This window comes from Schistocerca gregaria, chromosome 2 (genome assembly GCF_023897955.1).
Source record: "Schistocerca gregaria isolate iqSchGreg1 chromosome 2, iqSchGreg1.2, whole genome shotgun sequence".
NCBI lineage: Eukaryota > Metazoa > Arthropoda > Insecta > Orthoptera > Acrididae > Schistocerca > Schistocerca gregaria.
The window spans coordinates 353,633,347-354,091,480 of record NC_064921.1 but is presented as its reverse complement, the minus strand read 5'-3'; the positions used below and the strand labels follow the sequence as shown (position 1 = coordinate 354,091,480).

Below are 458,134 nucleotides of genomic sequence, written 5' to 3'. Positions count from 1 at the left end.
CATATTTAAAATAATGTGTGGTCATCACACTTAGTCTTGTCTTATGCACTTGTGTACTTCTGAGAGGAAAATTCTCATGTTTTAAAAAGACTTTCAAGTATGATTCTGCGAGGACATAACAGAAAATATTAAATTCCATATACAAGATGCTGGATATTTATTACAATTGTTGATGACTAAGGAAAAGTCAAGCGAGCTATTAAAAATTGCTTGAAAGACATTCCAGTATCAAGATTACACCAACACCAATAACAGTGTTTTAAAAAATGTAGTAGTGGCAAATAGTGACAGAAAGTTGATGCATGCTTTTCAGCACAACTATACATAGTTAAACTGACTTTAAGGAAAACACTAGGTATAAGAATTTGGAGTCTGTCAAAAAATGCACAAAAATAGATACATATAAAGCAATACTATACAAAGCAGTGAACTGTCATTGTAAATATACGAAAGCTGAGAAATTATTGCAAGTTATAAAATCTGTTTCTTTCTCTTCTGGATGAGTTTGCTTTCTTGGAGTACAATCTTGCTGACATCTATTCATTAATGTGTCTATTCAATACAGATGATTTTATACAAACAGGGTACCTCAGCAACAAATTAACTGCACGTTAAGTCGTTGATTCCACTGTGGATGTTTATTACTTTATTTGCAAAGCTTTATTCTTGGCAGATGAAGTACTGATAGCTAAGATGGAAGCAATGATTTTAACCATCAATGAAAATGACATAATTGGATCATTTATATGTTGGTTTACTAAGGCATGCTGTTTAGTATTGAATTTTAATGACAATGTGAAAACAGTAGAGAGTGTTGTACACATCATAAATGACATATTTTAATTAAATGACAACATAATTGGTACTATCATACTGAGACTCTGTTTGTTGGTTCATACAACTTACATGAGACGAGCATATTGACAGCAAGTAGTAAATTGTGTAAAGATATAAAACAAGCAAAATGGCACTGCACAGTCACAGGAAAGTGGTGAATATGTGGTCTTTTAAAACTTAATTCAAGAGTATGGGTGAGCATGATTCAAAACTGGTTATATATTAAGCTGATCGCTGCTGAGTTGCTTATCCTCAGTTATAAAATACTGAAAATTTATACATGTTCACTTTCACAACTCATTCAGTTTCTGCACCTACTTAATGGGTCATCTTATGTAGTTTCTTTTCCTTTGCATCAGCTCTTCATAAATATGCAAGTGGAATTAGACACCTAGACATCATACAATCCTGATTGTCACCTTTGGTAATCACAGTTGTCTTGTCTCTCACTGCTAATTTCTATTCTTTGGTTTATATTCTTGTGTTCCTTTTTGGCTTTTTATGTACACATGCACAGTGTCTGTTTCTACAACCCCTGAGACACAGAACATTGCTTCAGTCTTACTTTGTATAGTGAACCATATCTAAATACATACATCAAAAAAGTTTTGCATCACCCCAGTTCCCAGAACTCCTGAAGACAGATGTTGACTGTGATATTGTATCACAGACACAGCCCCTGTGACTGCAGAGATGTCACTAAACCCGCCCAGAGATGTAAACAACGATGGATGAGCAGTGCCTATTAGACGGAGGGGGTCCGACTACCGATCACTTCCAGTCATTCTACCAGGAAAGAGGTACATGGCTCATGTTGTCTGTAGTTCAATCACAATCACACCTAGATGGTCAATACTGTGGTTTGATCACATCCGCATTGTTACTTTGTGCCAGGAAGGGATCTTAACAAGGGAAGTGTCCAGGTGTCTCGGAGTGAACCAAAGTGATGTTTTTCGGACATGGAGGAGATACACAGAGGCAGGAACTGTCTATGACATGCCTCACTCAGGCCACCCAAGGGCTACTACTGCAGTGGATGACTGCTACCTATTGATTATGGCTCAGAGGACATCATGTTACAACTCAAACTGTGCACAATAAGCTGCATGATATGCAACTTCACTCCCGATGTCCATGGCGAGGTCCATCATTGTGAACACGACACCATGCAGAGTGGTAGAGATGGGCCCAACAACTTGACAAATGGACTAGTCAGGATTAGCATCACATTCTTTTCACTGATGAGTGTTGCATATGCCTTCAACCAGACAATCATCGGAGATGTGTTTGGAGGCAACCCAGTCAGGCTGAACACCTTAGACAAACTGTCCAGCAAGATGGAGGTTTCCTGCTGTTTTGGGGTGGCATTATGTGGGGCTGACATATGCCACTGGTGGTCATGGAAGGTGCTGTAATGGCTGTACGATACGTGAATGACATCCTCCAACCGAAAGTGCAACCATACTGGCAGCATATTGGCGAGGCATGGATGACAATTCATGCCCAGGATAATGACATCACTCAACTAGAGTGGTCAGCATGTTCTCCATACATGAACCCTACCAAACATGCCTGGGATAGATTGAAAAGGGCTATTCATGGGTGATGTGACCCACCAAACACTCTGAGGGAACTACGCCAAACTGGCATTGAGGAGTGGGACAATCTGGACCAACAGTGCCTTGATGAACTTGTGGATAGTATGCCACGACAAATATAGGCATGCATCAATGCAAGACGATGTGCTACTGGCTATTAGGGGTACCGGTGTGTATAGCACTCTTGACCACCACCTGTGAAGGTCTCACTGTATCGTGGTACAACATGCAATGTGTGGTTTTCATGAACAATAAAAATGGCAGAAATAATGTTTATGTTGATCTCTATTTCAATTTTCTGTACAGGTTCTGGAACTCTCAGAACCAAGGTGATGAAAAACTTTTTTTTTTATGTATGTATATGTCACAACTTCCATTGAGATTCATAAGAACAGAGAGATACTGAGAACTGAAAGAGGAGTCAGGCATGGAGGTTCCATGTCACAAAACTGTTCTAAGCAGAAATTTTCTCATCACTTATACAGTAAAATGAAAAACAATATGTATCACTAAAAGATATGTGAACTATCTTTATTTTGCTTATGACATTATTCAGTTTACCTCTAGTGCAGGTAAGTGTTCATGACAAATGGTGAACTTTACAGTACAACTTTGGAAGTAATCCTCATACTTAAATACGTTAAGACTAAAAAAGAACATTATAAAGTTGACAATAGAATTAGTCGATGTGTTGTTAGGACAACTGAAGATGACAACTATAAGGAAAGCAAAAGAAATAAGCAAGAAAGTAAAAATGACCTTTGGGACTTCGACGCGCAGGTCGCCGAAGTGGCGTCAAATCGAAAGACCTGCACCAGGCGAACGGTCTACCCGATGGGAGGCCCTAGCCACACGACATTTCATTTTTTTCACCTTTGGGGCTCTTGGTAAACATATTGAGCTTATAAACAAAATCTCAGAAAATGAAGTTTACTGTTAATGTGTATTACCAACTTCCACTCATGGCATTGAGATACAGGCTATTAACATGAAAAACCTTATACTGAGAGCTGCTCAATAAGCAGTGAAGAGATGCCTGTTGAGAAGTTTTAAGATAAACAGGAAGATGAATAACTGGGTCAGAAAACAAGCTGAAGTGAAAAATTTAGTTATGACTATGAAGAAACTGAAATCTTGACAAATAGATGGTAAGTGGGCCAAGTAAGAATTTGCCATATTCAAATAAATAATAAAATAAGACGACGAGCAAATGGCTGGCAAGGGCAACATACAGCCAGGAAAATAGACAATAAATGGACCAAGGAAGTTCTTCGAAGGATTCGAAGAAATTATTATGAAAATGAAATTAAGGTGTATGATACAATTAGGTAGACAAATAGATGTTAAATGCACTGAGTAAGTTCTTGGCTCAATTCAAAGAAATGATTTAAAAAATATGACCCTGGAAATGGAGGGAAACATTTAGTGAAGAAAATAGATGAGAAATGCACCAAGTAAATTCTTTGAAGGAATCAAAAATAAGAAAAGACTGAGATAATAACCTAATGGCAGGTAGGTAAACGACAGGAAATGTGCATGGGCAGCATGGATGCATACACTGAAAACACAAAAATGGGGAAGTCAAGAGTGAGGTAAAACTGTGTCATGTGATTGATGGCCATATATATCCTACAAAAAAGTGACTGCTAGACTGGAAAAGAGCCCATACTTATGTCCTAGTGAAGAATAAGGGAACCAATCAGGATAGACTCTAGTGTCCAGTCCTGAAATACATGCTGTGAGGATAGTACCCACAAGTAAACCATCATCATAAATTGCTTTATGGAGCACAAATATTGATGGGCTGATCATCAATCTATAATGCAGACAGTGTGATTAGTCATGTCTGCAATTGTCTAGAATAGACTCGAATACCTAACAAATGTAATGAAAACAGATTGATTGCTGAATGACAATGGAAACTGGAGATGAGGGCTCTGCTGAAACAGGATACATATTAAACTGTTCATGCTGGTTCCATGATGTGTGGTTCACTGGGACATAGGATGTGGCCGCAACTACTGTGAGCACTGCTCTACTGAGGTTTAGTGTGTCTCATAAAACGTTTATACAGTATTAAAACACCTTAAGCACAGGACTGGAGGAGGGAGGAAAGTCAGGTGGAGACTGTATTGTAAATGCGAAAACTGATGGCACCATCACAGGTATTGAAGAATACCAGATATAACACTAGGACTTGTTCAAAAACGAAAAAAAATATTCCATGAAAATCTGTAAGTATAGACATCAATTGCCTCAAATGCTGATGAAGAAGCAGAACACAAGAACAAAACATTACAGAAGCTGATAAATGACAGAAAAATCAGTACAAAATAATAATGAAGGATTTTAATGCAAAAGTAGGAAAAACCAAAGACTTATTATTTATTGGATCAGCTTGAAATATTGCACAAAAAGTGATACAGGTAATATTTTAGTGGAATTTACCAACAAGAAACACATGTTTGTGTTCTTTCCAGGAGACAATATGAAAAATGTTGATTTATCAATGACCAAATGAAAGCAAAAATGAAAATGACTTTGTGGTCAGCACTTGCCACTGGATGGTGAAATATACATATAGATGTACACACATTTGTCCTAGCTTTTGGAACTACATGTTCCTACTTATAGGAGGAAAGAGAGGTAGGTTGGGGATGGTTGTGAACGAAGGTTGGATCACTTTGACCCCAGGGTGAGTACAACCGAGCTGTTGTGAGAACAAAGGGGCACGAATCTGAAGGGGTACGGATCAGGGAGAGTAGAACATTGAAATTAGAAGATTGGTGGACACTGACCAGAGATGTCAATATTAGAGTGGGAATTAAGATGGGTTAAGTGGAAGAGAAACTGAATCAGTAAGTCAGTTAATAATTATGAGGAAAGGGTATAAAAAGAGCCATAGAGAGAGCAGAACAGGGAGAGGCAGAGGGAGCATGGGGAAGGGGGAGAATGAAAGTGAAGAACTAAAAAGGAATAACATAGATTTCAGGCCGTTAAAACTGCAGCAACTAAATGGATGTCAAATAATGAAATTTTATTTATTGTCCTTTTACAGTACAATAGGAAAGATCATGATTAAATTTCTAAACAGTTTGGAGGTATACAGCAAGAAAAATTTATCACAGAGAACTGCCACCTCTGGCAGCAACAATGGCTCTTCCCTGGCTGGGTATCGAGTTGAACTGAACTTGGATGACAGCTATGGGAAAGCCATTCCATGGTACTTCAACTCTGTGCAAGTGTGAATGACAGTGGCTGGCAGATGGTGGTGTGCCAGTCTCACGAAAATCAACGAATCAGATTTTTGTGGGTTAGAGATCTGGAGAATGTACTGGCCATGAGATAGGTCCAGACGGAAGGGTCTTATTGAGAGATAATATCAGAGATACCTCAAAAATAGAGCACTACCATTGGCCTCAATACATCACAAATTTAATGCCTGGTGTGCTCACCAAAGTTGATCATGTTGTGTACTCATGGCACCTCATACCATCAGACCATATTCTGAGTCTATATAACAAAGGAAAATGGAGCCTGCCAACACTCATTCTCCTTCAGTCCTTTGCAAACAGGTGCATCCACTGTAATGCTGTGCACAGAGTCAGGACTCATCTGAAAAGATGACATGGCTCCACTCCTGCATCCAGGGAAGGTCACCCATGCTAACAGTACATGATGCTTCAGATCTCATCACACTGTCCATATGAATACTTGGCTTGCTGCAAACAAATCCATCTTCTGACTCGAGGTATGTGTCATGGCTGTACAATTCTACATGTCGGACTGAACAGTATGTTTGTGTTCTCAAATGCTGGTCAGGTGGAGTCTCTGAAATTCTGCATGTCATTGAGAACAGCCTATTTGAATCCGTTGATTCCATATTTACAAGAAAGCTGTGGACTCCTGAACAAAGCAAGCAACAGTATTCCGTATAGATGAAGCATAACCTCGATAGCCCACAATGCTGCCACTGTTGAATTCCGGCACATGTTGATAGACACCTCTCCTTCTACATGAGGTATGATACGGTCTTCTCACAAACACTAACCTATAACTTGATTTCTAAATGATAAAACTGCTGTATATCCTTCTGTTACATAAAGAGTGTAGGTTTTGTTACTCCTATCTACTTTTCATTCTTGCATTAAAATGCTAATCATTTGAATATTGAAGCATGTCACACACGCGCACACACACACACACACACACACACACACACACACACATACACACACACACACACACACACATACACACACACAGACACACACACACACACACACACACACACACACACACACACACACACACACATACACACACACACACACACACACACACCTTGATAAAAGATATACACACACACACACACACACACACACACACACACACACACACACACACACACACACATTGATAAAAGATTATGATAATGAAAAATGAGAGGGTGGTATAGTGGATTACTGTATGTTAATGGAGGTCAATTCCAGGATGGTGTCAGTATACAACAATATGATTTGAGGGCAAGTTCCTGTCTCCAGGTTATTATTCTCTAATTTCATTGAGTATTTTTGTGCTCAAAGATATACTTTCAGCTGTTTATGAGTGTTTGCATAACATAGTAAGCTACAGTTATGTGTTCTGTAAACTTCGGGAGCATTATCTTTTAACAAAATAATTTCCTCCTTATTGCAGTGTATATGCTTATGTGACTCTTTTTATCATTGATCTGTCTGTTCAATGTAAACTTAGCTCTTATAAATTCAGCTGCTATGTTGTAATATTGTGTTTTGTGCATATTATGAGTGGTATATTGTGCTCCATTTAATTTCTTGCTTAAACTCAGGTGTTTATCATACATATTTGGCATATGTTAGCACTGTTTTCAACTTTGTTACACAAGTCTGTTATTGAGCATAACCTCCTCTGGGTAACTAGTATCAGGTAGAAGTATCCAGACAATCAATGTGATGCACCAGGCACACAGGTCTCTTCAGTCATGCTGTACAGCATGTTCAGGTACTGGGAACTGGATGTTTCCCGAATGAATAGCTCTTTTATTCATATGCTCAGTCAATTTAGTGGTAGTCATTCCTGTATAAAACACTGTCTAATAGACACATGTTAGTTGGTAAACAAAATACTTAAATTTGTAATGTACTGTGCCATGGATATTGTACAACTTACCACTGGTGGTGTTTGAGTAGATATTAGTGGGTGGTTGCATATGGTAAGTTTTACAACAGAAATGACTGCTGAGTTAGGAACCTTGGGAGAGTAGTAATGATATGGGAATGTCATATGATTTGACAAGGATGTTAAGGAGTTTGGGAGGTCTCTGAAAGGAGATAGTGGATGGTGTGGAGAGGGTATCAGAGGGAAAATCTCATTTTGGGGCTTGACAAGAGAAAGTCATAGATTCGGCAGAGTAAAGTACTGAGGCTTTCGAGACCTGGGTGGTATTGGGTGACAAGGGGGTTGCTTCTGAGATTTATAGAAGTAGGAGCTATATAAGTTAGAGGGTCAGAGCAAGAGGCTCTTTAGGAGACCTGTTTGTGAATGAGATCTGTGAGGTAGTTGCAGTAGATGAAAGCTTCTAAGAGGTTGTTAGTATAGGTGGTGGAATAGACACATTTGCCGCATACATGGGCTGTAGGGTAGGAAAAGTTTGGTGCAGAAGGAGTGGCAGATGTTAAAGCAAAGGTATTGTTGCTTATTGATTATTGACTGATTTTATGTGGGCAGTTTTCTGTAATTCTTTTTAATTTTGTTGTACTTTCCCATCTTCATAATCTTCCCTCCTCACTCTGATTATTTTATTTCCCACCTCATTTTCTCCTAATTCTTCATTATTCATTTCATTCCTCTTTCATCTTTACCTCTCACTCAGTCTTCATTATCTCTGCACTGAAGCCAGTATACTACCTTTGACCTCCTTCTCTCTCTGATGCCACCCCTCCATCTCTGTTTCTGATTGTCCCCATAAGAGGTTGTTCTCTCTCTTCCTGGAATCTGAGTGACTTACGCTTCCTTTCCTATCCATCAGTCACTCCTCCTCAAAAGAAAGAACTAATAGTTTCAAAAGCTATTGGCAGTATTAAAAGTTTCACCTCCTGAAAAGTTGACATTGACCAAGAACAATTCTGTCTCATAATTTTATATTTTTCTCAATGGAATTTTCCTTTTCATTCAATTACTACATTTCATTAAAAAAATATGGAAATTGTATAGGATGTAAGATTCATTTACCATTTTTGAATTTCAAGTGATCACAGACTGTCATTAACAATTATTAATGTCCTTAGCTGCCCCAAACAGACGAAGTGCTTTGTTGCTGCTCTGCCATGTTTTTTACTTTGAGTGTGATAAACTAACCTATCTGTGATCATTGGCATAATATTGTAGAAGGTGTCACAAATTCAGATACATAAAAAGGTCATGCATTTCACATGTTTATTTGCATACTGGTACATAATCCAACTTCCAGATTCTGCTTTGTGTTGAGACCACTTATGCCAGATAGATGCTATTCAAAATCTTGTAATCTAATATTTTACTGTTTCTGTTGTTTTCCCACAATCTTTCAGTGACTGTGTCAAGGTTTGTGTATATCATGGTACATTGCATCTTTTATAACATTTTTGAGTGCCATGCAAAATTTTTACCATATCATAATCTGTAAACTACACTTGTGTTTCTTAAAAACCTGAGAACTTGTGACTGCTTGCGGATGGTGTGTGGAACATTATGAGCTACAGTTACGTATTCCAGAAATTTGGTCAGCAACACCTTTTCAGAAAGTAATTTCTCCCTTATTGCAGTGTAAATGCTTATGTGAGTAGTGCAAAATTTCCAATTCCTTTTACTCATTAACCTGTTTGTTCTATGAGTGTGATGTAAACTTATCTCTTATGAATTCAGGTGCTGTGTTGTACTATTGTGTTTTGTGCATATTATAACTGTGTAAGGGTCTATGGGTTGCACACAGCCGTATGGTACATAACACGTGCTCACCAGCTGCCCAGTCTGGAATGCTGACAATTTGCTTGGTCAGTACACGTGTGTTCGGCCGCAGTGCTGCACAGCACTTAGCCACTGGCCGCTGTCCGCAGTGCGCCGTATTAACTAGCGTGGCCTCAGGCACGAATATGTCTCGTTTCTTAGCGCACCATGGAGCCTTTTGATACGACCGTAATTATGATGTCAGACACAGTGATGATAGGTGCATGTAGCATGTGTGTTTTATAGCCTGCCTTTGTTAATAAAACTTTGAATTTACTTCTCATGTTCGCATATTGCTGTACATCAAGGACCCACCACTTACAAATCTTGACAAATATTTCGTCTAATTATCATCCGGGACAATAAAACAAACAATCCCCTTATAGAAATGGTGTCAGGAGTGGGATAACTATGGAAAATCTACAGTGCTGAAGAGGTGCAGCACAAAATGAGCTTCGAGCAGCAGCAGTAGCATGAACATCTTCCGACTACGCGGGGACATACAATGCTGGAATTCTACATCTACATCTACATCCATACTCCACAAGCCACCTGACGGTGTGTGGCAGAGGGTTGGTCTACTCCAGTTTGGCTACAATATGAAAGGCAGTGATGGATTTTTGTTTTACATTTGAGTGACTCGTTGGCATTAAATTGTACAAAATGTCACAATTCAGTCAGAGTAATGTTGTTGATCTACAAACTGTTATTAATGAACTGCAAGAAGAGATTCGGCAGTTAAAAAGAGAAAGAAGCAAGTGTAAAATACCAAAAGACTTGTCAAATCATAGTTCATGCAGAACAGGTACAACTACAATAAAGAAAACCTGAAGAAGATGTAAAAGTGTTTTTTCATAAACTTGAAGGTGCTGCCCTGTTAGGATCCTGGACAGATTCTGACAAGCTAGTGGTTGCCAAATTAAGAATTCAGGAGCAGCACAAGACTTCATTAGCGAGGAGCCTACTTGCGTGAAAACAGAAGATTACAATGAGTTTAGAACGATTGTTGTTCAGAGATTTAAACGTAAAAACGCAATCAGATTTTACAGAGAGCAGCTTAACAGTTTGCAAATGTGACAAGATGATTCTATTGAGTAATTTGCTGACAGAATTCAAAACATCAACACTCAAATGTACAAGTTAGTAGAAGATGAAAATGAAAATCGCATTCAGTTGTTAGAAGCCAACCAGAGAGCCGTGTACACATTCATTCGTGGGTTGCGTGGAGAGGAAATAAGCAAAGCTGTTCAAGTGGCATGATGTAAAACGATTCAGGAGGCAGTAGAATCAGTTGTTGGTTTAGTTGAAGCACTAAGATGACCGAATGAGATGCAGAAACAAGAACGTAGAGTTTTCAACAAAACAGTACAATGCTACAGATGCAATAAGCTGGGTCACAAGCATAAGGATTGTAAATAGAATCAAATCTGCTATCACTGTGGGATGCAGGGTCATGTTTTGAGACATTGTCACAACAAGAAGAAAGGTAATGTGAACAACAGACCATCTGTCAGATCTTTAACCGAGTACAGGGATGTACGAGCCACCACTCCATCCGCCTCTTGCCAGAGACAGTGATTCCTGCTAGTTCCAGCTAAAATCAGAATGATAATGACTTCATGATAGGTTTATATTTTGGGAGAAACAGAGAAACATCAAACTACTTATTGACACAGGAGCACAGACCTCTTTAATGTGGTGTGGCATAGATAAACGGGATAAATTGAAACCGTCGCTATTAAAAGTGTGAGGGTTAAACAGAGGGAACCTACACAACTATGGAGAAGTTGACATAGAATTAATTCTTGGCCAAAGCCAAGATGAAGGTGAAAATAAAGATAAATATACAACAAGGGTGCAAACGTGTTATGATGGTGCACTTGGATTTGATTTCTTGTCCTCTAACGAGGCAGAGATATTTGTTGCAGAAAGAAAGATCAGACTAAGCCTTAGCAACTACAGCCTAGGAAATTGTTCTTCAGGTCCTACTCAAAGGAGCAGCAATACTGACATCATGAGAATGGACTGCACAAACGAGGCATCAGTTCAAACCATCCGAGTCAATGTTCAAATTGAACAGTTGCAGCAAATTCCCAAAGGAGCAGGAAAGACAATCTACATTGAAGTTAAGTAACCCCAATGCAAGAAAGGAACTTTGTTATTAATTGAGTGATCTGAGTAAAGTGAGTTACTGGATACAATGCATTGTTATGTTGCTAGAAGTGTAGGTGTCACTACAATGGTGAGACTGAATGTCGAAAAGGTCCCGGTTACAATGACGAATATGAGCAATGAGGATGTTGTTTTGCCATGAGGAACAAAAGTTGCTGAAGTGTTGAGCGTAAGTAAAAGTGACGTAATACAGATTCCAGATGACATAACAGATGCTGCAGTTATAAACACAGATTTTTGTAACAGAACCACAAATTTACAACAAGGAGACGAAGTTAATAATGAATTGAAGTGCAAGATTTGGAAGAAGATAGAACATTTGACAGCCAGAAGATTTTAGTGCCTGTTTTGTTGGAGTATGCAGATTTATTCCAAGAATGTGTAAATTTAGCTGTCACTCAATCAGTTCAGCATCATATTCATACTGCGAATGCAGCCCCAATCACAGAGAAACCTTACCAAATACCATTCAATCAAAGAGAGTTGGTAGAAGACATGGTTAAAAAACCATTAAAAGCCAGAATTATAAAACCAAGAGATCCTTCAGACCCACCATGGTATTCACCTGTTGTAATTGTAAAGAAGAAATCAATTTCTGGAGAACCACAGTTCTGTTTTTGTGTTGATTACTGATCTTTGAATGCTGTGACCACACCAGACATTTACCCCTTACCAAATTTAGTAGAAACCTTGGATTACTTGGGTAGATGTCGAATGTTTTCAGTATGTGATTTAGCAAGTGGTTATCACCAGTTAACAGTGCATCCAGATGATCGAGCAAAAACTTCATTTGTAACTGCAAAGGAGTATACAAGTATCTTCATATGCCATTTGACTTCATAATGCCCCAGCTACATTTCAACACCTGATGGATTCAGTTTTTCAAGGACTCACCCTAACTCAAGCACTTTTTACCTAGATGATGTAATAATTTTTGGTGAAAACATGAAGCAGCATGCTGAGAGACTACAAGGTGTTTTTGAGCATATAAGAAGCACAAACCTGTCTTTATCAATAGATAAATGTCATTTTGCACAAAGTAAAGTTAACTATCTTGGTCATGTTTTAATCAGTGAAGGTGTTTGAACTGATCCAAAATTAATTGAAGATGTAAAGAATTTTCCTGAAACACGGAATCTGAAAGAACTACAATCATTCTTGGGATTGTCAAATTTTTACAGATGATTTATAGCCAGTTATGCTAATATAGCACATCCAATGACACAGCTACTGGAGAAATGAGCCACATTTAATTGGTCAACAGAGTGCAAAAAGGCAATGGAATAACTTAAAACTGCTCTAACCACAGCCAAAGTGTTAGGCTATCTAGATTTCAATAAACCTTTTATTCTTTCAACAGATGCATCCAGTTTTGCCATAGATGCAATCTTGTCTCAAGAAGTTGATGGTCATGACCACCCAGTCTCATTTGCTTCCAGACAAATAAACAAAGCAGGCTGTAATTATACTACTACTGAGAAGGAGCTTTGTGCTTTGATTTTTGGTATTACACATAACATATGTTTCTTAACAGGAAGAGAATTTACAATTATTACAGATCATGCCACACTTAAATAGTTATTGAGCTTAAAGGATCCAAGTTCCAGATTAACAAGATGGGCATTAAGACTGAGTGAGTACCAATTTACGGTTATTCAACAACCTGGTAAACAACATGTGAATGCTGATGCAATGAGTCAAAAAGTCAATGTTTGTGTTACAACAAGTCGAGAAGAAGAGTTAAAGGCAGCTCAAGAAGAAGATCCACAATGCAAATTATGGAAAAATGATCAACATTTTGTCAAAATAGATGGATTATTGTACAAAATCACTAGTAAAGGAAACCGCCTAGTTATTCCAGAAAACATGAAAGAACAAATCATGAGAGAACAACACGATTCTTAATTATCAGGACATTGTGGTAAAAAAGCAACCAACATTAAAATAGCTCAAATGTTTTGGTGGCCGAGCCACAAAGCTGGAATTTTCGAGTTTGTTTCACAATGTGTTTCCTATAACAGACGAAATAATGTAGGAATAAGTAGAAATTGAACTGCCAGAAACAAGTGAACCATTTGAACAAGTAGGACCAGATGTCGTATGACCATTGCCTAAGACTAAAGATAGAAACTGGCAATGTTAGATCATTTCTCTAGATACCCTCTCATGATACCGATACCTGATCAGAGCACTGAGACTATAGTTATAGTTTTTGTAAAAGAATGAATTCTTAAGTTTGGATCACCATTAAGTATAATTAGTGATCAAGGAACGAATTTTATGAGTGAATTACTTAAACAGACTTGTAAGCTCATGCAAATAACTCAGTTATGGACTACACCAGCACACCTTGCAGGAAATGGAAGAGTCGAGTGAGTCCACAGAACAATTATTAAAATGGTTAGCCATTATGTAAAATACAGGGAGCGAAAGGCTATTTACAATTTGTACAGAAACCAGATGGCAGTTATAAGAGTTGAGGGGCATGAAAGGGAAGCAGTGGTTGGGAAGGAAGTGAGACAGGGTTGTAGCCTCTCTCCGATGTTATTCAATCTGTATATTGAGCAAGTAGTAAAGGAAACAAAAGAAAAATTTGGAGTAGGTATTAAAAACTTTGAGGTTTGCCGATGACATTGTAATTCTGTCACAGACAGCAAAGGACTTGGAAGAGCAGTTGAACAGAATGGACAGTGTCTTGTAAGGAGGATATAAGATGAACATCAGCAAAACAAGCAAAATGAGGATAATGGAATAGTTGTCGAATTAAGTCGGGTGATATGAGGGAATTAGAACAGAAATGAGACACTTAAAAGTAGTAAAGGAGTTTTGCTATTTGGGGAGCAAAATAACTGATGATGGTCGAAGTCGAGAGGATATAAAATGTAGACTGGCAATGGCAAGGAAAGCGTTTCTGAAGAAGAGAAATTTGTTAACATCGAGTATAGATTTAAGTGTTAGGAAGTCATTTCTGAAAGTATTTGTATGGAGTGTAGCCATGTATGGAAATGAAACATGGACAATAAATAGTTTGAACAAGAAGAGAATAGAAGCTTTCGAAATGTGGTGCTACAGAAGAATGTTGAAGTTTAGGTGGGTAGATCACATAACTAATGAGGAGGTATTGAATAGGATTGGGGACAAGAGAAGTTTGTGGCACAACTTGACTAGAAGAAGGGATCAGTTGGTAGGACATATCCTGAGGCATCAAGGGATCACCAATTTAGCATTGGAGAGCAGCGTGGAGGGTAAAAATCGTAGAGGGAGACCAAGAGATGAATACACTAAGCAGATTCAGAAGGATGTAGGTTGCAGTAGGTACTGGGAGATGAAGAAGCTTGCACAGGATAGATTAGCATGGAGAGCTGCATCAAACCAGTCTCAGGACTGAAGACCACAACAACAATTATGTAAACAGCAAACATGATAATTGGGATGTCTGTTTACTGTACTTAGTAAGTTGTTACAATGCCAAAATACACAGCTCAATTGGCCTAAGTCCATATGAGATTGTCTATGGAAGAAGAATACATTCACTTTTGGACTTCAAACGAATGACTGCTGGAATCAGCAGTGAACACGTATTGGATCTAGCACACAAGCTAAAGGAATCATGGAGGGGAGTGAAACAGTAAAATCATCAATCCTTTCTTTAGCAAGCAAGACAACACAACTGCCAAGTGGCAGTGCCACAGTATCAAGTTGGAGATCTTGTGTATCTGAGCAACGTGGTGTTAAAGAAGAGTCAAGTCAAAAAGTTTAAGAAGTTTTGGAAAGGATCATATCTGGTCTTGGAGGTGTTGTTGCCAGTCACTTTTAAGCTTCAACTGCCATTTTGTTTGATTGTCATTTATGTCAATCATGTAAAGCCATTTATGGGTAGATTTCCTCTAGTATCGCAAGATGCCAAGGACCAACCGAGAGGCAGACCTGCTGTTCTCAAACCCAGGAAGGAAGAATCACGATGTCACAGTCCAGACTTCGAGGCTGAGGCATCACCACAATCTGAATGATCCTGTTCCAGATACCCCTACAATCTGCATAAACGTGTGTAGTGTGTGAGAGTACAATGCGTGTATTTATTCCAACCATGGGCTTATGTGAATGTGTTGTGAAAATTTAGTATTGAAGCTATTGCACAAGTGAAACTAAACCTTTTGTTCCATAGGTTACCACAAGAAACTCATTTATTTTATGTTAATTGTTAACTCTAGTATTTAGAACTAATTAACCATATTCATTTTTATTCTAATGTTTGCTATGATAGGATATTCTACTAATCTGTAGTAATAGTACCACAGAGTACAGGTGTTTTGTTTGAACCATGATCAGACATGGTAGATTCAACAAGTAATGCAAGATTTGTCCTAAAGTACAATCTGAGTGAAATCCAGCAACAGTTCAATTCTGTAAAGAAGCAAATTGATCTAACTCGTTCTGTTAAGGTAATGATACAATTTTGGAAATTGGTACATCTTGGTATAATAACTGGATCACAGCCAAAATGCAGGTAGAGTCTACATTTGCTAATTATGAACAAGAGATTTATTGTTTTTTAAAGCTTTTGCCACACAAAACTACACTCCTGGAAATTGAAATAAGAACACCATGAATTCATTGTCCCAGGAAGGGGAAACTTTATTGACACATTCCTGGGGTCAGATACATCACATGATCACACTGACAGAACCACAGGCACATAGACACAGGCCACAGAGCATGCACAATGTCGGCACTAGTACAGTGTATATCCACCTTTCGCAGCAATGCAAGCCTCTATTCTCCCATGGAGACGATCATAGAGATGCTGGATGTAGTCCTGTGGATCGGCTTGCCATGCCATTTCCACAGTGCCTCAGTTGGACCAGCATTCATGCTGGACGTGCAGATCGCGTGAGACGACACTTCATCCAGTCCCAAACATGCTCAATGGGGGACAGATCTGGAGATTTTGCTGGCCAGGGTAGTTGACTTACACCTTCTAGAGCACGTTGGGTGGCACGGGATACATGCGGACGTGCATTGTCATGTTGGAACAGCAAGTTCCCTTGCCGATCTAGGAATGGTAGAACGATGGGTTCGATGACTGTTTGGATGTACCATGCACTATTCAGTGTCCCCTCGACGATCACCAGAGGTGTACGGCCAGTGTAGGAGATCGCTCCCCACACCATGATGCCGGGTGTTGGCCCTGTGTGCCTCGGTCATATGCAGTCCTGATTGTGGCGCTCACCTGCACGGCGCCAAACACGCATACGACCATCATTGGCACCAAGGCAGAAGCGACTCTCATCGCTGAAGACGACACGTCTCCATTCGTCCCTCCATTCACGCCTGTCGCGACACCACTGGAGGCGGGCTGCACGATGTTGGGGCGTGAGCGGAAGACGGCCTAACGGTGTGCGGGACCATAGCCCAGCTTCATGGAGATGGTTGCGAATGGTCCTCGCCGATACCCCAGGAGCAACAGTGTCCCTAATTTGCTTGGAAGTGGTGGTGCGGTCCCCTACGGCACTGCGTAGGATCCTACGGTCTTGGCGTGCATCCGTGCATTGCTGCGGTCCGGTCCCAGGTCGACGGGCACGTGACCTTCCGCCGACCACTGGCGACAACATCGATGTACTGTGGAGACCTCACGCCCCACGTGTTGAGCAATTCGGCGGTACGTCCACCCGGCCTCCCGCATGCCCACTATACGCCCTCGCTCAAAGTCCGTCAACTGCACATACGGTTCACGTCCACGCTGTCACGGCATGCTACCAGTGTTAAAGACTGCGATGGAGCTCCGTATGGCACGGCATACTGGCTGACACTGACGGCGGCGGTGCACAAATGCTGCGCAACTAGCGCCATTCGACGGCCAACACCGCGGTTCCTGGTGTGTCCGCTGTGCCGTGCGTGTGATCATTGCTTGTACAGCCCTCTCACAGTGTCCGGAGCAAGTATGGTGGGTCTGACACACCGGTGTCAATGTGTTATTTTTTCCATTTCCAGGAGTGTATAATTAATCATAAACGTGCCTGGGTTGAGTTTGGAGGGAGTATATAGTTCATACTGTATGTGGTACTTCAACTAGTCGAGATCTACTCAAAGTTAAAGGCAAAATATTAGCTCTTGAACAACAGTCCAGTACATGTTCAACTAACCTCTCTAATGAAATTATCATATTAAAGAACATGCAAAGAATCATTACTAACCATAGAGTTCTCATTGAACAGATTGTAAAGAAATTTACCTCACATTTCCACGTAATTCATAATGAAACAAATGCAATTATCCAAGAACTATTTTAAGGATTAAATGCTGTGAGTGCACACTTAGATTTAAACACTCTTTTGTTAAGGATTACTGATAGTTTATCAAATGCTAGAATTGATGCCCTTAACTTAAGAACAGCCTTAGAAACCTTAGAAGGTAGTTTAAATGATTGAGCAGTGTACAATACATCCAGAACAATTTTTACAGATCCTACTATCAATTGAAAGAAATCTAGATACAACATATATTATGATTTACCCTGTTAACTCTTACAATTTATATGCTCACTACAAGTTAACCATTTAATGATTGAAGATGAATTAACTGTTATTGTTTCTATACCCATTGCTAGATCAAAGCATAATTTTGAAATGTATAAGATTTATACTTACCCTGTGAAATGGAGACAGGCAGGTATTCATGTAAAGTATGTACTGACTGGTTATCTACTGATCAGCAAGGATCAAAGATATTTTGTGTCTCTAATTGAAAATGATTTGCATTTGTGTGAACGTAGTCATAAGTTAATTTGTCCTGAATTGGCAGTATTCTTAGATAGTAGAGTGTACAGCTGTGAGAAAGAATTGTTTATGAATCATCCCCCAAGAGATGATTGTCCTAGAATTTTGATGCATCTTTATCATCCATTTTTAAACAATGTTCTGAAGGTATAATTTTCTCATTTAACTCCACCCTTGATGCCACATTTACACGCAAAAATCATGATACACATGAGCTACCCCTTACTCTCAAATTGAATAATCGTGGATTAATCTTGAATGCCACACTTTGTGATTTATCATGTGAACTATTTGATATGTCTAGTGTATTGCCAACTACATTTCATGCAACTGAACCTTTGCCAGAATTAAGTCCTTTGATTCATCCAGTAATGTTAATGCATACTTGATTGTCAGTATTGTCTTTTGTCAACAGCATTTGTCATGTATGAAATTGTCATCCTGCAGGCACATTTCACTGTACCAAACACTACTGTGTCTGCAAATGAAATACATGTTACAATGCCTTCTGATGCCACAAATTATGAAATAGATTCATAACACCCAGGGGTCATTTTGAGTCACCTGTGGTTGCTCTTTTTGTCTGGGGAGAGTGATGTAAGGGTCTACAGGTTGCACATAGCCAGAAGGTACGTAAAACACACTCACCAGCCAACCTGTCTGGAATGCTGACAATTTGCTGGGTTGGTACAAGTGTGTCTGGCTGCAGTGCAACACAGCAGTAAGCCACTGGCCGCCATCCGCAGCACGCCATATTAACTAGCGTGACCTCGGGCTTGAATATGTCTCTTTTCTTACTTCACCATGGAGCCTTTCGATACGATCGTAATTAGGATGTCAGACACAGTGATGATGGGTGTGCATAGCGTGTGTGTTTTATAATCTGCCTTTGTTAATAAAACTGTTTAAACTTAATCTCGTATTCATGTATTGCCGTACCACAAGGACCCTTGCAAATACTGACAAATATTTTGTCTAATTATCATCTGCGGCAACAACGCAAACAACCTCCTTATAACTGGCTCCATTTAGTTTCTTGCTTAAGCACTGGTGTTTATCATCCAAGCATTATCACAGTTTTCCACTTTGTTACACAAGGCTTTTAGTGAGCATAATTTCCACAGAAGTTCTGAACACATAGTTATCTTCAAGGAACCTGCAAACTTTATGCCAAGTTCTTCTCTTGTTATTTACACAAACTCCTTTCTTGAGTGTTGTCGCTTCAGACCTTAAGGGAAACTTTCAATCCTTGTAGCATAACAGGTATTGAAATTAAAACATATCAATGAGGCTAATGAAAAGTTAATTGTTTAGTGTTCACATAAACACTGCACTAGTCAGTATGAGGACCCACTGTGCATGCTGTTCTCAGGCACAAGATGATTTAGTTGCTATTCATAAGAAGCTGCAAATCATTTTGTCTGCTGTCAGGCAATTGGAAGCTTCTTCAAATGGATGTGTTGGGTGAAATGCTGAGGGCCATGTGGCAGTCATACCAAAGGTACCTCAAGCGCAATCATCTCCAAAGGACAATGTCTCCTCTGCAGGCACTACTGGATTTGTCACCATTTGTCCACTTGACTGTAAGTTCTGTGTCAGTGGCGGGTATATAGAAGCTATGTATAGGAGAGGTAGGGAAAACTCAGTGTGTTACACCCATCCCCAAAGCCAACTTATGGGGTTGTGTCTTCCATTTAAACTGAAGACAGCCAATGAGACGCATTTCATCTGTTGGGAAGCATACTGTGTCCCATGCCCGGGAGAAAAAATTGGCAAAGTGTAGGGGTTTGTTATTTGTTGGCAGATCAAACTTATGGTAAATGATCATACCCTTTAGGGAAATGGCAACAAGAGATAAGAAGGGAAACCTTGTGCATGTGCCAGGAAGTCTTTCAAAATTATAAAGAAGCCGTTCTGGCAGCACTTATGGCAATAAGGTGCAACAGACTGCAGATCATGGCACGTGTTGGAACAGAAGATGCTTGTCTCCTAGTCTCTAAGGGCCGGCCAATGTGGCCGAGCGGTTCTAGGCGCTTCAGTCTGGAACCACGCAACCGCTACAGTCGCAGGTTCGAATTCTGCCTTGGGCATGGATGTGTGTGATGTCCTTAGGTTAGTTAGTTTTAAGTAGTTCTAAGTTCTAGGGGACTGATTGCCTCAGATGTTAAGTCCCATAGTGCTCAGAGCCATTTAGTGTCTAAGGTGTTACTTGTATCATTTGTTCAACTGCCAGAGATGATTGAGAAGACCAGCCTTCATCACAGAGTTTCAATGAAGATCATGATCTGAATAATTCCCCTGGAACGCTTGAACTGGAGACTTTGAAGGTTCTGTGATAATATAGGCTGTGGCCTTCTGAATTTATGCCATAGGACTGTGAGTTGAGGGTCCCCCTAAATGGCTCAGGGATTCATTACACATCAGAGGTTATATCAGATTGTTACTGTGTGTAGAGTTAATACAAGGGTTTTGTTTTTTAACCCTCGAGCAGGCACGCCTGTGTATAATGTGCACCAACCAAAAATGAAATGATTTTGTGCAGTTCAATTTTTGTTTCACAACTGCAAACCTGTACCTATTCCTTCAGTATTGCTTCAGGTAACACAGCGATAAATTATGTTGTCATACATCCAAGTGAGCAGCAGTAATACAAAATACAAAGCCAGCTAGGCAAGAAAAAATTTACTTTCAGTTGAAAAAAATGACCCCAGTTACAAAATAGCAACATAATCCCACATTGAAGCAGTTGTCTACGAGATAATTAGTGGTTGAATAAGCAGCTGACCGAGATCTGATGCAATTGCACTGCTTAATGCTTCAAATGCAGCATTACTGTCTCTTTAACACCTGTCTTTGGCAACAGAGAGTTATAATGAAAATTTATTTCATTATTGTTTAGTAAAACAGTAGTGTAACTTATATTATATAAGTCTATTTACTCCTTGTTTAAATAAACTAAGATTAAACTGTGATTTTGACCATACTTGACTTACCTTGGTAATAAGGAAACCTATTCTTACCATGTGTGCAAAGTGTGCCACACACCCGCTTGTGTTATGAAAAACGGCACACTTGCGCAAGGGCTAACTTAGGTAACTTTCTATCCTATCCAGATATTGACAGATGTGGAAGCATCAAAATATTAGTGTATCACTCAAAGAAATGGCCCCCACATCAAATGTTTAAAACCTTGGTGATCAGTTGCCAAAATATTCACATTGGTGTCATAGAGTTTGAAGAGGTCCTAGAAAACAATGCGGCTCATATAATGCTAGGTACAGAAAGCTGGCTATAACTTGAAATTCACAGTAGTGAAATTTTTGGGATAGGATGGACAGGAAACTCAAATTCACTGTGATAGAAATTGTAGATCCATGCAAGATGATTTTGGTAACCGAGTATCAAGGGTGGCATAAACTTGTAATTGTCACTTTCTATTGACTAGCAGACTCACCTCCAGATGTAATCAAAAACTTTAGAGAAAATTAAAGTTTTCTAGTGCAAATGTTTTACTCTCGCACTCTCATCATTGAAAGAGGCTTTAATCATCTAACAATCAGTTGTGATAATTATAGTTCTGTAAGTGTAGATGTATCAGTGAACTTGAGGCACTATAGTGCTTGCCAGATTAGAAAGAGCAACTAAAAAAAGTAAAAAGATTTATATGTTCTCCATACTACACTGGCTAGCACAGAAAATGCAACACTTAATAAATGATGTGTAATTTTCTGTTTAATCAATGTGTAGCACTTTATTCTACATTTTTAGACAGGATATTGGCATTCCTTTGATCGTTTGTTGCACTAGACATGACTGTATTTTTCTCATACAACCTGAAAAGCAGATCACTGACCTTGAGGCAATAATGATTTCTCACTTTTGTAGCCAGTACTGTTGTACTTTGTACCATTTTCCTTCCAAGTTCACATATTTGTAGGATCTTTCTGTGATTGTCATAATCTATTTTATGGAGTAAATATGCTGTTAAGCCATGAAGATGATGCAAAAGCAGTTGCATTTTTTGGAAGGTAGTCACAGCTTGCATTATGTTGAAAATTGTTGGGAGCAAGACTTCAGTGATTTCCACAACAGTAAGAAGGTACAGGGAAACTGGAAGATATTTCAGGAAACCATGATCAGGCCTGGAAAGAGCAACAGTAACAAAGGATTACCACTTCTTACAATTTCAAGTTCTCTACAACCATCACTCCACAACTGTTGAAGCATAAAATTGATTCCACCAAATTCTGTGCACAGTGTTAGGGAGAGAACCATCCCGCTGATAGCAAGAAAGCACAGATCACGTCGGTTTATAAGAAAGGTAGAAGATGTGGTCCACAAAACTACTATTCCATCTCAATGATGTTCACCTGTTGTAGATTCCTAGAACATATTTTGAGTCACAACATAATGAAGTCTCTCAAACATAATGACCTCGTCTATGCCAATCGGCATGTATACCAAAAACATCAGTTATGTGCAGTCCAACTTCTGCTTTTCTTACATGACAAGCTGAAAGCCATGGATCAAGGCAATCAGGTGCATGCCATATTTCTCAAGCTCCAGACATCTTTTGAGTTAGTACCATACCAATGATTATTAATAAATATATGATAATGTAGGCTATTGAACAAAATTTATGACTTGTTCAAGGATTTCTCCAGCATGTTATTTTAGATGGAGAGTTATTGATAGAGGTAGAAAACATCTGGATTGCCCCATAGAAGTATGCATGGACCCTTGTTGTTTATATTGTGCAGGACAATTAATGTTCAAGCTTCAAAATGCTGTAAAAAAAAGAACCACTACTGAAAATGACATCAAATTTGAACAGAATATTATCAAATACTGGAGAAACTTGTGGAAACAAAAAAAATTACAAAAATTTTGCCACTAGATAGCACTCTAAGTGGCAGAACATGGAAATCAAAATACCTGGTGTACAAGGTATGACATCAAATTTGAACAGAATATTATCAAAGAAAGGAGAAACTTGGTGGAAACAAAAAAAGAAATATGAAACATTGACCATTAGATGGTTCTGCAAGCGGCACCATAAGTAAAAGAAAATACCTGGCATACTTGGCTGTTCCTGAGTTTGCATCTGAGATACTCAGCATGACTGTCTCAATGCAGAATCGTACATTGTGCTGCAAAGCTCATTTACAAGAACAGTAGCTGTGTGCCAGTAGTTCTGCAGATGTTTGTGACGCCCACAGGTATGAAAAAAGGCTTTGCTCCAATGTCTTCCAAGAGTCTCAAGAAAATTATTGTGAAAAGACAAGTTCTTCTGAAGTGCAATGTGGCAGAGGGAGGCAAACAGCTGATCTGACATCAGTGGAAGATGTGCCCACAGCTTTGCAAGGAGGGGCGGGGAGGGGGGGGGGGGGAGGGTCAAGTGGTGGTGTGAAGACATGCCGTGCATGGGGAACTGCCCGAACTGAGTACATGCATGTGAGCATGGTGCACAAAATTTAGTGAAACTTTGCTATCCAAACAAAATTACCATATTCAGTAGTTGCTTTATGCTGACCTGCCAGTAAGACAAACATTCGCTCTAGAATTTCTTGCTTGCATGAAAGTGGACAATGAGCAGATATGGAACATTCTGTTGACAGATGAAGACCATTTTCTTCTCCAAGGACATGTCAATACACAGAATTGCAGAATAAGGGCAACAGAAAATCCACTTACACAACAACACCTATCACTTCATTCTGCAAAGGTAACTGTGTAGCATGGTTTGATGGCATCATTTATTGAAAGACCATATCTTTTAGAGATGAAGCCTTCAAGTCCTGTTACCAGTTTACTGGTAAACACTATGAGAATCTTTTTGGCACCACTATTATTCAAAACCTTCAACAGTGTGGGTAGGATAATTTTTATGCAAGCACATATCACAGCCAGTGAAGCAGCTGCTGCAGAGACATTTTGGAAATGCTAGAATTATGCCTTCATTTCCCTACAGCCTGGCCATCCAAGTGACCTGATTTTAATCCATGTGACTTCTGGCTGTGAGTTTATCTGAAAGATAAGCCCAGGAGACTAGTGTTCAAATCCTGGCCTTGGTACAAATTGTTTTTGTTGCTTCAGTATGCATATACAAATCATTATCAGAAAGATACTGTGTTCAGTGCACCAATTACAAATGTAGCTGAATTGAAGGCACATGTTGTGCAATAAATTCTGAATGTGACCCTTGAGACACTCAGTCTGTTGTGGAACATACTATTTCTCGATTTCAACCTGTGGCAGGAAACGGAGGACAGCATACTGAACATGTCTTGCACTAATCAAATGACAGATAAAAACTGATTTCATTGTTGCTTTTCATGCAGTTTCTGGCCTCAGAACAATTAAAAACTAATTTTTTCCCATCCAATGTGGTATGAAATCACTGCAGTTGATGGGCTTACCTAACCACCGATGAAGCAACTATTGAATGCCAAACTTGTGTGATCATGCACATTGCACGGTATGTTTGGTTTCATGTGCAACTCATACCATAGCCATTGTATAACAATTCATCTGTCATTCTTAGCCAAACCTATTTACATGATGATGTTCACAGTGCCATCTTGTTGGAAAATTTTCATTAATATTCCCCCTCTCCCCAACAACATTTCTTCCTTCTTCAGTAATATTCCACTCAAGTTTGACATCATTCTGAGCAACAGTTATTGTTTTACAGCATTTTGATACTGAAGTTTAATTATAATATCCTTGAATAATAATGAGTGTTAATAGTAACCTCTGACTTTTTGCAGATCATATAGTTATCTATAATGAATTACTGTATGTAAAGAAACAGCACAATTATTCAGTCAGACTGTAAGAAGTTTACAAATTGATGCAAAGATTGACAACTTGTTTTAAATTTTCAGAAATGTAAATTTTTGTGCTTCACAAAGTGCAGAAAATTAGTAACATAAATGAGTCACAGGTGGAATGTGACAATTCATACAAATACCAAGGCTTAATAATTAGCAGGAATAAGAAATGAAATGACCATACAAATGCAGTCATGGAGATGGCTGGATTCTGAGAAAAGATATTGCTTACAAATCACTTGTGCATCCCATTTTGGAATATTGATCAAATGTTTGGAATCTGTACTAGGTTGGACTAAGAGGGGATAGTGAATGTATAAAAAAGAGGGTAATGAATATAGTCACAGGAAATGCTGGAAAATACCTGAATTGGCAGACACTTGGTGATAGATGCCCAGTATTCTGCGACTGCCTACTTATAAAGTTTCAAGAACCAGTATTAAGTGAAGAATGTAGATATATTTTTCATCTTTCCATGTATGCTCCTGTAGGGACTGTGAAGGCAAGATTAGACTAGTTCCAGCATGTACAGAGGCATGTAAACAGTCATTCTTTGCACACTTCATATGCAATTTGAAACCATACCATTGGAAAACTGATGGCTGATCAGTGGGAATTGAATAGGTACATTTTGGGAATTATTAGGTATGCAATAAAATAAAGAATGGATCTAGAAACAGGCTAGAATGAAAGATGTAATTATAACCAAAATGAAAGCAAAATACAGGTGGCCTAGACATATAGCCAGACAAGTACATGGTAAAAGGACCAAGAAAACTCTTTGCCAGATTCCAAGACATCAGAAAAGATCAAGAATACAACCAAATGGAAGGCAGGTACATGACATCAAAAACCATGCAGCAGCAGGGACGTGTTTAGAAGATAGAGTCTAGAGGAGGTCTTTATCCAACAATGGGTGAGAAGTGGCTCATGTTTATGTTTATATGCATACTGTTAGGCTGCTCATCTCTCCCTGATGTCCTCCCCATACCATTTACTGTTGCTTCTGCCACACTAAATTCCATAATATCCTTTTCAAACCATATTTTATTTATTTATTTATTTATTTAGCCTGGCAAGATTAGGGCCATCAGGCCCTCTCTTACATCTAACCAGGCATTCTACTTATTTTACATTTATGTTTTAGTAGGCATGTTAAACTACATGTAATACAGAAAGTGAAATAAACAATTAGAAAGGTACACCTGTAAAAATACATTATTGAAGAGAAAGATTTTAGATAGGAGTGCTGGCAGCAGGGAGTATGAGGGAGACTCATGGTGAAGGGAGGAGAAGAATAGAGAGACATGATGAAACATAATTAAGGAAATATAAAGGAAAAGAAGACTGCGTGGCTAATAGAGATAGATGAAGAGGAAGGAATGTCAGAAGCAAGATAGGAGACACTAGCTTTGCTATTTGACAGATGAGAGGATTGGCCTTGCACATTAATTTTGTGGAGAACTTTATGAGGATGATAGTAGGAAATGCTTCAACTTCTTCTTAAGAGCAACAGGAGATTGAATTTTCCTCAAGCTAAGGGGCAGTTTGTTCCAGAGGCGGACAGTGACAACTGAGAAGGAGTTTGCAAAACTTTTGTTTTGTGAGTGGGCACAGTTAGGATACCAGATAAGAGTGACCTCGTGTTTCGGTTATGATGGCATGACAGGTTTTTAATCTCTGAAGCAAGGTACTGGGGTGCTTGCACGACGAGGAGTCGGTGAAGTAGACATAGAGTGTGGTAGTCACGCAGTTTGTCCAGCCGCAGCCACCCTAGCTCGGAGTATGAAGCACTAACATGATCATATCGGCGAATGTTGCAGGTGCAATGCACACAGGCATTCGTGGTTAGCTCTAGCCATCTTTTGTTTTCACTACTCATGCCTTGTTGAATCACATCACAATAGTGGAGGATCGGTAGAATGAGTGCTTGCACGAGCTGGCGTTTCAAGTCCTGTGGAAATATGTTCCGAAACTTTTTGAGAGCATAGAGACAAGCAGACGTCTTTCGGCACACTGCGACTGTATTCTCCACCCAGTTGAGACGCTCGTCCAAAGTTACACCCAAGTTCTTCACTGTTTTCTGATATGATATTGGAGTACCGTCGAACAGAATAGGAGGTAGCCGTTCGCGGAAATCTGAACTTATTAATTTCTGATGGGCTATTAAGATTACTTGCGTCTGTTTTGCATTTAATTTAAGCCCCACGTTTTTCGCCCATGTCACTACTGAAGACAGATCATCATTCATCAGAGCGATTGCAGTGTTTAAATCTTCAGGTCTGACGCTTAGGTAGAGCTGGAGGTCGTCAGCATAGAAATGATATTTACAGGAGGACAAAACCGACGAAATATCGTTGACATATAAAGAAAACAAAGGTGGTCCTAAGACTGATCCTTGTGGCACTCCCGAAAAAACATGTTTCCAAGAAGATTTTTCATTTACGCAGACAACACATTGTTGTCAGTCTTTTAAGTAGCTTTCAAACCATCTCATTGCACTATCAGAGAAATTAAGTTGTTGCATTTTTCTGAGCAATATGTCAATGTTAACAGTGTCAAAAGCTTTGCTGAAGTCCAGTAGCGTCAATATTGTTGCCTTTCGATTGTCGATGGCATATTTCAGGTCATCGGTTACTTTAATTAGAACAGTGTTTGTGCTGTGATGTTTACAGAAACCCGATTGAAATTTGTCATATAGACTGAATTCATGCAAGTGTTCAGTGATTTGGTCATGAACAATATATTCAAGTGCTTTGGAAACAGCAGGCGGTATGCTAATTGATCGGTAATCACTAGGCAGTTGCGGGTTTTCGATCTTAGGGATGGGTCGAATTATGCTTCTTTTCCATGCAGTGGGGTATATTCCGTTCACGAGGGAAAAATTAAATATGTCAGTTAAGACAGGTACTAAGATATCGGCAACATTCTTAATCATGGTTATACCGATACTGTCGTTGCCTATTGCATCAGAAGAGATTCTCATTATTGCTTTTCTTGCCGTATTTGTTGTTACATGTTTTAGATGGAAGGTATCGTTGTTAGTTATCCTGTTTGGGGATTCTTGTGGACGGTAATTATCAGCCGTGCTGGTATTCAGAGGTGCAGAGAAGAATTCATTTAATTCGTTAGCTGACACATGAAAAGTAGTTTCCAATTTTGCCTTTCCGACCCCCAAGCTACGGAGATTCTTCCATAGAGTCGTGGGTGTCATATCGGTGCATACAAGGGAGCGAGCGTGCCTGATTTTGGCATTGCGAATGCATTGTTTCACTCTGTTCCGTAGCTTTCTATATTCTTCGAAACTCTCGGGTTTCGGATCTGCCTTGAAACGCCTGTGGGCAGCATCCCTATTAGTCATCATTTGACGTAATTCAGCTGTCAGCCATGGAGCAGAAGATTTTCTTACACGGACTGTGCGCACAGGTGCATGTTTGTCGTAGAGGGCAGTGAGTTTATCACCAAGTTCATTAATTTTGCCGTCGATTGTAGGTTCTCTGATTATTTGATGCCATGAGATTTCTGAGCAATCGGCTGTTAGAGCGTCAAGGTCAATACGTTTCATGTTCCTACAAGTTATGTAACGCGATTTGATCCTTGGGGGCTGCACAGAGTAGGCCAGGAATATTACATCATGTGCTGAGCTGAGAGGCCAGGGGTCGATGATTGACCAACATCTCTTACTTTGTCAGTCTGTTTCGTTGCGATCACGTCTATAAGAGTATGACTGTGCGCCGTATGGTGTGTAGGTTGTAATGGAAGAATGTTCATGCTATTGCAACTAAACAATCTTCTTAGGTTTATTGCGAAGGGAGTGTCTCTTAGCAGGTCTATGTTCAAGTCACCCATTACAATGACATGTTCGTATTGACACTGAAGTGAATGTAATTCTGACTGGAAGGAACTCATTGAGCTTATTTTTGGCGGCTTGTACACGACGCCAGTCACGAATTTCCGACTTTGTATATTTATTTCAATGAACATGAATTTAGCCTCTTTTTCTTCAGCAGGATTTGACGTACATAAGACTTTCGCTTTGAGATCTGTTCATATATACGCACTGACCCCGCCACCTCGCTTTTTTGATCTGTCTGCCCTAAGAAATGTGTACCCTGGGAGATGAATAGATGCAGAGGATATGTGTGGTTTCAACCACGTTTCGGATAAGAGGATTACGTGGTAGTTTAGTTGGTTGAAGAGGAGACTAAGTTCTTCGTAATGTGCAGGTAAAGACTGAATGTTGCAGTGAGCTGCTAAAAGCTCTGACGCATTCCGCTGAGCAGCCTGGAGTAGGGTGGCAGATTGGTTTGTCCCTTTGTTAGGCACTACCTGCCGTGAGGGGCACTGGCCGGTGTTTCCGCCAAGTGACATAATACAGGGGTGTCCGAGATTTTGCGCGCCCTGTTTGTGACTCCACGAGTGCCGAAAGAAAGGTGACTGCAAGAGATTTCCTGAGGCTGTGGGAGTATAGAAAATGGATTAGTGGTATTCGGTGCAAGGAGAATATGACCAAAATGGTGACGGTTGTGTGTCACTGAGTATCCTATGTCGTAAGAGGAGAAATGTAATTAGCGTATATTAGGGTGGAAATAAGGGAAAGGGGAGTGATTTAAGAGGCCGATGCTGCCAGCAGAGAGAAGTAAGCTTAATATTTAATAGATTATCGTAGGAAGCTAGAATTAAATTGAAATTTACTAGAGTGATACTGGTAGTGAATATCATAGGAAGCTACAATTAGATTCAAATTTGCTAAAGTGATACTGATAGTGATTTTTGTTATGAACAATTTAAACCGAAGAGATGGGTGACTAATGAACTAAAGGAGAGACTAATAATTGCAATAGAACTATTACAGAATGGAAGAGAATAAACTGAGAAAATGAAAAACGTATTAGCAGTAACAAAAATTAAGCAATGGCTACAGCTACAGACACAAAAAAATAGTAAAAAGTTAATACAGCTACAAAAACAATTAGTTGAATGTACAAATATGGGTATAATTAAAAAGTTAATACAATTACAAAACTATATCTGAGTATAGGATTGTTAAAATTTGCAAATGGTGTTAAGTTTGACTTTTGGCTCGAGTAGCTTCACTTAATACTATTTAGTTCTATCATGTTTGTGACTGTCTTAATGATTACTCTGCCATCCTGAGTCCACACATTCTGAAGACCGAAATGGGATATGGCACTGTTTAAAATCTTTAGCCGCTCGTGTGTCAGATCTTCCCTTATTGTAAGCCCTGTCCTTGCTAACTTCTTCTTCTGGGTAAAGATCTCAGCCCTTTTTCGGTACGACACAAATTTAATTATTATTGGACGAGGTTTGATAGCACCTGGTAGTTTTCGTCCCACCCAATGGCTCCTGTCAATGTCTGCCTTGGTCACTTCAACGCCTAATTTTTCACGCGCAAGCTGTATAAGCAGGTTGTCCGTGTCTTCTTCCTTATTTTCTGCTACTCCAAACAGTCGTAGACTATTTCGCCTTTGGTACTGTTCTAGTTCGTCTGTTGCGGCAGATAGTTTCACTTCCAACTCTCGTGCCTTTTTCTCGTATTCAGACACAGTCTTTTTTAGTGCTGTAATTTCGGCAGTATTGGCCTCAACAGTTTCAAGCATTTTGGCCAGTACTGCTGCCGTTACAGTATCTGATATAGTGCCTGCTATCAGATTGAGATTGATTTTACCGCGAAGCGCAGCGTTTACCTCAGAGCGGACCAGCACCGCTATACCGGGAGCCGCGGCCACACCTTCCGCCAGGAGCAGGCTCGCCGCACCTGCTGCTTCCCCGCTGCTGGACGCGCTGCTGTTGACTCTTCTGTTTACCATTTTCTCGAAGATATTGGCGGAGCACAGAAAGAAAAATAGCACTACTGCACAGAACACTCTTGTTTACACGATTTCCACTTGTACTAGACAACACCACCTGCGAGAACACCTTCGAATTCGACTAAATTTCGCGAGCCGAACTTAACATGTGTTACACTGCAGCCGCCATGACACTTTCGGCTTATATATCACATTTTCAGTTCATTATCCAATGCTCCTATTTCAGCAATCATTATCTGTGTACAACTTGCCCCATGCACACACCCGCTACCACTTAATGCAGTCCCTCCACTGGTAAACTGTATAACATTAATGTCACCCTCCAATAAATACAGCTCTCATCTCTGAAAACTCAGAAGCAATCCCCTTGCCACTCACATAGTGCTATCAAGACCATGATGCCTCAGTACATTACCCTGCCAAGTAATTCCCTAAAATTACATCATCACTCCTTGATATCCTCTTCGCATCACCCGATGTTGCCTTACATCATCTTCCTAACCTTCATAATATTTTCAACTCAGATTACATTTCCAGATAATTATTGCTACTCAAGGGTTCCTTGTGCTGCACTTGTTTCCACTGTAAAATCTGTCTGAAGCATCCACCCACTGTCACTTATTCCAGCTGCATCACTGATAAATCATAGCCATCCTCCTTAAGGTAATTGCTGGACGTATATACTGCCTACTTGTAATTCTGTAGCTTCCTCAATTGACTTTTTCTTTTGATACATTCAGGTTAAAGGAGGCCACTCACTAACAAGCAAAAGCATTGAATCATCAACATGCACACATATAAAGACAGAAAACCTGCTAGCTTTTTGAGTAATCATTTTTTGAGCTAGAGTACAAATACATACAGAAAACATACTCACAGACAGGAACATACATGTGTACGCACACACACTCGTAAGCCCCCTGGATGTACATGGACTTGATTTTGTTGAAGGTTGTGGTGGGTAGAGTGGTTAGAGGGAGAGAGAGAGAGAGAGAGAGAGACAGGTGGCAAGGGGAGTGGTTAGGAGTGAGTGGCTCATCAGAGGTAGCCAGTCTGCCAGCTAGGAAGGAGGGTGGGAGGTGTGGCACGAGCACAGGCAAAGCATGTGATGCACAGATGTCATAGCTGTTGGGAGCAGCACATGCTGAAAATAATGTTAAAATGTGAATTTTGGAAGGGGTAGAGCATGGAGGAAAGGGAGACAATTGGGCAAAGAGTATGGGGACATGGGTTCCCAGAGACTAATGCTAGGATTATTACGCAAGTGAAGGATGTCTTGCAAAGGATAACTGCCATTTGCAAAAGCTCAGAGAAGCTGGTTTTGAGAGGAAGGATCCAGATGGCCCAAGTTGTGAAGCAGCCATTGAAATTGAGCATGTTATAATCAGCTGTATTTTGTGCCATTGAGTCCCGTAATGTAGGATGATGACCGTATCCCACCGACTATACTGTAACTTGCAAGAGGTGCTCCCTGTGTGTCGTTGTTTGAAACATTGTTTTCTAACACGCTTTGTACACTGCCATACATTTTTTTTTCTGCCATAACTTCAAAGTTTGTCTCAAGTCCTAAACTGACCTTAAGATGCTCTGATCCATGGCCTCTCTCAGAAAACTGGACATCGTATGGTATAAATCATTTTGTTACTGCAACTACGATAACACATGAGACACAGTGGATGGTTTCAAATAAAAGACACTCACAACATAAGGAAACTAGAAGAGTTAGGCCTAGTTGTGAAGAGTTTCCAAACTGATATCCGAAAGTGATTGATGACCTCTAAATTTAAACTGATCTGTCACAGTAACGGAATAGATGACGGCTCTGCATTCCCTGTCGACTGATTCCTCATATTACACCCATGTTTTGATCCTAGCAACCCCCAAAAGTTGTCACCCATCCACAAAACTCATTCCCCAACTCAAAGAATCGTTGTCAGTCAACCATTATGTGGTAACCAACAGTGCACCAGTGCATGGATGTGATGGAAAAGACACAGCTGATGTACTGTAATAAGCAACACAGTCGATTGCTGGAACAATTTTGCAGTAACTTCAAGCCTTCTCTACTTTGCGAGTATCACTGCGAATGTAGATAAATGACTGCTCAGCACGTCCATTCGGTGTTAATTCTCGAACATATAACATCAAAGTATACCAGACAGCGCTCTACATATTTCTAACACCTCGAGCATAGTGCTTAATTTACGATCTATCTCTCTGCGTGTGAGAGTCACAGAGCATTCTCGCTGTCTTAGGGTAAAATTAGGCAGTGAAAGACCCTCCTCACACTGCCATTAACCAACCTGCTCTGCAGCACCGTTACCGAATTAATCGGCAACCGATCAGGAGAAGACTGCAACACTCCACACCTCGTGAATGAACGGAGCTTTCCGAGTTCTAAACCATCCAAGTGCACCAGATTTCTCGAGAAGCGCTCATGTTGAGGAACTTAGCACTCCTTATCGATGTATAGTAACAGATTTAAAAGTGTCGTGATGTAATAGTGGACGGCTAAGAAGAACAAGAAACGAATTATTTTCATGCGCGATGGAGCTCCAGACGGATGGAGTTAGACGCATTTTTACGTAAATCAATCAAGCTATCAACTCTAAAGTATTGTTCTAGAGTCTAGGATCGGTACCTGGAAGGTATTGGTAAGAGAGAACATAAACACACACACTCCTAAGACTACAATGTTCTGCACTTAAAACGGACTATAATGTTAGATTGCCTGCGTTTCCAACCTATTAGTCGTATGGAATGTAGTGTTGTAATATTCCAATGTGAGAAATATATTTCAAGCGCATGACATACATCCTTCTTCCCGATTTCTCTACGATAAACTATGTTATCGAACGTTAAAATGAATAAACTACTTCCGTAAAACATTTGTTCTGCGTGATACAAGCACAATATAGCTTTCTGGAGACATAGCGTCCGCTGTTGAAATTTGATCACGGTTCAGAAATTATACGATGCCTGCATCAGGCCTATATAAAATGTTCATTAGTAGCGGGAGGATACCTCCCACAATGAAACAGATAAACGCATAACAGCAGCGTCCGACATGTGAAAATTACAAGTCATTCCGTCACTAACTCAGTAAACAGCACATATGTCAGGCAAATGTGTACACAGGGATTGCAGCGCCTCACAAGCATCTATCGCTAACTTAGTTATGACGCTGAAGTCTCGATTTTACACCCCAAGATGCGACAGGGGGGATGGAGTACAGCGCATAAATCAAAGTTCGTTTAGAGGAATGTCTCAAGTTTTATCACACATGAGATGGAAGTCCTCTGATGACCGACAGGTTTACCGTTAACGATCGCAAGTAGACAGTGCTTTAAACCACATACAGAACACGTGGCTGTATATGAGTAGAATGCAGGCAATGTCACACGACTGTTGCATCTGGACAGAATAGTGGAAAAATTGACCTGCAACAACTTCTCCTTCTCTAGAATGCATCAGTCAACCATTCAATTGTACCTCATTACAGCTCCATCTCAATCGATCACCCCGTCCACTCTCTGTTATCCTTTAAAGCAGATGCAAGTAAGTTTAGAGGTGAATGGTTCTCTGTCTTCCTGAAAAGCGGCAAATTCAGTAGTCAACTCGCGTGTATCACTGGTACCTCAATAGGCAAACAATATAATGCCGCCTCGGTGGAAAAAAATTGACCGTATCCCTAATTCCCTTTGTTTCAATGTCGAAGTTTTCTCGGATTCCTCTTGTTGCTGCATACTCGTTCCCATGTACAAATTGTTTGGCGCTAACCAGAAGATACTCAAGTACTTCCTCAATTTCCCTGCATATCAGTGTATATTCGGTCAATGTATACCTATTCCCTCATAATTTTTCGCAATTCTATTGACTTTATGTCAGATCTATCCATGCTATCACGACATAACCTCTCGTTCTGTGTTCTAAAATTGCTTGTAAATGTAGCACAGCTGCCAACACCTAGCCCAAATGCACTGATCGGGAAGCATAATATAGCACTATACTCGACTATATCCAGTCACCTCCACATTTGGAGAGTGTTTGCTCTGTTTTCTGTATGTCTGTGTATATGCATGCCCCACAGATGGCTCCCAGGACCCAGTTCCCTCTGCTGGAACATAGAATACATGTCCAGACGTAACACAGTGATATATTGCTGGGTTGGAGATCGGTTTCGCACACTAATATTCAAGTTCCTGTCCTCAGTGGGAGAGCAGTGTAATGGAATAGAGGTCTTTCCGTATTTGACGTTATATAGGGCACACGGTGTATATTGATGGGTTGCAGGTCGGTTTCACGTTATAATATTCAAGCTCCTGTCCTCAGTGGGAGAGCAGTGTAAAGAAGTAAGACTCTTTCCGTATTTGACGATATGTGTGGTAGTTTGCAAGATTTAATTGCCAATGCAATATGGCGATCTGTGTAAAATAACCACTGAAAGTCTCGTCTGCAGAAAGAAAGAAAAGGCAGATGGTGCTTCGATACCAGCGGCATCAGTAATTCGGCGGGTAAATTCGTTAATAGCCAATCATAATGCTCGATTCACTCACATCCTTTGTGCTGGGATATAGGAGCCTCTACATAGCGGAGGGAGCAGTTTCCTCTGTATGTTTGTAGTTACTCAGTGGCTTACAGCATGCTGTACCTCACTAAAGTTTGCGGTTTGTAGAGAAATAATTTCCAGTCTATATCTTGGGGATTACGTTGCGCTAGCGATCAGTAGGATACTGCCTAGAGCTTGGTATCGAGAAGTACCGCGAAAATGGTATAATATTATGGTGGATGGTGGTCCATGCGAAAAAATATATGTGTTCTAGTAATCGCCGAGTCTGGAGATATGTGTAGAAAAGCGAGCAAGCAAGGAAGCCGGTTGGGAGCAGAAACAGTACCGCGTTTGTGCCAAGGGGAAACGATCCCGAATATGTAGAACTAATATTCAAGCTCCTGTCCGCAGAGCAGTATAAACGAGTAAGAGTCTTTCCGCATTTGACGATATGTATGGCACTTTGAGAGGTTTAGTTGTCGTTGCAATATGCTGATCAGTGTAAAATACACTCCTGGAAATTGAAATAAGAACACCGTGGATTCATTGACCCAGGAAGGGGAAACTTTATTGACACATTCCTGGGGTCAGATACATCACATGATCACACTGACAGAACCACAGGCAACAGAGCATGCACAATGTCGGCACTAGTACAGTGTATATCCACCTTTCGCAGCAATGCAGGCTGCTATTCTCCCATGGAGACGATCGTAGAGATGCTGGATGTAATCCTGTGGAACGGCTTGCCATGCCATTTCCACCTGATGCCTCAGTTGGACCAGCGTTCGTGCTGGACGTGCAGACCGCGTGAGACGACGCTTCATCCAGTCCCAAACATGCTCAATGGGGGACAGATCCGGAGATCTTGCTGGCCAGGGTAGTTGACTTACACCTTCTCGAGAACGTTGGGTGGCATGGGATACATTCGGACGTGCATTGTCCTGTTGGAACAGCAAGTTCCCTTTCCGGTCTAGGAATGGTAGAACGATGGGTTCGATGACAGTTTGGTTGTACCGTGCACTATTCAGTGTCCCCTCGACGATCACCAGAGGTGTACGGCCAGTGTAGGAGATCGCTCCCCACACCATGATGCCGGGTGTTGGCCCTGTGTGCTTCGGTCGTATGCAGTCCTGATTGTGGCGCTCACCTGAACGGCGCCAAACACGCATACGACCATCATTGGCACCAAGGCAGAAGCGACTCTCATCGCTGAAGACGACACGTCTCCATTCGTCCCTCCATTCACGCCTGTCGCGACACCACTGGAGACAGGCTGCACGATGTTGGGGCGTGAGCGGAAGACAGCCTAACGGTGTGCGGGACTGTAGCCCAGCTTCATGGAGATGGTTGCGAATGGTCCTCGCTGATACCCCAGGAGCAACAGTGTCCCTAATTTGTTGGGAAGTGGCGGTGCGGTCCCCTACAGCACTGCGTAGGATCCTATAGTCTTGGCGTGCATCCGTGCGTCGCTGCGTTCCGGTCTCAGGTCGACGGGCACGTGACCTTCCGCCGACCACTGGCGACAACATCGATGTACTGTGGAGACCTCACGCCCCACGTGTTGAGCAATTCGGCGGTACGTCCACCCGGCCTCCCGCATGCCCACTATACGCCCTCGCTCAAAGTCCGTCAATTGCACATACGGTTCACGTCCACGCTGTCGCGGCATGCTACCAGTGTTAAAGACTGCGATGGAGCTCCGTATGCCACGGCAAACTGGCTGACACTGACGGTGGCGGTGCACAAATGCTGCGCAGCTAGCGCCATTCGACGGCCAACACCTCGGTTCCTGGTGTGTCCGCTGTGCCGTGCGTGTGATCATTGCTTGTACAGCCCTCTCGCAGTGTCCGGAGCAAGTATGGTGGGTCTGACACACCGGTGTCAATGTGTTCTTTTTTCCATTTCCAGGAGTGTAATTTACTGCTGCTGAAAGTCTCGTCTGCAGGAGGAAACAAAAGGCTGACGGTGCTTCGATACTGACAGCACCAGTAATTCGGCAGGTAAATTCCATAACAGCCAAACATAACGCTCGATTCATTCACATCCTTTGTGCTGGGATATAGGAGCCTCTATATAGTGGAGGGAGCGTTTGTGTGTGTTGAAAACAGAAAAGGTAATACGTGATGGATTGGGTACCACGTTATGTCCGTGAGGAAGACTGCATTCGACGTTATTTTCGTAAAAAGGTTCTATTACGGCAAGAATTTTCGTGCATAGAAGCTGAGGCGTCAAGAAAGCGAGTGTTAACTATTTCTGGGACACTATACGATTCCCGAGAGGTCGACTTGGCTGTTATTTTTTACGAAGCCATGTGACATAAGAATAATATTGAGAACATTTTAGATGTGCGAGTGGCCACTATTTTGAAGCAAGGCGTCAGTCACGCCGGAGGCGGGTGTGGTCGACTGGATGCAGGTCATATGTTCCATTAGGGGGAAAGCGGCCTGTGCTATTGTGTCGTCAACAATAAAGACACGTGCTGCCCGGAGGTGTGGCTTGAGCACACTTTGGAGTTCTGACGTCAGTATAACAGTGACTGTATACTCGGAAATAGAGACAACTTTCACCTGCGTTCGGCAGCGGCTCGCCGTTGTGCGTGCCCCTGGAGTGTCAGCACCAGAGTCTAGGTGAACACGTATTTTGATAGGAATTTCTCAGGTGTCAAGTATGAAAGGGATGTCGCCATCTCATGCCTGAGGGCACCTGTGTGTGGTTTGACAGCTGATGGCCACATCACTTCACGGGTGTTACCGCTAACCTCCTGCGCGTGTGGACAGGGTGTGGGGGGCGTTGATTGCGTGTCTGTTGCATTATTTTGCAAGCGGGCCTGTAGGCTGAGCTATGCGTTATTTGAACAGTTTGCAAATTGATTTCGTGTCTGCACATCTGTGTACTGCATTATTTAGGAGCAGTTTGCAGGTCTCTATAGAAATTACTTTGGAAAATGAGAAGTTGTTTGCGTGTCTGCAGACTGTTTATTGTGACCCCAAGCACATCAGGCCTACTGTTTTGTGTCAGTGTGATAAATATGCTCCATCCCTAAATAAAGCGTTCCAAATTAAATAGAGTGCACTCCTTCCTTAATCTCCCCAGCAGCCCAGTGCAGGCTGAGTCACAATCTTGGATTATGTCACAGGAGGGATGACAACACCATGTGGCGGCAGTACTATGTACTAGGTCAATTGGACTCTAGATCTTGTGGTGGAGAGACTTCCTGCAAAATAAAGACTCATGTCCTGCACAGGCAGAGTCATTTTCCCACCATTTTCCCCCACCAGAGACCACCATCTGGGATTACATCACAGGAGGGATGACAGCACTCTCTGGTGGCAGTATTGTGGACTAGGTCAGTTGGAGTCTAGATCTTGTAGTGAAGACAATGCCTGCAAAATAAAAACTCATGTTCAGCACAGGCGGAGTCGTTTTCCCACCATTTACCCCCCACCAACTTGGGTTACATCACAAAATGGACGGCATCGCTCTCTGGTGGTGGTATTGAGTACTAGGTCCAGACCTTGTGGTGAATACACTGTTTGATGCCATCCTGGATAATGGTACTTAAGTCATCACCTGTTGTCACAGCCGCCATCTTGGATGACAGCGCCATCTGGTGGTGGCGCTGTGTACTAGGTCAGTTGGAGTATGGACCTCATGGCAGACACACTGGATGGTGGGGCTGCCTCTAATTGTTTAAATCAAGTCTGGCACATGATTTTAACAGTTGACGATTAGCAAACATGTTTGCAGAGTCTTTTAGATGGAATATTATTTTGACAAGTTACGAGTTGTTTGGCTCTCTGGACGTAAATGTATTGCATTATTTACTAGTAGTTTGCGTGTCTGTAGCCTGTGCAATGCGTTATTATGACTGTTTACAATTAGCAAGCACGTGTGTAGAGCATTATACATGAGTTATGTAGTAGTAGTTTCCAGTTCTGTATGCTGTGGGGCATGTCAGAGCGTGTGTTCTGTATCAGTGTGACAAGTATACCCCATCCCTAAATAAATTGCTCCAAAATAATTAAAGTACACTCCTTCCTCTCTTCACCACCCCAGTGCAAGTTGAGTCCTTTTCCCACCAATCCCTAGGAAGAGGTAGGAGCCAGGTGACTTATGTGAGTGGAGGAGAGCTTGGTATCCCGCAATTTTCTTAGGTTGGAAGCGAAACCCCAAGTGACCTTTGTTTACTGCCAAAATTCAGACTTGGCGCCAGTTCCTAGGAAGAGGTGGCGGTCGGGTGACAGGTTATAGGAGGTAGTCCAAGTGTCCTTTCTTGCCCGCCATTTTCTTAGTTTAGTAGACATACGCAAATTGACTTTTCTTTACCACCAAAATTCCAACTTGGCGCCAGTTGATAGGAAGAAATGGCAGTCGGATGAGTTAGGTTAGTGGAGGTAGTCCAAGTGACCTATCTTCCCGCGATTTTCTTAGGTTAGTATAGATAACTGTGGCGTGATACATTATCCTGTTGGAATTTAAACTTCACGCCATTTTTCTGGGGGAGGGGAGGGGGTTAGGCTAGTGGAGGTAGCCCAGTTAACCTTCTTCCTGCCAAAATTCCAACTTCCCTCAGAAATCCGCCATGTGGAATGACGTCATGGCCACCAATTTGGATGACATCTTGCGCTGTTGCCAAGTCTACACGTCGCCATTTTGTATGACGTCATCGCCGCCATCTTGGATACATATGACAACAATGCAGAGTGGCGTAGAACCCCCTTGTTCCAATAGTTACAAAGTGTACATACCAACAATTTAATTTATGTTTTCTTTTTAATACTAATGTGAAGGAAACATGTTTAGGTTTAAGAGATTTTACTTGTATTTCGATATATAAAGATGCAGGTAAGTAAATAGAGAAAGATATTGAATGATACAGTGCTTTGCTTCTCGCGAGGAGTGGCAAATGAAAGCTGAACTTGCAACACACACTGTGGCGTATTCACAACAGTGAGCTATGTCTGCAGACGAAGTGAAAACAACTACTCCCGCGATTGCTATTTGTAAACACAGCTCAAGAAGGTTTAATTATTAGACAGCTGACATGATAAACGACCCCCAGCGATTAAACGCAACTCGCCCACACAAATATTTATAAGAATTATATACATATAGGAAGAAAGAAGGAATGACTATATTGCAACTATAAATTAAGGTGGACTACAGATAATATATATACCCATCAAAAAAAGTTTTGAATCACCTTTGGTTCCAAGAGTTCCAGAACCTGTACAGAAAATTAGAATAGAGATCAACAAACATCATTCCCGTCCTTTTTATTGCTCATAAAAACCACACATTGCATCTTGTGCCACCATACAGCAAGACCTTCAGAGGTGATGGTCCAGATTGCCATACATACCGGTACCTCTAATATCCAGTAGCTTGACCTCTTCCGTTGATGCATTCCTGTGTTTGTCGTGGCATACTATCCACAAGATCATCAAGGTACTGTTGGTCCAGATTGTCCCACACCTGGCGATTTGGCATACATCCTTGAGTGGTTGGTGGGTCATGTCGTCCATAAATAGCCCATCTAAACCTATAGGGTTCCTGCCTGGATAACATGCTGGCCACTCTAGCCCAGCGATGTTGTTATCCCCAAAGGAAGTCATTCACAAGATGTTCACAATGCGACCGCAAATTGTCGTCCATGAAGACGAATGCCTCGCCAATATGCTGCCGATATGGTTGCACTATCAGTCAGAGGATGGGATTCACGTATCATACAGCCGTTACGATGCTTTCCACTACCACCAGCGGCATACGTCGACTGTTCATAACGTCACCCACAACAGCAGGGAACCTCCACCTTGCTGCACTTGCTTGACAGTGTGTCTAAGGCGTTCAGCATGACCGGGTTGCGTCCAAACATGTCTCCAACGATTGTCTGGTTGAAGGCATATGTGACACTCATCAGTGAAGAGAACGTGATGCCAATCCTGAGCGGTCCATTTGGCATATTGTTGGGCCCATCTGTTCTGCACTGCATGGTGTCGTGGTTGCAAAGATGGACCTTACCATGGACGTTCAGAATGTAGTTGCACATTATGCAGCCTATTGCGCACAGTTTGAGTCATAACACGACATCCTATGGCTGCACGAAATGCATTATTCAACATGGTGGCGTTGCTGTCAGGGTTCCTCCGAGCCATAGTATGTAGGTAGCAGTCATCCAGTACAGTAGTAGACCTTCGGCGGCCTGAGCGAGGCCTGTCATCGACATTTCCTGTCTGTCTGCTTCTCCTCCATGTCCAAACAGCATCCCTTTTGTTCACTCCGGGACGCCTGGACACTTCCCTTGCTGAGAGCTCTTCCTGGCACAAAGTAACAATGCGGAAGTGATCGAACCGCGGTATTGACGTCTAGGCATGGCTGAACTACACATAACACAAGCCGTGTACCTCCTTCCTGATGGAATGGCTGGAACTGATCGGCTGTCGGACCCCATTCGCCTAATAGACGCTGCTCATGCATGGTTGTTTTCATCTTTGGGTGGTTTCAAAATGGTTCAGATGGCTCTGAGCACTATGGGGCTTAACTTCTGAGGTCATCAGTCCCCTAGAACTTAGAACTACTTAAACCTAACTAACCTAAGGACATCACACACACTCATGCCCAAGGCAGGATTCGAACCTGCAACCATAGCAGTCGCGCGGTTCCAGACTGTAGCGCCTAGAACCGCTCGGCCATGGGTGGGCTTAGTAACATCTCTGAACCGTCAAAGCGACTGTTTCTGTGATACAATATCCACAGTCAATGTCTACTTTCAGGGATTCTGGGAACTGTGGTGATGCAAAACCTTTTTTGGTGTGTGTATATGCAATGTTGAACTAAGGAAATGTACAAGAGACTACGAGTAATATCTTCTTAAAATAATAATGTTAACCTACTACATAAATATATGTACAGGTGTTTACAAAAAGTGAACTACAGGACGTGTAAGATACATTTAAGGACATGAAGGATGACAGCTAAGATGAAAGCAGGATACAGAGATGAGGAGCATAAATATCTCATGCTTTATACTATTTTGTAGATACTTCTCTTTACAGGGTAAAGGTAAGTGAAGCTGGTGACGTACTGGGCAGAACAGGCGAATAAAGCGGCTACATACTGACGTAAAAGCATGAGTGAATCAGTGGCCAATGAGCTACTACACATTTAGTTTTAGGTTTTTTTCTTTTCAGCGACCAGTGCATCGACAGGGCGTGAAAGAAGAAATGATAAGTTTCAAGAGTGGCATGGTAACATACAAGTTTAATAGGCTACACCTCGAGAAGAAAGTGTAATTAGATGAGTGACAAACACTAACTTCACTTAACAAAGGTTTATTCTGCACTTGCAGATACAAGAGCATCGATCGAACTGCCTCTGGCCAGAACACATACAGTATACATACATCTACAGGACATTCCAGTACAGTGATTCTTGACATTTGTGAATATTTCGAGAATGTATTCGAACCGAATATAGAAATTATAATTGTACAGTCCATGTGAGTTTTGAGCTCACTACCCTCCATGCAACAGTTTAGTATCATATCCTCTACCCCACGGAACTACTCACCTTCTGCTGCGACTATGCTCCATGCTTAAGAGAACACCATCTATGTGTTACGTCCTCCTTGTCTGGGAACGAGTCATTGGTCCTGCATACTCCGGCTGCTGATGACTGATTCTCGCCCTGGCGGTGATCTTCTTAGAAGTTCTTTTGCCACTACACTCTTAGTCAGCCTTCCGCTTGTTGCCAGTCGCTGAAGTTTGGAATTTACCCTGGGTTGCAGGATCCTCATGAGGCTTTATACGAAGGACATGGACCGTATCTCTGATCTTTCGTTGTCTTGTGTCGGGGTCGAAATCTTCAACTTCATAAGTAACATCGGACAACTGTCTTACAACCTCATAAGGTCCAAAGTAGCGCCTGAGGAGTTTCTCAAAAGAGACCAACCTTCCGAACAGGAGTCAAGATCCAGACGAGGTCACCAGGCTGGTAGACAACAGGGCAGTAGCTCGTGTCATACCTTCAGCGATCGTTTTCTTGAGCCTTGAGAGTGCGGAGCCGAGCTAACTGCCGAGCTTCCTCAGCTCTGGTTAACCTGACCGATGTAGTCTTCGTCCACTTCATCACGATGTAATGGAAACAGTGTCCATCGTCGTAGTCGCCTCACGCACATGCACCAGGAAAAATGGCGTAAATCCGGTGGTGTCTTGTTTGGAGGTGTTGTAGGCAAACGTCACGAAAGGTAGCACATCATCCCAGTTGCTCTGCTAAACATTGACGAACATTGACAGCATGTCGCCTAAAGTCATATTAAGGGGTTCAGTAATCCAGTTAGTTTGCGGATGGTAGACAGCCGTCATGTGATGAGTAATGTTGCACCAACGGTTTATCTCTTTCACAAGATTCGATTGAAAAACTTTCCCTCGATCCGTAATTAACGATCTTGGGGCACCGTGTTTTAATACAAAGTCTTCCACAATGAATTTTGCTACCCTGGATACTATTGCCACTAGCAGACGTTGGAAATCGTCTGAGTAGGTAAATCGCAACACGTTGGAAAGGCGTTTAGGGTGAAATATTGGTATGAGTTCGGCAGGTGGTTTCTGAGGAACTGCCTTTCTCCTCTGGCATTCTCGATAGTGCGACACATAGTGACGGAAACTCCTATATAAACCTGGCCAGAAAAATCTCTTGCGGATTCTATCGTATGTCTTAATAAATCCTAAATGTCTGGCCTCAGGTGTGTCATGGAATTTCTGTAGAACGTCTAAGTGCATGTGTTTAGGAATCACTGGTAGCCACCTCTTTCCAAACGGATCAAAGTTTTTCTTAAAAAGTAATCCATTAACTACCTTAAATTGTCCTTTCACATCCTCTGACCGATTTAAGGCAAGCATAATTTGAGATAGCTAGGCGTCCTTCTTCTGCTCAGCAGAGATATCCTGAAGTCCAACGAGATAGTCACTATCTTCATCACAGTCTTGATGGTCTTGCACAGGGTTTCTTGAGAGACAGTCGGCATCTTGGTGTTATCTTCCACTTTTGTACACTATAGTAATGTTGTACTCTTGAAGACATAGTGTCCACCTGGCGAGTCGTCCTGTTGGATCCTTAAGACCTGTCAGCCAACAAATTGAATGATGGTCTGTAACAATTGTGAATAGCCTTCCACAGAGATTTGCACGTGGTCCAGATCACAGCCAGACATTATTTTTCTGTAGTTGAGTAGTTTCTCTCGGCTTTTTAAGTGTCCTAGAAGCATAGGCTGTAACCTTCCCTTTTCCATCCGAAATTTGTACCAGAACAGCACCAATTCCATACCTGCTGGCATCCATACGTAGTTCTGCAGGTGCTCATTCATCATACAGACCAAGTACAGGGTCAGTCGTCAGAGCTTTTCACGACACATCGAAAGAATCTTGTTGAGCACCACCCCAGATAAATTTATCATCAGCTTTTAACAACTCTTGGAGTGGCCTGGCTTTGATACAAAAGTCTTTGATAAAACGACAGCAATAAAAACATAATCTGAGGAAGCTTCTCACATCTCTAATACTTTTAGGAATAGGAAATTCCGTTATAGATCTCACCTTTTCTGGGTCTGGCCGCACATCTTCGTTTTACACAAGGTGGTCCACGTATTTTGATTTCTTTTGCTCCAAAGAGACACTTTCTCGGATTAAGTTTCAGTCTGCCTTGTTGGAGACACTTAAGAACGGCCCTCAGTCTTCATATATGTCCATCAAATTTCTCTGAGAACACTATAATGTCATCTAAATAACAAATACACATCGCCGACTTCAGATGCCTTAGAAGATTATACATCATCCATTCAAAAGTTGCTCGTGCGTCACGTCACGTCACGTCCTTTTTAGTTATCTTATTAAGCTTCCTGCAATCAACACAAAAGTACCAACTGCCGTCCCTCTCCCTGACGAGGACCACTGGTGACGACCATGGGCTCTGGGAAGGATGAATGACGTCATTCTTCATAATTCTCTTAACCTCGTCACGAATTATTCAACGTTCCGTTGCTGACACACGGTATGTTCTCTGACTTATTGGTTGATGTTCTCAAGTGCTAATCCGGTGTTTCACCGTAGATTTGTCTAATTTGCTCTTCATATATGGATTGAAGCATTCAGAGAACTCTTGAGGAATGGCAAGTAGCTTCTTCTGTTGTTCCTTAGTGAGATCTTGTGATAACGGAGCTAGAAGATCTTGTTTCGTAATGGTAGCACTAATTTCACCCACAGACTCGTCATGGGAGGTTTCTATGATGCTCAGCTGTTCTTCAATTAATGGCTCAATGCTATCTATGCACATGCGTCTTGGAAGGATTTGCGGGTGGTGGCGACAGTTAACTATTCCCAATTCGCCGAATCCCTTCTTAAACGAGACGACAGAGGCTGGGATGACCACGTTATTCTTCAGTGGTATGCTTCGCTTACATTCCACTAAAAGATCCATGGGTTGATTTGATACATGGCTTGACACTTGACAGTTACCTTTCCAGCGCTGACTGCAGGAATGATCACTTCATCCAGCACACGTAGCCTCCACACACTCAGATGTGCATCTTCCTGTCCACAGTATCTCATCTCGTCTAGCATAATCTTCGAGCGACCAAATCTATAATTGCCTGAGAAGCTTTCTAAAAGAACAATCAGAGAATGACGTCATGACTACACTCCTTGTAAGCCAATGAATTCTAAGGGCTGTGTGATGCCTCCTATACCCACGCAAATGGTACACTTCCTGTAGGTTTTACATATTTCCCATTAGTCACCTTCAGCAGAGATGTTTTGCTGTCGACGAATACGGTTTTCTACAACAGGCGATGGTACTTTTCCGAAATGACTGAATATGATGCTGCAGAGCCCACAAGAGCTTGGGCTGGTCGGCCATCTATGAGGATATCGACTTAGTTTCCTATCATTTTGTAGTGATCGATGGCGGAGGATTTTTCTCTTCGGCGGCCTTACCTTCAAAAAAGGTCGTACCCTTTAGTTTTCCAGGTTGCGGCGGCTAGGTGATCGGCTGGAGCTTCTAAACGGCGATGGAGACCTTGATCGGCGTTTTAGGGAGCGTCTTCTTCATTGGCTGGCTTGCAGCGATGGTGACCTACGTCGTCCTGCACTCATATCATCTTGTTCATCTTCGTCGCGCCAGAGTTGGCGTCAGCTAAGATCGGTCTACTGTCTTCCGGTGCGGGCGTCAGCAAATATCTGCCGCCTTTCTCGACAATAGCACACCACATGTCCCGGTCGTCCACAGTGGAAACATACTGGTGGTTTATCCTGGGTCCTTCAGATGTCAGTTTTCCTTGGTGCCCAAAGAGGTTCCTCGTGTGGTATTGTAGAAACGTAACTCCGCCTGGGTCTCGAGTTTTTCACCGTTTTAAAGGGAAATGAAAGACGAGAGTCTGGGTTCAATGTCCGTTCCACTTCCTCCCTTGAAGTGTATAGGTTTTTCGTTTCCCGTGCAATCCATGTGCCTTCTGAACCTCCTCTCTCACTATCTGACAAAGAACACTTGTGAAATCAGTTGCTTCCTCCACCACAGACATCGATACGACTTTTGGAAGCCGTTCAAACTTCTTGTGTTTAATCCTTTTTTGATGCATTGTCTCAATATACTGGCACTATTTTATGAAGTCATCTGCTGTCGAAAACTCCTTCAGGAGTAGGGTTTGATACATGTCCTCAGCAACTCCCTTCGTGAGATGTTCAACCTTACCTTCCTCCTTCATTCTAGGATCCACTATTTTACACAGCTCCAAGACGTCTTAGATGTAGGATGCTGTAGTGTCTCCTGGACATTGTACCATGTACTTTAATTTATCTTCAGCCTTGCACTTCTATCGTTGTGTGTCGCTAAAAAACTTGCACAGTTCTGCCTGAAATACTGTCCAGCTTGTTAATGTCTCCTCGTTGTTCTAATACCATTGCTTGGCAGTGCCCTCCAAGAAGAAAATTACGTTAGCAAAACACAAGGTGTCATCCCATTTGTTGAAATTGGCTGTACAATCATATACCTTCAGCCAGTTGTTTGGATCTTGGCCATCGTCACCAGAGAACCCGGAAGGATGTCTCATGGTGTGGCACACAGTTGCTGTCATCTCAACGTCCTCTTCTTCTTCTGTCTCCAACAGATTGCGATCTGTTGAATATGGCTCGAACTCGGGTTTCTCGCCACGTAAACGGCGGCTCTGTCGTTGCCTGATGGGAGCCACTGTGTCGTCGATAATGTGCGCAATCACAAGTTCCAATACTCAGCGTCTCCACTAGAGTAATAGAATAATGTCACGAAGAAGAAGGTGTAATTAGATGTATGACGAACACTAACTTCACTTAACGAAGGTTTATTCAGCAGTTACACATACAAGAGCACAGAGCAAACTGCCTCCAGCCAGAACACATACAGCTACAGAACATTCCAGTATAGTGATTCTTGGCAATTGGGGATACTTCTAGAATGTACTCGAACCGATTATAGACATTAAAATTGTACAGTCCAGGTGAGTTCTGAACTCACGACCTCCATGCAACAGTTTAGTATCATACCCACAGTGCTACTCAGCTTCAGCTATATATAATGTTGTCTGGAGTAACCAATGTCTATTTCATGCACTAGGAACATAACAAGAATTTACCATGAACAATGCTGATTGAGAGATTTCCTGTAACGCGATATATGAGTTACGCATTCTTTCCTCGGTAATCCTGTGGTCAAGTAGCTTCCTCACCTTATTCTTAGAGGTGATGCCAAGCATACTTAAGCAACCAGTGCATAGTGAATTTGAAGTAGATGCCGATGCTTTCCCACCTGCTTCATAAATAAATAAGAATCTCCCATAAATAATGTGTAAGGAATTAGGTGTGACGTCTCTTATGTAAAGATTTGTGATACTCAAACATGTAGATGTATATTTGTCTATAAGGATGATTGATGTAACTGAGATTACTCATGTTTATTCTATAATATGAATGTAAATGACTCTATTATTTAGAAACTAAACTGTTATGACTGTTTATGAAAATAATCAAAGCTAATGTAGCGTTTTAGCTATTCCCAAAATGAAACTCAATTTGAAGTAAGTGGGAGTGTAATGTCAGCAATAAAATATATTTTACAAATGTATTAAAATTGTAGCTGTGTAAATAATGATTTGTTTAAAGTGTAACAGCATATGAAAGCAGACACTTTATGCAAACTAAGAGATTAATACAGCTGAACAGCAATTAGGCACAGAACCTGTGTAATAGTGTTTGTTTTTTTTTTGTCTTTTTTTCAACAGTGAAGTGTGTTGACCATTGGTACGCTTGTGCAAACCTACAAAAAGTTTTACTAAACTACACTCAACTCTTAATAAATGGAGAAGTGTCTTATAAGGTACTTACCTTATCGGCAGGTGCTGATAGAAGGATTTCCTCTGCGCTGAATAAGCGCGTTACGACGGGTAAACATTGGGTCTCGGGCCGGAAAATTTGAGGTCTTCTGTCACAGCTTTGAAATTACCACAAGCACGCGCACCATTTCCAAGAAATGAGCAAATATTTGTGGAGGAATCCACAGAGCAACACACGACGACTTCAGTCTTTCACTCCCTGTGAAATGAACACGCACGAGTGAAAAGCATTCAGCCAGGCCGCCAACTACTTTCCACGCGTGTGGGAGCAATAATGAAAGAGACCTGACTAAACCAAGCGTTGTTGAATACTCACAGTATTGGATATTAGTACCCATTTTTATAACTTGTTTTCCTTTTAATTATTTGTATTACATATGTAGATATATTAAGGTAAAGCCGACATCTCCACTTGACATGACATAAGTCTATGTATAGCTTGCATCATGTTGGAAGGCGGCCCTATTTTCAACAGTTCTGCGCATCCCCCACCATTAATTGCTAGCAGCCAATGAGATTCATTCTTTTTCCGAACGGCTAGCCGCGAGCTACAAACTGGGCACCGAGACTCTCTGTTCCACATGCTGCACTGTTGCCGTATTTTGCGACAATACAGTTTCATTCACAGAGCGACCGAATTATTATTCGCTCAGATATCGATGCTTTCTTGAAGCAGTATAGCTGTGTATGTGTATCTGTAAACGTTTTGGCGTGATATCTAAATGATACGCAACATCACAAAAACTTGTTACAATTACACCTGCGCAAACTGGCTTGAAATACTAAACGTGCTAAGAAGAGTGTTTTTAATTGAAAGGAGTGTCACAGAAGCAGCACGAAGCACCTCTGTTATAAAGATGCACGCTACAAGAAGAGGAGGTTGTGCTGTAGTGTATTACCTTGATGAACCATGGGTGAATCAGAATCATTCCACGCATACCTGCTGGAAAATGAGTGATGGTGCTGGTGGTTTCAAGTCCCCTTAGAAAACGGTTCTCGAATACTTATTCTGCCTGCTCGCTCTTCTTCTGATTTGGTTCCTGAGAGTGAACTTGTGAACATGTGTAAGAAAAACGGTATTGACTACCATTCGGAAACGAGCGATGTTACTTTCAAGAAGTGATTCACTGAACAATTCTTGCCATACCTACCTTTGAAGTCAGTCATTGTAATTACCGTGCCAGTTATCATTCAGTTGTTATAGAGAAATGACCAAACACAACCACCAGGAATGAGTATATTGTGCTCTGACTATAAAAATATTGCGGACAATGTGAGCCAGACTCGTGCTGAACTCCTGCAGCTCGTTAATTTATAAAAGTCGCGAGGCAGAATGCACGAATTTTACTTTCTTGCATGTGAATGTGGTCACGCAGTTTTGCGTTTATCAATATGTTACTGTCAGTATATGCTGACAGAATTAATTTGTGCACAGGGTACAAGTTATGTGGGGAACAAATCAAAACATTCTTCTAACTGTAAAAGTTGTAGCGATCGTATGTGTAAATATTAGTTATAAAATTAAGTAAAGACTTGGTGAAGGAAATTACAGGGACTCAAGCACGCTAGCAGATACACGGAAGTGGAGCAGGACCGCGGAGAGGTAATCGTCCGATCGAGTATGCGAACCAAGCAGTCAGCAGTCTACTGGGGGCGTCGTCTGGAGAACATTGGCCGCCCCGCTGGAAAGCAGGGCAGACGGATCAGGAGCCAGCATAAGTCACGTGTACGATACACGAGGGAACCTTCTAGCATCGAACCACAGACGTCAGTCACTGTGCTACAAACGTCACGCCGTCAGCAGGAACACGAAATAAATACCCCGGAAAGAGGCAGCTCCCTCTCGAAGTTTGCAGCTTCTTCTGAAGTCTGCTGGGAGTCTGCTCGAAGTCTGCTGGAAGTGCTGGTCAACTTATGGAGTACGCTTGTCATGTTCCGGAAGCCTCGTGACATTTGCTGGGCGTGCTGATGTACTCCCGGCGGTACGCATGAAGAAGAAGCGGCAGCTATGGAGGTCATTGGACAGCATCGAACCTGATAGCAACGTCTAGTTACCACGACTTATGAAGAAAGAAGAAGATGTCGTCCCTTCGCCAGTAGGTCACAGAAGTCGAGTCTACGTCCTGAGTCAAGTCATTAAAGTGGAAGTCACACCAATAGCAACGGAGGAAGACGTACAGTGAATAACCCGGGTGACTGGTTTGGACGAAGGGATGCGGCCGAACCAGTGAAGTCACCCGTGGATTTGGAAGAACTCCAGTTCAATGGACGCCGCCCAGAGCCGCCGAATCTGAGAACACGGGTTCGGTGCTAGCACAGGGCAACTTTCGTCATCGCAGTGGCCGGCCAGCCGCCCGAAAATGCAAGCCAGTACACTCGCCGGCACACAGTCTTGCCGCGTAACCAGCGCTCGCCACGTGCGGCCGTCGTCAGCTGCTGTTTCTGGGGCATTCCTTGCAGTCTACGTTAGCATCTCCCTCCGCCGCCAACACCGAGGCCGTGTTTCTACGGAAGCACTGAACCAAGCGAGTAAAGTAAACCGGTTGAAGTCCGCTGAATGCACTGTTGTCAAGGAAATGTTTGTCAATAAATAACTCTTGGAGTAAGGGATGTTTTATTGTACCTCATCCTCTGAGCCAAGGGAAGAACCCATGTAGTCCAGCTCTCCATGCCTGACAAATAATAAGAATAACAAGAAAGAAATAAAAAGAGACTCTACATTTTTGGCGTCAGACTACCTTGGCTCTTTCGGGTGTAGGACGTAAATCTATTGGCAGAAAGAACTTGGATCTATCCGGTAACTAGACGTCGGTAGTGGCTATTTTGATTCGAGGACCACGGCGAAGAAGTCATCAACACCAGTACCAGCCACAGGCACAAGATAGCTAGCAACCATCTACAATCAACAGACGTTAATTCAGTTTTTGGTGAGTGCAAAATGGCTAACGATATTTCTTTTGCTCTTTCGTTCTTTTTGTTTTTAGCGAAACTCATGTGAGTCACTATTATTCTTTTCAAGTAGTAATTGATATTGTATTTTGTTTTTCCCTCTTGGTAATGACATAGACAAGTACTCATTATTTCTTGCATTAAATCAAATACTTGGTAGTGATTTCTGTACTAAAGTTAAATATTGGTTTGTATTGTGCTTGTGTAAACAGGAAAATAGTACAATGGCAAACAGTCAGGTACAAGAAGTTTCCGCAACCGAAGTTATACAAAGCTTAGTTAATCAAGTTGCTCAGTTAAAACAAGGTAACAATGACTTGCTAAACAGATTATCCCAGAGTAGTTCATCTTCCAAAGCAACCCCAATCATGTTAGACCCATCAGCAGCAACCTTAGTGACCCCATTTTCTGGCAAGCCGGGTGAGGACATAGAAGCATTTTTTGCAGATTTATTAGCAGCAGCTAAACTAGGTTTTGGACGGATGAGCAGCTACTACAAATGACAAAATTACGATTAATTGGAGAAGCAAAGACACACGTCTTTGAAGCAAGGCTTGTTAAAAAGATATAAAAAAAACAGAACAGTTGCCGTTTTTACAGAGAACAACTAAACACCATGTCTCAGAGACATAATGAAACACTTGAAAGTTTTGTGGATAGAATACGGAAAGTCAATAGTCACACATACCAGTTGACCGCGAGCGACGAAGCAAATAACTACATTTTGATGGAAGCTGAAAATAGAGCTTTAGATACTTTTTTACGTGGTTTGCCACCCGAATCTTCAAGCCGTGTCCGTGCAGAATTTCCGAAAAACTTAAACGAAACACTTAGCATTGCTACCACTTTCGAGGAAATCGATGTCGTGACAAAATACAAAGAAAAGAAAAATGTATTCGCCACAGGAGTTCGCTGTTTTCGATGCGACAGACAGGAACACATTGCAAAAAATTGCAGACAGCCACAGTGCACAGTTTGCCACAGAATAGGTCACACATTTCGGGAATGTAGAAGTGTAAGGAGATCAGAGAACAGGGGACAGTTCAGCGAATCAGGGAACCCTGGAACCGCCGCTCGGCGTTCCCAGTAAAATTCCATGCTACCAAAGCGCATGCAAAGGCGGAATGCTGGTTATCTGGCATTATTAATGGTAAAGAAAGTAGGACACCGGAGCCTTTGTGTCAGTTGTTAGTAAGAAATGTACAGTAAATAAGAAATACGACCCTCCAAGGTATAAGTTGAGTAGTATTGGCGGAAGCGACATACGTTCAGCAGGCTGTACGTCACTGACCTTTCACATAAATGGAGTAAAATTCCAAGAAGTTATGGAGGTAGTATCGAGGGTGAGCGACGAGTATGATGCTATCCTAGGATTAGATTTCCTGCACAAACATCACGCCATAATCAACCTCGGGCAACAAACTGTGGAACTTAGTGGAACCGTGTTTCGACTAAGTGAAACCGTTGCCAAGGAAGTTCGGCTGCAAGATCCCTTACCCCGGAATGAGGAATCACCGAAACTGCAAGCTATTTCCTTGAAGGTAGATTCGCGGGATACAATACCGGTCGTTACGGGAAAAATACTTTGGGTAGACATTCATACTGCCGCACCCACAAACGCACTGTGCATAGTGGAACCTTTGGAAGAAAATGACGAATTAGACGCAGCACATTGTTTTGTGCGCAGGAGTGTAGTTCATGTTACAGAAATTGACGGAGTACAGAAGGTACCGATACATGTAGATAATTTTGGGTCTGAGGATAAAGGATTAAGGAAGGGAATGCTAATAGCTAATATAAGTACACTGGAAGCGGATGATTTTGATTGGTCAGATTCAAGTACTGAGCCAGCCGCCTACAGCACTGCATTGCGCCAAAAGATTTCTCATTTGAAAGGAAGCGAACGAGAAGCAATAGAAACAGTGTTAAACGAATTTCAAGATCTTTTTAATTCACAAGGACCACTACCAGCTACAAATATAACCCAACACCGAATTCCTACAGGAAATAGTGGCCCAGTTTACAGGAAACCGTACAGAGTTCCACATAAATTACAGCCATTACTCGATGAGTTCATAGATCAACAGCTAAAAGACGGTATCATAGAACATTCGGACTCCCCGTATAACACGAACGTTGTCATTGTTCCGAAAAAATCGGCTGACGGCACGAAGCGATACAGATTCTGCTGCGATTACAGGCACCTAAATAGCAAAACCATTTCAGACGTTTACCCATTACCAAACATTACTGACACCATTGACCATCTCGGTAACAGTAGGTATTTTTCCACCATCGATCTACGCAGCGGTTACCATCAAATAGAAGTAGCCCCAGAGGACAGACACAAAACCGCGTTCTCTACCCCTGGTGGACATTGGCAATTTAAAAGAATGCCTTTTGGCCTCAAAACTGCCCCTGCAACATTTCAAAGATTGTTAGATGGTGTGGTACGTGGATTAAAACCTCGACACTGTCTCGTGTATTTAGATGACGTAATTATTTTCTCGAAGGATATCAACGAGCATGCGATTCGTTTGCGAGAACTTTTCCAACGCCTGAGGGATGCCAAGCTCACGGTAAATTTAGAAAAATGTCAATTCGCTCTGAAAGAAGTTACATATTTAGGCCACGTTATCAGTGAAGAAGGAGTAAAAACAGAGCCTCGATTAATATCAGCAGTCAGAGATTTCCCAGATCCCCAATCAGTTAGAGAAGTGCAACAATTCCTGGGACTCTCGAATTATTATCGTAGATATGTAAAGGATTATGCAGAAATAGCACGACCACTCACACAGTTACTAAAGAAAGGTAGTAAGTTTCAATGGACTACGGAATGCGAGGAATCTTTTCAAACTTTACAGAACAAATTAACACACAGCCCAGTATTGATCTATCCGGACTTCAGTAAAGAGTTCATTCTATCGTGCGATGCATCTGGTCACGCGATTGGTGTGGTTCTGAGTCAAAAAATTAATGGTCCAGTAGCGTATGCGTCAAGACAGTTGAATACAGCAGAAAAGAATTATTCAACCACAGAAAAGGAATTACTAAGTGTCATTTATAGTATTAAATATTTCAGGTATTACTTATATGGTAATAAATTCAAAGTAACAACAGATCACGCAGCCCTTAAATGGCTACTTGGATTAAAATACCCTTCGAGTCGGTTAACGCGCTGGTCCCTGTGCTTATCAGAAATGGACTTTGAAGTCATTCACAAACCAGGCAAAAAGCATTTAAATGCTGTCTTAGTCGAAAGATTGCACTAATAGAAGCCGTAGGTCGGAATGCAGAAGAATGGCAAAGAGCTCAGTCATCAGACGCTGAATGTAAAAAATATGCTAAACAAAGACAATTTTGCGCAGAGGATGGAGTCCTTTGTCGAATGACGAGACTCGGACCGAGAATAGTAGTGCCCGAACACCTTAGACAGGAAGTCATGCGGGAGGCGCATGAACACATTCTATCAGGACATGGAGGTCAGAGAACTACGGAACGACGAGTAGCCGAACGGTTTTGGTGGCAGACGAGAAAGTTGGACGTCGCGCACTACGCACGTAATTGCGTACCTTGTGCACAACGAGCGGATGTTTGCCGTCAACGTATACCTTTACTCGCTGAAGCTTCAAAACCCTTCCAAATCGTCGGTACAGACGCCTATGGCCCTTTTAACAAAACAGCAGCAGGAAATAAATACGTATTAACTATTTTTGACCATTTTTCAAGATATCTCACGATGGTCGCTCTACCTGATCAGCAGGCGAACACTATTGCACAGGCTCTAGTAAATTATTGGATTTTGAAGTTCGGTGTGCCGGAAGCTATCATAACTGACCAGGGGCGAAACTTCATGTCTGATATCATGCAGCAACTTTGTCACCTCTTAGGAGTACGGAAGTTACGAACCGCTCCTTTACACCCACAGGCTAACGGACGAACGGAGAGAGTACACCGCACTAAAGGGAAAAATGCTTAGTCACTATATAAATAAGGAACACACAAACTGGGACGTCTATTTACCCTACTGCACTTCCGCTTACAACACCAAAATTCACGAAGGAATGGGCATGTCTCCTTATGAAGTAGTCTTCGGCAGAAAGATGCCATCACCTTTCGACGTCATTAAGCCAAACGAAGGAAAGAATGGAGAAGCAGTTAGGAAGTTTGCTAGAATAATTAAAGATGTATGGAGAAAGGTGCAAAAATCGAACACAAAAGCTTTGGAACGACAGGAAAAGGCAACCAACGTACACGCCAAGTATCCGAATTTTAAAATTGGACAATGGGTTCTGCTGTTAACACCTTACGTTCCGAAAGGAAAAACTAAGAAGTTCGTTACAAATTACCAGGGTCCGTACCAAGTAGTAGAAATAACCTCACCAGTGAATGTTAAGTTGCAATTACCAACTAAAACAACTGTAGTACATGCCAGCAGAGAAAAACCCTACAAAGGAGATACGACACCTCCACCAATGCAACATAAACGTGCAGCACCAAGACAACGACAAACAACAGACACATCTGCACAAAAAATACATACAGCACCATATCGTCTTCGCCCGCGCACAGTGAAATAAGCATCCACTGCACAAGCCATCCGACTGTTGATGAAACTGAATATAGGTTTTGTAGCGATAAGGGTCTTACAGCAAGAAAGGAAGAGTGTAAACACAATACTAAACACTAATTAATTGTTATGGATTATTGGTATAGCAATAGATAATATGTATTAGACTGGAAGTAGGTAAGCCTGAAGGTTACTCACGGATACGAAGGTTTTACAACCTTGAGAACCATTGATTTATTATTATTATTTTTTCCTCTTTCTCCTTTCTTCTCATGGTCTTCACATACATTAATCACTTACTTATAGCAATTTACTTAGTAATGATATTTTTACAGGTATCGCCTTCCACTACAATGGAGTACTGCAATGCAGCAGTACTACTATTACTCGTAACATGCATGACCGATGGGTTGCAGGTTCATCAGTTGACAAGTGGCGTCATTTTTGTTCACCAAGATCCGGTAATATTAACCAATCACCAGTGGACGATAGTGTTAGAATATAATCTCTGGCAAATACGCAGTGAATTACGGAAGCTAGACGTAGAGTTCAGTACATTAAACACAACGGCACGAAAAGCAGAGATATTTAACGAGACAGAAATTGAGTATGAAACTCTACAAAACTTTTACAACCAACTACGAGATCAATTACATCAACTGGAAGAATTAGTACCTCATGCAGTTAGACGGGTCAAGTGAGGATGGATAAACGCTGGAGGGAAAGTGTTAAAAACTCTTTTTGGTACAGCCGACGATGATGACATCATTCATTTAAATAATACTTTGCAAGATATTACGGAAACAGTAAGCCACAATAGAGCTAGCATGGCGTGGCATACCACAAGGCTGAACGATTTAGAACGATCAATACTTAATAACACAAAGATCATTCGAAATGTCACGCAAGTATTAAATAAATACATCCAAACTACGTCAGCGGTACTAAATACGGATTTACGGATCGTCGAAACCAGGCTAGATTGGGCGGACCGGAAAATTTTAGTAGCGAAGTTACTTCGGTTACTCACAGATAAGTTAATAGATGCGCGGTTAGCAATAGGAGATCTCAAAGAAGCTGTACAACATGCAATACAAGGACATTTATCACCAGCTTTAATACCACCAAGAAAATTAATAGTAACCTTGATTCAGATCCGTAAACAACTACCACATTCACTCCAATTAATTTTTCCTCCACGCAAGGAATATTTACAGCAATATTACCACTTAGCAAAAATCTTTGTCGATACAGACGATGTAAAATTAAGAATCCATATTTCCTTCCCAGTAACTGGTAAAACTGATATATTTGATTGTTACACAATACACCCATTTCCAGTTAAGTGGAGTAAAATCAATAAATTTGTACAATTCCGCACAAACCAGGTATCGTTAGTTTCGAAAGCATCGAACTCAACCGCAGTAATGACTACTGCAGAATTGAATAAGTGCATACATTAGGAATTCATCATATGCCCATCATGTGCCACAGAAGTGAACGCCGAGAATTGTGAATCTCAGTTATTCTTCCAACGAAATAACGCCTCCAATTGCGCACGCGATGTACTAACTGATACACCGTTCTTTTTCGAACAAATAGGAAATCATTGGCTTTATGCAGTACACCATCCAACCAGCGTGGTTACGCAATGTTACAATAACGGAGTAGTTACTGTAAGTCAGCACATTGAACTTCGAGATAGCGGACTGTTAGTAAATGGTACCTTTTGTTCCTTCTCCAGCTCAAAATTTCGTTTACCAGCAACTGTAACCGGTTCAACTATTGTTTTCTCAAACTTCTCACTAATCTATTGGCCAGAAACAACAATGCAACAATTGCCTCCTCAAAACCTGTCATATCTAAATAATTCCCTAGATACTTCTATCTTACAATCCCTAGACGTTTTCATTAATGGACAACAAGGCAAAATTAACACCAATGCTATAATGCAGCATGTGTTAGAGTTACAGCAGCAACATAAAATACGACTTATCACTGTGAGCACAGGTATTTCTGGAAGCTTCTTGGTTATAGTTATACTTTGTATTATTTTCCTGTACGTCAAATGTAAAATTAAAACAAACCCTAAATGTAGTCCTACATCAAATACCGGCAGAATGGCTGAAACCTACACAATGCCCACAATTGTTATTTTTCTTACCCTTTTACTTACATTCCGTTAGAACAAAAATGTATTACATGACATTATTATATTATAGTAAGGTTATCATTATGTACTTCTATTTGTAATTTCCTCTTTTATTGTACTAGCTAAGGATAAAACTTCGGGACGAATTTCGTGGAGAGGGAGGAATGTCGTAGGTACAGTAGTGACAGTATTGTGAAAATGTATTGCGAAAATAATAACCAAAAACAAAGTGTTGTGAGTAAATAGATGTGTTGTGGAGGATGAATTTCCCAAACAGTGGACATAGTGTAAATTCGAGGACGAATTTTTACGAACGTTGGAGGAGTGTAAAAGGTGTAGTGATCGTATGTGCAAATATTTGTTATAAAATTAAGTAAAGACTTGGTGAAGGAAGTTACAGGGACTCAAGCACGCTAGCAGATACACGGAAGTGGAGCAGGACCGCGGAGAGGTAATCGTCCGATCGAGTATGCGAACCAAGCAGTCAGCAGTCTACTGGGGGCGTCGTCTGGAGAACATTGGGCGCCCCGCTGGAAAGCAGGGCAGACGGATCAGGAGCCAGCATAAGTCACGTGTACGATACACGAGGGAACCTTCTAGCATCGAACCACAGACGTCAGTCACTGTGCTACAAACGTCACGCCGTCAGCAGGAACACGAAATAAATACCCCGGAAAGAGGCAGCTCCCTCTCGAAGTTTGCAGCTTCTTCTGAAGTCTGCTGGGAGTCTGCTCGAAGTCTGCTGGAAGTGCTGGTCAACTTATGGAGTACGCTTGTCATGTTCCGGAAGCCTCGTGACATTTGCTGGGTGTGCTGATGTACTCCCGACAGTACGCATGAAGAAGAAGCGGCAGCTATGGAGGTCATTGGACAGCATCGAACCTGATAGCAACGTCTAGTTACCACGACTTACGAAGAAAGAAGAAGATGTCGTCCCTTCGCCAGTAAGTCACAGAAGTCGAGTCTTCGTTCTGAGTCAAGTCATTAAAGTCGAAGTCTCAACAATAGCAACAGAGGAAGACGTATAGTGAATAACCCGGGTGACTGGTTCGCACGAAGGGATGCGGCCGAACCAGTGAAGTCACCTGTGGATTGGGAAGAACTCCAGTTCAATGGACGCCGCCCAGAGCCGCCGAATCTGAGAACACAGGTTGGCTCCTAGCACGGGGCAACTTTCGTCATCGCAGTGGCCGGCCAGCCGCCCGAAAATGCAAGCCAGTACACTCGCCAGCACACAGTCTTGCCGCGTAACCAGCGCTCGCCACGTGCGGCCGTCGTCAGCTGCTGTTTCTGGGGCATTCCTTGCAGTCTACGTTAGCATCTCCCGCCGCCGCCAACACCGAGGCCGTGTTTCTACGGAAGCACTGAACCAAGCGAGTAAAGTAAACCGGTCCGCTGAATGCACTGTTGTCAAGGAAATGTTTGTCAATAAATAACTCTTGGAGTAAGGGATGTTTTATTGTACCTCATCCTCTGAGCCAAGGGAAGAACCCATGTAGTCCAGCTCTCCATGCCTGACAAATAATAAGAATAACAAGAAAGAAATAAAAAGAGACTCTACATAACAATTTCCGGGTATGCAGCCGGATCCCGTCGACATTCTGCCACGATATTTCGGCCCAGAGACGTCCAGCCATCATCAGGTGAGTACACAACTACCGAAGAGCCCAGGTGCAGTCGCGGTATTTATGCCGAATCTCGAACATGCGAAATGTACTGGAATCCTACAGCGCATGCGTCACGTGTTGACATGCGGGGCATAGCCGAGTTGTACGTGCTGCCCTCGGTGGTAAAAGTAAAAGATCATCTAGTCATTGAGTATCGAATGACGCTGTCTATTCCGCTGTGATTGTATAATTTTAATAACAGGATTCCAAGTTTTATCCAGTTGAAAGCCGTTGTCACGATTTATAAGATTATCGGCAAGACGTATTTCCACTGATTCCTTGATTACGGAATCCCAAAATCCGGAAACCGGAGCTAAAATTTTTGTTCCATTGCATTCCATTGAATATCCCAATGAAATACAGTGCTCTGCTACTGCCGATTTTGACGGTTGCCGCAGACGGGTGTATCTTTCATGTTCTGTACATCGTTCATGGACAGTTCTTGTCGTCTGACCAATATATGCAGAGCCACATTTACAGGGAATTTTGTAGACGCCTGCTTTCTTCAGTTGTAAATCGTCTTTAACGGATCCAACCAGGGCCCGGTTCTTTGCTGGTGGACGGAAGATAACCTTGATTTTATTCTTCTTCAGTAATCGGCCTATTTTCGACGACACATTCCCGGAGTATGGAAAAAACGCAGTAGATTTGAAGTCGTCATCAGCGTCCTCAGTGCGCTGCTTCTTGTTATGACAGTTGCGAATGGCCTTTCTTATTTGGCGTGAAGTGTAGCTATTCTCTTTAAAAACCTTCTGCAAGTGTTCTAATTCTGCGTGGATGTTTTCATCATCCGATATTACATGCGCTCGATGTATTAAGGTACTGAGAACACCGGCTGTTTGTGCTGGGTGGTGGCAGCTTGACGCCTGGAGATACAGATCTGTGTGAGTCGGTTTCCTGTACTCAGAATGTCCTAATGACCCATCATTTTTACGGCGTACTAGCACGTCTAGAAATGGTAAAGTGCCATCTTTTTCAATCTCCATCGTGAATTTGATGTTCACATGTAAAGAGTTTAAATGATGAAGGAATTTCTCCAGTTCCTGTCTGCCATGAGGCCATACAACAAAAGTATCATCTACGTACCGCCCGAAGACCGTAGGCTTTAAGACAGCAGACTCAAGTGCTTTCTCCTCAAAGTCCTCCATAAAGAGATTAGCTACCACAGGGGACAAAGGGCATAAATACCGCGACTGCACCTGGGCTCTTCAGTAGTTGTGTACTCACCTGATGATGGCTGGACATCTCTGGGCCGAAATGTCGTGGCAGAATGTCGACGGGATCCGGTTGCATACCCGGAAATTATTAGAAGAACAAATACGCCGGGAAAATTTCAAGTCAAATCAAAACATTCAAGTTAACAGACACTGGAAGGTTTGTGAATGAAGCAATAGACAATTTCAAAAATAAGACTTTCACTGGAAGGTGAAGGTGGATAAGAACATTGAACGTATCATCCTAAATTTACAATAAGATGGTTCAAACATGTACCCAGACAGCAGACTGTGTTACGACGTAGGCTCTGAAACAAAGTAAAGTAATGATCTTTCTTGATTTTGTTAAAGACTCATAGTTTAAAAACATTTGCTGTCAACATATCAATTGCATACACTGTACATGAGAACTTCCTAGCTTTTATTGATTCGGAACATGTAGCCTGTGAAGTGTGCAGGACTAAAATGTGCAACACATCACCCAAGGAGAAATTAAGCTTTTCCCAGCCTGTTATACTACTTCTGAGAATGTGGCTGGATACATTCGTCAAAAACTTCAATATTTCGAGACATGATACAGTCCAAATCGCAATAAATGGCAAAAATTTGCAACTATTTTCAACGAACTTCTCATTAGACAATCGTCGTTTTGAGAAAAATTGTTCTTGACGTCTTCACAAAGCTGTATAGGCTCTTCTCGCCTTCCGACGTCACACACAATTTTGCTGTGGAACAATTTACACAATCTCAAGTCCCACAAGTAAGATTTCTCTCATGCAGACGAATAGTCGAAATCGGTTTTAAAATGTGTTATTCCTTCATAGATTTGAACGTATAATACGATGTAGCAAATGAAGGCAAATGAACATGATTGTTGTCCGCAGCAACATAATTCGGCACCACGGACTGGGTTTGCCCTCTTTCTGCCGCCAACCATGCACAAATCTCATTCCCTCCACGCCTCCCTATACCTCCGCCTCTATGTGCGAGAGCGCTGTCCTAAGTGAATCGGGCTATAAAAGACTGAGAAAAAAAGGGCTTTGACCCCCTTCTCCCCCATCCATATTGGTAATAGATAGAAACCAATTAATCAAACGATACTGCCTGACACTGTACACCTCCATACAATACGAGCGTACAGTGCAGGGCTATTGTCTAATACCTAAACAACTAGTTCCCAATATCATACCGTTTCATTTTTTTCTCGTTAATGATTTGAATGTTTTCTTTTCCTCATTAACATTAAGAAATTTGTGCATTGCCGCAAAATACAGCAAAGATAAGTTTTTAAAATTATCTTTGTAACAGAAGAGCATATCCGGAGAACATTCAATTTTATTTAACAACTTTTGTTTCAGTCTTGCTTGAGAGTTCTTACGTTTAAGATCTCACATAAAAAGGACATGCAATTTCTACTCATGCATCAACAATGTGTGTAGTAAATGCTGTGTGTGTGTGTAAAAATGCAAGAAAATATACATATTAAAAATCACCATAGCCACAAGAATATTTCTATTTATTACGCCAAGATTCGTTCATAAGCATGACTTTTGCCTGTAATCATAAGAAGCGGCAGTAATTTCTTCCATCTTACAAGACATTTTAAAATACACTCCTGGAAATTGAAATAAGAACACCGTGAATTCATTGTCCCAGGAAGGGGAAACTTTATTGACACATTCCTGGGGTCAGATACATCACATGATCACACTGACAGAACCACAGGCACATAGACACAGGCCACAGAGCATGCACAATGTCGGCACTAGTACAGTGTATACCCACCTTTCGCAGCAATGCAGGCTGCTATTCTCCCATGGAGACGATCGTAGAGATGCTGGATGTACTCCTGTGGAACGGCTTGCCATGCCATTTCCACCTTGCGCCTCAGTTGGAACAGCGTTCGTGCTGGACGTGCAGACAGCGTGAGACGAAGCTTCATCCAGTCCCAAACATGCTCAATGGGGGACAGATCCGGAGATCTTGCTGGCCAGGGTAGTTGACTTACACCCTCTAGAGCACATTGGGTGGCACGGGATACATGTGGACGTGCATTGTCCTGTTGGAACAGCAAGTTCCCTTTCCGGTCTAGGAATGGTAGAACGATGGGTTCGATGACGGTTTGGATGTACCGTGCACTATTCAGTGTCCCCTCGACGATCACCAGAGGTGTACGGCCAGTGTAGGAGATCGCTCCCCACACCATGATGCCGGGTGTTGGCCCTGTGTGCCTCGGTCGTATGCAGTCCTGATTCTGGCGCTCACCTGCACGGCGCCAAACACGCATACGACCATCATTGGCACCAAGGCAGAAGCGACTCTCATCGCTGAAGACGACACGTCTCCATTCGTCCCTCCATTCACGCCTGTCGCGACACCACTGGAGGCGGGCTGCACGATGTTGGGGCGTGAGCGGAAGACGGCCTAACGGTGTGCGGGACCGTAGCCCAGCTTCATGGTGACGGTTGCAAATGGTACTCGCCGATACCCCAGGAGCAACAGTGTCCCTAATTTGCTGGGAAGTGGCGGTGCGGTCCCCAACGGCACTGCGTAGGATCCTACGGTCTTGGCGTGCATCCATGCGTCGCTGCGGTCCGGTCCCAGGTCGACTGGCACGTGCACCTTCCGCCGACCACTGGCGACAACATCGATGTACTGTGGAGACCTCACGCCCCACGTGTTGAGCAATTCGGCGGTACGTCCACCCGGCCTCCCGCATGCCCACAATACGCCCTCGCTCAAAGTCCGTCAACTGCACATACGGTTCACGTCCACGCTGTCGCGGCATGCTACCAGTGTTAAAGACTGCGATGGAGCTCCGTATGCCTCGGCGAACTGGCTGACACTGACGGCGGCGGTGCACAAATGCTGCGCAGCTAGCGCCATTCGATGGCCAACACCTCGGTTCCTGGTGTGTCTGCTGTGCCGTGCGTGTGATCATTGCTTGTACAGCCCTCTCGCAGTGTCTGGAGCAAGTATGGTGGGTCTGACACACCGGTGTCAATGTGTTCTTTTTTCCATTTCCAGGAGTGTATATATGTGGTAATCGTCGAGATATAATGGATGGACTGCATGATCGGCAACCACAGAAAATTAGAGGTAAATTAATGATACCAGTGCAACCTAATAGTGACTTCCATTAAATATCTATGTGTAATAATCGAACAATTCACTTTTTGTTAAGCACCGAGTTTGCTGCAAAATCAGACCTTATAAAATCCCCATGGACAGAGTAGGAAAAATTACGCTATATACATTATTCATTTTTGTGACTGCAGCGTTTGTACATTGGATTATATTTCTCTTAATTTATGAGGAAGACTGTTCATGGAACCAATTAAGTTTCAATAAGAATCCATGCTTTAATTCCAGTACTGTAAATAATAATTATCTCTCACTGCGTATATTTCATACCAATTCATACTCTTTGTGTTAGCTGTTGGATGCCCCGCAGCATCGTTATTTCAAAAATGGCCAAAAGGCGAACACACTTTCCACTCTATATTCATGAAGAAGAAAAGCTAGTTCTTTTTACTGATAATACAATTATAGTAATTACATCCAACAAACAAGAATAGTGCAGGAAATGGTAAATAATGTCTTTCAGCAAATTATTAAGTTGTTCCCTGTAAATGGACACTCACTAAATTTTGAAAAAACACAGTATATACAATTCTGTACAGTAAATATCATTACACCATTCATAAATATGGACTTTGTCACAGAAAAGAGTGAATTATACTTTCAAAAAAACCTTTGGATATTTGCCAAATAGCATTAAAAGTTTGACACATAGCCAATGAGCATTTTAAAAAAAATTAAAATAATTTCTGAATGAAAACTCCTTTTTTTATATGAAGTAGCAAATAAAAAAGAGTGTAATGAAAATTTAGGTTAAACTGTCACATTTTACATCATTACAAAATGTCATATTCATAATCTATGGAATGAGTATTAATGTAATGTAACTGCAGTAATTGTTGGCTGCACAAAACGTGTTACTATTTGACAAACTGTGTGCTGAAAATATTACATGTAAAAAGGACTAACTTCAGACATTGTTTGTATTTGCTGCTGCGATACTAACTCATGCATTGAAACATTTTGATGTTTGCTCATCATAATATTTTTTGGTGGTAATAAATGTGGAAAAAAGCAAGCCCTATTACTTGGAAATTGTGTATTGTGCATCATTTGCATAATTCCTATAAATAGTGGGATAGTTTCAGAAGAACAGAGTGACCATACTAAATATGAAATATGGCATAAGTTCATTCTTCATTTTTTATGGTCTAAAACAACACACATCAGGCTTTTGGCATTTGGTAGAGGTTTATTGCTCTTTCTAAAGCAACCTAAAGGATCCTAGGCCACTGAAAAACTGCGTATCATGAAATTCTGACTTTTGGTACAATGTGTGACCAATGATTAACAATCTTTCAATTTCAACTGACAAAACAACTGTATATTACACGAATTTCCATGTGGGATCAACCAAATGTAATGGTGAAGAACTGATAGCCTGCGATTGCATACAACTTCTGACACATATGAATCTTCATCAGGTTTGATTCCATGGGGATTTTTGTCTGGCATTTGAATCTGCTGTCATGTGGTGCCACACTTCCAACACAAAACACTGCGACCCCAAGTATCAGATAGAAGTCATCATCCCTCTGTCTCCTCCACTAACACATCCTTATTCTTCCAACCACACACATTGGTTGTTAGTCCTTAACCCATTACCTAAATGTGCAATCAGTTACTAATTACAAGAACCTGACAGCAAAAACAAAAACTGAAGACTGGTAATTATTCATTTGTGGATAACTGATTTGTAGTGCACAGGTACATGCAAAAAAGATCTGATGTCTTAAGTTTTTGGGTTGAAGCAATTTTTGTAGGTTCTAAATGAGATGCACAACTAGATTGAAACATGAAACTGTCTGTTTTGTGCGTCAAAAGCAGGAACAGGATCACAGGCTCCAAGAGGGCAACACAGAAACATTGCAAGATTAATTTTTCTTTTCTTTCCTTATGTCAAACCTTAAAGTAGATGATTAAGGGTGTAATCTGTAAAAGACAGTAATCCACACATTTCTGAAGATTCAAGCTGTTCCAAAGTAGATAAAATGACACAGCACAGACAAAGTTACCTGAAGCGGAATCTCATAGACTGTGGAACAATAGTTACAGAACTACTGATCGCACTTTTTAACATGTAGTTTATACAGTTACTACTTAGTGACTACTGCCTTCACTTAGTTACAACTGCTGGACAGGACTAGGCCTAAGGCACAAAAACTCACTAATCTACTCTTGCAGTCCTAAATGTTTTAGTCTGGATCTCAATAGAAAAATGTTTTGCAGCATTCATAGTTCTTTATCTGTTAAAAAACTTGGTACAGGATACCTGTGCTATGCTACAGATAAGACGTATGGTAGTCATACTTCTTTACTTAAGAAAAGACCTTTTTAAAACAGCTATATATGATATGATGTCAGCAGTCTTTGCCTCACTCTACTCTTTTGTCAAGTTCCAGACTAGAAACATCCTAAAAGGATTAGTCCTGTTGTGTGTGTCCCCATCTTCAGGTTTCAAGCTATGGTAATCCTATCAGAAGAACATAAAATTATTCAAACCTTATAGATGTCATGCCTCCAACGAACACTGCTGCTTTCTGCTGGCCAAATGTTACCAGCTCATTCATTTGGTTTACAGGGTTGTAAAATTCCTTCCAGTAATTAATAGGTAGCAAACATGCATTACCTTATTTTCTCTTTGTTTTTTTTATGAATACTTTTCTCTCTTTTGTTAGCAGTATCTTGTTGTCATTTCATTTAGAAATGAACATATATATTACATTTTGTGTTAATGAACATTAGTTAAGTGATGTCAGTTGGATTCGTCTGTACTACCTGAATTTGATTTAGTCACAGGCTTCTGTAGAAAAACAAAAGCATGGTGGAGCTACATTATATATGAGTAGTCACCTAGATCTCCACATAGTGACTTTAACATTGCTGATTACTGCGCAGAAAATGCGCTTGAAGCAGCTGCAATCCTACTTCCAGCACTACAACTCATAATAGTATCAGTATACTATACTCTAGATAGAGACAGTGAATTATTTACATAGGTCTTAGGAAAAATGATTTTCCGCTATGAAAAATTAAGTAAATACAGATCATTAGCTTTGGAGATATAAAAAGCCGATGTAATGCTATAAAAATCAAAGCAGCTTTATCTATGGAGTATGTTAAGGTCATGAGATTTATATTGCATTGATAACAATTCAATAGGCAGATTCAATGAATTCCACAGTGCAAAATTGACGAATGCGAAATATTGAATTAAAGGTGAATTATGACATTGTGGGAATAAAAGGAGGCAACACACACAATATCACAGTGTGCTGAACTGGTATGATATGTGGCTTTTGCAACACCCACCCATTTTGTGGCGAATATTCTATCGTTTCACCAATCGTTTACTGACACACACAAATGTTTTGTAAGAGTCAGAAGTTAATTTTTAGTCGATTTACGCCAAACGTTTTCATTGGCTGATGGTTCTCATTGGTTGAGTGCACTATCTTTGGAACAGCATATATAATTTTCGTTGAGGAAATAAGCGCACTTTACGCATAACGCTAACAGAACCACTCTTCAGGTACGTTTACACTTGGATACATGTATTGCGACTTGTATGAGCGACATGACAGTTTGACATGTCGCGATACATCACCTCATACAAAAATTCACGGAACTTGTATGCGGACCCTCGAGCTCATACATGTCGCGTATACATTTTGCATATCGCTTTTTGGCCATATACGCGACATGTATGAGCTACATTTGAAGAACTCACGCATGCACAGTACTATAATTTCCTGTCGTATTGTGGCCTGCCGCTTATTTTGACGATTACTGCATGCTTAGTACCAGGCTCTTTGGCGGCTGTTTGAGTTTTGGAGGTGCCGACTGTCGTTTGTTGTGTAGGTATTTGTGTATTGTGACGTGTGTTGTTCTGCGTGTAATACTTTAAAATTTGCCATGACTTCTTGGTCAAAACAAAATACACTGGCTTTTATTGAGGTAGTGTGCAGGCATCCCTGTAGTTGGGATGTGAAACTAGGAGACCATAAGAACACTCAGAAAAGGTACGACGAATGGGAGGAAATTGCTAAGGTATTTAACGTGTCAAGGAAGGAATGTGAGGACAAGTGGCATAATTTAAAAAGCCAATATAGTCGCAGGTTAGCGAAAAGGAAGAGCAACACAGGAACTGGAAGTGCTACAAGCAATGTGTACCACTCTACATGGTATCCTTTTGAAAGTATGCAGTTCATAAGAGACAATTACAAACCCCTCCTCATAGGAGCACACATGAAGTAGTACCAGTAAGTAAATTTGTTATACTATTTTATTAATCATATATTTGGCAACATTTTTTCGTGCTAATGCTTTACATAATGTGAATATGTACAATTATTTACAATTTCACTGAATCACGTGATTCTCCATACTGCTATGGTTTGAAGTCCTGAATACAGCAGAAGAATAGAGCATATTCCTTTATGTCATCATTTAACAATGATGTAGAACTTATTTTCCATACTGACATGGGATGGAGCCCTGAATACTGCGGAAGTATTCAGCATATTCTCTTCTGTTGTCATTCAACAATGAAGTTCTTCGGCCAGCTCTGGGCAGTGGCTCCAGCACAGTAAGGGTGTCCCTCCAGGACTCAGGTATTATGTTGCCATCATCTCCCTCTCTGTCATATGTTCCTACTGGACAATACCTTTGAGATTTTCTGTTTTGAAGAAAATTATGTAAATAAACAAAGGCTAGTGCCAGCACTGTAGCCATTTCTGGACTGTGAAGCATTTGCTTCCTCAGCACTCTGTAAACAGCACTAATAATTCCAAATACATTTCCTATTACTCTTCTTGCTCTGCATACTCTATCGTTAAAAATACGTTGCCAACTATTTTTTTTCATGCTGACCTGGAAATGGTTTTACAATATTTTCCTCTGGGCCAAAAGCTTCGTCAGCGAGGAAAACATATGGAACAGGCTTGCTCCTACCAGGAAGAGGAGTTGATGGTGGTGTATTTAGAGTTTTGGTTTCTAACATTTTGTAAAATGTGGTGTCTTTAATGACACCACCATCTGAAATCCTCCCCTGTGTGCCAACATCAGTGCAAATTAGTCTATAATTAGCAACAGCAATTGTTAGCAAAACAATGCTGAAGCGCTCTTTATAATTGAAATAAATTGTTCCACTGTTGGGTGGTGCCACAATATCAATGTGCCTCCCATCTATAGCTCCCAAATACCTGGGAAATTCCATTTTTCTTCATATTCTTTGACAATCTCCAGCCATTTCTTTTCAGTATCAGGAAGCTGGAAAGAAAATTGTTACTTTTTTAATTTAATTTACGCATGGACACTCAAAAAATTCTCAGTACATTAAGATACTTTGATTATAATGTATGTATAACATATAGCTCACTTTACCTTAGAAATGTGTTATGTATTTTAAAGGTCATAGAAGCCCCAGCCATGGAAGGAGATGGTGAAGGAGGAGGAGAATGAAGCATTAGTTTCCCTTTCGATGTAACAGAAATGGAGGAGGTGACATTTGCCATGCGCCACAAGACATTGTGGAAGTGGTAACCACTCCAGCCATCTCTGTGCCTCCACATGAAAGTGGATCTGCAACCGTGTCACCCTGTACCAGTCCAAATCCGAGTGGAAGTGGTAGATCAAGTGCACTGAAGATAGCCAGGAGAGAACTGTATGAAGACCGAGAAGTTCTTTTACAGACCTTAAGAAAAGTTGGCGATAATTTAGCAGGCAGAAAAAGGGATCAGTTTACCCACTTGGGTGACTTTGTCGCCAATAAGATCAGATTTATTTATGAAAATGGCCATACTAGAATTATGGTAAGACTTGAGGACGGAATACACAGATGTTTGCAGGAGGCAAACGATGAACTAACAGATGCAAATGCAACATAATTTATGGATTCTTCGAAAACATGTATAAATTTTGGAATATGCATGTTATGTGCTGTCAAGTACTACTTAATAAAACTAAATACAAATCAATGTAGTTGGATATCTTTACTGCGCAGAAAGTGTCCTCAGAAATTGTGATATTGTATTACTGAGTGAAGCATGTCAGTCATTCCAAAGAACTAAAAGCTAACCCATTTCAGCATAATTTGAGAAATTTATGGTGCAAAATGTATGTGCCGTTAAATTTTAGTTCCTATTCTAGCAGACTTACGTGATTATGTGGGCAACATCAACGAAGGGGTAGAAAATTTGTGCTGCTGTTCCTGGTTGACAGTTTTCCTAGTCCGCTCGTTAAAAGTAATTGCCCTCGTAAAACGGAGATTTCATGACAAAACATTTGCATTGTCAGGCGACTGCTAATGCCAACGTCTCACACACGATTGTCGGCATTGGCTTCCGTTGTCAAAATTATCACGTGAGGCCGCCGGAATAATAGCAAAAAATTGATGTACGTGCCAGATGTATGAAAAAATTATATAATGTATTACATACTCTGGTATATATATATAAAACTTTTACCTTCACTTCTTGGGATAAAACTTGCACAATGGCCTCGCAAACACGAAGAATAATGTTGCATATGGCACTTTTTGATATTCTGTGCAGATACATTAACGTCGAAAAGGAATCCCCAGTGGCCAAAAAACGGAGTGTTGCCGCCAACCGATCCTCTGGTGGAATCGCTTCCCGAAAGTTTGTGTTGGTTTTGGACACAAGAGGAGCCACAAGAGATAACAAACCGCGGAAATCCTCCATATTCATCCTAACATAATTTCTAAAATATGCGCTATCCTCTAGCGTTAATTCCTGAACGAGCATTGCGCAAGCTCCGTGAGTAGCGCGTTTGCGAAGAAACTCTCTCTGCCACCATCTATGCTTCCTCCGCCTTTTCTTCCTATCATCTTCCAAAAGAGCAAGTGTACCAGCACAAAAAAAGTGAAATCTTCCAAATCGTCGTCGGAAGCCACCGCACAGTGACTCAAATCAACCAGTGTAAACGCACGCTCATACATGTATGAGGTTGATAGTTGTCAACTCATACAAGTCGCGATACATGTCGCAAAGTCCCATATTGATCTATCTTATATATGTGCCGCTACAAATCGAAGTGTAAACGCACCTTTACGCGACTGGCGCGAGATTTCAGAACATGCCTACCAACCTTCGGTTATGTCGCACAACGCTTTCTTGGTGATGCAATTTTTTTTCTCCATCAGTGTATTTCGAGCATCAGCAATTTATGAGTGGCAAACTCACATATTTACTTACCTTTTTTGTGTTAATAACAATTCATTTATCACTTCAATTTATTATATTCTACAACGAACAGCACTGATTTGTGTGCCACTATACTGTAAACTGACAAATACAGTTGAACATGACTTTGAACAGCAAATATTCGCTAGCCATATATGATCGTACTTCTGGGCTATACAATCTGTGATTAACTTTTATACAACACAGAATTCCACGATACCCCTGATATGAAGTAATTCACTGTCTTAATCTAAGTTTAAACGATGTATACAGTGGGCCATTAATGTCATTAATGTTTGTTTTACTATTTTGCTTTGTTTCCCATCAACTTTTCCAAATTTTTCATGATGATTCAGGTATTTTTCCCAAGAGTGATATTCAACATGAGAAGCCAGATGTATGAAACTAAAAAAAATATTATAGATTTTAAATCCCAGGACAAAGAAAACCTACACCGTTTATAAATAAAAACGTAAATTGATGGAACAATCATTATAAAGAGAGCACTAGACGGTCAAAAATACTGCACTTTAATATTGTGCAGTATTATTGATGTTCTCCCTTCACTGCTCAATTATATTGTGCAATAATATGGTGTTTTGGATGTTGACGACAAAAATGGTACTGTTGCAATGATGTCTCTACTTTGTTGCAAGCAGAAAAAGAAGTTGGATGAATATTTTGTCAAGGAGAGTCAAGGATAACTCATGAAAAATTGTTGAGAAAATTGAGGTTGAGGGGATTGGGGAGATTACTATAACATTTTGTGTGTTGACGGCCCAATATCTAATGCATAACTGGAAATGGTTGCCAACATACATATGTGTCCCTATACATAGACACTTTTCCCCCCACCCTCCTCCCAATCCCTGTTAAAATCTTGTGTGTTGTGTTTTAATTCATTACAAAATTCTTATACACTTCTAGAAATGATTTCCCATGATTCCACTAAACCTCCAATTTGCCAGTTGTAGCACTACTTAAATATATTAATATTACTGGTTAGCTAATTAAAATATTATTTATTTATTTGTTATTACAAATTATTATTATTTATGTGTGCTTTTACTTTAATTATTGTTTTAGTCTTAGTTTTAGTGGGTTTAGCTTAGTTCCTTATTTCCTTTTACCTTTACTCTACTGAAAACCTGAAAATATATATAATTCGTTTAAATACCACAGGAGAGCAAGAGGTGTATTCCACAGCTACCATCTCACGGAAATTCCTCGTCGTTACCTGCTCCACCTGAAATCTTTAAAATCTTTACCTCGCTACACAGATCGTTTGGAACAACTGTGAGCTATGTTGTATGCAGAGTCTCAATAATCTGTCCACCAATTTAACAAGTTGCATTTTATTATTCGGAGATAATCTCTCGAAGAATTATGACTGTGAAAAACGTAGTTTTGCACTATCATTCCAAACTTCACTCCGAGTGATCGACGTCTCATAATATCTGTACTGTGATAATTAACTAATTTCGTAATGGAGATATACACACATTGAATACTTGATGTTATTGGATTTTATTTTGTACAAAAAACTGTTGGAACATTTACCATATACCGTAATGATGTCTCACAACAATGCATTTGTAGCATGGAATGTCTGATTATCACATTCAGTATATGCCATACACCACAACATCAATTTTTTCGCACCCAAATTACAGTAAAAATTACTATTGTTTTACCACAATATTACTGAGTGCTTATGGTAGTTGACAACTTTTGCCACTTATGTAATCTGAGTAGCTTTCATAATCAGTCGCTACTGATCATGTTGTTGTTGTGGTCTTCAGTCCTGAGACTGGTTTGATGCAGCTCTCCATGCTACGCTATCCTGTGCAAGCTTCTTCATCTCCCAGTACCCACTGCAACCTACATCCCTCTGAATCTGCTTAGTGTATTCATGTCTTGGTCTCCCTCTACAATTTTTACTCTCCACACTGCCCTCCAATACTAAATTGGTGATCCCTTGATGCCTCAGAACATGTCCTACCAACCGATCCCTTCTTCTAGTCAAGTTGTGTCACAAAGTTCTCTTCTCCCCAATCTTATTCAATACCTCCTTATTAGTTATGGGATCTACCCATCTAATCTTTTGCATTCTTCTGTAGAACCACATTTCGAAAGCTTCTATTCTCTTCTTGTCCAAATTATTTATCGTCCATGTTTCACTTCCATACAAATACTTTCAGAAACGACTTCTGACACTTAAATCTATACTCGATGTTAACAAATTTCTCTTCTTCAGAAACGCTTTCCTTGCCATTGCCAGTCTACATTTTACATCCTCTGTACTTCTACCATCATCAGTTATTTTGCTAGCCAAATAGCAAAACTCCTTTACTACTTTAAGTGTCTCATTTTGTAATCTAATTCCCTCAGGAACACCCGACTTAATTCCACTACATTCTATTATCCTTGTTTTGCTTTTGTTGATGTTCATCTTATATCCTCCTTTCAAGACACTGTCCATTCTGTTCAACTGCCCTTCCAAGTCCTTTGCTGTCCATGACAGAATTATGTCATCGGCAAATCTCAAAGTTTTTATTTCTTCTCCATGGATTTTAATACCTACTCCGAATTTCTCTTTTTTTTCCTTTACTGCTTGCTCTATATACAGATTGAATAACATCAGGGAGAGGCTACAACCCTGTCTCACTCCCTTCCCAACCTTTTTTCTGTGCAAATTGTAAATAGCCTTTCGCTCCCAGTATTTTACGCCTGCCACCTTCGGAATTTGAAAGAGAGTATTACAGTCAACATTGTCAAAAGCTTTCTCTAAATCTGCAAATGCTAGAAACGTGTGTTTGCCTTTCCTTAATCTAGCTTCTAAGATAAGTCGTAGGGTCAGTATTGCCTCACGTTGTAACATTACAGGACATATTGGGACATATTGAAGTATTCGATACTGTAGACTTTTAGGGGATGTCGGTACAGATATGCAAAATGTAAAGGGAAATTTTGGTGATGTTTAGATATTGTACTGTGTCAATATTAGGACATTTTGCACAGAAAGAACAAAAATAGAATTAATGTAAATATATATTAGTGTTAGTAACCTATTTTCATTCAATTTTGTAATTATATTTCATTTTGTAAAAGAAAGATTCACTGTTTGGTGTAGCTCTGATTAATTGTATAAATTATCAGTTTTCAGCTAAATTATTTCGTATAATATGGACAAGATACTTTTAAAGACTCACCAGCTAAAGAGAAAGTCTGTAAATGAACGTTTAATGCACACTTCTGGAACTTACTACGGAGAAATTCTATATTAAGATCGCAAAAATACGAAAACTTGTGAAAACTGTTTCATAACCTAATTTCGAAAGACGATTTGTATCAAGAAATATTGCTAAAAAGATTTATTTACGTTTTGAAACACGATTTAAATCATTTTACATATAAATAGTTGTTCTAAATCACTCAAGAAATATCCAGAATCAAATGTCAAGATATTTCTGGAAACATCGGTACAAATCTGGTGAAGGTTATCCAGAAGCTGGTAGAAAAATGTTATAAAATCTATTTGAAAATTATGCTTGTAAGAATTTATATGTACTGATCCTTTTACTTACTTTAATCTGTACTAAAATTCTGTAATGTCTAATTTAGTTTTAAGTCGTGAATTGCTATCGTATTGTAAACAAAACATTGTCAGAAGACTCTCATTGTTTGGAAAGATATTAATACACCTAGGAGTTGTCAGTTGCCAGTTCGGATATGCAGTGCGGTTAGCTCTGAGAGTCAGTTGTTGAGTCTGTGAAGTCTGTCAGTTCTGTTTGTAAATAAACGTCTGTAATGAAGAATTACTTGTTGTCGTCAATATGAACTCAAGACCTTTTGCACGAAGCAGACACCTCCTAATGCAACGTTTCAATTTGGTGTTGAGGAGCTGAAATGTTATAAGATGGTGGAGGAGCTGAAATGTTATAATTTGGTGGAGGAGCTGGGATGTTATAATTTGGTGGAGGAAGCAGAGGATATGACGACCACCCAGTGATGCTTCAAAATAATATACGTCTCTTCTGGTATCACAAGAAGAAAATACGTCTGTTTTGGGACCACATGAAGAGGATATACGACGGACCAGTCATTCTTCAGAAGTAAATACGTCGATTCTGGGGTCACAAGAAGAGGAGTGAATCAACCGAGCGAAACCATTCTGGAATTGAAGAAATTTCGCAAAACACGGACACCAACGACCGCCGACGGACACTAAGATAAGTACCTGCTTCCTAAAATAATGGGAAAAGACGCAGATTTCAGTATTGACAGCGTTGTAGCGAGTACACCTATTAGGGAAAGTGCTTCTGACAGTGTAGGAATGTTGGAAATGTTAAAACACATGTTTTCAGAGTTAAACTCGAAGCTGGATAACACAAACTCGAAGATGGACGATTCTCGTGCCGAATTACGTCAACAAATTGAACAGACACAACAACAGATGGATAGGTCGATTTCGAAGGCTGTGTGTGATTTAAAATCAGAAATAAATTCAAATACAGAACAGATTGCTCACACTAATCAGGTTCTCGAAGAATGGCGAATTACTTTTGAGTCAAAATTTCTGTCCTTGAAACTGATTTAAGTAACGAAATTTCAAATAACCAGTCAAAACTTAAAAAAGTTGTTGATTTTGTAAATGAGGAAAATTCTCAATTGAGAAATGAATTTGACCAGACAAAACAATTTTTTGAAAGCGAAATTGAATCTTTCAAATCTGATTCTGAGAAAAAGGTCACAGAAATTTGTAGTAGAGTAGGTAATGTCGAAAAAACTGTAGACAGAAAATTTGTAGAAATACAAGAAACTATGTTGCAAAAAGGTTTTAGTAATAGTTGTAATGGAGTATGGGGAAATTTTCCCATTAAAACTTATCCCGGTGACAAGAATATACACCCAAAAGACTTCATGCAATTCTGCAAGGAGCAGTTCACGTCCATAATGACAGATAGTGTTAAGATAAAATTTGTAAAGAAATTACTTGATGGTGAGGCGCTTTCGTGGGCCAATCAGAATTGTTCCGCGGAAATGTCCTTTGAAGATTTCGAAAAATGTTTTCTAACCAAATTTTGGTCTGAAACTGAGCAAGCTCGAATCAAAAGTGAATTCTTGAATGGTCCTAGTTACAGAGAATCTGATGGGTCAATGAAAGCCTATTGTGAGAAACAGTTGCAAAAATTAGTGCATCTGGATAAGCCATTTGATGAGCTAACTCAAATTGATGCACTAAAACGGAGACTTCCGAAAAGAGTACAATGGGGTTTAGTATATGGTCCAGATGAGTCCATAGAACAATTCTTGAAATATGTGGACAAACTTGATAGAGCCTTTGAACAAAACAACAGATTTAACGACTTTGTAGGTTCATCACACAGAGGGCGGGAACCGATTCGTGGAAATAATAACAATAATAGTGAACGAAGAAACTTTAACAACAACAGGGATAATTATAATAGCAATGACAGAAGAAATTTTGGTAAGAATGATCAGCACTTTAATTCAAACAGAGAATGGAAAAATCGAAACAGGTCCTGGGGTAATGACATGAGAGAAGGTAACCCGAGGCAGGGAAACGACAGACATAGGCCTTTAAACGACTAAATGCTCCACTAGGAGTCTGTCAGTTTGGGGCAAGGAATTTTCAAAATTAGGCTAATTTCACACGGAACAGACAGCACTATAATCAGAGACCTAACCAGTATAGACAGTATGCTTATGATCGATCTGTAGATAGAGGTAATGAAAAAATTAAATTTGACAGGAAATTTTGGAATGTCATCAGAGAAAATACTAGAAACAATTGTAATAGGAACCAGGCTACCTTTGATGAAGTAGGCTTAGAAGATGATATAACTGCAAATTTATATAATCAAGAAGAAGCACCTAATGCTGAAATGAAAGCTAAGGATAACTTTGATAATTTTGGATTGTACAAACTTACGTGTGGTGATATTTTAGATGTAAGTTGTCATAATGATGTTCATACTGAAGTTTCTGGAAAGTCTGATATTCATATGGATGTTGTTGGTGAAGATGGTGTTGTGAGTAATGTTGGTGATACTAGTAGTGTTTGTAGTGTAAGCTCAGGCAATGATGATGATAATGTTGATGTTAAGGCTAATGGTGATTATGTACTAGAAGATTTTGATGGTGAATTGAATGGAATAGTTTATGTTGAAGTTAAGGAGGATGTTATAAGCAGAAGTGTTGATAATAGTTGTGCCAGGAACTCTAACTACATTCCACGTGAGAATCTGATTGTGCCAGTTCAGCTTAGTAATATATCAGGAGACAGGGGGGTTGATTGTGCTGATGCATCTGAGATTATTTTGAAATCTGTTTGGGACAAATTTAAAGATTACAGTGATGACAATGATGTTAAGATCAAATTAAGGGAAATTTGTGAACCAGTTTCTGCTTTTAAGCCTAATGAAATCATCAAACGGGATACTAGTCAGGATGTGTGTGAGGTAAATAGTAATCCAGACATTCCAGTAAATTCCAGTAGACCTAGAAGTTTGAAGAAAATATTGCCTAATAAAGAAAACCTGAATATGGAACAGAGGTATGATGAGATAGCAGAAGATCTTTTGTATGAAGAACAGGAAGAAAGGGAAAACACCACTATTGGTAGTCCATACATAAAAATTAAAGCTGCAGGTTGGGAAGGGTATTGTTTGATTGACACAGGGAGTCCAATTAGTGCCATTTCAAGCAAATTAAGAGATATAATTAAGCATGATCCTGACTTTGTTGAATTACCAGTTGTTGGAATAAAAATTAGAGGCATTACCGGCAAACTGAGCAAAATTGTTAATAGACAGGTGTTGTTGTCCTTCAGTATAAATGATGTACAGTTTACTCAAGGATGTCTTGTAATAAGTGACCTAAATGAGAATGTACTGTTGGGTATGGACTGGATATTAAAAGCTAATGCAGCATTTGATTGGGAAAAGAGTTTGTTCACCTTTATTGATCCTAAGACGAGAGTATGTTCCAGTACTGACATGTCGGTTCAAAACTGTGCTGATAAGGGAATTGAAATTAGGGGCGTTACATTTTCTAAAGACAGTGGTTATTGTGTAGAGGAAATTACTGAGGATTATGATGATGGAGAATATGGGGATATAGTTCAAGAAAAATTACGGGAATCAGATAATTTGAACCAAGAACAGAAGGTAGAGTTAGAAAGATTATTGTGGAATTACTGTGATGTTTTTGATGATAGACCTGGCAGAGTAAAGAATTATCAATGTAAACTCAGATTAAAACCACATGAGCCATTCTTTATAAAACCTTATAGTGTACCCATTGCAAAGAGAAAAGATGTAGAAAAGGAACTTCAAAAGATGGAAGAGTGGGGCATCGTTGAGAGAAGTAAGAGCCAACACAATAATCCTTTGGTAGTGGTTGCAAAACGTGATGGCAGTGTCAGGCTTGTACTAGATTCAAGACACCTAAATAAGTATCTGGAAAGAGAGACTGATCATCCCGAGAATATAGACGAATTATTTCATAAATTTGAAAGAATGAAATACATGACCAGTTTAGATCTCACATCAGGATTTCACCAAGTAGAATTAGAAAATTATTCCAGAAAGTATACTGCCTTTTTGTATGGGGGAAGATGTTACCAGTATTGTGTGGTACCATTTGGGCTGAATGTCTCAGTAGCCGAATTCATTAGAGCACTTGACTTTGTTTTGGGAAAAGATCTTTTAGCAAAATTAACAGTGTATGTAGATGACATTTTGATCACTGAAGAAACTTGGGAAGAACATGTTAATACTTTGAGGGAGGTTTGCAATAGATTAAGGAAAGGGGGAATGTCACTTAAATTATCTAAATGTAAGTTTGGTATGAAAAAATTGAAGTTTCTGGGACACAGTATTTCTGAGGAAGGTATTTTGCCAGATCCTGAAAAACTCGAGGCAATTGCAAAATTCCCAATTCCAAAAACCAAGAAACAACTAAAGTCATTTTTCGGGATGTGCGGTTACTACAGAAAGTTCATTAGTACCCAAGCTCTAAATGCTCCAAGTCTTAACAGATTGCTGAAGAAAAACGCAATGTGGGTTTGGGATCAGGAATGTGAAGCTGCTTTTGAAGAAATAAAAACACAGTTATGTAACAGTCAAATTTTGTACCGTCCTGATTTAAGTTTACCTTTTTGCATTATGGCAGATAGTAGTGATTATGGCCTAGGTGCTCACCTTTTCCAAGAAGTAAATATAAATGGGAAAATAGAACACAGGTCTATTGCTTTTGCTAGTCAAACCTTGAAAAAACATGAGAGGCAATACACTGTTACTGAGAAAGAGCTTTTGGCCATTTACTGGGCATTTTCTAAATTCAGAAATTATTTATTGGGAAACCAGGTAATTGTTTACACAGACCATAAGGCATTAATTTATATTCAAGAATGTAGGTTGCATCATGGAAGGATTACCAGGTGGGCACTCTTGTTACAACAATTTAATTACTCAATAAAATATCTTAGAGGACCCGATAATTTAGTTGCTGATGCTTTATCTAGACTACCTGTGGGGGGTGACTTTGAAGATGACAGTGGGGAATGTGAAAAAGAATTAAAAATTATGTATTTAAGAGGGGTGCACAATGAACAAGAAATCAGAGACATTTGTAATGACATCCGACGGAATCAGAACCACGATGAGAACTGTAAACTGGTCAAAAGTTATTTACGGAAAAAGGGACATGAAAAAGTGGGAGATTATTACAAAATCTACAAGGGGATTCTATTCAAGAGAAACAGTGTAGATAGCAATGTATGGAAATTATGTTGGCCTGAACAGTACATCAATGTACTCATCAAGTACATTCATGAAAGTTTTGGTCATTGTGAGATTTAAAAGTGTATCCAGAAAATCCAAGAAAATGTGTACTTTAACAACATAGCCAGGAGGGTTAGAAAAATTTTGACGGGTTGTGACAGGTGCCAAAGAGTAAAAGTACCCAACCAAACTTGTCGAGGATTGATGCAGAACATCTTACCAAAAGAACAACACGAGTTAGTCGCTCTCGACTTATATGGACCATTACCGAAGACCAGAGGAGGCTGTTGCTACATTTTTGTTATGGTTGATGTTTTTTCAAAATTCATTAAGTTATACCCTCTTCGCAAGGCAAACAGTAAGAGCATTATTTCAAAAATCAGAGGAGACTATTTTGGCAGGGTTGGAAAACCTCAGAAAATCTTATCAGACAATGGGACTCAATTTACTTCTGGAGTATGGAAAGCTTTTGTTGAAGATGAAAATATAAGTCACGTTCTTATTTCAGCTTATCATCCATCAGGAAACCCTTCGGAGAGATACACGAGGGAAATTGGGCGATTCTTTAGAACCTACTGCAATACTGATCATGCTAGTTGGATTGACTATGTTGAGAAATTCGAAGATGTTGTGAACAGCCTACAGCATTCCTCAACAGGGTTTTCGCCTTATGAAATACAGTATAATAGCAAACCACCACATCCAATAAGTGATTTCATTGATTTTCCAGTCTGCAAACCATTAAGTACTCAAGAGAGAGAGGAAATAGTGAGAAAGACCATGAAATCTCTAGGTGATAAGAGGAAATGTAGACATGACAAAAGATTGAAGCCTACTCAATTTAAAATTGAAGACATGGTCCTTGTTAAAACACAAGAGAAGTCTAAAGCCATCAGTGGTGAATTAAAAAAGTTTTTTGACATATACATTGGACCTTTCAAGATTCAGGACAATCCTCATCCGAATGCTTACCGTCTAGTCTACCCAAATTCTGGCAGACTGTTTGGCCTACGATACGTGACCGAACTGAAATTGTACAAAAAAAATTTAAAAAAGTATTTTAGATAATAGATGTTTATAGACTTTTATATGTAATCTTACCAGGATATTTTTGTATACTTTGTTATGTTGTATTTATCTGATTCCTCAGGGGAGCATACATTCTTTGTGTGCTAAGTGTTTGGCGAGCACTAGGTCCCCTAGCATATTTCATTTTCGTATTCTGGCATTGCATCTTACACTTATTCTGTGATCCTGTATAATCAATTTTCTCCATCTGTCAGTCTATCCTCTCTTAGCTTTAAGAAATTATTTAGAGTAAATTTTCTTGAGTAATTAGACTTTAGAGAATTCAAATTTCTGTGTCCTTAAAAACTGGTCCACCGACTATTAAATGCTTTTGCCAATGTTTAACTAGGTTTGTCCACTGTATGCTGTATATTCATAGCGGACTGTGCTATTGCAGCCTGTGATAGCCTGCAGTGTATATGGAAACCATACGGACTGTGAAGAAGAGACTGAAATACAGTGTGTGGCATTGAGGTATACCGACCTTTAAGGAAGAAGATCACCGACCTTCAAGAAAGAAGATCACCGGTCTTCAAGAAAGAAGACACCAAAGATATGTGTAAAACTTTTCTGTTTTGTAATGTAAGGACATCAACCCTTCCGTGTTTCACGTGGAAGTGCTGATGGGGGGGGGGGGGGGGGGTTGTGTAACATTACAGGACATATTGGGACATATTGAAGTATTCGATACTGTAGACTTTTAGGGGATGTCGATACAGATATGCAAAATGTAAAGGGAAACTTTGGTGATGTTTAAATATTGTACTGTGTCAATATTAGGACATTTTGCACAGAAAGAACAAAAATAGAATTAATGTAAATATATATTAGTGTTAGTAACCTATTTTCATTCAATTTTGTAATTATATTTCATTTTGTAAAAGAAAGATTCACTGTTTGGTGTAGCTCTGATTAATTGTATAAATTATCAGTTTTCAGCTAAATTATTTCGTATAATATGGACAAGATACTTTTAAAGACTCACCAGCTAAAGAGAAAGTCTGTAAATGAACGTTTAATGCACACTTCTGGAACTTACTACGGAGAAATTCTATATTAAGATCGCAAAAATACGAAAACTTGTGAAAACTGTTTCATAACCTAATTTCGAAAGACGATTTGTATCAAGAAATATTGCTAAAAAGATTTATTTACGTTTTGAAACACGATTTAAATCATTTTACATATAAATAGTTGTTCTAAATCACTCAAGAAATATCCAGAATCAAATGTCAAGATATTTCTGGAAACATCGGTACAAATCTGGTGAAGGTTATCCAGAAGCTGGTAGAAAAATGTTATAAAATCTATTTGAAAATTATGCTTGTAAGAATTTATATGTACTGATCCTTTTACTTACTTTAATCTGTACTAAAATTCTGTAATGTCTAATTTAGTTTTAAGTCGTGAATTGCTATCTTATTGTAAACAAAACATTTTCAAAAGACTCTCATTGTTTGGAACGATATTAATACACCTAGGAGTTGTCAGTTGCCAGTTCGGATATGCAGTGCGGTTAGCTCTGAGAGTCAGTTGTTGAGTCTGTGAAGTCTGTCAGTTCTGTTTGTAAATAAACGTCTGTAATGAAGAATTACTTGTTGTCGTCAATATGAACACAAGACCTTTTGCACGAAGCAGACACCTCCTAATGCAACGTTTTAATTTGGTGTTGAGGAGCTGAAATGTTATAAGATGGTGGAGGAGCTGAAATGTTATAATTTGGTGGAGGAGCTGGAATGTTATAGCGTGTTCCAACATTTCTATGGAATCCAAACTGATCTTCCCCGAGGTCAGCCTCTACTAGTTTTTCCATTCGTCTGTAAAGAATTCACGTTAGTATTTTGCAGTCATGACTTATTAAACTGATAGTTCGGTAATTTTCACATTTGTCGTCAACACCTGATTTCTTTGGGAATGGAATTATATAACGAGTTACAGTTTCTACATAACATTAAGGATATATAACGTATTATGCATTATTAATGTTAAAAAAAATAGAGATTATAAAAGTAGTACAATGATAATTATAACAATAAAAAAATAATTATAACAATCAAGAATAATAATGATAATAGTAATAATAATAATAATAATAATAATAATAATAATAATAGTGACTATGTATATGAAAGTAAACATATTTTCTTTTGTGAATGTCAGTTCCATTGTTAGTTGGGAATTTTCTCGTTATATTCTTGCAGCTTGTGAGTTATTCTCATCGAGCAGAGACATAAGACGATAGAATGGAGTGAAAGAGATATATAAGAGGTAGATAGGTTAGAGGAAGAGAAATAGAATGGTAAAATTCGAAGCTGTGATGTAGAGGAGAAAGAAAGAGATGGGAGGGGCACAAGAATGGTGGCTATACCGTCCCTAATATGTAAATTTTGAGTTCCCTCTTGAATGTTGAGTAGTTCTGGAAAAGACGCAGATAACAGGGGAGTGCGTTCCATAGTCATATGGCTGAGATGGAGAATGACACGGAGAAAGTTTTTGTGTTATGTAAAGGTACAGCCAAGATGCTAGACATATCCGATCTGGTATTGCAATTGTGGAATGATGATAGTGTTTAATGTGAGAAGATAAGTATTGGAGGCACCAGTGGCTAAGAAGTCGATGAAGTAAGCACATAGTGTGGAGATCACGTGCCTTATGTGGGCATATCCAACCTAGCTGGGAGTATGAAGGACAGATATAATCATACAACCGTATATTGCACACGTATCTAATGCAAGCATTCATCACTAGCTCGAGGCATCTAGAATTTTCAATATTTGTGCTGTGTTGAACTACATCACAGTAGTAAAGATTAGGCAAGACTAGTGTTTGAACTAATTTTTGTTTAACATGGGTTGGAAATATTTTTCTAAATTTTTGAATTGCATGTAGGGAGAAGAGTGATTTCCAGCAAGCTGTGACTGTTTGTTCTTCCCATTTTAGGTGTTCATCCAAGATTATTCCAAGGTCTTTTACTGTTTTTTGGTATGGTAGTTGGGTACCATTGAGGAGTATTGTAGGGACTGTTTCGCGAAAGTACCGGCTGATTAACTTTGGATGAGATATAAGTATGACCTGGGATTTCTTGAGGTTTAGTTTCAGACCTAGGTTCTGTGCCCATCAAGAAACCGAGCAAAGATCTGCGTTCATACTCGCTACTGGGCCAGCAATGTTTTTGGGGCTTGCACTTACGGACAGTTGGATGTCGTCGGCATATAGATGGTAGGTGCAGGAGTGAATCACTGAAGAAATATCATTAATGTACAGTGAGAAGAGCAGTGGACCTAGGACGGAGCCTTGGGGAACTCCAGAGCGCACACTTGTCCATGATGACTTTTCCGACCCACAAATGACTTGTTGACTTCTGTTTTTGAGGTAGCTGTCGAACCAGTGTATTGCGCTGTTTGAGAAATTCAGCTGTTTCATTTTAATTAGTAATATATCGAAGTCAACTGTGTCAAAAGCCTTGCTAAAGTCAAGCAGTGTTAGGATAGTAGCTTCACGTCTGTCCATAGCACGTTTAGTGTCATCAGTTACTTTGATTAATGCAGTTGCTGTACTATGGTGCTTTCGAAGGCCTGACTGATATTCGTCATGGATGTTATGAGTTTTGAGGTAATCTGTCAGCTGTTCATGGACGATGTATTCTAGGGCTTTAGATATTGCAGGTAGTATGCTGATCGGCCTGTAGTCACCTGGCCACTTAGGGTTGTCAGTCTTGGGTATAGGCTGAATTAAACTTTGCTTCCATTCAGTAGGATATCTACTGCCGACAAGAGACAGGTTGAAGATGTCTGTGATAACTGGAATAATAGTGACTACGACGTTCTTAATCATGCCAATGCTCACTCCATCATTTCCTACTGCCTCGGAAGAGATTCTCATAATTGCCTTGTGTACTGTGCCGGTAGTGACATGTTTTAGGAAAAACTTGTCTCTCGAGAGATTGATATCTTGGGGCTGGTAATTTGTCGCTGCGTGGCAGTTTACAGCTGTTGAGAAGAAATCGATTAATTCTTCTGCAGATGCTTGATGAACAGCGTCAGATCTTCGCTTTCCTATACCGAAACTGCGCAGCTTTTTCCACAGTGCAGCAGGTTTTGATATGCAGCATACGACAGAGCGAGCATGTCTGATTTTGGCATACCTCACGCTTTGCTTGGTTCTGTTTCGGAGTTTCCTATAAGCTTCGTATGCCTCGGGAGTTGGGTTACGCTTGAAGGCTCTATGTGCAGCATCACGTTTATTTATTAACTGGCGTAACGCAGTGGTGAGCCACGGAGCGGGAGCTCTCTTTACCTTGACAGTGCGTTGAGGAGCATGTTTATCATACAGTGCAATAATTTTGCGACATAATTGCCGAATTTTTCCGTCTAAAGTCGGTTCATTGCTTATATCATGCCAAGGGATGTCTGAGCAATCCGTTTGAAGAGCGTCATGGTTAACATTTTTTAAGTTTCTGTAGGTTACCAGGAGAGATTTTTGTTTGGTAGTATGCATTGAGTAATTTAAGAATATCACGTCATGAGCAGAGAGTCCCGGAGCGGATGTCTGACTGGCGCGGATTATTTTTATCTGGTCGCTTTGTTGCTATTATATCTATGAGTGTGTGGCTGTGTAGCGTGTGATGAGTTGGGTCCAGCGGTGTTAAAATCATATCATTGGAGTGGAACAGTCGCCTTAGTTTTTCGGCAGAGGGAGATTTTAACTGTAAGTCGATGTTTGTGTCGCCCATAATGATTATGTGTTCATACTGTGTCACGAGTGAGGACAGGGCAGACTGAAAGGAGGACAAGGCACCGACGTTTGGATGTTTATAGATTACTCCAATTAGCAGCTTCTGAATGATGTATTTATTTCGAAGAACAAGAATTCTGCTTCTCCTTCGCCCTTTGCATCCGATGTGCATAGTACAGTAGGTGTCAGATCAGAGCGAACATAGGCACCCACACCACCCCCGCATCGTGTTTCACGATCTGCCCTTAGGAGAGAGTAACCAGCGATTCGGATAGCGTCGTAAGAAATGTTTGGTTTCAACCAAGTTTCAGAGACGAGGATAATGTGGAACAGCGATTGGCAGAACAGGTCACAGAACTCGTCGAAGTGAGCCGTAAGCGACTGCGCGTTCGCGTGGGCCACTAAGAGCCCGCCGCCGGAACCGATCCGTCCCATTGTGGCCGCCTGTAGGACCGAGCGCGCTCCGTTTACCTGCTGGCCGGAAGAGGGACAAAAGCTGGATTTCGCGGGGGAAGACATATTTACAGGTGTGTCCAAGGTCGTGACTGACTCAAGCGTCTGTGGACTAAAGGTGAAAAGCACGGTGGAAGTATCGGAGAAGGGAGCGAAAAGAAAGATGGAAAGTGGCAGTAGTGGTTACGGAAAAGATAATAGTAGTAGTAGTGGTAGTGGCGAAGATGAAAATAACAGATATAGAAAGGCGGTTGTAAGAAGATTCCTGTTAATGGAGAATGTTAATTCCCATTTGACTGACAATATGAATATACATGAGCACTTATGATAGACAAATAAAGAAACAATATTTTTTGTGAAAAAATTGACTGATTTTAAATAGAGTACTTATGGTACTTATAGAAATAACGGAGCAGTATTTAAACTAAAAAATGAAAAGAAAGGATAAAAATTAACTTATATTAGACAGATTACAATATGAGACTTTGTGTCTCGCGAGATTTCGCTCAGTCTTTCAGTTCGAACATGTTCGTCACCGTTTTTCTCCCTCCTTCCGTCTTGACTACGATCCTGCCGTCCTGGGTCCATACATTTTGAAGGCCGAACTGTGTGATCGCAGCGTTCAAAACTTTTAGTCTTTCGCGCGTCAGATCTTCCCTCAGGGTAACCCCAATCTTGGCGAGTTTTCTTTTCTGCGCAAACACTTCAGCTCTTTTCCGGCAAGACACAAATTTAATTATTATGGGCCTGGGTTTCATGGCACCTGGTATCCTGCGCCCAACACGATGGCTTCTGTCAATATCGGCCACGTCGATCTGCACGCCAAGTTTCTCACGCACGAGGCTAATGGCCAGGTCGTCGGTGTTTTCGCGATCGTTTTCAGCTACCCTGAACAAGCGCAAACTGTTCCTTCGCTGATACTGCTCAATTTCATCGGTGGCAGCAGACAGTTTAGCTTCTAGCTCGGCGGCTCTTTTCTCTTGTGCTGCCAGGGACTTTCTAAGAGACTGGATTTCGGTGCTGTTGCGCCCGAAAGACTCTTGCATGTCCATGACCGCGGCCGTCACAGAGTCCGTAATGGATTGGACGATTACGTCTAGCGTGTCTTTGCTGTGCAGCGCCGCACTCACCTGGGACCGGACGAGCTCCCCGATATCGGGAAGCGGGGCCTCACCTGCAGCCGGAGACAGGCACCCGCGCTGCCTGCGCCCCTGTAGCCTCGTCTGCTGCCACTTACTCGTGCTCTTCCCATTTTTCACTCACTTATCACTTATCACTTGTGGTAATCAACGGAGAACAATACACCACGGCAAGTAACACTTGTTTAGTCTGATGCACACGTTGTGGACTGCCGCACTTCTCTGTAACACCTTCAATTAGCGGAAAAACTCGCGAGCCGAAGAAACGCGCGTCACTCAGTGGCCGCCATCTTATATATATTATATATATTCTTCTTGAAGTCTGAGGGTATTTCGCCTGTTTCATACATCTTGCTCACTAGATGGTAGAGTTTTGTCAGGACTGGTTCTCCAAAGGTTGTTAGTAGTTCAAATGGGATGTTGTCTACTCCTGGGGCCTTGTTTCGACTAAGGTCTTTCAGTGCTCTGTGAAACTCTTCACACAGTATCGTATCTCCCATTTCATCTTCATATACATCCGCTTCCATATCCATAATATTGTCTTCAAGTACATTGCCCTTGTACAGACCCTCGATATACTCCTTCCACCTTTTTGCTTTCCCTTCTTTGCTTAGAACTGGGTTTCCATCTGAGGTCCTGCTATTCACACAAGTGGTTCTCTTTTCTCCAAAGGTCTCTTTAATTTTCCTGTAGTCAGTATCTATCTTACCCCTAGTGAGATAAATCTATACATCCTTACATTTGTACTCTAGCCATCCCTGCATAGCCATTTTGCACTTCCTGTCGATCTCATTTTTGAGACGTTTGTATTGCTTTTTGCCTGCTTCATTTACTGCATTTTTATATTTTCTCCTTTCATCAATTAAATTCAGTATTTCTTCTGTTACTCAAGGATTTCCACTAGCCCTCGTCTTTTTACCTACTTGATCATCTGCTGCCTTCACTACTTCATCCCACAGAGCTACCATTCTTCTTCTACTGTATTTATTTCCCCCATTTCTGTCAATTGTTCCCTTATGCTCTCCCTGAAACTCTGTACAACCTCTGGTTTAGTCAATTTATCCAGGTTCTATCTCCTTAATTTCCCACATTTTTGCAGTTTCTTCAGTTTTAATCTACAGCTCATAACCAATAGATTGTGGTCAGAGTCCACATCTGCCCCTGGAAATGTCTTACAATTTAAAACCTGGTTCCTAAATCTCTGTCTTATCATTACATAATCTATCTGAAACTTTCTAGTATCTCCAAGATTTTTCCATGTATACAACCTTCTTTTATGATTCTTGAACCAAGTGTTAGCTATGATTAAGTTATGCTCTGTGTAAAAATCTACTAGGCGGTTTCCTCTTTCATTTCCTATCCCCAAACCATATTCACCAACTACGTTTCCTTCTCTCCCTTTTCCTACTGCCGAATTCCAGTCACCCATGATTATTAAATTTTCGCCTCCCTTCACTATTTGAATAATTTCTTTTATTTCATCATACTTTTCTTCAATTTCTTCGTCATCTGCAGAGCTAGTTGGCATATAAACTTACTGTAGTAGCCGTGGGCCTCGTGTCTATCTTGGCCACAATAATGTGTTCACTAAACTGTTTGTAGTAGCTTACCCATACTCCTATTTTTTTATTCATTATTAAACCTACTCCTGCATTACCCCTATTTGATTGCCACTATATCTAACTTTAACCTATCCATTTCCCTTTTTAAATTTTCTAACCTACCTGCCCGATTAAGGGATGTGATATTTCACACTCCAATCCATAGAACGTCAGTTTTCTTTCTCCTGAGAATGACATCCTCTTTAGTAGACCTCGCCCAAAGATCCGAATGGGGGTCTATTTTACCTATTTTACACAAGAGGATACCATCATAATTTAACCATACAGTAAAGCTGCATTCACTTGAGAAAATTACAGCTGTAGTTTCCCCTTGCTTTCAGCTGTCTACTCATCATAAGGTTAAATAATTTGACGTTAGCTTTTTAAGTAACTCTGTAAACTGCTAATAAGGCCATGAACTTTTGATCAGAACAGCCTTCCCATTCAAGGCAAGGGTTCCTAAGGCTAATTTAATCTTATTTTCTATCCAGTACTTTACAAAAATTATTTAAAATTTAAACTGACTACTCTCAAGTGTCTTTATATAATGTGTTTTTGCATTGGTGGAGTCAGGTACAAACAAATGTGAAGATATCTTGGTAACGACGTCAGCATAACGTCTTGTGGAAAGTGTAGAGCTGGGTGTGGTAGAGACGGAGAATGACCCAGTTGCCACTGTGTGTGTGATGGTAGGAATGGTCAGTAGCAGGGTTGGTCCTCAGCTAGAAGAAAGGCTGGATCAGACCCTCATATCGCCATTCACAGGGCAGTGATATTTGAACTGTAACATACCCTGGAACAAGTATGAATGCTAATCATTACTGATGGAAAAGCGCTGTGAGAGAATGGGTTAGTACACGTACTTTTCATTCTTACGCTTTAGTCTGAATTCAGAGATTCAGAAGAATTAGTACACTACTTTATTAATCAGAATTCGGGTAATCTTTCATCTCATTTACCAATTTTTGTCTTTATATAGTCACTTTTGAATATCAGAGTACAATATCAACACACCCACGTTGTCCATGGTAAACTCTGGTGATAATTCCCTTTAGTGTCTTCACATACTCTATTAATGAAGCACAATAATAGTTATTGTATATGCTGCACTTGAGTATATCTCTGCTCTTTAGCACACAGATAATCACTCTTGTGTCTCTTCACTAGTTCCTTTTTATGACACTGCACCAGCACATGTTCATAACTTATTTCACACCTAGTAACACATAACACTTCATTGGAAGTTCGTTGTCATTCGTGGTATGTGCCACTAACCCACACTTCTGTCTGTCTTCAAAACTGATTCTAACTTTTACCGAATTTCATTACAAATTTATTTACCACCCCTGAATCTACATAAATTCAGCCCAGTCATTTCTCTTAATCTGTTGTAGTACGTTACTTTAAATAGTGACAATTTAATTTCAAACACCCCACAATGATCACACGTATCTCACTCAACCTGTTCCAACACTGTCCTTCCTTATATCCTCATTTACAATCTGCCTCAACTGACTTTTCTCTTTAAAATATTTAATCATCTGTACTCATATGCCATTGCCTTGAATATATGTAGTCGTATACATGTCATTAATATTCTCATGCACCTAATGACAACATTTAAAAAAAACTGAAACAGATATCCACTAATAATTATAGTCTTAACTGAAATTAAGTAACATCATAATTAACTTTTCCTAAATAAAACTAAAAATTATCTTTCTGAAACCAAACATATATATTTACAAAATCACTATGAATCATCTCTTCTGCATTTCTATTGAATCACAATACATTTATGTAAAATTATAAAAAAAAATTGATTATATTGTTCTTTGTTAAATTTATTTTCTTTCTCTGCCATTCCTTCAGGAATGAAACTTTTAAAATCGTGAGAGAGATATAATCCCCTCATGTTTCTTGTTTCAGAAGGTCCTAATAGATATGTTCCTGGATTTCGTACCTAATTATCTCAAATGGTCCTTCATACATTAAATGCCATTTTTTATTTGTTTTGCTTAGTAATCATGCACGCATATGTGTATGTAACAATACTCTTACCTAAATGCAAAAGGATTGTTTTTATAATATCCCCTTGTCATAATCTATCTTCCTTTTTCTTGCCTTTTCGGTGAGATTTTTTAATACTGTTCTAGTAGTCTCTTGCCATTGGGTTTCTTCTTGGGGCATCTTCAGAATCTACTAGATGTACTTTTCCACCTGGTTTGGGCACAGCGAGAAGCGAACTGCAGTAGGGACTGTTTGTAGGTTGAATCAGATTCCTGTCCAACATCCTCTGTATTTCTTGATCCGCTGCATTGCGTTGTTTCCAAGGAACAGGATAGAAACTATGGTAGTATGTTCTGGGTGGCTTGGCGTGCAAATGACATGTAGAACCCTTTATGATACCTGGTCACTCTTCAAATACTCTTGTATACTTGCATGACAGAACAGACATTTGTGTCATTTGCTCTTCCTTAAGGTACCCTGTCTCACTTAACTTCTGTTGTATCTGCTGGGATACTTTTACTACTTGCATTACCATAATTGAACTTCTCTTGAATCGGCGGCGCTCTTTTCTTATTAATTGTAACTTTGCCCCTCTGCAGTATTTTCCATGTTTTCCCTCTCTCCTTAGCAAGTCTATCTGGGATAGGGCTCCATCAATCCAAAAATTTGCCTTCCCAGTAGAGAAGTCTAATTTTGCGTCCTTCTCCCGGATAGCCTCTAATCAAAGAACACAGTCGACTATTAAATTATCAACTACAAGGAACACACATGTTATCGCTGCATTTTCTAGATTCAGTTTTAGCATTGCTTGCATCCTTATGCGTTGGGATCGTGTTCCAAAAGTCCCTAGTATCTTGTAATGTTGTGTAGGAATATTCTGTAACTGGGTCTTCTTCATTAATTTATTAAATAGGTCCATAGATACTGTATTTACCCTTGCACCCACATCCAAAACTACTGTCACTGGAATACCCTGTATAATAAGTTTAATTGCAGATGTGGAATCTGATAATTATTCTTCTGTACATTTGATTGTGTCAGCACGAAGCTCCTCTTCTATTAACTTTCCCTCGTTATATATTATCATAGGAACTTCCTGCCCAGCTGATTCTCACATGGTTGCCGTAGGCATTATTAGCCTGCGAGTACGAACTGTGGCTATCTGCTCTTGCCTTAATGTGTTCTTGGATCAAGTCAACTAAATCCAAGACTGACTTAAATGCTTCTAAATTCTCCTCTGACGCATGTATTAATTTTTCTCGCGTCTCAGCCGGACGTTTCGCCTTCAGAACAAGCAAAAAATCCTTATGCGTTGTAGGCTCATCCCAGTATCTTGTTTTGTTAAATACTTCTCAAAGTATCTCCATAGACTTTCAGATTTTGCACAGAAAGGATCCAGGTTAAATACTTATTTCCTTATTCGTTCTTGCATGCCTGAGATTAATACTTAGCGAGAATCGCCTTCTCAAATTCCTCATAAGTTTTGCAAGTATCCATTATATCTGTGGCCCATAGCGCATCATCACCTTGGCTCTAACCTGAAGCGTAGCTAATCTTTTGCGCTTTGGTCCATGCCCTTCATAATACTCTACAAAAGCCTCGTATGAATACAGCTGGAGGCTTATTGGTTAGTTAATTAAAATATTCTTTCTTAATTTATTATTATAAATAATTATTCTTTATGAGTACTTTTAATTTATATATTGTTTTAGTTATTAGTTTTAGACGGTTTAGCTTAGTTTCTTATTTCCTTTTACCTTTACTCTCCTGAAAACTTGAAAAATATATATAATTCGTTTTAAATACCACAGGAGAGCAAGAGGTGTATTCCGCAACGGCAATCTCACGGAAATTCCTCGTCGTTACCTGCTCCACCTGAAATCTCTAAAATCTTTACTCGCTATACAGATCGTTTGGAACAACTGTGTGCTATGTTTTATGAAGAGTGTCAATGATCTGTCCAGCAATTCAGGAAGTTAAATTTTATTAATTCGGAGATAATCTCTGGAGGAAATAAGACCATTATAAATGTCGGTTCACATTATCGCCTCCGAGCGATCTGCAATGTCTGTGCCATGATAATTAACTAATTTTGTTATGGAGATATACACACCTTGAATACTTGACGTTAGTTACTGGATTTTATTTTGTGCAAAAAACTGTTTGAACATTTACTAAATACCATAATGGCGTCTTACAACAATACAACGTCTCTCCTCCTCTCACACATCCGATCTCTCTGTTTTCTTCACAAAGTCTATAAAACAAAATCTTTGGTTCAGTAAGACACAGAGATGCGTTTGTAGCACAGAATGTCCAATTTTCGAACAGCATTTGCCATGCACAGCAATATCAATTCGTTGCACCCAAATTAGAGTTTTGTATACATTGTTACACCATACTACGTGGCTGTTCACAGTGAGACAATACTATGTTTTAGTTTTTGATGTATAATCTTTTTTTATTGTTTTAAGTATGGTATCAAAATAATGTGTGTGTAATAAATACTATATGGAGAACTAGCCATTCTCTGGGATGTTTATTGTGTTACCTATTAAATTTGGAGGAGTGATGTCTCTCAAAACTGACCAGTAAATTTACATCAGAAATTGAAATTTTAGAGTCTTCCCTCCCCCCCCCCCTCCACTTCCCGCCTTGTTAAGTTTCTGCTGATGCTCAAATCACTATGATCATAAAACAGCATACCAAACTTCAATGAGAGATGTAATTCTACAACATCAGCATTTATATATTATGCTGCGATACCCTGCCACTCGCAGCAGGGGAAAGTGGCCACTCAAACAGGTATTCAATTTTCAACAAACCATGCTTATTGATACAAACTTACGACAAACACATTTTGATTCTGCAATTATAAAGTATCACACCAAACATCTTAAAGTGAAAAATAAAATAATATATTAGAGCTAGAGGCATTTTTCTGAAGGCTTACAGATGTCCACTTTTCCTTACCTAATGGGTGATATGGCCAGTGCCATTTCCCTAGGCTTATATGTTTGTTTCCTTTTCCAGGCACATTTTCTAGGCAACTTCACACCTTAACTACCTGTAATTATAACAAGCAGCTACAGGAGACAGTTTATCATCCGAATTTTGTTATAGGCACGATATATCACAACAGAGAAGCTATAAAATTGTTGTTGTTGTTGTCTTCAGTCCTGAGACTGGTTTGATGCAGCTCTCCATGCTACTCTATCCTGTGAAAGCTGCTTCATCTCCCAGTACCTAGTGCAACCTACATCCTTCGGAATCTGCTTAGTGTACTCATCTCTCGGTCTCCCTCTACGATTTTTACCCTCCACGCTGCCCTCCAATGCTAAATTTGTGATCCCTTGATGCCTCAAAACATGTCCTACCAACCGATCCCTTCTTCTAGTCAAGTTGTGCCACAAACTTCTCTTCTCCCCAATCCTATTCAATACCTCCTCATTAGTTACGTGATCTATCCACCTTATCTTCAGCATTCTTCTGTAGCACCACATTTCGAAAGCTTCTATTCTCTTCTTGTCCAAACTAGTTATCGTCCATGTTTCACTTCCATACATGGCTACACTCCAAACAAATACTTTCAGAAACGACTTCCTGATACATAAATCTATATTCGATGTTAACAAATTTCTCTTCTTCAGAAACGCTTTCCTTGCCATTGCCAGTCTACATTTTATATCCTCTCTACTTCGACCATCATCAGTTATTTTACTTCCTAAATAGCAAAACTCCTTTACTACTTTAAGTGTCTCATTTCCTAATCTAATTCCCTCAGCATCACCCGATTTAATTTGACTACATTCCATTATCCTCGTTTTGCTTTTGTTAATGTTCATCTTATATCCTACTTTCAAGACACTGTCCATTCTGTTCAACTGCTCTTCCAAGTCCTTTGCCGTCTCTGACAGAATTACAATGTCATCGGCGAACCTCAAAGTTTTTACTTTGTCTCCATGAATTTTAATACCTACTCCAAATTTTTCTTTTGTTTCCTTTACTGCTTGCTCAATATACAGATTGAATAACATCGGGGAGAGGCTATAACCCTGTCTCACTCCTTTCCCAACCACTGCTTCCTTTTCATGCCCCTCGACTCTTATTACTGCCATCTGGTTTCTGTACAAATTATAAATAGCCTTTCGCTCCCTGTATTTTACCCCTGCCACCTTTAGAATTTGAAAAAGAGTATTCCAGTCAACATTGTCAAAAGCTTTCTCTAAGTCTACAAATGCTAGAAACGTAGGTTTGCCTTTTCTTAATCTTTCTTCTAAGATAAGACGTAAGGTCAGTATTGCCTCAAGTGTTCCAACATTTCGACGGAATCCAAACTGATCCTCCCCGAGGTCTGCATCTACCAGTTTTTCCATTCGTCTGTAAAGAATTCGCGTTAGTATTTTGCAGCCGTGGCTTATTAAACTGATAGTTCGGTAATTTTCACATCTGTCAGCACCTGCTTTCTTTGGGATTGGAATTATTATATTCTTCTTGAAGTCTGAGGGTATTTCGCCTGTCTCATACATCTTGCTCACCAGCTGGTAGAGTTTTGTCATGACTGGCTCTCCCAAGGCCGTCAGTAGTTCTAATGGAATGTTGTCTACTCCGGGGGCCTTGTTTCGACTCAGGTCTTTCAGTGCTCTGTCAAACTCTTCACGCAGTATCGTATCTCGCATTTCGTCTTCATCTACATCCTCTTCTATTTCCATAATATTGTCCTCAAGTACATCGCCCTTGTATAAACCTTCGATATACTCCTTCCACCTTTCTGCCTTCCCTTCTTTGCTTAGAACTGGGCTGCCATCTGAGCTCTTGATATTCATACACGTGGTTCTCCTCTCTCCAAAGGTCTCTTTAATTTTCCTGTAGGCAGTATCTATCTTACCCCTAGTGAGATAAGCTTCTACATCCTTACATTTGTCCTCTAGCCATCCCTGTTTAGCCATTTTGCACTTCCTGTCGATCTCATTTTTGAGACGTTTGTATTCCTTTTTGCCTGCTTCATTTACTGCATTTTTATATTTTCTCCTTTCATCAATTAAATTCAATATTTCTTCTGTTACCCAAGGATTTCTAGCAGCCCTCGTCTTTGTACCTACTTTATCCTCTGCTGCCTTCACTACTACATCCCTCAGAGCTACCCATTCTTCTTCTACTGTATTTCTTTCCCCTTTTCCTGTCAATTGTTCCCTTATGCTCTCTCTGAAACTCTGTACAACCTCTGGTTCTTTCAGTTTATCCAGGTCCCATCTCCTTAATTTCCCACATTTTTGCAGTTTCTTCAGTTTTAATCTACAGGTCATAACCAATAGATTGTGGTCAGAGTCCACATCTGCCCCTGGAAATGTCTTACAACTTAAAACCTGGTTCCTAAATCTCTGTCTTACCATTATATAAGCTATCTGATACCTTTTAGTATCTCCAGGGTTCTTCCACGTATACAGCCTACTTTCATAATTCTTAAACCAAGTGTTAGCTATGATTAAGTTGTGCTCTGTGCAAAATTCTACTAGGCGGCTTCCTCTTTTATTTCTTAGCCCCAATCCATATTCACCTACTATGTTTCCTTCTCTCCCTTTTCCTACACTCGAATTCCAGTCACCCATTACTATTAAATTTTCGTCTCCCTTCACTATCTCAATAATTTCTTTTATTTCATCGTACATTTCTTCAATTTCTTCATCATCTGCAGAGCTAGTTGGCATATAAACTTGTACTACTGTAGTTGGTGTGGGCTTCGTATCTATCTCGGCCACAATAATGCGTTCACTATGCTGTTTGTAGTAGCTTACCCGCATTCCTATTTTCCTATTCATTATTAAACCTACTCCTGCATTACCCCTATCTGATTTTGTGTTTATAACCCTGTAGTCACCTGACCAGAAGTCTTGTTCCTCCTGCCACCGAACTTCACTAAGTCCCACTATATCTAACTTTAACCTATCCATTTCCCTTTTTAAATTTTCTAACCTACCTGCCCGATTAAGTGATCTGACATTCCACGCTCCGATCCGTAGAACGCCAGTTTTCTTTCTCCTGATAACGACATCCTCCTGAGTAGTCCCCGCCCGGAGATCCGAATGGGGGACTATTTTACCTCCGGAATATTTTACCCAAGAGGATGCCATCATCATTTAATCATACAGTAAAGCTGCATGTCCTCGGGAAAAATTACGGCTGTAGTTTCCCCTTGCTTTCAGCCGTTCGCAGTACCAGCACAGCAACGCCGTTTTGGTTAATGTTGCAAGGCCAGATCAGTCAATCATCCAGACTGTTGCCCCTGCAACTACTGAAAAGGCTGCTGCCCCTCTTCAGGAACCACACGTTTGTCTGGCCTCTCAACAGATACCCCTCCGTTGTGGTTGCACCTACGGTGCGGCCATCTGTATCGCTGAGACACACAAGCCTCCCCACCAATGGCAAGGTCCATGGTTCATGGGGGGGTATAAAATTATATAACTTAATTAATTCAAAATTATCACAAAAAGATACACTGGTGGATGATAGCTTTGGAAAATAATGTGCATCCAGTTGCATAACAATATTTAAATATCTTTTGAACTATGGAAGTTAATATTTTATAGCTAATAAACATTTTCACAACAAACCTACAAATTAACAACTTTTAAACGCTTCATGTGTTTTCAGCATACAATTTCTCAGACATTAGCATTGCAAGATAGCTATCATGATCACAAAAATCCACTCATTTGTATATGTTTATTTATTGACTAATGGTGTCTTTTATATGTTTTTATTACACGAATGATTGTTTGATCATTGTAACTTCCACATTTACACCGCAAGCTAACACAGCACAATACCTCACATTTTGTCATACTTGTGTATTCATTTAATGAACAGTTTACTATTTTGCCAGTAACTTCATTTAAATAGTAATTATAACTGAAAATACAAATCATGGTAATTTTAGATGTGGTCAGTCATGTGTGTCTGCTGATACCAACATCGTAAAAGAGTGTCAAAGGTCTTTCTAATGAACAGGCTTAATTAATTTTTTTAACAAATTAACAACAATCTATTGTCACTTATCGTGATCACAAGAATACTGGATTATTTATTTATGGGAAAACCTATATTTATATTTATTGTAGATGTTCTGAGTGGGGCCAAATGTTTATAACATTTCTTTATTCAAATATTGTTCTAATATATTAATTTAGTCCAGAAAGTGGTCATGTTGAGTCAAATGATGTCTGTAGAACTTAAGGACGATGCAGTATTAGTGGGGACAGCCTTCAGCCAATGGAAAGCAGACAATTGCGTAACACCACAGGAGTCAATAGGAGACTGGTACTTTTAGAGAGAAGAACTCAATGGAGTGATTCTCACACTTTTATGTCGAGTTCTGGTTCAAATGGCTCTGAGCACTATGGGACTCAACTGCTGTGGTCATCAGTCCCCTAGAACTTAGAACTACTTAAACCTAACTAACCTAAGGACATCACAGACATCCATGCCCGAGGCAGGATTCGAACCTGCGACCGTAGCAGTCGCACGGTTCCGGACTGCGCGCCTAGAACTGTGAGACCACAGTGGCCGGCTGTCGAGTTCTGGAAGGAGGCAGATATGTTTGTAATAACAAGGTATACTCAAGCATGGAGATGTTTGCTCTGGACAGTGAACTGCTGCTATTATACTTTAACTTCTGTAGCAACTTTATATTTCGAGAGGTCTGAATGAGCTCCAGAGCAGGACTTTTCCACTTGAATTACAGAACTGAGGGTAGATATTGTATGAGTTATTGTTCTTTGTATAGTGTGTGGTAATATGTAAATCATCATGTTGAACTCTGCACTGTTTTGAGCTGGTAAATATTTATTGTATTGTGAATCCAAAATGGACACAATTTTCGAACATCTTCAATGACTATTTAGTTTGGGGGTTTTGCTACAATTCTTTTAATGCTCTCAATGTAACTGCACTGTAGTTAATAAATGTATTATCTGTCCATATTTTCAATGAATATTGTAGGACCACTTGTTGTTTATTTTTATGTCCTTTCTTGAATAAACATCTTTCAACATAATTCTTGTTTGTCTACATCAATTACAGTTGTTAGAATAGGACACTTGTTATTAAATTATACATTGAACTTATATTTTGTATTTATGTACATTTTATTAACTCGCAATTCTAGCCAATGTATATTATTTGACTGCAGGATCACAGCTACAGGTTATGACATGCAGAAAATCAGCTGTGCGGCATGAATACAGATGCACGCAACTTGAACCTATGACTACATCGAGCTATTGCTTTTAAACAGAACTGTGCATTGAACAAATACCTAAAAAACCAGTAATCTCAGTCAGGAGGTCAATATGGAGCTAGATCAGCTGCTTTGGGTGGCTGCTTTGTCAGACATTTGTTTGATTCCTGTTTATGGTACTGAAAGTGGGACTTCACAAGACATAGGAAAAGGACACTTTTTCTAGGAAGGGAAGATAGCAAAATCTTTACTGGGGCACTGAAAGTCACGGGTGTACCTCTTCTTTTAGGCTAAGGTCTGTGTCCAATCATTCAAAATTGAATGAAATTAAGCTTAATGAGAATCTCAGGGAGTCAGATACTAGACATGTTAAAATATCACAAGATTCTCATAAAAGTACAGTGGAAAATAATGTCAGTATGTCATAAGACACTCATAAAAGCACAGATAAAAATAATCTTGCTATATTTGATCAGAAAACGATGACATTGAAAAACAAAGTAGATGAGTTTCTTGTTTCTTTAGAAGATTTAGGAACTGACTGTGGAATAGATGTACTATGCCTGTCTGAACATCATATACTCACAGATATGGATATGAGCTTTCAGTACATGTAAGCAAAAACACTACAGAGAGAGGAAGAGCTGCCAAAAATGTTAAAAATCTGTCATAGAGCGAAAAATTCAGAAACTAAAAAAATTGTGTGGAGCAACATTTCAAAGCATGTGCATGTGAGCTTAAGCTAAGTAATGATACTTTTATAATTGTAGCTGTTTATAGGTACTCACTGGGAAAGTATCAGATATTTTTGAAAAATCTGTATTCTTTGATGTGCTATCTGTCAGACATATGGAATCCAATTATTGTATGTGGGTATTTCATAGCAGATTTTCTGAAAGAGTCCATTAAAAACGTTGATCACGGAGTATTACTTGGTTCTTTCAAGTTGACATCTGTTATTGACTCCTACTCAGGAGATACAGGAAGCAGCACACTGATAGATAATGCTTTATAGACCGAGATAAATTGAATCAAATAAAAACCTTTCCTATTAAGAATGAATGGTCTGTCTGGTAAAGATACACAGCAGGTTACAGAATATACAATACTATTGTTAAAAAATTGCATAGAAAAGGGAATAGGTCTGATGCTAATAACTACCACCCAATCTAACTTCGGACAGCTTTATCCAAAGTAAGGTATTAACAAAATATCAGTTTGGTTTTCAGAAAGGCTTTTCAACAGAAAATGCTATGTATTCTTTCACTGGCCAAATAGTAAATGCTCTGAATAATAAAAAATCGCCTGTTGGGATAGTTTTTGATCTCTTAAAGGCTTTTGACAGTGTGAATCATGAAATTCTTCTGGAAAAGCTTAAGTATTGCGGTATGAGTGGGACAGTGCAAAAATGATTTAATTCATATTTAACATGAGAATGCAGAAGGTTGAAATTAACAGCACAGATAGTCTGCAAATATCAGCTGAGTCCTGTAGCTGGGTAGGCATCAGGAATGGTGTCTGACAGAGTTCAGTCTTTGCTCCCTTATTCTTCTTAATATATATTAATGTCTTACCACTATATATTCGTAAAGATGCAAAGCTAGTTCTTTTTGTTGATGATACAAGTTTAGTAATCACACCAAACAAACAAGAACAGCACAGGAAATTGTAAATAATGTCTTCGAGAAAACTATTAAGTGGTTCTCTGCGAATTGACTCTCACTAAATTTTGAGAAAACACAATGTATACATTTCTGTAGAGTAAATGTCATAATATCATTGGTAAATATAAACTATGAACAGAAGTCTGTTGTTAAACATAATATTCAAAATTTCTGGGTGTGTGCACTGATGAGAAATTTAGTTGGAAGAAACACATTGATGACTTGCTGAAATGGTTAGGTCCAGCTACTTATGTAACTGGGGTTACTGTAAATTTTGGTGATAATCTTATGACTAAATTAGCCTAATATGCCAACTTTCATTCACTGCTTTCAGATGGCGTAGTATTTTTGGTTAAATCAACATTAAGAGGAAAAGCATTCATTGCACTAGAGCATGTAATCATAATAATACCTGTGTTGTTGTTGTTGTGGTCTTCAGTCCTGAGACTGGTTTGATGCAGCTCTCCATGCTACCCCATCCTGTGCAAGTATCTTCATTTCCCAGTACCTACTGAAACCTACATCCTTCTGAATATACATAGTGTATTCATCTCTTGGTCTCTCTCTACGATGTTTACCCTCCACACTGCCTTCCAATGCTAAATTTGTGATCTCTTGATGCCTCAGAACATGTCAATCTGCATAGTGTATTCATCTCTTTGTCTCTCTCTACGATTTTTACCCTCCACATAGCCCTCAAATGGTAAATTTGTGATCCCTTGATGCCTCAGAACATGTCCTACCAACCAGTCCCTTCTTCTTGTCCAGCTGTGCCACGAACTCCTCCAAAATTCTATTCAATACTTCCTCATTAGTTATGTGATATACCCATCTAATCTTCAGCATTCTTCTGTAGCACCACATTTCGAAAGCTTCTATTCTCTTCTTGTCCAAACTATTTATCGTCCATGTTTCACTTCCATACAAATACTTTCAGAAACGACTTCCTGACACTTAAATCTAAAATCTATACTTGATGGTTACAAATTTCTCTTCTTCACAAACGCTTTCCTTGCCATTGCCAGTCTACATTTTATATCCTCTCTACTTCGACCATCATCAGTTATTTTGCTCCCCAAATAGCAAAACTCCTTTACTGCTATAAGTGTCTCATTTCCTAATCTAATTCCCTCAGCATCACCCGATTTAATTCGAGTACAATCCATGATCCTTGTTTTGCTTTTGTTGATGTTCATCTTATACCCTCCTTTCAAGACACTGTCCATTCCGTTCAACTGCTCTTCCAAGTCCTTTGCTGTCTCTGACAGAATTACAATGTCATCGGCAAACCTCAAAGTTTTTATTTCTTCTCCATGGATTTTAATACCTACACCGAACTTTTCTTTTGTTTCCTTTATTGCTTGCTCAATATACAGATTGAATAACATCGGGGAGAGGCTACAACCCTCTCTCTCTCCCTTCCCAACCAATGCTTCCCTTTCATGCCCCTCCACTCTTATAACTGCCAATTGTAAATAGCCTTTCGCTCCCTGTATTTTACCCCTGCCACCTTTAGAATTTGAAAAAGAGTATTCCAGTCAACATTGTCAAAAGCTTTCTCTAAGTCTACAAATGCTAGAAACGTAGGTTTGCCTTTCCTTAATCTTCCTTCTAAGATAAGTCGTAAGGTCAGTATTGCCTCACGTGTTCCATTATTTCTACGGAATCCAAACTGATCTTCCCTGAGGTCGGCTTCTACTAGTTTTTCCATTCGTCTGTAAAGAATTCGTGTTAGTAATTTGCAGCTGTGACTTATTAAACTGATAATTCGGTAATTTTCACATCTGTCAACACCTGCTTTCTTTGGGAATCGAATTATTATATTCTTCTTGAAGTCTGAGGGTATTGCTCCTGTCTCATACATCTTGCTCACCAGATGGTAGAGTTTTATCAGGACTGGCTCTCCCAAGGCGGTCAGTAGTTCTGATGGAATGTTGTCTACTCCGGGGGCCTTGTTTTGACTCAGGTCTTTCAGTGCTCTGTCAAACTCTTCACGCAATATTGTATCTCCTATTTCATCTTCATCTACATTCTCTTCCATTTCTATAATATTGTCTTCAAGTACAACGCCCTTGTATAGACCCTTTATATACTCTCTCCACCTTTCTGCTTTCCCTACTTTGGTCAGAACTGGGTTTCCATCTGAGCTCTTGATATTCGTACAAGTGGTTCTCTTTTCTCCAAAGGTCTCTTTAGTTTTCCTGTAAGCACTATCTATCTTACCCCTAGTGAGATAAGCCCCTACACCCTTACATTTGTCCTCTAGCCATTCCTGCTTAGCCATTATGCACTTCCTGTCGGTCTCATTTTTGAGTCGTTTGTATTGCTTTTTGCCTGCTTCGTTTAGTGCATTTTTATATTTTCTCCTTTCATCAATTAAATTCAATACTTTTTCTGTTATCCAAGGGTTTCTACTAGCCCTCGTCTTTTTAACTACTTGATCCTCTGCTGCCTACACTACTTCATCCCTCAAAGCTACCCATTCCTCTTCTACTGTATTTCTTTCCCCCATTCCTATCAATTGTTTCCTTATGCTCTCCCTGAAACTCTATACAACCTCTAGTTTAGTCAGTTTATCTGGGTCCATCTCCTTAAATACCCACCTTTTTGCAGTTTCTTCAGTTTTAATCTACAGCTCATAACCAATAGATTGTGGTCAGAGTCCACATCTGCCCCTGGAAATGTCTTACAATTTAAAACCTGGTTCCTAAATCTCTGTCTTATCATTATATAATCTATCTGAAACTTTCTAGTATCTCCAAGATTTTTCCATGTATACAACCTTCTTTTATGATTCTTGAACCAAGTGTTAGCTATGATTAAGTTATGCTCTGTGTAAAAATCTACTAGGCGGTTTCCTCTTTCATTTCCTATCCCCAAACCATATTCACCAACTACGTTTCCTTCTCTCCCTTTTCCTACTGCCGAATTCCAGTCACCCATGACTATTAAATTTTCGCCTCCCTTCACTATTTGAATAATTTCTTTTATTTCATCACACTTTTCTTCAATTTCTTCGTCATCTGCAGAGCTAGTTGGCATATAAACTTACTGTAGTAGCCGTGGGCTTCATGTCTATCTTGGCCACAATAATGCGTTCACTATGCTGTTTGTAGTAGCTGTAGCCCACCAAATATCACCTTTCAGACATTTATTTAAGGAACTCGGGATATTCACAGTACCTTAACAATATATACATTCACTTACGAAATTTGTTATTAGTAATCCATCCCAGTTCAAAAGTAATAGTGAAGTGCATAGCTACACCATTAAAAGAAAGGATGATCTCCACTGTGCTGGGTTAAATCTGACTTTGATGCAGAAAGGAGTGAATTATGTTCCCGCAAAAATCTTTGGTCATTTTCCAAATGGCGTATGACCGATAGCCAACCAGCATTTAAAAAACAATTAAAGAATTTCTTGTTAATGTAATGCTAAGATGCACCTGGTTTGCTCATATGGGGTGCTGTTAGGAAGAGCAGCTACACTAGCACACAAGTACACACCATTATACATTACCGTGCAATCTAACTATTACTTGGTAATCTACATAAATTTGTATGTTAATGTAATTAATAACAGTAACTGCAATATGAGACATTATCTCAAATGTTTACTTAATGTTTTAAATGTAATTTTTCTTTTCTCGTTGTATCACCATAGCCTTAATTTGATTTGATATTACTTGATTATAGGCATGTACAATGTTTGAATATGAGTGTCTCTATAGAGTACATTTGCGAATCCATGTTTGATACTGATACCATAGCAGCTGACCGGTGCTCATTGTGCATGCTTGCAAGTTGGCAGGATTTAGAGACAAACAAAATATTCCCACTATTACTTATATTAAACCCTGAGAGATTGGGATACATGCCACTGTGCTCTTGACATAAGCTTCAAACTTTACTTAGCTCATATGGCCAATGTAAACACACTCCAATTAAAATGAAGCCATCTTAAAATACTTCTGCCTATATAAGTATTTTTGTTTGTTGCTGAGCAACAGAAATACATTCTGGGGAAGCTCTTACAGTTTGATGGCGTTATGGATAGTGCTGTTTATTGCTAGAGGAAAAAATTATATATGGTTGAGGACCACAGGCCACGAGAATACTTGATTCAGGCCATATGTGGACTATGGGCTACAGTTTGATGACCACAGCCTTATAGAGACGAATCCAATTATGTGTAACAGTAAGGTCTTTGAAAGTCAACAAAAGTCACAAAGGTGGCATTAACGTCCATTTACAGAAGGTGTTAGACGTGATGACCTTTGGTATCAGTGCAGTGTTGCAATCTTCTTATCATGGATTGAGTGGTATTCCTTGTCACATCAGCACTTATCGAAGCACATGCTCTGAAATTCTGTCTCGCATATCTTCAGGTGTAGTTGAAACGTTTTTATAAACAGTGTCTTTTACGAAAGAACCCCCCCCCCCCCCCCCCCCCCCACACACACACACACAAGAAAAAATCAAGAGGCGTCAAGTCTGACCACGACATATCTCTAATTGGGAATTGTCTTTGCAACTCATTTCAGTCCATCAGCGAAAAATGTGCTGGACACCCATCATGTTGATACTACATTCTGTTTGCTGTTCCTAAATGTATTTCTTCCAGTAACAGATCTAATGTTTCTTGCAGGAATGTGGTGTACGTCCTACCATTAAGATTTTCTTCGATGAAATAGGGAGCTTAATTTCTGTCCTCCAGAATCCCACACCATACATTCACTGACCACGGGTTTTGGTGTGCAACTTGCCGCAACCTGCATGAATTTTCAGTTGGCCAATAATGCATGTTACACAAATTAACATTTCCATGTTTTGTGAATGTAGCCTCATCAGTAAATAAAAGAAAATTAATAAATGTGTCATCCCTCTGAAACTGAAGTTGAGCCCATTGGCAGAATTTAATGCAGCGCATACAATCGGCACCAGTTAATTCTTGGTGGAGACTGATATGGTGAGGATGATATTTATGGCGATGCAGAACACGAACAACACTACTCTGGTTGATGCCAGATTCCCTTGCGATTTGACGTGAACTAACACAAGGTTCTCCAATCGCAGCAGTAAGAGTTCCAAATTTCCGTTTCCTCGTTAGTAGTTCTGTGGCGAACGACAGTGATTTCAAGTGGTCTCGGTAAAAGCAGAGACGTTACAACGCAGCGGAGTATGACTGCGCACGGAACCCCTTTGGTTCCTTGATTATTCTTAGTGTTTGTATTTGACTACTTCGTGTTGTTTCTGGAATTATTTTGTGAGTTTTTTGTGATTGCTAATTTGATTGTGTTTTGTGGATGCACTCAAACAATAAAAGCCAAGTAACAATCTCAATAAGTTCTGCGTTATTTCAGCAGTATACAGGGTGTTACAAAAAGGTACGGACAAATTTTCAAGAAACATACCTCACACACAAAGAAAGACAATATGTTATGTCTGGAAACGCTTACTTTTCATGTTAGAGTTCATTTTATTCCCCCTCTTCAAATCACATTAATCATGGAATGGAAACACACAGCAACAGAACGGACCAGCGTGAACTCAAACACTTTGTTACAGGAAATGTTCAAAATGTCCTCCGTTAGCGAGGATACATGCATCCACCCTCCGTCGCATGGAATCCCGGATGCGCTGACGCAGCCCTGTAGAATGGCGTATTGCATCACAGCCGTCAAGAATACGAGCACGAAGAGTCTCTACATTTGGTACCGGGGTTGCGTAGACAAGAACAAACAAATGCCCACATAAATTAAAGTCAAGAGAGTTGAGGTCAGGAGAGCGTGGAGGCCATGGAATTGGTCCGCCTCTACCAATCAATCGGTCACCGAATCTGTTGTTGAGAAGCGTACGAGCACTTCGACTGAAATGTGCAGGAGCTACATCGCGCATGAACCACATGTTGTGTCGTACTTGTAAAGGCACATGTTCTAGCAGCACAGGTAGATTATCCCGTATGAAATCACGACAACGTGCTCCATTGAGCGTAGGTGGACGAAACTAAAATGAGCTCTAACATGGAAATTAAGTGTTTTCGGACACATGTCCACATAACATCTTTTCTTAATTTGTGTGTGAGGAACGTTTCCTGAAAGTTTGGCCGTACCTTTTTGTAACTCCCTGTATACTAGTAACTTCAGTGGCGACTCCGATATTATGAACACGAAAATTAGCTCACAAGGAAAAGTGACCACAAGAATGGAAGGGAATCGACACGTACAGAAATTGGACTCCAATGGAAAATTCATCCGTGCTGTTTCGTAAGAGCGGCGAATCAGAAACAGGTTTAATCTCGCCGTTGGCTCTACATCTAGCGCCGTTTTGGCCACAGAACCCGACAATTAGGTTCGTACAGGCAGAAACAAATTTCTTCTATAGTGGAATAACAAATGAGAAAACAAAGTTCACCTATGTGGTAAGCCAGCTGGACCAAAACTACGCATCTATGGTGCAAGATATAATTGTCAGTCCACCATCTGAAAACTTTTACCAGCACCTGAAATCGGCGTTAATACAACGCGTTTCCAAGTCGATTGAGCAACAAAGCCTACATTTAATGCATCATGAAGAGATGGGAAACAAGACGCCTCCGCAATTTCTCCGACGCCTGAGAAGCCTCGCAACGGACACGGAAATACCAGTCTCAATGCTGCGAGTGCTGTGGACAAGTCGCTTACCTGTATCAGTGCAAACCATCGTACATTCATGCATGGAATCGAATTTAGATAAGCTGGCAGAGATGGCTGACCGAGTACAGGAAACAATTTCACTTCCGCTACCTCCAATCATAGAGCTTCCACGACATTATACAGTAGCGTCAACAGAGATGGCCGCAGCAACACAGCAGAAGTACCATAAAGATATACAGGACGAGTTGCAACAGTTGTCAAATGCAGTACAGCAGCTGTCATGCCAAGTAGAGACGTTAACAGTGCAGAAAGAGGAAACGAAAGTTGACGATAAAGAGAAAAAAATTCAGAGACGTCGGTAAACGTTTTCTCAATCAACAGCTGGGAGCAACAGCCCGAGCCCACATCGACGTCAGTTTAGTTGGTACCACGAGCATTTTGGTGAACGTCCAACACGATGCTCTCGACCGTGCAATTACCCAAACTTCTCGAGCGGCCGGCAATAGGCGCGACCAGAAGCGCCAACAAAACAATTCATTCTCGCACAGACTCTTTGTGGCAGACAGACTCTCGCAGTGGACACAGGATTGGATGCTTCCTTATACCTCCACAAGATGTTACGTGTTCGTGTGAAGCCCATGCCTTTACAGTTTTATGCAGCAAACAACTCGGTGATTAAGACAGTTGGTGAAATAACTCTGCCGTTAGATTTCGGACTGAGGAAGAGATATCAGTGGCAGTTTATTGTAGCTGATGCAGCTGAACTAATAATAGGAGCACATTTCCTCGCGAATTTTAGCTTGCTGCCTGATGTCAGGAATGGCTATCTAATAGACAATACTGCCGGTTGCAGTACAAGAGACACCCAGGCACCTTATCCCATGAAACAGGTGCAAGAAGCATTCGTCACAAATGAGTTTACGAGGTTGTTTCGACACTTTCCCGAGATTGTTGCACCACAATGACGTGAAACATAATAGGCAACATTTCATCTAAACCACGCCATGTCCACAAGTGTCTGCACGGCCACGGAAATTACCACCTGGCCTCCTAGTAATAGCAAAACAAGAATTTGAGAATTTGTTGAAGGAAAACATGAACCGTCCGTGTGACAGCCCATGGGCTTCGCCGTTGCGTTTAGTTCCCAAGAAAGATAAAACGTGGAGACCTTTTGTGGCGATTTCCGAGCACTAAACGCAAGGACAATAAGAGATAAGTACCAGCTTCCGAATTTACAGGAATTTAACAATTTGCTTGCAGGATCACCTCAGTGTAGTGGATTGTGCGAGAGCTTATATGCAAATTCCAGTGGCGGCAGAAGGCGTCCCAAAGACAGCTATAACTACCGCGTTTGGCCTTTTCGAACACATGTATATGCCCTTTGAACTTAAAAATGCAGCCCAGACATGGCAAAGGTTTATCGGCGAGGTTTTGCGTGGCCTGCATTTTTGTTTCGCTTACATTTACGACATTCTAGTATTTTCTAAAAATACAGGATCATCTGACACTGGTTTTTCAACGTCTCAGTGATTGTGGTGCGACCATTAATTGCAAGAAGTGTGTCCTAGGACAAAACCAAGTGATTTCTTTACGGTATTTAGTTACCGCAGGCTGCAGAGCCGAGCGGTTCTAGGCGCTTCAGTCCAGAACCACGCTGCTGCTACGGTCGCAGGTTCGAATCCTGCCTCGGGCATGGATGTGTGTGATGCCCTTAGGTTAGTTAGGTTTAAGTAGTTCTAAGTCTAGGGGACTGATGACCTCAGATGTTAAGAGATTTTAGTTACCACAGCAGGAATTACTCCAATGCCAGAGAAGGTGAAAGCGTTACAGCAATTATCACCCCCGACCACATACCAAGAATTACGAAGATTTCTAAGAATGGTAAATTTCGACATGTGGCACTTACAATTCAGTGGTCTATGGAAATGTGACGCTCGTTCGAACCAGTGAAACAAAGTATAGTTGACGCAACGCTTCTACCACACCCTGGTCTGACCGCACCTTTGACAATTGTTGTCGATGCAAGTCAGACTGCCATAGGCTCAGTCCTGCAACAATGTTACTTTTGCGTGGCAGCCTTTGGCATTTTTTCCAAAAAATTAAATATGTAGCAAAGAAATTGGAGTGCATATGATCGTGAGTTGCTGGCGACTTTTGAGGCAATCAGATATTTCAGAACGTCAGCAGAGGCCAAAGACTTCACCGTTTTCACTGACCATAAACCCTTAACGTTTGTTTTCAAAGAGCGAGGCAAACACAGTTCTCCGAGGCAACACTGACAGGTTGAATTTATAGCTCAATTCACAACCGACATACGGCATATAGCAGGGGCAGACAATTTTGCAGATTATCCTTCCCGAATAAATCCCATATCCCGAATCATTGGCTTTCACGAGTTTGGAGTGGCACAAGAGAAAGATGCAGGGTTGCAGCATTTCCTCTTGAACGAGAATATGGGTCTCCATCTAGTGCAGATTAGATTACCGAGCTCGAGTCTCAAAGTTTGGTGCGACGTCTCTACAGGTAGATAGCACCCATTTGTGCCAACAGACTACCACAGACGAGCATTTCATAGTGTTCACGATCTGGCTCATCCTGGCATCAGAAGCACAGTCCCCCTGGTGACAGAACGTTTCTTATGGGCCAGGGTAAGCAAAGAATGCAGGAGATGGGCGCAAGAATGTTTGGCCTGCCAAAGAAGCAAAGTGGGTCGTCACGTCCAACCTCCGTTAGGGATTTTTCCTGACAGTTGCGAAAGATTCGCTCATGTCCATCTTGATTTGGTGGGATCATTACCGCTCTCGGATGGTGTCCACTACCTTCTTACGGTAATTGATAGATATACCCATTGGGCGGAAGCCGTTCCAATAGTGGACATTTCAGCAGAAACGACAGCAAAGACCTTCTAGGGCGTGTGGATAGCGCGTTTTGGATGTGCTGTACATGTAACCACGGATAGAGGGGATAGTTTGAGTCAAATTTATTTCAACAGTTACCCAAGCTGTGTGGAATGAACCACCACAAAACTACCAGTTATCATCCCAAGAGTAACGGTATGGTTAAAAGATGGCATCGGACTTTAAAAACAGCTCTTATGTGTCATGATAAATGGACACAGTCTTTGCCTTTGGTGTTACTTGGTTTGTGCACTGTTTAAAAGCCTGACTTAGTCACATCTACGGCAGAAATGGTGTATGCCCAGAATATGCACGTCCCAGAGTCCTATGACAGGAGAATTTGATACATCCCCTACGTTCATAGCGCAGTTACGACAACAAGTGTCGCGTGTGGGCCCTATTCCAGGCACTAGGCATGGACATCAACCAAATTTCATGCATAAAGTCTTGAGTAGTTGTACCCTAATTATGTTGAGATCAGACATCGTCAAACCACCATTGTAACAACTGTATTCAGGGCCATACGAAGTTTTACACTGAAACACGCATACGATGGAAATCTCCCACAGTGGGAAGTCAACAGTGGTGTCAATCGAAAGAGTCAAACCAGCTTACATGCCTGCTGATGGTAACGAAGAACCTCACCCAGCAAACAAGCCAGTACCGAGGATATTGGAGGAAACAGTTTCTCTTGTTCCTCCACCGTCCAGTCAGCAGACATCGCCCGAGCAAGTATCACATAGACACAAACGAGCTGGTCGGCAGGTACGTTACAAGTACCCATACGTCCTAGGTGCTCCGCACTTTCAGCACGGAGGCTGTTTGGCAAACGATAGTGATTTCGAGTGGTCGCGCTAAAAGCAGAGACGTTCCAATGCAGCGGAGTATGACTCCGTACAGAACCCCTTTGGTTACTTGATTATTATTAGTTTTTGTATTTGACTACTTCGTGTTGTTTTCTGGAATTACTTTGTGAGTTTTTGTGTTATTGCTAATTTGATTGTGTTTTGTGGATGCAATCAAAGAATAAAAGCCAAGTAACACTCAAAAGCCAAATAACACTCTCAAGAAGTTCTGCATTATTTCAGCACTATATATTAGTAACTTCAACTTTCCTTTGCTGGATATGTTTCTGATGCGTTAAAGATCCAGTTATTCTCAATTCATCATACACATATTTAAATGTACAACGTGTAGTGTGAGTACATTGAGGATATCTTTCAGCGTATAAGTCTCTAGCTCTCACTGAATTTCGTTGGCATTCTCCATAAATGAGAAGCACATCGACTTATTCTTCGAAGAGACAGTCATTCACGTTCGCTTGATTCGAAGATATTTGTCTTACCATTCCTATTAGTGTTGCATTGCGAAACCGTCGAATGGCGTTTACATGCCAATGGCACGTTAGATGGACAGGCCGTATTCGGCGAAAATTTACTATTTGCACAATGTACGAGAGAGCATTGTCAGAACAAGTGCTTCGATAAATGCTGAAGTGGTAAGAAATATCACTCAATCCGTGATAAGAGGATTACAGCACTACATTGATACCAATGGTCGTCACTTCGAACACCTGTAAATGGACGTTCATGCCACCATTGTGACCTTTGTTTACCTTCGAAGACCATAGTATTACACATCACTGAATTCGTCTCGATAGCCGCTATCAGAAAATAGGTACCAAACTATAGCATTTTATTTTAAAATACAAAGTTGATCCTCATATGTCTGACGCGACCCCACCTAGCAACAAAAAACCAATGTCATATTATGGCCCCCATTGTCCAATGCAACAATTGTCCCACAAACATTTCAGCTACTATCATACATTCGGAGTTATTCTAGGCGGCAATAGTTGGTGACTAACCCTGTATACTTTTATTAATAATTTTTCCCATCTTTTATGAGGAATAAAGCGTATGATTTATTCTTAACGTTTATGTTATTGTATTCATCTGCCCTAATATACCACAATGTCTGCAATTATTATACATTTCGATGCACTCTAAATAACGCTCTTTTGACTCCTATTGAACACATTTCTAACATTATAACAACAACTAACAGTTAACACAATGCTCCCCTATAGCACGCAAGAGGCTGGCATGGTTATAGACAATATTGCTCACAGACGACGCCATACTTCTGAGCAGTGCAAAATATTTAAATATTTTTTGATGTTCTCATTATTATTAGGCAAACTCTTCATCTGACCAGTAAGCATTTAACATTATTGCGCTTCAGGAAAAATTGTGCAATGTTACTGACTGCATAGAGGGAGTTTTAGGTAACGTTTCTTTAATAATGATGTGGTTGATTCTACTGAAAAGGAAAAATTCTGTGTTTATGTAAAGGCCAGTTCAAACTGTACGAGGTGTTTCAAAATGGACATACCGGTTTTAAGGCTTTGTAACATTTATTGCATTCAGTTTACATTATTATAAAAACACATTAAGTGAAAGAACAACTCAAACAGCTCTCCTTACAACTATTCAATGCGAGCATTATTTGTCTCACAGCATACATCGAGCTGATAGGTGATTTCTTCCCAGACCTTGATCGGTGTGACTGAGGTCATTGTTGCAAACAACCATTTCAGTTCTGTTCTGAAGTCAGGCACTCCAACTTGTAGTGCAAATTGATACACATGATCCTTTATGCATCACAAGGGTAAAAATCGTTTGGCATCAGATGAGGTGGCGGTGGAGGCCATCTGTAACAAGCTCTGTCATCCCACCACTTGCAACCAACGTAGTTTAACGAATCGTGTAGTGTGCCATACCAGAGACGGCACACCATCTTCTGCCAAATAAAGTTATGAGGTTTAGCTTCTTCCAGTATAAAGAAAGAGCCGTAGTTCTAACAGATCAAGATACGAAGCACCAGCTACAGTTGCTGCACAGAAAAAGAAAGGCTCTTAAACGTTCTGCTGGGATATGACACAAGGAAAATTTATTTTAGGGAAGTCTCTTTCAACCGTGCCATCTCGTGGGGTTCTGGTGACACCCAGACACACACATTATATGTTCACATTTTCACTTATATGAAATGTTGATTCATCACTGAAGAAACACGATCCAGATAAGCTTCATGGTCATGCACCAACATTTTGATTGCAAAGTTGGTAAGTATACTGTAGTCTGTAGGCTTCAGACCTTGTAACAGGTTTACAAATAAAAATATTTGAGCTACTCTTTCATTTGATGCGCTATTTGTAGTTGTAAGTTGAATATAATAAATGCTACAACACATTAAAACAGGTATATTCATTTTGAAACACCCTGTATTTCACAGCTGCGTGGCAATGTGTGTATTCACACTGACATCATGTGTAGTCAGTTCCAGTCACTTGACCTCAACTTTCTTGGCTGCCCTCAACTGTTTCTTCGAGGGGACTGCGGTCTTCGCAAGACGATTTTCTGCTGTTTTTACTCGCAAAGTGTACATACGCAACATGGTAGGTTATATACGTGGATGCTGGAGTTCATATTTGTACGAAAATAACATTTATTAGACTCAAATGGTGCATTAAAGAAAGATGACAGAAGTGCAAAACAACACAAAATAGAGGTCCGAAAAATGTTATTATATGGTACAGAAGAGGGCTTCACAACCTATACAAGGTGCTCGGGGAAGAGAAATTTCCATTTTATATTTTAGAAATTCAAAACACCGTTTTTTCATTTGCTGCCTGAAACTGCACTCAGAATTACTAAAAGGAAGACAATATTACAAACTGCCATCAGTACCATGAAAATTCAGTTTGCTGCGTTTATGTTTGTTGCCAATCCACTGCCAAACCTCTCCCTTGAAGATTTGAAGGCTTTCTATGCATAATTTATCTAGCTTATAACAGTTCAAGTGCCTTATTCGTACTAGGGTTAGCTAATGAAACCACATAAATGTTGACAACTGATGCTTGCAAAACTTTTTCACACACAACCCAGAGCGCTATTTAACAATAAATAAGCCTGCCACAAACTCATAGTCAAACAGACAATTACAATACATTACCCAAAGTTCACAAATAGCGCATTGCCACTTTTGCAGTGTCTCAAATTTTCAGTCCTTCTCTTTATGAAACATTACAAATGCCTGACAACATAGAAATAAAGTCGACTTACTAATCAATCTGACTGTACCCAAAGTACTTCTTTCACTTCAAGCTACAGCTATATTCCAACCCATTTAATTGTTAAATATTCTGTACAGTACCAGCAAGTATAAAAATCCACTTTATAAATGTAGCAGAAAGGAAATAACTTAGTATGATCTTATCGTACAATTCACACTGCTGCCTCGCTGCTTCAATTAATCTTTCGTCATTTACTAGAAATTTTAACAAAAGAAATAACGAAATCAAAAAAATTATAACAAATAACAAAAATAAAGAAAAAAACAATTGTTATCCACCACGAAAACCACGACAAAACGAAATATGGAGATGTGCCCATGGCCACGTCAGGAAGAAATGAGCTATGGAGTCAAGTGATCAACAACCGATATGTCATGTCAGCCATCAAATATTTCTTCCCAAGAAAACTTGGCGGTGGTGTGTCATGACATGGCACTAACAGAACAGAGAGTGTGAATGCTGACTTTTGAAGTGCATTGCAGAATGTTTTGATGGACAGTGTGAATTGGCTTTTATTTGGGACTCAGAGAAAACAACAATTTTTGAATATAGCAGGTTCTATGGTCTGCCTCCCCGTTTATTATATATTTAATTTGTTTCTGTATGAATATAGGTATTTGTGTGCTGTATTTGTTCACAAAAATTTAAAACTACACATTTTGTATTTTAGGCATGGTGGAGGGGGAGGGGGCAGATGGTGCTACAAGCTTTCTCTTTACGTTGCTTAGATGCCAGCACTGTCATGTCAGATGCCCCAAAACATTAACAGAATGTAGCTTCTTTTCCTTAATTCCTGTTGTGTGCATGCAACAGCAGTTGTAAAAAGTAAATGTTGCAGTGCTTTTGTGAATAACATAGCGTCAGGAAGACATTTGCAGAAGTTTTTTCTGGTCTTAAATGCACATTTAATCCAATAATACGAGCATTTCACCTCATCAATTTAAGTTTCTTTTTATTATACGCTTCGAATAACCAAGAAGATCGATGGCTTTGCCTCAGTGGCGACACAGGTGCCCGTCAGATCATCGAAGTTATGCGCTGTATGGCTTGGCTAGCACTTGCATGGGTAGTCGTCCAGTCTGCTGAGCGTGCTGTTTGCAAGCAGGGCACTCAGCCCTTGGGAGGCAAATTGAGGAGTTACTTAACTGAGAAGCAGCTTCTCCAGTCACGAAAACTGACAATGGCTCGATGAATGTGCTGACCACATACTCCTCCATACCCACATCTAGTGAATCCAATAAGTTAAGGGTGACGTGGCAGTCAGTCGGTACCGTTCGGTATTTCGAGGCCAGTTGGAAACGGAATTTAGTTTTTAAGAAGAGAAGCATGTGATATATAAACTTCCTATCAGAATCCAACATTTTCCTTACCACTGACTGAGAAACTGATGTTTGGTTTATGCCCTCTTTCTGAAAATGTTGGATACATATTTTGCTATGATCGGCAGCCTTTCCTTCTGCGCAGAGAGCTTTTCGAATTGGACTAACAGCAGCTCTTAAAGCCAAATAACATAGGAATAGAACCACTACAGTAAATGTAAATAGCGCAATCGAAATTCTTGTAGATAAAAGAAAATATCGCTTAAACGAGACCAATTATGAATGAAACTTTATTCCTTTACACTTTAGACTGTAAACAGATTGATTAGTATACCCATAATGAAGCAAGCTGGCATTTTTTATCAAAACGCTTTTACAAGAAGTTGATGTTTGGGGAAACTAACATCGCAAACGTCGGTATCAAGTTTGTGATGCCTACGACATCCTCCGTGATTTTAAATGCAAACATTTTAAGTTAGGCTTTACCATGACTGTTACTGGCATTAAATGAACAACAAATTTATTGTTACCAGGCATTGTTTATTTATTTCCACAACGCGTTTCAGAAGTTTAAACCTCCGTCATCAGCTGGATTTATATTTGTCAGTATGACGTGTGTTTCTGTGTGTGTTGTGTTACGAGTTTTTGGAGGAAGTTGTGGCACTGTCTAGTGGAGAAACGAAACACCATTTCAGAACATGGTTTTGGGATGTGATGTATTACAACAGTGAAAGGAACCTGTGACCTCTGGAAGTACTCTGTTTTACCTTCAGGTGTAGACAGGGCACAACGAACTTTCAGCAGCAAATTGAAAAGTAAGAATGTAAGGAAATCAGTAAAGAGAAAGAAAGCGTTGAGTTTGTATCTGTTCCTGGGCGCCATGACCGACCTCATTTGAACTCTTCTGTCAAGAGAGTTAATTTGGAGCTGGAATGGCTGCTTATGTAGGGGGCAGGGTCACACATTGGTGTGGTTCCTGTTGATTCTCTCAGTAGCTGGGATTATACTAGGCATGGCCTTCACCTCAACAGGAAGAGGAAGGGTAAATTGGCTGGGGAAATAGCAGGAAAGTTAAAGGGAGGAGGCACTATCATGAGTGGTAAAATAGCAGTGGTTATAGGGTTCAGAAAAGACCCTTTCTTAGGGTAGGGAGGACAGAAAGTAAGGAAATTTTAAGAGAGGTTAGTACTGAGACAAAACTTAAGTTTGAGAAAGAACTCAAAAAACATAATTCCAGCTTATTACATCTGCATAAACAGCTATTGGTTAAGTATTTTCAACAGTCAGCAGATATTATAACTCTACCAAATTTTAACTCAGTCAATGTGAAATGTCAGCTTTCTTTATTGCATCAAAATATTCGAGGATTGAGAAATAAAATTAATGAATTAACTATCTGCATAGATGAATTAGAGTCTACAAACCCAGCTGACATAATCTGCCTCTCTGAGCATCATGTTTGTTTTGAATACAGTCAGAGAGAGTACCTTTAGTCAGCCATAGTGCCAGTAGTGTCAGTGTCGTCCTAACCGCCGTCTGCTTCACGTCTGCTGTGCAGCGAGCTACCTTAATTTAAGTATTAACTGTATTTTTTTACTTGTCACTTCTTCTTCCTTGTGTTTTTGCTTTTAGGAAGCTTTAATTGTCGACTGCTATTAATAGTTTCCATAGATTTTGTGTTTGTTTTGAATACATTCAGAGTGAGTCCCTTTAGTCAACCATAGTGCCAGTAGTGCTAGTGTTTGTTTTCAATACAGTCCAGAGACAGGTAGTGCTATTTTCATTGTTTTCTACAAGAAGTGGTTAGCACCACAGTTTAGTCAGTAAACAGCCGCCTTTAGTGAATTAGCAGTCGAGTTAAAAGTTGATTAATTCTCTTCAGTAAATTGATTCCTTAGGATGGATAGGTTGTGTGACTGCTGTGTACGGACGCAGGAGGAGCTGCCCACTCTTCGCGAACAGCTGAGCGTGTTGATGGCCGCTGTCAGGCGTCTTCAGGCTGCTGGCTCGGAGTGTAGCCGCAGTGGGGAGTCTGGTGCGTCGCAAGGTACGCCCCAGGTGTTACATACTTCACCCACTGTCCCTGCTGTCGAGACATCTTCGTGGGTACCGGGCGCGGTTGGGCCACCCTCTCCCCAAGGGGAGTGGCGGGATCAGCGGCGTTCGCGGCGCACGAGGCGGAGGGTAAATGTGGAGGCTGGCCGTGTGGCATCGCCTACTCTGCCTGTGAGTGGACATGTGGCTGCTCCTTTAGCAAGGTCCGAGCAGGCGCACGGGGGGAGGGGTTTATTAGTTATTGGGAGCTCCAACGTTAGGTGGGTGATGGAGCCCATTGGGGAAATAGCGGAAAGGTCGGGGAAGAAGGCCAGTGTTCACTCTGTCTGCTTGCCAGGGGTCTCATCCGAGATGTGGAGGAGGCCCTACCGGCGGCGATAGCACTGTGTGCACCCGACTGCAAATTGTTGCTCATGTTGGCACCAATGACTCTTGCCGTCTGGGTTCAGAGGTCATCCTCAGTTCATACAGGCGGTTGGCGGAATTGGTGAAGGCAGAAATCCTCGCTCGCGTGGTGGAATTAGAGCTAACTATTTGTAGTATCGTTCCCAGAACCGATTGCGGTCCTCTGGTTTGGAGCCGAGTGAAACCGAGTTAGAAAACTGCTGCGGAAGCAAAGGGAAATTCACAGCAAACATAAACATAGCTAGCCAAAGCCTTGCAGACAAACAAAAATTACGCGAAGCGAAATGCAGTGTGAGGAGGGCTATGCGAGAGGCGTTCAGTGAATTCGAAAGTAAAGTTCTATGTACTGACTTGGCAGAAAATCCTAAGAAATTTTGGTCTTATGCCAAAGCGGTAGGTGGATCAAAACAAAATGTCCAGACGCTCTCTGACCAAAATGGTACTGAAACAGAGGATAACAGACTAAAGGCCGAAATACTAAATGTCTTTTTCACAAAGTTGTTTCACAGAGGAAGACTGCACTGCAGTTCCTTCTCTAGATTGTCGCACAGATGACAAAATGGTAGATATCGAAATAGACGACAGAGGGATAGAGAAATAATTAAAATCGCTTAAAAGAGGAAAGGCCGCTGGACCTGATGCGATACCAGTTCGATTTTACACAGAGAACACGGAGGAACTTGCCCCCCTTTTTGCAGCGGTGTACCGTAGGTCACTAGAAGAGAGTAGAATTCCAAAGGATTGGAAAAGGGCACAGGTCATCCCCGTTTTCAAGAAAGGACGTCGAACAGATGTGTAGAACTATAGACCTATATCTCTAACGTCGATCAGTTGTAGAAACCCAGCTCGCGCTATTCGTCCACGAGACTCAGAGGGCCATAGACATAGGTTGCCAGGTAGATGCCGTGTTTATTGACTTCCGCAAGGTGTTCGATAGTTCCCTACAGTCGTGTAATGAACAAAGTAAGAGCATATGGACTATCAGACCGATTGTGTGATTGGATTGAGGAGTTCCTAGATAACAGAACGCAGCATGTTATTCTAAATGGAGAGAAGTCTTCCAAAGTAAGAGTGATTTCAGGTGTGCATCAGGGGAGTGTCATAGGACCGTTGCTATTCACAATATACATAAATGACCTGGTGGATGACATCGGAAGTTCACTGAGGCTTTTTGCAGATGGTGCTGTGGTGTATTGAGAGGTTGCAACAATGGAAAATTGTACTGAAATGCAGGAGGATCTGCAGCGAATTGATGCATGGTGCAGGGAATGGCAATTGAATCTCAGTGTAGACAAATGTAATGTGATGCGAATACATAGAAAGATAGGTCCCTTATCATTTAGCTACAAAATAGCAGGTCAGCAACTGGAAGCAGTTAGTTCCATAAATTATCTGGGAGTACGCATTAGGAGTGATTTAAAATGGAATGATCATATAAAGTTGATCGTCGGTAAAGCAGATGCCAGACTGAGATTCATTGGAAGAATCCTAAGGAAATGCAATCCGAAAACAAAGGAAGTAGGCCACAGTACGCTTGTTCGCCCACTACTTGAATACTGCTCAGCAGTGTGGGATCCGTACCAGATAGGGTTGATAGAAGAGATAGAGAAGATCCAACTGAAAGCAGCGCGCTTCGTTACAGGATCATTTAGTAATTGCGAAAGCGTTATGGAGATGATAGATAAACTGCAGTGGAAGACTGTGCAGGAGAGACGCTCAGTAGCTCGGTACGGGCTTTTGTTAAAGTTTCGAGAACATACCTTCACCGAAGAGTCAAGCTGTATATTGCTCCCTGCTACGTATATCTCGCGAAGAGACCATGAGGATAAAATCAGAGAGATTAGAGCCCACACAGAAGCATACCGACAGTCCTTCTTTCCACAAACAATACAATACTGGAATAGAAGGGAGAACCGATAGAGGTACTCAGGGTACCCTCCGCAACACACCGTCAGGTGGCTTGCGGAGTATGGATGTAGATGTAGATGTAGATGTAGATGTGACCACTGGTATAGAGCTTTTAAGTGTTACAGTGTTTAGGTTAGCATCTCACTTTCGTAGATCAGAAATGGAGAAAGCAGGAGTTGCCACATTCATTAGAAACTGTCATAAATTTAAGAACATAGACATTTATAAATTTTGCGTAGAACAGCATATGGAAGCATGTGCAACAGAATTAGAATTTCACAAAAAATCCTTCATAATATTAAGTGTGTATCGAGCACCCGCAGGTAACTTTAATCTGTTTGTAAACCCCCTTGAAGCTGTACTGGCCCATTTAACAACCAAAAACAAAGAAATAGTGGTTGCTAGTGATTTCAATGTAGATTTCCTTAAAGACTCTCCCAATAAGAACTTATTTGAGTTAGTAACACTGTCATTCAACTTAATTCCCACTGTAAAGTTCCCCACTAGGGTAGCCACTTGCTCACAAACAGCCATTGACAATACCTTTATAGAAAAGTCCAATGAACAAAATTATATTACAAAACCAATAGTCAATGGCCTCTCAGACCATGACATGCAGTTCCTTCTGTTAAATGTTAATACTGAACAGGATATAAAATCTGTTAAATCTGAGCTCGAGAGGGTAATCAATAAGCCAAAAATTGATTATTTTAGGACACTCCTCAGAGACATTTACTGGACTGATGCTCACAGTGCTCATGGCATGAATGAAAAATATAACACTTTTGCTAATAAAGTGCTTACCTTATTCAAACACTGTTTTTCCCCAAAACTTACCAAGGTTAGAGCAAAGTCTACAAAATAAGCCATGGATTACTCGAGGAACAGGGGTATCCTGCAAAACAAAAAGAAAACTGTGTCTGTCGATCCGAAACATTTCCTATGTTGATGCTATACTACATTACAAGAAATACTGCAAAATATTAAAGACTGTAATACAGATGTCAAAGCAAATATATTAGAAGGAAAATATTGTCATATCAGATAACAAAATAAAGACAATATGGGATATAGTGAAGGAGGAGACCAGTAGAACCAGACATGAAGAGGAACAAATATCATTTAGAGTAAATGATACATTGGTAACAGATGTATATAGTGTTGCAGAACTTTTTAATAAACATTTTATAACTGTTACCGAAAAGATGGGGTTGTCAGGTTGGGTAGATGCTGCTATGCAATACCTCAGACCAGAAATTTCAAGCAACTTCCATAATATGAATTTGACCCTCACTACCCCAACAGGAATAACGTCCATCATAAAATCTTTAAAATCAAAAACATCTAGTGGGTATGATGAAATATCAACAAAGTTAATTAAAGAATGTGATTCTGGGCTAAGTAACATATTAAGCTATCTGTGTAACCAGTAAATTATTAGTGGAATATTTCCTGAATGGCTGAAATATGCTGAAGTTAAGCCACTGTTTAAGAAGGGAGATAAAGAAATAGCATCAAATTTCCGTCCAATTTCACTGTTGCCAGGATTCTCAAAAATTTTCGAATAAGTAATGTACAGTCGGCTTTATAACTATCTTATCTCAAATAACATACTGTCAAAGTCACAGTGTGGATTTCTAAAAGGTCCTGATATTGAGAAGGCTATCTATACTTACAGTGAAAATGTGCTTAATTCATTAGAAAAAAAATGCAGGCAACTGGTATATTTTGTGATCTGTCAAAGGCATTTGACTGTGTAAATCACAATATCCTTTTAAGTAAATTAGAGTACTATAGTGTAAAAGGAAATGCTGCAAAATGGTTCAAATCTTATATCTCTGGCAGGAAAAAAGGGTGTTATTAGGAAAGAGACAGATATCAAGCTATCAGGCATCATCCAACTGGGAACTAATTACATGTGGGGTCCCATAAGGTTCCATTTTATGGCCATTACTTCTTCTTGTGTATATCAATGACCTTTCATCAGTAACATTACCAGATACCAAGTTCGTTTTGTTTGCCGATGATACAAAGATTGCAATAAATAGCAAATAAAGCGTAGTCTTAGAAAGATCAGCTAATAAAATATTTGTGGACATTAATCAGTGGTTCCTAGCCAATTCTTTGTCGTTAAACTTTGAAAAAACACACTGCATGCAGTTCAGAACTTGTAAGGGGTGTCTCAGGAGTATATGTCTAACATACAATGACAAGAAGATAGAAGAAGTGGACAGTGTTAAATTCTTGGGATTACAGCTTGATAATAAATTCAACTGGGAGGAGCACACCACAGAACTGCTGAAGCGTCTTAACAAATCTCTGTTTGCAATTCGAATTTTGACAGACATAGGGGATATAAAAATGAAGAAGCTGGCATACTGTGCTTACTTTCATTCCGTAATGTCATATGGGATTATTTTTTGGGGTAATTCATCAAGCCAAGCTTAAGTTTTCTGGGCACAAAAACCTGCAGTAAGAGTTAAATGAGGTGTGAACTCAAGAACATCCTGCAGACGCCTGTTTAGGGAACTAGGGATACTAACTACTGTTTTCCAATATATTTATTCTTTAATGAAATTTGTCATTAAAAATATATCACTTTTTCAAACCAACACCTAAATTCATGGAATCATTACTAGAAACAAGAATAATCTTCACAAGTATTTAAAGTCACTTAGTCTTGTACAAAAAGTTGTGCCTTATTCAGGAACACACATTTTCAATCACTTGCCAGCAGCCATAAAAAGCTTAACAACCAATGAAATTCAGTTTAAGAGAAGCCTAAAGGATTTATTGGTGGCCAACTCCTTTTACTCCATTGATAAATTTCTCAGTAAAACCAACAGATTTGTATATATATATATATGTATATATATATAACTTCTGCGCAATTTCAGTGCAGTAATGTGTTCATTGTTAATAAGTAGTATAGTAGTTGTATTACATGTTTATTACCTTATAAATAAATAAAATACATTTTTATTTTAAATTCAGTGCATTAGTATTTGTAAAATGACTCTCATATAGCGTTCATTAAAAAGTGACGATCATTCCACTTGGGACCAGTGGAATGGTACATTAGCTTTCTTGTTTTAGTTGTAAATATTTGTCATGTATTGTTGTTTTTCTGACATGTTCCACATCCTAGAGGACCTCCTCACTACTGATCAATTGGAATGAAAGTAAATCTAATCTAGTCTAATCTAAACTTATTTCATTTTTACCGTTAGATATGCCCAAAACCATGTTCTGAAGTATTGTTTTGTTTCTCCACTAGTTTGTGTCGCAAGTCCCATCAAAAAATTGCAACACAACACATACACACATTTCATACTAAGAAATTTAAATACGCCTAATGATGGAGGTTTTAACCTTTGAAACGCGTTGTGGTGATAAATAAACAGTGACTGGTAACAGCAATCCTTCATGATTTTAGGAATCGACCCTTTCAATCTACGAATATCATATTGTCTTTGGAGGAATAAGTGGAATGTCTTTGGACTACTTATATTTGGAAGGAAGTGGCTTCCTTTTCTTGTGGAGTATGAAAGATGACTGGGTTTAGTGAGAAGGTGAGAAAAATTAAAGTTTAATTGTTTTCAAAACTGTATCATTTAACATTAATTTTTTATAATATGCTTTTTGGTTCAAATCATTTGCATTGATAAATTTTATACGGTCGTGTGTAGTGTGCTTTGTATGTATTTTCGTCGTAATATCCACGTGGTAAAAATCAAAGTAACCGCTGTGGAGTAGTTCACCCTTCAGGAATGAATACGTGATGACGCATCTATCTTACCTACATTAACTGATGTAAAATGATTTAATACGCAGTCTGATATTCATTGGACGCATCGTTTATGAGTCGTTGTTAGACCTTCGCTTTGCGGAGATGTTTGTTTTTGCATATGCTGACTTCGTGTTACAGAATTACTGGAAAATTAAGTCGTAATAGTTGTTCTAATTCTGTTTTTAAGAAATAACTGTAGCTAAATATTATTTAGTTCTCCTGCATATGTGGTTTTCAATTTTTATGAAGTGCCAGGAACTAAATTGTGTGGTTAATGAACCTCTTCCAGGCAATCTTGATCGACGGGAGAGGCCATCTCCTGGGACGGCTTGCAGCTATAGTTGCTAAGACTGTTCTACAAGGAAACAAAGTAATTGTCGTGAGATGTGAACAGATCAACATTTCGGGAAATTTCTTCAGGTAATTAATGTAATTTGTTCCTTTCATCATACTAGACTTTGCAGTGATGTCATTGGTAATTTGCGCCTGAAGCGGCATGTTGAATAAGACATACTGAGCATATTCTTACGTAAGAACATGGTAGCATAAATGTAACACTGATCGTTAAGCGAAACAATACTTTAATATCTATGTAGTAGCCAGTGTGTAGTGAGATAAACCTAAAGTGTGTGTAAAATCAAGGTGGTTGTTTATTTCCTGGATGCCCTATTTCAAAAACCACCTGGGTCATTCCTTGTTAACTCAACCACGGGCTCCAGCTCATAGTCTCAGATTTGACTGAAATTCAGTTCACTAATTCTACCATGTGTGGAACACTCGTGTTCAAAGTATTAGTTTCCCCTGCCAATTAGTTCCAGAATTATGACTTGGGAAAGGTGGTGTGACCAGGAAATTGCAACCTGCATCTGGCGATCTATCTTGAGACCCTACTGCAGGTCTTAATAACTCGGGAACTATTCCACACAGTCCAGTGAAATTTTTACGACCCAGTAACATACATTTAGAGAACACACTCTATGAATCAAAACACCAACATATTTGAGGGAAAATGAAAAATTTCAATATGCGATTAAAAATGTTATGCGTTAAAAGGCACATATTGCAGGTGCCATCTATACCAGTTATAATTCACTCAAAAAGGGATCAAAATTTCAGCATTTTATGGCAAGAAGTTTGTGTACAATGGAAGTTGATAGAGGTATTTGGAGATGTGGCCATTGTTCCACAACACAATTTTGTAAAAACCTATTGTAAACAGTTCTGTCTCTTCTTATCCTCTGCCACAACTGTTTAATCACAATGCAATAACATATAGACTGATTAACACAACCTACCATTAATGTTTGTTGCACCTTAACTGCTAAAAACCAGTTGATTGTGCTTAGAACAGAGGTTCTCCCTCACTTTAGCTACTGTACTCTTGTACATTTAGTTGCAAATTGTACTGTCTTCCTGTCAATGTTGTAGGAACTGGAACTGTCATAAGAATATGTTCAAAAGGAATCCAACACCATGTCTGCCAAACATGGCCAATGAAATGATCTTGCTGGTGCCATGAAGTTCACAAATACATCACCTTCTGCTTCACAGCACTCTGCAACACAAAGTACCAGTTGTCATCATAAACAGCAAAAACATAGCAACCTGGTTTTATGTTGCTGCTTTTGCTTCTGAATCCTGAGTGTCACTGTGAAGACACATGTTGTGCATGAACCTATGGTTATAACCGGACTGTCTGCTCACTGCACATTGTCAGTCTGCGGGAGAGAAGTGATGATGGCTCCTTGTGTCTACAGCAGTTTTAACACGTTAGTCTGCTTTTTAGCAACTCTTCAACTGATTTCACCCCATCTTTTGAAACAGAATGATTGTACGGCAAAGATATTTTTCTGTACCCATGTAAACAATTGAAGAGGTGTTAGAATGTGACCTTCTGTAGGGTGCTGCAGACTAGCTCATGATGCCGTGCGCTTAAAGGTAGCACCAATACCATCATGTACATTTTTACCATGACTTGTTGCAAAAAAAATTCCATTCTGTGTGAATCTGATTATCATTGTAATGCATGCATAAATGTTTGAATTTTTTAGTTTTTGTACTAACTGCCCCATCACTGAAGTATTTCGCACTGCTTCATGACAAACATCACCTGATCCACCTCTATAGCAAATTCAAAATTTTCAGAAAAGTCTAGTATTACTATAATTTTATCTTCTTTCAGATTATCTTTACAGAACAGGAGATAAGCTGATTGTGCTGTTGCTGTGAAGCTGTGTGTGGTCAATTTGTCCAATTTTTTTGACAACACATTTCAACAAAATCTTCCACTGTACTTTGCTTTGTTTCAAGACTTGTGTGGGATCCATGTGTCCATTGTTTATAAGAAGCAAGTTCAGTTATCCATAAGGAGTTCCCCATACAGTTTATTGTTCATGTGTTCTGCAAGATTTGCCTTACCAGGACACTTTTCACACATGTGTATAATGCACTTGTAGGAACTGGTGTCATGCACTAGCAGCTTCATTGCACCTTTGTAATCCAGACCAGAATCCTTTATAGCAGCAAACACAACTTCAGGCCTAGAGGAAGTACTAGACACCTTCCTTGCGATCGTTAAACACTTTCACAGAAGGCAGATTTGTAAAATTCTGCTACAGCTATCATTATATTTGAAAAAAAATATTTAATTAAAAACTACTGACCAAATTTGCCTACTTAGTCAGCTGGAAGTCAATGTTTACGTAAGTTTGTACTTAGATAGCATTAAGAGATCTGTGTGTCATAAAAGGTACAGTACATTAGAGACTACTCCAGCAGCATCAGAATTTCATAAATCTCTGCCAACTTTTATTGTACACAAATGCCTTGCAATAGCAAGTTGAAATTCGGTCACATATTATGGTCTACTTATGCTATGTTTGAAATTTGGCTTGAATACCACTTGTCCCTTTTGTGCTACCACACTTACAAAATCCATGTTTTTTCAGGTAATTTTTCAAATTTTCGTGTGCATATAACTGTTTTTGTGACTGATATGGGCATGATGAGTTCTGTGTGTTTAGGCCACATCAAGCTTACCACAAAAAAAAAATGTATGCCCTTTTTGAGTGAATTCGATTTGGCATAGAGGGCACCTACAATATGTGCCTTTTAACGTATTAAATTTTTAATCACATTTTGGAATTTGTTTTCCCACAGAAATGTTGTTGGTGTTTTGATTCATGGGGTGTTCTGAGTGGATGCTGCTGGGTTGTAAAAATTTCACTGGGCTATGCGGAATAGTTCCAAAGTTATTAAGACCTGAAGTTGGGTATGAAATTGCGGGTTGCAATTTCCGGGTCATGACACTTTTTGCAAATCATAATTCTGGAACTAATTGACAGGGGAAACTAGTACTTTGTAGTTAAGTGTCCCACACATGGTAGAATGAGATTCTACTCATGTGGTTGCTGCTGAAATTTTGTAGTTTCATTCTGTGGAGACTTGAAATTGGCAATAGTTAGGACCTATTGATGGTGGTTACATTGTAAGAACTCTCTCTCTGTTTGTAAAATAAATGCCAAATCTAAAATTCTCTCAAGCAAGTCTGAAGCTAGTCTGAAGCTGACTCATTTGTGTCTGAATAAGTTTTATATTTTTGTGTAAGAACGGAATAAAAGAAGTACTTATACAAAACAAAGAAAATATAACAAATAATGCCATACTTGCAGTGATAAAATTAAATCCTATATTAACTGCAGTATTAGTTAAAAAGGCCTGTCACTAAGGGAAAATCTTTGGGTTTGGGCAACTGCATCAGTCCTAGTAATCGGCCTTTCATGTCATTTGGTGTATGATTGTGTTGACTTGTTAATTTGTTGTGATGCCTTTTATGGGGCCATTCATCTCAAATCTGTTAATTATGTAGTCTGAAAATAATATGCCTCAAATAAAAGGTCTGTAAATGTTCCGCATAACTTGATAATAGTAGCTCGAATAAGAGTTCCTAATCCACTAACCAGTAGATTAAAATTAAACACAGAACTCTTAACAATGGTTACGTAAGCTTTGTCCTGTATTTGGTTACATTTGAAGAAATGGCTACAGCTCCCTGTGCTAAACTCCTAAGTTCAGAGGTCGGGTAAATAGCAAAATGTGTTTTGTAGATCTTGTACTTTGAAACACAAAGCTAAATTGATCAGTGACTGTTTTCATTGTTTTCTTCTGTTATATGGGTCAGTTATGTGAATTGTTGATCTCAAATTATTAAATTAAAAGCTCACACACAGAACTCATTTTTATGTCTTAAGGAGTTGTAAAAATAAATTCTACATGAAGTGATTGATGACAAAATCATAGCCATCCTATGTTAACTGAAAAGATTGATATTAGTTTTCATTGTAGAGAAGTGATAATTAACATCATTTAAATGTTTGTAACAGAGACTTTGTTTTGAATGTAATTTATTTTAGGGAAAATGCTTGAAAATATTACATTTTTCCAGGGCAAAGTTGAAGTACCTCTCATTCCTTCGCAAAAGGTGCAATGTTAATCCAGCACGAGGACCATACCATTTTAGAGCACCAAGCAAGATACTGTGGAGAACTGTTAGAGGTACGTAAACTTACTGTTAAGGCCAGTTGAAAACTAGAAAACTATGCATTTGTTCAAGCAGCAGTTGGACATAGTTTGAATACTAACTTTACTACAATTGTGTGGCAACGTACAGTTTGATTTTCACACTGCTGTTGTAGTTCGTGTGTTAAGAAAGTGCTGTGATGTGTGTGGATACATTATAGGCATATCAAAAGCAGTCTGTTGTGCAATGTAGTAAATATGTGGAAATAAGCAATGATATAAATTTTAAAGCACACGTTACAGTTTACCTCTTTCAAAACCAAAGGAATGCTAATTCCGTGTCGTAAAATTTCTTGATTGTAGGAGTTTACATTGTGTTGTTTCTTTACTCCACTGTAAAGGGAAAAATGTTGGTCTTGCAGCTAACAATTAGTTTTCCCCCATCAGGTATGTTGCCACATAAGACAGAGAGGGGGAAAATGGCGCTGAAGAGGCTTAAAGCTTATGAAGGTTGTCCACCACCTTATGACAGAAGAAAGAGGTTTGTGGTGCCTGGAGCCATGAGGGTTATGTGCTTGAAACCAGGACGAAAGGCAAGTATTTTGTCAAAGTATTATGTGGACATTTGTGTTAAATTACCTACATTTTTGAAATGTGGTGTACAACTGTCTTTAAATATGCTATGAATAGGCTTGTGTTCCACACCAAACATAATTGTTTACTTCGTGTATAAAAGTTCTACTGAAAATGAAATTGTTCTTCTAGGTAGATATGACTTTCATGCCCTATTTAAAATAAATCTTGTGACCCTCTCAGTGGAATGTTAAAAGCAAAAATACAAAACACAAGTCTGGTTTTAACTTGTTTATGTGAATGCTGTGAAATCAGATTTGTGGAAAAGGATGTGACATTGTTCCTCTAATTGCTGTGCTCAGTGGCCAAATATTCCTGAAAGCTCTTGACAGGCCTTTGCTTAATATTGGAAATTTTCCTTCAGCCAAGTTCATACTATTATTGAAAAATTACCAAAATGCTCTGATTAGAGATAACACAACTGTGCTGCTCTAAATTTCTTAACTAAGTACACAAAATGGATGAGCCACGTTATTTAACAAATATGCTCTGCATTATGTACAGTCACACTATGTGGGTGTCTCAATTAAAAGAATTTAACTAAAATTATATGGTTTGCCTATTTCACTGTGAAGATATGTGTTCGTTCTGTGAGGTGTGCTGCTTTTACTTTAGGTTTGAAACCATTTATTCCACAGTGATGAATTTGTAGATTTCACATTTTTATTTATAACTATCGAGCTACACATACAGTCTGTGAAAAGTTCTTTCTTATTGTTCCTTTAATATGCAAATGTGTTGAACATAAACTTGGGGCTAATGTTTTTTATTACCCTGTAATTTGTAAATTTGCTTCCTGCTGCAACATTGAAGTGTGTGCTCTTAATGTTGTCCATGGCTCTTGCTGAATCATTTCACAATCTTAGTACCTAATTCTAACAGTTTTCTTGTGAGTAAAGTCAATGATTATTTATTACCTACATTATTTGAGTATCCATGATACAGAAAATGTGAATGAGACTAAAATTGGTTTGTGTTTATCCATAAGACTTCAGTGCTTCATTTTGTAACTTCTTGTTTGTGTTGTCAGTACTGCCATTTGGGCAGACTTTCTCATGAAGTGGGATGGAAGTACAAGCAGGTTGTTAGGACCCTTGAAACAAAGAGGAAGGTCCGGTCTGTACTGAATATCCGCAAGCGTAACTGCCTTAAGGTATGTACAGCATTTTACAATATTATGATTTTAGTTTGTGGATTTGGTTTAATCTAATGACTCATTAACCTCTAGTCAGTGGAATAAGATGGTCCCACCAACAGTTGCAGCTAGCTGAGCAGGTAGTTTTGAGGACTACCTTGACTCGTAGCATAAAAGCTCTTTTTTTAAATTTCTATGGCAACAACTCGTATTGTTGCAGCTCTGTAGATGACTTGTTTCATATGCAGCCATTGACATTTTGCAGTTGAAGGCTTTTAGCAGTACTTCAAACTGTCAGGGATCATCTTACAGACTTGACTATAGTGCTTATATTTTTGTTTGCTACTAGCATTAGTTAGTGATGGAATTAGTCAAGAGTCTTTCTGTCTGGAGCAACAGTAAGGCTGTTTTAGGTAGTCATTAACATGTTAGTTTGAGACAGGTATAATTTGCTATCTCATGTTCATTCTTTTATGCTTTTAGTGCCAAATACAATCTGGCCAAATGTTTCTGCAAAAGTGCTAGTTATGAACTAACACGACATTCTTTCACCAGTTTGTTGTAATTAAACTTAATATTAGTTACTTGTGAACATTGAAAAGGTTGACTGTTGCCTTTTGCTTTTGTCAAAACTATTCATGTTAGACAGCTATTCCTTTAAAAAGCACTAAGGTCTGAATATATTGTAATAGAAACTTTCAACAAACTTTTTCCTACTGTAATGACAAGAAATGCAGGGTGGTATTTTCAGGTGAACTGCTTGAGTGAGAAACTCGTCCTTTTTACTGTAATAGCTTGTTTGCACTTATTGGCCCACATGTGAAATGAAACTTTTTGTGTTATTGGAGACTTGAAATATGAGTGTGAACTCGAAGTTTTCACTTTATACTCAATGCAAATTCTGGTCTCGTTTGAAAGCACGTATCCAATAAAACAGTATGTTTCGACTAGGGCAGACTGTTTTGTTCTTTTCTTCTGAGAAGAATTATTTTTTTTGCATCAAATGGTAACTACTGTTATTACATTATACTACAATGTAATAACAATAGTTATCATTTTATGCTGAGATAACTGAAAGAGTATAGCTGCTAACAGCACCAAGGCCTTGTGCAGGGAAAATAGTTTCCTGATGCTTCAGGGAATCATCCTTTTGTAATGAAAAGGAGTGTGGCAGTAAAAATTGTTGAGGGAGCAAAAGCTTGAGTGCAGTAAGCTGGTTCAAATGGAGGTTACAGCAGCTATGCACAGAAGCAGGTGCTAGAGGACAGTGTAGTGTGGTGAACTGCATCAAACTAATCTTCAGATTGGCTAAAACTGCTGCTATATTTTATTTTCACATTGTGAACTATGCACAAGTGTGATGGTGACTGGTTCAGATTGCAGGGAAGAATTAACTTTAAAACAGTTCACACTCGGGCAGTAAAACATGTGATCTTATGCAGAAGAAACATGGTTGATGTGACATAACGGGTTCACACTGATACCAATAAGACAGTGACACCTGCTGTGTCTCCTGGTGCAACAGTGCTGATTGCTCCACACAACTGTACACAAGGGAATCCACTGTACCTCAAAAGTTTTTATGTAGAGGAAGCAAACTTTGTCCGTATAGTTACTCAGTAAAACCCCACTTTACTTTCATGTAAATTAAAAACCATGGTTTTTGGGTTTGTGCTCATTATCTATCTGCTAATGGTATTTGTTTGATTTTGAGCAAATTATTTGGAAAAAAAATTATCTTAGATTCCAACATCACACCAAGATGATAAACTGGTTTGCTTTTTGCTACTGCTCACAGTTATTTCCGTAATTTGCAAATAAGTAAATCAGTGGAAATATTTTGAAAAGTTTTCAGTGAAGTATGCGGTCACTGGTGAGTTTACATTTGGAGGGTTTAAGGTCATAGCTTGCAGCATATGAAATACAGCTAACATAATTTTTAACAGGGGAGGGGAAGTTATCTATTTCTGTCCTCGGGCCAATGTGAGGTACATTGCACATTGTTAATGATGTGGTTGGCAGCTACATGTCACACTGATGCTATTGCTGCCTGCTGTGTGGAGCTGCCTCGTTTCTTTTACATAAGTTTCTGATAAAAGCTGAAGCTGGAAATGGGAAACTTATTGAAACAAACATGTGGGGAGTGATAAGCTGAAAATGCTGGCTGGATGTTCTTTGTCTGTGCTCCATGTGGCACACATTCGTAAAGCTAAATACCTGTTACTTCTGAATGAACAGTTGGATAAAGCAGAGGATGTCACAATTTTTCTTATTATATGCTTATTCCAATTCATTGTTCACCTCAACGCAGAATTCACCACGCACTGTCCTTGTTGGTGACTGATATTGCTTTAAGTTCAATTATTTTTCTTATGATGTTCACAAAATTATGTAACATTGGTTGAGCTAGACTTGTGAAGCTGCTGTGCTCAGCCCTCTGCAATTGCCATGTATCAATTTAGGTTGACATAACTATAGCTAGTGTTGTTAAAAACCAACAAATATTACTGTAATGATCAGCTTTTCAGTAGGAAAAACAGCAAATTCAAAATTTGTCTTGCTTTGAGTAGGTAATGCTAGTTGTGACAGTGATTCATTCTGTAAAATTCATTGAATTTTTAGACCTCACGAGAAACCACAGGTGGACTATTTATTTATAGAATTGTATGGGTGCACCCAGTACTTCCTTTCCTTATTACCTAAAGCCACAATGTGCTCTTTAGAAGTGCTCATTATTGAAACGTGATCCATGCTGTCTTACTGTGTGGAGTCACATTGCTGTACATTCTATCATCCTAGTGGGAACACAAATGTTGCACTGCTAAGTGTTCCACGACTTCTTTTAAGTGTCATTTTATGTATTCTAGCATTTCAGTGTGTGTAATGCTCCTGAGGAGAATATGTTGGAATTGAAAGTTGTCACAAATCAGTAACGAGGAAAAAATGTGCTGTCTCTGCTATATCTTTGGTATCAAAATTATTTAATAACGTTTCAGAAATTCGCCCAGAGTTGTTAGTGTAATGTGATGTGTTCATATTGTTAAATCACTTTCCAGGTTTGTCAATTCATTTTTATCAGTGTTAGAACATATTCTAAATTCTCCTTTGCATGTGTTTCATATTTACTCTTTGAGTAATTTATAAATAACTGATTGTAAGGGAATTAACTGAAAATGATACAGTGCCTCTAATGTTCTCTAGTCCATCAAAGAGTATTATTTCAATATTGCTAACCCTCACTACCTCCATTCAAGTTCCATTATTTTTCTTACCAATCTTGCTCTATCTTCAATCTTGATATGTAATGTGACGTGGAATCCTGTTTGAATGAAATATCGATACAAAAATTGTCAGTGGTAACATTGCTATTAATGTTGAAGACACTCTATCTCCTTTTAGTAGTGCATTTTCTTTGGTTAGCTGACATCAGTCAAAAGTATGACTTCATATGTCAAACATAATGTAATAGAAAAAGAAAGCAGCTCATTTGCAGTCCATTGTCTTGCACAGTTGCATCTAAGTTTTGAGTACACCCATCAAAAAAGTTTTGAATCACCTCAGTTCCAAGAGTTCTGGAACCTGTACAGAAAATTAGAATAGAGATCAAGATCAGATGGTCCAGATTGCTGTACACACCGGTACCTCTAATAATCAGCACATCCTCTCGCATTGATGCATGCCTGTTTTTGTCGTGGGATACTATCCACAAGTTCATCAAGGTACTGCTAGTCCAGATTGTCCCCATATTGGCAATTTGGTGTATATCCTCTAGTGGTTGGTGGGTCATGTCCATAAATAGCCGTTCTCAACGTATCTCAGACATGTTCAATAGTTTTCATGTCTGGAGAACGTTCTGGCCATTCTAGTCCAGCGATGTCATTATCCTGAAGGATCATTCACAAGAATGAAGTCCATCAACAAAGGAGGTGGCTTACAAAACAGTTCTTTGACCTATACTTCAGTTTTTCTCATCAGTGTAGGATCTGTACCAGGTCGGGTTGACGGAGGAGATAGGAAGATCCAAAGAAGAGCGGTGCGTTTCGTCACAGGGTTATTTGGCAAGTGTGATAGTGTTATGAAGGTGTTTTACAAACTCAAGTGGCAGACTCTGCAAGAGAGGTGCTCTGCATCGCGGTGTAGCTTGCTGTCCAGGTTTCGAGAAGGTGCGTTTCTGGATGAGGTATCGAATATATTGCTTCCCCCTACTTATACCTCCCAAGGCGATGACGAATGTAAAGTTAGAGAGAGAGATTGGAGCATTCACGGAGGCTTTCAGGCAGCGACTGGAACAGGAAAGGGAGGTAATGACAGTGGCACGTAAGGTGCCCTCCGCCACACACTGTTCGGTGGCTTGCAGAGTATAAATGTAGATGTAAAACGTGATGTCAATTCTGAGTAGTCCATTTGGCATGTTCCTGAGCCCATCTGTCATCAAGTCTCTCTCTCTCTGTATATCCTTCATGTCCGAACATCGGTTTGTTTCACTTAGATGCCTGGATTCTTTCCTTGTTAAGTGCCCTTCTTGGCACAGTCAAACTTGATCAAACCACAGTATTGAAAGGCATGGTTGAACTACAGACAACACGAGCCGTGTACCTCCTTACTGGTGGAATGACTGGAACTGATTGGCTGTTGGACCACCTCCGTCTAAAAAGTGCTGCTTGTGCATGATTTTCATCTTGAGATGCGTTTAGTGACCTCTGAACAGGCAAAGGGATTGAGTCTGTGATACAATGCCCACATTCAAGATCTTCCCGAGTTCTGGAAACTAGGGTGCAACACATGAAACAGTTTTAGAATTGAATTTTATTTATGAAATTCCTAACACACAGGATTTCCCCTTTTAACAAATCACACTCCTAATAAAACAAATAGCAATAATTTGCAACTCAATTCTCTGTTTATATGCAATTTTAAATTGAAACAGCCACACTGGGATGTAAGATGCCATCTTACTTGGCTGTAAAAACACTTTTGTTGGACACAGATGGTATGGTAAGAACACCGTCCACAATCATCATGTTACTGCTGGAGAAAAGCAAGGCTGGAGTGAAGGCAGCAATAAACTATCACTTTCTAAGCAATTGTGCCATCAGTGCTGCTTAAATTTGTGTATAGTGTGTAGAGTAGGTCACTTGATCAGCCTGTGTGAATCTAAGTGGATAAACATAAGTTCTATAGTGCACAGTATGAAAATGTTACATATGAATATTTGCTACTGGGAACTTACTGTGACTTAATTTAGTACTTCCATATCACATTTTCCGCAGGTAATTTATAATTGCAAGAGTGTTCAAGATTTTAATTGTTGCTGTTTGTTACTCAGTGCTGTTCTGGAAACCAATGCAAACTGAATTTGTTGTCATCGAACAAGAATTCCATAAGTTTTCTGTGCAGCAAAGTTTCCAAATTAAGAGCTCACACATTGAACAAATTAAGATTTAAAAACTGAAATTATTTCCCAAAACATGCCATAAATAATATAAACTAAATAAAAAGATGCAATATCACTTTTTTATAGTAGAAAGAAAACAACAAAGTTCTATAACTCACTTTGCCACTGGGTGCTATTTTGTGGCATTTTGCAAATTAATCTGTCCAGTGCATGCTGCTCCCTGTTAGGGGATGTGATTTTGGGTGTGCAAACAGGATTTTGCGGGTCCTTTCTGTGCTCGGGTGCTACTTAGTGGCCAGAGGGCACATGTGCCAGTGTAGCATGTACACTCAGCAGTGAGCAGATGTATGTCTTGACCAGCTGTTGTGATGTTTTTCAGAAGTGGGGTGTGTGTAAAGTGTGTAAAATCTGTGAAATTGTTTGCTTCTGTCGCCATGCCAATAGTTTATGCCTGATATAAATTATTCTTCAGCAAGCAAAAATAATTAGTGAAATTTGGTTTGTTTTGATCCATATTGTTGAGAAATGTAACAGTTGCAATAGGTTGTGTGAATAAAATGGAGAATGTGCTTCCTCAAAGAGTTTCAGAAAACATTCTCAAGTTAGCATGAATCAAGTAAGTCTGAGAATATACCTCTGAGAATGTTCTCAACTTGAGAAAATGGATAAGTTGCTCAATGCAAACAGCATTGTCCAGTTCCATAGGAATGAAAGTAGAGAACTCGCGCAATTGAACATTCTGTTTTCTGAAGTTGCTTTGTAGCATACTGTGAGCTGAGTACATTCTGTTGAGGTTGGTCGAAAGTCAAGAAAGATATCGTACCCTGAAGAAATACTGTAGACAAACTGCAATAGTTCATACTGATTAACAATAAAACATCAATTGGCTGATGAATGGTGTTCCCAGAATCATGTGAAAGATGGGTGACTTCAAACAAAGTGAAACTGAAAACATTTTTGTGCAATTTGGTAGACCTGTTTCCAGATATGAGAAGAGTTTGTCACTGACATTTTCAGATGTTTTGTGTTTTCTCACAGCATAAATTTTCTATTAGAAATAAGTGGTTAAGAAAACATAACTGGTTTATTACAAACCTAACGATCTTTGTTGTAACAAAACCTCGTGGGTGACTGAGTAATTGATATGAGTTGACCATTATGTGACATATTGAAGAAAAATTCGCGTGTTAGAAGACTGACATAGATTTGGTTTGGCATTGATAAAAATGTGATGTATTAAGATTTTGTTTCCAGAACCTCTTTACCTAACTTTAATAAGAAATTTTCCTTCACGTCAGAAAATGTATTTTTGTAAACTATCTTCATAAGTCATTGCCACACAAAAATAAAAATGTAAACAGTAAAAATTACATGTGTGTTCTGTGCTGGATGTGGCGGATCACACACACCAAAAATCTTCTCAAGGAGGGAGGTAGTAAAAACTGCCAGAACAGTTCCAGTTTTTATTCATATGAAACTGACACCTTTCAGATTTTTCCTGAGAATATTCTTTGGAGCATTTCCTTTTTTATTCATATGACCCAGTGTTGGTGGGGTAGTTATATAAGATATTGTCTTCTAATACAGCACATTCACAGTTTCTTCTTCCTGTTCGGATAATGGGACACACATTTTGTGACAAATATTTTTAATTTCTCTTTCAGTGACAAGATTTTTCAAAGTATTACATTTAATCTCTGGGAATTTCTTGATGGAATATGTAAAATAAAGCAAAGGTAACCACTCACCCTGGCTGGTGTGATGCATAGAAACCAGTCTGGCTGTGGCTGCAGGTGTGTGTGTGTGTGTGTGTGTGTGAAGGGATTTCAAGCTTTGCATACATATGGAAGAAGTGGCGTGGCTGCCAAGGCTTTGCCAAGTTTTAAGAGTTGCCAGAGTGCTGGCTACAGTCAGATGAATTTTTTCAGGTGGCGGGAGACACAATGTTCTACTTCGATGATTTTTCATTTAGCTGTTGTAATATTATTTGATTACTTTTCTAGCCATAACTTATTTGTTTTGTTGTTGACGACTGTGCATTGTATGTTAAATTTCCATCAGTACTGCCTGCCTTAACTTAAAATGTGAAACATATTTAAATGTTGTTAATCTTCTTGCAGAAGCTGACTAAGGAAGCTGGGCAAAAGGTGGCGAAACAAGTGGAACCATTCACAAAAATAATTAATTCTTATGGCTATAACTGAACTGAATAAATAAATCTGTAATTGAACACTATTATGTCTTTTCATTTTGATATCACCATTTCAACAATTGGAATGACAGTAGAAGTTTGCGTTCATAATGTCTAGTAATTTCTGTAAATTGGTGGTGGTAGACAATTACTGCTGGACTGTCCTCTAAGAAGTTTAAAACCTGGAATATTTGATTACAAAATGGTTGAAGGATTTCAAACCATCATATTAAAATGTTGTGATCTTTTGCTCAATCTTTTTTGTATTTTGTCTCAGGGTTTTGTACTATCCTGAAACAAATTTAGAGTTCATTGTTGTTGACAGTGTGCCCCTGACAGGACATATTAAATTTGTTAGCAAGTGTAAGAAGTTGATGCACAACATTTTAAATTTGTTTGAAACGTGTGCTGTAGTGGTAGCTATACTATTTGAATTTCAGTGCCTTTTCACTTGCAGGTCCATTCTCAGTCAGTGTATAAAATAAGTTATAGTTTTCTGTTTAAAGAACTAATGAATAGGGACATGAAAAACTTCTATTTTGCAGTAGGTGCAAATTCTGCCTCAAAATGTGATGTTCCTTATCTGATTGTATGTCATAGTGAATTGTATCCAGGTGAACTATTTTTATCAGAGCTAGTTTAAAATAACTTTGTTAAAAACGTAACCAATTTTCAGTTAATGTTGTTGCATATAATCTTCAAAAGTGCAGTCTGAAAAGATGTGTGCAAGGGCCTGTTCACAAAGTAGTCCTCAAGGTCATAGCTGCTGCCTGCTGCCAGCAGGGCCTGCAATTCGCTCACCTCTCAGCTTGAACAAAGAGCTTCTGCGTAGAAGTGTACTCACACTTCCGTTCATCCTCTCTGCTCCCTTGGTTTCCAATGACCACCAGAAATTCTTAATGGTACTGAAAGACATTGCAATGGCAAGAGTGAAGTTTTTGCATATAATGCACTTCTCACATACTAAAGACACTAGGCCTGTAGTGTACTTGGCTGAAACTTGGGTTTCACAGAACCACGCAAATAAGTATATATGTCCTGACTCCAAAGGAAACGGCTGTTTCAAAGTGCCTACTGGTAGAGGTGGCAAAGTGTCGCCCATGCTGCTTAGTTAACCACAGGCTTCATACCAGAGGCCAAACTTGTTTTTCATGGCGGGAAAAGTTCTTGCAGATCGGATTAACATTCAGAAATGAATGGAGAAGTTTTAAGAATTGGTTTATTCGACTATTGTGTGTGCTGGAAGAAGGGCCAATAATCGTGATTGATAACAGCAGCTACCGCTGCATTCAAATTGGTGCAAGGCATATATTATGGAGTGGTTAAAGTGAAGTAAGGTTTAATTTTAAGTCGATGAAATGAAGGTTGAATTCGTCAGAGGAAGAAATTATAGGTTCCTACGGACTAGGTCAGGGACATGAAGTGATAAGTGTACTATTGTGCCACAGCCAGAATAATCCCATGGAACTGATGTGGGCCCAAGTAAAACGAGAAGCAGCAAAAAGAAATACTGCTTTCAAACTTGCTGATGTCGAGAAGCTAACACATGAAGCTCTTCACAAGTTACTCAGTAGGACTGGGAGAAGCGCGTATAACACGTAGGAGCATTGCAAGAAACGATTTCTTGAACCATGGTTTAAGACAAACCATAGTGGAATCTGTAATGGTACACCTGGCTGAAACATGAGACAGTGAATCTGAGGACTCCGAGCCAGATCCTTCAGTGTAGGTAAGTGCCATCTAGTATAAAGCTGCCTCGATTTAAATGTTTGTCTATTCATTTCAGTAATAGAGGACATATTGCAAATGTTTTTCTGTTAAAGTAGATGTCTCATAAACTCATCACAAGTGGTGGCAATTGGTTTACTTAACATTAACTGTCAATTCTCGATTATATAAGTTTTCCTAAAAACCTGTATTGAATGCTTTTACATTTGGATATAATCTCACTGCACTCTGTTTGCTTGTACATTTGAAATTTAACTCCCTATTTTTATTTTGTAGAAGGGTACTGGTTGTTTTGAGGGTAATGCAGTTCATAAGATTACAATGTTGTGCTGCTTCTGTATCGAAAAAAACACACACACACACACACACACACACACACACACACACACACACACACACACACACACACACACACGCACGATGTAACTTGTCAGACGAAAGCGTTGGTATGTTCATAGACACTAACGCAAGCAGTTTTTCGAAATTTTCGTGAATTTCTCCATCTTTTAACGTGTTTTGGAGGCGACACAATGAGCCAACCTTTGTGCACATCGTTGTTTACTAACACAAGCTCAACACAGGATCAACATAGCTCAGCTTTAACCAACACTTTTTCGACTTCTTCACACCAGATCTCCAGTTGCTTTCTAGTTCACCTTTATCTTTCCCCATATATTTTTATTTTCATTTCAGCCTTATGTTACACTTTCCACCTTCTAATACCATATCACCCTCACGACGACCCCATGAAGTTTTATTTACATTCCCTCTGCAAACATGCCTTCACCCTAGCCAGATTACGCTCCCATATTTTATTTACTCAGGCTTGTCTGACATTTGGCATTACCCCTCAAAGGCCTCACACTACAAAGTTGCCAGCTCTGGCTGTAACCCTTCTTTCCATCAGTCCCTATACCAGTTCCAAACTGAACAATCCATAGCCCTCACCTGCCTAATCCTTCATCTACACTAGAGTGCTGCAACGGGGGGACCGAGCCGCTCGTGTCCAGCCCCACACGACTCAGCTCGGTCACGTACTTCGCCTATGTCTGTTCGGATTCCGGACACGCGGATAACCGAGCATGACCGGTCACGGCTGACATCTCATCTCGCCCCGGCTCACTGTACTGTACAAATGCAACGCATATATATATAAGTAACATTTCCAAGAATGGGTACGTGACACAGCTAAATTTATAAAGCACCTGGAGAGTAAAATATTTCAGTACAATCGAGGATGGAAGTCTCATTTCCAAACAAAAGATATATTTTTACTTCTGTTTATAGGAAACATTAAATAAGTGCTTTCCCTGTAATCTAGAAGACAACCATCTTCATAAATAACATACAAAGAGCATTAAACATTTACTGATGTAACTAGTCATACTTTTCAATTGTTTGCAACATAAACAAAATTATAGTTATTGTTCATCAGCAGTAAATCACTAACGCGTTCCGGATTTAATTGGCTGTGGCAATTTGTTAGTAACATGCCGGCTTTACTAAAGCACCTTTCACTAGGTGCACTTGCTGCTGGGATACATAAAATACGTCTTGCAACTGCAGCCAAATCTGGCAGATCTGTTTCATGTCTGCTCCACCACTTTAAGATATCATCATCTCTGGGGTGCATTAAAATGGATCTACTTCATCTGCTGCTGATGGTCTGGTGTTCCTCCATTCCTTGAAACGATCTCTCTTCCTGGGTGGTGATGACAGTACTTGAAGGATCTATGATAATGAACAAGAGACAAGTAATACAGAACTGATACGGAAATCATCGAAACGTTCCCGTAAGAGACCGATGACCTCGCTGTTTGGTCTCTGCCCCCACACAACCTGACCCCCGCCCATAAAAAGAGATGTTTTACGTTAATGCGAGTCACAACATTCTTGTTCCTCTATAACTGTGCAAAAATGATAATGTTCATGATTGCGTGTTGCACCTGTGTACATAGCACACATTTGTCGCACATTGCTAAGAATTTACTGCTCTTCACTTATTTCAAGCATATTAAGATCACGGAAGGACGGCTAAAGAAACAATCTTTGTGAGGTTTCTTGCAACTGTTTCTTTAAATGGGTGGTTCCCGACTGGAAAAACAATGTGGAGCAGTTTTCATCTACAACCAACAGAGATGTACTCCATACTTGGCTTTTTAGACCTTCCTGTTTCTTTAATGTGTAAACATAGGTTTCAATCTTATGTCTTACTACACTGGCTTCGTCGCGCTGCAAGACACACACCACAAATGAGAAGCCCGTACTGGCTGCAGTGTCACACAGATAACACGTGTAAATGTGTTTGAAGGTATGTGCTACGTATTCAGTAATGGCTTCTATGCTCGGTCACCAGTACTAGTGTGGGTAGTCTATCCAGTTAAGGCGTGCTCGCCCCATCTCGTATTTCGTGCTCACTTACTCGGTCATGCAGGACTCTAACCTACACATCAACTCAGCCAATGAACACACCCATCAACTCCTATCCTTAACAAAAGTCCTCATTTCCTCTCCCACATCCACACCGGCTGTTCACAGCATCCTCCTACTGGCCAACTGCAAATTACAACAGCATGCCACCCTCCACCTCAAAAAACTATCTAATATCCTGGTCTCCCACCTCTGGAAAGGCAACTCACTCACCCTCCACAACCTTTCCAGCAAATCTCAACCTCCTCTCATTGCACACAGGCCCAGTCTCTCCCATCTACTCAATCTCCCACTTCCAGCTCCACTCCCTCCAAAATCTCAAAATTCCAATCAACACAATCTGGAACTATAACACCCTAATTAAGTAGTTAACCTTTCCTCCAAACCTGTCTCCCAATCCAAAATCTGTCCTATCGAAAGGCCTCACCTTCAGCCGTACTCCCAGATTCAACCAAACAGCCCTTGTCAAAGATTTACTGTCCTACACTCGTACTCTCTGCTGGAAATATCACTTTGCCACGAAGAAAAATAATCCTAATCCTACTCCTAGTGATCCAACTCCCCAAGACACTATCCAAATTGAACCCTGCCTGGAACGGTTCTGTCCTCTGTTACAGTGAGACCCACCTCCTCTTCCTCAAAATCGCCCTCTCCAAACCTTCCAGGAATTTCTCACTTCCAGCCTTGCCTGTCAATCCTTCTTAAAGAACCTTAATCCTACTCCCAACATCACCACAGCTGAAGCCCAGGTTATCCGTGATCTGTAGGCTGACCGATCCATCATTCTTCTGGCGGACAAGGGTTCCACGACCGTGGTACTAGATCGTCGGGAGTATGTGGCTGAGGTACTGCGTCAGCTTTCGGACAACACTACACACAAAGTTTGCCAAGGGAATCCCATTCCTGATGTCCAGGCAGAGCTTCAAGGAATCCTCAGAACCTTAGGCCCCCTACAAAACCTTTCATCTGACTCCATCAACCTCCCAACCCCACCGAAAGCCCGCACCCCTATGTTCTACCTACTTCATATAATTCACAAACCCAATCATCCCAGCTGCCCTGTTGTAGCTGGTTACCAACCCCCCACAGAACGTATCTCTGCCTATGTAGATAAACACCTTCAACCCATTACATGCAGTCTCCCATCCTTCATCAAATACACCAACCACTCTCAAATGCCTGGAATCCTTACCCAATCTGTTACCCCCGGAAACCACCCTTGTAACCATTAATGCCACTTCCCTATACACAAATAATCGGCACGTCCAGGATCTCGCTGCGATGGAGCACTTCCTTTCACGCCGATCACCTGCTGCCCTACCTAAAACCTCTTTCCTCATTACCTTAGCCAGCTTCATCCCGACTCACAATTTCTTCTCTTTCGAAGGCCAGACATATCGACACTTAAAGGGAACAGCCATTGGTGCCAGGATGGCCCCCTCGTACACCAACCTATTCATGTGTCGGTCGGAGAAAGCCTTCTTGATTACCCAGGCCTGTCAACACAAAGTTTGGTACAGGTTTATTGACGACATCTTCATGATTTGGACTCGCAGTGAACAACTACTCCAAAATTTCCTCTCCAACCTCAACTCCTTTGGTTCCATCAGATTCACCTGGTCCTACTCCAAATCCCGTGCCACTTTCCTTGACGTTGACCTCCATCTGTCCAATGGCCAGCTTCACACGTCCGTCCACATAAAACCCACCAACAAGCAACAGTACCTCCATTGTGACAGCTGCCACCCATTCCACATCAAACGGTCCCTTCCCTACAGCATAGGTCTTCATGGAAAACGAATGTGCTCCAGTCCTGAATCCCTGAAAACAGCTCTCACATCCTGCTACTACCCTGCCGACCTGGTACAGAAGCAAATAACCACAGCCACTTCCTCATCCCCTCAAACCCAGAACAACCCCAAAAGTGCCCCACTTGTGACACGATACTTTTGGGGACTGGATCAGACTCTGAATGTGGCTCTCCAGCAGGGATATGACTTCCTCAAATCCTGCCCTGAAATAAGATCCATCGCTATGAAATTCCCAAACCACCTTCCCTACTCACTGGCTCCTACCCTTGTAATTGCCCCCAGTGTAAAACCTGTCCCATGCACCCTCCCACCACCACCTACGCCAGTCCTGTAACCCGGAAGGTGTACACGATCAAAGGAAGAGCCACGTGTGAAAGCACCCACGTGATTTACCAACTGACCTGCCTACACTGTGAAGCTTTCTATGTGGGAATGACCAGCAGCAAACTGTCTGTTTGCATGAATGGACACAGTCAGTGTTGGTAATGAGGATCACCCTGTGGCTAAACATGCCTTGGTGCACGGCCAGCACATCTTGGCTCAGTGTTACACCATCTGGGTTATCTGGATACTTCCCACTAACACCAACCTATCAGAACTCAGGAGATAGGAACTTGCCCTTCAATATAGCCTCTCTTCTCGTTACCCACCAGGCTTGAACCTCTGCTAATTTCAAGTTGACGTCGCTCATACTTCACCTGTCATTCATCATCTTCTTTGCCTCTGTGCTTCCACCTTGAACCTCGACTGAAATCTCTGCCCAAACTCTTTGCCTTTGTGTGTGTGTGTGTGTGTGTGTGTGTGTGTGTGTGTGTGTGTGTGTGTGTGTGTGTGTGTGTGTGTGTGTACCTGTCCCATTTTCCCCTTAAGGTAAGTCTTTCCGCTCCCGGGATTGGAATGACTCCTTACCCTCTCCCTTAAAACCACATCCTTTCGTCTTTCCCTCTCCTTCCCTCTTTCCTCGTTAAGCAATCATGGGATGCGAAAGCATGAATTTTGTTTGTTACTGTCTTTATCAACATACCAAAGCTTTCGTCTGGTAAGTTACTTCGTCTTTGTTTTTAGATATATTTTTCCCACGTGGAATGTTTCCCTCTAAACAGTGCAGTAACATCAGAACATTCCCAGTACCTATGCTGATTTTCTAAGAAGAGCATAGAAGTCTCTGGTAATTTACGACTTTTACAAAAAGCTAGAATGTAGAATTGTATTTACTATTACAGGATAGTATCTGATGGCTGGAGAAATACAGGATCACATCCAGAGTATTTCCGGTCATATTAAAGCGAGTTTCCCAAACAAAATTGGCAACGGCCCACGAAGACACTTCTGCACACAGAATATCGTGGAAGTAATTTGCCTCTGAATGTGATATACAATGATTTCTGAAATTTTACCAAAAATAATTTTGTAATTTTATTAACAACTTTCTCACAGGAAGTTTCTTCTTGGTCCTACAGAACAAAAATTCATCAGTGACTAAATTTTTTGCTACGCAGTCAGCACAGTTTCACACCTCTCGGAATACTTTAGTTTCCAAAACATGATACAGCATATGCACCTGTAAACATTGAGGATGTTCTTTTTTTCATTCTAATTACATTAGTGGTTGTTACTACCACAGGTTGAAGTAAACAATTATTTTCCTCCAAAATTTCTTGTAATGTTAGTTTTCATTATTTCCTAGCAGCTAGAACTTTCTCAGAAAGTACTGCATCATATTCTAGACTATAAATAGTTGCACAATATTATTTAAATTTTTACAAAAACTTGAAATTATCACTATAAAAGATGCTGTTAAGGTGAGATGATCTTGAAGCCCAGTTTCCGTGCCAACCACTTTAGTGTACAAATATGACAAGGTATCAGTATGCTAAGTAATCTGATTTCATGTTTTTTGTGGGCAGTTGTTTGGTCTATTGAAGTTTGTAACGCTGCATAATACAACATAGTAATTATGTGGCAGATGTCTTGAACTGTGCTTGGATGAGATACAACTAGAGGTCAGGACAAAACATCGTCAACAATAATCTGCTAACCTCAATAAGCAGTTGCACAGGACCTGTGAATGCTTTGTGTTGTGTTGCTTGTTGGTTCCTGTTCTTAGATGGAAGTAAGTGTGGCAACTAATTCTGGTGCAGCATAGATTTAGATTATGACCCTTACAACACGCAGGAGTCAGCAACCTCTGTGATGTCAGTCTCGCTGTAGGCTGCTGGCCTACAGAAAAGGGTAGGGCTTTTCCTCCCACGCTACACCGCTCCTCTCCCCTGGCGGCCAAAATTCTAGTTTATGCTGACAGCCATCTACCGCAACAGGTGATAGTGCCTGCACTTGCACTATAGTAATTGGGAAACAAAATCTTAACATTTTTAGACAGTTGAAATTCTTCCCCTGACATTAAGTTACCTTTCTTTCACTTTTACTTCTACATTGTCTTGTCAGTTCAATCTGCAGTGTTTTCAAGCAGTTATGAAAGGTTGAATTGAGTCTATAAAGTCCAGTCGGTTGAGTGAGAAAACAATGACCTGAAACGTCTTAAACTGGAGATGTGCGCATTCAGTTCACTGGTGGGAAAGGGCTGCAAGTCTTAAACAGAAGAATCATTTTTGAAAGCCAAATGAAGACAACAAAGGTCACTTCAGTAGAAAGTGCCTTTTTTTGTAGAGGCAAATATTCCTGTCTAAAAGTTCCCAATCAGCACCCATGAGTGTGCATTAGTTTTCTGATGCACAATTGTTGAAAATATGACACTTCATAGGATCCCCAGCTAGAAGCAATTGTCTTGCAAACAAGCTACGATAAAGCCACTACCAGAAACTTAAGGCAAAATATTGACTGCATAGTCAGTGGGTTTCAGAATCATATTTTCACTTAAAGCTAGACATTCCTTCATGATGGAGCTTAGTATGACAGTGCTATTTGTGTGTATTTTTGTAAATATTAAGGTTTAATATTTTCAGCCTTCTATAAAGATTGAACTGTCATCAACCTGAAAGTTTGTGTGAACATCATACAGTTTTATTCTGTGTGGTCCTAAGAGATGTGATGTGACATTGCCTACTTCACATGAACTTTCTCAGCCATTTTGATAAAGCATGTTGGTTCCAAACCACTGTGCTTTTTATCATTAATACGTTAGGTGAAACACTGGGAAAACTGACACATTAAAATCCAATGTGTTACTTTAAATTGATGTCACAGATTATGGATCCACTTAACCATTCAGCCCCACACAAAAATTCATCCCTATACAGCTTTGAAATGTTGGCAAATACTTAAGACAGAGCAAAATAAATGTCTGATGTGGCCTATTTGGTCCAGCTGAGTCACGCCAGTTTCTGCTTATACGATACTGCCACACCCAAGTGTCAGTTGTCACAGGAAGCTGCAGAGCTGTTGTGGTCTTCAGTCCTGAGACTGGTTTAATGCAGCTCTCCATGCTACTCTATCCTGTGCAAGCTTCATCTCCCAGTACGTACTGCAGTCTACATCCTTAGGAGTCTGCTTAGTATATTCATCTCTTGGTCTCTATACGATTTTTACCCTCCACATAGCCCTCTAATATTAAATTGGTGATCCCTTGATGCCTCAGAACATGTCCTACCAACCGGTCCCTCCTAGTCAAGTTGTGCCACAAACTCCTCTTTTCCCAAACCCTATTCAATACCTCCTCATTAGTTGTGATCTACCCATCTAATCTTCAGCATTCTTCTGTAGCATCACATTTCGACAGCTATTCTCTTCATGTCCAAACTATTTATCGTCCATGTTTCACTTCCATACGTGGCTACACTCCATACAAATACTTCCAGAAACGACTTTGTCACACTTAAATCTATACCTAATGTTAACAAATTTCTCTTCAGAAACACTTTCCTTGCCATTGCCAATCTACATTTTATATCCTCTACTTCGACCATCAGTTATTTTGCTGCCCAAATAGCAAAACTCCTTTACTACTTTAAGTGTCTCGTTTCCTAATCTAATTCCTTCTGTGTCACCCAACTTAATTCGAGTACAATCCATGATCCTTGTTTTGCTTTTGTTGATGTTCATCTTATATCCTCCTTTCAAGACACTGTCCATTCTGTTCAACTGTTCTTCAAAGGCCTTTGCTGTCTCTGACAGAATTAAAATATCATCGGCGAACCTCAAAGTTCTTATTTCTCTGTGGATTTTGATACCTACTCCGAATTTTTCTTTTGTTTCCATTATTGCTTGCTCAATATAGAGATTGAATAACATCAGGGAGAGACTACAACCCTGTCTCACTCTCTTCCCAACCACTGCTGCTCTTTCATGTCCCTCGGCTCTTGCAACTGCCATCTGGTTTCTGTACAAATTGTAAATAGTCTTTTGCTCCCTGTATTTTACCCCTGTCACCTTTAGAATTTGAAAGAGAGTATTCCAGTCAACATTGTCAAAAGTTTTCTCTAAGTTTACAAATGCTAGGAACGTAGGTTTGCCTTCCCTTAATCTTTCTTCTAAGATAAGTCGTAGGGTCAGTATTGCCTCACGTGTTCAAACATTTCTACGGAATCCAAACTGCTGTTCCCCAAGGTCGGTTTCTACCGATTTTCCATTTGTCTATGAAGAATATAGTATTTTGCAGCTATGGCTTATTAAACTGATAGTTTGATAATTTTCACATCAACACCTGCTTTCTTTTGGATTGGAATTGTATTCTTCTTGAAGTCTGAGGGTATTTCGCCTGTCTCATACATCTTGCTCACCAGATTGTCGAGTTTTGTCAGGGCTTGATCTCCCAAGGCCGTCAGTAGTTCCAATGGAATGTTGTCTATTCCTGGGGCCTTGTTTCAACTTAGGTCTTTCAGTGGTCTGCCAAAATATCCACACAGTATCATATCTCCCATTTCCTCTTCATCTACAGTCCTCTTCCATTTCCATAAAATTGTCCTCAAGTAAATCACCCTTACATAGACCTCTTGCTCACCACCTTTCTGCTTTCCCTTCTTTGCTTAGAACTGGTTTCCATCTGAGCTCTTGATATTCATACAAGTGGCTTTCTTTTCTCCAAAGGCCTCTTCACTTTTCCTGTAGGCAGTATCTATCTTACCCTAGTGAGATAAGCCTCTAGATCCTTACATTTGTCCTCTAGCCATTCCTGCTTAGCCATTTTGCACATCCTGTCGGTCTCATTTTTGAGTCGTTTGTATTGCTTTTTGCCTGCTTTGTTTACTGCATTTTTATATTTTCTCCTTTCATCAATTAAATTCGATATTTTTTCTGTTACCCAAGGGTTTCTACTAGCCCTCGTCTTTTTACCTACTTGATCCTCTGCTGCCTACACTACTTCATCCCTCAAAGCTATCCATTCTTCTTCTGTTGTATTTCTTTCCCCCATTCCTGTCAATTGTTCCCTTATGCTCTCCCTGAAACTCTGTACAACCTCTGGTTCTTTCAGTTTGTCCAGGTCCCATCTCCTTAAATTCCCACGTTTTTGCAGTTTCTTCATTTTTATCTACAGGTCATAACCAATAGATTGTGGTCAGAGTCCACATCTGCCCCTGGAAATGTCTTACAATTTAAAACCTGGTTCCTAAATCTGTCTTACCATTATATAATCTGATACCTTTTAGTATCTCTGGGATTCTTCCATGTATACAACCTTCTTTTATGATTTTTGAACCAAGTGTTAGCTATGATTAAGTTATGCTGTGTGCAGAATTCTACCAGACGGCTTCCTCTATCATTTCTTACCCCCAATCCATAATCACCTACTATGTTTCCTTCTCTCCCCGCCATCTTATATATATTGTATATATTCTTCTTGAAGTCTGAGGGTATTTCGCCTGTTTCATACATCTTGCTCACCAGATGGTAGTTTGGCAGGACTGGTTCTCCAAAGGCTGTTAGTAGTTCAAATGGGATGTTGTCTACTCCTGGGGACTTGTTTCGTCTAAGGTCTTTCAGTGCTCTGTCAAACTCTTCACACAGTATCGTATCTCCCATTTCATCTTCATCTACTTCCTCTTCCATATCCATAATATTGTCTTAAAGTACATTACCCCTTGTACAGACCATCGATACACTCCTTCCACCTTCTGGCTTTCCCTTCTTTGCTTTGAACTGGGTTTCCATCTGAGGTCCTGCTATTCATACAAGTGGCTCTTTTCTCCAAAGGTCTCTCTAATTTCCTGTAGTCAGTATCTATCTTACCCCTAGTGAGATAAGCCTCTACATCCTTAAATTTGTCATCTAGCCATGCCTGCTGAGCCATTTTGCACTTCCTGTCAATCTTATTTTTGAGACGTTTGTGTTCCTTTTTGCTTGCTTCTTACTGCATTTTTATATTTTCTCGTTTCATCAATTAAATTCAATATTTCTTCTGTCACCCAAGGATTTCTACTAGCCTTCGTCTTTTTACCTACTTGATCCCCTGCTGCCTTCACTACTTCATCCTTCAAAGCTACCCATTCTTCTACTACTGTATTTCCTTCCCCCATTCTTGTCAATTTTTCCCTTATGCTCTCCTTGAAACTTTATATAACCTTTGGCTTAGTGAGTCGCAGAGCTAGCAATTTGAATTCTGTGATCTATACAGTAGGAAAACCCTCTTCATATCCAGCACCTTCATTCGGAATATTTCTGGTCTAAATGGGAAGCCTTCATTGTGTTTGTCATCTGTACTTGCCAACTGAGTGCTCACTTTCATGATTTGGTCCCCTGAAAGTTTTACATGTAGAACATTTGTCTGACTCCAGCAGCGAAGATTTGCTTCATTGAAACCAAATTTTCTTACTGCTGCACTTCTGGGCCCCTGCTTCCTGAAGCAGTCCGTTTAAAATTAGTGTACTGTTTGCATGAAACAGTTGTGAAAAGTGACTTGCGCATCCAGGTTTCTCAAGTCTTGGCTGTGATTTGTATCCATTGCCAATTGCTAACGTTTAACACACACAATGTACTGCTAGTAGACAACACCATGTGCATTCGTTTCGAAGCTAACATGCCATATTCGTTAGAATGTATTAGGTGCTGAGAGTATGCCAAAAATGTGCTGGCACGTAAGTCTATAAAGAATTTTTTGGTGCAACAAGATGTAAATTCTGGGAAATGCAACATTAAAGTTTTGCATCACCCTGGTTCCCAAAACTCCTGAAGATATGTGTTGACTGTGGATATTTTATCATGGGCATAGTCCCTTTCTCTGTTCAGAGACACCCACCCAAAGATGTAAACAACCATGTATGAGCAGCACCTATTAAGACAGAGGGGGCCCCAACAGCTGATCAGTTCCCGTAATTCCAACAGGAAGAAGGTGCATGGCTTGTGTTGTCTGTGGTTTAACCAAGCCTATACGGTCAATACTGCAGTTAGATTGCGTCCGAATTGTTACTTTGTGCCAGGAAGGGCTCTCAGTAAGGGAAGTGTCCATATGTCTCTGAGTGAAACCATGATGTCCAGACATGTAGGAGATACGCGGAAACTGTTGATAACATGCCTCACTCAGGCCACGCAAGGGCTACTACTGCAGTGAATGACATACAGACTGTGGCTCAGAGCAGCTCAGACAGCAATGCCGCCAAGCTGAATAATGCTTTTTGTGCAGCCACAGGACATCATATTATGACTTGCTGTGTGCAGTAGTCTGCATGATGCACATCGTCACTCCCGACATCCTTGGAGAGGTCCATCTTTGCAACCATTACACCTTGCAGCACAGTACAGCAGATGGGCTAAACATGCTGAATGGAGTGCTCAGGATTAGAATAACTTTCTCTTCACCAATGAGTATCACATATGCCTTCGACCAGGCAATCGATGGAGAAATGTTTGGAGGCAACCCATTGAGGCTGAAAGCCTTACACACTGTCCATCGAGTGCAGCAAGATGGAGGTTCCCTGCTGTTTTGGGGTGGCATGGTGTGGGGCCGACGTGCGCCGCTGGTCGCCATGGAATACATGGTAACGCCTGTATGATACGTGGGTTGGGTTGTTTAGGAGAGGAGTCACAACTGCGAGGTCTTCAGTCTCATCGGATAAGGGAAGGAAGTCAGCTGTGCCCTTTCAAAGGAACCATCCCAGTATTTGCCTGGAGCGATTTAGGAAAATCACTGAAAACCTAAATCAGGATGGCCAGATGCGGGATTGAACAGTCTTCCCAAATGAGTCAAGCGTGCTAACCAATGTGCCACCTCGCTCGGTACGATATGTGAATGCCAACATCCGACCGATAGTGCAACCATATTTGCGATACAGTCTTCTTCACAGACAATTCACGCCCCGTCGTGCACATCTTGTGAATGACTTCCTTCAGGATAACATCGCTCGACTAGTGGGCAGCATGTTCTCCAGACATGAACACTATCGAATATGGCTGGGACAGATTGAAAAGGTGTGTTTATGGATGACGTGACCCACCAACCACTCTGAGGGATCTATGCTGAATTGCAAGTGAGGAGTGGGACAATCTGGACCAACAGTGCCTTGATGAACTAGTGGATGTATGCCACGAAGTACAGAGGCATACATAAATGCAAGAGGACGTGCTACATGGTATTCGGGGTACCGGTGTGTGCAGCAATCTGAACCACCACCTCTATAGGTCTTGCTGTATTGGTAGTACAACATGCAATGTGTGGTTTTCGTGAGCAATAAAAAGGGCGGAAATGATTGTTGATCCCTAGTCCAAGTTTTCTGTATATGTTCCGTAACAGATCAGAACACGAACGCATTTTCCGTATATTGTTGGGTTCTCCCGATAATTTTCGGAAGCGGCATGCACATTTCTTGTGCAAAGTCGTTCAAATTAAAAATTTGAGTTGAAAATTTTTTTGTTAAGTAATTCTCTTATGTAGCTATCAGGGTGTTGTCTTATTACTGTTCTGAATTACGGGCTGAATTGTTGATTTGTCAGTCGGTAGTACAAGAACACGTGTATCTGAATTAGCATTTGTACAGCATTTTGCACGTGTATGATGCAGTCGTTTTTGAAGTATTGCCTAGCAGCATCTGCCCTAAGATACTTTCACACCCTGCGATCTGTCCTCGTAAGCTGTGTGAACGAGAGCTTTTTGCAGATAAGAGATGTGCCGTAACCTTGATGATGGATTTGGCAGTTTGAGCCCAAGTGCTATAACTTGTGAATTCAAATCACATCTGCGAAGACAAGTTGAAGCGTTAGAACAGATCACCACAAATCTGGCGCCCGAGTCTCGACAGCTGTTTGTACAGTGTTGGGTTTCTAGTCTGCCTGCTTTGTCAATTTTAACATAGCGGATAAACATCAGTTGCGTAAGAGAATTCATTGCCAAACTTGTCGAAATGTGTAGGAGTCATAAATCTTTATGGAAAACTAAGAGCGACGTCTGGCGCTGGGGGATAGCTTATAACTTTCACATAGTACAATCCTGTGTTATAAACCAGTGTGCAGTCAGAGTATTGATCAACTGAAAATGGAACAGCTCGCAACAGTGCATTTACGGTCAGGGATTTTTATTCTGGTCCATAAATCATTAGGTTGCTGTAGACTTGGGCAGGTAATTGAAAAACCCCTATTCAGGGACAAACTAAACTGTAGCTCATTGGCCACGAATAAATTTTCTAGACCTCTATTTCAAACACGTCTAAAATTCTAAAAATATTATCCGTAACTTGTCAGGTTTGAGGGACGGTATTTTACTTCGTGAAATCGTCATTCTGAGTGATGTAAATAGCTTTGTGCATGCTGGGCATTATTTCATTCAATGCTTGTTGCGAAACGGCAGAAGAAAATTCTGGATTCTTTTAGCTACTTCATATTGCAATGAATGTTGATGTCATTGTCAGCCGTTTATGTGGAGAAACTGCTCCTTGTACATGCGCGCCGACTATGTGGGTGTGCCGATGCTCGAGCACACTCTATGTAATCTTGTGGGTGCGACGCACGATGCCCAGCTGGCTTTATCAAAAAGTGATGAACTAATTAAAGACCGAGAAGGAAGTTAAAATTTGCGACCTCTATAGCATATTTGTCTCAAATGACTATGTACAATGACAACCAAGCAACACACTTCCCCATACCCAGCTTTTTCAGTGGAAAAGTCAAAGGCAGTACCCATAATAGCAGCCGCACTATACATTTTGGCTTGCTTTCATGTTTCCTGCTGATGACACGCTACAATGCGCCCACTCCATTCGCCAATAAGTTTTAAAACATCTCCTTGGCAATATTGAGCAATAATAAAGAATAATCCGAGATATAAGGAAGCCAATTCTTACAGACTACCTCAGTAGATGTAGTTTTGAAGTATCCAGTGGTGAAACTTACGGACAGATTAAAACTGTGTGCCGGACCGAGTCTCGAACTCGGGACCTTTGCCTTTCGTGGGCAAGTGCTCTACCAACGTGTTTGTGGCAGCTAATGGTGAATTTTTGAGTTTGTTGCGATTTGTCTTGGCTGATGGTGGTAACGGAGAAATGCCCAATAAGCAAGAGGGAGACACAATTTACAGGATACATGCCTTCTTCAAATGTGAAGCAGAAAACTGTGGACCTATCATAGATGTTGCTAGATCTCAAAAACGCACAGCAGAAGCGAGAAGCGTCAACTTGAGAACTGTTCAGCGGGCTGCCAGTGAAGGTAATTTCTGTCCAGACAAGGGGAAGCCCAGTTTCCAGATCGCCAGGGAAACACCAATCGTGGAAAGCCTGTCACGAATTTAGACGATTTGACCACGTTCTAAGGTGAGTTGTGTTAAATATGTACAAGACAGGCGAATTTCCTACTGTTAAAACAATTACGATGAAAATGTGTAAAACTATGAATTTGAAAGGTAGTGTTTTACTTAAGTGTGAAGACTACTGAAAGACATTGGGTTCAAATATGTAAATACAAATAGACAAAAATTTTTAATGAAACGTTGATATCGCTGCTTCAGGGATACTGTTTTTAAGAAGTATCTTTGAAATAAGAAAATCTGGCTGTCAGAATACTTTTTACTTGGACAAACCATGGGTAAACCAGAATCATACAGAGAAAGTATCTTGGAAACTGAGTGTTGATTCAGGTGGTGACGAATAATTGTGCTTCACGCTGGTTCTGCTTCCAGGTTTATTTCAGAAAGCAAATTAGTGTTATTGGCAAAAAGTGAGATGATTCATTCTGAAATGCTTAGACATTTACTTACATTAAGGTTCAGGTCAATTTTTTTTCCTTTACTGGCCTGCAGCAATTGTTATGGACAATGTGAGTTACCACTCAGTTGTTGTTGAGGCTCCCACAAGTACAAGAAAGCCAATAGCATGCTGTGGCTTGCAAGTAATAAAATTCCAAACAATGTCAATCTCGGGCTGAATGCTGCATTAGAGAATTATTTGCAGGAGCTCTTCCAAAAATAAAAACATCAGTTGCAGCAAAAGATAAGTGTGCTAGTGGAGGCAGGCAGAGCACAATTGCCAGAGGACATAGATTAAGATATGAGATGTTATTAAGAGCAGCGCCAAAGGGAGATCACTGAGCACTGATGGCATCCCACTTAAGACTTATCTTGCATACTCGAAGATACTTGGAGGACAAATAACAGAAATGATAGATATTTTCAACAGAGCAGAAATACCATCTGCACTTGATGTGACTATAATTCTAATCCCAAACCAGAAGGGCGCCCTTCACATGAAGATTTCCGTCTACTCGCTCTCCTCAATGTCGACTACAGAGTGATTACTAAATATATTCTCAAACAACATAAAAACTGCCATGAAGAAAGCGACAGGTCTGTGCAGTGCGAGGTTGAACCATTTTTTATGCCACAGCACACACAGATGTGATTGCACGTTAGAGACAGAAATACAGCAACCATAATGTCAGTAGACGACTGTAAGGCTTTCAACAGAATCGACCACTGTTAGGTGATGAAAGCGCTAATCAGACTTGGCTTCAAATTAAAGTTTAAAAATATTGTAGAAAAAAATGCTGAAGAATGCTAGATCCAAAAATCTATAAAGAGATGGATTTCCAAACATGTGGCACTAAACAGATCAGTGAGGCAAGGCTGCCCAAAGTCAATGGCCGTCTTCACAGTAACACTAAACCCACTACTGCGGAAGATCTCCAATAGCATCACAGGCTACTCTGTGGAAGACAAGACAGTAGCTTATATAGCTTCTGCTGATGTGGGATCTTCATTAACCAACAAAAAGATACAATGAAAACATGACACACTGAAGACTTCTGAAGGAACATCAGGTGCTAAAATAATGAAAAACAAGAGTGATATTGCCAATTGGTACTGAATGCAGCCAGTCACTGGGAAAAGAGTAGAGCCACAAAGTACTCAGCACATGCATACTGAAAATGGCTGTGTACAACTCGAGAAATGTGTTACACACAATATGGGGCCCCAAACAGAAAATTTACCTACCAACAGAGTGTAGAACTCAATAAAATAGTTCTGTCAAAACCTATTTAACCTCACACAGATCCTCAGCATACCTGCAGAAATAGAATAACGGGCACTGTATACTACCTCCTGTGGTGCACAAGCAACATGCTCACTATCAGAGGAGAAATGGGGACTAGCTTTGGTGGAATTCAGAACGAAATGGCAGCACTGCTTCTAAAGCACACTCTCGCCTTACAAGATAAAATCCAGACAGCATCACTGTAGCAGAGCTGGGAAAATGAGGTGTTATACACCATTTGTGTACTGTATAACCTATCCACAAGCAGAATTACCTAGACAAATGTTAAGTGATTACAGCCATGGCAAGTCCCAGCACAGAACAGCAAAGCTGATATACAGGGCACGGAATTGGACGTGTCAAGGGTTAAATGGGAAACAAGTCTCCAAAACCCAACTGGCCACAAGTACAGTTAAATATCTCAAAGTGCAGTATCAAACCACATAAAAGGGAGCTTGTACAGCATAACCAACAGAATGGTCCCAAAAAACCAGAGACTGGCGCTCATAAAGGTTATGCTAACAGACAAACATAAGGTATGCAACTACAAAGACGCATTAGAACACAGATTCACGTGTAAAAACGGCTTCAAAATATAGGAATCAGGCCAGGAAATAGTGGCACAAATAATCAGTATGGGGCCCAAGAGCAGTCTCACTCACAGCCATCACAGTGCTGGACACTAAACGATGTTCTAGAATGAATAGTCGCAACGTGCAGGTGTTTAGGATGACAGGCCATGTCGTCATAACGAAGAGACAGATGGAACCCATAGACTTCCTGGTGACCTTTGAGGGGTGCACAAGGGAGCCCAGGGCACGGGAGCTACCACAAGAACATGCAGAATATACTCCAGACACCCTTGCTGACAGCCATCAATGATGCATTCCACAGCGCACGTAACTACCTGTGTCCACCCCCACCCTCTCTACATACCATATACCCTTTCATCAAATATGAAAGTGAAGTGCAGTGAATAAAATGAAATCAATAAATTGCAAGTGATACATCAAAGTGCAAAGGGAAAAGTGATTCCCGCTTCAATTTCTACTTTTTTAATAAAGGTGGTTTTTTAAGTCTCTTTTAATGTAAATTCAGTGCTAAAATTTCTTGTGCCCCAAAGTAGTAGAGCAAGAGGCCATCAATGCACATTACAGGTTACCTACATCAGGGGCAAGCATACATTCAGGGGCAAAACTATTGTTTTCCTTTGATTGACAGGTTCTTAACCATTTATTGTGCTAAGAGGATTAAGACCACCTGGGGATAATACATCCCTTTGATTGACAGGTCCTTACCCTATTATTCCCCTATTGCTCCTCCTTGCACTGACAGTTACACCTGTAAAAGTGGTCTACACATGAATGGAAAGTGTGTTGTACTAGCTGTTGTTTGGTATCTTCCGCGCGTCTTCGTCAGGGCACCTCAACGAAGGTCAAAACCGCCCGCTGTCCTAATTATAGATCACATTACTGAAAACCACACACCACATATTAGCCTCGTTTAATCTCGCAGACCCTGAACAAAGCATTAAGTGGCGGAATCCTGTTGATCGGGAAATTCCAAACTTGCTTCCTGTCTTTCTCAAGAGACCAGTCCCTGATTATATGTGGACCAACATCGCAAATTGTGCAGACGGAGGTTTTCATCTCTCCTCAGAACACAGTGTTCCTATTGGCTAATGCTGGAGACTAAAGGATAATTGATAAAATTTAGATATCAAAAATAGTGAAAGAAGCAATTTGCACTACCCTTTCAAATTAACTGTTTAACAATTGTAGCAGTCAGACAGCTTGCAACGTTTGAGTATCACATACAAGCATGAAATTCAGGTAAGAAATTTTCACCACAAATAGATTGTAGCATTAAATATATCGGGTCTTGTACGCACGTTTGAGAGCACAAACACCCTCCTCCACCCTGATGTCCCACTAGACGTATCTGATGGAAAAAAAATCCTAGGGATCACGAGGCACGTGCCATTTGCCATCTACAGCTTAGCCCCCGTCCGCACTAGCCACGAGAGAGAGAGACCCACACCCAGACACATGCTTGCACGCAACCCAACTATGAGAAACAATACATTGGTCAGTCGGGAATTTTACGTCGCAATTGGGTTTTTAAAAGTACGGTAGAACTCCTAAATCGGTTCTCTTCGCTACATTTGGAAGGAGGGAGGAAGGTGCGTGATACAATAAAGGCAACAACAAATACCACCACACGACAGACCACTGTGATGTATTGAGAAGGACTAAACACGAGCCACTAAAATCACAATCCAGACCATGGCAGTAATTCTCATGACTAGATGCCCGAGATAGCTGCGTATTGTCCACTGTCAACTGTGCTACCGTTTCCAACAAAATCCGTACCGCTTCTGGTTCCAACACACCTCACATTCCTGACTCTGCCATTGTGTTGCTGTTGTTCCCTGTTAATCCCGAAGCAAAACAATTAAGTACAAAAATAACGACTCCCTACACCTCAGTATCAACATACTCAGTAACTTCATACTCAAACCAATACAAAAGTAATTAAATGCCACGAAAAAACTCATAAATCTTACTGCCCCAAATACACTAACACTAACACTTACTCTTACTCTAACACTTACTGACAACAAATAATACTAAGCCCACACAAAACATCTACAATGGCCTCCCATGAGCCATACTCAAACACTAAAAAGAAAGAAAACTTCCAACACTCAATAGAAAACTGGTCAAAATTCACATCATCTTGTGACTGTGATTCAGGCATTAGGCTCGAACGTCGTACTGTACAGAAGACATCCGCTATTCTGGCACCAAATGTAGCAGGAACAGATAGAAGGCACAGTATTAAGACTCGTCCGAGCTTTACAAGTGATTTATTATTTCCAGCTACAGTGCCCCCATTCCTCTCGGTCTGTGTCACTGGGTCACGCAATGCTGAGGACACTACTTCGCTGTCTGTGAAACAGCTTGGTGCGGAATAGCTGCCTCAATGACCCGCGCAACGCCCTGCTGTGCGCCGGCCTTGTACAGCCACGGAGTTGTGGCAATGTCAGGATGCACTGGCAGCCAACACAGCAGCCTTCGTCCTGCACTGCCTCAGTGTCGCCCACTGACAACTGCAATGTGGCCCGCGCCGTGCGTCCTCGCCAGCGTGGTTTCGTTCGCGGCGACAACAAGTGCCCACTATCCTGCACCCGAATCTGCGGCCCTCGCCCTGGGTGCCTCTGGCGTGTGTTGCAAGCTAACAAGACTGCCCGCAGTAGCGAGCTGTGGCATGGCGCACCGCTGGCTGCAGACACCACATCGGCCTCAGAGGGTCGAACCAGCGACCCAATTGGACTGAAACGCTGGCGCCAATCTGCTGCTGTGTGTAGCCAGTGGTGTGACACCTCGCTGTCCATGAGCGCTGCTACACTTGAATGTATGTTAGTGAACCAGCACCTACAGGGTGTTTCAAAAATGACCGGTATATTTGAAAGGGCAATAAAAAACTAAACGGGCAGCGATAGAAATACACCGTTTGTTGCAATATGCTTGGGACAACAGTACATTTTCAGGCGGACAAACTTTCGAAATTACAGTAGTTACAATTTTCAACAACAGATGGCGTTGCAAGTGATGTGAAAGATATAGAAGACAACGCAATCTGTGGGTGAGCCATTCTGCACGACGTCTTTCTGTTGTAAGCGTGTGCTGTTCACAACGTGCAAGTGTGCTGTGGACAACATGGTTTATTCCTTAGAACAGAGGATTTTTCTGTTGTTGGAATTCCACCGCCTAGAACACAGTGTTGTTGCAACAAGACGAAGTTTTCAACGGAGGTTTAATGTAACCAAAGGACCGAAAAGCGATACAATAAAGGATTTGTTGGAAAAATTTCAACGGACTGGGAACGTGACGGATGAACATGCTGGAAAGGTAGGGCGACCGCGTACGGCAAACAGAGGGAAACGAGCAGCTAGTGCAGGTGGTGATCCAACAGCGGCCTCGGGTTTCCGTTCGCCATGTTGCAGCTGCGGTCCAAATGACGCCAACGTCCACGTATCGTCTCATGTGCCAGAGTTTACACCTCTATCCATACAAAATTCAAACGCGCAACCCCTCAGCGCCGCTACCATTGCTGCACGAGAGACATTCGCTAACGATATAGTGCACAGGATTGATGACGGCGATATGCATGTGGGCAGCATTTGGTTTACTGACTAAGCTTATTTTTACCTGGATGGCTTCGTCAATAAACAGAACTGGCGCATATGGGGAACCGAAAAGCACCATGTTGCAGTCCCATCGTCCCTGCATCCTCAAAAAGCACTGGTCTGGGCCGCCATTTCTTCCAAAGGAATCATTGGCCCATTTTTCACATCCGAAACGATTACTGTATCACGCTATCTGGACATTCTTCGTGAATTTGTGGCGGTACAAACTGCCTTAGACGACACTGCGAACACCTCGTGGTTTATGCAAGATGGTGCCTGGTCACATCGCACGGCCGAAGTCTTTAATTTCCTGAATGAATAATTCGATGATCATGTGATTGCGTTGGGCTATCCGAAACATACAGGAGGCGGCGTGGATTGGCCTCCCTATTCGCCAGACATGAACCCCTGTGACTTCTTTCTGTGGGGACACTTGAAAGACCAGGTGTACCGCCAGAATCCAGAAACAATTGAACAGCTGAAGCAGTACATCTTATCTGCATGTGAAGCCATTCCGCCAGACACGTTGTCAAAAGTTTCGGGTAATTTCATTCAGAGACTACGCCATATTATTGCTACTCACGATGGATATGTGGAAAATATCGTACTATAGTTTCCCAGACAGCAGCGCCATCTGTTGTTGACAATTGTAACTACTGTAATTTCGAAAGTTTGTCTGCCTGAAAATGTACTGTTGTCCCAAGCATATTGCAACAAACGGTTTATTTCTATCGCTGCGTGTTTAGTTTGTATTGCTGTTTCAAATACACAGGTCATTTTTGAAACACCCTGTATTATGAGGCTGTGCACCGCTGTTTTTCTAAATGCTCTGCTCTATGTTACGTACTCATAACACTTAGGTTGGCCAGTGGACCCCTTCTTCCTGTGACTTGCGCCATGAAAACCACTGCATATACTTTTTCCAGCAGTTCAACGCCCCTGTGGCCTCTATTTTCCTTCGCAACTGCTGGAGAGCATAACTCACTGCAAACAGGCCCACACCTGGCTGTAATTTGCTCGCTCAGAAATACTGCACCCAAACTGACTTTGCCTATCCCAAACAGTAGTGCCACTACAGGTACCATGTTTTAGAAAATTCATACCCAAACAATGTTTGATTACTGACACCTTGTTAAATCTTCTAACAAGGGAACCTCCCCATAGCACCGTCCTCAGATTTGGTTATAAGTTGGCACAGTGGCCTAGAAAAACTAAACACAGATCAATCGAGAAAACAGGAAGAAGTTGTGTGGAACTATGAAAAAAAAAAGCAAATATACAAACTGAGTAGTCCATGTACAAGATATGCAACATCAAGGTTAGTGTGACCTCCGAAGCCCCGTGGTCCCATGGTCAGCGTGAGCAGCTGCGAAATGAGAGGTCCTTGGTTCAAATCCTCATTCAAGTGAAAAATTTATTTTCACAAAGTTATGATCTGTCCATTCGTTCATTGACGTCTCTGTTCACTGTAATACGTTTAGTCTGTGTTTTGCGACCGCACCGAGAAAGGGTGCAATTAGTAGACGAAAGGACGTGCTCTCCAATTGATCGCAAGGTCACAGGTCAACCGATTCCTTCACAGGAAAACACGTCTGATATATTCTATACGACACTGACACACAATTGTCTGAAAATAAAAAAATAAACTCATCAAGGGAAGACTTGAATCCAAGACCTCTCGTTCCACAGCTGCTCACGCAAATCACTTTTTGTTTTTTTTAATCTAATTTTTGTTCGAAGCAACTGTTCGGGGCGGACGTCGTAAGACACCCTTTTAAGTTCGTTGTTGATCGATTAACTCAGTTTTTTTTATTACAGAGGGCAGCTACCCCTCTGACCGAACACGCTGAGCTACCGTGCCGGCGTCACTGGACCACAGCGTTACTGAGCTTGCACTTTCCTTGAGGTTGCCTATCTTGCAGATGGACAACTCAGTTTGCATATTTTTCATAGTTCCACATAACTTCTTGTTTTCTCGATAGATGTGTGTTCAGTTTTTCAAGGCCTATCCACTGTGCCAACTTATAACTAAATCTGAGGGGGGTGCGATGGGGAGGTTCTCTTGTAAGAAAGAACTAAACATGGGAATGGACTGACTAGTGTCAGCCTCATTTTGACAGCATAAAGGTAGCCCCACTAAATGCTAATACTTTACACCACCCTGGGACAGCTCAAGATTTCTGTTTATGAACCGATGTGCCCTCGCAAGGTGCTAGGCACTTGTGTGTTCCAGATCACTGAGGAGGCTGTGCAGCTTACTCCCAAGGTGATTAGTTCCTCTGCTGGTGCTGGTGTCTTCAGTCCTGAGACTGGTTTGATGCAGCTCTCCATGCTAGCCTGTCCTGTGCAAGCTTCATCACCTCCCATTACTTACTGCAACCTACATCCTGAATCTGCTTAGTGTATTCATCTCTTGGTCTCCCTCTACGATTTTTACCGTCCACATAGCCCTCAAATGGTAAATTTGTGATCCCTCGATGCCTCAGAACATGTCCTACCAACCAGTCCCTTCTTCTTGTCAAGCTGTGCCACAAACTCCTCCCCAATTCTATTCAATACTTCCTCATTAGTTACGTGATATACCCATCTAATCTTCAGCATTCTTCTGTAGCACCACATTTCGAAAGCTTCTATTCTCTTCTTGTCCAAACTATTTATCATCCATGTTTCACTTCCATACATGGCTACACTCCATACAAATACTTTCAGAAACGACTTCCTGACACTTAAATCTATAATCTATACTTGATGTTAACAAATTTCTCTTCCTCAGAAACGCTTTCCTTGCCATTGCCAGTCTACATTTTATATCCTCTCTACTTCGACCATCATCAGTTATTTTGCTCCCCAAATAGCAAAACTCCTTTACTGCTTTAAGTGTCTCATTTCCTAATCTAATTCCCTTAGCATCACCCGATTTAATTCGAGTACAATCCATGATCCTTGTTTTGCTTTTGTTGATGTTCATCTTATATCCTCCTTTCAAGACACTGTCCATTCTGTTCAACTGTTCTTCAAAGGCCTTTGCTGTCTCTGACAGAATTAAAATGGCATCGGCGAACCTCAAAGTTCTTATTTCTCCGTGGATTTTGATACCTACTCTGAATTTTTCTTTTGTTTCCATTATTGCTTGCTCAATATAGAGATTGAATAACATCGGGGAGAGGCTACAACCCTGTCTCACTCCCTTCCCAACCACTGCTGCTCTTTCATGTCCGTCGGCTCTTATAACTGCCATCTGGTTTCTGTACAAATTGTAAATAGTCTTTCGCTCCCTGTATTTTACCCCTGCCACCTTTAGAATCTGAAAGAGTATTACAGTCAACATTTTCAAAAGCTTTCTTTAAGTCTACAAATGCTAGAAACGTAGGTTAGTCAAACATTAGCCGAGTCATATTCCGTAAGAGAACTCGAGGCGCTCATGGTAAATGGACTTTTAAAAAGTTTGAAAACTATCTGTGGGATGGACAGACGAAAGTAAATTGTGACTGTAAGTCCTTGTCTGCCAAGTGGCTCTAGACGCTTCAGTCTGGAACCACGTGACCGGTATGATCGCAGGTTCGAATCTTGCCTCGGGAATGGATATGTGTGATGTCCTTAGGTTGGTTAGGTTTAAGTAGTTCTACGATCAAGGGGACTGATGACCTGAGATGTTAAGTCCCATAGTGCTCACAGGCATTTGAACCAGTCCTTGTCCTTTCGACTATTACATTGGAGAATAGCCAGATGATGCTTGTATTAAAGTTCAACTTTGAGATCATATATATTAAAATCAAGCAAATTGTAGTTGCAGATGCCTTATCAAGACTACCTCAGGCACTTGATTTCGTATAATGTGTGGAACATATAATTCAGAAATCAGAGTTTTGTTAATGCAAGATACACATAACGACCATACTACATTAAGATGTGTAAGAGTATGGGACTGCAACAAGATGATCAGAGATGGCGAATGGTAAGATTGAAAGTATTGCAAAATGGTGATGACAAGTTAAAGAAATTTTTTACGATTTACAAAGAGTTTTGTTTCACCGACACCACCCAGATCAGTTGCAGTGGTGTTTGTTTGCCAGAACGATTTTATATTGCATACTCACCATGTTTGGGGTCACTATAACGCTTCCAAGTGCACTAGGAAAATAAATACCTGTTGTTGCTACCCTTATTTGCGACAGAAGGTGCTTCACGTGATACGAAAGTGTATTATATGCCAAAAGACAAAACATTCAAACAAGCCCAAATTAACTGATATACACCCAATATTGCCAAAAAATAGTATATTTGGATGCAACTGGGCCCTAACCACAAAGGAAAGAAGGCATAAAATATATTGTTGCTTTTACTATGTTTTTAAAATATGTGTGCTGTGCGGTTAGTGACTACAAGTAACATCATTAGACGAATCAGAGAAGAGTATCTCTTGAGGATAATATAGCCAGAAATATTATTAACTGATAATTTTGTAGGTTGCCCATGGAAATAATTCAACAACACTAACAGTTAAATACATACTTGTGTTCTGATTCCACCCAGAGCCAAGCCTGATAGGGAGAATATTTAAACAACTCTCCCGCTCCTATACCCTCAAGAACACAAAAAAGGGGTTGAGTATGTTATGCCATTCCAACAAATCATCAACCACTTTCCACACACCTCTACTGGCTTTACACCAACTGAATTAATGTTTGGAAGACGACAGGTAGATGACTGGGAAAAACCATTACCTAAAATTTCTAGAAAAGGAATGCCATTTGAGGATAAAATATGCCCAATGTTGGTCAATCTTGAGAAAGTCAGAACAAAGGAAGAAATCATATGAGAAAAGCTTAGGACACACTGTCCAATTCCATGTAGGACAACAGGTACTCGTAAGAACACACACAAAATCTACAAAGTATGGGAAGTTAAACTGCAATATCTATATACATGGTCATTTGGCATATCTACGCACATCCAGGCGCTTATAGGTTAGACTGTGTGAGCAGTGGAAAGGACAAAGTACTCTACCCACATAAGGATTTGAGGGAATTTGTGCACTAGGCAAGATTAGCATAGGTTAAAGAAATAAGTAGTGTATACACACTACTTCCATCGCCGATAGCGAGATTTACTTTAATAATTTGTGCACTTGTGCACTCTCAGAAGGCACTGTAGTAATGACTGACACACAAAATATATGTAGTGGGAGGGGAGGGGAGGGGAGGAGTTAGCTTACAGGTGAACAGCCACTCCCACACAGCACCGTCTAGTCCGGAGTGTTGCGTATCTGGCACACTGAAGTAGCTTGTCAAATGAATGCCAACTAAACTATAATTTAGAAACCTTACAATAAAAGTTAACTACTGAATAGTGGCATATGTGGGCAGGCAGATAATGGAAACTGATTAATGATTGCTGTTTGAATAAGACAGGTGTGGTTGTGAATGTACAAATAAATGTAGCTTTCCTTATATCTTTTTACAACAGTTTTTAATGTATGATTGAAATACACTCATTTTTAAACAATACTGATGTGATGGATCTAATCATACATCTGTTTGCTACCACTTATCAGAACAAACAGGTGATGATACAGGACTTAATAAACTGAAGAGCGTATTTCTCTCTTTTTTTTTCATGCCAAAGCATCAAAACATAATCCTTGACACAAAACAACTCGTTAATTTATCTTTGTCATGGTCTATAAGTCACTCTGTTTACATATAGTTTACATGTATAAAAAGAAAACAAAGAAGAAACTAATATGATTCACCATAATTGCCCCCAGCTGTGCACTTAGGTCATATAGAGGTGCACAGTGTCTAGCAGGTTGTACCACCAGAGGGTTGTAGTAGGAGCTCTGTTGAGTCATTCTGCCATGCAGCGTCACCCAACAGTGAGAAGTGTGGTTTCTTTGGCAGTTCTTTGAGTGTGTGTACAGTGCAGATGTGACACGAGGAAATGGTTAGTTCTTAGGAACAATGTGTGGCAGTGAAGTTTTGTTTCTTGCTCGGCAAGAACGCAGCAGAAACTGTTGCGATGATTGACAGCCTACAAAGACCATGGTCTTAGTAAAAGGCAAGTGTAAGAGTGGTTTTCTCGGTTTAAAAAGGGAGGAATGGTGGTTGATCAGTCCCATTCCGGTCGACCTTCAACTGCTCAAAGCGAAGACAACATCGACAAAAACCGTTATCTTATCAGTGAAGATCGACGCAGGACAATCGACCAACTTGAGAACGTATTCAGGTTGTCCTGGAGTTCAATTCAGCACATCTTGACCATAGATTTGGGAATGCAAAGTGTGGCAGCAAAATTCGTGCCGAAGCTTCTTACCAGAGAAGAATATAAAAAAAAGTAATTCAGACAGCAAAACAAATACACTACAAGAAGATAGCAATGTTAGGGAACAAAATAAAAATATGGGATATAGTGAAAGAGGAGACTGGTAGAACCAGAAAGGAACAGGAGCAAATAGCACTAAGGGTAGATGACACATTATAAACCGATGTGTATAGTGTGGCAAATCTATTTAACAAGTACTTTATATCCGTTACTGATAGAATGGGATTGTCAGGATCAGTAAATAATGCCCTTGAATATCTGAAACTAGCCTTTACAAATAGCTTCAGGTACATGAATATGTCACTTCACCAAAAGAAATAACTTCCATAATAAAATCTTTAAAAACAAAGCATTCTAGTGGTTATGATGAAATATCAACAAACTTAATTAAGGCATGTTCATGTGAGTTTAGTACAATTCTAAGTTACTTGTGTAACCAGTCAATTATAACTGGGGCATTTCCTGACTGGCTGAAATATGCAGATGTTATGCCTCTATTCAAGAAAGGGGATAAAGAGATGCCATCAAACTACAGATCAATTTCACTTTTGCCAGCATTCTCAAAAATTTTAGAAAATGTAATCTACAGGCAGCTTCTCAACCATCTGACTACAAACAACATATTATCAATAACACAGTTTGGATTTCTGAAGGGTTCTGATACCGAAAACGCTATTTACACCTACAGTGAAAATGTACTTAAATCATTAAATAACAAGTTACAAGCAGCGGGTATTTTCTGTGATTTGTCAAAGGCATTCGATTGTGTAAATCACAAAATCCTTTTAAATAAATTAGAATTCTATGGTGTCACGGGCAGTGCTGCAAAATGGTTCAAGTCATACCTCGCTAACAGGAAATAAAGGGTGTCAGTGCAAGGGGCTAGCGAATTGTCTTCATTCATCATCAGAATGGAAAGAAATTACAGGTGGTGTCCCACAAGGTTCCATCTTAGAGCCATTGCTTTTTCTTGTGTTCATTAATGATCTCTCATTAGTTACACTGCCAGAAGCAGAGTTCGTTTTGTTTGCAGATGACACAAGTATTGCAATAAATAATATGTCGAGTGTAGTTCTAGAAAGATCTGCTAATGATATTTTCATTGATATCAATAAATGGTTTAAAGCCAACTCACTGGCATTAAACTTCGAAAAGACTCACTATATGCAATTCAGAACCTGTAAGAGGTTTCCACACAGCATATGCATAAAGTACGAAGAAGAGCAGGGAGAAGAGGTTGACAGTCTGAAATTCCTGGGATTACAACTTGATAGTAAATTCAGTTGGGAGGAGCACACCACAGAACTGCAGAAATGCCTTAACAGATCTGTATTTGCAATTCGAGTGCTTTCCTCCTTTCATTCCATAATGTCATATGGTATAATATTTTGGGGTAACTCTTGAAGTCAAACAAAAGTTTTCAGAGTCCAAAAGCGTGTAATACGTATTATTTGTGGAGTAAACTCATGGACGTCTTGTAGAAACCTCTTCAAAGAAATGGTTATACTAACTACTGCCTCTCAGTATATTTACTCCTTAATGAAATTTGTCCTAAATAATATATCTCTTTTTTCCAACAAACAGCTCAGCTCAGTTCATACATACAATACCAGGAATAAAAATGATCTGCACAAGGACTTAAAAGCACTTACTTTAGTTCAAAAAGGGGTCCACTACACAGGAACACTCATCTTCAATAATTTGCCAGGAAACATAAAAAATTTAGTTACAAATAGAGATAAGTTTAAAAGAAGCCTGAAAGACTTACTAGTTGCCAACACCTTCTACTCCATTGACGAATTTTTTAATAGAATCAAATGATGTGTTGTATATATTTATTCTATTAGTATTGTTATTTCAGCTTAAAAAATAAAAAAAATAAAAAAGGTAACGTTCCAAATCCATGAGGATCTCCTCAACACGGATCTATGGAACGAAAAACTAATCTAATCTAAACCTGTCTAGAAATGGACATGTTCAAAGATTATTCACATTTTTTCAACAAAATCATTACAGGTGGTGAGTTATGGTGCTATGGGTACGATTCAGAAAGTAAAAACAGTCATCACAATGGAAATCACCTGGCTCACCTCGAGCATAGAAGCTCGACAAGTGAAATCTAATTTGAAAACGATGTTGACCTGTTTTTTTACAACAAAGGGATCGTACACTCTGAATTTGTTCTTGAAAACCAGACAGTAAACCAATATAAACCAATAATTCTATTTGGAGGTTATGAAACGGCTTCACAGAAGTTTTCCGCGAAAACGTCTGGCTTTGTGGTATTCTGGCGTGTGGTTCCCGCATCACAACAACGCTCCCGTGCACACGGCTCTCAGCGTTCGCCAGTTTTTGGCCTCAACGAATACAACTGCCTTGACCTATGCGCCCTATTCGCTAGATTTCGCGCCCTCGGGCATCTTCCTATTCCCGAGGATGAAAAGAGTGTTAAGAGGGAAGCGTTTTGCGGAAGTGGAATGCAAAGTCGTCAGTGTGCTAGCAGGTATCAAAGTGGATGAATTTAAAAGGTGTTTCGAACACTGGAATGAACGTTTGGACAAGTGTATTAATGCTAATGGAGAGTACTTCGAAGGAGATTAAGGTTGTAATTGAAAACAATAAAGTATATGCTTTCTAGAGAGAAATTCCGGTTGTCTTTTGGGTCCCCCCCTTGTATATTATAGTCTGTAACATATTCTCTCCCCTTTGTGTATATATATATATATATATATATATATATATATATATATATATATATATATTACTCTCGTTTGGTTATACATTCTTCATATATTCTTCTTATAACATTCATGCAATAATAGTCTGTTTTCATTTAAGACATAAATTGATGTACATGTCATTTCAATTTACAATGACTTCTTACTGAAGCATATTTATCAATTCCAAAGAATGAAAGAAGTAAACAATAGTCGCCACAATAGATACTATGCATAGCCTTGCCTCTCTAATATTCTCCAGGAAGGATCTACAAACTACAGGGTTTAGGAAATTCCACAGAAAGGCACTTATGTGCTTAGTTTCGTCACGTTAATAGACTTTACTGTGATCCCAAGAACAAAGTAGTTAGTTGATTATAGACACAACTAATACCTGATGATACCAATCGCATCAAATACTTATTTAGTGTTTTAAAAGTGTAACCCAGTGTTTACTTGTTATGTTCATTGTATAGAGGATTAGCATTTCATATGGTGAGGTATACAGAGTTGTATCATCAATACAATATCTTACTTACAATGAGCGTAAAACAGTGTTTATATATGTAACAAACATGCATAAAAAGTTCATTGCAAATCAGGTGCTTGATGCTTTCATGGGTAGCAGACACTCTCGGTAGCTAGGTTTTGACCCCTTGATTATTGGCTAGTGCTCAACCTTAGTTCAGCAGTGTGGTATGTGACATATTGCAACTGTTTTCTTCTTCACATACTTTCACACTATGACATTCATACATATCATAGACTTATAACTATATTTATCTTGCAGTGCAGTCCTTTCTTATATTTATATTCGACGTTTACTACTTCTGCTGCTGACTGCTCGTTATTGTATCTGTTGACAAACTTAACTATCGGATTTGCCAATTGAACCTCAAAATTCCCGAGTAACTTCAGTTTTATCTCTATTAGTATTCCTCCTAATTTGGGGTATTGCAAATAATTGGTTGTTTATGGCGAAATGACATTGTCCTTTTCTTATACCAATTTGAACTTGGCATGTCCTAAATGTATCCATACCGATTAAACAATCAACTATTATTTTCTCTATCAAAAAATTGCATTGTACAGGAAACTGTCCTGATTGTACAGGAATTAAGGCTTGTATTTTGACTCCTTTGATTTCTGACCAGTGCAGTTTGTGCCTTGCAGTTATGCACTGGCTGTGTGGGTATATGCCCACGTTTCTTCAGTTCTTGAAAGAATCCCTGTGACATCAAATTAGTCACAACACCTGTGTCAAGCACGGTGGGTACACCAAGGTTAAATATTTTGGCCCTAATAGTAGCCTATACCTTGTCCTCTGTCAAGTTTTACTGTGTATCATCATTATTTTGATATAGATTATCTTTCACATGATTAACTTGATCGTATCTGAGCCATGTGGAGTGGCCATACAGTTTGAGGTGCCACGTCACAGACAACTTGGCCCCTCCTGCAGGATGTTAGAGTCCTCCCTTGGGCATGTGTGTGTGTTGTTAAGTAATGTGTAAGTCTAGGGGACGATAACCTCAGCAATTTGGTTTCTTAAGAATTCACATACATTTGAACAATTTTTGATCGGATCTGATAAAACAAGTGTCTCTCAAGCTCGTGCCCCACTTTCCTCCCAGGTCACAGAACACGGTCTACAATGACTGGTTCAAGTTTTCCTATATTCTGGTGGCTTCGGTCTCTAGGTTAGGTGTAACTTCTATTATATGGACTGTTGGTGTTTGATTACGCCAATTAATATCCTGTGAGGCTCTCGACTGAAATTATTTTTGTCCTTGCGCGTTATTCAGCATATGTGCATTACTTTGCTGCCTACAGATTATTCGCCTGTCCGGTATTGTTTTGTGTTTGCCAGGCGATTGGCTGATTATTGCCAGTACCTCGTGTCTGTACATAATGTACACCTGGTCATACACTACTTGCTCATTGTAGTGGTTTTGTTAAATTTTTGCCAATTTCTTTTATATCTGCCCTTGTATTTATAGCTTTCTCCAATGCTGTTGTGATTACCATTACCTTTATCATAGGTCTGTGTGGGGTAAGGCTGTCATCCATTCTTCGCTTGTTGGTCTGTAAATCTCTGTTGCACTATCTAGATATTAACAGGCTTGGATTGTACTGGTCTCTCTTCGTATAGCAAATCTGTCTACAGACGGAAAGTATTTGGTGTCGTGTTCCGGAATTGTAATGAGTTTTTCCATAATTTGGGCAGAAAGACGGCTGTTTAAAATTTTCTGCACATGTACTTGAGATACCAGGTTCGTCCAGTGTCTGGTTTTATTCAAATATTTTTCATAATAGCCCCTTAAGCTTCCATGGTTGCTACTGAATGTAGATCGGTTGAATACTGCAAGTCTGAACCTCTCTTGTACAGTCTCAGACCAATATTTATCCACAGAAGTTCTCTCAAATTGTTCGTAGAAGTGTCAATATTCTGCCTTATCCGTAGCCCATAGCAGAACTTCACCCTGTGTGTATTTAAAAACAAATCCTATTTTCTGGGCTTCAGTCCACGTACGAGGTAAAACATGTCGAAATGCTCTGACAAAGAACACGAGGTTTGTTCTTTTCCCTACATAGGTCAATACTGGGAATTGTCGATGCCCAAGTAATCCTTCATTTGCAAGTTATGTTCACAAACAAGCCGCCCTGTCGGTGACAGGCGCGTTTGTGTTCTTGTGGCGTAGCACATGACAATTGCACTTCCTCGACAGAACAACTGCCGGCAAGTATTGCTTCATTCTGCAACCTTCGTTATCTTGCTTCGACGAGCAACCCACGTATTGTGGGTAACCAGTGAAAGTATCTAACTTCTCTAAAAGCGTGGGTTTGTTTCCTGTTAAATGTTGTTTTGGAATGCCAGTAGCTTTTAGCAATACTGCCTCGTAACTGTTCCTCTGCTTCCTTTAAACCTGAATCTATTTTAGCTAGAAATCGACTTTCTGTTTTAGAGCTTCTTCTACAGTATCTACATAAATGTTGCCCTAGACACTACCTTTTTTTAGCAAGGGTGTTGCCCTTATCCAGCAACCCCGCTTCAGCTTTGTCAGTTATTTCCTTTACATCTGTAAATACATTGTCTCTCTGTATTTTGGCAAATTTTGACTCTAATCTTGACTGGTCTACTCTTAGACTTAACTTTTGTACTACTGTAGGTAAGTTTTAGCACAGGTCTAGCAGCTCGCTGACTGCATCTGTTACAATTTTTACCGACACATACACTTGGGATTGCGTCTCCTGAATTTGAGAACATGCTTCATTAAGGTTTTTTTAACTCACCTGCAAGTTGTTCCTGTTTCTCGTCTATAGATGATATCATTTCCGTTAACTTGTATACATTGCGAGATATGTCGTGGTTATTTCTTGTTTTAGTTGTTTGCCTTGGTCCGTCAACTTCCCGTATAGTTCGTCAGATAATTCAATGTGCATAGTTTAGCTTACCCCACTGAACTGTAGACTAATACTACTTTTGAAATCGTTAAACGCCTGATTTTGCTATGTCAACTGTTGTCCTATGTTTTCCTGATGTTTCGTGAAGTGCAGTGTCATATCGTTAAGTTGCTGTGTTATACTTTCCTGAAATTCCTTCTGTTGTTTGTAAACTGTTGTATTATTAGTTGCATGAGCTGTACAAAATAGTTTTTACGAACTGTTTCCTGTTCCTGCGCTTGCGATGGCGCGAGCAAGTAATCAAAAGACTTTCGCTGTTGCGCCCTTCAGCTTCACTATTTGAAAAAATGTTTTCCGATGAGAACTGAGAAATTGTCTCATTGAGCGTCTTAAAAGTGACATCATGGTTAGTTATATTACCAGTGTCATAATTTTTTATAGTGGGACGCCAATCTCTTTGTTTTCAGAATGAGATTTTCGCACTGCAGCGGAGTGTGCGCTGATATTAAACTTCCTGGCAGATTAAAACTGTGTGCCCGACCGAGACTCGAACTCGGGACCTTTGCCTTTCGCAGGCAAGTGCTCTACCATCTGAGCTACCAAAGCACAACTCACGCTCGGTCCTCACAGCTTTACTTCTGTCAGTATCTCGTCTCCTACCTTCCAAACTTTACAGAAGCTCTCCTTCGAACCAATGCAGAACTAGCACTCCTGAAAGAAAGGATATTGCGGAGACATGGCTTAGCCACAGCCTGGAGGATGTTTCCAGAATGAGGTTTTCACTCTGCAGCGGAGTGTGCGCTGATATGAAACTTCCTGGCAGATTAAAACTGTGAGCACAGTTAGGTACTAAAGAAAAAGGGCCGCACCCGAATGTAAATATTATGTGATATGTGTGTGAAAGTGATAGTGTAAATGTGTGCATATGAAAAGGCTGCAGAGCGCCAGATGTTATAATAGTTAAAGTGAGTTCTCATACTACCAAACCGCAAGGAATCAGACTAAATACAGCAAGTATGATATGCTGATAAGGGCGCCAATCACATGTGTTCATGGTGTATTTGCACATGATCATGAGCTATCCAAACACTGTCTTACAGCTGTTCACTAAAACAATCTTCATAGCACCATATCTAAACGCACCATGATACACAAGAGTGATATCCTGTAGTGATAAAGGTACAACTCACAAATACTGAAGGGCAGTTTTTGCAGGTACTTTCAAACAGTTGATATTGAAGGCTTGTATAATACAATATTGTACTGTCAGAATTTACCGATAGGTAGGAAATGCTAAACAAGAGAGTTAATATAAAAACGAGAAATGTTCACGAAGAATGTACTCAGTGGTTCTCAAACAGATAAATGAATTACTCTAAGAGCAGAGTGAAATGAATGCCTCTTACTAACCATTCCTGTAGACTAGAAGATACCGTATAATAGACTTGCAAGCGACTTAGCTAAGTGCAGCTATGTGGGCTTATCATGATTTATATGTCATGAAGTCTTTTTCTCTTCAGCATCTGGAATGAAAAAAAAACTCGTATTAGATTGACTGTATGAATGGAGGCTCATGTGCATGATGAGCAACTTGATTGTCCTATTAATATTGAAAGATGAAACTTGAATTTGGTTGACTAACGTCTTATATAAAGCAAAGCTATGTGAACATGAAACTTAAAAATAACAATTGCTCATAATGAACATTTAAAACAAAAGGTATCTATCTTGAGAAAATGTTGTATAATGTTATAAAATTGTAATGTAATGCTGAAAATGTCTGTGGGACACAGAGGCTACAAACGAATGTATATAGTAGTAGTAGTAGTTTTGAGTGGAGCTCACACGGCAAGAAATTTAACTGACACCTGTAGATAAATCCTGAATAAGCAGCAAGTAAGCCCAGCATCTCAGTGATCCTTAGATATCTAGTTTAAGACAAATATGACTCATCGTAAAATTTATTTGTATGGCGAAAGATTACATCTCAAATCTGTGAAGTTATACACACGCTTAACAAATGCACCAGACTATTGCACCCGTGTGTCAAAGGGAAACAAAAGTGCAAATGCTTACCAAAAGTAAAACATTTCTATCCTAAGTAGCGTCGTGGGATGATAGACATTTTACAAAAGGTATGGTTCAGAATAAAGCAAAAAAACATTGTCAACTTACGTTGGCCTCGATCAAGTGTCGAATTGGTGCTGAACACACGAGTTGGGTTCGATTACTGAAATTGTGAACTACGACAGGGAACCACTGCCCTGGAACGTAAATGATGAACCCAGTCATCACAGCATCGATAGTCCATGTATGCACCACCATGGCACAACACTTCAAAGCATGATGAACACTTCCCCATTGAACTTCGTGATAAAAAGTGAAATAGTAACATAAACTTGGACAACCTATCTGTAGCTGCAGTACCAATGAACTCACAAAGTGCACATGCAGCGTACACCACATGATATGCATGTGCTTAACCATGCTTGTGGCAGCAACTGTTATACTCCAGTAAAGGGAGCAAAAGCTTTGACTTTCAAATGAGCTTCTTGTAAATTATTTGTAAACATAAATGTACATATTATAACGCTGGCATGTCCTGGACAAAGAATAAATTAAAAAAATTGGGCACCAGTAAAGGTCTTCTATACCTGTACAGGCCAAAAATTATAATTTAAAATGTTTAAAGATGAAAAATTAAAGATGTTGGATTGCAATGCTCCTGTGCACTGTCGTCCAGTGTTAGTGGACCACAATTTTACCAGTTGACAGGCATTGCTGAGTATGAGATTATCGTCATACTTTTCTCTCTCGGCAAATTAATTGTATTTTTATACATCTTGTGCTGCATATGATTTGCCTACTTCTTGGCTCTTGGTGGCCTTGGAATCTGGTTCCAGGTGCCTCTCTTGTAATTCCAACCTGTTGATAACAGTGTTGGTGGTCAATATGTCTTCGTCTCTTTATAAATTATAATGAGTCCTTTATATATCTACAGAGACAGATTTATAAGCATGAAACCTACAACTGTTTTGTCATCAAAGGTGAAGTTCTCTTGCTTCACTAATATGTTGGCAGCGAGTATCTTCTTGGCACAGTCGTCCATAGTCATATTGTCTTATCTATCGATAAGTAGTGAGTCTCTCGTCTTGGATATAGTGTTACATACGCCACTGTTGCAGTGTGTTTTCTCGAGCTTCTCTCACGCCTCCTTTGCTAGCTTAAGTGTGCCAATCGTCTCTGGGTAGCGGTCTTCAACGAGCATCAGAATGAAGGACAAGGCCTTTTCATTTTTTTTCTTTTTCTTTGTATGCAGTTCATCGTAACAAGTTCCAAAGCTTGATTGTATAGCATTCCATGTCTCACAATGTTGTATCAGCGAACAAATATGGATCAGCCATGCGAAATAGTTACTGTTGTGCAAACGATTAATCTTCACAGATCGTTCTGTCATTCTGAAATGTTTTCTTCATCGTCAGCTATTGTAGAACGTCAGGTACTTCATCTTCGTCAGTTGTTGCACTTAATGTTATTTGTTCTCCTCGAACTCAAAGATGCTCTCATACAAACATACTCATACATTGGTCCCATAACGTGTTGTAAAATTAAAGTGCAAAGTGTTATTAAGATGTGGATTGGTGACTGAATTACAGAACACACATCGTCACTGTAAATAAATAAATAAAATACTCCAGATCAACACATTCATGCACTATACAGAATGTCACTACCAACACATGACAGTATTTACCCAAAGACGTTTATGGCATGAACTACGCATCTGTTCCAAAGAGCACAAACAGAAAAGAGAAACATGGGCTAGAACTCCCTTTCGATTCTGAATACACTGGAAACGGCGCTGAATTTAAATGAAGGCCATTGCATTAACTAGACAGAATTACAACATTCATTGTGTTAATAATGGTGTCTGCTGTAGCTCTTTGCTGTTGAGCCTAAAGAATATCAACACACACAAGGCTTTTTGCGTGTCCGACCACTTCTTCTTCTGTTGCGACAGATTCGTTTTCCTTACACTAGCAGCACAAATGTCTAACACTGGAACTATTCCAGCCCAGCCCAGTCAATAAAAAAATTACACTGTCTTTGCCATTTGTTGCAGCTAACGATTGCTTACTCTGATTGTCCAGTCCTAGTGCTGCCAAACCGACATGATCATCATCTTCACAAGGTACTAGGTTAAATACAGCATTCAAATCGATATCTACAGATTCAGTTCTCCTGCTCTATCTCTTTCTAAATGCTGCCTTCAGCCTTTCCATAGTTCTTTGCTCCCTGATACTGTCTCCATGTCGAACAATCCAATATCCCATTTTCATTGTTAAAATTGCTCCTTTTCATTCACCCATCTCCAGTTCCATTTCTATCATATTTTGTTTTCCCTTTGCGGACCACAGTCGAGAGGAAATCCAGTTTCCCGGCTGCTGCCGCTGATTACTCACATTTCAATGTCCAGTAATGTTTTTCATTATATTTTCAGGCCCTTCTCCACGTAGCTGATTTCCACAGCTGTGGGAATTGGGATGAAAATTATTTATAATGTCACACAGGAAGTTCTGTGTCCCCAAATGTTCCCATCGTTCTTTGCATGACCAGTTTCTCTGTTCCAGAAACACACTACACCATCCATCCACTCCACGAAAACAAGAAAACTAGCTATCGTTTTCCATGGAGCTGTGGACTGAATACCACTGCAAATGACAGACAGGCACCTTTTCAGAATCGATATCTCTCTGAGCATGCTCAAGTCTGTCTAAGTGTACTAATTTTTGTAAGTCACACTTGTAAAAATCGCACATGCTCCCATCGTTACTGCTATAATATGCCCCATTCGGGATCGAATTCTGCAGTTGCATTTGTTTTCCAACACTTTAATACTTATTAAGCAGCAGCGTCTCAAATCTGAAGTAATCACTAAATGCTGCCGTCTTTTGATTTTCTTAATTCTGTGCTCCTCCGTCAATTTCCTACTTAACAAACTTAACTTTCACCACGTCGGACTTGATTTAACAGTTCTTATATCAGGCTAAAACACTTACCACGTGATATTTACCCTTCACCCCCACTAAAACACTTCAGTTTTCTGTGCTCCATGATGTACGCAGCTCCTCTGAGACTCATAGCAATGTTAGTCAATGCGGCCTTAATGGATGCGGTCTCTCTCTCTCTCTCTCCATTTCTACCTCTTAGTTTACAGCAGTGTGCAGTATACTTCTAAGATCTGTCTGGATTTTAATATCATCAGTCCTCTTAATTTTCTCATCCAGCCCCTCAGATCAATCACTTAATTTAGCCAATTCCAACACTATATGTTCCCATGGCGCCAGTGCACCTTCCTCCTCCACAAATTTGCTTTTTTCTCCCACAGATCCACTAGGGCTTCCCATAGAGCTACCTGATTGATCATACCCACACTCACTTGGCGATTAATTGAATCCTTCATCCATGGCTAACAAGCTGCAAGTGACAACTTTTGTCTGTTACCACAATGCTACTGCTGTTGTGGAGATGATGGCTGTGTGGGTCACATAGTCTGCTATGCTGGATAGATGTGGAGACAATGAACACAAGGCATGATGGAGGCAGATCCTCAGTCCTTGAGATCTGAAACACTGGACTGGGGTGGAGACAGCGACCACATAGCATAGCATGACATGCTGTAGCCCAGACCCTCAGGGTGTGGCTTGCACTGCTCTGGGCTGGCGTGGAGCTGATGAGTGTGTGGCCACAGCTGTGGCATGCTGGATCACACCTGGACTGCAGTGTGTTGAAATGAAGACCCCACTGCTGGTTATCAGCAACAGACATGCATCTCAAGGACAACTAACGAATTCACAGCCCTACTATTCAACTGCTATTTTGCGCCCAATCAACCAAGCTTTTGGGCCTAGTTGTCTAGAAAACTAAATTCCTGAATGGAGCCAACAACTGAGACATAAAAGGAGTTCTCATTATTTTCACTGGGGGTGAAGCTTCATTGTTTTACCTTTAAGTACACTTTAAAATTGCAACAAATAAATAAATTTACCTATGATTCTATTCATCATCAAGACAAATCGTAACTAGACTGTCCTAGGTGGAAATTACATAAAACAATGAGCCATAAATGATTTAGTTTATAAATAATAAAATTTATATTTATATTAGTAGGTTGGTGAATTCAACTACTCTGTCCTGTGGTAAGAAAGTGACCCAATTAATGAACTCACAATGTAAAATTAAATAAATCAAAATGGGTGGAAAACCTGTTCACAGCTACAGATTACATGAAGACAGACTGCATACAACTCACATCTAAAGAGAGCCAAACCAACACACGACGCTGTAACCTAAGTGTCAATTAGTAGCAGAAATAATCTAAGTCTCTCACAGGCAAAGTAAGTCCAACCTCAGTGCACAGAGTCAGAGTCCCAGAACCACTTTGCACGAAAAATCACAAGTTACATATATCTGACAGCAGAAAATAATCATAGTCTGAACACCATGCTCGAGAATGCTGGCCATCATGTCTTTTGATACAGACCTAAAGTTGAGATTCTAATTGCGCCATTAGATGAGGCCTAAAATTCTGGTCTGCATCGATGTCCTATGTATAACCCTATATGCCATAGTTCACCCATTATTTTTTAAAAAAATGTTCAAATGGCTCTGGGCACTAAGGGACTTAACATCTGAGGTCATCAGTCCACTAGAACTTACAACTACTTAAACCTAACTAACCTAAGGACATCACATACATCCATACCTGAGGCAGGATTCGAACCTGTGACTGTAGCAGTCATGCGGTTCCGGACTGAAGTGCCTAGAACCGCTCGGCCACTGCGGCCGACGCGCAGTATTTAAGTTTAAACAGTTTGCAAAACTTCGGTGCAGTCCTTGAAAACAGTTCATACTGTTTTTGCTGTCAAACATTACAACAATTATGGATATGACGCAACTCTCTCATAAAATTTTCACTCCTCTTTCCAATGCACTATCCAGAATTAAGGTATTTGTAACACTTCTTGAGTTATGGGTAAAAACTACGAAAATTTTATAAACAATTAGTAAAACACATAATAAAAGCTAGAAATCCTTAAGAACTAAAGGTTGAATGTAATCTGTAATGACCTCTACCAATTCGTAGGCCTTGCTGCATGTGCACTTATCTTGTGCCACATTATATATAAATTTTCCATTAAAATCCGATGATTTTCTGTCTCACAGTTCAATTAATTATACTACAAATGTATATACTACTACATGTGTATCTATATCAATTGAAGTGCCTCACTGAGAGCTACAGTGTGAGTGCCTGAGCTACATATTACATTACACAATAATAAAGTTATTAAACAATTTTCTCATTTATGGCTATAAAGAATTTCTCAGTGCTGCATCATTTTACATGTTCTGGTTACAATTAATATCCACATGCCAAGAAAACTTTGATACTTCTATTTTTATGTGACATATCGTTCTTCATTGTAACATTCACAGTTTACTCTGTATGAACTCAAAAGTGGACACTATGTGAGAAGCTATTGTGTACTGGTGGCAGAACTGACATAACATGCATTTTTTTTCATTTTTTGTCAAGAGTGTGTGGCCAGTTCATCAGTCAGTAGTCATATGCAGAACTGGGGTCATCACTTCTCAGTGCAGGGTCCTCTCTCTAATCAGCAACCACAATGTGCCACTGAAGCCCAGGCAGGGATGCACCCATAGCTTGCCTCTTCATTGCAGAGTACACACCTTTCAAATGCTGCTCACGACCCAACTCAGACCTCCCATTTAAATAATAATCCATCGTATCACATTGTGCTGATCTCTATATTTTATTCTTAAATCACCTGGAAAGGAAAAGGTTTCCTGATTTTATTTTGAGGCTGCACCAAGGTTCAGAGTCCTCATTAAATTATATGATTCCCTATAACTGACTTAGTAATTCTGTTCATTTCTGGTAGGACTTTATTGTAGTAATGACACATGCACATCCTGTAGGACCATCTCTAGTAAAGCATTACAGCATTTAAACCAATCTTCAGAAACGTTTATATCCAAAATCTTGTTAACTGCGTAAGTGACAGAATGCACATCGATGAAAATGTATCAATTCCTAGCACTACCCTTCAGGTGTGGTTTACACCTGCTTTCTATAGTTGTGACCATTTACCTATATTCAATGACTATTTCAATTATGAATAATATTGTCTTAATAATCTAGGTTGTACCATGCATTAAACCATATTTCCACAGATGCTGAAAACTAGCATATGTGTCCCTCAATCTCACCACCTCTTTCACAAGGTAGTTAGTGTTTCTGAATATGTGGGCTTGCAATTGTGGTACAAGTCATGGCTTGAGAGCCTAGAAAAACATTAAGGAAGAGAAAATGGAACTTTAAATAATGAATATGAAATCTAAGTTCTCTTAGAAATCAGACTAATAAAAGAGCTATTGGCCAGGAATGAAATGTTGTTACAAATAATCTTCAGATGGGTAAACCCAATTTTCCATTCCTTTTGAGTGATGTGTCTAACTCTACACAAATGTCAGATACATGTATGCGAGATTCAATAACACCGCTCTTTAAGTGACAAGTAACACTGTGAAAACTGAAACAGGAGATTCTTTTATCTCCATAAATTTTTATGTGCTTGTTAGTTGCTATTTACAGTACCCTGAAGGTAAATTTAAAAGTATGGCTCTTATAATAATGATTCCCGATTTATTTTTTATTAGATTGATTCCAGACTGCAAATTTATTATCTTTACATTGGAATCAAATTACAATTTCAACACTGATAGGTCTGTTGTAATGTGTGAACATCTGAAAATTCATAGTCTGTGGAGTGACAACATTTTCTGAATGTGCGTTTAGCTGAGAATGATGCTGTGATGCTTTAATGGTAATAGTCGATTAAAAGGAACTGTTGAGGGCTGGAACAAGATTTGTATAACAATATTTAAGAAAATTTTTAACACTTTCCAGTTAATCGATTTTAAACCTATCTGACTAAATCAGTTTCCATTACCTGTGTAACTGCAGCTAACCCAGATTTCCACAGGCATGAATTTCTTAGACATGCTTCCACGCCTCCATCTTCCCCATCACTACACTTATATGCAAGTATAGTTTCCAGACGCCTAAGTTAGAAACGCCAGTTACGCAACTTTCAAGATTGCCTCTAAATAACGAAAAATGTGAAGTTATTCACATGAATGCTAAAAGTCCTCCCCCCCTCCCCCAAATTTCGGCTACATGATCAATCATACAAATTTAAAAATTACGAATTCTGACAAATACTTAGGGATGGCAAGTACAAATAACTTAAATAATGTTGTAGGGAAAGGGAACAAAAGAATGCGATTTATTGGCAGAACACTTAGAAGATGCAGTAGGTATACTAAAGAGACTACACCATACTTGTCTGTCCTTTTCTGGAATACAGCTGCGCTTTGTGCAGTGCACATCAGACAGGGTTGATAGAGGCAAGGGCGTAGATCGGACTTTTTCCAAGGGGAGGGGGGCCCATTATGTTAAAGATGACCCTAAAAGGCTCATGTTTTTCATTTTATGCTGAAAACACATATATCTATTTATTAATTTTTTGTATATAATTTGCTTTCAGAAAGCCATCACACAAATAGAGTTTGGTCTATAAAATTAAGCAAGTAAAGCTTTTCTTAAAAAGTATGACATATACTATTTAAATGTGCAATTAAATATTTCGTTATTTGGCACTATGATAATTTCACTCTGTTGGCAAACAAATTAAACTCCTCCTGGGTCACAACTTTTTCGCCGTTTTAAAGGGTTTTTTGCCTCTCGTGCAATCCAAGTGCCTTATGAACTTCCTCTCTCACTAACTGACAAGAACACTTATGAAACCAGTTGCTTCGTCCATCACAGACATCGATATGACATTTGGAACCTGTTCAAACTTCTTGCATGTAATTCTTTTTTGATGCAGTGTCTCGATATACTGGCACCATTTTACGAAATCCCCTTCAGGAGTAGCGGCTGATACATGCCCTCAGCAACACCCTTCATGAGATGCGCAACCACATCTTCCTCCTTCATTCTAGGATCCACTATTTTACACAGCTCCAAGATGTCTTGACTGTAGAATGCTGTAGTTTCTCCTGGACGCTGTGCCCTGAACTTAAATTGATCAGCAACCTAGCACTTCTGTTGTTGTGTGTCGCCGAAAAACTTGTGCAGTTCCGCCTGGAATACACCCCAATTTTTTAAATTCTCCATGTTGCTCTCATACCATTGCTTGGCAGTGCCCTCCAAGTAGAAAATATATTAAACAAACACACGGTGTCATCCTATTTGTTAAATTTGGCTATATGCTCTTATACCTTCAGCTATCTACATCTACATCTACATTTATACTCCGCAAGCCACCCAACGGTGTGTGGCGGAGGGCACTTTATGTGCCACTGTCATTACCTCCCTTTCCTGTTCCAGTCACGTATGGTTTGTGGGAAGAACGACTCTCTGAAAGCCTCCGTGGGCGCTCTAATCTCTCTAATTTTACATTCGTGATCTCCTTGGGAGGTATAAGTAGGGGGAAGCAATATATTCGATACCTCATCCAGAAACGCACCCTCTCGAAATCTGGACAGCAAGCTACACCGCGATGCAGAGCGCCTCTCTTGCAGAGTCTGCCACTTGAGTTTGTTAAACATCTCCGTAAAGCTATCACGGTTACCAAATAACCCTGTGACGAAACACGCTGCTCTTCTTTGGATCTTCTCTATCTCCTCCGTCAACCTGACCTGGTACGGACCCCACACTGACGAGCAATACTCAAGTATAGGTCGAACGAGTGTTTTGTAAGCCACCTCTTTTGTTGATGGACTACATTTTCTAAGGACTCTCCGAATGAATCTCAACCTGGTATCTGCCTTATCAACAATTAATTTTATATGATCATTCCACTTCAAATCGTTCCGCACGCATACTCCCAGATATTTTAGAGAAGTAACTGCTACCAGTGTTTGTGCCGCTATCATATAACCATACAATAAAGGATCCTTCTTTCTATGTATTCGCAATACATTACATTTGTCTATGTTAAGGGTCAGTTGCCACTCCCTGCACCAAGTGCCTATCCGCTGCAGATCTTCCTGCATTTCGATACAATTTTCTAATGCTGCAACTTCTCTTTATACCACAGCATCATCTGCTAAAAGCCGAATGGAACTTCCGACACTATCTACTAGGTCATTTATATATATTGTGAAAAGCAATGGTCCCATAACTCTCCCCTGTGGCACGCCAGAGGTTACTTTAACGTCTGTAGACGTCTCTCCATTAATAACAACATGCTGTGTTCTGCTTGCTAAAAGCTCTTCAATCCAGCCACACAGCTGGTCTGATATTCCATAGGCTCTTACTTTGTTTATCAGGCGACTGTGCGGAACTGTATCTAACACCTTCCAGAAGTCAAGAAAAATAGCATCTACCTGGGAGCCTGTATCTAATATTTTCTGGGTCTCATGAACAAATAAAGCGAGTTGGGTCTCACACGATCGCTGTTTCCGGAATCCATGTTGATTCCTACAGAGTGGATTCTGGGTTTCCAAAAACGACATGATACTCGAGCAAAAAACATGTTCTAAAATTCTACAACAGATCGACGTCTATAGTATTGCGCATCTGCTCGACGACCCTTCTTGAAGACGGGGACTACCTGTGCTCTTTTCCAATCATTTGGAACATTCCGTTCCTCTAGAGACTTGCGGTACATGGCTTTTAGAAGGGGGACAAGTTCTTTCGCGTACTCTGTGTAGAATCGAATTGGTATCCCATCAGGTCCAGTGGACTTTCCTCTGTTGAGTGATTCCAGTTGCTTTTCTATTCCTTGGACACTTATTTTGATGTCATCCATTTTTTCGTTTGTGCGAGGATTTAGAGTAGGAACTGCAGTGCGGTCTTCCTCTGTGAAAAAGCTTTGGAAAAAGGTGTTTAGTATTTCAGCTTTATGCGTGTCATCCTCTGTTTCAAAGCCATCATCATCCCGGAGTGTCTGGATATGCTGTTTCGAGCCACTTACTAATTTAACGTAGGACCAGAACTTCCTAGGACTTTCTGTCAAGTCGGTACATAGAATTTTACTTTCGAATTCACTGAACGCTTCACGCATAGCCCTCCTTACGCTAACTTTGACATCGTTTAGCTTCTGTTTGTCCGAGAGGTTTTGGCTGCGTTTAACCTTGGAGTGAAGCTCTCTTTGGTTTTGCAGTAGTTTCCTAACTCTGTTGTTGTACCACGGTGGGTTTTTCCCGTCCCTCAGAGTTTTACTCGGCACGTACCTGTCTAAAACGCATTTTACAATTGCCTTGAACTTTTTCCATAAACACTCAACATTGTCAGTGTCGGAACAGAAATTTTCGTTTTGATCTGTTAGGTAGTCTGAAATCTGCCTTCTATTACTCTTGCTAAACATATAAACCTTCCTCCCTTTTTTATATTCCTATTAACTTCCATATTCAGGGATGTTGCAACGGCCTTATGATCACTGATTCCCTGTTCTGCACATACAGAATCGAAACGTCCAACATGTTATCTCCATGAGTCGGTTCTCTGTTTAATTGCTCGTGGTAATTTTCAGATAGTGCACTCAGTATAATGTCACTCGATGCTCTGTTCCTACCAAAAGTCCTAAACTTGTTTGGATCTTGGCCATTGTCACCAGAAAACCTGGAAGGATGTCTCATGTGGTGGCACAGCTACGTACCAAATAGAGAAACTAAAATTCTACAGACCAGGTGAGGTTCTAACTCAGAACCCTCTGTGCAACAATTTAGTACCACAACCACTAAACCATGGTTCTACTGAGATTTTTCTGTGACATTACGAATGACAAACACATTTTAATTAAATATATTTCTTTGTTTAAAGTTTCTCTTAGCTATTAATTTTTCACACTTCTCTCCATCTGACACTAATTTTATACCAGATCTGTTCCTTATACTTTTCCATTGACTTACCAAACACAGAAATTTTTATCAATTTGTAGAAATCTTTTTCAAATGTGTTGTTCAATTGCATCCTCATTTGAGTATTCAAATGTATATATTTCTTCAACCAATTATATTGTTTAAATTTTATGACTTCATGAATTTTTTAATTTCTTTCCTAGAGACAGATACTGTTTATGATTTCTGTAGTGAACTGCATAATTGTGTTTGTCATTCAAAGAAGTCAGTACCGTATCTTCTTTATTTCCAGGTATTATTTTCTTTTTCGTTTTGCAAATCATGTAATTCCTTTGGATATTCTAGATGTACTTCGAAAATATATTAAATTTTTGCAGTATCTGATATTTCACTTATTTTTGTACCATCAGAAGAATCTGGATTACCCTATTAAAATCTGCAGTACGGTAAACACTTACTCGTAGCTTAACCACAGCAATTGATTGAATCTAAATAAGCTAAATATTTGGTATCTTTTTCATATAATAACTTTTCATGTATATATAATTTGCTTTAACATACTTTGTACAAGACAGTGATGTACCTCTTCTTACTTCTTTTTCAACCATTGAAATAATGTCATAATCATGTAATAAATCAAGTCATTGTTTAGTCATTTTCAGCATTGCATCCTAAGATGAACCAGGTGCAGTAAAATACCAAGATTGATCTAAATCATATGCTTTTATAAAAGTTTTCTAAATCTTTCAAATACATCAGACAACAGTAATACATCAGATTTAAGATATAGATCATGATATTCACCAAGATTCTTCATACTGAATTTTTTCCAAACTAATATTTCGTGTTTATAATCATCACTTATTTTATAGTCATTTAGTTTTTTGTCAAAAAAATTTTAAACTGCTCATTATGTCTCTTCAATTTTTTTTCATAGATCCAGATAGTCATAAGGATAGATACCTTTTCTGACAACTAGATTGAATAACTCTTTTGAGAAAAATTTTCTGATGTTTGTCATTTGATTCTTTTTCAGATTTGAATCAATCAATCTCATCCTTAAATGTTCTGTATTCTCACCAAAACTGGTGTATCTATCTTTGTTGTTAGGTATTAAAATAGTTCTTTCTTATCATACCAAAGTTCTTTCAGATACACATGTGAATCATATCATGATAAATTATGTATATAAATTGGTACATAACTCAGATGTGTTGCTTTTAGATTACAATTATTACCTAAAGGATTTATATATTTTCCTCATTAAATGATCTTGATAGTGAACCTTTTTGATGTGAGTAATGACATTTACAAAGTGCACAAACTTTAAATTAGTTATGTCTTGATTGTTCTTCAGGAGTTAAAGATGTCACTTTTTCAATTTTAGGACAAATTATTCAAATTTTTTCAATCTCTTTTGTTTATACATTCAATAAATGTTTATGACAATTTAGTCCTCTATAAACAACTGTATCTTTATAATGCCCATTAATACACTTGATATAATAACTAAAACCACTAGGTTTCATGCTTTTGTATATTAATTTTTTGGATTTGGTTGCCAGTTGTCCATCTTCAACAGTTAACTTTCAAAATTGGCATAACTAAAAAATGGAACTTTTTGTGTATGTTGATAATTTTTAACACATACATCTGAACCTTTCTCTCACAGTTCAGTTTCCAATGGTTTGCTATCTAAGCACTTGATGTGTGATTATACGATTTTTCCGTAATATTGAAGTGCAGTAAACATATATCACAAATCAATTTTACTTCTCCATTTTTACTAATTGGACTTGCAGCAAGCCTAGATACATTTTTCATATAAGAATAGTGTAAATTATTTCTTTTTTGAAATAAAGGAAATATACATGCTTCTCTTTCTTACATTTAGTAATTTTTAATGGATACATTTGATATGTTTCATTAAACGAATAAAAGTTAGGAGATACATTAATTTTAGTTTCAATTTCTGGAATACGATTAACCACTGCAGGAAATCCAAATTTTTCAAGTTTCTAATCACAATGAAGGCAAGCATTTCAGATTGTATTGAGTTTACATTATTTTCAAAATTTTTTTGTTTGTGATCTTTTTGCAAATGCACTATCAACTAGATAATTATAAACGTTTATCTGCTTTTTTGTTTCTCAAAGATGTTGATAAAAATGAAATTTTTTCAGTGGTTATTCTTCTTTACTTCCGAAAATTTCGTAATCAAAAGGGGTAATTGTTTTCAAAGATTTACACCTTGTGTCAGCTGATAGCTGTTACATTTGGTAACAGTTTCTGCGAATTTTATATGCTGAATATAACGCAGATTTTACAGACCACAGTAATATTATTGAACTTTATTTTTTAAGTTAATACACGCTGTTTTACTTTATACTTTATCTAGTCATTCAATTTCAGATAACACTCTCAATGGAATACATGTGTGAATTCCCAGTTGCAATTCAGTAATCCTAATTATCACCATCCTGATAGATGTGCTTGGACCTCGGTCAACAAAAACTCATTCAAAAGTTAGTCGATTTGTGTCTGCATCATAAAGTTGTTCTTGATTGAAAATGTCAGTTTACAAGCCTAATTTTCGTCATTTGTGTGAGGTGTAATTGTTTTGTTTCAATATGAAGAAAACAGGGCCTGATTCTTATTGGATGCTTCTAGTACGTATGGTAGGGACGCTATTAGTGGAAGGACGTGTCGTCAGTGGTTCCAGAGCTTCAAAAACGGCGATTTTAACGTCGTAGACCAGCATAGTGGTGGAAGAAAGAATGTTTTCGAAGATGCACAATTGGAGACATTGCTGAATGAAGACTCTCGTCAAATTCAAGAAGAATTGGCATTATTAGTGGGAGTGATACAGCAAGCCATTTCAAAATGTTTCAGCGCTATGGGCATGATTCAGAAAGAAGGAACTCGGGTCCCCTGTGAGCTGAAACCAAGAGATGTTGAACGGCGTTTGTGTGTTTGTGAACAGTTGCTTCAGAGGCAGAAACGGAAGGGATTGCCTTATCACATTGTGACTGGGGACGAAAAATGGGTTTATTATGATAATCCTAAGTCCAAAAAATCGTTGAGACATCCCAGCCATGCTTCTATATCGGCGGCCAAACCGAATATTCACGACTTCAGGATCATGCTCTGCATTTGGTGGGACCAGCTCGGGGTCGTGTACTATGAGATGTTAAAACCAAGTGAAACAATTACGGGTGCTCGTTATCGAACGCAATTAATGCGTTTTAGCAGAGCATTAAAAGAAAATCTGCTATAATACAGCGAGAGTCATGATAAAGTGATTTTGCAGCATGACAACACTCGACCCCACCTTCCAAAATAGGTCAAAACATACTTGGAAATGTTAAAATGCGAAGTTCTACCCCTCCCGAAATATTCTCCAGACATTGCTCTTGCACCTGTTTAGAACAATGGCCCATCGGCTGGCTGACCAAAATTCCGATATCATGAAGAAGTCACAAATTTGATCGATTCGCAGATCGGTCCCAAAGATTGTCAATTTTTTCGATGTGGGATTCGTACACTGCCCAAAAGATGACAGAAAGTAGTGGCCAGCGATGGAAAATACTTTGAATGATACATGTGTAACCAATTTGTTTCAATAAAGCCGCAACATTCGGGAAAAACGGTGGAAGCAAAGTTGTACAACTTGTAGTATGGACGCATTATTAATTCATAAACATCGGAATGATCTAAACCTAATGAGTGACCAGTTTCATGAAAGAAAACTCCAAATAAATTTGTTTGATAATCTGGAGTATTTTTATCAATTTCCACATGCCAAATCTCATCTTTATCTGTATGTATTTCTACAGGATCATTATTCATATTTGGAAAAAATGCATAACCTAACACATCGCTTTTCCATCTAGGTACCTTGAACATTGATGACCAGATATTTCATGTATATGTATTCATCTTTTACTTGTAATTAAAATATTGGAGTTTTTAATATCACGAATAAAATGAATATCAATATATTTTTGCCATAAAAGAAATGCTGTCTCTCTTACTTCTAACATTCTTTAACTCATTTATAATTTCATATCATATTTTTCTTTTGCAGTTACACATTTTAGTTCTATAACTACTGAATGAATCTTTTTCACTGCATCTAGGTCTGTTCATAAAATTAAATTTTTTTCACTTAATTCAGTAGTTCTCTCAAGATTGTGTATCAGTTGAAAACATGATTCACTTAATAAATTATCACTGAGTATGGGTTATTTCAGTTGCTGATGGAATATTCAAATAACCAACCTGAGTTAGATATTTTAATGCATAATTTTAATCATCACTAATTTCTATTTTCAGAAACAACAATAGGAGAAGTAACTGCATTTATATACACATAAAATATTATAAAACATATGAAAGTTAATTAATGAATTTATATAAAGTAATAAATAATCTATTAAATGGAGTCAGTAGTAGACCTCATTGACAATAAGCTTACATGTAATAACAAGCAAGTGCATATTATTATTGATGAAATGAATAATTCATTGTTTTATTCAAATCATATTGCTGATATTTTAGGATATGAACATCTTTTGGATGCCATAAAACATCATGTTAATTAAAACTATTAAAAAAATATGAAAATTTTGTCACCAGTAAAGTGACACTACCAAAATATGTACAAAATTCAACAATATTTATCGATGAACCAGGTCTACATACTTCAGTTAGCGTATGGAAGATGCTTTTGCATAAAAATTTAAAGACTGGTATTGTAAAGGAGTTTTATCACCAATTTGAAGGAACATAAAATTAAAAAGAATTAAAATAAATGCATAAATGTCAAATAACTCATATATGAAATTTAAATGGAATTCGAGAAGATCACATTCAGTAATTGAATGGTGCATTGATAGAGCTATGTATGAAAGAAATACAGAAAGAAATAGTTTATTACCTCAAGCAGTTAATGAAGCTTTAAGAGCAACTTTTATTCTTTTAAAATTATTTCATGAAAATTGTGGTTTTAATTATTATGTCATTGGAACACTAAGGATAAATGTACAAAGGCAGTTATACAGAATTCAAAACACCCGCCAAAACTGTGACGAAACCTTAAGACTTAATTGTTATCCCAATCATTAAATTTGTATCAACAAATGTAAGAAACTTTACGAATTATTTGTTGTCATTATTATTTTCTATTTTAAATGATTACACTCAATAAAAATTGATTAATGCTGATTTCTAATAATTTTACGTTGTAATATTACAATCCAGTTTGTTCTGTCTTGAAACTGTCTACAAATTTTTTTTTTTTTGTGGCTTGCCTTTAGACAGCATTTTGGTGTAACTTCTCAACCTAGTTTTTCTTTAAATTTTCCCACAACATTTATAATTAAAATATGATATAATATTGCATTCGAATTTAAATTATCTTGGAATTCTCTCATTACATTTTCGGATAAATTTCATTCCAACACTAATATAACTTCACAGTCTAATTTCTATCATTAAATTCTCTCATAAAATCAGCAGATAATGCATAATATCCTGATACTTATTTATAGCCAAATTCACATTGGTAATTATTTTTAATATACTCAACAATTTATTTTTATATATTTCAGCTGTTGTCATATACAATTCATATTATTCCTTAAAATGTAAGATTCCAATATTACAATTAAACAAAGCAATTAGTTTTTCCTTTCCCATTTTAGAATAACATTTAATTTGTAGCTAGTATGTTTTATCTTTAGTACTATAACTTTTCACTTAATTGTTGTTATTATTCATTTAATTGTTAATATTATTGTTAATGAACTCAATACCTTGTTATTTTCTGAATTTTGAATTACCTTGAAATTCTAGTTCTTTTGCTCTAGTTTTTAATTCGTGGACTTTTATACCATATAGACTCGCCATTTATTGGGAATAAAATTAATTAGTTTCATAAAAAATAAAAATTCATAAATGCCATTTTCCTTTCAAAAAATACCCCCATCTTTCAACAAAGAAATTTATTGATCACAAATAGAATCAGAAACAAAAGACAGTTAATCAAATAAAAATTAAACATCTTGTAAAAAGTACTATAAATAAACGGCACCTGTTGCGAATGCATCTATGAAGCATCCACTACTTTTCCTTGTAATACACATATGATGAACGTATTGTAATTTATTAAAAAGAAATAATTATAAGTTAAATTTTAAATATTAAAGTAACTTCCATTTGTATTTTCAAGTATTCATAAACAATACAAATTTATTCTCCATTGAGATTCTACAAATAATTCACATGACAATCATTTGTTTCATTTATAAATTTAGAGACTATATCTTCATTGTCATCAGGAAACATACAGACAGAAATTATGAACGTGGAAGGTTTTTCATTCTTTTCTAGGCATTTATATATCTAAATTTTATAATGTTTGTTATTTATCCAGATTTTCTGTGAATTGTCAAAACCTAACCATTTAATATATGCCATATCTCCCTTATTTCTCAAAACTTTTTAACAAGTTAAGTATCAAGACATTATGTTTTCTGTAATTCCTACTTACAAAAATTTCTTTAATTTCTTCTCCATCAATTACCTTCAATTTATATGTAATTCGATTAGAATGAATAACAAATTCAATTTCAAAATTTTCTGTTGACCAATTAGTGGTGTATCCTTTTCAAAAAGTCCTTTTAATTTACTAATTTTAACTTTATCATGTTTTTTTTAAATTTAGCGTTTTTATAAGGTATAGAAGCAGTTTGTTTAGTGTTCTTCCATTGATATGTTGGTTTCATTTTTATTATTGAATCATTAGTGTTATTGTATTCATCTATTAGATTTTTACATAAGTCAGTCCATTCATAATATCCTTGAAGACTAACGTTTGACCATATCTTTTATGTGTTCTATTAAACGTTTGAAAAACAAAAGCTTTTAATTGATTTATAGTTGAATAATAATTGATATTATATTTTTCATTAATTTTTGAAATTATTTATTTAAAAATTCTTTACCATTATCTGTTTCTAAATTTCTTGGTATTTTCAACTTTAAGCACTTTTTCAAAAGCTCCTGTGAGATTCTTCATTGTTTTATGTTTACCTGGAATTTCCCAAGGAAAGCTCGAAAAAACATTGCTAACAGTTTATAATTATTTATATTCTTTATTTATTTTGATATTCCTTTCAGATTACCTGAATCAATTTCATATTAATCTTCAATACTTAGAGAAATTATATTTCTTCGTTAAAAATTTTTCTCATTACTTTATGTAATTCATTGATAATTGCTACTCGAATATCGGGTGGTACACCATCACCTACGAAAAATTTTTAATTTACTCGTTCTAGTTTTACAAGCTGTCAGCGAGCTTCAATATTTTGTCTCCCATTTTTAGTTCTTAGTCAGTGAGAATTATATGTTGCAGCACATTTTTTCACTTCAAACAGTAGATACGGTTATTCTATAGCAGCATAGGTAGGCTGATAAATAATGGAAACTGATTAATAATTGCTACTTCAATAATGAAAAATATATTTGAAAAGAATAATTGAAAGAAATTGGAAGGTACACATATCCAAGGTAAACTTTAACTGGTACTAATACCAAGCATGCACATGTAGCTCAATGTCTGTTATCATCAAAGTTCGCACATACATGTTCAATACAAGACCTGAGTGTAGGTGTCATGTGTTTAAGGTAGGTTTCAGTGTAAAAATTCGTGAAGCTCGTGTTCAGCGGCGCGATTCCTTGGGTAGCATTCGATGCAGTGAGAACTTGTTTCCATATCAGCGGCCTGAGGAAGTTATTTCACCTCACCACTCTCACTTATTCAGCAGGCACACCAACCCTACATCTCCATTAGTAGTCATGCTATCACAAATTTCATGTGTACATATCTACTTACCTTATAAATCTGAAAGATAAAGTGTATTATAGGCATGACGTGACCTCTTATTCACATTACCTCTTGTACTGCACTCACTTGTTTATCTTGCATCAAGAATATATATACAATGTATAATTAGTGCACGCAATTTCAATACTTAAATTCGTAAATACTGTACATATATAGATACAATATATATAGTACCATAGCTTAAATAACTATCTCATAGTTTAGCGTGCGTTTCCTGTGTATTGTAGAGGGCAAGCGGTTATTTTTAGGAAATATGGTGCGAAATTGTGATTTAGTGTGTTTCAGTGCGCGATGCACCTGCCTCACAGCAGACAGCGGACGAAGGCTGGCCGGCGCGTTATGCAGGTGACACAGTTTTGCAACGAATGTCGGTATGTGTGTATGTGCGCGGAAGCCATCAGCAGCCAGAACGCAGCATTAGCAGAAGTACGCAGGCGCGGACCGCGCGTGGCGCGGTTGCGTTAGCCAACTCATCGAGAATATTCTAATAAACACGGCGCCGCATAACCGGTGGATTCAGCAGCTGTTTGCACTATTTAAGAGCATCAGAGGTGGGCGTCAGCATTGGTTCGACCAATTGGGTGTTCGGTCGCTGTTACGTCATCATCATCAGTGACACTGTCCCCGAGGATCTGCTGGCAGAGAGCGTTGCCCGCTGCTACACCGGCGTCTCCCCACACTGTCACGAGCCCCAGTGTCTGCAGGAGGCGAGCTAGGCTGGGCCTTCTGCTGCTAACCTCCTACTGCCTGTGCAGCCACTGACCAAGTACGGCTTCGTGTTCCCCGGGCTGCATGCATCAGCACGTCTCTACCATGACACAAGCAGTGGAGCTGAGCTACCGGAAAATGTATTGGAAGAATCAACAATAAAGAGGAAGATTGCCAAAAGTAATAAGGGGAAAATGATGGTTGTATTATGCCTCATTCAAGGATCCTGTTAATCTCCTTTCTTGCTGCTTCGCTCCTTGTCCATGGTATAGTGTATGTAGTAGAACAAAAATTTTTGTGAGTATATACTTCCATTTTGTACACAAAATCGTTAGTGATACCAGATCTTTTTTTCAAATATATGTACAAGGATGTATTAGCTACCTAAGTTCTGCTTCCTGTTCTTGTGACAAGCATGTTGATTCACTTACCTTTGTGTTTATTGTGTCGACATTTACTTCTTTTCCTGCCATCTGTTTGTTATTGTATGTGTTGACAAATAAAACTATGAAATTTATCAACTGAACTTCAAAGTCGTGATTAATTTCAGTTTTACGTCTATTGGTACTTCCCCTGATTAGGTCTATTGCAAATAATTGGTTACTTATATTGAAATGAAATAGGCCCTTTCCTATATGAATTTGTACTTCATTTGTGCTAAATATATCTGTACCGATTAAACAATCAATTGTTAACTTCCCTACTATCAAAAAATTGCATTGAACAGAAAACTGTCCTAATTGTACAGGAATTAAGGCTTGTATTTTGACACCTTTCGATTTCTGACCAGTGGCAGTTTGTACCTTGAAATTTTTCACTGGCAGTATGGGTATACGCCCACGTTTCTTCAGTTCTTGAAAGAATCCCTGTGACATCAAATTCGCCATAGCACCTGTGCCAAGCACAGTGGGTACACCAAGGTCAAATATTTTGAACTTAATAGTAGCTTGTACCACCTTACCCTCTGTCACGTTTTTCTGTGTACCCTCATTACATTGATATAGGTCATCGTTCACATCAGTACCTTGATCATATCTCATAAAGCAAGTGTCGATCAAGCTCTTGCCTCACTCTCTTGCTAGATCACAGAATGTGGGCCTACCATGACTGGTTCAAATTTTCCAGCGTTTTGTTTGCATTGGTCTCTGGGCTGGGTGTAACTTCTACTATATGGACTGTTGGTGTTTGATTACGCCAATTAGTATCCTATGAGGCTCTCGACTGAAATTCTCTTTACCTTTGCGCGTTATTCAGCATATGTGCGTTACTTTACTGGCCGAATTCCGCTGTTCGTGGATTATTCGCCTGTCTGGTATTGTTTTGTGTTTGCCAAGTGATCGGCTGAGTGTTGCTGGTAGCTTGTGTCTGTACATATTGTACGTCTGGCCATACGCTACTTGCCTATTGTAGTGGTTTTTGTTAAATTTTTGCCCATTTCTTTTATATCCTCCTTTAAATTTATGGCTTTCATTGTCATTGAGATTACCATTACCATTTCCATTGGTCTGTGGCACTATCTGCATATTAACAGGCTTGAACAGTACTGGTCTCTCTTTGTATGTCAAATCTATTGATTCCAGTACAGATGGAAAATATTTGGTGTCGTGTTCTGGAATTGTAATGAGTTTTTCCCTAATGTGGGCAGGAAGACTGCTGTTTAAAATTTTCTGCACAGGTTTGTCCAGTATCTGGTTTTATTCAAATATTTTTTCAAAATAGCCCCTTCAGCTTCCATGTTTGCTACTGAATGGAGCTGGGTTGTATACTTCATGCCTGAGCCTTTCTTGTACGGCCTCAGACTAATATTTATCCAGAAAGGTTCTCTCATAGTAGTGTCAGTGTTCCACCATATCTGTAGCCCACAGCAGAACGTCACCCTGTGTATATCCAACATCAAATCTAATTTTCTGGGCTTCAGTCCAGGTACGAGGTAAAACATTTCGAAATGCTCTGACAAAGAACAAGGCGTTTGTTCTTTTTCCTTCAGAGGTCAGTACTGGAATCTGTTGATGCCTAAGAATTCCTTCATCTGCAAGTAATGTTCACAAACAAGCCGCTCTGTCACTGACAGGTGTGTTTGTGTTTGCTTGTGGTGTAGTGCAAGGCAATTGTACTTGATCGACAGAACAACTGCTGGCAAGTGTTGCTGTATTCTGCAACCTTTGCTATTTTACTTTGATGGGCAACCCACGTATTCTGGGTAACCAGTGAAAATATCTAACTTCTCTAAAAGCATGGTTTGTTTTCTGTCAGATGTTGTTTTGGGATTGCGTCTACTGAATTTGAAAATGTGCTTCACTAAGATTTTGTAACTCACCTGCAAATTGCTCCTGTTTAACATCTACAGATGATACCTTTCCCGTTAACGTATTTATATCGTGGAGCATGTCAGTAATTATTTCTTGCTTTAGTTGTTTACCTAGCTTTGTCAACTTACCAGATAGTTCATAAGATAATTCAGTGTGTGCAGTTTTGTTCACCTCACTAAACTGCTGACTAACACTATTTTTCTAATCGTTAAATGTCTGATTTTGCTGTGTAACGTGATGTCCTATATTTTTCTGATGTTTTATGAACAGCTGTGCAAACTGTTGACCTATATTTTCCTGGTGTTTTGTGAACTATTGTGTAAACTGTTGTGTTTTCAGTTGCATGAGTTGTGTCATATTGTGTGTGTCACTAGTACTTACATTGCGTTTGCGAACTGTTTACTGTTCTTATGTTCGCGACGTCGTGAGCAAATTATAAATTTTCAATGTCGCGCACTTCAGTTTTACTATTGGAAAAATGTTTCCCATTGAGAACTGAGAAATTGTCTAATCGAGCGTTATAAAAGTGACATCATGATTAATTATATTACCAGTGTTATCATTGTTTGATAATGGGAAGCCAGCGTTATTGTTTTGGTTGCCATCAGCCATTTCACGAGTTGGAACGTTACCTTCAACTGTTGCCAAGCTTGTATTTCCGATATCTTGGCATATTGCATATTGTGGTGAGTTTTCAACGATGACCATTTCGTATGACTCCAATGTAAATAGTTTTTAACAAAAGTATGAACACAATTTTTCAGTATCAGTACTTTGCATTTAAAGTAGATTTAACTGTGTGTTCACTAATAAACCTGATTATTATCTGACACAGTCTTACAGAATTTGGTGATTTATCTTGCACTTTAGTAATGACTTTACGCAAATTTTCTTCCTTTCTTTAGAAATGCACTTTCTGTAAAGGATATCAATTGGCAGGATAAGAGATTATCTACTGGCAGCGTCAAGTGCGGCCATACAAGCATACAGCGTAGCAGCTTCCTACATTTACTGCAGAATTTAATTTTACCTGGCTCCTTCAACTTTTTATGAGTCCCAATCTCGTAGGCGTGAAACAAATACAACGAAAGTTTCATTAGTTCCTTGTAACAATAAAATGAATCTTTAACCTCAAAAAAATTTTCTTTAAACATTCGCCATTGAATACTGGCATATAGGTGAACAGGTAAATATTGGAAACTGATTAATAATTGCTGCTTGAATAGTTTAACAAAATTTCTGGAAAGAATAACTGAAAGGAAATGGAAGGTACAAATATCCTGAGTGAACTTTAACTATTGCTAATATCAACAAACCTTCAATGTCAATACATTTAAGATCAATATTCATCATTTAAGTTATGTGCTTCTTCACAATAATTCCATTGTGCATAGTCCTGATTATAACGATACCGATGTAGCATTGCTCCACCACTGCTCATGTAAACTCCTCTTGCCTGCTCCAAACTTCCAGATGCAGGATTCTCAGTGCCGGCAAAATGATGAAGAGACAGTTGTGGTCGATGTGAGTATACGAAAATAAAACCTTACTTTTTTTAAAACATTTTCTGACACTTTTAATGTATGATTGAAATATACATTTTTAAACATTACTGGTAGGATGAATCTCATCATATGTCTCCTCGCTACCACTTATAGTAAGAAGCAGAAACAGAAATAAATATTGGAGATGGTTGCCTTCATCCAAATCGTTCACAGCTGTACATGAGTTTTAGAACTGTTGTAGCTAATTCTAATAGATCAGCATCTGATTGTCCAGCACATGATGGAAATTCCAATTAAAAATTAAATGATAATTATGTAGAAAATGTATCTGACTTTATAACCATAAAGAAAGGAAAACATATTTTATCTAGAATAGAACATCTTTTCATTTCTTAGACAGTTTTTTAAATTTGAATTCACCTCTTTCTGATAAAATAAGACTGGAAGGACATACTCTTAATAATGGTAAAGTAAAAATTAAGAAAAGTGAAGTACTTTACCCACTGGCAAAGCTTGGTGGTCTGTTTAAAGGTTATAAGGAAATAATTGGGCTGGTAATTTAACCATAAATTTTTATAAGGTCTTCTGGTTCTGGAGTAGATGGCCAGATTATAATGAAGCAGGACTTGAAATAAAAGACACACTTCCACAAGACCAATTATGAAATATGATCCGAATTATGAATCATAACAAAGAGAAAATATTCTTAAAAATTCCACAAGACCAATTATGAAATATGATCCGAATCATGAGTTATAACAACAAGAAAATATTCTTAAAAATCTAAAAATTCCGGTATTTATTATGAGCTACAAACTGTAGGAATTGCAGGATTAAGTGATAAGAAATATTTTGAACTTTATATTACAAATTACTATAACTCAGTAGAATTTGATATTCCATATTTTGTGTATTTGATAAATTTCAGACAAATCATAAAAATAATCAGTTACATTACTCTCCATTGTTCGATCAGCTTAAACTATAGGATATATACCTGAAAAATGGAAGAAATGAATTTTCCTACAGGAGATGTGGAGTATTAATCCAACCAATGATTTCATCAAAGCATATGATGCATTTCTTGATTTTAAACTAGTTACACTACTGAAAGGCGATGCAGATGGTAGTTCATATAATTTTATAATATATTATACGATTTATGTCATCAATATGACTTCCAGAAAAAAATATTGTAACTTCACAGAAAACGACTATATAACTTTGTGCAACTTTTAATGATGAAGTTACAAATGACTCACTTGCATATATAGTTACGTATGGTAAAATGAAATGAACTTACGATTCGCAACACAGAATTCTGACCAAAAAATTTTAATTACATAAATGAATTTCATGATCTGGAATTCACTCTGTGAATTTTGTAAAAGTTTTGTTTTTTCCTATTTTATAATATTTAAATAGACTATATCAAACAGGCTAAAGCAGTGTAGTTATTCTATGAATAAAAGAATATAGAAGAATTTCACAAAGATAAATATAAAAAAGATGAAGATCATAATATATGTAAATAACGTAGTAAAGAAGATCAACAAATTAAAGTTAGATTCGAATTTAATTTTAACTGGCTCCTCCAACTTTTCATGAGTCCCAATCTCGTGGGTGTGAAACAAATACAACGAAAGTGTCATTAGTTCCTTATAACAGTAAAATGAATCTCTTACCTCAAAGAATTTTCTTTTAAACGTTCGCCATTGAATACTGGCATATGGGTGAACTAGTAAATAATGGAAACTGGTTAATAATTGTTGCTTGAATAGTTAAAAAATTATCTGGAAAGAATAATTGAAAGGAATTGGAAGATACAAATAGCCTTGGTGAACTTTAACTGGCACTAATATCAACAGACCTTCAATATCAAACTTTTAAGATCAATATTAATCATTTAAGTTATGTGCTTCTTCACAATAATTCCATTGTGCGTAGTCCTTTTTAACTTCATCTCTTTCTGATAAAATCAGCTTGGAAGGACATACTCTTAATAATGGTAAAGTAAAAATTAAGAATAGTGAACTACTTTATCCACTGACACTATATGTTTGTTTTACCAGTAAGGTACTCAATTTTGTAACCAAACTTCATACTACTGTCCAAAACATTACTGAATGACAGCACTAACGTGAGCACTGCAGTATTTAGATAAGTTTCAATGAAGGTCAAGAGTAGCTTTAAGTACTCAAAAGTTACAAATTTCCATTTCTCCAAAATATTTACACAGAAAGACTAAATCAAAAAATTGTTATCGTTATATTGAGTTAAAAATATCTTTGCAGTATTGACTGTTCTGCAGTAATATGAATCTCAGCAAGTTCAATGTCTCAGTTATAATATTTTTAAATCTATTTTGTCACTTCAAATTGATGATTTATTATTATATTACAAATAAGTGATTACAACAAGTTGCTGAACTGTAGAATTATATTCCCATCGCATTGTTTAAGCACATTTAGACACTTTAGGGAGTATTTATGAGGGGCCATCCAATAATTAAATTTTGTAAAAAAAAAAATATAACACACAATGTATCATGTTGAAATAAGGTTATACCAGGTTGGGACCTGAGCTTGTGACCAGCTGTCTACTGTTGGTGCGACTCTGTTATTTGTGTTAAAGTGCTTAAATACAAGATAATCTTTGAATTGGTAAACATGTGAGATCCACTTGTGGAAAGTTCTGGTGACTATGGAGGATGTAAGAAAACTTCCCAGTTTAATCTTTCGAGCTCCATCTGTGTCATTCGAGCTGTATGAGGCTCAGCATAGAAATGAACGAAAATAAGTTTGCGAAACGAGAGTCTAGGACGTTTTATTTTGTTGACACCTCGCCAATTCCTCACGATTTTACAGTACCTCTCTGTCTTAAGAGTGGTATTGTGTGGCAGGTAGTGAATGAGCAAAACCCCCCCAAGAGCCCCAAAAGATGTTGCTCTAACTTTCTCTCCAGAATTTTATATCTTTTCCGTCTTCTAGGCTTCTTTCACACTGTGCTATGAGGCTTTGTCTCAGGAGACTGATGATGGACCCAAATCTCATTCCCAGCGACAAGCCATTTGAAGATCCGATTTACCTCTCTCTGATGCATTTCCACAAAGATTCTGGTCAAATCCGTCTGTTGCTACTACTGGACATGCGTATCTTCGCGCAATGCCACAAACTCTACGCGCCGACGTCGAACCGTTTGAATGCTCTTATAACCTTCCTCATAGACAGACGTTATCGCCCGATGGATATTTACAGCAGAAAGTTGTTTTGCTGTGAGAAAACGAATGTCAGAGCGCAGCTCACAAGCAGACACACTTTGTAGTGGTAACTCCACGCTAACTGGCAGTGTACTTGCAAGATACTGTGGTATACTGTGGTATGCATTTGTAAGCCGGTATGAGGGTTGTCTGTCGGTCACAGACAAGTGGAGCTCGCTAGCCCTCACATATAATGTGCACAGCTTATGAAACAGGGAAGCTTACTTGTTGGACGACACTTTTATTTACTTATTTGCAAACTAACCCCGTTATTTTCGCAAGACGCACACTTTTCATGAACACAAACAAACTATTCCAGGTTTGTGCTGTCAAGCGACTCAGCGCAGAATGAGAGCAAATCCACCAATCGGCCGTCACTGGGGAAAGTGAATTCGCCTTTTAACTTTCGTAATTACAGTGTGGAAGTGGGTTGCTTTCAGATGTAAGTTGACTTACGCAAATGGTCGTGGGATAATGCATGTATAAGCAAGCTGTATCAGACCAGCCTTTGGACAGGAGATAACAATAACATTGTTATGGTGAAGATGGTTGCTTTTTAAATAGTCTGCTGTTCTTTGCCCATTTCGTTAGTTTTGAAAAAGGAGAGTCTGCATAACGTAAATACATAGTGTGGGTAGAACATCTAAACTTTTTAACAGGAGTTTCTAGGTTTGCACCCTTTATGATTGGAATGACCTTTTTTTGTATTCTGAGAACTCGCTTAGTTCCTGCCAAATTACCCCAGAATATGACCCAATGTTTAAGGATCGAAAGAAAGTAAGCAAAAGAGGTAATCTTAATTTTTTTCAAATGACATTCGAATTTTAAATAATGTTTAAGCCGATGCTATTTACATTTTCTGTCACAAACGGATGGAGGTAATAAGCACACTCAGTCAGATGGTTGGTCATACATCTGGACCTCAAATTGACATGGTAGTCAAATATTAAGCAGGTATTTAGCAAGCTATTAAAAGTGGTTAAATCTTCCATTCACAAATTACGAATCATTGTAAGTGAAAAACAATCGCTTACATGCTACACTTTCTTTTGTTAAAATTTTCGTCTTTAAATTAGTCTGTCGAACCTGCAACATACACTATCCGTATACCTGTGGCAGTAGAAAGCATCCAGAGCTATCAAAGGAATATTGATTATGTGGCTGAATCATATAGGCCACACTTCTCAGTGGTTTACAACACTAATTGTATCATCATTCTACACTAAAAAGTGTCTTGTTGTAAAAAGAAACAAAAGATGGGCGAGTTATCATAACAAAGACATGATGTTCACAGACATGACCCTACATATGGTAGTAATCTAGATTTCGTTTTTAGGCTGAATTTTAACTGTTTCAATTTCGCTGGGATGATGATGTTAATAAACTGTCTTTACCAGGGATATATATGCATAGAAAAAAAATGAAGATTTCCTGTCATACACCACGTGCTAAAAAATATGTGTTTATGAAATCTCAAGGTTGTTTACTTGCTTTAGTCAAACAATCATATAACATTAAAGTAATTTATTGGCATAGAGTAATAACTACACTTAAAATATCTGTACAAATGTATTTAAGGTAATCCACAATGTGCCAATAATGTATAGGATGGTCTTTTATTAATTTCGTGAGAAAAGCTTCAGTACAGTAACTCATTTCTTAATGTTTTAAGCTGGGTTTACACCAGCAAGTCGCTTGCAGAAGTTATTGCTGCAAGTTATTGCTAGCCGTTTGCAGCTGTATTTACACAGCAGCGCAAGAATTAAGCAAGATTCTTCCACAAGTTCCTTGGCACGAAACTTGCGTCAACAACTTGCTGATACTGTTTACATATACTTTCAGTACCACTACGAGTGTCAGCCGAAGTGTAAAATGACAAGTAGGTGGGTGAGATATGCTGCAGCTCTTGTAATTGTAATGCAAAACGTGAAAAAGAAAAAGAGAAGTATTTTGATTAGAGAGCAGATAATGAGAAGATCGCAAAATGGTGCCTGTAATGACCTTTTGCAAGAACTTAGTATCGAGAGCATGGATACTTTTGCAGAACGTCTTCAAATGATCCTGAGTATTTGTCGATGTTAATAGCGCCCGTCATATCAAAACGAGACACTAACTTCGGTACTGTTATTTTAGCAAAGGAACGTTTGCTAGTCACTCTATGATTTATAGCTACCGGTGAGCTACGAATAAAATAGGCATTTCATTTATTTATGTGAAACATACAACCAAAAAAAGGTTAAATTTTGAAATCTTTTCTTTGTAGGAGACCCATACAAGTCCCTAATGTACTTGTTTCATATTCCCGTCTGCACGATTTCTCTGATCATACCCAATGTATGAAGAGCCTTTTTTAACGTCTTGAAAAGGGAAAATTATTTGAAGGTATATGAAAACACAACAATGCAATTATATTTTTATTGAAATAAACTGCATTTTACAGAATGTTATGCTTATAAAAATGTTTTTTTTTCTAATGCTCATAAAATGGAAAGTGAAAAGCTAAGTAAATAGAACATGTAATAATTACACATCTTCTTTCTCTAGACTCCTAAAGGAACAAGCGAGTGGATGCAGGTGGCAAAGGGGTTGTGTCTTCAAGTTATGCTACTTTCTATGTACTTCTTTTATAGATGTGACAAATATCGACTAGATTTCATTTAAAGCGCTCATCTTCTTCACTCTATCCTTAAAGTCTCAGTTATATACGTTCCGTATTTCGGGGTAGCTCTCCACCGCTTCAATAAAATGTTCTGTATCCTGCTTCATCCATTCCCGTTTCTCCTCCATTTCTGAAATTTGTTTGCTTATAATACGTAAGATGGTAGCATAAAATTAAGTCACCACATTAAGTAAAATGTTAAATATGGATGTTACGCAGACGACATACTTACTATAACTTGCGCTTCCTACTTGCAGGAAATAGAAATAAATCCTAAAAGCTGCAAGTTACTTGCAGATAGTTCTTGCGTGGTGTTCACACTGGGAGCAGAAAACGTGTAGCAAGTCACTTCTGCAATAAATTGCTACAGTCGCAAGTCGACTTGGCGATATGTTTACACTCGCAAATCGCGCGGCAAGTTCTTCCCCGCAAGTAAATTGCTGCAATAACTTGCTAGTGTACACTGAGCTTTATGTACAATGATAATGAACTTGACCATGTACATTACAACAATGTTCAATTTTGATACTACTTCTGCAACAGGGTCATGTATATCTGTTACGGAATATGATTCACACGCTTTCTTTTTGTCAAGCGAAATTTCATAAACAAAACTGAAACGTTATTATCACCACATTTTCCACTTTAAATGCTAATAGCCGCTATAATATACTCGCTAATTAGTGCATATGGATAACTGGGGGACCAAAATGTGGTAAAGTAGAAGAATTTTATAGCTACAGCACTCGTGCACAGAGTTCCGCGTCAGCTGTTTTCTGTCATTGTAGCCGGCACGTACAGCAGATAGTCAAGATACGCCAGTTTCCGGTGCGTAACGTCAACGCAGCTAACGTTTTACTGGCGCGAGAATCGAGACGCTCACACTGTGTTACGGAATATTACTACAGAGGTGAACCTCCTTGGTTATTACGTCTGCGTATTTCTTCTTTGGCGCAATGGAGCAGATCTTTGGGAAATGCGTATAAATTTGACAGACACTATAGTGTTTAGTGAATGAAAACAGTGTATAGGTATTGATGTTTTGTTGAACGTGTTGTGTAATGGAGGGTCAAGAAAAAGCAGTTGAAACGAAGGTTGCAGTCCAGATCAGAGTAAATTGTGCTGATCTATTAACAGCTGATTGATATCTAAGAATAATTATTTTATTGTTGTAGGACACAGACACTTTACAGAGGAAACACCCCTTTGATAATCTTTCCAAAGAAGAACTGGTCAAGAAATGCAAACACTTTTTGATGCTGGCACAAAAAGCAAAGCAAGCAAAAGATGGCAAGTATAGTGTTAGCCTGAATAACAGAAATTCCTGAACATGGTTTGAAGGATTTAAAGATTATTTTATGTCAGAGCATTGTTACGTTTACTTCCTGTATTTGCGTTAAGTTTTTCACGTGAAGAAGTACATAAAATCACAGCAGTAAAATCAGCCACAGAGCTTCTGTAGTATGGCTGAGTGTCACTCGGAAAATAAAAGTGCAAATTATGTTGAACTTGAATTATGTTACTGACGTCCAGCTATTAATGCGTTAAGTACGTCTACCTTCTTTCAGAAATGTGGATGAGAGTGCAGTCCTTCAGAGATGTTCACAGTTTGTGTGTATATTACCAGTAGAAAGCTTGTGTTCCAAGTCTGGTTAATATTCCCTGTAACTAAGTGGGTTTGAGCTTGCTCCTTATATATGACGTATGTAGCAGTGGTAGCACTTTCAAACTTGCTGTTATTACTGCAAAATGGCAAAGCAGTTTTGTGCTTCAGTTTTGTTCAGAACGCCTTTCAAAGAAATTTCTGAATCGTCGCCGTCTGATTAACGTGAGGTCATGGAAAGTGCGAGAGGAGAAGTAACTGATAACGTTGTGAACGGGATCCACGTTGTAGGACATGTTGGCGTGTTAAATTACGCCAAGTTTTCAATAAGTGCTCGGGTAGGGTTTGTTGGGTGCTGCAGCTCTCAGTGTTATGATTGTTGGTACGACTCGTATCAAAATGTAGGTCACAAGTCTAGCAGTTAAAAGAGTTTGTTTTTGTGTTGAAATTGTTTTCACTCACTTTTTCACTAGAAGAATTACATCAGATCACAACAGTGAATTAGCCACAGAGTTTCTGAAGTGTGGGTGAGTGTCACTCGAAGCAAAAGAGGGAGAGAGAGAGAGAAGAAGAAGAAGAAGAAGAATGTAAATGATGTCGAGCATAAATTCTATTAATGACGTCCAGTTATTAATGCATTACGTATGTCTACTTTCGTTCAGAAAAGTGGATGACAGCACAGTTTGTGTGTATATTACCAGTAGAAACCTTGTTTCTAAGTCAATTAATATTCTGTGTAACTAAGTGAGCTGGAGATTGCTCATTGTATATGAATTTTTGGTCAGTGTTGCTGTGTGTGATGTCATGGTGGCTATTATAATCATGTACTGTGTCCACGCTTCTCCCGAGTTGTTATCTCCCAAGTAGATGTTGGAACATTTTTAGTTGTGGTCCTGGTACGTGTTTGAAATATACTGGGGTATAGAAGCTGCCATTGTAGAACAGAGTGCTTTGTTCCATTGTGTATTTGGGATGAGCAGAATTCAAATCTCTGTTTTTCTGACCAGATTTAAAATTTCCATAGTCTGCAACAATGATTAAGTTTATATGTTGGGATGGTTTCTATGAAAGATACATGGCATATTTCCTTTAACATTCTTGTGCTGTGCTCCATCTCTAATAATCTCATTGTTAATTCGACTTTTGATGTTCATTTAGTTCCCAAGTATGGTGAAATCTCCCCTCAAAATTTTGGTTAAGTTGGTTGTCGTGACAGATTTGTTGCTTTTGATTTGGCAAAGGCAATGAATTTGAAAATGAGATAAAGGTTGCGGGAACGGTAAGGCCGAAGGTATGCGTTTGCTCCATATATAGCACTTCTCATTTTAAATAACATAACGTGCAAGTTAAATTTGGAAAGGTGTAGGTGTTAAACATACTAGATAAATCTCCAATCACTATTTGGATGCATATATGCTGAACAAAAGCATAACAAATGCAAGAGGGGAGGGAATGGTTTGGCGGCTTACCGATCAAATTAGAATCTTCTTTCGTTGCCAGGCTTATTTAGGTACCTTACACCCACCTCTTATAAATATTTTGAACTAGGTACTTTCTATTCTAAAATTTTGAAGAAGATATTTATTGTTTTAAATGGTTTTCATCTATCAGATTCTATTATTGTTTTGAATTCTTCCACTTAAATTTAATCAAAAAATTAAGTCGAACTGAGCTGTTCACGGTGTCTTAACCCTCTCTCCTCCTCCTCCTCCTCCTCAATAGTTATGTGACTTTTTATTATGAATTTCACATTCAATCTTGTCAGACTTTAGACCCTACTTACAAATCACTATCTCTGTGCCATTAAAAAATGTCAACAACAACAGTGTTGTAATTTTTTCATGTTGGTCATCAAGTACAACCCCATCCCACTGATAGTATATGTTATTCAACATGCTTTGATATTGCTAAGACAGTGTTATAAGATATTGTAAGGTTCTTGGCCTTTTTAAAAAAAGGGGGGGGGGTGTAGTAAAATCTACTCTCTATTTGTGACACTGCAAATATGTATTGGCATTGTTAGGGTTAAGCCTGGTGTCGTTAGACCGGACTGACCTTATATGAGTGAAGTGTCTGTACATAAATTATTACATTGTCAGTTACTGCTTGAAGTCATGTCACACATATTAAAATGAAGATGGTTGTCAGAACACTGGTCCATGAGGGGTACTAGGCTTTAAGAAGTAAAAATTTGTTTGCACATATACAATAGTACCGTGTTTATTACTATACAGTGTTCTTGGTTTTCCAGTGACAATTTTTTATTTAAGCTGCTTTACACCCATACTCCATAGTGAATTAAATATTTGTATTAATTTGTTCCCCGTTTATGGGGAGGAGGGCACAGTGATCGCAGCAGTATCCAGCGGTGGTTGCAGAGGTTTAAAGGTGATTTCTTTCTTTCTTTTTGACCTCTTATTCTCCAAAATTCTTTTAAAGGGTGAGCCAGTTGGGGAAGGGCGTCTTACATGGTGCATCATGTCCATTGTGCACTGAGACCTTCATCATTCTTTACCGTCATGGGTTTGCAGTTCTGCTCATTCTCCATCTGTTGGATGAGGACACCTTCCTGGGTGCATAGCTGGCTCCCATATTACAGTGGAACATTAATGGGTTCAGGGCACATGCGGAGGAACTGAAACTGCTAGTGAAGTATGGCCCCCCGTGCCTGTGCAGTTTCATTTTCTGTGCCGATGATGATCATGGACTTCTTTGCACCTCCTATCCAGCATGGTAGCCAGTCCATTGTGGTCGGGCTGCCATGTAGCCTATTGGTTATAGTTCCCCTGACTGCACAGGGATTGTTCTGCTGATGCCTGCACCGTTAACTCCCCACGTATTCCAAGGAGTTGATGCCCATCTTCCTGAGGCACCATGGGTCTCCCGGCAATGGTCATCCTTCCAGGTGGCCTTTGCTGAGGCTGGGTAGCGCCTGTGGGGAAGGCCTCTGATCGGAGTGGGTGGCATCAGAGTGGATGACACAGGAAATAACCGTCTGCAACGTATATCTTCCTCCAGATGGTGCAGTACACATGAACATATTGGCTCCCTAAACCTTTCTTACTTTTGGGAGATTTTAATGCCCATAACCCCTTAGGGGGTGGTGCCATGCTTACTGGCCGAGGTAGACATGTCAAAAATTTACTGTCTCAACTCGACCTCTGCCTCTTAAAATACTGGGGCTCCCACACATTTCAGTGTGTCTCATGGCAGTTCCTGGGCATTTCATTTATCACTTTGCAGCACAGGACTTCTTCCATCTGTTCACCGGAGAGCCCATGATGACTTGTGTCGTAGTGACCACTTCCCCATTTTTCTGTCAGTCCTCTGGCATCATTCTCCCAGACGGGCTTTAAACAAGGCAGACTGGGAAGCTTTCACCTCTACCATCACTGTTGAGTTTCCCACACAACGGTAACATTGATGGGGTGGTTGAGTGAGTAACCAGAAACTGTAGTGGTGAACGCGATCCCTTATTCCTTAGGGTGCCCCCCAGAAAAAGACAGTACATTGGTGGTTGCCAGAAATTGCTGAGGCCATTAAAGAGTGTAGGTGGCCTCTACACTGGCATGAACAGCATCCATCCATGGAGCACCTAATAGCTTTTAAATGGCTCCGTGCCCATGTTCGCCAGCTCATAAAAAAGGCGGAAACAGGAATGTTGGGAGAGGTTCGTCTCAACCATTGGGCACAATACATCACCTTCACAGGTTTGGACGAAGATCAGACCTATGTTTGGGTACCAGACCGCGACAGGTGTCCCTGACATTAACATCAATGGTGTATTATCTTCCATTCCAAACGCAGTTGCCGAGCATTTTGCTGAGCATTATGCTCAAGCCTCTGCACCCAAAAATTACCCCCCAGCCTTTCACACCCTTAAACGGCGGATGGAAGGCAAACTTTTCTCATTCACTGCATGCCACAGAGACCCGTATAACACTCCATTTACTGACTGGGAGCTCCTCAGCACCCTTGCACATTGCCCCGACCCAGCTCCTGGGCCAGATTGGATCCACTCTCAGGTGCTTAAACATCTCTCATCGGACTACAAGCAACATACTCTCACCATCTTCAACTGCATCTGGAGCGATGACATATTCCTGTTGCAATAGCAGGAGAGCACCATCATTTCAGTGTTTAAACCTGGTGAAAACCTGTTCGATGTGGATAGCTATCAGCCTCACCAACATTCTCTGTAAGCTGCTAGAACGTATGGTGAGTCAGCAGTTGTGTTGGCTCCTGGAATCCCAGAGCCTGCTGGCTCCATGCCAGGGCGATTTCAGCCAGGGCCACTGTACCACTGATAATCTCGTACCCCTAGAGTCTGCCATCCGAACAGCTTTTTCCAAATGCCAACAGCTTATTGCCATCTTTATTTATTTAAGGAAACCATATGACATGACCTGGTGACATCATATCCTAGCTACATTATATGAGTGGGGTCTCTGGGGCCTGCTCCTGATTTTAATTCAGAATTTCCTGTCACTCTGTACTTTCCATGTCCAAGTTGGTGCCTCCTGTGCTCTCTCCCCCCACGCCCTCCCCCCCCATATCTAGAAGACTGGGGTCCCGCAGAGCTCTGTATCGAATGTCTCTCAATTTTTAGTGGCTATTAACGGTCTGGCAGTGGCTGTAGGGCCATCCGTCTCACGTTCTCTGTATGCAGACAACTTTCGCATTTTCTACTGCTCCTCCAGTACTAGTGTTGCTGAGAGGCACTTACAGGGTGCAGTCATGGGCTCTAGCTCATGGTTTCCAGTTTTTATCTGTGAAGTGGTGTGTCATGCACTTGTCAGCATCGTAGTGTTCATCTGTAACCAGAACATTACCTCGAGGATGATCCACTCACTGTAGTGGAGACATATTGATTCTTAGGACTGGTTTTTGATGCCCGCTTAACTTGGCTTTATCATCTATGTCGGCTTAAGCCTAAATGCTAGTAGCACCTCAATGCCCTCCACTGCCTGAGCAGCACCAACTGGGATGCAGGTCGCTCTACTCAGTTGCAGCTCTACAGAGGCCTTGTCCAATTCAGCCTTGACTATTGGAGGCTGGTTTATGGTTTCGCATTGCTCTCAGCATTGCAGTTACTAGACCCAGTGCACCACTGCGGAAATTGACTAGTGACAGGAGCTTTTGGGACGAGTCCAGTGACCGGTGTACTGGTGGAGGCTGGAGTCCCTCCATTGCAGATCAGGCATGCACAACTGTTCGCCAGTTATTATACACACATTCGCAGCTCTCCGGAGCATCAAAATTACTATCTCGTTTTCCCAACCATGGCGGTTCATTTCCTGCATCGGTGACCCAGGTCAGGGCTTACAATTGTGGTTCATGTCCGATCCCTTCTGTCTCAACTGGAGTCCTTCCCTTTACCACTCCTACTCGAGGTCCATTGACATACACCACCATGGTATAAACCCAGGCTGCAGCTTCATCTGGGCCTTTCTCATGGCCATAAGGAGTCAGTCAATCAATCCAGTGTCTTTCTACTGTCATTTGATCTCAGTTCTTGAGATGTCCCGTGGCTCTGAAGTGTTAACACCGGTGGATCAATGGCTGATGTTCACGTTAGCTTTGCCTTTGTTCACAGAGGATGTTTTAAACGGTTCTCCTTGCCAGATGGGTGCAGTGTTTTCACTGCAGAGCTTCTCTGTACTGGCTCCTTGAGCAGCTGACAAGCTACTGACCATTGCTACCCTCGCCATCCTTTGGTAGCGACCATCCAGGAGTCCATCTGTGCCCTGGAACAGTCCAGTCATTCAGTGGTGTTTGTCTGGACTCCAGGACAAGTCGGAATCCCAGGCAATGAACTTGCTGACAGGCTGGCCAAACAGGCTATGTGGAAACTGTTTTCTGGAGATGGGCATCCCTGAAACCGACATGTGTTTGGTATTATGCAGCTAGGTTTTTTGGCTTTGCGAGACGGAATGGTATAACCTTAGTATGCACAACAAACTGCGTGCCATTAAGGAGACTATGAATGTGTGGAAGTCCTCCATGCGGGCCTCTCGTAGGGACTCTGTGGTTTCTGACAGCTCCGCACTTGGGTGATCCACGACCATCTCCTGCACCGTGAAGACCCATCTTAGTGTCAGTGTGGTGCCCGGTTGACAGTGGCCCATATTCTGTTGCACTGTCCTACTTTGGCGCCCCTGCAATGAGATCTTCGGTTAGCAAATTTGTTACTGTTAATTTGAGCAGACAATGCCTCATTGATTGATTTAGTTATACATTTTATGCATGACGGGGGGGGGGGGGGGGGGGGGGGGGGGGCTGTTATCCTTCTATCTAAGTTTTAGCGCTTGTTATTTGTCCATCTGTGTCCTCCACCCTAGGGCTTTTAGGCTGTACGTTTTAATATGTTGCAGAGTGGCTGGTTATCCTTTTCATGTTCGTGGTCAAGAAGCCACGGTCGTCTGCTGTATTGTTTTAATCCCTTCTACATGTTTCTTGCGACTGTTTTGTTTTCTTGTCCTATTTTGTTCATTGAAGTGTTTGTTGCCCTTCTGCCGTTCTTGTGGTTTTTCTCTTTCTCCCAGTTTTGTGCTGTGTGAGTCCTTTTCTTCTTCTTCTTCTTCTTCTTCTTTCTCTTTCTCTTATGGATTTACATTAATAGGAACAAGGGACCAATGACCTCGCATTTTGGTCCATTCCCCCCTCTTTAAACCATACAACCAGCCAATCTTCTTGATCGACTCCTATGACCATTTTTCCTACTAGAAGACTTCAGTGCCCATCATGTCTTGTGGGGCTTGACGTCTGCTTGCCTTCGAGGTCGGATTTTGGAGAGCCTCATAACGTCTCACGAGCTGTGCATGCTTAACACAAGTACTCACACCCATTTTCTGCACTGCTGCCTGGTCATTCTCAGCCATCAACCTCTCTTTCTGCTGTCCAGTCCTCACAGGCGCTGTTCAGTGGGAGGTCATTGACAACCTCCATTCCAGTGACCACTTAAACTCCGCATTCACCTACTGGATGGAGCACTACCTGAAGAGAGCCCACCAACATGGATTGTCTGCAATCTAACTGGACTCTGTTAAGCCAGCTGGTTGTGTTTGAACATCACAACAGCAACTGGGAATGGATGGGTCACATCATGTGAGTGATGATGCCGCTGACTTATCCATTCCAAATTCCTGTAGCTTGCTGGACAGATGAGTGCCGTTCAGCCATCCAGGACAGGTGTGCGGCTCTTTGCCGATTTAAATGCCGCACTACAACAGATAACCTCGTAGCCTTTTGAGTCGCGGGAGCCAAGGCTCATTGCCTAATTAAGGGGAGCAAGAAAATGTCATGGCAAGTTTTCCTGGAATCTATCAACCATTCCAATTGTTCTACAAAAATATGGGAAGCCATCAGCAGGGTTTCTGGTAAATGCAGTCGTGTACCAATAGCAGCAGTACTGAAATAGGGATGTCTCCATATAATGCCTGGAGACATGGCTCAGACACTGGCAGAGAATTTTGCACAAAATACTGCACATGCCAGCCAGAATCTGGCATTTCAAGGGACAACTACCCTTTCCCTTAGTGGGAACTGGAATTGGCCCTGTCTGAGACTCATGATACTGCACCTGGTCATATGACAGACAGGTAACTCCCCCAACTTGTGGAGACACTTTTGATACCTCTCCTCAAACCAGGAAAGGATTGCACATGTCCCAGCAGTCATAGGAGTGTAGCATTAATGAGCTGTGTAGGAAAGACCTTGGAGTAAACAGTTAACCTTCATCGGGTATGGTCGTTAAAGACCAGGCAACTCCTTAGACGCTCTCAGGAGATTTTGGTCCCTGTTGACAACCTGACCCCGTAAGAAGCGGCTATTCAGTAGGCTTTCCTACATAAACATCACTGTATTGGCATATTCTTAAATATCATTAAGGCATATGATGCTACTTGGAGACGCTGTATTCTTGCACTACTGCATCAGTGAGGCTTTTGTGGCCATCTCCTCATCTTCATATGGTCTTTCCTGTCTTAGCAGTTATTGAAAACTGGAGTTACTGACTTGCTGTTAGATCAGTTTGAGCAGGGGAATGGTGTCCCTCCAGGCATTGTTTTACGTGTTACCCTCTTTGCCATAGTATCATGTCCATGGTAAGGAGTCATGTACAGTGCTCTTTGTTTGTGAATAACTTTGCTGTTTTCTGTTCCTTCTCCATCACTGCAAGAGCTAGTTCTCAGTTGCAACTTACAGTGCAGAGGTTAGAGGAGTGGACAGCAGAGAAGGGTTTTCAGTTTTATGCAGATAAATGTGTGTGTATGTTCATTTTAATCTTTCTCATTTGCCTATCTTGTGTATGAGGGACACCATCCTGCATTTTAGAGACTTGGTGAATTTCCTGGGCCTCTTTCTTTACTTCAAATTGTTGTGGTTGCCACACCTGAGACCTGAGACCTGAAAGCCAGATCTCTCAAGGCACTAAACATCATAAAGTGCCTTAGCCACAGGTTCTGTGGAGCAGACAAGGCACATTTGCTTCAGTTTTACAGGGCTTTGGGGCATTTACAGTTGAAGTACGCATGCACGGTATATAGATTGACGAGGCCTTCTTATTTGAAGATTGTTGATGCTGTCCACCGTGATGCAGTTCGGCTGCTTATAGGACCAGTCCCATACTGAGCCTCTGTGCTGAGGGTGATGAATCGCCAATTACCATCCAGCAGCAGCTCCTCATACTGCATCAGGCATGTAAGTTCCTCGCAGATTCGACTTCACGCACATACCATACCTGTTGCCTGGCCACCACTGGAACACCTTTTTCCAACTGTCCACAAGCCACAGTGCCTTTTCAGATCCATGTGCAGTTTGTGCTGGAGTCACTCCGTGTGAAGCACATACAACCTGAAATTCAGTGTTTGAACCATCTTCCACATTGGTTACTGCAGAGGCCCAGCATAATTTATATGTGGTGCAGCAAAGGAACATTTCTGTTTTTAATGCAGTATTTTACTATTTTATATGAGCACCACCCTATTGTTGGTGTTTTTACTGATGGGTCTAAGCAGGGAGCTCTGGTGATTGATATGTCACTTTCCCAGATCGTGTCCTCAAGATACACACACATACACATACACACACACACACACACATACACATACACACATACACATACACACACACACACACACACACACACACACACACACACACACACACACATCATATAAAATTAATATAAAATTAATTGTTGGTAAGGCGGGTACCAGGTTGATATTCATTGGGAGAGTCCTTAGAAAATGTAGTCCATCAACAAAGGTGGTGGCTTACAAAACACTCGTTCAACCTATACTTGAGTATTACTCATCAGTGTGGGATCCGTACCAGACCGGGTTGACGGAGGAGATAGAGAAGATCCAAAGAAGAGCGGCGTGTTTCGTCACAGGGTTATTTGGTAACCGTGATTGCGTTAAAGGAGATGTTTAGCAAATTCAAGTGGCAGACTCTGCAAGAGAGGCACTCTGCATCGCGGTGTAACTTGCCGTCCAGGTATCGAATATAATGCTTCGCCCTACTTATACCTCCCGAGGAGATCACGAATGTAAAATTAGAGAGATTCGAGTGCGCACGGAGGCTTTTCGGCAGTCGTTCTTCCCGCGAACCATACGTGACTGGAACAGGAAAGAGAGGTAATAACAGTAGCACGTAACGTGCCCTCCGCCACACACCGTTGAGTGGCTTGCGAAGTATAAACGTAGACGCAGACACACGTTTGTCCATGGTGGCTGTACCACTAGCAGTCACTTTGCATTCTGATGTACCAATCACAATGCCTTCTCGTGAATTGTGGAAAACTCACACACACACACACACACACACACACACACACACACACACACACACACACACACAAAAGCAAGGGGTGAACCTGTAGCACCTACGGTCACATAATGCACTGGACATATTTAATAAAATTTTGAGATTCTGACTTTGTATCCGTTTCTGTTTTCATAACTAAGAAACATTACTTTCAAATTGCTCAGTGCCATGTACTTTTTGTTTCTGATATTTTTATTGATGTATTTATATTCAAATGGACACAGTGTTTTTCATCTAGACAAATTGACTGATTTTCTAGATATCCCGCCCCTCCCCTCCCCCCCTTCTCCCCCCTCCCCCCCTGCAAAGAAGTCTTTTGCATAGTTTTCTGGAATCTTCTTTCCATCTTTTTCAGATGTGCCTCATTGCTTTTTCCATTATCAAATTGAAGCAGTTTCGTTTGCCTTCCTTTTCCAGTGGAATCCTGGGAATTACACTGTGAACAGTAAAGGAGAAATTTTCAGCAAATTCCATCGGCATAATCAGTTCAACCACATTGAGATCTTCTTTGGTTCTGTGCACTTATGGTGTCGGCAGTTCTTCTGCCACATGCTGTAGTGGCAGTTAATTTCCACTGATTGTAGTCAATTGGGCATTTCTATGCAATGGCCAGTGAGAACCGATGAATTTAATTACTTGTTTCATCAGAAGATATAAATTTATTGCTTTTGTTTTCGACACGGATAGAGCAAGATTGACAATTATTGATCTGACTATTATGAGTTATAAGTTTGTTACTTTTTTCATATGTATTGCTGGTGTTGTATGTTTCTCAGAATATGACCCGATTTCTTGAGATGTTGCTTCGTATTCCAAAGTTACAGTTTGGTCATGAGTTGGCGAAGCCGACCAATGTGACTGGAGGAAAACTCACTGCAGTAATGGACTGATCTGTAGTGTAGGCTGAAGTCTAGGTTAAGTTGAAATGTTGCAGTTCGTATGTGAATTGGCAAAGCCAATGAATGTGAGTGAAGGAAAACTGGTTGTAGTGACAAATTGATCTGTAGTGTAGCCCAATGACTGTTTTGAAAACTTTGTGTGGCATTTCCAAAACATCCCTATTTCTGAGGTTGGGGTTACGCTGGAAGCTAAGAGTACTGTTTAAATTTTGTGGAATATTTTACATCATGTGACAACATTTTGCACAAAATATTTCAGTATGCCATCACATTATTTCATACAATCCACATCATGACTATGTTTATTGATCACTATTTTCTCGTTGGTCCTGTCATATTGTTTAATCATCTGTCTCATCATTTGTCACGTTCGCATCCCATCATTTCATCACACAAACTGTTACCAATTGCAACACTGAAAGGAAAAGCTGCTGACACCATAAGTGCACTTTTACCTCTTCTGTAGGCACTTGCAAATATTTACTTGCCAAACAAACTAAGCTCGGTAGTGTACCCATGGTTTAGAAACAGCTGACAATGTTTTTGTTAATTCATCAATAATTTCATCCACAGACTGTTGTGTGATTTCAAATGCAGCATGGTCAGTGTGAATCCATCATCCATATTGAATCAAATCTTCATAATCAGTATTTTCAATTTGCAATGCACTTCCACAAATTTTTTCAGAACTTCTGGTCATGAACATTTTGCACAGCATGAAGAATGTTGTCTTTTGATTCCTAATTACACTTTTTTTTTTCCCTAACAAGTCCCTCCCTAACTGTCTTTTACTGGACTATGTGTGATCTTAATTTTACGTTCTGTTGTATTTTCATGCACAATCTGAGTACAAAACTGATGCAGACACGCAGTCACAAACCACTTTGAACACAGTTCAAAAAATGTAAAAATACAATTTCAGGTTGATTTCCATTGTGATTAGCAACTAACATTTCTTTCAGATTACATAGTAACAAGTACTTGTGCATCTTAACTTCTTATTAATCTACTGAAATGAAAACTTTTTTTTCCAGGAAAAATTTGATAAAATTCTTTACCTTCAGAAATATCCATAACCTTTGCATTATTTTTCTGGAAGCTTCTGTCTTGCTTGCTTTTTGAATGTGCCAGAATTTCTTTTTAATCTTAAAAATGCCTTGTTGCTTTGGTTGTTTGTTCTGAAACACAAAATTCACCCATATAGTCGTTTTAATGGTCCAGCTTTAAGGGATAGAGATCAAAAGTAATTTTTTCTTTGCTATTTGATTTATTACATTTTTCTTCTTTGATCAGCTGGTTATAATCTAAACATTTAAAACATTGTTCAGTTGCAATAGGTAGCTCCAATTCACTATGATCAAGTCCACAAACCATGGATTTTTTTAAAAAAATAATTGCACCTTCAACCTGACGCAAATTTGACTTTGCATCTTTTTTGTCTTGAACCACTTCATTGAAATTTCAGTGGCGATATTTGAACAATTGATAAGATTTTACAGCGATCAGAGATATTGGTCTTGTAAACTTCATCTGGATGAGATGGAGTTAACATTTGTGAAGTGTTCTTTGTAGGAAAGTTTTCTGTACATGACAGGCACAGTTGTAGGCCTGTTGAACACTGATCTTTGTTAGATTTTAGCTGATCATCCATTTTCAAATCAGTTGAGTGTAAACTTTTTCATATCATATGTTTTCCTACCTTGAGAGGATTACAAAATGATCATGGAAAAAATTTGTACCTGTGTAAGAAAATTCTTCCAAATTGATGAGAGCATATTGGTCATTTTCATTCAAATACAAACCACTACATCAGTTTAGCTGGTGTTGTAGTTCCAAAGAAACTCCATTTACAGCTTCTATGCCTTGACGGACTGTATACCATTAAATGGTATGCAGGTATGTTTATGTCTTCAAAACTACAAGGATTTTTCATCTCTATATCACTAATTCACTGCTGATATAACTGACAAGCTTCGTGTCTCTGCTGTGCAGGGCAGCAAACCGTCTGGGCATCCTGAAATCATTGTTTGGTGTAATTCGGTACAGCAGTAATGAACCTGTGAGACAGTAGTACTTCAAGCACATTTTGTAACAAAAACAGGGAACATAACTTTATTGGCCACTAAAGCAACAAACATTTTAATTGAATCATCTGTGGGGTATTGGTGAAACATTCTCAGTTAACTAAACAAACACTGTTTTTTCCTTTATTTGACAAAATTTATTATTAATGTCACCGTACAACCTAGCTTTCAGCTTATAAACCCGTTTTCAAGTACATTACTTATTCCCAAATATGATAATGCACAGATAAACATGATGATAAGGCAGAGATAGTCATCTCAACTTCTTAAGGTATCGATCCACAGCTTATTGTAAAATTACTTCAAACACCACTTTGAAAAAAATTACATATGGAATTGCACACTTCAGCAATTACACTAACATTATTCGACTAAAGTTATGCATCAGCCAATAACTTTTTATCTGCTGATGGCCTGAGGCCTGAAGTTTTGCTTCTATGCTATAGCTGTGATCTCGTGTAAACATTTGTTAATGTACTGATAAAACAATATAACTGCAGTGACACCAAAATTAAAACAGGCATTACATATTGTCGCAAATGTGCTCTTTCTATGGTGTAAACTATACAAAAGCAGGTGTCAACTTTAAGATACTTGGTGTCAAATATGACCAAAATTTAATATTTTTTGGTAACTTCAGAGGCTGATAACATAGTGAAAACATTTATGGAATTTTCTAAGAGGAATACAGACAGCATGCTAACAGGTCATGTTTCCTGCACTTTCACTTGCTACCTATTTCTTGTTAAAACGTAATGACCATTTATCTTGGAATTTTTGCTCTGCTAGGTTGGAGGGAGACTGAGCATTGACTTTTGATCCTTGTCTGTTACTGATGTTCCTGGCATTTAGTTGAACTGTAGTTTCAACACCCGGAAGCACACCACTAATAAACCATGTCGGGAAAAGCTGTGAGGTTCATTTATCTTTGCTTCTGTTTCCTGCAAAATTTTGTATCATGTTGACTAGTTTCAGGATTGTAGCTGTATTAGTTAAGGTACAATGTCTTGACAAATATGAGGATTCTTTCTTTCTTCCTTTTTTGCACAGTCTCAGTTCTGAAGAAAGGGAGCCTTGTGAAAAAAATTACTAATGTCTATACAGGTTCCTATCATTCAGTTGAGTTGTTGTTTCAACACTCGGAAGCACACCACTGATAAACCATGTTGAGAAAAGCTGAGAGGTTCATTGAAGTTTGTTTCTGTGTTCTGTTCAAAGTTTTGTATCATGTTGACAAGTCTCAGAATCATAGCTTTATTAGTTAGGGTACAGTGTCTTGACAAAAATGATGATTCTTTCTTTCTTTCTTTCTTGCCTATTCTCAGTTCTGAAGAAAGGGAGCCTTATGAAAAAAAATTGCTGATGTCTAGACAGGTTAAAGATGGAGCTGAAACTTGGCAGATTGTCATGCAGATTTATTAGGTACATTCTGTACAGGCTTTCTGAAAATTGAGGATATTGGGGCTCGGATCCCCAGGTCACTTGCCATGGAATACCACATAGTGGGCACACTGGACACACAAACCTGTAATTCTCTTATAGCATTTTTGGTGCATCTGATAAGTGTTGTCATCGACACTTAGCACACATTGTGTGGTCATAAAAACACCGTGAAACTCTTAAGAAAATTTAGTGTTATAATCTATATTACTGCACGGCGCCTGGTCCTAGTTGCAGGTTGCTATCTAAGAGTTTCCAGGGGCATCAAAAATTTTATTTTCATTATTTCACATAATTATTGAAAAAAATTAGAAATTTAAAATTCTGTCATAATGTACTCATTAAGAGGTATAATCTTATGCTGAAAGTTAGACACAATAAGAAAAGTATTACAGGTAGAAATTGTTTGCGTGCCCTGAGGCAGTGTAAGTGAGTACGTACAAGATACACCAAGAGCATGCACTGATTTCCAATAAACTTTACATGTAATTGTGAGCATTTAAGAAACTTATTGACCCCCTCTCTATAAAATGATGAAAGAAAAGAAATTATTGCTTACTACATTTTTGCTGTTCATACAGTAAAACTTCAGCCTCAGATATGACATTTTAATTTATCACTTTTGTAGTACTAACTCTATGTGCAACATATTTTTCAGACAGCATCCTCATTTATCACTGGATATGCCAGCAAAATTCTATCACTGCCCAACACATAGTTCAAGAGATTTGAAGTCATTGAGACTTGAAAAACTAGTCTTTGCTTAAAGCAGAGTAAAAATTACACAGACTGTACTCATCCAATGTTTGATAATGAGAGCACTTAGTAACTACCAGCAAACTTTAAACATAATTTCAAATCTTTTTAAACTTTTTCTATCTATGTACTTAATGTCAAATATCTAACTCATTAATGCACTTGTAAAGAAATGCTGTTTTATTAATGGGAATTTTATTTCTTAAAGAATCAGAGGTGATGGGTTCACTGTTTTATACTGTTTGAAATCTACATATTTTAGAACTTCTATTGTTGTCGGAAAGTTGCTAATGTTACTGAGAACATGAATTTTTCAATCACTGGACAGCAATCTGTATCAAGTAACACTATTGCATCTGCTTCTTTTTGCAAGAAATAATGATTCGTTGTAATTTCCCACTGATGTTAGATGATTTTCAGAAAGAGCAGATAGATTGAGTCATTAAAATTTAAAAAGTTGAAAGAACTAAATGCTGTCAGAGAGAACCAGTGGAATTTACCTTACTATCCATAATATTTGTACTGTCAGAGTAGAGGAAGGCTAAATATGTTATCTATAGTTTTCATTGTTTAACATCAATTTTTTGGGGGTGTTCCAAATATCAGAAGTTGCAGTTTGCGAATGAAGGAAAGGTCAAACTTTTGTGACAAATGTATATTGTCAGCTAATAATAATAATAATAATAATAATAATAATAATAATGCTCTCAACCCTTGACAGATCTTTCTGCATTGGCATTTTAATGGTGTGCATGTTGATCTCTTTGCTTATGCCATTAGTTTCTGACATGATTTCCCAGTGCTAATGAACTTTGTTTCAAACTTTTTGTGTCAGACTAAAATCTAAATGGGACATAGGGAATTAAACAAATAGTCTCCATATGAGCAGTGGTAAGTAATTGAGAGAATCATTGTACCAGAATATGTTTGTGCCTTGTCTACAGCAAAGCATGCACTTAATCTCAACATTGGCTTTCCTGTTGTGCATCTGCCCTTAAAGGCATTACTTACAAGGAACCCCTTGAGTGCAAGGTCACAAGTTTAATCTTTAAGAAGGCTCATTTGAAAATTTCATGTTCAGAGTTGTGACAGGAAAAAATATTATCTGTTAATGACTCACCATGTGCATCAGAAAGGCAGCAGAAAATGGGTGTGTGGGAGTTGCAGAGATCAAGAAATGTTAAAAACAAACCATTAACTTGCGCCAAAAACACGAATGAAAAATGACATGCCATAGTGGTCACAGATGTTTGCACCATGAAGATTGATGGCGAACTCCTTGGAAGCTACAAACTGTGCAGGATGTTCAGCTAGGTAGCCACCTTTAAAGAATCCTTATAGAATCATATTGGTGTAACAGTGTGATGAGAACTGATGGAATGTGATGACATGCAACCAAATGTGGAACAGTTTGTCATGGAACTTCAGATAGTGTGATAGTATGTTTTATAGACACGGAGAAAAACAAATATACAGAGGCTGAATTTGTCCAGTGGCTCCCAGTGGAAAGAATTGCAATGTCACACCTTTTCAGGAGGGATAGTTTGCTCTAAACAAGTATGGTTTTTATGTGCAGACAAGAATCAAGAAAAAACAAGTTCTTTGACCAGCTATTGGCCAAAAGCAGTGCTCATACCATAGTTGTTGTTCTGATGCGCATTTTCTCACTCTTGCATGCTGTGACATTTAAATATTCCTTATTGTCATTGCAAGATTATGCATATCGTAGGGGCAGAGCACCTCCAACTTTTCACAACACAGTAAATAACTTTCCAACCAATTCACCATCCAGATTAATGCTCGGCATAACCATATATCAATATGTTAAGGCATTGATGTTACTTGACCGTTATAAAACTCTCTTGGTACCTCTAATTTTCAGGATTCCTTTCATATGTGTTTCCTCTTCAAATTTCAGTTGGTCAGAATTGAAAACAAATTCCTTACTGAGTGATAAGATATGTTTATTTACCGCATCAACAAATTTTCTGGTTGATTCCACTGTTTAGTGTGCATCAAATTGATTCTTCGTTTGAAATTTTGATATCTAATTCAGTAACACTGTTTGAAGTTATGCAACCATCCACTGCTTCCCTTGAAATCACTGTAATCTATGTTGTGCACATCAAATTGTGTTAATGTAGGAGTTCAGTATTGTGCACACCCTGTAAATTTTATCAAGCATTCTTGAAATGCACAAACAACAGTTTTTGTAACAAGTGCTCTATGTTCTCCCTGGAATATTTGTAGTACTGCTTATGCACTACACGGCCATTTTGCTGCATACTTATTTGAAATCTCTTCATTATTATTATTATTATTAATTTTTTTTACTATGCTGCATGTACGTAATTGTGTTTAGTACCCACTCCTTGGACATATGTCCTTTACTACACTTCACTGGAGACAGGGTTTGTAACTTCCAGTCTGACAAGATGATGAACTACATGGCTCGACACCTGTTTTAGTATCACTTTCACTTGTTAAACACTTGTTGTCATCATGTACATTGCACACATTCCGCAGACCCATCTTGAAGAAACACTTCTATTTTGCCTGCCACTTAATTTTCACTCTGCGAAATTCCTTGGATTGCTTTCTGATGAAATGCCAACTTCGGAAACTGTTGTTGGAGATATAATGCAGTGCTTGCTTTTTTTTATATATGTAAATTGTGATTGTTCTGCTTTGTACCAACACCTGTAGTATTGTAGCAGTGTTATGTGCTACTGATTGAGCAAGCAGTTCAGCTATGCCCTATAGCCTCATGCTATGCTCACCATTGGATATCTCCAGTCCCATCCCCTTGTTGTTGCTAGTAGCCAATATTGTAGATACCTGGTAGACAATATGTTGAGCACTAAACATCATTAGCATTTCGTATCCTCGCATTCAAGGGGTTCCTTTGATAGTGAAAAGAAGGTACTGATTTCCTTTCTAATAATAATTTCTCAGTTTCACCACACCTTTATCACGCTATGCATTGCTCAAAAGGGAGCTGCTAAAATGTGTGCAGCAGAATGAAATGGTTTTTGCAGAGTTAGTGTTTTATCATTGAAGTACGGAAGAGATATTGTTTAATGCCCCAGTGATGGTGAGGTCATGAAAGATTAAGCGCAACTTTTATTGAATGTGGGTGAGGCAGCACATGAGTGTGACCTTTTCATAAGGATTGTCTTTGCATTTGGCTAAAGTAATTCAGAAAAACCATGAAAACATAAATCTGGATCACTGGGTAGTGAACCTCCCTTTCCCCTGGTTGCAAGTTTAGTACCATAACTGCATCACCATTTCACTTTGTTTGACTATTAAGATGGCGCTAACAATATTGTCGATCGTATCTCAGGTATCATTTATTCTGGCCCTGATATGTCAGTGTGGAAGTCTTTAGTTCAGCATTAGAGGCATGTGTCTGTAATTAAATTATTAATGTTGCTCTGCCCTGCCGACACCATTGCAAAAAGTTTCTTTGGAGACCAAATACAGTGATGAGCTTAGATTAGATTAATACTTGTCTCATAGATCATGAATACAATACTTCGTAATGATAATACTTTACAAACTTTTTTTTTTAATACTAATTTATATCTAAAAATTCATCAATTGAGTAGAAGGATTCGTCTTTCAAAAATTCTTTTAATTTGTGTTTAAATGTTGGTAGGCTATCTGTATGATTTTTAATGCTATTTGGTAAGTGACCAAAAACTTTTGTAGCAATATAATTCACCCATTTCTGTGCCAAAGTTAGATGTAACCCAAAGTAGTGAAGATCAGCCTTTCTCCTAGTGTTGTATCTATGCATATTGCTTTTGAATTGGAATGGATTGTTAATAATAAATTTCATAAGCAAATATAGTTTGCTACAATACAATTTGACCACATGCTACAACTTTAATGTGCTCAGTAACTTGTATAATAATGCAGTATCAATCTGTGGTCACACTCCAGAGAACAACACTGCGGAAATGTGATGTGCCAAACTGTTTCTTCTAAAACTGAATTTAGCAGAAAATATGTTATTTTTAAGATGTTAATGCAAATAAACTAATTCCATGTATGAATATGAGTAAATTAAAGTTATATTATTTATTGTTCTTTCTATAGCCTCACAATTGCTACTTGCGTTTGTTGATATTTTGGATGTTAGAGTGATTAGAAAAAAAATGAGTTTTAAGTTTTTTGTATTTCCTCCTTTTGGCTGGATGTCATGGGGACCACGGCCGTTCACTATTATAAGAAAATGAAAGGCGTCTACAGCCATCCTTATAATCTTATTTATTGTGTAGTTGGCATTGATGGTTGGTGTGCTGACATCACAGTTACAGATAGTCTGCGTAAACCAGTTATGTTGGCCACTGATGCAGTGTATACGTGGTTCGTGATAACCCCTTCAGTATCAACTAAGGGCTGAAGGTGGCCCATTGAAGTGCCAAAACTGGTAGCTACAAAATAAAACAGATCATAAGGATGGTTGTAGGTGTTTCAATTTTAAGATTTCATGGACATTAAACTCCAGTTATCTCCAGTAAGTTTTTGACCTGAGAAAGAATATTTACTATTAATGTTAATTAGAATTTATAGTTGTTAAAGCTTCTCACATGCCCTGGTCCCAAGAGAGCACACTGTCTGTCAAGATAGGAAATTAGTCCAAAGTATTCAACATGAACTGAGCTGAATACAAAAGAAGTGGAAACCATTCTCATTTTGGTATATATCTGGCTTAAAATTAATGTTATAGCCAAGGAAACTTGACTAAGGAAGATGAGTGTCACGCAGAGCAAAAATCACGAGAAACAAAAGGCTATAGTAATGGTCAGAGACCTGACTGTGCCACGTCTCCTTCCCAGAGATGGCATGATATGGTACTGCCTACTGGCAGACAATTTTTTACTTCACAACTAATGTGTTGCTTGTGGTGTACAGAACTCCTTATGGTATTTGACTGAAATTATGTCAGACAGTAGAGTGGCTAAATACTTACACTATGTTTAAGCAATGTAGAGACAGATTCGGGTTTTGAAGGTGTGTGTTGTGTCTGAGCTCATAATTGTGCCTTCTGTTGGAGAAGTGGAGATCGTAAAAAGTTCATACAGGGGAGATTGACCATCTACACGATCTGATAAGAAATATCTAGACACACCTCTGTAATGCAGAATTGCCCTGTAGATGTCACGAGATGTGAAGTGAACTTGCCAGTATAAAAGGAGCAAGGAGAGTTGTGTTGTCAGTAGAGAAGCTGTAATCACAGTATGGATCAGTTGCGAGAGCACAATGTCTTTGAACGTGGACTAGCATTGGATGTCACATGAGTAACAGACCCATTAGGGATGTTTCAACACTTCTAAAGCTTGAGGTTGACTGTTGGTAATGTGATTTTCAAGTTGAGAAGCGAAGGAATAGCATGTACTGATGATGGACACAGGCCATTGAGCATTGTGGAGGGTGATTGTAAAGTTCCAAAGTGCTTCTGCCAGGCCAGTTAGGATAATGACTGTGCGTAGGTAGCGGGGGGGGGGGGGGGGGGGGGGCAGGTTCTATAGTCCAGCAGCTCGACATGGCTACACATTTCTGTAATCAATAATAAGTGACAGTTGGGATGGTGTAAGAAATGATGGCGCCACTGGACAGTGGATGACTAGAAATAAGTAAGAAATATGTGATATGGAGTGGTGAATCACGCTATACTGTGTGGCATTCTGATGGAAGAGTTTGGGTTTGGCAATTGAATGGAGATTGTTCCATGCCATTATGTGTAGTGTCAACCGGTAGTACAAAAGAGGTACTGTGACAGTATGGGAGGGGGAGGGGGGGTGTTTCTCACCCTGTCATAAGCTAGCATCAATGGGGCAGTCATTCCTGGACAGTAACATTCCTGAAATGATCTGGCCATCCCAGAATCCTGACCTGACCAAGTGGAACACCGTTGGAATGAGTAACGTTCCATACACCAGCATCCAACATCACTGCCTTCTCTTGTTTCAGCTCTTGAGGGAGAATGGACTGTCATACCTCATTGAAGGTGTCCCCAGCAGAGTTCAAGTTTTAAAAAAAGGCAAAGGATGAAACACCCCATATTAATATCCACTAATAGGTCCATATATTTCTGATTATATAGTATATATGACTGTGAGTGGTGTTTCAGTGCTTTGGTTTATGTTCATCTTTCTGTCCCAGTTATGCCAAGAAGTTATTCAGCATTTTTAAGTAAGTGTGCTTGCCTTAGTATAAGTATATGCGAGAGTAAAAGTGGAAATGAGAATGACTGAATTTGTTAAAAACATGATTTTTTTCTGAATTGTGGTAAATTTAAAATATGATTCGCATGTCATAATTACTGGCTTATGGCTTCAGTGGTGACTTCACCTACTTCCCACTAACTTGATACATGTGGCCTTAATTTGTGTATTGAATATTACAGTGCTGAGTTTGCTGCTTGCTGCATTGTTGTGAATACTTAAGATATCCATTAAAATGTTATGTTCATCATATGCAACAGTCTTTTTCAAATTTTCCAGATGCAAATGAGGAAATACAGCGCCTGAAAGAAGAACTAGCAAAATATGAGGGAACAACAGAAATGAAGTCAAAGGTATTAACAACAGCATTCCAATGCACCACTATGTAAAAAAAAAATTATGACATTGTCTCTTACCATTATTGTGTTTTCATTTTATTAGACTGTCATTTATAAAGCTCTCGCATCATTCTGCACTGTGTGTGTCACTCTTCCATACTTTATGTCAATTTCTTCATCAACACACACGTAACAGCACATTGTACATTCTACCAATCAACACTAAACAGTTAGACTTAAGTATGGCACTCAGTTTCACAAGGTGATAAAAATTGTCCTTATAAGCAGTTGAACAATGCTGGTTAATGTTGCCATAAGATTTCACTTTGCTTGCTAATAATATAGGCACTGCTAGTTGCTAGTGATCATCTATACGATGGATAGGGGGATAAGCAGAAAACACAATGTGTGGTATTTAGTGACAAAATCTTGGTTTTGTCAGTTGTGCAATATCACAGATAGAGAATTGAATTTATTACTGGAATATGTGTTTTTGCTATTGTAAAGGAGTTGACTTGTGTGGGCTTCATTTAAATTGATGAACTGGAGTACAACCCAATGATATTTTTGGCTTGTCATGGTTTATCACTAGTGGAAATTCATCCAAAGTTAATGAGGGCTTGGAGTCTGCTCTTTCATTTTCAGCATTTAAGAAATTGCTGATTTGAAATACACCACACTTGTATTGTAGAGAATCCAAGACAAGGGCACCCCAAAAATAGTAATGAAGGATGAATAGACTGAGAAAGTTCAAAATGTAGTAGTTGAAGGATCATGTGGTTGAATGAAGGTGTGTGATATTGTTGCTGCCCCAAGCAGTTTTGTGTGTTTAATTGTTCTATGTTGTGCTCTGTTACCTAGTATTCGACAACATATTATATTATTATATTTACATATTCACATTAGAATGAAAAATTTCACTATAGTTACAAATAACTAATATATTACTACCATACCACCAGCATATTACTGCTACAGGACTACTGCTTTTACAACTGTCCTCCTCTGCTGTAAGCATATGAAAGATTGCAACTGATTTTGTGCACCGATTTGTTACTGTGGCTGAACTGTGTGAGCAATAGTTTCCACCAGAAATGAAGCAGCAATGAAAACAGTGGATGGGAAACTAGTGGCCCTGCACCAGAAAAGGTGAACTCTGTTTCGACTGTTAGAAAGTTGAGGGCTAAAGTCTTTTGTTATACAAAAACGATTCCTCTTAATTATTAACTTCCACAGGTTAAAAAATTTCTCAACAGGAGAATGCACATGCCTAATAAATTACTTTGGCAGTGGGAAACTGGAGAGATCTGAAGTAGACATTGCTGTACGTCTGTAATACAGAACCTGACCTTCTTACATACAACAGTAGTGTGACCGTTTTGAAAATATTGATCCAGTATTTGGCATCATTATCAAGTAGGCCTTACGCAAACACACACACATACTATTTAAATTGCCTTAAGTTGTCATATCTCATATTGCTTTGATTATTATGCTACACAAGAATATTTCTGTAATCTCTGATATCGTTATTTGTAAATAGCTGTCAAAGGTGTTTGATACTGTGACAAACATTTAGATCTACACATATTCCTTTTTGTGGTTGCTGTGTTTGAACACCCCATGTACTTTCACCTCTGATAAGAGCATTATCTAATGGCATGTAAATGTCTGTTGCATCCAGACGACCACTAGAATGCAATGGTTTAAACATATGGTTTCCATTGTATTGTGTTTTTACTCTCCATATTATCTCTGTCAAAACAAGGTTGATACAAAATTTTAGATTTTTTGTGGTGTCTCAACTAGTAAGTCAGGGGAGGGGGAGGGGGGTGGGGGGGCCTCACACTCCTGGTGCAAACTACTTTCGATGAAGTGATTTAGAAGGAAGTCGTGCATATTTGTCACCCCACATTTATACATAAAGATCAGAAAGATCATTCAGATATGTTTTACCATACAGCTGAAGCAGAACTAATAATCTGAATAACGGCAAATTGTTAATTGTCAGTTTCATAGCTTTTCATCACCAGATCTACTATAGAGAAGTGGTGCCAATGTCTGTAAATTGATTCTGTATTTTTTCACCTCTTTTTGGTTGCTGAAGGAAAAAGAAATTACAGTATCATCTACTGTTACTTACAGTATTTTCGGAGATCTCCCCTTCCCCCCCAAAAAGTTTTGTGGTATTCCCAGAAGAGGTACCTATGGCTGACTGCTCATGTGTGGTACTGAATTGAGCTACAAGTTGATTTAGAAATTTATTCTGCACATATTTTACAGACTATAAGACGGTACGGACTCTAAGATGCACCTTAATTTTTAATCAATTTTTTTTAAATAACATTTTTACCATTTTTATTATTGGATTGAAAATCAAACTAAAAAAACCTATTAGTTTATAAAACCGAACTGACCTATAAAATCTCTGAAAATCCTCATCTTAATGTTGTTCTTCTTTTTCTTCTTCCTCTTCCTCTTCATCACCATTGTGGCCTCTACATATATAAGATAGTTTTCATTGCCATCAAAAGTGTTGGTACTTATGCCACACTTCTTGAAAAAATTAACAACTATGTCTTCTCTCACATTCGACGGCGACTGTTTTATCCACTGACACACTTGTTTGATTGTAGATTATTTTAAAGCTTGCTTCGGCATGAATTCATGTTGTGTTTCATTCATCACCCATTTGTGCCATTCCTCTCCCGTATACACTTTAAATGGATTATTTGTTGAGACATAAATATGTTATTATTCAACATCGAAAGAAAACCAGTGTAGTAGTAAACCAAATAGTGAATATGGCTGAAACTCTTCTGATAATTGATGTGCCAAGTAACAGAACTGTTGCCATGAAAGGTGCTAAAAGCGGAACTATAAAAACAAGTGGACATAAAAAGATACATAACACTGTCATCCTTTCATGTTGTGCTGCTCTGTTTCCATGTTCTTATGTATGTGCTATTATTTTCAATTTATAGTCCACATTGTATGAATATCTTTTATTTGATCCATTATGAAACTAGCTACTAACAGAAATGTTAAACTGTTCGCAATAATACAAATAACCTTCATTGAGAACCACTCAAGAAACCGATATCATGTATGAAAACCTTTTCTTTCTTCTGTCAGTGTAGCTTATACTTGGTACCATCAGTGGAAATGTTTGTAAAATGGCCATTGATATTCTCATGTCAGCTTAGTGAAGTATTTTGAATCATTTGTGTGTAAAATATGAGACATAGTTTAAAAATTCAGTTCTGAGACATAGTTTGAAAATTCAGTTCTTTGATGCCAGCTATCCATAAAAGCATTACAACTGTCCTTAGCTCTCACATTGAGGTATCTACCTTAACAATCACAAGTGTGCTGAAAGAGTACTTTGCAGCTGTAGTGCCACGTTACCTATGTGGGGCAGCACTCTTCTCGTGCAATTGTCAGTTCAAATCCCGATGCTTACCAGTGGTGTTTTAAGTTAGCTATTTACTTATGGGAATTGAGTTCTGCCTTATAACAACGAACCACAAAATCTTATTACTCAGACATTTTTCAGCATATTTGTGCCATCATTAGGGGTCATATTTTATTGAGGTCTTAATCTCTAGTATGTTAGATTTGTGAGATCTTCATTGAATGGTTAGACAGTTTGTCATATTTCGTTGCACTGTCCTGGTCCTCTGTATGTTTATCTCTTGTAGGTAAGAGACACAAAAACACACTGTTTTACTGAACAGCATTAGCAAGCTAAAAAAGAAGAAGAAGAAAATGATTTTTGAGATATGTAGAAAGCAAATTTGTCATGAAATTACAGCTTTTTTAATAGATCTGATGGAAGTGAAGGAAATGTAATACAATAGGATCTGTAGTAGAATTAACGAAAGAATATTCCTGATATCTGGCTGAGAAGTGCAAATGGGTACAGTTGAAAACAGTTGCAGTCTACGGAGCTGCAACAATGTTGAGGCATTGCCATAGGGACACATACAAAGTCAAGCTCATTGCAACAGTAAGGAATCTTATTTCACCAATTCTACTATAGGACAGTTATTTATAGGGTATCTGGGAGACAGAAATTTCACCAAAATTGGGACAATACTTGCATTGTTTTATTTACTTTTTGAGACAAAAGACCATACATGGAATAAGAACAATAGAAGTATCAGCATCCTCTCCAAAACACACAAAGCACATGTGAAAATATTCCCTGACCACCTTAGAAAAGAAACATTGAATTTTAATCAAGAAATGGACAAACCAGATTCAGAAATGAATGGCCCATGTGCAAGCTATGGGCAAAATTATAGACTGGACCAACAACTTCATCAGGATAGAAGAGTGGAGGAAGGAATTACATATCGCTAAAACTATTCTGATCACCAATAGAAGAACTTTTCAGATTCGTAAAGTGCCGCCAGCCGGGGTGGCCGAGCGGTTCTAGGCACTACAGTCAGGAACCGTGCGACCGCTACGGTTGCAGGATCGAATCCTGCTTCGGGCGTATATGTGTGTGATGTCCTTAGGTTAGTTAGGTTGAAGTAGTTTTAACTTCTAGGGGACTGATGACCTCAGATGTTAAGTCCCAAAGTGCTCAGAGCCATTTGAACATAAAGTGCCAAAAATTGTAGTGGCATGACAAGGACTTAAAAATAACACGTGCGTTAATGATAACATCAATCACATTGCAGTGACCCATTGATCTTTACACACCATATTAGGTGCTACTCATCACTCGTGAGCTGCTACTGCTGCAATGCTTAACTTGTACAACAGGTGCACACCACTGTTTCAGAGATAAATATATTTAGGTTGCAGGTTAGTATTTGATAGTTGGTCGTCGAGGGCTTAAGCTTTTGATCATTAATAGTAGATTCAGTGTTCAAGATTTGAAAATAGCTTTAGCACAGTTGTGTTTATCCACTGATATATTACCTCACGTATATTAACTTAGTGTGAACTTGATGCAGTTTACTATCTCTGATCTGTTGATATTCAGTTTTGAAAGTACCCAGAACCAACTTACAACATAACTCAAGTAAGCTTTACAATCAGTTATAGATAAATGTTTTCAGCTTGAAGATATGAGGTCCAAAGCGCACACATAAAGTTTTTACAAAAATAGAGCTTTGTGGAAGTCCAATTTCTAGCCAATACACAAATCTCATAGGTCTGAACTGATTTTTTAACCAAGTCTCAACATCCTGTATTTTCTGAGGGGGAAAAAATGTACCCAATAGTGTCTGTTTACAGTTGTAGAGTTTGTAACTAGAATTAGAACATGAAGAGCAGATACTGAATGCACTACATATAAAATTATGACCTATTCGAACTTCATGGACTTTATCATCATTTTCATTAAGTACATTTGAGTGGCTTGAGTTTTATATAAAACTGCCAATATACCTCCGATTGCGAAGTACTACTACTACTACTACTACTACTACTACTACTACTACTACTACCACCACCACCACCACCACTACCACTACCACTACTATGTACATGATGTAGACACTAAATTACATTGGCAGCTCTAGATAACAACTAGGCAGCACAGATCAAAGGAATTGCGCTTTTGGCCCACTTGTAAAAAAATATCAGAAAAATCAATGCACCGGCTTTTCGTGAATTTTTATGTACACAACATGGGCCTACTGATATAGATAACACTGGTTCACCATAAGATCAACAGCTATCAGGAGCATGCATGCTACAATGTCAAAACAATAATGGTGTGCTTTATACCCTTGTGGTTCTCAGCACCTTGTATTCTTTCATCATAATTCTTTCCTAGATATGACAACATTACATTAATATTGACTCTTTCGTAATCTGTAGTTTCCAGTGATATTAGTATTGTTTGCTTACACTTCACTGTAGTTACAAAGATAATCTCTGTTTGTTATTTACGATCTGTCACTTGCATGTTAAATTCTCGTTTTTTTCATTACAGAATAGAGATAAAGCCAGTCTAGCCTTGGAAAAAATCCCCTAAGTAACACTTTCACTCAAATATCATGAAATAAAGTCAACTCAAGCTCAGTATTGTAATTACAATAATTCAGATATATTACTATTCCGTATCAGTTCTTGCGATACATATGATAAGCGACACGTCAGCCTAGAAGAAATTTCACTCAATCTAAAAGAACTTCTCTGTAGAACAGTAATTCATAAAATTGTTCTTCAGATAGAATTTAAAATTTTTAAATACTTTTCTTCACTTTTTAAATCTTTATTTCATAAGTATTACAAATTCAAATAATATAGCTATGTCTCAAACATTAATGAAATGTATTAATAGCTTCTGACTTATCATGACCGAAACTGAACATAAACTCAGGACATCGTTTAACAAATTTACAGTTCAGAGTGCAGATTTCTTTTGTTATTGTTATTCATGCCAGGGTCAGGTGAGCTACTTCAGGATACTTCTTTGGAAAATGACTTACAATTTGACACCAGTGTAGCCCTGCATTGATGACAGCTTCTCGACAGGAAGACTGTTCCTTCCGTCACTGCCATGTCCCACACTCATAACATGAAACTTCAGAAATAACAGAAATTTCTACAGCATCATGTAATCAAAATATATGAAATCTTTCCCATTTTATTAATGTTATGGAACGTGTCTATGTATTGTCCATATAATGTGCGGCAGAGGATTTTCAGTTCCAAATCATTTTGATAAAAGAATTGTTCAAATTATCTACAGAACATGTAACTAACTATCATATGTTTGTCATTTTCATTTTACTTACATCATTGTAAACTGCTACTGTTTGTGTCTAATGCTGATGAACTTCCAACATCTAATGGAAAAAGTAATAGAAGTAGTTTGAAACACAGTTTTATCATCAATTGCAATAACTCTAAAATAATGTATAAACAGCTCTAAAAAGTAGTAGAAATAAACAATTCACATCAAAGAACCAGTCCACAAGTTTTTAAATTTAGGTCAGTTGAAGACAATGACTGAATGGGTAGCAAAATAATAGCTTACTGATGGACAGTGGAGAGGTGCATATTGGGAATTAGGGAAGACAGGAAAACTAACAGTGGGGTTATGGAAGAGCCTAGAGGGAAAAATGTAATTCTCACTGTAATGGAAATGAGTAGGAATCGAGTAGGATCTTTGTCCAAGCAAATGGATGGTAATCTGCCAGGAAGTTTCTTATCAGCGCACACTCCACTGCAGAGTGAAAATCTCATTCTCAAACTGGATGGTAGTTGGACCAAGAATGTTCCTTGCTGGAGTCCACGAGATATGACCATCATCCATCCACTCGTACATCATGTTCCATAAATCTCATAATGAAGGAGAGTCTTTACGGTTGTGGAAGGGGGTAAGTTGTATATTCATAGGCAAAAGTAGTCACTGCAAGCAACTTCTGTAAAGTTTACCAACAACAAATTGTAACTAGTGTTCATCCACTCTTCAGTGACCTCCTTTGTTATGCACAGTTGGATGATCATTAATTGTAATAAATGTTCATGGAGTAAAAATATTGGCTGAGTCTAGTGGTAGTTTTAAAGAAAAAATACTCATCTGGTTTTTGAGGATCTCCTTCAATCTGTTGCTTGAATTTCTTCTGCCTGGAACCAGATTCTCTTGCAGATCTGGAAACCTCATAGGGCGATGTGTTTGTTGAATAATGTAGACGGGTCAATCCAAATAAAGTAGTCCAATAAAAATTAAGTTGGTTACTTGACCATATTCAAATATTTTAATTTTTTTATATGTGATTACCCTATAATTTAGAAGTTCGAAACAGTTTTTTAAAAAAATCACCTTTCACCTTTACTGAATAGCAGCCAATTATTGTTCGTAAGGGCGCAATGATGTTTTAGTTTAGAGACGTTAGCAAAAATATAAATATCTCTGCACTGGTTTACAACATTGCCATGGACATGATTGTTTTTAGAAAAGTGTCCTTTACAACACTGTCTATTACACAAAATACCCTAAATTCAAAAATAACCAGTCAAAATGACCTCCAAAGTTTGGTATCCAAATTTTCAAAAAAATTTATATTTTAGGCCCAAAAAGCACTAACCAGGAGTAATTTGTAAGAGTCAATTTTTTCCTATTGGTAGGTATCATAAAATACTAGCCTCATATAGAGCAAGAAGACTTACAAATGTTTCTTCAATTTTTTATGAATTTTTGAAATTGGAAAATTTTCATTTTTTGTTAAGTTTGGGGTTAGTTATGTCAGGTGGGACTGAATATAAAAATATGATTTTTTTTTGCACAGTTTGTACATCTATATGATAGCAACTTACTGTAAAAATTTCAATATTGATTTCTGACTGTGAACAAAGATATGAATTTTTTTAAAATGAGGAGATAATTCATTGTACTCTAAAACTGATATTACGGCTGTTGCCTATTCATTTGCAATATTGGCAGGATATAATCAATTATTATTGAAGTAAGGTACTGAATTATGTGCAAAAAGTGGAAACATCACCGAAATAAACATTAATATTATTGTGACATACGAGGTGCATTCAAGTTCTAAGGCCTCCGTTTTTTTGTTCTCCGGACTGGAAAGAGATAGAAACGTGCGCATTGTTTTAAAATGAGGCCGTGTTCATTGTCAATACATCCCAGAGATGGCAGCACTGTACGGCAGATGGAATTTTACGTCCAGCTGCGAGAATGAGAACTGTTAAAATGGCGATGTTTTCCTTACTTGAACAGCGTGCAATCATTCGTTTTCTGAATTTGCGTGGAGTGAAACCAATTGAAATTCATCGACAGTTGAAGGAGACATGTGGTGATGGAGTTATGGGTGTGTCGAAAGTGCGTTCATGGGTGCGACAGTTTAATGAAGGCAGAACATCGTGTGATAACAAACCGAAACAACCTCGGGCTCGCACAAGCCGGTCTGATGACATGATTGAAAAAGTGGAGAGAATTGTTTTGGGGGATCGCCGAATGACTGTTGAACAGATCGCCTCCAGAGTTGGCATTTCTGTGGGTTCTGTGCACACAATCCTGCATGACGACCTGAAAATGCGAAAAGTGTCATCCAGGTGGGTGCCACGAATGCTGATGGATGACCACATGGCTGCCCGTGTGGCATGTTGCCAAGCAGTATTGACGCGCAACGACAGCATGAATGGGACTTTCTTTCCGTCAGTTGTGACAATGGATGAGACATGGAAGCCATTTTTCAATCCAAAAACAAAGCACCAGTCAGCTCAATGGAAGCACACAGATTCCCCGCCACCAAAAAAATTTTGGGCAACCGCCAGTGCTGAAAAAATGATGGTGTCCGTGTTCTGGGACAGCGAGGGTGTAATCCTTACCCATTGCGTTCCAAAGGACACTACGATAACAGGTGCATCCTACAAAAATGTTTTGAAGAACAAATTCCTTCCTGCACTGCAACAAAAACGTCTGGGAAGGGCTGCGCGTGTGCTGTTGCACCAAGACAACGCACCTGCACATCGAGCTAACGTTATGCAACAGTTTCTTTGTGATAACAACTTTGAAGAGATTCCTCATGCTCCCTACTCACCTGACCTGGCTCCTAGTGACTTTTGGCTTTTTCCAACAATGAAAGACACTCTCCGTGGTCGCACATTCACCAGCCGTGCTGCTATTGCCTCAGCGATTTTCCAGTGGTCAAAACAGACTCCTAAAGAAGCCTTCGCCGCTGCCATGGAATCATGGCGTCAGTGTTGTGAAAAAAGTGTACGTCTGCAGGGCGATTATGTCGAGAAGTAATGCCAGTTTCATCGATTTCGGGTGAGTAGTTAATTAGAAAAAAAAATCGGAGGCCTTAGAACTTGAATGCACCTCGTACTTAAAATAAATATTTTCAATTTACATCCTTCGAGATGTGACTGTTCCTAAACCTGGTGGTGCAAACTTATTCTTTCAACCTCTGCAAGCCACCACTGTCCATCATACACACATGCCACTGTGCCATTCAATGTTAAAGACAGAGATGTAATTTTACTGATACAATGATCCGCATAAATTTTGGTTTCTGATGTTAACATAGCATCGAACTAAGTTTTCTGCAGTGCCAAGGAATTTGTGGAAATGCCTTGTTCCTTTTATTGCTTCACAGTTTTCAAATCTGGTTTGAAATGTTGTTTTCATATGCAGAACCACTTCTTCTTTCTTCATCAGAAAATAGGTAATGGCTTTAATATTATCCTTGCAAAAGACATACATGTCCTGTACTGTGAGAATTTGGTCTGTGGTTGACCTTTGTAGGCTGGCTTTACTTACTTCACATTTTGCTGTACTTCCTACTCCATCACATGCATTTTTACCATGGCAAGATGCAAAAAAGTGCCATTCAGCCTCCAACCCAAAGTCTATTTTGTGGTTGCACAGATTTGAAAAATTATTTTTGTTCTTATACTGACTACCACTTCCATCTGAAAAGTGTATCAGCTTCACAACCTTGGGAAAATTTTCTGTTATGTAATTTATTACATACTTTTGAAACACGTGTACAGCCAAAGTGTTGTGCTCCAAGTAGTCATTTAGAATGCAAAGTGAAGAACTGCAAACTTCATCTTTCTCATTTTTAAAATAAAGAATAAACAGAGGCACTGTTGCCTGGTCATTGATCCAGTGGTACCCTTGTATCACATCCTGAATCACAAATGTAAAATTTTCTGCAAAATTAGCTAGCACTATGCATTCAGTTTCATGAAGTTGTACTTTTTTGTCCTTCAAAAACTTACTTTGCATTTTAGAAACATAGTGGTGACTTTTGAGTTTTTGGAAGTTATCAGTTAAAGATTCTAAGTACTCTTCCTGATATTTAACCACTGTTATCATATCTGCCCCGTCAGTTGTGACCCACTGTTTGAAGGTAATACTGTCTGGCATTTCCTCATCATATTCGTGAAACAATTCAATAACCGTTTCGATAATGGGCCATTTTTTACACAAACTCATCGTGCAGTGTCACAGACCATTAAACCTAGTAACTCTTTGTAGTTAAGATCACTGAGTTTTCCACCCGAAATCATTAGTTTGACATTTTGATGACGTAAACAAACACATACGGAGTGTGTCCCTGAGGATACAGCCAAAATACATCACTTAGGGCAGAGGTCACAAAATTTTTACTTTCCAATTTTGCATTCAGGATGAGAATTTATGAAAGCTACATAAAGTTCAAATAAATTTGAGAGCGTTAGTCATTTCTGCTTTGTTACTTTCATCATCTTAAAAAAACTGCTGAAACTTTTTAATTGTTTCTTCACTCGTACCTACTCCTTTCTTCTTTCCTAAAACTGGAAGAATGCCTTATTCTTTCACTAACTTTTGGACTAGTTTAATCAAATGATGAGAAATGTTGAATTCATGAACTATTTTTTTCTCTTGGCCATGAGTCAGGGAGCAAACTTAAAAGTTTAACTTTTTTCTCTTTAGATGTCACTAAACATTTAATTTTTACTTTCTCCATTAAGCTCAAATATTCAGTGTCAGATGTTGCTAGTGGTAGATTTTCGTCGTCTTTAGCAATAATGTTGGTATCTGTATTATTAAAGCATGATTCCAAGTCTTTTCTAATTTTGTCTGAAATTTGTTGTACCTTATTTTCTTTTTCTGGTACTTAATTTTATTATTTTCGAAGCAGTAGATTTGGCTAACTTAGAACAAGCAAAATCCAATATGCTAACAGCTTCCTCATGAGGAATATAAATGTAATTAACAAGGTTACATGATTATGGTTCTGGATTCACAACAAATATTTTTGAGTAACAATTTGGGCACAGGGAATTTCCAGGAATCACATTACATTTCACTTGGAAAGCTGTTTCTCTCTCATATAACAAGCACAAATGTTCAAAGTTTTATTTCCCTCAAACCTTTAGTAATAGGCTTTTTATGAACTTTAAGTGTATCACAGCACTTTCTTCCAAAAATTTGGTTGTACTTCAGAATATATTTCTTCTCATGATCCTCACACACTGATGTTATGGAAGAACGTACTCGAAATTTAAACAAAGTTTGTCTAACTTCAACAAAGCCATTGACATTTTTCAAGTTTTTTGAAACTGAACTGTAAACTGTTTTGTGACACGCTTCACTTGCTATCTGTCTAACGGAGCACTGTTCATCCATGTTATTGCATTCCAGCTAATCTCTCAAAATTAATTACAAATTACACACAGAACAAAACACACAACACATTCTACACTCTCAATGAAGTATGTGCATTCACTCCTACAGAGGTTTCAGAACAGACTAACTACAACAATGCCACACCCAGCAAACACAACTCTTTTGTGGATGCGTGCGTGGTGAGCACGGGGCTCTGAGCCATTGCAGCCTTCTTTCTCTCCAGGGGTGCATTTCCTTTCCCCTCCTTGCTCCTTTCCCCTCCTTGCTCCTTTCCCCTCCTTGCTCCTTTCCCCTCCTTGCTCCTTTCCCCTCCTTGCTCCTTTCCCCTCCTTGCTCCTTTCCCCTCCTTGCTCCTTTCCCCTCCTTGCTCCTTTCCCCTCCTTGCTCCTTTCCCCTCCTTGCTCCTTTCCCCTCCTTGCTCCTTTCCCCTCCTTGCTCCTTTCCCCTCTTTGCTCCTTTCCCCTCTTTGCTCCTTTCCCCTCTTTGCTCCTTTCCCCTCTTTGCTCCTTTCCCCTCCTTGCTCCTTTCCCCTCGCCCTCTCCTCTCCCTCTCTTGGTGTTCTTGCTTATGTTGGTCCCCGCTATCCTCCTGGTTCTGTTGGTTTTACAATTCGGCTTTGTTGCATAATCGTCTCCTCCTTTTGGCATTCCTTGGTCCCCCTCTGGGGTTTGACCTCCATTAAAAAATTTCTCCTCCGTAGTGTGAGCCATTTGGGAAAGAGCGCCTTACCTAGTGTCTCCGATGTGCGCCCTCCTATTACATTCCACCTTCTCTTTCACGTCGTTGTCTGATACTAGGGTGCATAGCCAGCACGGTAGCCAGCCCGTGTGGTGGGGTCGCTATGTACCCTTTTGGTTGAGCCTCCTGAACACACAGGGATCACACTTCTGATGCCTGAGCTGTGACCTCCTCATGCATGCCTTGGAGTGGTTGCTCGTCATCCTGGAGCATCAGAACTCCCGGCAATGGCCGCCGTGCCAGACAGCCCTCGCTGTGGCTAGGTGGCGCCCATGAGGAGAGCCCTGATCGGAGTGGGTGGTATCAGGGCGGACGCTATGCAAATGAAAAGCATATGGGTCCACAACTCTTGCCGTTCTTCTGCGGCCATCTCTCTGTGTGGAACTGATTCCTCAAGTGCTGCTTCTCTTGCCCCTTCGGTCTTCCCTTCCATGGCTACTCCCTGGGAAGAGGTCAGGCCCGTCGGCTAGGGGCGAAACCTTTCCCCTGTTATCTAGTTTGCACTAGGACTGTTGGAGATACTTTCACCAATACCAAACCTTTATTCTTTGTGGAACACATTGAAGACAAGTTTGGCGAAGTGGACTCCCTGAGCAAGATGTGGTCGGGTTCGTTGCTGATAAAAACTGCTTCAGCTGCCCAATCTGCGGCCCTTCGTGCCTGTACTCATCTTGGCACAATTCCTGTGTCCATTACCCCCCACCAGTCTCTCAATATGGTACAAGGTGTGATTTTTTACAGGGACCTCATCCTTCAAACTGATGAGGAACTTCGGGACAATCTCGGACGGCGGGGTGCTCACTTTGTTCGGCGTGTTCAGAAGGGTCCTAAAGACAATCGTATTGATACTGGTGCCTTTATCTTGGCCTTTGAAGGGAATACCCTCCCTGAGAAAGTTAAGATTATGGTCTATCGATGTGATGTGAAGCCGTACATCCCACCTCCTGTGAGGTGTTTTAAGTGCTTGCGTTTGGGACACAAGTCATCCCGCTGCTCACAGGCACCTCTCTGTGGTGACTGTGGACATCCACTCCATGAGGGGACATCCTGTGTTCCCCCTCCTGTGTGTGTAAATTGTCATGGTAGTCATTCTTCACGTTCACCAGATTGCCCAGTACATAAGAAGTAAAAGAAGATACAGGAGCATAAGTCCCTCGATCGTTTAACCTATACAGAGGCCCGTAAGAAATATACACGACTTCACCCTGTGTCCATGACATCTAGTTACACCTTGGTTACATCTTCACCCCTTCCTCACCCTTCCTAACCCCCATCCCGGACCCCTCTCCCCCCCCCCCCCCTCCCCTGCGGCTCCCACACCTTCTCCTCTGGGCGCTGCTCCCCTCCCCAGCCGGAGAAGTGTCCCACTCCTTCGGCATCTGCCGGTCTCCCGGGATGCCCCTTCCCGGCACCTTCCAGGCCAAAGGTCTGCTGCCGCGCAACGACTGCGAGAGCCGCGGTCTGTCGGCCGCAGGTCGCCTGGTCTCTTTCTGTTCCTGATCGTGCTGCAGCTGGCTCCTTTATGCCACACAGCCCTCCTCGATCTCGGCCTGAAAAGAAGAAGAAACATAAGTCCCGGGACAAAGAGCCTCTGGTGTCACCGGAGGTCCCTACTCTAACTCCACAACCGGATTCTGACCTGTCGTTCATGGATGTCGCCCCCTCCTTGTCAGTGACAGGTGGGGACCCGGCGGTATGACTGGATTTAGCATGTTCAGCCCCCCTTTAAACCATCGTTCTGTGGTTCTCCAATGGAATTGTAATGGATACTATTGTCACCTTCCAGAATTGAAATCCCTTCTTTCGTCCTACTCTGCAGCTTGTGTGGTTCTCCAGGAATCTCATTTTACTGATGCTCACTCACCAACCCTCCGTGGGTTCCGTGTTTTCTGTCGAAATCGGGTCGGACCCCTGCGGGCTTCTGGTGGCATTTGTACGTTGGTCCGTACAGACATTGCTGGCATGTGGATTCCTATTCAAACTACATTGGAAGCGGTTGCTGTTAGGGTCCACTTAGACTCTGTGGTCACAGTTTGCAATCTTTATCTCCCTCCTGGCAGGACTCTTACACCTGCTACCTTAACTGCCCTTCCTCAGCAACTTCCTCCTCCCTTCCTCCTCCCTTCCTCCTCCTTGGGGATTTTAATGCTCATCATCCCTTGTGGGGCAGTGCCTTTCCATCTAGATGAGGTCTTCTTATAGACCAATTTATTGCAGACCATGACCTGTGCCTTCTTAATGAATGCTCCCCTACTCATTTCAGTGCCGGTCATGGTACCTTTTCTGCCATTGATCTTTCTCTTTCTTCTCCCTCTGTCCTCCCTTCATTACACTGGTCGCCACACGGCGACCTTTGTGATAGTGACCATTTCCCGTTGATTATATCACTCCCTTCCCGCTCCCCGATGGACAGGTTACCTCGTTGGTCTTTCCAACGTGCCGATTGGGCTCTATACACAGCACAGGTCAATTTTTCTCCCTCTTTGTCCAGTTGTATTGATGACGTCCTACGTGACGTGTCTGATGCGATTGTTCGTGCTGCTAGCCTTGCTGTCCTGCGCTCATCTGGGCCATTTCGTCACCGGCAAGTCCCATGGTGGAGTACAGCCATTGCCATTGCCATCCGTGATCGCCGTCGAGCTTTGCAACACTTTAAGAGGCACCCATCCGTATCCAGCTTTACTACCTTTAAACGCCTCCGCGCTAAAGCCCGTTATTTAATCAAACAGAGCAAGCGGATATGTTGGGAACGATTCGTTTCTTCCCTTGGTTATACTGTCTCTCTGTCACAGGTATGGGCTACACTTCACTCTCTCCAAGGTTGCCATCGGCAGTCCACCCTCCCAGGCTTTCGCCTCCTATATGGCCTTTGTACGGACCCATTAGTTCTTGCAGAACATCTTGCGACCCATTTTGCAGTGGCATCAGCATCAGCCTCCTATCCAGCTGCTTTCCTTCACCAAAAGCAGCAGGCTGAAGCTTCCACCTTATGTTTCACACAACAAACCTTTTACTGAGTGTGAATTTCTTTCTGCTCTATCTTCTTCTCATGACACGGCCCCTGGCCCAGATTCCATTCATAACCAACTGCTTCAACATCTCAGTGCTCCACAACGGCAACATCTTCTTCGGGTGTTTAATCGTATCTGGCTCTAGGGTGACTTCCCTTCTTAGTGGATGGATAGCATCGTGGTTCCTGTCCTTAAGCCTGGTAAGAACCCCCTATCTGTTGACAGCTATCGGCCAATTAGTTTGACCAATGTTGTTTGTAAGTTGCTTGAAGAGATGGTAGCCCGTCGGCTCAATTGGGTCCTCGAATCTTGGGATCTATTGTCCCCTTACAAGTGTGACTTTCGAGAGGGACGGTCTCCAATCGATCATTTACTTCACTTGAAATCCCCAGTTCGGCAGGCTTTTTCCCAGCGCCGCCATTTGGTTGCAGTGTTTTTTTACCTTTGCAAGGCCTATGACACGGCCTGACGCCATCACATCTTACTTACCCTTCATCAGTGGGGTCTTCGGGGCCCACTCCCGATTTTTATCCGCCAGTTCCTGTTCCATCGGTCATTCAGATTTCGAGTTGGTACTGTTTTTAGTTCTCCACGGACCCAGGAGACAGGCATCCCACAGGGTTCTGTCTTGAGTGTCCTTCTTTTCCTCATTGCTATCGATGGACTTGTGGCCTCTGTCGGTCCCTTGGTCGCCCCTGCCCTGTATGTGGATAATTTCTGCATTTGGGTTAGTTCCTCCTCGATGGCATCTGCAGAACGGCAGCTCCAGGGAGCTATACAGCGTGCCTCTGCCTGGACCCTCGCACAAGGGTTTCAATTCTCTCCTTCAAAATTGCGGGTGGTCCACTTCTGTCGCCGTACTATGATCCACCCTGATCCAGAGCTCTATCTCGCTGCTCAACGATTGCCTATGGTCCCACAGTTTCGTTTCCTGGGTCTTCTTTTCAGCAACAAGCTCACTTGGCTGCCACATATCAGACTCCTGAAGGTAAGATGTTTCCGTAAACTCAATGTCCTTCGCTTCCTTGCCCACTCCTCTTGGGGTGCGGACTGTTCCCTCCTTCTCCGTCTTTATCGTGCTCTAATTCTGTCTCGCTTGGACTATGGTTGTCAAGTTTATGGTTCAGCTTCTCCTTCCACACTGCACGTGCTGGATCCAGTCCACCATCGTGGTATCCGTTTGCCCACTGGTGCCTTCCCTACTAGCCCTGTTGATAGTCTCCTGGTTGAAGCTGGGATCCCCCCCCCTTTCTGTTCGGCGGTCCCAGCTTCTGGTGTCTTATGCACTCGCTATCCGTTCCTCTCGTACTCATCCTTCCTATTCTATCCTGTTCCCAGACCATGGACGTCGCCCACCCGACTCCCGCCCACGGGCGGGTTTACTTGTTGGGCTCCACCTTGCGTCTCTTTGCTGTGATTTTCAGCTTCCTTCTTTGTCCTGTCTTCCTCGCTGTTTGGTCTCTTAAATCTCAAACAACCAACCAACCAAAAATGTTGTACATTGCCACACCCAGCAAAAATGTACTTCTTTATTGACATTAAACTTAAATATAAATGGGCATTTTTTATTACCATAGAACAAAAGTGAAAGCTCCTATTATTTAATATTGCAGTATTAAAAATAAATGAACTAAATGAATATTGGGTGATAGTGTTAACTAAATATATGTTGTTGTTGTTGTTGTTGTTGTAGTTGTTGTGGTCTTCAGTCCTGAGAATGGTTTGATGCAGCTCTCCATGCTACTCTATCCTGAGCAAGCTTCTTCATCTCCCAGTACCTACTGCAACCTACATCCCTCTGAATCTGCTTAGTGTATTCATCTTTTGGTCTCCCTCTACGATTTTTACCCTCCACGCTGCCCTTCAATACTAAATTGGTGATCCCTCGATGTCTCGGAACATGTCCTACCAACTGATCCCTTCTTCCAGTCAAGTTGTGCCACAAGCTCCTCTTCTCCCCAATTCTATTCAATACCCCCTCATTAGTTATGTGATCCACCCATCTAATCTTCAGCATTCTTCTGTAGCACCATATTTCGAAAGCTTCTATTCTCTTCTTGTCTAAACTGTTTATCGTCCACGTTTCACTTCCATACATGGCTACTCTCCATGCAAATACTTCATGAAAAGACTTCCTGACATTTAAATCTATCCTCGATGTTAACAAATTTTTCTTCTTCACAAACGCTTTCGTTGCCATTGCCAGTTTACATTTTATATCCTCTCTACTTCGACCGTCATCAGTTATTTTGCTCCCCAAATAGCAAAACTTCTTTACTACTTTAAGTGTCTCATTTCCTAATCTAATTCCCTCAGCATCGCGCGACTTAATTCGACTACATTCCATTATCCTCATTTTGCTTTGGTTGATGTTCATCTTATACCCTCCTTTCAAGACACTGTCCATTCCATTCAACTGCTCTTCCAAGTCCTTTGCTGTCTCTGACAGAATTACAATGTCATCGGCGAACCTCATAAGTTTTTATTTCTTCTCCATGGATTTTAATACCTGCTCTGAACTTTACTTTTGTTTCCTTCACTGCTTGCTCAATATGCAGCTTGAATAACATCGGGGATAGGCTACAACCCTGTCTCACTCCATTCCCAACCACTGCTTCCCTTTCATACCCCTCGACCCTTATAATAAATTTTATTACAGTGAAACAATAAATCATTTAAATAGGCAACAGCTGTAAGATCAGTTGTAGAGTAATGTGAATTACTTCTTCATTATCAAAAATTTATGTCCTGGTTCACAGTCAGATATCAATGATGAAATTTTTACAGTACGTTGCTGTCAAATGGGTGTACAAACTGTGCAGAAATCGTGTTTTTATATTCAGTCCCACCTGACATAACTAACAAAAAAATGTACAAAAAATGGAAATTTTCAAATTTCAAAAATTCATAAAAAATTAAGGAAACATTTGTAAGTGTTGTTGCTCTATATGAGGCTAGTAGTGTATGGTATCTAACTATAGGAAAACAATAGACTCTCATAAATCACTCCTTCTTTGTTATTTTTGGGCCTAAAAAGTGGATTTTTGAAAATTTGGGTACCAAACTTTGGAGGTAATTTTGACTGCGTTATTTTTGAATTTAGGGTATTCTGTGTAATAGCAATGTCGTAAATGACACTTTTCTAAAAACTGTCATGTCAGTTGCAATGTTGTAACTTGACCTAGTGCAGAGATATTCAGATTTTCGCTAATATCTCCAGACTGAAAAATCGTCGCGCACCTACAAATGAAAATGGCCGCCATCCAGGAAAGGTGCAAGATAAATTATTTTTGAAAACTGTTTTGAACTTCTCAAATGTAGGGAAGTCACGTATAAAAAAATATTTAAAAATGGTCAAGCAACCATCACTGGACCACTTAATATGGATTGACCCAGATGACAAAACTGATTCATTTGTAATTTTCATATTACCAGCCCTAGATGCCTTGCTGCTATCAGTTACAATGTTCACTCAGTGAAATAAATCTCATTTATAAGCAGCTCAAGAAAACTTTACATATCTCCTTCCTTCCTTCCCACCAGACAACAAACAAACAACTGGCACCCAGTTAACATCATTCCAAAGTACATCTGTAAAGATATAGCCATACTAAGATCGAAACATAGGACATTAAATCAAAAATAATTTATAGAAAATGAAATTCACTCAACAGCACAATAGAACAATTATGATAACATATATTCACATAAACAAAAATTTATATTTTTACTTTTATTTATTTTTTATCATAGGGGTTATTTGTGTTAACACTACATATTATACAGTGGGAGTTTGAAACATTTAAAATAAGCATGGGGAAAAAAAAGATTAGATCGTAAATTTGAGAATATACGTGGTCTAACCGGCTTATTGCGTGTTACACTCCCCCGTGAGTTTCGCTCACATTCCACTGCGAGGGAAAGTCTCGCAGGTGTGCACAATTTTTACAAATTTGAAAAGTAAAACATGCAGTAAAACAAGTGTTTTTGGAGTATCATCATTGGTAACTGTGGCCTGAATAGTTGAAATATGGTAAAAGGAGACATCTGGTGTGCACTGGGGAGGGGGACAGAGAAACGTCAGAATTACTTCTTAACTGAGTTGAAGTCAGGTGAAAAGAATACTTGGCAAATCATTAGGCAAAAGCAAATACTAAGTCATGTTAAAAAAAAATGGAAAAAGGTTACTTTTCGCAAAAAAAAAAAAAAAAAAAAAAAATGTTAGATTTCGTTATTAATTATGCTGTTGAATTTTGTACAAATACTAATTAACAATATTAAAGAAAAAATACTCATACTATGACAAAATTGTAAAGCAAATATTAATCTGTTAGGGGTAACAAGACTAAAACTAACACTCAACATTCTATAAATTTTAACTTGGATGCAGAAAATAAGATAAATGATTTGTTCTCTTATACACTTGACTTCCTAAATTTACTCAATGTTTTTGAAAAGTTAATACTATTTTGAAAAAAACTACTGGAAAATTGATTCTATATCTCAGAAGCAAGTCCTCTGTGCCTTTTTGGCACTACCATGGCTTACAATACCATTTTACATTGCCAGTAGTTCATGAAACACTGTGTGCAGCATATACACGACTAAAACATCGAAGCATTTGATAAAGGTATGTGTGCTACAAAAGCACTTCTCAGTTCCAGGATACTAGATTATGTGTATAGTATTTCAAATATAAGTCAGGTGTGCTAACATGGCACAACTTCAATTGGGGGTACCATACAGTAAAACCTATCACATAACTAAAAGTTCTGTATGAAAATTTAAGTTCAAGTCCAGTTGAGGATACCATGTAGTGTGTTTAAACACACAACCAAGTTCACTGTCAATTTGGTTCAACTCGTGGTTTAGAATACTGTACAACATCAATGAAATAACATGTTTATAAGTACTGTGGTGAATGTCCATAGAAACATGTCATGTAACTAACACATGAAGCACAAAAATGAAAATGGCCTCTCCAGATCATCAGGTTGTCTAAAATTTACATACCATTTCTGGTTGAAAATCCACTTAAAACTAGATAGAATTGGAAAATGTCCACTTAGGTGATACACAAAATTATATACTGTACACAGATGATATGTATCAAAATTTTGGGAAACAACTGCCCATAGATTTCAATAACTCTCCTGATATATTTTACAACTTCGGTGAAAATAGGATTTGTTTGTTCCAGAGTTTTGTGTCATAAACATCTACATAAAATTGCATGGAGCCTTCTGCTCTGTTTGCAAGTAGTTCAAAGACAAAGAATAGTGTACATATACACTCCTGGAAATTGAAATAAGAACTCCGTGAATTCATTGTCCCAGGAAGGGGAAACTTTATTGACACATTCCTGGGGTCAGATACATCACATGATCACACTGACAGAACCGCAGGCACATAGACACAGGCAACAGAGCATGCACAATGTCGGCACTAGTACAGTGTATATCCACCTTTCGCAACAATGCAGGCTGCTATTCTCCCATGGAGACGATCGTAGAGATCCTGGATGTAGTCCTGTGGAACGGCTTGCCATGCCATTTCCACCTGGCGCCTCAGTTGGACCAGCGTTCGTGCTGGACATCCAGACTGCGTGAGACGACGCTTCATCCAGTCCCAAACATGCTCAATGGGGGACAGATCCGGAGATCTTGCTGGCCAGGGTAGTTGACTTACACCTTTTAGAGCACGTTGGGTGGCACGGGATACATGCGGAAGTGCATTGTCCTGTTGGAACAGCAAGTTCCCTTGCCAGTCTAGGAATGGTAGAACGATGGGTTCGATGACAGTTTGGATGTACCGTGCACTGTTCAGTGTCCCCTCGACGATCACCAGAGGTGTACGGCCAGTGTAGGAGATCGCTCCCCACACCATGATGCCGGGTGTTGGCCCTGTGTGCCTCGGTCGTATGCAGTCCTGATTGTGGCGCTCACCTGCACGGCGCCAAACACGCATACGACCATCATTGGCACCAAGGCAGAAGCGACTCTCATCGCTGAAGACGACACGTCTTCATTCGTCCCTCCATTCACGCCTGTCGCGACACCACTGGAGGCGGGCTGCACGATGTTGGGGCGTGAGCGGAAGACGGCCTAACGGTGTGCGGGACCGTAGCCCAGCTTCATGGAGACGGTTGCGAATGGTCCTCGCCGATACCCCAGGAGCAACAGTGTCCCTAATTTGCTGGGAAGTGGCGGTGCGGTCCCCTACGACACTGCGTAGGATCCTATGGTCTTGGCGTGCATCTGTGCGTCACTGCGGTCCGGTCCCAGGTCGACGGGCACGTGCACCTTCCGCCGACCACTGGCGACAACATCGATGTACTGTGGAGACCTCACGCCCCACGTGTTGAGCAATTCGGCGGTACATCCACCCGGCCTTCCGCATGTCCATTATACGCCCTCACTCAAAGTCCGTCAACTGCACATACGGTTCACGTCCACGCTGTCGCGGCATGCTACCAGTGTTAAAGACTGCGATGGAGCTCCATATGCCACGGCAAACTGGCTGACACTGATGGCGGCAGTGCACAAATGCTGCGCAGCTAGCGCCATTCGACGGCCAACACCGCGGTTCCTGGTGTGTCCGCTGTGCTGTGCGTGTGATCATTGCCTGTACAGCCCTCTCGCAGTGTCCGGAGCAAGTATGGTGGGTCTGACACACCGGTGTCAATGTGTTCTTTTTTCCATTTCCAGGAGTGTATTATTGGTTATCAGACAGTATCTTCAAGGTATTTTCAAAAATGATAAAATGTTATGCAGTTTTTTTTATGTGGTGTGGGTATGGTATTCAATGGCAAAGAAGTCCTTGTACTTGTTAGCATGTTTCTAGAATCACCACCATACTCATGGTTGGTTACGTAAATAACAAAACATAAAAAAAAATTGTAATAGTACTAAGTCATTGTGTGGGATATGGTTGTGTTGAAACACTTAAAAATTAGAATTTCTGTACAGATAAATGTTTCAATAAGTCACTGTATGGTTGTAACATTTGATGCACATCAAACAAAAGACAAACTCAGTGTAAAGTTTCCCATCTGGGGTGAAATGTTTCAAAAACTTAGTATATACCTCATCATGATTCCAGAAAAGTAACAAAATAACTCCCACCTCTTGTTAAATTTTCAGAAACAGTAACAAAACAGTTACATGTCTCAAGTATATAGTCTGATACAATAAGTAGTTCAATTTATAAAGCATTTTGAGTACTGAATATATCAGCCATCAAGTGTTCAGATGTATCATTCTGTCTTACCTTATAAGATTCAGTGTAAGTATAAAAAATTTCATGTGTTTCAGAAATAAGCAGTTTTCACTTCTCATAACCTTTCAACAGTGTACAAGTATGTAGTGGTGTATAGGTATAGTTGTCAATTCACTAAAAACATCCTCCAGATTACTTCATATTATCAAGTATCCTGTTCCTCACATTAATTACCAACAAGATGCTTAATCACTTCTCAGCATACAGCTTACAGACATGTTGCCTAATTACAAAAGAGGTCACACTTCACACAGGATCAACCTTTCTGCATAAATATAACTAAGTATTTACTTGCATATGTTACTTCAAATCAAAAACAACTTGCATTACAAAATTTTGCTGGCTGTATGTGTGTTTTAGAAACTTTCTCCACAGTAAGAAAAAACAGGTTCCCTAACCAGTCCCTACCTAACATCATTCTCCTCATTACATCAGTAATAAATCAGTACTTCATTAAATACATCAAATATCTCATCATTGCATCAACATAATAACTTCACCTCATTACTCCACTGAATACTCCATAATAATAATCACTTAAGAAAAACCACCTGCTTCATATTATACAATTGATCAACCTCACAAAATAACACCACATAGCAGCAGACCTCACTACTGGTATAGCTTTTCCTCTAACAATAGAAACAGACATTAAACTATTTCCATGTTCTATTATTTTACTGTATCTAATCATTGCATTGCTTGCGCAATTCATTACTATATACAATAATATTACTTCACTGAAGGGTCAGAAAGGTAACACTCCCTACAATCACTTCATTACTTTCAAATACACTTCACTAGGCAACTGTACTTTCACTTGTTACTTTATACAAACAGTTTGAAAGCTAGTGCATGACACGTAATATTGTGTATGCACTGTTTACTAATCTCATTACTCCTGCAATTATACAACCTTTTACACTTTCATGTTTACTGGCTACTCAGGATGGTCAACATAATTTGATATACTGGTACATTTTGTAAAATCCCATTACCTTACCTTTATGGTATCATAATAATAATTTTTTTTTTCAATTACAAACAGAAAAATATCCTCTTGCACTACTTTTGTACTCAGAAAATAATCAAATAAGTGTTAACACTCTGAATTTTATATAACCAGTGTTGAATAGGTTTTTTGTTTCTGTTTACTGTCAAAAAATGACTGTTCACCAATGTTTCCACCAACTGAGAGGGTCTCAGTTTAACTTATCACCTCTACTATCATTATCCCTCACAGAGGGTTGGGGGTGGGGTTATTATTTGTCCACTGTCCACCTCTATTTTCAAAATTCCTATCACCTTTTCTGTTGCCAGAGTTTCTATTCTCATAAAACTGTTGGTCCTCACAGCGTGATAATTTCTAAAATTATTTGGATTCCAGTCACCCTTCTCTAGGGTGGTGGTCAAAATTGTCATTGTTATTAGTTTTTCTGTTATCATTGTGGTTACTCCAGTTTGGCCTCCTGAAATCAATACTATGTTGGCCAAACTCGTTATATGCCCTGTCCAACTTTTCTACATATTTTAGGAACTGGTCTACAGAATCGTCTGGCCCATAAACTAACCCCATTTGAATTCTGTCTGGTAGCCTTCTCTTCAGTGCATCTATTTGAGTAAACCCATCAAAAGATTGCTCTAAGTGTGCAAGTTTCATGATGTGGTCTTTGCGAAACTCTTTCATACCCCCTTTCTGCTCCCTGTACATTGGACCATTTAAAAACTCGCACTTTATTCTTGCCTGTTCAGTGTCAGTCTTTTTCAAGAAACACGTTCCAAATTCATCTATGAATTAATTGCTACAGTCAGGTTGGTTGGCCCATGACAAGACTTCCTCTTCTGATGATCTTTTAATAAACTTAATTTTTAATTCATCACTCATACCAAGGAGGCTGTCATGACAATGTTGTATAAAATCAACTGCATGAAAATGTTTTTCACCAGGGGAACACTTTAGTAGCATAGTAGGAAAGCTTGGGTGTCCTACATTACAGAATGTTTTTAAATGAGCCCCATCTTGTAACTCTCTTTCTTGTTTTTTTGTTAATAGTGACAGCACTATGCAAGCCTGACACATTTGAATCTGTTATCTTGGCTATCTTCTGAATTTTTTCATCCACAGCTGAGGCAACAAAGTCTATTTTTTCATTTAGCTTTTAAGGTTGCAGCTTGTTTACTAGTGTCTCCAACAGCATTTTTACATCTAATTACAACAGCACCTATCTCAGATCTTGAGATTTTCATCTACTTCCCCTATTTTTGTCTGATGATTGTATTTTGGACTCTGAAGCCTCTACCCTCCCCTCTATTTTTTTCACATGTTCATTTATAGCTTTCACTTGACAAAACACACCAACTGAGTCTCTTTTAATTTTAGAAATATGTGCATTAAGCTCTGATCTAATGAGATTACCTTCTGAGACTATTGACTTAAAGTTTTTCACAATTTTTTTCCTTGATGATAGCTCCCCCGCACCCCCCCCCACCCCCCACCCCCTCCCCCACTCCCCACTGTTTTGTTTTTTCATTGATGACAGTTTGTTTTCAAGTTTTTCACTGTTTTTTCCCATTGATGACATTAATGCAGTAAGCATGTCTTGTAAATTTAACTGTTTGGGTTTTTCACTCGGCATTCTTTCACTTACGTGCAACTGTTCTTGGTTCTCATAGTCTGGACTCAAATCAAACACACTACTGTCTAAAAATCCCGGGTCTGCACTGATTTCTTTTAACTGTTTAGGTTGACTATTCTCGAATACATCCTGAAACATGTCTTTATGGGCTATGTACTGTTTAAAGTCACTAGTTGAGGCTGGTAGGTTCGGCATATTTATTTCATTGTTCTGGTCGCAATCCATTTTTTGTAAATTTGTTCGTAAATCATCGATGCAAAAAAAGTGGCCAAAATTTTCACACAACACTGCACTGAGAAAATACAAAAATAAATGTTTTAATTGATACTTAGCTTATTACTGTCTCGGATTGGGTAGGTGGCATCAACTTTGGTAGTAATGCTTCAGCCTTTTACAACCATGTATGTCTATAGTGTTGTTTCATTCCAAAACTTTTCCACATATACTATGTCAAACTATATTTTGTTTAAAATCATTCCACTTTTCCGCACGATTATATGCATTTTGGTCACCTTAAACATAAACAATGTCGTAAATCCAAACGTACAAGTATCCTGGTCACAATGGCACCACTGTAACAACCTCCTTTGTTACAGTTGGATGATCATTAATTGTAATAAATGTTCATCAAGTAAAAACATTGACCGAGTCTAGTGGTAGTTTTAAAGAAATAATACTCATCTGGTTTTTGAGGATCTCCTTCAATCCGTTGCTTGAATTTCTTCTGTTTGGAACCAGATTCTCTTGTAGATCTAGAAACCTCATAGGTTGATGTGCTTGTTGAATAATGTGGACAACAAAACTGATTCATATGTAATTTTCATATTTGACAGTCCTAGATGCCTTGCTGTCATCAGTTACAATGTTCACTCAGCGAAATACATTCCATTTATAATAATAATAATAATAATAATAATAATAATAACAATAATAATAATAATAATAATAATAGATTTATTTCAGTCAAACTGGCCATTTAGTGCATGAAGTACAGGAATTATTCTCTACTCAATATTATTATTCTTAGTCACTACAGAATTTCACCTGTGATTCTGTTTTCATCGTACAGATTAACACGTGATATCTCTCAAACTGGTCATCGAACCTCGCACATATACAGCTCGTGCTGGGCTCATGAAAACTCCGGGTGTTACACACTTTGTGGTGAAATCCATGCACGGAGAGTCTTGTCACTGTGTGGCGGAGTTCGTATCCTCCCTGCTTCCATTCATGGTTTGTCATGGTGTCTGTAACATAGAAATCCTTCCATATCTAGCATTTTGTCTCATGTAATTCTGTGCATTCCATTTATACATAACTCCAGAAAACTTTACATCTCTCCTTCCTCCCTTCCTGACAACATACATCCAACAGGCACCCAGTTAACATCGTTCCAAAGTACATCAGTAAAGATGTAGTCATACTAAGATCAAAACATAGAACATTAAATAAGAAATAATTTACCGAAAATGAAATTCACTCAACAGCCCAATAGAACAGTTATGATAACATATATTCACATAAACAAACATTTGTTATTATTTTTTTAATCACAGGGGTTAATTGTGTTAGCACTACATATTATACAGTGGGAGTTTAAAACATTTCAAATAAGCTTGAAAAAAGGATAAGATGGTAAATTTGGGAATGTACATGGTCCAAATGGCATATTGCATGTTTGAATTCTAACTGATAATCACTTGTGTGTCTTCTAGGTTGCTTATTATAGGTAAACCAACAGTATAGGAAAGGATAGATTGCTCCTTTTCATAATGAAGGCACATCAAGTTGCAGACAGGCATTATTAACACACACTCACATGTAGCTTCTCGGGCTGGCCTGAGAGATGCTAAAGTTGGCAGTCGTGTGTGTGTGTGTGTGTGTGTGTGTGTGTGTGTGTGTGTGTGTTTGCTGATGAAGGCTGTGGCCGAAAGATACACGTGAGTGTCTAATAATCGTGCCTCTCTGCAACTTGACGTGCCTTCTTTACAGTAAGTAGCAATCTATCCTTTCCTACATTGTTATTATTCCTACCTGGAGTTTCCATTATTTGAATATTATAGGTAAAGATATTAGAAGAAATGCTGCTCTTCTTACACTACTTAGCAGTAGTTTTATGTATTGTTGTATACTAAGGAGGAATTATTTAACTGATTTCAGAGACTACTCTAATTGTCTATGTATTGGAAATGCAAAGTGAATACCTCTAGAACCTAAACATTTTAGTTTTTGTAGTGAAATTTTATTATTTACGCAGTCAGTGACATTGTCAAAATACCAAAAATAACTGCAGACATTTTTTCTTGTTTATTTCTACTGGAATTGAATTAAGAGATTATATATAGCTTCCGCAGTGGAGAAACCTTTGTGTAAGCCAATCAGAGTTGCTGTTGAAAAGTCATCAGAAAGGTGGTTGAGTATTCTAAGTTACCTTCTCAAAAAATTGAGAATTGGGGAAGGATTTGATGAGTCTAGAGTTATAGTCACTGCCAGTGACCTAATGGAAAATTGGTTGACCATTTTAGTGATCATGGAAGAACCTCATTAATGTGCAGTGTTTGAAGACCATCATTATGCATGGATAAAACTGGAGGAGACCTATATTTAGCAGTGGATATCTTCTGGATTATGACACTACATTTCATGGGACACTATCCAGCCTACACATGTACCTCCACTCTGCAATTGTACTCATTTAGCTTACATGTCTAAATCTGTGGTGAATGTATGTTGTTCATATGACTTGTACCTTTCTCCCTGTGGTATTGTAAGTATTTATTTATTTCCCATCATGTGTAAAGCTTGCCATCTATCGGCTCTGGCAAATTTTGCTACTTCCTTCAAACTGTATGTTATAAACTGTTTATATGAAATTAAATTAAAACTCCATCTAATTTCTCTACACTATTTATCTGTAATAAGTACTGGTATCAGCAGATCCAAATGTGTATGCCTATAGCAATTACAGCTGATTTACTCCAGTTAACCATTTATTATTCGACCTCATTAAGTGCCCTTATAGATTTATTGGCAGTAACATGATAATACTTCTCCATTTTAGGAAGCACCAAAACATACTGATGCCACAAGCATGCAGGAGATGATAGACACTCTCACTGAGCAAAAGCTCTCTCTTGTTATTGAGGTAATGTATCATTAAATTCACTGTTTAATAAATTTAAGATTGTTGCAGAATATTCTGTGCTTTTGTACCTAATGCTTGTGGGAACATACCTTAATGCTGTTGCAGCGCAGAAGTTTTCAAGTAGTGGAGCAAAAGGCAAAACTTATAGGTTGGGATTTCAGTTGAGGAAACCCTCTGCATCCTGTTACTCTGCGATTATCGCCACCGGCTTTTGTATTAGTTCACTTGAAAGATTTTTTCCTGGAGTAGGTCTGAACTTATTGACTATAATGCTAGGAGATTGGCCTTATGATATGGAAATTAACAACAGTGGTAATGGAAATGATAGTCATTTGAAAGTGATAGATTATTAAAAAAAATTACAAAACAAAATGTAACAGAAAATAGATGGGATAGAAACAGAGGTATGAGAAGAGGTTCATCATATAGCGGAAGCATTGAGTTGAAATATATATATAATAGAGGGAAACATTCCACTGGGGAAAAATATATCTAAAAACAAAGACGATGTGATTCACCAAACGAAAGTACTGGCAGGTCGATAGACACTCAAACAAACACAAACATACACACAAAATTCAAGCTTTCACAACCAACGGTTGCTTCATCAGGAAAGAGGGAAGGAGAGGGAAAGACAAAAGGATGTGGGCTTTAAGGGGGAGGGTAAGGAGTCAGTCCAATCACGGGAGCGGAAAGACTAACCTTGAGGGGAAAAAAGGACAGGTATACACATGCACACACCCCCATATCCATCTGCACATACACAGACAAGCAAGTAGGTGGTGGTGGGAGGGTGCATGGGACAGGTTTTACACCGGGGGCGGTTACAAGGGTAGGAGCCAGAGGGTAGGGAAGGTGGTTTGGGGATTTCATAGGGATGAATCAGGAGCTTACAAAGGTTAGGTGGAGACGGAAAGACACTCTTGGTGTAGTGGGGAGGATTTCATGAAGGATGGATCTCATTTCAGGGCAGGATTTGAGGAAGTCGTATCCCTGCTGGAGAGCCACATTCAGAGTCGGATCCAGTCCCGGAAAGTATCCTGTCACAAGTGGGGCACTTTTGTGGTTCTTCTGTGGGAGGTTCTGGTTTTGAGGGGATGAGGAAATGGCTCTGGTTATTTGCTTCTGTACCAGGTTGGGAGGGTAGTTGCAGGATGCGAAAGCTGTTTTCAGGTTGTTGGTGTAATGGTTCAGGGATTCAGGACTGGAGCAGATTCGTTTGCCACGAAGACCTAGGCTGTAAGGAAGGGACTGTCTGATATGGAATGGGTGGCAGCTGTCATAATGGAGGTACTGTTGCTTGTTGGTGGGTTTGATGTGGACGGATGTGTGAAGCTGGCCATTGGACAGATGGAGGTCAACGTCAAGGAAAGTGACATGGGATTTGGAGTAGGACCAGGTAAATCTGATGGAATCAAAGGAGCTGAGGTTGGAGAGGAAATTCTGGAGTAGTTGCTCACTGTGAGTCCAAATCATGAAGATGTCATCAGTAATTTACATACAAAGTTTGCCATGGTAACCCCATACCTGATGTCCAGGCGGAGCTTCAAGGAATCCTCAGAAACTTAGGCCCCCTACAAAACCTTGCACCTGACTCCATCAACCTACTGACCGCACAGACACCCCGCACCCCTACCTTCTACCTACTTCCTAAAATTCACAAACCCAATCATCCTGGCCACCCCATTGTAGCTGGTTACCAAGACCCCACAGAACGTATCTCTGCCTATGTAGATCAACACCTTCAACCCATTACATGCAGTCTCCCATCCTTCATCAAAGACACCAACCACTCTCTCGAACGCCTGGAATCCTTACCCAATCTGTTACCCCCGGAAACCATCCTTGTAACCATTGATGCCACTTCCCTATACACAAATAATCTGCACGTCCAGGGCCTTGCTGCGATGGAGCACTTAGTTTCACGCCCATCACCTGCCACCCTACCTAAAACCTCTTTCCTCATTACCTTAGCCAGCTTCATCCTGACTCACAACTTCTTCACTTTTGAAGGCCAGACATACCAACAATTAAGGGGAACAGCCATGGGTACCAGGATGGCCCCCTCGTGCGCCAACCTATTTATGGGTCGCTTAGAGGAAGAATTCTTGGTTACCCAGGCCTGCCAACCCAAAGTTTGGTACAGATTTATTGATGACATATTCATGATTTGGACTCACAGTGAAGAAGAACTCCAGAATTTCCTCTCCAACCTCAACTCCTTTGATTCCATCAGATTCACCTGGTCCTACTCCAAATCCCATGCCACTTTCCTTGACGTTGACCTCCATCTGTCCAATGGCCAGCTTCACACATCCGTCCACATCAAACCCACCAACAAGCAACAGTACCTACATTGTGACAGCTGCCACCCATTCCATATCAGACAGTCCCTTCCTTACAGCCTAGGTCTTCGTGGCAAACGAATCTGCTCCAGTCCTGAATCCCTGAACCATTACACCAACAACCTGGAAACAGCTTTCACATCCCGCAACTACCCTCCCGACCTGGTACAGAAGCAAATAACCAGAGCCACTTCCTCATCCCCTCAAACCCAGTACCTCCCGCAGAAGAAACCCAAAAGAGCCCCACTTGTGACAGGATACTTTCCGGGACTGGATCCGGCTCTGAATGTGGCTCTCCAGCAGGGATATGACTTCCTCAAATCCTGCCCTGGCCTGGCGGATATCGAGAAGAGAGGATACACTGAGGGACAAGTTCCCATCTCCGGAGTTCTGACAGGTTGGTGTTAGTGGGAAGTATCCAGATAACTCTGACTGTGTAACCTCCTAGTTCATCCCTATGAAATCCCCAAACCACCTTCCCTACCCTCTGGCTCCTACCCTTGTAACCGCCCCCGGTGTAAAACCTGTCCCATGCACCCTCCCACCACTACCTACTCCAGTCCTGTAACCCGGAAGGTGTACACGATCAAAGGCAGAGCCACGTGTGAAAGCACTCACGTGATTTACCAGCTAACCTGCCTACACTGTGAAGCTTTCTATGTGGGAATGGCCAGCAACAAACTGTCCATTCGCATGAATGGACACAGGCAGACAGTGTTTGTTGGTAATGAGGATCACCCTGTGGCTAAACATGCCTTGGTGCACGGCCAGCGTATCTTGGCACAGTGTTACACAGTCTGGGTTATCTGGATACTTCTAACAAACACCAACCTATCAGAACTATAGAGATGGGAACTTGCCCTTCAATATATCCTCTCTTCACGTTACCCACCAGGCCTCAACCTCCGTTAATTTGAAGTTGCCGCCGCTCATACTTCACCTGTCATTCAGCAACATCTTTGCCTCTGTACTTCTGCCTCGACTGAAATCTCTGCCCAATCTCTTTGCCTTTACATATGTCTGCTTGTGTCTGTATGTGCGGATGGATGTGTGTGTGTGTGTGTGTGTGTGTGTGTGTGTGTGTGTGTGTGTGTGCGTGCGCCCGCGCACGAGTGTATACCTGTCCTTTTTGCCCCCTAAGGTAAGTCTTTCCACTCCCAGGATTGGAATGACTCCTTACCCTCTCCCTTAAAACCCACATCCCTTCGTCTTTCCCTCTGCTTCCCTCTTTCCTCATGAAGCAACCGTGGGTTGCGAAAGCTTTAATTTTGTGTGTGTGTTTGTTTGTGTGTCTATCAACATACCAACGCTTTTGTTTGGTAAGTTAAGTTACATCATCTTTGTTTTTAGATGTACCCTATATTTAATTTTATATCACTTAAAACAGAAAGTTGTTAGCTAACAGGCAATAAATAGTGCAAATTTTCTGAAGACTCTAGTTCTCCCGATTACAAATAATCCCATGCAGTATTAACCACGAGTGTTTTTTTTAAGGGGGAGGGGGGGGGGGGGGGGAGAGAGAGAGAGAGCAAGTCCTACATTTCCTTGAACATGTATGTTTTATGTATCAGATATCTTGAGAAATATGTACACTACAAAATGAACATATTTTTGAAAATTCGATTTTTTTTCATTTTTTATGTCGTTTCCCAAACGCTCAAGGGAGGGCGGTTGGGAGGGGGAGGGGGAGAGGGGGTCGCCACTATCTTAGTATTGCCCTGGTTCGATAATAATTTAGATCCGAGGCTGATGCGCAGAGGAGTATGAGTTATAGTGGGTAAGTGAGTAGTCTCCACGTGACCCGTGTTTACATTTAGTGATTTTGCTTTTTTCTCTTCGTTTACTGCTCTCACGTCAAATGAAACCAAATTGGCCGGGAGCTATCAGATGAATTAAAATAAATTCACATAATTATGAAAGGCTAATATATGTAATTAGTTTCAGCAGTTATTTTATTTCCACTTTTCTGACAGCCACACATTAATCGCCTTGTAGAACAATGAAGTTATTTTTGTTTGTTTCCTAAAGAAATTTGGCTTTTATTAATCTTTTAAGCCGAGGCATTCAATGTGTTTAAAACAAAGTGTTTTAGTTGAAGGCTATTGGCTAATTTCAACTGCACACTACATTTCAAGTTCACATTTTCATCTATGAATATATGCTGTCATCGGCTGGCAGGATCATGTGACAAGAGCTATGAGTGGCTTACAAAAACGCATCGCAATCTCTATTGAAATGGTCCGGAAATTAATATCCGGTGTTTGGTGGAATCCGAATTCATACTTTCATAACACGAAAATATGCAGTGTACATGTTGCTGCAAATCAAAAATCTTTCATGTAAAAAGTGTGTTTTCATCTGAGAGAAAGCATATTTTTAACCAGGAAATCCGTGAAAAACCTGGGAATTTTTTTCCTTGCCCACGTGCCGAGTAAAACTGTGAGGGACGGGAAAAACCCACCGTGGTACAACAACAAAGTTAGGAAACTACTGCGAAAGCAAAGAGAGCTTCACTCCAAGTTTAAACACAGCCAAAACCTCTCAGACAAACAGAAGCTAAACAATGTCAAAGTTAGCGTAAGGAGGGCAATGCGTGAAGCGTTCAGTGAATTCGAAAGTAAAATTCTATGTACCAACTTGACAGAAAATCCTAGGAAGTTCTGGTCTTAAGTTAAATCAGTAAGTGGCTCGAAACAGCATATCCAGACACTCCGGGATGATGATGGCATTGAAACAGAGAATGACACGCGTAAAGCTGAAATACTAAACACCTTTTTCCAAAGCTTTTTCACAGAGGAAGACCGCACTGCAGTTCCTGCTCTAAATCGTCACACAAACAAAAAAATGGCTGACATCGAAATAAGTGTCCAAGGAATAGAAAAGCAACTGGACCTGACGGGATACCAATTCGATTCTACACAGAGTACGCGAAAGAACTTGCCCCGCTACTAACAGCCGTGTACCGCAAGTCTCTAGAGGAGCGGAAGGTTCCAAATGATTGGAAAATAGCACAGGTAGTCCCAGTCTTCAAGAAGGGTTGTCGAGCAGATGCGCAAAACTATAGACCTATATCTCTGACGTCGATCTGTTGTAGAATTTTAGAACATGTTTTTTGCTCGAGTATCATGTCGTTTTTGGAAATCCGGAATCTACTCTGTAGGAATCAACATGGATTCCGGAAACAGCGATCATGTGAGACCCAACTCGCTTTATTTGTTCATAAGTTCCAGAAAATATTAGATACAGGCTCCCAGGTTGATGCTATTTTCCTTGACTTCCGGAAGGCGTTCGATACAGTTCCAGTAAGAGCCTACGGAATATCAGACCAGCTGTGTGGCTGGATTGAAGAGTTTTTAGCAAACAGAACACAGCATGTTATCCATGGACAGACGTCTACAGACGTTAAAGTAACCTCTGGCGTGCCACAGCGGAGTGTTATGGGACCATTGCTTTTCACAATATATATAAATGACCTAGCACATAGTGTCGGAAGTTCCATGCGGCTTTTCGCGGATGGTGCTGTAGTATACAGAGAAGTTGCAGCATTAGAAAATTGTAGCGAAATGCAGGAAGATCTGCAGCAGATAGGCACTTGGTGCAGGGAGTGGCAACTGACCCTTAACATAGACAAATGTAATGTATTGCGAATACGTAGAAAGAAGGATCCTTTATTGTATGATTATATGATAGCGGAACAAACACTGGTAGCAGTGACTTCTCTAAAATATCTGGGAGTATGCGTGCAGAACAATTTGAAGTGGAATGATCATATAAAATTAATTGTTTGTAAGGCGGGTACCAGGTTGAGATTCATTGGGAGAGTCCTTAGAAAATGTAGTCCATCAACAAAGGAGGTGGCTTACAAAACACTTGTTCGACCTATACTTGAGTATTGCTCATCATTGTGGGATCAATACCAGATCGGGTTGACGGAGGAGATAGAGAAGATCCAAAGAAGAGCGGCGCGTGTCGTCACAGGGTTATTTGGTAACTGTGATAGCGTTACGGAGATGTTTAACAAACTCAAGTGGCAGACTGTGCAAGAGAGGCGCTCTGCATCGCGGTGTAGCTTGCTGTCCAGATTTCGAGAGGGTGCGTTTCTGGATGAGGTATCAAATATATTGCTTCCCCCTACTTATACCTCCAGAGGAGATCACGAATGTAAAATTAGAGAGATTAGAGCGCGCACGGAGGCTTTCAGACTGTCGTTCTTCCCGCGCACCATACGCGACTGGAACAGGAAAGGGAGGTAATGACAGTGGCACGTAAAGTGCCCTCTGCCACGCACCATTGGGTGGCTTGCGGAGTATAAATGTAGATGTAGATACACTCTGCATGCTTTGATTCTCTTTGGTTCTGTTTTTCCCACAGTCCATGTTTCACTATCATACAATGCTGTGCTCCAGAAGCAAATTCTCAGAAATTATTTCCTTAAATTAAAGCCTATATTTGAAACTAGTAGACTTCTCTTGGCCAGAAATGCCCTTTTTGAAAGTTTAGGTCCGATTTTGAGGTCATCCTTGCTCTATTCGTCATTGGTTATTTTGCTGTCTATGTGGCGGAATTCATTAACTTCATCTACTTCATGACCATCAATCCTGATGTTAAGTTTCTCGCTGTTCTCATTTCTGCTATTTCTCATTGCTTTCATCTTTCTTCAATTTGCTCTCACTACATATTATGTACTCAGTAGACTGTTCATTCCATTCAGCAGATCATGTAATTTGTCTTCACGTACACTCAGGATAGCAATGTCATCAGCTAATTGATGCCCTATCACTTTGAATTTTAATCCCGCTCCTGAACCTTTATCATTGCTTCTTCCTGTACAGATTGAATAGTATGGATGAAAGACTACATCCCTGTCTTACACCTTTTTTAATCCGAGCACTTCGTTTTTGGTTGTCCATTGTTATTATTCCCTCTGGGCTCCTGTGCATATTGTGCATTTTACCTCTCCTCTATTGTTTACCCTACTTTTCTCAGAATTTTGAACATCTTGCGCCATTGTACATTGTCGACCGCTTTTTCCAGCTCGACAAATCCTATGAATGTGTCTTGATTTTTCCTTAGTCTTGCTTCCATTATCAACCACAGTCGTAGAATTGCCTCTCTGATGCCTTTAAGTTCACTAAAGCCAAGCTGATTGTCGTCCAACTTATCCTCAATTTTCATTTCCATTCTTTTGTGTATTCGTCATTTTTATTTGTTTTCTGTCTTTCCCTTAGTTGCTCTAAATTCGTGGAGAACATGTATTTCAGGCCACTGATCATGCTTCCCAAATAAATGAAGCGAAACGTGTATGGCAACAAACTAACTGCCTTCACTTAGCTGCGTAGACGGTACATACCTCTATGAACTTTTGTATATTACTCTTGTCAGCAACTTGGATGCATGAGCTGTTAATTCGATTGTGCGGAAACTCTTGCACTTGTCAGCTCTTGCAGTCTTCGGAATTGTGTGGATTTGGTCTTAAGTGTGCCAAAGTGCAGTGCCACGCCTCTTTGCACAGCATTCTTCTGTTGCAAGTCACTGTATTTCATTCTGTGGAATTGAAACGTGTATATTTTGTAATGGAAACCATCAACCTTATATTCAGCACAGTGGAAATTAAAATGTCCTGTGGTGCCTCTCCTGCTCCTAGTCAGTCCGTTTGGCACCGTACATCCCTCAAAAAAACCTCATAATCAATATTGGGTGGGATTATTTGTAATCGGGACAATAAGAAGTCCTCAGAAATTTTTTTATTCTCTGTTGTCTATTAGCTAATAACTTCCTCTTTTGTAGGACATAAAATTAAATATAATAAACATAAAACAAGTAAAGACAAGCTACATTCAAGACGGTGCAGTACACATTTCTTCAATCCTTAGGGCCCAGCATTTTTTCTCTTTAAGTTTGCTACAGCTTTACATGGTGTGCTTTCCTTTCTGCAAAAGAATCTATTATCTCATGAAAGTTTGTCAAATGTTTTACTACATGAAAAATTAAAATGTCATTGTCAAATACTGAAAAAGCTATTAATACAAATAGTACCCACGAATGTTGTGGTTTCTCAATTTGATTATGTTGTTTTATCACTGTCTGCTAGATAAAGGGACGGCCTTTCTAATATCACAGCAGTTGTAACACACACAAATGAGTGAGACTATTTCGGCACAGGTGGTCATTTTTATCTGCCTCATTTACATGAATAACATGTCAGAATACAATCGATGAAGTACCAATATCAAATGCCTATTAGGCGTACTACAAGCAAAAAGTTTTATGTTAGGAAATAGTTTCACACTTCATTCATACGCACCAATTTCTCAAGCATGAGATTGATAGGTAGTGGTACGAAATTTTTATATGAAATTAAAGTTGTCATATTCTTCCATATAATTTGTGTGATGTCCCTGTTTTATTCTCCTTCCTCGTTCTATCAATCTTGTCATCACTAATTCTGTAACTACTCCTGCATTGTCAAAATTTATTCTTCACTTAACTTGACTAACTCTGCCACTATCAGCAGTTTAGTTATCCTGCGTTTAGTTTTCAATTAGGTGTTGTTATGTGTTTGTAAAACGCGTTTTCCACCTTATTCCGAGAATAGTACTTATGTGGCTGCTAACTGGGGACAGTACAACTGGCCCTTAATATTGTAGTGATCTGGCAAAAATTTTCTGTCAAAATCTCATTTCCTTGAATAACAGACTAGATTAATATGTAATCTTTCTTATCAGTTATTCCTGTTAGTCTTTTATGCCCACTCCGGTAGTCTGAATCTATGGATTTCACTCATAATAATAATAACGCTGTTCATTCACACACCTGATCAACTACAGAAACAAATAGTGATTGGCATTCACCTGTTTTTGTTTATTCAGCTTAGCTCGTATAGCCCATCCTCTTTTGTCTGTGGGGAAAGTTTATTTCTAGATGTGACGGTGATTCCCAGGCAGAGACATCACGTAGACCTACATTATGCATGCATTCAAAAATCAACTTATTCACTTTGAAATCAACTTAGAATGTATTCAAAAATGTTCAGAAACCAGCAGGGATGCATTTCAAAATCATATGAATGATTGATAGACTAACGTGTGCAGAATGTGAAGGGCTTTGTAAAACAAGGTTTTTTTTTTCCACAAGAATATGAATTTGGTGCCCCCTGACACTGCCACGCAGGGCTGGTACCCCAGTTTTGCACCTTCATAAATCTGGACCTGCTTTTTACCATTCAATGGATTTATACATTTTACAGTTCTGAGGGAAAGTAAACTGTCACTAAACATGAAGAAGTGTATTTTCACGTGGTAAAATGTGTATTTTTACCTTGGAATTTTTTTTTTTTATAACTTTAAAATACGGGAAAATCTGGGAATTTTTTTCCTCCTCCAAGTGTATACCCTGATTGCATAGATGTAGGTCACTATTTATTGAGGGTGCCTCTGCTGGTCTCAAGCTCTTCAGTTATATGAACAGCTGCTGACATGCTAGTGGCTATTGCCCCACATAAAACTTGGAATTAGTGTAAGGAATTACTTTTACAGAGACCTTACACTCCATGCAGTGAGGAGCTACGAGGTAAATCTTGAATGATGAGATTTACCTTTTTCAGACATGTACAAAAAGGTCCCAAGGGTAACCAAACAGGTATAGGCACTTTTTTCTTAGCCTTTGAGGGAAATATGGAGCATCATGTGGATCAGGCCGGTATGTAGGTCAGAGCAAACAACTGGTCTCGAGTGCTCATGTATGGGGAGGACACCCCACCCACATCCGACTCCTCCTCAACCCAGTTATGGGTGAAGACAATTACAGAGTAAAGAATACTGTCTAGTCAGGAGATACAGAACAGGAAAAGTGAGAAGGCTAAAAATATAATGTACAGCAGTTGGACTGTCAATAATAAAATCAAGGTGAGAGAAATATGTAAGGCACTAGGTGAATTTTCCCAGCGCTCTAACAAAGTGCCGCCCCTAAAATGGAAAATAAGGTGAAATAAAATGCGAACTGCCTCTTAAAGCAATTAAAACAAGAATGAAAGAGGGAGGAAAGTGGGAGCTGGTAAAGGAGATAAGGTCGAGGGCCCCCAGACTCAGCATGCTGTGAGAGACGCCCCAACCCCAAACCCTGCTCCAAATTTAGTTTGAAATCTTATATCTGAGAATTACAACCACTTTCCCGGAGAAAACAGAGAACTATTTCAACTATCTGTGAATCGTCCATTGTTGGAGCCAAAGAATTCAGAAGAAGATGCTAGCATGGACCAGGAGAGGCATTAACATCAATATATAATCTACTGTCTGTAATGCTCGTATAGCCCCATCACCTTTTGTCTGTGGGGAAAGTTTATTTCTAGATGTGACAGTGATTCCCAGGCAGAGACATCACGTAGGCTTACATTATGCATGCATTCCAAAATCCATTAGTTCCCAATCACCAACCAACCTTCTCACTCCCCAAACTGTTTCTCCACCAAAATTTCTTCACTTGTCATCCCTCACTCACCCCAGCCAATCCCCATTCCTGTCCTCCCCATCTCCTTCATCTCATCCCTTTCCACCTTCTCTCTATCCCTCACCTTGTCTCTTTCTCTCTTCCTATCCTTCCACCTCCGTCTCCCATGTGCTCCCCTTCTTATTCCTACTTCTCATCTTAGCCCCACTCCTGCTCCGCCCTCAATCCCTCAAACTCTCTCGCCCTCACTCCCGCCCACTGTCTCGCCCTTGCCCTCGCTCCCGCCCACTGTCTCGCCCTCGCCCTCGCCCTCGCCCACTGTCTCGCCCTCGCCCTCGCTTCCGCCCACTGTCTCGCCCTCGCCCTCGCTCCCGCGCACTGTCTCGCCCTCGCCCTCGCTCCCGCGCACTGTCTCGCCCTCGCCCCCCGCCCACTGTCTCGCCCTCGCTCGCGCCCACTGTCACGCCCTCGCTCCCCCCCCCGCTACTGTCACGCCCTCGCTCCCCCCCCGCTACTGTCTCGCCCTCGCTCCCCCCCCCCCCCCCCCACACCCACTGTCTCGCCCTCGCCCCGCCCACTGTCTCGCCCTCGCTCCCACTCCGCCCACTGTCTCGCCCTCGCTCCCACTCCGCCCACTGTCTCGCCCTCGCTCCCACCCCGCCCACTGTCTCGCCCTCGCTCCCCGCCCCGCCCACTGTCTGGCCCTCGCTCCCGCCCCGCCGACTGTCTGGCCCTCACTCCCGCCCCGCCGACTGTCTGGCCCTCACTCCCGCCCCGCCGACTGTCTGGCCCTCACTCCCGCCCCGCCGAATGTCTGGCCCTCACTCCCGCCCCGCCGACTGTCTGGCCCTCACTCCCGCCCCGCCCACTCTCTGGCCCTCGCCCTCGCTCGCGCCCCGCCCACTGTCTCGCCCTCGCTCCCTCCCCGCCCACTGTCTCGCCCTCGCTCCCGCCCCGCCCACTGTCTCGCCCTCGCTCCCCGCCCCGCCCACTGTCTCGCCCTCGCTCCCGCCCCGCCCACTGTCTCGCCCTCGCTTCCGCCCCGCCCACTGTCTCGCCCTCGCTCCCGCCACGCCCACTGTCTCGCCCTCGCTCCCGCCCCACCGACCGTCTGGCCCTCACTCTCGCCCCGCCCACTCTCTGGCCCTCGCCCTCGCTCCCGCCCCGCCCACTGTCTGGCCGTCGCCCTCGCTCCCACCCCGCCCACTGTCTGGCCCTCGCCCTCGCTCCCGCCCCGCCCACTGTCTGGCCCTCGCCCTCGTTCCCGCCCCGCCCACTGTCTCGCCCTCGCCCTCGCTCCCGCCCCGCCCACTGTCTCGCACTCGCTCCCGCCCCGCCCACTGTCTCGCCCTCGCGCCCGCCCCGTCCACTGTCTCGACCTCGCTCCCGCCCCGCCCACTGTCTCGCCCTCGCTCGCGCCCCGCCCACTGTCTCGCCCTCGCTCGCGCCCCACCCACTGTCTCGCCCTCGCTCGCGCCCCGCCCACTGTCTCGCCCTCGCTCGCGCCCCGCCCACTGTCTCGCCCTCGCTCGCGCCCCGCCCACTGTCTCGCCCTCGCCCTCGCTCGCGCCCCGCCCACTGTCTCGCCCTCGCTCGCGCCCCGCCCACTGTCTCGCCCTCGCTCGCGCCCCGCCCACTGTCTCGCCCTCGCTCGCGCCCCGCCCACTGTCTCGCCCTCGCTCGCGCCCCGCCCACTGTCTCGCCCTCGGCCTCGCTCCCGCCCCGCTCACTGTCTCGCCCTCGGCCTCGCTCCCGCCCCGCCCACTGTCTCGCCCTCGGCCTCGTTCTGCCCCGCCCACTCTCTCGCCCTCGGCCTCGTTCCGCCCCGCTCACTGTCTCGCCCTCGGCCTCGCTCCCGCCCCGCCCACTGATTCGCCCTCGCTCCCGCCCCGCCCACTGTCTCGCCCTCGCTCCCGCCCCGCCCACTGTCTCGCCCTCGCCCTCGCTCCCCCCCAGCCCACTGTCTCGCCCTCGCCCTCGCCCTCGCTCCCCCCCCCGCCCACTGTCTCGCCCTCGCCCTCGCTCCCGCCCCGCCCACTGTCTCGCCCTCGCCCTCGCTCAAGCCCTGCCCACTGTCTCGCCCTCGCCGTCGCTCCCGCCCCCCCCCACTGTCTCGCCCTCGCCCTTGCTCCCGCCCCGCCCACTGTCTCGCCCTCGCTCCCGCCCCGCCCACTGTCTCGCCCTCCGCCTCGTTCCGCCCCGCCCACTCTCTCGCCCTCGGCCTCGTTCTGCCCCGCCCACTGTCTCGCCCTCGGCCTCGCTCCCGCCCCGCCCACTGTCTCGCCCTCGCTCGCGCCCCGCCCACTGTCTCGCCCTCGCTCGCGCCCCGCCCACTGTCTCGCCCTCGCTCGCGCCCCGCCCACTGTCTCGCCCTCGCTCGCTCCCCGCCCACTGTCTCGCCCTCGCTCGCGCCCCGCCCGCTGTCTCGCCCTCGCTCGCGCCCCGCCCACTGTCTCGTCCTCGCTCGCGCCCCGCCCACTGTCTCGTCCTCGCTCGCGCCCCGCCCACTGTCTCGCCCTCGGCCTCGCTCCCGCCCCGCCCACTGTCTCGCTCTCGGCCTCGTTCCGCCCCGCCCACTGTCTCGCTCTCGGCCTCGTTCCGCCCCGCCCACTGTCTCGCCCTCGCCCCGCCCACTGTCTCGCCCTCGCCCTCGCTCCCGCCCCGCCCACTGTCTCGCCTTCGCCCTCGCCCCGCCCACTGTCTCGCCCTCGCTCCCGCCCCGCCCACTGTCTCGCCCTCTCCTTCCCTCCCGCCCCGCCCACTGTCTCGTCCTCGCCCTCGCCCCGCCCACTGTCTCGCCTTCGCCCTCGCCCTCGCTCCCGCCCCGCCCACTGTCTCGCCCTCGCCCTCGCTCCCGCCCCGCCCACTGTCTCGCCGTCGCTCCCGCCCCGCCCACTGTCACGTACTGGCTCCCGCCCCGCCCACTGTCTCGCCCTGGCCCCCGCCCCGCCCACTGTCTCGCCCTGGCTCCCGCCCCGCCCACTGTCTCGCCCTGGCTCCCGCCCCGCCCACTGTCTCGCCCTGGCTCCCGCCCCGCCCACTGTCTCGCCCTGGCTCCCGCCCCGCCCACTGTCTCGCCCTGGCTCCCGCCCCGCCCACTGTCTCGCCCTGGCTCCCGCCCCGCCCACTGTCTCGCCCTGGCTCCCGCCCCGCCCACTGTCTCGCCCTCGGCCTCGCTCCCGCCCCGCCCACTGTCTGGCCCTCGGCCTCGCTCCCGCCCCGCCCACTGTCTGGCCCTCGGCCTCGCTCCCGCCCCGCCCACTGTCTGGCCCTCGGCCTCGCTCCCGCCCCGCCCACTGTCTGGCCCTCGGCCTCGCTCCCGCCCCGCCCACTGTCTGGCCCTCGGCCTCGCTCCCGCCCCGCCCACTGTCTGGCCCTCGGCCTCGCTCCCGCCCCGCCCACTGTCTGGCCCTCGGCCTCGCTCCCGCCCCGCCCACTGTCTGGCCCTCGGCCTCGCTCCCGCCCCGCCCACTGTCTGGCCCTCGGCCTCGCTCCCGCCCCGCCCACTGTCTGGCCCTCGGCCTCGCTCCCGCCCCACCCACTGTCTGGCCCTCGGCCTCGCTCCCGCCCCGCCCACTGTCTGGCCCTCGGCCTCGCTCCCGCCCCGCCCACTGTCTGGCCCTCGGCCTCGCTCCCGCCCCGCCCACTGTCTGGCCCTCGGCCTCGCTCCCGCCCCGCCCACTGTCTGGCCCTCGGCCTCGCTCCCGCCCCGCCCACTGTCTGGCCCTCGGCCTCGCTCCCGCCCCGCCCACTGTCTCGCCCTCGCCCTCGCCCTCGCTCCCGCCCCGCCCACTGTCTCGCCCTCGCCCTCGCCCTCGCTCCCGCCCCGCCCACTGTCTCGCCCTCGCCCTCGCCCTCGCTCCCGCCCCGCCCACTGTCTCGCCCTCGCCCTCGCCCCCGGCCCGCGCCTCGCCCTCGCTTCCGGCCCCGTGTCTCGCGTCTCGCCCTCGCCTCCGCCCCCCTGGGTAAGATATGTGCTGAGTGGCGGAGATTAAATAAGGAAGCCAAGCAATTTAGTGGACTTGGAATAGGAAAGGGGCCGGAAGTTACCTACTATGTTGTCTTTATATTACCAGCTGAATTTGGGGGGAGGGGGGAGTGTTTACTTCAGTATACATCAGTTGAAGTCTTTAGCTTTACTTACTAGTTCTTTCTGAGCATGTCTTGTATTGTCAGAATTGATAAGAAAGAATTTGTTACAGATGGACAAAGTGCTGAAACAAAGTGCATCAGTAGAACGCCAGTTGGAGCAAGTGAAACAAGATGAACGGAAAGCAAGGCAACAGGTGAATCAATTGACTAATCGTGTGCAGGAGCTTGAGACAGCACTTGAAAGTGCTCATCGACAGGTTAAACGCCTTACAAGAGAAAATGATGATTTACTTCAGCAGCTGGACACTGTGGAATTAGAATTGCGGTCTCTGAGGGATCGGGGAATTGGTATGTATTCTTTATGTAACTTCAGATGGCCTTTGTGCCTTATTGGTGTTAGGTACGAATTCTGTCAGTAGTTGCTTTACTTTTCTGTGTTTTATTCCCTGGCAAAGCATACTGCTATGACTCCTTTAACAAAATTCCTGTGAAGGAGAGTGTAACTTACTTTCCTCCTTTCTGCTTGTTATTTTAATAGTTTGAAAAATTTTGCTGTCAACCAGTTCACAAATCGCTAATTACATTTTACCCACGTACAGTTATTATACATGACTTGACTCTTTTGTGTGTGTGTGTGTGTGTGTGTGTGTGTGTGTGTGTGTGTGTGTGTGTGTATTCTACTACTTGGAAAATTTATATTTTAAATTAACAGCAAATTTGCCTAATGTTAAATCAGTGCATTGCCACAGTTATCTTTCTTTATCTGGTGATACGTTATTCAACTAAGGGTCAATGTCGTAGATCACATTCACACATTCTTCAAAAATCAGACCTTCCCATTAGTGAAATAAAATGTGATTGCAGTTACCTTTTAAATTTGTTGTCACATAAGTTGTAAATGTTCATAATTTAACTCTATTGGTTAACACTCTAGGTTATTCACCAACTCAGGAATATAACCCTCTACAAAAAGCACGTAAGGTTCAAGTACTTTCTTTGCACTCATAATTGCGAAGACTTTGAAACAACTAACTAGTTGCAGAAATCAATGCTGTCACAGTGGTACTGGTTTTCATGCATGCATCAGTATGTTCAGACAAGAAGTTGCTGGGCACTTGATGATACAGCTGAACACTTGAATTCTACAGTTCTACATTGTACCCCTCTGTATCATTTTTGCCAATGATAGAGTCAACTTTCCCTCCCCCCTTCACACACACACACACACACACACACACACACACACACACACACACACACACACACAGCCTTTCAGTTGTAGAAACTACTCTTGGTATTCTCAACAAATGACAGTAATACTGCACACTACTGTTGGAAGTCCTAGAAAACAATAGGAGCCTCAAGGGTCTGATTTGACTTTAGTCCAGGAATGTATCTATCAGTGCCCTTACAAGAGTTTCTATATTTAACGCAGCTGCAGGGCAAAGGTTTGCCTCCTATTTTGCTGACTGTATTCTTCTTTTAAAATATATGATTTCAGTTGAGGGTTGCTACTTACTAAGTGCTCTTATTCTCAAATACTGGACGAATAAAATCTGGATATTAGCGCATCATGGGCTACACTATTTTTTATCCCCATCCCTTCGATAGATGGGTGGTTGTTACCCCTTAGTGATTCTTCCCCGACAGTAAATTATACATGTACCAAGTTTGGTTGAAATCAGTGCAATGTTTAGCAGAAAATGTGGACGTATATCTTTATACTTCAATTCTTATTTAAAAAGTGTGTAAGAAAGTATTTTTACTTTATTTTATGTCCTGAGTTCCTAATTATTTTAATTTAAAAATCTACCACTAAAAAAACTACACAGATGACTACTCATCCACTTTCAAAAGTTCCTAAATTTCATGAAAGGTCATAATATGAAGTGTTCCTAACATGCTTTCTGTCTGGGTTCAGGAGAACAGCGTGAACTTGTTCAAACTAGATATGGGATACATGTTTCTTGTCAACTATGAAAACCTTCACCAAGTCCCCTACAGATCTCGTAAATGTAATGTGTACTTCTCAGTTTTCTTCACCAAATCTCTGTTCAGTTGTGGCATACTTGTATTTGGCTGAATTCTTGCTTGCAATTTGAAACTCCAGCTGAATTAACATTCTTGGCATGATATTTTTTTACCCTGTGACTTCTTTAAAATTAAGATGATTGTTAATGACATCTCGGAATTTATATAGCTGAGAAAATGTATGTTGGGCTGTAAGTTGAAAAATGTTAATTCAATACCTGGATTTTCTTGCTTAAGAAAAAATTAAGAAACTTCCTTTGCTGTCTTATTCATATAGTGTTTCTCCATGTTGACTCTTTTTAACCAGTTGTTTATTATAAACTTACCATCAATTGCTTGCTGGTTTTATCACTTCGGAAAGTTTTTATTTTTTTATTTTGAGTTGGTAAGTTTACAAGATAAATATGAGCACATGTTGTCTTAGCCATACTAATTCCAACCGTTGATATGATATGTGGTAGAATAGTGACTAACTTTGCTCGTTTGGTTCCACTAAATGCTGGCATAATTAAGATTGAATGTGTGCCTGATTCTTCAGCTGTATGATATGCCACTCCACAGTTGTCCTGTTTTCATCTGTACTGGTTCTACTTGCCCTATTATGCTATTAAGTTCTTGAAAGGCCTCATTGTCTGCGGAACTTAATACTTAATACTGTCTTTAGTAGTTTTTGATCTGCATCCAGTCATCCTTGTTTCCTGTGTTTGTCCTACCTACCTACCTACCTACCTACCATGAGCATGCTCTACAACAAGACAGTCCTAATCTCAGTGGGTGTTTCATCACACTTACCATCTGGAATGTTAATTTTTTTGGTCTCCTCATTTCCTCTCTGTACCTATTCTTTCTCTTGAATCCCTTTTATTTTTATGCATTTTTATTTTCTGACCTGTCTGTTCTCCCCTGTCCCCATATTGCTTGCCTACCACATATAGTGCACTTAGCTTTCTGCTTTTATTAACTCTAGCATGATGTTTTGTTAGTAATCTCTGTCCTGCTTATTACCTTTAAGTTAGGTTTTCAAATCTTGTCTGTTGTAGTACCCAACAATCAGTCTTTCCTTCTCATATCATCCAGTAAGTCTCCCAGGGTTCTGGATGACTTTTCTGTTATTCTTTCCATTTCCTAAACCTCACCAGTCCTTCTCCTTCATCCTTATTCCTTCACTTTCAAACCCTCTGCTAGAAGAAACAACCACTGGCTCCTAATGCTTGCATATTTCCATAAAATAGTCTGTTTTCTCCTTCTCTGCTTGGTGAGTAGATTTTTTTTAACAGTCCAATTATACACTGAAGAGCCAAAGAAACTGTACGCGTGCCTAATATTGTGTAGGAACCTCTTGAGCATGCAGAAGGGCTGCAACACGACTTGGCATGGCCTTGACTAATGTCTGAAGTAATGCCAGAGGGAGTTGATACCATGAATCCTGCAGGGCGGTCCATAACAGTATGAGGGAGTTGAGATCTCTTGTGAACAGCATGTTGCAAGGCATCACAAATATGCTCAATAATGTTCATATCTGGGGAGTTTGGTGCCCAGTGGAAGTGTTAAAACTCCAGAGAATGTTTCTGGAGACACTCTGTGCAATTCTGAATGTGTGGAGTGTTGCATTGTCCTGCTGGAATTGTCCCCAATTCCCCCAGAATGCACAATGGACATGGTAGATGCAGGTGATCAGATGTGCGTGACACCTGTCAGAGTGACGAATCAGGGGTTGTCTCCATATCTGTACATATCCATCAGCTCAATACAGTTTGAAACAAGACTTGCCCAACTAGGCAACATGTTTTCAATCATCAAAAGTCTAATGTCGGTGTTGATGGGCCCACTTGAGATGTAACGCTTTGTGTCATGCAGTTATTAAGGGTTTGGCTTTGGCTCTGAAACCCCATATTGATGATGTTTTGGTGAGTGTTTCAGATGCTGACAGTTGTTGGTGGCCCAGCATTCAAATCTGTAGCAATTTATAGAAGTCTTGCACTTCTGTCACACTGAACGATTCTCTTCAGTTGTTGTTGGTCCGGTTCTTGCAGAATCTTTTCTGGTCACAGCGGTGTCATTGAGATTTTATTTTTTTTACCAGATTCCTGATATTTATGGTACACTCGTGAAATTTTTGTATGGGAAAATACCCACTTAAACACTATCCAGAGATGCAGTGTCCCATCACTTGTGTGCAGACTATAACGCCATGTTCAAACTTGCTTAAATCTTGGTAACGTGCCATTGTAGCAGCAGTAACCAATCTAACAACTGTGCCAGACACATTATGTCTTATATAGGCATTGCTGACCGCAGTGCCATATTCTGCATGCTCACCTATATCTGTATCTGAACATGCATGTCTGTACCAGTTTCTTTGGTGCTTCAGTGTAAATTGAAAATTTTCATTGATCTGTGTATTATTTTAGGTATTCTTGTAATGGATATACTCAGTGCCTGTCTCCACCATTCCTTCCTGCAACATACAATCTTTTCTTCCAAGCTCCAAATGTATGACAACTTTTCTCATTCTCTGTTTTCTGGTTATTTGTAGGTCTTATCTCAGAAATGTCATTTCTACAGTCTGGATTCCTCTTTTGCCCTCTACTTTTAGCACTTATTGCTCTCAGTCATTCAAACATGTTGTTAAGTACTCAAATTTGTGATGTTTGTCTCATTAATCCCTGGCAGGATACAAGAACACATCTGTAGCATTACTCACCCAGGACAGTGAGTTGATTGAGTTTGATGAAACTTACGGCAGCCTATGGACACTGTTACATGCTACAGTTCTGTAGCATTTTGAGCGGTCCATTTGTTTTGTGTTATACACTCCTGGAAATTGAAATAAGAACACCGTGAATTCATTGTCCCAGGAAGGGGAAACTTTATTGACACATTCCTGGGGTCAGATACATCACATGATCACACTGACAGAACCACAGGCACATAGACACAGGCAACAGAGCATGCACAATGTCGGCACTAGTACAGTGTATATCCACCTTTCGCAGCAATGCAGGCTGCTATTCTCCCATGGAGACGATCGTAGAGATCCTGGATGTAGTCCTGTGGAACGGCTTGCCATGCCATTTCCACCTGGCGCCTCAGTTGGACCAGCGTTCGTGCTGGACATGCAGACTGCGTGAGACGACGCTTCATCCAGTCCCAAACATGCTCAATGGGGGACAGATCCGGAGATCTTGCTGGCCAGGGTAGTTGACTTACACCTTCTAGAGCATGTTGGGTGGCACGGGATACATGCGGACGTGCATTGTCCTGTTGGAACAGCAAGTTCCCTTGCCGGTCTAGGAATGGTAGAACGATGGGTTCGATGACGGTTTGGATGTACCGTGCACTATTCAGTGTCCCCTCGACGATCACCAGAGGTGTACGGCCAGTGTAGGAGATCGCTCCCCACACCATGATGCCGGGTGTTGGCCCTGTGTGCCTCGGTCGTATGCAGTCCTGATTGTGGCGCTCACCTGCACGGCGCCAAACACGCATACGACCATCATTGGCACCAAGGCAGAAGCGACTCTCATCGCTGAAGACGACACGTCTCCATTCGTCCCTCCATTCACACCTGTCACGACACCACTGGAGGCGGGCTGCACGATGTTGGGGTGTGAGCGGAAGACGGCCTAACGGTGTGCGGGACCGTAGCCCAGCTTCATGGAGACGGTTGCAAATGGTCCTCGCCGATACCCCAGGAGCAACAGTGTCCCTAATTTGCTGGGAAGTGGCGGTGCGGTCCCCTACGGCACTGCGTAGGATCCTACGGTCTTGGCGTGCATCTGTGCGTCGCTGCGGTCCGGTCTCAGGTCGACGGGCACGGGCACCTTCCGCCGACCACTGGCAACAACATCGATGTACTGTGGAGACCTCACGCCCCACGTGTTGAGCAATTCGGCGGTACGTCCACCCGGCCTCCCGCATGCCCACTATACGCCCTCGCTCAAAGTCCGTCAATTGCACATACGGTTCACGTCCACGCTGTCGCGGCATGCTACCAGTGTTAAAGACTGCGATGGAGCTCCGTATACCACGGCAAACTGGCTGACACTGACGGCGGCGGTGCACAAATGCTGCGCACCTAGCGCCATTCGACGGCCAACACCGCGGTTCCTGGTGTGTCCACTGTGCCGTGCGTGTGATCATTGCTTGTACAGCCCTCTCGCAGTGTCCGGAGCAAGTATGGTGGGTCTGACACACCGGTGTCAATGTGTTCTTTTTTCCATTTCCAAGAGTGTAGTATGAGAGGACTCCTCCATTGAGAATAGTATGGAAAGTGGATCAATTGATTTTCATCTTGTTTCTAGTTCTTGGATATGTGTCAGTTCAGTAAATAACATCATTGTATGGTTTGTTTAAGGTATATATATATATTTTTTCAAACCATGGAAAATCCAGGATGAAATGTAACAATATTCTTTACTGTAATTGAATCAGTGAGATTAATAAGTGAGAAATTCCACATTTTGGTTAAAATAAACTGAGATACTTAGTTTTCCAATGTGTTTTGTTGGCTCGTAAGAGTGAAGGGGGGGGGGGGGGGATGTGTTCTTCGAATATCTTCCTTTTTTTGTCTCAGTAGCCACAAAATGATCCAATATCCCAACAGTGTTCTGTACTTTGTATTATTGTTTCCACTGTAGTGCCCATATTTATCTATGTTTTTAGAGTAGGGGTTTTTGTTTTGAAATGTAGTGTCTTGAGGTAGTGTTCTCACTTACCGCGCACAGAGTCCCGGGTTCGATTCCTGGCGGGGTCACGGATGTTTCCTGCCTCGAGATGACTGGGTGTTGTGTAGTCTTCATAATCATTTATCCCCAGTACGGTCGGAGGAAGGCAATGGCAAACCACCTCCACTAGGACCTTGCCTAGTACAGCAGTGCGGGTCTCCCGCATCGTCCCATACGCTCCTCGGAGTATGGGACATAATCATATTGTGCAGAATCAGTTAAGGCTCTTACCAGGTATAATGTCAGAATCAGAATGTGAAAGCATTGTTAAGGAAATAAAGGAAATGGAAATATGACAAAATGAAATAAGCAGTGCAAAAAGGAGAAAAGTTCGTCATAATAACTGGCAGCTTAATGGAACGAAAGTGGTCGGAGCCTGATTGTGGCTGTATGAACATGTATACTGTGAAGTTTACAGATGATCAAAATGATCGGACATATACACACTTTATAGTGGAAGGTCAAAGAGTAAACAAGATACATGTGTAACTATTTTAATAATAATCAGTCTTCAAGCCCCGAACCCATACAGTTCATTAGTAGCTGGACGCAGTTTGCCACTAAGGGATCAGATCACGCATCACAAGCCACTTTTAGGCCTATGTACCATTTGAAGTAAAAAAGTTTTATGTCTTAAAAACCTGTTAAACCTGTAAGCTGAAGGAATCCAGTCAGTCAATACGCATAGTAAACACAATAAACACAAGTGAATTTTGAAAGAGAGAATAATAACTTGATGCTCACATTGAATCTTATTCAGAGAAAACTGCTCAGTATATTTCCATCCCCATTCTGTATTTGGAAGCTGATTGGCCCTCTTACAGATGAATAATATGCCTCTTGGAAGAATGTTTGAAACTGGAAAGTGAAATTAAATATGAATACTTTTCAAACTATCTCAAGACAAGTAAAAATCTAGACCTGGAAGACAACATGTAGGTATGTACTCTATCTAAGATATTTAAAAACAAAAATTAATCTTTTGCACTAAATGACAATGCAAAAAGTGGTGCAGTAACAGATTTAATGTTACAAAAAAAAAGGGCTTGTAAATTATACAAGAAAATCCAACTAATATCAGAAATTAGCAGAATTAAAACAGATGTAGCAGGACTTGCATCCATTTTTATGCAGCTTACAAATTTCTTGCGTACCTATGCAGAAAATGTTCATCTATGAAAGTTTTAGTACTTTCCATTTAGTGTGTGTAGTCTAGTACACCAGAAAGCATCATTTTATACATACTGTGAAGAAATAGTAAAAAGAAGAAGAAGCCAGATGAGATGTGCATCTTTCTACATAACTAAAAACAAAGATTCCAAGACTTACCAAGCAGGAAAGCACCGGCAGACAGGCACAACGAACAAAACACACACACAGAATTTGAGCTTTCGCAACCGGTGGCTGCTTCGTCAGGAAAGAGGGAAGGAAAAGGAAAGATGAAACGATGTGGGTTTTAAGGGAGAAGGTAAGGAGTCATTCCAATCCCGGGAGCGGAAAGACTTACCTTAGGGGGAAAAAAGGATAGGTATATACTCGCGCGCGCGGGCGCGCGCGCGCGCGCGCGCACGCGCGCACGCACACACACACACACACACACACACACACACACACATATCCATCCATACATACACAGACACAAGCAGACATATTTGTCTACTTGTGGCATATGTCTGCTTGTGTCTGTGTATGTTTGGATGTGTGTGTGTGTGTGTGTGTGTGTGTGTGTGTGTGTGTGTGCGCGCGCGCGCGCGTGCATATATACCTATCCTTTTTTCCCCCTAAGGTAAGTCTTACCGCTCCCGGGATTGGAATGACTCCTTACCCTCTCCCTTAAAACCCACATCCTTTCATCTTTCCTTTTCCTTCCCTCTTTCCTGATGAAGCAGCCACCGGTTGCGAAAGCTCAAATTCTGTGTGTGTGTTTTGTTCATTGTGCCTGTCTGCCGGCGCTTTCCCGCTTGGTAAGTCTTGGAATCTTCGTTTTTAGTATATTTTTCCCATGTGGAAGTTTCTTTCTATTTTTTTTCTACATAACTATTTTGTCAACAGTCTCCTGAAATCAAAGAGCTACATTTACTTAGTGATAGCTACCCAGACAAAACCAGAATCACATGCTAATTAGGATTTTAACACACACACACACACACACACACACACACACACACACACGGGGACCTAAGGACATAAAAAATAAAACTTATTTTCCTTGTAAACTTCGTGCTAATTAATTTGAACACACACTATTGCGATTCTGTATTCATTTTTTTTTTTTTTTTTTTTTTTTTTTTTTTTTTTTTTTTTTTTATTACAGGTTCATTCAGTTGTGTTCAACAAGGAAAATGTTCCAACATCTTTCCTACTGTTACCTGTATAGAATTAGTACAGTGTTACAATAAAATCATGTCATCAGTGTTTTTTTCTAAAGTTAGTAATTTTATATTTCGGCTTTTGACTGTTCACTTAAAAAATAAACAGCTTTCTTTCATATTTGCCAAAAATTACACTGTTTACCCCCCAAAATCTCACTGAATCTATTGTGATTTTGTAAGTGTGGTCTTTTCTTGCTAGAACGTGAAAGGGAATAATTAATCCATACTTTGACACTACTATTATGACATATATTCACGTGTTTCTGCTTTAATGAGCAAGTGTACTGTGATGTCAACCTTTACCCTCATCTCCGTGTACAGCATATACCATCCACACGAGGTCTGTTCAAAATATGCTGGAACTTTGCCCACTGAATTTTTATGCACTTACCTTTTACTTATTGTGCACAGTGTCCTTCGAAATACTCTCCTCTGCAATTGATAGATTGCCCCCCAACACCATTTCCACTTCTGGAAGCATAAAGCGCCATCTGCAAGAGGATGAGGGAGCACTGTGATTTCGGTTTTTCTATTTATTTGTTTTATTTTATTTATTATTATTATTATTATTATATTTTTTTATTTTTTTTTTTAATTGTGGTAGACACGCACCTAAAGGGATGAATGTGCAGATGCATTATCGTGATGCAAGCACCATGAATTGTCTCACCACATCTCAGGCCGCTTCCTTCTCACATTTTCTTACAGGCACCACAACATGTTCCGGTAGTGTCATTGATTAACGGTTTGTCCCTGTAGCACGAATTCATGATGAGCTAATCCTTCAAAATTAAAGACTGGCTTTGACATTTGACCTGACGTAATGTGCTCTTTTAGGTTTTGAGATAAGCTCTTTATGGTTTTGAAGAATTTTTGCCGGCTCGTGATGATCGAACCTTGATCTCAACATCATAATTGTAGTTCCATACCAGTTATGATTCTCTTAAGTGAGATCTAGTTTTCATTTGTGTGATCCATAAGCTCTTCAAAGAAGTCTTTCTGGTCTTGACTTGTGAGCCATGGGATGAATTTGTCAGAACACAATGCATTCCAAAATACTGTGTCAGGATTGCATGGCATGATCCAACTGAAATGTTGCAATCTCTCAGTCAGTCAGTCTTTGATTGGCATGCACAGTTTTGTTTATGTTCCTGACATGAGTGTTCTCGGTAGATAGCAAAGGACGTCCTTCCTCGGTAGACATCAAAGGGCGTCCTGAACGAGTGTCATCTTTAACTTCATCCGGCCATTTTTAAACCATGTGAACCATTTGTGCCACCAAGTATGGCTTAAGCACTCATCACTGTAGGCTTCCTGCATCATTTGGTGTATCTGTAAAGGCTTTCTTGAGTTTTACACAAAATTTAATGCAGGTGCATTGCTCTTCTAACTCTGCCATCTTGAAATTCGCAAACTGTGTGACACAACATTCTACTCAATGCAGCAGTGAACAATAATGAAGTCATTTAAAAATGAAACTCCGGCAGTTATACATTAAACAGAGGTGTGTGCAGGAATGCCAACAGCATTTCACTCAACACGCCATTGGTGTGAAATTATGAATTTTCTGTTATTTTTTGAACAGCTCTCTTACATCCAGATTTCTTTTGCTAACATGCTTGTAGACTCTCACTAGCTAGTTTGTGACTTGTGTTGGCATCAACAGCACAGATGAGCTGTATAGAAACTGCTTTTGACTTTAGTTTTATTTTACGGTACATTTTCTTTAAATTTTTTTTATGAAGCATAATATATAAAAGAAGTACCAGACGCAAATCAAATTTTTGTTGATCCTTAAGAAGATCCACATGATATCATCTTTAACATTCTTTATACTGCCATTTGTGTAGGTGACTGTGATTGCTATTGTTTGTTAAGGTTTAGATTGAAGAGAAAAATGAGTTTCAGGATTTGTGCTGTAATCTGTTATTTTTCTACTTTTTTATGTAAGAAGTACATAATTCGTTGAATTTTGTATGAGGAGGAAATATTGTTTGCTGAAAGTACTGATCAAAATATGTGTATAGCAGTTCTATGTTTTTTGTTAATATCTTTGCATGTAGAATCAGAAACTTTTTCACAGTCGCATGACTTTTTCAGTATTCTACTTACCATTGTACAATGAGTGCTCTCTGCCCTACAGTGGCTATTTCTAAAAGTGTTCCTCATGACTGAACATAAGACAGACTCAATAGCAAGTTATGTGAATAAACAATTATTACTATTTTTGTCAGCTGTACATACATTTTTTTGTAAACAACGGAGAATTATATTTTCCTTAGACGAAGTGAATTATTTGTGTGCATCAGTGAAAATTCTGAAGCTTATACTTATTATTCTTGTTTTCCTTTATTTTTACAGAGAGGACTGAAAGCATCAAGGCTAAACAGAGAATAGTGGCTGTAGAAAATGAAATGGCAATATTACAGGAGGAGCTGGATAGGGTAAATGAAGAGAATAAAAAGAAAAATGATCAAATGAAACAGTTACATGATCAATTCAGTCAGGAAAAATTGGCATATGAAGAGCAGTTCAAACGAAGACAAATTTCTTGGGAAGAGAGAATATGTGAACTTCAGGATCAGTTTAAAAAAGAGAAGTCAGTGTTTGAACAAACACTTGAACAAGAAAAGAAAACTATGGAAGATACTTTGAAACATGAAATTATTTCTTGGAAAAATAAGTTAAATGAATTGAAAGAACAGTTCCTAACTGAAAAGCAGGAGATGGAACTTAATGCAAAGCAACAGGTCTTAACATTATCTGAACAGTTTGAAAACGAAAAATTGTCTTTGGAAGAGAAACATAAGCAACTTATAAGGGAAATGGAGGAACAGAAAATTAAGGAAATGAAGACAGTTGAGGAAGGGTACATCCAAAAATTGCAGAATCAGGAAGAAACCTTTGCTGAAGAGAAACAGGCATATACAGAAAATTTAAAACAGCAGTTACTAACTTGTGAGAAACATTACAAGCAAGAATTAAAACTTCGCGAAGAAAAATTTGCGCAGAAACTTAAAAAGTGTGAAGAGAAATTTTGTGAAGAATTTCACATTGTTGAAGATAAATTTCTGAGAGAGAGACATGCTCTTGAGGAGCAACTAAAACGACTACAAGAAAAGGCCGCAGAGGAGAAACAGTGCCTAGAGCAGAAATATAATGCTGAGATTGCAGAGTTGGAAAAAAAATTTGAACAAGAGAAAACTACCTTGATGGATAAGTTGAGAAAGGAAAAACATATATTTGAGGAAAAGTTACAGAGAGAGAAAAGTATTTTGGAAGAGAAGTATCGGAAGGAAATTGAGAGTATTAGTGAAGCTAGGAATAATGTAAAAGATGCCAATCTTGAAATAGAAAAGTTGACTCGAGAGATACAGAACTTATTTGAAGAAAAGGAACAGTTTGCAACCCATGTACATAATCTTAAAGAAACATTAAAATATACAAATGCTGAGAAGGATGCATATTTTCAAGTGAAGGAAAGGCTGAAACATGATAATGAAAGCTTATTAGATCAACTCAAAGCAATAATGAGCGAAAAGGACAGAGTTGTTAGTGGAATAGAAAATGTGAAACAGAACAATGCTGAACTCAACCAGCTAATCCAGAGTCTGGGAGCTGAACGGGAATCATTTGTTAAAGACATTGCAAAGCTGAATATGGAAAAGAAAAAGCTACTTGAACGTTTGGATGTTTTGGAAGCAGATAATTCTGCAATCATTGAAGAAAACTGCTATTTAAAATCTGAACTGCAAAAATTAAAAGAACTGCTGGAGAAGATAACAGCTGAAAAAATTTTAATATCTGAGGACAATGTGTGCTTAAAATCTGAAAAGCAAAAACTGAATGACTTGTTGGAAAAGGTAAGTGTTGAAAAGATAGTTATTTCAGAAGAGAATTCTTGCTTGAAAGCAGAAAAGGAGAAGTTGGAAACGACACTAGAGTCAGTAAATGCAGACAGAACAGCTGTTCTTGAAGCTAATACAGGTTTAAAAGCAGAAAAGGAAAAAGTAAATCATGAGTTGCTTCAAGTAAGAGCAGAATGTGAGTCTCTACATTCAGAAATGGCTAATGCAATGGATATGCTTAATAATGCTGTGCATAATCATTTATTAGATAAGTTAAAAGTGGAAAGATCGATACCAGATAGCAAAGAAAATGAACAAGGGAGTGCTGATACATTAGTGCAAGTAAATGAACCCAAAACATGTGCAACACTTTCAGATATAATAACAAGTCTCTGTGAGAGCCTCGAAAGAATTTCAGTTACAAGAAACAGCGCCTCTTCAGCAAACATTAGTGATTACAGTGGCAGCAAAGAAGCGACTGAGTCAGATTCCCAAGAAAATAAGAGCAGTATCTCAGGCCACATTCAGAATTCTGATGCTTCTTCAAGTGAAAATGGAACATCAGTTGAAGGTGACAGGTACAGAGAAGAGATACGGAAGCTACACTCAGAGTTAGAACATTTAAATTCAGTTATTTCTAATATGGAAGCACATGGTGAGGAACTGCAAACTGAAAATGATAGTCTGAAGGAGGGAATTAGACTACTAATTTCAAATGTTCATTCTGATTTTCCACCGCAATATAATTTATCCGAAACTGTTTCAGAAGTCAAGCTAGGAGATATTTTAGGAAAGGAACAAGCAGAGAAATTTATAGAAATATTTTGTACAGTGAAACAACAAGCTCAAGAAATCAATAATCTCAAATATGAAATTGCTTCTATTACTGCAATGAGTCAGCAGGAAAAAACAGATTCAGGAGAAAAGTTATTAACAGACTTAAAAAGTTGCCAAGATGATATCAGAAATAAGGTTGAATTGATTAGCCATATAGAGGAAGAGCTGAGCCGGTTTCTGGGCACACAGATTTCTTTTCAGTATAACAGTGAAAGTTTAGCCAATTTACGGAAGGAACTTTCAGAAAAGAAAAATGTTTTGGAACAAAATTCTGAAGAGGTACTGGAGCTGCAAAATTTGAAAGCAACTTTGGATTCTAAGTCAAAGGAATATGAAAAGCTGCGTAGTGAACTATTATTTATTCAGGATGTCTCTAAAGACAAAGAAAGAGAGCTGAATCTTCTGAAGGAACGACTGGAAAACATTGAAGAAAAACACAAATCTGAAATCTGTGCTTTGCAAGAAAGACATTTTGAATGTGAGGATGTTCTGAGTGCAATGAAAGAAGAAGGATTTTTGTCAGATGGCATGGAAGAAAACTCATTGCATAGTAAAGAGGCAGTAATAGCCATTATAAGGAAGCTACATAACCAGCTTGGTGAGAGAACTTCAGTTATTGAGAAGTTGGTGCAGCAGTGTGAAACATCAAAGAATGAAGTATGTAAACTGTGTGATGATTTGAAATTAATAAGACAGGAGCGTGATCAGTTTGAATCAAATGCGTCTCATTTTAAAAACTTAGTAGAAACAAACAATGAGGAACTGATCTCTTTAAAACAGTCATTTGTCGATCTAAAATCCCAGTCTGAAAGCTGCATATCTGGTTTACAGAATAACTTGAGGGATGTGCAGACTGAGTGTTCCATGTACAAGAAATTAATAGAGGAGCAGTCTAATGATACTGATAGCACCAAAGCTCAACTCATGCAAGTAATAAGTCAAAGTGATGAAGTAATGGTAGAATTAAAGAAAGTGCAAGATGAATTAAGAAATACTACTGAAAGGCTGATGGCAAAAACCAAGGAGGCTGAAGAAGTTAAGGAAATAACAAATGCCTTAGAAAAGAAAAATTCAGCATTGTTGGATGAAATGAATAAAATTCAAGATGAGTACAACAGCCTAAAAATGCAATTTGTCGCGAAACAGGAAGAAGTTCTAACATTGGAAAACCAGTTAAATACATGCCATAAAACAATTGAAGATCTTCAGAAAGATCTAAATTTGTCTACAGAAAAGTGTGACAATAAGTCCAAAGAGTGTGTTGCACTTTCTGCTGAAATTAGTGCCCTTAAAAATTCTGCAGCTTCAGAACTGAATTCAGTAAGAGAGATGCATGACATTGCCATACAGAAAATGCAGCATATGGAGAGAGAGCTAAATGAAGCAGACAATAGATTTAAATGCCAGACTGAAGAATTAAAACAAAAAACAAAATTACTGGAGGTAAGAAAAGTGTTTTATTTTTACTAATTTGTTGTTTCTGTATGTCATGATGTACCAATGTTGAGTAAATAACTGGAACTCTGGTACAAAGAGGTGGAGAGATAATTAATGCCAGAGCTTCATTTAAATTTAAAAATACATTTGCACATCTACAGGTGTAAAGCTATTTACATATAGTATTTTTTGATTTGGCCAGGCAATACCAGTAATTGTTGTAATTTGCCATTTACATATAGGCTACATTCTCCCGTACGTTCAGGTAATAGTAACGTACAGGCAGCTAGATTTTTTGACATACTTAGTATTGCCAGGAAAAATAATTTAAAAATAAAATCTACAATCAGAAATGTAAGTTAAATTTCTACTTATTAAGTGACTCTGATGCAGGCACACAGGGAAAATGAGAGACAGATTAAAGCTTCTAAAGCCAAGAGATGCTACCTGCTGATGAGAAAGAAAAGTGTTGGAGAAAATAAGACTATGCAGGAATTTTGTCAGCGAGTCACTAAGACATTGGATCAGGAATGTCAAGATCAGGAAACCATCAGATTTTATTGTTAATTAACACCCTACTCTTGTATTCTTGAACCTGGCATGCTGGATGACTTCTTCAAATTCTTGAAAGTCCCATTTTGCCAATCATTCAACTTCTTCTGTCATGTAAGAGATTCTGTGATTCTTAGAATAAACATTTTCCGCACAAGGGGAGGCCACGTTGCTTGGATCATTGGTTTACCTTAAACTTTGTACACTTTTATTAGTGTTGAAAAAAATATAAATTAAAGAAAGAAATGGGAATTGATCCAGTGATCCACTGATTGTGGAGCCTTGACACTAACCACCCAACCACCACCAGTTCATGCTCAGAGTGACAATGCACTAGTACATCATTGATGCGGAAAACTTCTCTTGCAATTTTCTCGAAATTACCTAAGTAGTACACCTTACTATTTGCGCATTATGTTGTCCTAATAGACTCTTAAAAATGTACAAAGCTCGACATAAATCCGTGGTCCGAACATTGTGGCCTCCACTTGTCAGTTTTTGTCTGTGATTGTGTCTGCTGATGCTTGGAAAATAGAAATGGGTTGTGCCTTCATTAAAATATTATGAGTGATGTTCGCTGCAGTGTGTGTAAAATTTCAGGCATTCATGTCAACCACCAAGAAAATTATTGCTGTTTTCCTATACTATCTTCACATTTATCAACAGTATTTTGTGATAATGTTTAAAATCCGGCATCACCAAAACAATTTATACCCCTTCATTGAATGTAAAGAGAATATCACACTGTAAATATTATAATGAAATAGCTCATCTTACAACCTCACTTCAACCTATACCATTTTTGTTCAGCTGCTCTTCTAAGCCCTTTGTCTCTCTGACAGAATTATGCAATTGATAAACCCTAAAGCTTTTATTTCTTCTCCCTGAACTTCAATTCCTTTCCAATATTTCCCTTTTGCTACCCTTTCCAAATTTCTTTTTGGTTTCCTGTACAGCTTGCTTATTGTATAGGTTTAATTATAACAGGAATATGCTACAACACTGCCTCATTCCCTTCTCAGCTACTGTTTCCCTTTAATATCCTTCAAGTATTATAACTGCAAATATTTCAGTCCAAGCTGTAAATAATCTTTTTCTCACTATAATTACCACGATAACTTAAGAACTTTAAAGATTGAAAATCCAGTCAACATTGTCATAAGCTTTTTCTGTATCTATAATTGCATTAAAGTACCAAATGATCAGTGTATCTTCTGAGACAAGTAATAGTACCAGTATTGCCTCATGGGTTCTCACATTTCTCCAGAACTGGAACTGATCTTACCTGAGGTTAGTTTCTACCACCTTTTTCATTCTTTTGTAAATAATTTGTGTTGGTGTTTTGCAACTATTAACTTTTTAAATTGATGGTTTGATAGTACTCACATGTGTCAACACCAGCCTTCTTTAGGATGGGGCTTATTACTTTCTCCTTGAAGCCTGAGGGCATTTTGCCTGTCTTGTATATCTTGCATAAATAGATTTGTCTGTTCCCCCAAGGACCTCAATAAGTCTGAAACAATACCACCTACTCGAAGTGCCCTGTGTCATCTACTGACTGTCAGTGCTCATCCATATTCTTTGTGCAGTGTCTTATTTCCCAGCGTATCTTTATGTACTTCCTCTTTCCTTTTCATAATTTTGCCTTCAAGTTTCTTTTCGTTGTATAGCGTTTCTATCTATTCCTTTTACCTTCCAACTTTCCCTCCTTTGTTTAGTACTGTCTTCTACTCTAAGCTTATGATATTCAAACAGCCCATTCTCTTTTCTCAAAATATCTGTAATTTTCCCATCTGCCACATCTATCTTTTTCCATAGCCATATGTGCTCCTGTAACTTTGCATTTTTCTTCTAGCTATTCCTACATTTTCATTTTGCACTTCCTGTTAATCTCATCTTTTAGTCATTTGTATTCCCTTTGTCGTGCTTTATATGCAGCATTTTTATGATTCCTTCTTTTTTCAGTTAAATTCAATATCTGATGTATTTTTCAACCATTTTTGCTGGAGCCTTCTCTTTTTGCCCATTTGATCCCCTGTTGATTTCACTATTTCATTTCTCAAAGTTATCCATTGAACTCATAGTGTATTCCTTTCACCTGTTGGCTCTCTGAAATTTTCAACAACCATTGGTTCTTTCAATTTATCCACTCTAGTCTCTTGAAATTCTTTCCTTGCCCACTTTAACAACCATAGCATTTTCTGTATCGCCGGCCGGTGTGGCCGAGCGGTTCTAGGCTCTTCAGTCTGGAACCGCGCGACAGCTACAGTCGCAGGTTCAAATCCTGCCTTGGGCATGGATGTGTGTGATGTCCTTAGGTTAGTTAAGTGTAAGTAGTTCTAAGTTCTAGGGGACTAATGACCTCAGCTGTTAAGTCCCATAGTGCTCAGAGCCATTTTCAGTCCTGCACTCATCTGATAAAAAGTCTTCATCTTTCTGTCATCTCAGTTCACTAATTCACACTACATTTAATTTCACCCTATCCATTTCCTTTTTTAAATTCTCTAACCTACGTACCCAGTTAAAGGATCTAACATTCCATGCTGTGACCCATAGAAAATCAGTCTTTGTTTTCTGTGGTGGCAATCTCCTTCTGAGTAGGCCCCAGCTGGAGATCTGATTTGTGGACTACACTACCTCCTAAATATCTTACCCAAGTGGATGTCAGCTTCAAAATCCATATTGTTGAGTTGCGTGCCCTTGGGGGAAAAACAACGGCTGCTAGTTTTCCCCAACTTTTGGCTGTTGACATTGCCAGCACAGCAAGGTCATACTAGCTAATGTTACATGCCCAGGTCAGCCAGTCATCTAGATTGTTGCCCTACTGCAACTACTGGAAACACTGCTGCCCATCTTCAAGAACCAAATGTGAGTTTGGTGTCTCTGCAGATATCCTTCCGGTGTAGTTGTACAGCTGTCTGCATTGCTGAGGCATGCAGGCCCCACCGTGACAGGGTCCATGATTCAGGATCAGTGCATTCTGATATTGCCTTTTCATTTACAAAATTCTTTAAGGGCTTCATGGTAGTACATGAGGACACCTTATTGGTCAGCAGTGACAGACCGTTTTTTTTTTAATCTAAAATACTTTTTTTGCTTTGTCTCATTTTAATGCAAAGGAAATTGAGTATTGCTTTTCCAGTGATAGCATTCTGTTAGTGTAGTTGTGGGACATCTGAAATGTACCTATGGCTTTTGCAATCCCTCAAAATTTGACTCTGGTTTTGCAGCTGCATATTTAACTATAATGTTAGAAGGTGCCAGATAGGGTGAATAGCATGGATCCTCCAGCAATTCGTGTTTCAGATTCCCCAGATTTCCAGTACTAAGTCACATTTTGTGACAGGGCACACATCTTTTCTCCTAACTGATGTAGTTGCAAAATAATCGGTAAGAAAAATCTCTTTTATACTCAAGAAATCGTTGACCACACCATTTTCAGGAGGTGAAGTCAGCCTTGCCCTCTCCTGGAATTTCCAACACACACTTTTTACTCATTTCTAGAAATTATTGCCTGTGATTTTACTTAACCACAGGTTTAGTCCTTGCTGGTGTTACACTGCCAATGTGATCAGAAATATTGTGTGGGATTGGTAACAAGTATTTAATATGCATGTGTTTGCTTAACATATTTTCCACAATAAATTATGTTGCCTTTTTCATCTCTGCTGTGGTTTAGGCCCTGCCCCATAATACAGACATATGCAAACCGTTGCTGAAGAGTGCAAAAATAGAATTGACAAAGTCCTCTCTCTTTCTTTCTTTCTTTCTTTCTTGTATGTTGTGTCCTTACCGAGCTGCAGAAAAGAACAAGTCCAATGCCATGATATGTGGACTATAGTATAGCTGGCCAACATCTGTCAACAGTTTGTACGATACCCTTCCAGTACTCCTTAATAATCAGTCATATACCATATGTGTATGCACAACCTAGACCAGATCTGGCTTGTTGAGACTACATTTACCTTTAAGTGACAGAATGATTTGCAGTAAACTATGAAATACACAACCACCTTATACAGTAGATCTGTACCTCTACCAGTGATAATCATACAGCCTTTTTATCACCTTGAAAAAATGAAGTTGTGTAATTAATTTTTTGTTTGTGGTCTGCAGTCCTAGCATACATTGAAATTCCCATGTGTCAGTGCCCATAGCACACTGTTGGAGGAGCTAAAACAGTGCACTCCATTTGTAAAGTAGAGTATCATAACAGGAATTTGTTTTCTGCATTTAAAGGGGAAGAATTTCTACATCAGTTAGTGCTGAGTTGGTAGAAGTATATGGCAACATTAAGCCACCATATGACCCTGTGGTTAGGTAGCACAGTTGCTTCTAGAGTGGTGAAACAAATCCAAACAAACGAATTGCTGCCCACCTGATGGAAAAACCCGAGAATCGCATGGGAAGCAGAGGCTTGTTACTTGAAGATCAGTTTGTCCAATCGAGATGATAGTGGAAAAATTGAAACTGCTATGGAGCAGTTTTTAACATCTGGCACAATGTTTTCAACATGATGATGATCACTGCCCACTGGATTTCTGCAACTGTTCTTACCCATTCAGAAAGGCTGCCAAACTGAGGCAGCAACAGAAATTTTGTGGCTGTGTCAGGTAAATCCAGATAACCTCTTTACTCATCTAATATCCATAGACAAATGCTGTTTGTACCATTATGATCCAGGGAAAACGGGGCAAAGCAAGCAGTAGTAATGTGGAGTCATCACCACAAAAAGGGGGGGGGGGGGGGGGGTGAGGGGGATTAAGTCTCAACAACTCATTGGGGAGGGTGATAAGAGTGATGATGCTTGGTGTATTTTAGGATTAGCAAGGCATGGTCTAATAGATTATGCTCACGTGGGGCAAACTGTTACAGTCGCATAGTAACGGAATCACATGGCAAGGTTACAGGATACTGTCAGTACAGAATCTCGTGGACAATTGTCCAAGTGGGTGTACATCTCCATGACAATCCCATCACTCTGCACAGGATGTAGTCACATATGCTGCTTCTTTGGGCTATCAGACTTTGTCTCATCTCTTGTATTCTCCTGACTGTGTTTCCAGTGACTTCTTCCTCTTTCCTCAGATGAAGAAAACATTACACTATAGGCATTTCTAAAATGAAAACAGACTCATTTTTGAAGTAGGACATTTCCTGAACAGCCAAAATGCAGATTCCTCCTACCATCACCTCTGCCTAATCACCAATCTTAAGGGAAAGTGTGTCACATTGAATGATGAATAGGTAGAGAATGACTAAACTGTCACCAAGTGTCATAGTCACATTTTGATTGATTTAGGAGTTAGTAAAAACTTCATAACTACCTATCATTTCCTTCATATACGGCTTGAAATCCATTAGTTGGATGTAGAATATGCCATTTACTGTGCTAGAAGTGATAGCATGAAATTTTTGTCAAAACCACTCTCTATGTAGAGAAGTAATTACAAAATTCTATAAGAACGTGTCAAACTATGTTCATGAGAACTGTCTTGTTTCTATTCTAGACAGTTAAGAATTTATTCTGCTGTCCAGTTTTAGTGTATGTCTAGGTTGTTTATCACATGGATCTGGACATATGTGGGGTCTCTGTTATGCTTTACACCAACTACATTAAACACTTAGCTTTCATTACATATTTGTATAACTTAGATTTAAAAAGTAGAAAACATGTAAACATTTTATGCATCCATTAACTGAATTTTTTAAACAAACATTGTAATATACAGTCTGAGACAGAAATAATTTTACAACTTTAGGGGACACGTTCCTCATTCCAGAAGAAGAAACACTGCCTATAATGACAGACAGGTTTTGAAAGATTATGAGGACAGTACACTGTCGGCGAGCCAGTGTCTTCATGTGGGACATTCTCCAGTGTCTCTTGTGTAGCAAGCTTAATGCCTGTTGGTGCAAGTCTGTTGGGGTGACCACCTGTCGTGCACCTGTCTCACTGTCCAAAGAATTAGACAACCATCAAGTGGGAGTTTGTGAAAAATATGTTTCCAGGAGCTTGAACACATATGCCAACTGGCAGGTGAGGTAAATTGGCCATTCATGAGTCATGTAGAGGAGGGACTGCTGCAGGATGGGTTCCCAGTTTGTGGTGGTGGCAACATGAGCAGTTTTAATGGACAAACCGTACAACATAAGTTGCTGCTAGGTATTGATGTGGAAGCAGAGGACCTCCTGTTAGCTGAAATCAGGGTTCGAGCCATCGTGCAGATATGACAACACATTGGCATTGGAATGCTATGCCACAGAAACTCCTGGAGACTGGAGTGTGGCCTCAATAATGCCACCAATGACTTTTAATGCGTAATCAGGGAAAACTGAATTCCAAATACATAGACATAAAATTTTTTCTGTGGTAAACTTTATCGTCAGTTCCTCCTTTTCAATCTGGCGTTAGTTTTGTTGTGCAGTTGTTAATGCTGTGGGCGCTCTGGAAGCAACTGTGCTACCTAACCACAGGGTCATATGGTGGTGTATTGTTGTCATATACTTCCATCAACTCAGCAATGATTAATGCAGAAATCCTTCCCTTTCAAATGCAGAATACAAGTTCCTGTTATGATACTGTACTTTATGAATGGAGTGCACTATTTTGTTTCAGCTCCCGTAACAGTGTGCTATGGACACTGACACATGGGAATTTCAATGTCACACTCTTCTTTACATAACTGATTGAAGGGTTGTGTAGTGTGGGTCTCACTGTGTAAGAACTTGCAAAAATAGTTTATTTTGCCCAAAAACACTTGTAATGCAGGGAAATTTGTCGGGCGTGGTAAGGAGTCTATTGTGGATGCGTTCTGATCAGTTGGCCTGGTTCCCTCTTTGGTGAGCCAGTGCTCCAAATACTATGGTTCTGGCTTCTTTGAATGCTTATGGGGGCTGAGGTAGTGCCAAATGGGAGCTGCTTGCACTTGTACAAACCAAAAGGTGTATTAATGATAATGAGGTTCTATGATTCCTCACCTAAGGGTAACAAGAGGTAAGCACAGGAGGTCAATGTTGGAGTAGAATTCCCCTCCAGCAAGTTTGGTGAAAGGGTCTTTGGGCCTGGAGATAGGATAAGTTCCTGCCTGCAATTGAGCATTGGTTGTAGCCTTGAAATCTGCACCAAGTCGGAGAGAACTGTAGGCTATCTATCTGATGATGATGACTAGGGGAGTGGCCCAAGCAATAGATTTAATCAGCTCAGTAACCCCAGCAGCCTGAATATGATCTAGTTCCTACTACGCAACATCATGTAGGTAACTGGAATTGGTCTGATGCTTTTTGCATAACATCTGGCCGAAGAGTTACATGTACCTGAAAATCTTATGCACATCCCAAATCTGGCTGAAATAGAAATGCAAACACAGTGCAGAGATTATCCAGTTCCTGGAAAGGGACTGCGAGTGACTCAACCCTGACTTCATCAGAAATAGAAAACTCTAAGATGAAAAGGCATCAAGGCCGAACATATTGGTAGCAGAAAGGTGATCGACCACACACAAATAATGAAGTGAACCAAGTACTGTTTTTGTAGGCCACATTGACTGAGATCTGCAACATTGACCCATAAGTACTTGCATCACACTAAAGAACCACCTTGAAAATGGAAATTACTTTTTCCAATTGCTTTGTACACTTAATTGTACCTGTGACCTATGATAAACTATTGTTAGAAGGGGTTGTTTCACATAATATCTGTAGAATTTCAGAAATTTTTCGCTTGGACAGACACAAAACATTTCCACAATTGAAAGATTTTAGTTGTTCTTCTATTCTGCCATTACTTATCTCAATATCTGCTAGTTTGGGGTTTGTGTGACTGCTGAAAGAAGGTTGTATTATGATCATGAAAGATGAAACAAGGATAATAATTCCTGTTTTTCCATTTTAATATGGACTTCACATCTGGTAGTTTTGCCATACCTACTACAGTTGTGCAAAACGTATTGGGGATGCCATTAGCTTGTTGCTTGTTCCCCACATTAATGCATTTAATGTAACTTACTGTGAGCATAGTTATGATTATGCACATATAAAATACTCAAGGTGGTGAATATAGCCAGTTGCTAAATAATGAAGTAAAGTGTTTGTAACATGTAAGGTTTTTCACTTGGATCTGAGTAATACAGTGATTGACAGTGATGCATGGAAAGGGGAAAGGAGTGATGTTGGTTAGCTGTTATGCACAAGCACAGTATGGCTCCAGTCGCAACAGCTGTGCAGTTCTTCTCTGGTATGTTCCCAATTAACATGCAGTGTGGTGTGTTCTTTTTGCAGGATCATCAGTTCCTAAGCAGTTTCACAATTGACTTCACACATTCCTTAAAAGAAACATACCACACTGAGAACCAAAACAAATCTAACAATTATATTACAGTGTGTAATTGCCATCTGAACTAACAAGTAGCTGACAGCTGAGGTAGCAGAGCAGTATGAAAACTATGCACTGGGCAGAAGATATGACCAAACTCGTGTTGTGATTGCTTGTTGCTGTGACAGCTGTCTATACGTGGTTGTCAGTCATTTTATTATTATGATCCTGGTATAGATGTTGTGCAAAGGATGAATAATAAGCTGATAATAAACGTAGTCTTAATTTTTCCTCTGAGATTATTTCTCTCAGTTTAGTTGTCTCATAAATGCAACAAACCTTCAATGCACTGTACTGTTGACCTCAACTGATTTGGCTGGAACAAAACGTCAGTGTAGGTGAGACATCAGTTCATTACCCACACTCTCCGTACTTTACACAAATGGTATGATTGACCTCACCACAAATCAGATAACATTGGTTCTATTTTCAGTTACTCGAAAAGAAAGGATTGTAATGTATTTTTTTTATGTCTGCGTCCTGAGCACTTCATTGGTATTTTTTATAATTATGTAAATCCCAACACAAAGTCTTTAAAAGCGACCTGCCGAACATTCTAATATTCCAGTTGTGACTTCTGAATGCACAAGAAAAAATATCTGAAACAGTTTTCAGAGTAATGTAAAAGCTAACTTGTTAAATAAAGTGTTACAGAACTGAAGACGGTGTACTTCAAATGTAAACCAATAACACAGGAATATTAAAAACTCCACTCAATAAGTACACTCTTGGCCATGAGGTGTTCAGAGTTTCTCGTGCAGTGTAAGGTATTGTAACCCCAATCCTTCTGTGAAGTTAATTTCATAAGTCTTCAGTGTTAACCATTGTAGTCTTTAAACAAGTTGTAAGAGTGGAAAGGGATCTTTCACATTTGAGAGGGGGAGAAGAAGCAAAGGAAGTCCTTTGTCACGTAATAATCACTGTGAGCCTAAACTATCCTAGAAGCTTAAACAAAGCTAGTAATGCTAATAGTTTAAAATTGTTTTTTCAAATCATTAATGAACACTGAATTGTCAAAGAAACTGGATAGGCATGCATATTCAAATACAGAGATATGTAAACAGGCAGAATAAGGCACTGTGGTCACCAACACCTGTAAAAGACAAGTGTCTGGTACAGTTGTTAGATCAGTTACTGCTTCCTCAATGGCAAGTTATCGAGATTTAAGTGAATTTGAATGTTGTGTTATAGTTGGCGCATGAGCGATGGAACACAGCATCTCTGATGTAGTGATGAAGTGGGGATTTTCCCGTATGGCCATTTCACATGTGCTCCGTGAATATCAGGAATCCGGTAAAACATCAAATCTCCGACATCACTGCGGCCAGAAGAAGATCCTGCAAGAACTGGAACAACAACGACTAAAGAGAATCGTTCAACACGACAGAAGTACAAGCCTTCTGGAAATTGTTGTAGATTTCAATGCCGGGCGACAAGTGTCAGCATACAAACCATTCAACAAAACATCATCAACATGGGTTTTCAGAGCCGAAGGCCCACTTGTGTACCCTTAATGACTGCACAACATGAAGCTTTACACCTTGCAGTAACACCGACATTGGACTATTAATGACTGGAAACATGGTGCCTCGTTTCAAATCGTATCGAGCAGATAGATGTGTAAGGGTATGGAGACAACCTCATGACTCCATAGACCCTGCATGTCAGCGGGACTGTTCGAGCTGATGGAGGCTTTGTAATGGTGTGAGGCGTATGCAGAAGGTGTGATATGGAAGTATCTTTCTGATCACCTGCATCCATTCATGTCCATTGTGCATTCTGTCGGACTTCAGTAATCCCAGAAGGATAATGTGACACCCCGCCCATCCAGAATTGCTAGAGAGTGGCTCCAGGAACACTCTTCTGAATTTAAACACTTCCACTGGCCACCAAACTCCCTAGACGTGAGAATATTATTGAGCATTTCTGGGCTGTCTTGCAACACGCTGTTCAGAAGAGATCCCCTTCTCCTTGTATTCTTATGGAATTATGGACAGCTGTGCTGAATTCATGGTGTCAATTCCCTCCAACAGTACTTCATACATTATAGCTCGTATCACCTAGGTTGGCGCTTTTGCACATAGGGGCGGAGCGGAAAGGAAGTATGTGGGGATGAGAACTGCACATGCGTGGCAGCAGAGAGTGGACAAACAAAGTCCACGTTGCCAAACTGCGTTGCTGCGAACAACAGTCAGGCTCATTTACCTATGGTAGATTGTATTGTATGTTCAAATCTACAAGGGAAATAATAAATATTAAAACCAATTTTGCTCAGTTGTCATGAGAGAAATATTAATTCACACCTTGACAAATTTGCATCCACTGCTCCACAGATTTACTATGCATGACGTTGGGAGATGAGAACAGCTGACACAGCTTTGTGAAGACGTGAAGTACAATTGTCAAATAACTAGATCATTGAAACTGCTTGGAATAATTACCATTTATTGTGATTTGAACTGCATTATAAGTGAAAATTTAATACACAACGAATGTGTGTGTGTATTACTATCTTAAAAATTGTCAGTAAGTTTTCATACGTTTTGCTGTTAACGACCATAATGAGTGTAAACTAACACGATCTCTATTACAGTGAGAGACCACATTTATAATCCATTGAACAAGCAAACAATTAACCATCATCTGTGAATAACTCCAGGGAATGCTGACCGATAACATAAAAAAACCACCGATGTCTCGACAAGTAACAGTTACTGTCATTTTAAGGGCCTTATCCAGTTCATGCCTTGAAAATGACAGAGGTTTACATGTGGAAATATCGGACTTCTAACGAATGCATTCTCGCATGTTATTAAAGCATACAACATGTTGGGGGAAGCTTAACTTCTCCTTGGGCAATATTTTGAACACTGTAGTCTGCATAACAAAAAGGATACAATACAAAGTCCTAATCAAAAAGGCTAGAGAGTTCTCCTTTTTATGTATGCAACTGATATGTTGACAAACACATTTTTTAAACCACGAGTCCTTAAAACTAAGAAATATTATTACTTTGTTCCATAGTCTGTATCGTAATACTATTGTCACTTCTATTTGAGTCTGTTTTTGAACAATCTGATTGTAAATTTATGATGATAGGTTCAAGGCTTATGTCCATCATCACTTCCCTGTCAAATTCTTATTTCTAAAGCTTTTCAGCATGCCATATGAACAGTGTGCATGGTGCATGTGGAATATTGTCTATTGCCTCATCAAGTAGAATGTTGTCTGTTGCCTCTTTGTCTATTGTCTCATGCACTGTATGTTATCTTGAATGTTTTTCCCCTCCCATTTAGCTTTAAAACCCTTTGCCCAAATTAATTCTATGGGGTTACACTGACAGTGACATGGGGGTAAACGCAAAACTGTGTGAGCCCATTCACGAGCAAGGAAGTCAAGTTTGAATGTTCTGTCACTTGACTTGTATAAATTAATGAGCTGCAGGTGATCAGCACAAGTCTGGTTTATACAGTGCTTGAAATTTTTAAGCTGGAGAAATATATGCACTTTTCTGTTGTTTCTACTTGATGTTTTCTCTGTAACAGTTGAATTATAATTGGCACTGACCGACTTGGAAGTAAGGTATGACAAGATTTGTGAATCACGTAACGAAAATGACAGCGTTCATTTCCAAATGGTAATCACTGCTGTTTTTCTTACCTGTAATTACAAGTTTATTCTCAGAAACAGAAATAGGAGAAGTGTCAGCATGCAGAATAATTATCCAAGAACCTATTCCTATGAGAACATTAAAACTGCCAGTACCAGCACTCATTTTCCAGCAGGTCTTCTTCAAATGCTTCTAATTGACCCATGTTTCATCACTGCTGAACTACCTCCTTCTCTTGAATTGTGAATGTAGTTCGTGCTGTACCTATGTCCTTTGAACTAAAAACTCTCTTCTTAACTTATCTGGTAACATCATCTTTTAAATTCTTTACATTGATGAACCTGCATAACTGTAACACATTTTTGTGATATCAGGCAGTCATCATTCACATGAAGCACTTTAAAACATCATCATTAAAATCATCCATTTTTGTTACAGGTTAATATGATTTCGCTGCTTTCCAGGCGACACGAAACAAAGTGTTTCTACGGTTCCCACTGTTCTGACACTTTCATTTAAAATTCTTTTTACAACTCTTATGCGGACACCACATGGTTCTACAGTCTGTTCTTGTGTTTTCAAAGGTCAACAGAAGGAGACAGGCTTTCAAATTCACGTTTGAAAAAGTTGTAAATGCGGTAAATAATCTGCCTCACCTGCTTGTGAAGCACTTCACATTTATTGCTGTCACCTCACTTTTTTTTAAAAATCACACGTAAATATTTAATGATACACATTCATATTTATACTGCTGCAAGGGGGAAAAAAAGAAAAAAAAATTGACAGTTGAATGAATAATTCGGTTGTCGCAAAATACGGCAACAATGCAGCATGTAGGAGTGAGATTCCACTCTCTAGCTGTAACTCTCAGCTAGCCACCTAGAAAGAGAATGAATATTATTGGCTGCCAGTGGCTAGTGGAGGAGGATGCACAGAACGGCTGAAAATGGGGCTGCGTTCTTACATGACGTGAACTTTAGTCAAGTCCACACCACGTCGTGTTGCAGCACTTCTGCAACCTCACAGGGACCCTACATGATATTAGGCAGGTGTACCAGTTTCTTTGGCTCTTCAGTGTATAACTCTTTGTGGATTATTTGCCACTATAACATTAGTATATGGTTTTGGAAATTGTGAAACCAAGAGTCCTTGCAAATTAAATTTTTTTCTGATTATAACAAAGTCAGAGAAATATTTCATGTGTAGTTTGTGAGAAAGTAATTTTTCAGCACTGTGGAATATAACAGCCATTGAATATACATGTGGTTTGACATAGATACTAATTTTTACAAAGTGGAGGAACTGTTAGATGTCCTCCCCTTGTCCTCAGAGTCTTTCATGATGGCATAACTGAATAAAAATTCTCTTCAGTTTCAGTAAACAACACAGGTTAACACATACTAGGGCATGCAGGAGGGAGGAGAGAGGAGGGGAGTGGAGGGGGAGGCCCAGGATAAGCAGTGGCTTTCCTCACCAAGAAAAAGCTAAGAACGATGCTCCCCATTTATAGGAAGGTGGAATGGCAGTTTTAAAGATGGGTCTGGTACCTTTTACTTTGAATCATGGTGTTCCGTATTAGACCATACCATATATTGTAAGATCTAAATTCTGGACTTTGTTTTGCCCATTAGAGCAGTCAGTAATTTAACTCCTGAAGATGACTGAAAATATAGTCAGTAGCCTGAGAATTTAAACTCAGTTGATATGATTGAAAACCAAGAGTTTTATTATTTGTGTAGCATGTCTGTCAGGGATAACATGACAGTTGTAATTAAGAAAACACCATAGTAGTTTGTGACTGTTGCCGTCAGTGTCCTAAACACTAGTTCTAGATATGAGCCACCTACCAGAAAAATTAATCTTCCAAAACAGATAGACTATACTTACTGTATAGTAATATACAATACAAAAGTAATAACAATATGCATTTTTGAGCATAACACGTCATAGGAGCAATGACGCGTATGACATAATCTGTTACCAAAAAATTCTCCATAAAGTAAGTTATAATGCACCTAGTATATCTACAGACATGACTTGTCCCTACATCAAAATCACAAGTGTCACTAATGTATCCAGTGTATGAAACTTCCATTTTAGATACTTGAAAATAGCCTAAGGCCAAAATTGTACAATCGTACTAGAAATAAAGAAAATGGCAGCTGAACGCTTCAAGAAATCATTCAAAAAATTCATCACAGCTGTGGACCCTATTGCATTGAAAATATACTTACAGTAGTAACATCCTGTCTTTGGTTCTGTCAGAATTCCTACGCAATTGCACATCTACCCCTATTCTATTCTCAGAGTATAATTAGAACATCAATGACATGACTATAAAATTATTATAACAAATACAAGGGGCATTCAATAAGTAATGCAACACTTTTTTTCTGAAAGCAGAGTGGTTTTATTCAAGATCATAGGACGCCATATTATTCCCCACTCTTTTAGCCACAAAACCCTATTTTTCAACTAATCTCTTTACTGGTCAATGGAACTAACTCAATTGTTGCGTGCACAGGGTTCAGAAGAGGCAAACTGTGTACTATGAAGCTGTGTATAGCCCTGACGCATGCACTAAAAATGCACAAAAGGAAATTCCTTTAATCTGCGGTACTGTAATTGTCTGCAGTACTATGTGTGGTAATTTCAGAATGAAGGCTGTTTCTAGTTAATACATGAAGCATTTTAAATATTTTATGTTGGAATCATTAATTTGAAAAGTGTATTAATATGATGTATTCACGTTTTTGTGACTGTGTGAACATACACTGCCCACAACAACACAGCCATATCTTACAGATGGAGACAGAGCTACATTCCCAAACTTGTACATATCCTACCACTGTCACTGTTGTTGATATTAATCTGTACTGTACTATGGTCTGTTTGTAACAACAATATTAAATAGCACAAGTTTTCAATTGCAGTGGGTTGCAGGAAACTGCTTATAAGTAGAGTTCTGTTATACAAGCATGTCTTGATCTTTTAAATACACCCATGTATGCCTGTGCCCATTCTCATTTGCTAATGAAATATGAAGATGGGCTATTGAAACACTGTATAATGTACTGTTTTGTAATGGAAGTTTCTTAAATTGTAAGTTCAGTGTGCTATTACTGTGTTAGTTATTGCTTTACAGTCTTATTTTTCATAACAAATTGTGGTCGTAGAACACTGGTGTTTGGCGGGAAGTGAACAAGTGCTACACAAAAAACAATTAACAACATGGCATTTTTCCCTCCCAACATTTTTGGTAATATTATTACTGTTATTATTATTGTTAATATTATTATTATTAGTATTATTATTATTTTATTATTATCTAAAATTTTATTAACCTTCAAAATAAAAAAGATGTTCCATCAAAGTTACACGGTTGTCAAAGTGTTCCATCAGGAGAAAAGTTTGGGAACCCCTGCGCTGTGGAGTGTGTATTATGCCATTCCTCAAGTACACACAGAAAGTGGTTTTCTATTCACTTGACGTGTTTTTCATTTTTCTTTTCCCAGGAAGAGAAACAGTCAAAGGAGGAACTGAATAGAAACCTGATGAAAATTAAGACTGCTTCTAAACAGCTGAATTGCAGTTACATTGAGTTAAAAAAACAGTCAACATCTTTCCAAGCAGTACTGCGTGAACAGATTGTTGTGGCAACCGCAACACTACACACAATAATTGATCGACTGGCACAGTCACAAGCAGTAGAGAGTGTGGGCATTCTGCATGACATGAATGAAATGAACCAGGTAAAATACCTTTAGGGATTTTGTTGGACTCCTTTGCATCAGAATACATAACTCCAGTCTAAACAGCAGATGTGTAGTCAAACTGTACATGAAAACTATTTTTTCTGTCTTATGTTGTGATTATACACATCATAGTTAAACTGAAACTGGTTTTTGTCAGCAACAGACAATATGAAGGGGAAGTTGTTGGAAGTTAGTGTAAGAATTCCAAGATCCTTAAAGAGATCTCTGCAAAAGGTGTGGCTATCTTCTTGACACGATCTTATTACGCCTCGCTTCTACTGAATAAGCTCCATAATTACTTTAGGTATGCTGTCCCAGAAGATAATTCCATATGACAATAAGGAACGAAAATATGCAAAATTCACTGACTCTCTTGTCTTTGAATCTAAATGATGAGAGATACTTCTAAGAGCAAAGTGTGCTGAACTGAACTCTTTGATTAGTTTATTTTGTGTTGACTCCATTTTAAATTGTTATCCAACAGGATCCAAAAGTATTTAGTACAGTTGTTTCATTTGGTGTATGTCATTTTAATCTCCGCTTCTATTAACAACAGCTAGTTTATAATTGCATAATATGAGTCATAATGTGAGATTAAGACTTCAACTGTTAGCCATGAACCAACTGTAGGTCTGTTCAGCTATCATCTGAACTGTGTCTGCTGAGGTTAAGTTTAGCCCCTTGATGAGTATGCTTATTTTATCACCCACTTTCTGTTGTCTCCAGATCTTTTCCATGCATACTAATTTATATCATGACTCTTAAACTAAGTATCTGCAAAAATTAAATTCTGTTTTGTGCAAAATATCCATGCAACTTCCCCATTCATTCCGTCTGAGATGTACTATTTTTCCTTGTCTTCCTTTTCTACTTTTGAATTCTTTACGCTGCACAATTAAATTTTCATCTCCTCTAACAATCTGAATAATTGATTTTCTGTCATTATGTCTTTCAATTATTTTTTGTCTCCTGAGCTATTTGGCATATATACATGTTCTTCTGTGGTGGGAGCTGGCTTTGGCTATAATAGTGTGTTCACTATGCAGCTCATGGTAATTTAGCCACATTCTTACTTTCTTATTCATTATTAGCTCTACTTCTGCATGATCCGTGCTATTCGCCGTTCAGTACTAAGCTAAGTGAGGCAACATTATGCTGGTATTCCATGTGATGTGAACACACCGCCATTTGATGGCCAGAGTCCCTTCTCATGAGTGGTTTACATTGACATAAAGAATGAACTGATACTAAATGGTGCTAATTTGCAATTGATCCATTCGATCGATTTGTGAATTGTAAGGGTTTTGGTTAATCTTTTCATACTTCATTCTGCAGAGTGCATCTGAAGTTGACTAATGTATCAGTGGTCTTTCTGGAGTCATAGAACCATGTTTAAGAGCTGCAAAATCATGAGGATTTAAAGTGTTTATATTTAGAGATCATTTGCACACTCAAGCCTGGGCATGAAGTAACACATAGATGTTGCATCCAGAAAAGTTTCTAAAATCATCACCCTTTATTTTGTATGTTCTAAATACAGAAAGAGAAATCAGATTGAAATTGATACTAAATGATTTCTCTTCATGATGGTAAAAAAGGCATGTGAAAATTACTGCCCAAGTTTGGATGTTCTGTGTGATGAAATCACATGTCACTGTCTTGAAAGCTGATTGGGCAAACACAGCACATTCTCTTTATTGTTTTTATTACAAAATGGTTGTAAAAACCTACACCCAGAAACAATGGTTTCACTTTCAGAAGGTCAGTCACAGTTCTTCTTTAATATGTGTGGAGTATTAAAAAGAAAGAGAATTTTTATTTTTTGGGAAGAATTTTATTTATTTGTCTACATCAGTGGTATCCCTTCAAAATAGTCCCCATTAGATATTATTCACTTGTGCCAGTGCTTTTTCCTAGCCCCTAAAGGCTTCTGGAACTACGTCTTTGGAATAACTTTTCTCTCTCTCAGCTAAGCAGTTTTTAATCTCACCAGTGCTTGTAAAGCAATGGCCCTAAAATGTTTTTATTATTTTTTTCCGAACAGGCAAAAGGTGAATATGGTGATTGGGTTATCATTAAAACAATGTTTTTGGCCAAAAATTCAAGAAAAAACAATGAAGTGTGAGCAGGTGCAATGTCTGGGTGCAAAGTTGTGAATTGTTTCACCACAAATCAGTATGTTCTTTTTTTATTAAAACGAGTTTTTCGTCCAGCCCATGAAGGCCCAAGGGATGTTTTCCAGCTGCTGTGTTATCCTACGCCTTGCAGCAGCATGTTGAGTGGTATAGAGAGGCATGTAATGAGCACTCTACTCTCTCTGCCATTTTGCAGAGACTTTCCAGTCCAGGTAGCCGCTGCTACTGATTCAAGTAGTTCCTCAATTTGTGTTGCAAGGCTGAGTGCACCCTGTGTATGTATGTATGGATGGATGTGTGTGTGTGTGTGTGTGTGTGTGTGTGTGTGTGTGTGTGTGTGCGCGCGCGCGCGCATATACCTATCCTTTTTTCCCCCTAAGGTAAGTCTTTCCGCTCCCGGGATTGGAATGACTCCTTACCCTCTCCCTTAAAACCCACATCCTTTCATCTTTCCTTTTCCTTCCCTCTTTCCTGACGAAGCAGCCGCCAGTTGCGAAAGCTCGAAATTTTGTGTGTGTGTGTGTGTGTGTGTTATTTTATTGTGCCTGACTACCGGCTCTTTCCTGCTTGGTAAGTCTTGGAATATATATGTTTGGATGTAGCTGTATTGCGTTGATTTACTGGTGGATATCGTGTGGTATGACTCCTGTAGTTGATAGTATAATTGGCATAATGTCAGCTTTATCCTGATGCCACATGTCCTTGACTTCCTCAGCCAGTTGGATGTATTTTTCAATTTTTTCTCCTGTTTTCTTTTGTATATTTGTTGTATTGGGTATGAATATTTCGATTAGTTGTGTTAATTTCTTCTTTTTATTGATGAGTATGATGTCAGGTTTGTTATGTGGTGTTGGTTTTATCTGTTATAATGGTTCTGTTCCAGTATAATTTGTATTCATCATTCTCCAGTACATTTTGTGGTGCATACTTGTATGTGGGAACGTGTTGTTTATTTAGTTTATGTTGTGTGGCAAATTGTTGATGTATTATTTTTTAATTATTATTATTATTATTATTATTATTATTATTATTATTATTACACACAGACGTTGAACTTGTAAGTAGTACTTTTTGTTAATTCTTCAAACTTGTGGCAAGCACTCTTGGAACATTATGCTGTTAAAATCAAAGAAAACAGTGAGCATAACTTCACATTTGACTCTTCTTGTCAAGCTTTTTTTGTTCTTTGTGATGCAGTGTACATCCTCTGAGGAAATGGAGCCTCAGTTTCAATGCCTTACCTGTAAACCAGTGTTTCATCGCTATTATGAAACATTTCAGTAATTCTGCATTGTTGTAGTCTTCACATAGTGACTGCTGAGCAACTATGCATTCACTGTTGTTTTCTGTTCAGAATTTTTGAACACATTTTGCTTTCACAAGCTTCATACCCAAACCACCAGAGAAAATTCCATGACATGAGCCAATTGATATGCCAACATCATTTGTGACTTCTCTGATTTTGATTCAGTGATTGATCTTAATCATTTCTTTTAATTTTTCCGCAATTTTATCAGTTGATGAAATGCTGGGGCATACAGGATACTTGTCATCTTAAACATCTTCACAGTGTACACCACTTTGCAAACAAGGGCCTGCCAGGGTTAATGGCTGCAGTGTGTGATACCTGGGATGTTAACCTACATAACTGTGTAAAAGGTTTCAAGAAGTTGATCCCACTGCTGGGGACCTTTCCTTGTAAGTGATATATGTTATAGGAGAAAAAGCTGGAATAAAATTTACTGAGTTTATAAAGCTTCTTGGATATTTGGATCTCAAACGAATGTTTTGTTGGTGTTATTTTCACTAACAGACCCGCACTACAAACTTGGAAAAGCAGTAATGTATGGCAAATACAAACAATATATGTTACTTTCGAAAGGGGAAACTAAACAGAATATGATATAACAAGTTTTTATATGTGCAAAACACACTGGTATGTCAAAGCAGTCAACATCATAAGAGATACATTACATTATTATTGTACACTGTCAACTGGGTACTTAGAACACACTGGTCAACAAAGGGCAAAAATGTGGGAATATTGCTGCTGAAACTTGTAGAATGCACAACTGTAACTTGAAGTCATTTACCACAAAATATGTTAAGCGTAAAACACATTAACTTTTGAAAAGTCTCAAGAATCTATCATCCATATAGATATACACTGAAATTAAGGGGAATGACTATTCGGATGAGGATACTAGTGCCAAAATTGTATAAAACTCAAATGTAGATTACGACTGATGATGAAGTGTGAATACATTTTTCAGTACTTTTGTTGAAAATGCACAGGATATCATGCCATACAGAAACAAGTTATGATACATTCAACATACACTGCATTTTAATTGTATCACAACTTAAGTTTCTGTGTGGAGTGGTATATTGTGCATGTGTATCATGTAATATGTCAGGATTTAGATTTGCAGAAGACAATTTATCTGACAAAAGTGATCTCACACCTAACGAACGAAATACTGGTAGTTGGTTTATATATGAAAATAAACATGTAAAATACACAGTTTTTTTTCACTGAGCTGGTTTTCTGACATCCTCAACAGTAGCATGCAAAAGTTAAAAAGAGCGAAAATTCTGGAGCACAACAGAGCTCATCTTCTACCTGAGGTGGTTAATTATAATGAATTTAAATGTAATTCTTACTGCGTGTGAACTGTTGCATCAGTCTTGAAACTTTTCTGTAATGCAAACGTGAAAATTTATTGTCGCTTCTTGTTCCACAGATACTGTAAAGTAAAATTTCTTTCACATTCCCAGTATTTATAGGACATTAAGCATTATTAATTATAAAGTTTTGTGACTTTATGTTACATTTAAGTTTCCATTATAATGCAGCAGCTCAAACAGTAAGCATGTTATTTAATCCCCATAGTATGTCAAGTCCTTGCAAGTCTATACAAAAATTTATTACAGATGAATCCTGCTTTTCATTGTCATCCTCACTGACATTACAAAAATTACACCTCTTCCATAGTTTATTGTCGTCTTTTCTACGAGTTCTTACAAAATCACCATTACTCTACATCATTGCCACCCAAATGACATTTGTGCAGCTGTGATTTGTGTCCGCATGCCTGATAGTGCAAGTGCCATGTTTATTAGGTGGGTGATAAGGCTACACCGTCGGCCTTATGGCTCAGAAAATGGCTTGATGGATCTAAGCAGAAATACAAGCAGAGGAGACATGGGATACAGTTGCATCACATAATTTTATTGAACAAGTTTAAAAGCTTTGCAGTTGTGACAGAATGAAATTGTCTTATAATATCTGATAATCAGTGACACTCTGTCATCATATGTTTAATTAAACAAAATAATAACAGTTGTAGAGTTTTGCGAAAAATACCTCAATTAGGAACCCCCTCAAAACAATATTTCTGATAAATGCCTGAGGTATGCTACACCACAAAGGAGGAGACAGATGTCACTTGATGCTGCCAATGGTCACCGCCAAATCAAACACTAAATCATTAACGTTAAGGAATAGAGGTCCTTCAAGGAGAGCAAGAGGATGGGAATTGGATCCCTCCTTAGATATAGATATCTCAGTTTAGAAGTTCAGAATTCAGTATTTTCTCAATTGTACTCCTGCTACATTCACTACCATCACTACTACTGTGATTGATAAGTGGAAAAAATGATACCACCATCCCTTCCCATACACCCATTCCTTGTACTGTAACACTTGTTGTTGTTGTTGTTGTTGTTGTTGTGGTGGTGGTGGTCTTCAGTCCAGAGACTGGTTTGATGCAGCTCTCCATGCTACTCTATCCTGTGCAAGCTTCTTCATCTCCCAGTACCTACTGCAACCTACATCCTTCTGAATCTGCTTAGTGTATTCGTCTCTTGGTCTCCCTCTACGATTTTTGCTCTTGATGCCTCAGAACATGTCCTACCAACCGATCCCTTCTTCTGGTCAAGTTGTGCCACAAACTTCTCTTCTCTCCAACCCTGTTCAACACTTCCTCATTAGTTATGTGATCTACCCATCTAATCTTCAGCATTCTTCTGTAGCACCACATTTCGAAAGCTTCTATTCTCTTATTGTCCAAACTATTTATCGTCCATGTTTCACTTCCATACATGGCTACACTCCATACAAATACTTCCAGAAACGACTTTGTGACACTTAAATCTATACCTAATGTTAACAAATTTCTCTTCAGAAACACTTTCCTTGCCATTGCCAATCTACATTCTATATCCTCTACTTCGACCATCAGTTATTTTGCTGCCCAAATAGCAAAACTCCTTTACTACTTTAAGTGTCTCGTTTCCTAATCTAATTCCCTCTGTGTCACCCAACTTAATTCGAGTACAATCCATGATCCTTGTTTTGCTTTTGTTGATGTTCATCTTATATCCTCCTTTCAAGACACTGTCCATTCCGTTCAACTGTTCTTCAAAGGCCTTTGCTGTCTCTGACAGAATTACAATGTCATCGGCGAACCTCAAAGTTTTTATTTCTTCTCCATGGATTTTAATACCTACTCCGAACTTTTCTTTTGTTTCCTTTACCGCTTGCTCAATATACAGATTGAATAACATCGGGGAGAGGCTACAACCCTGTCTCACTCCCTTCCCAACCACTGCTTCCCTTTCATGTCCCTCGACTCTTATAACTGCCATCTGGTTTCTGTACAAATTGTAAATAGCCTTTCGCTCCCTGTATTTTACCCCTGCCACCTTTAGAATTTGAAAGAGAGTATTCCAGTCAACATTGTCAAAAGCTTTCTCTAAGTTTACAAATGCTAGGAACGTAGGTTTGCCTTTCCTTAATCTTTCCTCTAAGATAATTCGTAAGGTCAGTATTGCCTCACGTGTTCCAGTATTTCTACGGAATCCAAACTGATCTTCCCCGAGGTTGGCTTCTACTGGTTTTCCCATTCGTCTGTAAAGAATTCGTGTTAGTATTTTGCAGCTGTGACTTATTAAACTGATAGTTATGTAATTTTCACATCTGTCAACACCTGCTTTCTTTGGGATTGGAATTATTATATTCTTCTTGAAGTCTGAGGGTATTTCGCCTGTCTCATACATCTTGCTCACCAGATGGTAAAGTTTTGTCAGGACTGGCTCTCCCAAGGCTGTCAGTAGTTCTAATGGAATGTTGTCTACTCCTGGGGCCTTGTTTCGTCTTAGGTCTTTCAGTGCTCTGTCAAATTCTTCACGCAATATCGTATCTCCCATTTCATCTTCATCTACATCCTCTTCCATTTCCATAATATTGTCCTCAAGTACATCACCCTTGTATAGACCCTCTATATACTCCTTCCACCTTTCTGCTTTCCCTTCTTTGCTTAGAACTGGGTTACCATCTGAGCTCTTGATATTCATACAAGTGGTTCTCTTATCTCCAAAGGTCTCTTTAATTTTCCTGTAGGCAGTATCTATCTTACCCCTAGTGAGATAAGCCTCTACATCCTTACATTTGTCCTCTAGCCATCACTGCTTAGCCATTTTGCACTTCCTGTCGATGTCATTTTTGAAACATTTGTATTCCTTTTTGCCTGCTTCATTTACTGCATTTTTGTATTTTCTCCTTTCATCAATTAAATTCAATATTTCTTCTGTTACCCAAGGATTTCTACTAGCCCTCGTCTTTTTACCTACTTGATCCTCTGCTGCCTTCACTACTTCATCTCTCAGAGCTACCCATTCTTCTTCTACTGTATTTCTTTCCCCCATTCCTGTCAATTGTTCCCTTATGCTCTCCCTGAAACTCTGTACAACCACTGGTTCTTTCAGTTTGTCCAGGTCCCATCTCCTTAAATTCCCACCTTTTTGCAGTTTCTTCAGTTTTAATCTACAGTTCATAACCAATAGATTGTGGTCAGAGTCCACATCTGCCCCTGGAAATGTCTTACAATTTAAAACCTGGTTCCTAAATCCCTGTCTTACCATTATGTAATCTATCTGATACCATTTAGTATCTCCAGGGTTCTTCCATGTATACAACCTTCTTTCATGGTTCTTAAACCAAGTGTTAGCTATGATTAAGTTATGCTCTGCGCAAAAATCTACGAGGCGGCTTCCTTTATCATTTCTTAGCCCCAATCCATATTCACCTACTATGTTTCCTTCTCTCCCTTTTCCTACACTCGAATTCCAGTCACCCATGACTATTAAATTTTCGTCTCCCTTCACTACCTGAATAATTTCTTTTATTTCATCATACATTTCTTCAATTTCTTCATCATCTGCAGAGCTGGTTGGCATATAAACTTGTACTACTGTAGTAGATGTGGGCTTCGTATTTATCTTGGCCACAATAATGCATTCACTATGCTGTTTGTAGTAGCCCACCCGCATTCCTATTTTCCTATTCATTATTAAACCTACTCCTGCATTACCCCTATTTGATTTTGTGTTTATAAGCCTGTATTCACCTGACCAAAAGTCTTGTTCCTCCTGCCACCGAACTTCACTAATTCCCACTATATCTAATTTTAACCTATCCATTTCCCTTTTTAAATTTTCTAACCTACCTGCCCGATTAAGGGATCTGACATTCCACGCTCCGATCCGTAGAACGCCAGTTTTCTTTCTGCTGATAACGACATCCTCTTGAGTAGTCCCCGCCCGGAGATCCGAATGGGTGACTATTTTACCTCCGGAATATTTTAACCAAGAGGACGCCATCATCATTTAATCATACAATAAAGCTGCATGCCCTCGGGAAAAATTACGGCCGTAGTTTCCCCTTGCTTTCAGCCGTTCGCAGTAGCAACACAGCAAGGCCGTTTTGGTTATTGTTACAAGGCCAGATCAGTTAATCATCCAGACTGTTGCCCTTGCAACTACTGAAAAGGCTGCTGCCCCTCTTCAGGAACCACACGTTTGTCTGGCCTCTCAACAGATATCCCTCCGTTGTGGTTGTACCTACGGTACGGCTATCTGTATCGCTGAGGCACGCAAGCCACCCCACCAACGGCAAGGTCCATGGTTCATGGGGTGGAATGTAACACTGGTCACAAGAAAATTATGCAGACCGAGAAATAAAAGTTCCGTAGTCAAAGCAAATTCCCATTACACAGAGAGCCAGGAGATGAGCAGGACGACAAGTTTAGGCTGTCATACATTCTCCCTCCTCCCCCCTGCGGACACTGTCGTAAGAGGCAACTAAAAGGAGTCTCACACCTTTCGGCCTTTATGTGATGGTCCGCTGTCGGGTTCCACCTCCATCTTCCTAAATTTTCCCAATGATCGAGCCAATTTGGGAAAGACGCCTTACACAGTGCATCGTGCTCATTGGGCATTGAGATCTTTAGCCCACTTCCTCATCATGGCATTGCAGTCCTGCTTATCCTCCATCTCTTGAGTGAGGGCACCTTCCTGAGTGAGCTTTCCTCCACTCACTGTGCAGTGTCATTTTCTGCGCCAACGATGACCATGGAATTCTTTGCACCTCATATCCAGCACGGTAGCCAGTCCGTTGTGGTGGGGCCGTCATGTAACCTGTGGTTGTACCCCCCTGACTATACAGGGATCGCCTGTCACCTTGGGTCATCGGACTCCCAGCAATGGCCATCCTGCCAGGTGGTCTTCGCTGCAGCTCGGTGGCGCCCATCGGGAGGGCCCCAGGTCGGGGTGTGTGGCATCAGGGCGGATGACGTGCAATAAAACGTACCACGTCATCACTTGCTGATGATCAAACACCAGCAGACTCTAAGCGTTCCAAGTCCCAGTACAATGCAAGGAAGTATGATTTTAAATCGTTTCCCTCGTTCCATTCCCTGGCCTCACCCTGGGAGGAATGCCAGGCTAAGGATGGCAACGAACCTTATTCACCGTTGTACCGCATATGTACGAAAGCTGATGGGGCTCCTTTGTCTCAATGAAGCCTCAGTTTTCTGTAGAGCATTTAAAGGAAAAGTTTGGGGACGTGGAGAGCTTGTCCAAAATGAGGTCAGGGTCAGTCGATAAAAACGGCATCCTCTGCCCAGTCACGGGCATTACTCACTTGTGACAAGTTGGGGAATATTTCTGTTACCATCACAGCTCATAAAAGCTTAAATATGTTCCAGGGTATTATATTCCCTGCCGCCGTTGGGTAAGCAGCTGCAGCAGCAAGTCATATACTCCTAGCTCACTCATTTGTTACGTAGTTTAATTCTTAATTTCTTTGCGTGTTTTTGGTACTTGCATTGTTTAATTCATAAATTTCGGGTGTATTATAGTACTTGAGAGTTGTAGCATCGCATTTTTAGTACCTGAATAGTGTAAAATCGCGTAGTCTCCTTCCTTCGCCAAGCAGTGTGTTAGCAGTGTGTTAGCAGTGCCCAAGTAGCAGCTTTACTGCATTTACTAGGCACTCTTGTATTTCAATAACCGTTTAAATTTTGTGTCAAATTGTTTGTGCTCTCTGTAGATTAATTCAGACATTCTTTGCACAACAGTTTTTAGCATGGATAGGGACTGCAACTGCTGTGTTCGGATGCAGGCTGAGTTGGCATCCCTTCGTTCCCAGCTTCAGGCAGTGTTGGCTTCGGTCACACAGCTTGAGGCTGTTGCCAATGGGCATCACTGTGGGGGTCCGGATGGGGGTTTGTCGGGGACGGCCAGCTCGTCCCACGCATCCCCCGATCGGACTACAACTGTGGCTACCCGGCATACTGCCCACATTGAGGCTGATCCCTCACCTGTTATAGAGTGGGAGGTCGTCTCGAGATGTGGCAGGGGGCGAAAGACATTCCGGAGGGCTGAACGGAAGGCCTCTCCAGTTTGTCTTACGAACCGGTTTCAGGCTCTGTCTCCGGCTGATACTGATGTTCGGCCGTAGATGCCTGCTGGTCCTGTTCCAGAGGTTGCCCCTCAGTCTGCAAGATCTGGGCAGTCGCAGAGGGTGGGCTTACTGGTAGTTGGGAGCTCCAATGTCAGGCGCGTAATGGGGCCCCTTAGGGATATGGCAGCAAGAGAGGGGAAGAAAACCAATGTGCACTCCGTGTGCATACCGGGGGGAGTCATTCCAGATGGGGAAAGGGTCCTTCTGGTTGCCATGAAGGGTACAGGGTGCACCCATCTGCAGGTGGTCACTCATGTCGGCACCTATGACGTGTGTCGCTATGGATCGGAGGAAATCCTCTGTGGCTTCCGTCGGCTATCTGATTTGGTGAAGACTGCCAGTCTCGCTAGCGGGATGAAAGCAGAGCTCACCATCTGCAGCATCGTCGACAGGACTGCCTGCGGACCTTTGGTACAGAGCCGAGTGGAGGGTCTGAATCAGAGGCTGAGACGGTTCTGCGTTCGTGTGGGCTGCGGATTCCTCGACTTGCGCCATAGGGTGGTGGGGTTTCGGGTTCCGCTGTATAGGTCAGGAGTCCACTACACGCAGCAAGTGGCTACACGGGTAGCAGGGGCTGTGTGGCGTGGACTGGGTGGTTTTTTAGGTTAGATGGCCTCGGGCAAGTACAGAAAGGGCAACAGCCTCAAAGGGTGCGGGGCAAAGTCAGGACATGCGGGGACCAAGCAGCAATCGGTATTGTAATTGTAAACTGTCGAAGCTGCATTGGTAAAGTACCGGAACTTCAAGCGCTGACAGAAAGCACCGAAGCTGAAATCGTTATAGGTACAGAAAGCTGGCTAAAGCCAGAGATAAATTTTTACAAAGGCACAGACGGTGTTTAGAAAGGATAGATTGCATGCAACTGGTGGTGGCGTGTTTGTCACTGTTAGTAGTAGATTATCCTGTAGTGAAGTAGAAGTGGATAGTTCCTGTGAAATATTATGGGTGGAGGTTACACTCAACAACCGAGCTAGGTTAATAATTGGCTCCTTTTACCGACCTCCCGAATCAGCAGCATTAGTCGCAGAACAGCTGCGAGAAAATTTGGAATACATTTCACATAAATTTTCTCAGCATATTATAGTCTTACGTGGAGATTTCAATTTACCAGATATAGACTGGGATACTCAGATGTTTAGGACGGGTGGTAGGGACAGAGCATCGAGTGACATTATACTGAGTATACTATCCGAAAATTACCTCGAGCAATTAAACAGAGAACCGACTTGTGGAGATAACATCTTGGACCTACTGATAACAAACAGACCCGAACTTTTCGACTCTGTAAGTGCAGAACAGGAAATCAATGATCATAAGGCCGTTGCAGCATCCCTGAATAGGGAAGTTAATAGGAATATAAAAAAAGGGAGGAAGGTTTATCTGTTTAGCAAGAGCAATAGAAGGCAGATTTCAGAATACCTAACAGATCAAAACGAAAATTTCTGTTCCGACACTGACAATGTTGAGTGTTTATGGAAAAAGTTCAAGGCAATTGTAAAATGCGTTTTAGACAGGTACGTGCCGAGTAAAACTCTGAGGGACGGGAAAAACCCACCGTGGTACAACAACAAAGTTAGGAAACTACTGCAAAACCAAAGAGAGCTTCACTCCAAGGTTAAACGCAGCCAAAACCTCTCGGACAAACAGAAGCTAAACGATGTCAAAGTTAGCGTAAGGAGGGCTATGCGTGAAGCGTTCAGTGAATTCGAAAGTAAAATATTATGTACCGACTTGACAGAAAATTCTAGGAAGTTCTGGTCTTACGTTAAATCAGTAAGTGGCTCGAAACACCATATCCAGACACTCCGGGATGAACAGAGGATGACACGCATAAAGCTGAAATACTAAACACCATTTTCCAAAGCTGTTTCACAGAGGAAGACCGCACTGCAGTTCCTTCTCTAAATCCTCCCACAAACGAAAAAATGGCTGACATCGAAATAAGTGTCCAAGGAATAGAAAAGCAACTGAAATCGCTCAACAGAGGAAAGTCCACTGGACCTGACGGAATACCAGTTTGATTCTACACAGAGTACGCGAAAGAACTTGCCCCCCTTCTAACAGCCGTGTACCGCAAGTCTCTAGAGGAGCGGAAGGTTCCAAATGATTGGAAAAGAGCACAGGTAGTCGCAGTCTTCAAAAAGGGTCGTCGAGCAGATGCGCAAAACTATAGACCTATATCTCTGACGTCGATCTGTTGTAGAATTTTAGAACATGTTTTTTGCTCGAGTATCATATCATTTTTGGAAACCCAGAATCTGCTCTGTAGGAATCAACATGGATTCCAGAAACAGCGATCGTGTGAGACCCAACTCGCTTTATTTGTTCATGAGACCCAGAAATTATTAGATACAGGCTCCCAGTTAGATGCTATTTTCCTTGACTTCCGGAAGGCATTCGATACAGTTCCGCACTGTCGCCTGATAAACAAAGTAAGAGCCTACGGAATATCAGACCAGCTGTGTGGCTGGATTGAAGAGTTTTTAGCAAACAGAACACAGCATGTTGTTATCAATGGACAGACGTCTACAGACGTTAAAGTAACCTCTGGCGTGCCACAGGGGAGTGTTATGGGACCATTGCTTTTCACAATATATATAAATGACCTAGTAGATAGTGTCGGAAGTTCCATGCGGCTTTTCGCGGATGATGCTGTAGTATACAGAGAAGTTGCAGCATTAGAAAATTGTAGCGAAATGCAGGAAGATCTGCAGCAGACAGGCACTTGGTGCAGGGAGTGGCAACTGACCCTTAACATAGACAAATGTAATGTATTGCGAATACATAGAAAGAAGGATCCATTATTGTATGATTATATGATAGCGGAACAAACACTGGTAGCAGTTACTTCTGTTAAATATCTGGGGGTATCCGTGCGGAACGATTTGAAATGGAATGATCATATCAAAGTAATTGTTGGTAATGCGGGTACCAGGTTGAGATTCATTGGGAGAGTCCTTAGGAAATGTAGTCCATCAACAAAGGAGGTAGCTTACAAATAACTCGTTCGACCTATACTTGAGTATTGCTCATCAGTGTGGGATCCGTACCAGATCGAGTTGACGGAGGAGATAGAGAAGATCCAAAGAAGAGCGGCACGTTTCGTCACAGGGTTATTTGGTAACCGTGATAGCGTTACGGAGATGTTTAGCAAACTCAAGTGGCAGACTCTGCAAGAGAGGCGCTCTGCATCACGGTGTAGCTTGCTCGCTAGGTTTCGAGAGGGTGCGTTTCTAGATGAGGTATCGAATATACTGCTTCCCCCTACTTATACTTCCCGTGGAGATCATGAATGTAAAATTAGAGAGATTCGAGGCGCACGGAGGCTTTCAGACAGTCGTTCTTCCCGCGAACCATACGCGACTGGAACAGAAAAGGGAGGTAATGACAGTGGCACGTAAAGTGCCCTCCGCCACACACCGTTGGGTGGCTTGCGGAGTATGATGGAGATGTAGATCATCTTTTGCAGTCTGACGATAAGCTAGATGCCAACTTAGAGCGACGAGGAGTTCATTTCGTTAGGTGCATCCATCAGGGTCTGAGGGAGAATCAGGTTGCCACCGGTGCCTTCATCTTGGCCTTCGAGGGTGGCACATTACTTGAGAAGGTCAGGGTGATAGTCTACCACTATGATGTCAAGCCATATATCCCTCCCCCAACGCCGTGGAGTATGGAGTAATGGGATGGGATGGGATGGATGTCCACACTCTAGACATGTGATGCTGGAAGTTCAGCCATATGTCTTCCAGCTGTACTTACAGCATCACATGTCGAGATTGTGAATGTCTATCCCATCCCAATACTCCATGTGCCCTGCCTCCGATCTGTGTCATCATTTCCCTTGCTCACCAGACTGTAGGATTTTACAGCGAGAAAGGAAAATCGTGGAATATGAGACCCTGGACTGACTGACCTACACTGAGGCCAAGAGGAAATTTGAGTGCCTGCATCCTGTGGCTATTGTGCCGCCGCTACGAGAACAGTTGTAGCCCCATCAGTTCCACGAGTCCCATTCGGCTCTCAGAGCTGGAAGACTACACCTACCCCCTTGATGGGGGGGGGGGGGGGGCAGGCACTTCCCTCCTTGTTGCTCCTGCACCACCTACCTCGGGAGTACTGTTGCCCCCAACCATCAGGGACACCAGTCCCCACTTCTCAGCCAAAGAAACATAAGTCTTCTTTGGCTCCTCTCGCTATGAAGGGGCCCCTTGGGTCACTCTCTTCCAAGGTTTCTGCTATTGGGTAAATGACACCTGCCAGTAGCTGAAGTGCCTAATAGCAGCTGGTCGTAGGGCTTCATGATCATCCTCAGTCCCGGAGACTGAATCAGTGGAACTCTCCCAGGCACAGAAACCCACAGATCAGTGTGAGAAATCCAGAAATATGACCCCCGAGACCAAGGGAATTGTGGCACCCACACCACTGCTGCCTGCATGCTCTGCATTGGAGGACGAGGTGAAGATTCTGACGTCCACCGAGGACCTAGATCTCACCAGACCCTCAGACACAATGGATATCGCCTGTTCCGGAAATAAGTCAGTGGCAGCAGGTTACCCTGAGGTGTAGATTGCCTCATTGAGTGTTTCATCCTCCAGTGGAATTGTAGCGGTTTTTTCCACCATCTGGCTGAGCTACGGCAACTGTTAAGCTTTACACCTGTTTTCTGCAGTGCCCTCCAGGAAACTTGGGTTCCCGCCAGTGCAGACCCTCGCCCTTCGTGACTTCCGGGTCCTGAACTCAGTATTTAGTGAACCTGTGCCCTTTGCATGTCCTCTTGAAGCTGTGGCTGTCAAGATATGGACGATGCAGGAAATAACTGTCTGCAGCATATATCTCCCTCCAGATGGTGTGGTACCCCTGAACGTATTGGCTGCACTGATTGATCAACTCCCTAATCCTTTCCTATTTTTGGTAGATTTTAATGCCCATAACCCCGTGTGGGGTAGCACCATGCTTACTGGCCGTGCCGGAAATGTCGAAAATTTACTGTCCCAACTCAACCTCTCCCTCTTAAATACTGGGGCCGCCACACATTTTATAGTGGCTCTTGGTAGTTACTCGACCATTGATTTATTAATTTGCAGCCCAGGACTTCTTCATCTATCCACTGGAGAGCACATGACGACCTGTGTGGTAGTGACCACTTCCCCATCTTCCTGTCACTCCGCTGGCATCATGCCCATGGACGCCAACCCAGATGGGCTTTAAACAAGGTAGACTGGGTAGCCTTCACCTCTGCTATCACCAGTGAATGTCCCCCACATGGTGCCATCAATGTTGTGACTGAGCAGGTCACTACAACAATAATGTCTGTTGTCTGTGGCAGAAAACGTGATCCCTCATTCTCTAGGATGCCCACGGCGACAGACAGTCCCTTGGTAGTCCCCAGAAGTTGCTGAGGCAATTAAAGAGCGTCGGCAAGCTCTACAGCGATGTACCCTTCCCTAGAGCACCTAACAGTCTTTAAGCAGCTCCATGCCTGCGTTTGCCTGCCTTTAAAACGATTGAAACAGGAGTTTTGGGAGAGGCCCATGTTGACCATTGGGTGCCATACATCACCTTTCCAAGTGCGGATGAAGATCAAACGTCTTTTTGGGTACCAGACCCCAACAGGTATCCCTGGCGTTAACATCAATGGTATGCTCTCTACTGATGCAATTGCGGAGCACTTTTCTCGAGCCTTTACATCGGAGAACTAACCCCCAACCTTCGCACCCTCAAATAGTGGATGGAAAGGAAAGTCCTCTTGTTCACTAAACGCCACAGTGAACCCTATAATGACCCATTTACAGAGTGGGAGCTCCTCAGCACCCTTGCATAATGCCCCGACACAGATCCTGGGCTGGATCGGATCCACAGTCAGATGATTAAACATCTCTCTTCTGACTACAAGCAATATCTCCCTGTCGTCTTCAACCAGATCTGGTGCGATGGCGCCTTTCCATTGCAATGGCGGGAGAGCACCATTATTCCAGTGCTAAAACCTGATAAAAATCTGCTTAATGTAGATAGCTATTGGCCCTTGAGCCTCACCAACGTTCTCTGTAAGCTGCTGGAACGTATGGTGTATTGGCAGTTCGGTTGGGTCCTGGTGTCACGTGGCCTACTGGCTCTATGTCAGGGCGGCTTCCGCAAGGGTTGATCTAACACTGATAATCTTGTGTCCCTTGAGTCTGCCATCCGAACAACCTTTTCCAGATACCCAGATACCAACACCCGGTTGCCATCTTTTTTGACCTACCTAAAGCGTACAACACGACTTGGTGACATCATATCCGTGCCTCATTGTTTGAGTGGGGTCTCCGGGGACCACTCCCAATTTTTATCCAAAACTTCCTGTCACTCCGTAATTTCCATGTCCAAGTTGGTGCTTCCCATAGACCCGCCTCCTCTCCCCATCTTCCCCCCCCCCCCCCCCCTCCCTCCTCTGTATTCAGGAGAATGGAGGTCCACAGGGCTCCATATTGAGTATATCTCTATCTTTAGCGGCCTTTAACGGCTAGCAGCAGGGCCATCAGTCTCCTCTTCTCTGTATGCGGATGACTTATGCATTTCGTATTGCTCCTCCAGTACCGGTGTTACTGAGCAGCGCCTACAGGGAGCCATTCACAAGGCGCAGTCATGAGCTATAGCCCACGGCTTCCAGTTTTCAGCTGCAGAGTCATGTGTCCTGCACTTCTGTCAGCATTGTATTGTTCATCCTAGACCTGAACTTTATCTTAATGACGATCCACTCACTGTAGTGGAGACATTTCTATTCTTAGGACTGGTTTTCAACATCCTGTTGAATTCGCTACCTCACCTTCGTCAGCTTAAGTGGAAGTTCTGGCAGTACCTAAATGCTCGCCACTGCCTGAGCAGTGCACTCTACACTGCTGCAGCTGTGTAGAGCCCTTGTTCAATCCTGCCTTGACTATGGGAGTCAGGTTTATGGTTTGGCAGCACCCTCAGCATTGTGTTTACTCAACCCAGTGCACTACTGTGGAATTTGCCTAGCGACTGGAGCTTTTAGAACGAGTCCAGTGACCAGTGGCTGGTGGAGGCCAGAGTCCCTCCATTGCGGATCCGACATGCACAACTGCTTGCCAGTTATGTTGCACACATTCGTAGTTCTCCTGAGCGTCCCAATTACTATCTCCTTTTCCCGCCTGCGGCAGTTCATCTCTCGCATCAGCACCCCAGGTCATAGCTCACAATTGCGGTTTGCGTACGATCCTTTCTCTCCGAACTGGAGTCCTTCCCATTACCACCTCTACTTGAGGTTCATTCATGTACACCATGGCCAAAGCTTCATCTGAACCTTTTGCATGGACCTAAGGACTCCGTTAACCCGCCACTGTCACTTCCTCTCGATTCTTGACGTGCTCTGGGGCTCTGAAGTTGTTTGAACTGACGACACGATGGCTGATGCTAATGTTGGTTTTGCCTGTGTACACAGAGGCCATGTTGAACAGCATTCCTTGCCTGCTGGCTGCAGTGTATTAACTGCAGGTCTTGTGGCCATATCTCGTGCACTTCAGTACATCCATTCCTGTTCTATTGAGTTGTTCCTTCTCGGTTCTGACTCCCTGAGCAGCTTACAAGCTTACAAGCTATCAAGCAGTGCTACCCTCGCCATCTTTTGCTAGCGAACATCCAGGAGTCCATCTCTGCCCTGGAACGGTCCAGTCATTCAGTGGTGTTTGTGTGGACCTCAGGACACGTTGGAATCCCAGGCAACGAACTTGCTGACAGGCTGGCGAAACAGGCTAAGTGGAAACCATTCCTGGAGATGGGCATCTCTGTCTTAGGCCGCAAGGTTTTTCAGCTTAGGGAGACGGAGTCTCATAACAGTATGCACAACAAACTGCGTGTAATTAAGGAGACTGCGAATTTGTGGAAGACTTCCCTAAGGGCTTCTCACAGTGAATCAGTTGCCCTTTGTCGGTTCCGCATTGGCCATACGTGGCTCACACATGGTTACCTCCTCCGTCGCGAGGACCCACCTCAGTGTCGCTGTGGCTTTTAGTGTGGAGGTTTTAATGCGTTGCAGAGTGGCTAGCTTCTCCTTTTTTATCCTCATGGTCAGCCAGCCATGGTAATCTGCTTGCTTGTTTTTAATCTCTTCGCTCTGTTTGTTTCTTGCCTGTCTCTGTGGTTTTCTTCTTCTGTTTTGTCCATTGAAGTGTTTGTTGTCCTTCCGTCATTCTTCTGGTTCTTCCTTTCTCCCGTTATTGTTTCATACGTCTTCTTTGTTTTCTTCTTTCCCTTGGGTAATGTTCTACTGGGAACAAGGGACCGATGACATCACAATTTGGTCCCTTTTCCCCCCTTTTAAACCAACCAAACAAACAACCCTCCCTTCTCTCTCTCTCTCTCTCTCTCTCTCTCTCTCTCTCTCTCTCTCTCTCTCTCTCTGTGTGTGTGTGTGTGTGTGTGTGTGTGTGTGTGTGTGTGTGTGTGTGTGTGTGTGTGTGTGTACTTGGGAGGAGGAGGTAGGAAGTATTGCTGTTATTAACAGTGACACATTTTATTCTGAGAGTAAGACCATCCACTACTGTATAACATTTTTTGTAACCAGGCATTAAAACTTCGTGGTGAAACAATTTCAAAGCTTCAAGAGGCTGTTAGTGACCTAGAGCAGCAGTTGCAAGAGACACGAAAGCGTTTAACATCTACTCAAGAAGAATTGCAAACAGTGACATCCTCCCTGGACAAAAAGATTGTGGAAGTGCAGTCACTTGAGACAGAAAATTCTCAACAGAAGGAAGAAATAGCACAGATGAGAAGCCGCATAACAGAATTTGAAAAGGAAGCTGCAGGTGAGCTATACTAAATAAGTAATTGCTGTATCAATTCGTAAACGAATTGTTGTTCTACTATAATTAAAGTAGATGTTGAACAATTTGTAGAGAGAGAAACAAGAGCTCAAACATTTTATGCCAGTTTTTGGACTTGGACCCCCCCCCCCCCCCCAAAAGTGTTGCAAGAAATTTAACTGCTACAATTCTTGCATTGCTTCCATAAGATGTTTTCACATCTTGAACAGCATTAATATAAAATGCTGGTTATTAAAATTGCAACCCCAGAAATTTAGTAAATAATGAAATTTTACGTGTTGTTTGTATACAGCATAACAGGAAGAATAAATGATGAAATTGATTAGTTATTTGTGTGTATATGGGGTGCAAAATTTAGTACACAGAGTTGCCTCCCTGGCAGTAACAGTGAGTTTCGTCAGGCTAGGAATCAAGACGAACTGAGCTCAGGTGACGCATGGGATATTCTGTCCATTCTGTTTCAACTCTGTGCCAGAATTCATTAATCATAGTGGCTGATGAGTAATGGCATGCCAGTCTCTCAGCAGCTGATGGCCAAATGCATGCAGCGGGTGAGAAATCTGATGAAGGTTTGGGTCAGATCAACAGTTGAACAGCCTCTGTACTGAGGTTTGTTAATACAGTACAGGCAACAAGTGGTCTCACATTGTCTCATTGAAAGGTGCCAACATGGAGATCTCAAATGTAGGGTTCAGCCACCAGTCTTAACAGATCAGAAATGTGTGTCCAAATTACCAGCAGTGTAAACAATAGGTGATCATGTTGTGTACCCAAAGACACCCTGTATAATTTTGACAGCATGCTGGCCCCAAAGAATGAGCATGACTGCAGTGGGCAACATTCATTTTCCTTGGAGCCTTCACATACAGGTATGTCTGTTGTGATGCTATACATAGAACTGAGTCTCATCTGAAAAGATGGTATTGTGCTGCTTCGGTGCCCGGTTTTGTCATTGGTCACACCATTGTTGGTGAGTGGTTCTCAGCTGCCTTGTCAAGGGAAGCCACAAAAATGTTCGCTGTGCTGGCAGTTCATGGTGATCCAGACATCCTCGGATTGTCGTGGATACTTTTCTTGATACAAATTAGCTTGTTTCCTGGCTCGAGGCATGTGACGTGATTGTACAATCCAGCACGGTGTGTCTGTTCTCATGGGTACAAGTCATACGGAACCATTTAGATTCTTCACGACATTGAGTGTGACCCTCTTGAACCCATCAATATCATATTCTTCAACGGTCATGGACCCCAAATGTTGCCAGCAGTAGTATCACGGATTGATTAACTGCAATCTCAGTCGCCCCTAGCCTTGCCACTGTTAAATTCTTACACATGCTGGTAGATGTTCCCCTTCTTGCATGTGGCATAACACAATCTTTTCACAAACAACCATCAATCAAATGTAATTTCTGAATGAGAAACTTGCTGCATATTGTTCCCTTGTGTATAGTATGTTGATGATCGTACTCACTCTCCTTTGTGCAGCTGTGCTGGAGTAATAATCATTTGCGTATCCCAGCACATAGTGTACTTCATGTCAATTTGACATTTATTGCAATTTTGAAGGCCAGAAATGTGTGTAAAGTTTTGCCCAAATATGCAGTCTTTCTCCCTGTGCCTTATCTAGAGTTCCAATAAATATGGACTGGTTCGTTTAATCTTAGACTGCAAAGAAGTTAATAATTATATGCATCCTGTAAGAAAACATACATGCTCGTCAATGTGACTAGTGAAAATTCTTTGCAACAACCCATTACAGAAAGAGTGTTTGGGTGTCACTGATACTACATGCCATCCTATTTTATATCCAATAGGTAAATGTTACTTCTCAGTCATCTCATCTTCTTGCACTCTCCCCCCCTGATTCCTTTCACATTTTCTCTCTTCTCAATTACTTTTGTTGGTTATTTAGGAAGTTAAGAATATTTGTGCTTTAAACCTTTCTATTTCATGAGAGTTGTTTATTGGTACTCTATGTTCATGTCAATTTAGAGACTGATAAATGCAGTTCTTACTGCAGGCCTACTCAATGGGGAATTTAACTGGCTGTAACAGTCTCGAGCTCAACAGACTCTTACATGCGAGTCATGTTTCAGTTTCGCCAAAGAAAATCTCTTAAGGTAACATTTACTGCAGTTTGTTAAGTTTGTTTCCAGTATAATGTTGACTCGTGGTCACAGGACTGCAAATACGAATTTCATTCATGTCACATAAACGTCCACCATCGTGCCTTTAGTCTAGTTCATTTTCTGTATGTCACGTATCAGTGATGCAGACGTCTTTGCTGTGCTGTATGAAACAAAACCTTTCCTCATGACAAATGTGTGAAATTTGTACGAGAAATCTGTGCTGCCATATGTCACTGGGCCCTGCCTGAAAACTAGTTACAGTGGAATACATCAGCCATTCAAAGAGTGTAGCTAGTTCTTCAGTGATATTTTCATGATATTAGTAACTTAACACTGCTCCTTCTTGTTTCCCTTTGTGAAGCATTTCATTTGTTTCACGTACACAGTGTCATGATTGGAACCAGAGGGAGGATACTGCACCCATGTTCAAAATATCGGTTTTGTTCAATCACAGTTAGTTTACAGTATGATATGGCACTATATGGAGGAAATTTCATTGTTAAATTTGTGTGTATCACTGGTGATGAAGGTGTGACCCATGGCGATAAGTCCATTGTCAGTGCTACGCAATCAATACCAGCTAATCTGAGAAATCTATTAAAACAAGTCCTTATAACTATAACAGACTATATCCTGTGCTGAATAATCTATACTAATATACAAAGGGGAAACTTTGTTAACAAAGATCTTGAGACATTCTTCACCATTTTATTTCAGAGTTTTACACAATACTCTAATAAACATTTGGATGGGCATAGGATATAAAAACAACAATTTATAGGTTTTCCATTAAAACAGACTACGAGAAAGGAAACGCTGTGCTATGAAAAATGTGGTTTCGTTTTCTTTCTCACATTTGCTCTTAACTATGTTACCAGGGCATTTAAACCATTAGATAAATGGTTTCTCTCATATACATTAATACATTACTTCGCCATGTACACTGTCCAGTCACATTAATGTGACTACCCTTAAAAAACCTGAATAATCACCTTTTGCAATATAGACTGCCGCGGGATGTCCAGGAAGAGTGTCAGTGGAGTTTAGGAAGGTACCAATCAGGATGTGGAGCCATGCTGACTCCAGTGTCATTACCAGCTGAGCTGGCTTCCTCGGTTGAGGATCCATGGTGTGAACAGCCCAGTCGAGGTGGTCCCACAGGTTCTCGATTAGGTTTTAAATCGAGGTAGTTTGGTGGCCAAAGGAGTGTGGTAAATTCATCCTGTGGTGCTCTTCAAACCATGTATGTGCAGTGCGAGCTGTGTGACAAATTGCATTGTCCTGCTGGTAGATGACATTGTGCTGAGAAAACACAAACCGCATGTAGAGGAGGAAATGGTCGCAAAGGATAGCCGGATAATTGGGTTGATCCACTGTGCCATCCCAGGAGATACCCCAAAATCATTCCTCAGACCATAACATCTCTCATCTGGCCTGGACCTTTCTGACACTTGGTGCAGGGCTGTGCATACCAGTGGCCATCTGTTTGATGGAGCAAAAAATGTGATTCATCGGAAAAGGACAACTGTCACCAGTCGGTGGATGTCCAGTTGCAGTAGTGACCTGCAAATTTCAGCCTTCTTGCCAATGAACAGCAGTCAGTTTGGGTGGCTGAGGCAGGTACTTAGCAGTGTTCAGTGAACGGTCATTGAGGAGACACAGTTTGTAGTCCCTTGGTTCATTTGGACGTTCAGTTGCTCAGTAGTTGCACCTCGGTTCGCCCATACATGCCCCTACAGCCCGTGGTGCACCACTGTTGCCTCGGTGCTAGCTTTGGGTAACGTCATTTTGCCATACATAGTCTACTTTAACCATGTCAGCACATGAATAGTTTACGAACTTTGCCGTTTTTGAAATGCTTCGCCCAAAAGACAATGATCATATCCTTTTCAACATCAGATAAATCGCTCTGTTTCCTCATTAGGAGAACAACTGTCCTGTTTTCTGCGTCGACCTAAATGCATTATGTACCCTGCAATTTTTCATTCATGTTCTGTATGATTTATTATAATTTTGAATGCCATGCCTTGAAAGTGGGGAAAAGTCGCAAAGAGGAGCTGAAATTTGCATCCTGACACAATTCTGGCGGATACTCCATATTAGTACATATTTCCATTTCCCACTCATATTTAGCGCATGTGAAGCATTTCTGGGCTTGCTTTTATATTTATAGTTATTGAGAAAAAAGAAGAAAACTTCAAAAAATTATCCCTGTTCACATAAATAAAGCTTTGGAACAACTAGCAGGGGCACTCAAATCTAATTAAGAAGATTAAGAAATGACACATTGTTGATTGAAACAGCAAGAGATGATCAAGTAGACAAGTTACTGAATTCTAAAATGCTTGAAGAATACTGATCATAAGTGAACTACACAAAGAATTCATAATGGCCTTCTTCTTGGTCTGATCATGACTGGCTGCGGAAGCCTATACTGTTACACAAAGAAGTTGTCAGTTGCAAGAACAATGTTCTTGCTTCGATACAAATGAGCTGCTTCAATAGTGGCAATTTTTTAGAAAGTTCAGTGAAGTTAATAATATTATGAAACAGGTTTATGGAGCTGCTATTTTGTCTGGAACTGACATGGTGAGACCGTGGCTGTGTAAATACAATCCTGCAACTTTGCAACAAAATCGCACAGAATTTTCGACGGCAACAACACACCAAAAATACTTCGCCACAGTGGAAGAATAAAATCGGAAACGGACAATATTGTAAAGTGTATCTTGAAAATCATGTGAACAGCTGTCTGATGATGAACTTGCCAGTTCGAAACCAGTGATGGCGCTATTTTCCGTAAATAAATAGCAGTATTAATAGTGGCTGGTTGCTGTCTTCTTTTTTGTAAGAATGTTCATGGATAACTAGGTAAGATTGCAATGTTTATACTTACCTTTAACAGACTTAAACTCAGTAGATTCGATCGCCCGAAAAATCCGTTCCTACATTCCCAACTCTATGCGCTGTTGTAAGTTAAAGATTTGGGCATTCAACCACATCAAGCACTTGCCAGGCTACATATGACAGATACCATATACATGCTTGTGAACCAGGTATCCAGTGTACAGTTTAAATATGTCAGTTGTTTCAATAGCCACCCTACATGGAACTAAGACTGCCTGGTAATTATTGATGAGAAGAAAATCCACGAGATTGAAGTCAAGCAGTACATTCCATACTCTGAGGCAAAGAAGGATTTAAAAGCAATACAGCTACCTACCTTCCAAAAATAATTCACATCAACAACAAAAAAGCTCTCTCCTATCATATCTGTCAGTAACTAGGTCATAACAAACACTGTTGGCATAAGCACCTGCCATAGCAAATAGGATCAGCATACCCCAGTAGTGGGCAAACTCCAGAAATGAGGAAGCCAAATACCAGTAGTCAGAGAACCACACGCCATGAAGATTGTGGCTTAGTGTTCAACCAAAAAACAAAAGAAGAGCACCGTAATTTGAAATAAAGCTGTCATTAGCATATTAACAGCTAACCAAAAACAGCAAAAAAATTTTAAAAAAAGAAGCATCTCCAAAGCTATCTTATCCTGTTTCACTTGAGCTGGGGGAATGGAGGGGGGGTGGTTAATGCTGTTCATTTCAGTGGCGTTCAGTAAGTCAAACGTGCCTGCTACATCACGCCAAATGGCAAGAAATTCTTGAGAACTCAGTCTTCTTTGTCTCTTTGGGTGCAAATTTGGCAGACCTGAGGTTCCTGAGCTGGCAACTGGTGAGTGCCTCCAGCCCTTTATAACTTTGATATCTAGGCATAATTTAGTGATCACATTCCAGAAGTGTGCTGTTATGTTGAGAGTCACAGGAAATGTGGATCTTGGCTTAACCAACTGAATGATGAGGTTGTTACGGATCTGATAAAAAACACCTCAACCACAAGGTCTGCTACTTGTCGATGGGATGAATTCTGTTGAGTGAAATAGGTTTGAGATGGCAACCTAGTGGAAAGCTGCCACATAACAATAGTACAAGGCATCTCCAGGCAAATAGGTCTCCGTCTGGCAGCTGGTGCAGTAGTGGACTGGAGAAATTATGGTGACAATCCTAGATTATCAGGGTGTGCTTCAGTGCTGTAAACATCATCTCTCAATGACAACCTACATAAACTTTAATCAGGGGCATACAGGGGCTTGATTTTCAAGTAACCAAAGGCAAAAATAATATTAGTAACACCAAGACTTCATGCAGGTGTGGGCCAAGCTCCCTCAGCTACTAGGCCAACAGTGGTTGATTACCTTCTCTGGTCTGTTAATTGATGGTATAGAATCTCCACTGTCCCATCTGTCCTTGCAAAATGTTATAATGACCTATTTTGATGTGGCATCAGTAAGTACTCCTTATGATCCCATGTTCTAAGAATGTAAACAACGGATGGAGGATGCTCACCTATCTTTTACTGTGAACTTTTCCGATGCATATTATGAGCCTTTTTGTTTCCCTTTAAGCTCTTAATGCATCCCATATCGCAGTTTCAGTCCCTGACTCAATACACAATCTTCAACATCTTGATATGGTCACAAATAATACTTGCTCAAAATTTTCAACCATATCTGACTTATAGGTGACTTACTGTCATAGTAGCGGGACGAAGAAACAACTTTCTTTGATGGCTTATGAACATTCAGTCTCCCAAACATACTGCTCAAATAACTGAAGAATTATACTAGACCCAACATCTTATTTGCTGTCTTTTTTGACTGGCATCAATGGTACTTTGTTAAAATGTAAAAAAAAAAAAAAAAAAAAAAAAAAAAAAAAAAAAAAAAAAAAAAAAATCTTTTAATAGCCTAGATTGCACACATATATAAAAATTAACATTTGATAGCTAGATTATTTTCGTTGTCAATGCAACCATCCTCAGATTTGCAAACAAGCACAAAAAACATAAAATTGCCATAGAAAAATCTTTAATGAACATCATATATAAATATTATGTCTCCCCGTCGAAACATTGAAACCACTGACTTTGAGTTTACATTAAAACAAAAAATGCACTTCCATTTAAATATGTTTACATAAGCATTACAATACAAAACATTTTGTTGTATGGTAGTTCTTGAAACTCTTTAGGATGGACTGTTTCCATCATTTCATTCGAATTATTTGCAAATGAACTGCTATCATCAGCAAAGACCATTGTCACTTGTGTTTTCACTTAAACATCCACTAAAAGCTCTATACTCTCTTTTTTGGAAAAGACTGTGCATTAAGAGTCAGTCATTTCGCGCCTCCAAACTTAAATGTAATAATTACAACTGTTCTCTTTGGTACTGAGTTAACACGAGGCTTCCCTGGATGGCAGTACTATACAGCATTGATGCCTAATTCAGAAGGAATCGAGAATGGAAAATGGAACTCGTGAAAGCTATTAAAAATCATGTCAAAAGAGGCTAGATAATTTCAGGTAAGAACCAGTGCAGCCATCACTTCCTCTCAAGTCCAGGAGAATCACATCTGTCATCACTCGGTGTTGAGTGCTACACTTTTCCTTATAGCCATATATGGAATTGTTGACTTCATGGACTAGTGGAAAACACCATCATTTATGTTGACAACTCTTGCATTTGATACAGCTCCCAGACTGGCCTTATTTGGGATTCAACTTCAAGGAACCATATGGATGGTCTTTTCTTTGACCCTCTACCATCCCTTCAGTTAAATTGCTCTTTGTCAAGAAACAGACAAGATTATGTCACGTCTATTTTCAAACAAGTTATAAGCTGTCACTTAATGCTCAGCCCTTTTTTAGCCATACCTCTTGAGGCACTGATCACACCACCCTTCTACAATTGTAAAGGACACTGGCCTTGTCACAACTAGGCTGTGGGTGCCAGACATATTGTCTGGAACCACAATCGGCTTTTCAGATGTTAAACCCAATTCATCATTATGTGGTAATGTTGACCACTTGTGCCTCTCATGTGAGCACTGTTGTCAGTATTCTGGCAGAAACTGGGATCCTATATCTGTGGTTTCAGTGTAACTAACTCATCCTGAAATACACAATTGCCATCTACCAGTTCTCTAGACATTCAAATTACGAATTTTTTTTCCCCCATTGTTGGTGTGTCAACCCCCTGAAGACTGACATAGGTTGGCATTCCAAATTTGAATATGTTTGGAAACTCTTCATAGTGACCCTCTCCTCACTTGAATGTATTTGTGGAGTGACCCCATATGCTCCTCTCTGATGTACAAACAGACCACAGGCCCAGTTCGAAGGACTTAAAATCTTTGTTGCCATTGTTATTAAGGAACATAGCTTTCCCTCAATCCTCCGTCAGTGTCAAGGTGCTGAAATCATATATATTGACAGGTCTAAAAACTCAGAAAAGATTAACTATGCTTTCACACTGCTAGAAGTCATGAACAACACTTCCACTACTTTGGTGTTGATTGCAGAACTGGTAGCTGTTCTATAGCCCTCTGCCTCAGCAGTGTAAAAATTCTCAACTGATTTTTTGTGCATAGTGTCTCCATGAGTCATATACTCACTATTGACCATTTCTACCTTCATCATGTAGTCACGTCCATAACCCCAAGCCTTTCTTTATTATGATCTCAGTTGCACTACAGTCTCAGTTATTTTCCATATCAGTATCTGATAGAAGTAGAGTTCTTTCTTCACCTGTGCCAGTCAGCTTCTGATACCTTGCTTGCTTCGGCCATCATTCATAATCTTAAGAAATGTTAACATGGTCTGTAGTAGGCTGTAATGCGGTGGTTATTTAATCATGTGATAGCTAATTTAGACTAAGTGTCATTATCAAGCACATTTGTAACATCTGTATTTCACATCCTCTGGCGGCTGTCAATCCCCACAAATATGGAATTCATAATCTTGCTTCCCAGGTCAAATAATTCTTGTACTTCTTCAACTCCTTTGTGACTCGTAATTTTCATGTTAAGCAAGCCATAGTTCTCCATTGTACTACTCTTAAACATATTTGTCTTAGGTTTGATTACCCTTGAGTCACATTCTGTGCTAAGTACACCATTTGTTGCTTTCAACGTGTCTTCTAACACTATTGCAATTCAGATATGTAGAAGTTCTGTAAGGTGTGAACTATTGTTTTCCTGTTGTAGTGGATGTCGCTCGCAGTGAGGTCACAAGCAACAGCACGATCAGCAAAACTGAAGAACAAGCACGTCTTAAGGATCTTGAAGATACATTTGAAGAACGCTACACAAAGGTAGGTAACAGAATCTGCTTTGTGATTTTTTTAAAATGTTATTTTCATTTCTACCTTCATCTATTTGTTGCTTACATCCAAGTAGTGGTTTCTTGCATATGATTTCTGTGACTGTTCCCTTCAGCTTATTACTCAGTAATTTATAAAACATTTTCATTGTTCTACTTGGTACCTTATTAAGCATCATTTTCCTTATTCGCTCAAATCTGTAAACGGAACGACTATTAAAAAAGTATTGTAAAACCAAGAGGCAGCTCTCATAATGCAGAAGATCCTAAAAGCTTGCCCATACAGATTTTTGCTTAATTCCTTGACTCATCTTATGGAACAACAGATTGCAGGAAGCGCAATTGTCATGCTAGTAGATGATTTCGCAGTTTCAAATAAGATGTGATATCTTTGTGTAAGCAGTCCATTGTGGTTGCATTTTATCTAGAAAACATATTGTTTCTATATAGTGATGTGTGTTTCCATCCAGAAATATGAATGGAAAAAACTTACTGTAAGTTTGGGTCCTTTCACTATCACTGCAGTATGCAATGTGCCAGGCTTACCGTTCAGTAGTAGCACGTCATAGGAAATGAATGTGTGAATGACAAAATGAGTACACAGTGACATCTTGTTAGAGTGAACCAAGAAACTGAGGGTTTTATACTTGATTTAAGAGACTTAAATAATTGCAATGAGAAACTATGTGAAGTAGGCCCACACTGTAAAAGATCCTTCTGTTGAATGTAGCTAAAATATGAATTGCAGTGTGTAGTCTTCTGCATTAGGTTGAAAATACACAGAATATATATTATTACTTGAAATTATTGCAAAAATGATCTAGTAAGTATTCTAAACCTATACCAAGAAGACACTAAAACTTATTTACAAATAAAATATGCTATTATTATCTGTATATAAAGTAAATAGATGCTTGTCAGGAAAATTATTGCTAGTTACTGCTTTAGCTGAATGGTCAATCTGTAAGGAAAGTGCGAGAGGTTAAATTTCATGTAAGTAGAACAGTAAGAGACATGTACTGTATAGAAAACATCCATCTGTTCAGATGATGTGCAGTTAATTGTCCACAGTAGATTAGATAGTTTTTAAGCTGTAAAAAGTAAGTGTAACTTATGGTGGCTAGTGTGATAAAACTGGCGGCAACATACCCTATTAGCCTACCATACCACATACTCTGACTACAACAAAAAATTATTATTATGATGATGAAAATAATAATAATAAAGAATATTGTAGGTGGATATGCAGAGCACTCAAGAACAAACAGAAATTGTGGAAGACTGATCAATATATTTAATATGTTCCAACTAAATCTCATATCCACACGTGTCCACAAACTACCAAGAAAAGTCAAAATTTAGATATCTTTAAATCCAAATCTAGGATCATGTAGTTGTATTCAAAAGGAATATCTCTCTCAAGGTTAAAATAAAGATTTTTACCATCTAAAACAAAAAAGAAAACATAGAAAGTAATCAGGTACAACTCCAGTAGACCCAATTTGACAGTAGAAAATGTACAACAATTTAGAGAACAACAACTAAAAAAAAAGGGTCTTTGGTGTGAACACAAGGCACAAATTATTAAAGCAGCAAAGAGAACATTAGGGTTGGCCCAGAATAAAAAGACAACTTAGTGGATTGAGGAATGTGAAGGAGTATTAGAACTAAGAACTCAAAAGTAGAGGAAATGAAGATGTTAAAAAAAAACCACAACACACAGAAATCAGTAAAAATTGTCCAGGAAATCAAAAGAACCTATGAGAAATCTCACCTGATAGAAATGCAAGCAAATAGGATCAAATAACAAAGAAAATTGTGAAATATTAGCAAAATATTTGAAATACTAGGAAAATATTTTGACAGGCTCTTAAACTGTCCAGTTTCTATAGCTGAATTAGAATTTCCAGCAATACCAGTGTGGGTTCTAGTAAAAATAATTATTTATCTAGCACTACACAAGGGATACTACCCGTGAATGCACACACATGTATTTTTTAATATCAGTTGCAGTGGAGGCTGTAAACAGATGAACAAAAGACTAAGTACTCCACTGTGTATCTATAATTTTTATAGATTTTACATTTCACTGTATCCGTTACAGCCACATGTTATTCCCTCCCCAGTGATAAAATTGAGGTATTTCTTTGGGAAGTGCACTGTACATCCAGAACATGTAGTTCTTTTGGTTGCCTGATGACGTGCCGTAGTTTTGGTGATTGGAACTGAGCTGCCATGGATTCTTCAGCATCAATGGTGGCTTGAGTCTATTAACAGAGATTTTTTTGTGACCATGAGGTATTTCAGTAACAGAGAATTTGCAGTGTGAATGTAGCAGATATGGTCCATCATAGATAAGTTGTAGAGGTTTCTTCCATGCCTCATGCCTCATGTCTTATGAATACATGTGTAAAAATCATGGGTTCTGGATATATGAAGGCAGACATAGTGTAATGTCAATAATTAAATGAGGCCATTTGATGTGTCAGGTTGAATGTCACACTCCAGTGGAGTAGGATTAAAGAAATCAGCTGGAAGTCTAGTTGTCGTGCTACAAGTCATTTTGGCAGTGGTGGTGTTATGTTCTGGAATCACGAGCATTGAGACCCATTAAAATTGTTGGTAAGTTGTCAACTCAGTCATCTGAAATTCCGGGACCCTTAATGCTGTCTTCATGTTGCAATGCAACCGTTGAACAATGGATGGTAACCAGCAGTTTTGATGTGGTGTATACTGTGGATCTTTGTAAGAGGAGTGATCAGTTGACACTTAACTTCATTCTGTGTCAATGGTGACTCCAAACTGTGTGATATATGATAATAAGAGAATACTGGCAACACTTTATGCAGAGATGCCCCTCAGTGGAACTGCCTCCGGCCAACATGTAGACTCTTCAGTCATTGTTAAGGGATAGATGAAGTCATGAGAGTAAGTTAATGGTCCCATTAAATCAACACAGATATGACAGGAAGTGACTGTGAGATTCATTGAAAGCTCCATGAGCACTGGTCATATGTTTTTAAATTTTTGCTCGTTCGCAGCAAACACATTTTTGCCCACACCTTTACATATTATTTCTGTGAAGGCCAAATAAAGTGCTTTTGAATCAAGTCCACTGTGTCTTCGATCCCAGAGTGAGCCAAGTCATGTTGTGCGTGGAAGACTTGCTGTCAGTAAGCTGAAGAAAGGTATGGCTGGAGCTCATCTGAAGCATAGCTGTGATCTATCAGGTAACAATATTGTTGCAGTTGCTGAGGAACAGGAGTCTAAATTCTTCACTTCGGCCATTTTTGAATCATTGATTTGTGGCTTAGCAATATCTTTATATGACTTGCTGGCAGGCAACATGATGTCTGCAACTCTGGAACATGTATCAGCAACAGTGTTCACTCCTCCAGTATCTTATCAAACATATGTGATGAACTGACTGAGAAATCCCAGATGGCACACTTGCCTGTGTGCGTTTTCAAGGCACTGTTTATAGGCAAATGTCAATGGCTTGTAATCTGTGAATATTTTTGAATTCTCTGTCCTTCAAATGAGAACGAAAGTGTTTGACTGCCAGGTACGCTGCCAACAATTTAAATTCATAGGGAAAATAGTTACATTGTGTGTCAGCAAGAGACCTTGAGAAAATCACAGATGTTCCTTCTTGCAATTGGCGCAGAGAAACTCCTGTAACATATTCCTAAGCATCAGCCATCAAAATTAAAGTAATATCTGCTGTGAGATGACCAGGCTGAGTTTCATTAGCCATTTCTTCTTTTCATTTCTGAGCAGTTTTGTCTCAGTCCATATAACAGGATGATTACCCTTCCTCTTGGTGTTCTTGAACAAGTTAAACAAAGGTTATGTGATTTATACAGTATGTTGTAACATGCATGTGTAGAAATTCACCAGTTCTAAAATATGGCATAGTTTTTCTGCTATTGTAGGATGTGGGAAGACCTTCCCTTTAATGTTGAAATTACTTGATGTGATACAAGAATGGTATCTCTTTCTATTCAAAAATGCATTTCCCTACACTAATGTTAAGATGGAATTTGTCCAGCTGTTGCAGATGCGTTGTATGTTTTTCATCTGATGTTGAAGCAATGAGAATATCATCTAATTAGGAATAAACAGAAGGCAAATCATTCAAAATCATTGGAATGTTTGTGCTGCACTCTGTAGGCCAAATGGCATCTTCAAAAAGTCCAAATAATTTGATAATAGCTGTTTGAGACACGTCCTTTGGTGCAACATGAATGTGGAGATATGCTCAGATAAGATCAGTTTTAAGAGAATATCTTTCACTTGGTGAATTGGCAGTGGAAATCTTGTAAACATAGTACCGGATTAGGTTTCTTCATGCGAATGTTAGAATCTCTCTTTAGCAAGTCTCTAAATTTGTGCTATAAGTCAATCAAAAACCCTAAACTGTCAGTAGGTACATTTGCAGAGCCTGTACTAATGATTAAAGTTTCTTAGTCAAGTAATTTTTTTGACTTAACATCAAGCAACAGACCATAATGACTCAAAAAATCAACACCAGTAATTGGCTGGGAAACATCTGCAAGAAGAAATGGCCATGTAAATCTGCACTGAAAGCCTATTTCAAGGTTCTGTAGTTTTTACCATATCTGTGTATTAAAGAAGCATTTACGGCATAAAGTTGCTTTTTCATAATACTTTGGTGGTCTAATATTTTTGCCAGCACTATGGAAATGTCTGGCCAGAATCAACCAAATATTGAAGATATGTTTTGCTAATCATTATGAACAAGTGAAGAGATGATTCTGCCTTCTCAATCTGTGATGCTACAGCTCTTCACTCTGTGCCTTGCCAAGTGGTTAGCATAGTAGTTTTCCTCATGACCATTAGTTGGCTGTTGAGAAATAAACTAACATTGCAGTCTGCACTTTGTCGCATTGTTTTTGAATGTATAATGATACGAGCACCTGGAGTGTTTCTGTGCATTATGCATGATTTCAATCTGCTTCCTGAATCTGTGTCATTAGTTTTGCAAGCTGTCTTTCCAGGTGCGAAAGTTCGTCATCTTGAGATGAAGACAAACTAGTTTCTGTACTATATACAAACTAACTTGGCATTGTAATCTCTACGATTTTGTCAGCTATAGAAACGATTGCCTCGAGATTTACATCTCGACTAGTTGATAGTATAGAATATGCATTAGTTGGTAAGTCGTTGAAGAAATATGGTTCATAGAAAATAACCAGTCCCTTGCATTCTGGCAAGAACACACATCTCTCTGAACAAAGTAGATGGCTTTTTCTGTCCTAGTTCTACATTGGGTAGCAATTTTTTAACTTCATGTGACTCTGATTGTTCATATTCTAAGGTAAAGCTTGTTTCTAAGTCTGTACATGGGGAAGCTTATGATGATTTGTACATTGACATTTGAAATTAGCTCAGCAACTTCAGTAGCAAGCAGTTCCAAAATGTAGTTATACTTTTCTCTTTGTTGCTAATATTTGCACTAATAAATTGGAACTACACTTGCAAAAACCGTATATTTTTATCTTCTTCACCAGAAAGGTGGTATTTTCACTGCCACACACAATATTTATATACCAGTGTCGTTCGGTGGTGAATTTGCCACAAGAAAATGTATTTAAATAGCTGCAGTAAAGTTGAAATAATGATTGAGTTGATTCTTGTGTACTCATGATCATGCCAGGCTAATTATTTATTTAGCATCACACAAAGGAAGCTTCCCTGAGTGCATTTACATATATTTTTTAATACCAGTCACAGTGGAAACGTTAAACAGGTAACTTTCACAGAGTTACATTTCACTGTGTCGATTACAGTCACACCAGAAAATCTTGAACAAAATTTCCCACTAATAGAGATAGGAATTTGTGTAGCCATAAAAACGCCCAAAAACAATAAAGCAAGTGGTGAAGATTTCATTACAGCAGAACTATTGAAACGGTTAGAATTGAAGATTATAAGCATAAAAACGAGTACAAACAAAAGTCAACAGTTACAGAGGAGTGTCACTTCTACCAGTGACATACAAAATACTGCCATACATTCTACTGAACTGAACTGAAGAACTTTATACAAAAGCCCTGGGAGAATACCAAGATGGTTTTCAAAACTGAAGATTATACACAGAACATATTTCACTTAAAATCAGTAATTTGCCACAGAATGTGATCCTGAAAACCTGTAATATTATCATTTTTTGATTGAAAAAGTTATTCGATTTGGTAGACAGAGAAACAATAGATAAAATCTTGGAGAATTTGGTGTTAAAGGAAAATTAGCAAACTTAACTCTAAATTTATGCCAAATATATCCCAGGCATTTGAAGCAACTACTGCTGTTGGAGAAGGGGGTGACTTATTAACTTTACTGTTTAACTACTTTAAAAATTCTAAGAATCTGGAATTTGGAACTAAAAATTCACAAAATGGAACCAATAATTCTGAGAAGAAAAGCAAATGGAATGAAACTAAAATGCATGTCTTTTGCGAATGTTTTTGCAATACTATCAGAAAATCTGGTAGAAACAGTTAATACTCAAATAAATCTTTTGGAAAAAGTAGCAAATGGAACTGGCCTGTAAATTTAACCTGGAAAATAAAAAACAAAATTCATTACTAATATGAAACATACACCAAAATACACACAAAAACAAATAATTAAAATAGAGTGAGTTAATAAATTCAATCATGTAAGAGAAACTTTACAGTAGATTAGAATAGGAAAATTTGCAACTGATGTTAGAGTTAATAAAATAGAAAGAGCATATGGTGTAACAATAATTGCAAGTCTAAAGAGCAAAACACTGCTTCACAGTTGTATGGCTAGAATGTTAATATACATGTGAATGCTAACAGTGAACTACAAACAGGATGGAACAAAAGTACTTGAAAGGCAGATTATTAGAAAAATAATGAGTGCAATAGAAAAAACAGATGAGAAGTAATAAGGAGATCTACAAAGATATAGAGAAAATATCAGAAGTAATGTCAAAGTGAAGATTAATCTTCTTTGGACACCATATTGAATGAATGGTAACAAGCTAATAAAACAAATATCCCTGTATCTTTGAAAAAAGAAATTGGCAGTAGCATGGATTACAGAAAGAAGAAAATAACTAGAAAGAAATAACATTAAAGATTTGGAAGTACCAGAAAAAAATCTTCATAGACTACAACACTAAATTTAGAAGGCATGAAAAGCAGAAGAAAAAAGAAATCAAGAATCACATGGACAGAAGGAAGTAAAAGACAACATGGTGAGCTGATGGAGGAATAGTGAAAAGGTAGTAAACAGCAAAGAAAGGAGAGGAAGTTGTAACATGATCCTAGTATTGTTTTGTGTCATTGTCTCTTCCTGAATTTTGTCTTGAGATTTACCAACCAATGCACTATCATGACTGTATACAAAGAGTCACAAATCATCAGTACCGTGGTTAATGAAGAAAATGTACCTTGGTGCCTGTAAAACTTCTTTGGCCCAGTAGTCACCAGAAAAGAAACTTGTATTATTTCTATTATTATGATAAAATATGTAGTAATAATAAATTCCACCAAAGATTACCAAAGGTGATTACTCAATCTACACAACAAAAGCTGCAGGAACTATGAGGTTTTCTTATGTGGTTATACTACTGAATCATGACAAGGAGAGAGTACAACAGACGATACATCAATTTCAGTGTGCGTTAAAGCATTGTTTGGCGATCACTAACTATTGTAAAATGGTTGAAGGCACTAGGACCCAGTTTTGAAAACATGTATTTATTCAGAATGCATGTGGTTCGTATCAGTGCTGCTTCCTGAATTTTTTTATTGACCGTGCATTTGATGGTAAATATCCTAATAGTATACAAAAACACACAAATCTTCAGTACCATGCTTAATTAATGAAATGTACTTTGAATGTATTTTGGTGCATGAAAAAATTCTTTTGCCCAATACTCACCAGAAAAGAAATTTGTACTCTGTCTGTGTAAACACACAGTTCATAATTAGTGAACGTTAGAAGACTGTCTCAATGATAATATGAAACAATATGCATTATCATTATCCATTACCACATACTGTTCTTACCTATATTGTGATATTATCCTGTAATTATTGCACAAAGTAGAGGTACTCTACAATTTTATGAAATATGTTTAATTATCCAATTTCTGGTGGAAAGGGGGGGGGGGGGGGGGGGAGGGAGGCTGCAGGAGGGAATGGAAGCAAAGGTATTTGAACATACAAAGACCTTGCTTGGTAAACAATTGCTCTAAATGCTGGGTTAATTCTCCTATTGAAAGTAGTAAGCTGCTCAAACAATTTACCTCGATTTTTTTCAAAAACTAAGGCCTAGTGGCATGAACCCTGTATGGATATATTTATAGAGAGTAAACTGCTTAACTTTTGTACCCAAAGGGGATTGCGTTTCTGGAATGAGTTATTGGGTTAGACATTATGCTGCATGAAGTGGCATTCTGCAGCATTGACTGACAGTCTAAATATGGTGACTTATGTCTCCCAGTGCACCATTCATTCTGCATAGCCAGTGACAGTCGGGTCTTGGCACCTGGAAACTGTGGCCATGTGTGTGAGAGTTCTGTTTGGGTGACTCTGTATGTGGTTTCTACTTCTGAAGGTGGGCTTTGTCTGAAAACTTAAATTTTTCTAGCATTCATTTCATTGTGCCTCACTATGACTCGGCACCACCTATCTCCATGTGGTGAGTAGCAAGCCATGCTTTCTATATTGTTGTGACACTTAAACATTTGTATGGTGACTGATCAGGGCCATAAAAGCTAAGAGGTTCCACTAATTTTGTTAACAACATCTGTACAGGTATCAGGTCTTTGAATCAGATATTTACTATGAGAAGATTTATGTGTCATCAGTTTTTGATTTTCTTCTACTTCCAATTATATCTTGTGAATGATGAGTTTTGCTATCGCATATCATGAGGCTTTTGTTATGACATATACAATCATCAACAGTCTTGCAGAAAAAACTTGGATGCAGCCACTAATATTGTTCTGTATTTGCTTAAGGGTACATTGGTACAAATTAACTACTCCAGAGAAGCCTATAAAATTTAAAACGAGTGGAGAATAAATTACCTGCTGAGTACTTTTCTTTTCTGTGGTGTCAGTAGCTGCGGACAGTTGCGGTGAGGCTGAAGAAACGTGTGGCGGAGCTTACAGCCCACCTGACTCAGCTGGAAGCTGAACGCAATAAACTGTTAACTGATAAACAAGAACTTCAAGCGTGTGTCACACAGATGTCGGCACAAGCAAAACATCTTCAGGTAATTTTAATTGTAATATTTCACTGAATGTAAGAATACCCTACTACTGTTCCATAGTACATTCTTTTACTCACCATAGCTGTGTTCCTGCTAAAGTGGGCGGTCACTTCCATCGTCATCTTTAGCACCCGTCCTTTACACACATTTACTTGTCACACTTGGTTTGTGTATGCCACAAATTTTGTGATGAATGTCAGCACCTGTGAAATTTTTGCCACCAAAAGCCTGTTACACAACATATTTCACATTTGATGGCTTTTCTGGTTGCAGCACTATTGCAGTGGCAACCGTAGTGCTGGAAGGGAGTACCCAAACGGCTCGCATAGTGAAGCAGCTCTTTGAAGTAATTTGTGTTGAAGTGTGTGGCATGTTTGGCAACTGTATGGTCGAGTTTGTGGCTTGCCACAGCTGGGTGGGGGCCACCCATGCACGTAGACAGTTGGTCACTTGTCATGCCTACATAGAATGCTGTACAATAATTGCAGCACACCTGATATAAAATATAGCTGCTTTCACACGTGACTCTGCCTTTTATTGTGAAATGTCTGTGTGTGACTGAACTGTGTTAGGAGGTGGTGAGTGAGTGTATGGGACAGGCTTTGCACCTGGGTTGATCACAAGAGATGGGTTGACCACAAGTGAATGACCCTTGGAATGCAGGACCCTTTAAGTTGGGTGGACAGCAGAGCACTACTACGGGTAATAAGGGTACGATTTTGGGTAAGTTACCTCTCATCTCACGGCATGATGAGAGGTATTAGAGCCTTAGTGAAGGATGTGACTGAGCTTTTCAAGGCCAGGATGATACTGAATGATCAAGGACCACTTGTCAGTATCTGGTTAACAAGCTTACTGGTGTCAGAGTAGGAGATGGCAAGGAAGACCTGTTTGTGGATGAGCTTGTTTTACAGTATTTTGAAATGGGGCAGACAGTGACATGGATATGATACTCAAATTCGGATGGCAATCATTAAAACAAAGGCGTTTTTCACTGTAGCAGGACCTTGTCACAAAATTTTGATCACCAACTTTCTCCTCCAAATGAAGAAATATTTTGTTGGCACCCACCTACATAGGGAGAAATGATCATTGTAATAAAATAAGAGAAATCTGAGCTCATACAGAAAGGTTTAAGAGTTTGTTTTTTTCCACACACCGTTCAAGTGAAACAGTAGAGAAATAGCTTGAAAGTGGTTTGATAAACCCTGTGCCAGGCAGTTAATAGTGAAATGTAGATGAAGATGTAGCTGGGTAACTTACTGTCTGTCAGTAAAGACTTTGATAAGGTTGTTGTTATATTACTAAACCTGCTTTCTGCTTAGAGTTGGCACATTCCACTAGTCACCATGTATCCGTGTTGTCACTTCTCATCTACATAATTGCAGAGTATTTTTTTTTTTTTTTTTTTAAAAGGCCAAGCTGCTTCACTTTTGGCCACGAAATGCCTGATGATTGCCATTCATTTCTGGAAGCTGTGTTTTGTTTTTTTACTTGTCGCGAATACAACCTTCACTCATATCGTACTTTCTTCCTGCTAAGTGGTTTCCAATGTTCTCACTTCTTCAATAAAACATTTTCTTTAGCTGTGCACAAGCAATAATGACAGGTTGTAACCATAATTAACAACTTAACATGTGGTTAATATATCACTTCTGTTGGGCTGCTGACGCATTACAGACTAAGGTGAGAGCAACTCTGTTGTGTAATGTATTGTGTATTGTTGGAGGCAGAGCAGTACCAGCCTTATTACAATGAATATGCGCACCCCTTTACAATTAATATGTGCAGCCCAGTTTTTCGTCCTTAAATTCAGGAAATAATATGCATGAATTATTTGCATATGTATGGTATTTCTATGGGAAATGCAGTTGATACTTGTAAAAGATTTTATAACTGTAAAACAGATGCAGTCCGTACCGTTGCTGGTTGCTTTCCATAACATAGTTTAGTATATGTTTCTTTGGCTGCCTGGTAAGCAGAAATGTTATATCAGTGTTTATTTCTATATTGTTTCATTTTTGGTGATCATAAAATTGTACTCTTGTCAGTGTAAATTCTGCCAATTGTTTTCCATCTTCTCCACATGCTCAACCCTCAATTTGGTATTCGTTTACTATTCAGACTATTGGTTCTTTAATAATATTTGTCTAAATTACAACTGGAATATAAGTTGATTACTAAAAACAGAGCGAAAGAAAAAAAATGAAATAGCCAGTTTATGCAAAATGTGATGCAAACAAGTAGTCAAAAGTGCTGTTGTTACTTGCGTGTGTCAGTGCACATTGTGTCTTCTGTTTTTTAAGTTATGAGAAAACTATCCCTCATAATTCATACATTATATATGTAGTATCAGGGCATAAGATGGTCTGAAGAGGTTCTACTTCTGTGGTGGTATATAATGACTTGGTCTTTTGTATTGATTAAAGTGGAGGAATTAATTGTCGTTCACTGTGTGATCGAAAGTATCCAGACACCTGGCTGAAAATGACTTACAAGTTCATGGCGCCCTCCATCAGTAATGCTGGAATTGGATAAAGTGTTGCCCCCCTCCCTTAGCCTTGATGACAGCTTCCACTCTCGCAGGCATACGTTCAGTCAGGTGCTAGAGGGTTTCTTGGGGAATGGCAGCCCATTCTTCACGTAGTGCTGCACAGAGGAGAGATATCGATGTCTGTCGGTGAGGCCTGGCAAGAAGTCGGTGTTCTAAAACATCCCAAAAGCATCGTAAAGGACTCAGGTCAGGACTCTGTGCAGGCCAGTCCATTACAGGGATGTTATTGTCGTGTAACCACTCTGCCTCAGGCCGTGTATTACGAACAGGTGCTTGATCGTGTTGAAAGAAGCAGTCTCCATCCCTGAATTGCTCTTCTACAGTGGGAAACAAGAAGGTGCTTAAAACTGAAGTGTAGGCCTGTCTGTGATAGTGCCATGCAGAACTACAAGTGGTGCAAGCCCCTTCCATGAAAAACACGACCACACCATAATACCACTGCCTCCGAATGTTACTGTTGGCACTACACACCGTGGCAGATGATGATCACTGGGCATTCGCCAAAACCACCCCCTGCCATCGGACGCCACATTGTGTACCATGATTTCTGACTCCATACGACATTTTTCCACTGATCAGTCGTCCAATGTTAAACTCCTTACACCAAGCAAGGCATTGTTTGCCATTTACCGTCGTGATGTGTGTTTTATGAGCCGCTGCTCGAGCATGAAATCCACATTTTTCTCACCTCCTGCCTAACCTTCATGAAGTGGATCCTGATGCAGTTCAGAATTCCTGTGTGATGGTCTGGATAGATGTCTGCCTATTACACATTATGACCCTCTTTAACTGTTGGCAGTATCTGTCGGTCAACAGACGAGGTTGACCTGTACGCTTTTGTGCTGTATGTGTCCCTTCACATTTCCACTTGACTATCACATTGGAAACAGTGGATCTAGGGATGTTTAGGAGTGTGGAAATCTTGCATACGGACATATGACACAAGAGACACCCAGTAACCTGACAATGTTCGAAGTCCAGAAGTTCTGCGGAGTGCCCCATTCTGCTCTCTCACAAGGTCGCTGATATGGAGTAACTGGCAGGCACCTAATATGAAAAGCGCATGTTTTTGGGTGTGTCCGGATGCTTTTGATCACATAGTGTGTCATAATGAGAGAAGTATAAACTCAGTGCTAACTTTGTCAGAATAAAAGTATGAGGACCGTTTAGCAAGTAAAGCAACACATCTTTTTTCTGAAAACAGGATGGTTTTATTTGGAATTCCAATACACCCTCTTAGTCCCCACTCCTTTGGCTACAAAACCCTATTTTTCAACATAATCTCCATTCAATGTGACAGCCTTATGCCATCTTACTGGAAGTGCCAGTATGCTGCATGGTACCACTCTACTGGTCGATGTCAGAGATGACGTTTTGCTGCTTCAGTAACCTCCCCATCATTCTTGTACTGCTTTCCGCAATGTGTGTCCTTGATTGGGCCAAACAGATGGAAGTCAGAAGGTGCAAGATCTGGGCTATAGGGTGGATGAGGAAGAAGAGCCCAAAGGAATTTGCGTTGTCATGGGGAAGGAGAATCTCATTTGTATTTTTGTGACAAAAAACATGCTGAACTCATTGTTTCACTGAAGTCATTGCTTCAATTTCCTGAAGGTAGCACAATATACATCTGGTTTCATCATAGCACCATAAGGGATAATATCAAACAGAATAATCTCTTCAGAGTTTCAAGAGACTGTCACCATGACTGGCTGAAGCTGGTGCAACTATGAACTTCTTATTTGGAGGAGAGGTGGTATGGTACTACTCCATGAAGTGCTGTTTTGTTTCTGGTTCAAAATGATGAACCCATGTTTCATCACCTGTGATGATGTTAAGAAAGAAAGAAAGTTGTGATCAGCCTCATAATGTGCAAGCAATCCTGCACAGATGGTCCTTCATTGCTCTTTGTGATCTCAGGTTTGACTGCAAACAATCCAGTAGTTACACACCTTGAGTACCACAACTGGTTGACGAGTGTATTAGTACTACCAAAGAGACATCCAGTAGTGCAGTCAGGTGTTTTATTGTGCTCCACTGAATGAGAGTCTGTGCACATTCCAACATTGCAGGAGTCACAGTTGTGTGTGGCTGGCACGCATAAGATCAGACAGCTTTACGTACACTGGACTCTTGATTCAGGAGGACAATGGTTTAAACCCACGTCCAGCAATACTGATTTAGGTTTTCCGTGATTTCCCTAAATAGCTTCATGTAAATTTCAGGATGGTTCCTTTGAAAGGGATTTCCTTCCTGATCTTTCCCTAATCTGATGCGACCGATTACCTTGCTGTTTGCTCTCCTCCTCCAAACCAACCAACCAACAGCCTTAGGTGACCTTGTTGCAATGATGACAAACACCTCACCTAATGACTCACAATGCTCGCCCGACAACTTGTCTTGCTTTTGTTCTTTGCCAGGTATCCATGGACATTCTGCAAGCACCTACGAATATCGACGAAGCTCTGCCAAAAGAAACTCACTGACAGTTCCCTGACTGGAACACACTCCTGTTACAGACACCATTTTGAGGGCTATGTACAGCACTACCATTTATCAGAACTTCATAAAACTATAGGGGCTGAAGCGGGAATATTCCACCGTGTTGCACAATAAAATCTGTTGCAGTACTTGTTGAATGCCCTCTATTAATTACTATTCCCTACACCCCCTCCAATTGAGAGATGGAATGTTCTTATTTGAAAATAAGAACATTCAACTACCATAGAGCCGATAGATACATTTAAAAATCAAGACTAGTGCTCTTACCTTTCAGAATCTCATGTTCCTCCTTTTAGGGTAAAAAAGAGAAAATGGTTGGTCAACAGGTCCTCTTGAGTTATGAGCGATCCACCTTACCTGTGGAGGAAAGGAAGCAAAAATCTAGTTAAAAGCATAACCTGTAGTCCGAAGTGAACACTGCTATCATCAATTTGAAGCTGGAGTAAGATAGTACGATATAAAGATGGAATAGAAGAAAATGTCAAATAGGGAAGTTAAAAAGAGAAAAAAAGGAAGAAACTAAGACATAGAAAAGTAAATACTTAAGTCACCAATAAAAGAAGGAAAGAAGGAACAAATATTCAAAACTGTTTCATTTCACTGTATGAGATTCCCAGACCACCAGTCCTATCCCTGAGTTCATACCACTGTAAAGCTTGTCCCATGCACTCAACCACTACCACTTATTCCACACTTACCACCAACAGAACATGCAACAGAAAAGACTGAACTACTCCCAGGACTACCCATGCCATTTTCCAGCTTACATGTGTTTATGGTGTAGCTTTTTGATAAGAATGGCCAAAATCAAACTGGAATCACATATGTACGTAACAGACAAACTTACTGAGGTGCTGAGGAAGCTCTACTCTATGAGAAGAAGTCAGACTGCTTGCTACACTACATCATTACAACAATAAGGTCATGTCAGTCATTTTTGTTAGTAAAGCTTCTTTTCTTTGCAGACTCTTCAACAGGAGTACGACAAGTTACAAGACACACTAGAGCAACAGAAAGCTGAAATGAGCAAAGCTAAGAAGAATCAAGACACTGCTCTGGCAGACTTAGAAAAGCTAAGGAAACATCTAGAACAGTGTCTTGAGGAAAAACTAAATGTGGAGAAACTTCTAGATTCCTGTAGTAGTGAAAAGTTGACCCTGGAACGAACATGGAAGGAACAAACTAATCAACTGAAAAATTTGAGAAAGGAGGTAGAGTTACAGAATAATAGTTACAGGTGAGAAATAAAATTTATGTAACTGTCATTAAATGACTACTTTGTTGATTACTAATGTAGTAAAAAAGGAATTTATACTAAGTATGAAATTTTAAATCGTTTATTTTCTATGAGAACAGTTTCACTCACAGTTGTCTCATGATATAAATTGTTAAACCACTGGTCTGTAGAAGCACATTCTTTATCAGAAAACTGGCTGTAAATCTATGAGCCCTACTACTGTTGTAATAAAATGTAGATTTTGAAGGATCTCGCTGCATTCACACACTGCCCAAGGTGATGTAAAGATCCCACAAGTTTGCAGTGATGCACTGTAAAGTTTGTTTGTCCAGTTTATGTTGACCATTGGCCAGAGGAGAGGTAGAAAAGAAGAAGGTACACAGTCTATTATGTTTGTAAAAAGTTTTCGTGGTACGCCACCTAAATCTTGGACGGTCATACAGAAAACTCTGTTTGTAGCAGCACACATCCATAGTGATGGAGCCCTTAGGGCAATTGAAATAAGAGATCACCGCAATTTCAAACAATCGAAAATCCAGGATAGAATGTAACAATATTATGAGAAGGAAAGTTGCTACTCCCCATACAGCGGTGATGCTTAGTTGCAGGTAGGTAGTGTGGTTTCTGTTGCCTGAGACTGCAATTGTATGTGTGAGTTGCGCGCTCACGTGTGTGTGTGTGGGGGGGGGGGGGGGGGGGGGGGTCCATCCATCCGCCCGCCCACAAGCGTGCACGCGTGTATGTGTGTCTAGTGTTGGCCTTAATGGCCGTAAGCTTTAATTGTTAGTCTTTTTGTTGTACCTATCTTCGACTCAGCATCTCCACTATATGGTGAGATCACTGTAATTTGTATGATCTGTTTGATAGTCTTGTTAGCCAAATACTTGACTCCTGAACATAAGATCGATTGAGAAAAGAGGTGTACAATCCAAAATCATAACAGTGCACAGTGGATCTCACATAGCTACTTTAAAAAGTGCAGTAAAAAAATCCTAGCATCATTAATTATTCTTGAAAATTTTTATGCAGTGGTTTCCAAAATATAAGTAAATATTTTTCAGTCAGTTCCAAAATATAAGAAGTAAATATTTTCATTTTTGGCTCCAGTTTTTTTTTTAATTTTCAATGGTTGAGCTACATAACTTCAACCTAGGCTAATAACAGAATCTGAAACTAAGATATTACACCATACAAGGGTGGTAATGATATACATTGTCATGAAGCAAACATCCTTTTGGGCAGCTTTTGCAACAGTTCTTCACGGCATCTTGTAACATCATCAGGTGATTTCGATAGCATAAGCTATCATGCTTTAGTTTGATGTGTCAGGGAGACTTATAACAGGATAAGCTTTAAGTCATGATGGAAGATTCATAATGGCTTCACAATATTTTTACATTGTAGCTATCATCATCATTGAGCATTAATGACATATCAAAATAACTAGTGATCTGTTCAGTTATTAACTTGTTGTGGGTTCTTTAGATTACGTTTTTGCTAACATCACTCTGTGATAGGTTTGCTTTTCATTGTTTTGTGTAAAATTTGTGTTCCCTGTTGGGACTATTTTCATTGAAACTGAGAAATGGGACCAGTGGTTACACCATAAATATATAAAAAACGTAAGATCCGTGATGGACTGTTTCTTCAGAAAGAAATCCCCAAATTCTTCCACTTTCTGTGACCAATCTGAGCTGCTTTTGAATCTTCAATGACCTTATTGTCTATGAGAAATTAAACACCTATCTTCTTTCCTTTATTTTTGATGAAGATACTGAGACTTATAGTCCAAATCCAATATGTTTGTGATCAGTGGATAACAGGGCCAAATCCAGCATTGCCTTAAATATTGCTGCGTAACATTGCTGTATTAGCAGTATTCCAAGAATGAGCTCAACAAGGTGACATATGATTGTGGTCCAGTAGTTGAATATGACTTCTAAATAATAGCAATCCTAGATACTTTTGATCTACATATGCTATGACCATTTGTTGGCTTCCAGGATGCTTCCAGTAGTCATAAAAAACATTATAAGAATTACTGACAGATAAAAGAATCAGTAAATGCATTAAGGACAGGTTGCAGTAGTGTTTCATTGCTATAGTTCTAAAAATTTGCAAAGCAGTCGAGGCATCTTGAATAAAATAATAACTGGTTTTTGTTGCTGTTTAAGATATGCTTTACTGTGGGACAAAACCTGTTATCTGAGATGCCTTTTGTGGTTTTGAAGAGAGAAATTTCAGTGAATAATATTTTCACCTTGCTTTCAGAGAAAAAGAAATAACAGTGTCTCAGTTACAAGAACAACTGAACAAACTCCAACAGAAGTTGTCAGAGGAAGAAACAAATCACCAAGCAACAAAGGAAGCTCTTGAAATGAGTATGCAGGAGTGTAAGAAGAACTCATTGTTAACATTGGAGATGGATGATTATGAGGTAATCCATCAGCAATTAATATTTTCTGTACAACTTTCCTGGATCAAATTTATGGCAGTTTTTGAAAAGATGGAAGAGACAGTGATAACAAAATTGCTGCGTAGTTAATTGAGTTAAATTTTATGTGTAGTTGCAGATAAAGAGTTTCATCTTGTCCTAAAAAGAGGCATTTTTGGGTAGAGCTGGTTTTCGGGAGAAAGCAGATAGGCAATTAACAGATGAAATATATGTTTCTTTGACTGATGGCAACCGATATAAGATAAAGAACTGAATTAATAAAACATTAAGATTATAGCTCAGAGAAGTATCAACAAGCTAATAATTGGACTTGGTTGCTTCATTGTAATGCTTCACCAGTAAAAGAATCTCTTGGACTTATGGATGCCTTACAACTGTTTACAACTGAAAATCCATTTTGCCCATCAAAATAGTAAAATATGCACATCAGTTTACCTTGGAAACCCTCAGAATTAATTTTCCATTGTATTTTTCAGAATACAGAATAGGACCAGACTTGAAGGCTGAAATAGCTAAACTTGAAGGCTGAAATAGCTAGACTTGAAGGCTGAAATAGCTAGACTTGAAGGCTGAAATAGCTAGCTGGACTTGAAGGCTGAAATAGCTGTATCTAAAAACAGAAATGGGAGGAGAAATTGTTACTGCATATTTGTGCCACAGGCTATAAAACAGTACAAAGGAAATGTCATGACCCTAGTGAAACATATTACTGATTGCTAATGTATTGGTCACTCAGCCTTCACCGAAAGATAAGCAATAATCCATTTTGTCTACATACTTCTCATGTGTCAGCACCTCTTTAATTTGTCAAATGTGATCTGTTCCCATACATATTATATTCTGTTGTTGATTTTCTATCAACACAAAATCAAGATAAAATATATTAGTATGAGGGTCATCAGGAAAGTAAATAACATTTTGACCTGTGACTGCTCCTCTGCCCTCACCATGACGACCCCCACTACCATAGTCCATGCGGACGGAAGAGTGTTCATGATGAAGATCGCTTGGGCTGGCCCTGAGTGGTGACTGATGGACTCCCAGCAAGGATTGAAACAAAAATCATTCAGTTGCAAACATACAGTTTGTAAGCTCCTCCCTCTTATCCTCTCATTGGATAAAAGACTTGTCCTTAACCTAATGTGCAGTATGCAGAGGGGGCAGGCACATGAACTTGAACTGGAGGTAGGACCTTGTTCTGCTATGTTAGGAAAGGTTTCGAATGAACACAATTTAACAAAGAAGTCATCAAGTACAGAAAAAATGATATATTTACTATAACGGTTCCATCCGATTGTCATAAAATATTCATCGTTACAGTTATTAATGGCTTTAAAGATCATGTGCCATTAACATACTGAGAACTCTACATGTATTAAAAAATCATATTGGAACATTCTTCATGATAAATGCACCAGACCAGTGTGACCTGTTACCTTTGCAGACAACCTCCCAGGCATATGTACAAAACTCTCTCTCTCTCTCTCTCTCTCTCTCTCTCTCTCTCTCTCTCTCTCTCTCTCTTTTGCATACTTCAACACAGCAGTTGCTACATGCTGGTACTCACGGCCTCAGGCCTTTTGTTGCAAACATAAACAAATAGTAATGTGTTCCTAAAGTTACATGACAGTATGTGATTTAGAAAAGCAATCAAAATTTTACACATATATCTACATTATGCATCAAACTGACATAAAATGAAACATAGCTTCCCATTTCATAAATATAGATTATACTCTTTTTACTTTGTACCCAGTCACAATTAAATTTCATTATGACTTAGAACTTTATGCAGTACCACTACAATCATAGCATATATAACAAAAAGCAGATCTCTGCTCAAATAAATAAGCAACACTAGTTATTAATAGATCATGATATTTTGCTTTACTTGCTGATATAAAACCGCCTGTCTTTCTCCATTTGTTAATATCCAGGACTTTCTTTAATATATCATACCACTGTAGATTTTAGTATGGTTTAAGAGCAATTTCTTGTCAGCACAGACCACCTGTCTGGTAACCCACTCGTGACATTGCTTTTAGCACCCTAGGGAGGCTACATTTCATTCTTCTGCCCCTGTAAAGAGTGGGACTCTTATATGTAAAATCTATATTTATGTGTATTAATATGCACTAATTGAGACTAATATCCAGTTATTCTGTATTTTCTTGGCTGCAAATGCTTCCACACACTTTTAGAATATGACGACACACTTTATGAATAATTTCATATGGAATCCTTAGTGAATTACATAGCAAAAGCAATTTCATTCGAAACAGTCTTACCTGCCAAAATTTGTGCCTGAGCACAAGTGCTTATTTGGAAAATTCTTTAAATTTTGTACAAGAACTCAAATTTTGCAGTGGCAGAATCACACATCTTAAGACAAGTTGCTGCTTTTGGCCCTCTCACTGCCTGTTATTGTTCATGAGCTAAGTTAGAAGTTGAGTTTCATCTGCTGCAGTTTAGTTAAGTTTATCCTCTTTCCTCAAAAATGTAATCATAACTACCTCACACCATTCTATCCACTACTCTTTAATCATGTTGGGTAGGTTGATATTTGTCACTGTTTCCTTTGAACATTTTTCATCTCATTACTATATCGTGCTGTGGAATTTCTATATGAACAAAGTTACATTTCAGATACACATTAACTATGTGTTTGAAAACATGTGTTTGTGACGATTATTTCCAATGTGTAAGATCCAAACGAATACAGCAACTGGTGAATTGATCAGCTGATGCTTTAGGGTTTCATTGTATAGTGTGGCCAAGGAGAGTGCGTCTTGGTAGTAAGGGTAGCACTGCATCAAACTGTGCTGTGAGGAAGCTATTTGTATATACAATGCAAATATCCTTCTTCATGCCGGTATAGTTCTAATTGTTCTCCATAACCAACCTTACGTATTGCACGTATTTAGTTTAAAAAATTCACAATTCTCTCTCCTAGCACACACTTTGCTTGATCTAGCTACATAACTCATTTTATGTACTTTCCATTGTAATCTCTTTATGAATCAAGCGCCGGTAGACAGGCACAATAAATAAAACACACAAACACACACACAGAATTTCTAGCTTTCGCAACCGAACTTCTTCAGGAAAGAGGGAAGGAAAGGGAAAGATGAAAGGATGTGGGTTTTAAGGGAGAGGGTTGCTTCTTCAGGATTGAGGGAAGGAGAGGGAAAGACGAAAGGATGTGGGTTTTAAGGGAGAGGGTAAGGAGTCATTCCAATCCCGGGAGCGGAAAGACTTTCCTTAGGGGGAAAAAAGGACAGGTGTACACTCGCACACACACACACACACACACACACACACACACACACACACACACACACACACACACACATATCCATCCGCACATACACAGACACTTTCCGCTCCCGGTATTGGAATGACTCCTTACCTTCTCCCTTAAAACCCATATCCTTTAGTCTTTCCCTCTCCTTCCCTCTTTCCTGACGAAGCAACGGTTTGTTGCGAAAGCTTGAATTTTGTGTGTATGTTTGTGTGTCTATCGACCTGCCAGCGCTTTTGCTTGGTAAGTCACATCATCTTTATATATATAGAAAGAAACCTCCACAAGGGAAAAATATACCGTCGGTTGCGAAAGCTAGAAATTCTGTGTGTGTGTTTGTGTGTTTTATTTATTGTGCCTGTCTACCGGCACTTTCCTGCTTGGTAAGTCTTGGAATCTTTGTTTTTAATATATTTTTCCCATGTGGAAGTTTGTTTCTATATATATAAAGATGATGTGACTTACCAAGCAAAAGCGCTGGCAGGTCGATAGACACTTAAACATACACACAAAATTCAAGCTTTCGCAACAAACCGTTGCTTCGTCAGGAAAGAGGGAAGGAGAGGGAGAGACGAAAGGATGTGGGTTTTAAGGGAGAGGGTTGCTTCTTCAGGATTGAGGGAAGGAGAGGGAAAGACGAAAGGATGTGGGTTTTAAGGGAGAGGGTAAGGAGTCATTCCAATCCCGGGAGCGGAAAGACTTACCTTAGGGGGAAAAAAGGATATGTATACACTTGCGCGCGCGCGCCCACACACACACACACATACACACACACACACACACACACACACACACACACACACACACACACACACAAGCAGACATTTGTAAAGGCAAAGAGTTTGGGCAGAGATGTCAGTCGAGGTGGAAGTACAGAGGCAAAGAAGTTGTTGAAAGGCAGGTGAGGTATGAGTGGTGGCAACTTGAAATTAGCGGAGGTTGAGGCCTGGCGGATATCGAGAAGAGAGGATACACTGAAGGGCAAGTTCCCATCTCCGGAGTTCTGACAGGTTGGTGTTAGTGGGAAGTATCCAGATAACTCGGGCGGTGTAACCTCTTAGTTCATCCCTATGAAATTCCCAAACCACCTTCCCAACCCTCTGGCTCCTACCCTTGTAACTGCCCCCGGTGTAAAACCTGCCCCATGCACCCTCCCACCACCACCTACTCCAGTCCTGTAACCCGGAAGGTGTACACGATCAAAGGCAGAGCCACGTGTGAAAGCACCCATGTGATTTACCAACTGACCTGCCTACACTGTGAAGCTTTCTATGTGGGAATGACCAGCAATAAATTGTCCATTCGCATCAATGGACACAGGCAGACAGTGTTTGTTGGTAATGAGGATCACCCTGTGGCTAAACAGGCCTTGGTGCACGGCCAGCACATCTTGGCACAGTGTTACATCGTCCCAGTTATCAGGATACTTCCCACTAACACCAACCTGTCAGAACTTCGGAGATGGGAACTTGCCCTTCAGTATATCCTCTCTTCTCGATATCCGCCAGGCCTCTACCTCCGCTAATTTCAAGTTGCCGCCACTCATACCTCACCTGTCTTTCAACAACTTCTTTGCCTCTGTACTTCCGCCTCAACTGACATCTCTGCCCAAACTCTTTGCCTTTACAAATGTCTACTTGTGTCTGTGTGTGTGCGGATGGATAGGTGTGTGTGTGTGTGTGTGTGTGTGTGTGTGTGTGTGTGTGTGTGTGTGTGTGTGTGTGTGCGCGCGCGCAAGTGTATACCTATCCTTCCCCCCCCCCCCCCCCCCCCTAAGGTAAGTCTTTCCGCTCCAGGGATTGGAATGACTCCTTACCCTCTCCCTTAAAACCCGTATTGTTTCATCTTTCCCTCTCCTTCCCTCTTTCCTGACGAAGCAACCGCCGGTTGCGAAAGCTCGAATTTTGTGTGAATGTTTGTGTTTGTTTGTGTGTCTATCGACCTGCCAGCGCTTTTGTTTGTTAAGTCAGATCATCTTTTTAGATATACCGTATTTACTCGAATCTAAGTCGCACCTGAAAAATGAGACTTGAAATTCAAGGGGAGAGAAAAATCATAGGCTGCATCTCCAAATCGAAACAAAGTTTGCCCATTGTAATATGTGACACAATTTAGATCGAATGAATGACAATACAGCTACAGTAGTTTGGTTAGAGTCGTAAGCTTAGCAGTTACGCTTTATCGGGTAGCCATTGTTATGCATCAGGCACTCCATCTGTATTTATACGGGTACCCTTCCTTTTCTACGTGCTTCGTCTGGTTTGAATTGATTGCTTATTTTTCTTTGATCTGATAAGCGCAGTTTTCTTTGCTATAGGTGTTTACGTCACTCTAAGCTGAAAATGCATTACTGTACTGTGTCATGCATAGTTTGTCGCATTCTGATAGTGCGTGTTTACGGCCTGTGGCTGCTCGCGACATGGCTTGCTTTTGTGCGTGCTACAATTAAAAAACAAAAAAAAGAGAGAGGAATCGTCTCATTAGCGAAACAATGGCAAGAAACTGCTATTTGTTGTTGTCTTACACTGCTGCTTTCTTTGATAATGATCGACAAGAACCAAATAATAGACTGCGTATGATAGAAGATGTTCTGAACGAGAGTTTAGCGAAAATTTTTCTCCGTTTGAAAATCTGTGCAGGCGCCTCTTTAGTACATTATATTCTACACAAAAATTAGAGTCATCTTACATTTAAAAATCTAGTCAATTGCCATGCTTCATTTCTGACTGCATCACTATTAAGCATAACAATAATATGAATATAAACATGCCATGATATGTATATTCTTCCGCGTTTGCTGTTGTCTCACTCTAGTTTCGTAGTTTATTAGGCAGACAGAATTTAAATCAGATAGCAGCAAACATGAAACAATACATGGCAAAATGTTTATATGCGTATTCCTCTTATGGTGACGAGAATACTGCATGTGATTCACAATTTATAAAAGTTCCTATTAGCAACCATCTCTTCTCACAGATAGGAAAAAATTCAGAACGTAGAGTTGGCCATATTGACAAACATCCCAAACAGTCTTGCCAGTCGGATTTTCGTAGTACATTGAAATGCTGCTACATTCAGAGATGAACAATACGGAATTTGTATTTGCTTCGTTGGATGATATATGAAAATGCAGTGGTCGAAACTCGGGGCGCAGAAAATAGCTCGTCTTCCACTTCCTTTTTTTTTTAAATTTATTTACTACGCACAGGTTTTGGCGCCAGTATTTATCTTTGTGCCTACAAAGCATGCCTGTGTAGCGCTACATATAATCGACGGCAGAAGTAAGTTGTGGCGGCACCCACCAACTTTTTTCAGAACTTCCACTTGCTTTGCACTCGATTCTATGCATCAGGTGGTTTTTTGGATTACAAAAACCGGGAAAAAAGTTTGGCTTAGATTCGAGTAAATACGGTATATATTAAATATTTTCTTATATTTTATTTATTTCTTTTTTGACTTTCCTTTGGTCGTGGCTAATGGTCAAAATCAAATGTCAAGCCAAACAGTTTCTTAATTAATTGTATTCAACCAGTTCTGCTTGTCCTGCTTGATAATTGAGAAATAAATACGATCCAGTCAAAAGGTTGGATCATATTTATTTCAGACAGTGGGCATAAGATAGCTGGTACACTGATAAGACTAAGTCTCAGTGTTACAATGTATATATTGAAAAGTAGTTAGTAAAAACATAACATTTTTTTGTGAAATCTTTCTTATATTCACTCTTGTTTGTATTTTCCAGCACCATTGGAGGTGGGTAAATAATATCCTCTTGTGTCGGTTTTGGGATAACTTTAAAAGTTTCTTGATTCAAAAAACATCACCAACTCCCATATGTTTTGGTTTATTTTATTTTATACCTCAAATGCTACCAGTTTTGACAACTCACTATTGCCATCTTCAGGCTATTATCGTATTAACAATCTTATTGAATGGTGCCATAAAATTGGAATCTTAAATCCAATTCTTATGCAACAGATTTCTGTGAATGGGTGACACTGACTGAGCCTACATACAGTCTTCGAAGCATGGTCAAAGATCATGTGGGGCCTGAAGATGGCAATAGTGAGTTGCCGAAAATGGTAGCATTTGAGATATAAAGTGAAATAAACCAAAATATATGGCTGTTTGGTGAAGTTTTTTTGAATCAATAAATATGTACCAGCCAATGTCCCACAAGCCATAATGGAACGACAGTCCTCATTCTTGTGATAATTCTGTCAGAATTGTGACACTTTTTTAATGTATTTTGTTGTGTTTATCTATTTTTTTACCTCCATACAATTTAACCAGTAGTAATACATGTGAATGATGTAACTAACCAAGTTATATAATTACACTTGCAGAAAAGACTGTCCCAGTTGACACAACAACTGGAAAAAGAAAAGGCACGTGTTTCAGAGCTAGAGAGTCATTTGAACACACAGAGAGAAATTGAACAAGGGCTTCATCAGCAGATAAATTTGTTGGAACAACGTGTCACAGCAGAAGAGACACGCAACAAAGAAGCCAAGGTTTGTTTTTGTCCTTTCGTTGCAGTTACAGCTAGATAACTTACCCTAGATAAATTGAAGCACAAAATTTGGAATGTACTGCAATTAAAATTTTGTTGTTGTTCTGGTCTTCAGTCCAGAGACTGATCTGATGCTATCCTGTGCAAGCTTCTTCACCTCCAAGTAAATACTGCAACCTACATCCTTATAAATTTGCATAGTCTATTCATCTCTTGATCTCCCTCTATGATTGTTACCCTCCATGCTGCCCTCCAATACTAAATTAGATAGCCCTTAATGCCTCAGAAAATGTCCTGCCAACCGATCCCTTCTTCTAGTTAAATTGTGCCACAAATTTCTCTTCTCCCCAATTCTGTTCAGCACCTCCTCATTAGTTATGCAATCTACCCATCCGATTCTTCTGTAGCACCACATTTTGAAAGCTTCTATTCTCTTCTTGTCTAAACTATTTATTGTCCATGTTTCACTTCCATACATGGCTACACTCCACACAAATACGTTCAGAAAAGACAATCTATTCTTGATCTTAACAATTTTATCTCCTTCAGAAACGCTTTCCTTGCCATTGCCAGTCTACATTTTATTTCCTCTACTTTGCCCATCATCAGTTATTTTGCTCCCCACATAGAAAAACTCATTTACTACTTTAAGTGTGTCATTTCCTAATCTAAGTCCCTCAGCATCACCTTATTTAATTTGACTACATGCCATTATCCTCATTTTGCTTTAGTTGATGATCATCTTATATCCTCCTTTCAAGACACTGTCCATTCCGTTCAACTGCTCTTGCAGGTCCTTTGCTGTCTCTGTCAGAATTACAAATCATCCACAAACCTCAAAGTTTTTATTTCCTCTCCATGGATTTTAATTCTTACTCCAAATTTTTCCGTTGTTTCCTTTTCTGCTTGCTCAATATACATATTGAAAAACATTGGGTATAGGCTACAACTCTTTCTCACTCCCTTCCCAACCACTGCTTCTCTTTTATGCCCCTCGGCCTGTACAGCTGCCATCTGGTTTCTGTACAAATTGTAAATAGCCTTTTGCTCTCTATATTTTACCCTCGCCACCTTCAGAATGTGAAAGAGATTATTCCAGATTTGCCTTTCCTTAATCTAACTTCTAAGATAAGTCATAGGGTCTATATTTCCTCACGTGTTCTAACATTTCTATGGAAACCAAACTGATCTTCACCGAGGTCAGCTTCTACAAGTTTTTCCATTCATCTGTAAAGAATTCCTGTTAGTATTTTGCAGCCTTGACATATTGAACTGATAATTTGGTGATTTTCACACCTGTCAACACCTACTTTCTTTGGGATTGGAATTATTATATTCTTCTTTAAGTCTGAGGGTATTTCGCCTGTCTCATACATCTTGCTCACCAGCTGGTAGAGTTTTGTCATGACTGGTTCTCCCAAGGTCGTCAGTAGTTCTAATGGAATGTTGTCTACTCCCAGGGCCCTGTTTTGATTCAGGTCTTTGAGTGCTCTGTCAAACTCTTCACGCAGTATCGTATCTCCCATTTCATCTTCATTTACAGTCCCTTCTGTTTCCATAGTATTGTCCTGTAGTACATCGCCCCTGTATTAGACCCTCTATATACTCCTTCCACCTTTCTGCTTTCCCTTCTTTGCTTAGAACTGGGTTTCCATCTATGCTCTTGACATTCATATAAGTGGTTCTCTTTTCTCCAAAGGTCTCTTTAATTTTCCTGTAGGCAGTATCTATCTTACCCCTAGTGAGCTAAGCCTCTACATCCTTATATTTGCCTTCTAGCCATCCCTGCTTAGCCATTTTGCGCTTCCTGTCGGTCTCATTTTTGAGACGTTTGTATTCCTATTTGCCTGCTCATTTACTGCATTTTTATATTTTCTCCCTTCATCAATTAAATTCAATATATCATCTGTTAGCCAAGGATTTCTACTAGCCCTCATCATTTTACCTACTTGATCCTCTGCTGCCTTCATTTTTTCATCTCTCAAAGCTACCCATTCTTCTTCTACTGTATTTCTTTCCCTTGTTCTTGTCAATCGTACCATAATGCTTATTCAGCCGACATGACCAAACTAATAAATGAAGAGCCCTGGGAAATTTCTGCATTATACTGTCACAGATATTTTAGTTGTGAGTGGTGGCATTATCTTGTTGGAATCTCACAGCTGCATATGGACATTTGAATGGCACTTCTGCCATATAAAAGCTTTTTGCAACATAATGTAAAGATCTGCTCTGGCTGTGACAGAGTCATTTGTGTGGTTATCAAATAAAGTAGAAACCAAGATGCAAATACTGCTTCATATTTGGCACCAGTTCTTGCTAGATAAATTTCTGTTACTGCTAATTCACACTTAGGTGCTTCCAACAGACAAGAATTTAGTTGATCTTTGGGACCCTATTCAGAACAAACAGTGTTCCTCTAATTAAACAAAAGAGTGCTTCAGAACATTAACTACTACTTAACAGCAACACTTTCTCTACACAGATCATCCACCAGGTGAATAAGAACTTGGAATTTTGTTTTTCTCAGTTTGTCACAGCATAATACATCCATCTGATCTCCAAACACAAAGCATTAACGACCACAACTGAAGAAATGTTGTGTTCACATAAAACTGAAGTAATCACTGAATGGCTGAAAGTAACTGATATACTGTATGAGGGCAGCACATATTTTTTGTTATTTTTTTCTCTTCTTTGTACCTCCACACTTCAGTGCTTATGGCAGAAGCAATGGCCATCATGCGAGCTTTCCAGTTTCTCAGGCACTGGGATTTAACAAGATCATTTATAAATGATTAGTTTTAATTCTATGTGATTGATGGAATGGCCAGGCCTGATAGAGTGTACTGTATAAGGGGGGTGAACAGTGTCAGATGTAGAGAGATAATGTGAAGGACACAGAGATGCCATGTACTACTGTGCGACAGTGTTGTCAGCACCTGACAGTTTGAAAGGGGCCTTTTTGTGCATCTTGATTTGGGTGGCTGGTCAAATCATGCAGTATCTAGTTTTGTGGGGTATTTGGATGTGACAAAGGCCCAACATTGGACTGCAGGTGAAAGTGAGGGTGCCATACTCATCATCAATGTTCTGGTAGGGTAGACAGTGTCTGACTCTCATGAGGGAGGATTACCGCACTGTGCACCAACCACTTTGTAATCCGTTCAAATCTGCAGCTGCCACCCAAGAAATCTAATAGACTCACTGAAACATTCTGTGACATACCACACCATTGCTGAGACTCACAGCAGTTGATCTAGGGAACTACCATCCTGTGGGTTGGCTGCCATTAACACCGTATCATGGAGGGATGCATTTAAAGATGTCCCATGATGGGGACATGATGCTGCCGCCTTGTGTTCAGCGACGAATTGCGGTTCCTCAGTATCTCAACGGCCACCGTCAGCGAGTGTGGCAGTGACCTTCCAGTATTTTGGGGAGGCACAGCGGTATTACTCCTGTTGTGGTGGCTGTACATCACAGCTTGTAGTGATTGAGAGAACTCTTAGAGCACAGCGGTACCTCACCGACATCCTGCGTACTCATGTATTCTCTCAGTAATGTATCATCAGCTTGCAACCCTGTGTAAAGAAACCCTTGTCAAGTTTGGAAACCTGTAGTAAAGAAACACCCATGGCTGCTGTCACACAGCTATGTGTGTGGTACCTATGGTGATGGAGATGCTAGTTTCCTCTCTTTAGAAGGAACCAGCAGTTGTTACGTCACCATACCAACACATTTATACAATTTTTCATTTGTATACTAATGTTCTGCATCAGCTGCAAACTATGCTAACACAAAGTATGCTGTACCTTAAACTGGAAATAAACTAGCACACTGCACAATAAAAAGACATGCCAATAATTCTCTGTAACATGAATCCATTCCAAAGGAAGTCAAGAAGACTGTGAACTTCATCAAAATTTACACAATGTAGCAGTGGTGTAAAACATGTGGGCTGTTGATGTAATGTGTGTTGCATCTGTTATACAACAGTTTTACTACCATGATCTCCACTGCCTTGGGAATGCACAGTTAAATTCCGAAATTTTTAGCCTTTTTTTTCTGTAGTTATAGCAGAAAAACAGACTGAAATATGGCATGACGAGTAGTGACAAAAGATACTGCTTTTTTATGTTTTTAGAGTTATTCAAACTTTCATTCCATAGTAATCAAGACTTTTCATTTCGGAGAGTACTAAGCAGTTGTGCTACGAAATAAAAGATGTCAGATTTAATTCAAGTACCTTCACGTTGTCGTTTTTTAGGCCCTTACATGCTCGCATTGCGAAACCAAATGTAGTTTAGGTGGTTTAGAATTTTGACTTGATTTATTGATGCATCTTTAAGCATGCAGTTGATGTCAGCATTTTACATACACTGCATAGCTATATAAGAAATCCTACATTTTTAAAATGTTGAAGAGGACTGTAGTTGATTTATACTTGCCCCATTTAGTAATCATTACATATAAATTCATCAAGCAGAATGACAAAAGGAGGAACAGTATGTGTAACTCAATACACATGCTGACATTTTGCCAAATATAAATCAGATATGCTTGATGCTGTTAATCATCAAGTATAAATGCGTTATGAAAATGAAGCACAGCAGTATGATGCAATAACATTTTCAGAAAAGCTTTAGTAGATTATATCATTTTATTACATATTTTAAATTCTTCTATTTTATAGAAGGCTTTTTGTTCAAGCTACCTTTTTGTAACATTTCTGGAGACATTTGGTGACTCCCCTGCAGGTCCGGGGGCTAGAATAGGCCTGAGCTATTCCTGCCTGTCATCCGAGGTGACTAAAAGGAGTTTCACACATTTTAGCCTTTATGTGACGGTTCCCTGTAGGGTTTGACCTCCATTCTCCAAAATTTTCCTGAAGAGTGAGTCAATTGGGGAAGGGTGCCTTGCAAGGTGCATAGTGTCCATCGTGCATTGAGGTATTTAGCTCCCTTCCTCATTGTCACATTTCAATCCTCTCCAGTCTCCATCTCTTGGGCGAGGACACCTTCCTGGGTGCGTTTTCCACCATGCACTATGCAGTGTCAATTTCTGTGTCGATGATGACCATGGACTTCTTTGCACCTGATATCCAGCACGGTAGCCAGTCCATTGTGGTGGGACCACCATCTGATGCCTGCGCCGTTAACTACCCACGTATGCCAAGGGGTAGATGCCCATCCCCCTGGGGCATCAGGACTCTCGGCAATGGCCATCCGGTCAGGTGGCCTTTGCTGCAGCTGGGTGATACCCATGGGGAGGATCCCTGGTCAGAGTGGGTGGCATCAGGGTGGATGACCCGTGATGAAGCGTAGTCCATCATCTCTTGCTGGTGGTGAAACACCAGCAGTCAAAGCGATCACGAGCTCTATTCAACGCACAGAAGTACGATGCCAAATCATTCCCCTTCCTGGCGATACCATGGGGGGAACGTCGGGGTAAGGATGGCAGCCGATCTGATTCACCGCAGTACCTTTTATGTTTGAGAGCTGATGGAGAATCTTTCATGACAATGAAACATCAGTTTTTTTTTTTTTTTGAGCATTTAGAAGACAAGTTGGGGGAGGTGGAGGGCTTGTCCAAAATGAGCTCTGGGTCAGTCTTGATCAAAGCAGCATCCTCTGCCCAGTCACGGGAGTTACTCACTTGTGACAAGTTGGGCGATGTTTCTGTAACCATCATGCCCCATAAGAGCTTAAATATGGTCCAGGGTATCATATTTCACACAGAGACTTCCTTCTGCAGTCCGACGATGAGCTGTACGCCAATTTAGAGTGGCAAGGTGTACATTTTGTACGGCGTGTCCACCGGGATCCGAAGGATAATCAGGTTGCCACCAGTGCCTTCATCTTGGCCTTAGAGAGTGATACATTACCCGAGAAGGTCAAGGTAATGGTCTCCCAGTGTTATGTAAAGCCCTATATCCCTCCCCCGATATGGTGCTTTAAGTGCTAGAAGTTTGGCCATATGTCTTCCCGCTGTATTTCCAGTGTCACATGCCAAGATTACAGACGCCCACCACATTCCAATACTCCATGTGCCTCGCCGCCTTCCATCTGTGTCAGCAGCAGAGAGCACCATTCGCCTTGCTTGCCTTACTGCAGGATTCTCCAGAAAGAAAGGGAAATCATGGAGTACAAGACCCTGGACAGACTGACCTGTTGTTGTTGTTGTTGTTGTTGTTGTTGTGGTCTTCAGTCCTGAGACTGATTTGATGCAGCTCTCCATGCTACCCTATCCTGTGCAAGCTTCTTCATCTCCCACTACTTAGTGCAACCTACATCCTTCTGAATCTGCTTAGTGTATTCATCTCTTTGTCTCCCTCAGCAATTTTTACCCTCCTCGCTGCCCTCCAGTACTAAATTTGTGATCCCTTGATGCCTCAAAACATGTCCTACCAACCAGTCCCTTCTTCTTGTCAAGTTGTGCCACAAACTCCACTTCTCCCCAATTCTATTCAATAACTCCTCATTAGTTATGTGATCTACCCATCTAATCTTCAGCATTCTTCTGTAGCACCACATTTCGAAAGCTTCTATTCTCTTATTGTCCAAACTATTTATCGTCCATGTTTCACTTCCATGCATGGCTACACTCAACACAAATATGTTCATAAAAGACAATCTATTCTTGATCTTAACAAATTTCTCTTCTTCAGAAACGCTTTTCTTGTCATTGCCAGTCTACATTTTATATCCTCTCTACTTTGCCCATCATCAGTTATTTTACTTCCCACATAGAAAAATTCATTTAAAATTCATTTACTGCTTTAAGTGTCTCATTTCCTAATCTAATTCCCTCAGCATCACCCGACTTAATTCGACTACATTCCATTATCCTCGTTTTGCTTTTGTTGATGTTCATCTTATATTCTCCTTTCAAGACCCTGTCCATTCCATTCTACTGCTCTTCCAAGACCTTTACTGTCTCTGACAGAATTACAATGTCATCGGCGAATCTCAAAAAGTTTTTATTTCTTCTCCATGGATTTTAATACCTACTCCAAACTGTTCTTTTGTTTCCTTTACAACTTGCTCAATATACAAATTGAATAACATTGGGGAGAAGCTACAACCGCTTCCCTTTCATGCCCCTCGATTCTTATAACTGCCATCTGGTTTCTGTACAAATGTAAATAGCCTTTTGCTCCCTGTATTTTACCCCTGCCACCTGCAGAATTTGAAAGAGAGTATTCCAGTCAACATTACCAAAAACTTTCTCTAAGTATACAAATGCTAGGAACACAGGTTTGATTTCCTTAATCCTTCTTCTAAGATAAGTCATAGGGTCACTATTGCCTCACATGTTCCAACATTTCTACGGAATCCAAACTGATCTTCCTCGATGTCGGCTTCTACCAGTTTTTCCATTTGTCTGTAAAGAATTCGCGTTAGTATTTTGCAGCCTTGACATATTGAACTGATAATTTGGTGATTTTCACATCTGTCAACACCTGCTTTATTTGGGATTGGAATTATTATATTCTTCTTGAAGTCTGAGGGAATTTCGCCTGTCTGATACATCTTGCTCACCAGATAGTAGTTTTTTGTCAGGACTGGCTCTCCCAAGACCGTCAGTAGTTCTAATGGAATGTTGTCTACTCCCGGGACCTTGTTTCGATTCAGGTCTTTGAGTGCTCTGTCAAACTCTTCACGCGTTATCGTATCTCCCATTTCATCTTCATTTACGTTCTCTTCCGTTTCCATAGTATTGTCCTGTAGTACATCGCCCCTGTATTAGACCCTCTATATACTCCTTCCACCTTTCTGCTTTCCCTTCTTTGCTTAGAACTGGGTTTCCATCTGAGCTCTTGATGTTCATACAAGTTGTTCTCTTTTCTCCAAAGGTCTCTTTAATTTTCCTGTAGGCACTATCTATCTTACCCCTGGTGAGATAAGCCTCTACATCCTTACATTTGTACTCTAGCCATCCCTGCTTAGCCATTTTGCACTTCCTGTCGATCTCATTTTTGAAACATTTGTATTCCTTTTTGCCTGCTTCATTTACTGCATTTTTATATTTTCTCCTTTCATCAACTAAATTCAATATTTCTTCTGTTACCCAAGGATTTCTACTAGCCCTCGTCTTTTTACCTACTTGATCCTCTGCTGCCTTCACTGCTTCGACCCTCAGAGCTAACATTCTTCTTCTACTGTATTTCTTTCCCCCATTCCTGTTAATTGTTCCCTTATGCTCTCCCTGAACTTCTGGTTTAGTCAGTTTGTCCAGGTCCCATCTCCTTACATCCCACCTTTTTGCAGTTTCTTCAGTTTTAATCTACAGTTCATAACCAATAGATTGTGGTCAGAGTCCACATCTGACCCTGGAAATGTCTTAAAATTTAAAACCTGGTTCCTAAATCTCTGTCTTACCATTATATAATCTATCTGATACCTTCTAGAATCTCCAGGGTTCTTCCATGTATACAACCTTCTTTTATGATTCTTGAACCAAGTGTTAGCTATGATTAAGTTATGCTCTGTGCAAAATTCTACCAGACGGCTTCCTTATTCATTTCTTAGCCCCAATCCATATTCACCTACTAAGTTTCCTTCTCTCCCTTTTCCTACTCTCGAATTCCAGTCACCCGTGACTATTAAATTTTTGTCTCCCTTCACTACCTGAATAAATTCTTTTATCTCATTATACATTTCATCATCTGCAGAGCTAGTTGACTGTACTACTGTAGTAGGCGTGGGCTTCGTGTATATCTTGGCCACAATAATGCGTTCGCTATGCTGTTTGTAGTAGCTTACCCGCACTCCTATTTTTTTATTCATTATTAAACCTATTCATGCATTACCCCTATTTGATTTTGTATTTATAACTCTGTATTCACCTGACCAAAAGTCTTGTTCCTCCTGCCACCAAACTTCACTAAGTCCCACTATATCTAACTTTAATCTATCCATTTCCCTTTTTAAAGAGGGGCGCCATCATCATTTAAACATACCGTAAAGCTGCATGCCCTCGGGAAAAGTTACAGCTGTAGTTTCCCCTTGCTTTCAGCCGTTTGCAGTACCAGCACAGCAAGGCTATTTTGGTTAGTGTTACATGGCCAGATCAGTCAATCATCCAGACTGTTGCCCCTGCAACTACTGAAAAGGCTGCTGCCCCTCTTCAGGAACCACATGTTTGTCTGACCTCTCAACAGATACCCCCCCCGTTGTGGTTGTACCTACGGTACGGCCATCTGTATCGCTGAGGCATGCAAGCCTCCCCACCAACGGCAAGAGGTCCATGGTTCATGGGAGGGGTGGGTGGGGGGGGGGGGGGGGGGGGGAGGATTGACCTACACTGAGGCTAAGAGAAAATTTGAATGCCTGCATCCTGTGCCTATGACAACGCATTATGCCACTGCTACAACAGTTCTGGCACCATCAGCTCCGCCAACCCAGGTCACCTCTCAGAGCAGGAAGACTACACCTGCCCCCTTGATGGTGAGGGGTATTTCCCTGCCTGTTGCTCCTGCACCACCTACTATGTGAGCAACAAACGCTCGCACGCACACACACACACCCACCCACACACACACACACACACACACACACACACACACACACACACACACACACACACACACACACACACCAAACCATGCGTTCCCAATTCTAAGCCGGAGAAGCATAAGTCTTCTTCGGCTTCTCTCGCTACGAAGGGGTCCGTTGGGTCACTCCCATCTCAGGTTTCTTCTACTGGGAAAGATGACACCCGCCAGTGGCTGAAGAGCCCAAAACCAGCTGGCCGTACAACTTCACACTCATCCTCAGTCCCAGAGACTGAACCAGTGAACTCCTCCCAGCCAGAGAAACCTGAGGAGCAGCGAGAGAAATCCAAAAATAAAACACCTAAGACCAAAGAAATTGTGGTGGCACCCACACTACTGCTACCTACAAGCTCTGCAATTGAGGATGGGATGGAGATTTTGACGTCTGCTGAGGACCTAGATCTCGCCAGCTCCTCAGACACAATGAACATAGACTGCTCAGGCAATAAATCGGTGGCAGCAGGTGACTTTGAAGCGTAAACTGCCTCATTGAATGTTCCATGCTTTCCCAGTCTCACGATGTCGTCCTCCAGTGGAATTGCGGTGGTTTTTTCCACCGCCTGGCTAAGCTATGGCAACTGTTAAGCTTTACACCTGCTATCTGCATTGCCCTCCAGGAAACCTGGTTCCCAGCCATGCGGACCCCTGCCCTCCATGGCTATAAGGGATATTACAGGAACCATAGCGACTTTAATCTAGTGTCAGGTGGAATTTGCGTTTATGTCCTAATCTCGGTCTGTAGTGAACATTTGCCCCTTCAAACCCTTCTTGAAGCTGTGGCTGTCAGAATAAGGATGGCGGAGCAAATAACGGTCTGCAATGTATATCTTCCCCCAGACAGTGCACTACCCCTGAATATATTTGCTGCACTGATTGATCAATTCCCTAACCTTTCCTACTTCTGGGAGATTTTAATGCCAATAACCCCTTGTGGGGTGGTACCATGCCTACTGGCAGAGGCAGAGATGTCGAAACTTTAGTGTCACAATTCGACCTCTGCCTCTTAAATGCAGGGGCCGCCACACACTTCAGTGTTTCTCGTGGTAGTTACTCAGCCATTGATTTATCAATTTGCAGCCCATGACTTCTCCCATCTATCCACACATGATGACCTGTGCGGTAGTGACCACTTCCCCATCTTCCTGTCACTGCGCCAGCGTCAGCCACATGGACGCCTGCCGAGATAGGCTTTGAACAAAGCGGACTGGAGAACTTTCACCCCTACTGTCGCCGCTGAATCTCCCCCACACGGTAACATTGATGTGATGGTTGAGCAGGTGACTAGCATAATTGTTTCTGCTGCAGAAAATGTGCTCCCACACTCTTTAGGGTACCCGAGGTGTAAAGCAGTCCCATGGTGGTCGCCGGAAGTCGCTGAAGCAGTTAAGGAGCGTCAGCAAGCTCTACAGCGGCATAAGTGGCACCTCACAACCTTTAAATGGCTACCTTATCAGACAACTGAAGAAGGAGTGTTGGGAGAGATACGTCTCCACCATTGGGTGCCACATGTCACCTTTCCAAGTCTGGGCAAATATCAAACATCTTTTCGAGTACCAGGCCCTGGTGTTACCATAAATGGCGAGTTATGTACCGACGCAAACGTGATTTCCAAGCACTCTACTGAGCATTTGCTTCGGATAATTAGCCCCTGGCCTTTTGCACACTCAAATGGCGCCTGGAAGGAAACTTCCTCTCATTCACTACACGCTGCAGTGAATCATGTAACACCCCATTTACAGAGTGGGAGCTCCTCAATGCCCTTGCACATTGCCCCAACACAGCTCCCGGACCTGATTGTATCCACAGCCAGATAATTAAACATCTCTCATCTGACTACAAGCGACATCTTCTTGTCATTTTCAACAGGATCTGGAGCAGTGGCGTCTTTCCATTGCAATGCCAGGAGAGCACCATCATTCCGATGATCAAACCCGGTAAAAACCCGCTTAATGTGGATAGCTATTGGCCCATCAGCCTCACCAACATTCTTTGTAAGGTGTTGGAATATATGGTATGTCGGCAGTTGGGCTGGGTCCTGGCGTCACATGGCTTGCTGGCTCCATGTCAGGGCAGCTTCCGCCAGGGTCACTCTACCACTGATAATCTTGTGTCCATTGAGTCTTCGATCTGAACAGCCTTTTCCAGATGGCAACACATGATTGCTGTCTTTTTTGGCTTATGTAGAGCATACGACACGACTTGGCGATGTCATATCCTTGCCACATTGTATGAGTGGGGTCTCCGGGGACCACTACCGATTTTTATACAAAACTTGCTGTCGCTTCGTACTTTCTGTGTCCAAGTTGGTGGCTCCCATAGTTCCATCCATGTCGAGGAGAATGGAGTCCCGCAGGGCTCTGTATTGAGTGTCTCTCTATTTTTAGTGGCCATCCACAAGGCACAGTCATGGGCTATAGCCCACAGCTTCCAGTTTTCAGCGGCAAAGTCATGTGTCATGCACTTATGTTGGCGTAGTATCATTCACCCAGAACCCGCACTTTACCTTAATGACAATCCACTCACTAGAGTGGAGACTTTCAGTTCCTAGGACTGGTTTTCGACGCTCGATTGACTTGGCTCCCTCATCTTCATCAGAGCAGATTTGCTGGCAGCATCTCAATGCCCTGTGTAGCCTGAGCAACACCAATTGGGGTGCAGATCGCTGTACGCTGCTGCAGCTCTAGAGAGCCCTTATCTGATCCCAAATTGACTATGGGAGTGTGGTTTATGGTTCGGCAGCGCCTTCAGCATTGCATTTACTCGACCCTGTTCACCACTGTGGGGTTCGATTAGCGACAGGAGCTTTTAGTTCGAGTCTGGTGACCAGCATACTGGTGGAGGCTGGTGTCCCTCCACTGCAGATCAGACGTGAGCAGCTGCTCGCCAGTTACGCAGCACACATTCATAGTTCCCCTGAGCATGTGAATTACCATCTCCTTTTCCTGCCCATGGCAGTCCATCTCATGCATCAGCTTCCCAGATCAGGGCTAATGATTGCGGTTCGTGTGCGGTCCTTTCTCTCCGAACTGGAGTCCGTCCCTTTACCACATCTACTTGGCGGTCTATTCACATACACCTCCAAGGTGTAAGCCTCGGCCGCAGCTCCGTCTGGACCTTTTGTTTGGACCTAAGGACTCCATTAACCCCGCCGCTCTCCGCTGTCATTTCCTCTCGATTCTTGATATGTTCCGGAACTCTGAAGTGGTTCCGGCTCAATGGGTGATGATCACGTAGGCTTCGCATATGTTCATGGAGGACATACTGAATAGCACTCCCTGCCAATTGGCTGCAGTGTTTTCACTGCAGAGCTGGGCGGCCATATCGTGCTCTTGAGTACATCCACTCATGTCCCGGCGAGTCATTTCTCCTGTGTACTGACTCATTAAGCAGCCTGCAAGCTATCGACCAGTGCTACCTTCGCCACCCTCTGGTAGGGTCCATTCAGGAGTCCATCTATGCCCTGGAACAGTCCCACCGTTCCGTGGTGTTTGTGTGGACTCCAGGACACATCGGAATCCCCGTCAACGAACTTGCCAACACCTGGCGAAACAGGCAACACGGTAACTTCTTCTGGAGGTAGGCATCTCAGAAGCTGGCCTGCGTTCTGTCTTACACCACAGGGTTTTCCATCTTTGGTAGACGGAATGGCATAACAGCGTGCACAACAAACTGTGTGTGTCATTAAGGAGACCATGAATCTGTGGAAGTCTTCCCTGCAGGCCTCTCACAGGGAGTCAATTGTTCTCTGCCAGCTCCGCATGGGCCATACGTGGCTAATGCCTGGTTATCTACTCCATTGTGAGGATCCACCTCAGTGTTGCTGTGGCTGCCAATTGACAGTCGTCCACATCTTGCTGGACTGCCCACTTCCAGCCGTTCTGCAGCAGACTTTTAATTTTCCCATACCCTGCCTTCGGTGTTGGGCGACAATGCCTCAACAGCAGCTTTAGCTTTACGTTTTATCCATGAGTGTGGGTTTTATACTTCTATCTAGGTTTTAATGCATGTCCTTTGTCCCTCCGTGTCCTCACCCTAGTACTTTTAGGCTGGAGGTTTTAATGTGTTGCAGAGTGACTGGCTTTCCCTTTTTATTCTTGTGGTTGGCCAGCCACTGTAATCTGCTTTCACGTTTTACTGTCTTCTGTTTCTAGTGTCTCTCTGTTGTTTCCTTGTCCTCTTTTCTTTCTTTTAGTGTTCGTTGCCTTCCCTTCGTTCTTGTGGCTTTTCCTTTCTTTCCGCTTTCTGTTATATGTTTCGTCCATTTTATTCTCACCCTTGTGGCATTGTTTTATTAGGAACAAGGGACCAATGACCTTGTAGTTTGATCCCTTCTTCCGCCTTTAAACAAACCAACCAACCAACATTCAGTGATACACTGTGTGCTGTATGTGGTAACATGTTAAATGATTGTATCCCTATGTATGTGTAACTATTTTGCTGTTGTATGAGAATGAAGTCTTTCGCGACGGCACTGTTGAATAAAATATTCTCGGACTTCTTGCCGCGTCAAATCTTGGTAAAACCTCGAGCTTTCGATGATATTCACTACCATCGTCATCGCCAAGAAACTGACTGGCTAAACAGCAGCTGTGGTGGACCTTATGTAGCCCCAGGACGGCTTGTGATTGGACGGCGAATACGTCACGGTGTCGCAGATGTTGTCGACGCCTGCACTGGTGGCGCCATCGCTCCCGGGGTATCGAAGACCCGCGACGAATCTCTCTGACGCTTCTCCATATCGAGCGCTCGCTTCCATGCACCACTAAGATTGTAACCATTGTCACGATTAAAATTGTTATCGCACATTCTAATTTCTATCGCCTCTTTAATTACCGAGTCCCAGTATGTGGAGGCCTGAGATAGAACTTTTGTGTCACCGAACAAAATTTTATGTTTCCTAGTGAGGCTATGCTTCGCAATTGCCGATTTTTGCAGCTCCCCATTTTTAATGTGACGTTGATGTTCTGTACAGCGATCGGAAATGGTCCGGACTGACTGACCGATGTAACTACTTCCACATTCACAATGAATTTTGCAAATACCAGGAATGCTGAGGCCGAGGCAGTCCTTCACAGGATGCAACATCCCCTTGATTTTCCTTGGAGGTCAAAAGATCAGTCTTAAACCTTGTCTACGAAGGATCCTGCCTATTTTACTGGAAATAGAACCGAAGAAAGGAAGAAACACGCTAGGTTGTTCATCATGCGAATAATCATTATTTTCACGTTTCTTTCTCTTGCAGAACGTTGACTTTACATCCCGTGAACCATAGCCTTTCCTACGAAACACGTATTTAAGGTGATTAATTTCAGAATTTAAATGGTCTTTGTCAGACACAGTTCTTGCTCTATAAGCAGCCATTCGCAAGGCGGCATCATGGGCTCTGACTCATGGATTTCAGTTCTCTGCAGCCAAGACTTGAGTTATGCACTTCTGCAGGCGTCGGACAGTCCACCCTCATCCGGAACTTTACCACGACGATCACCTACTTGAAGTGGTGGACACTAGCCGCTTCTTAGGATTCGTCTTTGATGCCCGGCTCACATGGGTTCCTCAGTTACTCAGCTGAAGCAAAAGTGCTGGCGGCACCTCAACGCCCTCCGGTGCCTGAGCCACGCATCTTGGGGTGCAGATCGCTGCACGCTGTTGCTATTGTACAGAGCCCTTGTGCAGTCCAGGCTTGATTATGGGAGCCTGGCCTATGGGTCTGCATCACCCTCAGTGTTGACGTTGTTGGACCCCGTACACCACTGTGGGGTTCGGCTTGCAACTGGTGCTTTCCGTACGAGCCCCGTGGATAGTCTACTGGCGGAGGCCGGGATTCCCCCGCTGCGGATTCGCCGCCACCGACTGCTCGCCGACTATGCTGTCAACGTGCATTGCTCACCAGGCCATCCCAATCATCGCCTGCTTTTCCCTCACAGGGTCCTCCCTCTGCCCGAGCAGCGACCTAGGTCTGGGCTTTCCATTGCTGTCCGCGTCCAGTCCCTGCTGTCGGAACTGGGGTCGTTCCCTCTTCTGCCACCCTTCCGGGTCCGTGCACCCACGCCTCCCTGGTGTATGCCCCGGCCGTTCGTCCGCCTGGACTTGGCACGGGAACCCAAGGACTCGGTTCCGCATGTGGCCCTCCGTCGCCGTTTTCTTGCGTTCCTCGCCTCATTCGGTGTCTACACTGATGGTTCCCTGGTGGATGCCTACGCTTTTGCTCACGCTGCACATTTTGAACAGCGCTCCTTGCCGGCTGGCTGCAGTATTTTTACTGCAGAGCTGGTGGCCATATTGCGCGCTCTTGAGCATATGCGTTCCTGCTCAGGTACGTCCATCGTCATCTGCTGTGACTCCCTGAGCAGCCTCCAGGCTATCGACCGCTGGTATACCTCTTCTCCTCTGGTATCCTTTATTCAGGAGTCTGTTTTTGCCATTACCCACTCTGGTCGTTCGGTGGTCTTTGTTTGGACGCCAGGTCACGTTGGCATCCCGGGGAACGAATGTGTCGACAGGCTGGCCAAAGGGGGCGATCGACGCCCCTACTTTGGAGATCAGCCTCCCGGCTCGTGATCTGCAGCTGGCGTTGCACCGTAAGGTGCTTGGGATGTGGCATGACGAGTGGCGTAGCCTGACTTCGCCGAATAAACTGTGGGCTGTTAAGGAGACGACCGATGTGTGGCGGTCCTCCCTGCGGGCTTCTCGCAGGGACTCTGTCATCCTGTGTCGGCTCCGCATTGGCCATACCTACCTGACGCACGGACATCTTTTGCGTCAGGAGGATCCCCCCCTGTGTCAGTGCGGGTCCTGGTTGACGGTCGCCCACATTTTGTTGGAGTGTCCCCGACTGCGCACCCTCCGGCAGTCTTTTAATCTCCCGGGCACGTTGCCTTTGGTTTTAAGCGACGATGCCTCCATGGCTGACGACGTTTTAAATTTTATCCGTGGTAGTCCTTTTTATGGTTCCATTTAGGGGAGTCCTGCCCCTTTCCCTTTCTGTGTCTCTTGTCCTCGAGTCTCTCATTGGTTGCAGATTTTATTGTGTATTCGGATGGTTGACTCTTTCCCTTTTTTTATTCTCATGGTCAGTCAACCAGTCTCCAGCCCTCTTCTTTTCTTCCGTTTCTTTCTGTCCGGTGTTCGTCTGTACTCTTCTTGTCTCTAGCGTTCGCTGCCACATTGGTGTTCTTTCAGTGACTGGGGGGAGGGGCGTCTCCTCCCCCCTTGGGGTTTTACCTGCTCCGTAAATTTTCGTCTCGCCTGTTTTTGGAATGGGGGACTGATGACCTTAGCTGTTTAGTCCCCCTTAAACATCCCAACAACCACCACCATATCAATGTAGTTAGAACGGCTTTCTTCTGAGCTGGATGATGGAAACACTTTGCGTCAAGATATAGATCTGTGTGCATTAGTTTGCGGTGCACAGAGTGGCCAAGCCGCCCATCTGCTTTTCTTTGCACCAGTACATCTAGAAACGGCAGTTTTCCCTCTCTCTCTATCTCGGCAGTGAACTGAATATTCGGGTGCACACTATTCGTATGTTCCATAAAATTCTCGAGGGCTCCTGCGCCATGCGGCCAAACCAAAAACGTATCATCCACATAACGATAAAAAATAGATGGACGGAGTGGAGCCGAATTTAGTGCACGTTCCTCAAATTGTTCCATGAAATAGTTAGCCAATACATTTTTTGCTGTTTTTTCTCTCCCTAGTAACTGCTTTTGATGTGTATCGTGGCTATGTATAGACTCTCGCAGTTTATGGCTGTCTTGGTTTTCCTTGATATGCACCAAGCAGCTGATAATGGGCAGTAATGCAACTGTTAGTATTTTGAGCTCTACATGATATGTGGTTTCTCATTCCAGCAATGCACCTAAGTGCCTTTTCCTACCAAATAAAAATTATTTTTGCTTCAGAGGAATTGCTCCGTAACAGCACTACATGAGGTGGCTACGAAAAAAGGCATAGTAGGATAATGCATTTGTCTTTATGGCCATATTCCCACAGCAGTTGTTAAAATCAGTTGTTATTGGTTTTATCGTCTTGAGCGTACTGCAATGTACTCAAAGAGAATTTTTACACCAGATGCATTTCTATTTTATTTATAAAGCATCTTCCATTGTTATTCTGCAAGTTCTGTACATATGTTTGTATGTTTTCATTGTTTTAGATTAAAAACAGTGTAAGTTGTAGTGCAAGTTATGGTGTTTCTTTACTTATTCTCCAAAACACTGCTTCTTCCTTCCTTCTGGAGCCTGTCTTATATATGTTTATGTTATATTATGTGGTCAGTCACCTCACCTTACAAGAAAACTTATCACATTCAAAAAACCATAACATAAAAAAAATTCATAAATGATCAGACTAACCTGGCTAACCACGAACTCTCTAAACTGAATGACCGTTTAATTTAACATTAAATACACACAAATAACCACAGGCTCCATTTAACTACCATCCCGTACAACTGCAGTCCCCCACCCCACCCCAATCCTGTCTCCTCTCACATCTCTGTCACTAATTCACACATCACACAAATACATACACACATTCACCCTCTACCCTCCCCCACCCTCTAATATCTCCCTCTCTCTCCCCATCTTGTACCCCTTAAAAAAAAAACACACACACACACACACACACACAAATGAACAGACGTAAACATTGTAATACTATGCAGAGTGAGAAAGCATATAACATCAGCCACTGCTAGCAAGGAGGAAAGAAGCAGTGCTTTGGAGAAAATGTAAAGAAACACCGTAGCTAACTTCCACTGCAACTTTATAAACAAAATGCTGTTTTTCATCAAAGACAACCAGAAATCTACAAACAGGCGTATCCAATTTGGAGAATAACAGTGGAAGATGCTTTATAAATAAAAGAGAAACACTTCTGATGTAAAAATACTCTTTTTGCAGTAAACTCATGATGGAAAAGCCAATAATAACAGATGGGCATAATAGGAGTTAAATAGTAGCTTGTTTGTCACACAATTCTTAAGTTTAGTTAGCAGACAGATGACTCAGGCTAACTTCTTGCATACATAGTTATTGTGAGTTTTCCAAGTTAATTTTGGAACAAGATAAATTCCAAGAAGCTTAACTTTGGCACTACAGTTGTCACAGTTAGGGAGGCTAGAAAGAAGTTTTGCTATTTTAGAGTGGTTAATTTGCAATTCATTTGCTCTGCACCATATACTAGATATTTCGAATTGTCCTGCACTTTTCTGCTTTATTGTGTCCAAGGCCCCCATCATGTGTAACAAAGGTGGTGGTGCCTGCATTTAGTATAGACTTAAACAGCATCATACTGGACAAATCATTTTCATATATTACAAGAAACAAGGGTTCAAGCAAGGACCCTTGGACACACTTCATGTTACATCCACATTGTCTGATTTGTTATAGGGTGTAATCAGAGATAGAACTTTGTATTTAAAACCATAAGAATAGAACTTTTTAATAGAATTCTGTGATGGACAGAATCGAAAGCTTTACTCAGGCCTACACTTGTGGCATTTATAAAAAGTTTAGATTTGTGTGCAGACAAAGTGAAAGAAATAATATTTTCCACTGCTTTCACAGATTATAAGCCAGGTCTGAATCCATATTGAGAATCACTAAAAATGTTGTTGGCAGATAGATGCTTATGGATTTGGAATTTCATGCAATGCACTGCTACTTTCGATAGAAAGGTTATTAGAAAAATTCATCGATAATTACTTATCCATGACTTACCTCCTTTTTGTGTAGTTATGTGACCACTGTAATTTTTAAACATGCTGGGAAACAACTCCTAGTAAATATCCAGTTTACAGGTAAACAGAGTGGGTGTGGTGTAGTCTCTGGTTTCTTAATTAAACAACTAAATAAACCATAAATGGCCTTTCTACAGAAAACAGGGTAAAAGAGTTTGCAGAAGATTTATTCTTTCTTTCCTCTTTCTGTCAGAGTGAGTCAAAAGTAGCAACTAACCTCTGTGGGTTCAGGTTGGATGCTCTTTTAGGTAATGAAACACCAATTAAGAAACTGAAAATAGTTAAATTTGAGTGTGGCAGATTTTTCTGCCTGTAAAATTTAGTCGAAGAAATCTTTGGTATCAGACAGCTCACAAGTTGCAAAGATTAGAGACTCGGTTATGCACTATTAGTAAGATTGCTTATCTGACCTATCACAATACATGACTATAAAGACCTATGGGCTTCTAAACTAAGACAGTGTGACAGCTGATAGCCACACAGGATAAACTTTATCAGTTTTTGTTCAAATTTTGATTTGCTGTCAGTCAGACATGTTATATCACTGAGTAAGTGATAAAAATTATCGTTGCAGTATTGTGCATCCCTTTTTGTTAATACAGAGTAATTAATGTCATTTTTTTCTTCTGGTATTGTAATTATCTACATTATTGTTCTTTTTGAACTGCAGTACATTATTTACATCAGACTTCATCACGGAATAAATATAATGTGAAACAATAGTCAAAATTTTCAATTCCTTAAACAGATGTAACTTCCTTCTAGGTTAAAACTGTGTGCCAGATTGAGACTCAAAATCGGACCTTTGCATTTCACAGGCAAGTGCTCTAACAATTTAGCTACTTAAGCTGCACACTGTCCTCACAGCTTTACTTCTGCCAGTACCTTATCTTTTACCTTCCAAACATCACAGAAGTCATCCTGCAGACACATGGCTTGCCACAGGGTGGGGGATATATTCTTTTTCCCAGGAGTGTGTGTCGTGCAAGTTTTGCAGGAGAACTTCTGCATAGTTTGGGAACTAGGAGATGAGATACTGGTGGAAGTAACACTGTGATGACATCATTAATTGTGCTTGGGTAGCTCAGTCAGTAGGCGCTTGCCCATGAAAGGCAAAGGTCCCAAGTTCAGGTCCAGCCCACAGTTTTAATCTGCTAGGAAGTTTCCTATCAGAGAACACTCCACTGCTGTGAAAAATTTGTTTCATAAACATAGGTCTATAAGTTGATTGTGAGTGAGCACTACATATTATTCTTACAGCAAGTGTTTTTTTACAATGAAGACATTCTTTCTTAAAAATGAGTTAGCCCAGAACATTATATACCACATGACATTATCGACTGAAAATATAAAGAATATGTCAGCTTACAGATTAGTCTCTCCCCAAGATCTGCAATGATTCTAAATGCAAAATTGGCATATCAGTTGTTCTAGGAGTTCCAAAATTTGCTTTTTTCAGTTTAAATTCTCATCAGGTTTGCACCCTATTTTTTATTTATTCACCATGTGTTATACTTATCATTGATGTTGTACTTATCATTGATGTAGTACCTCTAGAGATCCAGAACTAAATAAGTGGTGTCTTGATAATTCAAGTTGAGACCATTCACAGAAGACCAGTCAATGACACCTTTAAGAACATTGTTTACCATTTCTTCTGTTGCTGTATGTATGGTTGGATTAATTGGAGTACTAGTGTAATCTGCAAAAATAACTAATTCTGCGTGTTATATATTAGACAGAAGATCTTTTGTGTATGAAGAAGCCTCAGAAAGTCTTTGCCTCCAATTTTCTAACACCATTTCTCCCCATAGTCCCACACCATTTCAGTCATGTATCTATCGCAGCACTAAATTTGAGCACCTCTGTGGTATAATTTGTCCAGCTGACAGGGAAACCACTGTCAGATTGGTGGGTTAGCTTCACCATTGCCCATGAACCGCTGTCTTGTCAGGTACAAATTCAGCGAGCCGGTAACATGGAAATCGCTAGGGGTGAAGAATGGTTGCTGCTTCAGATTCTCCCAGGAAATGACCAAGGTTGTTGACAGTTGCGATTGCCACATGTGGCCTTGTGTTGTGCATGAAATCCAGCATGTGCAATCCACGACGATCCCTGAAGACCAACGATGATCCCTGAAGACTATCAACATCACATCCCCAACAAGTGGCATTGAACCAAATTTTATTGTCACAGGTGAATCCAATCATACCACACTCTGCTGCTTCGATTTTGGCATGAAATGCAGTACCCAGATTTCATCACTATTAACAATCCGGTCCAGGAAACTGTCACCATCCAAGGCATGCTGTTGCAGATGATTCAATGAGGCAATCACTTGCTTACGTTTCATCATGTCATCCAACAGCCTAGGCACCCACCGACATGAAAGCTTCCTGTACCCTAAGGATTTGTAAACATCATTGTGAACACTACCATGCAAAATACCAAGCTCTCGGGGAATATTGTTGAGATGCACACACTGATCCGCTTTCACCATTACATCCACACAGGAAATGTTCTTGTCAGTCAGCTACAAATGCAGCTCCCCAAAACACTTATTGTCATCCAAGTGCATGTCAACTCAGAAACACCACCTTACACTTCTCAAAGCAAGACACTTTTCCCCATATGTGAGCTGCATTTCCCTTTGGATTTTGATGAGCATTTGTCCTTCAATGGAAAACGAATCACATTTTGTTTCTCGGATACCGTGGCATGTGAAGCTCAACCGCCATCTGTAACAACTGACAGCAGTTATATGCTGCAGAGCTACAGGCAGATAAGGCCAGGTTGGTCCAGGAATGGTTGACTGCCGGGAATGGAAATGTTGACTTTGAATTTACAGCCATAATATGGTGTGAAAAGGGTGGGGGTCTGGTCCACCTTTGTATACGAGGAAGAATGGAGGACCTAAGATTGAGCCTTGGAAAACTGCATTCATAATTTCTTCCCAGTCAGAAGAACCTCCGCAATTACATTGGGTCAGTTACTAAGCCCAACTTTCTACATTCTTTCATTCTTTTGGTTAAATATGACAGTATCCATTGGTTGGCTGTACTAACCATTCCACGAAACTTCAGTTTATCTAGGAGAATATTGTGATTCATACAGTCAAATGTCTGAGATAGATCAAAGAAAATACCAACCAGTGCTATTTTGTTATTTAATGGTATCACTTATAAAGTCAGTCATTAAATCACTCACTAGACTAGAAGATGATGGTATACATGCCAGTAATGTAGGAGAGAATGAGTGGATAGCTCATTATAAAAATTATGGTCTCCTGATATGCTAATTCAGATACTACTTAAACTAAATGACACAAAAGACCTGACAAAATTGATATGAGAGAACTGACATAAGCTCTAAAAGTTACTGAAATTAAGAAAGCCACTGGTTTAAATGGTGTTTATATGAAAGTGTGAAAATATGAAGGGCTTGTCTTATATCTAAGGTATTCTTCATTCCTTTAATCAATATTGGAGAAATGAGAAGGTACCAAAAGAGTGGCTAAGAGCTAAAGTAATAGCAATTTTTAAAAAAGAGGATAAAAATAAATGTAGTAACTATAGAGCTATAAGCCTCCTGGCTTCGGCCTATAAATTATATGCCAAAATTATGAGTGCAAGACTTCTAAATATTGTGGAAAAACTAATGTCTGAAGGATAATCAGACTTTAGAAAAGGGCGATTGTCAGTAGATAGAATGAAAGTGATGGCATTTTGGAACATACAACCAGTAAGATCTAAAATAGTACTGAATAATGAAATATTGGAGCAAGTGGAACATTTTTAATGTCTGGGATGCGACATAACTTACAAAAATAACCATGATGTGCACCAAAAATTAAATAAATTTACTTCCATATGTGGAGCCATCATAAAAACTTAGCAGCGCAAGAAATAGAGTAGCGTAACATGCTATTTGCCTATTGCATGAAGTGAGGAAGATGAAAATTTGGTGAGTGAAAATATAAATAGCATTCTCAGTAGAGGCACACTTATGAAATCCAAACTGTGCTTACTAAGGATATTATTGTTCTAGTATACATCACCTTTACAGAAATTTTGGAAAATGATGTTGGTAGTGAAACAGGTTGGTACTCTCCTATCATCTTCTTATAGAAGGATTAACAATAGCATTTTTCAATCACTCTGGAAAAAGTTTTTGACTTGATCATGCATTAATTTTATTTATTTATTTATTTATTTATTTAAGATAAGGCAGGGCTTGTTATCTGGGAACAAGTCTTTAGTACTCTGCAGGAAACATCATCAAATTCAGACGAGCTTTTATTTATGAGAGAAAACGTAATTTACATAATTTCTGAGTTGAAGTGGATGAACATTCTTAAGGTTGAATTTTACGAGAGTTGATTTTTTAACATATTGCTGTGATTTTGCCCTTGAAATGTTTTTCCCTATATTTCATACTATATTTCAGAAATGATATCACGCTTCCCCTACCTGTACTTCATCATTTATAGCGCTTCAGTTTAATTCTTTGAGTGGTTGTTCTGTATCTCGTTTCACTGCATTCCATAGAGCCATAAGTCTGTTGTTGGATTTAACTGGTTTCTGACAAAATGTGTGTGTTTCTTATATATATATATATATATATATATATATATATATAATAGAAAGAAGCTTCCACATGGGAAAAATATATTAAAAACAAAGATTCCAAGACTTACCAAGCGGGAAAGTGCCGGCAGACAGGCACATGAACAAAACACACAAACACACACACAGAGTTACTAGCTTTCGCAACCGATGGTTACTTCTTCATGAAGGAGAGGGAAAGACAAAAGGATGTGGGTTTTAAGGAAGAGCGTAAGGAGTCATTCCAATCCCGGGAGCGGAAAGACTTCCCTTAGGGAAAAAAAGGACAGGTGTACACTCGCACACACACACACACACACACACACACACACACACACACACACACACACACACACACATATATCCATCCGCACATACACAGACACAAGAAGACATATTTAATATATTTTTCCCATGTGGAAGTTTCTTTCTAATATATATATAAGAAGCTTCCACATGGGAAAAATATATTAAAAACAAAGATTCCAAGACTTACCAAGCGGGAAAGCGCCGGCAGACAGGCACATGAACAAAACACACAAGGGAGAGGGTAAGGAGTCATTCCAATCCCGGGAGCGGAAAGACTTCCCTTAGGGAAAAAAAGGACAGGTGTACACTCGCATACACACACACACACACACACACACACACACACACACACACACACACATATCCATCCGCACATACACAGACACAAGCTTGTGTCTGTGTACACTCGCATACACACACACATATATCCATCCGCACATACACAGACACAAGCTTGTGTCTGTGTATGTGCAGGTGGATATATGTGTGTGTGTGTGTGTGTGTGTGTGTGTGTGTGTGTGTGTGTGTGTGTGTGTGTGTGCGAGTGTACACCTGTCCTTTTTTTCCCTAAGGGAAGTCTTTCCGCTCCCGGGATTGGAATGACTCCTTACCCTCTCCCTTAAAACCCACATCCTTTCGTCTTTCCCTCTCCTTCCTGAAGAAAGCTAGTAACTCTGTGTGTGTGTTTGTGTGTTTTGTTCATGTGCCTGTCTGCCGGCGCTTTCCCGCTTGGTAAGTCTAGGAATCTTTATATATATATATATATATTCTTGTAACTTTTGAGTAGTTTTTGTAAGAGGGAAAACAGGAAAGTCTTTGCTCTTAATTTCTTTTTAGCCAAGTTACGGCAGTAAATGCGAAGTCAACATACCTATGCCCAGCATTGGACCTATCACGGTTCGTGCCAGCCGTATCTACCAGTAGCTCCGCCGCGCGACACTACTGTCGGTTGTTAAAGATGGTGGTTGTGCTTCACATTTCCATGGTGTTAGAACAACAAAGTGTGACTCATTTTCTGTGATGAAAGGGACGAATGCCCATTGAAATCTACAGGGTGGTGGTGTGAGTTTGACAAAGGCTGTGAAGTCTTGTATGACAATGAGAGGTCGGGGAGACCACATTCATAGCTGACTGATGACAGCATATCCCATGTGGATGCAGTGGTGAAAGCAGCTTGGCGTGTGCACATCATGGTTGTTTCCGGGAGCTTCGCATATCATATGGAAATGCTTACAACGTCATTCACGGATCCTTACTATAGGGTACCGGAAGGTTTCATATCGGTGGTGCCTAAGCAGTTGGAAGAAATGATGAAAGACAAGCTAATGATGCCTTCACTGAATCATCTGGAACGATACTCCAAGGATGGTGAAGGTTTCCTGGACTGCATTGTTACTGTCGATGAAATGTGGGTACTGCATTTCACACTGGAATCCAAGCAGCAGAGCATTGTGTGGAAACATTCACGTTTGCCTGTGACAAAAAAAAATCTGTTTAATGGCATCTGTTGGAAAGTGATGTTAATGGCCTTCTAGGATAGCTGTGGGCTGCTCCCGCAGGATTTCAAGGCACAAGATGCAGTCATCAATTCCAACAGTTATTGATCCTCACTGTCTTGTCTGAGGGCTACCATCAAGCGAATGCACTAAGGGATTCTCGATGTGGACAACATGATCCTACTCCACGGCAATGTGAGACCACATATAGCAATCAGAACTGCCAAAAAGCTCTGGGCACTTCAGTGGGAGATTCTGGACCAGTCACCATACAGTCCGGACCTCGCCCCTAGTTACTTCACACTTTCAGATTGCTGTATAAGTCCCCTGCAGGACAGCAATTCACAAGTAACGATGAAGCCAAGACAGCAGTCCGACGTTGGTTACATAGCCAGCTGGACGAATTCTACTGCAGGGGCATCTCAAATTTAGTGCTGCGAAAGGGCAAATGTGTGAACCAATCTCAGGACTACGTGGAAAAATAGTATAAGGTACGTACAGTAGGATGTATATTTATCATTACCTGAATGCACCTTAAATTGGCTAATAAAAATAGAGGCAAAGACTTCCTGATTTGTCCTTTCAGTACAGGATCTGTGCGTGTTTTTGCCAGTAAATATATTTCCGTTTTCCTTTAACTCATAGAACAGTTCAAACTTTTTGATTGTTGCATGGATGCAGACATAACAGGTATAGAAATAGTGGTAGCAAAATTGAAAACATTCAAAAAATTAAGTAGAGTACAGGTTTCTAGACCTGATGGGTTATCTATTATTCTTCATTGAATATGAGGAAGAATAGTACACCTCAAAGACTCACCCAAAACTTCAGCTTGTCATGAGCTGTTTTTCCTTCCTTCTAATTTCTGCAGATACTCTCACACAAAGCCAAGTAACTAGCACCTCCAACAGAAGGGGCCTGGAGGGAAGTCTCGCTTCCCAACAGCTGCAGTGTTGTTGCCATGAAGCAAATCCTAGAAAGAAAGGGAACTAATTAAAATAGATTTGTTGAGTCAGTTTGAGATCACCACCGAAAAACGTAACATAATGCAGTGGTACATGGTTTAAGAAAGACAGTAGCATCGCAGAGAACCCATTTCCTATTGCCAGTAATGCTCAGATACAGCATTAGTAGTGCCCTGCTTGACACAACCATGTCATTTAAATATCTGGGTGAACTTTACAAAGCGATATAAATTGGAACAAGCATGTGAGGATTGTGGTAGGAAAGGTGAATCGTCAACTTCAATTTATTGGAAGATTTCTAGGAAAGTGTGATTTGTCTGTAAATGAGACTGCTTATAGGATGCTAGTGCAACCTATTCTTGAGTACTGCGCGAGTGTTTGAGATCTGTACCACGTTGAATTAGAGAAAGACATCGAAACAATTTAGAAGCAGCCTGCTAGATTTGTTACTGGTGGGTTTGAACAACACGCAAGTGTTACAGAGATGCTTTGGGAACTGAGGTGTTAAGCCCTGGAGGGCAGACGATGTTCTTTGCAAGGAACGCTGTTTAGAGAACTGGAATTTGAAGCACTGCTGAATGATTCTGTTACCTCCAACACACAATTTTCTTCAGGACTACAAAGATAAGATAAAAAAATTAGGGCTTTTATAGGTGCTTCGTTTGTCATTTTTCCTTTGTTCTGTTTGTGGGTGGAACAGGAAAGCAAATTAAAAGCAGTGGTATGGGGTGCCGTCCACTATAAGTCATAAATTGGATTACGGAGTATCAACGTAGATGTAATATCTTATTTCTTTTTACAACATCTCCTGTAATGGCCATGAGGGGAATATTAGAGAAATTAGTACTCACAGAGAGGGTATCCTCTTCTTCCCATGTTCCTTAAACAGGGTAAGGGAAAATGAAGTTCTTAAGTTTCCTGCAAGAAAAATTATTTTATTACATTGTGCTCTCTATGCTATATATTCCGTAGTAGCTTTTGGTATTCCACATTTGTCTAGAATCCTTTAAAATATTTTCTAGTTCATCTGCAGTTTCTGGCTTAGGTACTTCGTAAGTTCATGGTAACTTATATGTGGCTGTCCATGATGGCCTATTTTTCTCCCATATGCTCTTGTAGTCCATATCACCGAATTTATTGTACCCTTCTCAATTCCCAGTGATTAATTTTGGCTGTTAAAACTTTTGTTTCTGGAACAGAATATCAGCTGATCCCGCACAACTGTCTCTCATTTAGTGTACACCAGAATTCAGAATGGTCCTGCATTCTGATATTATTGCCCACCTCCTCACGGTGTCCTCTGTAATTATGGTACAGCAAGAATTATAAATCAAAACTTGAAGATATTCTATATCAAATGATCTATAAATGTCTAAGGTGTGTCTTGTAGGTGTTGCATAATAATATAATAATAATAATCTTCAAGTGCAGGTGCACTGACATGTTGGTGTTTCTTGGAAAACTTGTCTCGTAATATTATTTATAAATGCTCTGAATAATATTTTGTAGTATCTATAACATAGACATTATATCTGCCACGCTTTTACAGCATTATATAACAACATTGTATGTTGATATTTGTATCGGTTGTTGAATCCTTAATTACTTGTTTTTTGTTGTAACTTACACACACAGGAACAGTTGAATATAATTCGACAGCGATTGTGTGAAGCAGAATCACTCTCCAAAGAGAAGGAATCTGTCTTGCAGGATGCAAAGAGGTATGCAGAAAATCTGAGGGAGGAATTAGAAGCTCAACAGTTGGAGTTAGCTGCAACTGCAGCTGAGAAACAGAAGATTGAGGCTAGCAGTCACAAGCAGCAGACTGTGCTTATTGAGAAGGTTAGTACAGTTGTCAGCAACTAGAATCTAATTAACATTTCTGGGTTTGTTCTTAGTGGCATGGAGCTTCGCAGTATTGCCAAAATAGCTACCATCTGATGCTTGCTTAAGCCTGGTCAAACAGGGAGTAGGCTGTAATCATTGGCTGCACACATTATTGCCTAGAAATAGTGAAACAGAACATAGCAGATGCTCGATAATACATTATGTGCGCTCACCACGCTTTTCAAACATTGCAAGTGAACAGATGCTTTGCTGCAGCATCTAGGCAACAGAAGACAGTTGATGGGTGACATTGAAAACTGTGACTGGAGGAACTCACTTATGACTTGGAATGTCAACTGACAAATAATTTTAATCAAAGAGTTGCAATATACTAAAACACATGGTAATAACATCTTCAAGTCTCATTCATATTTGTGGCATTTGTTTTTTAATTTTATTCCTGTCATTCTTAGTCTGTGAATCAGAGTACACGTTTTTAAATTATATTTTAGCATTTTTCATGCCAAAGATTATGCTATCTCTGACCTTTTTTTTCCTCTCTTGAAGGTTTCTATATTAGAAGAACAACTAGAACAATTGCAGCATGAAAGATACAAACTTTCCACAGAATTAGCAGAGGTGCATAGTGAGTTTGAAAGTTACAAAATTCGCGCTGCAAGTGTACTGAGGCAGAAGGCTCGCCCTGAAGAAACTGCTCCAATCGCAGAAGATGGAGCCCAGCAGGAAATTGCACAACTTCGAAAAACAAACGATATGCTTCGAGGAAAACTCGAAGAAATGAGGTAAGATATCGTCAAAGATGCTGAAGTAATTTTATTCTTAAAGTAGTTTTTAACTATGTGTTCTTTGTTAACCATAACACTGCAAAGGAAGCTGGTACATAAACATACTGGCACATTTGGAAATTCTTTTGCTTGCCTTTTCAGTTACTTTTTTCTGGTTCCTTGAAATTAATTATGAAAAGGAATGCTGGATTATAGTATTAAACTTCACGTTTTGTTTAATTTATTGATTTTGTTGAGCAAGAAATAACCCAGACACTACAGTTTACATCAGTGTTGGATGAAATTGTTTTAACTCTGTAGTGCAGTACAGACTTTAATGGCAGTCAGTAAAGGTGTCCACTAAAAGAACTGCACCCACAGACCAGCAAAAGAAGCTGCAAATATTTACATTGTGAAAGGATATAATTTATCGAAATATTGACTACATTACATACAGTTGAATTGGTACATGAGTATTCTACAGTCATAGTGTTACGTCAGCTACTATGCTGAAGTAATTTATTTTTGATCTGCATGATCACTAGCATTTTAAGAGTGTTTGCATTTCAATTGTGTTGGAACTGAAGTAATTTAAATTTTTGCCATATACTTGGATGATAGCTTTCTTGAATGTATTAACTTTGAATATAAAATTTATATCAGTCAGTGCTCACACAGTTTTTATATACTGGCTGTACTGGTTTCAGCTTTTCAGTCATTATTGTAGCCCCCATAAAACAAGGAATAATGTACTGAAAAAACATATCAGCATTGCATTAACAAATTAGATAAACAGCTCACACAGTTTTTATGTCTTGGTTGCACTGGTTTTTACTTTTCAGTAATTACCAGTAGCCCATAAAATAAGAAACAGTGTACAAAAAATGCACATCAACATTGCATTAACAAATTAAATACACAGCTAAGTACATTATATAAATCAAAAGTGACACCATAATGTTTCTTGGTTGACGGCTACATCAAATTGCAGTAGGAGTGAACATATCCTCAAGGCTGCTACGAGAGACCTGAGTTGGACAAGTCAGTGAAAGTCCATTTATAGCTAGAGATGAAGCTGGGACAAAGTTGTCTCTTAGGTATAAAATAATACATACAGGTGTTTTACATTGTTAGAGAACTGTAAAGAATTATTAAAAATTGTTTTAAAAAGTTAATAAGTAGTTAGCACTTTTAACTGATGTAACAGTATTATGAAAAGGAGGTTGCCACTTGTATAGCAGAGGTGCTGAGTTGCAGATAGGTACAGCAAAAAGGCTGTCACAAATAAGCTTTTGGCCAAAGCAAACACACACACACACACACACACACACACACACACACACACACACACAGTCTGTGGCAGCTGAAGCCACACTGCGAGCAGCAGCAGTGCATGATGGGTGGCAACAGGGTAGGAGTAAGGAGGAGGTAGGGGTGGGGAGGGGGAGGGATAGTAGAATAGAGGTGGGGGACAGTGAAGTGCTGTGGGGCAGCATTCAGGGACGAGGTGGAGAGAGGATAAGGCAGCTAGGTGCTGTCGGGAGTTTAGACAGATTTGGGGAGGGAGGAGCATAAAAGGAGAGAGAGACTGGGTGTGTTGGTGGAATGAGGGTTGTGTAGTGCTGGAATGGGAATAGGGAAGGTGCTGGATGGGTGAGGAGAATGTCTAATGAAGATTGAGGCCAAGAGGGTTATGGGAATGTAGGGTAAATTTCAGGATGTGTTCCAATCAGCGCTATTCAGTAAATCTGGTGTTGGTGGGAAGGATCCACATGGCTGTGAAGCAGTCATTGAAATGAAGGACATAGTGTTGGGCATTGGGTTGAGCAACAGGATGATCCATCTGTTTCTTGGCCACAGTTTATCGGTGGCCGCTCATGTGGACAGACAGCTTGTTGGTTGTTATGCCCGCAATGGTTGCAGCATAGCTTGTAGATCACATGACTGTTTTCATAGGTATCCCTGTCTTCGATGGGATAGGTGATGTTTGTGACCTGACTGGAGTAGGTGGTGGTGGTGGTGGTGGTGGTGGTGGTGGTGGTGGGAGGGTGTATGAGACAATGATATGAGCCATGAGTTAAGGGGTTGGGAGCAGGGATTGTGTAGGAATGGATGAGTATATTGTGTAGGTTTGGTGGATGGCGGAATACCACTGTGGGAGGGACGGGAAGGATAATGGACAGGACATTTCTCATTTCATGGCATGACTAGAGAGAGTCGAAATCCTGGCAGAGAATGTGATTCAGTTGCTCCAGTCTTGGGTTGTACTGAGTTGTGAAGGGAATGCTCATCTGTGGCCAGACAGTGAGACTTTGGGAGGTGGTGGGAGACTGGAAAGATAAGGCACAGGAGGTTTTGCTTTTGTACAAGGTTGTGGCGATAATTACAGTCTGTGAAGGCTTCGGTGAGAGAGGGACCTCTTGTCACTGCAGATGTGATGACTATGGGTAGCCAGCCTATGTGGAAAGGGTGGCAGCTGTTGAAGTGTAGGTATTGCTGGTGGTTAGTAGGTTTGATATGGACAGAGGTACTGATGTAGCCATCTATGAGGGTGGAGGTCAAGTGCACCTAGCTGCCCCACCCTCTGTCACTCCCCAGGAGCATTTCACTGTCCCCCACCCCAACCCTGCTATCCCACCCCAGCCTTCTCCTTACCCTCCACCACCCACCCCCACCCAGTTGCCAGTCCCATCATGAACTGTTGCTGCTGCTCGCAGCTTATCTACAACTCAGCATCTCTGCTATATGTTGAGTAGCAACTTTCCTTTTCATAATACTGTTACAATCTGTCTGGATTTTCCATTGTTAAATTTATGTATGTAGTCAGGTGATTTAATTTGCCAATGTAATGGTGATGTGTTTTTCTACAATTTTTTTCACTTTATGGTGCTGTTGATATCAACTGATATAAACTTTACTATCTATGATCATGTAATTCAGCAAATTAGTTGGCAACACATCCATATGAAATTTAGATGAGAATGCCATACAAACACCGGCTAAATTTGCATTTGGCTTTACTATTGTCTTTATAATGTAATGTGTCACTTAGCTGTTGTTAAAATTGCTCTGTTGTCAACAACATGGGAATGTCTAGAACTGCAGCAATCGTCTGCATAACTAGCCTATATGGCGTTCATATGATGTCTATAGTATGTCTGAAAAGGCTGAGTGGACCAGTAAATGGACTCCAAGCATTGATTGATGAATTAAATAGCAAAGAACTAACACACACACACACACACACACACACACACACACACACACACACACATTCCGCTCACATTTACAAACCTAAGAACTAATACAGAAGAACTATTTCAGCCCTGTATAGGGAAGTCAGAATAGATCCTATGGAGTCAATACTAGATGCACCAAATGTGCAGCAGCCACAGCATTGTTCCCGGTTTCGTGTTATGCAAGCATACCCTAGCCTTGAACTTCATTCCCAATACTTCTATATACCTTTGGTAGAGCTAAGTTCATGCGTAGGTGTCGCTAGAGATTTTGACCATATGAGATCATGTTGGAGGAGTTGGCTGCTTTTCGCAAACAGATGAAAGCTGTGCTGGCAACTATGAGTCAGCTTCATTTGGCCATTGCAAAGTACAACACTTATGAAGTGGCAGGGTGACCTGCCAAAGCACCACAAAACTTGCTCAGTTCCCCTGTTATTGTTGTGATCCACAGAGAACGTCACTCTGGCAGCAAGTGGTCACCACCAGTGGGTTGTGCGTAGATTGGAACTGTTTTGCAGGGAAGGTTTTATGTGGCTAATCCAATGTATCTAATGAATAGGTTTGAGCCATTGCCTACTTCTGAAACAAGGCATTGCTTGAACGGTGATCTCTCCTCTGTCAAGGTCCCAGAACCCACATGTGGAAAAGAAGTGGCTGTTAGTTGTTGGCAGTTCCATTAGTAGGTTTGTGGTGGCCCGTCTTAGAAAAGTTGTCACAGAACCAAATTTGCAACAAAGTTGCTATGGGAAGTATTTGGTCTGTGAATAGAAGCAAAAAGAATATCTAACACAGATGTTGTAGCCAACCATTCAGGTGATGGAGAATTGAAGCTACTATTTGAAATTAAGGTTGATACAGTCTCTTAACTTTACATCCATGTGACATTTTCCTGCAATATTTCCTAAAGAACTGTTGGTGTTTCTGCACTTGAATCCAGTGTATCCTGCTAAATATTTTAAGTGTCCTGAGTTGTGTGCACTGAGCATGTCACATCATCAGGTAATGCTTTGGCATTTTTTCACATTAGCGAAAAGTCCAGAAAATTTATTTATTAATGCAAGGAATATTGCCTGAAATGGGATGAGGCTGTTTCTTTTCCTGCATGTACATTTGAACAAATTTCCAAATAGTTTTCTTGACTCATGAGATTGAAATTGTTGCCTTCGTAGCCCTCTCATTGTAGAGATACTTTGAGTTAATCTGAAATGTCATTCTACTTCAAAAAGTATTCTTTCATTCAGAATATTTTCTCAGCTTACATTTTTCGATGTGAATAATCACTATGCAACCATCATGACATCCATGTTCGCTGACATTGGGGTAAGTTTCTGATAAGCAGGGCAACTTTGAATGTTTACCCTGGTTTAAAGTGGCCACTAATCTATGATTAATACTGACACAGACACAGTATTTCCCACATGTTTAGTAACATTTGAGAGGTTACAGTTTCTTCTACATTTTGAATGATTTGTGTATGCAATGTGAGCATATCATTACAGATGAGGCATACATCTCGGTATCATTGCTGAAAGGAAAAAAAAAATTTAGTGTGATATCATCACATGATCTTGATGGCCGTGGGATTGGGTCATCCCTTCCAATACACTGATATGGAAATTCTTCATCTAATGACTCCCAAATGCATGTTTTCCAGTGAGATGGTGCTCCATGTAGTTGAAACATTACATTGGGTGTCCAATAACTGGAGCTGACATGATGCATGTCTTACCGATTTGGGTGGTGATCATGTAAAGGTCGTTCAGGTGTTTAGTCCCTGCAGATGTTGAAAATCACCTACAGCTTTTCTTCTTTTTAACTGTCCCTGTATTTAAAAAAAATATTGAGTCCATTTCTCATAAGTTGTCCTGAACCTTTGGTGCACTATGGTTTGAGACTTCATCTCAGACAACCACACAACACATTTTGCTTTTACCTGAACTGATGCAGCATTTTACATTTTAATTGATAGTGGGACTCCAAGTGCCAAGTTCAGGAACTGAAACATACAATCATGGCAACTTAATGAGTTTGTCAACACACTAAAAACCACTATATCATAGACATGTGGCATAAATGTATAGTAGAATCAGGATAAGCATTCTGCAACACCCTGTATTATGTGATCAATGGATAAGCATTCTGGTGCTGAATATGATTTCCAATTACTGTGGTTGTAAATATGATGCTATGAGACAAAACGATTTCTTCATGTAGAAAATGATCCTTTCTTTTAGTTTTTCCAGTGTTTGAGATATAGATACACTGGTCAAATTAATTAGGTGATCGGTTGAGATATCTAGGTTCTGAAGTATTGTCATCAGCAGAATGAACTAAATTGTTCAACATCTTTCTGTAGTTTCTATGGAGTGGAGATAGCAACCTTACAGTCAATGAGATAATGGCAATAATTGTTACAGTCACTGAGATAGTGGTAATAATGGAAAGTTGCTGCAGAGGGGTTGGTGTTGACTTGTGTTTACTCTACCAAATGAATTACACAAGTAGTTGGGTTCAGGTGGTGTAGTGAGCAGGTAGTGCAATGCGTCAACGTGACTTAACCCGAAGCTATGGTATGGAGAGCCATAGGACGGTTGGAAGCGGGACAGGCATAGAGAGAGATGGCTGCAGCTGTTGGAGTATCCCAAAGTGTAATTTCCAGGACCTGGACACGATTTCAGATAATTGGAACCGTTAACAGAAGGCAAGGTTAAGGACGTCCATGGGTAACATCATCAAGAGACGACCGTTCTCCGACTAATAGCCCATCAAGACAGGAGTCTGAATGCAACTCAGCAGCAACACACTCTCCAGGCAGCAACAGGATGTGCAATATCAACACAAAAAGTCCAAAATCACCTTTGAGAATGTGGCTTCTACACACGGAGCCTATGGTGCATGTCCCATTAAAACCACGTCACCGTTTAGCCCACAGAAACTGGGCAGAGGATCATCAGTATTGCAGTTGTATCGAATGGTGCCGGGTGTTGTTCACAGATGAGTCAAGATTTTGTGTTCAGCAGGACTATTGTCATTCTCTCATCTGGAGAGAATATGGTGCTTGGAACAATCATGCTTATTTGCAGGAAACATCACCATATCATGGTGGTGGACGGATGGTGTGGTCAGGAGCCACTAGTGGTGGATATACAGACCTCTGTGCCATTCAAAATGGCGCTTTGACTGCTCAGAGGTACAGAGATAAGTTCCTTTGACCTTTTGTTGTGCCCTTTGCTGGTGCCATAGGAGATGGGTTCCTTCTGATGGACGATGACACTCGTCCCAACAGAGGTTCACTGGAGGACAACATGCTTGAAGCTGAGGAAATTGAACAAATGGAGTGGCCAGCTTGTTCGCCGGACTTATACCCAATCAAGCATGTTTGGGATGCGCTTGGCAGAGCATTGCAGCCAGACCAGCACCTCCCACAACGGTCACAGAGATAGATGTTGCACTCACGGAAGAATGGCCAAATATCCCTCAAGAGCTGATTGATAAGTTCATACTGTCTATGCCACGCAGGTGTGCAGCTGTACTTGTAATGGATCTGGAGATATGTTATTTTCTACCAGATTTGTCGATACCAAATCTAATGAGGGAGATTGTAAATGTTTTCTTATATTTTTGTCAGAATATTTTTTGTGAATTGTAATTTGCCTTATTTTATGCTAATAATTTGCTTATATGTTTGAGAGTGATAGCATAGTGATTAATTTTAGTAGATGTGATGAATAATCTCAAAGAGACTGGTTACAAGTGGAAGCTTGTGTGTTGTGTGAAATGTCTTTGACGCTGGAGTCGTCTTTGACCATAGTCAGTTGGCAGTAAACACTCGGTGTGTGACGGTGGAACAATGTACAGGTCCCCGTTATAATAATTTGCAAGTGACCAGCAAAAATGAGTTATTTTACTACTTTTTTATATAAACATCGAGATGGAAGCACATTCAAAAAAATTGTATTTGAAACACCAAAAATGAGGCAAACACATTGAACCAGGACATTTCCGCAGCTGACGAAACGGCATTATGCAATCATACTTTCACTAGACGACTGTAGCCAACACAAAAAAGTCAAATATCATCTTATAAACATCCACAGAAAAGAAAGTACTGTCACGAAATATGCTAAATTCAAGTATATAAAAATAATGAGCATATTTCATACTGGCCCTCCGAGGTTATCACACACCATATTAAAGAACAACGAGAATGACTCTTTCACCATTATGGTAGCCCATGGTGCCTCGCTCTATGTAAATGCCATGTAAACCTCACGTAAAGGGTTGAGACAGCAAAACATCTTACTATATCACACACAGGTTACAATTTTAACCAATATGTGAATTAAATACATTACCGTATGTCTATTCTGTATTATATCTCACCTAATCCCCTAATTGTTTTGAGCAGTGTACAATAATTATGGACGCACAAAGTTGTTTGCATACTTTAGAATTTTTTGCTTCCATATCTCATGTAACAGCTACAATATGAACCCCAGCTCAATCAAGTTCTGTGATGGTTTCTGCATTAAGTTGCTTGCTATTATGACTTGAAATTACACTGGCTGCTTCCAATTTGAAAATATCGTGTAGACTGCCTGCTTGGACCAAACAAAGTGGTGCAGTGGTTAAGACATTTCACTCATAATCTTGTTCTCTGTCTCTAATGACCGTGTTGTCTGTGGGACATTAAACCCTGAACTCTCTGTTGTGACCACACAGTGAGTATCAGATTGTTAGATGAACCATAACTCAGGTGACCTTCAATGTGGATTTCATCAAAGCTTAGGAAACACTTTTGCTACTTCCGGACATTTGAAATATTTCATCAGTTTGTGGAATGTTCAGAGCAGGAAAAGTATAATTCTTTCTCCCATAGTAAACACATACTTTTCAGACAAATCTTTCAAAGTTAGAGCATACTACTTTTGCGTCTTGAGAAGAGAGGGAATTTTATCTTGTGTGAAACAAGATTGCTTTCATTACCTCACTTTCAAATTATTAGTCCTCCCTCTCTCCTTTGCATCATATTCCAGATTTGAAACCTTTTAATTTTAGATTGAGTTTCCAATCATTTATGCTGGATAGAACATAATTTTATGTTTAAATAAATGTGCTTATTCTTGTTTGTGCATTCAGAATTCATTGTTCTGAAAATGTTTTACAGCACAGAGATAGCTTTACTGGAGCAAGAACTGTCATCAGTCCGACAGGAGCGTGCACGAACTGCAGATCAAGTTCAGGAACTCTTAAGCACAGTTTCGACTCTGCAACAGCAAGTAGAACAGTTACAAGAGAAAGCACGTGATACAGCTCTGCAACATGCAGAAGTGCTTCGTAACCAGAAGCTGCATACGGACACACTTGTGCTTTGTTATAAGGTATCAGTATCTCTCTCTCTCTCTCTCTCTCTCTCTCTCTCTCTCTCTCTCTCTCTCTCATGTGTGTGCTCATGCACATATACTTTGAGCAAATATTATATGAATCCTAGATGAAGAATAATTGAGAGCAAGGACCATCACTCACCTTGAATGAAAGCCAAGGTGCAGACACACTTGTCAAAAGATTGTAATTTGTAGGTACTTTGCATACCAATAATGGAAATTCCTGGATGGAAAAACATATAAAATAGAGAAATACAACCACTTGCCTACAGAGCACTGGTGAATGGCACACACAAACATATAATAGAAAACATTTAGCACTGGCTTTTGAGCTCTTGCTCTTATTTTAGTAAGAGTACACATATTCACACATGCAACCATACAAACACCCAAACATGCACATACGTGTAGATGTCTGTGTGGTTGCGAATGTGAATGTGTGTACTTTTAGCAGAAAAAGAGCAGAATCTCGAAAGCTAGTGTTAACTGTTTTATATCATATGTTCCTGTGTGCCACACACCAGTCCTCTTTAGGTAAGTGGCTGCCTTTCCCTTATTTTTGTGATGAATGCTTTGTTTTTGTAAGAGTTGACTAGTGGTGCCGATGGTTTTAATAGTAGTCACAGTGGCATAGGTGGGATGTTTATTTTCATATGTTTGCTGGAAGCTCCAAAATATGCTTGTGTCAAGAGACATGAAACCATGCACTATGTAGACTCGGACCTTGGAGCTTTTGAAGTGCTTATAATTCACTTTAGGAATAAAGACACAAATGTTAAATTGCCGATGGGCATACAAAAAAGAAAGAAAACTCACTAGATTTTGGAGGCTTTTGAGCTATAATACACACACGTTCCTGTGCACGCACACACCCACACACACGCCTCCGCCTCTACATGGTGCCATCTGGATGCACAGTGCCAGTGCTGCATTTCAGTGGATGAACTAGGTTAGGGCAGGGTTGGCAGAAGGTGAGAGAGGTGGGAGACAGGTAGAGGGGTTGGGGTTGGGTGGATAGCAGCTTGGGAGGAGACATCCGGATTGCACGCTTTTCAGAGCCTGTGGAGAGTGGCTCACGCTGAAGGTGACCTGCTGTCATGAATTAGGAGGAGTGGCAGGACAAAGGAAGGGGAAACTGTTGCTTGGAGGGTTTGGTAACAGTGGCTTACCAGAAATTGAGGACAGGACCATTAAGGAAGTGAACGATATGTTTGTAGGATAACTCCTATCTGCATAGTTCAGAAAAGCTGCTGGTGGAAGAAAGGATCCAGATGGCCCAGGGTGACTGATCACCACTTCAAGAGCAGTGGGAAGGATCTTGAGTCAGATAGATATTGGGTGATGGAGGAGGAGTACAGTTTCATAGTTTATTCTTGAGTGTAATGGAAGGATTGTTGGTTTGTGAGAATACAGCCCACGGATTCTGTTGTATTGCATTCAAATAAAATGTACATCTTGAACTTCTTTCCAATTCCTGAAGACCCCTCTCCATGTGAATCGAATGTGATTCATATTATATAAACAGCAGCAGCTATTTGACACCCATTGTTGGATAAAAGCCTTGTATGGACTTTCCACAACACTTTGGTTTTAAGCAATATGCATCTGTAGTACCCCTGTTTTGTGTGTGTGTGTGTTACTTCCTTATGTATTGGGATCCAGTAACAAATCTATCTGCCGTCAATTTTGTAGGCTACATGTTCTACCCTTGGCAATTTCATTTCCGTTACAGTAATAATTATGTGTACCACTCTGCTGTGCTCTGATTCATTTCTATTTTCCTGTCTCTCCAAGCAATTGCCAACATACTGTATGTATCTCCATTTCTCACTGAAAAACAGTTTTTGCATCAAAAGTCCATGTTTCACTATAAAACCAGAAAACCTGTCATGATTGTAATTTTGTAAGATTGTTTTGATACATAGTTTTGAAAGTCTTATTTAGTTTGCTAAAGTCTCTCCAGACCATTTTTACTCTTCTTCTTCTTCTTGTTCTTCCTTTTTTTGCTATCTAGTCATTGTTTTCAGTTGTTGTAAACGAAAAATCTCGTCAGTTGGTTCTACAACTTAATTGTCAGTTTGTAGTTTTCTTTTGGGCAATAGGAGTTAGGGCATACCCTCTCCTATTACACACACACACACACACACACACACACACACACACACACACACACACCAATGGTTGCAATGCTCAAAAGTGTGTGCAACAGGGGTACACCCGCAGAAGTGAAAGGGTTAATGTTTTAACTGCTACAGGTATGTAACATTTAAAGAACAAAGAAAGTGCCTAAATATCAAAATCTCTGTACTTCTAAAGAAGAATAAACTAACAGTTCATCAAAAGTGGAACAATAGTTCATTTCTGAAAAACGAAGTTTGTGCTCTAGCAACCTACACTGGCACTGAGTGTCACAAGTTCAGACTGCCACCATATACTCAGTTATCCACACAGCCTGCCTCACCTTGTGCTAATATTTCTGGAGTTCTACAATAAACACACTTGGTCTTTTTCCTGACAACACAAAACAAATACTGTGAGTGTAGAAAGATCCAGGCAATTAATTACATAGACACAATAAATACAGTAGACCTCAAGAGAATTCACTAAGGATCAAACTTTTCTCAGCAGTTTTCAACATGATCTTACTAGTCTGTGAAACAAATAACTTGTCACCATGTAAATAGTGTGATGATGACTCCCCCCCAGTGTAGCAGCACATAAAAGGGTTAATTACATTTCAGATATTTATTATAGACTGTAAATAGATACCTGTTAGCAACTGTATTATGTGAGAGGTCTGACTCACTCTGAAATGATTATTTTGGTGATTCGGCTGTAATGGTATTTATTACAAACAGATATAAAGAGCTTTGTTTAATTGGCTAGATGTTTACTGTGTTTTCATTTCTTTTTGTATTTCCTGTAAGAAATATATATATTGTAACACCTGAAATGCTAAGTCTCTAAGTTTGTCAGTGCTGTAATTCACCTAGAAAGTGAGTTCAAAATCAGAAACAGTACTGTGTACATGTGTTGCATGTATTTTCCATCTTTCTCGTTGTACAGGGATTTGGACCAGCATAGGTGACATTAGAAGTGAAACTTTTTTCTCCTCACATACATATATTTTGGCAGTATTTTTCCAATCTTTGTTATTTAGTTGACAGTAGGCAATAATTTTTCTTTGTGTGGTAAGTCACAAATATAGTACAGCACATAATGTTGATTTGTATGTTTTGCATTCAAAGCTTTACTCCATAAAAAAACTCCATCAAAGTAAATAATGTTCCAGTTTATATGATAAGACATTTCTGCTATGTAAACTTTCCATGTTCAGTAGCATCTTTGCAAGTTTTTGTATCAGAAACACATGGCATTCTGCTGTTGACATAATTTCCCCTGTTACTGGATAGTATAATAAATTAAAATGCACGGATCCAAATTCTGAAAAATGGACTTTCTGTAAAATTTATTTTTCTTATGACCGATTCAGTTGAGCTCAGTAGCATGTGGCAGAGTTCAGCTGCCCCTTACCTGAGTCTTAAGCAACAAGTTGCAATTTCTGGATTACTTAATTGGTCATCTTTACCATCTCAGTCATAACTGTTGTAAGGAAGGCAACCAACATCCAAGTTTCTCGTGTGTCACAAAGCATGATTGCCAAGTATTCAGTTTCTTCTGTAGTGCTGGTAGCACAAAGTGGTTGTTCCCTAATTTTGAAGCCAGAGAAATTAGTCTGGGCTTTAGTACCAGTTTTTTCACCTAAAATTTTACTTGTTGCCGATTGAATAAATTGTTTAAAAAGTGCCCATTCACTGTAACAGGGCTTTTGTCAGTAGAAAGTATTTGTTATCAATGAAATTCGTGGTTGTATGTCTTGTGCACAGTACTAACTAGGGCATATTTCTGTGCCTGACATTTCATTTTCCAATGCTGGAAATATAAGGGGCTATTACATCTCAGAAAGGAGCTACAATCTCAAAGAAGCCCAGCAAGCTGAACTGTTTATATGTATCCCGGCAATGTTCAGTTCATGACTTCATCGGAGTGCTGTCTCACCCTTAGTCAGTAACATCCATGTGATAGGTGAATATAAAATTTCTCAATGCTTTGTTGGCATATTGCATTGTTAATTTGATCTGATATTTCTATTATGCTCCAGTTGTGAGTTGAACTTATTATTGTATGACTGCCATTGTTTCCTTTCCGTGATAGCATTGTTTTATTTGCCCCCAAAAGTCAGCCCCATTGTCTGTGAAGTGGATATTACTGTAAAGCTAAGAATTTTCCTTCATTTGATGGGCAGATATTACTTTAAACAAGTACATTTTTTCTGTTATATTCCTTATTTTCGAAATACCTAATTATTTATACTTGGCTACTAGTGGGGGGTGGGAGTTCCTGATGTGTTACAAAGAAGTAAAAGAACGGTGCATTGGCTTCATACCAGTTCGAGGAGAGTGATGATTGTTATCATTCAGATGATTTTTATGTTCCTGAAGATCACCTATTGACTCACTTGAGAATAGAGGAAATGATGACACTAAAACTGACATACCTTACCATGCCAAGATGAAATGTTTATGAACTGTTTCACTTGGAGATTGTCCGCAGCTCGTGGTCGTGTGGTAGCGTTCTCGCTACCCGCGCCCGGGTTCAATTCCCGCCGGTGTCAGGGATTTTCTCTGCCTCATGATGACTGGGTGTTGTGTGATGTCCTTAGTTTAGTTAGGTTTAAGTAGTTCTAAGTTCTAGGGGACTGATGACCATAGCTGTTAAGTCCCATAGTGCTCAGAGCCACTTGGAGCATCAGTGCACCCATTTGTGGTACGAAGAAACCACAGAAAAATATAGTAAAAATTGGTTTGTGGTTATGGCTAGGCCCCAACTGATGTCGCGTAATGATCCAGAGCCAGAGGGAATATGGTGTTTGTTTTACAGCACTGGGATTTTTGACGAGATTGCAGTACATACCAAAAGGAATAAATTAAAGAATCCTTCTTCTCCAGTTATAAAGATACAGAGAAGACTGAAATTGAGGTGTGGATCAGTTTGATGGTTCTATATTCCATTTTCAAGTCTGGAGGTGAAATATCGGAATCACTTTTTGCAAATGATTGTACTGGACATTCCTTAACTTGTGTAACCATTTCTCTAAAATGATGTTAAGTTTTACTGCAGGCTCTCAGATGTGATGGTGTAACTACTCGCTAACAAAGGAAAAGAGATGACCCATAGCAACTGCGTCTAACATTTTCAACATCTTTATTTCTAACTGTCAGAAGATATACTCTATCAGAGCTCATACGTATGTTTATGAGAATCTAATCCCGTTTAGCAGCAGATGCCGATTCAGAATATATATGCCCAAGAAACCTCTTAAATATACATAAAGGTTATATCTCATAGATGCACACTTATCATATTTATATGATACTTACCAAACAAAAGTGCTGGCAGGTCGATAAAAACACAAACAAACACAAACATACACACAAAATTCAAGCTTTCGCAACCAACGGTTGCTTCTTCAGGAAAGAGGGAAGGAGAGGGAAAGACGAAAGGATGTGGGATTGGAATGACTCCTTACCCTCTCCCTTAAAACCCACATCCTTTCGTCTTTCCCTCTCCTTCCCTCTTTCCTGAAGAAGCAACCGTTGGTTGCGAAAGCTTGAATTTTGTGTGTTTGTTTGTGTATCTATCGACCTGCCAGCGCTTTTGTTTGGTAAGTCACATCAACTTTGTTTTCAGACATATTTTTCCCACGTGGAATGTTTCCCTCTATTATATTCATCATTTATATGATACTTATATTTATATGGTGAAAGATAGCAATGGAGCAACACTATCAGAAGAAGCAGAAAAGTTCAAAAAGCCAACCCAGCCTGCGATTCATCTTTCCAGATCTATATATGGAACAAACAGGAATAGCAAAGCAAACAATTGGTTTTCCTCATTTGAATTGTGTAATGAGCTGCTAAAAAACAAGTTGATGTATTGTGGAACTCCAATATAAGAGAAGTTCCAGAAGAGTTTCTTCTCGGCCCAAAGAAAGAAGTGGGCTCCAGTATTTAATATTTCAGTAACGATCTTATACTATTGTATTTTGTTCCAAAGAAGTCTTAAGGCAGTTATAATGCTTTCTTTAATGCACCATTCTGCATATACCGATGAAAAAAGCAACAAACCGAAAATTATTAATTTCCATAATGCCAAAAAATCTGGCGTAGAGGCTCTGAACGTGAAGTACAGCAACTACTCAGCTAACTGGTGAATGAGGAGATAACTACTGGCTATATTTTACTTTTTAATATCTGTGAGCAGAGCTGTGCAAATGTGTATGTTACATATTTACATAAGGGTACAATGGCAAGATTCTGAACTGAACTGTTCATGAAGAGCATAGGAATGAGCTTATTCAGAGAAGGCTTCAGATTCCAAACTTAACAGATGAACTTGGGAAAACTATTTCAAATATTTTGGGTGAAGAGCAGCGAGATGGTGATCCAACAAAAAGGGGAAAAAGTGACGAGCTAGAAAAGAGAACAAACTTTTATTACTGTCCCTACACACTGAACAGAATGACGGCATACAAATGCGTGAAATGTAATAAACTCAGTTGCTCACAGTGTTCCATGTCTGCAGTTCGTGGTCTAGTGGCTAGCGTTGCTGCCTCAGGATCATGTGGTCCTGGGTTCAATTACCAGCCAGGTTGGGGATTTTCTCTGCCCTGGGACTAGGTGTTTGTATTGTCCTCATCATTTGTGTTAGCGCTGATGACTGCGCAGTTGAGCGCCCCACAAACCAAACATCATCATGACAGTGTTCCATGAACAAATAACCAGAAATTTTGTAATTTTTTTTCTACCTCCATAAGAGTGTGAAATGTGATAATCCCATTTGTTTACAGTGCTTCATGAATAATATATACGTGGAAAAATATATTAAAAACAAAGATTCAAAGACTTACCAAGCGGGAAAGCGCCGGTAGACAGGTACAATAAATAAAACACACAAACACACACACAGAATTTCTAGCTTTCGCAGCCGACGGTTGCTTCTTCAGGAAAGAGGGAAGGAGAGGGAAAGATGAAAGGATGTGGGTTTTAAGGGAGAGGGTAAGGAGTCATTCCAATCCCGGGAGTGGAAAGACTTTCCTTAGGGAGAAAAAAGGACAGGTGTACACTCGCACACACGCACATATCCATCCGCACATACACAGACACAAGCAGACATATGTAAAGGCAGAGAGTTTGGGCAGAGATGTCAATCGAGGCAGAAGTACAGAGGCAAAGAAGTTGTTGAAAGACATGTGAGGTATGAGCGGCGGCAACTTGAAATTAGCGGAGGTTGAGGCCTGGCGGATATCGAGAAGAGAGGATATACTGAAGGGCAAGTTCCCATCTCCGGAGTTCGGATAGGTTGGTGTTGATGGGAAGTATCCAGATAACCCGGACGGTGTAACATTGTGACAAGATGTGCTGGCCGTGCACCAAGGCATGTTTAGCCACAGGGTGATACTCATTACCAACAAACACTGTCTGCCTGTGTCCATTCATGCGAATGGACAGTTTGTTGCTGATCATTCCCACATAGAAAGCTTCACAGTGTAGGCAGGTCAGTTGGTAAATCACGTGGGTGCTTTCACACGTGGCTCTGCGTTTGATCGTGTACACCTTCCGGGTTACAGGACTGGAGTAGGTGGTAGTGGGAGGGTGCATAGGACAGGTTTTACACCGGGGGCGGTTACAAGGGTAGGAGCCAAAGGGTAGGGAAGGTGGTTTGGGGATTTCATAGGGATGAACTAAGAGGTTACGAAGGTTAGGTGGACTGCGGAAATACACTCTTGGTGGAGTGGGGAGGATTTCAAGAAGGATGGATCTCATTTCAGGGTAGGATTTGAGGAAGTCGTATCCCTGCTGGAGAGCCACATTCAGAGCCGGATCCAGTCCCGGAAAGTATCCTGTCACAAGTGGGGCACTTTTGTGGTTCTTCTGTGGGAGGTTCTGGGTTTGAGGGGATGAGGAAGTGGCTCTGGTTATTTGCTTCTGTACCAGGTTGGGAGGGTAGTTGCAGGATGTGAAAGCTGTTTTCAAGTTTTTGGAGTAATGGTTCAGGGATTCCGGACTGGAGCAATTAAGTTTGCCACGAAGACCTATGCTGTAGGGAAGGGACCGTTTGATGTGGAATGAGTGGCAGCTGTCATAATGGAGGTACTGTTGCTTGTTGGTGGGTTTGATGTGGATGGACGTGTGAAGCTGGCCATTGGACAGATGGAGGTCAACATCAAGGAAAGTGGCATGGGATTTGGAGTAGGACCAGGTGAATCTGATGGAACCAAAGGAGTTGAGATTGGAGAGGAAATTTTTTCTGGAGTTCTTCTTCACTGTGAGTCCAGATCATGAAGATGTCATCAGTAAATGTGTACCAAACTTTGGGTTGGCAGGCCTGGGTAACCAAGAAGGCTTCTTCTAAGCGACCCATGAATAGGTTGGCGTACGGGGGGGGGGGGGGGGGGGGGGGCATCCTGGCACCCATGGCTGTTCCCTTTAATTGTTGATATGTCTTGCCTTCAAAAGTGAAGAAGTTGTGGGTCAGGATGAAGCTAGCTAAGGTAATGAGGAAAGAGGTTTTAGGTATGGTGGCAGGTGATCGGCATGAAAGGAAGTGCTCCATCGCAGCGAGGCCCTGGACGTGCGGAATATTTGTGTATAAGGAAGTGGCATCAATAGTTACAAGGATGGTTTCCGGGGGTAACAGATTGGGTAAGGACTCCAGGCGTTCGAGAAAGTGGTTGGTGTCTTTGATGAAGGATGGGACCCTGCATGTAATGGGTTGAAGGTGTTGATCTACGTAGGCAGAGATACGTTCTGTGGGGCCTTGGTAACCAGCTACAATGGGGCGGCCAGGGATGATTGGGTTTGTGAATTTTAGGAAGAAGGTAGAAGGTAGGGGAGCGGGGTGTTGGTGGGGTCAGAAGGTTGATGGAGTCAGGTGAAAGGTTTTGTAGGGGGCCTAAGGGTCCAAGGATTCCTTGAAGCTCCGCCTGGACATCAGGAATGGGATTACCTTGGCAAACTTTGTATGTGGTGTTGTCTGAAAGCTGACGCAGTCCCTCAGCCACATACTCCCGACGATCAAGTATCACGGTCGTGGAACCCTTGTCTGCCGGAAGAATGACGATGGATCAGTCAGCCTTCAGATCATGGATAGCTTGGGCTTCAGCAGTGGTGATGTTGGGATTAAGGTTTCTTAAGAAGGATTGATAGGCAAGGCTGGAAGTCAGAAATTCCTGGAAGGTTTGGAGAGGGTGATTTTGAGGAAGAGGACGTGGGTCCTGCTGTGACGGAGGACGGAACTGTTCCAGGCAGGGTTCAATTTGGATAGTGTCTTGGGGAGTTGGGTCATTAGGAGTAGGATTAGGATCATTTTTCTTCATGGCAAAGTGATATTTCCAGCAGAGAGTACAAATGTAGGACAGAAAATGTTTGCTTGTGCTTGTGTCTGTGTATGTGCGGATGGATATGTGTGTGTGTGTGTGTGTGTGTGTGTGTGTGTGTGTGTGTGCGAGTGTATACCTGTCCTTTTTTCCCCCTAAGGTAAGTCTTTCCGCTCCCAGGATTGGAATGACTCCTTATCCTCTCCCTTAAAACCCACATCCTTTCGTCTTTCCCTCTCCTTCCCTCTTTCCTGATGAAGCAACCGAAAGCTTGAATTTTGTGTGTATGTTTGTGTGTCTGTCAACCTGCCAGCACTTTCATTTGGTAAGTCACATCATCTTTGTTTTTAGATATATTTTTCCCACATGGAATGTTTCCCTCTATATGTTGTTGTTGTGGTCTTCAGTCCTGAGACTGGTTTGATGCAGCTCTCCATGCTACTCTGCCCTGTGCAAGCTTCTTCATCTCCCAGTACCTACTGCAACCTACATCCTTCTGAATCTGCTTAGTGTATTCATCTCTTGGTCTCCCTCTACGATTTGTGATCCCTTGATGCCTCAGAACATGTCCTACCAACCGATCTCTTCTTCTAGTCAAGTTGTGCCACAAACTTCTCTTCTCCCCAATCCTATTCAATACCTCCTCATTAGTTACGTGATCTATCCACCTTATCTTCAGCATTCTTCTGTAACACCGCATTTCGAAAGCTTCTATTCTCTTCTTGTCCAAACTATTTATTGTCCATGTTTCACTTCCATACATGGCTACACTCTATACAAATACTTTCAGAAACGACTTCCTGATACATAAATGTATACTCGATGTTAACAAATTTCTCTTCTTCAGAAACGCTTTTCTTGCCATTGCCAGTCTACATTTTATATCCTCTCTACTTCGACCATCATCAGTTATTTTACTTCCTAAATAGCAAAACTCCTTTACTACTTTAAGTGTCTCATTTCCTAATCTAATTCCTTCAGCATCACCCGATTTAATTTGACTACATTCCATTATCCTCGTTATGCTTTTGTTGATGTTCATCTTATATCCTCCTTTCAAGACACTGTCCATTCCATTCAACTGCTCTTCCAGGTCCTTTGCTGTCTCTGACAGAATTACAATGTCATCAGCGAACCTCAAAGTTTTTACTTCTGCTCCATGAATTTTAATACCTATTCTGAATTTTTCTTTTGTTTCTTTTACTGCTTGCTCAATATACAGATTGAATAACATCAGCGAGAGGCTGCAACCCTGTCTCACTCCTTTCCCAACCACTTATTCCCTTTCATACCCTCGACTCTTGTGACTGCCATCTGGTTTCTGTACAAATTGTAAATAGCCTTTCGCTCCCTGTACTTTACCCCTGCCACCTTCAGAATTTGAAAGAGAGTATTCCAGTCAACATTGTCAAAAGCTTTCTCCAGGTCTACAAATGCTAGAAACGTCGGTTTCCCTTTTCTTAATCTTTCTTCTAAGATAAGTCGTAAGGTCAGTATTGCCTCATGTGTTCCAACATTTCGACGGAATCCAAACTGATCCTCAACGAGGTCCGCATCTACCAGTTTTTCCATTTGTCTGTAAAGAATTCGCGTTAGTATTTTGCAGCTGTGACTTATTAAACTGATAGTTATGTAATTTTCACATCTGTCAGCACCTGCTTTCTTTGGGATTGGAATTATTATATTCTTCTTGAAGTCCGAGGGTATTTCGCCTGTCTCATACATCTTGCTCACCAGCTGGTAGAGTTTTGTCATGACTGGTTCTCCCAAGGCCGTCAGTAGTTCCAATGGAATGTTGTCTACTCCGGGGGCCTTGTTTCGACTCGGGTCTTTCAGTGCTCTGTCGAACTCTTCACGCAGTATCGTATCTCCCATTTCATCTTCATCTACATCCTCTTCCCTTTCAATAATATTGTCCTCAAGTACATCGCCCTTGTATAAACCCTCTATATACTCCTTCCACCTTTCTGCTTTCCCTTCTTTGCTTAGAACTGGGTTACCATCTGAGCTCTTGATATTCATACAAGTGGTTCTCTTCTCTCCAAAGGTCTCTTTAATTTTCCTGTAGGCAGTATCTATCTTACCCCTAGTGAGATAAGCTTCTATATCCTCTAGCCATCACTGCTTAGCCATTTTGCATTTCCTGTCGATCTCATTTTTGAGACGTTTGTATTCCTTTTTGCCTGCTTCATTTACTGCATTTTTATATTTTCTCCTTTCATCAATTAAATTCAGTATTTCTTCTGTTACCCAAGGATTTCTACTAGCCCTCGTCTTTTTACCTACTTTATCCTCTGCTGCCTTCACTACTTCATCCCTCAGAGCTACCCATTCTTCTTCTACTGTATTTCTTTCCCCCATTATTCTTGTCAGATGTTGCCTTATGCTCTCCCTGAAACTCTGTACAACCTCTGGTTTAGTCAGTTTATCCAGATCCCATCTCCTTAAATTGCCACTTTTTTGCATTTTCTTCAGTTTTAATCTATAGTTCATAACCAATAGATTGTCCACATCTGCCCCTGGAAATGTCCTAATTTTGCGAAAGAATAGTAAAGTTTATAAACTATTTCATGAAGAAAAGGTATGTAATTTTTGCATACTGTAATGCAAATTATGATTTAAACATAACAAAAATATTAGAATTATTATTTCATCACACTTTTAAACTATTATTTATTTTTTATGTTCCCTAAAGTGGATGTAAACTACAAAATTTGGTAATATTAGTCTCCCAGATGGACTTTACCGTAAGTGCACATTTCTTACATGTCACCAACCAAGGGTTAAGCTCACAGAGCTACACTGAAATGTGTTATGGAACTTTATTTAATAATAACTATCTAATTAGATAGTTGTGGGTCATATATATAACAATTGCTTTTGTGTTCCTTAAGGCATGTGATAATGCTTCTTTTTGAAGTTCCTGTATATGCGTGACAACATGTGCAAGGTCTTTTATACACTCCAGCTGTGGCAAGTGGCAGGCATAGGTCCATAGCTGTGTTCAAAAATATAAGGACATGACTAGCTGGTTTAAACACTGTATCAGCACCATGTCTTCTGAGTTTTCCGCTGATATGATCTTTGACTGAATTTACAAATGGGAGAAAAACCTCCCTTTAGTTGGTCATTTTTCATTTGAAGCTCAAGATCTCTCAGGGTGTAGTGCCCTATTTATCTGTCTGTCAGTATAGCTGATGCTTATAAAGGCAGCTGTTCAATAATTTAGCTGATAGTACTGTGGCTCACAGATTCTTTTAGTGTGGTCCACTGATGTTTTGATAACTCTTCTTTTCTGTTTGTGATGATGATTGGAATTTCTGTTAAGGTATGTACTGGTGGACTGGACTTTCTGTAGACTTGGTGTTCTAAAGTTCCCTCAGTTTTTCTAAATATCTGTACTTCCAGAAAACGAAATCTGACCTTCCCTTTCTTTCGCCATAGTGAACTGTGTATTAATTGCAGTTTGCCAAATCCTGTATATCTGTAGCATCAGAAGAAAAATTCACTCAAGGAAATTATCAAACTAGAGCTTACCTTCAGGAGCTGAAATTCTGCAGGCATGTAGAAAAGACCATCATATGAGACTTCATGGCGGGATAAATCTGTGTGCCATATGGGGACCGAAAAACAGGACCTTTGCATTTCATGGGTAGTTGCTCTACCAACTATGCTATCCAAGCATGACTCATGATGTATTCATACAGCTTTACCTTCATCAGGAATTCATTTCCTACCTACAAAACATAGGTCCTGGTTTTGAGTTCCAGTCTGGGAGACAGTTTTAATCTGCCAAGTCTGTATCAGCAGATGCTCTGCTGCAGAGTGAAAAATTAACTCTGGAAACATTGTCCTAGTTTTCAGAACTAATAGTTTCTTCTTCGTAGAGGACAGAGACAGATAGGTTGGCCAAGGTTAAAAAGTCACACAGACCCTAGACTGAGAGTGACATACCTGTTGTCCGTTTCATCCTGGATTCTGAGTGATCTGCACTTTCTTTTATAAATTCCCCCACCTATCTGCCCTTTTCCTGGAAGAAGAAACCATTGAACCTAGGATACTGTTGAGCATTTCTATGTGTATCTATCGGCAGCACTTAAAGTTTGCATCTTGAAGGTTAGGTAACATCCAGCAATTCTATCTCTTAATCCAATATGTTTACAGTTTGCTAACAAAGAAATCATTGGTTCTTGCCTTAGTTATGGATTAAATTGATTGGTTTGATTTACCATACACTCCCTCAGGTCTGATAGTGAAAATTTTATGATAGATGACAGTAATTAGTTGACCTGTGTACTGACGTTTGATCAGAAAATTCATGCATAGATGGTTGAAATCTCATTTTCTCTGAATCGAACTAGTTGCACAAGCATGCTCCATTCCCAAGTGTGTCACCATCTCTTTCAGATTCTAAAGAACTATCAGTTACATTTGCAGCAGACTGAAGAGATTAGTGTGTTTTACTTTGCTGAAATGCACTTTTCAGGACAGTTGTTTTGAGATTATGTGTAAGTCATCACAATTATCAGTACCAAAAAAACAATCTCACTTTTTTCCTCACTTCTGTGTTCCTGTGATATCTTCGATGGTGTGTTTTTTCTTATCAAAATTGAAGTATTTTTCACCTGTTAGAACAGTTCTCTGTTGTCAGTAATGAATAACAGTTATACAGTGTGGTCAGAAACAGTCTGAAAAGCTTTTAAGGGCATTGGAGGATAGATTGTGCCAAGAAATAATTATTAAAAAAAAAAAGTTTCATACATTGTGCCATTTCCAAGTTAACTAGCATTGAAGTTAAGCCAATCGGTCCACTGTGCATGCAGATTCAACCAGCCCACCAGATATAGTTTGTGTCCATTGTTCTTACAGCATAGATGATAGCACACAAAACCACACAGCCTTTGGCTCAGGTTTGATCCTGATTACCATCCCATGTCCAATTTTTGTATCGCTCTCTCTTTCAGTTTTAGAAAACCAAAGAAAGAGCATGGTTGGCAACACCATCTCTGGCAGGCTGCTTGGATTTGCATGTGAAATGGCCTAATTGGCTAACTGCAGTGCCAGTTAACTTGAAAATAATGCAACATATTGAATTGCTTTTTTTAAAATTACTTCTTAGCACAGTCTTTCCAGCAACACCTGTACAAGTTTTTCATAATGTTTGTGACCATCCTGTATGAACATAAGGAAAATACATTAAAATGAAAGCACCACAGAACACACACTAATACAATGCCTGAGTTACCTGAACTTAGAACGATAGCTGGAAAATAAGATTACGAATTTGGCTGTGCATGTTAACACAGCCACAGAATCACATGCGTCGCACTCATGGAATGATGAGGTAGTGCACATAAACAGAATGTAGTACTGCAGGAAAGGTACAATAACATGCTTATAAACATTCACAGCTTTAGAGAGAAATGTGTGTTCTCTGTTAATGTATACAGCTTTTAACTAAAGTAATAAATTCCTTTTTATTGCAGAAACAGATTAAAGAACTGGAAGAGCGGCTAGCAGATGAAACTACTGCTATTAAACAACAATTAGAAAGGACTGAGGAGAAACTTAGGGTTACACATAAACCTGTTATTGAAGTACCAGAAAAACAATTGAAGAATGAAGCCAGCTCTTTCACAACTGTTACAAGCCAAAATATGGAAATTGCATTACTTGAAAGAGAGGAGTGTGAGGTAATTTTCAGTATCTCTTCATATTCAAAAATTAGCTGATAATTCAGAGTAACATTAGATATTGAACTAATGAAAGTTAAATAGGAAGCAGGTATAACAGTAGTAACCGGAATCTGCTTTTCATGGATTTATCATTCTGAAAATAGTTCTTTAAATATCATCCTGTCCACAGCATCATTTTCAGAATTGAACTAGCGTTAGTTTATGGGGGGTGAGGGCATGTGCGCGCATGCATGCACACGCGTGCACTTGTGTGTGCACTCCGTACATTCTTAAGATCTTCACTTATTTCCAGTTAAATGCGTTAAATGATATTGCGTAGCAAAACAAAATTCAAATTTCGGCAAAAGGCTGTGTTAAAGAAAATAATTAATACATAGTCTATTGATGCTTGACATAGGTAAAATCATTGACATAGTGACAATTAATAGAGTAGAGAACAAATAAACACAAGTGTCTGCATAATTTCTGTAACACGCAACATTGTACTATATGTAATGCACAACATTGTACTATCAGTCACATTCATATCAGGGATGCGAGCATTGTAATGTTGTGGACAGCATCTAGGATTGGCTCTCGAATAGACTGTATTGCTCTAATCTTGCATTGCCTGAGATGGCATGGGGCCACCCCATGCTGGCTCAGTTTCCATGCAAAAATGACGAAAATTAGTATTGACCAACCCAGCTCGGCCAGCAGGTGGTTCTTGTTGCATGGCGTATATAGCTGTAATTGACTGCACCGGCATGTGTGACTTACAGCAGCATCTAGAGAGTGCCTGCTCTTGCTGAATTTGCGAAGCTGACAATAGGATTTGTTTGCTTGCGTACACTGCATGTTGTGATTTCTTCATCTCTTTTCACTGCTCCTTGGAAAAAATATTAGTTACATATAAGATAAGATACGAATCCCAGTTCACGTGTAATTCTGTACCGTGAGTGTGATAGACATGTTGTTTGATATAAGCATCTGCCTCACAATAAATTTCGAAAAATTACATTATTAACAGACATGGACAGTCCGTGACTGTAGCTTCGAGGGTAAGTCTATTTTTTATTATTAATATGCCATCTTCAGTCACAATTTCCCTGTTCACACCCAATGTGTTTCAGAGCAACAATTCCATTTTACGAGGATTGCATTCATGTTTATGGGCATTACACTTACTAAGTTTCTCAACCTCATTTGTGCACAAAAGTATATTTTCTGCGTCGTTGAAAATATCTACAGTTACACTTACACTTCAAACGATTTAATGTGTTTTTGTTCATAGCTGTGCCTTAATTTGACTTAATGACTCCCAATAATTTCCAAATCTTTCCAAATTTTGGACATGGTTTTTGGATGTATGCAACATAGTTTCACATTTGAACAAGCAACTAGTGTTCTTTTGGTGTGACTAATCTGTTTTGAAGTGTTTAAATCCAAATGTTATATCCAACCTAGTCAGTCACACTATTTGCCGATTATGTTATAGAGTGTCTAATGTCTTCCAAGCTTGTGTTCCCAGTACCTGTAATCAGTTGTTCAGTTGACTTTCATCTAAATGCTCTTGGGTAAGTCCTGTCACAAGGCAATTTCTTTAAAGATTTCAGTCCAGTTTGGAACAACTATGAACAGTCCATGTAACTTATCACGTATAAATGTTAGTCTTGTAATGTTGTTGTAATGTTGTGAGAGATCCACAATAACACTGAATGTGTCATAACTGTAGAACACAACAATATACTGTCTCGTAGATGAGCATACCATATGAGTAAGTAAATGTAGGTGAGGCTGTGGGCTCAGTGCCCTGGGGTTATATTGGGCTGTTGTACACGCGGCACAGTATCGTCTGAAATGGTGCAGGTGCAGGCAGGCGCAACACCAACTCTCTGCGAGAGGCTGTAAGAGAGCACTGCTGGTGATGGTGCTGTATCCATGTCCACATCTGGTCAGACACTTGGCAATAGAGGCAGCAGAGAAGATGGTGGTGATGGCGACAGGGACTGCGGAGATGGTGGTGTCCCAGCACTGTCTACACTGCCGAGCTGTGGCACCCAGAGCAAAGATGGCGCCACGGCTGGAAGAGGCGTGGACCACATCACAGGGGCTGGCACAGATGGTGGAGGCAACCTTGGGGGCGAAGGGCTCTCTGGTGCACGGGCAGTAGTCTGTGGATGGAACTGGTCATAGTGTCATGACATGAGGGCATCAGAGGTGTGCGTGACACAAAGGCAGTGGCCTGTGCAACTACGCACAACATCTAGTATCTACTTAGAGCGCCAGCCAAACCCATAGGTCCAGACGGCAGATGTAATTGCTGCGGTGCAGGTCCAGTGCATGAACAAGTGTTGCCATCCCACATGAAGCAGCGTACCGAGCTTGCAGCCAAAAGCAGCTCTGCTGGGCTATAGTTGCCAACTGGAGTGGACCTACAAGAACTCTGTAACCGATCAAGGGCTTCCTCGGGAGAATATTTTTTTTTTTAATCTGGGTTTTTAATATATGGACCAGCCGCCTGCCTCTCTGTTGGACTGGGAGTAAAAGGGAGGATGCCACTCTTTGTACAAATATAACAATATTATGAGGAGGAAAGTTGCTACTCATCATATAGCGGAGATGCTGAGTTGCAGATAGGCACAACAATAAGTCTCTCACAATTATAGCTTTTGGCCGTTAAGACCTTCGTTAACAATATACACACACACACATGGACACACACACGGACGCACACGCATTTGCAAACACAATTCGCACAAACGATTGCAGTCTCAGGCAACTGAAACCACATTGGCAGTGTGGCCAAAAGCTTTGTGAGAGTCGTTTTGTTGTGCCCATCTGCAACTCAGTATCTCCGCTATATGGTGACTAGCAACTTTCCTTCTCATAATATTGTTACATTCCATCCTGGATTTTCTAGTGTTTGACTCTTTGCACAAAAATCTTCAGAATTGTGAGACACAAACTGTGGGCTGTTGTCTCGTAAGTGTATACAGCAATCCTTCTAAGAGGCAAAAAATCTTTGAGAGAGCTGTGACTGCATCTGTCATGGACGGGCGACAGTTCACATGAGAAAATTCTGAGAAAGCCTCAACTACTAAAAGCCAAAAAGAGTTAAGGAACGAGCCTTGCAAAATCAGCATGAATACATTCCCAGGGGTGCTGTTGTGGCAAGCCACAAAGAAAGAGAGGTCTGTAGTGCCACTTGGTGGGTGGCACACTGTAGACAGGCTATTACAATGTACTTGATGTCATTGTCAACGCCCAGCCAAAATATGTGTCGGTGGCCCAGCAATTTTGTATGAGGAACACCCCTACGGTCCAGTTGGTGCCTAACGTCTCGCAGCAATGCTTACGGGATCACAACTCTTGGCACCTACTCTGCAGTAGCCAACTGTAACACCATCAAGAAGTGAGAGGCTGTGGCAGAGAGCTTAATAATTATGCAAAGGATCCAATGCGTGGCCCGGTGGTTTATGTGGCCAACTGTGGTGAACAAATGGAAGAACCTGACATAAGAGAGGATCGACTGCAACAGTTAACAAAATCTGAGAACTGGTCATGGGAAAACCATCCACACTGATGCGAGCTTCGATGCCTAAATGGAAACATTGCAATCTTAGTGATCAGATGCTGGATCAGACCATTCAGCAATAGTCCGAATTAGCATGTTGTGCCGTGGATCAGAAATAAATGACATAGTTAGAGAATGACAAAAACAGAGCGCAGCATTGCAGGTGATGGGCTATTTTGAAGAACGAAATCAAAGGTTTATGATAAATAATCAAATGAAACTTAAAACCATACAGGAAAACATGAAATTTTTCGTTCACGTACACAATAGCGATGGGTTCTTTTTCTGTTTGCGAGTAGCATTGTTGCATCTGATTCAGAGCTTTGGCGGCTTGCACAGTAGGTTTTTCGGAACATTCTGCATATTTGTGCACGAGAATGGCCCCAAGGCCATACTTGGAGGTGTCTTTAGCCAAAACAAGATGTTGGCGTGGTAGGAAAGTAACAAAGCGAGGTGCCAGATGTTATTTGTACCTTAATAGCGTAAAAAGCACTCTCACAGGTGGGCAGCCAATGAAAAGGAATATCTTCATGTAAGATAGCATGAAGTGCCTGGTCCAATGCGGCTGCACCAGAAAGAAATTTATGATAGTACTGAGAAAGGTTTGTGACACACTGGCATTGGTAGGATGTAGCAAAGCTATAATGGCATCAATATCCTGGCATAAAGGCATAAAGGCTTGATGTCATCTTGTGGGACTTCAAAATGGAGATAAGACAATAGACTGCTTAAAAAATTGTGACTTGACCAAGTTACATTTCAAACTGGCGGCCTGTAGCACAATGAATAAGACATGACGGTGCCACAAATGTTCATCTGTTGAGGAATGTGAGAGCACGATATCATCCAGGTATTAATGCACCCTGGTACAGAGGCTGTGAGTTGCCCAAAATATTTTTGGAAAATATCAGGGATGTTAACCATGCCAAATAGCAGGCACTGGCTTTGATATAACCCGAAGAGGTTGTTCACTATGAGGAAACATTTGGAATCATCATCTAGAGGCAGTTGAAAGTACGCTTCTGACGAGCCTGTTTTGAAAACTATTGGCCTCGGAAAGCTGTACTAAGAGTCCATCCAGACAGGGTTTGGGAGAAGTATCAATAATAGACTGTGAATTTACAAAAACTTTAAAATCACCACAAAGCAAAAGGTTTCTATTAGGATTTTTGACTGTTTGCCAACAGTTTAGGCCATTCACGAGAGGAGACAGGAGTTACAACACCCAAAGACGTAAGCTGATCTAGTTCCAATTTGACTTGCTTCGTAAAGCTGTTAGGACTGGGTGAGTGTGAAAAAAATGGGGGCGCACTGTCAATTACATTGTGATATGAGCTTTGAAATCAGTAGCACACCCTAAACCTTCCAGACTCAGGGAGAAATATTCTGAACAAAGCACATGCAGTTGTCGGTATGGAACTTAATCTATTACCATATGCACTACATCAGAAATAAGAACCCAAAAATTTTGAAGACGTTGAACTCAAATTAAGTTTTCATTGTTGGTATCATCCACTGTTAGAAAGGTCAGAAGCCTAACAACTGCTTTGTATACTTCTAAAGTAGAAAAACTGCCCCATTATGGATATTTTCTGTTTGTTGTAACCCACCAACCAACAAGAGACAGGGGACTGTGCTGGTGATCCAAGATCCACAGAGGTTTGAGAACTTAACAAAGTCATTCCTGCACCTCTGTCCACTTGGATTTTTAACATCTTGTCCCTCAGGTGTACTTCAATGTAGAGTTTGTTTGGGGTAACCCCATTACTTGGGGACACAGTTCACATCCATGTTCATGTCTGGTGGTGAAGGAGGTTGAGAGTCGCACACAAACAAAATATCTCTCTCTCTCTCTCTCTCTCTCTCTCTCTCTCTCTCTCTGACATAATTACATGTCGCCAAACACTTTGGGACACATGGCCTGTTCACGTTGAACAAAACAAGAGTGGCATGATGGAAGAGAAGCACACTGCCATTGTTGTGACACTTACTGCTGCTACTGTTGAACACGGCACTGCCCCATTTGGTGTGGAGGCCAGGGTTGCACTGCTGCGACAGTGTCTCCCTCTCCCATGAGCTAACTGTCAGTGGCCGAGGAAACAACAGTACATATTTCACACCACGCATCTATCTGATTTCCTGCTGTTCTAGATACTTCAAAAGAGTGAGCAGTGTGGAGAACAGCTGTGAGAAAGGGATTTTCACATTGTAAAGTGTGTTCTCGAACTTATTATCACATGCCAGATGTGTTATAGCATCACGAACCATCAAAGCAGCATATGACTCCCAGTAGGCCTCAGTAACAAACTAACAACAACAGCTGCTCAATCTCATGCAACTTTTGGGGCCACTTTTGACAATTGTAGAGCTCAACAGGAGTAGCAATAATGTGAGTACATTTGCAATGACAATTACAGAGTAACTGACCCACTTCATCAAAAGAGAGACTGTCATGTTCCTGGAGAGGAGCTATTTAACACAAAAGGTGATAAACATGAAGAGAAATCCACGACAAAAACAAACCTTACACAAATTGGGGTCGGCAAATCCAAAAGCTTGAAATACTCCAGAAGCCGTTTTTTCATATGCTTCCCAGTCTTCCATAAATCATCATACAGAGAAAGCTGCGGAGATTGCCTCGGCAGTGGTGGAATCTGGCATATGAACAAGGCTGCCACATTGTTTAGTGCCCTGGCAAGAACCTGCTGTTGGTTGGTGAGAGCTCACTGTTGTTCAACAAGAGATTGAAGTATTTCTTCCATTGATGTGTTGGCTGTATATCGAACCTAAGAAACAATATAAGCAGCATAGAATATTACTCTTGTCGCAAAGTATGTTGTAATGTTCTACAGTAACACTATCAGAAATAACACCAACCAAGTTTTATTCTGCTTCCACATAAAGAGATCCACAATAACACTGAATGAAGTATACAACAGTACAAAGTTTCATAACTATAGAACACATCAATATGTAGTCTCATAGGTGAGCATACAGTAAGCAAGTAAACATAATTACAGCCGAGGGCCAGCCATGCCAGACTTATATTGGGCTGTTGTGCACACAGCACAAAACTTGCTGTGCCATCTGTCCATTGTCCACTGTTTGGTTACAACAGTCAGATTATTCATAATTTTCTGTGGCAGTTTTGAAATATTGCTATAGGCACATCTGTGTGGTCATCAAGCACTGAAATCAGGAAAATTCAGGATTGAGTGAGGTTGCCTACCTTCAGATAATGAATCAAACTATGTAATGAAAAATCAGCTAAATGAAAGCATAGGGAGGCTAAAATGGCTGTAATGCGGCAATGAATAAACTGATTTAACCAAACTATGTTCCCTATTTAAAATAATTTCACTGTTCCTGACCTTGACCTTATTGCAAACAAAACCATTGATAACCATCATTTACACAAATGCATGCACTAGTTCTGAGTGCAACTTCAACAGTTCTTGGTCTCCTACATATAGAAGAATCGTGAGGAAAGGCCCCGGAGAATATAATTCAAGGTACAGTATATGTACTGGCATCGGTTTCCATTGTTGAGCTGCCAGTATATCAGCATATGTTTGAACTCTTGTATGGCACATGATGTTATAGTTTACTCTGTCATCTATATAATCTGTCTTGTGACTTCTGTATACTTATGATAAAGGCTGTGAACTTCCAACATGTGGCATAAGATTTTACATTTGAACTTTCTTCCATAAAACTCAAAACTCTTTTTGAAGTTTTGTTACCTCTGTTAGTGCATATATCTAAATTTATTTCATACAAATCACTGCCACTGATGAGTATATTCACTATTTGACAATTCATCTTGAATTTAACCTTGTCTACATAATTCTCAGCAAGCCAAAATTCATTAGAATGTGTTATTTTATAATGTTGTTCTTCATTGCAACACTGTAACAACTCAACAATAAAATTTCTCTTGGTACATGACCACATTCTCAATGGGGAAAACTCTGTAACATTTCGGCGACAGTTGCAAATCCCATTCCTCTGGGAGTTTTGTGCTCACAGCTGAATGAGAAAATTTTTGGTTCTTATATAAGGAAGAAGAGGCTGTTGTCATAATGTGATAGGGTATTGAGGATGAGGAAGAGGTGGTGTTCGTCATCCTTCTACATCTACACTACATAAGCATTCTGCCAGGCACCGTATGGTCATTTCCTTTCCTGTTCCATTTGCAAATAGAGCAGTGGGAAATATGATTCATTGTGTTTACATGAAATGTACATTGGCAGCAGTAGAATCGTTCTGCACTCAGCCTCAACTGTCTGTTCTCTAGATTTTCTCAACAGTGCTCCTCAAAAAGACTGTCCCTTCCCTCCAGTGATCCCCATTTAAGTTCCTGAAGAATGTCCATAGTACTTGCATGTTGTTTGAACAAACCAGTAATAAATGTAGCAGCCCACTTCTGAACTGCTTCGATGTCTTCCTGTAATCCGACCTGGTGCAGATTCCAAACACTCGAACATTACTCAACAGTGGGTTTCAGTTGTGTCGTAAATGTGATCTCCTTTACAGATGAACCACACTTTCCCAAAATTCTCCCAATAAATCAAAGTTGACCATTAGCTTTTCCTACTTCTATCTTTACATGCTCTTTCCATTTCATATTGCTATGCAACATTACTACTAGATATTTAATTGACATAACTGTGTCAGGCAGCACAGTACTAATACCATACTCAAGTATTATAGGTTTGTTTTTCCTACTCATTTGCATCTTTTTTCTACATTTAGATCTACCCCATCAAACCAATTAGAAATTTTCTCGTAGTCATCCTGTATCATTTTACACTCACTCAATCCCGACACCTTCCCAAACACCAAAGCATCATCAGCAAACAGCTGCAGATTGCTGCTTACTCTGGTGAGCAGATCATTTATGTATATAAAAAATAAGAGCAGTTCTATCACACTTCCCTGGGGCACTGATGATACCCTTGTCTCCGATGAATACTCGCCTTTGAGGTCAATGTACTGGGTTCTGTTACTTAAGAAGTGTTCGAGCCACTCGTGTATCAGGGAATCTACTCTGTGTGTTTGTGCCTTCATTAACAGTCAGCTGTGTGGCACCATGTCAAATGCATTACGGAAGTATAGGAATGTGGAATCCGCCTGTTGCCCTACATCCATAGTTAGCAGGACATCATGTGGGAGAAGGACAAGCTGACTGCAGCACGAGTGAAGCTTACTAAAACTGGACGGAAGCTTTTTCCCTTCAAGAGAATTTATCATATTCAAACTGAAAATATGTTTAAGGATGTTGCAGCAAACCAGTGTTGAGGATATTGGTCTGTAACTTTGGAGGTCCGTCATTTTACCCTTCTCATATACAGGAGTCGCATGCGCTTTTTTCCAGTGGCTTGGGACTTGGTGCTGGATGAGAGGAGAGATTCATGATAAATGCAAGCTAAGTAAGGGTCCAGTGCTGTAGAGTACTGTTTGTAAAATCAAATTTGGATTTCCAACTGGATCTGGCACCTGCTTGCTTTCACCTCTTTCAGTTGTTTCTCTACACCAGGGATGCTTATTACTATACCCTCCATATGGGAGGTTGCGCGGTGATCAAATGACAGTATGTTTGTATGATTCTCCTGTATGTACTGTTTCTTAAATAGAAATCTTAAACCTACTTAGCCATTTTATGTAGGACCAGAATTCTCTCGGGCTCTCGGCAGGATATTTTGTATGCTTCACACATCAATCTTTTTACGGAGACATGAATTTCTATTAACTTTTGCTTGTAGTCATTTGCATGTTCTCTTTTGAACTGAGAATGCAACAGCCTTTCTCCTCGGCATTTTTCGAATTTCATTGTTAAACATGGTATGGTAAGTCTTTTCCATCCTTAATCCACTTACTCAGCATGTACTTCTCCAGAACATGTTTTACAATCTATTTAAACTTTGCCCATAATTCCTCTGCATCCATCATACTGGAATTAAATTATGTCAGTTCATTGTCTAAGGAGGATGCATGATCTGGGTATTTCCGCTCTACTGACCATAAATTTTCTTTTAATGATTCAAAAACTGCCACAGCGAAATTGGGTGGCTGATAACAGCATCCAACAATTAACTTGATTTCATATAGACTTGTCATATGCAGCCAGACAACTTCACTGTCATACTCAAATTTGATCTCGATAGAGACAATATTATTGTCAGCTGCAATGAATACTCTCTATGCTACAGCATCTACCTTATTTACTCGATTCTAAGCCACACTTTTTTCCGTTTTTCGTAATCCAAAAAACCACCTGCGGCTTAGAATTGAATGCAAAGTAAGTTCTGAAAAATGTTGGTAGGTGCTGCCACAACTAACTTCTGCCGTCGAATATATGTAGCGCTACACAGGCATGCTTTGCAGGCACAAAGATAAATACTGGTGCCAAAACCTCTGCATCATTAAAAAAAAAAAAAAGTGTAAGATGAGCTTTTTTTCCTCCGCCCCGTGTTTCGACCACTGCATTTTCACACATTATCCATCGAAGTAAATACAAATTCCTTATTGTTCATCTTCGAATGTTGCAGCGTTTCAATGTACTATGAAAATCCGACTGGCAAGACTGTTAGAGATGTTTGTCAATATGGTCAACTCTACGTTCTGAATTTATTCCTACCTGTGAGAAGAGATGGTTGCTAATAGGAACTTATATGAATTGTTAATCACATGCAGTATTCTCTTCACCATAAGAATAATACGAATATAAACATTTTGCCACGTATTCTTTCGTGTTTGCTGCTATCTCATTTAAATTCTGTCTGCCTAATAAACTACGAAACTAGAGTGAGACAACAGCAAACGCAGAAGAATATACATATCATGTCATGTTTATATTTGTATTATTCTTATGCGTAATAGTGATACAGCCAGAAATGAAGCACGGCAATTGACTAGATTTTAAAATCTAAGATGAGTCTAATTTATGTGCAGAATGTAATATACTAAAGAGGCGTCTGCAAAGATTTCAAACGGAGAAAATTTTTCGCTAAACTCTCGTTCAGAACATCTTCTATCATACGCAGTCTCTTATTTGGTTCTTGTTGATCATTATCAAAGAAAACAGCAGTGTAAGTAACAATAAATAGCAGTCTCTTGCCATTGTTTCACTAATGAGACGATTCCTCTCTCTCTCTCTCTCTCTCTCTCTCTCTCTCTCTCTCTCTCTCTCTCTCTTTTTAAAAGCGGCGGTAGCACACACAAAAGCAAGCCACGCCGTGAGTGGCGACAGGCCGTAAACATTCATTATCAGAATGCGACAAACAATGCATAACACAGTACAGTAATGCATCTTTAGCTTAGAGTGACGTAAACACCTATAATAAAGAGAACGGCACTTATCAGATCAAAGAAAAATAAGAAATCAATTCAAACCAAACCAAACGCGTGAAAAAGGAAGGGTACCAGTATAGATATGGACGGAGTGCCTGACACATAGCAATGGCTACCTGGTAAAGCTTAACTGCTAAGCTTATGTCTCGAACCAAACTACTGTAGCTGTATCGTCACTCATTCGACCTAAATTGTGTCTCATATTTCAATGGACCAACTTTGTTTCGATTTGGAGGTGCAGCCTAAAACTTTTCTCTCCCCTTGAATTTTGAGTCTCAAATTTCAGGTGCGGCTTAGATTCGGCAATTTTTTTTTCCTTGATTTCGAGTCTCATTTTTCAGGTGCGGCTTAGATTCGAGTGCGGCTTAGATTCGAGTAAATACGGTAATCTGTCTTTTTGATGCGTGTTCCATGAGTCACTAAATATCACAGAGCTTTCTGTTTCAGGTTTCAGCCAGTTCATGGTCCAGAGAATAATTTGAACAAGAGAAGTTTCCTGGAAGACAATAAATTTGGGAACTGTATTACGAATACTTTGATAATCTACTTTCCAAATTTCGACAGTTAAAGTGTTGACTCTGAATATAGCCCAGTGTTGTTGTCTGTGAGTCATAGTGCTGTTTTCTTCGTATCTAGTGCTGGCTGAGGCGTGCCAGTACTGTATATTCATGTAGCCGTTGTGGTCTTCCGTGCATCTCTGTGTTTATATGAGTGTTGCTTTGCAGGAACTGCCTTTTCATGGTGCTGTTACTGCCAACAGCCAAGATGGCGGAAGTCTGCACCTGTCCTCTTTATTCATGTTGGCGTAGTACTTGACTGTTCCTATTTAATCTCTAATCTTCGTCCAGAAGGTAAAGAGGCTGTTTTGCCAGGAGGCGAGCGTTTCGAAATTCTGTTTGTTTGCAACACTCCTTCCAGTTTTCTTCCCCTGTTTACCTGGTGAGTTGTCTCAGTTGGGTATATCTATCATGTTCAGATATCTGTATTCTGATTGGTCACCTCATCTTTCCACACTCACTAGTCCACACTCGCACCTGATGTAATAAACTCCAGCAGCATGTGGCATGTTAACTGTATCTTTCATGCCTATCATCATCAGTGTTCTGCCAAAAAGCAGGTTTTCACATGGTAGTTCTCCAGGCTGTCTGGTCTTCTGCCATCCTCTTCAGGTCTGCATAATTTCCTCTTCCCTTTGTCGTCTATATATTGTATCTCATTCTTCCCCTCCCCTTCTCCCACAAACCAATCCTTCCAAAGCATCTACTAGCAAGTACTCTCTTCTCAATGAATGTCCCAACCAGTTCTTTTTCCTTTCGCTTACAACCTTCAGCAGACATCTTCTCCCACCAACCCTTTCCAATACTCTTTCATTACTCACTCTTTCCATCCAGCTTATTCTCCCCATTCTCATCCACATCTCAAATGCTTCTAACCTTTTTTCATCCTCTCATTTCAACGTCCATGTTTCTGCACCATATAGTGCCACACTCCAGACAAAACATTTGCCAAGCCTTTTCCTTAGACCTTATCTAATTTTCCTCATAAGAGTCTCCTCTTTCTGTTAAATACCTGCTTTGCCATGACAATTCGAGTTTTCACCTCCTGGTGACATCTTAAGTCTTCAGTCATTGTGTTTCCAAGATATTTAAATGCACTTACTTGGATAATGGTAGATTGTTCTATTGTAATATTGGACAGTCTGTGTGTTGTACTGATGACCATACTCTTTGTTTTTGCTGTGTTTATTTGCATCCCATATTCCACACAAGTTTCATTCAGATCTTTCAGCATGTTATTCACTGTCCGCTCACTTCCCGCCACTAATACCGTGTCATCAGCAAATCTTACATATTCTATTCTCTTTCCACCAATACATATTCCTCTTTTCCCATGTAAGCCTTTCGCAATAATCCCTTCAAGGTATGCGTTAAACAACAGTGGGGAAAGGCAACAACCTTGTCCAGCACCTCATCCAATGCTGCTTCCTTCTGATGTTTCTTTTGCAATCCTTATCCTTACTTCCTGATGTAAATGAAGATTCTGTATCAGTTGTCTCTCTTTCCAATCCACTCCTTTCCTCTTCAAAATATCCATCAGCTTGTTCCACCAAACTCCATCAAAAGCCTTTACTAAATCTATGAAAACGGCAAAGATTTCTCTACCTTTTTCCACATTTCTTTCCCCTATAGTTCTATTGGTATCATAATTGTTACAAGGAAGCCTTCAGGCCATACCTCTTTGTCATATATCTCGTTGCAGATGTAGACTATTTCTTTTGTTGCCTTGTTTCCCAGACTCTTCAACAGTTCTGCTGGCAAATCATCAATTGCATGTGCTTTCCTATTCTTCATCTCCTTCAGCAACTTTTCTACTTCCACTTCCAAGATGGTGAATCCCTTTCCATCTTCTGGCAAATATTGCTCCTCTTCAACCTTAATTTTGCTTTGTATTTCATCCCCCTTATACAGACATTCAGTATATTCTTTCCATCTGTTCAAAACCTCCTGTGGTTCTTCTGCTGGAGTACGATCCACTCTTTCTACTTCCATGTTATTCCTCTTTCTTTTATGTTCTCGCTAAGCCAGTCTATACATCATGTCATACTTCCCTCTTTCTCCATTTTCTTGCATTTCTGTTACGTCCATTTTTTCCTTGCTTCCTCAGTTTCTCTTCTTAATTCATTATTCAGTTTCCTGTACCTCTTTTTTCCTTCTTCAGTTTCTACAATTTTCCACTTTCTCTGCTTTTCCATCTTTTTCAACATGTTTTCTGTTATCCACTCTTTCCTGGTACTTTGGGAATCTCTGATTCCTATTACTTCTTTGGCAGAGTCCATCAGTCCTTCCCTTATTTTTATCCATTTGTCATTAACACTTTCATCAACACTGTCTCTCTTCCATTTTTCCATAAATCTGTTTTCCAAATCTGATGCCTTTCCTGCCTCTTTGAGTCTTTCTATGTTTAGTCTTTCTTTTGCTTTACCTCTCCAGACTTTTTTCAATTTCACTTTTATTTCTCTCACTACTAGGTTGTGGTTTGAATTTATTACCACTCGTGAATGAGCTTTGGCATTCTTCAAACAATTCCTTTTTTTTTTAATCAGGATGTAGTCCAACTGATATCTTTACCTATTCAAATTTGATATCCATGTGTAACGTCTGCTTTTGTGGTGTTCAAATAATGTGTTAACCCCCTGCTAATGAATTTTCTTTACAGAAGTTAATTAGTCGTTCACCTCTCTCATTTCTTATTCCTAATCCAAATTTTCCTACTGTATCTTTATCTCTTCCTTCACCCACCACTGCATTCCAGTCCCTCATGATGATAATGCGAGCATTTCTATTTTCTTTCTCGATGAGTTCTTGTATTTTCTCATAATATTCTTCCACTTCCACATCTCGATGCTGGCTGGTTGGCATATATACCTGTATTAACACCAAATCTTTTGAATTACCCTTCAGTCGTATCATCATCAGTCTTCCATCAACATTTTGTACTTTCATTACCCTATTTTTCAGCTTTTGCCATACCAATATTCAATAAAATTTCATGCCTAGAACGTCTTTTATTATTTTACTGCTTCAAAAAATTGGCTTGATGCCTGTTCGATGAAGAATTTTGCCCATAATGTAGTGACCCCTTGAATGTATGGTGGTAGGATGTGCTTCCTTCTGCACTTTCTTATTTTCTTCATCCTTTGTCATCATAGTTTTATGTGTCATCTATCTCCCATAACCATTGGCCCCGAATAACAGACATGAGGTTTTGTAGTTCAGCCTTCAAATGTTATGCATTGCTAATCCTGTGGCACCTCTTGGTTAAAGTGTGCAGGGCAGATTTCTTCTGCATAGGGTGATTGATAGTGGGAGGAAGTGTATAGGTTCAGGTCTGTACTCATGCGCTTCTATGTATTCTGTGGCTAAGTTTACCATCAGGCTTCCATAAACTTCACCTTTGAGGAAAAGCAGAACCCCATTCTTTTCTGTCTCCGTAGTAAATTGGATTGTAATGTGCTGCTAATTAAAATGTTGGTCAGTGGAAATTCTGTAGGTTTTCTTCTCCATGTGGTCAGATAACAAAGGCATCATCAGCTAATATGAACCAGCGTTCTGGGCATAACAGTGTGTACTGTCGTATTATTTCTTTAAATGCTTTCATCAAGATGTGTGCTGCAAGAGGCAAGAGAAGGGAGGCTATAGAGATCAGCAGACGAATATCTGAACATGAAAGATATATCCAACGAAAACAACACACCAAGTCAGTGTTGGCAGAACACCAGGATGAGTGTGGCAAACAGATACACACATCAAACAAAGTTTTCCATCACCCCAGTTCCCAGAACTCCTGAAGATAGATGTTGACTGTGGATATTGTATCACAGACACTGTCTGTTTGGCTGTTCAAAGATGTCACTAAACCCACCCAAAGATGTAAACAACCATGCATTAGCAGCGCATGTTAGACGGAGGGGGTCTGACAGCTGATCAGTTCCAGTCATTCCACCAGGAAGGAGGTACACGACTCATGTTGTCTGTAGTTGAGCCATGCCTAGTTGGTCAGTACTGCGGTTTGATTGGTCCACATTATTACTTTGTGCCAGGAAGGGCTCTCAACAAGGGGAGTGTCCAGGCATCTCGGCGTGAACCAAAGCAATGTTGTTCGGACATGGTGGAGATACAGAGAGACAGGAACTGTCAATGACATTCCTCACTCAGGCCACTCAAGGGCTACTACTGCAGTGGAAGACCGCTACCTACAGATTATGGTTTGGAGGAACCCTGACAGCAACACCACCATGTTGAATAATGCTTTTCATGTGTGTTACTACTCAAACTGTGCGAAATAGGCTGCATGATGCCCAACTTCACTCCCGATGTCTCTGGCAAGGTCCATCTTCGCAACCATGACACCATGTACAGATGGGCCCAACAACATGCCGAATGGACCACTCAGGATTGGCATCACACTCTCTTCACCGATGAGTGTCGCATATGCCTGCAACCAGACAATCGTCAGAGACGTGTTTGGAGGCAACCCGGTCAGGCTGAAAGCTTTAGATACACTGTCCAGCGAGTGCAGCAAGTGGGGGCTACCTGCTGTTTTGTAGTGGCATTATGTGGGGCCGACGTACGCTACTGGTGGTCATGGGAGGCACCGTAACGGCTGTACAATACGTGAATGCCATCTTCCGACCGATAGTGTGACCGTACCGGCAGCATATTGACGAGGCATTCGTTTTCGTGGACAACAGTTCATGCCCCCATCATGCACATCTTGTGAATGACTTCCTTCAGAATAGTGACATCACTCGACTAGAGTGGCCAGCATGTTCTCCAGACAAGAACCCTATCGAACATTCCTGGGATAGATTGAAAACGGCTGTTTGTAGACGACATGATCCACCAACCACTTGGAGGGATCTATACTGACTTGCCATTGAGGACAATCTGGACCAACAGTGCCTTGATGAACTTGTGAATAGTATGCCACGATGAATACAGGCACGCATCAATGCAAGAGGACGTGCTACTGGTTATTAGAGGTACCAGTGTGTACAGCAATCTGGACCACCATCTCTGAAGGTCTCACTGTATGGTGGTATAGCACGCAGTGTGTGGTTTTCATGAGCTATAAAAAGGGCAGAAATGATGTTTATGTCGATCTCTATTCCAATTTTCTGTACAGGTTCCGGAACTCTCAGAACCGAGGTGATGCAAAACTTTTTTTGATGTGTGTAGAATTTCTAGAAGCTCACATACTGGCAAAACAGCATCTTATCTTCAGACAGAAGATTTGAGAGGTAATTGAAATTGCCAAGCGACCCACCAGTATGAGTAGGTGGGGTGGGTGCAGACTTCTGGCATCTTGGCTGCCAACAGTAATAGCACCACAGAATTGCAATTCACATGAAGCAACACACACAGGCATGCAGGCGGCCACAACTACACAGAGTACTGGCACACCTCACCCGGCACTAGGCAGCAAGAAAACAGTGCTACATTAGAACTGCCACCTGTTTCTCATTCACCTGTGTCGACCAGTGGAAACAGTTAAGCAAACATGAATCAAGATTGTCTATTTTCATCAAAGTTATTAAAAGAATAGTTGCTACTCACCATATAGAAGAGACACTGTGTCACAGATAGGTACAACAAAAAGACTATCACTGTCAAACAAAGCTTTTGGCCCAAAAGGCCTATGTCAAAAATAGATGACTCTCTCTCTCTCTCTCTCTCTCTCTCTCTCTCTCTCTCTCTCTACCTCTACCTCTACCTCTACCATAGCCCCTGGCTGCCAAGGCCAGACTGCAAACAGCTGTGGATGATGGAAGTGGGAGCATACAGGGTCAAGGTAAGGAGAGGGTAGAGCAGCTAGATGCAGTTGGGAGGTTAGACACAGGAGAGGGGTGGCAACGGAAAAGTAGATAAGTAAAAAGACAGTGGGTTTGTTGGTAGATTAGAGGCTGTATAGTGCTGGAATGGGAAAAGGGAAGGGGTAGATGGGTAAGGACAATGATTAACAAAGGAGGAGGCCAGAAGAGTTATGGAAATTTAGTACATATTGTACGGTGAATTCCCATCTGTGCCCTTTAGAGAAACTGCTTTGCAGTTTAGAGAACCTGTTCTTGGTGGGAAGCACCCAGGTGGCACAGGCTCTGAAGCCGTCATTGAATTAAAGAAAATTGTGTTGGGCAGCGTGTCCAACTGTTTCTTGGCCACAGTGTGTTGGTGGCCATTCAAGTGGACAGCTAGCTGATGGCTGTCATGCCACATAAATTGCAGCACAGTGGTTATAGCTTAGCTTGTAGATCACTTGACCGGTTTCACAGGCAATGCTGCCTTTGATATATCACAAGCATCACCTGTTCCATCAAAGAAAGGCATGGCTGCCTGTGAAACCTGTCATGTGATCTACAAGCTAAGCTGCAACCACTGTGCTGCATTCTATGTGGACATGGCAGCCAGGAATGGCCAAGGAACAGCTTGACCATGCAGTCGCTGAACACACTGACCAACACAATGTTCTTCATTTCAATGACTGCTTCAGAACCTGTACCATCTGGATCCTTCCCACCAACACCAGTTTCTCTAAACTGCACAGCAGTTTCTCTAAACTGCACTGATGTGAATTCTCCATACAATATATACTACTGTCCCATAATCCTCCTGACCTCAACCTTTGTTAATCATTGTCATTACCCATCTATCCCCTTTCCTTTTCCCATTCCAGCAGTACGCAGTCTCTGTTCTACCAACACACCCACAGTCTTTTTACTTCTCTACTTTTCCGTTGCCGCCCCTCCCCTTTGTCTAACCTCCCAATTACACCTAGCTGCCCTACCCTCTCCCCATCTCATTCCTGTATGTTATGACCAGCAGAACTTTACCATTCCCCACCCCTACACTGCTATCCCTCCCCTACTTGCCCCAGCCTCCTCCTTACCTGCACTACCCAATTGCTTTTCCATCATGCGCTGCTTCTCATAATCTGGCCTTGGCAGCCAGAGACTGCTAATGTGGGTGTGAGTTGCATTTGTGTGAGTATCTGTGCGTATATTATTTATTCTGATGAAAGTGTGTTTGGCCGAAAGCTTTGTTTGATAGTCTCTTTTGTTGTGCCTATCAGTCACTCAGCAGCTCTGCTATATGGTGAGTAGCTAATATTCTTTTCTAATGCAATTGACTGTAATTTTATGCCTCTTGTAAATATTTCCCTGGTGTTTTCAAAATTGCTAAAATTTGGGTTAGTCAGTTGATTTTTGGCATCACAGATTGTATTTTTATCATTGCCGTGACATTTGTAGGTTCTGTCAAGTGTATTGTTTCCAGATTCTTTCCTTTTTAATTTCATCTCTCCTGTGGGGGTTCATTATTAGTTTTAATAATGAAACTGCCTTCATTTCTTATCTCTACCACATTCTGTCATTAGATCTATCCCTAATTTCACTATTACCAAATGACATCTACTTCCATCAAGCTGCTTATCTGCATGCTGGTAAAAGATAAATAATACAAAATGACATAAACTGAAAGCTGCAGTAAAACTGAAGACGTCATGCACAGCCACACACTACACAATATGAACATGATCTGTTTCAAAGTGTGAACAGCTTGCAAACAAAACTGAGGTGATAGTTATAAATTTTGAAACATGCTTTCGGAACTTTCATATTCTGATTTACTTGTATCACAAATTACAATGCATTGGCTGGTGTGTGTAGTGACTGCGCAAGTGTCACTGCCTGATACAGAAAATAGCAGCAGTGACCTGTCTTTACAGCCATGCAGCAGCTCAGTGTCAGGAATGGACCTGGCATCACTTTTGACAGTCTCGCCTTCTGAGGCATCTGTAGCAGAATGCTTAGCCAAACTTGATTATAGAATGTTCACAACCCAAGTCTTAACAACAATGCTCTCAGAAATGCTGCTCAGAAATGATATTCCAAAAGTGCTCTGCTGAGATGCAACTAATTTTTCACTGGGTATATCCCCCCTCCAGAGAAAATGTTTGTCATGAGGTACTGGTCTATCAGATGACTTTGCCATCTCTCAAAAACGCTCCTAAATTCTAAGTATATCTTTCAGCAACACTTCATGTACATTAAAATGTTTTTAACTCAGTCCTAATTTGCATGGACACAGGAAAGAGTTTTACAATGCTGCTTTGCACAAAATGTCAGTTTTATATATGGATAATCAATTATGTGCTGCACGAACACTTATATTTCGTTTCATGCATTTTGTTCCCAATAAGTATTGATACACAGGTGTCCACTTACTTTTCCATATAACTGTGTTCTACTATAATATGTCCTGCACTTCTTTATGATGAGATTCCTGGCTGTCACTAAAACATTATAGTACAATAATATAGTTATTGTAGCTCAAAATAATATTCATGAGATATGGATGCAATGAATACTATTATCCTGTATTATTTTCATCAGTTCCAATTTCTTTGAAATTTCGTATTTTTATGTAATTATTTTGATTGTGAAACAAGAAATCAAATTAGTGGTATTGAATAAAAAATAATATATATGGTAAAAATATAGACAAATATAGAAAATATAGCCTCATTACTCATGATTTGAACTATCTGTTGTATTAATATGCACTTAATTGAATTACATATATTGTTGAAAAAAACATACATTAATACTGCTTGTTTGCCTGTAAAACAAGGGTTCAGAAAACGTGGATTCTATGTCACCGCATCTTAGCAGTACTAGAGACCTTCCTAAAGAACCTGTACCTCTGGAAAGGCTGTTGGAGTCACCAATTGATGTAGATGGCTGTGAGTAACATAATTTTTTCTAAGAATATGGTGTATAGGCTTATAAATTATGTTTGAAGATATTCAGTATAGTAATTGTTAGAAATTGCAAGGGTGAAAAAGAAGGAAACAGGAATAAAAGGAATCGTCCATTTCTGAGTTTATAAACAATCTCTAATTCTAAGTTTTTTGTCACTGAGATTTAAAAGCAGAAGCTCTTTTAGATCCATAGATCAGATATAAATACACAGTGTATGAAAAGAAATATAAAGAAAAAACATAGAGCTAGAAATTATCATCATGATTTTGTTCATAGCTGTTATTTTCTCAGCAGCTGCTTATATACTTCAGAATAAAATGCAGGCATCCATTACACAAATTATTTGTGTGTGTGTGTGTGTGTGTGTGTGTGTTGAATTATGCTCAGATGTGTTTCTTTAAGATCAAGTATTACATCATTTTTTGAGAGTGGAACCGAGATGTTATTAACTCTTGAACGTTTCCTCTACAGTGTAATGTGCTTTAAAAATCTTGTAGGTGACTCACCCTGACAATGGCTGAAAGGTTGGCAGCTGAAATATGAGTATAAGAGTTGATAAGATCCCAGATGCACTCCCAAAAAATGATGGAATATGCATCAGGTATTTGAAAGATATTTGAAGATCATATAAAAGGATTAAAAACATAAAAACTGCTGTGTCATTTTAGATATCAACTGTATCTAGTGCTATGTGCTTGATATCCCATGCATTTCTTTTTTCCTAGTGCCATATGAAGATGGAACCTCTCATTTTGAAAAGCTCACAACACTTGTGACTGTTCCTTTCCACTTTTCTCATTTGTATTTCAGACTAGTCAGCTCTCCAAATTAACTGCATTTCTGCATTATTCATTTCCTCCCTCTAACACAACATGTATTTCACATATAACTGGATCAGTCAGTGAGCTCCACAGTAATGTTTATATCTCTTGATTCTGTGCCCTGAGTTAGTAACCTACTTAATCCACAATGAAAGTTCACCATTCTCGTTAGGCAAATATCAGAAATGAAAGCAGCATTGACATGCTCTAGGAAAGTCCAAAGGACAGTTAACATTCAAAATATGTATGAACGATTGTGTAGCTAATGTTAGAAGCTTTCTGAAGCTGATTGTGGATGGTAGAGCTGTAGACAGTAAGGTCACTTAACTAAAGAACTATCACAGAAATCCATGTGAATGTACAGATGATGCAATTCTGGCAGTTGACATAAATAAATGGTGTGCATTGTGTGGATATAGTGAAAATGGGCTCACCATTGATTGTTTCACATCAGTAGGATTGCTGTCTAGGGGTTAGCATTTTTTATATTGTTGCAAAGGTCCTAGGTTTGTTCCCAGCTGCTGATTGGGCTTTGAATAAAAGTCATCAGCTGTGGTGTCCAAAGACTTTGTGTATAAGAAATCACCCTCAGTCTGTCATGTGAAATAGGGCAGAACAGCAGTAGAGATGCAGAGCACCCTCTTACTCCTCATGTGGAAAACCAGCCCTAAGCATGGAAGTATTAGCACAATGATCAATGGCATGAGGCTGTAGAAGGCTTTGGAAACCATTTTGTTAGAGACACACAAAATTATCCTCAGGAAATGTGCCCCATAATTGAACAAGCGTCATGATAATCTTTTCTTCTCTCCATTTGCAAAATAATCTATTTAAAAAAAAATCATGATTTGTGCAATTACAAACTACCAGTTTCAATCTGACAAAATACCGTCCTTAGGTATAAAATGACGTACAGTACATGTGTCAAATCATTATCACTTGTTGTGTAGAGCCATCCATCAATTTTTATACTTCTATAAGGTCTTTTGGGGTCATGTAAGTGAAGGTTACTAGGTCATAGATAAATCAGTACATTGTTTACAGGCTTATAGGCTAGAAAATTTTTAAACAATTGTGGAAAAATAAACATTACAGAGAGAAATTCTCGACTACTGCGAGAAACTCTTGTGCAGAATAAAAGGAGTGTGTCACGAGAAGATTACATAGAAGATTCTTTAGGTTCTGTGCAGAATAGGAGTAGTGTGCCAATGCAAAAACTTGAACACTTGGGGTTTATCACTTAATTTTTCAGCTCTGGTAGAAGCCTATCAAAAATGAAACCTGCTGAATAGTGCACACCTTTCTCAACAGTGCTTAAAGAAGTGTTACCCAAGAACAGCCTATTTTGCTATTGGATGTCTACTGTATGAATGTTGCAGTTTCTTCTGAATGAGTCAGTATTGTCAACAACAAAACTCGGATCAGAATATATGTACAGGGATAGCAGAGAGGCAGCTGGACAACACCCCCACAAATTTCACAAACTGAATTGCAGATTAATATGACCCCTATTTCCTGGGCTGAGAATATTCTTGGTGAGTCCACTGGCTTGCCCCTGAATACATCACCATATGAGGTAGAAAGTGAAAGTAAGAGAAGGAAACAAGTCTTCCTATTTTAGTTTCAGTGACAGTGGAGATAATTCCTTAGTGAAGATAGAAGCATACAGTTTCTGCAGATCTTCATGAACATGACAACTTCCAACAAGCCTTCCACCTACCTTCAGTTCTAAGAACTTAAAATGGTTGATGTACTGGTATGATGTGACAATAAAATCTCGCTTCTACAGCAGTTACATGCCAGAAACTACATTTTGTTGCAGATAAACAATAATATGTTCTCTGGAAATCCAAATGCTGAAGTTTACTGACTATCCTATTAGTTACAAGCACTATTTACACACACAACCACCGTCTCTGGCCACTGCAGTGAAATGTCAGCTTTGCCAGATGGAAGCAGCAGTCTGAGGTTAGCGGTGGGGGTTGAGGAGACATGGGAGAGGGCAGGGGGTAGCAGGGCACAGAGAAAGGATGGAGGAAGCTGTAATTTGCTTATGGGTGTATGCAGGGTGGAGGGTGGGAGCAGGACAGGGCATCACTACTAGGTGCAGATGGGGGAGGGGGGGGGGGGGGGGGCAAGTACAGAAAGGGTAAAAGACGAGTGGATGAGTTGGCAGGGAAGAAGGCTGTGTAGTATTGGAATGAGAGCAAGGATGCGAGTAGGTAGGTAGAGGAAAGCGACTAGCAAAGGTGGAGGGGGGGGGGGGGGGGGGTGTTAAAGGAATGTGACATTTGCCAGTGCACCCAGTAGCCTTTTTGTTTCTTTGTACTTATCTCGATTTCCACTCTCCTCCCATACCAAACCTCCTGATTGCACCGAGCAACTAGAACCTGTAATTGTAACATGTATTTAGGAACCAGATTTTAAACTGTAAGACATTTCCAGTGGCAGATGTGGACTCTGACCACAATTTATTGATTATGAACTGTAGATTAAAACTGAAGAAACCGCAAAAAGGTAGGAATTCAAGGAGGTAGAACCTGGCTGAAAGAATCGGAGGTTGCAGCGAATTTCAGAAGGAAGATTAGGGAACAATTGACAAGAAAAGGGTAAAGGAACACAGTAAAAGAAGTGTTACTGCATTGAGAGATGACGTAGTGAAGGCAGCAGATGATCAAGTAGGTAAAAAGACAAGAGCTAATAGAAATCCTTGGGTACCCCAAAAGATATTGAATTTAATTGATGAAAGGAGAAAATATAAAAATACAGTAAAAGAAGCAGCCAAAAAGGTAATACAAATGTCTCAAAAATGATATTGACAGAAAGAACAAAATGGCTAAGCGGGAATGTAAGAATGTAGAAGCATATATCACTAGAGGTGAGATAGATGCTGTCTACAGAAAAATTAAAGAGACTTTTGGAGAAAAAAGAACCACATGTATGAATACCAAGAACCTGGATGGAAAATCAGTCCCAAGCAAAGAAGGAAAAGCAGAAAGATGCTAGGAGAATGTAGAGTGCCTCTACAGTGGTGAAGTACTTGAGTTCAATATTACGGAAATGGAAGAGGACATAGATGGAGATGAGATGGGAGACATGATACTGCATGAAGGATTTGGCAGAGCACTGCAAGACCTAAGTCGACAACATTCCGTTAGAACTCATGATAGCCAGCCATGACAAAACTCTTCCATCTGGTGAGCAAGGTGTATAAGACTTCAAGAAGAATATAATAATTCAAAATCCAAAGAAAGCAGGCGCTGACAGATGTGAAAATTACCGAACTATCAGTTTCATATGTCTCGGTTGCAAAATACTAATCACGAATTCTTTACAGATGAAAAGAAAAATTGGTAGAAGCTGACCTTGGGGAAGATCAGTTTGGATTGCATAGAAATGAAGGAAAACGTGAGACAATACTGATCCTATGACTTACCTTAGTATGTAGGTTAAGGAAAGGCAAACTTACATTTCTAGCATTTGTATACTTAGAGAAAGCTTTTGACGATGTTGACTGGAATACTCTCTTTCAAATTCTGAAGGTGGCAGGTATCAAATATAGGGAGCAAAAGGCTATTTACAATTTGTGCAGAAACCAGATGGCAGTTACAAGAGTCAAAGGGCATGAAAGAGAAGCAGTGGTTGAAAAGGCAGTGAGTCAGGATTGTAGTTTATTCCTGGTGTTATTCAGTTTGTATATTGAATAATCTGTGTAGGAAATAAAAGAAACATTTGGAGTAGGATTTAAGGTCCAGGGAGAAGAAATAAAAACTTTGAGGTTTGCCAGTGACATTGTTTTTCTGTCAAAGACAGCGAAGGACTTGGAAAAGCAGTTGAACGTAATGGACAGTGTCTTGAAAGGAGGTTATAATATGAACACCAAGAAAAGCAAAATGAGGATAATGCAGTGTAATTGATCTAAATTAAATGGTGCTGAGGGAATTAGGTTAGGAAATGAGATACTTAATGTAGGAGATGAGTTTTGCTATTTGGGTTGTAAAATAAATGGTGGATGGAAAAGTAGAGAGGATATAAAATGTAGACTGGCAATGGAAAGGCAAGCATTTCTGAAGAAGGGAAATTTGTTAACATCGAGTGTAGATTCAGCTGTCAGTAAATCTGTTTTGAAAGTATTGGTGTGGAGTATAGCCATGTATGGAAGTGAAATATAGGTGATGAACAGTTTAGACAAGAAGGGAATAGAAGCTTTTGAAATGTGGTGCTACAGAAGAATACAGAATGTTAGATAGGTAAATTGCGTAACAAATTAGGAAGTACTAAATAGAATTGGGGAGAAGACCCAGAGCCAAACTCTGTAACATCCCGCTCTGTAAACGGCTCCAGTCAAGTTTAAATCTCTTCATTGTTTGGTGATACTGATTGACCTCTTCTGGTTCCCGAATTCCTGATATGAAGTGAAACACCCTTGAGATTTTTCTCTTACACCATAATATTCCACCTTAGGCAAAGGTGTTGCATTGCCCACATAATCAAATGCATTTGTTAATTCAGACAAAATACCTATCATGCTCAACCTGTCATTTACTCCTGATAGTGCCTTATGCACAAAAGAAAAAAATTGCATTTTGTGTTGATACTTCTTTCCTGAAGCCAAACATTGATACTTCTTTCCTGAAGCCAAGCACTGGTAATGAAGAAATTTGCAGGAAATTGTCTTCATTATCCTCTCTCTCTCTCTCTCTCTCTCTCACACACACACACACACACACACACACACACACACACATTTTAAACAAAGGAGAAGGGATGCCTCACAGCTTATAAATATTTAAAGAACTTCATGATTAACTTCAAGAGCTATTGATAAAATTTCTTCGTTGAACAGGGATTATAAGCTCCAGGAAATCTGAGGAAAACCCGGGAATTTTTTCATCCAGAAGAAAATGGGGGAAACCAGGGAATTTTTTAGAATTCTGGGAAGTTTTCATTGTTTTAGTCTTCAGTTAAATGTTTGTAACTTTGACTGGTAAGACCTGATAAACAGCAAAGTGTATCAAAGGCTTTAGGTTGAAGACTATGGAATACTTCATAACAATAAACTGCTGCCGAAGAGCGTGATGCCACAACTGTTTATATTAAGTTTGTTTGAGCAGTTGCCCGCAGGCTCATGCACGTGCGCAGTTGAGTTGCGTATTGGGAGTACCTTTTCTGGCTTCCGGCTGCTTGAAGTGTGGCTGTTAGCTGTATCAGCAGTAGTGGTAAGCAGCCAAATGATACCGGAAACATTATTCTGGTGCACCCAAGCTGCCAAATTTGCCCTTGCGCATTGCAGTCTAGGTTGTAGTGGGGAGGGGGTTACTCTCCACGTAAGTCGTGTTTACGTTTAGTGATTTTGCTGTTTCCTCCTCGTTTACACTTCTCACATCAAATGAAAACAAAACAGGTGTCTGTGGTTTGGAGCTATCAAGTGAATTAAAATACATTCACATATTTATGGAAGGCTAACATACGTTATTAGTTTGTTTTCCGATTTTATTTCCACATTTTTGGCAGTCAATCACCTTGCAGAACAATGAAGTTATTATAGTCAGTTTGTTAGTTAAATGTGGCTTTCATTAATCTTTTCCCCAGGGGCAGTCAGTTTCATTCTACACTATTGGCTAGTTTCAACTGTTCACTGACTTTTTAGGACACATTTTCATCTTCCGGAACTTATGCCATAATAAAGAACCAAGCAGTAGTGGTACTCCAAGAAAATTTGCATTGTGAAAACGCCACTGAAAAGCTTAATATCAGATTAGGGCCTACTTCATTGTGAATCTGGACATACGAATTTGCATTTTAATTGAATTATGTATTTTAGTATGGTTTAGGAAATTCCAATGCTCTTGGAGTATCCTATTTCTTTTATGACATCATGTAACAGCTCTTAATACTATATATGTATGAACATATGGGCTTTCTATGTCATCGAAGCTGCCCACACGCGGGCACCTGTTTTCTGGCACTCTCTGGCAGCTGCTGAAACGAAGCTATTTCATACAGGTCGTGAGAAAATATTGCGAATGATGCTTTGAAAAATGTTAGTTTCAAAGTCAATTTCCTTTTGTGCAAGATGAATTAGGTTACATGTGCTTTTCACTCTCATTTAAAACTTAACACTTTATGGACCAACTCCTTAGAAGAATGTCAATCCCAGAAGACCAGCATATCTTAATATGAAAATATGGTGCACATCACAGATCTTTCCAGAACTTTTTAGTTTCTTTTTCTTTTTTGCCAAGTTTTTTCGCTGGTGTGTAAGACCTTTACCTTTCAACAGATTGATATTTTTACAACTCCAAGGGAAAATATTCTGTCACTTATCATGGGAAAGCACATTTTTCACCTTGGAAAAAGAGTGTTTTCACATGGGAAAAAGTGAGTTTTTAGCTGGGACAGTGGACATCCCAGAAACTCCAAAACACCTGCATCACCATGGCTTGAATTAGGTAATGCAAAAGCCACTTCCTAAATGGGCAGAACTAGAATACAAGCAGTACTTCATTCCTAAGATCTGTTCTGCTTTCCTAAGATCCGTATATTCAAGAGAGACGTGGATTCCAAAACAGTGGCAAGTCTGCTGTACATCATGCATCCATCCTTTTTTCTCCCCTCCTGAAGATGCTGGTCAGGACCCAATGATATAATGTGTTAGGCAAACACATACTTTTACTGAGACAGCACAGCCCACTAATGGTTCGAGAACAACAAAGCTGCGACAGATTCCATTTTGAACTGAAGGAAACATTTTCTGGCAAGCAACAGCAAGTCTGCTTAGAGGAAGAAAAAGTCCCAGTGTCATGGCAAAACTTCACAATCGTACTTACAGAATGATTTGTACCTTTGCATTGTTTTGAGTCCAAATACCACAGAAATTGGCAGAATCTCACATTTGATGAAGGGAGTCACAGAATGTATGGACCAAGCTCTTAACAAAGAGTGTCACATCAGCAGAATCATTTATGAAAAGATGTCAGCACATCAAGGAAATGCAACAGAAAGAGTCTGATGAAAGAGGTGTGATCAGCTCCAAAATGTGGTCCATTTGGCAGTTGTGAAAGAAGACATTGTGCTCACCTTTCTCTTACACCAGATAGTAAATAAATAATAACTGCTTTAAATTTAAAAAATAGTATCTCACTTGCACCACATTTTAGGCATAAACTTTCCACAGTATTTGTGACGTAACATTCAATACACAGGACTACTACAAATGATTCATTGATTCATTTGTTTTCAAAACTCTATATTTTCCTATCCCCCCCCTTGTGAACCATGGATCTTGCCGCTGGTGGGGAGGCTCGCGTGCCTCAGCGATACAGATAGCCGTACTGGAGGTGCAACCACAATGGGGGGCCAGTCAAACGGGTGGTTCCTGAAGAGGGGCAGCAGCCTTTTCAGTAGTTGCAGGGGCAACAGTCTGGATGATTGACTGACCTGGCCTTGCAACACTAACCAAAACGGCCTTGCTGTGCTGGTACTGCGAACGGCTGAAAGCAAGGGGAAACTACAGCCGTAATTTTTCCCGAGGGCATGCAGCTTTACTGTATGGTTAAATGATGATGGCGTCCTCTTGGGTAAAATATTCCGGAGGTAAAATAGTCCCCCATTCGGATCTCCGGGCGGGGACTACTCAGGACTACGTTGTTATGAGGAGAAAGAAAACTGGCGTTCTACGGATCGGAGCGTGGAATGTCAGATCCCTTAATTGGCCAGGTAGGTTAGAAAATTTAAAAAGGGAAATGGATAGGTTGAAGTTAGATATAGTGGTAATTAATGAAGTTCGGTGGCAGGAGGGACAAGACTTTTGATAAGGTGAATACAGGGTCATAAATACAAAATCAAATAGGGGTAATGCAGGAGTAGGTTTAATAATTAATAAAAAAATAGGAGTGCGGGTAAGCTCCTACAAACAGCATAGTGAATGCATTATTGTGGACAAGATAGACATGAAGCCCATGCCTACTACAGTAGTACAAGTTTATATGCCAACTAGCTCTGCAGATGATGAAGAAATTGATGAAATGTATGATGAGATAAAAGAAATTATTCAGGTAGTGAAGGGAGATGAAAATTTAATAGTCATGGGTGACTGGAATTTGAGAAAGGAGAGAAGGAAACATAGTAGGTGAATATGGACTGGGGCTCAGAAATGAAAGAGGAAGCCGTCTGTTAGAACTTTGCACAGAGCATAACTTAATCATAGCTAACACTTGGTTCAAGAATCATAATAGAAAGTTGTATACATGGAAGAATCCTGGAGATACTAGAAGGTATCTGATAGATTATATAATGGTAAGAAAGAGATTTAGAAACCAGGTTTTAAATTGTAAGGCATTTCCAGGGGCAGATGTGGATTCGGACCACAATCTATTGGTTTGGAACTGTAGATTAAAACTGAAGAAACTGTAAAAAGGTGGGAATTTAAGGAGATGGGACCTGGATAAACTGACTAAACCAGAGGTTGTACTGAGTTTCAGGGAGAGCATAAGGGAACAGTTGACAGGAAGGGGGGAAAGAAATACAGTAGAAGAAGAATGGGTAGCTCTGAGGGATGAAGTAGTGAAGGCAGCAGAGGATCAAGTAGGTGAAAAGACGAGGGCTAGTAGAAATCCTTGGGTAACAGAAGAAATATTGAATTTAATTGATGAAAGGAGATAATATAAAAATGCAGTAAATGTAGCAGGCAAAAAGGAATACAAACGTCTCAAAAATGAGATCGACAGGAAGTGCAAAATGACTAAGCAGGGATGGCTAGAGGACAAATGTAAGGATGTAGGGGCTTATTTCACTAGGGGTAAGATAGATAGTGCCTAAAGGAAAAGTAAAGAGGCCTTTGGAGAAAAGAGAGCCACTTGTATGAATATCAAGAGCTGAGATGGAAACCCAGTTCTAAGCAAAGAAGGGAAAGCAGGAAGGTGGAAGGAGTATATATAGAGTCTATACAAGGGCGATGTACTTGAGGACAATATTATGGAAATAGAAGAGGATGAAGATGAAGATTAAATGGGAGATACGCTGTGTGAAGAGATTGACAGAGCACTGAAAGACCTAAATCGAAGCAAGGCTCCGGGAGTAGACAACATTCCATTAGAACTACTGACGGCCTTGGGAGAGCCAGTCCTGACAAAACTCTACCATCTGGTGAGCAAGATGTATGAGACAGGCGAAATACCCTCAGACTTCAAGAAGAATATATTAATTCCATCCCTTATTGATACCAAAATGAGAGTCATCAACTTCCATTACCATTCCTATTCCTTTATTGGTTCCCCATATTGGTTATAGTAGAATGACATTTTAAAAATTTGGTAGATTGTAGAGGATGAAATATTGAATGTTCTGATATAAGGAACCGTTAGCTGGAAATGTGAAATAAAATTTCTACAACACTATGCACTTTCTACACATTTTGTAGGCTAAATGAAACACCAGTTTATTATAGTTTGTATAATGTTTGTTACAATAGTATACAGGCAAATACTATAAACCGAATCTGTGGCTTTGCTACTGGGGAGTAAATGTTCAGTGTGATGACCATCAACTTCATTACATTATAAGCAACAACAGACCATGTTGTGTCTGCTTCTCTGCAGGACTCCATGCTGTCATCTGCTGATATCAAACACTATTAAATATGCACTGAGTAAGCTTAGGTACTGTTCCTGGTGGTGTTAAGTACACAAGTGACTTCACATAACTCCAGAGGAAAAAGCCAGGAGGGATGAGTCCAACGAAGCACAGACTAAGGGACTGGGTATGGCCTGAGAATCAAAGTGCATTGGAGCACCATTGTTCTGAAACCACAAACTAGTGCACAGTTGCAACTGAATATCCTTTAGAAGTTCAGGCAAGGCTTTGTCCAGAGAGCTCAAATACAGTACACCATTCAAAGGACTTGGTAAGATGTTAGGTTCAAAAGGTAATCTCCGCAAGATTTCCAGCTGAAATGTGAGAATCTCATCTAGCACGTGCTCATACAGGTATCTGAGCATTGCACCGCATCAAGTCATGAATCGAAAGTTCTTTTTTCTCCTTGTTTGATTTAATGGCAGCCAGTGCTGAATTCCAGGTAGAAATCTAAAATTGTCTGCTGTAAGGATATGTCTGGCCTCCTTAAGAACACAGTTCTAGAAAGATGATGCTGGGCATAAAACTTTCTTCTCGTGAAACATGCAGTGTGCTGTTTCGAGGCAGTGCTGCACTGCTGCCGGTTTGTCAGGTTGGCCTAGGCATGTGTGATGATGGTGTTCACCATGATATTCTTGCACTGTTCGGCATGTCTGCCCAGTATAAGATTTCCCACATTGACATGGAATCTTACATACACTACATGTCCTAAGACCAAGATCATCATTGACCGAACACAACAAATTCCTCAATTTTACTGGTAGCCAAAAACACACTTGATGTCGGTCTCTTGAGGATTCTTTCTATTCTTGAAGACATGCCACAAAAATACGGCAAGAATGCCATTGCAATGGGTGCCTCCACATCTTCATTTACATCCCTCCTCTGAACTTGCTTAGAACAGAATGCATGGTATATCTGCTTATCAAAATAGGTGGATTTTCAACAAGATGGTGGTAGCTGTAGAAACTTTGACATTTGTGTCTGTATGTTCCTTATATCAAAACATTCATTATTTTGCCCTCTACACTCGCCCAAATTTTTAAATCATCATTCTGTTATATCCTGCATTTAATAAATTCACCACATCTCCCTACAGTAGGAAAACCAGTCTATTGCAGTACGTTCACAAACATCATTTTTGTGCATGGCATATTTGATGGAAGACTCGTAACAAAAATAGTAAGTGAACATAATTATAACTACAATATAGAGACTTAGTCTCGAACTCCCAAACCATGTGTATTATGTCTGTTGGATGACAACACATTATTTTGATGACAGACCCCACTGGTAGACGTAGGAAGAATGCTGAGCAACACCTTTGTCAAACTAATTTTAACACCTCATATATTACATCTATAATACTCTCCTATGGCGCCTAACTTCCATGAAAATTTAAGCTGACTCTTCATCTTCTGTTTCCCTCCACAACATACAACTATTAAACATTAGTTTTTGATCCATTTTATAAAAATAACACCACAAGATTAGGAGCCAATAAAACAAAATAGTAAACAATGGAATAAAACAAAAGATAAGTATGTTACATACATGATGTGATCAAAAGGATCCGGACACCCCCAAAAACATAAGTTTTTCATATTAGGTGTATTGTATTGCCACCTACTGCCAGGTACTCCATATCAGTGACCTCACTAGTCATTAGACATGTGAGAGAGAAGAATGGGGCCCCTCTGCAGAATTCACGGACTTCGAACATGCTCGGTGATTGGGTGTCACTTCCATCATATGTCTGTATGTGAGATTTCCACACTCCTAAACATCCATAGATCCACTGTTTCTGATGTGATAGTGAAGTGGAAATGAGTGAAAGGACACATACAGAACAAAAGCATACAGTCCAACCTTGTCTGTTGATGGACAGAGACCTCCGACAGTTGAAGAGGGTTGTAACGTGTAATAGGTAGACATCTATCCAGACGTGAATTTTAAAATTTTCCCAGCGGATTGACTGTTCAAACAAATTTCGGGTTTGTAGCCGATCATCGTTCAATACCTCGCACAATATTTCAACTGGGCACCTGCCAGTCATCTTCAGGTGAACCGTCGCAGACTGGTGAAAATGTCCTCTGTTCTGCAATATATAGTGCGCTGTAACTATTCTGCACGTGCATCAAAAACTTTATAGATGGACCACACTGCCCCCCGGCAGCGCCCTCGCTGGTGGAATAGCAGAACTCAGTCGTCATATGCGTTGCTGTTTGCTGCGGCCGTCAGCACACTATGTCATCTTCGATTTGAGCAAATCATGGGGATGATGGAATTCCATGCACTATCAAACTGGTAGCCGCTGTCAAGGTTCAACAGATTTTCCGCCAGGCATATTTCTCCAGATTCTTTAATAATGGAGTCCTAGAAAGATGTCGCTGTGGACAAAATCATTGTTTTCTCACACTCCATTGAATGTCAAGTGGAAATACAATGTTCAGCAATAGCGGACTTGTTTGACTGCAAAAGGCGAGTGTAACATTGATGTTCAGTGCAGCGTTCTTTCACGGTGTGTGTGGTTTGACCTATGTAAGCCATGCCACATGGGCATGGTATCTTATAAATTTCGGCCTTTCATAGTAACAAATTGTCCTTTACTGATCCCACAAGGTCCGCAATCTTCGATGGTGGGCGGAAAATCACTTTTACCCGAAATTTTCGGAGGATTCTTGCTATTTTAAACGAAGTATTGCCATGGAAAGGAAGAAAAGCTAAAGATTGTTCCGGCATGTTCCCCTCTTTTTTCCACTTCCTGTTTCTTGGTTTTAACTGTTAGTGCCCTGTTAATCTGCTGTGTAGAATACCAATTTTCGTTGAATACTGTCTTTAGATGGGCGAGTTCTTGAGGTAAGCTATCCAGATCTGAGCTGCACAGCAAATGGATATCTGTGGACTCATTGTGAAACTACAGTGGATGTGTTCGACATCTGTGTTAGACACTAAGGGATGGCCTGACGATGTGCCTTTACACAAACAACATGTTTCTCAGAATTATTCATGCCATCATCTAATGCTCTGTGCTGTATGTTCATAAGATCCTAATCAACAGAAGTCAGGCAACTTTGGTCTGCCAATGTTTTGTGTCTGGCCACTGCCAACATTGGTGAAATAAAAACAGAGTACCCTTGCATATTATAGCCATTATGAAATAATTTTCTTGCCAAACCAACATGCACCTATGTGTGCCACCACTGTGAAACCCCAGCTTGTTCTGTCCCACACCAGAGCAACCATACCAGGTACGAAAGTCACCCTGAACAGTTATCATTGACCTACACTGTGCAAAACGTAGAACACAGAATGCTTTCTGTTGTCCGGACACCATTTTTACTAGAACTGAAATGGGCGCACACTGCTGCTACCTAGCCAAAACTATGTAAAACCCATCTACAGCTGTAGATTAGTTTACACTAATTAAGCTGTAGTTGCTGTTCCTTTAGAAGTTTTGTTAAAGAAGCTCTGTACCATGCTATCATGAACTGTTATACTTGGTACTACTACTACTTCTTTATCTGGTTTACTGAATATGAAAACCTTCCTTCTTATTTTAGTTTCCCTCTGTACTTTGATCATCATGGTTGCTACAGCTGTTGCGTGTTCACTGATATGGTTGTTGCCCCAACCCCCACATCCTCTCCAAATGTCCTGAACAAATTCTCAGGGGAGTGCAGGGAATGAAGGAAGCTCTGCTCATTAACTCTCCACCATACAGATTAAGGAAGGGGAGAAGTGGTGTGGGAGGGAACAAGTTGTGGTGTCATCATGTAGTGATGGCACTACATAGGTGCATGTTGGTTTGGCAAGAAAATTACTTCGTAATGGCTATAATATGCAAAGGTACTGTGTTTTTATTTCACCAATGTTGGCAGTGGCCAGACACAAAAAATCGGTAGACCCAAGTCCTGTTGATTAGGATATTATGAACATTTGATACCTGTTTCTGCATCATGTGTGGGCTTCTGAACTATCTGTTCTAAATGGTTTTCAAAGAAGACATTTACTGTTGTTCTGCAGGATATCGTTTCAGGCCCACTGGTTACAAACTAATTACCCCAAGAAATTGTTAGATGATTAAAGTTTTCTCTAATGATAACACTGTCGTTGGAGAAGATATGTACTATCAAACTGAAGTGTCCTCTAATGATAACAGTGTCATTGGAGAAAATATGTACTATCAACTGAATTTTGTTGAAAGTTCTTGGTTACACTGGGGAGTGAGTCTGGTGGTCAGTGAAAGAATTAAAATTAAGTCTGTGCCCACCCTTGATGCTGAGTCTTGCCCAAACTGTCTTGCATGCAACTTTACTTTCTATCTTGTCGGATTTGAATTTCTTGTCTACTGTGATGGATACGCCACCTCCATTTCCCATTAGCCTATCCTTTAGCATACTCTTGTTAGATTTACCCCATAAATCTAATTTCTGTTAGTTTCAAGTTTTATGCTTTTTGTGTACTTAGAGTTAAATGAACACTACTGCTTTTTAGAGGCATGTCAAAATTTGGCCCTTTGTTGTAAATGCTCCAGCAGCTAATCTCACAGATTTTAATGGATGTTACATTTCTTTGAATTATACATTAAAACTTTGTGTTCTCATACAAGTATTATCTTCTGGAGTGGGTGAATAGTTTCCTAATATAAAAATGTCTTGTGCGCTCCTCTGCCCATTTATGGGGACCCTGAAATTCTCAACCCTGTGATGTAAGTTTATGAAATAGGCGATTGAAGTCTCAGGTTCATGCCTTCCACTTGTCTTGGAACCAATGGGCCACAATCAGTACTGAGGACAATGTTGCAGTTTGTGAGCTTCATTGAAATTTTGTTAGGGAGGCTGGCCTTCTTAACCTTCTTTGCCAATCACTAGAATATTCCAAGAATTAACTCTGAGCCCAGACAACAGGCATCATTTGTTTCTACATGTGCCAGTTGGTTGCATTCTGTTCCCCCCAATGCTTGCTCGAACAGCCTCTTCAGCATGTTGAATGCGGCCACCAGGTATACGCACGTAGTGCACAAGGTGATTTGTCTCATCCCTCACTGTCATTTCCCTGTCCATTTGAACTGCCAAAGATCAACAAATCCCTTTACTTTTGCACTTGTTTCCCCTATGCCATGGGACTAGGCATGCTTCCCAACAGGTGATGTGTGTTTCACTGGCCCATTTTCAGTAATTTTGTAGTTTTCTCAGGTGAATTTTCCTTTTGATTTGATTAAAATTACTTCTGTAACAAGATAACTGCAGAAAACATACTTTCTGGTATTACATTGATGTATTTAGCGGCAGAGATTACTTTCTCGTTTTCAGGAACTAATAGAACATACATTTGGAAAATGTTGCAACTTTTGATATTGATATTGCTGTAAAGATAGCATATATTAATCAATCATAGGTTGATTTTTCACAGTTGTACAAAACATTTTTGTCAGACAGCATTTAGATATTAAGAATTGTGGTTTATTTGTCTCATAATGAACATAATGTAAATCATTTGCTTAAGGTACAGGAGACTGTCAGAATTTCGTATAATTTAACCATAAACACAGAACAACTGATGTTAACAAACAGCATCATAATAATAATACAGTCCGGCCCAAGGTGTTAGACTTGGCAGTCATGTGCACGCGCGAGCGTGTGTGTGTGTGTGTGTGTGTGTGTGTGTGTGTGTGTGTGTGTGTGTGTGTGTGCGTGTGCGTGCGCGTTTGCCTGTTTGTGTGCGTGCGCGCGCGCGTGCATGCGCGTGTGTGTGTGCATGTGCGTGCACGCGTGGTCGTGCATCTTTGTCGACTCGACGAAGGCTATGGCCAAAAGCTACATGTGAGTGTCTTTTAATTGTGCCTGTCTGCAGCATGATGTATCTTCTTTGCAATAAGTAGCAGTCTATCTTTCCCTACATTTTTGATATTTTCACTTAGAGTTTCCATTGTTAGATACAATTTTGCTATGCACACATGCAATAAAATCTTAACACCTAATTACCCCTTGCTCAAATTATCATTTCATCATCCATGAATTCTTCTATTGAAAAGTTGCGTTTCTCTCATGGAATCTGCTGTAGCCTAATTTTTAAAATTTGGCTTAACATTAAACATGTTTTTGCCCATTAATTTGTTTTATATTGTCATCCCCATACACTGTGGAGTCCGTGCATATAATTGCAACTGGTGTGTGGGTAGCATGTTGCATGTTATGTGCGTGGTTGAAATTATTCTCTTCATGCTTTTGTCTGCTGTGTAGCAAGATTATAATTTCTTAAATGTATGTGAAGGGAACCTTTAGGATTTGTAGTTTCCAAAATAATGGGCAACAAGGCTCTGTTTGCTGCTTAGTGCACATGTATCTGACAATTTTGTTTTGCAGTTTTAGTAACTGAGGTACTCTACTTGAATTTCACTAGAAAATTATACCATATCTAATAACAGTTTCAAAATAACTGTGATAAGCAATTTTTCGTGTACTCATCGCAGTGAAATTTGCTACTATTTGCATTGCAAATGCAAAACAGCATAGTTTATTTGATAGGAAGTCAATACGTATGTTCCAACTTAAGTTCTTGTCCACATTTAGTTGTAGGAATTTAACTGGGTCAGTGTCTTCCATAAGTTGATTGTTATATTATATTTAAGTTCCACACATTTTGAATATTTGGTTTTGAAATGTACTGCATGGTTTGTTGCAAAATTTAGTTTCAATCCATTTAACTGGAGCAAGTTTTCCAAGGTATCCAGAATGCTTACAATGGAGCTCCGAATTTTTTATTCATTTTCATCTTCAATTTAAACAGTGGTACCATCTGTAAATATAACTGATAGGGAATTTATATTTATGGGTAAGTCATTTATGTAGAAAAGAACAGGATTGGCACCAAAATGGAGCCTTGAGGCACTTTGTGATATTGTACTCCATTTATAATAATAATTCACTGCTTCTGAAGTGATAGTTACCCTTTGTTTTCTGTTGTGTAAGTATGACGTGAGCAAATTTAGAGCATTGTTCTTAATCCTGTATTTGTCTAATTTGTAGATAACCAGGTCATGGTTCAAGGCGTCAAATGCTTTTGTGAGATCACAGAAGATACCTGCAACTTTACACCTGTGATCCAGTGATGTACATATCTTTTCAATGAAGTTGTTCACTGCAGCCAGAGGGGCTTTTTTTTTTTTTCATGGTTGAAATCCATATTGGTTGCTTATAATAATATCATTTTTACAGTAAAAGATTTGATTTGGTTTGCAGCTACTTTCTTTAACACTTTTGACAGGATTGGAAGAATAGAAATAGTTTCCCAAATCTTCCCTCTACCCTTTCTTGAAAAGAGGTCTGACTTTGGCACTCTTCAAAACATTAGGAAAGCCATATGTGTTCAAGAGATTGGTTGAATATTTTAGTTAGGAGAAGTGCTATTGTTTCCCACACTGTTTTAATAACTTTAATGGGTATACCATCCCACTCAACAGAGTATTAATTTTTCAGTGATAACATTTTCCACATCCTTTGTTGTGGCTTTCGTAAAATCTGTAAGATACTCAGCTTCTTGGTGGAGTCCAAAGGGATTCACTATACTGTGATACTTTGCTACATCAACATCTTTGCCACATTTATGAATTATTCTCTCTATATAGTGATTAGTGACTGATTTTCTGTAGATAACACCACTCACCACAATTGTAGACATTTTGTAGAGGTTTCTGGCAGTTCAGATTAATTTTCTAGTTTATTTACAATTCCCTCTTCAGTGTTGCTTCTAAGAGAATTTGTACCTACTTGGATGGAGACTCCTTTGTAATCCTTCCAAGATGCATCTGCTGAATCATCCTGTGAGCTATATATGTTGCTAATGTGTTTGTTCAACTGGTAGGTGACCCTGTAGTTTGGTCACTTTACTGTCCAAACGAACCAACCAAATAGTGGGTCCTGATTTTTGTTCTAACATGCATTGTGAAATTTTGCTGTGCCACATTTTTCAGTAGAGAATCGCCTACAACAAGAAATTCATTTTTTTTTTTTCGCTGTGTTTTTCATTATTGAGACTTTCAAATTTTTTGTACTGTATGTTAAACTTGTCCACTTACATTTATTTGTGGTTCTTCTGCAGGTGCAGTAGCCTTGTTGTTTGACCTAATAAGTGTACCAGCCACCCATTCTTTATATTATTTTCGTCTCTCACCTGTCTAACAAAAATATATTTTCCTGCATTTCCATGCTTCTGCACTGATAATTCTGCTTTTAAAGTGTCAGTGTCCCAACGAAGCACTTTTAGTCATTTCTTCCTGCAAATTAACTGTGGAAGCTAGTCGTGTTTTCATCCTGTATGATCAGTGAATATTGTCACTAATAAATTTTAAGCATATTTTCGCACATCTTTCATGCAGCCAGAAGTTGCACTTCAAACATAGAATTCCTTTTACGTCCCATTTCTGACACTTTTTGCACGATGCACTGTTTAATTTTTGCTTATTTATGCACTATTTAACTTTTGCTTATTTATGCACTATTTAACTTTTGCTTATTTACAAGCGTTATGTTACTGCACTTATCGGTGGATGCCATCTTGAATCTAAACTCTTTAAATATTCAGATATTTGATCTGGGTTTACAATAAAGCTATCATCTACTTTAATCCTAGATATTTCATTCAGGAATCAAGACCCACCAGTTCAAGAAACACTTTAGCAACATACACACATAAAAAAAAGTTTTGTATCACCTCGATTGATGCATGCGTGTTCATCTTGGCATACTATTCACAAGTTCATCAAGGCACTGTTGATCCTCTCCTCAATGGCGATTCAGCATAGATTCATCAGAGTGGTTGTTGGGTCACGTCATCCACAAAAAGCCCTTTTCAATCTATCCCAGGCATGTTTGGAGAACATGCTGGCCACTCCAGTTGAGTGATGTCATTATCCTGAAGGAAGTCATTCACAAGATGCACCCGATGGGGGCACGAATAGTCGTCCATGATGACAAATGCCTCGCCAATATGCTGCCGATATGGTCGCACTATCGCTCGGAGGAAGACATTCATGATTCGCACAGCCATTACGGTGCCTTCCATGACAACCAGCGACATACATTGGCCCTACGTAATGCCACCCCATGACAGCAGGGAACCTCCACCTTGCTGCATTGCCGGCCAGTGTGGCCATGCGGCTCTAGGCGCTTCAGTCTGGAACCGCGTGACCGGTACGGTCACAGGTTCGAATCCTGCCTCGGGCATGGATGTGTGTGATGTCCTTAGGTTAGTTAGGTTTAAGTAGTTCTAAGTCCCCTAGTGCTCAGAGCCGTTTGAACCATTTTTAGCCTTGCTGCACTCTCTGGACAGTGTGTCTAAGGTGTTCAGTCTTACTGGGTGGCCTCCAAACACATCTCCAACAATTTTCTGGTTGAAGGCATATGCGACACTCATTGGTGAAGAGAACATGATGCCAATCCTGAACAGTCCATTCTGGTGTTGTTGGGTCCATCTGTACCGCGCTGCATGGTATCGTGGTTGCAAAGATGGACCCACCATGGACGTCGGGAGTGAAGTTGTGCATCATACAGCTTATTGCGCACAGTTTGAGTCGTAACACGATGTCGTGTGGCTGCAGAAAAAGCATTATTCAACATGGTGGCGTTGCTGTCAGGGTTCCTTCAAGCCATAATCCGTAGGTAGCGGTCATCCACTGCAGTAGGCGCCCTTGGGTGGCTTGAGTGAGCCTTGTCATCAACCATTCCTGTCTCTCTGTATCTCCAAGTGCGAACAACATCACTTTGGTTCACTTCCCTTGTTGAGAGCCCTTCCTGGCACAAAGTAACAATACGGATGCGACCAAACTGCGGTATTGACCATCTAGTCATGGTTGAACCATAGAAAACACGAGCTGTGTACCTCCTTTCTGGTGGAATGATGGGAACTGATCAGCTGTCAGACACCCTCTGTCAAATAGGCACTGCTCATGCATGGCTGTTTACATCTTTTGGTGGGTTTAGTGGCATCTCTGAACAGTCAAAGGAACTGTGTCTGTGATACAATATCCACAGTTAACGTCTATCTTCAGGAGTTCTGGGAACTGGGGTGATGCGAAACTTTTTTTGGTGTGTGTATATGGCTCGCAGGATGGTTCAGAAGGAGACAAAGGAGTCTTCGTCGACGTAGGTACAAATTCTCTCAGAAGCAGCATGGAAGAGGGAATTGTAAGTGAAACAAGAAACATAATTTGAACTGCCAGGAACTACTACAAAATGTCTAGAATATGGTATTATCTGCAGAAGATCAGCCAGTGATCAATCTAGAGAGAGAATAAACTGTGATTTAAACAAAAACTCTAATGATATAAGAGATGTGTGGGTTAAGATGGTCTTCATTTAAATAGGTTAGGATACAGAATTCTTAGTAAAGTGTTCACTGATACATGTCCGATTTTGAAAAATGAGGAAACTTGTAAGAAATGATGGGAACAAGAAACAGTGTTTGGCAACAAAAATGGCAAGACTGATACAGTACCCTGAGAAGAGAATGCTTGAGACCATAAATAGGAAGAATGTCCCTACATAATGTATTTGAGTATAAATGGCCTAAGTGGTGATTTTCCAAACAACATTCATGAAGTGAACGAGTTACAATTAATCTATCTGAAAAGAAAAATCAAAGTTATTTGCCTCAATGAACATGGATTTACATTTGTTTCTTTGCCTGCTTGAAAATATCGGTAAAGAAAATAGGAAAAAGATAGTAATAGCTGATGACTTCATTGTCAATATCATAGTTGAAAGCAATTTGGGTTTCAGAATAAACTTCGTGCAACCCACTAGAGTAAATGCAGTGAGCTACCTGTATTGATAATATTCCAACAAATTACGTATTTGGAGATGTTTATAAATTTTGCATAGCTTTAGGAATATCTGACCACTCTGCGATATCCATTGAACTACCAAAAATTAATAAAGAAATTTCATGTAATAAAAGCCATATGAAAAGGAAACTCAATGAAAAAAGTTCTGTTACTATTAGAAATAAGTTAAGAGAGGGTGAATGACCTTGCAACAACTGTATTTCAAGTAATAGTAATTTTAACAATTTTGTAAGTAGATTTCTTGATATATTTAACGAAACCTTTCCACTTTAAATCTCATGTAACAAAATGACTAATAAAGTTAACTAGATAACTCGGGGCATAAGAATTTCTAGGTCCAGAAAGAGGACACTCCACAATGAACTGAAATATAATAAAAACAGTTGTTTTACTGAGGTTTTTCATCATCATGAAGCTATATTTAAAAAAGTTGTGAATGCAGCCAAACAAATGGCAAGCAGTAAGTTCATTGTACAACGTAAAAATAAGGCAAACGCAGTGTGGTCTGTTGTCAAATGAAAGTAAGGTGTTAGAGTTATAGGATTAAAGTAGATGATAGCTTTATTGTAAACATAACTCAAATATCAGAGTGTTTTGAGCTTTTAGCTTCAAGATGGCGCCCATTGAAAAGTGCAAACACAATACTTGTAAATAATCAAATACAAGATTAAACACAGACAAGTGAAAGTTTTCCATCATTAAAGAACAAAAGCTAGATTTATTCAAAAATCTGTATTTCCTTTGTAGTTGTAATTGCTCTGATGTATGTTGAGTGAATTAAGAATTTAAGCTCCTTGACATTTTCATTAAAAAAAAAAAAATAACCAAGTGAAAGTGCTAAGTGCTTTTTTTAACCCATGCTGTTCTCGGAGTATAACACTGTTGTGCTTGATTTGTTTAGAAACTCTGCAAAAAAAACTCATTTTGTTTTCACTAGTAGGATAACTTTCTGATTTAATATATTTTAAGAAAAAATTATAAATATGACTTGTATAATCTAATTTTTGGCTTTTTATATTTTAGTACCATCTCAGGAGACAGAGATCACAAATACAGGAGAGCATACAAGTCCTCAGGCAGCACTCCAGGATTCTCAACTGCAGTTGAGAGCAGCAGAAGCAAGAGGACGACATTTGGCATCCCTGCTGAGTGAAGCTGAGAGGGAGCTGGCTTTATCTCAACAACAAGCTAAATTGCTCAAAGATGAATTGAGGCGTAATCAGCGCAGTGCTGAACGTGAGCAGCATGCTCACAATCTGGAATATCTAAAGAATGTGCTGCTTAAGGTACTAGCTTTTTTTGATACATTTATGACAGCTATTTGAAGCCCCATAGAATACTGTAAACGTGACAGTTAAATGTACAGTTCTGTAGTAGTCAACAAGTCATTCACTCACAGAACTGATATTTTTCATATTAGTCTGGTCAATATACAGCTGAAAAACATAAGCCATCACATTAAAACATATTGTTCAGATACTGTGTCACAAGCTAACTTTCACTCTTTTCTATTGTACAAAAATGAAATGTGTCCATATTAAATGTTTTGATCCAAATTACGTAGCTGTTATTGTGGCTCTAAACAGTAACAGAACAGAATGAATTGTCATTCTGGGAGTTTGCACTGATTTGAAACTTTCTAACAGAATCAAACTCTGTGTCAGTGATGTACTGGCAAATGTAAAGCTGTGAGGGAAAGTCACGAATTCAGTCGGTATAGCACTTGCCCATGAATGCCACAGGTTCCAGGTTTGAGCCTTGATTCAACCCACATTTTTAAACTATTTGGAAGTTTCACAGTAAACAGTTTGGCTGCTTAAATTATGTTTCTTATATGTATAATAACTGAAATGAGATCAGTGTGTTTCAAAACATTTAGCCTTGCTCACTCATATTGAGGAAGTGCTGAAATGTCTCAGGAATTAAATATTCGCTCTGAAGTGACAATTATTATGTTTTTTGTTTTATAAACATCTCACGTTTGTCAACATTGTCTTAGACCAAGAGTGATGTGTTGCAACGGTCAGCTGGCGTATTTTAGAGTGCCAATTATTCCTTGTAATTCACACTTCATCTAATGCAAATCCTCATGTTCTGAAGTCGTAATATCACATATTATATTCCATAATGAAAGCCAATGTTCCTAAAGAATAAGGAAACAGCTCCATCTATTTGTGCATAATCGTTTCGTACTTGTGTGGCAAAAATGGCTTTGACAGGGGACAAGTGTTATTACTTGATCCCAGGTTACTTTCACGTTATTTATGTACATGGTTTGCTAATATTGGTTTGTTTTGTCCCCTTTTCCAGTTTGTCACATTGCAGGGTGGAGATGAAAGGACACGTTTGGTGCCTGTCCTCAACACTATTCTGAAACTTAGTCCAGAGGAAACAAACCAATTACTGGCAGTCTCTAAAGGTAGGCATCAAACTGAATTCTGTCCTTTTGCATGAAACTGTAATATGATACCTAAACAGATAATTATCAGCATTTCTATGTCATTAGGTGGAGTGGATGCATCAGCCAGTGGACGAGGCTGGGGAAGTTACCTTCCTATCTGGCCCAGTCTATAGCATCTGCCTTTACCATTCCCTTCTTGGATATGACAGGCAGATTAAAAAAAAACCCTTTTCATGCATTTGATATGGATTGTGGTTGCCATTTCATTGCATGAACAAGGTACCATTTCATTGCATGAACAAGGTACTTAAACTCTGAGATGTTCTTAAGAGTTGTTTCCATAAACCTTAGTCAATCATCATACAGAGTACCTGACCTGATATACATCAGCTGCACATTCTTTGCATCATTATTGATGCCACTTAATGTAAGAAATTTGTATATATGAGAACTCCTTCTTTGTTAGAAAAGATGAAAGCAAAGGAACACTACTTAAATTTTGGAGTATACTTGCTATAAATAATTATAAGTTATTGTTTATAAAAAGGTGAATGGAAACAGACTTAAATGTGTGTGTGTGTGTGTGTGTGTGTGTGTGTGTGTGTGTGTGTGTGGGCACGTGCGCGTTTGAGGTTGTATGTGACAACAGACTGACAAATACCTAATGGGGCCCATGCTGTGTGTATACATATAAAAAAAAGGATATTGTCACTTCTTTTGTTGTCAGTCCTTCTCAGTATTACAAACATGAATGCACAACCAAATCTTTACCTTGGAGTTGTAGAATGACAGTTTCATAAACTAAAGGTTAGTACAATATTAGCAAATACAACACTTTTTCTCCTGTTGTATTATAAAATATTATGCTCATAATATAAATTTGTAGAGTTTTTAAATATCCTTTTTTTTTCTACCTGGGCTCATGAATAATCTTTAAAAGTGTCTACATATATTTTAAATATCTGTTACTAATATGCACTGCACACATAAAACATTCCTATAACCTTATGTTCTAAAGTCCAGTTTGCGAAATCAACAACATGGAATAATAAGTGAAGTAAAATAGTTGTTTGTGACATGTTCATTCTCTAAATATTAATAATTAAATTAGTGATTTATAGTGCAAGCATATGTACTGCATTTTAAAAAAATTTTAGTGTCTTTAAAAAAGTTTCAATGAAACATCAGCAAAATCTAAATATTGGGCAACATATAATGCTAACATAAGCTAATAATAAAGCATAGTTGCACGAAACTAATAGAAATTTTCAAAGCATTTAAAATTGACTTTGCTCTAATATTAATCGTTTATATTTATTCTTGCACTTTTATATTCTGTTGGAACTGGATTTTTTCCCTAAAACAAAGAAAGCTACTTAACAGCCTCTGCCCTCAGTTCTTGTCCTAGTAGCACGTGCACTTTCACTAAAAGGCATCAACTGTGAAAGGAAGAAAAACAGTTGATACAAGAAGAACTGAGTCGGGAACGAGCAGTTGGACTGACAGGGGTTCTTATTTGAACAGTTTATAAGTAAATTCTGCTTTTCTGTCTCAAGCAATGTAAGTGCTCATTTCTGTATTTTGTAAGAATGTTTCTCCTTTGGAAGAAATTTGTTTTACATCATTTAATATAAATTAAGAAAACACTCTTCTTTTGTATTATTATTATTATTATTATTATTTTATTTGTTCAGTAGCATCAGAATTGTTCTCCCCACAAATGTCGAACAGAATATGTCAACTAAATATGCATCATAATCGAAGGGCAAGTTTTACAGTTCTTAAAATGGCTCTCTCTCCCTGAAAAATATGTAGGCATTTTACATTCTATTATTTATCACCTACCTTTACTTAAAACTATTTGAGAAACTTAAAGTGTTGTGTGATATATGCTCCTTTAGAAATGAAGTTTTGATACATACTTATGTACGTTTCCTGTTTATTGCAGTGCTCAAATTTTGAGCAGATTGTTAATAATAATGAATCAGTGCCTTTTTAAATAAAGTGTGAAACTGGTTGTGAAATACAGGTTTTTTACTGTCAGTTCACAAATCAGACATTTTGTTGTTGAATAATGAGAAATGCAATATGTCATTCCATTGTGCATTTAATGTAAGTCATTTATAATGAAGTACTGTAACATGTTACAGCTGCTTTGTAGATAATTTTAACTGTATAATGATTGCAGTGACTGTCTTGATTTAGAAATTCTGTTGACATAACAATAATTTATAAAAAAGATGTCAGGGTCTGTATTGTTTGTACAGGATGTGTTGAATTTGTGATTCCTTTTTATAAGAATAATCTGTAATCTTCCTCGTGCCTGCTGGTAAGTTGTTGCAGATTTTAAAAAATATATATATTTACTATGTTTGCAGTATACAAGAAACAAAATGTAAAATAATTAAAAGGCAGATAATCTAATTTTACTTTGCTGGAGAGGAAACTCTACTGTACCAACTGCTGATTGTGAAATTGTTTTTCACTGTACAGTTGCAATAAACATTACAGTTTGTAGAGAATATCTGTTGATCCTATTTTTGTCCCCCCCCCCCCCTCTCTCTCTCTCTCTCTCTCTCTCTCTCTCTCTCCTCCTCCTCCTCCTCCTCCTCCTCCTCCCCTCCCACCCTTTTTCCTTTTTCTCTCTCTCTCTCTCTCTTTTATTCCCCTCTTCCCACCTCCACCACATATGTTACTGGGCCAGTGTAGACAGTGATTTTTCTTTGTGTT

The 458,134-nt window shown here is 40.2% G+C and overlaps 2 protein-coding genes across 2 annotated transcripts; both read left to right on the top strand.

Moving 5' to 3' along the window:
* The first annotated feature begins 124,261 nt into the window (after positions 1–124,261).
* On the top strand, positions 124,262–138,690 carry LOC126337045 (60S ribosomal protein L13a). The gene is made up of 6 exons (XM_050001368.1): positions 124,262–124,556; positions 125,064–125,194; positions 129,219–129,328; positions 129,740–129,885; positions 130,956–131,078; positions 138,576–138,690. Exons 1-6 carry the CDS (start codon positions 124,536–124,538, stop codon positions 138,657–138,659), a joined length of 615 nt encoding a protein of 204 aa, XP_049857325.1. The 5' UTR covers positions 124,262–124,535; the 3' UTR covers positions 138,660–138,690.
* A 67,199-nt stretch (positions 138,691–205,889) lies between these two features.
* LOC126337044 (GRIP and coiled-coil domain-containing protein 2-like) lies at positions 205,890–457,926 on the top strand. The gene is made up of 21 exons (XM_050001367.1): positions 205,890–206,057; positions 206,139–206,253; positions 228,089–228,162; positions 256,981–257,064; positions 272,057–272,294; positions 283,438–287,204; positions 303,250–303,486; positions 322,991–323,231; positions 332,481–332,587; positions 341,725–341,877; positions 347,893–348,164; positions 350,436–350,601; positions 358,267–358,434; positions 386,744–386,950; positions 387,503–387,738; positions 396,127–396,340; positions 411,269–411,475; positions 431,573–431,684; positions 454,027–454,289; positions 455,314–455,422; positions 455,510–457,926. The coding sequence occupies exons 1-21, from the start codon at positions 206,025–206,027 to the stop codon at positions 455,575–455,577; spliced, it is 7,071 nt and encodes a 2,356-aa protein (XP_049857324.1). The 5' UTR covers positions 205,890–206,024; the 3' UTR covers positions 455,578–457,926.
* Positions 457,927–458,134: the final 208 nt, after the last annotated feature.

Bases quoted from the DNA above. Each gene is read 5' to 3' on its own strand.
- LOC126337045 (XM_050001368.1), top strand. From the start codon at position 124,536: ATGACTGGGTTTAGTGAGAAG. The intron at 129,886-130,955 runs GCAAGTATTTTG...TTGTGTTGTCAG, and splicing joins GCTTGAAACCAGGACGAAAG to TACTGCCATTTGGGCAGACT. The intron at 131,079-138,575 runs GTATGTACAGCA...ATCTTCTTGCAG, and splicing joins GCAAGCGTAACTGCCTTAAG to AAGCTGACTAAGGAAGCTGG.
- LOC126337044 (XM_050001367.1), top strand. From the start codon at position 206,025: ATGGAGGGTCAAGAAAAAGCAGTTGAAACGAAG. The intron at 272,295-283,437 runs GTATGTATTCTT...TTATTTTTACAG, and splicing joins TCTGAGGGATCGGGGAATTG to AGAGGACTGAAAGCATCAAG. The intron at 348,165-350,435 runs GTGAGAAATAAA...CCTTGCTTTCAG, and splicing joins TTACAGAATAATAGTTACAG to AGAAAAAGAAATAACAGTGT.